This window comes from Siphateles boraxobius, unplaced genomic scaffold, assembly GCF_051911475.1.
Source record: "Siphateles boraxobius isolate OS27281-9 unplaced genomic scaffold, OSU_SipBor_1 24, whole genome shotgun sequence".
Taxonomy (NCBI): domain Eukaryota; kingdom Metazoa; phylum Chordata; class Actinopteri; order Cypriniformes; family Leuciscidae; genus Siphateles; species Siphateles boraxobius.
Window position 1 is genome coordinate 3,505,190 of NW_027508855.1, and position 518,381 is coordinate 4,023,570.

At 38.9% G+C, this 518,381-nt stretch overlaps 21 protein-coding genes and 2 long non-coding RNA genes across 42 annotated transcripts; 14 read left to right on the forward strand and 9 right to left on the reverse strand.

The window, feature by feature from the left end:
- Positions 1–18,643: 18,643 nt before the first annotated feature.
- Positions 18,644–23,660, reverse strand: usf1l (upstream transcription factor 1, like). Its single transcript, XM_077240761.1, has 11 exons — positions 23,579–23,660; positions 23,057–23,114; positions 22,771–22,817; positions 22,267–22,385; positions 22,066–22,191; positions 21,380–21,527; positions 20,851–20,905; positions 20,690–20,748; positions 20,502–20,596; positions 19,761–19,889; positions 18,644–19,413 (listed from the first exon to the last, which is right to left on the reverse strand). The coding sequence occupies exons 2-11, from the start codon at positions 23,059–23,061 to the stop codon at positions 19,327–19,329; spliced, it is 870 nt and encodes a 289-aa protein (XP_077096876.1). The 5' UTR covers positions 23,062–23,114; positions 23,579–23,660; the 3' UTR covers positions 18,644–19,326.
- A 106-nt stretch (positions 23,661–23,766) lies between these two features.
- thy1 (Thy-1 cell surface antigen) lies at positions 23,767–26,439 on the reverse strand. Its single transcript, XM_077240762.1, has 4 exons — positions 26,128–26,439; positions 24,881–24,963; positions 24,392–24,715; positions 23,767–24,186 (listed from the first exon to the last, which is right to left on the reverse strand). The coding sequence occupies exons 2-4, from the start codon at positions 24,942–24,944 to the stop codon at positions 24,086–24,088; spliced, it is 489 nt and encodes a 162-aa protein (XP_077096877.1). The 5' UTR covers positions 24,945–24,963; positions 26,128–26,439; the 3' UTR covers positions 23,767–24,085.
- Positions 26,440–35,197: 8,758 nt separating this feature from the next.
- Positions 35,198–43,167, reverse strand: LOC143748680 (uncharacterized). Of its 4 annotated transcripts, XM_077240768.1 has the most exons (5): positions 42,915–43,167; positions 41,291–41,424; positions 40,988–41,073; positions 37,143–37,562; positions 35,198–36,915 (listed from the first exon to the last, which is right to left on the reverse strand). In XM_077240768.1, exons 3-5 carry the CDS (start codon positions 41,025–41,027, stop codon positions 36,809–36,811), a joined length of 567 nt encoding a protein of 188 aa, XP_077096883.1. In that variant the 5' UTR covers positions 41,028–41,073; positions 41,291–41,424; positions 42,915–43,167; the 3' UTR covers positions 35,198–36,808. The 4 variants fall into 4 exon arrangements, with proteins under 4 accessions (XP_077096883.1, XP_077096882.1, XP_077096884.1 ...); XM_077240767.1 differs by lacking the exon at positions 42,915–43,167 and having other exon boundaries at positions 41,291–41,771; XM_077240769.1 differs by lacking the exon at positions 42,915–43,167 and having other exon boundaries at positions 37,143–37,559; positions 41,291–41,758.
- Positions 41,998–59,874, forward strand: cfap77 (cilia and flagella associated protein 77). Of its 2 annotated transcripts, none has more exons than XM_077240765.1 (7): positions 41,998–42,100; positions 43,766–43,846; positions 51,057–51,156; positions 53,308–53,536; positions 56,602–56,707; positions 56,811–56,912; positions 59,662–59,874. In XM_077240765.1, exons 1-7 carry the CDS (start codon positions 42,095–42,097, stop codon positions 59,782–59,784), a joined length of 747 nt encoding a protein of 248 aa, XP_077096880.1. In that variant the 5' UTR covers positions 41,998–42,094; the 3' UTR covers positions 59,785–59,874. The 2 variants fall into 2 exon arrangements, with proteins under 2 accessions (XP_077096880.1, XP_077096881.1); XM_077240766.1 differs by lacking the exon at positions 41,998–42,100 and adding an exon at positions 42,937–43,587.
- Positions 59,875–60,317: 443 nt separating this feature from the next.
- barhl1a (BarH-like homeobox 1a) lies at positions 60,318–64,497 on the forward strand. The gene is made up of 3 exons (XM_077240764.1): positions 60,318–61,257; positions 62,157–62,379; positions 63,782–64,497. The coding sequence occupies exons 1-3, from the start codon at positions 60,861–60,863 to the stop codon at positions 64,059–64,061; spliced, it is 900 nt and encodes a 299-aa protein (XP_077096879.1). The 5' UTR covers positions 60,318–60,860; the 3' UTR covers positions 64,062–64,497.
- A 1,052-nt stretch (positions 64,498–65,549) lies between these two features.
- ddx31 (DEAD (Asp-Glu-Ala-Asp) box polypeptide 31) lies at positions 65,550–85,236 on the reverse strand. Its single transcript, XM_077240763.1, has 20 exons — positions 84,862–85,236; positions 84,437–84,753; positions 84,275–84,350; positions 84,130–84,173; positions 83,978–84,048; positions 83,623–83,687; positions 83,223–83,267; positions 83,048–83,089; positions 82,890–82,954; positions 82,373–82,492; positions 80,841–80,947; positions 80,255–80,469; positions 79,219–79,383; positions 77,538–77,597; positions 76,129–76,179; positions 75,780–75,919; positions 75,203–75,287; positions 74,590–74,701; positions 72,840–73,035; positions 65,550–66,069 (listed from the first exon to the last, which is right to left on the reverse strand). Exons 1-20 carry the CDS (start codon positions 84,961–84,963, stop codon positions 65,928–65,930), a joined length of 2,220 nt encoding a protein of 739 aa, XP_077096878.1. The 5' UTR covers positions 84,964–85,236; the 3' UTR covers positions 65,550–65,927.
- Positions 85,237–87,792: 2,556 nt separating this feature from the next.
- On the reverse strand, positions 87,793–113,077 carry ak8 (adenylate kinase 8). Of its 3 annotated transcripts, none has more exons than XM_077240835.1 (14): positions 113,034–113,077; positions 112,545–112,705; positions 112,379–112,463; positions 111,991–112,040; positions 111,459–111,566; positions 110,274–110,339; positions 105,963–106,044; positions 105,729–105,800; positions 103,393–103,596; positions 100,645–100,776; positions 100,122–100,211; positions 96,606–96,747; positions 89,015–89,095; positions 87,793–88,902 (listed from the first exon to the last, which is right to left on the reverse strand). In XM_077240835.1, exons 2-14 carry the CDS (start codon positions 112,626–112,628, stop codon positions 88,686–88,688), a joined length of 1,413 nt encoding a protein of 470 aa, XP_077096950.1. In that variant the 5' UTR covers positions 112,629–112,705; positions 113,034–113,077; the 3' UTR covers positions 87,793–88,685. The 3 variants fall into 3 exon arrangements, with proteins under 3 accessions (XP_077096950.1, XP_077096948.1, XP_077096949.1); XM_077240833.1 differs by having other exon boundaries at positions 110,274–110,342; positions 113,034–113,075; XM_077240834.1 differs by having other exon boundaries at positions 110,274–110,342; positions 112,545–112,664; positions 113,034–113,072.
- A 97-nt stretch (positions 113,078–113,174) lies between these two features.
- Positions 113,175–115,639, forward strand: spaca9 (sperm acrosome associated 9). The gene is made up of 4 exons (XM_077240777.1): positions 113,175–113,238; positions 113,447–113,609; positions 114,501–114,703; positions 114,918–115,639. The coding sequence occupies exons 2-4, from the start codon at positions 113,466–113,468 to the stop codon at positions 115,213–115,215; spliced, it is 645 nt and encodes a 214-aa protein (XP_077096892.1). The 5' UTR covers positions 113,175–113,238; positions 113,447–113,465; the 3' UTR covers positions 115,216–115,639.
- Positions 115,316–141,756, reverse strand: tsc1a (TSC complex subunit 1a). Of its 6 annotated transcripts, none has more exons than XM_077240774.1 (22): positions 141,627–141,756; positions 139,318–139,515; positions 139,000–139,103; positions 138,708–138,860; positions 137,921–138,065; positions 137,635–137,786; positions 137,459–137,532; positions 137,221–137,381; positions 129,986–130,098; positions 125,371–125,533; positions 125,140–125,252; positions 124,985–125,042; positions 124,814–124,897; positions 124,220–124,703; positions 124,086–124,129; positions 122,495–122,667; positions 121,938–122,120; positions 121,647–121,757; positions 121,370–121,492; positions 120,931–121,118; positions 117,692–117,856; positions 115,316–117,555 (listed from the first exon to the last, which is right to left on the reverse strand). In XM_077240774.1, exons 2-22 carry the CDS (start codon positions 139,424–139,426, stop codon positions 117,063–117,065), a joined length of 3,393 nt encoding a protein of 1,130 aa, XP_077096889.1. In that variant the 5' UTR covers positions 139,427–139,515; positions 141,627–141,756; the 3' UTR covers positions 115,316–117,062. The 6 variants fall into 6 exon arrangements, with proteins under 6 accessions (XP_077096889.1, XP_077096886.1, XP_077096887.1 ...); XM_077240771.1 differs by having other exon boundaries at positions 124,059–124,129; XM_077240772.1 differs by having other exon boundaries at positions 124,059–124,129; positions 141,454–141,736.
- Positions 141,757–154,316: 12,560 nt separating this feature from the next.
- Positions 154,317–178,761, forward strand: grin1b (glutamate receptor, ionotropic, N-methyl D-aspartate 1b). 4 transcript variants are annotated; one of them, XM_077240810.1, is made up of 21 exons: positions 154,426–155,091; positions 157,920–158,054; positions 158,584–158,760; positions 160,515–160,577; positions 161,308–161,405; positions 162,398–162,519; positions 163,273–163,447; positions 163,982–164,126; positions 164,839–164,925; positions 165,012–165,147; positions 165,234–165,361; positions 165,567–165,731; positions 166,344–166,462; positions 166,916–167,028; positions 167,166–167,314; positions 167,945–168,102; positions 169,104–169,265; positions 169,443–169,552; positions 169,947–170,092; positions 173,997–174,107; positions 176,600–178,761. In XM_077240810.1, the coding sequence occupies exons 1-21, from the start codon at positions 154,843–154,845 to the stop codon at positions 176,663–176,665; spliced, it is 2,814 nt and encodes a 937-aa protein (XP_077096925.1). In that variant the 5' UTR covers positions 154,426–154,842; the 3' UTR covers positions 176,666–178,761. The 4 variants fall into 4 exon arrangements, with proteins under 4 accessions (XP_077096926.1, XP_077096928.1, XP_077096925.1 ...); XM_077240811.1 differs by lacking the exon at positions 160,515–160,577 and having other exon boundaries at positions 154,317–155,091; XM_077240812.1 differs by lacking the exon at positions 173,997–174,107.
- Positions 166,603–167,214, reverse strand: LOC143748710 (uncharacterized). Its single transcript, XR_013206831.1, has 3 exons — positions 167,150–167,214; positions 166,970–167,013; positions 166,603–166,665 (listed from the first exon to the last, which is right to left on the reverse strand). It is a non-coding gene; the product is annotated as an uncharacterized LOC143748710 (long non-coding RNA).
- An 858-nt stretch (positions 178,762–179,619) lies between the features above and the next one.
- LOC143748700 (ectonucleoside triphosphate diphosphohydrolase 2-like) lies at positions 179,620–202,408 on the forward strand. Of its 4 annotated transcripts, XM_077240831.1 has the most exons (10): positions 179,620–179,767; positions 187,567–187,927; positions 194,643–194,760; positions 195,539–195,689; positions 196,351–196,510; positions 196,638–196,865; positions 196,972–197,235; positions 197,517–197,636; positions 198,356–198,457; positions 201,656–202,408. In XM_077240831.1, exons 3-10 carry the CDS (start codon positions 194,682–194,684, stop codon positions 201,857–201,859), a joined length of 1,308 nt encoding a protein of 435 aa, XP_077096946.1. In that variant the 5' UTR covers positions 179,620–179,767; positions 187,567–187,927; positions 194,643–194,681; the 3' UTR covers positions 201,860–202,408. The 4 variants fall into 4 exon arrangements, with proteins under 4 accessions (XP_077096946.1, XP_077096947.1, XP_077096944.1 ...); XM_077240832.1 differs by lacking the exons at positions 179,620–179,767; positions 187,567–187,927 and adding an exon at positions 188,576–189,018 and having other exon boundaries at positions 198,375–198,457; XM_077240829.1 differs by lacking the exons at positions 179,620–179,767; positions 187,567–187,927 and adding an exon at positions 188,599–189,018.
- Positions 197,516–209,765, reverse strand: LOC143748711 (uncharacterized). Its single transcript, XR_013206832.1, has 2 exons — positions 209,626–209,765; positions 197,516–197,644 (listed from the first exon to the last, which is right to left on the reverse strand). It is a non-coding gene; the product is annotated as an uncharacterized LOC143748711 (long non-coding RNA).
- nelfb (negative elongation factor complex member B) lies at positions 209,445–220,932 on the forward strand. Its single transcript, XM_077240823.1, has 13 exons — positions 209,445–209,711; positions 211,074–211,234; positions 211,318–211,417; positions 211,627–211,857; positions 212,378–212,563; positions 212,905–213,017; positions 213,096–213,198; positions 217,964–218,059; positions 218,981–219,123; positions 219,216–219,322; positions 219,407–219,548; positions 219,685–219,793; positions 220,452–220,932. The coding sequence occupies exons 1-13, from the start codon at positions 209,610–209,612 to the stop codon at positions 220,608–220,610; spliced, it is 1,752 nt and encodes a 583-aa protein (XP_077096938.1). The 5' UTR covers positions 209,445–209,609; the 3' UTR covers positions 220,611–220,932.
- A 6,759-nt stretch (positions 220,933–227,691) lies between these two features.
- On the forward strand, positions 227,692–228,938 carry LOC143749301 (lysophosphatidic acid receptor 6). Its single transcript, XM_077241843.1, has one exon. It carries the CDS (start codon positions 227,692–227,694, stop codon positions 228,676–228,678), a length of 987 nt encoding a protein of 328 aa, XP_077097958.1. The 3' UTR covers positions 228,679–228,938.
- An 11,182-nt stretch (positions 228,939–240,120) lies between these two features.
- On the forward strand, positions 240,121–242,977 carry LOC143748712 (lysophosphatidic acid receptor 6). Its single transcript, XM_077240842.1, has one exon. The coding sequence runs from the start codon at positions 240,131–240,133 to the stop codon at positions 241,169–241,171; it is 1,041 nt and encodes a 346-aa protein (XP_077096957.1). The 5' UTR covers positions 240,121–240,130; the 3' UTR covers positions 241,172–242,977.
- A 371-nt stretch (positions 242,978–243,348) lies between these two features.
- On the forward strand, positions 243,349–251,431 carry arrdc1a (arrestin domain containing 1a). The gene is made up of 8 exons (XM_077240843.1): positions 243,349–243,575; positions 246,254–246,364; positions 246,453–246,503; positions 247,842–247,996; positions 248,117–248,299; positions 249,613–249,789; positions 250,009–250,525; positions 250,742–251,431. Exons 1-8 carry the CDS (start codon positions 243,458–243,460, stop codon positions 250,777–250,779), a joined length of 1,350 nt encoding a protein of 449 aa, XP_077096958.1. The 5' UTR covers positions 243,349–243,457; the 3' UTR covers positions 250,780–251,431.
- A 2,474-nt stretch (positions 251,432–253,905) lies between these two features.
- On the forward strand, positions 253,906–271,066 carry ehmt1a (euchromatic histone-lysine N-methyltransferase 1a). The gene is made up of 24 exons (XM_077240851.1): positions 253,906–254,035; positions 254,775–254,841; positions 255,044–255,444; positions 255,981–256,080; positions 256,178–256,284; positions 256,384–256,627; positions 257,040–257,185; positions 257,450–257,593; positions 260,807–261,015; positions 261,147–261,239; positions 261,385–261,467; positions 263,182–263,288; positions 265,141–265,263; positions 265,376–265,477; positions 265,704–265,808; positions 266,147–266,301; positions 267,808–267,975; positions 268,356–268,500; positions 268,594–268,671; positions 268,913–269,028; positions 269,138–269,224; positions 269,778–269,856; positions 270,035–270,210; positions 270,308–271,066. The coding sequence occupies exons 2-24, from the start codon at positions 254,823–254,825 to the stop codon at positions 270,507–270,509; spliced, it is 3,189 nt and encodes a 1,062-aa protein (XP_077096966.1). The 5' UTR covers positions 253,906–254,035; positions 254,775–254,822; the 3' UTR covers positions 270,510–271,066.
- A 1,240-nt stretch (positions 271,067–272,306) lies between these two features.
- Positions 272,307–409,323, forward strand: cacna1ba (calcium channel, voltage-dependent, N type, alpha 1B subunit, a). The gene is made up of 48 exons (XM_077240844.1): positions 272,307–273,173; positions 275,087–275,192; positions 276,085–276,224; positions 305,548–305,639; positions 305,839–305,991; positions 306,123–306,310; positions 317,175–317,278; positions 341,193–341,308; positions 344,040–344,123; positions 350,003–350,086; positions 350,449–350,667; positions 352,671–352,783; positions 353,127–353,239; positions 354,294–354,425; positions 356,628–356,700; positions 356,779–356,896; positions 357,736–357,803; positions 358,225–358,331; positions 359,328–359,390; positions 364,128–364,910; positions 365,309–365,493; positions 366,215–366,335; positions 367,617–367,746; positions 367,882–367,941; positions 369,018–369,124; positions 374,254–374,350; positions 384,974–385,134; positions 386,177–386,314; positions 387,095–387,296; positions 388,571–388,735; positions 389,728–389,838; positions 390,111–390,194; positions 392,222–392,338; positions 392,421–392,486; positions 392,658–392,749; positions 393,697–393,847; positions 394,823–394,950; positions 396,120–396,216; positions 398,807–398,912; positions 399,558–399,665; positions 399,909–400,036; positions 400,305–400,444; positions 400,560–400,686; positions 400,778–400,888; positions 404,634–404,672; positions 405,245–405,455; positions 406,987–407,189; positions 408,804–409,323. Exons 1-48 carry the CDS (start codon positions 272,911–272,913, stop codon positions 409,317–409,319), a joined length of 7,020 nt encoding a protein of 2,339 aa, XP_077096959.1. The 5' UTR covers positions 272,307–272,910; the 3' UTR covers positions 409,320–409,323.
- A 3,164-nt stretch (positions 409,324–412,487) lies between these two features.
- On the forward strand, positions 412,488–467,093 carry LOC143748716 (uncharacterized). Its single transcript, XM_077240845.1, has 68 exons — positions 412,488–412,773; positions 428,496–428,676; positions 429,726–429,884; positions 430,027–430,219; positions 430,728–430,856; positions 433,017–433,151; positions 440,123–440,755; positions 442,349–442,393; positions 442,476–442,595; positions 445,919–445,957; positions 446,053–446,106; positions 446,320–446,373; positions 447,040–447,147; positions 447,342–447,395; positions 447,509–447,562; positions 447,733–447,777; positions 447,872–447,925; positions 448,081–448,125; positions 448,343–448,396; positions 448,549–448,593; positions 448,695–448,748; positions 448,861–448,905; positions 449,015–449,068; positions 450,312–450,356; positions 450,469–450,522; positions 450,629–450,736; positions 450,912–450,965; positions 451,180–451,233; positions 454,299–454,343; positions 454,423–454,476; positions 454,618–454,662; positions 454,990–455,043; positions 455,906–455,959; positions 456,048–456,101; positions 456,203–456,256; positions 456,349–456,402; positions 456,509–456,553; positions 456,659–456,703; positions 457,086–457,193; positions 457,304–457,357; positions 457,453–457,506; positions 457,786–457,839; positions 457,965–458,072; positions 458,977–459,030; positions 459,148–459,255; positions 459,391–459,444; positions 459,576–459,629; positions 459,740–459,793; positions 459,995–460,048; positions 460,127–460,234; positions 460,320–460,373; positions 461,547–461,600; positions 461,704–461,757; positions 461,911–461,964; positions 462,051–462,104; positions 462,213–462,266; positions 462,354–462,407; positions 462,495–462,548; positions 462,704–462,757; positions 462,837–462,890; positions 463,607–463,624; positions 463,742–463,795; positions 463,902–463,964; positions 464,098–464,263; positions 464,361–464,467; positions 465,354–465,431; positions 465,513–465,695; positions 465,778–467,093. Exons 1-68 carry the CDS (start codon positions 412,689–412,691, stop codon positions 465,931–465,933), a joined length of 5,487 nt encoding a protein of 1,828 aa, XP_077096960.1. The 5' UTR covers positions 412,488–412,688; the 3' UTR covers positions 465,934–467,093.
- A 2,348-nt stretch (positions 467,094–469,441) lies between these two features.
- man1b1b (mannosidase, alpha, class 1B, member 1b) lies at positions 469,442–479,917 on the forward strand. 2 transcript variants are annotated; one of them, XM_077240846.1, is made up of 14 exons: positions 469,442–469,739; positions 470,636–470,791; positions 470,945–471,053; positions 471,588–471,685; positions 471,829–471,977; positions 472,105–472,196; positions 472,379–472,558; positions 474,129–474,277; positions 474,378–474,566; positions 474,672–474,862; positions 475,960–476,080; positions 476,175–476,369; positions 476,480–476,611; positions 477,324–479,917. In XM_077240846.1, the coding sequence occupies exons 2-14, from the start codon at positions 470,693–470,695 to the stop codon at positions 477,528–477,530; spliced, it is 1,911 nt and encodes a 636-aa protein (XP_077096961.1). In that variant the 5' UTR covers positions 469,442–469,739; positions 470,636–470,692; the 3' UTR covers positions 477,531–479,917. The 2 variants fall into 2 exon arrangements, with proteins under 2 accessions (XP_077096961.1, XP_077096962.1); XM_077240847.1 differs by having other exon boundaries at positions 469,515–469,739; positions 470,645–470,791.
- On the reverse strand, positions 479,783–484,925 carry dpp7 (dipeptidyl-peptidase 7). Of its 2 annotated transcripts, none has more exons than XM_077240849.1 (13): positions 484,590–484,925; positions 484,293–484,434; positions 484,062–484,201; positions 483,061–483,224; positions 482,673–482,808; positions 482,463–482,544; positions 482,213–482,379; positions 481,905–481,965; positions 481,681–481,799; positions 481,183–481,339; positions 480,932–480,996; positions 480,647–480,717; positions 479,783–480,021 (listed from the first exon to the last, which is right to left on the reverse strand). In XM_077240849.1, exons 1-13 carry the CDS (start codon positions 484,662–484,664, stop codon positions 479,919–479,921), a joined length of 1,482 nt encoding a protein of 493 aa, XP_077096964.1. In that variant the 5' UTR covers positions 484,665–484,925; the 3' UTR covers positions 479,783–479,918. The 2 variants fall into 2 exon arrangements, with proteins under 2 accessions (XP_077096964.1, XP_077096963.1); XM_077240848.1 differs by having other exon boundaries at positions 484,566–484,910.
- A 20,092-nt stretch (positions 484,926–505,017) lies between these two features.
- On the forward strand, positions 505,018–517,205 carry noxa1 (NADPH oxidase activator 1). Its single transcript, XM_077240850.1, has 16 exons — positions 505,018–505,145; positions 505,385–505,564; positions 506,285–506,367; positions 506,599–506,707; positions 508,305–508,439; positions 508,648–508,755; positions 509,616–509,675; positions 509,781–509,818; positions 509,909–510,047; positions 510,592–510,660; positions 512,820–512,898; positions 513,233–513,315; positions 514,165–514,319; positions 514,468–514,573; positions 514,929–515,052; positions 515,168–517,205. Exons 2-16 carry the CDS (start codon positions 505,391–505,393, stop codon positions 515,272–515,274), a joined length of 1,569 nt encoding a protein of 522 aa, XP_077096965.1. The 5' UTR covers positions 505,018–505,145; positions 505,385–505,390; the 3' UTR covers positions 515,275–517,205.
- The last annotated feature ends 1,176 nt before the right edge of the window (positions 517,206–518,381 follow it).

The window sequence follows — 518,381 nt, forward strand, 5'->3', positions numbered from 1 at the left end:
GTTTGGTGAAGGCCTGGGACTCTGTTGAGGCCACGCCGAGCACCCAGGAGAAGTGAGGAAGTCGGAAGGATGGGTGATTGGAGTCGTTGTTGGTTGGAGTCTTTGTTCCAAAACTCCTGAGATTGTCCTTGGTTCTTTGTGAGAGAGTCTTCTCTCTTTTCCATGAGGCCGGATCTGGTTGGAATCGAGGCCTGCTGGGCCCTGGGGCCCCCGTGGAGGGGGAGGGGGCTCCCCAGTCTCACCAGAATAGTGTTGCGGCTGGATGAAAAAACTAAGAGAGGGCGGTCACTGTTGCCTGCCTCTGATATACCCTGAGAAAAGAACCAACCCCTAAGGTTTGAATGGACCTATGAGTAAGGTGACATGTCCGAGAGGGGAAGCGGCTCTTAGTTGATTTATGGTCTTTGTCCCCAGCATGCTTAGACTGTTCATTCAAGCTCAAATTGACATAACAAATTCACATTGCATTCTAAGAGAAGGTGATGTACATCAAAGTGTGTGTCATTAAATGAGGATTAATTTGCTAGGAAGCATGATACAGGTGAGGTTATATTGACCGTTGGGTGGTTGTTCAACCACATACACCCCAATCAAACATACCATGTTGTTATACCTAATAGTACACGAGACAGTAAATCATCACAGTTTCTGTGAGGCATGTTCCTTCATAGATCAGAGTAACACCGCAAAGTTTATTTAATTAAAGATGGTCTCTCTCTCTTAAGCATGTGGCGCATGTGGCCACATTCCTTTGAGGTCGTAAAGTCTGTTATCAGTCTTAAAGTGTTCTGTAACCGGACACCCGGCTGACAAAGTAACTTCATTTGTGAGGTTAGTTTTGGGGGAGAGTTTCATAGACCTTTATATTCATTAAATATAGTGAATATGAATAATTAGTGTGTGTCTGATTGGTCCAGACCCTACACGTCTGAAACGTTTAGGCAAAGTACACATATTTGTCTACTACAAATGGCAAAAATTTAAATTTCTTCAAATATATCACAGACTTTGTGAGATGATCATGAATACAAGGTGGTCCTTTGTTACAACCTACCCCACCACTGGGGTAGGTTGTAACACATACTGGGGTAAGTTGTAACAGGTAGACAAAATGCACAATAAATAAGGGTACTCCAAGTCATATGCCACAACAACATTTTTATTTTAAATGAATGGCTGCAACAATAAAATATGTGTGAATATGGAGAGTGTATGTGCATATTTTGTGTGTTTGTGCATGCACATGTGTGCGTTTGTGTGTGCATGTCTGTATGTGCACATTCATATGTATGGATGTGTGTGTGTGTGTGTGTGTGTGTGTGTGTGTGTGTGTGTGTGTGTGTGTGTGTGTGTGTGTGTGTGTGTGTGTGTGTGTGTGTGTGTGTGTGTGTGTGTGAAAGCAAATTACATAAACACTTACTCCCATTCCACAGAATGAACAAATGAAATGCATTCTTTATCAGTCACAATGGTGACAAGAACAAGCAAATTAAATGCATTTTAAGTCACAAACGGTGACAAGAACAAACTTCCTCTGCTGCTCTTTTTAAAAGACTGGCATCGACTCCACGATCCGTCTTTCTCACCCGAGTTCTAGGCATTCTGTATAATTATTAAAATCACAAAAAATCTCATAGTTGCATGTATGGGGATGGTTGTAACACTTTCAAAACACGTGTTACAACCTACCCCGCCACTGTCACCATTGTTTAAATAGCTGTATTAGCATGGTGCTTTGAAATTAGCAGGAGGTTGATACACCATTCTTTACTATAGAAACTACAGTTTGACCTAATATAACTCATACAACATTATCTACAACGGTAGAAGTACTAAACAAAATATTATCTTGTTATGTTTTTTTACTTTCTTATCTCAGAATTTGATTTTCTACTGTAGCTTCATGAGAGATTGCAACACAGACTTGAAAACCTCTGTGTGCGATCGTAAAGGAAGCCTGAGGAAACTGAAATTGTCACATGACTCCTATCTTATCCCTGATTGGTGGAATTGGTAGTGTTACAACTAGCCCCGTGTTACAACCGTCCCCGGTCTCCCCTAATGCACTCACTCTGTGTGTGCGGGTTCCGGGAGAATAAAACGATTCGCGGGACTCCCGCAAACTAGAAATATCTATGAATACAACATATTAAAACTAATAGATTTTCATTCATCTGTTGCAGAAAAGCAAGAAGAACAACTAAAACAAAATAGAAACGATTTACAGGCCAGAGTTTCTATTCATAACATGTTTGCAGCGTTGAGCGATGTAGCCAATCACAGACATGTGTGTTGATTTCTTGAACGCAATGGCTAATCAGAAGCATTTAAGATAGACTCCCCTCACTGCTCAAAACTTTTTTTCAAATCCTCTAATTATAACAAACAAAGTGTGGATATTATGAAAGATTCATTGTGCAGTCAGCTTCATTGATAATAACAGATGTGTGAGATCGCGATGAACTGTCAGCTTTTTAGGAATTAGACTATTAAGGGAGCGCACTTTGGGCGCATTCAGTCATGTCAGACCATGCACACAGTAACTGCTTGCTTTTATGTTAAATTAACAGTGGTTTGTGTGTTAATACATTTATTATTTTACTCATTATTATTTATTTTTAGACTTGTTAAAACAAGCAGAGAAGAAAATAAAAACAGTCTTCTAACCTGTGTTCTAAAATAGTCTTCTGTCTTCTTTTCTGGGAGCCTATAGTTACTTTTGCGGTAGAAATATCGGTATCGGTACTCGATATCGGCAAGTACACAAATGTAAATACTCGTACTCGTATCGGTTTGAAAAAAAATGGTATCGGGCCATCCCTACTAATAACAAACAAAAAAAATGAGCCAGGGGTAACATATAAATTAAAATAAATTCAATTTGAGAGACAATAAAAAAAATGCCTTAAGACCCTTTGTTTGTACATTATAAAAAAGCATAAATGTGACCTGATCCAGCAAAATGAGTCACAGTGACCCAAATTTCCAAATTGAGATTTTGGTATAAATGGAAAGAGGAGACCATAGGCTTTCAAATGATATCAAAGTCATACCTTGAATGGTTGTAAAGATATACACATTTGAATTATGGTCGTCTGCCCTCTTTTTCCAATTGAAAACCTGAGAAAATCGCTTTTAAAGTTTTTTGCCCGTTTTTTGTTGATAACTTTCAAAATCCATTGCATTTAAAGGGATAAACTATTTATTTCACAGCTTAATTTGACCAAAGACATTAATATATATATATATATATATATATATATATATATATATATATATATATATATATATATATATATATAATGCTATTAAAACCAGGCTTAAGCTCAAATTATTTTAAAGTTTTTATTTGAATAAATAATTTAAAAGTACCTTTTACAAAAATGTACTAAAATCAGAAAGATTGAAGAGAAGTGCTACATTTTTGCTTGAGAGAGAGGGTGTGTGTGTGTCTTGTTGTGGCAAAAATTCTGTTAAACATCATCACTGCGTAAGAGACACTCAGAGTCAAACTAATAAAAAGAAAAGTATTTATTCTTGCAAGAATAGGTTCAGTCTAGTACACAGAAGTTACGCTGTGCAAGAGAGTGACACACAACAGGAAGATATGAGACAGCCTTTATACTGTTTTCAAGGTTCCTCCTCACCCGCTGTACCTTTCACCCACTCAGATAAGGTCCTTACTGCTGTTCAGTTTCTACTTAAAGACACAAACTGGTACTGAAATAAACTGGCCAAAACTGACCGTCTCTAAGGTCTGAGGTCCTGTCCCATATGTTCCTGAAACGTCACGCACAAGCACGTACACACATATACTTTTATACATTGAATAGGTTCTTTCTCTTATGATACCTGTTTGGGATCAATGAATATTAAAATTTCCACAACAATTCCCCCCTTTTTATCATTCAGATTACCCAATCATAATAATAAAAATAATAGAACAAATTTTAAGTCATATCATCACTTATACTCTTCATCTCTGGTTACCATTACAAATCTTGAAACCCACATGGCATTTCAACAGGCTAAGAAATACAAAGAAATAAAAGTAGAATAAAATCCCTCATTTCGACCCCTCTCCTTGTACGTCATCACATAGCGGATAACCACAGCTTTTAACCTTCTGTTCATATCAAAAACATTCATAGAAAGAAAGAAAAAGAAAAGGAAACATACACTTTAACACATGTCACAGTAGCTCCCACTACTTGTATCATCATATTTTGTTCATCCAATTGAACAGACTCCCAGCTTTAACCAGTCTCTGTACTGAGCTGGAAACACATTATAATGCATGGTAAACATAACAATATTGATAATCCTATCGCTGAAATTGGTAGTACAGTACCCCCAACCCCCCAAAGATTAACCAATCTTATCCATTTACCATCAGTCCACGCCCATTTCCATACATCACCTCCATTTTCCTAACCATGTTTTCTTAACTTTTAACTCGATTCAGCCAGTGGTTTTACTTAGTAAGCTCTATTTAACACCATATTTAATAAAATCTATCCAGAAAAGGTTTTATATTTTTTATCCATCAAATATTTTTTATCATCAAAATTTTCTAATGAATCCTTAACCAATCAAATCATTTGATCTAAGCCCTATTTTGATTCAATCAAATAAAATCATCACAAAAACAGATTCTTTTGTTAAACTCAAACCATTAGTTCGTGCATCTTCCTCCCGGTGTGTTGGTCATCTCGTTTGCCCCATGGACATTCCGTCTTCACCAGGTTGACACTTTGCGTGCCGTAGCCATGGTCTTCCATCGCTGGTGAAGGAGGCTGTTACTAGCACGAGCCTTTGACCCCTCACTTTGTGCTCTATATGATGGTTGAGGCCTGTTGGTGTTGTCTAAGGTGAGAGGCTTGGACCCAGGTGTCACACTCTCCAACCATTTTCTGATCCTTATAAGGTTTTCCCTTAAATCACGACCGCACCCCCACTGGAGTGAACCATTTCTTGCCTGCTTTCACCTGTGAATGGAGACCTTAAGTATTTTGTTAGTGACCGCTTGTCTTGCCGCTCGTCCCCTTTGGTGTGATCTGTGGAATCAACAACCTGAAACATTATCTCCGGATAATTTCTTGCTCACTTAATAGCACTCGGGGTCCTTTTACCCTGAAAAACACTCAACCCACTTTGCTCATGTCCACAACACAATATTTATACATTTGGAACAGAATTAGTTCTGTTTTCTGCAATCCTTCCTGACATTCTGCAAAAGGAAAATCTTAAGTTATGCGCTGCGCAGGTGTGGCCTTGTTTCCTTCTGCCACAATAACAATCCAGGCCAGGATAGTAAGTCAAATTCATCCATAACCATTATTTTATTAGGCACATTCTGCCCTGCATCAAAGTCTGCATGCTCTGTAAAGAAAAACAAATGTCGAGGTTATTTTCAGATAGTAAAGTACACGTAATTTCTTTTGTCTGCTGTGCTGCCACGGCCTTCGCTGCTGCATCTGCCCTGGCGTTTCCTGTTGAAACAGTCCTGCAATTTTGTTATCAGCGTGTGCGGCACACTTACAGACAGCAATTTTGTTAGGGAGAAGAATGGCTTCTTGCCAGGCTTTTACCCTATTAAGCCCCTTGTCCTCCCAACATATACCGTCCCTTAATAAACCAAATTTTGTCAATTGTTATCCAAATTGTTACCATCCCCCCTTTTGATGCATGAATCATCTCGTGCATCAATCTAACATCATGGTGTTTGGATAAAGTTTGCATCAACACTAACCCAAACGTTGTCCCAAAGCCAAAATTCCTCCAGACATCTTTCTCTGCCTCTGAAACAAAAATATTACTTAAAGCCACAAACACATCTTCTTATCAGAGTATTTGGAGGGCAACGGCCCTCAGTCTTACAGTGTATCCTGCTTTTCAGGCCTGTTGTTTGGTCTCTTAATCCCGTCATCTACAAACATTGTTTCTGAAAATTCTGTTTCAATTGTTTCTGTCAGGTCAGGTCGTGCTGTACAGACTTGGTCAATGTCAGTCAAACAACATTTTCCCCCTTTGTTCACAATATTCATAAATGTGAAGGACTCTCTGGATAATTTGATATTGACTTAGCCAATATGTCTTTTTGTTATTGCCTTCAAATCTATAACATTTTAGTTTATCTCAACCCATTATGGACATCTCTCTATAACTCATATTAGACACATATTTTAACTGTTCATCTTCAATGTTCGCTTTTCATTATATCATCTCTAAAAAGATTTAAATTTTAAGTAAGATATTAAACTTCACATTTTACTGTAGCTTTTACCTAATTTTACATCGTCTTTTAACCAGTTACAAAGCATGTCTGTTCATTATTCATTTCATCTTAGCAAAGTCAGCTGGGTTGTTTTGGTTCATTATCACTATTTTGTTCTTTAGCAGGCCGATAACAAAAAGACAGACACAGTTACCATCCCTTCCTCCACTCAAGCAGTCTCTCTCACTATAAACAAATAATCTTTTCAACAGCCTCCTAAGACTGTAATTTAGACAAAATGTAATATTAAATTTATTACATTAACCTTTTACCATTCACCTTTGTCATCCAGACTCTTCTCAAATCTACAAAAGCCTGTCTTCATCTTTAGCCACCACCATGCCTAACGACCTTCAGGAGTTAAAACTATGTTATAAACATATTAGCTCAACATTAACTCTTCTATACATTTTACTTGCCCATATGGCAATCAACATCATGTTCCTCATATAAATAAGTTTTGTTACTGTCTCCGCAGCAAATAATGGCAATCACCTCATGGAATCAGCTGGCTTTTGAAAGTCCACTCCCGCTAATCATTTATCTTTAATTTTCTTCTCTTCAGGGTGTCGTCCCCTGGCATAGTTGCAGACACTTGTCACAATGAAAAACAAGCCATACAACGAATGCGGTTTCTGGGGAGTGGTATAGAGGAGCTTTGTTTCTGGGGCAGACTGCAGTAACTCGTCACCGCTTCATCTCCCCTTAATGGTATAAGGACGCTGCTGGCCTCACAGCTCCTGCTCAACTCTCATACCTGTCTCACATAACACACCTCCATTCAGGAGATGCCCAGTGACTTCACGTGACCCCCCCTGCCTTAGGTTGCCCCCTGTCTGGCCAAAGAAGGTCTTACCCGTCATAGAGATGGTCACTCGTGCCCACTGGTAACCGCTTTTTCCCATACAATCAGTTTTCTTCAACAGAACTCAGCTGTTTTCTGGAGCTTAGGAAAGGCACGTTCAAGAGTCACCAGAGCCATTCCGATTGCCTAATAGTGTTCACAGGGAGACAGGTTAATAACAACAGTATTTAATCACTTAAATCCATTAACTATCTTAAAAGCAGCAACCTAGCTACTTAGACTATACTCAGTGAATTTAGATCACAACCGTACATTCAGTGTACTTCATCTGTAGCCGGAGCCATCGGTCCTGAATGGTGGAGACTAAATGAGACAAAGTTGTTACTGGTCCTAAAATACGCTAATCAAAATGTCACCTCTATCGTTTAAGGTCTGTATTATTTTAAAGACTTCTTTAAAGTCATTCAGTTTTACTTTTAACATTTTTAACATTTAAATAAAAATTGCCCTCTGAATGGTAATGATTTCTTTTAACATCTCTGTGTCTATGGTTTTCAACTGAAACACTGTGCTTTACTATAAATAGCTTATTATCACTTATGACACAGGCTCAGATAACAGCTTTTTAGCTGACATTGAATGAGAGAGACTCTGAGGCATCCAAGACTGGTACACTGCCCTCTTATAAACTTCTAACATCAAACTTTATCTACCATATTTTAACTCTAGCCCAGCTTAAGGCATCTTTGCCAGAAATTACATACGTTTTCAAATAAACATAGTTTTACAGTTGTCTTTTTCCCACGTCAGGGAATCTAGACATTACAAATTTCCACTCAGATTGAGTCTCTGTCGCACTGGCTGTTTCAGCCACAGCACACATCAGATTTAGATAAGCGAACTGTTTCATTACAGCCAATAGCAGACTTATCTTTTGAAAGCAAAACATCAGCTTCTAGCTCTTTCATGGTCAACTTTTCAAGCTGTTTGTTTAATCAGATGCCTTTCAACACATTTTACATTTAGCAACTGTTAATTCAGTAGCCTACTACTTCTGCTTATTTGTTCTTACATAAAAATAATTATTCTAGTTCTCAATAACGTTTCACATTTCTCAATCTCAATTACCATAGTTTAATATTTGACTTAAGTTTTCTCTTGGAGTTTATCAATCTCCAATTAGGATTTAATTTTGACGAGGCAAGCACTCTCTGCTTGTGATACTTTTGCAGTTATTGTAAATCATCTGTGAGATTAGTCTCTCTATATACTCTAAAATCTTTTTTTAAATGTTTAATTACAACACAATCATCCTGTTAGTTACTTTGATATATTTTGCAACTCACATTTGTTGGAGTCATTAATTTTACATCAACCTGTATTCATCAATTCACTTTTAAAAATTACTATTATAGATCTTTTCTTTAAAAGGATTCACTTTAAGACTTCAATCTTTTGACCTTTTTATCTCTTATTTCTCAGACGAAAAATGTCACTGTCGTCATTTAAACACTGATCTACTTTCAAACCAATATTATTACCAAAAATGTGTTGTCATTTTATCACATTTTAAACACCTTCTCGGTGGGCATTTACAGTTACATGTTAGATGGTCCTGCTGACCACAATTAAAACACTCTCTGTCATCTAGTGGGTTCATGTGTCAGCCTCAACTACAGCATCAGACACCTGTCCTTGACTATAGTTTGATCACTGTGAGCTTGCAAACGGCTCCAACTTACTGCACACCCTTGAAGCAGTGTGTGTCCCATTCAGGAATGTAAACAGAGCCACTGATTAAGCAGTTCTCTGTATTCTTTTACAGTCCACCAGTGGCGGATTTAATCACAATAGCCAAATCATAATCTTCATCATTATCATTGGCCGCACATTAATTTTAATTCAGCACATTCAGCATCACCTCCTGTTCTCCAATTATCACTCCCCCCTCCTGCCATCCAACCTGAGCTTAAGGTCTGTGTGGAGGACGTGAGCCGAGTCTTCAAAAAACAGAAGACTAGGAAAGCCTCAGGCCCAGACGGCATCTCATCTGCTTGTTTAAAAGCCTGCGCTGACCAACTGGCCCCGGTCTTCACGCAGATCTTCAACAGATCATTGGAGCAGTGTGAAGTTCCCTGCTGCTTCAAACGCTCCACTATCATTCCTGTCCCCAAAAAACCCAAAATCACTGGACTTAATGACTACAGACCTGTCGCTCTTACGTCTGTGGTCATGAAGTCGTTTGAAAGACTGGTGCTGGCCCACCTGAAGGACATCACTGGACCCCTGCTGGATCCCTTTCAGTTTGCTTACAGAGCAAACAGGTCTGTGGATGATGCAGTCAACATGGGACTGCATTATATCCTGCAACATTTCGACAGACCAGGGACTTATGCAAGGATCCTCTTTGTGGACTTCAGTTCGGCCTTCAATACCATCATGCCTGGTCTTCTCACAGCCAAACTGACCCAGCTCTCCATACCATCCTCGATCTGTCAGTGGATCACCAGCTTCCTGACGGACCGGCAGCAGCGAGTGAGACTGGGGAAACACACATCCAAGACACTCACAATCAGCACTGGTGCTCCCCAAGGGTGCGTTCTCTCCCCACTGCTCTTCTCCCTGTACACTAATGACTGCACTTCTAAAGACCCCACTGTCAAGCTCCTGAAATTTGCAGACGACACCACTGTCATCGGTCTCATCCGAAACGGTGACGAGTCTGCTTACAGACTGGAGGTTGAACAGCTGGCTGCCTGGTGCAGTTATAACAACCTTGAGCTGAACACGCTCAAAACAGTGGAGATGATCGTGGACTTCAGGAGGAACAGCCCAGCACTCCCCCCACTCACCATCATGAACAGCACTGTGGAAGCAGTGGAGTCATTCAGGTTCCTGGGCACTATCATCTCTCAGGACCTGAAGTGGGACAATCACATTGACTCCATTGTGAAAAAGGCCCAGCAGAGACTGTACTTCCTTCGCCAGCTGAGGAAGTTCAACCTGCCTCAGGATCTGCTGATTCAGTTCTACTCAGCCGTCATTGAGTCTGTCTTGTGCGCTTCCATCACTGTCTGGTTTGGTTCAGCTACCAAATCAGACATCAGGAGACTACAACGGACAGTCCGGACTGCGGAGAGGATTATTGGTGCCCCCCTGCCAAACCTCCAGGACCTGTACTCTTCCAGAGTGAGGAAGAGAGCAGGTAAAATCATCACAGACTCCACTCACCCTGGACACCACCTGTTTGAACTGTTACCGTCAAGACGGAGACTCAGATCACTGGCCACAAGAACATCTCGGCACAGGAACAGTTTCTTCCCACAGGCCATTTCCCTCCTGAACAGTTAACACTCCTCCCAAGGCATATGCCTGTAAGTGCAATACTCCCACTGTTTAGTGCAATATCCCACAACTCAGGTGATACTTATATGTAGATTTATTTATTTATAATATTCAAAACACTGTAAATAGGTTCATAATCTGTAAATCTGAAAATGTCTATTCTGACTAAACCCAACTGTGATAGTTTTATTCTCATATATTTATATTTTTATTTTTTATTCTTATAATTTGTAGTATTATGTTTCATGTTGTATTTGTATATGTCCACTGGAAGCCTCAGTACCAAAACAAATTCCTTGTGTGTGCAAGCACACTTGGCAATAAAGCTCTTTCTGATTCTGATTCTGATTAATAAGCTGCATCGAAATGCTCAAAATATTCTAAGTTGTTTTCACAAAGTTTTCATTTAACTTTAGTCATACTTGTCCAAGGAAATTATCCTGACCCATAATTTCATTTATAAAACAGACAATATCTTTTGCTTCAATGACGTAATATCAACAAATATCCACCATTATACATTATTGATTTCCAGAATTTTTTGTCAAAGTTGTCTTTACATTTTACTAATTTGGTATTATCATCAACAACCCTAATTACAGAACAAGTACTTTTATCTAACATCCGGAAACCGAGGTGAATAAGCAAACCCTGTTGCTGTACCCCCAGCATAGCTGGACCCTAGGTTCAAAACACAATGGTTATCAAACTAAAACTAAACCTAATTTCAATCATTATTTTACCATTAAAATATAGAATTTTTCCCCATTTTGCTTAATGAAACATTCCTTATCTTTATATCACATTAATCCCCGTTAATCATACTCAATGCCTTATTTTTATTCTGAAACTCATTTTTCATACCATTTAAACAGTTAATTTGACTTCCATAAATTCTGTCAGACATTTTATTTTCATCACATATAGTTTTCTACTATATTCCTTCTCAATCTTTCCCTACATGTCCAGTTCCTTCTGTATCCTCTGTTCTACATGCTAATTCTTTCTTTTCTCTACATGCCAGTTCTTTCATTATCTAACCAGTACATGATTGTTTGCTAACAATCCCCACACACATATCTCACACACCAACCTTTTTGTTTTTCACTTCCCTCTTCCATCAAGTCTCTCACTTACAGTTCCCTCTATTTCACACAGACAGCCTTATAGCTGCTTGCTACTTCAATCCTTATCATGTAAATTTAAGTTCTCAGACATCTAATGTCATGCATCCATTTACTGGATGAAGAAGTAAAACCCTATTTCTCTCGACAGTTCTTTTTTATCTGCCCTTTTAAGACAACAATCCATTGTTTGTCCACATTGCTTACACATGTTGAACACAGCCATAACAACCTTTTTTGTTTCTCACTGCCCTGTTCAACTGATTCTCGCACTACTTTCAGTCTAGTTGTGCTCAGTGTTCCCTCCCTGGGGAAATCATGGTATTTTTTCAGTTTTTTCAATATCTAAAACATAAATTTTCCCCCATAATTTTCTCATTTGATAGAAAAACCGGTGTATCAAATTTTGCATGCTTACCTTGAGACTTCCCCATATTGGCTGCTTCTCTGTTCTCTGTGGATTTCTCTTCAACGCGCGTTTTCCTGATCTTTTAGGCGTCCCCAACAGACCCGATTTTTCCTTTTAACCCAAATCGGTCGGGTTGCACTATTAGTGCCCTCCTAATTAAGGTTTACCAAAAACTGTTCTGGTTCCCCCTAATTAGCCTCAGTACCTAAAAACAATTTGCTCCGTGGCGGAACAACTCATTTTCAGGTTACCTATCTGTTTGAAATCTCTTGATCTGTTACAGACCTCAATTAATCTCAGATAATTTCCTCTCGTATCTGTTTGAAACCTCTTGACCTATATATAGATCTCAATTAATCTCAGATTACGTACCACAGAAACAACCCTCAGCCAATATGGTTCGCTCACATTTCATACCCGAAACAAAATACTTTTCCCCAAAAGAAAATATTTTAGACGTCTCTTTAGAGATATGTTGGTTGCCACGGGTTCGCTCTCTTTTGATTCCAGTGGAGCCCCTCTCGGACCCGATAGCGGTCGGCCCCTCTCTCTCAAGCTTACGAGGTAGAGCTTGAACTGCTCAGTCCAGGTGGCCAAACACCGTCCGCTCTCAGGTCCAGAAGGCACTTCCAAGGAATCCCACTCTGACACCAAAATTGTTGTGGCAAAAATTCTGTTAAACATCATCACTGCGTAAGAGACACTCAGAGTCAAACTAATAAAAAGAAAAGTATTTATTCTTGCAAGAATAGGTTCAGTCTAGTACACAGAAGTTACGCTGTGCAAGAGAGTGACACACAACAGGAAGATATGAGACAGCCTTTATACTCTTTTCAAGGTTCCTCCTCACCCGCTGTACCTTTCACCCACTCAGATAAGGTCCTTACTGCTGTTCAGTTTCTACTTAAAGACACAAACTGGTACTGAAATAAACTGGCCAAAACTGACCGTCTCTAAGGTCTGAGGTCCTGTCCCATATGTTCCTGAAAAGTCACGCACAAGCACGTACACACATATACTTTTATACATTGAATAGGTTCTTTCTCTTATGATACCTGTTTGGGATCAATGAATATTAAAATTTCCACAACAGTGTGTGTGTGTGTGTGTGTGTGTGTGTGTGTGTGTGTGTGTGTGTGTGTGTGTGTGTGTGTGTGTGTGTGTGTGTGTGTGTGTGTGTGTGAGAGAGAGAAAGTGAGAGAGGCAGAGAGACAAGGAAACAGAGATCAAATAATGCTAGTCTATGCAATCATATCTTTGTGTAGGCTAGTTGACAATGACAGTGTAACAAATTCATAACGGAGATACCAACAGTTAAATATTGGGTTAATCAAACACATTGTAATGGATTCTCCTTGCAGATAAATAGCTACACTCATTCACATTTGCACTCACTCACATCACATCCATACACAATACACTTCACTCAGAACCGCAACCGAAATTTTAGCACGTAAAAAAAAAAATCGACCTCACGTTATGTCAATCACGCTTGCACACTGTCCGTCAATTGTCAAAACACCATTCAAATTGCATTCGTAGCAACTACTAGCAAGCAGTTTGAATGGTGTTTAGACAATTCGGAGCCACCGAATCAATACGAAAAAACGCATTCGAAAAAAACGCAGACTCAGTGTGCAATGGCCAGGGGACTTTATGACGCTTTGGCAACTTTGCTCTCTTTTGACAGCGACATTTCTCAAATTAATAATATTTAATCTTTCTGAGGAGATCTGCTAGCTTGATTACATAGAGCGCTCGCTGCGAGTCTGACAGGAGGGTGGCTGGACCAATCGGGTGCCGGTCAGTCGAAACGGCTTCCCACCGACAAATGATCAGCATTTGTTTAGATTCCTAAGCTTTTTGATTGGTTCAGCGATAGTGACGTTTCAGGGGATACCCGGGAAATGCTCAGAGGAGACGAGAGGAGTTGAGAAAAGCATTGTTCATTTCCAGCGAATTTAGTAAAACTTTGTAAACTTTAATAGTAATTTAAATACCTTTACTCAATTATCTGGACTACGAAACTTTGGGAGATTATTTTTGAATGTCTGTTCTTTGAAATTAGCACACAAAAAAAAAAAATATATATATATATATATATATATAATTTCATTATTTTTCCACATAATCGGCCCACAACTCATTTCGCCAGATCGGGTCACAAATATTATACTTTGTCACAACATTGCTGGAAGAAGAGATAGTACCCAATTAACATTTCAGGTCTTTGCAAAAAATAATAAAAAGCAGTTTAACAGACACAAATTTGCACTTATGTATAAAAAACTTGGCTAGAACAAACATGACACCAGCAACACAATTCATCCTGACAAAAACAGAATAACCACAGTGTGTAAATGTGGTGAAGTATTTTCTGTAGGGGTGGCTTGAGTTGGTATCGAATTAGCTGTGTGGAGACTGGTTACCACACAGATATTAGTTTTAGACTTCACACGCCTTTTTCTCTAGTTTAGACTAAACCGAGACTATAAATGTGTTTTCTGCTTTCAAATATTTAGGTGAATATTGTGAACATTTTATTAAATTAAAGCAATTTTGTCATCACTACTTTGTCTGTTTGTACACAAAGGGTAATTTAATTAATAAGATAAAATATATTTATGAAAATATACTTTTATAGCAAATAAAGTAATTTAAAATAATAAATCATTAATAAATCAATCAAATAATTTATAATAAAAGAAAACTCTTATACTTATACATGGAGACCTACACGAAAAAGATTGAAATCTGTGTATTTCTGGACAACGTAGTTTGCCTTTAAATTAAATTATGAATTCAATTAATAAATTCCAAAATATTGGATATTTAATTCACAAATTCTGACTAATAATTTAATTCATTATATAACCCTTAGTATTTAACCTGAAATATTTCTGTAATCGTTTTTACTAGCATCATTGAAATAAATGAAATGCAATTCAGAATTTGCATAAATACTTAGTCCCGCTATGGTGAAAATAAAGTTTTTAATGTTGCTTATATGTCTGTGTGGTGTTTTTTAAATATGGTTTAAGACAAACCATGTGCAAATTCATAAGTCAACACCATTGCTGAGTATTTTCTCCTTAAAACTCCAGTGAAAAAAAAAAGACAGTCTCAAAAACGTAGTTTGAAATCGCTGGAGTTTCTGATATCACAAACTACCTTGTAACCAATCAAACCAAGTATCTGAGCTGGTGTGAGTGAGTGGGGGCAGGCTAATTTTTCATAGAACAGAGTACACTAAATGAGGCAAGGGTATAGAGTTACATTCAGGTTATTTTAAGGCATGGAGAATTTTTTTTTTCACAGGACAAAAAACGTTTTAATATGTCATTTTTGAGATTAAGTATGAGTTTTAAAGGATACAATTATTGACTACAGGGGGGCTTTAAGAGACTTCTGCTGTGATGTCACTAGTCCTACCATCACTAGTCCTATTAAAATCCATTTTGTAGTTGTATATCGTCCCCCAGGTAAACTTGGCAGTTCCTTAGAGGAGCTTGATGTGCTACTCTCATCCTTCCCTGAAGATGGTACTCCTCTTGTAATTCTTGGAGAGTTCAACATCCACCTAGAAAAACCTCAGGCTGCCGATTTCCACACCCTGCTTGCATCATTTGACCTCAAACGAGTATCTACTGTGGCTACTCACAAATCAGGTAACCAATTAGACCTCATCTACACACGCTACTGCTCTACGGACAATACACTGGTCACTCCACTGCACACCTCAGATCACTTCCTCCTCACTCTCAACCTCAACCTGCCTCAGAACACAACACACACTCCTCCACAGGTCACCTTTCGACGGAACCTACGCTCACTTTCACCCTCTCACCTATCCTCTTTGGTCTCATCCACACTTCCTCCACCTGATCAGCTCTCAACACTAGATACTAACAGTGCAACTGATACTCTTTTCTCCACTTTAACATCCTGCTTGGACAACTTCTGTCCCCTTTCCTCCAGGCCACACCCTCTGCCCCCTGGTTATCTGATATTCTCCGCGAACATCGTACTAAACTCAGGGGTGCAGAGAGGAAGTGGCGCAAATCGAAAGATCCGAAAGACCTGGGTCTTTATCAATCCCTCCTCTCTTCCTTCTCTGCTAATATCTCTACTGCTAAAATGGCTTACTATCAAAACAAAATTTTCAATTCTTCTGACTCTCGCATGCTTTTCAAAACCTTCTCCTCTCTTCTTAACCCTCCTCCTCCTCCTCCTTCATCAACCCTAACAGCTGACGATTTTGCCACATTCTTCATAGAAAAAACAACCACCATCAGCGGCCAATTTACCAATCCACAAACTGACACACACATTTTACCAACTAACGCACACATTCTACCCTCCTTCTCTCTACTTTCAGAGACGGAAGTCTCTAAACTCCACCTTTCCAATCGCCCTACTACCTGTCCGCTTGATCCAATCCCCACTAATCTACTTCAAGCCATTTCTTCCTCAGTTGTACCCACACTCACGCACATCATAAACACCTCTCTTCACACTGGTACTTTTCCCACAGCTTTTTAAGCAGGCTCGAGTAACCCCACTGCTTAAGAAACCCAATCTAAATCCAGCACATCTAACAAGTTACAGACCGGTATCTCTTCTTCCATTTGTCGCGAAAACACTTGAACGAGTTGTTTTCAACCAGATCTCCTTTCTTACACAGAACAACCTCTTGGACAACAATCAGTCTGGTTTCAAGAGCGGACACTCAACTGAGACTGCCCTGCTCTCAGTAATTGAAGCTCTGAGACTGGCAAGAGCAGCTTCCAAATCCTCAGTCCTCACCCTGCTGGATCTGTCTGCTGCTTTTGACACAGTTAACCACCAGATCCTCCTGTCAATCCTAAAGATGAAGGGCATCTCGGGAACTGCACTCCAATGGTTCGAGTCTTACCTCTCAGGTAGGTCCTTTAGGGTGTCATGGAGAGGTGTGGCATCTAAGACCCAACATCTAGCTACTGGGGTGCCTCAGGGCTCAGTGCTTGGACCACTCCTCTTCTCCATCTACATGACATCACTAGGATCTGTGATTCAGAAACATGGCTTTTCCTATCATTGCTATGCTAATGACACACAACTCTACCTCTCATTCCAGCCTGACGATCCAACGGTAGCTGCTCGTATCTCAGCCTGCCTAACAGACATTTCTGGCTGGATGAAGGACCACCACCTTCAACTAAACCTTCCGAAGACAGAGCTACTTGTGGTCCCGGCCAACCCAACACTTCATCACAACTTCTCCATTCAGCTAGGCTCGTCATCCATAACGCCATCAAGGTCAGCTAGGAACCTTGGGGTTGTAATTGATGATCAGTTGAAATTCACAGACCACATTGCTAGAACTGCCCGGTCCTGCAGATTTGCCTTGCACAACATTAGGAGGATCAGGCGCTTCCTTACAGAACATGCTACACAACTCCTTGTCCAAGCACTTGTTTTATCCAGACTGGACTATTGTAATGCTCTCCTGGCTGGTCTTCCAGCTTGCTCTGTCAAACCTCTACAATTGATCCAGAATGCTGCAGCCAGAGTAGTCTTTAATGAGCCAAAGAGAGCACACGTCACTCCTCTCCTCAGTAAATTGCACTGGTTGCCAGTTGCCGCTCGCATTAAATTCAAGGCACTGACGTTTGCCTACAGAACAACCACTGGCACTGCTCCCTCTTACCTAAACTCATTACTTCAGACTTACGTGCCATCCAGAAACTTGCGCTCTGCTAAGGAATGTCGTCTTGTGGTACCATCTCAAAGAGGCACAAAATCTCTTTCTCGGACCTTTACCATGACTGTTCCCTGTTGATGGAATGATCTGCCTAACTCAACCAGAGCTTCTGAGTCAGTAGCCACATTCAAGAAACTGCTGAAGGCGTATCTTTTCGACAGCACCTGATTCAGTAGTACTAACACTTTCTCTTCACTTTCTCTTCTCTTCTATTCTATAAAAAAAAAATGCATTAAAGTTAAACTGAGAGGGGTTATAGCACTTGCGTATTGTTGTCCTACTGTTAGTTTAACTGCTTCTATTGTTTCTCATTTGTAAGTCGCTTTGGATAAAAGTGTCTGCTAAATGAATAAATGTAAATGTAAATGATGTATGTTATATAATTACAAGTGACATGATGTGATGTGACGGGAAGGCCAAGTATGGTAACCCCTACTCTAAATTTGTCCTCATCATATTTTTACCCATCCAAGTTAGTGCACACACATTAAGAGCAGTGAGAAGTGAAGACACACACACTGCAAACCGTGGATACACACAACCGGAACAGAGTCTGGGAAGCAATTGGTGCCTTGCACAGGGGCAACTTATGGTTATTGAGTGTGGAGAAGAGCGCAGTTCATTCACTCTCCGACCTACAACAAATCCGAGACCTTCAGGTTACAAGTCCAACTGTTACCCTCTAACCATTAGGCCACAACTGTATTAAACAGGTATATCTATATTAACTGTATTTTGGTGTATTATATTATAAATACACCAAAAAAAAACTCTTACTCATGTCTGGTATAGTTTCTTATACAGAAGCTCTATGCATGGTTTGCTCCAGCCAACCCTTCCACACTCTCCCGATGTATACTATGACTCTTGATAATAGAATATATGAATCTGCTGTATTAACAGACAAATCTAAGGTTCAAATTAGAACAACATTGGCTGCTTTGTTAATAATTTGTAATTGTTTATTTTGGATATTTATCATTTAAAATCATGTTTCAGTTCAAAAAAATCTGTGCACTTATTTAAAGGTAATTAAATCAACAAACTTACCCAGGGTTTCCATTTAAAATGTCATAAAAATTGTGCTATGAACCTTTATATGAGGTTCAACAAAGACAATGTTATGTAAAAACATTGTGAAAATTTACTGGTGTACTTTTCATAATTGCAATATAAATGACCAAAACTGGTCCCAGTTGATTGTCCAATGCGTATGAAATGGTTTTATCAACAACTTTATGACTGAATGGACGTCAATTTTTATTTTTTTTCTTAAAGAACCCAATGAAGGTCAACAAACTAAACAAATTCCAAAAACAAAAACATAGCTTAAACACCTCCACAGTAGTTCTAAAAAAGTAAAGTCTTTCTTTAGACACAGATCTACAAATATACAGATCTGACAATTATACACAATTTCAGTGCAGTTATAATACCAGATCACTCTGAAAAGAATCTGAAACAATCAATGGCTGTGTGTGTAAAGTCAAACAATAGAAGAAGGAAAGAGAAAGTTTGTGTCCACCGTGAGAACGATTTCTTACACGTGATTTCAAACCGGTATAAACGGAATTAATGAAAACACCACAGCCTGTGAATCTTGTATATTGGATCTGCAGTCCTTCACTGAGAGTCCATTGAGGGCGCCACTATGCCGTGCTGTCTCAACTGGTTTCTGATCATCTGATTCTTTGATTTCCACTCTTCCATCTGTGTGTGTGGGTGGAAGCAAGGGATTAGAGAGAGAATGACTGCAAGAGGTATGAAAACTCTATTTTCCATTCTCTTCAAAGCATCCATACCACCACATAAAAGTGCAGTACTGCTAAATGTTTGACAAAAGGGTTACTATAAGTAGCAGCAGTTGTTGTTGTTCTTGTGGTTCTTGTGGTTATAGAGGAAGTGTTGGTAGCTGGTAATCATCCTGTATTGTTCATTAATTTACAAAACACTTGATAATAAAAATATACTTGCAAAATCAGTACAAAGAAATAAACTAAAATGTTCAGAATGCTCTTCATTTTGGAGTGTGAAGCTTTTGCTGGCACATGAAATACCTCTTGTTTGAGAAGCTGATTGTCCAACCTCAGTCTATCCACAGTATTAAGCTCCTCCTCCAGTCGTGCGTTGCTCTGACGCAGCTCCTGGATATAGTCACATGCCTTCGACAAGATCCCACCTTTACTCTACATGGAAGAGCAAAAGAAAATCTAATAACCAGGACTCTCAATCTATTTACATGTTGGTGCACAAGAATTTTGATGTACAAGGAACTGTCACATTCAAAAAGTTAAAAAATACAAAAAGACAGAATTGTGAGGTGGGTGGCTCGTTTCAATTTGAGTGCTATATAGTTGTCAAAGAAATTTGTAAGTATTAGTTTAATTTTATCCGTTACATAACAATAAAGTCAATTATATTTACAGTAGGTGTATGTAATTGGTAGAAGAACTTCCAAGTCAAAGGGCAATATCAACAATACTAATGTGTGTTCAGGGATGTATTTATACTACACAGTGTTTGTTTGTTTTTTAATAATTTTTATTAAAGATAAAAATAAAAGTTACAGGTCAGTTAGATCTAGCATTCTGTCTGCTATAAATAAGACACAGAGATATAGTAGTGCGGTAAGATTACATTTATTTGTATTAAACGGTATTGATACGCACCTTCCAGAGCCAATCAGAAACGAGTATTCAGACACATCATGGTAACAACATTTAAAAATAAAATACATTATAACTTTGAATAAAACATTCAAACGAGATACTGCAGGTGCTTGTTCTAACAAAGCTTACTTGACTGTTCTTGGTTGCATCCAAATTGCAGTCGGGGATGGTTTTGGAAAGCTGGACAATCCAATTGTTGATCTTGTCCCTCCGTCTGCGTTCCACTGAGGCCAGAAAACGAAAGGTTACATTAAGATGGATCATTCAGGGAATGGATTATGAGGTTGAGCTGCTGATTTTAAATGAAACATTATAACCTTCATTATGTTGAGCCCTCCGTTTGTCATCCCTGGAAACGCGCTGTGTTCCCGACTTACTATAAAGGAGGATATAGGATTGGTTGAAGGAGTTGAAAAGAAAAAGATTACAGTGATTGGACAAGTGGTTTTATGTAGGCTATTTGATATGAGATGACAACCTCTGCTGTGTTGTAGCTAAAACATCCTGAGGTGACATCATTACATAGAGTTGACCTGCAAGAAAAGAAAAAAGAAAGGTGATTGAATCTATATATTGATGAAGTCTTTATCAAAGAAATACAGTTAAAACAGTAATATTGTGAAATATTATTACAATTTTAAATATTTTGAACTATTTTAAAATTAAATGTATTTCTGATTTGGCAAAGCTGAATTTTCTCCAAAAAAAATGTTCTCCAGTCTCAAATGATCCTTCAGAAATCCTAAGCTGATTTTCGGATCAAGAAACAATTATTATTATTTTTTAATCAGTTAAAACAAAACATACTTTTTTCGGGATTCTTTGAATAGAAAGTTCAAAAGAAAAGCATTTATTTGAAAGAAATATTTTGTAACAATATAAATGTCTTTACTGTCCCTGATCAATTTAATGCATCATTGCTAAATAAAAGCATACATTTCTTTCAACAACAACAACAAAAGGTTATCAAAGTTTTGAACGGTAGTATAAATGGAGTTTGGCATTACCTGTAGAGGTGGGCTGAGATAGTACCGAATCAGCTGTGTGGAGATTAGTTACCATGGTACCAGCAGATGTGTCAGAGATGGTGGCAGGATAGTAGTATTGAGTTTCAGACGTCTCTCCATCTAGACTCTCAGACTGAGAGATTACAGCCTATAACCACATGCACACAAGCACTTACTAAAGTCGCTTTTCCATCTTCCACTTTTCCAACATTGGGTCGAACGGTTCTAAGAACGTTAAGGAAGAGCGCTGAACGAGGCTGGTAGAATGCATGTAAGTTACGTTGCAACTCAGGATTGTTCACTTGTCTGTTGCCTGGCTATCAGTTTCTCTGTAGCTAGCTATTAGCACGCTATGCGAGCGGCATAAACAAATTAATAATACAATTTAAATAAATATCTGAACATCCTCCATAATGTAGTCGCCATATCGTCTGTAATCTCTTGTGTTACCAAGGCAATGACTTACACATTTCTAATACATTCCAAAGAGCTCCATTATCAGCCCCACAGTGGAAAATGAAACCATATCCACACCGGCTGGACCGGATTAGCACAGAATGGAATGGTTAAGCAAAGAGAATGGTTTGGCCCGATGTTGGAAAAACAACTTAGCACAACTAGGCTACCTCTCTAATGTTTTCAGCAACAAACTCAAATTTATATGCACGTTAAAAGAAAAGTACTACCTGGGTTACAGGTGGTATTGCTGCCTGTGTTGCGGTTGGAAACCCAGTCACCACACTGACTGCAGCAGCTCCATCCGCCTGTCCTTCTACCTGCCCATCAGCCAAGTGGATTACCCGGTAGGTTACCTGAACCAGGGAGGTCAAGGGGTTAATCATCACGTTTCAGTTTCTATATTTACTATGCATACATATGCCACTTACCTGACCCCCTGTTCCTTCCGTTTTGAAAAGGTGATATTTAATTTGCTGATCTGTGGAAAATGCGGTAGCTGGCTGGATGGTTGTGATAGTCAGTGGGTCATCCGCCGTTTCATCAACACCTAGTAAAGCAGCATAGAGAGGTTATTGTTTGGTGACCCTCTCTGTTTGGTCCAACAACTCCTAAAACAACTGGAAATAAAATTAGTGTGTTTTAAGTTTTAAATTAAGTTTTTGTTGTTGTTTTTGCATTTGAGAGGTCAGATACCAGGGGTTTTCAGTCTTGTTAGAGAAAATGTGTAGTTTGTTTCTTGAATTGCAGGTACATGTACTTGGGGGACTTTATTTAGGACTATATGGTTCTATAAAGGCTGTAAGCTGTCGCAACTAAGGTGAAACTAAAGACTTACTGTTACCAATCATTTTGTTATGCTGATAATTTATGTAGACACACTATGACCTAAATTGACAAAAAACTTGTGGGACAGTTCAATTCAAACATCTCACCGTCCTGCAGCATGGGAGAATCTTCAGGATCATGACTTTTCTGTTCTCTAAAAAAAGGAAACAAAAGATATATTTTAGATATAATTATTAAGATGTGCTTATATTACAACACTGAATAAAATATAAATGCAATAATCATAATAATTACACTAATGGTCTGTCCTGGTTTTTCAGGGCATGCAATGTCAACGTAAAAAAAATAGTGTACTGTGCTTTACAGGAGTGTCGATTTCAGAAATTTAATGTGCATAAAATGTGACTCAAAGACACTGAAGATGAAACTAGCCTCATATTTGTGAGTGAATCGTGATCTGGGCTTCAGCTTGACAAAATGTAAACATCCACTGCAAAAACACAACAGATAGTAACAACAGGATTAGAAAAGAGCACATTTAATACAACGACTTTGCACTAATGCACTCTTTGAGCAGAACCTTCTCTTAGAAATGTTCAAACCATAGGTGTATGTTATGAATTTCTTACGCCGCTGCGTTAAAAGTCCCACGACACCAATCTGTTGAAAAACCGCCCGGAAAGCCATAAAAAGCTCACTTTGCTAAATAACCTTCACGTTGTCCACCAGCTCTTTTTTGTAGCTCATGAATGTTATATTTATATAAACACCACTGAAATTACGATCCATTTGGTAAACAAAAAAACTGACAAAAAGCAGCATTTAGCATTTGAGCTAAGCAAACAAAGAAGCGTGAAAAACATCCCGCAAAAAAGTTTCAGAATGCATGACTAATAATGCGCCATATTATCGTTTCACAGATATACATATTACTTGATAACATTTAATAGTTACCTGTTTATACGGAGAAGCAAACGTTCTAGAGACATACCCTTTCTGCGCATGTGCAGCAGTGTTTTTATTTAACTTAGTCACTAGAGGGCGCCGTACACAATAGCGTCATCATTTTACTTCTTGCGTGCTTAACTAAATTTACCAGGGCATGTTTGTAAAAGCTATTCACAAAATCACCACACCAAACATATGTTCCCAATCAGAGTACAAATTTTATTTTATAATACTCATGCCAAACAGTGGGTTCACTTGACAACTTTATAAAGCATGATTCAAAGCACACAATTACACATGGTATTTAAGGGACATGCATCACATAGCAGTGTTTTTGACATCAGCATCAACCGAACTAATGCACATATATATGCACCGTGATTAAATTGCTCTCAGTATCTGTGCACCCTGATTTCTGAGAAAACAATTACATTAACAGTTTTTTTGTTACATGGTGTAATACAAGCAAGAGGATTTATAATTTGGAGTTATACAGAGAGATCCATTCTACACTCAAATAAGCTCTGACAAGAGTGGGAAAGTGAGGAAAGTTAGAAGGAGTGCTGCTCCACTGTGCTGCACAACACACCAGGCAGAACAGGTCTGAAGCTTACCTGAAAAAAGAAAAGAAAAAAAAAACAGCAGCATGATCAACATCAGTCAGTCATTGATTCAGTGGAATATTTCCATAGAAATAAAAGTACACAGAAAAGACTAAAGTATGCTTCCTTGTCAATTCATTTGATAATCTTTTTCCAATGTAGATGAAAAAAAGCTTAATTAATGTGGACTTATTTTCTTTAAGAAAAGACATCTTACTCTTGTCCACAACTGCCATGATTGACACTGGTGAGTCATTCTGTTTGATGACACAAGTGTAGTTTTTAGGTTTGTCATCTGAGAAACCTTTCAAATACAGCTCACATGTGGTATCGGTCATGGAGACATTGGCACGGTTCTTGAAGGTGTTGTCTGGTGCAATGCTGCTGTTGCTATTGCCAATCAACTTGTTCTCAGTCATGTAGTAGCAAGTCTTCGGGAGCTTGGGGTTTGTAGCTGGAGTGAACTTGCAGGACATCTGCAGGTTTTGCTCCTTAGTCAAGCAGGATGAAATCTGAAGAGCAGTCTGGCCAGAAGCAACACCTAGAAAAATTAACACACTTAGCCAAAGTTTGAGCCGAAACTGGTAGGACAGTCCGGTGCAAGAATATACAAATACGCTTTGGTGTAACTTGAGGAAGTTCATTAAACAGAAAAAAGGGAAGAGGAAAAATACATGTTCTTTTCTTTGAAAAAGTGTAAATTTACCCAACAGGAAAAAAGTGGCAAATGCAGTACAGCACATCATCCTGACCACAGTACACATCTGCATATTACACACTCAAAAGAACCTGGAGAACAAACACATGACATGTCACTTACAACACAAAGTAATAGGCTACTGAATACCTCAATAGTGCCATTTGTAGCATTTTAAAACATGAGCATGCATTACTTTTCAGGACTTCATGTGTTCACCAATGCAATTCAATATTTATGTGCATGAGGCTTGGGGATGAGAGTGATCTATAAATTCCTAGCAATTAGTACAGACAAAAAGCTTTCACAGCCACCGGAGAAAATGTATCAATATGGGTGGGGTCATGACATTGAGACATTTCAACGACAAAACCAGTCTTATGGGTCTTTTTTTTTTTTAATTGAGATTTATACATCAAATGAAAGCTGAATAAATAAGATTTCCAATGATGTATGGTTTGTTAGGAAAGGACAATATTTGGCCGAGATACAACTATTTGAAAACATGGAATCTGTCAGTGCATTGAGAAAAATCGCCTTTAAAGTTGTCCATTTATGTTTTTTTGATTGTGCTGCATTCACTCACAAAAATAAATGTTTTATACATTTACGGTAGGAAATTTACAAAATATCTTCGTGGAACATGATCTTTACTTAATATCCTAATGATTTTTGGCATAAAAGAAAAATTGATAATTTTGACCCATTCAATGTATTGTTGGCTACTCCCACAAATATACCTGTGCTACTTATGACTGCATAAAAAGTATTATTGTAACAAAAGCACACATCTAGTACTACATGAGCCAAACTTCCACACAGTGATCAGTCACAATCCACTCGGAGACTAAAACTTGAAGATATCTTCCAAGGCACCGTGTAGCCTATCTCTTATCGCATGCAAGTCGGAACTTGTGAAGAAACTTTTGAAATGGCATGTCGCATTATACATTCTTCCGCAAGAATTCAGCTCGTGCTTAAGAAATAAAATTAGTTTAATAAAAAAAAATTAAAAAAAAGATTTTAACGTGGCTTTTGCCACGATTTAATACGATAACGTGTTTTTTCCCCAACTTAATTGCACTTTAACGGAGCATACACAGAAGTCAAGGTAACCAATCCGGTCCCATTTTTGTCTGTGGCGTTGGGGAGTAGCTAATGGGGACCAGACCGCTACACGCGCAAATTACGTTTCTAGTGGCATCTTTAATATTTATCTAGCGGGGTGCAAATTAGGTTTTTTTTGCGGTTCTTACCTTATCTTTTCTGCTTTCGGTTGCTGGAGCTGTTGGTCTGTTGGTCTGTTATCGAGGCAACTCGCTCAGTGATCACTTCATGAAGACAGAGTGAGAGATTGAATAAGGGAGTATGCACGCCCATATATATCAGGCTGTGTCATCATAATAAAACCACGACCTCCCCATGACCAGCTGAAACTTGTGTGTACAATTAGTTGTTTAAGAAATGAACAAGATGGAGTTTGTGTATGTAACCTGGACAAATTCGTGTAATTAAAGTTAGCAGCATTGTAAAAAAGAAAAGAAAAGATACTTGCGCCACCATTTGACGTCGCCACACCCTTTAAAGGTGCTTCGAGTATTTTATTGTGCACAAACACACACACATACACATTGGTCAAGCTTTTCTCTCGAGATTGTGTTAATAACGGAGTCTTTAGAGCTCTGGCAAGAACTTGGGCTCCATTTAGTAAGTTCAGAGAACTTCCCTATTTTGAAAAAGTGCCTAGTTTCCGCAGGGTTCTGCCAGTGTGGTCTTGAGTTTCTGCCTCAAATATCTGTTCATGTTTACAGTAAAAATTCTAATTCGACCTAATTTAAGACCAAAAAGAAGCTACGATGTTTCGTTTCGCACCAGTTACAGACAAAACGTCACCAGTGTAAAGTAAAGACACATTGTTAAAATATAGTGGCTATAGAAGCATTAATTTAAAACATTAAAATATACTAAAATTCCTTGCCTATATGTAATATGTAATATGCCTAACATAATAACTTTTTGTGCAAGTATGGAACTTGTTAAATAATTTATTGTAAGATTAAATGCATACGATTTGCTGACAATATCATGCACAGATTACAGTTATTTATTGGTGGATAGTTATGTAATGTTATTTAGCTGACTGCTTAATTGCGTCATAATAGGTAAAGATTATTTTGCCTCTGCACTGCACACATATTTAATCTCCTAAATTCCCATTCTTCTCACACAATGTATTTTAACAGTAAGAGAAGAAAAAAGATGGTTAATTTTATGGAATGCTTTTTTTTTTATCAACCACTTTGTGTGATATGACAAGATTATGTGATATGACCTTAGTGACACTGCGGTTATGGCCCTGCACTATTTTCTGCAAAGCTGATTTGACTTGTGAAAAGTGCTATAAATATAAATCTATTATTTTCATAATACAAATATTTTCCAGATAATATTTTAACAACTTGTTTTTGCTTCAGAACAAGGACAAATAAAACATACACGGTTAACGTAACCTCGGTTCCCTGAGAGTAGTTAACAAGTATTGCGTATAGCTGTCTAGCTCGCTGATCCTGAGGGACTGAGACGCTGGCGGCGCTGGTTTAGCTAGCTGTGGGGTCGACGCTTTCATATGGCGACCCGACGGTGAACTTGATTGCTTCGGGCAGGAAGTGCCGCATAGCCTGTGATGACTTCTGAGCCTCTGTGATGCGCTCAGAGAATCCCTCTACCGTGAGGTCAAAGAGACCACCGCTCAAGATCTGCCAGTTCAGGAAGCCAGCCTTGTCCGCATCTTTGATCTCTGTTAAGTTGAGCCAAAGATGGCGCTCTAGCACGACTAAGCTGGCCATGCTTCTTCCGATTGCCTGGGCAGTGGTCTTTGTAGCAAGCAGGGCTAGATCGGTGGCGCCGTGCAGGTCCTTGAAGGCTGCGGGATCCGGTCCAGGCTCGTCCATAGAGCGGAGGAGTTAAGCTTGGAACACCTGGAGGACTGACATGGTGTGCAAGGCCTAAGCAGCTTGGCCGGTGGAGCTATAGGCCCGGCCGGCAAGAGCTGAGGTGGTCCTGCAGGGCTTTGATGGGTGAACCGCCTTGGCTCTCCATTCAACGGCGGTGGGCTGGCAAAGCTGCGTGGCCACCGCTTCCTCCAGAGGGGGCATTTTCTCATACCCTCTCTCTTCAACGCCGTCGAGTGAGGTCAGCGTGGCTGAAATTGACGAGTGCAGGCGTGCAGAGTATGGGGAGCGCCATGACTTAGTTAGCCCGTCGTGCACCTCCGGGAAAAACGGGTCTGGACGCAGTCAAGGGGCCTGCTGGCGCCCCGACAGAAACCATTCATCAAGGCGGCTTCTGGTGGGCTCCTCGGGGGAAGACCACTCGAGGCAAAAGTCCGTGACTGCTTTGGTGAGGATGCGGAGGAGTTCGGCGTCCAAACTAGCCCTGGCGCCGCTGTCGATTGACTGAGATGGCGGGGGTGGGTGGGTCTGTGCACTTTGCAATCCCTCGGTTTCTGACGCAGCCAAAGACAGGCTGCCGTTGTGTTCCTCTTCTGACCCGCAGAACGAGACGAGGCCGTCCGCTTCGAGGGAGGGGCGCTGGTCCGTCTTTCTGAACAGGATGGGCGAGGTATCTCTCTCTGGAGAGAACGCGGCGCCGGCTTGGGCTTGGGCTTGCTCATCTCTGTCCGCTCAGGCATCCTCTGACCCCGCCGTTTCTTCCTCCGCGGCTCGAGGAGGGAAGGAAACGGGAGGGTGCGAAGGGCGGTGTCGCTATAGCGCTATAGGAGAGCTATAGCTCCGAGTGCAGAGACGCGAGTGAGAGCAGACGCCTCGCTTGAGTGTCACTTCTGCGTGTCCGAGGGCCAGGCAGGAAATGCACTCTTCGAGGCCATCTGAGGGATGCAGGGGGGCCCTGCATGCCGCACAGTCGGCGCATGACATTTGTAACAACGCCACAAGAGAAATTTGCTCTTTTACAAGCGCTGCAGCAGCAAGCACTTGAAGGCTTGAAAGGATATTGCGTTCGTCAGCTGGCCGCAGGGAAACGGCGAATCAGGAGAGTGGCGCCGAGTTGTTGAAAAGCAGGAAGGTCGCCGTCCGCTGAGATGCAAGGCAGAGTGGCTCGTTCGACTGCTGAGGCTAGTCGATGGCGAGGCGAAGGCTTCAGGAGAGTCAGCGAAGACGTAGTTGGTCTCTGAAGGAGACTGAATCTGATTCCTGTTACAATATGTTATATATTGTCAGAAGGATGTGAAAGACCATGTATGGTTGAACTGTGAGTACTGTGTATGTGACGTCATTGAGATGCGCAAGCACGTGAAGTAAAAGCACTGAGAAGCATGCGGTTGTGAGACTCTTTATTTTGTAGAAATAGAGAGAGTGTCAGACAGAACCAAGCATATAACATGGTGGCAGTGGTAAAGTACAAGATAAAAGTGAAAGATTAAGTTAAGTTTGCTATCGAGAAAGCAACTGCGAGAGACGAGTCCCAATCATGGAGGGCGCGTTTGGATTGAAACCTCCAGCAAATTTTGACTGGAATGCTACGTGCATACCCAAAGCTTGGAAAGCGTGGGAAGAGGAGTTTTCCCTATACATGGATTTGTCGCTCACAGACGTGGACAACAAAACGAAGGTAAAAGTTTTCCAATATCTCATCGGAGAAACAGGAAGAGGACTGTGTAAGACGCTGAGCAGCTTTTGACTGCTGAGCAGTCAAAAGTTGTTTTCATTTAAAAACAGAGCATATCTCTTCACAGTGGATTACTTTTCCAACTTCTGGGAAGTAGACTGTCTCACAGACACCAGGTCAAGTACAGTGATACACAAGTTAAAGGCCCTTTTTGCACGAGACGGGATACCAGACACTGTGATATCTGACAACGGACCACAGTACAGCTCACAAGAATTCAAACAGCTCAGCACAGCTTGGGAATTTAAGCATGTAACATCATCTCCAGCGTATCCGCAAAGCAATGGCAAAGCTGAGTCTGCGGTGAAGACGGCCAAACAGCTGATGGAAAAGGCAAAGAGAGCAAAGACTGATCCATATCTAGCTATTCTAGAACACAACAACACACCATCTCAGGGGTTCCATGCCAGTCTTGCACAAAGTCTCATGAGCAGAAGGACTAAAACATTACTGCCGACACATGACAGCCTCCTGCAGCCAGGTGTTGTAAACACAGAACATGCAGTAAAAGACAACCAACGCAAACAAGCCTTCTACTACAACAGAGGAGCAAAAGATCTTAGACCTCTCCAGCAAGGACAAACACGTAAGGGTTCAGCTGGACACGAAAAACAGATCAGACTGGACACCAGCAACAGTGTTAAGAGTTGCCAATAACAGATCATACACGGTCAAGATGGAAAATGGAACTGTTGTTAGGAGAAATCGGAAACATCCAAGGACTGTGTCTGGAGGACCACAGTGAGCAGACACACAAAACATAAGTGTCAAGATTGAACAGTCTAATCAGAAGATCCATCTGGATGAGGGACATTCACAGACAGTACCAGACACACACACGTAAACAACATTCAGATAACAGCAACAGTGTTGTGACAACCAGAGTTGGCAGAATAGTCAAGAAACCAACACACTTGAAAGATTTTTTTTTCAGTTTAATTGTGAGACAGTAGAGTACCTTTGAGTATATGGTGTTATATTGTTGTTTTTGGTCACAAGTTTATTGCATACAGTGACCACAGTGCCATATACATAAAAAAAAGAAATAAAAAAAAGAAGGATGTTACAATATGTTATATATTGTCAGAAGGATGTGACAGACCATGTATGGTTGAACCAAAGCCGTCTAAAGCCCAATTTATACTTCTGCGTCGAACTCACGCCGTAGCTACGTCGTAGGCTGTGTGTAGCGCACGTACCCTTCGGCGTACCCTGACGTGCACCTCTCCAAAAATGTAACAACGCGTCAATTCTACGCGGACGCAAGCGCTGTGATTGGACTTCTCAAACCGCTCCCTCGGGTTTCACATGCTCCCTCTGCGTGCGTCAACGCGGACAACGACGCAGAAGTATAAATTAAAACCAATGCGTAGTCTACGGCGTAGAGGCTCCGGCGTAGGTCCGACGCAGAAGTATAAATCAGCCTGGCCACACCCTATTAAGCCCTATTGTACCGAATTGTGGTTGTAGTTCCACCAGAGTTCCACTGGGGGGCCATCGTCCGAGTGCAAAATGAATGGGAGTCTATGGGGCTGGACCAGGGGTGTCCAAACTTTGTCCTGCAGGGCCACTGTCCTGCAGAGTTTAGCTCCAACCCCAATTAAACAACCCTGAAACAGCTAATCATGGTCTTGATTAGCTGTTGAAGGTCATTAGGCATGCTAAAAACTTACAAGCAGGTGTGTTGAGGCAAGTTAGAACCAAACTCTGCAGGATAGTGGCCCTCCAGGACCGAGTTTGGACACCCCTGGGCTAGACCAAGCGTGCCGCACAAGCCCTGAAAAGTGAAGCCAAAGCGTCTCGATCGCCCCTCGGTGACTGGTCCTAGTATAACTCATAAACCCCGCCTCCCCGTGTTATTCAATGGGACGTGAGACCAACTAAACAATTAAATTACACTTCACATATCTTTTTTCCAAAGATAGTTTCTGTCATTTACTGTAGTTTTCATCACGCTGATGTAATTTCAAGTGTTTGTTTTTAAAATAAGTTTGTTTTTAGTGAGTTATTTGATGCTATAAAAACGGTGCGGTGGCGTACATGATTGACAGCTGTCATTGAAAGGTTCTTGAGCAAAGTAGTCACTGAAGCAACAACAGACTTTTTTTCGGGATCATTGGAGGAGATTGAAGCTTTAAATTTAATATCTAAAATTCTATAATTAGAAATAATCACACATAATGTTTTTTTCTGCAGCAGAGGTGCGTGCTTACGCTTGATTCAGCGAGAGTGAGGGCGGGACCAGAGCGGGACGTTGATTTCACGGCTTTACTTCCTGCTCACTACTGCGCATGTCTGGTCCCGAAATCGCAACTGCGCAAACTCAAGTCCCAAGATGTCAGCGCCATATCGGGACAATGATGTCACTTCACTTCTCGCCAATGGAAGAGAACGAAGGGGCGTCGTCCATCTTTTTTTACAGTCTATGGGCTAGACGGCTAAATTTGTCTCTTTCACCCGATTCCCATTAAGAAATCTCAGATTTGAATGTAGATTTTGCAAGTTCAACATTATAGGTCCAAAGTTGAATGAACAAGTACTTCCTTTCGATTTCTTACAGTTTGAGTTGTGGTTGCCCATAACACGCTAGCATTCTGCTAATGGACTTTGATTGGTCAGTGAAGGACTGATTACGTCCAGAGATACCGCTTGATGCCATCGTGGCATCCGAAGAATTTTCGGCGTGGTCTTAAAACAACAAAACAAAAAATCTTCTAGCACGTGTTTTTCCTGTGTCAGCGGTGTTGTCGATGCCTCGAGAGAAAAGAAAGTGCAGATCGCGAAAGCACCAAATAACTGAAGGATTGCGGTAAAGCAGTTCTCTGGTCGTACGATGTGTATGACGTCATTGCCATTTTAAAAGACTTTTCAAAGCAAATAAGTGACTTTTAAAAATCTAACACCCAGTAATCTGTAATTTCTTGCATCTCCTTTCGAAAACAACATTCAAATTACTAGACAAAAAATTATATCCTGAGAAAAGTGGATTTTAAGGGGGATAGCTCCATAGACTTCCATTCATTCTGCACTCGTCCTGTGAGCCCCCTCATATGGAGCCAGAGTGGAACTGCAACCAGTTCAGAACCCGGAAGTTTACTGCCAGTGAAACTTCTCGCCATATTAGACATTCTCTGGTTGAACTGTAAATCCTGTGTATGTGACGTCATTGAGATGCGCGTGTACGTGAAGTAAAGCACTGAGAAGCATGCGGTTGTGAGACTCTTTATTTTGTAGAAATAGAGTGAGGCTGCGTCCCAATTCGCCTACTTATACTACGACCTAAAAGTATTTACTCTTTTTGTGAAGAAAAAGTACATACTTTTGAGTGTGTAGCAAAAGAGTAGGCAAGCTTCAGGACATAGGCCTACTACTTCGTCATCTTTAACGGACAACTCTGTCGCGTGCGTCCAGCCACCGTAAATTGCCCTGTCAATCATCTTGTCACAGTTAAAATCCTCCATTCAATCTAATTTACTTTCATACCGTTTTGGAGAGAAATGTTGTGGCACCTTGGTCTGCAGCCGTGGGTCATTAATGCGGTGACTCTCCTCATGTGTTTGCAATTTGAATGTTATGATGCATTTAAAAGTTAATGGCTAAACGTATCTTTACAAAAGTTCACAATGCTGCTGCAGATGCGATATAATGTAGACAACATTGAATAAATAATTTTTCGTCATGTTAGATACTGCTAATTACCCACTCAAACCCCTTTATCTAAACCTTTCTACATAACCACCGGACTCGCGCGTCCTCCATGTCTGTAGTTTTTTAACACTTTTCACTCGTGTTTTTAGTTCTAATCGAATCCTCGTCCAACGCGCGATGGGTTGTGGGCAATATCAGCCGTTAGAGTGCGTATCGATCTGCACTTCGGACTCTGACCGAAAAAAGTAGACCATCCGGGTATCTTTGGAACACTCATTTCAACATACTACGATTTGGGACGTACTAATTCTAATTTCGAATACTATTTAGGACGGATAGGATGCGAATTGGGACGCAGCATGAGTGTCTATGGAAGCCCGTTTTTACCATAGTTGAGTAAAAAAAAAAGATTATCTAAGTCATAATAATGAGAAACTTTCTCATAATTATGACTTAGTATCTCATTATATTGAGAAAGTTTCTCATAATAATGAGATACTAAGTCATAATTATGAGAAAGTTTCTCGTAATAATGACTTAAGTATCTCATAATAATGATAAATTTTCTCATAATAATGACTTAACATCTCATTGAGAAACTTTCTCGTAATAATGACTTAACATGTCATAATAATGAGAAACTTTCTCATAATAATGACTTAACATCTCATAATAATGAGAAACTTTCTCATAATAATGACTTAACATCTCATAATAATGAGAAACTTTCTCATAATAATGACTTAACATCTCATAATAATGTCGCTAGCGTGGCACTCCCTTCTGCTCCACTGCTTTGCGCATGCGTAGAAGTGCGAGAAAATACGAGAAAGTTTCTCATTATTACGAGATGCTAAGTCATTATTACGAGAAAGTTTCTCATTATTATGAGATGTTAAGTCATTATTAGGAGAAAGTTTCTCATTATTACGAGATGCTAAGTCATTATTACGAGAAAGTTTCTCATTATTATGAGATGTTAAGTCATTATTATGAGAAAATTTCTCATTATTATGAGATACTTAAGTCATTATTAATAGAATGTTTCTCATAATTATGACTTATTATCTCATTATTATGAGAAACTTTATCAATATAATGAGATACTAAGTCATAATTATGAGAAACTTTCTCAATATAATGAGATACTAAGGCATAATTATGAGAAACTTTCTCATTATTATGATGACTTAGATAATCTTTTTTTTTTTCTCAACTATGGCGGAAACGGGCTTCCATAAGTGTCAGACAGAACCAAGCGGGACCAAGCATATAGCAACAATTCCTATGGCGGGAAACATCCTGATAGGATCATGCGTCCTCGCTGCTTCGCCATAGGTTTGTGCAGTTCCCACAGCCCAGCCAATCAGCGAGCTAGACAGCTCTGTGCTGTGCTGGCTGTGCAGCTGCACTGCGTTGTAAAATAAAGGCTTCAATATTCTCGAGAAAAGGAGTTTTCCCACTGCGTATAGCTACGCAATACGAAGTAGACGTTCTCAAAAGGGAACCCAATTATTTAATTTTGGAAACAAGGGCCTAGTTTCACAGACAAATTTAAATTAGGACATTTAAGTAGGTTTTATAAACATGTCTTAGAAAAAAAAATTTCATCTTGAGACAAAACTATGGCACTAACATATTTTAAGAAATATCAGTGCAAGTTGCTTTCAGTTTAAACATTTTAAACATGCATTTTAGTCTGGGACTAGCTTAAGCCTCGTCTGTGAAACCTGGGGGAGGTATTGTATTTTTAATGTCATGCTTAGGCTACTATTTGTAGTTAGATGATCCCTCTTAAGGGTATCATCATATTTCGGGGTCCTCAGCATTCAAAGTTTGAAAACTGGTCTAAAGTGGTTTTCTGATCTACAGCATCTCTGTTTCATCCAAAATATTGTTACATTTCTGAAAAAGCTATGAGAATAATTGAAATTGTTCATAAAAAAAAACAAAGTGTTTTGAATGCAAAATAGATAAAAAGATCTGAACAGGTTACACTCTGCATTCCTTTATTGTTTTCTGTGATATTTCTCAGTATAGATCCTTCAAAAAAATAAGACAAAGCATTGGAAAGAGATACAGTGAAAGAGGGGAAGAAAAAGGTTTTCCTCACAAATATAAGTGCGTGAAATGTGCATATTGCTAGATCATTTTGCTATGCAGCCTTTGAGAGTCATTATGGTCAAAATGAAACAGACAAAAGCACTACATTGCAAAAGCTCAGATTATACCTTAAGTCAACCTAAGGCACTTAAGGTTAGTGCAAGGCAGCATGTGCGAAAAGCAGCTAAACATGTGAAAGCAAATTAAACGTGTGCATACAGCAGCTGCACTGTGCATGTTAGCGCAATGGAAGACATAAATACTTGTAAGAGTGCATCAAAATGCTTAGTCATAATCTTGATGGTCTCATTCTTATGCACTTGTGTTCTGTACCATGCCTGTATCATTCTTTCCCTTGAAACGTTACTGAAAAAAGTCCTTGAGTTGTTTGTGTATACAGGATATTTAGTTGCATCATGTGTGAGTGCTGCAATATAATATGTCAACAGTGGTGATGTCCTTCAGACAGAGCTGTCCTTATACAGGAGATTAACAGAAGTGCGAAGACAATGAAAAAGTAGTATAACACATTTTGCACTGGACAAATTGCAAGGATCGATTAACCAGCCAAGCGATCAATGAGATTATAATTTACTCGTACAAGGATTTCTCTCAATTGTTTCTATAAATATTACAAAAATGTCAGCAATAAAAAGTATATCTTATTGAGCTATTATATGACTTGACTTAAAGGAAGCACATAATTGAATACTGTATAAATTTATCCTGTATAAAGGATAAATATTTTGGATGCCTGATAAACTCAGGCTTCAGCATATACTTTGTGTTGCTGTTCTGATCTGAATTCAATGCAATTGACAAACATGCTACAATCAATAATACTAATCTTTGTGTAAACGATAATTTCATTAAACAGTTGCAATAATTGCTGTTACAAACGTCTTGTTTGTAAATGTTCAGATTGAAGTATCTTAAAACAGTGTACACTACTGTTCAAATGTTTTGAGTCGTTAGGATGTTTAAAATAGTTTTTAAATAAGTCTCTTGTTTCTGCATTTATTTGATTAAAAAATGCAGTAAAACAGTAGTATTTCAGTACTTCAGGAATCCTTCTAATTATTATCATTGTTGAAAACAGTTGTGTTGCTTCATACATTTCTGGAAACTGAGATTTTGCAGGTGACTTAGATTAATAGAAAGCATTTATTTGAAATTGAAATCTTTTTACATTATAACATAAATGTCTTTACTGTCCCTTTTAATCCAGTTTAATGATCAATTGTTGCTGAGTACAAATTTTAATTTATTTTAGGGTCTTTTGCCCTAAACTAAAACAAAATTTTGTCCATTTATACTAGAATGGGTCACATGGATTATGTCAGTTTGCTTATCTCCGTGAATATAATGACGGGGATCTCCACAGAATTTTTAAATGGGGCTATAAAAATAAAAAAATCAAACTGAAATGTAAATTAAATTGTGAAAGGCAGTTAAATGTGAGAATGACTTTGAGGTTTAGGTTGCTCGATGTAGGGCTGGTCATGCTAACAGAAACCCAAGAGAAACAGGAAGTGATATCACAACTGCAAGAATCCATGGTCCAGTGTGGAAAAATGTGCTTAATGCAGAGCACACCAGAAGATTTCCTGTTTGAAATAGAGAGACAGATAATTAAGCAACAGAGCAATGACATAAGACCACACAAATTATGAAAGCATATAGATTGTGAAAGCCCCCAGATGTTGAAAGAAGAAATCTCAAAAGCAGGGACAACACCTTTAATTTAAACTTCAACAGGCTTTGCGTAACTCCCAGGTAATATTGTCTTTAAGCACATGTTAAAGAGGTCTTGCTGAGACATGTTTAAACTCACTTTGATGGAATGCCATGCTGTTCTCCTTCCAGGTGTTGCCTTGATAAACCCTGCAGGTGTAGGTGTACGCACGGTCATCGGACATAGGCATCCAGGTGAGGCGACAAATGTTAGGTGCCACCAAGGAGACATTGGCTCGGCGTCGGGTCTCAATATGTGGGATCAGGTGGACCGGGTTGTTTGGGTAGGTGGATCCCATGAGTCGCCCATCCTGTTTGAATTCGCAGAATGGCCCGGGGATCTTGTGGGTCTCTGGGAATTCACAGTCAACTCGGAGGTTCCTCTCTATGTAGGTAAGGCAGGAGTACATCTGTGGCCCTCGAGGGGTGTTCCAAAACCAGGAGTCAAAATCCAAGAAGCCAGGTTTCTGGTATGGGTCTGTTGCAGTGACCACACCCATCATACATAACAGACATGCTACTGGGAGAAAAGCACAACCACTTTAAAATAAGAAAATGGAGGGTCAACCTAGAACAAATTGCAACAGAAGCAAGCTCAACTGATTTTGTATCCTCAATATGTCCTGAGTAAGGAAAAAAAAAAGCCCAGAAGAATCCCATTAGGGGAAAGTTTTGAAAAAGACCCAAATATAGCCTATTCATACGCCTATTCATTATTTTTCTCACATGAATAGGGTAAAAATTTTAATCTTTTGATATCACCATGAACATTTCTGAGTTGATTACTGACATCAGGACAAACAAAAAATGTACTACACGTTTTTTTAAATTGTTTGTTAACATGGACAAACGGTGCATAATCTAATTACGTATGTGCTAATTTGCATAAATACCCAAACAGATCTAAACATTGGGTATAGCCAGGTGATAATGTCTTGTTGATTCTTGTTGACATATAACAGTAAAAGACTTGATGTTAAGGTCTGAATGGAACCCATTTAGGCTACCCATGAACATTAATAGAAGGAAGAAGTACTTTAGAAACCAGTCTTTATTAATTATTAATGCAGAGATGGGGTTTGGGCATTAAGTGCATTGTGTACGTAAGTAGATTTTTTGATCCAGTCACTTTTTATTTTACCTATCTTTTGTCTTCTGCATTCTCCTTACCCGTGTCTCCTGTTTTTCCCTCTCAGACTCATCCCCCCAGAAACAGTCCCACGGACCCAGCCCCAAACCCCATCTCTGCCATAATAATTAATAAAGACTGGTTTCTAAAGTACTTCTTCCTGCCTCTATGTATTAATGTTCATGGGTAGCCTAAATGGGTTCAATTCAGACCTTAACATTAAGTATTTTACTGTTATATGTCAACAAGATTCAACAAGACATTTTCACCTGGCTATACCCAATGTTTAGATCTGTTTGGGTATTTATGCAAATTAGCACATATGTAATTAGATTATGCACCGTTTGTCCATATTAACAAACAATTAAAAAAAACTTGTAATACATTTTTTGTTTGTCTTGATGTCAGTAATCAACTCAGTAATTTTCATGGTGATATCTAAAGGTTAAAAGTTTTACCCTATTCACGTGAGAAAAAGAATGAATAGGTTATATTTGGGTCTTTTTCTAAACTTTCCCCTAATGGGATTCTTCGGGACTTTTTTTTTCCTTACTCAGGACATATTGAGAATACAAAATCAGTTGAGTTTGCTTCTGTTGCAATTTGTTCAACCTTTTTTCATAAAATGACTGGACTATTGACCTTTTCAAAAATAAGATGACTATTTTGTTTTAATAGAATAATTATCTGCCCCTGCATACCTATAGACATATATTTCAGATATATTTCAGGCAAAAACGAGAGGGGGATCTAATTCCAGCACTTTAATTTTTAAATAAAAACAAAGAATATAATCCACAACTAAGAAGAACAAACTGAGGGATACACGGAAAACACCAGACAAAAAATTATTTAAACAGGTGTGACACAAGAGGGAAATCTAAAACCTGGTAACTAATGAACATAGAAAAAAGAAAATTATCTAAAAACCAACTAACAGGATAACAACTCAAACAATGAACAACAACAGTCTCACGATCCTGGTGTGCCTGTTTTGTATGGACTTTTGTTGAAGTGTTTTTGTGTTCTTTCCTGTGTTCATGTTTGTAGTTTTGTAGTTTTCTCTGTTGATTAAGGCCCCAATATACTCACGGCGAAGTTCTTTTTTGAAATACGTCAGCAGCGATATACTGTTATCGAACATCTGAAGCTGCCCACACAGCTGAGAGCAGCGTTTATTTAAATGTAAATATGTGCTGCACGCTTTCCTCTCAATAAAAAAATTAACACACACAAAAAAAAAATTTAAGAGCATTAAAAAAAATGTAATAAAGCATAAGAAAAGCATCTGGTCATAGCAATGTGGATATGTTTGCACGAGCTCTGCAATTCAGCACTAGTCATGTCACGTTTAAATAGCACTTTATAGATTGCTTAAAATCTAGCAGCTTTTCCATGCTTTGCTTAAAACATGAAAAACAGTGTCAGTGTCTCGTTTCATCAGAAGTACAACTTCATTTTCTACTATAGAGAAGCTCTCTAGTGAGTGTGTTCATGTTTCCATTCGTGGGTCATGTCTGATCTCAATGGACTCATGAAGAGAAATGAACTGGAGAAGATTTCCACATGAAAGAAGGCAGAGCCTCCGCGCACACCTACATATTATGTAATCGCAACGGACCAATGGGAGTACAAAGGTCTTAAGCTTGTTTGCCCCGTGTATAGATATCCCTTAATTGCGTTTCACTTGTTCTCTGTCAGTTGTTAGATGTTTGCTGTTCCTCATGGTCTTTGTCTCCCAGTTTTATTTTGTTTCAGCTTTATGTTCATTATTGTTTGTTTGTTTGTTTCATTAAACTCCCCTGAACTTGGATCCTCATCTCTGCCTGCCTTCATTGATTCCCTCCTTTGTTACAGACAGAGACACACAAACTCAAAGTCCTACAGAAACAGACCAAACTAAACATAACCCTGATATATATGCAGCCTATTGTAAATGCATTTTAACTATATACAGCGCAGACATAAAAAGTGTTATGAGCACAATTCAGAAGCACGCACTGACTGTCTTTTACGTGGAAAATATTTTTGGAGAAGCATATGTCAGGAAGGGAAATTGGACCATTCGTTTGCTCAGTATTGTACTGCACTCTCTGACCTTGGGATGTTTGGCTCAGGTAGCCTATCTTGATTTCCTACTGCATGTTGATTTTTCTTCTTAAAAAAAATTAGGGGTGCTAGACTATTTTTGTCCATGCCTGGGAAAATAAAATCATGATGGCAATATTGAGTATGAATACTTTTAAATGTAGTTTTAAAAATGTAATTTAAAAAAAATATATATATTATTTTCAGGTAGCCTACATCTAAGTGAAACGGATTTTAGAAAATTTAAGATGGGGACGTGCATGGAGGCAGATCTGAATGTAAGCTTGCAGGCATTTCTAAGAAAGTGGCAGTTTAACCAGGCTAAATGATTGGACAAGTCCAGAATATGTTACCCGAGAGAAGTTATTATAAATTTAAAAATTACGAGGTAAAACAATTAAAAGGACATGGATGAATCATTCACAATAAGATAAATAACATGCATTTAGAAAATAGATACCGGGAATTTTCTTTGCATGCCGATTTTAAATGATTAACATCACAAGTAATAATCTAAATACATTTAATTTATTTAAATATAAATTGTCATGCAGTGTGCCAAATAATTTTTTTGAGAAGCTCAAACCATCTCCCAACATCTAAGTAAATAACTTTCTATTCTTTTAAGAAGACTTGTGAAGTCTTAGGAAGAATAATTGTCCTTCCACCTATCTTTATTGTCTTAATCAACTCGATAAAATCAAAACTTTAAAGAACATGTTACTTACATAAAACAAAACAAGCTGCTAGTGATGGATACGACGTCATTGCCTCTTCTATGCAGGGACCAAGTTCAATTTACGTCTCTGAATAACTGTAGAAAAACAAGACATTAAAGACATTAAATAAAGAACCCGAGAGAGATTTAAAGGTCATTATGTGGCCCACAGTTTTACCGCATACCGACCCAGCCCGTATCTGTTCAAGGACAGTTTAGGTCAGATTTTTTTTTCTTCTTACTGAAATAATCGATAGTGCAGCAGCAAACACAGGCAAATGCAGACTGTCATATAGCTAAAGGACAACGTTACCTCCAAGCCGATATATTCGGGCCGTTTCCTCGTCTTGCAAGTCAAGGCACTGTAGTCTCCTAAAAGATGAGAGTCGATGGAGATGCTGATGCTGCTGAGGAAGCTGCAGCTCCGCCGCAGTCACCGGGTCCCTCCTGCATGCACGAATGACTGTCAACCGAAATTCTCCTTAGGGCGATTAAATTTGACTCTGACTAAAGCTGTGTTTGTAGTTCGATATTTTCCACTGTGTTAAAATAAGTGGGAACCCTCTTACATCGCTTTAAAACTGACATGCAGGCTATGGCTTGGCTATAATTGTAAACACATTTTCAGACATTAATAAGGTTGTGGTAACTCCTAAAAGAACCCCACAATACTAGTATGCTATATTTGGTCCGTGGGAATTTAGTCAGTCGTAGATGAGGACGCGCAAATGATGACGCAGCAGATCTAAGAAATTTCGCGCTTGCCAATGTTAAAATGTCTACCAGCAGATGTCGCTGTAAAAAAGAAATTAAGAGCTTCTGTTGCGAGTCGTTTAGGGCAGTTTTTTTAGCCATCAACTCTCAGACCATATCTAGAGATGCTCTGAGTTTTCTTTTGCTTAAACGATTAGTTCACGACAGAATTCCAAATTTCTGATAATTTACTCACCCCCATGTCCTCGTTTTTCTTTCATCAGTCTAAAAGAAATTAAGGCTTTTGAGGAAAACATTCCAGGATCTTCTCCATATAGGGGGCTTCAACGGGGACCAACGGGTTGAAGGTCCAAAAACCTTAATTTCTTTTTGACTGAAGAAAGACAGACATGTCTTGGATGACATGGGGGTGAGTAAATTGTCAGGATTTTTTTTATTATTGAGTGAAGTGAACTAATCCTTTATAGGGGTAGCTTATATATAGGCATGCTTAGCCTATATCATGATTGTTCAATGCACAATTCTAAAGGTTTACTCTTTTTTTATTACCTTTAATTGCAGATATTATGCTAAATTTGTTCACTTTAATGTTTTATAAATAAATGAATGTGTATCCTGCTAATAACAATTCAAATGAAGAGATTCATATTTGTGTTCGAAATCGCTCACTATAGTTCACTTGAAGTAGTGAAGGAATGAAAACTAATGAGTGAATTCGGACCCTGAGTACGCTGGAGTTAATTTAAATGATTGCTGTTTAATAATCATTTGAAACTTAGCAAACAGGCAGCTCCATAAGATATAAAGATTTATATTGAACTCGGTCATGGAAACTATGTATAAACCTTAACTAAACAATTCAATTAACAATTAAACAGGAATTTATACCTGTACATAATTATATTAAGCTGTTGGAAAAACATTAGTGGCTGTCTAAGCCATAGACATGACGTCTATGGTCTAAGCCGTCCGCCATATTGGAAGGGTCAAAGATCGGCCCTTGAACAGAACATTGGAGAGCAAGTTGACTGTGCGTCTGCAACCGTAGTTAAGACGCATGCATGAATATCTATAGCATATCTGCAATAGACCTCAGCAGATGATTTTCATAATCGAAACACAAACCAACACTTTAAAGTTTATCATGTCTTCCTTCGGAAATTTAAATTTCGGAAGATTCACAACCAGAAGCTGCGCAATGTTGTGGCATCATTGATTCTTACTGTGAGTGACGACATGTTGACTGTTCCAAGATGGCGGGCGAGCCGACGTGTTTGGAGTAGCTTCTACTTATACATAGCCTATGTATTGTTGAGCGTACATCGGTTGTAATGTACACTCGTTATATTGTGCATTGTGGGATTGAATGAGTGCACTCGATTACGCCCACTATGGTTTAGGAAACCACTACAAATGACTTTCCCCTCAAATAGTGCGATTTCGGATACACTCCAGGTTATTCTCACATGTTGGAGTGGTCTCAGCCTTTCATGGTCTCAGTCTTTTCATGCTGCCCTCTATCGTACTGAAGGCGATAGCTAAGTACGATAGCTAAGTATGAGCTTGGACTTTTTGGTTATATGGCGTTTTTGACTTTCAAAATAAGTATATATAATTATAAAACAAGTAATTAATGTTTTTTTTTAATTAACAACTATCAATGTCAACACTGCTATAGTCGTGCTTCCCAGAAGCGTCCCGTCTCCATAACAACGCAAGACAACTAAAAGGAAGGTTTCCCTCACGGCCTGTGAAATCGCTGAAACTGTATGCAACACACTGGCGTATCTAGTGCTTTTGAACTGCAATTACGACAAAAAAGGTTAAGCAAGGTTTGTTTATCCACAAAACCATCCGGGAACCGTGTTTTTTTAAAGGTGTCATCTTGCCCAACAGGTTGGAGATCTTTTTTCAAATAATAACCCTAACATTTGCCAAAATATGTCATAGCTGATAACTTTGCGACGTTGTTTGCGAAAATATAATCTATTCGTACTGTAGTAATTTTCCTTTATTATATTTTTCGACAAATCATAATTTAGTGAAATTGTCTATAATATTTCTATTTTACCAGGGATTCAACGAATCAGAGATGGAAAGTCCTCGTGTTGGTGTGGTGAGAGAGACTATGCTGCATCGTCCTCTATTAATTAAGGTCAGGACTGGTGTTGATGGATTTGACAACAGTGAACTAACGTTAACTCTATAAACGTATTTCTCTGCATAGCACCATATATTAATTATATTTCTTACTATATATATTTAATAAATAATTAATAGTCTCCCAAACAAATAATTAGTCTTTATGTGTTCCACAATTAATAATGGGGGCATCATTCGTCTTATTGTTTGCAAACACAAAAAATAACAACGCAATAACTAAAATGACCTCTAGGTGGCAGAGTTAGTCTCAGAATAAATCTAACCATGACAGTTTGATTTAGTTCAGCGTTTCAACGCAATGTTCCTGGAATGCCACAACAGGACTGCACATTTCGGGTGTCTGCTTTATTTCAGGTCACGTTGCACTAATACTAATAAGCTAAAAATAAACCATGAAAGTTCCATAAAAGGGGTTTCTCAGTGATGCCATAGGAGAACTTTCAAAGTTCTTTTTTTTCCACTGCAAAGAGCCTTTAGTGCAAGGGAAATGTTCCATGGATGTTAAAGGTTCTTCCAAGAACCATATAACTTTTATTTTTAAGAGTGTGCTGTAGGTACTGAGATTTTAGGAATGGTATTAATATGCAAGACAGTGATTTTCTCTGCTTTCTCCTCTAGTTTACCCTCTTTGTTAGGCTCAGCGCAAGTCTCGAATCTTTAACTAAGTTCTTCCAGCGTATCTTTCATCTAATTCTGCTTCATTTCAACTTCATCAAGTCTTCCACCGAAGCAGAAGGGAGAATGAAATGAACCTGCACAATCCTCAATGTTTCTCCTTTCCCCTCGCTCCCAGTGCCTTTCTCTCTTTTCACACTCGTCCAATCATCCTGTCGATCCCTGCTGGGATAAGAGGCCTCCGTTAGACCTTTGCTTGCTCTCACCCCTCCTTTCTTTCTAATGTTCTCTAGGGTTATTTGATATGCCCCTTTTGACTGATGCAGAAAATAGGATTACTGTATTTAAATGACTATGATAATGAACTGCGTGCATGTTCCCATAGTCCCACGAGATCAAGGATTTCTCATTCTTCTTCATTGTGAGCAGTCATAGCTACAGGTTTTGGCAATGCGCTGGAACAATGACAGAGTCATCTGTGAGGATTTAAGCTTTTGTTCTTGAGGCGTTGCCTGATGTTGCTCTATTTCTTCCCTCTCGTGCATCTAGTTTTGAGAGCTGTAGTATGGGACGTTCACCCTCATCCTCCTTCAATCAGCGGAGGCTGTCTTTGCTTGCTTGCTATGTAACAGGAGACCCGTGAAAGGCTCATATTCATTAAGAAATAGGCCAACTGCAGCAAGTCCCTTGTGCTGAGAGCATCTCTTGCTCGGCCTGCACAGCAGTTCATCATCGCTGGAGTTTTCTCTGCTTATGCTGGGCTGATGTATGGCTGTCCCGTGGGGAAAAGGGACATGTATCGTAGTAATGTGCTAATGGGCCTCAAAGTAAAAAGGAGAGGAATTAGTCTGCATCTACACTCTTATTAAAAATAAAGGTTCTTTATTGGCATCGATGGTTCCATGAAACATGGTTCCATTACATCCATAGAACCTTGGAAAAGTGGAAAAGGGTTATTCAGATTATTAAAATGTGTACACACACACACACACACACACACACACACACACACACACACACACACACACACACACACACACACACACACACACACACACACACACACACACACACACACACACACACACACACACACACACACACACACACACACACACAAAAGGTTCTTTGGGTAACCCAGAATCATTCTTATGGCATCGCTGCTAAAACCTTTTGGAACTTTGATTTTCGAGAGTGTAGAACCGAGCACCCAGAAACCCATTTTCTGTGTTTTGACCAAAAAGTTGATGGTGAGAAAAGTACAAAAAAGGCCTCTCCTGTCCTCTTGTTAATTCCTTTTTGATGAGGCATGGCCAATAAATCCTGTTTTCATGCCTGTATTCCCTGATGACCAGTAAATTAGAGATCAGGGGAGCAGATTTGGGGCTTTTGTTGTTCTCTGGTGTCTGCGAGAGACCTGCTGTGCAGCAGGCTGGCTGGGCCCTATTCACAGTCCCCTCTTCCCACTCATTACCATTCACTTCATTCAGCCTATGTAGCTAATGTTAGACACGGCAATCTGTGGTTCATTCTTAAGCAATTCTGTACTGTAGCTGATATTTGCCTGCAGCGCAAATATATTATGTATATGTGGTCTGGCCTAAACCTGTTTTTGCCTGAATTAAACTTTGGCATATAAAATAAAATAAAAAATATCTTTTGAAGGCTCAGGGTGCTTTAAAAAGCATTATCAGAGTGTGAGAGTTGGTAAAAGAAGCTAAAAATTGTATACTGTTGCCTACTGACTTTAATTGGCCTCTGGAATTTATTTGAATTGCAAAGGAACTGGCCCGGACCTTGTCCTTTACCCACCTCAGCTGTTCATAGGCATCTACAGTTAGGCCTACGAATACAGTGCCTCATAAGCCCTCACGGTTGCAACACAGGCCCTTATTATTAATGTGATCCAGCTGGGACCACTGTAGACACAAGCACAGACAGACAGATACATAACCACGAACCCAATACATAACTGTAAAGTGCTTGCACATTAGATAAATGTAAATGAGATATGTAAAGAGACCTTTGGCATATGTAGTCTGTCAAAACGGGGGCTGTATGCATTCATTTATGGATTAAGAGAATAAAAATGCATATAGCCTATCATTCTTCTCCCTGTTCAGTTGTAGTGCTAACTATTTATGTTATCTATGTTTACTAACAGCTGGGTCAAAGACAAATAAGGAAAAATCCAAGTTCTTAAGTCCCATTCACAAGGATGATGTCTATAACAATGAACATTAACGATTAAAAATCGTTCTAAATATGAAGAACAGCAGCCCACACCACAAACGATAATAGCAGAGAAACGATATCCTTGGAATCACTTTCAGAACGATTATTTCTCTGTTGAACGATTAAAGCATTGACAGCCAATCAGAATCCATCCTGCTTTAAGAGCTTGAGCATTTAAAGCAGCAGACAACATAACTGGAGTGTGTGCTTAGAATAAACAGAACCAATATATAGCTTCTATAGTTATCGATATAGTTATCTTTTTTGTTCTTGGTGTGAAAGGGTCTTTAGTAATGTCATCATGTTGGTTTCAAATGGGTTTAAACTTTTATGCAATTTTTAAAGGAGATTAAATTTAATGAATGAATTTTCAGCAGCCATTACTCCAATGTTCGGTGTCACATGATTCTTCAAAATCAGAAATCATTCTAATATGCTGATATGCAGCTCAGGAAACATTAATTATTATTATTATTGTTATTATCAAAGTTGAAAACATTTGTGGTGCTTAATATTTTTTTCAGGATTTTTTGATGAATAGAAAGTTCTAAAGAACAGCATTTATTTGAAATAGACATGTAACATTGTAAATGTCTTAACTGCTTTTTTGATCAATTTACTTGACCCCGCTGAATATTAATTTCTAAATATGACCTTCATACTTAAAAAAAGTTATGTTACTGACCCAGTTCCATTTTGTTTTTAATTGTCCATGTACAATTTTAGTCCAGGTTGAGGACAGCTTGAATTCTAGGACATGTCTAATTACTGTACTGCTTATTCACATGGTTTAAACACAGTTTGTGATCCATTTTTCATTAAACACACCCACACGTCCATACTTCAGCATACATACATCTAAAGAGGTAGGATAACACTCATCTGTATTGAAGAAGGGTAGCACAAGCTTGCCCAGACACATGCTCCCAATTAGCTGGCCCTCTTTATGGAAATGCCTCATCAATTATACCCAAAGCTTCAGGATTTGCCACACATAAAGAGAGTTAGCATCTTAATAACCAGCCGGACTTTAGAGGAGATGAATGTGCGTGTATGTTTACGTTGCACATATGCGCACATTGACATTCTAGGGATTTTGGAAGTGGGCTGATATTAATTTAGAGTTGACGGATTTAGCTAGAGAAGAGAAAAGCTGTGATCTGATAAGAAAGTTAGGGTTATGATTCCACTTCCTCTCCTCTCAGCATTTTTGACATAATCCTTATGAATAAATGTATTTTTAGCTGACTTAAACATCTTGACATTTCCCAGATTCTCTTCTAGTACATTTTGACCATGTTTCCTTCTGTGCTCCTTTATGACAGCGACTATATCTGAAGTCTCTCCCCATGAATTGTATCAGATCACACAGCAACAAAGATACAGATTCTTTCTAGCGCTTTCCCACTTTCACTTTCTCTCTGCCATGCATTTCCTCAATTTAGCTTAGTTGAGATGAAGTGATTAATTTTAAGCCAATGTGCCCGCTGTCCTGTAATCAGGCACCAGATGGCGCTGAACCGAGCTGGAAGAGCGGGATGATAATTAGTGGAGATAGTTCGGTGAGCATTAGTGCCGTTATCCTCTAATCATCATCATGGGCACATTTATTTGTAAGTCTGACAGAGGAACTCATGGCAAAGCTGTCTATCAGCGCCGATGAGATGAGATGATCAAGGCTAGCTCACAATTCTCCATGCCGCTGCCTGACAAGATTAAACTGGTTCCTCCGGGACAGCGCAAACCTAGTAGGTCTTGGACAGGAGGTGCAGACCAGTTTTATCCAGAAGCTTCCTCTGTGAAATGTGTGTAAATCTAGTAGCGAGGCTGGCGGGAATGATGTCTGGGTGAGATTCAGGAGAGAAAAAAAACACAAATACCACATGGTATTCGCTTAGAGAGACAACATCTGAGAAAAAGCAACTTGTGCAAGTGTTCAGTGCAGTGATAGATTCTCAGGGTCAGCGCTAAGCTAATCTCAGCAGCTCAAGCTAAATCCTAAAAGCACACATGAGCAAGAGAGACACAAAAGGATGCTGAAATTAAAGCACGGGTGCCTGAATGGAATGAAGGGGTCTCCTTAGTAAGAGATGATTATGTCCCCCTGTTCTCTGTCTCTTTTAGCCTGTGCGAATAATCTGCTCCCGCTGACCCTCGTGTAGCCTCTCCTGAAGCCGCCCTATTCTCATGCCGGCCTTTGGTTCATTCAGCAGGTCAATGCCTGGTTAATGAAAACACAATATAGAGACAGATCACCAGTAAATGACAATATAAAAGGAGCTTTTGCTTAACATAATCCTTCGCCCGACTTGCCTTTTCTGTTGTCCCCTTCTCTTTCAGCCCTTTTATTGTGAATGAAAGGCCCAATAATGTTTTGAGGGGTCTGATTAGCCGTTTTACGCCAGCGGTCAACACGTTCCTTCAGGCATCTCTAAGTGATCTTCTCAAAACAATCTGCAGATTAAAATTGCAAAGGGGATTAAAGGGCTGGCCGAGAAGCCTGGTGGCACTTACTCAAAAGATTGGCGCTTTTAAGAAACGTTTGATACGTTTCAGCTGATATGTTAACTAGAGGTTGGGTGTCTGTGAGTTAAAAAGGCCAAAAAAGATTTAGGATCTCTCAATTTGGTCGTACTTAGGGATTCGCCATAAAAAAGTGAGCCGAGTTTGGCAGTTGTATTCGCTTTCTGGAAGGCTTTACTTGCCCAGCATGATTGGTGGGGGTCCAGTGACAAATATCTTTTAAATCCATTTTTCAATGTAGACTATTCAAAGCTCAGAACGAAGGATTGGGGGTTTTTAAACAAGAATTAAGTCTTTAGAACACAGCAAACACAGAGATCTCCAGAGATGATGACAGACTCACCATGCTAATTCGTTTCTCCTTCCAAAATTCGCATACGGCAGCATGAGGATAACCGCCGACATTAATGTAACGCTGTGACTGACACATGAGCACACCTCCCTCATGTTCCATCAAAGATCAAAGATACGTGCTTCTGGAAAGCTCAGGCACCATATTCCACAGATCACTTTTGATACATCCGGTTGTCACCTTTGCCGTGGTTTGATTCTCAATTTTCCACCTTTTCGAAGCTAAGCTGCTCTTAAAACTAGGCTTTGAGCTGTTTAACAGAGCTCAGAGAAAAATACTGGGCTTTTCTTTTGCCCCACGAGAGAATCTTTTTGAGAAGATGATGATAGGGGGTAAATCTCCCCACCCAACCCCCCAACACACACATGGTAGGATAAGTGTTGCCTTTTTCAACTATTTAGCTGTCAATCATCTTACAGTTATGACTCTGGAGACATAAATCATACTTTACATGAACTGACTGGACTACATTGTGCTAGTGATACAGACTGAGACCTGACTGAAGAAATCAACCATCAAGATCACTCGCATCAACGTTCAATGGGAATTTGTTTTTACTGAGCTGCCAGACAGCGCAGTCATTTGGGCTTCTTTTGCGGCATGTTTTATGGTAATAAGTTTGTGCATAATTATGATTTTATTAATAGACACAATCAGATGCTTTTGGTGTGCTAGAATTTGAAGGTATGGGTCGAAAAACTGCCTGTCAATCACAAAAGGAGCTGCCACTCTAGAGGTCCATAAAACTTTGACATTGTGATGCATGCATTGTCTTGTGCCGTTAAATGCTTCAGTTTAACAGCAGTTTTACTGCAGTGATGTAATTGATGCTGATTGACAGTTTGATTGACAGTTTATATGTTTAGAAAAACATTGTTCTGAAAACAAAAAACAGCTACTGTTCTCTGTCAGAAAATATACACATAATATACACATAAAATAGATTTCATTTTAATTTACATTTAGAATCAGAATCAGAAAATTCATTGCCTATTTATTTTAGTACGCTTACATAGCCTACAAAATGAATTAGCCATGGTGAAGCTTCCAGCACAGTGAAAAAAATGTAATAACCTATATACCAAGACAGATTATAAAATAAAATAGGTGAAAATACAAACTAGACAAATAACACATGTACACAAGCAAACAGATATACAAAATATCTATAGATACAGTTATGTGAGGGAATGTAAATAAGGAAAGTGGTTGGATGTCAAATAAATATATAGTGTGTTGGGTAATGCATGTTTTTTTAAAATCATTATTGCACTGTGGGGAGAACTTGGGGGCATTTTAACTGTTCATGAGGTAGATGGCCTGGGGGAAGAAACTTTTCCTGGTGCCTTTAATACATTTTGTGTATTAAAACACATGCCTTTAAAATATGTGCCTTTAATACATAACATAAAAAAAAACATAAGGACACTATTCATGAAATAGTTGTATTTATCTCAGTCCTGTTTGTTCTCTATAGCCAGCTCTTGGAAAGGCCAAGTTGAGAGGTTTGTCCTGCCCAGGACCTGACTTTGTTTTTGGGACGGCGACGACAGTTCAGGATGGAGGAGTGCCAGAGGGTAAGTGGAAAAACAATTTTGTACAATTGCCACTGGAGTAGTTCTATATTTGCCTTTAAAACATTAACACTGTTGGCTGTATATTGAAAACATCATTAAGATACAATCACTATGAAGCTACATACTAACTCAAAACCCTTTGTTTATGAGACACCACACCCGTTCCCCATCAACTCTTGTCACAGGATGATGTCACAGTGTGTTTTCTTGAGTAAGTGTCCCCTCAGGCACTTAGCCTCTGCTGTCAGTGCGCTCCTGTTAGCATACTAAACTGTGGCTGGCTTCTGCACTGGCTCCCCTGTCTCACACTTTAATTATGCACTTCCAACGGACGACAGGCAGTGACTGCAAGTGTCAAGCCCTTATACAGTCCCATGAACTATGATGAAGTTACCCTGTCATGCTTATCTAAGCTTACTCATCACACATCCTAATATAACTATTATTTCAGAAAACACCCAAAACTGATCTCTGCTTGGTTTTGAACATGTCAATCAGAGCCCTGCTGGAGCCTATGCCTACTGTTTTTTACCTGGTGCCAAAGGAAGGCACTGCCAAGTCACCAAAGCCATTGAACAGTTTTGTTTTCTCTTGCTGATCTATCTATGACTGTGTCTAATAGTTTGAATAATGCTAATATTAAATTTCAGTCATGGCAACTCTCTGAATGAATTTAACCAGCATTTATTAATAAACATGGAATGTACATAGGCTTGGTCTTGCAGACTAGATCTGCTACGCCTGCTGCTGGATAAGTGAGGATACATCTAAAAATGCACATGAAAACAGTGAATTGAATTCAGGCTGCTGCTAGATGACATAGGGAGCAGATCTAGGCAGGTGGTGCCGGGGAAGGTGGAGGGCTAGCGAAATTCCATGGTGCGCTGCAATGAACTGATTCAATTTGGGGTCAGGAACAAATAGGTTACGTAGATAGAACAAACAGAACGATTGGGCGACCAATCCGCTTTAAGTGAACCAATCAGCTACTCACAAGAGTTTCATGACTGAATTATATATGTAATAAAAATGAAGTTGATTCAACTGTTCACATTTTAGTGTGATCCACTTATATAGTATACTAGTGTTTCTAGTCATTCTGAAGACCTTGATTAACTGGTTCAGGTGTATTTAATTAGGTTTTGAGCTAAACTCTGCAGGACAGAAGGACAAGTCCTTTGGTAAACTAAAATATGACTTATTTTTACATATAAAACCAGTTGCCACACTGGAAGAAAAAGGCAAATTTTCCTTTAGTATTTTGTCTTGTTTTTAAGTGAAAATATCCAGCATTTTAACTGTCATTATCCCGGTAGGAAGACAGTTGGCTGACTCTTATCACATATTTTAGTAATCATCGTAAATTAGGTTTTTTTCTAACACTCAAAATTCATTCTTTGAAAACTGTTTTGATATGACCATGGAAAAGGTATTTTAAAACCTTTCAGTGGGCTCAAATTTTTGTGTTATCAACTTCAAATATGGAACATAACTTGGCTAGACATATGGTTTTGATTCTCTTGAAGTTTTTTTTCTAAAATATACATTCTGTAAAAAAAAAAAGTTTAGTTTAGTACATTTGCCTTACAGTAAATTTAAACTTATATAACTTTTTTACACTTTCATTTGTAAAGTGTTTTCACATCTGCAATAATCTGATGAGTATTCTTTAAAAAGTTTTGTATTCCAAAGAATTCATGAATTGCAACCATTTAAGTTATCTGTATGCTCAAAAAGGGGGGTGACAGTTAACAGGTTACACAATTAACAGGTTAAAACAAGATAAATGTATTTGATAAAGATAAAATATTTGTTTTCAGAGAATAAGTCTTGAATTCCATTTTTCTAACCGTGTTGGAAAATAGTTTTTCTTGTTTTACACATAATCTAACAAAATATTATTTGATTTATGCTTAATATTCAAGATACATAGAACTTGTATAGAAAACAAGTCTTTGTATCTTCTGCTTTTTCGCTCCTCATGTAAATTTAAGGATGCTATTAAGGAAAAACATATACTAATTATAAAAAATTGTACTGCAATCCTCCTCAAAGTTATTGTGTGTGCTGGACTGTATGTATCATTGGAGTCTTACTTGATAGTTCATATACTTCATAGTATTTTCCTACTGTGATTTCTCCCACTTTTAGCTATCTCCAACTGGCACATTCACACTATGTCCACCAGAAACAGGGTGGCTGAGAGGGATTTTATTGGCCTTAATCGAGAAGGGGTCAAATCAGGATTGGTTACTGCTAAAGAGCTGCAGCAGTACCGTGCCACCCATGACATTCGGCGCCAGCCATTGACCAGAGAAGGGTTTCGCAGGTCTGCCCCACCTCGCATACCACCAGATGCTTCATTTGGTATTTCTAACAGGTGAGTGTAACAATGGTCTCAGTCTCATTCACTATATTCTTAGCTAGTCTTAAGAGTCTGAATCCAAAGCTGTGCTTGGAAGAATCAGAAAGAAGTCGTAATGAAATCAATCCTAACGATTTTAAAGGAACATATTAATACTAATATTCCTATTAGTTACTATGTAATTTGAAATCTCAATAATCATTTTTTATAAAGATGAATAGAGCGCTTTAACAGCATCTCTATTTATTGATATACATCCTAATGACACCTCCTTCTGTCTTCTGTCTTTGTCTCTTACCCACTGTCTGTTTACATCTGCCACCCACATATACACACCCATGCGTCAGATATCAGAACGTTCAAAAACACTTGGCTCCGAACAGTGAGAATTCAAAGCCTCGTCTATAAAATTTCAATACAAGTTGGTATACATGCAGTAGCGTAGCAGGCATTATAAACCATTATATTTTAATAGTCTATTATTAATAATTAACACTATTTCTTATATTAACAATAAAAATAATTTGTGGAAGATTATTTGGAAAATAATCATTATATTTTAAGTATTGTTGTTTTGCTTAGCTGCAAATTGTAGCCCAGCCATGTTAATAAATGTCTGAAGAAGCAAGATTATTGGCGTATGTTTTACAAGAAAATACTATTTCAGTCTTTCTACTTAAAGATATCAAAATATCAAACATGAAATCAAAATTGACACTTATTGACACTTTTAAAAAAAAATGGAATATTGCAGTATTTATTATAAATAATGTATCTGTGCACATCGTTATTATTATTTTCATTATTAATTCATGTGCCCTCATAATCTTAAATCAAAATAACTTCACTTGCCTCTTGCAGCGACATTTCTTCTCTTCTCTGATATCGTGTTTAAAACCTGTCACTCACATGAGATCGCAGCAATAGCAACCCACAATCAACCAACCAATCAATCAAGTCTGGCACTACATTTTTTCTTGTTTGAGAAGCCATCTCACTCAGATAGGAAGTAAAGACTATCACAACTTTAGTTTCATGTTGACTTCTTCAATTCAAAGTATTACTTATGGCGTATCTTTGTAATTATTTTGTGAAAAGGGTTTCAAAGTAAATCCTACACAAATATTTTTTTCTTTGCGTTATTAAACTAAATAAATCCTAATAAGGCCATCACCCAGCAAGTCATTTTGGACTCTTGGGTGAATATTATGTCTCTTAATTAATATTCATGAGCCAGTCTGATAAGGCTTATAATGTGTCCCCCTCACTTCTCACATCGTTCTTACTTTCCTGAAGGAGCAAATCTGTAAAATTGGAGTAAGATCAGGACCCTCTCTTACATCATTTTTGTGGTGGGAAAAAGACGTGGGTGAGTGTTGATCAGTTTCGAAAGTGATTTGGGCTGTCTTATTTTACTGGATGAGGCAAACAGGAAAGAGCAGGAAAGTAAAAGAGGTATAGGAATGTGTATATCTGTAAGAAACAGAGAAAGAGGGAGAAGGAAAGAAGAGAGTACTCATCTTTGAGCTCTGTGCCCATTGAGGTATGACACGAGCACTCTGCTGAGAGCAGAGGTAGGATTATTACATTGGTCCGCAGCACCACAAGCTCCCTTCACTCCTTCCTTCTGCTTTCCACCTGCTTTCTTTTTTGTTCTTCTTCTCTTGGGCCTTGATACTGTTGAAATGGAGCTGAATTATTTAACTGAAAACACAGCTTTGTGTCCAGACTCTCTTTTTCACTTGCACTCGCGCACACACACATACTTGATGTTGATACATTCGGTGTGAGAAGTGTTGGGTGAGAGTGTGTTTCAAGAGCCAGTCAGGGGGAAGGATGTCTGGAGCAATGAGAGGTAAGATCAGGGGTCCACAGGGACTTGTTTGGCCCTGCACTCTATCCATCAAATGCTGTTTGCCAATGCCACGGTCAGCCCTAATGAGGGTGTGCTAGGATCCTTGCACAAAATGTCACTATCCCAATACACACACACACACACACACACACACACACACATGAAATAAAGCACACACATACATATCAGAGCAACACTACAACATCTAGAGATGTCTACTCAAGAAATAAGAGTGTTGCTTTTTTCACAACTTTACACCTGGCAATCCAGTATCAAATGCCATTGAAAGGAAAGTGTCCGGAACTCCACCTAGTGTTAGGATAATTGGATTGGGATCGTAGCAGTCTATTTAAACTCATTAGGATGTTGAGCCGTTGATCACAAGGCACAGATAGAATATACATCCAATTTTTTTTTAAAGATTAACAGCATGGTATACATATTACTGGAGATTATGAGTCTTGTAAACCACAGGATTACTAATATAGTGCACATTATTATTATATAGAGGCCATGTTCACAGCATGTATAGTTTTAAGTTCTATTATATAGTTAAGTCCTTAATATAGTTATGTTTATTTGCGAGAGTGACAAAACCGCATTCCACATCTGAACACACGTACATTTTCAGGGCTCACAAACTCCTTTTCGTTAAAGGAAAATTGGATGCTGTGTGAATGGAACTGTACTGGAGTTGTCTGTTATTGCGTTCCAAAATGACCCAAAAATAAGACTTCGCTTTAAGCACTCATCTCACTGAATATGACGTTTGCATCTGTCATATATAACATCTGCATCTAAATTTGAGGGATCTTGAATTTTAAATTATCTTAACTAAATGCCTTTTCCCCACTTGCCTCTATATATTAAAGGGATTGTCCTCTAAAAAATGAACATTTCTGTCATCATTTCAAAGATATTTAAAGAATGTTGGTAGTCAAACAGTTTTGGTTACCATTTACTTCCACTACTGTATGGACTAGAAGAAATATATATATATTGACACATTTCTCAAAATATCTTCTTTGATGTTCTACAGGGGGGGGGGAAGTCATACAGACCTAGAACAGCATGAGGTTGAGTAAATTATGACAGAGTTTTCATTTTTATGTGAACTATCCCTTTAAATGTATTGTCTAATAATTTGATTATGCTTTTAAGTACAAAAACGAGTATAAATCAGTTCCTGTGGGCAACCTGAGAAAACCATTTTGTTCCATTTCAGACCATCTACCCCAATCTCTGAGCTCATGGAGTATAAGTACGCTCAGAGATGGCTGGAAGAGCAGCAGACCAAGGACAGAGCCCTACAGGCCCATCAGCATAAGAAGGTCTGTGGAGGATCTCACAAAATCACTTTAATATTAACCTTTGCTGCAAAGAGAAAAGTGATTAAGCTGTAAGCATCTACAGAAGCTTCCCTTTTCTTCACAGGCTCAGCTTGGACGTATACAGGACACAAGAACCAGCCTGCTCCGCAAGAGTCGGCCCTTGCCTGAGGCCCCATCCACGTGGAAACTACCTCGTTTCCAGCAGGTGAAAACTTAACACTCTTCATATTTGTCAACTTTTATTTCAACTCATATTTCAACTTTTCAAAACTATATGCATTATTTGTTGTATTTTTTTCATTCAGTGGTTTAGTTGACTCACACTGAAAGGATAACCAGGATAAGTGTACTGTGTGTGTATACATGCATGATAGAGAGAGAGATCGAGAGAGAGAGTGTGTGTGTGTGGTCCTGGTAAACCCTACCTTATGGGGACAAAATGTCCCCACAAAGATGGCAATATCCAAAACCCGGATATTTTTGGACTCCCCATGTGGAAAACAGCTTATAAATCATACTAAGTGATGTTTTTTGAAAATTTAAAAATGCGGAAAGTTTTCTGTGATGGGTAGGGGTAGGGTATAAAATATATATTTTTACAGTATTAGAATCATTATGTCTTTGGAACGTCCCCGTTAAACATGAAGACCCAACATGTGTGTGTGTGTAAGTGGGTGTGTGTGTGTTGTGACTGTGTCGTATAAGAAAAAATCCTTTCTGAAAAATCCATGCTGAAAGTAACAATATCTCCCTCAAGCCTTTACAAATGTTCACATGTACACTAACCCCTTCAGTTTTGGTTCCTCTGCTAGCCTTAATGCAAAAGCACCTAGTAAATCAAAACTGCTTTGTTTTTATTGGTCTTTTGCGTTGACAAGCACACTACCAACCTGACAGCTCTACCTGTCAACGGTGCATAAAAATTCTCCATTGACAATCCCCAATGCTTCCAATTATGAAGGAATCAGACTCCCGCTGAGCTAATGATGGCCCTTACACACATCCTAACACACCTTTACAAGCACTGACAGAACACCACAGTATATAATGCACTAGCCAGAGTATTTATTTACACAGGGCTCCAGAGCACAATTAAAACAGTTGCAATAAATACAACAAAAATCCTAATTTAGTATTTTTGAAAATAATTTTAAACCCAGCCGATAAAGCTTTGTGTTTTGTCTATATGAAGTTTCCTCTAGATATCATCTTGTTAGAGTGTGTGCTGGTGTTTCTTGCACAAAACAACGAACACAACGCAAAGCCTTCGTATGCGATTCATGGAAAAAATTACTAATTTTAATGAGTCAGGTAGTTCTAATTTGAAATTAACTGGAAACCGGTGAAGTAATTTTCTTTACGTTTGTGAGACTTGTTATTGACATCGTTAATGTGTGGAAATAAAGATATATATTCACAACAGAGTTTTGTTGGATAAATGAATAATTTTATTCTAAAAAACGTAAAATATTTTATAACAAATATTATTGGTTGAGAATAATATTTGTTGAAAAATCGAATTTAGACCGAATTTAGATATATAGACCGTATTTAAAACCACTAAAATGTTCCTTCATCATAGCGCAGAGATGCACTGTTGTTAAAAGCTACATTTAAAAGCTTTGAGAAGTTAAAAGCAATTTTAGCAAACTAGAAAAAAAAATTTGGCTCCTAAATATTTAATTTTAGGATCCAATGGCTACCATGTCATTTTTGGCTAAACGTGCATATTATGCTTGTACTGTACATGGGTTTCTCATACTGCTAGTTTTCTTTTTTAACTCTTTCCATGCACTGCACGTCCATCCTGTTTTTCCTCTGTGTCTGAATATATCCTCTGCAAATTGCAACCCCCTCCCCAACCACCCACACACACACACACACACACACACACTTCCCGTGGCTGCCTGTCCTGTCGTCCACCCTCAGTCGGCTCTAATGAGGGAGGGAGAGTGTTATTTTGGTTGCACGCCTGCGCTAAATTCTCTCTTGTATGACAGCTGATGGAGAGAGAGAGGAGCGTTAACCTTATAAAAGATTTACCTCTGCTCATTACAGCCTGTCAAGTAGCTGTCCTGATAGCGCCAGGTTCGACATTTGCATCCTTGACTCTCTTCTTCATTCTACACTCATTTTCTTCATTCCTGTTGTTTGTTTGTTTGTATTGTCACCTTCTCTTACATCTCTTTCATTCCACCTTTCCTGGGACGTGTGTTCCTCCCATTTAATTCAGAAAGGTTTGGAGGCGTCAAAAGTGTTTGTGGGAGGCAACGGATTTTTTTAGGGTAGAAAAGGGAAAAGATAAACAAGTAAATATATTTAAAACATGATGTGACACACCGGTAAAGTTTCAGTGTGTTTGTGCTGTTCTGAATCATGCCATAAACATGAACTAGCGTTTGGAAGATTTTAAACGAATGAAATGCATATTTGAAACCCCCTGGCTTACATATCTGCAGTTTTGAGCCATTGTTCAAATCATAAATGTGCTTTGCCAACAAGTTCTATTATTAAATAGCTGTCAGTATACATTTTTATGTACCAGCTAAGATGCTACAGAAGTAAAACGTGGGCAAAGCGTCTCTGCTGCTTTTTACAGGGCTATGTTTTTTAATGTTCAACTATTCTGACTACACTTTTGTTTATCAAAACAGAATGTCTTCCATGTTCCAGTAGTGCCATCCGTGTTACTTTCCTCTGTCATTCAAATTTTTTTTGGGGGTTTTTAATGTTGAACAGCAATAGGCCTCAATCTAAGATCTATCAATCTAAATCTCTAGGACAATTTATCAGATTAGATGCGATTGCATTATCTTTTGCAATAAATAAAATAAATGTATATATTTATATATATATGAACATAACATTTATGATATATAAAGCGCACACTTATGTTTCTACCCAGATAGCAGTCCACTGAATATCAGTGTGAAATTCTGTTTTGTATTCTGTAGGTGGGACCTGCTCTGGACACCTTTCGAGATCCAGAAGCCCGGAAGAAAGCCATGAATGCCCACTACTCAGAGTCTGTGAGCAGGAGAGGGATTCTGGGTCAAGGCACTTACAAAGTGGATTAATAGAGCTAAGATTATTACATCTCAGCCTTGTTGTTTATAAGGATTCTTCTTGAAGTAATAATCTCCCAATAATAAAATTGACAAAATGTGTTCTCCTGTTTTTTAGTATGTATGTATGTATGTATGTATGTATGTAAACACACACACACATTATTTGAAAATCTAACCTAATTGATCTAGATCTTTTTTATATTGGGACCTGGGATATCTGAGGGTTTGGCTGGGTGTCTCTGGGTCTGTACATGTTTAAAAAAAAACTGGTTTAAATGTTGTTCTGATGAAGAAAAAAAGAGAAGAAAGTGGCAAAGTGCTAAATGTGAAATACAGCATCTTGTGCTGGATCCACGTCACGTATTGCGTGTCTGCGATTTATTTAGGACAAAAAAAGGGAGGGTTGACTTTGTTTCTCCCCCTCCCACAACACGTACGTGATCATCACCCCCCAAAAACACTCTTTAACCAATAACGACGTGGCGCTCGGGACAAACGCGGAATGGACACCTTTAAAAGCGTGTTCCTCCTCGGGTATTGGCTGTTTCCTTGAGGGTGTCATTTTCAGGTCGTGGAGATCGCAGCCTGTGTTTATACTCTGTTACACAGGTTTAGTCCTCGCAGACCTGGACCAGAACTTTACACATCAGCATCGGGTTTAGGTCAGAGCATCAGGGGGTTATGGTTGTAGTTGTGCCTCAAGAAAGCCAGATAAGTTTTCAAGCTAATGAATAATTATAACGAGTGCTTACCGTGCTCTTATGTGCGGGAGAGTAGTTGTACCTGTCCTTGGTGCTGAAACTGACAAGTGCACTTCACGGATTCGCTTTTGAGGGACTGTACGAGAGCAATTTCAACAAAATTGAGCTGCAATCAAAGACAGAAGAAGGATCTGGTAAAAAAAAAATCACTCATTAATATTGGACCTTTTTTTCTGGGACAGTATCAAAAGGAGTTTGGAAGTGTTTTCTTTTCCAGAATTATGATCTGATTTTACCGTTTTGAATCTGCAAATTTTCTCAGCTGCATCCCCAAAACAAGTGTCTGAAAGGACAAATGAACATTTGATATTAATAAGACTCGCAATGGAGGTATCCAACGGGTCGAGCTTTGGGATCGAGTCTATTCTTTCTCAAAGACCTAGCAGTCCGTGTATGTCCAAGGGGGACTGCGGATCTCCAGCGGAGTTGAGCCCGCGGTCAGACCTGGACAGTGGCTGCTCGTCGCCTCCCTCCCCGAGACGGACCTCAGTAGAAGACGCAGTGCAAAGACACGCTCGCGCTCTCGGACTACACTCTCCTTTACAAATATCGCAGCAGCCGAGAACAGTCACGTCCTCGTTCTTGATCAGAGACATACTAGCGGACTGCAAACCTCTGGCAGCCTGTGCTCCTTATTCCAGCACTGGACAGTTAGCACAAGATGCTGAAGACTGTATGGACAAACTTCACAGCAATACGTCCTCGGACAGTGAATACAGGGGTGAGACACTCTAAGCTTCTTATAAACATATCTTGCAAAGAAATATTGAAGCTGAATATATAGCCTACTCAAAAGATTCCTAATAGAAACAATTACATTTTTTATTAACATTTTATATTCTTTAGATTATTTCATGGTTTGCTGTTAAAATTAATTGTGCGCTTTTACATTTCTAAGAAATCAGGTAAAACATTAGTAGGCCTATATATAGCTAAATTATAAGCTAAAATAAGAAAAAAGTTTTTCTAAGAGATCACGAAATAAGTAGGCTACGGATAAATAGGCATGCATTGCTGACACCCGTCAATGAAAGAAAAATATATCAAATTTAGATTTTTATGATCATGCTTTCGTTTTTGTTTCTAACGTAGTTCAATGTAATTAATTGTCAAGGTAAGGTAGGCTATTTAAATGAGAAATAGGCTAATCTGTTTTGGAGGTCACTTTAGTCAAAATTTCTAATGGTTTCAAAACCAAACTAAATTTCCCTGGTGATACAGATGCAATCGAGAGGATCTGTGGCAAATAAAGGTGTTTCATTAAAGAATTATGGATTTGGCCATCTGATGATAAAATGTGTAACCTAAAGCGTCTGATAATAGGCTATCAATCCGCATTTGAGAGAGTCTCAAGTTCTCATTGCAGCTCGATTAAGCTGCTTTTTAAATTATTTCAATGCAACATTACAACAATATAGGCCTAATATTATCAACAACAACAAAAAGTTTTGGTGCTGTTGAAACGTCTGTCTAAACAGACATTTAAAATAATTAAACGTGGAATTAAAGAAACGGGGGAAATGCAGTAAAACAAACACGATCATTTAGCCTACCAAAAAAAACAAAAACAAAAAAAAAATCTGTCAAAATGACAAATGTTGATGGTGTATTTGTTTTCAGTGAAAGACGAGGCTGATCGCGAAATCTCCAGCAGTAGAGACAGCCCCAGCTCCAGGCTGAAGAAGCCTCGTAAAGCCCGCACTGCGTTCACTGATCACCAGCTGGCGCAGCTCGAGCGCAGCTTCGAGCGTCAGAAGTATCTGAGCGTGCAGGACAGGATGGAGCTGGCAGCATCTCTCAACCTCACTGACACACAGGTCAAAACATGGTACCAGAACCGCAGGTGAATAAAAACATCTTGTGAAACACCATAGCCTATTTGATTTTTTATTTGATTTTTTTACACTCAATGATACAGAAGTAGCTTTTTAAAGAAGCTGACTAGAGTCATGATGTGGACTGAAACATTTCAAAAGGTATAAATATTGGCCTAAAAGTTATATATATATATATATATATATATATAAACACGAAAGGTTTTATATTTTTTAAATATTGTTTATATCAATATTATACTGTAAAATAATTGTTTGTTGCTGTCAAATTAAACCACAACGGCGAAAAAGTTGTGCACAACTACAACCTCGCACACTATGAGTCCAACACATTTAGTTATAAATAATAAATTACTGCATCGTGTATCAATAATTTAGCTTCCGAATAGTAATTAAACAATTGCCAAAATTATTAATTATTTATCTGAAATGGCTCTTTGCTGAGTGACAATTTGACGGATGAGTGTTCAACAGGATATTACACGGATTCATCCTCGACAAACAAAACTTTCCATGAATCGGCAAATACTTGTTCACAGTTTACCAATTAACATTCATAACACTACTGCATTAAGGCGATGTTGGAATAGGCCAAGTAAATAGCCTATTTATAATACCTATTATTAATCAGGTTAGTTTAAGACATTTTGGTTAGCCTACACTTTATTTTAAGGTGTCCGTGTTACAGTTTAAGTATACATTAATTTAAAAAAAATATTTTCATGATTTATCACGACTTTTTATCTTTTGTTAAATCAACTTATATACTTAATGTGGTTCACATAGACCGAACACAATATTTTGAGTTTCTATTTATTAAACCAATCTCCTTGGTTGTACTAACTAAAAATTTTAATTTCATTGGACTCAAAATTAAGGCAACCAGGTAACTTTAAGTTAAAGCAACATTTTTTTAGTAATAATAATCAACATGTTACTTACTAAGGTTAGGGTTTGATTTAGTGTTACAGACATTTTTTATTGGGCCACTATTGCTTTTGTAGCAACTTATGGCTACTAATTGCCTATTAAATATATTCCTTGCACCTTAAGTTTTTAACATTTTCAAGTCTCCAAGTTTTCTTGTGGAACTTTGCTTGACCTGAACAAAACGTTCGTTTTCATAATGTCAATTATTGTGAAAAAGTAAAGACCTAAAATGCAGACACCTAAAGGCTTAGTTTTATGGTTTTAGTGTCACATGACAAAATGGCTTCCTGCATTTTAGTTCTACTTCACACTTTGATCTGGCTTACACGTTTTTCCAAAAATATTTTATTATTATTATTGTGCTCAACTACGAGAATAATTAATTTTCTCCCCAAGAATTTCAGCCATTTAGTGAGAATGTTTTAAGAAAACACGAACACTATATTGTAAATCAATTAGGCCTATGTTTGTTTTAAACAGAACGAAGTGGAAACGGCAGACAGCAGTTGGGCTGGAGCTGCTCGCGGAAGCAGGGAATTACTCAGCTCTACAGAGAATGTTCCCATCACCCTATTTCTACCCACAAAGTTTGGTCTCTAACCTCGACCCGGGACCAGGGTTGTACCTCTACAGAGGACCGTCCGTACCTCCACCACCGGTTCAGCGGCCTCTGGTCCCGAGGATCCTCCTGCACGGTCTTCAGGGCGCCGGAGATCCAGCGTCTCTCTCTGGAGTGATTCCGAGACACACGTCGCGATGAACTGATCCGACCTGACAGCAGCTCCAACCTCAGGAACGACAGAAGGGTTGCGCTTGGACATTAGCTACCCGTGTAACTGAAAATAGAAACGCGCAATAATAGACTTTCCAAATGACTCTGACCAAAAGACGACAGCTAACTATTTATTAAACTTTAACGTGCGAAATAAGTCAGAAAATTATTTGTTGAGGTTCCATCCCCCCGTGAACCTCGTGACTGTATTCTGATGAACTTGCTTTTCCCCTAAGAAATGGCGTGGTTTATTTGCACAAAATTATGACGCAAACTAACCAAAATAATCATAACAATTTTAGTCAATTTCAGTGGAACCATATAGGCAACTGGAAAACTGTGGATTTTTTAAAATTATTCTGCCTAATTTTAAATATGCATTTTACGAACAAAAATAATAAAACTAAAATGACTGATTAACAAATGTTGTATAACTGAAATGTAATTTGTCACCGATTATTGTGATGGTGGTTGTAGCCTATTGCTGTCCGGCTGTTTTACAAAAAAAAAAAAAAAAAAAAATCAAGTTTCCTCAATGAAATTCACAGACCAGCGCAAAACATGGCTCTGCAACCTGTTTAGACATTCAAAATGTTTTTGTGGGAATAGTGTTGTGGTTATGGGTACTTTTCAACCCCAGTTCAACAGACGCCAAAATACTTTTCTAAATAAAAGACTGTGAATTTGTCACATATGACGGGAGTAATTTATTATTCGATATCCTCTTGGTAAAGCAATTAATTGTATATTTTTTTGTTGATATATGATGCATGAAGTGGGCTTTAAAAATTTGCAGATATATTATCAAATTTGTATGTGCATTAAAGCTGGAATGGAACGGAACACCCGCCAGCCCGTGAACGCAATAAAAATGTCCTGTTTCCTGCGCTCATATTGCGAAATGCGAATACCACTTTCTCACAACAATCTGCATTTACATCAACATTTACGTTTTTAATCAACACAAACATAACTACTGCCAATGGAAAGCTTTTGTGAGCCTTCTTCACAGGCGCTTCGTGAAGAGCAGTTCACCCACACCGAAATGAGAGTAACTGGGTAAGTGGTTTGTTGTGTGGGTTTAATTGACCAATCATAATATGCGTTTCATTATTACAGACCAATCAAATTTTTACAAGAGGCTTTTACAGTAATAAAGCGACCGTGAAACGTAATATTCCAGGCAAATTTCTTTTAGGGCTCGTAGCGAAGACACGGCCAAAAGACAGCAGCTGGTGACCGGGCGAGACAGACTCAATGCTTGGACAGCTGGTCAGCGTAAGCCTCCATACATATCCAGCCCTATTTACCTGACCAAGTCGAAATTCAAGCCAGGGAAACGAGCTAAAAGCTTTTAACAAAGACTATTTTTACGCGGTGTTCTCGTAACCTTGTGTACAACATGAAAAAGGCATGATTCTGAAAAGATATTGATTCAATTCAATGTAAAGCCCAAAATCAAATAACAAACACGCATCAAATACAACTTTTTTTTATGTAAAATTCAGTCTGTTTTACAACATTTTATAAAACAGCTTAAGTTGGTGTACATTACATTGCTCAAATAGTCATATTTATGGCACCACATTTTTTTATAATACAATTCACTGAGCAATAAAATATTCCAGATGCATTTCACTCCAATAGGCGTATTTTACCATCTGCATCAAAGCTTTTGCATGGAGCCCGTTTTCAGACTGCTGCTGACCAGTCGTGCTTTGTTCCAGGTAAAAATGTCTCAGTATAAAAACACCTGCGAGTCCAACCATGAGAATCCACCTGCCACGAACGCTCCGACCTCAGTACTTTTCGGCCGGAAAGAGCTTCTCGGATCTCACTCCTATATCTTCCACTTCATGCAGATTCCTCTTGCTCTGCTTGACCTTTCTTCTTTTTCCTCTTCTTCATAGACTTGGATTCTCCCTCTATCCCACTGAGATACTCAGAGCGCATTAGGTTTGACACTCGCTCCTTTGATGTGAGTTTCTTGGGAGCCCTGAAAAACATTTAAATGAAGAGCTACTATCACTCGTATTAAAAAGTCTTTCCTCTCAAAATCAAATCAAAACAAAGAAACTAGCAACAGCACAATAAACAGCTCATGATGAACAGGAAGCGTGTGAATTGCTCTAAACATTTCAAAAGCATTCTGAAGCACAGAATCTGAGATTTATCCTGTAAAGAGTGGAGGTAGATAAGAATCTGGCTGGCTTGAGTGAGTCAGGCTGAACAAATTTCCCACTGTCGTCAATAAAAGGCTCGTAGACAGCAGCGGGAGCCTGATGTAAAACTAGTGACTGTTTATCTAATCAATAACTCTGGAGAATGAAGCGGCGCTCTGCCCCCATGGGGCTGCTTAAGGATCCAATACACACACACCTACCTCATGGTGACACATGACACACTCTACCCCCAGGGCTTAGAGCAGCTATGAGACAGCAGTTATTGTTCTTTTGGGCCCTGAGCGCTCTACAGGGACCCCTACAGGCGATAAGCAGGATGTATGCAGACATACACAATGGTGTATATTATATATAGAATGCCACTATACAGTATTTACACGTGTCATAAATATATGCCTCAGCTCAGCAGCAGTGCTCCATCAGCTAGGTATAACGGAGTTAAAATCAGAAACCCATCAAAGTTCTCAGAAACAAAGAACGTATAGAGGGAGATCTGCAAGCAGTCTCGGATCTCTCACGGACGAGCGGAAGCAGAAAAGGAGGAGCAACGACAGTAAAGGACGAGAGAGGCCAGGCCTGGATTTGTGTTTTGTTTTATTATGCGTGGCAGCAGTCGTCCATGAGGGACTGCTGCCTTTGCTTTCGTTTTGTTGTTTGATAATTATGTTATTAAAGTCTTTGAATGTTTGCCATTTCACGCCTCCTCCTTCCTATAATAACAAACACAATGATATGCCCATAACTAACACCCTCAAAACTGTTCACAGCCAGACTAAGATGGACCAAATAACGACAAAAAGACAATGGGTCAAAAAGACAAAGGATGCATTAAATTGATCAAAAGTGACAGCAAAGACTATAAAAAATCAGGTTAATTCAAGGAGCTTACATAATTGACAAGAAATCTTGAGCAGCAAATAGAATGATTTCTGAAGGATCATGTGACACTGAAGACTGGAGTAATGATGCTGAAAATTCAGCTTTGCCATCACAGGAATACATTACATTTTAAAAGTTATTAAAATGGTTATATTTAATTGTAATAAAATTTCACAATATTACTATATCAAATAATAGCAGCCTTGGTGAGATGCACCATATTATATAAAATATATGAGCAAATAAAATATATTAACTCATATATATATATATATATATATATATATAAACGACATCCTGAAAAAAATAAAATAATTAAACCCTCAGAAGGATTGATGCGTGTATAATTTTGGCTTCCTGCAATGGCCTCTCTTCTGTGTACCAGAGGTCTTTGTTGTTCAGTCACGAGTCCATAAGTGTGTGTGTGTGTGTGTGTGTGTGTGTTTATATTGGTGTGATCTGCTCATTAGAGAAATCTTGTCTGGACATGGACAGTGTATACCACAGCCAGCAGTAATGAAGTCTCTCCTGACAGGACGGCTAGACTCGACTGAGACTGTAAGGCACAGCGCAGCACAAAACAGTCATGTCACACACACATACACACAATTAGGCTGAGAATGGTAAATGTTAATAGGGCCAAAGCACTGACCAGTTAAGTTGCATCGACATAGTGCAGCATGAATATTCTATATGGAGTGATGGCTGGTTAATATAGATGTTTGCTGTCAGCTATGACGGCTGATAAGTTCATTACGGGTGTTGTCTGTTGTCTGGGCAGTGGAGAGAGAGTGTGAAATGCGTTTGGGCTGCTCTGGGGGCAGCTCCTGTGGGACTGACCTATTGTCCCGCTCCATGGGTTTTATTCACAGGTCCTGCTGCAGGTCACCCTGCCAATTACTAGTGGTTAGACACAAGCTTCTCCCTATAGTGTCTGAGCCAGCATGTGGCACAAGTCAAAACTCAGCACCACCATAAAGAAGTGCACATGTACAAATGAAGCCCTAAAACAACTTTATATAAAATTGTGAAATTACAAAATGGATGTAGTTGAGGGAGCAACTGGCATCTAATCAAATTTTTTTTTTAGTTGACAAATGAAAGAATCGCTTGATAAAGATGTTTTTAACAATCACTAATGTTTATTGTGATTACAGGGCATTTTAATTTATAGACCACAACGATTTAAGTTAATTTAAGTAGGTTGTTTTTGTGGCTGATTGAATATAAATTTGTGCCATGCTTGGACCTCATACATTAAACAATAACCGATAATATTTGTTGTTTTTATAATATTTAAGAGAATTTTTATATAAACCATATATACCATTGTTTATATACTATAAACCATATTTAAATTTATAAATGTTGAATTATCATAAAAAATCTTATTTATCATTATATTCATCAGTATCGATTCTAATTATTAGAAAAAACAAACAAGCAAGCAAAAACAATTTTAACATTCAGATTTAGTTGTATAAATGAAATAAAGGTATTCTAACTTTATTATTATTGCTTATTGGGAGTATGTATACTATATACACATTGTCAATGTCATATGAACAACCTGTCAATAACATGGCTTATATAAGTCTGAAGATTCTAAAGTAAAAGTACATCACAGAAAGAGTTGGCAGTTTTTTTAATTTATTGAATATACCTAAAAAATAACTGGTGGTTCAGTGAGGGAGCCAGCTGTGAAATCAGTAACGGCTCTGAATGATTCACTGACACTGATGGAGTGAGTCTGACTTCAAACGGCCCACGAGCGGAGCAAGCGAGTTTGAAGCCATTTTGTGAATTTTAAATAATTTCTTCATGATTCGGACATTGTAACTCAACGCTGATAGCCTAAAAAACTGCCTAAAGCCCTGAAAGGATTTTTACCCTAATAGTTTTACATATTGAGAATGTTCACAGTGGCCTTCCACAACGGAATAAGTTCTTTTGTAAAGAACGACTATGGGGACTCTGTTTTCCACTGAAATAAAATGACGCTACTCAATTAAATTTAATGTGCCACTAACATTTGAGTTAAGCAACTTTAACATCAGTTTTACCAAACTGTACCTGACACCCCCTTCACAGCACAGAGACGGCTTTTGAGCACGCAGGGGCTTTTGAGCCTTTATCTCAAAGGCACGCAGAAGAACAGAAGGTGGGATGAAAGACAGGGAAGTAAAATACAGCAGAATACACTGACAATAGCAGAAATTTTCAAATGACAGTTTTGGTCTGACAAGAGAACTGTGATCATTGCATGCGCGGGTCAGCTATGAAACGCATGCGATACCCTAAAGGAGAGGCCTGTATGTGAATATTCTTTATTTAAAGTCCCCCTGTGGTGAAAATCAAGCTTTTATTGTTGTTTATATGTCTATATGGTGTTTTTAATATGGTTTAAGACAAACCATGTACAAATTCAAAAGTCAACACCATTGCTGACTATTTTCTCCTTAAAACTGCATTGAACCAAAGATAGTCTCAAAGAAGCAGTTTGAAATCGCTGGTGTTTCTGACGTCACAAACTACGTTGTAACCAATCACGTCAAAGTGTGATCGTCAACGAGTGGATCTTTGAGCTGGTGTGAGTGAGGCGGCTGGGCTAATTTGCATATTCATAGAACCTCGTATGCTAAATGAGGCAAGAGTTACATTCCAGCTATTTTAAAGGTGCTCTAAGCAATGTCACACGTTTTTTAGGCCAAAACATTTTGTCACATACAGCAAACATCTCCTCACTATCCGCTAGCTGCCTGTCCCCTGAACACACTGTAAAAAAACGTGGTATTTGCAGACACTCCAGGCTCCACAAACGGCAACAAAAACAAACTGGGCTAATCCGCACCACGAAACATAACAAACTGTTCCAGCCAATAACCGATAAGAAGGATTTGGGGGTGGGGTTTGGGGGGGTTAGTTTGCGGATGAAGAGGAGGGAGCGAGGGTCTAGCTAGCCTCCGTTTTGTTTGACAATACTTTAAACGTCAACAAGAAGTGACGTCACCCGACATCGCTTAGAGCACCTTTACGGCATGAAGACATTTTTTTGGGAGATCAAAGAGGAGTTTTAAGTGATACAATTATTACAGGGGGACTTCAAATATACACAAATGCACACGGATATAGATAGAGCTCCTCCTCACTATGTGACAGTAATGACGTTCAGAATGGTGTTTGGCTCTGGCTCAGTTTAATTAAGTGTCCTGCGGAGAATCTGACCACACACGGATGCACAAAGGAAGGCCTTCACCGACACATACACGCTTGAGGGCTAGTCCGGACATGGCCTTTGCTAACCAGACCCCACGCTTGCAGCACCACATTCAATCCTATGGGAAATGACCACTAATATTAATGCCTAACAACCATACTGTGATGTACTGGCCATATCATCGGTACATACAGTCCTCACCATAATCCTCACCATCACATTCACAAATTTCACCTACTTACAGCAAAGGCTACTATCAGATTAAGTAAATCAGACCCGAATATAGTATGCATTGAAAGCAACAAAAACAGCTCTTTATTAAGAATGTCATATTTAATATGTTTTGGGAATAACACTGCAAGGGCATCACAGCATAAAGGAAGTCGAGGGAAAACGAGAGGGTCGAGTGTATCAAAGGTGAAAGGTAAAACGTACAGCTGGTAAAGGCAGGACTTGACTAGTCCTCTTTGACCCTGAAGAGCTCTGCTACAGTGAAAGACTTGCAGCTGCCAAGAGTGTGTGTGTGTGAGCTGTGGGCTTTCCTCCAGCGCAGCCGTGCTGGCAATTTTCAGAGCAGCCTTTACAGGACACTTACAGTAAAACATCATCCTACAAAATGGCTCGATGGCATTTCTCTTATCTTTTCTTTAAGAAGTTACACTAGATAAGTGGGTGAATGTTATAGCCAAAAAAGATATTGGTGGTTTCACATGGGCTGTTTTGCTTAACACAAGCTTTATAGTCTTGCTTAAAAAAATTCAAAAGTCTTGGTACTTCAATGCCTTGTCGATATTAAAATAAAAAAATTCAACAATTCCTATTCACTCTCTTCAGCATAAGCAGTACCATGTCTACAGACTCAGAATTGAGTTTTGCAGTGGCTGTGATTTGAGTTCTCATTTTGATTTGAGAGAAGCAGACCAAGCATTTGTTTCTTTGTCATTTATTCATTAAAAAAGGACTGTGGTGAGCAGGACGAGGCCCAGGGCCGTGAGAGAATGGCTCGAGGGCAGTGGCGTGATTAGTAATGAGTGACACCTGCACGACACACCGGTTTCCTATCTCTCACGGAGGAGCGGAAGCATAAAGGAGGAGCGACGACAGTGAAGATGTCGTTATTATGCGTTTTATTAATATGTGACAGCAGTCGTCCGTGAGGGGCTGCTGTCTTTACTTCCGTTTTCTATTTGTTTATTTTATTATTTAAGATGTTGAATGTTCGCCAGTTCCTGCCTCCTTCCCACAACATCTAACCTTGTTACAAGGACATTACTTGGAAAAAGTTTACCTAATACTTAGACTACATGCCATTGCTTTGATTCAATGTTGTTAGTACTTAAAGGGTAAGTTCGGCGTTTTACAAGTAAAGCCCTGTTTTAAGATCGTTTCTGATTAAAGCGAACGGTTAAGATTAAAATTTGGTCACATGCTGCTGTCCCGAGAATTGTATGTTTTTGTGTAGCAAAAATTCTCGGGACAGCAGCATGTGTCCAAATTTTAATCTTAACTGTTCGATTTAATCAGAAACGACCTTAAAACATGGCTTTACTTGTGAAACGACGAACTTACCCTTTAATAGATCAATTTAGCTTTCATGACAGTCATAAGTTAAATAATGAGCTATATTCCCAATTCTATATATAATGATGTACTTTTGGCCTAAATAATGGATACAATAATGGATACAATAGGATACAATAATGTTAAAAAATTTGAGATCAGCAAGATTTTTTTCCCCATGTTCACCAAGGCTGCATAAATTTGATCAAAGATACAGCAAAAAAAGAGAAATATTGCAACAAAAAAACAAAAAACTATTACAATTAAAAATATTTGTTTTCTATTTTTAATAACTTTTAAAATGTAATTTATTCCTGTGATGGCAAAGCTGAATTGTCAGCATCATTACTTCAGTGTCACATGATCCTTCAGAAATCATTCTAATATGCTGATTTGTTGCTCATGAAACATTTATTATTATATCAATGTTGAAAACAGTTGTACTGCTTAATGTTTTTGTAGAAACCATGATACATTTTTTTTCTCCCAGGATTCTTTGATGAATAAGTTCAAAAGAACAGCATGTATTTAAAAAAGAAATCTTTTGTAACATTAAATGTATTTTACAGTAACCTTTGATCAATTTAAAGCATCCTTGGTGAAAGTATTATTTTTGATAAAAGTATATATTTTTGTACTGACCCCTAACTTTCGAACTGTAGTGTACATGACATTCGAGTTAAACAGAACACCTCCCTTAAATTTATAATCCATGTAAATTTATAAGTGAAATAAAACAGTGAAAAAAATGACCTCACAAATATGAAATATTATGTGAAAATGTTACGGACGCCACAGAGGAAAATGTTCCATCAAACAGAACACGGCTAAATATATCTAAAACAAGAACTAGATCATATTATGCGGCACTGCAAACTGTTTGACAGATTCATAAATTACTGTCCAATTTCTAAAAACTTGCAGTACCTCTTTGCTTTGTCTTTGCCCTTCTTGGAGTCTTTGCTGTTGTTAGGATTAGTGGTTATGGAGCTGCCCAGGCCCTGGGGTGCGTCCCTCAGGCCAAAGCTCTTAGCGGCATGGCCCAGGTGCAGGTTGCGGATGTGGAAGACGTGTTTCAGACTGGAGGGGTATGTGGTGTATGCTCTTAGGAAAGACTGCAGTGCTACAGGACCAAATAAAAAAGGAGCATTTAGAGCACAGGTATTTCCAAGCACTTAAACGACAAGTTCGGTATTTTACACTTAAAGCCCTGTTTTAAGATCGTTTCTGATGAAATAAATGGACTGCATTTATATATATGAAATAGAACGGTTAAGATTGAAATTTGGACAAATGCTGCTGTCCCGAGAATTTTCGGTTTCTGTATTAGCACCCCCCCACCTCCACAATGGTTTCATAGGTGCACTGGAACAATCCTTCCTAAAACGCATTAAACTTTAGTTCACAAAGACGTGAAACTCACCGAGTGGTCTGGGGTGTTAACTGATATGGTGACAACAAAATCGCTGCTAAAGATGCTTTCCAACAGGTTTTATTGTAGTTTTTGTCCAACTCCATTGACTTGTATTGGATGTTCTGTGAGGTACGGTATTACTCCGCCGCCGGAAACGGAAATGGGGTTGTTTGTATTCTTTCAGTAGTCTTATGCAGTCGCGGTATCGTAGGCTACGCTATCCAAACATTGGCAAAGGTGCATTATCGCCACCAAATGGGCTGGAGTGTCTATTATTCAAGCTCTCAACGGAAGAATGTTCGGTTGTGAGGCGTTTGGAAAAATAGGTCCACATTTTTACAACGAATGGTAAAACACCAGTTGGAAAGCATCTTTTGCAGCGATTTTTGTGTGAGCTTATCAGTGAACACCCCAGACCACTCTGTGAGTTTCACGTCTTTGTAAACTAAAGTTTAATGCGTTTTATGAATGATTGTTCCAGTGCACCTATGAAACCATTGTCCAGGTGTGGGGGGGGGGGGGGGGGGTGTGTGTGCTAACACAGAAACCGAAAATTCTTTTTCAATCTTAACAGTTGTATTTCATCAGAAACTATCTTAAAACAGGGCTTTAAGTGCAAAATATCGAACTTGTCCTTTAAATGGTTTTATATGCAATAAAAGACACATTTTAACATCAATTTAGACCCTGTGTAAATCTGGTATTAACATAAGTTTTGGTCGGTCGGATCATAAGTGGATGGTGCTAAAATACAGGTGTAAACGGGGTCTATAACTTTTTGAGCTTGTCCACTTTCGACCACTTCCATAGGTAGTCGAAAACGCATTTGATCAGATTGCTTTCATAGTGTAAACACTCATGTGGTAGAAACAGAAACAAAAGACCGCCTACTCTCCTCCTACTTGTACTTGTGATCCGATCGACCAAAACGCATCTTAAGACCAGGGCCTTAAGGCTAATGATATTCCTTAATTATAATCAATTATTAATTACATAATTTTTTTTTGTTCATAAATAAAACATTTTATTTAATATTTGTATTGTTGTAGTATTATTATTAAAACATTTGTTTATTTTATTAAATACAGATCACAATTGCAATAAAGGAAAATTATTAATAAATAATTATGATATAGAGGTTAAATCGTTGTCAAAAATTTTACATTTCTTCTAGGTAATGAAATGTAGCTGGGCTGCAAAGCTGTAGAACAAAATATCAGTTTAACACAGTAACCCTGCATGATAATTAGTTTTTCATCTTACCGCTCTTCGCTGTTTGCAGAGACTCATTATTGGCATGAACATAATTCTCAAAGTCAGTCTGTAAAACGGTGGCTCTCTCTCGCACCTCCTGCTCAAAAGCAGCGGCTGATCTCTGCAGTCATGTACAAAGAGGCACACATCAAAGATAAACAGAAATCAGTGGAAAAAAAAATCACATTTATTACATTAAAAGCCAATAAAAAAACAAGAGCAACATAAATGTGTTTGGTTATACACACTAATGACATCGCCCCTCCCCATCAATGACCTTTGGCCCTCAAATGAGGCTGCTAATAAGGGGGGTGGCATGGGTGAGGATTACAACCAGCTGATTGATGCTGGGAGGGAAAAGGACATTAATTCAGGATTAGGACTGAGCGCTGGCAGAAACATTCGCTCATTGTTGTCAGAAGGCTCTCATTGTCGAGAGAGGGGAAAAAAAGAGAAAGAGAAAGCCATTCTTCTCCCACAGCTGTTCTCTAGACATGCATTTTCAACAACATGTGATGTTCAACCAAGTTAGGAAAGTAATACAAGTTTTGCAGTCAAACAAGTCAATATTGACTCTTTGGGTCAGGATCACCGTTTTTAAGGTATAGATGTCAGAAGTTACCTTACTGTCCCATTTCCCTCTGCCTTTGAAGCGCTCGTCCTTTATCAAAGTGGCCAAGATGTCCACCATCTTCATCTCTGACAAACTGAGGGAGAGAGAAGCCAAAAGCTTTAGATGCATATTATAAAAGAAAATATTTATCAATGGGGGGGAAAGAATTGCACCAACATATTACAGACTGTGAGTTACCTAGTTTAGATAGTTCAGCTCAACATATTGAGCTTTGCTAATGCTACCAAACTCCTTCCGCTCATCCTTTAGTACTGTAAACTGTAATGTGAGCCAAATATGATAGTGCTTGTGCCAGCAGAACAGATTCATTCTGCTCTCATGCAGAGAGACTGAGTGTGTTTTCTCTTTACACTGGCTTCCAGTGCCGAGATCAGCATAGAGTCATCAGTCCAGCTCTTGACTGTTATATTGTGGGCTTTGGAACAGAGACAAGACCACGATTGACCATCTTTAAACACAATGTCAGGGACCGGACACATCAGACAGGACCTGCCCCAAAGTCCCCTACTGCATTCATCGAAAATGATCAGTAAATCTGAGAAAGATGAGACGCCATTCAGCACACCTGATGTTGTGATTGGCCAGCACATCCACAAAAGCCGTCTCAGAGGGGGTGAGGAAGAGCAGGCTGCTGCCCTGAGCTCCAATTCGTGCCGTCCGGCCCACGCGATGAACATACTCCGCAGCGGATACGGGAGGGTTGTACTGCAAAAAAAAGATATTCATTTTAAAAAATGAAGAACTGGAAATTTGAATTAAGTTCAATTATAGTAATGATTGTTTGTTTTTAACGCCATGTCAGCTTCTGTGGCTATTTTCATGGCGAGAAATTCAAGTAACAAAACTGGCTAAATTGTTTGTTGTACACTGGTGATTATGCAAATGACGAGATTTTACATATGAAGAAATCTAACCTGTATAATCCACGTAACCTGAGGCAGATCCAATCCACGTGCAGCCACATCCTAGGGGGAAAGTAAACAACACAAACTCATTTAGATATGAATCTAAATAATCTATTTAACCATTAACTCAAAGCATCTCGTTAGTCTAGAAAAAACTAAATAGAGAAATGTGGAACCAGTGTTATTAACTAAACTATTGAATAAAAATCACTTATTTGAAATAAAGTTGAAGTTAAAAACAAATTAGATTTTTTTTTTAAATTCATGCAAAATTTTTGATTCACTCTACTGAATTTACTGCATTAAAGGGGTTATAGGATGGAAATTCACTTTTATATGGCGTTTGCATATAAATGTGTCTTTGCAGTTTGTGGACACTACCACCATACAATGAAAAAAATACATTTACTTCTTTTTTTAATCCTCAAAAAGTCTAAACACTCAATAATCAGGCGTTTGTATTTTCTGAGCACTATGATGTCATAATGCTCATGCCCTACCACGACCACTAACAGACTGTCCCGTATTAGCATATTTCTGCCCTCAGCCATTCCAAACCCCCCATGGAAGAGAGGGGTGGGGTGAGCAGTTGCACATTATCATTTAAAGAGACAAGCACAAAAACAAAGCTGTTTTTGAGGTGGTAATCCAATGACCTCTTTGAGGTCCCTATACTGTGACGTCATTTAGAATAAAATCAGGCAAAAACGAAGTTAGTTTGGTGTTCATTTCAGGAGTTTGAAACACCTTGCTAAGGCGAACTTTCCTGCAAAAGTTCGGAAAACACCTTCAAACTACCATTGGTCTGTGGTGATTATGTAGTACAGTAGGTAGGTGTGCTCTGGGGCTCTGCCATCTTTGATGTGGAAATCTTTGAACTGAAAGAGACACCTCTTTCAGTTCAAATTACATCTTCAGTTAATTTTTACTATAAAGCATGTCTCCGGTGTGTTCATGTTTTTACTATGACGGAGTCTGTAGCTCTAGAGCTAATACAGATGGAGCCAACACAATGCCATGCCAGGCTGTCAGCAGGAATAGAAGCAGTCATTTACTACAGGAGCCCTTCTACAAAGTGACAAGATGGAGAAAAAGGAGGTGGACGGAGGGAGATGCACTCACCTGCACCTAAAAACCTTTGTATATCAAATAACTGATTATATCTACATTTTATCAATGCATCAATGAGGGATAAATGTGGGATTGCAGATGTCAGAAAGAAAGAAGGGCAGTTAGATGTGAGGAGGGGATAATAATGATAATAATAATAATAATAATAATAATAATAATAATAATAAGTATTCCTAATAACTGTGCAGGTTGGCTCTCAAGTACGCACACACCTGGTTGGGAATCACTGCTTTTGATCACAGTCAATGTCAGTTACCCTACAAATGGTTTGAAACTAAATGACTTACCGTACACAGTAGAATTCCAGTTTTACACCGAGAGAACTCCTGGAACATCTCAGTGCGCTCCTGAAGGGAGAGAAACAGACAAGTAAAAAAAAAAGTTGTAAACAAAAGAGAAACACTTGAGCTTAATTTGTTATATGAGACATTATCACAGGAAAAGAAGTATCTGCACTTGTTTCAGAACAAAAGATCAGGTGGAAACACAGATAAGATCCCAACTTAAAATGGGATGTCCGACAGACCCTCTCTCTTTTTCAGCATGGAGCACAATCTGTTGTGTGCTGGAACAGCTGCCCGTCTCCTACAGTTCGTCTCATCGGAGGAGACGTCCAGAGATCAGCCTGTGCTGTCCCATTACCAAACCCATCCATAACACTCTACAGGCCAGCACCACACCCAGACCTTCTCTCCCATACATCTGACCAAGAGACTCCTGAGTCCCCTGCCCTACCAGTGCCATATGGGCAACCTACGGCAGCTCCATTTGTGTGGGGGTGAGGGTGCAGGCTGGACAGTGGCAGGATGCAGTTCCCCTGACACTGCCACAGGGCACCGACTGTGGCTGTTGCCTGAACGCCAGCTGGCAGAGTGCCAGCAGACCCCACTGTTCAACCAGACCATGATGGTTTAACCCAGTGTCATATGCTGCTAGTGCTTCTGGATGCTTTTAAGAGACATTGCCATTTAAAAGAAAAAGAAAGCAAAATCTGAATATTTAATTGCTAACTGAATAACAAAACTGAGGCAATATTCTGTCCAAGCATGATGGATGCATAGACATACTAGCCTACAATGTATAAAAATGCTAAATAATTTGTTTTGTATTTAAACATTAAATATAGAACTATGTTTGGAGGTCAATGCCTTTCCAGAATGACCAAGACTCAAGTTGTTCTTGATTCATGGATGATTTAAAAAAATATTTTTTATGGTTTGATTTAATATATGATTGCACTCACAAAAAGCAATTTCTACCCAATAACATATTTTAGAGCTTTGCATAACTAGAAACATGTATATTCATAATAAAAATGTACATTCATTTAAGATTTTATTACTTTGCAGGCCTATATATCACACTTTGAAAATTCACTGATATTTTCAAGTTTTTCATGACCACAGGGACCCTGATATATTCACAGAAAACTAAAAATACTTTCTACCGATATACAATAAAGAGAATATATCATGGAAAATAGTATCTACACTACCGTTCAAAATTTCTATTTCAAATAAATGCTGTTCCTTTAAACTTTCTACTCATCAAAGAATCCTGATAAAACATGTAGATTTCCACAAAAATATTAAGCAGCATAACTGTTTTTAGCATTATTAATAATAAGAAGAAATGCTTCTTGATCAGCAAATCAGCATATCAGAAGGATTTCTGGAGTATAGATAAGAAATTTAAAAAATAACTGAAATTAAGTAATGGCCAAAAATACATTAAATCAGAACCAATTTAAAGGTTATCAGAGATGTTCATTTCACATGCAAAGCGGTTAGTCAGTTATAACAACCAATTATTTACATTCGTAAAGTCAAGAGTTAAAGACACAGCAGCAAAAACCGACAGTAAAACTGTAAGTGTCCTATGCGGGAGTTAATGCTCTAATACACTTTGGGGAGAATTAGCCTCTTCAAAACCCATAGCTCTTTTCTGGATTGGCACATAATGTCTCACCTCCTGTCTCATGCTGCCGTGGAGCCTGTAAAAGTTGAGGTATGAGGTTCGTTTGGTTGATGTGGTGTTGGGATTCTCACAGAGGACTGCAGTGAAGAGAGTGAGCAGGAACTCGACAGCCTCACAGCTGGATATGAAAACGATCAGCTTCTGCCGCTGCTCAAACTATGTACAAAAACACAGCAACATGCATAAGTCCAGTGTCAGCAAGGTATGTATCTAATGTGCAATGTTACGAGCAAATGACTTTCTTGGTTACTTTAAACTCTAGCAGTAATAACATAGTTGGTTATCAGTTAAAATAGCTGAGAATTAAAATACATTTTGGTAATTACACAAACACTACTGTAACTGGTCAAATGTTTGGGGTCAGTAAGAAAAAATAAAATAAAAAATACTTTCATTGAGCAAAGATGCATTAAATTGATCAAAAGTGAGAGTAAAGATATTTATAATCTTAAAAAGATTTGTATTTCAACTAAATGCTGTTCTTTTTAACTACATTTATCAAAGAATCCTGTAATTTTAATGCTAATAAGAAATTATTCTTGAGCATCAAATCAGCATATTAGAATAATTTCTAAAGTATCATGTGACACTGAAAACTGGAGCATTCTGTATTTTTGATCAGATAAATGCAGCCTTGTTTATCATAAGAGACTTCTTTCAAAAACATAAACAGCATTGTATATTAGTAGGTAGTAGTTTTTTTTAATGTCTTGTCAGTATCTGAGACCATCTTCATGGCAAAAACAGAGTTACACAAATACAAAAGTTGTATAAATACAATAACAAAAAAAATTACAATTATACAAGATGTTTTACTTTTACATATGTAGTGTATATTAGAAGAAAAAGTAACTATATATAAAGGGATTATCTAAAACAGCTCCAGCTTTCTTCACAACTTTGGCAGATTGTAAAACGTTTGAATGATTCACATTAGTCAAACTGAAATGATACGAGGTGATCTACAGCATAACACACAACACCACTGAGTGTTAATAACTGGGTTTTAACATATGGTGTGCTCTACCTTGCATTTGGTCAGAATAAAGGCAGCCAAACAGACCAGGTGGAGTTTGCTGGGCACCACCACCACATGCTGCTGCAGTCTCTCAGGAACTGCGTAACTGTCTGAACGAGCCTGAGGGCCCGCCTGGGGACACGCTTCAACTGTCTCCCCACTCCCCTCTGACACATGGATACTCACAGGCTCCTTCATACTGATACTGGCTAATCGGGACAGTCCTGGAAATGTAGAGAACAGGGTCAAAGTACGTACATACATAGTCACCAAAAATGCTTTTGTGATCAAAAATGTTGTAAGAGTAAGACGTTTTTGTGACGTAGTGCTGCTTAAAACTGAAGGGTGCTATAAGAGGCTCAAAAATGTTCAGTTTTCATTGGGATAAAGAGCCTGTTTTCTCACGCCAAGCAGAGACAGACTGGACCTGAGAGACAACAACTCCTGCCAGCTCATCCCAGTCTGCTTCCACTAGAGTAAAATATGTATGGTACCTCCCACAGTCTAAAGTGAGCGCTTACACCACTCTCTCACTTTACAGCCAGACACACTCTCTCATTATGTGACAGTGATAGTGAGCGGATGCTGAGCTTACCCTCGGTGAGTGTGGCTGAAAGCAGCACATTCTGTCTGGCAAGTCCAGTGGCGTTCAGAGCATTCAGAATCAGAGTCAGATCTTTCTCAAAGCCCAAATCCAGAGTCCTTCAGTACAGAACACATATAATGGTAAAATCCACATCATACTGATACACCTGCAAAATAGGCTGCAAGAACTAATCGATAAAATAAGGGACTCATGAAAATGAAAATTCTGAGCCGAAATCGAAAATGTATAGCCAATTATCCAAATAAAGTATAGTCTAGAGGGCTGCATTAGGATTGAGTCCTGCCGGGTCACGCGGGACCCAACGCAAGTCTCGCGGGAGTGGGCGGTTTGAACTTTGCTGCGGGCGGGAATGGGCGGCTAAAAAAAACCCTGCGGGATCGGGAGGTAGCCTAGTGGAGAATGAGATGTCAATAAATGACGTGGAAAAGAACCTCAAACGAGGTATTTACAGCACAAAACGTAAACAAGGCAAGTCTGAAATTTGGAGAAGTTTCTCAATTGTTTGTGACAAAGATGGAAAGGAACTGGACTTTGTTCATTGTGACAAAAATGTACATATATATATATATATTGACATTGACAATTAATGTATTATCACCGATTCCGACTTGTCAATTACAGCGATGTTTTTGAATGTTTTGTATACTTTATTTTCTTGTGGTAGGCTATATTTGTTTGCCTCTAGGGGTGTTGTTTTGCTTTGCGGCATCATATTTGCTGTGATAGGTCCACAACAGTGCGTTTTTACCTGTCCTTTTCATTATTTAAATTATTGTAGAAAGATGTAGACAGTGGTACGCCTGCATTAACTTCACTGTTGTTGAGATTTTCCCAGAAAACGACGGCTCATTCATTTGAGAAAGAAGTTGAAGAGGGACCCTCAAAAGATCTGCAATCATGAATTTGTAATAATTTATTTAAATCTATTTATCTAAATGTATTAGAAGATGTAGAAGAATAGAAAAACAGCAAATAAATAAAAAATAAATAAATACATTAAATAAAAAAATCAATTAAATGAAAATACATTTAGATAAATAGATTTAAATAAATACAAATACATGATTGTATTTGATCCTAAGATACGACTATCTTTTAATGATCAGTGCGTCAGATGCAGGCCAGGGAAACGAAACAAACAACCCCATGAAGCTCTTTAATAATAGCAATACATACACGTGTTTTTTCCTGCGGGACGGGAGAAGACACAAAATCAATGCATCTCTATTATTGTGCGGGAATAAATTCTAACCAGTTTTGCGGGTGCGGGCGGGAGTGGACATACATATTGCGGGAGCGGGCGGGAGTGTAGCGCATACGTTGCGGGAGCGGGCGGTAATGGTCAGAAATTTGGCGGGCGCGGGCGGGATGAAGAAAACAGTCCCGCGCAGGTCTCTAGTATAGTCCAACAAAGCTATTACTATCAGAGCATGTGAGCACAGCAAAGCGGGGAGCGGACCAGTGAACTTTTTTTAAAGCACATAATGTCATTCTCGGTTCTAATCAGCAAACACACTGACCTGTCGGCTTCATCCAGAATGAGCCAGTGCACAGCACTGAAAGCTATACTAAGAGTGTTCTTGATGTGGTCCACCAGTCGGCCCGGGGTCGAGATCAGAACATTAATCCCCTTCCTCAGTCTGAAGTCAAGACAAAGACAGACAAGCGCAGACTGAAGTGACATCGCAGAATGAAATACACACTACCGTTCAAAAGTTTGGTCAGGTCGGTAAGAATTTAATCTTTTTAAAAGTCTCTTATGCTCACTATTGCTGCATTTCAGGATTCTTTTAAGAATAGAAAGATCATAAGAATAGCTTTTATGAGAAATATAAATATTTTGTAACCTTATACATGTTTTTGCTGTCACTTTTGATCAATTCACTGCATATTTGCTGAATAAAAGATACATACTAACTTTTGAATGGAAGTGTATTTCCAGCAAAGTTGAAATCTGCTAAAAATGCATTTATAATAATGATATAATGAACTCTTGCAGACGATGCATTTTCTGTGTGTTTGTGTTTTTTTTTTAACCTGGCTTTTTCTGCTTTCCTTTTTTCTCCTCCCATCAGAACTCCTGGCACGATCCAGGTGAAAGGCTGAAAGAAATAAGTAAATTGAGTGAAGATTGTTTACGTCAATTCGATTACGTCAATTCAACATATTAATCTAGCAAAAATTCTAATTCTCACTTTTAGAAGCTTCTGAAACATCTGAAAGCTCTGCAGGGCAAGCTGAGGGACAACCAGAGACAGATTCATGTTGGAAGGAAATAAAAAAGGATCAATAACAAGAGAAAATATATATGTGTTCATCCACAAGATAAATCAGAAAATGTTGGTGGATTTGTATTAATTAATACAATACCTCTCTGGTTGGAACAATCACAACAGCTAAAGGCCCATCTGATCTCTGAAAAAGTACATTAAGCTTAATTTATAATATAAAAGTTGTTGTACATGACTACAAATATATTATTAATGGTGCATTAGCTATTTTATTGGTAACATGTTCAATCTGACACAAAACTAATTTAGCCAATTTATTTGAATGTATATTTTGTACTTTTCTAACTTTAATGTATTTCTAGTATTGTATGCTATGATGTGTGTAATGTACAATGTTGAATGTATGACTGCTAATGACCCCAATTTCTCCACACAGGATCAATAAATGACATGTGTTTTTCAAAATAAACAAATGTATTAATTTTATCCAACTATAATAAAACATAAATTAAGAATGATTATGCGATTCGTTGACTCGCCTTCACTTTAGGTTGCATCGCTTGTAAGAACTGAACCACTGGAATTCCATATGCCAATGTTTTTCCTGTACAAGGCATATAAATAAATCAAATTTTTTTAAATTATTTTCTGATATTTTGTTCTTCTTACTCTGTATCATCTAACTTAAACACTTTTGTGATTACTAATTTTTACAGCGCCAAGAAATAACACAACTGTCGAGTTAGTACTGCATGTGGGATTGCTTTAAATGGCATGAATCATAAACTGATCATTCAACAATACATTAATGACATTCTTGGTGTATTTATTACATTTAATTCTGTAATTCTAATATAAAAAACTCATTAACAAGAAAGAGGCCAGAAATCACACCTGATCCAGTCTGTGAGCGCACTACTGCATCTTTACCAGATATCAGCACTGGTATGGTTTGTTTCTGGACACTGGACACACAGATGAAAATGAGAAAAATAACAAGAGACAGAGGACGCTGACAATACAACGATGAAATGAAGCTTCATTACCTTGTCATACTGGTCACATTCAAAACCTTATGGAGCGTTGCCACCTGTGAAATTGTTTAGATTAGAAGGAGGAGGTATAAGCCTAAGGATAGGATAAGCATTTCAGTTGGGACAATTGTTAAGAAATATTGAGGTTTGTTCTTACCAGATGAGGATGTAGATTTAGTTCTTCAAATGAGTTGCTGGTAAAGACTTTCTCCTTAACTAGATTTACAGCAGGACTGGAAGGATAAAAAAATGGCATGGAAAGGTCAATTGTGAGAAAGACCTGAGTCCATTCACACAAGCTCAACTATGTTGCATCTACCTGAGGACATCAGGGATCTCTGGGTTGTTTCTGAAGAGAGACGATGTCTTGATAAATGGTCTGCCATGGTCTCCATGCTCTTCGGGAGCTTTCTTTGGAAATGTTTTCACCTTTGATGGTGACTTTGCTGCAGTGATTTCACTCTGGTCTCCGTTCTCCTCTGCGTCTCCATTATTACTCCTCCGAGAGGGGCTTTTGGGGGTTTGCGGCTTTTGCTTCTGTGTGTGCTGTTGACCAGTTCGATTAATCTTCCTCTGTTTGGAGGCGCTGCTCTCTTGTGGCTCAAAGACAGCCTTCCTTTTTGATTCTAGCTTTTTCTGTAACATCAATGCAGACAGTACAGCACTTCACAATCAGGCTGAAAAGTAACTTGTGTGTAAAGCAGAGTAAATCAGTGTGTGACAGAAGGTGCAGGACTGACTCACCTGTGCCCATTTCTCTGCTGATGTCAGATGACTTCGGTCTGTCTTTCTGGGAAACGTTACGGGATCTGAGGAGATGTTGAGCATTAGCATGTCCTCAGCCATGTCAGTAAGCAGGAGGCTTTTTAAGACGTGGTGTAGTACCTAAATAACTACTCTAAACTCTCACAGATACCCGACTTCTTACAAAATGCTAAATGGCGTATTATGCTTCGTTTGAATAGCAGAGATGTCAGTTTCAAGCTAAACGCGAGTGACGTTAACTTGTAAACAGTAAAAAACAGAATATAAACAGTTGTACATCCAACGTTTACAGAGTAAAGTTTCACACGTGTTTCCCCTGTCCACTACAACGTGAGATTTCCGGGTAGTGACGTTACCAAAATAAAAGTCCCGCTGCCTTTATATATTTCGTCTGGTATGTTCATCTGTAAAAATGACAAAGCTGCTGGTTTTCAAACGTTTTTTATTAATAGAAATTGTCAATATATTAAATAATTAACCACAAGAGCTGTTTTCTCAAACTAAAATTTTGTTAAATTTGTTTTGATTAATAAAAACATCAGAAAACCGTGTTTTAAATAAAGGTTGTTTAGGAAAAATTAAATAATAGATCTTTTTTAAAACATCTCCTCACTATCTGCTAGCTGCCTGTCCCCTGAATACACTGTAACAAAACGCTGTCTCTGCAGACACCCCAGGCTCCACAAATGACAACAAAAACAAACTGGGCTAACCCATACCACGAAACATAACAAACTGGGGGGTTAGTGCGCGGATGAGGAGGAGGGAGGGTCTAGCTAGCCTCCGTTTTGTTTGACAATACTTTAGACTTCAACAAGAAGTGACATCACCCGACATCGCTAGAGCACCTTTAAAACCCTTTGATTCACAACATGGGTCTAAAGTGACCCGACTGAGTTTTCATTTTCTATATCTTTGCAAGAAATTAATTTCATCATTCAGTATTCCAGGTATTCCTCAATTAACTTGTTTTAGGTCATTACAAATCCTTATTTTAAATTTTCCTTTCTTACTTTTTGAATTAAAATAGTTTTTGTGTCACTAGCCTTCTAATGCACAACATGGGTCTAAAATGACCCGTATTGATTACATATGTTATTTCAATCATGGCTAAGTATTTCTTTGCGGAATCTTTGAAAGAAATGTATTTTGTCATTTATTAATCCAGGTATACATTAAATATCTTGTTTTTGATTTCCATAAAATCATTGTTTATTTTTCCTTTCTTACTTTATAAACAGACACAGTTTTTATATTTCTACATCTATTTCACACACATGGGTCAAAAATGACCCATATAGGAACCTTTGATATTTGTAAATAGTAGGAACATATTTACTGCAGAAAACTATTCACCTGTCACACATTTCACAAGTCAACACGCCCTGCTTTTGTATATTTCATGCATGTAAGTCTTATTTTATCATTTTTTTTGGTCACAGAAAATATTTGATATTTTGTGAAAGACAAATGGATATAATATTTGAAAGTTTAGGCTAACGTTACCTTGACCTTGAAATCCATTATTACTAGTGAGAAAGAGAAACATGTCCAATACTATTCTCTAGCTTGCTGTTGACATATTCTATTCTATCTAATGTTAGCTAGGTCAACAAAATAAAAGTTGAAATAGAACTTTATCATATATACAAGTATATATTGTCGCTGTCGGGCAGAAACCTTGAAACCATAAATTCATTGCTATTGGAATATTAAATGCTGAAATAAAGTGATTTCAAAAGATGAAAAAAAAAAAAAAAATGCCAAGCCATGCATGAAATAACATAGGAAATTAATACGGGTCTTTTTAGACCCATGTTGTGCATTAGAAGGGGTTTTCATAGCTTGTGCATCAAAGGGTTAAGTAATCCTTCAGCCCCCTTAGACGTTTGCCGAGGACTCCTGTTTGAAACCACTGTTTAAAATATTATAAGATACACCTCATATCTTAAACCTCTACCATAATTATGCTTATTATAATTCTCGTATTGTTTTCTCTTTTCTTCATAGTTACTTTCTTCTATAACTGTAGCTTACTTTTAATTAATATAGTGTTAGGAAAATACTTGCGTTTCCTGTTAAAACTCCCATTTTGATTTTAATGAATTGTGAACTATGTGCTATTTGCAAAAGACAAGATGTGTTAGAGTGTATGCATGTGTAAATTTTACAATGTAAAGACGTGCTGTTACGTGTGTTTTATCTGCACATTATGTAAAGCTAAAATTTGAATCTTTCTAGCAATCATATGACATTTTTTTCTACATAGCGCTTCCCATCCAACAATTTGAAATAACAAAACTTCTGTTAAAAACCAGTCTTTGTTTAGAGTATAAAAAGGTTTGGGTGCCACAGAACCAGAGAGAGCTCAGGGAATACTTTCTCATTTAGACGCATTTAATTTTTGAAGCCTCCTCTTCCTTTAGATATACACTGCCCTTGTGTTTACATATTCAGAGGAGATGCATATTCTGGACCTCATCTGCTATAATTAAGTCAGTGTCTGCCTGTCATAGCATACTATCTGAGCGGAATTTGAAAATCTGCCTGTTAACATGTTTTGCTAACCAGTGTACTTAATTCCTTTCCTCCCTGTGGGAAACATCAAGTGACCTCAAAGAAAGGAAGAGAGAAGGAGAGGGAATTTAATAATCAAAGCAGCATCGACTGGTTTCTTGAGGATGAGACCACTGAGGTGGGACTAATACTGCCCACCACAAAAGCTCTGGCCGCTCTGCTTTTTCGTGGTCGAATTAGCAGGTGCCATGCACTCCCATGAACTCACACACAGTCAGACGGCAAGAATGACTACATCAGTTGGGTAATGTATTTTTCTATGATGTATTTGGAGACATGTCAGTGTTCATTAAAATATAAGATATAACTATGACCAAGAAAAGAGAACAAAAGTCAAATTTAAAAGATATTTATTAAGTAGCCTTTCAGATGTACAAATGACAGGAGAAAAATAAAAGCACAACAAACAGATCTAGAATTTGCATCTAAGCTGTGTATGCTTGAAGGGATACTCCATCCAAAAATAAAAATTCTCAAATGTATATGACTAACTTTCTTCTGTGGAACACAAACAGAGATTTAAAAGCAAGCTGATGAGTCCCTCAAAGTTGATGGCTCAAAAACCATGCAAAACTTACACAACGGTAATCCATACAATGGCAGAGGATGAATCAATGTCTTCTGAAGCAAAACGATATGTGTGTGTAAAAAACTACTATTCTAAACTTTTACACTATAAATCATTGAGTACGGTCAACTGTCATATGAGTTCATGCTTGACACAAATGCCAGCATGCTGTAAACCATGATGTAAGTGCATTGTGAAACTCAGGAAGTGATGTCTTCTGTGTTTCCACATGGTTTCTTGAGTTTTACAATGTGCTGGTGTTATGCCAAGCATTGACAGTTGGCCAGAAGCGATGGTTTATAGCGTAAAAAGTTTTAAATATTAGTATTTTTCTTACATACCTATCGTTTCACTTCAGAAGACATTGATTTATCCACTGGGGTCGTATGCATTACAGTCGTGTTTGTTTTTGAAACGTCAACTTTGAGGGACCCATTCACTTGCATTATATGGCCTCAGAGAGAGTGATTCTTTTTCTAAAAATCTCCATATTTGGTCCACAGAAGAAAGTCATATACATCTGGGAAGGCATGAGGGTGTGTAAATTGTGAGAGAATTTAAATTTTTAGGTGGAGTATCCCTGGAGGTGTATCCCCTTAACAGTGTTTAAAGAGGATTAGCCCTCATTTGTTTCTCGGTTAGAAAGGACTTTGGGTAGTCAGCCCACGAGCCTACTCTCCAGTGACTCAAACACGGTGTGTGGGTCCTGGTCAGCATTGATATACACTGCCTGTGGGTAAAAGGCCTGCAGGTCCACTGCATGGCTCCAGTACTCCTTAAGCCTTTTTAGCAGCCGTGCCTCTGAATTCCTCGGGTCAAACCGAAGCCGGGCCTGCACTTCTGGATCAGGGGCGGGTTTATACACGGTGTGATACCTGCAGAGTTCAAACGCAACATTCAGAATGCATTTATGCTTTTAGTTGAACCTGAAGGAATGGTTTCTTTACATACAAATTTACAATTTTCTAACCAGAAGGTCCTTCTCACCATTCTCCAGTCACAGGATCCACACTCCTAAGTGTTACCCTCTCGATAGCAATGTCATCAGTCATCTCCAGGAAGAAGACCCTAGAGGGGACAGAGGCAGAGATCATGTGGAAGTCTGTCATGATATCTGTTAGTCTCTCAAATTGCCTGAGTAAAGATATTGCTTGGTAAAAATATTATATACCACACAGCACACACACAAAAGGCACCATGGTCTAATGAAGATACAATTTCATTAAAATATAATGAAATACAGAAACTCACAAATAAGGGAACTGGATCCATTAGAAAGAAAGAGAAAGAGAGAGAGAGAGAGAGAGAGAGAGAGAGAGAGAGAGAGATGGGGGGGGGGGGGGGTGATTTGCGATCAGTGTAGTCCAATAATAGAACAATGACTCTTAGGAGTCTGTTATTTTAAATGAATCAAAAAATTATTTAATCAGTATAATCTGACTCCCAAATAAATGACATTTTTTGTTTTTAGAAAATCAACCAGTCTTTGCTTAACTAACCGTGAGACCAGTCATATAGTTAAAGATAAGCATTATGCATTTTTTCAGTGGTATTGTATAAAATTAATAAATGCAATATTCTACAAAAACAGCCAAAAGAGTGGTAATAAAAGGTTTGTGAAAACATACACTATTTTTCAAAGGATTGGCATCAATAAGACTTATTTCTTTGTAAGAAATTAAATACATCTATTCAGCATTAAATGGATCAAAAGTGCCAGTAAAGACTTTTATAATGTTACAAAATATTTTTATTTCAAATAAATTCAGTTCCTTTAAACATTCTATTCATCAAAGAATCCGGAAAAAGTGCACCACGATTTCCACAAAATAATAAGCAGCACTACTGCTTTAATAATAAGAAGAAATGTTTCTTTAGCAGCAAATCAATAATTTAGCTTGACAATTTAGCTTTGCCATCACAGAAATATATTACATTTTTAAAATATATGAAATAGAAAACAGTTATTTTAAATTGTAATATTTCACAATATTATTCACAATATACACATAAATTAATCACATAAATGCAGCCTTGTTGAGCTTAAAAGACTTCAACCTTATTTCAAAAACATGAAAAAAAACTTTCAAACCCCAAACATTTGAACAGCAGCGTACCTTTAGCAGAACCATAATTGTAAGAGCAACTGGAATCGTCATGATTCTCAAAATGTCTTCAGAAATCATAACATGTCATGCGAAAACCATATCAATTCATTATTCTATTACATATAGACTCCATCTAGCATTCAAAGAGAAATCATCATAATGCACTGGTATTAGAGCTAAATAAATGATGAAGAAAATAATGGAAAACAGGGATACTCTCCTGGGTCATGAGAGGACTTCAACAGAGGAATGTTAGGGTTTCTACCCAGGGGTCATTGTGTTTTGACATTGTCCAGACACAAAGTGGGCCTAATGGTGTGGTCAAGTGGGGGGGTTTACATGCCAGTCTCATCCCATATGATTTAATCCAAGCCTCCAGAGGACAGTCCGGAACCTCACAGCCTCGTCCACATTATTTAATCTTTAGCCACCTAAACATTTTACACCGACTGAGATTGTAGTGAGATGTGATTTGGATTAATTCAAGCTATAGATAAAGACATGTACATCATGTGGCCTCGTTTTCCACCAAAAGGGGTTGAGAAACTAAGGAAAGAGGAAGAAAGAGATCTAAGTTGGTGCTTTTGATAAAATATTTAAATGTCTTTGTGTTCCTGGCTCTCAGTACCACTGTGAACCACGGGGCCATCTGAAATGGACAAAGGAGACATGGTGCTTTAACTGACTATTAGTCTGGACTGAAAATGCTAGATATTTGAAGTGTTTAAGAGCCATAATAATGTGTGTGTGTGTGTGTGTGTGTGTGTGTGTGTGTGTGTGTGTGTGTGTGTGTGTGTGTGTGTGTGTAGGTTTAATCATTTCAGAAAAAGGTTTCTCTCAATTTTTAATGAATATTTGTCTTAAAAAAGAAATAATAACTACTCTGCAAAGCTATTAGAATTAATATTTATGCTTCCTCATGAAATATTTATAAATCTGGAGGAGCAAAAGGATGGTGCGTTGTGTCTGGGGCTGGAGGATGGGAGGGTGGGGGCTTGTGTTCCTCTTTCTTCTCATTCCCCCCACTTTTTAGCTGTACAAGATGAATTGATTTACATTAGATGTTTGTTACATGACAGCATGAGATCCTCTAACAAATGACTGACTAAAACAAGGCAGATAACAAGAGCCCGACAGTCCTCAGCTGCTACAAATAATCCTAAATCGCACTAGTCTTAGCATATCCTACCGTCAGTACGTGTGTGTGTGCGCGAATGTAGTTTCTATTCTTCCACTGGTATACGGTATACATTAAGTAGATGGTGGTAACCTTTGACCCGTTTGTTCTTCAGTTGACTCGCTTAGCTAAAGTGATCCAAGAAGGTCTCTGACTATCCGATCTCTCGGAGCGCTGCTGCTCCCATCGGCCCCTCTGCCACCCTTTCTATCTCTCCAAATTAAGAAATTAATGAGGGAAAGATTCTTTACAGGTGGCCACGGCAATGTTTACCACTGATTAAATTGTAATGCTGCCCCTGCTGTATAATTGATAAGCCAATCAGAGGAAGTGTTGCTTGATTTGATGGGGAGCGGACACATGAAATACATTTTACTAATAGAGAGCATGAGCAAACGAGAGAGAGAAAGAGAGAGAGAGAGAGAGAGAGAGAGAGAGAGAGAGAGAGAGAGAGAGAGAGAGAGAGAGAGAGAGAGAGAGAGAGAGAGAGAGAGAGAGAGAGAGAGAGAGAGAGAGAGAGAGAAGGTAAATGGGCCAAACTCTTAGATTACATGGCTAATTGCTCTTCTTTATCTACCTGTCACAGGTAGCCATGCATATTTCAGAGCTTCCAAAGACTCTGATTGTTTGCAAGTGTGTCAAGGCTGTAAGAGGCTGATGACTAGCCAAACTGGAGAGTAGTTAAAGACTGGTAGGAGGGGTGGGAGTGAGACCAGCGAAACTAACGAAGTAAAAATGACCTGCTGTACAGTCTGAGAATGATCATGTATGAGTGGTTTGGACATGGGTCCAAAGAGAAGCTCAGGTATTATGCTACCTTTTCATGAAAGTGAAAATGAATAAGGGCGGTCAAACTTTATGACAAAATAAGCACCATAAAATTGGTCCATATGGGCTATGTTCTATATTTCAGGTCTTTTGAAGTCAAACAATAATTTTGTGAAACAGACAAAAGAGTTGAATTCAAGAACCGGATCAGTTCGATTCATGAATGAATCATTGAGACCTGTTTATTGAACTGGATCAAATGATTCACTGAATGGATTTGAATTAAAAGAATGATTCTTTCATGAATCAGACATTCCTATTCCCTCATGACTAGGGCAGATGTCAAGATTCGCAAAGGATAACAAATTGTTCACGGAAATCTACTGTGCAGCTTCAGAAGTTTTGAAATATAGCTGTAAAGACCCATTTATAATACTTCTATGGTACTTTTTATCATTTCAATTTCATTATATGAAACAAAGTGGCCAATATATTTACCTAAAAAGTCATACAAGTTTGGAATGATGACAGAATTGTAATCTTTTGAAATTAATCTGTATCCCTTAAACCAGTGGTTCTCAACCAGGCCTCAGCAAACTTCCAAGGGGGGCTCAAGAATTAAATGAATTAAAATTATTTGAAATAAGAGACATTTTAAATAGCTTAACTACTGTAATTAGCCTAATTTCAAAATTGTATGTTCTAGAGCTGGAAATCTTATAACTCCATGGGCATTTTTAATGATGAATATACATTTTTATAGTTATTTTCAAAAAATTGGTAGTAAAAATAATATATATTTTTTTAGAAATCCAGTAAATCACAAATCTTCAGGAAAAATCTACAAAAAAGGCCTTCAAATATAGTAAAAAAGGTTGAATACCACTGCCTCAAACTTTGCTGTACATAACAATAGATAATTACTTTAGATTTCCTTCTTAACAAAGTGTCAATGGCTAACTGTGACTGATCAGCTTTTGAAAGAGGATAGGATGATTGCGGCATGAGAAACCAGAGCAAAGGCATCTTCATTTATCTGATGAGGTAACTTCATTAGCGAGCGTCCTTTTTCCTTTTCTTCTTCTTTCGTCTTTCATGGATCAGGTAACTTCCTTTACATGACAAAAGACTATGCCACTAACTGGAACAGACAGCCACTACTCTGGATCACCTGCAACTACAACTTCAGCAAGGCAAAGAGGTCATTTCTGTATGTATATTTAAACAACACAAAGCAAAATACAATAAAACCAGAGCAGGTTTTATTCTGGGTTAGAGATCGCAAACAAAAACTGGACCAATCAGTGAGCAAAGTGATACATGTCTGATGCAATAAAGCCACTGCCCCAATATCTCTGGCTTCAAATTAAAGCAGTTTATAGTGACAAAATGACATATCTTTTGCTGCTAATTATTTATATACATATATTTATATGAATTGACAAATAATACTGAACTTTGCATTTAAATTAATATAATTATGTACATAAAGCTTTTAAACTGATTAAGCTTACATGTTTCCTTTTTAGCTCTTTTTGAGCCTATATAAATTCTTATTATTTAAATTCAGTTGATTCAATAGCATTGATAGAGTCGGATATATTCTTTCAGCTACCTTATCAAACTTTCGCTGCAGCAGCAGTGGTTATTCATGCCTTAAAATGCATTTATAATTCATAATATATTTCATAACGATCTCTTAATCTTCATCAGAGAAGTGAATTGCACCTGCTCTCTCTTGAGAAGTCAATCAAACTGATGCTCTACATGTTCCGTGTGATTGGCTGTTCGCTGCACGTCACACTTTCAAGGTGCTCGCGCTCCACAATTAATCACAAACTCTGGATCGAACCCTGAGTTGACCGAGAATGTTTATATCGAGCGTTGTGAGCCAACCGAACCGGATCTAAACCAGGTTGGATTTGAATGGTATTGTCAACTTTAAACCTACTCTGAAACTGCTACTTCATGCAACAGGCCTCTGGAGTCACACAAACAACATCGTCTTGGCACTTATCGCAGGCAGCGACTCTCGGTTAATGGAGCCCTTTCAGGAAATGGGTAAAGGGATCCACTCTGTCCCCTCTCTCTTCTGCCAGTGACACCTATTAAATGCCCATGCCCTGGCACTGCTCCAGGAGGAGCTGACTTATTCATCCTCACTAAAGCCTGGTAACCAGAGAGCTGTTAATTAATAAAGCTGTCAGGTACAGCGCCGCCATCGGGCCATCATCAGCCCATCTGAAACATTATCTCCCCATTGTTTCAGGGCCAGGCTAACCGCGGGCCTTCGAATCAATTACGCTAATGCTATGTAAATGAGGTCTCCTATCATTAGCCCAAACAACAGGGGCTGTTAATGGAGGAAATAAGGCCTTGCTATGCTGAAGCAACGAGGGAAGTGGACACCATGTCTGCTTGTTGACATCTGGGATCAAATCTTAATAGCAGAGAGCTTATAAAAACGTAGTAGATAGGGTGAGAAATCATGATTAGAAACAGCAGGACAGGAGACCAGGTTGAAAAGGGGTCCCTGCAGTGAACAAGTAGATTTTTACTAATGTTACTGCCAGTGTTGGGTGTAACGCATCATTACTTACGTAAACAGATTACTTTTTTTCAAGTAACTGGTAAAATAACAGATTACTTTTAAAATCCCACTGTGGTGAAAATCAAACTTTTAATGTTGTTTATATGTCTATATGGTGTTTTTAATATGCTTTAAGACAAACCATGTCCAAATTCAAAAGTCAACCCCATTGCTGACTATTTTCTCCTTAAAACTGCAGTGTATCAAACTGACCCTCTCAAAAAACGCGGTTTGAAATCGCTGGTGTTTCTGACGTCACAAACTACCTTGAAACCAATCACGTCAATGAGTGGATCTTTGAGCTGTTATGAGTGAATGGAGGCGGGGCTATTTTGCATATTCATAGAACCGCGTAGACAAATGAGGCAAGGGTGTAGAGTTACATTCAAGCTATTCTAAGGCAATGTATTTTAAGGACATTTTTTTTAAATATGTCATTTTGGTGATCAAAGCTAGTTTTAAGGGATATAATTATTGACTACAGGGGGATTTAAATTTACAACAAAATATCTGATTTACTTTTTCAAATAAGTAAAGCAAGTTACTTTGTTTTCTCGTTTATTGACTGAACTCATATTGAGAGAAATGGTGAGTAAATTGATGGTTATTGTAGTTCTAGGCTAAATGTCAGTATTTACTCATCTCACTGGCAAAAAAAACTATTCAGAAATCTAAATCAGAATACTAAGCAAACCTCCAATAACTAAATATGTTAAATAAAACAAATATTTTATGCATTTATTCTCACTTTATTGACCAATGTACTTGCTGCTGACCTTCGATGATTCAGTTAAACAGAAAGGATTGTTTGAGCTGCGCCCTCTACTGTACACACATGAATTTGCATTTCCTTCAGCCTTATTATTTACATTTTGACCAAAATATAGATCTTAAAATAAAGAACATTTGCCCCAAAATAAAACTTTTTTGTTATAAAAAAAAACAAAACAAGCCCAGCCCAGGTGAGAAAAAGTAAGGCAAAAGTAATGTAACGCATTACTTTTCTTTAAAAGTAAAGCAATTAGTTACTTTTTAAGTGAGTAATGCAATATTGAATTGCATAACTTTTCAAAGTAACTTTTCCCAACACTGGTTACTGCACAGATTTGTGCTCCTGCTCTTGTTTCTGTGTCAAAGGAGACAGAATTGGGACACATTATTTTCACTGATGACCTAACCCTCAAAGTGAGCTCTCTGATGAGGGGACACACACAGAGGACAGGTTGTACAATCTAAGTGCCATCAGATCCTCCAGGGCAGTTGAGTTAAGGGTAATCTGAGAGGGCAATCTGAGCCCTGCAGTTACACTCACTATTTAGGATAGCTGAGGAGATGCAAATCACAAATAATAACCAGAAAATTCACAGTGCAGTTTATAAAATTCTCCAATGTTTTGTTTTCATTAGCTAAACACCAAGGTTTACATCTCTGTCTGTCCCTGGTCTGAAGTGTTTGCCAGGTCAATGAATGGGAATACAGTGGATAGATGATGCATAGGTTGAAATCGATACAGGAATGGAAAGATGAATTGAATGTAAAAAAAGTGGTTCTCAAAGTATGCACACCCCCTTGCTCTCAAATATAGTGCACTTCCTTAATTTCAAATATGCCATGCATGCCCATTGTGATACATACAACCATTAAAAAGTTGGTAAAAACTTTTATTCAGCAAAGACTGAACATTGTAATTGTAACAATAATTACATTGTTATGAAAAAGTTATATTTCAAATAAATGCTGCTCTTTTGAACTTTCTATTTCAAAAGATATTTATCAAAGGATACACAAGAAAAAAAAAAAGAGAACCACGGGAATAAATCATTGTGATAATAGTTTAGATCCCTGTGCAGCCATATACCTTTTATGGCATGGCAGTTAACATGCTGAGTTTCAACATTTATAGACATTTAAATCAGTTTATAGTGACTGATATACCTGTTTGGTAGGAAATTAGACTCTTGGAGTTTTTCTGCCTGCTCCACATCTTGAGGAAATCCATGGAGCACCCAGCCTCGTGTGGTACAGTCCATCCTGCTCAGTCTCTCTGTAAGGATCCGCAGGACTATACTGGATGGCACTGTATGGATTAAACATAAATACAGCGATATTACGATACAGTTACCATCTATTTATACATTTGTTGTGTTTTTTCCTAATTACATGACAGAAATACAACAATGCAAACAACAGAAGAGAAACCTCATTAAGGCAAACTTCGAGAACCAAGAGGTTCAGACTCCTGAAAATCAACTTGCTGTGTCCTTTGAAAGACACTCGTCCTATATACTGTAAACACGGTGTTCAGAGGGGGTTACCCCACGAGACACGCACACAAACACACCTGCTTAGCATTTTGTTTGAAATACTGTATACGTTCCTCCCTGTAGGACGTGAGATCACAGTGTTATAGATCTAACGGACGCGAGAAAGGCCTTTCATTTGTTTACTTTTTTCCAGGTACTGAGAAGACGACTTTATAGATAAAGAAAAAAACAGTACGAGAACTTTTTGAAATATGAAAGTTGTTGATATAGGATGCCGTTTTAAGAGTTTTAAATCCCAAATAAACAGTAAATTTGATCTGATTGGAAAACACATGGGCAGAGGCGGAAAGAAAAGGAAATGAATATTTCACTTAAACTGTGTGGAGGCCATCTAGAGCGCTGGAGCGCCCCATTAAGAGGATTAAATTAAAGGAGATGGTCTGAGCAGAACTGAAACAACATCATCTCCATACAAAGCATCAGTGATCTCATCATCAAGCGGTATTGTCAAGGACGTGCCTTTTGTTTGTATCTGTATCAAATCAAGGCGGTTTATTCAGATGTGAGGTGATAAATAATTAGCAGACACGGTGTCATTTAAATTCATGTATGTACATTTTGTCTTTTGAAGATATTTCACGGGTCCCTCTCAAAATACAAAAGCACTCAACTGCTGGCTGACAGGCAACACGAGCGAATTGTTTAAGGGGATGATGGCACCTCTTAAAACTGACGGACAGTGCGGTAGAGAAGGGTAGCGTTTGTAATGCAGCGGGAAGACTAATGAGAGTGGTGGAGGACAAACAAATAATGAGGGTAAAGAGAAAATAGAACAGCATTCTTTAAGGAACGCAAGCTGGCACCCAGGGGGGTCCCTGCAGCTGGTGAAAAATTAAAGTCGACGGTTTCAAACTGTCCAATTTCCACATCAAACACACACAGCCTCTTGCCTATCTCTGCAGCCTTGCTTCAAACATCAGCCAGCCTGGAGAGGCTTCCTCTTCTTTCTTTCTTTCCTCTTCTTCACTTCTGCAAAGAATATATTTTTTTTTTTTTTGGTTTGCTTAATAATCCGACTTCTCAAATCCCAGAAGCACTGTACTGGTTACACTAGCCACCATCTCTCCATCACCTAATTATACCCCTGTGAGGCCATTAATCAACTTGTAAATTATTTAGGCAAGCTCTCTGCCTCAAATACTTAGTCGCAGGAAAAGGGGGAGAAAAGCAAAGGGGGAGAGAGAGAGAAGGCACAAAAATCCCCCTCTCCCAGGATACCGAAGCCCTGTTCAACAAGGCAATGAAATACGAGCTAACAAAACATTTACATAGCATTTCTTATGCACACATTGCTACTTCAACAAACACGCAACATGAATTCACGAACACAAGTTGCACGTGACAGATACTGCTAGAGCTGAAAATATACTTAACATGCTCTGACAGATATGACAATCACATTGGGTGTGCATGTGTACTTATTGGAGGTAGATGGATCATTAAAAAAATTTAATAATAAAAGTTGACATTATTTACACAGAATTCCATGATTAAGTATGAGTTGGTATGAATTTATTACTTTATAATAACTTTCATTAATAAATCACAAACATTGTATCACTTTAATAGAGAATAGAGAATTAATAGAGAATTCATGTACAAATATTTGCTCTACTATGAATGTTAAAGAAATATATGTTTCAAAGTTTTAATGTAATGTCGAAATGTGTTTCAATGTACATGAACAAAGGATCTGTTTTAATAATGTTAGTTACGGTTATCCATAAATTATAATATGATATAATAACTGCAGCTGTTTTCTTCTTGTTAAACAATCTGTTTTCTATAATGCGCAATGTAAATATACTTTTATATTATATTACATTACATTACTTTGCATTACATTATATTATATTATATTATATTATTACATTGATAATGAAAGTTTTCCCAGAGTATTATGCAAGCTTTTAATTTAAGTCAAGATCTCTTTGTAAGTGTGAGGCAACTGGTAAAACAACATCTGTCTGAATTCAGATTCAATTCTCAAACCCACCCAAAACTGAATATTCATTTTCTTTCAGTAAAGGCTAATGTTGTTTGGACCCCACTGACTTTTGTGTTACACAGAAGGTAAAAAGTCAGGTTTGAACCACCATGAGCTTAAGGTGAGTAAATGATGACAGAAGTTAATTTTTGGGTAAACTATTGATTTAAGGCTAAATATGTGAAATAAAGACATGACATGGTGCTTATCTAGGCGATGCAAGTTTGAATTGGGCTTGTGTCATTCCCAGTCCCAATCTCCATCTTCTCCCCATTTTTTAATGTCTTCTCTGTACTATCCCTATCAATGAAAACGCTAAAGATTTATTTAAAACAAACAAACAAACACACACACACACAGACACACACACACACACACACACACACACACACACACACACACACACACACACACACACACACACACACACACACACACACACACACAAATGCACGCTTACATTCTGTGCTTTGCATCCCTTGAGAATCTTTATTAAATTAATGAAAACTTGCTCAAGGCGAGTGACTTGGGCCAGAGCGGTGATAAAGGTAGTGATTGGCAGTCCCAATGGCTGAATGCATTCTCTGAGGGGTGGGACTATATATATTTACTTATGGTCTCTGAGGGATTTAGAACAGAGAGGTGTTGGGCAGACAAAGAGCGTGTGAGATGAGAAGGGAATAACAATGATGAGGATGAATGAAAGGTCACAGAAAGTCAAGACAACTAGAGCATTATGGTGTGTTCTAACTATATATAAAAAATGGTTGTCTTACAGTAGATACAAAACCTATAGGGTAAGAAGCCAGCAAGTACTGTGATTTTGTTTAGACATCCGGAAAGTAACCAAACATTTCTGCAAAATTATCCACATTAATGTGATAATCATTTGCACTACAATTATCATAAACCAATATCATATATGTGTGAATATGTGAAAATATCACAACATCTTCACTGCCCGGATTATTCTGACTATGAGGAATGTGTGTGTATGTGTGTGTGTGTGTGTGGGGGGGGGGGTCCAATTATCTGGTCAAAAGCAGGAAACAGATCTCTAAATCTTACAGACTGGGGTTTGACTTGTTCTGTGTGATTGACCCATTTGGCAGTAGGTATAGAGGAGGTAAGGAGACATACCTTGCTGTTCTGACTCCAGGTAGGGTTTAATGAGCTCCCCCATATGGTTCTCATCAGCTGACACAGCCTTCAGAAACTCACCACAACAAACTACAGCAACAGAGATATGGGAAAGAACAGAAGAAAGTAATAAACAATAATAATAATACTTTTTACTCACTCTCAAGTTGTTCTAAACCCTTGCACTGTTATCTTTTTCCTTGCATCCAGATTGAAAAATGGTGCATTGTTTTTGGTGTTTTTGTGTTCATTTTGGAGCTTGAACACTATAAACTGTCAATGTATGGAAAGAGCTTCGTAATGATTCTTTAAAAATGGCTACTTATGTGTTCTACAGAAAAAAAAGAGCATAGTGGTTTGAATCATCAAGAGCGGGACTTTTACATAATAGGATAATACATTTTACATTTCGGGTAAACTACCATTTTTAACTATGTTGAACCTTGCAGATGAGAAAGAGTACAGGTGAAAAGTGACAGTATTCAATATGAATTAACAGAAGAAGAGTTGAGGAGGACCTTACTGTTGACAATGCCGTATTTCTGAGCAATTAATTTTGCCTGAAGACTCTTTCCTGAACCTGGGGGTCCAAACAGTAGGATTCTGGGAGTGTAGGATGAGGCAGAGTGACGTGGAGTACGGACATAGTTCAGCACTGCAGTATAAATACAGAATAGCCATAAAGTGAATGAGAAATTTTTTGTGATGCGTAACAAAGTGGAGCAATGCTTAGATAAATACATTTTCAGTCAATAAATGAGACCTATTAAAATCTATTGTTCAAGCTGAAATTTAAATGTAACTATAAGTACCACTACAAATGCATTAAAGATACACATGTAGATACACACAAGATACAAATGTGGAGTCTTTTTTTTATGTTTTTGTTTTTAATGAAAAGCCTCTCAACAAGGCTGCATTTATTTAACCAAAATACAGCAAGAACAGCAATATTATAAAAAGTTATTAAATTACATTTTTTCTATTTGAACATAATTAAAAATTAGATTTTTTTCCTGTGATGGCTTTGAAATTCAATTCTGAATTTTCATCAGCCATTACTCAGTCTTCAGTGTCACATGATCCTTCAATAATTATTATAATATGCTGATTTGGTGCTCAAGAAACATTTATTAATACTATTATTATTATTATTATTATTAATATTATCATCAATATTGAACTCAGTTGTGCTGCTTAATATTATATACATCTTTTTTTCAGGATTCTTTGAAGAATAGAAAGTTAAAAAGAACAGCATTTGAAATGACCCAAAAAAACTTTTTGTTGCATAATGCATTAGAAAACCTTTTTGTTAGTGCAATCAAACAACACAGATTAAATGTAATTTTCTTCAACCCTATGTTCACATTCTACCATACTTTAATACAAAACAACACAATGCAGGCACAGGTAGACTATATTGAATGTTTAATGGAGTAAGACAATAGAGCACATTTGTGAGGCTGGTGACAGCCCATTCGCTCAGATCATAAACAGAGATTGCCACTAAACTGAATATAAAGCCACTTGATTAATTAATCATCAGAGGCTTCCTTTCATGTCCACGGGGGCATTTGCTTGTAGTGTGACATCCACATCGAAGCCATCTGTTTGCAGTTGGGTTTCACTCACAACAATGCTGTTTGTCTGGAACCTGCGCTGAGCCGCCATTCTAATGTGCAATGATTAACAACAGCCTAATCATAACTAATGAGTTCCTCTCATCAAGCCCTTTATGCTGCTAATTGTTATACAACAACATGATAAATGCTTAATATGCGAAACATGTTAATGCGCTAAAAGGCTAAGTCAGGGGGAAACTAGCAACGTTGCAATCAAACCGCATGCTGAATTAGCACTAAACAAGATTTAAGATGACAGCCTTATTGCTGTTTGCTCCTCAGTATGGGTTTATGAATGTTTTATGGCAGAGTTTATCTCAAATATTTATTTAATGTCCTCCATTTAGGCATAACAAGAAAATAAGGTGCAGTTAAATTAAGATTAGGCATAATGGCACACCGTCCTACAGTATACAATTTACAAATCAAGTCTACAGAGCAAAACCATTAGGCTGGAGGATCGCTTTCTTGATAGGTAACTCAACATAGCATTTTGGCTTTAATACTAATTTGCCATGAGACTAAATGAGCCTTTATTTCCCCCCAGATGAGCCACATTTCAATGAGAGAGTGAGAAATGGACAGAAACCAGTCCAAAATTGGATCTGACTTTCTCCCAGCTCATGTTTATGTAGCTTGAGCTGGCAAAATATTGTAAAAGTGATAGACAGAGGTCAGTTTATAACATCTCTAAAAATGCTGCCCATAATATACAATGACTGGCTATCAGTTCCATGTATACTCATTCCTATGATAAATATGCATCTTTATAATAAAAAACTGGTGTGAATTTCACAAAATGCTGCTAACCTGCCTAATGCTACAGTCAAAGTGATGTATGCAAAGAGCGGTTTAAATATTCACTGCCTAGCTCTACCTCATGACTAAAGGAAGGGAAGTGACAAAATTATTTTGTCAAGTTGAGCGATATAATATTTAGACAGGTTGGATTCAGATGGTTTTAATGTAATTGGCGAGGACCGCTCATCCCTGCCCAGGTTCTCATGGGATAGTCTGTGCCTGCAGAGCTGCCTGAGGCAACCTCCTCAACTGGAAGAGTCCCTGACAAGCAGGTCAATCACAGCCTCTGAATGCAGCCGCTTCACTACTGACCTCCGACCAATAGGGGCGGTAGATGTCTGTTCATCGCAGTAGGTGATATTAGTAGAAATGTTTGAAAAGCTCTAAATGTAACTCAGTGACCTACCTACCTAAGTCTAACCTGCACACATTTTTAGAAATGCAGCCTATTTTTTTAATTCAAATGGCTTGATTAAATGAGCACCCAATGTAAAATACCACCTAAGGTCAGTTTTATACCTAATAAAGAAGAAGATTTGTAAACACTAATTTAAAGTGATAGTTCAGCCAAAAATGTAAATGCTGTCATCGTTTATTCACTTATTTGTCGTTCCAAACCTGTATGACTTTTTTAGAACATAAAGGAAGATTTGAGAAAAGTCTATTACAATAGCAGTCAATGGCCACTAAGACAGTTTGGCTACCAAGATTCTTCAAAATATATTATTTTGTGTTCCGTAAAAGAAAAACATGCAGTTTTGGGACAACATGAGGGGTGGTAGAATTATTCATTTTTGGTAGAAGTATCCCTTTAATGCAGATGGACGGCACTGGTACAAGTTTACCTTGAGAGTAAACGTCTACATGGGGCTGGTCAGCATTGATGGTCTTCAGGCAGCTATGGTAGGTGCGCCTCAGAGAATGAGCTTCTGTGTGGTATTTCTGCAGCTTTTTGGCTATAAGATCAGCTGACATCAGTGTCATGGGTGTTTCTAAACGCTGTGCAACCTCTTCACTTTCAGGCCACATGAAGGTGACGTGATATACATCTAAGACATGGAAAGAAAACATGTGGGAAAGGTCATCAGATATGATTTATACTCCATGATATATGTGCTGAGGTAAAAGTATTTGAGGGTAATATATATATATATATATATATATATATATATATATATATATATATATATATATATATATATATATATATATATATATATACAGGTCCTTCTCAAAAAATTAGCATATTGTGATAAAGTTCATTATTTTCCATAATGTAATGATAAAAATTAAACATTCATATATTTTAGATTCATTGCACACCAACTGAAATATTTCAGGTCTTTGGTTGTTTTAATACTGATGATTTTGGCATACAGCTCATGAAAACCCAAAATTCTCAAAAAATTAGCATAACATGAAAAGGGTCTCTAAACGAGCTATTAACCTAATCATCTGAATCAACTAATTAACTCTAAACACCTGCAAAAGAATCCTGAGGCTTTTAAAAACTCCCAGCCTGTGTCATTACTCAAAACCGCAATCATGGGTAAGACTGCCGACCTGACTGCTGTCCAGAAGGCCATCATTGACACCATCAAGCAAGAGGGTAAGACACAGAAAGAAATTTCTGAACAAATAGGCTGTTCCCAGAGTGCTGTATCAAGGCACCTCAGTGGGAAGTCTGTGGGAAGGAAAAAGTGTGGCAAAAAACGCTGCACAACGAGAAGAGGTGACCGGACCCTGAGGAAGATTATGGAGAAGGACCGATTCCAGACCTTGGGGGCCCTTCGGAAGCAGTGGACTGAGTCTGGAGTAGAAACATCCAGAGCCACCGTGCACATGCGTGTGCAGGAAATGGGCTACAGGTGCCGCATTCCCCAGGTCAAGCCACTTTTGAACCAGAAACAGCGGCAGAAGCGCCTGACCTGGGCTACAGAGAAGCAGCACTGGACTGTTGCTCAGTGGTCCAAAGTACTTTTTTCGGATGAAAGCAAATTTTGCATGTCATTCGGAAATCAAGGTGCCAGAGTCTGGAGGAAGACTGGGGAGAAGGAAATGCCAAAATGCCTGAAGTCCAGTGTCAAGTACCTACAGTCAGTGATGGTCTGGGGTGCCGTGTCAGCTGCTGGTGTTGGTCCACTGTGTTTTATCAAGGGCAGGGCCAATGCAGCTAGCTATCAGGAGATTTTGGAGCACTTCATGCTTCCATCTGCTGAAAAGCTTTATGGAGATGAAGATTTCATTTTTCAGCACGACCTGGCACCTGCTCACAGTGCCAAAACCAGTGGTAAATGGTTTACTGACCATGGTATTACTGTGCTCAATTGGCCTGCCAACTCTCCTGACCTGAACCCCATAGAGAATCTGTGGGATATTGTGAAGAGAAAGTTGAGAGACGCAAGACCCAACACTCTGGATGAGCTTAAGGCCGCTATCGTAGCATCCTGGGCCTCCATTACACCTCAGCAGTGCCACAGGCTGATTGCCTCCATGCGACGCCGCATTGAAGCAGTCATTTCTGCAAAAGGATTCCTGACCAAGTATTGAGTGCATAACTGAACATAATTATTTGAAGGTTGACTTTTTTTGTATTAAAAACACTTCTTTTATTGGTCGGATGAAATATGCTAATTGTTTGAGATAGGAATCTTGGGTTTTCATGAGCTGTATGCCAAAATCATCACTATTAAAACAATAAAAGACCTGAAATATTTCAGTTGGTGTGCAAAGAATCTAAAATATTTGAAAGTTTAATTTTTATCATTACATTATGGAAAATAATGAGCTTTATCACAATATGCTTATATTTTGAGAAGGACCTGTATATATTTAAAAAAAAAAACGTTTTCCAAAGCATCTAAAGCATCTATTTTGACAGCGAATGTCCTGAAAAAGATTCATAAACATGGATCATAAATAGACAAAAGGGAAAATGGCAATTATGTGGAAATGGTGCATCACACCATCATAAATCTGCTGGGAGCTCTGGCTTTTGTTCATTACAGCTGGGCTTTCTGAAACCCTGAGGACACATAGGCCCGATTTGGATTCGGCAAACAAGTGGAGGAGCACTGTCAAAGTCCACAGATATGCATTCTAACAATTGTGCATATAAGCTGCCTGTCTCGCAGTCCCACTCTCTGAACTAAGAAATGTGTAATGATCATACAGACATTACCTCCTGAGACAGGGTCTATCCTCTTGCCCGAGCTCCTTTCAATCAGAACGACATCAGGAGCTTCCAGCATGACTGCGAGGAAAGAGTTAAAAGAAAACTAGAGTTTGACACATTCTCTGGGGAGTGATAGTGAGTCCCAGAGAGATATTTGGTCAGTCTCATTATCGAGTCCTGATTCAAATCTCTTGTTTTTCAGTTGGGAAAAACAAAGTGTTTGGACAACATGCCACTAACCAACATGATCTGGGGTGATGCCTGCTTCTTGTAGACATAGTGCCTCTTCTTGCGTCTTGGGAATGGCTTCCAAAACCCAGCCCTGGAAATGCATGTTATGCACACTTGAAAAGGTACAAACAATTTGCTTTAAACAATAATACAACTCTCTGATGACACATAAGCCCATTTCACACAGCGTGTTGATCCCGGGAAATTGCCAGAACGCCTTCTGTGTGAACGCAAACACGACCCGGGATTGATGCCGCGTAATGCGCTAGTTTATGATTGAATAAGAGGAAAAAAATGCACAAGCGTGGTTTCTTGAGAGAGAAATCGCAGCTCATAAGCAAACTATAGACGCTGCTGAGACATTACATGTCACATCGATGCCACGTGTCTTTACGGGATTTTTACGGGTTGTGTGTGAACACACTCTCTGATTCTGGAAAATCACTGGCAGTGTGAAAGAACCAAAATCAAACGAACCCGGGTCAAATTATCCGTGTATTTTCCGGAATCTCTGTGTGAAAGGGGCTATAGAGTCCAACTTTGCTAGTGATAGATAGACAATGCCGACACATTCTGCTATTAACACAGCTGAAACCTTGCATTTTGTCTTAAATAAACACCCACACAATTCTCCTGTTTACATTTCTATAAATGCACTTGCTTTTCCCCATGGTCAGCTACTGTGCTTAAATTGTTGTTTAAAATAGTTTTCATATAAGCAAAACAATATCCTGCATGGAAAAATACTTTAAAAAACAGTAATAGGCTTTGAATGAATAATTGCATATGAATAATTCATTTAAATTGCTGCCCTGTACCAGTGTAAATAATGAATGTATAAATTGTTGTATGAATAAGGAGTAAAACTGGTCCATATGGGGTCTCATGCAGGGAGGCAAATGGAGGGTTAAATCCATAAAAACCTTGAAAATGTGCCTAATTCTCCAGCTCCTCTCCACACTTCTCACTTAGCAATAAAAATAACATAAGAAGAAAGGAAATGCATGCATATCATTCATTAGCTACAAATCCATAAAAAAAATCCTCCTCTCTAATAGTCTCCTAAATCCCAAGGCTTGCTGTGCAATGGTGCGGTAAAATAAAGAACAGTCAAAGAAACCATCTCCCAAAAGTGCTTGTTAGGGGCCAACTTATTACTGCAGTGAATAATCTTAAAATAAATAAATATATGCAAGAAACATTTATAGATCTAAGTATTATCAGAGGAGCTGTGGGTTTTTGCTGCTGAGTTTCGAGTGTCTGTTTGATATCAGCCTTTGTTTTTTCAGGCTTTGATCTTTAACGGCAAACCTATCCTTTGCTTCACCTGATCTCAGCGCGCAAGTTTCCTCCCACTTACTTTCCCATTAAGCATTTGATTGCCTCTGTGGCTGGGAAGCCCATGAGCAGGGCCTGACGCACAGAATGCATGAAAGGCCTCTAGCCTACACAATCTAACTGCCATGAATATAGGGAAAATACAGAAAATACAGGGTGGATGTTGAGCAAACTCCATCCTCTTCAATGACAAATGTCAGCAGTGTGGTGTCTGTTCAGTTTGTTGATGTGCAGCATTACTAGAAGAGCATGATGAAATAACAGTTATTACAGAAATCAGGTAAAGAGCAGATTATATACCAATATGCATCTGTATGTTCAGAGGCTTGACAAGGAAAACCTTGATGAGTCCAAACTTGCTTTAGTCGAACTACAGTACACACATATGCTCTATGCACACACATACATCTGAACACAGCCCCACTGCGACTTGCTCCATTCCGTTTCATCCCCACATCAAAAGGGGCCGTGGTGCAGTAGCAGCGGGCTCAGACAGAGACCCCAGGACTGGAACATCTGCAGTGAGGCCAGCTATCACAGGAGGGACATGCGTGGAGCAGATGTCACCAGCCAGCCCAACAGCAGGCAAGGCAGGGGAGCAGAAGCAGCGCCCCGACATGTCACTCACAGACCCCAACACACAGCTCCCCCACACAACAGACAGACAATATGGCAGCAGTGGCGGCTGCAAAACACTGCACTTGACTTTAACAATTAGATCTCAATTAGCTGTCCACTTATCTACTAACTACTGATTCGCTTTAATGTTGCTCTTAAAATAAAACAAAATTAACAAATAATAAATGGAACTGAGCCCGGGTCAAGAAATTCTTTTAACTTGATGTGACATCTTTAACACAGCATTCATAATGCAAAACACTGAAGAAACAGTTAGACATGTTACAACACTCAAAGCGAAAAAATTGAGTGTGTGTCTATATAGAAAAGCAATTAAAAAACTGCTAAAAACTAGTACAATTAATGTGCACATACATATTATGTACACTACAGTTTAAGTTTAGGGTCAGTAAGTTAAGTCAGGAAGGGTGCAATAAACTGATCAAAAGTGACAGTAAGCTATGTTATAAATGATTTCTATTGCAAACAAATGCTTTTATTAAATTACATTTTAAAATATATTAAAACAGAAAACAGTTATTTTAAATTGTAATGATATTTCACAATATCACTGTTTTACAGAATTTTTGTTTAAATAAAATAAAAATGCAGTTTTGCTGAGCATAAGATATTTCTTTCAAAATATTTCCAAATACCCAACCCAAACTTTTGAATCATATTGTACAATTGCCTTAAATCTTTTATTGCTGTTCAATTGAACCATATGATTATATCTTAAAATAAAATGTCAGGTAAAACAACTCCGTAAAGCATTGTTTGCATCGTGTGCTCTCAAAAAGTTATGAATATTTCATTTCCAAACTTTCCTTTAGATTCCTCCTTTCTCCCTCAAAATAGAATTACAGACACTATGCAAATTCAAACAGCATAACTTTATTTGGAAGCCTCATTAGGGATCCAGATGACTGTGACATGCACCCCATGATCTTTCTTTCTTTCCTTCCTTCTTTTTTTCTCATTTACTTAAGGGTCCATCTTTTTTTTCCAGGACTGAAAGGCACTCATTAAATTGACATTTTACTTTAAATCGCTATTCATTACCTATGCTCCCTATCCTGATTTTCCACAAGAGTACAAGTCTAAAGTTTTACAAACAGCAGCCTCATGAGAGAACGAGAGAGAAAGAATTAAGACAGCTTGAGAAGCAGTGACAGGCGGAGATGAACTAGATGACCTAGATTAGGCATGATTAACATTCATTGTTGCTTAATTTGGAAAAACAGGTAGACAAGCATACACACACACACACACACACACACACACACACACACACACACACACACACACACACACACACACACACACACACACACACGCGCGCAGGCATCAGTGGCAGAGCAATTAAGCTTAGCTGTCCGGGCTCCAGTGGTGATGTGACATGTCAATCATTCCATTCTTTGGCCCATTTAAGTGTGTGCGAAGCAAAAGACCATGAGATGAAGGCTCCTTATGGTGAGCCAGAGATGCTTTGTCAGTTGTCTAAATCTACAGAGGAAAAACTCTACCTCAATCCTCTGCTCATATGCAGATCAGTCAGGATGGAAAATAATTAAATAACCAGATAAATACTATCAGACAGTTTGCCTGAAGGGATAAACATCCATTACTAGATTCAAAGGAGTCGCTAATCACAAACTACTGAGATTAAAAGGTGAAAGTTAAAGGATGCCAAACGGAAAAAGTTTCACGATGGGATTCTTGGCTGAGTAAAGCCATTTGCGGAGTTTAGTGAGGCATAAAAGGAGGTGCTTTTTTGGAGTCGGATGATTTACATATTCCTCCGTGCAGCTGCACAGAAGAAACTGACACTTCAGAAAAAGACACGATCAGGGAGTCCGTGATTGATTGTGTGATTTGACAGAAAGATGAAAGGAGGAATCAAAAGGTGTGAGATCTAAGAGTAAACATGAACGGACACCTCAGCGGTGAGGTTCTTAAGTGGCATTAGTGCTGAGATCACATGTAACTGGCAGCCGGTGAGGGGCCTGCTGGTGATGAAAGGTTTTCTCAGAGAACTCTCACCAGCAGTCTAGCATTCCCCGAGACCCATCCCAGCAGTCCTCAAGGGAGGCGGAGAAACACACGTCTAATTATCTATCTTAGAAGGTTGAGTGTAGATAAAGAAAAAAATATGACAAATTATTTGGGCATCACGCTTGTAAACATTACACGCAGTTCAAAACGTGGAGGTTACGTGCAAGTTCAGGATGAATATATGTTTCTCTCACTGGGTTGTTTCAATGTTCACGTTTTAGACAGGTTGAGTAAAACACGCAGTGTTCATTTTTCTAAATTAATTACAAAATACATAAAAGTATATAAAAAGAAAAAGCAAGTCCTTACCCGTCGAACACAGTCGGGTTTTGAAAGGCGTTGCTGAATCAACTGGCTCCAGACGTCTTTGGGGATCTTCTATCAGACCAACATTACCGACAATAAATCGCAGTGAGTAAATGATTTAATCAAATTCAATTATTAAACCAAACAAACAATATATATACATATATAAATTAAAATAAATAAATATTAATTAAATGAATGAATGACAATTCTGTATATTAATACAATACAATAATAAATATTTGAAATTAAAACAGCTCTGTACTGACGGCTGTCCAGTCAGATCATCAAATGATAATAAATAACTGACTTCTGTCATTTGCATTTTGATCAGACCAGCATTAACAATAAATCACAGAGGATAAATTGTTTTAATCAAATTTAATAATTTCAAAAAATATTAATGGTAATAATAAATAGTAATGAATTTAAATCAATATAATATAATATAACATAATATAATAGTCAAATAGAAATTTAGAACAACTGTCATTTGTGTCTCTAACATTACCTTCTAAACCTACCTGAGATATATCTGTTCTCTACTAAATGACTGTCCACCAAAACAATCCAATTATTATTAAACAAACACATTCAAATATGCTGTTGAATCTCTAATTATTTATGACATCCTCTGCTGCTTTCATCTCTCTGTCCTTTGTGAATTTTGTGAAAATGATAATAATTGGAATCTTTTGGATCGTTCTATTTTAAACTCAAGGCCATGGCGAGTTTAAGTGAGAGGATAATTAGAATAATTAAACCACTGGGAGGCACTTTTCCTAAGCACATCTCTCTCTTTTCTTTTAATTCTATTCAACTCCTGATTTATCGACTAACTAGCCTGCATTGCATTTGCATGATCAGACTTCAGACAAAATCAGTTCTATGTCTTTACAATACCACAGAGACCGCAATTACCGGCATCCAGAGAGTGTTAGCAAATGCTGACAACATTACCTTTCGTACTTCCTACATCTAAAATGAATATAATGATCAAGGCATTCCAGACTACTTTTCCTTAAATATACTTTGCAATTAAGTAGTATACTACACACAAATACATGCAGACTTACGTGTTCTAGGCCTGCTAAAAAGGCTAATTTAGTCATAAAACTCTATGGGAAACCTAATAGAAGTAGGCTATATGTGTTTTCAAGAGAAAGGACTGAGAAAGAGAGACCCTACCTGTTTTTTGTCTTGATACTGTGCAGTTCTGGTCAGGTCACTGTCATCCTTTAAGATATCACTAAAAGTCAAGTGAACAGCCTGTGTGTGCTCACACAACTTTTTAGCCTGCGGCAAGACAAAAGAGGACAATCTGAAGCAGGATATAAAATGTAGAAACACTGACAAAAATGAAAATATTCAGTAGTGCATGATGTGCTCCAGTAATTCTGTACAGATGAGTGAAGCAGTATTGGAATATCTGAGGCCTGACGGTGTAACTATGATGAATATCTTATTTTATTTAACTCTGATGAAACTCTGACATGACAGGCCTATTTATAAATAAACTTCAAGACTGAAGAAAGCACAAGCACAAAATTACAGACAAAAAACAAATACATGCTGAGTTATTTACAGTGAGCACGACACTTACTGTATGTCACCTTAAAATATAAACAAGAAAAATATACACTTGAATTGTTTAATTGTAGCTTAAAACAAAGTTCAATTAATTTATCTACTCAATCAATTTGTACTTAAAATGACTTACTATGGTTCTTTTCCCGGATGCTGGAGGACCCAATAATATGATTCTTGGCACTGAAACAAGTTTATTTGTTAAAATCAATAATCTGTCCTCAATACATTATTGATGCATGATGACATTGATAGTTAGCTAAGTCTAATAATGCATTTCTATGTGTTTAAAAAAGCAGGCAGTCACTCTATAATTATTATAACTGTCTTTTTTATCTAAACAATGTTAACAAGTTGGCTATCTGCTGCTCCTTCAACATCTTATATGAAATTATATACAAGAGCGCCATCTTGTGGTATGGAATATATTTTTGTAAAAATGTTTTGCTTTTAGAAGATAATTAAACAATAAATACAAAAATGGTAAGGATTTATCACAAGTATAATTACAAAAATCTTACCATGAGCACTGTCCCTTTTCAGCAAGTTAATCAGGTATTGAATAGGGTCATCTGGTTTGTCCACCATCAAATTTCTCAGTAGTGTCTGCAAATTAGTAATTTATTTGAGTGAAATTGCCTTAATGATCATAAACCTGTAAAACATTGTCTAGTAAAATGTCTATACCTGGACCAGATGAAATATGTCATGTTTCTCTGCATAAATGGCCATCTCAGGGGGGATTCTGAGGGGTCTTACAGTTGCATCCATCACTGCAGTATAGGCTACACTTTTTACAGTCTATGGCTACACCACACGACACAGAAAGTAACCAAAGGCTTGAAAATCTGTAAATAACAGTTTTTTTAAAGTACCTCGGTTCACAAAAAGATAACATTAAGTAGTTCACCCAAAAGTTACCCTCAAGTCCCTCAACTCTTATTCAATTGATTAAGTAGAGTTAAACAGACAAACTGTAGGTTTTCGGATTGACCTTTCAAAGTCAAACAGAACAAATGACTGAATATAGGTTTTCTGATGCAGCTTTGCTCTTTGCTTTAAAAAAATGGAAATTAAGGAATGTTACGGAAACTACGTAGGTAACGTTACTTGATTTAAAAGAACAAGATGCAGTTTACTGTTATGATCGAGAAAAACATTTGACGTTAACGTTACCTTGAAATGTAGTTGTTGTTGATAGTTCGCTGTGCGCACGCGTTTGTTAATGTTTGTTGCCATTGGTAACTTGGTCAGCCAATCGCCATCTCCGCCACCAGAGGGCGCATGAGTTTGTAACTCTTGTTACTAAGCAGCACAAATTCAATGCAACAGAAACACTTTACATATGTTTGATAGACCTGTACAGTACGCACCAACACAGGTAAGGTCTAGTGATGATGAATACCATTTCTGTTTATCTTCCAACAAAATCGCTATTGTTTTCCATATTGAATAAAATACCACTTTCTCAGTTCTAAACATCTCAGTTTTCAAGCTGTAACTCATAACTTTACACAGTTGTGTGCTAACAACAATCTAAACAGTACTGTTCTTATGCACTCTAACTTTACTGTATCCATTTTAAACAGGTTAACTACTTCAACTGAGATGGCTGACGCCAGAGAGCAGTTACTTTCCATTGAGGAGAAGTATAAACGTTTCAAACAACAGCAATTTATATTTATAACAGCTCTTGAGCGGTCGAGAGAGCACGCCAGGGACAAAACTGAGCCTGTCTCCACCGTCGCACAGGTTATGATGCATTCATAGTTTCCTTTTTTTATTGAAGAAAATATAACAATTACAATACAACATTTCAAATGCTAGGGGGAGGTTTAAACAATATTATAAAAATACTTTAAAGAGTGTACATCATGCTTGTAAAATTTGAATAGCCTTTTTTCTTCGAGGGCAGTATTGACTATATATAATGCGTTAAATACTATCAAACATGTTTACATTTATACATGGGGAAATTTACCCACTAAAATAAAAATAAAGTGCGAGTTTGATTATCTTTAGAGTTTACAATAATACCTAAAAATAACATCTTTCCACTGTAATGTAAAATTTTCATCAACATTTCCAACAATGCATGTTGCAAAAACAAACAAAAAAGAAAAGGGTGACGTTAGTTAGTGCCAAAAAAAATGAACGGTGCGTTCATAGTTTCCAAGTTAATTAGGCTACACTTTACAGTGTATGATGAAAAAATATTATTACTTCAAATAGTATTATTAGAAATAATTAGGCTACACTACCGTTCAAAAGTTTGGAACATTTCCTTTCATCATTTATTTTGAAAGCTACGCAGTTATGCTGGTCAATATTTTTTTGAGGAAACCGTGGCGTTTTTTTTTTTCAGGATTCTCTAAAGAAATAGAAAGTTAAAAAGAACAGCATTTATTTGAATTAGATTTTTTTAAAAGTCTTCACTCTCACTTTTGATCGATTCAATGCATCCTTGCTGAATAGATTTATTAATTTAAAAAATGAACACAAACTTTTGAATGGTAGTGTATGTGTACGTATAATCAGTTCCAGATAATATTAAATATTGTTTATTATTTGTACTCAATACATATATAATTACAGCAAAATGTGAAGTTTGACCTAAAATCATTAAATTATGTTCCTCTGTAGGTCCAAAGGTACATGAATCACCACTGCAGCAATTCCACAGACAGACGCATCTTTATGCTTTTTTTGGAAATTATTTCAGATCTTGGAGGTGTTTTAAAACATCTCGAGTCCTCACTGTCTAGCCAAAACACTTCCTGTGAGAGCCTGGATACTTGCAGGGAGCTCCTCAGCCCCAACAGCAACATCAGCCAGCTAAGGGCACAGTTAAGTGACAGAAAAATTACACCATTTACAACAATTAAATTATTATATCTAAATTATTAAAGCTACAAATTTAGATACAGGATGCTTCTTTTTCTTTTCATTGATTGAAATCAAATCACATGGTAACATGAAGCTCAAGAGTCATCTTAACATGATTACAAGATTAGCCACAATGCAACATCGTTCATACTTCTTTCTTTTTTTCATTCACAGCTACCCACACAATGATATCAACCGGCTGAGCTGTGATGAAGCCAGGAATTTCTATGGTGGGATTGTTAGCGTGATTCCACTGGCTCTAGACCTCCTCACCACCTACAGTAAAGGAGGTGTTCAACGTCTCACTCCAACAGCTACAGAAACATCTCAACAAACTGTGGCAAAAAATGTGGGGATGGTTGCAGACCTTGGTAAACACACCAGTGAGAACCTGAGTAGATATAAAAAAGGCACAGGAGGCTGGCATGCTGGAAAACCAGCTTGGAAGCCACCAGGAAATACAAGGAGATAGATGATACTTTTTCAATCCTTGCATGTTTTTGCTTTCACGTGTTTTCACAAAAGTATTATATACAATTATAAATTTAAAATAGATGACTATGACAGAAATATGCAAAACATATATTTTATTTTTTTGTTGATCATAGCAAGTTGAACACAAATCTGTTTTCTCAAATTCAAAATAGAGTCCCTGGTTACCCATTACACCCATCACCGTCTGATTGTACCATTGTTCAGATAACTTTTGACAAACGACTTCAGGTGACGGACAGGTTTCCTACTTTTTTAAGCAAGGCATTTTGTGAAACAAATTGTTTGAGAGGGCTTTTGGTATAAAAACAACGTAAAGTCTGAGTGAAAGGGAAACAAAGCACAAGCTGTAAGATCACACTCATGGTGAACTGTGATAAGAACAATTTGAAAAGAAAGAAAAACAGTAGTGATTTCCATAGATTTCAATTCTCACTGTAAACTCTCTGAGCCATTTCCCCGGCTGGCAGGCCAAAGCCAGCATTTTACTTTCTTTGCAACAACACTTCACAAATTCCATTTATATCTTGCACTGAACACAAAGCCCTGGGGCAAGTGTTTTAGAAAGAGACAAGTATATTGCTCTGCTAGGGTTCAGCAATCTTAAGAGGGCCTGAATTAAAAAAGAAGTGCTTTTACTTCAGCCAGCTGCAGCCTATTATATGAAGCCTGTTCGTTGCAGATGGGGTAGGACCTGCGTAAAACAGAAATGAAAGAAAATAATAGAGGGACAAAAGCCTTCTGGCTTACAGCGAGCAGCTCCCTTTCAAAGTTTAGTGTGTCGAAGTATTGCAGTGGCCATGTTTTGTACGCTATTAACACAAGAACATTCACCCGTCAGACATATCTTAGACCACAAAGATATTTTCATTTCTCAATAGGTCTCAACTGGACAAATGCACCTACAGCAGCCTGGCCTGTGTTCTATAAGGCTCTGACCGTCCTGCAAAGCAGCAATCTAAATCAGTTTCTTTTTCCCATCATCACTCATACCTTTGAGCTGGCATGAAGTATTAGCTAAGAAGTATTGCACTGGTGACTGGGCGCTACAATCCCAGTTGAAAACATTAATGCATAAAAATAAAATCTATTACTAGAAATACAACACAAGACTTGCTTATTCTCTATAGGCAAAGTGCACAAAGCACTGCTATGGCATATACACACGACTTGCCTCAGCAATGAAATGCGATTTCTCATTCTACTTCACCTACGCCACATAGCTTTTTAGTTTTTCACATTTTTATCGGACTGATTGATTGTTTTTTCAGAGGCATGATCTATTTACAGTGCTTCGTTTGCAGAGATCAAACTCTGTATTGTGCAATTTCTGAGTCACACACGCAGAAATTAACGATGTTCACCGCACAGTGACTCAAAGGGGCATTTTGCGTGGACAAATTTAAGAGGATTAGAAACTGAACGGTACTATTACAAGAGCAAATACAGTGATTAAGTCAATACATTTGCTGGAAATTACAGTAAAGAGGCCCAAATAACATCCAGCCACCACAAAATATAATCACCACGGTTGCTTACTGAATGCCAATTATAAAAAAACAAAAATATACTGAATTACAATGAATTCATATTAGACAGGAGATAAGAGAACCATTTGTTTTTTGAAGACAAGATGTTCTCTTGCCACTGTTGTGACTATATGGCAACTGCCAAGTGACAACCTTTTTTTGGCCGTTTCATAATACAAGAGCTTTTAAAATGAACTAAAACATTGCAAACCACACTAACAAAAAGAGCGTTGCGTTCTAATACTGGGTCCAAAATTATCCTCTTCTAACTGCGGACAATCATGTCAGCAGTGTACAATCAATGCTCATGGAGGGTCTCGTTGTAGTCCATGATCCGCAAATCCTGCTGCCTCCGCCGCTGAATATTATAGGCTCGAGGTCTGTCCATGGGCTGCAGGTCAGCCTGGTCAGTAGCCCCTTCAAACTCTATACTCTCTGTGGGGTCTGTGATTGGCTGAACCTTAAGATCCTTGGAAAGGCAGGTGAGGGCAGTCGGTTCACCATCATAGTGGCTCTCGCTCTTGTTGCGAAACATCTCTCTGGCTCTCTTACCCAAAAAGCTACTGGTACTGGGGTAAGAGCCAACTGCCAGCGGGGAGTCACAGGGGAGGGCAGGAAATGAACGGGTAAGGGCGGAAAGATCTTGCTGGCTGCCATTATTGAATGTCGTGGGTGTTTGTGGAGGCCCGTCAGATATTTCACCATTGACGCACATGTGCGTGCCTTCCTGTCTTTTCATTGGATCAGCTGAGAGAGATGGAGCAGATGGGCCAGTACTGTTTCCATTTGGCCTGAAACACAAATGAAAATATAATTCTTCTACAAAATTTAGCAACCCATCATCTTTCTGTCTTGAAAGATTGTTTGCATTTGTAAATCAGTACGTGGAGGAAAAACATCCGTGTATGATAATAATATGGACCACACCTCTGGTTGGTGGGACTGCAGGGGTCACAAGTGGGCTCTGCTGGTGCTTTAGTATTCAGGTTTTTGAGCTCTATCTGGCTATAGAGCTCAAGCAGCTCCGATTGTAATGCCTGAGTGATGTGCTTCTGGGCCAAATATCTGTTTTCTGAAGCCTGCAGCTGCTCCCTACAGAAAAAAAATGCAGACAAAGATAAAATTAGTAAATTTTACAGTAAGAATTGGTTGAAGAGATGAACAGAACCTGAAAAAAAGAGCAAAAAGATCTATTAACAACTACTCATTAGCAAACATTACAGGGGGTTCATGAGCTGATGAAAAGCTAATAATTTAAATCATAAAAATGTAAAATAAAACTAAAGTACATTTTAAATAATATATAATTTACCTACATGTCATGTAACCATTAATCAAGATCAGTAAACTGTGAACATGCGATTGTGTTGTTAAAGTGCCCCTATTATGCTATTTTAAAGGTTCCCTTATTTTGTTTTGGAGGTCGTCAACAACAGGTTTACATCTAACAAAGGTCAAAAAACGCTTTCATTTTCTCATAATATAAATTAATGACTCTCAACCAACTCGCCCGATGATTCAGTCTCACTTAATACCACCTTTCCGTGAGCCTATTTTGCTCTGATTGGTCAGAAAGCCCAGTCTGTTGTGATTGGTCAACCGCTTACAGCGTGTGTCAGAAACAAAACGGCCATTACCATAACCGAACTTCAGCTCCGGAGGCTTCCTACAGCTCAGCGACTGTACACATTTGTAAAGACATTATTCTTACAGACATTACATTATTATATTATAAACCTTACATTAACGATGGCGTCGATTTTATCATATCAATCCGAGCGCGAGTCCGATGATTGGAAGATTGGAAGAACTAGTCATTCAACCCGAACCTCCATCGCAAGGATGACTTGAGCAGGACATTTCTCAGTGATACGCAACTCAGTTTGACGTACATTATGAGATGTTGCAACTGTAATTCCTCACCATCAGCATTAACAAGTGTATGTCCATCCAATTTATTGCGGTGCACATGTGGGAACTGCATCATTAACTGTATCAATTACAGCGCATACGTCAGCCGAGCACTAACGTGAATAGGGGTGGCACGATCCACCTTTTTTGCCTCCGATACCGATTCCCATACCTGGGACTCAGTATTGGCCGATACCGATCCGATCCAATACTAAAATAATAATTAAAAAAACTGTGCCAAATTACCTAATAAACTGTATCTGTATGCCTCACTGTGGGGAAGAGACTGTGATTATTCTTTTGTTAAAGGCATCAAAGCTTGACTTAAACATTATTTCCCTTACTTTGTAAAACAATACAGACAAAATATGTACTATATAATTGAAAGACATTTATTTTTAAATTTTAAGCGCAACTTTTTAATGAAGCAGCAACAAATGATAGATTGGACAAACAACTAAGGCTATCAATAAACTGCCATTCCGCAAAAATATTGTAATATGAAAGGCTCCAATTCAGAGCGGCACGAATTACTTATGCGCATCCCGTGTGCAGAATGATGCGCTCGAAGCAACAAGGAGTCACGGCGCGCAGCGCTTCGCATTGAAAAGTTCAAAGCACAAAAGTAAGATATACATATATTTCTTTATTTATTCATTAGTTTGAGCCTTTTAACAGTTTTAAATTTCAGTTAATGTGCGCGTGAAGAGCAATTATATCGCTCTCTACTCCAGTGTTGTGATCACTGATCAGTTGTGATCTAACAGACACCCGGTACAAAGTAACATGTGAAACTCCAGCACGTTAAAGTCCTTTTATGCAAACCATAGACCTTTATCTACAGATCTACAGTATAATAATAGGAACATTGACTCATCTTGGAGAGAGTTTCATCGTGTTGACTATTTTACCCGAGCGCGACGCGTTGTTTGAGTGCTGAGAATGACTGACAGCCGCAGCGGAGGGAAGCACCTAGGTGAAGATTAATTTAACGATTTAAATCTGTACCTCACATTAAACTATATTTAATGGCTTCAGAAAACTTGGAATATAGTACACGGAAACATTATAGTGCTTTACAAGTGTGTATTTGTGTTGTATAACAATAACATTCGTAGGCTACAATATCGGATCGGATTTGGATGGTCTCGTCTGGCGATACCCGATCCGGCAAATATTGCTAGTATCGGAGCAATACCGATACTGAGTATCGGATCGGCACACCCCTAAACGTGAATGACTGTTTGTAAAACAAATTTGTCTCCATCCTTTAACATTAATCAAAGTAGTAAGAACCACAGACATTAATGGACACAACTTTAGGTAATAGTGGGCTCACAGCTGTTTAGCAGAAGTGTTTTGGTGAGACAGTAATGACGAGAGTTAGCAGGTTAGCCGGAGACCTACACAATATAAAACACAAAACTATGTATTTTGAACACCCGGTAGAAAATATATACATCATTAATTAATCATACTTACAGGTTGGGATTCTGAGGAATAAGTTGGTCCAAATAAAGTGGATACTGTCCAATCTTTGATGGATAAGCGTTTTGTAAATCCTATTTAGACCGCACAGAGATTTAAAAAAAAAAAAAAGCTATCATCAAAAGGAAGGTTATACTGCTTATACTGGTAATTGTAACCACTGACCCTTCACATCCCCATCCTTTGGAAGTGTTTGCAAAGTGAATTTGCTTTTGCAGAGCAGAAAACTGCGTCTTCTTGACATGTACACAACACGAACCAGCTACAGTGTTTGAGGGCGGATCAAAGTAGATGTTGTTCTTGGACAACCAATGAAGTCCGTAGGTGGAGTATTGTGCAAATGTTTTACCACGTTACGTATGCAGGTCATGGATGTGAGACTAGAATTCCTGACGACTTGTTTACACGGTTCAGAGTCGATTATTTCTTTTGGGAGACAATAACTTTATCGTGCACTTTTTGACTTTACAAAATTGCAGACCGTTTACATTCCCAGACATCTATATTACACACTGCATGAAAATGAATATTTGAAAAATCATAATAGGGGCACTTAAAATGATTGAAATACTAACTTTAAATCTCATGGGGGAAAGTAAATATTTTAGGTTATAGGGGTTCGGCTGATAAAATGTTTGGGGATCCGTGTGATAACATAATACACTATATTATATTATAAAATATATAATACCCTGTGTTTGGGCATAGAAATATGATGCAGATTCAGTAGAATTCTCAATAAGATTCAGGACTACGAAAGCACATACGTGGCTTGGCTTTTGACATTCTCCAGCAGTTTCTTTTGTTCTCGGATGACTTGCTCTTTCTTGGCGAGCTGGGTCTCAAGGTCTGTAATGCGCTGTTGAGCGGCATCAAGTCTTTGACTCTGCTGGAGAGAGCTTTGCCTCAAACGCTCAACCTCACGCAGTGAAGACGCCTGTAGCATATTCAGCTCCTAAAAGTCACAAAAAGATCAAGTCTGAGTTGATCTGAGCAGACCAAAGTAATTCTCAAGTTCAATGGTTTAAAGCTCTTATGATTGGGTGCTAATGTCTTGATATCAATAGAACAATTGATCACATTAGCCACTATTTCATGGATTGCTGTATAACTTTCTAGCTGGATTTAAAAAAAAGCAAAATAGAGATCTGCTGTGTTTAAGCTATGATGTGATTTAAGTCATCAATAGTTAATAATCATGACTACCTTGCTAGCCTCTGGCCCCAAGCGTTCAATTTCCTCTGCACATAACTTGTTGGCTTCACCCAAAAGCAGCAGCTGCTTGTTCAGGAAAGCCATCTGCTGCTCCATGTTTTCACTATTGTTTAGCTGATGTTGGATAATCAGGAACACAAATCAAAATTAAACCAACCAAATCAATAAATATGGCCACATCTAAAATTTGCTTTTAAAAATTGAAATATTCTTCCACTGTAATGGATAGTGTTTTATATCCAGTATTTTTGTCACAAACATGTCTAACCTTGATGGACAGCTGGGTGAGCATGTGTCCCATATTACACACTTTGTTATTGGCTTTCTGCAGCCCTGCTTCCATTTCTCCAATCTTCTTCTGATTCTCCAGCAAATCACTCTGTAAATGATAACACATAAAACAATTAGCCTTTAACACAGATGTCACACATTCTTTTCTACATTCCAGCAACAAAATGGCAAACATGGACAATTATTGTTGCTGTATTTTGAGTGAATAAGAGTAACCATATAATTATACTATTATATTATTATTCATGTCCTATAACCCTATGATCACCTTTAGCTCCTGCATCTTTGAGTAGTAGTCATTCCGCTCTTTCTGTAGCTGCTGGATTTGAGTCTGCAATTGGTTCACGAGAGCCTCCCTGTCTTCCTGTACCCGTCTGGAGCGCCGCTGCTCCTCCTGCAGGCTTACCTGCACAGTCTTGATTTCAAATTCCTGAAGTTTGAGTTGTGTTTTCTGCAACACATACACACAAAACAACACCACTGGAAAATTGCTGACATTAACAGCAAAAATTCTAAGTAACAACCTGCAAAAAACAACAACTTCATAGCATCTGTGCATCACCATCCTCATTCACTTTTGAGGGGTTTTATCATTGTAATGTCACTAGTTATGCCAAGACCTGAACACCCTCACATTTTCTGCACTGATTATAGAGAAACATTTACTGAATTTCTCCGAATGGATTAGGTCAAATGTGATAAATCGAGCTAAAAGTATTATTTAATTAGTATGCAAAGAATGTAGGAATTAATGACTGAGAGGTTTTTGAATTTTATGCAGAATTTTCCACAGGCCTGGGTAATCCTTCCAGTTTCATTTATTACCATGGAGTTGTTTTGCTCTTCTAGTGCAGTAGTGTTGACGATACGGCCAAACAGACGGCGATTACGAAGCGCGTGTTGCTCTCTCTTATGTCTCTCATACAGCAGCTGGTTATGCAGCAATAGCAGCTGACTGCGCAACATCCCCAGCTCATCTGATGCTGCAGACACAGGACCTGTAAAAATACATTGCACTCAGTTAAAAAAAAAACATAAAAGTGCTGTAAAGAAAAAAAAATAACAATAGGGCTGCATATAATAAACTGACATTTCAATATTTTGGTTTTCTACAATGTATACTGCAATACACACAAGCAATATACACAGTATATATATATATATATATATATATATATATATATATATATATATATATATATATATATATATATATATATATATATATATATATTATATATATATACTGTGGTTAAAGTGTGATTTGGTAGGTGGGGAACCCTCAAATTTTGTGTAGGTCCAACAGGGAAAAATGACTCACCGTGGGACAACATATTGGGTATTCTGGTATAGCAATATTTTTTGGGACAAGAGTGTCACTGTGGCACGACCACATATCACAATACTTATTTACTTGATATTTTAATGGTTTTATTTTGGCCCATCAACACTGATATGATGACGATACTATGTGTAAAATTGCTGAACACTGGGCCAAAAATTGAGCCCTGGCATTGTAGCCACATCAGCCCACATTACTCCCCACCCCCCACAGCCATGTGCATTTAAATGTGAGGTAGTTAAAGGTGTTCGGGGGCATGCTCCCCCGAGAAAATTTTGATTTCTCTAAACTACATATGTGCAATTTAAGACTTTTGAAGGCCAAAAAAATGGATAATAAATAGCTTTAAAACCATGTCAGTATGCATTAGATTATTTGTCAATACCTGCTCTCTCATCTTAATCTTTCTTTTTCTCTTAGTCTCCTTATCCTTCCGTATTTCTTCCCTCCTAAAGCTGAATTTTGACTGATAGTCTTTTCATTTTCGTCTGTGTCAGTGAAGAAAGTAAACAAGCTCAACTGATGAGTTTTATGAATCATTTTCTTAGATAAGTTAATTTACTCAAGGTTTCCAGATCAGCATTGCCAATAGGAACCTTCTACAAGCTTTGGAATTTGAAAGTAATTTTAAATAATACAAACTATAGGCTACGTTTAACGCAGCTAGTGGGATTGGCAGACGTTCCCTTGTCAAAGCATTCTCAGGTATAAATATGCAGCATTAATGCACGGTGATTTTGAACGAATATTTAATGTCAATAATGGTTACATAATGTTAAAACTAATCCTGCTATTGATATCTTTGTAAGACTGCCGACCCTATAGAACAGTTGCCAGGGAAAACGATGTCCTGATCAGGACCACCACAAAGCTGTTTCTAAGGATTTGATAGTGAACTACATAGAAGACAGTAGAAGAATGAGAAAAAAAAATTGTTTTTAAAGAAAAGTGGCAGGAAAACAAACAGGAACAGTTGTAGGAGAAAAGTTGGAGAACACAATCATCTTGAGCACGGAGAGCCTATAAATTAGTAAAATTTCTAAATACCTTTTCCTTTATTGCTATGTTGTTTACCTCCAGAGTGTGGGTCTGCTGATTGGCTTGGAGAGGACAGGGTTCTGTGTGAGAGCAAATGGACACCGTTCCGTCACATTTCCTCTAAAACACTTTCACTGGTCATATTAGAAGTCAGAAGAACAGAAGCATACCTCTTCAGCACTTTCTCATGAGTGTCGTGACCCTGCTGAATAACACGGTCCAATACCTCCAGAGGGGAGGTGGCAGAAAGATCCTCCCCCTCCAGCTCCTCTCGGTCCTCCTTTTCTCCTTCAGCCCTTTGAAAGGCCTCTGCGGTCTTCCTCTCCAAAAACAAAGATGCTACCTTAGGCAGGGCAAGGTCGAAGAGCGGCTCATAAGGCATGGATTCCTTCGTCAGATCAGACAGAGATACTTTACTGCTCTTCCCGTTCTCGATGGGGGTGAAAGCGGGCCAGTGGGACCAGGAAGGTTGCTGATCTCCACCTTTGTCAGAGCATTCAACCCTGTCGGGTGTGGACACTAAATTCTGCTCATGGCTGGGGTGAGATGAGAGAAGAGTGTCCAAGGAGCCGGAAAAAGAGCAATCCAGGCCTGGCCTCATTCCGAAGTCCAGTCTCCTGTTGGTCAGACCCAAAATCTCCTCATTGATGGTGTCTAGAAAGAAAAGGTTAGGGATGTTGATGAAAGCAGAGCTCATTCAAAACCAAGGGATGATTGAAAACACTTGAAAAGCTGATTGCTATGCATGATGTCACCACTCTCACCATCCTCTCTCTCCCCGTCTATCCTTTCGACAATGTCAGAGAGCTGTGACAATGACGCTGGTGTCTTGGCATCAACTACACCTCCTAAAAGTGGCAAAAGCAAAGCATATTAATATGTGTGTCACTTACTCAATGAAATGACACTGTATACATATCAGCAAATATTCTCACCGTTGTTATTAATACTTCTGGGTGTTACTTTTTTCAGTTCTTTGCCCGTCTGAATCACCTGAGCAGTTTTAGACAGTAAAGCATTTTCATGAAAACATGAACACTCTGAAGGAGTTTAATAAGTAACAAAGCAAATGCTTTATACGTCAATGTACCTTAGCCTGAGTACTGCTGGTATTTTGGGTAGATTGCCCTATGTCCTCTGAAAGTGATGGGAGAGGAGATAACCCTGAAGGCATGGAGGGAGATAGGGCCCATTTTCCATCACCTGAAAAAAAAAAAAGTAAAAACAAAAAACAACAAAAAAAAACACCTGAAGCCATCCGAGATACCAAACAAACAAAAAGAACCATTCTGCTTTATAGAGAAGAGTTCGTTTGGCTGACCTGATGTGCTGGGGTTCCGTCCTGAGAGGTGGGAGGCACTATGTGAGATGTCAGAAACTGTGGTGGGGGACATTCCTCTAGAGCTGGGAGGGGTGGTCATCCCACACATTGAGGAAGGGCTCCACATCTCCTCCTTCATCCCTGAGGAGTTCATCTCATCATTCTGTTGATGGACCAAACATACGTACATTCATGCAGTAATAGATCATATAAGTGCAAATCTATTTTTAGAGGCTTGTTTAGACTTTCTGAACAATTTGGTAACTATTTACTAGGGGTAAGCAATATACCGTTCTGTCAAAATGCCCTCCTTGCTGAGTATTTACATAAAAACAGTCAGCTATCTCTTAAGTGAACAAAATAAGTTGAGAAAGAAATTGGATGTACATATATACATATCAAATTGGTACTATATCAGTACATCTAATCTGTGCATTAGGTCTTAAAGTGACAGCAGCCTGACATACTTGTCTGTGTCCTTAATTTTAATCAAACAACAAAAGAAAAAGAGAAAAATCACTCACTGCTCTTGACTGAATAACTTTAGCTTTAATGAGAATCAGCAAACAGTTTATTTATTTCATACAGTGAAGACAAAGCAGAGTTTTATTTTTACATTTCACCATTTAATTTCTGCATTATTTCTTACTTCTGTGAAACAGCCGAGATCTACCTGAATAACTTAAAGGTGCAGTAAATGATTTCTGAAAAATGCTGCTGAAAGTGGATCGGACTGAGCACCGCAACAAACTTGAAGCCAATCAGCAGTAGTGGGTGTATACACTCATGATGCGGGAAGAGAGAGTGAGCAAGAGGGAGATTTGAAGGAAGACTATCGAAAGAGAGACAGCTGAGAGTCATTACAAAAGAGTTAGAGTAGATGTTAGAGTAGAGTAGGGGTGTGCGATATCACGATTTTTGATCGTGGACGATTAAAATGTTTCCAAGATCTGCTTTAGAATACAAATCAAAGTATTGTGCTACAGTGCATTATATCAGTTCAGTTCTGGCGCCTCCATCTCAACATATGGTACAACGTGACGTACATTCACATCACATGTTAACGCAGAGGTACAGGACACTGCAATACACAAAAGTTCATTATTTGCATGTGCTTTAAAGCCTTGCTGGTTAAACATTTCATTCGCATGCTGATGCGCTGTTCTAACATGCACTTTTTTATAAACGCATACACCCAAAGCGCACAGGCACTAAAAACCTAAGTTATCTTTAGAGTCTTATTGTGCTAATACTGACAAACACACAAGGTTTACATAAACACAGTTGGTTATGTCTAAAGTAAAAGCAAACATTTGAAAGAAAATATGGTGCATGTGTCATATGAATGTATATTAGGCGCGTCACATGCCGGTCTTAAAGTGACAGAAGCCTAATAGTAAACAAGCTGCTGCTTGTGATACAATGAATAGTTCACCCAAAAATGAAAATTCTGTCATTATTTACTCACTCTAATGTTGTTCTAAACCTCTATTAATTTCTTTCTTATGCTGAACACAAAGGAAGATATTTTGAAGAATGTGTCAAACCAAACAGTTGCTGGTATCCATTGACTTACATAGGAGGAATAAATATACATTGGAAGTCGGTCACTGAGGACCAGCAACTGTTTGGTTACCTGCATTTTTCAAAATATCTTTTATTTTCAACAGAAGAAAGAAACTTATTCGGGTTTAAAACAACTTGAGAGAGTAAATGACAATTTTAATTTTAGGGGGGAACTATCCCTTTAAAGGTACAATATGTAGGATTTTTGCAGTAAAATATCCAAAAACCACTAGGCCAATGTTATATATTTTGTTTAGTTGATTACTTACAATATCCCAAATGTTTCAAACAATATGAAATTGTGGGAAAATTGCGATTTTAACCAAGGAAATGGGGCGTGTGAGCAGGGGTGAGGAGTCGCCAGTCAATGACGTCATATCCGCGTTACCCTCGGTTTCCGCCAGGTTTGACCTCATACTGCCATAGTAACCATGGCGACAGACGTTGACAACTGGCCCGTTATGCCTAGCAGGACGCTCACGCTGTTGTTGTTTTGTTCAAACATTTTGGACCATGGCAAGCAGACTTTGAGACAAAAAGAGGACTAAAACGAAGATCAACATCTTTCGAGATGCCGAGAGCTCCACGTCTGCGACTAACTTCGACTTGACAGAGACGCGAGTGTTGCATGTACTTTTAGACAGGTATGCAAATGTACATAAAACAAATGTTATCAATGTTAATCAATGTTATTTAGTTCAACATGATGAAATGTTAGAATATGATCTGTATGTTATTCTAACGTTGGCGCTGGTATACGTCTAGCGATCGCGCCCTGCTTCATACCACAGTCATGTTAAAACATTAATGTATTCACTCATCCATAAAAGATCCATCAGCTTGACGACAAGATCCATAATTCAGCTTAATGTGGAATATACCTCATCAGTATACGATTTTGTAATTGTAAGAGGTTAGCGACCCCTGGTGGCGAAAAATCCTTGCATATTGTACCTTTAATGTTAAAAATACAAAACACAAAGAGAAAATCACTCACTGCTCTGAGAACTTTAATAGTAGCTTTAATAAGAATCAATGTTTAATTTATACATTGAGGTCTATGTAGTGTTTTATTTTCATATTGGTTCATTTAGTTGTTTCATTTTCTTCTAATGCTATTGTTAAATACACTTACTGTAACTGCAAAATTAAAGCACTGATTATGTACATCTTTGAAAATAATGAAAAAGATTTTTATCTTCGCCACTTTGGCCTAAATGTGTGCCATTCATTTTTATTTGATATTTTGTTAGCTAAGGCTTTGTTTTTAAAATAGGGACATTAGTTTAGCTGTAATGCTCAGTCACTTGCAAAATAGTAAAACCAACATGAAAAAGAATCGTGATTAGGGCTGCAACAACTAATCGATAAAATCGATTATAATCGATTATGAAAATCGTTGTCAACGAATGTCATTATCGATTAGTTGGTCTGCTTACGTCACGGGGAGCGTTTACTGGTACGCACACACACGCAGGGTCTCTCTCCCTCAGGCGCTCTGCCGAGCGCGTGCGCTACACGGTTTGGAGCAGTCTCTTCTGTCTCGAATGCGCGCTCATGCTTGCGCGCTCTAGATTTCGGGAGTTTTAACTAATTCGCGGGCATCAGGGAGCCGCAATCAATATGCGGGAGACTCCCGGGACTTCCGGGATGTCTGCATTTTGTCTCGAGCATCAGGTTGTGCAATCAGTTCGCTCGCAACGTAAGTGATGGATTAAAATAGCGCTACCGCAGAAATAGGTTAAATTAAAACGGTGTTTACAAAGTGAAGCATTAAATACAAAGGCAGTTAATAACAGCAGCAGTAAAATATTGTTTTTTAGTCACTGTACTCAATGGTTTTCAGCGAATGCTTGTGCACTAATGCATAATTTCTCCTGTCCTTTACTCAAGCCTGTTAGCTTGCTGGGTAACGTTACCTCCATTCCGTTCTCTTTTTATAGCATTTGTCTACTAAGTTTTAATTGTTTTTCAAACGCGATCTACTGCGGCTCTACATTCACACAATTGTTTTCAGTCTTTCTATATTTATTTAATCAATTTATCCTTATATTATATTCTTTTATATATTATATATATAATATATATTATATTCTTTATCCTTATATTCCTTATATATAATTAATTTTAAATAAAAATTAAATGAATTATATATTTTAGATGTTTTTAGTTTGTTTTTAGTTCAGATATTCACATCTGAACAACATGTCTGTGTAAATTTGTTTTAACAAAAATTGTGTTAAAACATAATATGTTGGATATCATTTTTTACCAATAATCATGTTTGTCAACTTGCCATCAGCAATTATCATTAAAAACAATGCAAATATTGATATTAGTAAAACTCAATGTGTGGCTTTTGCACTTTTTAAAGTACACTTTTACACATAAATACCCTGATTTACGGTTTTATTTAGTTATAATAAAAAAAAAAAATCTAATTTAAGTTCTATCCGATTAATCGAAAAAATAATCGTCCGATTAATCGATTATCAAAATAATCGTTAGTTGCAGCCCTAATCGTGATAAAATCGTGAATTTCCTGAAAAAAATTGTGATATTTTTGCCATACCGCCCACCCCTTGAATATCACTGGAAAAAGAAGGATTATGATCAGGCAAGAGCTTTAAGACCCGAGTTAATATTAGAAAAGCTTTCCAGCGCTGGAGAGATATAAGCTGGAAGGTTTGAATCACTTACTGCACCTTTAAAGCACACTTTAATTTGTATCTTTTTTCTATTGTATTTATTTGTCATAATGCTTGTATTTACATTCATTGTTCTTATTTTATTACTGACCGTTTAGTTGTCTTTAATATGCTTGAGAACTTTTACTTTTTACTGTACATTAGATAGGCTATGTTTTAACAACCTTATTTCCAGAACAAAATAACTATGTAGGGCTATATATCATTATCATGAAATAAAATTTCTCATAAGGTAATAGTAGGGTTGGACAATATGACCAATATCTTATATTTACAGAATCGTTTCCACACCATAGTAAAAATTTTATACATTATTGGATCAATAATTGGAAAATGCTTACTTGATGGTTGGAGGCCTGTGCGCTAGAACCTGAGTCTTGGGTTACAGTGAGATAAGGTAGTGACAGAGAAAGAGACTGACGAATAGCAGCCATTGGTGTGACAGATGTGATTTCTGTTAGGAGAAAAGTAGGTAAGATTCACAATCAGTATTCTCACAGGAAAAATGTGAAGATTGTATTAACTATTAAATACACAAAAAAAGTCATTGTAAGAAAAAGTTTTATTCAATGTAAAACTTTGAATCTAATCTAATCTAAAAGGGGTAGTGATGGCGCAGTGGATAAGATACATGCCTTTGGTGTGAGAGACCCGGGTTCGAATCCACTGTGAGACACCAATGTGTCCCTGAGAAAGACACTTAACCCCTAGTTGCCGCAGAGGCGTGCAACCTCTGAAATATAGCAATTGTAAGTCGGTTTGGATAAAAGCGTCAGCTAAATGAATAAATGTAAATGTAAATCTCCTTTAGAGATGAAGAGTTGGTAGTAAAATAATTTCTATCATAGTTGTTTAGTTGATGAATGTATATATGTATCTATATATATATATATATATATATATATATATATACACACACACTCACCTAAAGGATTATTAGGAACACCATACTAATACTGTGTTTGACCCCCTTTCGCCTTCAGAACTGCCTTAATTCTATGTGGCATTGATTCAAAAAGGTGCTGAAAGCATTCTTTAGAAATGTTGGCCCATATTGATAGGATAGCATCTTGCAGTTAATGGAGATTTGTGGGATGCACATCCAGGGCACGAACCTCCCGTTCCACCACATCCCAAAGATGCTCTATTGGGTTGAGATCTGGTGACTGTGGGGGCCATTTTAGTACAGTGAACTCATTGTCATGTTCAAGAAACCAATTTGAAATGATTCGAGCTTTGTGACATGGTGAATTATCCTGCTGGAAGTAGCCATCAGAGGATGGGTACATGGTGGCCATAAAGGGATGGACATGGTCAGAAACAATTTTCAGGTAGGCCGTGGCATTTAAACGATGCCCAATTGGCACTAAGGGGCCTAAAGTGTGCCAAGAAAACATCCCCCACACCATTACACCACCAGCCTGCACAGTGGTAACAAGGCATGATGGATCCATGTTCTCATTATGTTTACGCCAAATTCTGACTCTACCATCTGAATGTCTCAACAGAAATCGAGACTCATCAGACCAGGCAACATTTTTCCAGTCTTCAACTGTCCAATTTTGCTGAGCTCTTGCAAATTGTAGCCTCTTTTTCCTATTTGTAGTGGACATGAGTGGTACCCGGTGGGGTCTTCTGCTGTTATAGCCCATCCGCCTCAAGGTTGTGCGTGTTGTGGCTTCACAAATGCTTTGCTGCATACCTCGGTTGTAACGAGTGGTTATTTCAGTCAAAGCTCTTCTATCAGCTTGAATCAGTCGGCCCATTCTCCTCTGATCTCTAGCATCAACAAGACATTTTCGCCCACAGGACTGCCGCATACTGGATGTTTTTCCCTTTTCACACCATTCTTTGTAAAGCCTAGAAATGGTCGTGCGTGAAAATCCCAGTAACTGAGCAGATTGTGAAATACTCAGACCGGCCCGTCTGGCACCAACAACCATGCCACGCTCAAAATTGTTTGAATCACCTTTCTTTCCCATTCTGACATTCAGTTTGGAGTTCAGGAGATTGTCTTGACCAGGACCTCACCCCTAAATGCATTGAAGCAACTGCCATGTGATTGGTTGATTATATAATTGGATTAATGAGAAATTGAACAGGTGTTCCTAACAATCCTTTAGGTGAGTGTGTGTATATATATATATATATATATATATATATATATATATACACATACACACACAGTCTAAAACATTATGGCCACTCACAGGTGAAGTGAAAAAAAAATCTCCTAACAAGGTCACATGGCAAGGTCTGGGTTAATTAGACGGTGAGCGAACAATCAGTTCTCAGAGTCAACATGTTGGATGCAGGAGGAATGGGCAGGAATAAAGATCTGAGCATCTTTGACTAGGGCCAAATTGTTATGGCTAGAAAAATGGGTGAGAGTATCTCTGAAATGGAAGGCATGTCGGTGGCTCCAGGTCACCAGTGGTGAGAAGTGGTCCAAAGAGGGACAAACCACAAACCAGCGACAGGATGTTGGGCATCCAAGACTCATTGATGCAAGAGGGCAACAAAGGATATCCCATCTGGTCCAAACCGACTAAAGGTCTACTGTGGCACAAGTCACAGAAAAATGTAAAATGATGGTTATGGGAGGAATGTCACAACACACAGTGCATCGCACCATGCTGCATATAGGGCTACGAAGCCACAGACCGGTCAATGTGCCCATGATGACCCCTTATCCACTGTCAGGGGTCATCAGGGGTAACCTACAACTGGACCATTGAGCAGTAGAAGAAAGTAGCCTGGTTCTATCAGTCCCATCCTCTTTTGCATTATATGGATGGCTGTGTACGTGGGGAAGTGATGGCACCTGGATGCACTGTGGGACAACGACAAGCCGGTGGAGGGAGTGTGATGCTCCGGGCAATGTTCTGCTGGGAAACCCTGGGTCCAGCCATTCATGTGGATGTAAATTTGACAATTGCCTGCATTGCATTGCAAATTTAATTACGATTATTTTGCTCAAAATTATAATCACGATAATTAATCATGATTATTCTCATTTGATGAATTACAGAGAAAGAGAAGAGACATATATAAATTGCATAATTATCAAAAGTTGTAATGTAATAGGCCTAACGGCCATGTCGCACGTTCTTTACCGACCTACACTTCACCTAAAAGGCCTGTAGGTAGCAAGTCAATACAAAATGCATGGTTTAGATGATGCATGGTTTAGATTGTGATGTGCCTTCACATTAGATCTAAGCGACAATTTGGTTGCAAATGAGACAAACTACAGATCCAGATCGCTCCGCAAATTCATATTGCAAAGAACGATGGCCTACTTGTTGATAGACAAAACTGTCAGAGGCTGTCGTTTTCAACTGATTCACATCAAGAAAACTGGTCAAACCTTAAACTTCAAAAGATAGAACAGTAAAACCCCTCATCATTTCAATAATTCCAAATTATTGTTCATTTAATTCTGCAAACATAATCCCAAACAATAAGGTGGAGATCCATGTTTTGATTTTTTCCAAATAAATCGCTGAAGGTTTAATTGGCAGATTTAGTCACACAAACAGCACAAGTGGCTTGTGAAGAAACAGACTGGCTGTATGATAATTTCATGTAAGCAGAATATCACTATGGAGATCGCTTAAGATCATCAGTGCTTTTCCCTCAGTGTAGAGTGAGCGTGCACAGGGTTTCCAGATTGCACAGATTAAGTAAAACACCGGTCAGAACATGTAAAAAAAAAAAGCTCTTTTGGGGGGGATTTAAGTTATTAACATCTGGCAACTACAAATATCAACGCTAGTGTTGAAAAAAGAAGCGGTTTTCAGGATAAATAATGAGTAGGCAAATATCGCGACGATTATTTAAAATTAATCGAGAGAGGCAGATATCGTTATCGCGATTAAAATTCGATTAACCGTGCAGCCCTAATTGCCACTTACCTAAACGTTGCAAACTAGGTACACCCCTTCATGACAATAGTGTTCCCTGGTGGAGTGGCCTCTTTCTGCAACATAATGCACCCTGTCACACTGCACTGCACACATTGTTCAGGAATGGTTTGAGGAACATGGTGAAGCGTTCAAGGTGTTGCTCTGGCCTCTAAATTCCCCAGATCTCAATCTGTCTGAGCATTTGTGGGATGTGCTGGGCCAACAAATCCGATCCACTCCATTAGGCAGGTGGTCATAATGTTTTGTCTCATATGTGTATATATTTGTTTTGGTAATTATAATCAGAATTCTGCTGGCAACTGTATACAGGCCACCAGGGCACCATAAAGATTTTATCAAAGAATTTGCTGACTTTCTATCAGAATTAGTATTGACTGCAGATAAAGTCCTAATTGTTGGTGATTTTTAATATACAGGTCCTTCTCAAAAAATTAGCATATTGTGATAAAGTTCAATATTTTACATAATGTAATGATAAAAATTAAACTTTCATATATTTTAGATTCATTGCACACCAACTGAAATATTTCAGGTCTTTTATTGTTTTAATACTGATGAATTTGGCATACAGCTCTTGAAAACCCATAATTCCTATCTCAAAAAATCAGCATATCATGAAAAGGGTCTCTAAACGAGCTATTAACCTAATCATCTGAATCAACTAATTAACTCTAAACACCTGCAAAAGATTCCTGAGGCTTTTAAAAACTCCCAGCCTGTTTCATTACTCAAAACCGCAATCATGGGTAAGACGCACGACCACCGACCTGACTGCTGTCCAGAAGACCATCATTGACACCCTCAAGCAAGAGGGTAAGACACAGAAAGAAATTTCTGAACAAATAGGCTGTTCCCAGAGTGCTGTATCAAGGCACCTCAGTGGGAAGTCTGTGGGAAGGAAAAAGTGTGGCAAAAAACGCTGCACAACGAGAAGAGGTGACCGGACCCTGAGGAAGATTGTGGAGAAGGACCGATTCCAGACCTTGGGGGACCTGCGGAAGCAGTGGACTGAGTCTGGAGTAGAAACATCCAGAGCCACCGTGCACAGGCGTGTGCAGGAAATGGGCTACAGGTGCCGCATTCCCCAGGTCAAGCCACTTTTGAACCAGAAACAGCGGCAGAAGCGCCTGACCTGGGCTACAGAGAAGCATACCAAATAGGTATTTATTTGAAAAAGTGGCTACACTAACGAAAAAGAAAGCTTCAAGCCCAGAAGTTTCCAAAAACACAGCAGTAATGACTTTATGAACTTCTTCACTTATAAGATTGATAATATTAGGGACAAAATTATAACTATGCAACCGTCTACTACAGCATTACATCAGGGAGTGCATTATAGTCTCCCTGAGGTAAAATTTGATTCTTTTGTTGCCATAGGAGAGGAAGAACTTTGCAAACTCGTTAATTCATCTAAATCGACAACATGTATGTTAGACCCTAAACCGACTAAACTACTGAAAGAGATGCTTCCAGAAGTCATAGATCCTCTTCTTAACATCATTAATTCGTCTTAGTCTCTAGGATACGTACCAAAAACCTTTAAACTGGCTATGATTAAACCGCTTGTTAAAAAACAACTAGATCGTACAGAATTAGTCAATTACAGGCCGATCTCAAATCTACCTTTTCTGTCAAAGATACTAGAAAAGGTATTATCCTCACAACTGTGTTCCTTTCTTGAAAGAAATGGTATCTGCGAGGATTTCCAGTCAGGATTTAGACCGCACCATAGCACTGAGACAGCTCTCATTAGAGTCACAAATGATTTGCTCTTATCATCCGATCGTGGTTGTATCTCTCTATTAGTGTTACTTGATCTTAGTGCTGCATTTGACACCATTGACCACAACATTCTCTTAAATAGACTAGAAAACTATGTTGGCATTAGTGGAATTGCATTAGCATGGTTTAAATCATATTTATCTGACCGCTATCAGTTTGTAGCAGTAAATTAAGAGATGTCTTATCGATCACAAGTTCAGTATGGCGTACCACAAGGCTCAGTACTAGGACCGCTGCTGTTCACTCTGTACATGCTACCTTTAGGAGATATCATTAGGAAACATGGAATTAGCTTTCACTGTTATGCTGATGATACTCAGCTCTATATTTCTTCCAAACCTAACGAAACTCACCAATTTTCTACTACTAAATTCTGAAAAAACAGAGATTCTAATTATTGGACAAAAAACTTCCACACGTAATAACCTAGAATACCATCTAACAATTGATGGCTGCTCTGTTAAGTCTTCGTCGTCAGTTAGGAACCTGGGTGTGCTCTTTGATACCAATCTTTCATTTGAAAGACACGTGTCTAGTGTCTGTAAACCGCATTTTTCCATCTTAAAAATATATCTAAATTACGTCATATGCTCTCATTGACAAATGCGGAACAACTAGTTCATGCGTTCATGACATCAAGGCTAGATTATTGTAATGCTCTATTGGGTGGTTGCCCTGCACGCTTAATAAACAAACTACAGCTAGTTCAAAAAGCAGCCGCTAGAGTTCTTACCAGAACCAGGAAGTACGACCATATTAGCCCGGTTCTGTCAACACTGCATTGGCTCCCTATTAAACATCGTATAAATTTTAAAATATTGCTGATTACTTACAAAGCACTAAATGGTTTAGCTCCCCAGTACTTGAGCGAGCTCTTAACGCATTATAGTCCTTCACGTCTATTGCGATCTCAAAGTTCTGGCCAGTTGATAATACCTAGAATATCTAAATCGACTGCTGGCGGTAGATCCTTTTACTATTTAGCACCAAAACTTTGGAACAATCTTCCTAACATTGTCCGGGAAGCAGACACAGTCTGTCAGTTCAAAGCTAGACTAAAAACACATCTCTTTGACCTAGCATTCACATAACACTCTATAGACTTCTATAATTCAATATTAGGCTGCTTAGATTAGGTCAGCCGGAACGGGGAACACTTCCCTTAAATCCTGATGTACTCGTTACATCATAAGAAGAATGGCATCTACGCTAATTTTAGTGTCTTTGTTTATCCCGAGGTTTTCCCGCAGCCTGCCGGATCCAGGCCGTTTCCAGATCTGACGAAGGACTTTCGCCTGGACCCGATGACAATGCAGTGCTGAAGTGCCAACTAGCCTCTCCCTATGGAGGATCCCTATACCACTCTACAGATAAAGCGTTGTGGAATTTTTCGATTCGCGTACCTACCCAAAGTGATAAGATAAAATAAAACTCTGCATCAAAATTTATAGACAAGACAAGTAGTTTGTTTAGGCATGGTTTGTAAGGAATTACAAACCTGCGCACATATATTCAAACGCACATAATTATAGAATCAATTCTTAATGCGCATGTGAACGCCATCAGCGTCTAACACAGGTTCACATTTAAAGTCTGTTTAGAGAGAACGGTGTCGTCTTAACAGCCCCTAATTTAATAACAAATGATCATTTAGACGGAAGTGAATCAATCAAAACTAACTTCAGCTGGAAAAAACATTTTTCAAGAACCACTATAAAACCAAACCAATCTCTGTTACCTTAAATTATATGTTTATCTCTGTAAAGCTGCTTTGAAACAATCTACATTTTTAAAAGCGCTATATAAATGAGGATGACTTGACTTAAATAACGGAAAAGTTCACTGCACATTATATGTCATTTTACCATGGATACTGAGCTCTGAGGATGATCGGCTATTGTCGACAGGGCGCCGTGGTATGTGATCTGACAGAGAGGAGTATCCCTCTTCAGATGATGCCTCTTTAGAATCCAGCGAAATTTTGGCACATTCAATCACAATATCATGTGGTTCAAATCTCTTCCATCTACAGAAAATTAAAAACATTGAAGTATGAACATTCACATTATAATCTAACAAAAAAACATATTTCATTTTACATACCTAATTGGATCAACCTCGTAGTCTTTGGTTCCAGTGATGAGCTCAGGATGTATCCGTACATGCTCTAACATGGGCTGACGTAAAAACAGAAGGAAATTATAAAATGGATTTGGGCATAGTAAAAATTACTTTTGTGTGTAATTTTAAGTGACAATTCTTAAAAATTGTGAGCTCACCTTCACCACTTCCTCAAATGTGTCAACATTTTCTTTCATACTATAGTGGGCACGTAAATATGAAACAAAGTTACAAGGATACATCCCATATAAACGATGAAAAAGTGAGTACACGCTGGCATGTAGATGGACTGCAAACACACCCTGAACACCTACAGGACACATCCATAGAAAGAGTACCTTTACACCAAGTTATGTTTCTACCATCTAAACATAACACTTCAAAGATATATAGCTAAAAGAATTACAAAAGACAAATCTGTTTGCAATATTTATGCCAGAGTACCTGGGTGACGTTGGTTCCATGCAGCAAGCCGTCCAAAGATATCAAAGTACTCGCACAGAAGTTGTTTGTTGGTTTGAGGAATCATGGGTAGTAAAGTGATCAACACCAGCACACCAGTTATGAGAATTACTACATCTGAGTCAGTCTGGAAGTAGAAACAAATTTTTTTTTTAACTAGTACCACTACCATTTAAAAGTATGGGTTCAGTAAGATTTTTTTTTTTTTGCAGTAAAGACTATTTGTAACATTAATGTTACAAAATATTTCTATTTCAAATAAATGCTGTTCTTTTGAACTTTCTATTGATCAAAGAATCCTGAATCATTTTTTTTTAAATCACGGTTTCCACAAAATATTAAACAGCACAACTGTTTTCAACTGATAATAAGAAGCACTAAATCAGCATATTAGAATGATTTCTGACGGACCAAGTGAATAAAGACTGGAATCACAGGAAAAGTTACATTAAAGCAAAATAGAAAACTTTTTTACTGATCAAATAAATGCAGCCTTAGTGAGCATAGGATACTTCTTTCAAAAACTTCTTAAAATATTCTTACAAAATGCAAACTTTTGAATGGTAGTGTATGTAAACATACATATATATATATATTCATTTAGAAAACAAAAGAACAACATAAGGTGAATAAAGATCAATCTTCATCTTTGGGGCGAAATATCCCTTCAAGACATTTTCTACTGTTGTATTCCATTCCTTAAATAATCTCAGGTCAGAACAACCCATTTGTAACCCCCATTACATTTGACTGGCCTTTAGTTTGGTACCTTGAGGCATTTGAGCAGCGAGGCAAGAAGAGGGAAGCGTGCGATCTTGTGGATCCATGGTGGCTGCTTGCGAACAACATGCCCAAGGAGAGTGATAGTGGACAGACGGCAGCTCTGTTTGCCCATGCATTCATTCATCTTATCTAAAAGATACTACAGAGAAATGTATCCAGATAAGGCTGTTATTCATCTATCGCTGATATTCTGTAATCCATGATGACATCAAACAGTATTCATTAATGTGTATACTGTATACGAAAGAAAACTGAAGATGGTGGCTATTTTCCCTCACCTTATCATGGGGCTCCCTGACAGAAGACAGGATGTCCAAAGCTTGAGATGAGCTTGTATCCAGGAAATAGTCCACGAGGCTATTCAGCAACATGGTCCCTTTTTCTACCGATCAAATTGTAAAAAAAAAAAAAAAAGATTTATATACATATATATATATATATGTATGTATGTATGCATGTATCCACTGATACTGACAACTAATTACAAACATGAAAAGTAGTGAAATTCAAACAGGAGTTGAACAGGTGTAGTGATACAATTTTCTCAATTTGACCAATGTACCCGAGTAATGCTGTAAGCACAAGACATGACTAACCTGCGCTGAGAGAATCCTGTAGCAGGTTTTTGACCTGCTCCAGCTCCTGCAGGTCAGAGGACCCCAGAAGAGGGACAAGGTCAAACACATTTGGCTGGTCTTTGGCCATAGCTGTGCAGGACAGTGGGCAGGACTGATGCCTTTGTCACAGCATAAACTGATGCCCTGTGGTGTCAGCATGGGGTGTCTATGCATGAACTAGAGACAAAAATTGGCAAAACACAATCACTATTAAAAACATAAATGACAATAATTTTAATGACGACAAACATGCTACTTAATCTACGTGTGTATATATACATATCCTGTACATACACACATAATACATGTATGTGTGTTCAAAAGTTTGGGATTGGTAAGATTTTTGATCTTTTTGAAATAAATCTCTTATGCTCAGCAAGACTGGATTTATTTGTTCAAAAATACAGTAAAAACATTAATATTGTTAAATATTTTTACAATTTAAAATAGCTGTTTTCTATGTGAATATATCGTTAAATGTAATTTATTCCTGTGATGGCAAAGCTGAATTTTCAGCATCATGAAACATTTCTGATTATTATTGATATTTGAAAACAGTTGTACTGCATCATTTTTTTGTGGAATATGTGATGCATTTTATTTTCAGGATTATTTGATGAATAGAAAGTTTAAAAAAACAGCATTAGTTTGAAACAGAAATCTTTATTAAAATAGATCAATATAACTTTTGAATAGTCTCCAGTTCAATGTCAGAACATCTGCCAGTTGCTTCAGAAATGATAAACGAGGGAATCAGGTGATTAAGCTGACAAGGGCAGATAAAGATCATCTTGGCGCTCCAACTGTCGAGGTTTTATGAACATAACACCATCTTTTTCACATTTTAGCTGTGGTGTCTGAGATTACATTTTTAGCAATTGCAGCTCTTTCATTTATGTTGACTTTGTGAAGTTTTCTGTGGTCAGATTTTGTGGAATCATGGTCTTCAGGGTGAATATTGAGGATTGCGGTCACTTTGCTGCAGTTGTTCTGTGTTGTTTGGACACACTCATTCTTAGTGTTCGACCGACCCTATTATTCACTTTCGGTTTTTGCCCTCTATTCTTCTTTGCTGATAAAGTCTTGCCATGCTTTGTGTACACATCCATAATCATGATGACTGCTGTTCTTAAAACACACAACAACTAGGCGGTTAAGGTTAAACAGACTCTGATGATTTGCCCATTTCACACACAGTTTGTATTAAACACTGCTGAAAACCACTTATACTGCACTGATATACAAATTAGAGAATATTAACAACAAAAGGATAAAAAAAGATAATCGCAATGTTTGTTTCTTGTATCTGACACAAATGATATTAACCCCCATAATAATGGGTTCACACATTATTTTATCCAACGCATGTATGCATACTGTACACAATCTTTTTTAAAATGTCTGGGGTTAGTATGGTTTTTTGTTGTTGTTATTGTTGAAATCAATGCTTTTATCACAATTTTATTTATTTTTGGACATGTCCCATGGTAATACTGTCTGGGAATGTACCATTGGTATTCTTTAAAGTACCACCACGTAAATAACATAGTAACGTTACATGAACATGGTATTCACTCAGCACCCTGGTATAACCATCTGAGACCATCACAAAACAGTAGTATTTTGTGAGTGTGTAATCTCAAAAACCCACTCGTCCATGATGCCCAAAAATGCTGTCTAGGTAGTCAGCTTACTAACTTAAGTGTTGAGACGCAGCCATTATGAAAATCAACTGTAGCCTGTCAGATTCTCCAGCGAAGAAAGTTGAGCTGCGAGTGTCCATAAAGACTGAATACAAAATAAAGGAAATTAGACTTTTTACTTCACGAATACTAAACCTAATATTAATCCAAGGCATTTAACGGTTACCCTCAGTCTTACAGTAAGTGTTAAACTCAACGAGTAAAGCAAAGTAGTTATTGTAAACGCCATGTAGCCTAAGTTACTACGTGACAGCAGCAGCGCATTCATCACCACTGCTGGCAAGCGAGTGCTTTAACTCTACCTCACGTCCATGACAGCTTTCGCCATTTATTTTTTACTAAGACCCGACTTACTCGAAGACAAATGTGACACATTAAACATATACCAGGCGACTCAAAAACAATGTATTACCGTACAGAGAGAGCGAACTTCAAACAGTCGCCATCTTGAACGTCTCACGACCTTTTACACTGCTGAGCTGTTTGCGCAGATGAAAAACTTAAGATCCGTGACGATCCCAGTGTAAGTGGAATCCAGTGGTGAGGGTTAAAGGGGTTATGTTTAATTATAGAAAGGATACTGACCGACTCTTCTGTCTCGCTGTCACAAGATCACGGCATGAGTAACAGAAAGGTGTGAAGTGCTGCTGTGCAATATGAGAGCTAGCTAAGCATGTAGCGGCTTCAGCGTGACAGAAGCTCACAGCGCATGCGCGTGGATTTAAAGGACAAACATGTTTTTTTGCAAGAGAGCCAGCGTATTGCAAGAGAGCCAGTATTAAAATATATAGGCCTATAACTAAAAAATACTGTCAGATAATAGTTTGGAGTTCATGATACTAAAACGTATTTCATCATATAGTGCATAATGACAGTGAAAAATATTATTTTTTACAACTTTTATTATTTAACAACAATTAAGATTATTATTATTATTATTATTATTATTATTATTATTATTATTATTATTATTATTATTATTATTAAACAACTCTGTTTAAGAGTTTGGCTTGCAGTGTTAATTTTTGCAGCAATTTTTGATTTAGTCTTAGTTTTCATCTTCAGACGAAAATGCTTATTGGTCTTAGTCACATTTTAGTCATTTTGTCTTTCATAGTTTTAGTCTAGTTTTAGTTGACGAAAAGTCATAGCATTTTTTGTCAACTTTGTCATTACTTTTAGTCAAATTGCAGTTACCGAATTTTGGCATATAGCCTAGTCTTTAGACAAAAAATGTCATAACAATTTTTCTCTCTAGGCCAGTTCATTAAGCTTATGAGAAATTTGAATAAAGGTAACAGGCTGTATTGACATTGCACTCTAGCAGTAGCATTTGTGCAATTCTACATATCCATTTTCCATAGTTCAGTGGTTCTTCATTTTTTTAGAGTGCCGTAACCCCTCTTCCACTTAGACTTTCCATTAAGGGACAATATTTGCCCTCTTTAATCGATTTTTCCAGGGTTTTTTTTTTACCTTTATAAATACCTTTATAAAATAAATAATGATTTAAATAAAACAATGTTCAATAAATATGCAATGATGGTAAAAACGAAGTTATACTTTTAAATATTAAATTTAAATGGCCACTAGGTGGCGGTAAATCTGTCTATAGTTTATGAGTGAGTCATCGAGCCATTCATTCATTCAGTAACGAAGCAAGTTGCTGTACTTATGAACGGATCATTGAATCTCACGATTCGTTCAAAGCCACAGATTCGTTCACGAATCACTGCTGTGTGCTGCAGTTCTGCTGTGGCGTTTGTTGCAAAATAGAGCAATAATAGCCTACTGACAATACAGTTTTAAATGTAGTAGGCCTACATTACCCTTTTGTTTGTTGAACTGAACTGTGAACTCTGTTTTTTTCAGATCATCCGCGCTTCTTCAGCATGTAGAGAGAGCGCGCGCGCATGGTTGCCAGATACCATTGAAAAGACCGTGTAGAAAACGTGTTATTTAAACAGAAATTTTTAACTGGGGATTAAATTATTGAAATATGGCAACCGTAAGCATGAACGCTCGCAAACACAGTCTGTAATGTGTTGTCTTCTCCTTTATTCGACAAAAACAAGTGGTTTTGGTAAAGTCTTGTTTTTGTTTTAACCGATCAGTCTCGTCTTTTTTCGTCAACGATATTGCATGTGTTGATAGTCACAGTTATCGTTTAATGACGTGGGTGTCGTCTCTCATCGTCTTGTCTTAGTCAGGGGAAAAAAGGTCGTTAACGAACATTTTTCGTTATAGTTTTCGTTAACGAAATTAACACTGTTGGCTTGTTGTCTTGCAGTGTGCAAACAGTTATGCTACTGATAATAAATGATAACAGAAAAAGCAGAATGTTGTTTCTCGTGCAAACAAATCATAATGACCTGGGGCATGTTCCAGAAAGAAGGTTAAGTGAAAACTCTGAGTATGTTAACCCTGAAATGAGGGAAACTCTGGGTTTTCTGTTTCAGAATGGGAGGTAAGTCAAACCTGAGAAAACAAGGTAAGTCAAGCCCGTTTCAGAAAGAGAGGTAACTTATACTCAGAGTCAGTTACCATGGTAACTTACTCTGTGAACCTAACCTGGTCGGGAGCAGGTTTATTTCCATAAACCCAGAGTTTATTTCGGTCTAATCCCCTTTTTTAAAGAGGAAACAGTGTTTAAACACCTCATTCATTCTTTTGGTACATTTATTCATTGCTGTTTTTTCCCCAAATTTTTTTAATAAGATGAAGTCTATATAACTTCTTAACTGGCAACTGAAAATACAGTAGATTAGAGTTACATCATGTAGTTCTAAACAAATTCTACAGAATTAAACTGTGGCATTCACTGAAAATCACTGAACTGTGTCTGTGCACCAGAAGTTGATGGACCTTCCTCCTGCTGTTCTTCCACACTCTGGGGACGGGGGAGAGATAAGAATATCAGTTTATACTTAGATATAAACTTAGATTCTATAGGCTACTCCACATAAATAATGTGAAGAAATGTGAATGTGTAGATTGTTTGATGTGTAGACACATTATATTAAGATTTCCTCTGTAGGCCTCTCTGTGGTAGCAGAAACGGTTTCTTCATCCCCATCGTCCTGTGAAGATGAGCATTTGGTTGAGCACATTTTATAATACTATTTGTCATAATTTCTGGTGTATTGAGTAGGCTACTTACAACTGTCTGGGGTTCTGTTGGGACAGGAGGCTCCAAAAGACAGATATTACCATCAGAATCTGTTGGGAGCAACAAAAAACCCAACCCAAAGTAAAATATAATGGAAATATCAAAAACAGCCTATATAAACAATAACACAAATGTAGACCTTTACATTTTATGAAGGCACTTGAATCTTCGGGAGTGACTGGCTCTGATGAATTCCCTCCAGGAATTCCCTCAGCCATTGGCCTTCCAGCATTCAGGCTCAGGGCCATCTCCATCTCCTCTGCATCTTCATCTCCATCTCCATCTCCTCTGCATCTCAATCTCCATCTCCTCTGTATCTCCATCTCCTCTGCATCTCCATCTCCTCTACATCTCCATCTCCTCTGCATCTCCATCTCCTCTGCATCTCCATCTCCTCTGCATCTCCATCTCCTCTGCATCTCCATCTCCCCTGCAGCTCCATGTCCTTTTTTCCATTTCCATTTCCATTTATTCATTTAGCTGACGCTTAAAGTTCAAAATTCATTTAGCTGACGCTTTTATCCAAAGCGGCTTACAATTGCTATATTTCAGAGGTCGCACGCCTCTGGAGCAAATAGGGGTTAAGTGTCTTGCTCAGGGACACATTGGTGTCTCACAGTGGATTCGAACCCTGGTCTCTCACACCAAAGGCATGTGTCTTATCCACTGCGCCATCACCACCCATCTCCTCTGCATCTTCATCTCCTCTGCATCTCCATCTCCTCTGCATCTCCATCGAACCATTCGAACCCGGGTCTCTCACACCAAAGGCATGTGTCTTATCCACTGCGCCATCATCACCCATCTCCTCTGCATCTTCATCTCCTCTCCATCTCCATCTCCTCTGCATCTCCATCTCCTCTGCATCTTCATCTCCTCTGCATCTCCATCTCCTCTGCATCTCCATCTCCTCTGCATCTTCATCTCCATCTCCTCTGCATCTCCATCTCCTCTGCATCTCCATCTCCTCTGTATCTCCATCTCCTCTGCATCTCCATCTCCTCTGCATCTACATCTCCTCTGCATCTACATCTCCTCTGTATCTCCATCTCCTCTGCATCTACATCTCCTCTGCATCTACATTTCCTCTGCATCTACATCTCCTCTGCATCTCCTCTGCATCTCCATCTCCTCTCCATCTCCATCTCCTCTGCATCTTCATCTCCTCTCCATCTCCATCTCCTCTGCATCTCCATCTCCTCTGCATCTCCATCTCCTCTGCATCTCCATCTCCATCTCCTCTGCATCTTCATCTCCTCTGCATCTTCATCTCCTCTGCATCTCCATCTCCTCTGCATATCCATCTCCTCTGCATCTCCATCTCCTCTGCATCTTCATCTCCTCTGCATCTCCATCTCCTCTGCATATCCATCTCCTCTGCATCTCCATCTCCATCTCCTCTGCATCTTCATCTCATCTGCATCTCCATCTCCTCTGCATTTCCATCCTCATCTCCCCTGCATCTCCATCTCCTCTGCATCTTAATCTCCTCTGCATCTCCATCTCCTCTGCATCTCCATCTCCTCTGCATCTCCATCTCCTCTGCATCTTCATCTCCATCTCCATCTCCTCTGCATCTTCATCTCCTCTGCATCTCCATCTCCTCTGCATCTCCATCTCCTCTGCATCTTCATCTCCATCTCCATCTCCTCTGCATCTTCATCTCCATCTCCTCTGCATCTCCATCTTCTCTGCATCTCCATCTCCTCTCCATCTACATCTCCTCTGCATCTCCATCTCCTCTCCATCTCCATCTCCTCTGCATCTCCATCTCCTCTGCATCTCCATCTCCTCTGCATCTACATCACCTCTGCATCTCCATCTCCTCTGCATCTCCATCTCCTCTGCATCTCCTCTGCATTTTCATCTCATCTGAATCTCCATCTCCTCTGCATCTTCATCTCCATCTCCATTTGCATCTTCATCTCCATCTCCTCTGTATCTCCATCTCCTCTGCATCTCCATCTCCTCTGCATCTCCATCTCCTCTGCATCTTCATCTCCATCTCCTCTGCATATTCATCTCCATCTCCTCTGCATCTTCATCTCCATCTCCTCTGCATCTCCATCTCCATCTCCTCTGCATCTGCATCTCCATCTCCTCTCCATCTCCATCTCCTCTGCATCTCCATCTCCTCTGCATCTCCTCTGTATCTCCATCTCATTTGCATCTCCATCTCCTCTGCATCTCCATCTACTTCTCCTCTGCATCTCCATCTCCTCTGTATCTACATCTCCTCTCCATCTCCATCTCCTCTGCATCTCCATCTCCTCTCCATCTCCTCTGCACCTTCATCTCCATCTCCTCTGCATCTCCATCTCCTCTCCATCTCCTCTGCACCTTCATCTCCATCTCCTCTGTATCTCCATCTCCTCTGCATATCCATCTCCTCTGCATCTCCATCTCCTCTGCATCTCCATCTCCTCTGCATTTCCATCTCCATCTCCCCTGCATCTCCATCTCCTCTGCATCTTCATCTCCTCTGCATCTCCATCTCCTCTGCATCTTCATCTCCTCTGCATCTCCATCTCCTCTGCATCTCCATCTCCTCTGCATCTTCATCTCCATCTCCATCTCCATCTCCTCTGCATCTTCATCTCCTCTGCATCTCCATCTCCTCTGCATCTCCATCTCCTCTGCATCTTCATCTCCATCTCCATCTCCTCTGCATCTCCATCTCCTCTGCATCTCCATCTTCTCTGCATCTCCATCTCCTCTCATCTACATCTCCTCTGCATCTCCATCTCCTCTGCATCTCCATCTCCTCTGCATCTCCATCTCCTCTGCATCTACATCTCCTCTGCATCTCCATCTCCTCTGCATCTCCATCTCCTCTGCATCTCCTCTGCATTTCCATCTCATCTGCATCTCCATCTCCTCTGCATCTTCATCTCCATCTCCTCTGCATCTTCATCTCCATCTCCTCTGTATCTCCATCTCCTCTGCATCTCCATCTCCTCTGCATCTTCATCTCCATCTCCTCTGCATATTCATCTCCATCTCCTCTGCATCTTCATCTCCATCTCCTCTGCATCTCCATCTCCATCTCCTCTGCATCTCCATCTCCTCTCCATCTCCATCTCCTCTGCATCTCCATCTCCTCTGCGTCTCCTCTGTATCTCCATCTCCTTTGCATCTCCATCTCCTCTGCATCTCCATCTCCTCTGCATCTACATCTCCTCTCCATCTCCATCTCCTCTGCATCTCCATCTCCTCTCCATCTCCTCTGCACCTTCATCTCCATCTCCTCTGCATCTCCATCTCCTCTGCATCTCCATCTCCTCTCCATCTCCTCTGCACCTTCATCTCCATCTCCTCTGTATCTCCATCTCCTCTGCATATCCATCTCCTCTGCATCTCCATCTCCTCTGCATCTCCATCTCCTCTGCATTTCCATCTCCATCTCCCCTGCATCTCCATCTCCTCTGCATCTTCATCTCCTCTGCATCTCCATCTCCTCTGCATCTCCATCTCCTCTGCATCTTCATCTCCTCTGCATCTCCATCTCCTCTGCATCTTCATCTCCATCTCCATCTCCTCTGCATCTTCATCTCCATCTCATCTGCATCTCCATCTCCTCTGCATCTCCATCTCCTCTCCATCTACACTCCTTCTCCTCTGCATCTCCATCTCCTCTGCATCTCCATCTCCTCTGCATCTACATCTCCTCTGCATCTCCATCTCCTCTGCATCTCCATCTCCTCTGCATCTCCTCTGCATTTCCATCTCATCTGCATCTCCATCTCCTCTGCATCTTCATCTCCATCTCCTCTGCATCTTCATCTCCATCTCCTCTGTATCTCCATCTCCTCTGCATCTCCATCTCCTCTGCATCTCCATCTCCTCTGCATCTTCATCTCCATCTCCTCTGCATCTTCATCTCCATCTCCTCTGCATCTCCATCTCCATCTCCTCTGCATCTCCATCTCCTCTGCATCTCCTCTGTATCTCCATCTCCTTTGCATCTCCATCTCCTCTGCATCTCCATCTCCATCTACTTCTCCTCTGCATCTCCATCTCCTCTGCATGTACATCTCCTCTCCATCTCCATCTCCATCTCCTCTGCATCTCCATCTCCTCTCCATCTCCTCTGCACCTTCATCTCCATCTCCTCTGCATCTCCATCTCCTCTGCATCTCCATCTCCTCTGCACCTTCATCTCCATCTCCTCTGTATCTCCATCTCCTCTGTATCTCCATCTCCTCTGCATATCCATCTCCTCTGCATCTCCATCTCCATCTCCTCTGCATCTCCATCTCCTCTGCATCTCCATCTCCTCTGCACCTCCATCTCCTTTGCATCTGAAAACTCAGAGTTTACCATCTCAGGGTAAGTCAACTCAGAGTTCAAGTTGAACTTCCTTATTTAAACAAGCCCCTGCTGTAAGGACTATTAAACTCTACTGGGTGTTCCCATACACTATTTGCAATATGTGCTTAGATTTTCACTCTCTGGTTTCGTAGATGAAAGCATGGAAAATGTCCCCTTATGGACAAAAAATGTTGACCTTGTTTTAATTCAATAAGTAAAGTGTCCCCAAAAGTGTAAGGACACTTAAGCCACACCCGAAAACAATTGTCATAGCAAAATATTAAGCCAAACCAAAATACCAAAACAGTAAATTTAACAGCTGCTGTGATTATCTCTTTCATCAACTAAGTGCAAAAAACCAGTCTGCAACTCTGCATCTCACTGAGCTCTCTCCTAATAAAGTGCGGTATAATTATAGTCTGTTAAGAGGCGTTCATTAATGAGGTTGCTAATGCATATCTGATGTATTAATTGCTCAAGGGAGAATATCAAAGAGGTATTGGCAAAACTTACCAGTAAGGATAGCAATCAGATAACACCTTTACAGCATTTACAACAGGCACTGGGGACCCGATCCTGCAGCAAAAGACCAATAAAAAAAGGGATGGACATGAGATTGGCAAGGTGCAAACCCAGATAACACTCAAGCTTCATGCTGATATGCCTAAAATACCGATATGATGACACGAGTGCTGTGAAACCAGCCGAAATCTCTGCAGCTTTTTTTGGTTTTGATCTCACTTATTCAACATGCCCACTCAAACTTCTAGATCCACTGCCATGACTTCAGACAAGTATGATTTAACCCTTACAGCTATTAACTTCATAATTAGCATTAGCACTTGATCATTTAGCACTACAATACATGCTCTTTATTTAATCAATGCATTGTCAAGTAAAAATAATAATATAGCATATGAATTTCATTCCATTGTGTTTGTTAAATAGAAAAACATTAAAATTTATTAAATATAAAATACAAGAATGTCTCTTTGTTAACATTAGTGCATAAATTAAAAAAAGTAACACATAGGTCCATAGTGGACAAAAATGTCTGCGTCAAAAAACTGTCATAACAATGTCACGCTTGGGAGCACATACTTAATTCTGGCGTCATTTTAAAGAAGACCATTGGCAGATTATTGGTGAAGTAAAATAAAAAAAAAGTTATAGGTTTAAGTTTATGAAAATGATTTATATTTTTATTAAATATATGATTTATATTTTATGAAACATGTTGAACTCTAAAACTGATAGATAACCATAGCCATAAATCTAAACAAGTTGTGTTCCAAATTTGAGGTTTATATCTTTAAAAAATGAGCTTTCAGTAAGATTTTGTTTGGGCGCAGTATAACATTTTCCCCATTAGATACCAGCAAAACTCCACTGGTGCACACAGTGGTTGGATTTGTGATTTGCAGTTGAGTTTTTCTCTCTCAAATATTACAAGCAACCACACACACATTTCTTTTCATTACACACAAGCAAAGCACACTCTGACATCCATACCAACACACCCACACAATTATTGATAGTAAAAAATAGTACAACTTTAAATTTTGGAGCCTTGCCAAAAAACCTCTTAACAAAGATTGCATCGTTTTATGGTTAATTTATGGTTAAATTTAATCCCTGGGATTAAAAAATGCAGTTTTAATGGGTTTCAATGCAGACATTTTTTTTCCAAAGGATGCTGAGAGGAAGTATTTTGTGTACCCAGTGCAAAATATATTTTTTAAAGGAAATGGGGGTGAAATAGTAAAATTCTAATAAAAATACACCCCTCTGCCAAACATTTATGCAGTTGGCATTAACACAGGCAAAATGATAAATAAATTTAAAAAAACACTGAAAAAGACAAAAATGTCCATAAAGATGCACAAGGGTTAAGCAATATATTTTTACAGCATTTAGTAACCTGTTAGTTAATACAATTTCTTGTTCGTGTTAGTTCACAGTGCATTTACTTATGTTAGAAGAAACAACTTTTTTTTTAGAATCTATTAGTAAAACAATAAATTAACATTAACTAAGATAAATAAATGTCCCAGAAGTATTTTTCATTGTTCATGTTAACAAAATGTTATTAACTGTTAACAAATGAAAGCTTATTGTAAAATATTACCAATAAAATAAAATACAATTAAAAAGCAAAAGTCAAAATACGTGGATAAAATATGAATGTTACTTTAATAAAATTGAAAACTCAACCATGAGCTAAATATGAGCTCCTGGGACTTCAGATATCATTTCAAATTTCTCGGATGATTGCCTTGCATCCTCGAAACAGACTTGGTCTACTATTACACCATTAGGTGGAGCTATTTTCCTGCCACACAGCTTTGCACTCCCCTGCTCTTAGAGTACATAACACCACAATGATTTTAACACACCTGGCATGAATCAGACAGCAGTGTGTTGGGGGAAAATATTGTATGAATACAATAAATAATATCTTGAATCTCGATCAGAAGGAGAGCTGATTTTCTTTAGTCCAGCGTCCCAATGAATCCTGCTTCTGCAATTTTCTTGCAGGCATTCTCAAAATATTTATTTATTAAATTAATACTTGAATAGGGACAATACAACAGTATGATTCCAGAAAAAAGGAAAAGCAATACAATTTAAAAAAAGACGTTGTACATAGAGCATATATCATTTGCCAATTTGCATCTCTGGTCCCTATAAGGATTTTTCTATTTAAAAAATAAATAAAAATAATAAACATTATTACCCTGCTTACCTTTATTATCCCTATGCTTACATATACACACACCTAAGAGAAAACGCTGGATATATTTCCTCAGAATTAAACAGCGTATCCATTGTGTTGCAAATGCCTCTGCCCTGAAGCTCTGCTAAATTCTGAGTGAAAGAGAAAACCAAAAGGTTTCAAATGTTGCATGCATATGCAATGTATTTCCCGTCCTGCACAGCGTTTATACTTTAATTTACAGCGTTTATAGGCTACTATACAAGTAACCTCCTTTAGATTGATCAAAATGTGTCTGTCAGAAGAGATAAAACATTCAGCTTAATCCCATTTCCCTCTGCGCTAGCAACATTACAAGGCAGCGTCTGTTTTTGTTGTACTGGATAATTACGTCCAAAAGCCTCTTCATTAGGCACGGCTGAGAATAATTAAACATTTTTGGAAAGGTTTTTTTTTGCGTGTGGTAGACTGATTTCAATTATGTATGCAGAGGATCACATGTTCCAAAAAAAAAGTTGATAAAGCATACAGCCAATGAAACATGACTGCTTGGTTTCAACTACATTCAATTTCCAGGAGCCTGAGAAGGAAATTAAAAAATCTAAATCTGCTTGAAAATCAAATAATGTAGCAAATCTGCAGAGTGTTTTTGCTTATATCTCCAATGGATCTGCATATATATACTGTGTTGTTTGCATCCGACTTTGTGTAGGAGATACATATCAAAGGCATCCCCCACTGAAATCACGCGAACAAGCAAGCAGAGCGGCATGTATTATACAGTACATCACCACTGCATGATCCAAACTGACACTTTGGGAGCTGAGAGCCAGTTTGAGACTAACTCTGCTGGTATCATTTATTGAGAGCCTGAAGCATCTCAGTAGTGGTTCGGCTGCCATTTCCTCTTATTCACGTTCCCTTGTCTTGCAGAGATCCACACTTCAGTGCTCTGTGTATTGCTGTCTAACTTTTTAATGTGTCCACGGATCATATAACTTCATTCTGTCGTGAAAGTAACAGATATCGGAAAAGAGGCTGCCGATTATTTGATCTGTGTATTTCCTGATCTCATGAAAGGGCGTATCTATACAATTAATGTTATTTATCGTGCAATTTATACGCCAAAAATAGTTTTGCGCGCATATGATACGCAGTTTTCGCGATTAGCATGGCATGCCCCACCCCTAATCCTAACCAAGGGGTTTTCAGTGCGTATCATATGCACGCAAAAAACATTTTTGGCGTATAAATGGCACGAGAAATAACATTCGTGGTATAGATACGCACTTTCATGAGATTGTGTTGGCCATGCTGTTGTTTGCGCTTGCACTCGAGTGATGTCATGTCTTAATCTCCCTCTGCGTGTGTTTGTGACTAATATGCAAAGCACAGTATGCATGCCATATGTGAATGTGACGTAGCAGGCTTGGTATTTATATTTTTGGTGCATACAACCAATTTCTCATTGTAAATCCTATCCATTGGATTGTGAAGATATACTACTTTAGTCATTGTTTACAGAGTCATATATCTCAGGCAGTGGTTTGGTTAGAGGCAACATGAATAAGAATGCACATAAAAATGTACTTGAACAATTATATGTGTTATATCATGCAGCTATTAGACTGATTACTAATGCATCTTAACACATCATTGTGAATTGCATTCCCTTTAAATTGGACGTCATTACATATATAGATGGAAACTACACTGGTGTATTTTTATTTATAAAGTCCTGTAAGGTTTGTTACACAAATATCTTCAAGATTTGCTGCAACATCATGTTACTACGTTTACAACCAGATCATCTAATCATATTCTTTTGATTATCCCAGAAAGAAAACTGTTTATGGTCGTTCACTCTTGGTTTTGCTGCTCCACATGATTGGATTGTGAAAAGTCATTGAAATTAGAGTCATATTTCAATCTCTGCATTTAAAAAATAGGAAGCGTTTTTATCACTGCCTTTACCATTTTTAATTGAGTGTGTATAGCAATCTATGTCTGTATGTCTTTCAGGAGATTTAAACTCTCCTGCCAGCCTGTTGTTGAAAATAACAACTTGTTCTTAAGTGACTTGAATGGTTAAAAAAAATGCAATTGCATGGTTGTAAAGGTCGCCAACAACAATCTTGATAAAGAATAGGCCTAATCTACAGTAAAGGGTGGCACTTGCTGTACCCAAACAAGAGCTTTATAATCAAAATTCCATCCATGTCTGACTTAAGTTGCAGTTTTACTAACTGTGATAATGAGTGATGTCCTCTTAGACAGGACCAGTAATGAGGTGCAACATCAAGATAAAGCATTTCTTTCCTGTGGCACTAGAACACATATTTGATTTCTAGTCTTTATTTATTTTTTCTTTTACACGTTTGAAGCCTTCATACTGTATGTTAGATTTGTTTTGTAAAAAGCAGTTTTCATTATTCCAAGTTACTGTGTCTGGGAAAAAAACACTTGGACCTCAAGCCGTAGATGCTTGTTTCCTTGGTAACGGGGGTCTCGTTGAATTTCTCGATGCATGGCACTTGAACGCGCCTGTTCTGGAGCTATATCTACGGGTGATAGATTGAGACAAGCTCTCATTGATTATTCTTTATAGAAAATGTTGCATCCCTCTCTGTTTTAAATGAATGGAAAACAATTTTATCGACAGTTGGGCATGTAAGTGATGATCATTTAATAAATAAGAATGACACGGATTTATCAGGTTGCCATAAATTGATTTTTTTGACGCAAACAGGGCTTCCATATTAAAGGAAACTAACGGCACATCTAAATGTCACCAACAGATTAATGTGAAAGTATAAATTATAGTATCCCATAATAAACCATGCAGTTTGTCAGTGTAGTTAAATAGGCTATTTGTTGCCTCCGTTTGAGAGATTTCTGGACAATAGATGAACAAAACAAATAGGCTACAAAATATTTTAAAAATATAATCTTTTTAAAGCTATTTTTCTCTTTTTATCGAAAAATTCACACAAAACTAATACGTAGCCTACATCTTACTGGTCTCATGTTATTTACACATCAAAGTTGGCCAATCAGTTCAATCACACGTCACTGTGATGACCTGAGATTTTCCTCGCATTAACGCAAATGTTTTGAAGTCTATTCAAACGTGACAGCTCCGTGATTTCAGGGGCAATATACGAGTGCGCGCGCATTAGTGCGCGAGCACAGTTCTCAGCACCAAGGACAGCGTCTCTCACAGAGCATCAGGTCACCCTTGACAAAACCTTGACTATGATTCACTCACGGCAGGAGCGGGAGAAGTGAACGCAGGTGATGACTACAATATTACTGCAAAACTGAGTTCTCCACCTTTTCCCAAGCGAGTGCATATGCGAGGCGACTATCAACAGGAGCGAGCATCATTTTCTAAAAAGGCGTGTTGACATGTTTTTTTTTAACATGAACGGGTTTCATTTGCGGACTCAATGAGTGAAGCCCATTCCTCAGCGGACTAGACTGAGGCGATCGCATTCCAGTGCTGCTGGAGAGGACGCAGTGAGAGCGGATCTGTCTAATCAACGGACATCGACACGCATCCTCCACGGGCCACTCAGCTTGACTCCTCTGCTATCCAGGGCAAAATGCGTCTGGTTCTGTTCGCCTTTCTCATCTCGTGCTCCTGTGCGAGAGGCGGATGCGAACCAAAGACTGTGAATATCGGGGCTGTCCTGAGCCAGAAGAGATATGAGCAAGTGTTCAAAGACGCTGTCACTCAAGCCAACAATATATACGGCAAAGATAAGTTCAAGATGAACGCTATTTCAGTCACCCATAAGCCAAACGCCATCCAGATGGCACTCTCCGTATGTGAGGACCTCATCTCTAACCAGGTAACACTCGCAAACCAGTCTCACTCATTATGATATCAAGAAAACACATTTTGAAAACATCCGAATACATTTTTAATAAAATATTTTGAAGTGCCATGTCAGATAGTGCTCTCATTTTTTTGAAAATAATATTAATAATAAATTAAGAAAACCCGTTTAGAAACATCTATAAAAATCTATCTAGGCTAAATAATGCTATAATAGTATATTTTTTTATTATAGGACTACAGTTATATTTCACTTAATTGCTAGTAAATGTCAGAGTATCATATTGAATTAAACGAGACATTTTGAAGTATACTTACATAGTATTGTTACTTGCACAATATCTAATAACTGCTTATTTTAAAGTGCGGTCAAGCAAGCTCAGAATCTATCTATCTATGTTAAACATGTAACCGTTTCGGATGACTCCTGTGAATTTAGGCTATAGCCTACTTTATATCAGAGACTTAAATCAAGCTTTCATTTTATTCATTTATTTTTAAATATTTGTATTGTTTTCTTTGTTAGTTTTTCAGCTTGTACTAGGCTAATTGTTTCTGGTAAACGCGAGAAAAAAAGAATACAGGCTATACAAATACAAAATCATGAATCATATACGTGCATTCATTTAAGGACAGTCATTTTCAGCCAGATTTAGTTACTCTAACCTTGTTTTATCCAAGGTCAAGCGCTGTCGCGAATCTCGATTTGTATTTGTTGCATGTGAAAACATTCAACAGGATCCGGGGGTCCATTTTGACATAGCAGTGAGTGAGCATAAGACGACTGCTCAGAGGTTACATGAACTGTAATTGAAATAATGCAAAGTATATAGGATATGTGACAACCTGTGATTCATGTGGCGTCATATAAATAATACAAATTCAAGAAGTAAAGCTTTTAAGGTAGCATGTCTAACCCCTCTATGAGGCGCAATGACTTCACCGCTGGCCCTCCGCCTCTATTTTAATGAAAAACGAGGCCAACATGGCGCCAGACTCATAGATAACAGCTGCTTTGTTCTACGAGGAAAGCTCTATCAGAATATTACACAGCGACGGAGGCAGAGATTATAGACTTCAACGCTAAGGATTACCATCCAAATCAGACCCGCCTAGCATACGCTTGCACGCGCACAGAGCCACAGACACAAGCGTGCATGCATGCAGTTCATGACAACCAACCTGCAAACTGCTGATGTTCGATCAACACTTCGACATACTGTCAACTGGCTCGTCTGACAAGGTTAAATAATTGCTTCACGTTTTAGAAATGCGTCAATAACAAATACAGGCAACTAACTAACTAAAACAGTAATGTGGGTTGTGTGAATGATTACCCCTCCATATTGCTAAAATGTTGCTAATTTTGGAAAAGAAATGTAAAAATGCTACAAGAAAAAATGTTAACTGCAAGTTACCTTAACATATAAAGTGAAACAAATTAATTTTATTTATCAGGACAGTGCATCATGTAAAATTACTGTAAACTTTTTTGTAAGTAGCCTATAGCTATTTTACACCTCAGTGAAAAACAAGACGTTTCATGCTGACGTGGGTTAGACAATAGATTTTTTTTTTTAGGCTTAACATTTATGTTTCTTATAATTTTTTAATAATCAGTACCCACATTAGTGATAATGCCGCTTTCCCGCTTAACCTACGGCTATCACAACAAATAAATAAATACGTGGCAACTGGCAAGAAATATTGATTTGAGTTTAAGAAATTCTGTATATTATCTTAAGGGAGAAAAGTTCAAAGAATTTAGGCTACAAAACTATCGGTTTACGAACAAGACGAACACTCTCTCCAACAAAATTATTGAAGTCATATACGCTACAAAGCATAACTAAAACGCAAGATGGCGCCAGATGCTTTTGTAACAAAAAAGCATGCAAAAGTAAACGATACATTGAAAATAGCGTCACGCCAGTTTCAGTTACCCGGATGAGCGGAATGGTTGCAGAGTGTGTTCGTCTTGTTCGTAAACGCTTAACGTGAAAAAAGGCTTTATATAAGACATACCTTATTAATAAACCATATACTTTATTAAAATTATATTTACTGTGATTGGTCTTTTAATATCACTGTCTTAGTAGGCTACATTAAGGCCCTGTGTCCACCAAAGCGTATTTTTCCAATTGTTTTCAATTGGAGCACCACGTTCGCCATGAGCATAACGTTTTTCACGTTAAGCGTTTTAGAATGTCCCAAATTTACCAACCATTCATCGTGTTCCAAATCTGCGCAACTAGAATTTCGTCTGTGCTGAGTGTGCTCGATGACGTTGCAGGAAGTTCTGAATTAATGCATTTTATCTAGTCAAGCGAATTTGAACAGATATTTAGTTTTAGAAGTGAACACTGCGTATAGAGACCCTGTGAATCAGAACAGCCGCTGCCTATGCATTTTTTGACCGCCACACGACACGTCGCGATTGACCAATCTGAATCTAGTTGCAAGTTACGTGATACGGTGATTAGAATTTATTTTTATATTTTATGTTGTTTAGTTAGGCTAATGTTTATGCCATTATCTTATTATCATATTTGTTAGCCTGTAGTGTTATTTGTTTGGTAACAAATCCAATCTTTATTAATATGGTCTTCCAGTTTACCACCTGTTTTATGGTGGTTATCAATAGGCTATTTTTCTAGTATACAGCAGATTTTATTAGCATGTTTCTATATAAATTGTATGATTTAATAATTATATATATATATATTATATGCATTGTAAAATATATAGGTATCAAAATACCAGAATTTATGTTTTTTATTTTATTTTAGAAGTGTTTGTGTCAAAGCTATCTCAGATTTCTGTCCTCACTATGATGCTCAGGTGTATGCGATCTTGGTGAGCCACCCACCCCAGTCCAACGACCATCTGACTCCCACTCCGGTGTCCTACACGGCTGGTTTTTACCGTATCCCTGTTGTGGGACTCACCACCCGCATGTCCATCTACTCCGATAAGGTGAGTGTGGGAGACCACCAGATGCTGGCCTTTGACTCCAGCTCAGTATAGTTCAGACAGATTCAAATTCTACCTGCGTTTCACTGTAGATTGTCATCTCTCCTTTTCTTCAGTCAACTTTTTTTTTTTATAAATATGCTTTGTTTGGAGCTTTGAAACCTTTTCTGGAAGATAAATACAGTATAAATAAAAATGGATTTTTGCATGACGCTCCTCCTCCATGATGGATTTCTATTCCTGCATCAGGACAGAATAATGTGATAAATGTTTACTCAGTTTCAGTTCTAGTGTGGACCTTTTTCTAGACATTTAATTAAAAACTCTCATAAATACTGTACATAGCGTTATGATTGATTGATTCTTTTAGATTCACTTAAACTCTTTGTCTTCTGGCATCTAGGCGTGCTAAAGAAGTAATGTTGGGATCCATCTCTAAATTAATTACAGTTAAAGTGATTAAATCCTAATGAACTGAAATTGCCTCGGGCCTTTGAGATTCACCAGTTCTTTTTCCCAACCGTCCATTTAGAGCATCCACCTCTCCTTCCTGCGCACTGTACCGCCCTATTCCCACCAAGCCCAGGTGTGGTTTGACATGATGCGTGAGTTTCAGTGGAATCACATCATCCTGATTGTGAGTGATGACCATGAGGGCAGAGCAGCACAGAAAAGACTGGAAACCCTGCTGGAGGAGAGGGAGACGAAGGTGAGACTCACACGGTCCAGCATTTAAATGAGTGTGCGTGTGTAAGTCAGCGTGTGTTCCTGTAATCAATATCTCAGAGGTCCTCTATATATGTTAAATGTTTCCTTTTTTTCTGTTGTGTAAACGCATTTCTTTCCATTGGCTAACATTATTTATGCCAGAGGCATCAGCAGCGTCTTAAGTGGTTTATCTGCAAAATTTTGTACTTTTCTACTCATCTCACATTGCTTTTTTACCATAGTCAGATTCTCCTATTTGTCTATCCACAACAGGAGCAAAATGAGGGACTTAGCCTGGGGCTGTGCAAAAAATCAACCAAAAAAATCAACCAGGGGATTTGGTTGCTTTGAGTTCTTCCCAGCAACAGACTCTGACTGATTTATAGGTTTTCTTTGTGTGCAGCTTTGCACTGTTAAATATTTCACATTATATAAGAAAGCATTTCACAATATATTTGAAGGTAAGGGTAGTTACACACTGTGTGAACATTAAACCTCTTTAACATTTTCAATTATACACATGTCATGTATGTGTATAATTCAAAATTTCATAATGCAGTGTAAAAAAAAAACAAAAAGATTTGTAATTTAGTAAAAAGAGACATTTCTTCAGGATCTGAATCCATTAGCATGGCGCTGTATTTTTAGGACACCCGCAATGTCGTTGCAATGTCATGTTCAGTATGGCAGCCCCAAGGCCAGCTGTTTTTATATGCACATGGCCAGACTGTTTTGGGAATCAGCAGAAGGGTTCATGAAAGTCTTTCGGTTGTGTCTTTTATTACAGCAAAACTTTGTCTGCACATTGTCTTCAGGGTTGAATCACTGCATATTATAGCTTTTTGTTGTGGGTTTAGAACAGTTTTTTGCTGATATATACTGTATAAGATATAACCTGCTTCGGGTTACCAGTCTGACTCTCTAACCATTCGGCCACATATATATATATATATATATATATATATATATATATATATATATATATATATATATATATATATAATATGTTCAGCTACTGAAGCCTGATACAGTTAGTACATATTCTGACTGCACAAAAATTCTTTGAAAAATTGAAATATGTATTAAATGCATTAAAAAGAATCTCAAATAATCCATGTCCATCAATTTAATGTAGCAGAATTTTACTCTTTAATTTTACTTCTGCTCTGCAAAAGCAACAAATGCTTGGCAGACTGTCTATATATCTGATTCTGTGGCTCTTAAGAATGTGTATTATCTTGATAGAGAGTGCCTAAAATATGTTGTTTTGGGCCAGAGGTCTAGACAGGCATGTCTTGGTAGCAACTTGCTGTGCTTCATGGGCTGTAGCTGATGTTCTTTTACAGTAGATTGACAGAGAAATTTAAATTGATGGATGGGAGGGCATGAACTGGATTAGGTTGTGCATTATGACGAAATAGAGTTCAGAAGACATTAGCACTTATTATTAATTGTGGTAAAGCAAGGAGCCCACTCAGGGCAGGTGTTTTAATTTAATCCAGGTGAATAGGTTAAATTAAAATGAAATATTGAGAAAACAATGAAAGGAGCTGAGCTTATTGAAATAAGAGTGAACAGGTTTAGACCATTTGCAAGGATAGATAAGGTTTGTTGATGTTTTTGCAAGCCCCAGGATTAGTTTCCCAATTTGAAGCAGAAAAGTGGAGATTTGTTGGAATGCTTTACTGCGCACCATATATAACTGTTTATAATATTCTGTGTCTGCATATTTTCTCTGTGCACATTATTCATCAGAGTAAAAACAGGAACTATGAAAACCTCGACCAACTGTCCTTTGACAACAAGCGAGGACCTAAGGTATATTTGCATGGTCAATGCACGCCGCCCCAAACGTTATATGAAAGTAGCCACTAGAAAACAGTCAAACAATCAACCGATTCCAGAGATTCTTATCCTGCCAGCACGTCTATTTATTTGTTTGGATTCCTTTTATGATTTCAATCGAGAATGGGTTATTTTTTCTGTTAAAGCGTATACAAAAACTCGCTCCCCCACCTGTCACTTTTTTATTTTTGTGTAAATGAATGCATGTATTGAAGCCAGCAAGATTGCAAGTCTATTCTTTTTGACACAGTGCGTGGAGATCTGGTCGTGTGGGACAGGCACTATCCAGATGTTACTCCCACCTTTCTGCAGCATTTCTTCTTTTTTGTTGGTTTTTTATTTTTTGTTGGGACAGAAAGCCACCACCACCATCCTCCTTCACCTGTTTTTTGCTTTCCGGTTGCATCAAACTTCTTCTCCCTTTTCCTGTAACATGCACGTTTTTACTTGGAATCTTGATTCCCTTGAGTTTGCATGCGAAAATGCAGAACTTTTTTTTTTTTACCTGCTCCAAGCTTACTTACGTTTTTTTTCATTTAAGCAGTTTATCTCAGAAACTTTTTTTACTTCATTTTTTTAAACCCCTTCCTCCCCCCCAAAAAAAAGAAAAAAAGGAGAGGGGAAAAAAACGCAAGCGCTCAAAGAGCATGGTTCATGGTGAGAATGAGTCAACTACTTGACTAATGTTGTGTCCTAATCCCAGGCAGAGAAAGTGCTCCTGTTCAGCCAAGACACAAATCTGACGGCTCTGCTCCAGGAAGCCAAAGAGCTAGAGGCCAGAGTTATCATCCTGTCCGCAAGGTGAGTTCATCTCCGCTGCTTAACCCATAAGACTGCTAATCGCTAATGTTGCTGAATAATACATGTGGCCAGCCACGAAACTGAAGTGGTGCTGACAAATATGGCAAAGCTTTGGTTTGATGATTCTAAAAAATATGTTTGTGTATCAGGATGAATATTTCAGTAGAGAATTGGCTTCTATTTGATTCATTTGGAATTTTAATTGAATTGTCAAAGGAAGTTGAATTGGAATGAGGGGACGATAAATTTACTGAATTGCAAGTCAAAGAAATTCAGATAATGAAGAAGTGTTCTTCCACCCTGGTCCAAAAGTTATAATATAATATAATATAATTTAATATAATATAATATAATATAATATAATATAATATAATATAATATAATATAATATAATATAATATAATATGGCAAACTTTTTCTTTTCCAGTAAATTACAAGTATATAGATTTCTTCGAATTTTAATTTATTTAAATTAAGTCCAAAGTCTTGTTCGCTATCTCAAAGTTCAGACATCAATTTAGATATTCTCAATTCATTGTGCTAACAATTTTAGTGTGTTTATACATTACAATTAAAAAAATTACAGTAAATGAAGCTAAAATGATGTCCAGCCTCAGTACAAACAATTCATAATCCGTTTTCTGGTTAAATTAACCAACATCTAAATTGTTAACAAGAGATTGCCTCAGAATGTCGAACCGTTTGTCTGCCCTTCATGACTCACTCATAATCAGGCCCACACAGCATATGCAGACTGACTTGGGGGGGAAATTTAGGCATTCTGCGTAATGGATTTAAACATGGCAAAATGTATTTTACACTCTCGTTGGTGACTAAAAGCATGGTCAAATTCACCAAAATATTTAAAAAAAAATAGTGAATGCTCTGATTTCGGAGTTCTGCACTCACAGATTTCATGTGGGCTTGCTTATAACATTAACATTTTAGGTGTTTACTCCAATCCGTTATAACCAATCTTTGTCCAATCACAGTGAAGACGAAGCTGCAGCCATTTACAAAGCGGCACGACAGCTCAATATGACAGGCTCTGGTTACGTGTGGCTTGTTGGAGAAAGGGAGATGTCTGGTAAAGCACTGAGTGAAGCCCCAGATGGTATGTACTTTTCATTTTTCATCCTCTCCATTTTCATCCTCTGTCTCTCTCTCTCTCTCTCTCTCTCTCTCTCTCTCTCTCTCTCTCTCTCTCTCTCTCACTCTCCTAGGCTGTTTAACAAACTGAACATGTTTGCCTTTTAAGCTTTTTATACGATTACAATTTGCAATCCCCACCGACGAAATCAGTGTCTGTGCTGTACTTGCGTGTTTAAACGTTTAAACATCTGCATGTTTAAAGGTTTTAAACACAGTGATTCTTTACTCATTGTACTGTGCTTTATGTCTAATGTTTAATTTGTTTCATTTTTGAGTGTTTGTCCTTTCTTTCAGTAGACAACAAATGATGCAATAGAGAGTTGTGGTAATCCATATTGGTTTGAATGTGCATACATTTTTAAGGTTTGGCTGTCATGAGTTTATGTATAAGTGGTGCTTTGCTACCTCTACATTGAGGTGTGGATACGATGGTAAGCGACAACCGCATTTCTTTGTTCCCGGCTTCTTTATATACACATCCGTGTTCAACTTCACATCATTCTGCTCAGTGCTGACCCTGTCCTAATCCCCCCATGACTTTCACAGCCCTTCTGTCTGTCTTGAGACAATTTGTCTCTCATATGCAATGCACGTTTGTTTCTCTCTCTGGCAATGTGTGCATTTATTTATTATGAGTATGCCTTGACGTGCTCTTGAAGTGAGAGTCGTGTTGTGAGGCATTGGCCAACACCATGTAATGTTGTCAACTGGGCAGGCTTGCTCGGCCTTCAGCTTATCAATGGCAAGAACGAGTCTGCGCACATCTACGATGCCGTGGCTGTGGTGGCCCAGTCCATTCAGGAGCTCTTTGAGAAGGAGAATATCACAGAGCCTCCTCGAGGCTGTGTTGGCAATACAAACATCTGGAAGACTGGCCCACTCTTCAAACGGTGAGGCCAGGGATGATCACTGGCTAGCATTCGCTAGCTTTCCAACCAACCATCCATTTGCTGTCATGCATTATCATACATTACCACTGGTCTGGCACTGACAAGAGTGGAAGCTTTCACACCACAAAGATTGAAATCGCAATCATTTTGCTTCTAAAACCATGCCTTCACTCCTCAAAAGGAGTAATAATCGAGTGCAAGGACACATCAAGCCTGTTAAGTTGTTGATTACATTGGCCTTGTGAAATCTGGTGGTACCAATTTGCATTTGAGACCCAATTTGAGACCCTTACAGGTGTCATTTCTGTTCTCCTATGTCTGTGCCTGCACATTACGTGCCATCCGTCTCCACCCCACATGACACCCCCTAAATCTTCCCTAGTTAGTTTTAATGTCTTTTCCTAAGACATGCCTGCATCTCCCATCTCCGAATTCCTGGTAAACTTCCATTACTTCCAGTCATCGTCAATGTCTTCCGTTGTGTTTAAATGAGCATTATGTGCCTTTTCTAAAAACCCCCCTCTGGTGTACTAGAGTACTGATGTCATCCAAGTATCCAGATGGCCTAACAGGCCGCGTGGAGTTTAATGATGACGGAGACAGGAGGTTCGCCCACTACAGCATTCTGAACTACCAGAAAACCCGGCTGGTGCAAGTGGGCGTCTACAATGGCTCGCAAGTATGAAATTGAATCAGTCGTTTTAATGAGCTGTCCTTCTGCTTCACACAAACATTGCTATTTTAACAGTTGGGGCAGTTAGCACACTCATTTTATTGTAACACTTTACAGTAAGTTTACAGCATTAAGTTTCATGATCCAATAATGAAGAGAGGCTGCTCATTGCAGAGCCAATGGGTGGAGCGTGATGTCCAGCTCCTCCTCTCTGAATGTAATCTGGGCATAATGGATGGAGCTAAAAAGTCCAACCACACCCTAACCCTACCCATAATCATATCAACAGAACTGGACTAGATCAAGTTCCACCCATGGCGTCCAGAGAGGGGGAGCTGGACTTCATTTGGCTCTGCATTGAGCATCACTTCACAATGTAGTTTGTGAAGTGGGTTCTACAGCAATGTAGTCTGGGGTCAGCTTACAACATTTTTTACTGCATTTACAGTATTTATCTAGATAAATGTTAATTTATAAATATACTATAATTCATCATTAATTTAAAGTAGCTATTAATTCACTTAATACAAACTGACATGATATTAGTGTGTAGAATTTAACAATAAACTAAATTAATGTTTTAAAAGTGAATTTAATATCTAAAAAAAATGTGAATAATAAAAAATCATTTACATTATTTAAAAATGCAGTGAAGTTAGACAAATGTATTGTAATGGAAATTAATGAAGGTGAATGACAGAAAAATATTTTGTTCCAGGTCGTAATGAACTCTCAGAGGAAGATTATTTGGCCAGGAGGAGAAACTGAAAAGCCGAAAGGCTATCAGATGTCAACAAGATTAAAGGTACTTCATTGCAGGGGTTTTGATGCATATTTTTTTTCCTTAAAAACCCCTTGCATTTACAATCAGTTCTCTTGTTTCTTTGGTAGATTGTCACCATTCATCAAGAGCCCTTTGTCTATGTCAAACCGACGTTACAAGATGGAACATGCAAGGAAGAGTACACTGTAAATGGAGTCCTGATCAAAAAAGTAATCTGCACTGGCCCCAATGAGACCATTCCAGGTAGGCATTATGTATTATTATGTATGTATATTTTTGGACCAAAGTTGTGCTTTGTCCAGATTTGACTGGCTTGTGTATCTCTATAGGTCGCCCCATAGTGCCTCAGTGCTGCTATGGGTTCTGCATTGATCTTTTGATCAAACTTGCAATGACAATGAACTTTACCTATGAAGTGCATCTAGTGGCTGATGGCAAATTTGGCACTCAGGAGCGTGTGAGTAATATGATAACTTTATTGATTATTCACCTGCCTGTAGCCTTGCATGTCTTCTCAAAGGTCATGCAACTAGGGTTGTTTGTGCATTTTCAAGCCTTTCTTCACAGATGCAATTAAGCATCTGCTGAAATATGCATTTTGAAATTTAGAAGAAGCGCATTTAGGCATGACAAATTTCTTAACGTTATCTTCCTGATACCAGGTAAATAACAGCAACAAGAAGGAGTGGAATGGCATGATGGGAGAGCTCCTGAGTGGCTTGGCAGACATGATCGTGGCTCCACTTACTATCAACAATGAACGAGCCCAGTACATAGAGTTTTCGAAACCGTTTAAGTACCAGGGGCTCACAATACTTGTCAAAAAGGTGAGTCTCAGATGACCAACAGATCATTATTTTAATGTACAGACTTCAAAGTGATAGTTTACCCAAAATAAAAGTCAATGGCGACAGATTTTGTTCTGGACCACACTTACTTTCAATGTATGGGCAAAAACAATTCTTTAAAATATCTTCCTTTTCTGTTCCAATAAAGAAAAAAAGTTAAACAGCCTTAGAACAACATAAAATTGGTACATTTTTGGGTGAACTATCCCTTTAAAACGGCATTATTTCCTGTGGGCAATAAGAAAATAATAGTTGAAGATCTGGGGTCAGTTTAATTTCAGTTTCATGGCTGCTAAGTTTCAAATAAAGTATATAAAATGTAATTAATTTTTGGAAAAATCCTCTGAGAACATGACTTTCTGGGATGGAAATAGCATTACAGTTTCTTGATTTAATTGAATTCCCTGAAGTGGGCTTATCTCTGTACTGCGAAAATGCTGTGATAAATCTATTGACTCTGGAGTACAGTGAAATCTATTAATACACCTCATACCAGCGTAGATGTAGACTCCATTTGATGCTCCATATGGCGATGCATGTGGCAATGTGGGTGGTGTTTGTTGGATTGAATAAAGCTGTGTTGTTTTGCAGGAAATACCACGCAGTACACTGGACTCGTTCATGCAGCCTTTTCAGAGCACTCTGTGGCTACTGGTGGGTCTATCGGTCCATGTTGTGGCGGTGATGCTCTACCTATTAGACCGCTTCAGGTAAAGGAAGACTTGTTACATGCTTGACACCTTAAAGGGATAGTTTGTCCAATCTTGTTTGTCATTCATTCTTCTTTGGAACACAATGGATGATATTTTGAAAAATGTCTCAGTGTTGTTGTATTTTTCCTCCATACTATAAAGTCAATGGGGTCCAATGTTGTTTGGATCCCAGCGTTCCTTGAAGTATCTTCTTTTGTGTTCTTCAGTAGAAAGAAACTAAAACAGGTTTGCAACAACAAGGGTGAGAAAATGATGACAGGATTTTCATTTCTCAGTGATCTATCCCTTTAAAACTCATCCTTGGATAGATGTAGACATGGCTGAACACAGAGATGTGAGAATGTAGCTTGATATCACGAAAGTTTGCAGAAGATCTCAGAAGTTTGGCTGAATATTAACAACATTTTATGGATGCATCTGCCTCTGACTGATATGCGATTTGCCCTGCAGCCCATTTGGAAGGTTTAAAGTAAATAGTGAAGAGGAAGAAGAAGATGCCCTCACTTTATCCTCTGCTATGTGGTTCTCCTGGGGTGTACTTCTGAACTCTGGAATTGGAGAAGGTAGACATCAGCAACGAGAGATTATTATTCAGTCTATCGCCCCTGTGAGGTGGAAATATTGCTGACTCTGTGTTTGATTGATTTTGTAGTAAGCATAATTTTCTTTATCGCTCTCACCTACCCGCTTACATTCGCAGGTGCCCCTCGGAGCTTTTCAGCAAGGATTTTAGGTATGGTGTGGGCTGGTTTTGCTATGATTATAGTTGCATCTTATACTGCCAATTTGGCAGCCTTCCTAGTGCTGGATCGGCCTGAGGAGCGCATTACCGGCATCAACGACCCTAGGGTGAGCACTAAATATGAAGCAGCTTTGCATGTTATACAGTAGAATATCAAATAGAACTCTAAATTACTGTGCACAGAGATTTCACATTTCACACGGCATAAAAACAACACATATAATTAAGCTTGCCAAGGACACATAATTATGGGTCATTTGTTAGCAAAGGTTATTTTTATTTGCCATGTTTCATCATAACAATCCAATTTCAATTCTGCCATGTGGGCTGAAAATTAGCAAAGGACTGAATGTAAACATTTGAATAAAAGTAAAATAAATAGTAATAAATAATATATTAGAATCAAAGGGGTACAAGTATATTCTGAATGGTATTTTCTAATATGAGATATTTATGAATTTACAATTTTATACTTACAATTGTACATGCACAGCAGTATGACTTCAATAAACATTTTTAGGTCATACTTACCTTTTTGCCTCTATTCCCACAGCTATTTTCCTCAGAAATATTTAATGTAATTGCAGACAAAAAAGTCACATTTTTGGATTTGCAGACACCAAACTCCCGTTTGCTTAAATTATTCAGCATGTTTTGAGTAATCAAATAAATTATCTTGCGTAGCACCCATTTATAACAGTTCATCCAGACCATCCCACTGTTGCCTTGTATTCCAGCTGCGAAACCCATCAGACAAGTTCATCTACGCCACAGTGAAGCAGAGTTCTGTGGACATTTACTTCCGGCGCCAAGTTGAGCTTAGCACCATGTACCGCCACATGGAAAAGCACAACTACGAGAGCGCCGCTGAAGCCATCCAGGCCGTGCGAGACAAGTCAGTCAGCAATATGAGTTTCCCCTAATTATATATTTTTTAATTATTTCTTATTTTTGGTTAAACCTGCCAGAACAGGTTTTTTTGAAGCTGTTGTTTTGAAGCTCCCTTTAGGGGCCGGACATATATATCAATTCCAGGAAGTGGGCTGCAGAGAGATAAATTTCCATTCAGTATAAAGGATGACACATATTCTTCTCTCCTCAGTGAGTCTGTGAAGAGCAGAGAGAGGCTAAACTCCTGTTAGTGTGATTCAGTACAGTATTGTTGCTGAATACAAAGCAGGGTAGGGAGTTGTATTATAAAGAAAGACCTTCACTTCAAGGCTAAGACAGGAACAGATGGCAGACTGCCAGTGTTTAATACATTTCCCTTACACATTTTTTACATCTGGAGTTGTATATTATCACCAGGAATAACTTCCAATTATCTCCATTCAGAAGATGCAAGTTCTTCAAGCTGTTTGTGTAAAGTGTAATAGAGGTGCAAATGAATTATTAAATAAAAAGGTAAGCAGAAGTCTAAGACTCTAAAAAGCTGGGATCTAATTTATTTTGAACTTTCTATTTATCAAAGAATCCTGAGGGGGTAAATGTATCATGGTTTCAACAAAAATATTGAGCAGCAGTTTCCAACATTATTAATAATTAGAAGTGTTTCTTGTGCACCAAATCAGCATATTATAATGATTTCTGAGGGATCATGTGACACTGAATACTGGAATAATGCTGCTGAAGATTCAGCTTTGTCATCACAGGAATAAACTATTTTAAAATATATTCAAATAGAATGCAGTTATTTGAAATTGTAATAACATTTCACAATATTGCCATTTTTACTGTATTTTTGATCAATTAGATGCAGCCTTGGTGAGCATAACAGACTTCTTTCAAAATTATTTAAAAAATCTTTGAATGGTATTGTAATTGTAAAGATAAAGAATTTTAAATAGCAAAAATGCAAGACATCATATTTTAATTTAAAAAAAATTCTTCTCATAGCAAACTCCACGCATTTATATGGGATTCAGCAGTGTTGGAGTTTGAGGCCTCGCAGAAATGTGACCTGGTCACCACAGGCGAGCTGTTCTTCCGCTCTGGATTCGGTATTGGTATGCGCAAAGACAGTCCATGGAAGCAAAACGTCTCACTGGCCATCCTCAGGTAATCTCAGTCAAGACTAATCATCCACGGTACGCTGCTATACTTTTGTTTGTTTTTCTCTTTTTTTTTTCTGTTCCTTTCAGCTAATCCCTAGGCTTACCGCAATCACATGTCAACTGTTTCTATTTATGGAATAACGGATTGTTTGACTGATGTGTTGTGTCTTTGAATTAATAGTTCCCATGAGAATGGCTTCATGGAGGACTTGGATAAAACCTGGGTCCGTTATCAGGAGTGTGACTCCAGAAGCAATGCACCAGCCACACTCACTTTTGAGAATATGGCAGGTATGATCCACCTCTCACAGGATCCCTTTTGCTTTTTTAAAGGTTTGTTGAAAGACACTGACAGTGATCAAATCCCTCAAGTTTGTTGAGTCTCTGTCACGTTGGTCGCTAGTCGGCTTTTCTACTCGACCGTGGTATCCAGCTGTACGAGTTAGAAGATTGCCACATCATGCCTCTGCTCATTTGCATTAAATTAAAACCAACTTTGTCATATCACCAATGTTAACTTAAACTCAGATTGGCAAAAAATAAAACAAAAAATGAACGCAAATCTGTCAGTATGAACGGCCATTATTAATAGTATTATTAATTAATATATTATTAATTATCTTTTGCCCTCTTTGCCAGATTGAAGACCGTTTGGAAATAATCAAATGTATTTTTCATCACACAGGCGTGTTTATGTTGGTTGCTGGTGGCATCGTTGCCGGGATCTTCCTCATCTTCATTGAGATTGCGTACAAACGGCACAAGGATGCACGCAGGAAGCAAATGCAACTGGCCTTTGCAGCAGTTAATGTCTGGAGGAAGAACCTACAGGTACAGCCGCAATCTGCAGCTAACGACTGGTTTCTGCCACAGAATGAAGAAATCTCATAGTCTGTTATCCATTCATAATGTGACTTGAAGGTCATAATGAGGCAGAAATTAACACATCACAAAAAGAGTGAACTCAAAGAGAACAGCCAAATAACACAGCCAAACTGAGCAGTGAATGTTACAGTGAACTAAAGCGTTTGTAAATATATTAATGCATGCTAAACTCTTTTAATGATTTCTTTTTTTTACAAGGGAGGGTGAGCTTAAGGGTGAGCTTAACTTGATACACTTCCTAAAATATAAAGCAACTATAAGCTTTCATATGTAAAGACCCATTTATACTGTTTGGAAAAATATTTATACACTACGTTCAGAAGTTTGAGGTCAATAAGATTTTTTTAAATATATTTTTTTAAAGAAGTCTCTTATGCTCATCAAGGCAGCATTTATTTGATTAAAAAATACTTTAAAAACAATAATCTTGCAAAAATATTATTACTTAATATTTGTACAAATACATTTTCTTTCAGGGTTCTTTGATGAATAAAAAGTTTAAAAGAACAACATTAATTTGAAATATAATTTTTTTTGCAACAAATTAAGTCTTTACTTTCACTTATAGTCAATTTAAGGGTAATTAATGGTAAGTATTTTCAGGTTTATAAATCTGAAAAAGAAAAACCTTTTCATTTAAAATGTGTTTTGTAATTGATGAAGCATAAGATTAACAATGTCAAGTCAAATTAACATAAGTAAACATTTTCCAGGTTTTTTTAATTAGCTTTGGCTTTAGTACAAGTACACATAATTTAATTTAGGAAAGAACGTATTGTCTTTAAAGTATCATGCTTAATAACCTTTTCATATAATATAAATGGATCTTTGGCATCAAAACCTTTAAAAATACTGCTTTAGATAATACAACAAAGCACAAATACTCAAAGAAAGCAAAGAATAATACACAGTTACATACTGTTTATAATACAGTGTGATTGTGTATTTCTGATAAATATATAGAACCTCACGTCTGTACAACAATGTCTCGAGGTGAAAAAAGATAACAGGCCAATTCATACATTTGGCCATGCAACAGCACACAAGTGTCCAAAATAAATCCTTTATAGTAATGATAAGAGTGGTTCTCAGCAGATCCATGCAAAGACACATTTCTTGCCATCCAATCGAAACGCTCAGCATGATAAAGTAGCTCCTGCAGCCTTACTACTGCCACTGGCATTGCTTTTATTGAGCAGCTTGACAAATACACACACACACACATTAAAGGAGCCTGTGAGGCTGCTGTGGAGTCAGGAAGACGCATGCTGAGCAGGCCGTCTGACTGTCCCTGCAGGGCTCCAGCAGGGATCAAAGCATCCTCACGCCCTATACAGATCAGTGTTTGTCCGCTGCTGGCCTCCAGCTGTATCCATACACAATGGGTCACAGGCCAACATGATGCCCGGATGTTGGCAAAAGTAACAAGGTCAGCCCGTTTGAGACTTGAGACCTGGCTGTCTTACACAACACATGACCATAGCTATGAACTTCTGTAAAAGTTAGTGCGTTGTTGAAGCGAGATTACTTTTCCTAATGGGATTCAAGTCATTGAGCGTGGCCTTGTTACTTTAGACTCATTATTAGCAGGCACATATTTCACCACAAGGCAAAACGCTAAATCAAACTATTGGATCAAGTGTCAGTGCGGTATCAAAGCCGACAGCTAGCTGATTGACTTCACACATCAGAGTCATGTTATAGGGAGTGAAGCGTTTTGACCTTCAGGCTTTACCGCCTACTTGAGTCACAAGACAATGTTGCATGGTTAATACGCCCACACATGCCTCCCACGTCCAGTCAGGGGTCCAGAATTGTTGGAGGCTCATAATTTGAGATGAACAAAAAACTATTATTTGACCACGGACAAGGTCTTTTTGATGATTTTCCTCCCACTGTTTATCGAATAAAAGAAAAATAATGCTTATATAATTTAATTGCAAATGAGCCTCCATGTAATCCCCATCTGAATGGGCAAATATGGATGTTTAACCAGCTCTAATGGCAACCGAGTGTGCCGATGAATAATTCCTTTCTGAAAGCTAAAATCAATTATTACACAGTAAAACCGCCACGCTCATTCCAGGTTGCACATGCAACATATGCAAAAGCTGTACACACAACTGCTTCCTGAATGCATGAAGTGGCAGATCTACCCTGGATGCATTTGCATTTCAAACCAGAGCTAGCCAGAAGCAGATCAGGCACCCGTGTGATGTGGGCTAGCTGCCCACTCCAGAGGCACTGCCGCTGTCATCACAGCGCTTTGAAATGCAGTGGATGAAAGCACTGACGGTTAAAGGCGCTTGTACGGTCACCCTTTCTAGAAAAAACATAATGCATTATGTGAAAACAGATGAAAACCTTATTGTGGGCATTTTTTGTGTCTTGTTTCTTTTGCAATGTTGTTTGAGAGAGCCGGACAGTAACGAATGATTCACAAATGCTAAAAGAATTTAAAATATCTTACAAAATATGCACTTTACTTTACAGAAGCATTTTGTTTGCCTTTGGACATTGGATTAAAATTCATTTGGAGGGGAACTCTGCAGATCATTATGTCTGTGTTTCACAAATCAATTAAATATTAGATAATTTGATGACTATTTTTTTAATGACAAGGCAAGTTCATTCAGGTTGTGAAATGTCACTCCCTTGAGAAATATATATATATAATGCATTTTCGGTTCTGTACTGGATGGTTACACAACATTTTCGAGTCAACAAATTGAAACGTGAATAAGTACATTTTTAAGAACCTGACACGTTTGTTTTAAACAATATAAACTGGTTCACTAACCTGTTTGTGGTATAATTATTCATATATTGTATTGCTGTAAAGTAAAGTGCAGTTGCAGATGGTCACATTTAGAGTCGCTCACTGTAGGGCAGAGGTGCCCAATCCTGCTCCTGCCGATCGACTGTCCTGCACAGTTCATCTCCAACCCTAATCAAACACACCTGAAGCAACCAATTAAGGTCTTCAGGATCACTTGAAATTAAAGGCAGGTGTGTTTGATTAGGGTTGGAGATGAACCGTGCAGGACAGTCGATCGCCAGAAGCAGGATTGGGCACCCCTGCTGTAGGGTATCAGACACGTGGTCCAAATGTGCTAGTAAATGAGGGAGTGACGGTGCCAGCCAAGGTCAACTGTCATGTCATTCATTTTGCATTCCCCTTTTGGTTCCATCTATTGCATGTCTTCTGGTTGAATTCACCACCCCCCTCCAGACGCTCCTGTCTCCTCTTATAAGCCTGCACACTCCTTCCTCCTTCCTTCATATGCCCATTATACCCCCACTGGGGTATAATGCCAATGGACTGTGTTAAGTTTCGATTGTTTATTGATGAGTTGTTCATTTTCCCTGACAACACAAAGAACATCTTCTCCCTTTTAAAATGGAGCCTGTCCCTCCCCCTCCTCCACCCATCCGATTACGTTTCTTTTGCTTTTTTCCTTTGCTAATGCTTTAGCTTTCCATTTACGGAGTTGCAGAACTGTGGATGAGTGTGGTCTGATCACACAATCCATAGAAGTCCTCCTCTTCCCCTCTCTAGAAGGTCAACACTGTAAAAGATTCGAATTAAGACTTTATGTACATATTTTCATCTAGTCTATGCCAGTGTCCTCTTTCCTTGTCGAACGCTGTGGGTGCGCGAATGGACCATTCTGACTCACAGCCAGGATGGACAGGAGACTCCATGTTAATTGAGCAGGGTACTAAAATTAGCAGGGTAGTGCCATTCAGTAGCTTTCGTAGCCGAGGTGGGTGGTGATGGTTGGAAACCAAACGCGCTCTTCCAGAGAGCACGAATAATTGTTCTACATATACTGTATATTTATTTTAGGATAGGAAAAATGGTAGAGCAGAGCCCGACCCCAAAAAGAAAGCCTCTTTTAGGTCCATCAGTACCAACCTGGCCTCCAACATCAAGAGACGTAGGTCGTCCAAAGACACGGTAAGAAGATTAAGAAAATGACGCCCTGCCTGTACTTCTATCTTCTCGCTCTTTTTCCTCTTTCTCTTCCTCCTCCTCCTTGGCCTGCCCTGTTTCTTTCGCTCTCTTCCTTTCTCCTGTCATCTCATCTCTCCTCTCCAAAACAAACTTCTCATCTCAGAATATATTCACCCTCACACATGGAGTTACAGTCATGGCCACATGTCTGTCAGTCAGCCATCTATACTCCATCCAGACATCTGTTGGGAAAGCCCAATCAGGGATCTAGTTGCCAGGGAAAGTGTGGAGAGGGAACCGAGGAGCAGATTTTTTGGGAGGCTTGTGGGTTTACCTTGCAGGAGGGGGGTGAGGTAGCTTCTCCGTCTTAGCGCCTGTACTGGTCTTTCTCCCGTGCCTAACCTGGATGTGACTTTAAGCTCTGTTTTTTTGTTTTCTTTTCTCCTTTCTAATGTGTACTCGTGTGTCTCTCCTCTCATTTCTCGGTCCTGTAACGGTTATTTCAATGTACCTCATTCTCCTTTTATTGACCCCTTTAATGTGGTTGCTCTCACAAAGTCACCCTGTATGCCTCCCGCGATGCACGGTATCGCCATTAACAGCCAAAGACGAGCGATGCTAAAATAACCTAGGCTGTTCCCCCGACAGGCATGAACTACCAAGATCTCTGCGTTTATTTTTAACCATCCAATGTTTTCTTTGCAGTTCTATGAATAAAAAAAAACCTTTCATTTTCAGGAAATGCTGCTCAGATGGGTTTTGTGTCTACGTTTACAATGTATTGAACTCTCAGAGCTAGATTCCCACACGAGTTTGTTCACACAAACCGCCTCCTCACTGTGTTTCCTTGGTCCCACATGTTTAATAAGACGTAGCTCTCAAACTAAACAGCTACCGGCTCTGAGGATTCAATACAAACAAATGTGCAAGCACAAAGACTATTTCATTGCATTGCTTTAATTGGTTTCAACTGGGTTATTTTTCAATTGCTCGCTATAGACATTTTCTGGGTATGGCAATGATTGACCTGGGGCTTTGTTGCATACATCCTCAACTTGCAAAATTATTTCTGATTGGCAGCTGATTTGGTCGAGTTTACAAAGAAACATCCAAATTCATAGCTCACATTTCAGTTGATTTCTCCCTCAATAAGATGGTTTAAATCAGAGGTGAGGGTGCTCACAGAATGCATTCTTTACAAAACCTGATATGATATTAGAAAATATTCTTCAAAGATGAAGGTAGAATAGGATCAGGTTAAAGATACAAAGTCTTCAACCTAAACACTGACAAAATGTCTATTTAAACTGATGTTTATCCATCACAGTCCTAACCATCCTTTTCTTTTCTATCAGTGTTTTTTATAAATGGATTTGAATGGCGTTTTGATTGTCAGTGTCCACACCACATGCCACACTGCCTCTCTCTTCCTCTACCAGCATGACCCTTCTGGTTGTTGTAGAATAGATCTCTTATGCTTTCCCCCTGTTTGTAGACAGGGGGCGCTGTGGTTATGACTCAGAATTGACTTGGAACACCATAAACAACGTTGTTATGATTGAGGGTATCACAACACCCACTAAAGCCTTCTAGCCAAAACTATATGCCTTCTAATAAACTCTCAAAGTTGTCATGTTGTCATTAAAGAGACAGTTCACCCAATGGAAAATCATTATTTACTCAAGTCATCGTCGTTACAGCCCTGTATGTTTTCTTTATTCTGCGGAATACAAACTTGGGGTTCAAAACAACACTGGACCCCATTGACTTTAATTGCATGGACAAAAAACAGAGACATTATTTTCAAAATATCTTCTTTTGTGGTTCAGAGAAGAAAGAAAACTGGTTGGGAACAACGATAAGGCTGAGGTAGTGACATTTGGGTGAACTATTCCTTTAATTAAATGTCAACCTTTTTCACAAATAATATTTTCGTATGTGGAGAGTAATAAAACTTTCAGTACAATAATACTACAGAACCATTCAGAAATTGAGAGATACTGAAGGTGAAACCTGTGGCAGACCGGAATGAACTGCACCTTGTGCTGCATATCAGGTCCGGCTGTCATATTTCATTAGGACAGTTACTATGGTGACAGTACTTCTAGGTCAGGTAAATTATTAGCTGTGGGCTAGGAGACAAGAGTGCTCTCGTTTGTGCCATTACCGGTTTCTCGTACAGACATTTTCGTGTGTTGATATACGGTACCCGTTTAAGGAAGCATATTCATTTGGGACTGTAAACGTAAGCAATGATCCTTTAAGGAAGCAATTGTACGGTAATGAATCCGTTACCTCGTTCACTCTATTTAGTCCAAGGGGGCCTGTCTGTTTTTAAAACGCAGCCAAATTATTCTGGATGACAGATAAACACAGCCTGCAGTGGGTGGAGAGATTGCCTCCGTCATAACAAACGTGAACTAAATACAGGGAGGTACAGTATGCAGATATGTTTGCTCTTACTTTTCCCTTTTCTGTTTCCTCCTCATTTATAGCCATATCCCACGGACATTACCGGCCAGCTCAACCTGTCAGACCCCTCTGTGAGCACAGTGGTGTGAAAGTGGAGAGAGAAGGAGAATTTGACAGGCAGAAAGAGAGAGAGAGAAAGACTGGAAAAGCAGGAGGCGGTGGGCTCTGAATCAGACCGCTTGAGACAACACCTTCAGCACCGACATTTGAGCAAAATCCACCCTGTCTCAGCATATGCACACTGGATATGAAACTTATGGACACACTGTGCCAAATTCAACCACACTGGAGCAAATCCACACTGCCACACATATCACACCAGACCGACACACTCATAGATACACAAAGTGCTTCACTTTTTACAGTTTTTTTGCACATATCTTAAGAGTTTTTTGTGAATTATATAAATATATATTCAGACTTGTGTTTCTCCACAGTAGGTCATCGTTCAGTCTTAATAAGAGTAAATAATAAGATAATACCCAAGTAGTTTTTCACTTTTATGATACGGACATAGTTATGTTTCATACAGTACATCTTTCTACCTCCACCTAAGATACATGTAGCTTATCTCAACACTTTGGTAGTGTTTTGATGTTTTCCCATTTGAAAAGAGCAAACACAAAGCATCTCTTTGAAAAAGTGGGTCGTAGTAGAAAATGCAGAACTATAAATAAAACTGTAGGTGAACGTTTGGCACATTTTGATCATCGTTGCACTGCGTTTCTTAATATTTGATTCTCTCTTTACTGCCGTTTTCAAAACACACTCTCTTGAAGTGGCCCAAGTTGCTTTGGACACATACTGTGGATTTTTGACTACCTTGTTTATCTACTTTATTAATTAATTTATTTATGTTTTTTTATCTTTTGTAAAAAATAAATATATAAAACTTTTTTTTGGCTGAGAATTATCTGAATATCAGCGTATAATATGGGGTCTATTCAGCCAGGGGCTTAATGTAGCAGATCCGACCTTGTTTATCATAAAAGTTTAATGGCAAAACTTCAAACAAACGAAAGGAACCTGTTAATGATAAAGAGTGGCGTAGATGTAATGAAGCAGATTTTATTACAGGATCTTTTGAGCTTCATGTTGAACCCTGCTTGAAATTCCCTGTAATAATTTCTGTATCATTGTGTGAGCTGGTGGCGTGCATCTTTTTGCTACCACATAGGGACCTTTCCTCGCATTATACATATTTCATAATTTCATTATAATATATGAGCAGTATTATGTTTTGTCTGTGTGTAATAATAACACTAGATGCTATTTCCATTGTTTGTTGTCAAGCTTTTGCTCTGTGGACTAGTGAAACGGTTACCAGCAAAAGTGGTAATTATCTGAGTCAGTCTTCTTTTCAAAGTATGCTGACCAATTATAGGTGAGTTAAAGTATTTGATCACTGTATAGATCGTTTGTCGCAAACAATCAATCTGAGGGCTTTGCTAACTATTGTGAGAAGTTTAGACTGTGAACTATGCGTACTGTAAAAGTAAGTTATGGAGCTATTTTATAAGATGAACATTAATATAAGGAATATGTTTTAGATTAAAATTGAGGGGTTTTTTTAATAGAAAAACAGATTAGATTCATAGTTCAGGGTCTGGTGGTGTCTGCTTGACAATATTATTCTGTTTGTTGGGTTGGGTTCAGCAAAGTGTCTGAAGTCCAGTTTTAATGGGAACATGACTGTGAGCTTCTTTATGTCAAAGTGAAATTCGTTTTGAAGCGAATAACGTGTTAAGCATCTACGCAAATTCTCTGTAGATTCATGGATATTAAATATGACCTACTTAGAAAAATTTATGCAGATGACCATCAAGCTAATATTTGGAATCATTGTGGTGAAAACCCACGACGTTGACAGGAATGAAATAAAGTGTGTGGCTTGAAGTACGTGTGAGGCTCAATAGGAAAGACATTGACAAACAAAAGCAATGTAATCTGTCCAATTCACTGTTGTGTGCAAACATGCATTGTTTCTAAAGCTTTAAGATATTGCAAGGCCATTTGAATCTGCTTTTACCATATTTTTCGACCACCAAATGTGCTTTTGATGACTATTCCAATACTGTTTGTGAAAAAAAAAAACTCGGAAATTGAATTCAATCAAAGATATGTTTAAAAATGTATAACTGCTATACTCCAGTGTGCCAATAAAATATGTATCAAATGAAAAAAACGAAACCTGGATTGAATAACTTTATGCTCACCGCTCTCTCTCTATCCTTACCTTGTTTTGATTAGAAAGACTAAGGTTTCAGCAAATCAATATTTTCATAAAAGAGAAGTGGTAGGCGAATGTTTTAGAAAGAGAAAATCAGATATGAGTATTCACTACAAGATTAAGAGCAAAGGTAAGCCTTCTCTCCTCTATAATTAACTATGCTTCTAAACATGAACTTTCACACTAAATACACCACTAAATATTTGGATAAATACCGTGCAGAATTCATATTTACATTACTATTCATAACATTTTTTCTACAAAGTGTGATTGTATGTGTTATCTATTACATAAACTTAGTTTACTAGTAGCCAATAATACTTAATGGGTTTACCACGAGGGATAAAATTCAGTTCATTAACGTAGTGTGCCCGCATTCATTATTCAAAAATAAATGAAATATGCCACAATAATGTTTATCATCAGTATCTTGGCACCACTCATGCTTTTGCTCTTATGGGGACATTGCACAGCGTGAGAGCACCTAAAGCCATTTGTTTCACTGTCAAGATCAAAGTAGAGAACAACTGACTAAATCTATTTTAATCTTCCAGGGTTTTCTGAAATATGTGGATGTAGTTTATGAGATTCCTTAGAAAAGGTAAAAATAATGTAGGGATTATTCATTCATCAGGGTGAATGGCAAAAAAGTGTCCCAATCACCCTGAATATTTAGTCTCATGGAAGTTATCATTTTAAAAATGACATAAAATGAATTATCATTGCACAATCTGCCTCTCACATTAAACAGACATGGTCACAATCTGGTGTGGAGAAGGTGTTGTGCCAAGACCGGAGAGGAGGAGGCGCTCTGAAATCTGTTTGTTTTGACATTTTGAGCAGAAGTAATCCGAACAGGCACACAGGTCAGTGAATGGACAAACCCTCGGGCATCTTGAAACCTGATGCTTGTTTTTCTTTGTAAGCTAGCAGTCCTACAGCTTCTACATCACCTGAAAAGGTAGGCGTTTATGATGGTGTTTATATTCCGTTTATGCGATTTTATGTAACTACCGTGTTAGGCGAGGAAGGGTGTTTATGATGCAGCCCTTTCGGAGTCAAAAGCTAACATCTATGAAACAATACACGTCTATAAGAATATTAATATTATTTTTATCCTTAAAATAATTGTTTTTCTTTCAATATAGCTTTTTATTTAGAGTCTATTTCAAATCATTGATCAAAAGCTTGATAGCTTTTTTAAACATTTTGCACTATGCATTTTATAAAATAAAATAATAATTTGCTAGAATGTTTGGTCACACTTTAGATTAGGGTTCAATTCTCACTATTAACTAACTATTAATTATGACTTTTGCATCAAACTCCTAATTACTGCTAATAGTAAAAATGTAGTTGTTAACTTTAGGTATTGGGTAGGATTATGGGATGTGTAATATGATCATGCAGAACAAGGTATTAATATGTGCTTTATAAGTACTAATAAACAGCCAATATCCTAGTTATATGCATGCTAATAAGCAACTAGTTAATAGTGAGAATTGGACTCTAAACTGAAGTGTTACTGATTTTTTTTAGTCTGGATTGAATTCAGTGTGTGGTTAGCAAATTTGTTTATAATTACTCCTTTGGGTCTACACACCTGAAGCAAAAGGATTTTTTATCCATTTGGAGCACAAGTTTTTCTAGTTTATCAAAAGCTTGATAAAAATATTGTTTGCTAATGAGGGTTGGATTTAGCACCAACTCAATATAAGAACAATTATTTCCAGAGTTGAGGAAGCTACTTTAAAAGTGAATCATAATTTTAAGTTGTTAAAGTACAGTTTTGAAACACTACAAGCTACAACTAAAGTTAGCGCTGAAATTAGCATGGTTACTATATGTTTTTTTATAAATAAAAATATGTATAACTTATACACTTATTTCAATTATAATTTAATCAGAGCCATAAAGCAAATTAAACAAGTAAATGTATACTAACTAGCTAAACAAAAACAGCCTAAATTATTTACATAACCAAGTCGAAAATATCTACAAAGCGCAGTGTCAAATCAGTGATTCAGTTTTGTGAATCTGTTTGATATAATGATTAGGACGTTCCAATGTAATGGGTGCTTCTCAAACGGAAGGCTGCATCCTAGTGAGTCCTTCTGAGGCTTATTGCTAATGAGACGTCTAATACAGGGTTGTCCAAACTCGGTCCGAGGGCCACTGTTTTGCAGAATTTAGCTCCATCTTGCCACAACACACCTGCCTGGAAGTTTCTAGTATGCCTAATACCTTAAAGGCCAATTCCAGTCAAAAATTTACCTAGGGGTAAATAACACATGGGTACCGAGTCGACCGCTCTCTGGGATGCGTTTTCATGATAATCGGATGATAAATCGGTAATTAACGTGATAATTACATAGAATAAGTAAAAATAAAAAACGCTAGTTAATACCACTAAAAAGGCTCAAACTAGCCCCAAACTAACACAGACGCATAATGAGGGTCTCTACCTGCAAACCAAAGCATTGAGAACTTTGTAAGTGTACAGACAGTTTAATAAGAAGATACTTTATAAAGACAGTACACTTCGCGTATATAGGCAGGAGCCATCTTTGGAAAACAGTCTCGACCAGTCGAACTATGAACGCCGTCTTATGTGCTGGTCGATAGTCACAGTTCAGCTCACGAAGCACGGCGTTCGTGATTCGACTGGTGCCATTTGATGACATGGCAGCTGAGATATGCAGCCTTGCATTCAGCATTCCGTTTGAGAAGAACCCAGCATGTGAGAGGAACATTTGGAGGAACCGATTTACTAGAATGAATTGCATGAATTAACATTGGCTAAATAAGAGAGAGGACCATTAGGATGAACCGATCAAGTAGAATGAATCAGATGTTCCAATACAACAGCTGAGTCCTAAATCAGAGGCAGCATCCTTAAAAGGACACAGACTTCAAAGGCAGCGCCTTCAAAGTCCACGGAGGTTGAACCAAGCATTGTTAAATGGGACGGTCTAGCAACTGTGACAGCTGCCTTTGTAGAGTGGCAGTAACATTAGTACTAGACTTTTTTGAAAGTTATATTCAACTGTCAGAAAACAAAACAGGGTTCACAACCTGTCTAAACCTGTCTAGCTGTTCACCTCAGTCCATTTACTGTATGTACAGAATAAGTATTAGCAATCTACAAAATAATTGCTTTAATTTTTTGTTTTGTTTAACATTTGTAGTTAGATATTTAAGTAAGTTGAAACCCAATAATTACATTTAAAAGGGTAATCTGCATTCTTAAATTTAGAGAAAAAAAATCCAGTCGTTACCGGAACGCAATGAATCTTGGGATTGGCTAATGTATGGAAGCATATGGGTAGCAATATTCAATTTGAAATATAATATGCAAAATGATAATGCAATATGTAAAATGGCAAGGCATTTATGTATTTGAATTTACATTTTCCATTATATTTGTGCAACGTTTGGTGCAAAATTAAAATGATAATTCAATTATATAATTTATATTTGCCATTTCATACAGTATGTTTAATATGTAAAGTGAATACATATTTTAATGCTTTATAAGTTGCAAAATTAAAATTAAAATGTATTAAAGAAATTATTAGATCTGTTTAAAATGATCATTTAAATGTTATTTTTCTTAATTGCATTTACACATACAGTTAAGACACTCGCAATTGCATTTTCAAATAAATGTCCCGCAATGAATGTAGCAAAATTCAATGTTCAAATGCATTCCGAGCCAATCACGTTCCCGCCCCGCCCCGTCCCGCTCTTGTCAATCACTCCGTGAAGTTTGCCCCCACCCAATGCAAAACGTCAGCAAAATAGCCTCAATCGTTTTTACTTGGTTTGTGCTGTTACTTCGCTTTTTTGTTTGTGCTGCTTCGGTTTTTTAGATATTAAAAGAATATTTATTGGTCATTCTGAGGTCACCCAGCCCCCCACATGCTCCAAATAAAATAGTCTTGTTTGTTTGTGTTGGTTTGTGCCGGTTAAAGTTTTTGCTGTTTCGGTTTTATTAGACATTGTCTAATGATATTAGACATTTAATTACAGTTGATGGCGTCACCAGCCCCTACTTCCAAAATAGGCTCAATCGTTTGTGCTTCGGTCAACGTTTATTTTTTGCTGCTTCGGTTTCTTAAAGGTGGGGTATGTGATTCTCTTTTTTGTCCATTTTTTCTAAATAACTTGAAATACTATTCCTAACCCACTGAGTTAGAAGCACTGAAATGAAAATTAAGCAATTTAATCATCTGTGGAACGGGCAGGACTCGAAAAACTCCAGCCAAACATTTCCAAGACCACCTGGAATCATTGGACAGTAAGTTCGTCAATCAAACGGTCGTGCCACACCCCCTTCCTCCAAGCGCGCATGACCCCATTCGTGCGCATACTCAAAGCTCGTGACGCATGCGCATCTCGTCAGTAAAACCGGTTCCATGACTAGTAGTAAATCGTCATTACAATTTCTCCCGCATCTGAGTTTTCGCTCGTGCAGGATTGCACGTCCATGTTCTTCGAATGGGTGGAGTCAGAGCCAGCGTTGGAGGAAAGAAGGTAGGACCATTTGAATTGTGTATTTTCAAAATCTGCCGGTCGTTTTCAAAATCACATACCCCACCTTTAAATATTAATATTAATGCTTCTTCGGGCTGTTTTGCTGCTTTGGTTTTTAAAATATTAGACACTGAATAATAGACGATGATGTCACCAGCCCCGGACCTGCTCCACAATTCACCCAAAAAAGTCTTCAAATTTGACCCGTCAGATTCCGTGATCTTATATACCGTATTTATTAATATCTGATCAATATGCTTTATAAAATACAAAGGGGAGATGGTTAAACATCAATTGAGTCACTTATTGAACATTACATTCAGAACATTACATTCAGTAGCCAGCAGTAGTGGAAAGTCCAGGGGTCAGAAAGTAAAAGTAATAAGTTTACTCCACCCATGAACTCAGCCAGCTGATTTCACTAATTAGTTCTACCTACTGGCTGAAAAACTTTAGCAAATTCAGGGGATTGGAACAAACTACTGAGGAGGACTTTTACTTTCTGAACCTGGACTTTCCACCTCTGCCCTTCAGATTCCGTGACCCTATACTGTTACTGTATATTTATCAATATCTAATCAATATGCTAATAAAATATAAATGGGAGATGGTCATACATCACACGAGACACTTTATTGAACATTACATTCAGTTATGAAGAAATAAAGAGGGGTCACATTTTTCGGTAGCTATGTTTTTGACCTGTCATATTCTGTGATCTCAGAGTAATGGCGCTTTTCCACTGCATGGCACGGTTCGGTTCGGTAAGGCACGCTTTGGCGCTTTTCCACTGCATGGTACGGTACGGCTCGGTACGGCTCACTTGTGTCGCTTTTCCACTGGATGGTACGGTATGGTACGGCTCGCTTCGGCTCGCTTTAAATGGTACCACCTCTGTTGAGGTTCCAAGCGTACTGTAACGATACTAAAATGTGACGTGAAAACACTGCAGATCACTGATTAATGAGACAGACAGAATCGTCACTACCAGCGTCATTGAATTTGCGAGACATCAAACCCGCTGGATTTACATAGCCAGTAACAGCCAGCGCTGTAGCACCTGTTTAAAACTACTTGCTTGAAGAAAAAAAACTTCCAAAAAAGAAATGGCTGAATCGTGGTCAGTGGACGAGAAGTGCATCTTGTTGGTTGCCGAGGAGCGGATGATAACGATCAGTCATAATCCAACCCACTTTGAAGCGGTACTTCTGCAGTGGAAAAGCAACCGAGCTAAAGCGAACCGATCCGTGCCGCTTCCGTGCTGAGTCGTACCACGCAGTGGAAAAGCGAAACGAGCCGAACCGTGCCGCGCCGAGCCGAACCGTTCTCATCAAAGTGGTACTCGATGCAGAGCCAAATGGGAGGAGCTGGAGCTCCAGCTTCACCGCACTGGATTTAGTGGGCGGGGCCGCACAGGCGCAGGTTAACTTTCGCGCAGCAGCATCGACTACGAGCACTCAGCATGATTTCAAAAGCAACATATTTCAGCGCCAGCTCGAATTTATTTTTCACAAATGAACAAAATAAATACTCTGTTAGTCAACAAGAGTTTCAATTGTTATAGATATATCTGCACCGCAAACTGTTATAAAAAGACACAATTTTAATGACGTACGTACGACTGTCTGCTTACACGGCAGGTCCAAAATGCACATCCAATTCATATCAGATTTATTTCCACATATAAATGACGCCTGTAACCTCAAGTATGACTGAGCTATCGCAGTTTACAAGTTTGTTGGTTTGTAAGTCTTGCACCCAGCCGCATCAGAAATATTCATAAGCTTCTAATGACTTAAAGCTTCTAAACTCTTGCATTGTGTAGGCACCGATACCGTAAACCGGGTAATTGATTATGTCAGGGTGTGTGAAAGGTAATAACGTTAGTGCTTCTGGGTCTTTCATCCATTCTTTATCGTTAACGTTAGCTGCAGTTCATACGGGTGCATGTTGTAGATACCAAGCAGTTTCTCTAATATCGCTGGCTGGCGTTGTTATTTTGTCTCTCCTGATAGAGCCCCTTTCCTTACACTTCCTATTTCTCCATTTATTCAACCGTATAGCAAAAAATGCAAACGCATATCTGCTCCTTCTCTCTCTGTCGCCATTTCTCTCGGCCTCACTGTCGAAGTAACCATGGCGACGGATAGCGTTACCACCTAAATTGGCTGCGCCTTCCCAGAATGCATAGATATAAACACTAGATGTCGCCTTGGCTAGAGCAGTTCATTGGAACGAATGCGTCAATAGAGCCGCCATCTTGAAACAGGGGAACCCCTCATCGGCATCAATGTACGAAAAGGTCTAACGGAAATAAAATCACCATAAATCGTCATGAATGCGATTTTCTAGTTGTTTTGGTTCGTTCCAACGGTCAGACATGTATTTATTATAGAGTCCAGAGAAATGTAAAAAAAGATTACAAAATTTCACAAACTTGTGAAATGTAATCCTTTGCTGTCTGGTTTTTAGATTTCGTTAGTGTAAACATCCATACGCAGCACAAAAGTCCGGCATCATCCATGAATTCAGCGTTACCTAGCTACTTCCTATGACAAGACCCCTGTTCCAAGATGGCGGCGGTTTTGACGCATGTATAGAACCCCAAGAAGACATCTAGTGTTTATATCTATGCCCGGAATGCACCTTATTCTCTATTAGTTATCTCCCATCCCTCACAAGTGGTACTAGTTTATTTTAATTAAATATTTGTTTAACCTTACACACCAATATATGCATCAGACAATACTTTTCCGAGGACAAGACCCCCTGCGGTCTGTCGAGAGATGCACGCTGCTCCGAAGCCCCGCCCACTAAATTTAGCGAGGTGGAGCTGGAGCTCCAGAAAAGGGGAGCTCCTCCCATTCGGCTCTGCATCGAGCACCATCTCACATTATTGGGTAATTAGTTATAGTTAATAGTTATAAGAATAAAGATAAGCATATGTGTATCAGACAATGAGAATATTTAATACAAAACGAAACCATCATTAACACAGCCCAGCATCATGACAACAACAGGGCAGCATAATGTTCAGACAAAACGGGTGTCGACGCCTGATAAGGCAGAAAATGATCACATCACAGACGTATAAACAACGCACTGGTTCTATCTTCGGAAACACTACAATTTCTGTTCACGCTAAAGCTCGTATCAGCTCTGCCGCCGCCATGTTCCCTTCCGACAACTCAAAATATTTATATCGCCTATGTTTACCTGTTGCCGAGCCCCGCCTTGATGCAGTGATTGACGGGGCGAGGCGGGGACGTGATCGGCTCGGAATGCATTTTCAATTTGCACATTGAATTGTGCTACATTCATTTCGGGAAGTATAATGAAAATTAAATCTTAAGTGTCTTAACTGTGAGTGTAAATGCAATTAAGAAAAATAACATTGAAATGATCATTTTGCTATTTGTTATGTTAAAATATCTAATCATTTCTGTAATACATTTTAATTTTGCAACTTATAAAGCGTTAAAATATGTATTAAATGTACATATTAAAACTAGTGTATGAAATGGCAAATGTAGCCTAAATCATATAATTGATTTTTCATTTTGCACCAACGTTGCACAAATGTAATGGAAAATGTAAATTCAAATACAGAAATGTATTGCCATTTTACATATTGCATTGTCATTTTGCATATTAAATTTCAAATTGAATATTGCTACCCATATGCTTCCATAGCTAAGGATCCATCCGTTCTATCCTTTTCGGCCTGCAAAAGAAGGATGCATTTATAATAGGACGCATTCGAAGAAGCCTTCTTCGCGCTGCTGTGATGCATTCGGCCTAAGGATGCAGCTTCTGAACCCGTACACGAGAGAGAAAACATGTGGGACAAACTAATTCACTATTGAATCAGACGTTGCAACTTGCAAGGCTACATTTAAGAGAACATTGTGTTAACCTTTACTCGCATTAAGTAGCTTGCTAACATGGAAAAACACTATTATACGGTAGCGTCGCTATTTTTAGTTATTTTCTTCCAACCACGGATTAATTCTATATCGAAAAAGATTATGTTTGAACAAATGGTAAACATAACAAAAGCACTAGTCAGGCCTGTACAACATGAACTGCAATATTCATTTAATCTCTGAGGCCCTACCGCTTGTTTTTCCCACAGCAAGCATCTTGCATGAATCTCTGAGTACTTCCCGTACAATGAGTAAAGCGCAAACAAAAGATCTCGCCGTATCTCTGTATCCACATCAGGGCCCGGGATGTGTGCTGCTGAAGAAATCTCTATGGAAGTACACACATCTCACTGATGAGCGCTGTCAGAACGGTTGCTGCCTCGACAAACAGCGCCTCCTGCTGGTCAGCCTGGTACTGCTCGCATTGTCTGGCATGGTACTGCTTCTACTGTGGAACTACCAGTGTTTCATTGTTAACCACATGTGCCAGGACCCGGAGCGCAGTTCAGAGTATGTGCTGTTTGATATGGATGAGCAGAGGCTTTCTTCATATGGACCAGCCTGAAGCTGCGAGGCTGAATAAAGCTGTGACAGCTGCTTAGACATGCTGTTCCAAACGGCACATGAGGGAGAGAGAGGGGAAATTAATATAAGAAAAGGTCTGTGTCATGCACAATCATTCAGAATTATACTTCTGAATTATTACTTTCATCATTAACCTAACAGAAAGAGAAAAAATACTGTAGTAATGTAAAGTCTATTGATGCACATCAGAAGTAGCCTTCTTGTAGCCTATACAGTAAATTTAAATCTGCCATGCCTATGGACATTAGAGAATGTATAAATAGTTGTTAGATTGCAACAGTTCTGTTCAATGTGTAATATTGCATGTGATTATAATTTGTGTTCCATTTTGTATAATGCAGGCCCTGTTTAAATAAATATTAAATAAATATTCTTGGAACACATGTAAGCACAGCCATTTTCTGTGATGAATGACCCTGCATCTGCTCATAGCTTCCTGCACTATGAGCTCAGCATGATAACAGTGTTCAATGCTTTAGTAATTTCTTTAACATCCTGTTGACATTCATAATGCATGCAACATTTAGAGATAAACCTAAGTCTAAAAAAACTCAAGATCAGATTTCCCTGTGTGACAACCAAACACGTCGTGCACAGCCATTTTGGTCTGTTTATAAACTCTTCACACATCTGCATTTCACAAAGTCAAAAAATAAAAGGCGTTACACCTCAGCATGAACCAACTCACCATGCATAACTTCCTACTTATGCAAATGACTCCCGGACATTGTGTCGGGAACACCTTACACAAAATGTCTTTAAAGTTTGGAAAAGCACTTAAGATATCAATAAAAAGTAGCATATAACAGGGATAAAATAAAGTCTCGTTTCACGTTTGAATAGACTCACTCGTGTACTTTATAAAGTCACACAGCGAACACCTGTTGCACCACGGACACATGACGAGGAAAAATGTAGTGCCATGCCCACTTGTGAGGTGCCGGTCTATCGCCTGTATTTAACACGTGCCGTTAGTGCCTGACTTGCCAACGAATGTCGTCGCTGTCATTTGTCCTCTCTGGATCGCATCGCGTGGATTGCATCCATGGGTAACCAAAAGCAATGCCAGATCATTACTGCTACTGCTGCTCTGTTTCTGGCAGTCATTGGCATTCTTCTGCTCGTCGTACCCAACAATGACATCAAACAGCCACCAGAGTTTATGGTAATAAAATTTTTCTTATTCGTGACACGCACACACAGGCTACAAATCCAAAAGATGAAAAAGGAACACTTAAAATTCCCGCGACGTTTCGATGATCACGGTATAATATCAAGAAAAGAATGAGCTGCTTATCTGTATAGAACCCTATCGAACGTTTTCCGGTTATGCATTGCAAGCACTACAGAGCGCTTCCTCTACATGTTTCACCTGGGTTTGTGTGTTGCTTGTTTGTGTTGGAGAGATTTTGAAGGGTGTGCTCAGAGAGATTCTCTCGCAGGTCGAACACTGCACATGTTTTTCGTAGATTCGCGATTGAGCTCAAATAAAACCCTTCTCTCTCAGTATGTGGGGTATTTTGCTATGGTGCTGTTCACGTATGCTTTATTTACAGGATTTAAAACAAAGACAACGGAGTGAATTTGGGTCAAATTTAAGCCATTGTGTGTGTTTCTAAACTAAATGCTGCCTCCTCACCGGTGTTGTGGCGAATTTCGACCCCCGCCAAATAATTTCCTCTTTAGCATTGGTAGGTTTAGGATTAGTTGTGGGGGAGGGGTTAGGATTAGGCAATCAGCTACTGACCTCAACGAGGGGGGGAATAATTTGGCGGGGGTCGAAATTATTGAAAATTATTCAAAAAAGTGTTCTACCAGGGACAACAGGGGGTGCTAGATCAATAAGAGGGAGAGCTGCGCAATTATATATAAATACTATTAATAAATGAGCAAAACTTGGCCATTTAATATTCAATTATTTTAATTATCACAATTAAAGTTTTAATTTTATTAAATTGAACAAGCACAACATTCAGCATTCAATCAAATATTCTTAAAGATTTATTATTATTAATAATATTATTTCAACATAATATCTCGTTATTTCGACATATGTGTGCGTGCAACAAGCAAGATGTGCATTTTTAAATCCGGTGACATTCGTGCATTGATTTTTAATAATAAACTAGTGGGTTTTTTTGTGTCAGTGGGTCGGCTGCAAAGATGAAGTTGACGATCGCCATAGATAGCCGGTGGACCACCATGGGAGGACCTTATTTCGGAAAAATATTGTATGGCGAGAGACAACAAATATTTGGATCCTGTTTGAATTGTGCCCTGAATTATATGATGTTTGTCAATTTAAAAGATACATTTTAAAGTCAAGAAAGTCGCAGTTTGATGTAAAACTATTGAGGTATAAGAATGTGAAAATACGTAATTACAAAGACTACAAACCCAAAAGGCGCGCATGTGACGTCATACATTTTCTTTCAATGAATGAAGCTAACTTTACCGAAGCTAATGTCTGTCATTTTCTCTATAGTCTAACGATATAATCGTAACGTTAAGCCATCATGCCTGTGTGTTTTGTACCAGACTGCACGAGCTTGGTGCTGACATAGTGCGAGACGAGATGTAGTTCATTTAGCGATTTTCACATAAAACTAAATGTTACTCTTCTGTTTTATGACAAACTTTGACTTTATTCACTTTCATAATTATCTTTTAAATTGACAAACATCATATGTGTAATTCAGGGCACAGTTCAGGCGAAATAAAAAGATAAGTTGTCTCTCGCCATTGACTACCATACATATTTTTTCCGAAATAAGGTCCCATGAATGGAAGCGGAGGGGAGGGACTTAGGCTCTCTATCTCCCATAGATATATACACTAGATGTCGCCTTGGAGTTCTAAACCATGCGTCAAAACCGCCGCCATCTTGGAACAGGGGTCTTGTCATAGGAAGTAGCTAGGTAACGCTGAATTCATGGATGATGCCGGACTTTTGTGCTGCGTATGGATGTTCACGAACAAAATCTAAAAACCAGACAGCAAGGGATTACATTTCACAAGAATGTGAAATTTTGTAAAAAAAAAAATTTATTTCTCTGGACTCAATGATAAATACATGTCTGACCGTTGGAACCAACTAAAACATGTAGAAAATCGCATTCATGACGATTTATGGTGATTTTATTTCCGTTAGACCTTTTCCTACATTGACGCTGATGCATTAAAGAGGAAAGGCTACCCTGTTCCATGATGGCGCTCTATTGATGCATTCGTTCAATGAACTGCCATAGCCAAGGCGAAATCTAGTGTATCTATATCTATCTCCGTAGTGAACAAACCTATAGAGAGAAATGCACATAATGGATTAGCCTACTTAATCAGAGAGAGTAGTCTATTTCTTTTCGTTTTGAATTGTTTTGTTTAAAGACATTTCAAGCTTTCTATAGATATATTTCTCATGTAGGCCTATTTGAGGCATACGCTGAGTTTCGGTTAATTTATGAAGATGCTCCAGTTCACGTGCAATGCAAGCCTGCGCCTCCATGTCATGATTTTCATGATTAAATGAAAAATGTATTAAAATTAAGATAAAATTGATATAAAACGAAATCCACTTTAAAGAAAGGCTTTCTACTAAACAAAACTTAACGAATCATGTCTGACCCACTCCATGTCTCCCGATATATTGTGCATCCTATCTTACTCATGATGTTCACTTTTCATAATCAACATAGATGGGGGAAAAAAATAACATTATAATATTTTAGCAAATATGAAACTAAATGCGCTGATTAAATGGCTACAACACCCGTATAGTATAGGCCTACAGACTCTCTATTTGTACAAATTGCTGCACATTCATTTAATTCTGAATTTTGCACACATAAGTTGAAATGCATTTGTTTTTTGCATAGTAAAACATATCTGCAACATTTATCAAGTTCACTGATAATTGTGCTTGCTTTAATCATTATGATACTAAAATCATAATAGTAGTAGGCTATACTATGTACAAAAATTCAGATGAGCCCAGAATATGAACGCAATGTGTTTAATTACACGTTATGTATTTTCCTCCCATAGAAAACCATTATTATAAGAATGCTTAATGTGGCCTAATTCAGATTAGAATGTCCCCTAATTATGTCGAAATAAAGAGTTATGTCGAAATAACGAGATATTATGTCGAAATAAAGAGTTATGTCGAAATAACGAGATATTATGTCGAAATAACGAGATATGTCGAAATAACAGAAATTATGTATTTAAGCACTTTAAGATAATGAAATGCATCTTTATAATTATTTTCCTTTTTATATTAACCATCCAGTCATCATTTAAAAACAACAATAAAAGTTTAGTGCAGAGGTGATTCACATTAGCTGGGGGATTTTCCATGTTCTTGCTGAGTTAGTTTATCTATATGTTGACAAATAATAACATTTTCAGAATGACAAGAACTCTTACGGAAATTATTAATGACTGTTGCCTATGCCTCCTGATACTAAAAAGTGATCACTCTATGTATTTTTATCTTATGTCCCATCTTTGCCGAACAACATTTTTATTATCGATAGAGGGTGAGCTATAAATATTTATCCAGCTGTGCTCCACTCTCAGAAAAAAAGCTGTCAAAAGCTGTCACTGTGGCGGTACCTTTTCAAAAGGTACACATTTGTACCTAAAGAGTGCATATTCGTCCCTCAAAGTGTACATATTAGCACCTCAATGGTACATATTAGAACCTTTTTGAAGGGTACTGTCCCAGTGGCAGCTTTTTGTACCTTTTGTTCTGAGAGTGTCTTTATTTGATTTATGACCCCTTTAAACACATAAAAACTCTTGTTTATATTGGCTGGATCCCATTGTTTGTGTTTCCCATACGTTTTTCTTCAAAACAGGACAGTGAGTCATTGTGGTTTTGAATATCTGGAACTATACACACCTCAACCTCATCCACACCTACTGTTAAATTGCTTACAGCACAATTCCGTTTAGCAGGGTAATGTAATTTCTTGAAGACATTAAAGCAACATGCTGAACATTTGACTGATGGCAGTTATGGAGTCAAAATGGCATGCAAGCTTAAACATGTTTTGAGTCACATACTGAAGTCTTTCAGACTAAGAGCTGCTAGACAGTGCTATTATACTAAGCTAAAATGGCTGTATGCAAACTGTAGGCAAAGTTTGAGAGCAAGATATGTAATTGGAAGAGATTATCATGTTTTGCATGAATGAATAGAGTTAAGTCAGTGTCTTGCCCAAAATACACAATCCATTGGGAAGACTGTTTCACAAGCGTGTGATAAAAGAAAGGGATGGAGGCTTGAGAGAAAAAGAGAGAGGCATATGTTAATGACACTTAGCCATTTCTTGAATTTTGGATAAGTTAAACACTTTTGATAATTTAACAAGCACTTTACACTACTTTAAAGAAGTGTTTGCTTTAAGCAAATCATATTCATACAGTCTTTGAAAGGCAGCTACAGAGGTGAGTCATGTTAGCTTAAATAATAATGAGAATTGTGAATAAGGAAGGAAAAGGCCTAGGTATAGGCTAGGTATAAATGGGACAAGTTAATTTGTCAGAAAATCTGAAATGTTAACTGCATTTATTATGTTTTAATTTATTTAACTTATGATGTTATAATAAGCTAACCAAAGAGAGGGTAGGAGATTTCTAAACTATGTGTAATGCAGTTCCCACATGGCTGATGCTCACATTAACGTCCTGTTTTTAGCAACGCAAGACCCAAATTAACTGGGGCTGGTTGTGCCAGTTATGTGCAAGTTATAACTTAGACTAGTTGTTGCGTAAATGAGATTTACACATGAGATGTGAGATGAGATGTACAATTTACACACTTATCTAAAATGTAACCTTGCCTATAAGAAAAATATTAATTGAAGCCTCTAATACAGAATAAAATGGAAGACCGATTAATCAATGATAAATGAACTCATGTCAGACTTGAGTCATGCTGTTCAGTCCAGGTCTCAATACTAACAATATAAATACAAAACATATGTAATTTTGTTGTTGTTTGTTTAAACAATTCCAGAATATTTATTATTTACACGTTGAATTATACTATGTAGACTTTAATGTTATATATGTACTGTTCAAAAGTTTGGGGTCTGTAAAATTAATTTGAATGTTTTTGAAAGTCTCTTACGCTCACCAAGGCTGCATTTATTTGATCAAATAGTTAAGACAGTAATATTATATTATTACAATTAAAAATAGCTGTTTTCTATGTTGTTTAAATGTAATTTTCAATTATTTATCACAATTTTCAGCATCATTACTCCAGTCTTCAGTCTCACATGATCCATCAGAAATCATTCTAATATGCTGATTTGGTGCACATTTTTTAGGAACATTTCTCATTATTATTATTATAAGTGTTGAATACAGCTGTGCTGCTTAAGATTTTTGTGGAAACCGTGTTTTTTCAAGATTCTTTGATGAATAGAAAGTTAAAGAACAACATTTATTTGAAATGGATAGATTTTCGAATATTAGAAATGTCTTTACTGTCACTTAATCAATTGAATCTGCAGAACAAAAACTACTAAATGGTAGTGCATCTATAATAGATTTTTTAATTTTATAATAGATTCAGTGGAAAATGAACCCTGTGTATCTAAGAAATATAATACATTTATTTGTCATGCATTTTTTTTTCAAGTGACTTGTGAATTCAATGTATGCATTTCGGCATTGTGTCTGTGTGTGCTTTGTGTTCCCTGGAAATCAAACCCGTATCCCTGGTGTCACAGGTGTTTAGTTATAGCTTTATTTTTTTGCCGTTGGGTTTGTTTTCAGTATGGAATAGTCCTGGATGCTGGATCCTCTCATACGGCCATGTTCATCTACAAATGGCCAGCAGACAAGAAGAACGGTACCGGCATAGTCAGTCAACACAGCGAGTGTAAGGCACTGGGTGAGTAGACACTGATAAACGGCTTGTGATTTTCCTCATTTGAAAGTCCTTCTGAATAAAAACATCTGTTATGAGACTTAACGTCAGCAGATAAAGTTGAGGACATTAGATAAGGAAAAGAACAGTACAATAGGGATGAGACTACTAAAACCATGTCTAATGCCTTGAACTACAGGGTTTCGTCTTAATTCTATATTTTTTTAGGAAAAAATGTACCCACATATTGGTTTCAAAATATATCACACTTCTCAAAATTCACCTACCAGACAGATATTACAAAATCCAAATGACAAAGTCAGAAGTTTTACTTCATGTATGAATGTATTTTAATTAAGTTCTTGATTTTGGTTTTGAGAGAAAGAGAATTTGGACCAAAATAGGACATACCCGAGAGTGCTGAATATGCACACATTGTTGCCCACTTCCTGTTTAGTGGTTTTGCCCTTTTAAAAGTAAAAGTTGCCCTTTTACAATTCCATCACTTTTGAGTCTCCAACTCAACTCAAAGGATCTGACAATCACAGAATCAGGATGTTAAACTCCTGGTACCCGAAAATATTGCTGATTAGCAATGTTATATGGAAACATCTGGAATAGGCACACGAAACATATCTGGTTGTATTTATGGTTGTCAAGGATAGTGGCATATCAGGCAGTGAAATAGCAACCGACAGTTCTTATGAACTCTGTGTGGGCATACTTCTTAAGAAAATCTATGATTCATTTCAGATATCTTGTGACATGACTTCTCTCTTCCTCTATCACTTTCTCCAATCAGGAGGCGGGATCTCCAGTTATGCTGGTGTCAGAGGAGGGGCAGCCCGTAGTCTTGAGGAATGCATGGACAAAGCCTTGAAGGAGATCCCAAAGTCAAGACACAAACTCACTCCTGTGTATCTCGGGGCCACAGCAGGCATGAGACTACTGAAGTGAGTCAGAAAGCTCACAGCTTTGTGCCAAAAGCTTTTTTAATGACTGATGACAAAAATTATCATTATATAGGGACAGTACCTATATCCTATATAACTTACCTCATATAACTTGCCTTATATATGCTACCATTGGTTTAGGGCCAATTATTTATTTTTTCAAAGACATTAATACTTTTGTTCAGCAAGGCCACAATTGATTAAAAACTGACAGAAAATATATAGTTTATTTATTTATTTTAAAATCATCAAAGAATCCTGAAAAAAACACGTATCATGTTTTTTTTCACAAAAATCAGCATATTATAATTTCTGAAGAATCGTATGAATCTAAAGACTGAAGTAATGGCTGCTGAAAATTCAGCTTTGCCATTACATGAATAAATTACATTTTAAAATATATAAATGGATTTTAAACTCTAAAAATATTGTTCAATATTATTGGTTTATTTATTTTTAATAAATAAATTCAGCCTTGGTGAGCATAAGACACTTCTTTCAAACACATTAAAACAATCTAACCGCCCCCAAACTTTTGTATGTATACAAAGTCTACATTGTTCAATTAAACACTGCAGGATAAGTTCTGATTTTGATATGCAGGTATAGAATAAATTGTATTGAAAGTGAAAAATTCATATATTTCTGTCTTATCACACAGTATTTCTAAACCCAAAGAGTCAGATGAGGTTTTGAAGGAAGTGGGAGACAAACTGAAGACCTACCCATTCAGCTTCAAAGGTGCCACTATTTTAAGTGGACAAGAGGAGGGAGCTTATGGATGGGTCACAGTCAACTACCTGCTTGAAAAATTTATCAAGGTATTGACTGAAATTTTGGTCTAAAATACAAAAATCAAGAAATATTTCAGACACTAATTTATTGATAATTCCACTGTATAATTGTACGTTTTATGTACATTATCTTTCTAATCCTTCATTTCTCTAGTATGGTTTTGTGGGTCAGTGGCTGTCTCCAGGCAGAGACACTGTTGGTGCGCTGGACTTAGGTGGAGCTTCTACTCAGATCACATTTGTGACTAAACAAACAGTGGAAAACAAAGACAATCTGATGAAACTGAGGCTGTATGGACAAGAATATAAGATTTACACTCAGAGTTTTCTGTGTTATGGCCGAGATCAGGTCTTACTCAAACTGCTGGCACATCTGATCACGGTTAAGTGCAAACCTTTGGACTGGTTGTTTAAATTACCATTAGACAATCTGATTAGAATTTAGAGTATAATATCTGATGTTTACTCTTTTTTTATGTGTCTTATAGACTCAGGGTTCAGACAGTTCCATAGTCCATCCCTGCTATCCCGCAGATTACAATCACTCCATGAAGCTGGGCACTGTGTTTGACACTCCATGCAATAAAAGACAAACTCCCTATAAATCTGATGACAACCTGCAAATAAAGGGCACTGGAAACTATAATCAATGCATGGGGAACGTTTCTGGTCTCTTCTCCTTTGACCACTGTTCTTATTCAAAATGCTCTTTTGATGGAGTCTTCCAGCCAAACATAACTGGGAACTTTATGGTAAGAGTTTCTAGAGTGGATAATTTAAACTAAATGCATTCAGTTGAATATTTTTTTTTTTTTAATATATATTTTATCTACCGGCATAATATGAAATTTGTTCCTTCATCTGCCATTCGCAACATTAATATCTTTACTGGTGGGGGATGGTTGTGGTAATGTGTAAAGTGGAGCAAGTCAAAGCATTAAAATAAATCATAAATTCATCTTCAAATTCATTATGATTACGCAATCTCTCTGTCTCTCCATCACCATTCTCTCTCTTTCTTTTTCTTGCACAGGCATTTTCTGCATTTTTTTACACCCATTCCTTTCTTCAGAAAGTTGCAGGCATCCCCATCACATCTACAGCAGGTTTAGAGGACGCCGTCCGTGTCGTCTGCAACATGAGCTTTCAGGAGGTACCACCCTGTTGAGTTCATTTTGAGCCCTGCTATTCTGAGATGACTTTACCCTTATCTCAGCAATCGACCAATGATTGAGAGTCTCAGGTTCTCAGATTAAGAGAACTTGCTTTATCCTTGATGATAATATGTACACTGTGTTTTGTTCAGTTAAATAATTCTTAGCAAATGAAGCAATATTGAACTTACTGATCTGTTGATCTATTTATCCTAGTTTATTAAATGACTTTCAGATATTTCCCATGGGGAAAAAAATGTTTAAAGAGGACCTATTATGCTTTTTTACATTTTCAACTTTCTTTAGGTTGCAATGTTGCGTTTGAGCATGAAAAAGGTCTGCAAAGTTACAAAGCACAAAATCAACTTGAAACGCCTCGAATGCCGTCTTGAGTTTTCATCTTAGAACATACACTCACAGTATTTCTCATTTTAATAATTCCTGCCCATTGCATGTAAAAAAATAAATAAAAGAAAAGACAAAGATCAGGCCTGGTTGAGTTGTGTTAGTAGTCCGTTGAAACATGGTTATGGTAAGGGATTGTGACATATCCAAAAGTGTTTTATTTTATTTTATTTTTTACATACATTCATGAAAACCTAGTAGAGTATTCTTTGTAAGAGGGCATAATAGGTCCTCTTTAAAGTATTTAACCTCTTCCATTTAACTTTCTCGCTCACTCTCTGTATCTGAAATGTCTAATATGTTTCCTGATCAGGGGAATGACTCCTGCGCAGTCTCTGTCTATGTACAGGTCCTCCTGGTCAATAGATATGGTTTTAATGATCGCTTCTTCCCACAGATCTCCTTCCAGAACAAGGTAACAAGACATATATTTACAAAAAAATTACTCTATTTACTTAATGCACATTCCCCATTTTAGGTGCACAATATTTTTTTGACATCAGCAAGCCTATGGAATTATTTTTGTTTCAAAAAGAATGAACGTAACTTTATAAAACTGAAAGTAACTTGTTCAGAAACTATCAAAAATATGTATATACAAAAGAAGAAAAACACAATGAAAATGAAAAAAATGAACTCAGTCACACAAATTAAACAGGCTCTTTAAATATGCTTCATTCTTTGTTAATGTTTTTCAAAGATTCGTTTTCGCAAATCGTGGATTCTGGATGCATTGCCACAGATTTCGCTTACGCTTCGCAGTTTTTCGTTTGCTGTTTTGAGACAAACTTCTCGTGGGGGTGGGGCTTAACAGTGATCTACTCTGATTGGATAGTGGGCTTTTGATGGATAGGTGCTCTCTGACTTGGAAGTAAGTACAGACGTCACTCATTGGCGCGCATATAGAGCTGGTAAGTCCCGCCCCTTCCGCTAACCCCGCTGGACCTCTAGGTTGAAAAATCGTCAATGCAAGTGAATGAGAGAAAATAATTATTTTCTAATCCCGTTTGAATTTTGCAATGAATGTGAACATATGTTGTCTGGGAATTTTTTAGATAAGTTTTCGTGTAAAGAGTGCTACAATTTACCGGGTAGAATTTTCATACGGTTAGACTTTGTGTGAGAGCACTTTGTGGACTACAACTCTTCGCTGCTTTCGACGCGTTTGATATACGTCACCACCACTAGCACACGGATCCCGCTAAACATGCCTGTGTCTTTTGGTGCACTTCACCGCCTTCTTTCAGGGAGACAAACACACAGGCATCTCGATCTAATTCCTTAGATTATCGCACCGTGATTTGTGGAGGGAAAATGTGTTATGCGGTGACGTCACATATGCGACGTGTAGTCTTTCTCGTTATGTCTATTCCACAACTGCTAGCCAAAGAATCATGAATTATTTTGTCTCATTCACTTGCATTGACGCTTTTTCAACCTAGAGGTCCACTTGGAGTTTTACGGATGGGCGGGACTTACCAGCTCTATTGTAAAGCTCTCGCGGTGATTTGTATGCAATACGTCGTGCTTTGTATTAATAAATATGTAAATAATATTTGACCTTCGATCGTCTCAGTCTGTAAAGATGAGCTCTTAGGAGAGACACGGAGCGGCCTCATCCTCCGCTTGTCCTTCAAGGCAGCTTTATGTTCGTGTTTCTGAAGTTAACAAATAACATCGATAAAAGTTTTATTCATGTACAAGTTTTATTCATGTACAGTGTGCAACAGTTCTGCCTTTATTTTACACAGTGCATTGCAAATTTGTGAATGACAATAATAACCCGCAACGAACTGTTGCACACTGTACATGAATAAAACTTTTATAGATGTTATTGGTTAGGCTACTTCTGCAAGCTGCCTTCAAGGGCAAGCGGATGAGGAAGATGAGGCCGCTCCGTGTCTCTCCTGAGAGCTCATCTTTACAGACTGAGACGATCGAAGGTCAAATATTATTTACATATTTAGTAATACAAACCACGACGTATTGCATAAAAATCGAGAGCTTTTTTCTTTCTTTTATTTTTTTATTAAACATTTACTAACAGAATACAAAAATTAGATCCATAAGCCAGAAAAGATCTAGATATTACATCACATTTGGATTCAGAGAAAGAAAGAAAAACAAATAAATACAAACAAAAGTAAAATAATAATAATTATACAAAAACGCCAAAAATTGAGAATACATTCAAAGTTTTAGTAGCCTTTTTGTTAAGAGGTAGATAAGGATTTGATATAGATCATCATTTTGAAAGTGAGAAAAATCAGGGGTAACTTTCATAGTTTTACATTTTGTGGATAAAATATTATGCAAGCAAAATAATTAAGTTAAATTAAATTCTCATATTGCTTCTCAAAAATGAAAAACCCCAACAAAACATCCTTGAAATAAAGCTCAAAGTCTTTATACATATAGTTTACAATGAACTGGCAAATGTCTTGCCAAAGGTTTCTTGTATTGATCACAATGCCAAAAAAGATGTAAGATAGTCTCTGGTTCTGAATCACAAAAAGTACAATTTCTATCTATACTTCATTTAAATTTTGACACCATGAACGTTTTAACAGGATAATATCGATGAATAAGCTTAAAATAAATCTCTTTGACCTTATTTACCAATTTGTTAGGGAGAGTCCAAACCTTCTTCCATGAAATATTTTCCACAAATGTGTTCCATTTTGTAGCAACAAGAGGAGTGGAAACACAATCATTGAGAAAGAGAAAACGAATATCTATATTTTTTAATGTAGATTTAAAACATATCCTGCCTAGTGCCTATACGTGTCAGCCGGGTCTGGGAGAGGCATTTCAGAACTTGTCAAAAAAAAACTATTATGGCCCTTAAATAGCATAATGACACCATTAGGGATAGCACCAAATACAGTGGGAATCTGTTTTGGAGTAACAGGAATATTATAATGAGAGAGATATTTTTGATAAGTAACCATCCTGATTAAATAATTGGCTAACCCGATACTGTACTTGTGTACTTCCAGGTCAGAGAGCACCTGTCCATCAAAAGCTCACTATCCAATCAGAGTAGATCACTGTTAAGCCCCACCCCCATGAGAAGTTTGTCTCAAAACAGCAAATGAAATTAAAAACTGCGAAGCGTAAGCGAAATCTGGGGCAATGCATTCAGAATCCACGATTTGCGAAAACGAATCTTTGAAAAACATTAACAAAGAATGAAGCATATTTGAAGAGCCTGTTAAATTTGTGCGACTGAGTTCATTTTTTTTATTTTCATTGTGTTTTTCTTCTTTTGTAATGGCATATTTTTGATAGTTTCTGAAAAAGTAACGTTCAGTTTTATAAAGTTATGCTCAGTTTTATAAAGTTACGTTCAGTTTTATAAAGTTACGTTCATTCTTTTTGAAACAAAAATAATTCCATTCAAGCCCTCCTTCCCTCCAAACATGTCATATAAAGAGCACTTTTGACTGTCCAGTCAAAACAAGTAGTACATTTCATTGTATTTTTGATTTAAAAAGTATATTTATCACATTACAAAAGTAAATTGCAAAAGCTGTTTTATTTCATTCAAGCTTCATGAATAAATGGCCCCCTCTAGGTCAAGAAAATGTCAAAATGTTTCTTTGGTTTGCAGGTGGGAGACACAACTGTCGGCTGGTCCCTTGGCTACATGCTAAACTCGAGCAACCTGGTACCTGCTGAAAGTGTGTTACTGAGAAAAGCACTGAGCTCAGGCTCCTGGAATTTTCTGATCCTCCTCTTTTCGGGCCTTCTTATTATGGCGCTATTTTTTCTGTTGCGAGCCATCTGTAAGAAAAAAAATGATAATGTAATTTAATTATGAATGAGTTATATTGCTCCCTGTGTACATCATTATGCAATGCCCCTAGCAGAGATCCTTCCGTTTACAGTACACTGTAAACAATAAGGGTGCACATCAACGTTTCAATAACCTATTTGTTATCAAGCATATTTTATATACATTCTATATATTTTAGATGAGACTGCATAAAACATTTTGCGTAACACATGAAACATGAGCATGATGTTATTACGGCTTACTAATTTTGTCACTGAACTTTTATCACTGTCTTTTCATAATGTTGAATGTATGTTTTTTTAGGTAAGATTGTGTGCTGTGCCTTAACAGCATAATGAATCATATGCTATTTTTTCTAAAATCTTCTAGATTTATTTGTGAGCTATACTTTTGTGCTGTGTTTGTGTAATACAATGTCAAAAGCACTGAAAACATTCAAAATGGTGAAAATCTAGAAAATATAGCTTTGCAGATACAATAATGAATTAGAAAACTGTACTATTGTCTGCTTCTATTCCTGCAGAATCAACGCTTTTGTAACATTAAATAAATGTATGTGTTTACTAATTTTTTTGTGAGAGATTTTGTAGATAACAATAACACACAGGTAACCAAAACAGAACGCTAAATGTTTTTGGATTTATACCTGCTACCAAATTGCAAGCATCATCATGTTCATGTCTGTGAGACTGACAAAACTAAAGACCACTGGCTATTAAAAAAAGATGGGTCCTCTGAAATTAGAAATTTAGGCAGGATTTAGCAAAGAAATGCCAACACTCTCTGACATATACAGTAGCACAGCTCCCGGCTTGAGGTACATTGCCTGTCCTCCTCTTCCCCATTCCTCCCCATTGTTTCCTGTATCATCTACACTGTGCTATCTAATTAAGGAATAAAAGGCCAAAATATAACTTTAAAAGAAAAACAAAGTTATCTACACATTTTTTGGATTATAATTAAATTCTTTAATGTTCCCCTCTACTTTTAAATCATTACACATACACTAAGATAAATCGAATGGAACTATGGAAGCCTTAAAAATTCCATACAGTAGACAGACATCCTCAAGGAAATGGTGATAAAACAAAAATCTCTATCTCAGAAATGCCAAGACACTTCTTTGTTCAAGTTCTTCACCTCATTGGCCCGATGGTGGAATATTATAGAATGTCTTGTGTAAAAAACAAAACAAACAAAAAAACACTGAGGATGCTGAATTCAATTTCTTTTCGCAATGTATATTTTTTCTATGGCTCCTGATTATAAAATAATAATAGAAAAAAAACATAACTGTGTTTGCTCTAGCGCCATCTAGTGGCAGATTGATGTCTGATTGATGCCTGAATAGAAGTTTTGCGTTTCTGTAGTTTACGGTCTCTGACATCCAGGCACTTTTAGGGCACAAAATAGTGATATTTCTCTTACCACTATAGAAGGGGGTGGATTGGAATCCACTGCTGCTTCACTATATATGTAATGAGTGACTGATAATCAAGGATAAGCATTTCTACTTAAATATTTTCTTTATTGAATGAGTGATTTAAATATCCTTTTAATCATATGTTTGCTGTGAGTGTTAACCAGCTGCTTTTAGGTACATTCTGATGTAACCCTCAACATGTGTTGTCTATATATCTGTTTCTAGCTAATGAGTTACAGGGGTCCAACTATGCGTGACTTCACCTGATGTACAGAATAATACATGCATAAAGTGTTTTTTGAGGGTTGTGTTTAGGGGTAGGGTTGAGGTTAAGGGATAGAAAATATCATAAAATATATATCAAAACTCATTCAAACCCTCTATTCCCACATCCGTGAGAGTTATGTGGAGAAGCCACAAAGAATCCCCCGGACTGTTGCACTGGAATGGATGAATGATAGGGCTGCAATATATCGTTAATCATATCGAAAATCAAAGACATGATGGCAGAATCATGACAGAACCCCCACTTTAAGGAGCGGCTTCCAGACGCTCCTCAAGGGGACATAAAACGCAAGACAAGACTGACCGAGACAAAGACATGAACCAACAAAACATGACAAAAAATAACAAAGGCATACAAGAAAAGACGATAACTGGATTAGGGTGACACATCAAAAACAATAAACAAGGCAAGGGCGGTGGAGGAAACACAAAGTTAGAAGGTGAATAGGTGGGTCAGGGGTCTTGGGTCTTCGGGAAGAGGGCGTGGGCTGCGGATGACGGGTCCGGGCAGGCTTGGGTGGAACAGTCCGGGGTTGGATAGTGACAGGGGGTACAGTGGATGACTGAACATGACTCTTGTAAGACTGGGAAAACTGTAAGGACTTTAAGAGAGGGCCACTCTCTGAGAAAACAAAGGAAATTAACATTTGAACTCCCCCTCATGCACTATTGAGACGAAGGTCTCACCTCCCTCATCCTAATTCTACATTTCTCTCCCCCATTCTTCATCCTGGCAGAGATCTCCCAAACTCACACAAGAATCTATATGGTTTAATGTGAATGATTATCATCAAGGTTTATACATGTTTGGTATTATTTGAAATGTCTCGGTGCGACTGGTACAAATGTCTCATTCCCAAAGAAGTAAAACAAAAGGTAATAAGGTTTTTAAGAGTTTAGGAATAACTGGCACACAAAGGAATGTGGTCTCTAGGCACTCCCAAAGGTGTAAATTCATGAATGCTAATTTCCACTATTCTTAGCAGATGGTCAACTTCTACCCCCAGTAATGGTGGGGGAATACAGTAAATTTCCACTAAACTCAAGTTTTACATATCAAATAAGGTCTGGCTATATAAGGAAAATGCAACGAGAGCTCAGGGCTGTTTTCTGTATTCAGATTAGCCCGCGTGGTTGAGGGTCTCGGAACTCTCAGCTCACGTAGCCATACAGTGTCGGGTAAAGGATTTTCCTTTTTGTTCTAGAACATTTGATGGTTTGCATTGATTATCTTTCAATTGATGATGGAATTGTAATAATACATTTACCTGACATAATAAATTGTTATATTTGATTATTCTAACAGACTTTGACTTTATTTTCATTGGAGTTAAAAGGAATAGTCAAACATTAACGTATATTTAATGATGCACAGATATCATTGAAAAACCTTATCATTTTATGGAGTCAGATGAAATAACGAGAAAATACATATGAGAAAATGTATTGCATTTAACCAAAAATACTTTGCCGCGAGAAAAGACAGTAACACGCAAAGACCTTCACCTCTAATCGAGTACCGCCATTGGATCGAGTTAGACGGCCTTACACTCTTGACGGGGGGGAACAACCGGTAACAAAACAGGACACCTGAGAGGAGGGGTAAAGGGCAGCTGTGGAGCTGAAACAGGAACCGAGCTCCCCGATGACGGCTCAGAACCAACGCCTCTGCGCCTCGGAAACAGCGTCGTCTGTAGCTGTCTCTGGAACGACGCTTTCGGTAGCTGACTCAGGAACGGCGCCTTCTGTAGCTGACTCAGGAACAGCTCCTTCTGTAGCTGACTCAGGAACAGCTCCTTCTGTAGCTGACTCAGGAACGGCGCCCTCTGGAGCTGACTCAGGAACGGCGCCCTCTGTAGCTGACTCAGGAACGGCGCCCTCTGTAGCTGACTCAGGAACGGCGCCCTCTGGAGCTGACTCAGGAACGGCGCCCTCTGTAGCTGACTCAGGAACGGCGCCCTCTGTAGCTGACTCAGCAACGGCGCTCTCTGTAGCTGACTCAGGAACGGCGCTCTCTGTAGCTGACTCAGGAAGGGCGCCTTCTGTAGCTGACTCAGGTATGGCGCCTTCTGTAGCTGATGGAACGGCGCCTTCTGTAGCTGACTCAGGAACGGCGCCTTCTGTAGCTGACTCAGGAACGGCGCCTTCTGTAGCTGACTCAGGAACGGCGCCCTCTGTAGCTGACTCAGGAACGGCGCCCTCTGTAGCTGACTCAGGAACGGCGCCCTCTGTAGCTGACTCAGGAACGGCGCCCTCTGTAGCTGACTCAGGAACGGCGCTCTCTGTAGCTGACTCAGGATCGGCGCTCTCTGTAGCTGACTCAGGAACGGCGCTCTCTGTAGCTGACTCAGGAACGGCGCTCTCTGTAGCTGACTCAGGAAGGCGCTCTCTGTAGCTGACTCAGGAACGGCGCTCTCTGTAGCTGACTCAGGAACGGCGCTCTCTGTAGCTGACTCAGGAACGGCGCTCTCTGTAGCTGACTCAGGAACGGCGCGCTCTGTAGCTGATTCATAACTCCTGTATGCAGTTTGCTATGGATTACTCAAGAGTAACTCTAAAAACTATTCCAGCGCTTGTGCCTAAAGACAGTCAGCTTGCGCCTGCAAAGAGGTGGATTTACTGGCTTTCCATCCGCAGCCTTTTTCCCCATTGGAGAATGAGCGGCTTCAAGGCTTGTGCCCTGTCCGTGTGTTGCGTCACTATTTGGGCAGAACAAAAGCACAAGAAAGAAAGTAATCAAGTTATTTGTTTTATGGGCTACCAGAGGTATGGCTACCTCATGGGCACTATTTAAGGGCATGTCAGTTCAGGACATGTGCGGCGGCAAGTTTGACTTCCACCTCACACATTTGTGGCTCATTCCATCTTAATTGTGTAAAACAAAAACCCCCGTTCACATACCCATTCTATTCGGAGAATGGGTTTTGTGTTTGTTAAGTAGTCAACATCACTGCGTTGGTTGGCATGCCTGCTTCGGACAGCATATACATACAGCTCAATCAGTTTGGGTTGACTCCCAAATGAATGGCTCTTATGAGCCGATTCTTTTTAGTGCATCAAAAACATACAACCACTGTAAACTGATTCTCAAGCAAATGAGTCAGTTCTGTTTAGTGAATCAAAGCGCAACCAGTGTAGTATAATTCCTTAACGAATGACTCTAATTAGTAATAATACATTTTTTATTGAATCAAAAACATATCAATGTGGTCCGACTACCGAATGAATGTCTCTTATAAGCCGTTTTTTTTTCTTGTGAATCAAACACTGTAAAGTTATTCTCCTTATTTGGCACAGGCATTTTCTGCATTTTTCTACACTCATTTGTTCCTCCAAAGAGCTGCAGGCATCACCATCACATCTACAGCAGATTTAGAGGACGCTGTCCGTGTCGTCTGCAACATGAGCTTTCAGGAGGTTACCACCCTGTTGAGTTCAAATAACATTACATTTTAAGAGAACTTGTATTTTTCCTCTATAAAAACACATTTAGTACTCTGTTTATTTTACATTGTTTGTTAAGCTGTTTTAGGTGTTCATGGAATTCAATCCAACACGGTCAAGTATTTTACCAGACTGGTCAGAGCTAATAATTCCTAAGCCTAGTTTTAAATTAAACTTAAATGTGATTACATTTTAAGTATTCCCCCAGGCAATATATCTCTTTCTAACTCCCTCCCTGTGAGATGCAAAATATGTTTACTCCTTCCCACACATCTCCTTTCAGGGAAAGTAAGCCCTCAGGAAGACAGCTTTATATGCAGTTTTAGGCTAAGTCATCATATGCTGTCGAGCCAATGTCAACATGTTACTTTGGTTTTGCAGGCTGAAGACAATTCTGTTGGCTGGTCCCTTAGCTACATGCTAAGTTTAAGCAACTTGCTGCCTGCTGAAAATGCGTTACCGTTACTGAGAAAAGCACTGCGCCCAGATGCCTGGCATGCTGCTATTTTCCTCTTTTCAGCCCTTCTTATAGCTACTATATTTTTTCTGATGCGATTCTACCAAAGGAATACTACTAAATGATGTTGTTACCCTTGATCATTATGCTCTAAAGAGTTTTTCTGTCCTTAAGAAATAAGCAGTAAGGATGCACACTAAACGTTTGTAGGCCTATTGACCTTTTAAATTTGTAATATGATTTTCTGTAAAATTCATGAAGATTATGTGAAGTTCTGAATTATGTGATTAATTAAATATGTCTAACACTGTTAAAGTTGTGGTAGTTGAGATATAGGCCTAGGCTGTGACTGCTATTTGAGTCAAACGTCTTCTTGAACAAGAAATAATATAGTGCAGGACTTATTTTTTTTGTCCATCTGTAATTGAATGGATGGTTGTGGTTAGCTATCGCTGTGATATCGTGTTTTTTATTTTTTTTATTCAAGAAACAGATGAAAATATTCAATGTCAGTGAGTAGTCCCGCCCTCGATCGCGCCAGTAAACACGTAATCAGAGATAAGATGTTGCAGGACAGCAGGAGTGATGAAAGGTTCTTTTGATTAAAGATTAGGCCTATGAAGGTACATTCTTTGAGAAAAAAAGAAAAAAAGCGCTTGTCTGCTTGTCCGGGACAAGTGGATTTTTTGAAGGGACGAATAGATTAGATTAGAACGTCAATAACAAAAAATAATAATAAATAGGGAATCCGTAAAACGAGAGAATTCTGATTTTATTACATTAAGTTGCAATTGACAGTGGATATATTAGGCTACTGACGGTAATGTTGTGCTATTGACGCTCGAGCAACCCAGAGATGTTACCCCTACTGGAGAAATTAAACAAATGAGTGTAGCTCACACAAAAGAAACTCAGTGAACAATAGGCTACTGTAAAAATTCAAAATGTGGAGTTTTTATATTTTTAACATATGATACAGTTAAGCAACATCACACGAGTGCTGTTTTCCTGAATAGCCTACAATCACGACTGAAAATGTGACATTGGTTTCATACAAAAGTTCAATAAACAGTTAAAATTAAGTCAACATTTTATGCAATATTGACTGTTTTTGTTGTTTCAGCCGCGAATGATTTAGCATTGTGAACGAATCGGTTGAGTCAAAGATTCAATGACCCATCATTCTTGAATGAATCAGTCGTTTGAACGAATCATTTGAATGAATCAATCAATGACTCGCTCATTAAGACGGTCGAAAAGGCTTAATGTCGAGCCCTGGATAATTTATTTCATATTCTAATAAATATTCCACAGAAACACCAAAAATTTAAAAATTTGATTTCAAGGTGAGTTTATCACATTTAGTCCTACCTAATATGTGTTATTTGTAAAGACTGGTAAAAAAGAAAAGAAAAGGAAACAGCACATGCACTAATTCCAGAAATCTGAGGCCAGTTGCATAAAGAAAGCCACTAAGTTGGACCATTCTACCTTTTATGTACCTGACATAATAAAAAAAAAGTTATGACCAGTCTTGAAGAAAATAATTAGATTAGATTAGTTTATTTTATGCAACTGGCATCTGGTCTTTAAACTGCTTTGCTTAACTTATTAATGACTTTTGGGAGTGTGGAAAAGTGATTTTTTTTAAACATCTTAGTTTCTGATCCTCAATTAGCTGAACAGAGGAGCGTCCAAAGATTTATTTAGCAAAAATCAGAATTTGTAAACCGTCAGTAGGCCTAGGCTTAGGCCTAATAATGTTTAACAATCGCATTGCACTTTTCATTAAAATTCTATCATTGCAAAGGTTATGTTGACCTTTTTTCACGAAGCAAAAATTGAAATGACAGAGGCTCAAAGTCTTACAAACTAGTATTTTAATACGGGGTTTCAATGATAAGGTTTTTTCTTTTAGTATTAAAGGGCAGAAATTTGACGCCTAAAGCCCAGCTAGGAACGTTTGTGAGGCGGAACCTTTTACGATGTATCAGGGAGTCTGTTGACGTTGCAACTGATGATGTTGCACAGTTAGGAAGTGTGCGAATACAGAAAACAACGAACAATGCAAATCTAGCCAACATTAGTGGTATTTCTGTTGTCAATGAATTTCTTTCTTTTTTCATAGTGGAGAGTTAAATTAGAGAGAGCGTCTCAAAATGTTCGCAGGGTTACCTGAGCTGGGAATATCCAATGGAGAAGATCTGAAAGAAACTCTCACTAACTGTACAGAACCTCTGAAAGCCATCGACCAGTTTCAGGTCAGGTTCTGTGTCTCTAAAATATCCACAGTGTTCAAATCTTTTGCATTAGACATAAGCACTTCGCTCGCATGCAAGCGTAATTTTCATTGATTATAATGGGAGGGATCTAGTTTCTGTCGTCGCTTTCAGTTTGAATTGTCATATGACAGACACAACCTGTGACAAGTCGATTTAGCAGTTATCCAGTTGCGCCGACTAACTAATATCTATTAATACTAGTATACTACTTTTAATTACTAGTTAGTAATCCAATATGGAATAAGTACCACAACCTAGTGAACACCCTTGTGAAAAAGAAAATTGTTAAAATTGAATGCTCACTTTTACAATTGAATGTAAAAGTACATTATAAAATGTGCAGATAATATAATATGAATGAAATAAAAGAGGCACTTAAGTGTATCTAAAAAGAGCACACTTTAATGACTGTTTCAAACACACTTGAGTACACTTTTAAAACGTGTGCTGGTGCTTTCTAATAATGTCACATTACACGTTTTACTTTAAAGAACATTCTAAATCATTGTTTTAAAGTTTTTGTTCTGTTTTAAAGAAGTGCCCTTTTTTGATGTGTTGACTAACATATTAAAGCACATTTAAAGTGATTACAATTTTAACTTAGTATGTTATTTAATATTTCATTTTAAGTTAATATATTTTAATGTACTAATTCATCATTACAAATGTGCAATTACAAATATATTTAAATACATGACAATAGCTTGTCACTTTGTCAGTGCATTTGGCAGTACATTTTAACCATATTTCAGAGATAATAAAGGTAAATATGAACTTATAATTACATTCAAACGTACTTAAGTTCTACTTAAGTGGGTAAAAAAAGTCACTCTAATGTTCAACAAATTGCTATTTCATTGTAATTAAGTGTCCAAAAACATCTTCATTTTGCACTTAAATATATTGTTTTAAGTATAGCCTATTATAATTACTAATAGGCTATATAAATGCGTACAAAATAAGAACTCTTTTTTTAAAAGTGTTCTTTACATTGTATCATTACTTTACATTCATACAAGTTTACATTGGCAAACATTTGAATTTGAGACCATTAACAATAAAATACTTATCTGTTGCTGTTGGGATAGTGACTAGCTACAAAAGAATAAGTACTAGTGTCTATGTAATATATCAGAATTTAATAGATACTGGTCACTACTGAAAACAATAAGTAGTATTTCATGAATAGTTAATACCGGTAGTGACTTTGAAACTGATACTACTCACTATTTGGTTCCTTAATAGTAATTTAAAAAAAAGTACTAGTAACACTTATTTATCTATAAAAACGATATTAGTTAATTTTACTGTGTTTTATTGTAACTGTATTATCATTTACAGGCGGAAAATGGCATATTGTTGCCAACCCTACAGTCTGCATTGCCTTTCCTAGATCTTCACGGGACTCCGCGGCTGGAGTTTCATCAGTCAGTGTTTGATGAGCTTCGAGACAAGCTGATGGAGCGCGTTGCCACCATTGCCGAGGGCAAGGAGGAGGACAGGTGAATGGAAAGTTTTGATTTCAATCCATTCCTTTGTGCAGGGGATCTTAAATCATACTAATGCATCCCCTAAATTCACACAGATACGTAAAGCTGGAAGAACTTCTTGAGAAAAGTTTCCCATTGGTGAAGATGCCGTCCATACAGCCCGTTGTCATGCAAGTGCTAAAACATTTGCCAAAGGTATAAATGTGTTCTGTGCTCTGACTTGTTACTCTCTGGTACTCAAGTGACAGATACATTTCAAGATATCTCAGTATACAGACTAATTTCAAAGCTTATTTTGCAGATCTTTTCAGCCTTGGTTTTTTTTTTTTCATTTGTTTGTGTAAAGTTTATAATTTTATAACAATTTTAAATGTGTTCAAGTTTCTGTTTGAATGCTCATGCAGGTGCCTGAGAAGAAGCTGAAGCAGGTTATGGCCGATAAAGAGCTGTACAAAGTCTGTTCTGTGGAGGTGAAACGGCAGATTTGGCAGGACAATCAGGCTCTCTTTGGGGACGAGGTGTCTCCGCTCTTGAAACAGTATATTGTGGAGAAGGAGACGGCTCTTTTTAGCAACGACCTCTCCATCCTTCACAACTTTTTCAGTCCTTCACCCAAAACACGGCGACAGGGTGAGGTAAGTGCCAGGTGTTGTTTTTTTTCGCTCTTAAGCTATTCATATTTTTGAATTAATTTTGACCATTTGGATAATGAATCTTATTACATTTGAAAATGGTGTTAGCATTAATGTTTTTTTTTCTTCTGAAATTCTAAAACATTTAAGACATTTTAAAGTTAATTTTGAATGTGAATATAAGTTATAAAATAGTGTTACTTTAATGTTTATATAATGTTGTATCAATGTTATCATAACATTTCTTTAACATTAATCTTGTGTTCTGATAATTCTAACATACTTTAGTATCATGGTAATTTAGTGTTCATTTGATGGTAATGTAATGTTGTGTCAATGTTATTTTAAGATGCTTATTTTTTTTTTCTTCTTTATATTATTTTATCTTTATTTATTCTTTATTTTTTTTATTTTTTTTTAGCAAACTTGGGTTTTGGTAATTACGTTTGCAGTGGAACAACAAACAAACACTGTCCTCTTGTTGCATCTTTATGTCAACAATGAAACTGTGATTTTTCATTAGGTGGTGCTGAAGCTGACTCAGATGATTGGGAAGAACGTGAAGCTCTACGATATGGTACTACAGTTCCTGCGGACGCTGTTCCTGCGCACACGAAATGTGCACTACTGCACCCTACGTGCTGAGCTGCTCATGTCCCTTCATGACCTCGACATCAGTGAGATCTGTTCAGTCGACCCCTGTCACAAGGTGTGGAACCAGTTTCCCATCTGTAATTTACAACACACCCTTTCAACGGCAACATCATGATTATTGAACACCGTTTGTAGGGTCCTTCCATGTCACAAGGTTGAACAAAATGATCTAAATATCTGTTACAAAAACAGTTACAGGAGCTCAACACTTTCTGGAAGTCAGACCAGCAATCAGCATCTTTTTATTGTTTATGATTAAAATATGTATATCTATAAACATTCAAAAACTGTTTTGAACTATTGCAATTTGTGATCATCTACCATAGGGATGACCTCTTTCAAATTGTCTGCACCCAAAAACACTCTATATTTATGTTTGCCCTTATCCTTTTATAGTTTTCTTGGTGTTTGGATGCCTGCATCAGGGAAAAGTTTGTGGATGCTAAACGGGCTCGCGAGTTGCAAGGCTTCCTGGATGGTGTGAAGAAAGGGCAGGAACAAGTGTTGGGGTACGATATTGAAATATTCTTTCAGATAAAGCCATAAAACCATAAAAATGTAACTCTCTCTGTCTCTGTTTCTCACAGTGACCTGTCGATGATCCTCTGTGATCCATTTGCCTGTAACACTCTAGTTTTGAGCACTGTGAGGAACCTTCAGGAGCTATTGAGCCAGGACGCCCTGCCCAGAGTAAGAACTCCAACTCCATTGTTGATTTTAGGTCTACAGGCATCTTTTGTTTGTACTGATTTATGACCTGATTTACTAAACATGGCTAATTGGTTTGAAACCTCAAACCCATAAAAGTGTCTATCGAATTTTCGTAACAATTGCAACCATGTGAAGTGCAAAAAAGGTTAAGACAGACTTTTTTGGGGCATTAATAGTGGTGAAAGTACCAGTAAATTGACTACCTCAAATCTTTGTAAATCACCCTGCGTGATTTATTTCAACTGAAAGGGAAACTTCTACAAATGCATATGCAACAAATTCAGCTGCAAAAATAACTGTCTATGCCCTTTCATTCGCTAATAGTGTACTACAGTGTTGTTTTTCTTAAAGGTAGGGTAGGTAATGTTTTTTATAAATACTTTTTGTTATACTGGTTGAAACTCTCTTCACATCCTGATAGCAATAATAGAAGTGGTCTAAATATTATAAACTGTACATACTGTATATCTTCTGTGGAATTCTCAGGACCAAAAAATGTTTGTCCAATCATTGCATTTGGACCGAATTTTGGTCCTACCTGACTCTCAACCTTTCGTATTCCCATACGTCTGCCCATTTCATGAGGATATGCAGAGACAATTAAGAGCTCTTTAAATTGGTAATTTAATGCCGTCTCTCGTGACGCTTTGCAGACTCTCGTGTATGTTCATATGTTTTGAAGGAGGCATGGGTTTAGAGGCGATCTGGGGAGGGTGGGATCTCATGCATTCAAAGCTAGCTTGCTATCGCTAGCCTCCCTGAAACTGCCTACCCTAACTTTAACTAAATCTATTAAAAATCATTTTTGGTATTTGGAATTAAATAAAATATACAAATTAAATGAAAAACTTAAATGAAGAACTTGAAAAACTTAAATTAATTTTGGTAATGTTGCCTTGCCAACTAACTAAAATAAGTTAAAGTTACGAAAACTGAAATAAAAATTAATTAATAGAAATATATACAGGTCCTTCTCAAAAAATTAGCATATTGTGATAAAGTTCATTATTTTCCATAACGTAATGATAAAAATTAAACTTTCATATATTTTAGATTCATTCCACACCAACAGAAATATTTCAGGTCTTTTATTGTTTTAATACTGATGATTTTGGCATACAGCTTATGAAAACCCAAAATTCCTATCTCAAAAAATTAGCATTTCATGAAAAGGGTCTCTAAACGAGCTATTAACCTAATCATCTGAATCAACTAATTAACTCTAAACACCTGCAAAAGATTCCTTAGGCTTTTAAAAACTCCCAGCCTGTTTCATTACTCAAAACCGCAATCATGGGTAAGACTGCCGACCTGTGGAGCTCTCCAGCTATTGTGTTGTTTTTGTTCGTTTGTTCTGCGTTTAGTCATTCTTTTCCTATCAGTTTCACCAAAGACGAACTACTGGACATTAGGAAACACACACCAGAAACCTTTTCTACAGTTTTTGATTATTCGGACGTTTTGCTGGACATTCTCGTCGGAGGTGCAGCGTTGTTGTTCAAACGCGCGTTCAGACGCAAACACGGGAAGCGAGCCGGCGCGCTGGTTAAACTCCGCGAGCGCGGCCTGCGCACTGCACTCCCCAGCATTCATCTCGCGAATCTCCGATCCCTTCCTAACAAAACGGATGAACTTCTTCTCCTCACCCACACTAACAAGGATTTTTTAAACTCTGCTGCTTTGTGCTTCACTGAAACCTGGCTGAGTGAAGCCATACCGGACAACGCAATACATCTGCCGGGCTTCCAGCTGTTCCGAGCGGATCGCATCGCGGAGCTAACGGGGAAAACGAGAGGTGGTGGATTGTGTTTCTACATTAACGAAAGTTGGTGTTCAGATGTAACAACACTGAAGAAGATGTGCTCTCCTAATTTAGAGGCACATTTCATAAACTGTAAACCCTTCTACTCGCCTCGGGAATTTTCCTCTTTCATTCTCGTGAATGTTTACATCCCTCCAGACGCGTGCGTGAGCGCGGCGCTACAACAGCTGGCTGAACAAATATCTGAAACGGAACAAAGGTACCCAGACTCTCTTTTAATCATTCTTGGGGATTTTAACAGAGCAAATCTTTCCCGTGAACTACCAAAATACAGACAGCACGTTACATGTCCCACCAGAGACAGTAATATACTGGACCACTGTTACACCACAATAAGAAATGCATATCACTCCGTCCCACGGGCAGCTTTGGGGCTCTCTGATCACTGTTTGGTTCATCTCATACCGACCTACAGGCAGAAACTGAAATCAGCTAAACCTGTAATAAGGACTGTAAAAAGATGGACTAATGAAGCAGAGCAGAATCTACAGGCCTGCTTTGATTGCACTGATTGGACTGTTTTTGAAGCTGCTACCAATGATCTGGATGAGCTCACAGATACTGTAACATCATATATAAGTTTCTGTGAGGATACATGCATTCCTACCAGGACATTCTTACCATTCACTAATGATAAACCATGGTTTACTGGGAAACTCAAACACCTTCGTCATGCCAAAGAGGATGCTTACAGAAGTGGGGATAAAACCTTGTATAACCAGGCCAGAAACAGATTGACAAAGGAGATCAGAGTTGCTAAAAGGAACTACTCTGATAAACTGAAAAACCAGTTTTCATCCAACGACCCATCATCAGTCTGGAATGGCCTGAGGAACATCACCAACTCCAAGTCACCACCTGAAGTGGGACAATCACATTGACTCCACTGTGAAAAAGGCCCAGCAGAGACTGTACTTCCTTCGCCAGCTGAGGAAGTTCAACCTGCCACAGGATCTGCTGATTCAGTTCTACTCAGCCGTCATTGAGTCTGTCTTGTGCGCTTCCATCACTGTCTGGTTTGGGTCAGCTACCAAATCAGACATCAGGAGACTACAACGGACAGTCCGGACTGCGGAGAGGATCATTGGTGCCCCCCTGCCAAACCTCCAGGACCTGTACTCTTCCAGAGTGAGGAAGAGAGCAGGTAAAATCATCACAGACTCCACTCACCCTGGACACCACCTGTTTGAACTGTTACCGTCAAGACGGAGACTCAGATCACTGGCCACAAGAACATCTCGGCACAGGAACAGTTTCTTCCCACAGGCCATTTCCCTCCTGAACAGTTAACACTCCTCCCAAGGCATATGCCTGTAAGTGCAATACTCCCACTGTTTAGTGCAATATCCTACAACTCAGGTGATACTTGTATATAGATTTATTTATTTATAATATTCAAAACACTGTAAATAGGTTCATAATCTGTAAATCTGAAAATATCTATTCTGACTAAACCCAACTGTGATAGTTTTATTCTCATATATTTTTATTTTTTTTATTCTTATAATTTGTAGTATTATGTTTCATGTTGTACTTGTATTTGTATATATATGTCCACTGGAAGCCTCAGTACCAAAACAAATTCCTTGTGTGTGCAAGCACACTTGGCAATAAAGCTCTTTCTGATTCTGATTCTGACTGCTGTCCAGAAGGCCATCATTGACACCCTCAAGCAATAGGGTAAGACACAGAGAGAAATTTATGCACAAATAGGCTGTTCCCAGAGTGCTGTATCAAGGCACCTCAGTGGGAAGTCTGTGGGAAGGAAAAAGTGTGGCAAAAAACGCTGCACAACGAGAAGAGGTGACCGGACCCTGAGGAATATTGTGGAGAAGGACCGATTCCAGACCTTGGGGGACCTGCGGAAGCAGTGGACTGAGTCTGGAGTAGAAACATCCAGAGCCACCGTGCACAGGCGTGTGCAGGAAATGGGCTACAGGTGCCACATTCCCAGGTCAAGCCACTTTTGAACCAGAAACAGCGGCAGAAGCGCCTGAACTGGGCTACAGAGAAGCAGCACTGGACTGTTGCTCAGTGGTCCAAAGTACTTTTTTCGGATGAAAGCAAATTTTGCATGTCATTCGGAAATCAAGGTGCCAGAGTCTGGAGGAAGACTGGGGAGAAGGAAATGCCAAAATGCCTGAAGTCCAGTGTCAAGTACCTACAGTCAGTGATGGTCTGGGGTGCCGTGTCAGCTGCTGGTGTTGGTCCACTGTGTTTTATCAAGGGCAGGGTCAATGCAGCTAGCTATCAGGAGATTTTGGAGCACTTCATGCTTCCATCTGCCGAAAAGCTTTATGGAGATGAAGATTTCATTTTTCAGCACCTGCTCACAGTGTCAAAACCACTGGTATTGGTTTACTGACCATGGTATTACTCTCCTGACCTGAACCCCATAGAGAATCTGTGGGATATTGTGAAGAGAAAGTTGAGAGACGCAAGACCCAACACTCTGGATGAGCTTAAGGCCGCTATCGAAGCATCCTGGGCCTCCATAACACCTCAGCAGTGCCACAGGCTGATTGCCTCCATGCCACGCCGCATTGAAGCAGTCATTTCTGCAAAAGGATTCCCGACCAAGTATTGAGTGCATAAATGAACATAATTATTCGAAGGTTGACTTTTTTTGTATTAAAAACACTTCTTTTATTGGTCGGATGAAATATGCTAATTTTTTGAGATAGGAATTTTGGGTTTTCATGAGCTGTATGCCAAAATCATCAGTATTAAAACAATAAAAGACCTGAAATATTTCAGTTGGTGTGCAATGAATCTAAAATATATGAAAGTTTAATTTTTATCATTACATTATGGAAAATAATGAACTTTATCACAATATGCTAATTTTTTGAGAAGGACCTGTATATAAAAAGAACAAAATTGAGAAAAGCACATAACCAAACAATCTTTGTTTATGTACAGGACAGCCCTGAACTTCTCCTCCTGCTGCGGATGCTTTCTCTTGGCCAGGGCGCCTGGGACATGATTGACAGCCAGGTTTTCAAAGAGCCCCGAATGGTATGTTCAAGTCACCTTTATTTATATATATATATATATATATATATATATATATATATAGCCCATACCAAAATGTTATCTTGATGTTACAAAAAAGTCTTACAATGTGAAGGTTTAGTGAATAAATTACAAAATCAGATATTAATTTGGCTCGCTAATAGTAATCAAGTCAAGTCACCTTTATTTATATAACGCTTTTTACAATACAGATTGTTTCAAAGCAGCTTTACAGTGATAACAGGAAAATAATGAAACAAAGTTTGTTTCGGCTGTACAGCAGCTCTAGAAGAAAATAGTGACAAAGTCCAACTTAAGTAAGTTCAGTGATGGTTCATTTCTGTTGTAAAAAAGTTATTATTTTAGTTAATTTATCTGTACAGCCGCTCTGGAGAAAACAGTGATGTCATCATCCAGCTCAGTTCAGTTCTCAGATGTTGTCAATGCAGGCAGATCAATAATATTTTTAAATATTAAGTGTCCCCAACTAAGCAAGCCAAAGGCGACAGTGGCAATGAACCAAAGCTCCATCAGGTGACAGAATGGAGAAAAAAACCTTGGGAGAAACCAGGCTCAGTCGGGGGCCAGTTCTCCTCTGGCCAACGAACGAACAGTGTATGATTATGATTCAGGAACCATTACAGGCCAGAAGTCAGATTGGATCGGAACATTCAGAATATTTATCCAGTTCCATCTGGTTGAAGATCGGAGTCATCTCGCCGGTATGGAGACGAGTTTGTGGAAGATCAGTGCCACTTCACAGGGGAGAATCTAGTTGACACAATCTCTGCTGACACTTCAGGGATGTGTTTTGGTCGTGTCTACTCAACTCTCTGCATTCTTCAATAAACCCAAGTCTAATGTTTGTGGATTTGTACAAATGGGTTTGCACAATTAAACAAGGCTGGTATTGTTCACCATCAGGATTTGGAGGTGGTAACACGCTTTCTGCCTGCCATGATGTCAATAGTGGTGGATGACTACACTTTCACTGTGGAGCAGAAACTACCAAGTGAGGAGAAGACCTCTCTCACGTACCCCACCACCCTGCCTGAAACCTTCTCCAGGTATCTGCACCATCTCATGCCACTCCTCAACCCAGCATATTCAGCAAGTGCTTAATTCTTTCTAAAATGGATGGTCTTTTTGCTTTGTGTAGGTATATACAGGAAAACAGGGTGGCATGTGAGATCGGTCTTTATTATGCGCTTCATATCGCTAAGCAGAGGAATAAAAATGCTTTACAACGGCTTCTGCCTGGACTGGGTGAAACTCCTGTCAGATACAGTGGATTAATAGATAATAATGGCAATGCTGCACAAAGACTGATCTGTGTGTGTGTTTTTGCAGTGGATACCTATAACGACATGGCGTTTGGAGACATCTTCCTCCATCTTCTCACTGGTCATCTAACTCTGCTCTCTGATGAATTTGGATCAGAGGAGTTCTGCACTGCTGTCTTTGACAACTTCCTCCTCACATCTTTCTCTAGGTCTATTATCTTTTTTAATCACATTATATAGTGCAACTTCTTCAGGGTTTGAATGTAAAATATTCATTAAAAAATCATGTTAATACTGTGGCTAAGTTCACAACAGTTCTAGTATATTTGAGCTTATCATTTGCAGTAAGGAGAACGTTCACAGACACAGTCTTCGCTTGCTGAACCATCTCCATCAGAAGGTGCTGGCGTCCTACATGGAAACCTTAATGAAGACACTTGAACCCCCAAAACAGGTATTTTAAAGGAAACAGACTCAATGTGAGTTTGCTAAATCAATAAAAAGATTACAAAAACGTTGTCTTTTTTTCTTTGGAACAACATGAATCTGATGAACACTGATGAATCATTCATAAGACTAGGGACATGCATTAGAAAGTAAATGAGGCCAAGTTTGTTTTAATGTTTAACGGTCACTAGGTGGCACCTCATCCACTTTTGTTCACAGTATGAATTTTGTATGATTTATATACTGTTATAGTATTAATTAATATTTTGAATTAGCTTTTGTTTTTATATTTTCATTTTAATTTCAGTTTATTTTGGTAATGTTATGCACTTTTTGTATTTTTATTTGTTATTTACATATTTCGATTTAGCTTTAAAATAATGTTATTTTATAATTTTAATAAATGTAGTACTTCAGATTTAATTGATTTCAATTAGCTGCTAAGATAAGCTTTCAAATTTTCATTAAAGTTTTTGTTTAAATTTACGTTTTTCATCTAATATTTATATTTCATTTTATTTCAATTACTTTCTAATTATTTTTAATAGTTTTTAGTTCTAGTTGACAATAACAACGCTGGTTCATAAATGATAAAAGCTGTCTCTGTACTGATTCTCTTGTTCAGAAATCTTACAGTAACTGAATCTTAATTCATGTTATTACAGAGCAGTGAGTCAGTGAAAGAACTGTACACCCTGTTGAAGGAGAAGCTTGAGGCTTCTAAGAAAAGCCCCCCTGAACCAGAGGAAGCCCCCTCTCTGGATTTAGGCCTTCATCCTGTTACTGTGCCTCCCACCCCTTCCACCCCAACGACCCCTGTCTGACAGAGACTGGACGCTCCAGCCACTAGAGAGCAGCAATGGAGGTAGATGACTCATCAAATGGCAAAAGACTGACCTAAACATGTGTAAAATGGGCCTGTGCTGGTTATATGACTTAGTTTTGTTGTTTTTCTTGTTTGCCGCTTTTATAAAGGTCATTTTAAAGGATTTTCCAATTTGCAGTTTTGTGTGTTTCGATTTCTAGGCTTCTTTTAAGAAAATGTAGTCTTGTCTTATGTAAAGCATCTCATGGTTGAATATCATTTGTTTTGGATTGAGTCAGTGTGACAAACCCTTGTGTAAATAAAATAATTGGTTAGACAAATTTACAATTTGAGACTTTTGATATTTGATGCTTTCTCTTTGGAGACCCACTGCTGTCTCGCACTCACAACTAAATAAGTGCATAATCAAGTGAATAAAAGAACCCTCAATGACTTGTATATAATGACTTGTATACTGTATACAATCTTTGTCATGCATGCAATACACTAGTTTGTTTTACGTAGAGCTCACAGTTTGAATGTTCTTGTTTGCTTTATTTTCTAAGGTCAGGTAAATTGTTTATTGTCACTTTTATCATGGCTATCACAGTAAAATTAAAATAGCATGGCTATTAAATTGGACAAACACTGTCCCTTGTTCACAGAAAACCAGATAATATGGAAAATTTTAATTTCAAGACCTGGAAGTGTCATGGAGGTTTGTACAGTTTTATATCTTATCTTTAAAGGCGGTTTTCTCAAAATTAGTTTTTTTTTTCTCAGGCAGAAACGTCTCCTTTTCAGTAGCACTCACTGTACACATACCAAACGGTTTATTCCTATCTATATTCTAAAGGGTTTTGTAGAGGGGTTTGTTCATATAATAGTCTCCTGATTTATTTAACATTTTATTCCTAAAAACAAAATCATTTTTTTTGTCAACAAAATGAACCAGGGAACCTGGTTTTATCCAATGTTCTGTGCTGCTGTCTCCACCTAGTGTCTTGCCATCAGAGCCCGGCTCAGGGAATTCATGCCATTGTCAATTGCTGTCAATTGTGTATCGTGTCAAAAAATATCATGATGGCATGCAATCTGATTTTCCTGCTCATCATCTGGTGGAAATAAGTGTATGGTGTTTCCCCATTGGAAAGAACATAACCGCAGCAATATATAAAATCTTCCCTCTTTAACCACTACAATGTTTACTTTTAAAGGTAAAAAGGAATTGAACATAATATAAAAGGAAGGCCTGTCCACATTGAAACTGAGAAGACACCATGCACCCACAGAGATGACGAACTCTTCCTCTTTTTTCCCCCATGGTTTTACTGTCAAAGCAATGGCTCTTCAACAGAAGACCAGTTAGCATTTAATCTTAACAGAAGCTCTTAAACAACTTAATGTTTGTTATATTATTTTAATTAATAAAAAAAATACAACACCAGATTTAAATTTCAAAAAAGAAAGAAAGATACTTTCAATATGTTTCAGATGTTTGAATATATATATATTTTTAAGCAGTTGCTGTTACTGAGTGTAGTTCACTAGTCTCAGATGGGCAGAATCAGTTCCTGGTGGTGCAGTTGCACGTCCCTGTTCTGTCAGTCCAGACATCATCATACTTGCCTCACAGCGCCAACGCTGCCTCATTTCATTATTCATCGAATGTGACAGCTGCTCAAGGCATGTTATGTTGGCTCTGAGTCTGACAGTGTTCCGTGCAATGTCTTCATATGCTGTTATCTGTAATGCGCTGTGAGCACAGAAAACCAGGGAGAGAAGGATTTCTGCGCAAGGTGTACATTTATTAACAAGCAAACAATCAATGAACATGGGAAGTTATATATACACAAAGTTCTGTCATGAAACTCTAGATAGCCCAGGTTGATAGGTCCTTATCGCAATCTGTTTGCAATCTCATCATTCTTTAGGGCACAGCTGATTGGTTCCTGCTGTATCAGTAGCCAACGAGCTCGCTGCTAAAACTTCAAATACTCGATCAGCATTTGCTGCAGAAGTTGCAGCACGCTTTCCCCAGCTCCACCTGTATATAACTGCTACGGGTAATTCATGTACGCTATATTGTACAGCAGCAGTATGTCTTACTTGCTCTCAGCAGCGTGTTGTGTATGTATTGGCAGTAACAAGTCCCGTACTCGCTCTGCAGCAGCAGCAGCAGCGTAACAGATCTATTCCACCAAGACCAAATATATAAAAATTGTCATATCCATTACCATGCCAAACACATGATGAGTTGTCATGACAGAAATATATATATATATTATATATACACACACACACACACACACACACACACACACACACACACACACACACACACACACACACACACACACACACACACACACACACAGAGTAACACGCTTAACAAGGAAACAAGGAACACCTGGGGTAGACAATCAAGGGGAAATCAAGAAGAAAACTACAAAGAATTACAAACATGTGCCTAAAAACATTTATTGATTTATTTGATCGTTTGAGGAGGTAATTCCCCATTTCTCCTGTCCCCGCTGGTTTCGTCCAGCCCTGACCCTCCTCTTTCCCTGCTGATTCCACCCAGTCCTGAATCTTTAGCTCATTAGTTCCCTTTTTTTTTTGTTCCATTAATTTAAACCCTGTGTTCTCCTAAGATTTCTGTCCCTGCTCGTTAGTATATGTTGTGTTAGTTTGGTGTTATCTTTTTTTATCTCCTGAGCTATTAGCATTAAAGACGGTTTACTTTATTCATCTTCGTTGTGCTTACACTGTGTCAGATGATCTAATTATATATTACATATCTTCTGTCTCTCACTTTTACTGCAGCCAAATACAAAGTGACAAGATGAAACCCCACTGCATGCTCTCAACAAGTTATGCTTTTGCAGTTGAAAAGTTTGCATACACCTACCTTGAAAGCTGTGATACCAACAATAAAAATAGTATCTAAACACTTTGGTCACTATGATCACATTTTTACAGGAAGTCTTCACTTGGCATATATAATGCCTTGCAGAAGACTAAACTATTATTGTAGTCATCAAGATACCCAGGCTTCTCTCTGATGGACTCAAAGGTAACACAATTTAATAATGTGTTATTGAATTATTCCAAATGTATATGACATTGTAAGACTTTTTTGTAACATCAAGATAACATTTTGGTATGGGCTAATATATATATATATATATATATATATATATATATATATATATATATATAATACCAACATGTTATCTTGATGTTACAAAAAAGTCTTACAATGTGAAGGTTTAGTGAATAAATTATAAGAACAGATATTAATTTGGCTCGCCAGAATAGTAGTCAAGTCACCTTTATTTATATAGCGCTTTTTACAATACAGATTGTTTCAAAGCAGCTTTACAGTGATAACAGGAAAATAATGAAACAAAGTTTGTTTCGGCTGTAGAGCAGCTCTAGAAGAAAATAGTGACAAAGTCCAGCTTAAGTAAGTTCAGTGATGATTCATTTCTGTTGTAAAAAAGTTATTATTTTAGTTAATTTATCTGTACAGCCGCTCTGGAGAAAACAGTGATGTCATCATCCAGCTCAGTTCAGTTCTCAGATGTTGTCAATGCAGGCAGATCAATAATATTTTTAAATATTAAGTGTCCCCAACTAAGCAAGCCAAAGGCGACAGTGGCAATGAACCAAAGCTCCATCAGGTGACAGAATGGAAAAAAAAACCTTGGGAGAAACCAGGCTCAATCGGGGGCCAGTTCTCCTCTGGCCAACGAACGAACAGTGTATGATTATGATTCAGGAAGCATTACAGGCCAGAAGTCAGATTGGATCGGAACATTCAGAATATTTATCCAGTTCCATCTGGTTGAAGATCGGAGTCATCTCGCCGGTATGGAGACGAGTTTGTGGAAGATCAGTGCCACTGGTCAATGAGACTTTCACAGGGGAGAGTTTAGTTGACACAATCTCTGCTGACACTTCAGGAATGCGTTGTGCAGGTTAAAGAGATATGTTTTTAGCTTCTCGAAAAATTCTAGGAAGACTGTTTCAAAGTTTTGTGCTAAATAGGAAAAGGATCTACTGCCAGCTGTTGATTTTGATATTCTAGGTATTATCAATTGGCCAGAATTTTGAGATTGCAGTAGACGTGAAGGACTACAATGTGTTAAGAGCTCACTCAAGTACTGGGTAGCTAAACTATTTAGTGCTTTGTAAGTATTCAGCAAGATTTTAAAACTTAAATAAAGATATTTAAAATGTATACATTGTTTAATAGGGAGCCAATGCAGTGTTGACAGAACCGGGCTAAGGGCCGGCGCTATGGTGGGGCATTCGAGGGCCGTGCCCCCCCCCCCCCCCCCCCCCCCCCCCCTAGCGGTCATTGATGCCCCTCCTACCACAGGCCATGGCGTGGCCCAATAAAATATTCTATCCCTTTTAGTTATTTTTTTATATTAAATAGTCGCATAACTTTGTTTAAAAAAGTGGCTGGGACAGCAATCGATTTAAATAGTACATTGTGCTTAATTTGTCGTTTAACGAGATCTAATATGTAGGTGGTGAGAATTTGTACGTGAAGAAATATATCCGATCCGACGACGTTTTTTTTGTATTTCAATGGTCCAGTGGTAGCACTTTTGCCAAGCGTGTCAGAGGTTCTGGGTTTTAATCCCCACTCGTATAGTTTTTTTTCCTCATTAAAACCGATTATGTTTTTCAGTGGTTGTATATCAAACAGGGTTTGTGTGCATTTTACTTTGTGATATCACCGGAACGAATAGAGAGTCTCCACAAGCCACAAGAGAACACTGTATCCACACAATCGCAGCAGCAACGAGCACTTTGATCACTTGATTTCAAAAACAACACATTTCAGCGTGCCAGATCGCCTCTTATTTAACAAACGAAAGAAATGAATGCTCTGCTAGTTAACTGGAGATGTTATATTATTTGTTTATTAGTATTTGTTACATCCGTGGCGCCAGATGTTTCAAAAGTAGGCTAGCTCAGATTTCTGATTTCTTAAAAAATAAAATAATAATAACTTAGGGGGCAAAATATTTTTTAGTGATTATGTGAATTACACTGCAAGGGCTCTCAGTCTCCACATAGGCCCACATAAAATATTCATTTTATTTTATTTTTTGTGTTCGCATTTATGAGGAAAAAACAATGTGAGCGCTCAGAAAGTGGCACTAAAAGATGCTTTAAAACTTTCACAGAGACATCAAACAGAAAGCACAAAACCTTTCTTTAACCTGAATTTCGTTTTGTATTAATTGTATCTTAATTTTAATCAATGTTTCATCAACCAATTGCCTGGATTTAATAAATAAGAAGTAAATAGCAGACTATAGATAAGAAACGGAGGCGTCGGCGCGTGAACTGGAGCTCGTCTCATAGCCTGAATGAACCGAAACTCAGCGTATAAGGTAGCCTACTTGCCTTACAGACATGTCTACTTTTAAACAGAATAATTCAAAATGAAAGAAAACAGACTGCTATCTGCTTTTGTAATCCGTATGAAATGTGCATTTCTCTCTGGCGCGTTCACTACTGAAGATCGCGAGTCAGGATCCTCAACTTCATCTTAGCCGACACTGACAAAGAAAAATATTGTTTATTAATAAACAATTAAAATATCTCCTTTTTATATTTTACATATTCATAATCATTACTTTTGCCGGTTCTTTGTGACAGCTTTTAGGTGCTTTATTGGCAGCGCCACCCTTACAAACAGAGGAGTCGCCACCGCATCACCGCACACACCAGAATAGGCCTGAAATAGATTTCTGGCTATATATATGTAGCCCCCTCATTTAAAGACAGGACCCCCCAAAAATAAAATTCTGGCTAAGCCCCTGGCTGGGACAATATTGACCCATGGCAAAATGGCACAATATAGTGGTGGGTACATGACCCACCCGCAAATTACGCCTATGATTAAATGTTTTTATAGCATTTCTGCTGTGTTGGACTATGATGTCGCCACTGCGTCAAAATATTTCTCAAATGGTTGTGCCCACCCGCCGACGACCCAATGCCCCTCCAGTAGATCTGCTGTGGCGCCGACTCTGTCATACTTCCTGGTTCTGGTGAGAACTCTAGCTTCTGCGTTTTGGGCCAACTGCAACCACCCAGTAGAGCATTACAATAATCTAGACTTGAGGTGATGAACGCATGAACTAACTGTTCTGCATTTAGCATTGAGAAAATATGTCGTAATTTAGATGTATTTTTAAGATGGAAGAATGCTGTTTTAGAGATAATAGAAACATTAAAGATTTCAAATGAAAGATTGGTATCTTAGCACACCGAGGTTGCTAACTGACGTCCATTGAGTGTTAGACAGTATTCTAGGTTACTATCTGAGGAGGTTTTTGTTCAATAATTAGTGATCTATTGAGGAGCCATTTAAAAATTGTAATATTCAAAGCATCTGTTAACCTCAGATAACCTAATCTTTTGTTTGATAAAAAAATGAATATTATGGTGTAAATACCAGGGGTCTGTATCTTCTATATCTATCTTATAGTGCTATTTCAGTGCTATAGTTGCTATTTTACTATTTTATATGCTTAGAAATTAAAACTTTTTTTAAAGTTGTCATTAATGTAAAATCTAAATCAAATATTTTTACTTTTTGACAATTTTGTGGAATAACTGATTTCTGATTTAAATTATTTAAATTCAGACCTAAAAATTGTAAATTGTAAATGTATAATGTATAATAATAATAATAATAGCAATAGATTATGTATTTAAATACACTCAAAGGGTTAAAGGATGAACAGTGACTGCATTAATTGTAAAAGTTAAATTATAACAAAAAACAACAACAAGAATTTTCCCACTTTAACATAATATTTGCTGATAAAAATCTACATTAATTACTGTTTCCTCAAATCACCCATTAATAGACATAGAAATTGACACAATTAAATAAATAAATCACACAAATATTCATATTCAAATTAAAAGGCAAGATAGCATCTGTGGTCATAATATGTTCAACTAATTCAAGTTGTCTTAACCCATCTAACCTACATTTCATATGTTATATTTCTTTATTGTAACCATAATAATGATATTAATAATGCCTTTTTTTCTTACAGATGAACAACACAGAATTATCCTCCATCTCTTTATGGAATGCCACGAATGGTGACAGCAGCCTTTGTCCCATAAAGTCCCAACATATCTCCATCCCTGTGCTCATTTGTCTGACTTTCTTGGTGGGACTCCTGCTCAATGTTTTCAGTCTGTGGGTGTTCACATGCAGGACACCAGTGTGGAAGCCCAGCACAGTTCTTCTGTTTCATCTAGCTGTCAGTGATGTCATAATATGTCCTATGGGACCATTTATGGCAGTATATTATCATTCTGCTAATTGGATTTTTGGGAAAGCTCTCTGTCGGCTTAAAATAGCTTTAATAACCTTTCACGTTTACAGCAGCATTCTGTTTCTCACTCTAATTAGCATTCACCTATATGTGGCCGTGGTGCGCTACAATCAAGACTCTTACATGAAGCGAAAGGACTTTGTCCAGAGGGTCTGTGTTGGAGTTTGGCTTTTTGTATTAATTATGGGAGCTTCATTCGCCACTATTGTAGACACGAGCACAGTGAACAATCACACTTTATGCCTCAGCATTCACCAAGGACAAAATTATATTGACATTTATTTCATCATAAACTTCACTTTCCTCGTTCCTGTATTACTTCTAGCGTTCATTGTTTCTGTAATCTGCTACTGTCTTCTGGTGCGCTCGATGTCCCTTGTCGACACTAGCCATGATAATGTACAAGCTATTAAGAACAAATCACGTAAAATGGTGGCTGTTTGTTTGGCAATATTCGTTGCTTATTTCATGCCTATGAATGTGGTGCGCACTGTGGGTATTGTGGTCAAGAAATGTTCCCCCCACAAATGCAGTCTACTTTTAGAATTGGAGACTGCATATTATGTGTCATGGATTGTGGCTGGAGTCAACTGCTGTCTAGATCCAATTATTTATTGTTTCAGTTCTCAGAAATTCACAAAAAATGTTCATTTATCTCTTAGTAGAATAGGCGTGAGACTTGAAACAAGGCATGGTTAATCTTTGTAAGACTGACCTCAAGTTAGCAAGAACAGCACCTCAGAAAGAAAGGAAACTGCTTAATTACAAACATTGATGATACTAAATAATATGCATTATGTATGCAATTTGTTTTGAAAATCAGATATTTAAAAAAATTGCAGGGGAATTTCATATGCTTATATTTGATGTAGCTAAATGAATGCAAATTGAATATTTTATTCAAATAGTTTTATGAAGTGAATGATTGTGATGGCCAATGATTAAAGCTTACAAGATTTTGATTATCGGTTTATTTTTTTCTTCATTGACATGTTAGATATTTAAAGTGTTGATTTTTAACTTAGACTGACAAGGGTGGACTTTTGGTTTAATGACGCTGACTAATAAAAGGAAATCCTGTCTTGGTTCCTTTTTGTCACATATAATGATACGGAAATTTAAACTCTCTGTTCAGTTTACGTATTCCAAATGAGTTTTGAGGGGAGTGTTGCATGATCTGGTAAGTTCTGTAGCTTGATATTCATTTCAGAGAATATATATATATATATATATATATATATATATATATATATAGTTAGTTAGTTAGTGTGCTCCCATATATGTAGGCTAATAAAACTGTGTGCAGTACCTCTTTATTAAATACGTATTTATATAATCATTCAAAATTATATGACAGCAAAATATAACATCAGGTTTTCTGCAGGTATCTTCAAATTCAATTTATTGCTTTTTAATGCCATTGTTTTTACATTTTTAATGCCGTACACGACCCATGACTAACCACAAATATATATATATATATATATATATATATATATATATATATATTAGTGCTGTCAATCAGTTAAAACAGTTAACTCGATTAATCTCACATTTTTTCTGTGATTAATCGCAATTAAAAAACACTTAAATTTGTGTAGGTTTATATTAGTTTATATATTTTATAATGTAATCATTTCACAGTTAATCAACAAATGAATGTAGAGACAACATAAAGGCCATATCACTGATACTAATGCAGCTATTGATGTCTGGATAAAAATGGATTTTATTTTTGTAACATTTACTTAACAAAAAAATCCTCACATAAACCTATAATAAATGTCATATTTACCTAGGATATACAGAAATTGAATAAAGTTTTCAAACAGTCTGCACGGCATACATTAAATAGACTGTTCTTTAGTCAATAGCAGAGAGTAATTTTCTCTGTTCCCTTTATTCTCCGACACATCTCACACGCGCCTCATTCTCTCACAACTCTTTGTTAATTTAAGGCTTTATTTAACTAATTTAAGACTGTTCTTATGTTATGAGGATACTCGACAAAATACAAATTTTGGCATAATTGTTGTGTGTTATTGTTTTTTTTAAAGATTAGATTGTTAGATGCAATATATATTTATGAAAGTCATCCAGTCTTTAGAGCATAATCTTGAGGACCGTAAATTTAGAGGTTCTGCCTCACTAATTGTATGCACGTCTTCTTTAAAGTACCTGTGGTACCTCATCCACTGGGATGTCAGGTGTCACATTTAAAGATTTGGGGTTCTAGTTCAGTATATTGTTTATGGTCCTCAACTTCTCTCTCTGCCTCCATTTTGTCCTCATCTATTCCATATAAGAAGCCTTTTTTATTGATCCTTTTGGCTAAATTCATCAATTGACAGGTCTTCTTTTTATAGTATTATAATAATAGAAATAATAATAATTAATAGAAATAATAAAAACAAATGATATTTTTCTCTTCTTTTGGCAAGTATCTCTTCTTTTTTTAACAGGATCAGCTTTGATCATTTCCCAGTAGCGAGCTCCCTTTTATTTATTTGATAAAGGCATCTGGGTCAATGATGTATAAGGATTTTCAACAGGCTGATTTTAAAATACAAAAACAATAATACCTGTTGCAATTGTTCAAACATTAAAGATGTTGTGTACACCTAAATTCATATAAAATTTTTAATTTAAGTGATTTTAGTGTTTCTTCATCTAGATGAATTGGCCATAGCTGTCACGACCTGGCCTAGAACTCAGGTCTCTGGTGTCAGAGCTAGGCGGTAATACCACTGAGCCACCAGAAAGCAGGGGTTGGATCCAATCGAAACACAGGATACGAGGTCTCAGGTAAGATAGTTTAATAAACAAAAGATGGTGTCAAAAAAATTACAACAAAGAATCTTCTCACAATGGAGGTATAACAGAAACACAAAATAAAACTCCACGAGGGGAGAAAAACAAACAGATGCAAGAGAACTTCTAAAAATTAAAACAAAGAATCTTCTCACAATGGAGGTATAACAAAAACACAAAATAAAACTCCACGAGGGGAGAAAAACAAACAGATGCAAGAGAACTTCTTCAAATAATTTAAACAACAAAAACCTTGCTTACTCACAGGGGCTCAAAAATCCAAAGAAACTCAGGACACCAGGCAGACACCTCATGCAAAGACCAAGTAACAAGAGAGAACCAAGACAGAGCTAAAATACACAGGGGGAAACGAGGTGCAGGTGAAGATGATTACACAAATGAGAGGCCACAGGTGAGTGGCATGACATCTAGTGGTAAAACGAAGGAAACAGCAGTCCCAAATGCTGACAGGACCCCCTCCCCTAGGGACGGCTCCTGACGTTCCTTCCAGAACACCCCGGTCTCCGGGCACGAAATTCCCGAATCAAGCTGCGGTCCAGGATGTCCTTGGTCGGAACCCAGGAGCGTTCCTCAGGCCCGTAACCCTCCCAGTCCACCAGATACTGCAAGGAGTTCTGGACCCTTCGTGAGTCCAATATCCGGCGGACCGTGAAGGCTGGCTGGCCGTCAATGATCCTGGGGGGCGGAGGGGGTCTGCATGGGGGGGCAAAGGGAGAAGACAAAACAGGTTTTAACAAAGACACATGAAAGGTAGGGTTAATTCTAAAGGAACGAGGAAGGTACAACTGGTAAGACACAGGGTTTACTTTCCTGGCAATACGGAAAGGGCCAATGAACTTCTGGGCAAGTTTCTTAGACTCAACCCGAAGAGGTAAGTTCTTGCTAGCCAGCCAGACCCGTTGGCCAGCCCGGAAGCTGGGAGCCCTTTGTCGATAACGGTTGGCCTGATGCTGGTACCTCCTGGAGGTCTGCAGAAGAGCACGTCTAGCCTTCTTCCAGGTCGACTGGTAGCGTCGGACGAAGTGTTGGGCAGATGGGACACCGACCTGTGCCTCATCCTCAGGAAACAGAGGAGGGAGATAGCCAAACTGACACTCGAAGGGGTCAGTCCCGTGGCAGATGATCGGAGGGTGTTGTGGGCATATTCTGCCCACATGATGAAGGTAGACCATGAGGTGGGGTTGTTGGCCACCATGCAGCGTAGGGTGGTCTCGAGGTCCTGGTTGACCCGTTCTGTCTGGCCGTTAGACTCAGGATGGAACCCAGATGACAAGCTGGCAGACGACCCGACCAATTTACAAAAGGCCCCCCAGAATCGAGATGAAAGACGGCAGTCTCCTTGGCTGAAGGCAGTTTGGGTAAGGGGATGAATCGGGCGGCCTTCGAGAACCGGTCCACAATAACCAGGATGACAGAGTTGCCCTGGGATGGAGGAAGGCCTGTGATGAAATCCAGAGATATGTGCGACCACGGTCTATGGGGAACAGGCAAAGGGTGCAGGAGTCCTAAAGGCCGCTGGCGCCTTGACTTCCCTTGGCAGCACACTGGACAGGCCTCCACAAAGCTCCTTACGTCCTCCTTGATGGAAGGCCACCAGAACCGCCGCTGGAGGAAGTCCAGGGTACGTGCAATACCAGGGTGGCAAGTCAGGGGAGAGTCATGACCCCACTTAAGAACCCGGGCTCGGACGGTTCGAGGAACGTAAAGGCGACCTGGGGAACCACCTCCTGGGTCTGGTTCCTGGGCTTGGGCCTCACATATCTCCCTTTCCAGTTCCCAGCGCAGCGGCGCAACGATCCTAGCCTTAGGGATGACAAGTTCTAGAGACTTCTCATGTGACTCAGGAGAGTAAGCTCGGGACAAAGCATCGGGCTTGACGTTGCCGGGCCTGTAGGACAGAAGGAACTGAAAACGATTAAAAAATAAAGACCATCTAGCTTGGCGAGGATTGAGTCGCTTAGCCTGCTGCAGGTACTCAAGGTTCTTGTGGTCTGTGAGAACCTGAAAGGGGTGTTGAGCCCCCTCAAGCCAGTGGCGCCACTCCTCCAAGGCGAGCTTCACCGCAAGAAGTTCCCGATCCCCAACGTGGTAATTGCGTTCTGCTTCTGACAGGCAACGGGACATGAAGGCGCAAGGGTGCATCCTACCGTCCTCCCCTCTCTGAGAAAGGATGGCCCCAACTCCTGCGTCCGATGCATCCACCTCTACCACAAAAGGTCTTTCAGGATCGGGAACTGAGAGTATAGGTGCCGATGTGAAGCGACGCTTGAGGTCACGGAAGGCTCCCTCTGCCTCTGAGGACCAGCGGATCTTGGTGACACCTCCCTTAGTCAGTGCAGTTATGGGTGCAGCCACTGAGCTGAAGTTCTTGATAAACCTCCTATAGAAGTTAGCAAAGCCGATAAAGCGCTGAACCTCCTTGACTGTAGTAGGGGTAGGCCATTTCAGGACTGCCTCGACCTTCTTGGGATCCATCTCAACATGACCTGGGGTGATAATAAAACCGAGAAACTGAGCCTGGGTGACGTGGAACTCACATTTCTCAGGTTTCACATAGAGATGGTTATTCAGGAGGCGTTGGAGAACAGCACTGACATGCCCTTCATGCTCCTTGAGAGATCTCGAAAAGATTAAAATGTCGTCCAAGTAGACAAAAACAAACTTGTTTAGCATGTCCCGGAGTATGTCATTTATTAGGGCCTGGAAGACCGCTGGAGCGTTGGTGAGCCCGAACGGCATCACCAGGTACTCATAGTGACCCGTGGGAGTGTTGAAGGCCGTCTTCCATTCATCCCCTTGCTGAATCCGCACAAGATGGTAGGCGTTGCGTAGATCCAGTTTGGAGAAAATGGAAGCCCCTTGAAGCAGCTCAAAGGCGGAGGCCATCAGAGGAAGGGGATAGCGATTTCGAACCGTGATTTTATTAAGTGCCCTGTAATCGATACACGGCCTGAGTCCTCCATCCTTTTTCCCCACAAAGAAGAAGCCCGCTCCTGCCGGGGAAGTGGAAGCACGGATGATGCCAGCCGCTAGGGACTCCTTGATGTACGTGTCCATAGCGATGCGCTCGGGCGGAGACAGGGAAAAGATCCGACCTCTAGTGGGACAGGTGCCAGGGAGAAGGTCGATGGTGCAATCATAGGAGCGGTGTGGTGGTAAGGAAGTGGCTCGGGACTTACTAAAAACAGCCTGGAAGCAGTGGTAGACACTAGGGACTCGAGACAGGTTGATAGCTTCTTGAGACTCGAGACTCGGGTCTGGGGGACTCGAGAGGGAACAGGTAACCTGGCATGCAGTACCCCAACTCAGGATGGTTCCAACTAGCCAGTCGATGCAAGGGTTGTGTTGGTGCAGCCAGGGATAACCCAAGATCACAGGGAACTCTGGAGAGTCAATTAGATAAAACTCTTCCATTTGTTGATGTTGGAGAACAGTGAGACGAAGAGGGTAAGTGATCTCCGTAATGCAGCCCGGTTCCAAGGGTCTGCCATCAAGGGCAGTAACGGTTTGGGGTCGAGGAAGTAATTGGGTAGGTACACCAAGTCTCCTGACCAGAGACCGGTCCAGGAAGTCGCCAGCCGCCCCAGAGTCGATCATGGCTCGGACCTGATGTTGATGGCCCTCCCAAGAAAGAGTAACAGGAACAGAAAGCACTGCATGGGGAGGAGGAGCACTAATCTTCCCCATCACAGCCCTCCTGTAACTGGGCGGGGACGATCGTTTCCCGGAAGCTCTGGACAGAGGAGACGGAAATGCCCAGATGCACCACAGTATAGGCAGCGATTCTCCCTCATGCGGCGTTCCCTCTCGGCAGGTGAGAGTCTGGAACGCCCCAATTGCATCTCCTCCAGGGGCTCGAGTTTCTCAGAAATGGGTGAGGAGAAGCGTGCAGGATAGGGTTGTCTGTTTCCAGACAATTGGGGCGGAGACGTCTTGCGACGGGTGGACTCTCGCTCTCTTAGCCGATTGTCCAGACGGATAGCCATGGTTATCAAGGACTCGAGATCAGTTGTGGGTTCGCGGGTAACTAGCTCGTCCAGAATGGGTCCGGACAACCCTCCCTGGAAGCAGACCATTAGGGCTTCGTTGTTCCATCCACTACCGGAACCAATGGTCCGGAATTCTATAGCGAACTCTGCAGCGCTACGTGATCCCTGCTTAAGGGTGAGTAGTTGCCTGGAAGACTCCCGACCACTCCCTGGATGGTCGAACACCCGCTTGAACTCCTCCACAAAGAGAGCATATGTGCCACAACAGACATCCTGAGATTCCCACACCGCAGAGGCCCAGGAAAGTGCCTTATCTGCAAGGAGAGTGATGATGTAGGCAATCTTAGAGCGGTCAGTAGGGAAGCTTGAGGGCTGGAGTTCAAACGTCAGAGAACACTGAGTCAGGAATCCTCCACATGAATTGGCGTTCCCTGAAAAGGGCTTAGGAGGTGGAAGCCGAGGCTCAGCAACTACTTGGGGTCCACCAATGGGAGGCGGATGTGGTACTGGAGGAGGTGAACTCTCTGGGATCCGTTGAAAAAGCTGGCCAATGGATTTCATCACATCAGCGAGAAGGTCAGAGTGCTTGCCCATCAGTTCCTCCTGACGGGTGAGAACCGCTTCATGGCGTTGGTACGCCACCTCATGCTGAGCCATCACTGCCACCAGGTCTTTATAGGTGAGTGTTTCTGGATCCATGAGTGTCTTGGTCTTTCTGTCACGACCTGGCCTAGAACTCAGGTCTCTGGTGTCAGAGCTAGGCGGTAATACCACTGAGCCACCAGAAAGCAGGGGTTGGATCCAATCGAAACACAGGATACGAGGTCTCAGGTAAGATAGTTTAATAAACAAAAGATGGTGTCAAAAAAATTACAACAAAGAATCTTCTCACAATGGAGGTATAACAGAAACACAAAATAAAACTCCACGAGGGGAGAAAAACAAACAGATGCAAGAGAACTTCTAAAAATTACAACAAAGAATCTTCTCACAATGGAGGTATAACAAAAACACAAAATAAAACTCCACGAGGGGAGAAAAACAAACAGATGCAAGAGAACTTCTTCAAATAATTTAAACAACAAAAACCTTGCTTACTCACAGGGGCTCAAAAATCCAAAGAAACTCAGGACACCAGGCAGACACCTCATGCAAAGACCAAGTAACAAGAGAGAACCAAGACAGAGCTAAAATACACAGGGGGAAACGAGGTGCAGGTGAAGATGATTACACAAATGAGAGGCCACAGGTGAGTGGCATGACATCTAGTGGTAAAACGAAGGAAACAGCAGTCCCAAATGCTGACAATAGCCTTAAAAAATGTCATGTGGTGTGACCGTGATTTATCTTAAAATTAATTAATTTCCTTAACATGCTTAACATTTTTTTTTACAAGTTCTTAGTAGTTAAAGTGTTTAGAAACAAAGTATTTGCATTTCTTTTAAGTTTTTGTAAATAATGATCAAATTTTTTGTTCTATAATTTTAGAGTTGCTGCCTTAAATTTATTTTTCCTGTAAATCACATAAAACTGATAAAAATGTTTTAAAAATATCATTCACTTAAGCATACTTTATCAGTGATTCATATTTCAGCCACAGAAATAAGATATTTTATTTTAAATTTAATACAGAGATTGCTTTTATTGGTCGCACCACATGATGAGTGGTCGCTCCAAATGACAACGAAGACCTTATATAGTTAAAAATCTATTTAAAGAGATCAATGAACAATGCATTTTATACAAAAAATAGATTTAAACCAAATTTTATACAAAATTCACAGAATTTTCCTGAACACAAACATTTTATAAAATTTTTTTTATATAAAAATCACATTGCAAACATAAGTGCACCATTTAATTTAAAGTGACTTAGAATTTTTTTCTAACAAATAATAATGTTATATATATAAATACAAATATTGTATATAGGTAAAATTTGGGGTCAATCGTTTTTTTAAAAAGTAATTAATACTTTTATTAATCAAGGACAAATGAAATTGATAAAAAAAAGTGACAGTAAAGATATTTAGGCTAGAATGTTACAAAAGATTCTATTTAAAATAAATGCTGTTCTTTTGAACTTTCTATTCTTCAAATAATCCTGACATATAAAATGTATCACAGTTTCCACAATTTCCAGTAGTAACAAAAATAGTATAACTAAAATCCTCAATCCGAAAATTGAGCGTTAGATCTAGAGCATAGATCAGCATCGATAATAATCAAGTTTCTTCAGCAGCAAATCATTATATTAGAATGATTTCTGAAGGATCATGTGACACTGAAGACTGGAGTAATGATGCTGAAAATTTAGCTTTGATCATAGAAATAAATTACAGTTTTCTATATATATTCACATAGAAACCAGCTATTTTAAACTGTAATAATATTTACCTCTTATCCTAGCAAAGGTACTCCACTCTTGCTGCAGGGTCAGAATTTTTATTTCACTTGGCATTGGCTTCTGGTAAAATAGATTTAAATAGTGTTAATTTAAATATATAAAAAGGCAATAATAAATACATTACTAATAAATGCATAATTACTAAACAAAAATTACATGCTATAACTTTTTTGTTGCATTTTTCTCATATTGTACAAAGAGTAAACATAAACCGTCTGAAATATAAAAACAAAAAAATCCCAAATTGCATAAAAATCTATTCAAAATTATACTAAATTAAAGTACTTTTTGTATATAAATCATTAATTAAATATAAAAGCATAAAACCTGCCAATCTAGGACATATCTATCATGAAAAACAGTCTGCAGTGGTCACACCACATGATATTTGGTCACACCACATGATATTTTCAAATTCAGTCAAAATTTACAGGCACAGAATTGGTCACCTGAATAAAACAAGCTAGCTTTCCACAAAAGGTCAATATAAAATTTAGAATAAAAATATATATTTGTAGAAATAACTTTAATATTAATTTTTTTAAAGGACATACCACATGACATCCAACTTTGGTAACTGCATACCAACCAACCATTACAAAGGTTTATTTTTTGTCCTATTTGAGAGAATTACAAACCTGCTTCTGGCTTCCATGGGTCCTTGGTAAATTGGTATATAATGTAACTTCCTGTGTTTGAATAGTTTTCAACATAAAAGTCCCAAAATGGTAGTTCCTTGATGGTCGCACCACATGATATTTCATAAAATGGACATTATCGGACACAGTTTGTTTGTATATTATGGTGGAAATATAACTACAAATGCATTGATTTTTTTTACAGAATTACAAAACACTTTGTAAATCATGCCAAAGAGTGCAGAAAATAATTTAATAAATTTAGAGTAATTTCAAAGACGTTTTCAAAACAAAAGTTGGGGCCGGACGGTTGCACCACATGATATTTTGACATTTAAAATATCAAAAAAGTTACAAATAACTACGTTTTTAAAAGTTAAAGTGAGTACATACATGGGAGAGGTACTACAAATATACAGTATCTTTTTATGCATTTAAACCCGTTTTTACCTGAACAAATGCAATCGGACAGAAAATCTGGCGTCACGTCATTGACCCATCTGCAAAAGTAAAATTTAGTCAAAATGATGTAATAATATACTCTGCATATTTCCTATTAATAAAATGTTGTATTAATTTATTCCAGATACGTACACATATGACCTACTTGCTGTCATTCGGTGCAGCCAGCAGGTCATTCGGTATAACCAAATTTTCAGTAATACCCAATGACAATATTTTCAAACAATGCTAACAGGCTGATATCTAGCTAGCAAAAAGACAATCTTAAAGACAATATTTAAAATATTACAACATTTTCCATGTTTTATATCGGTTGTACCGAATATTTCTGGACATGCGAATAAGCAAGTGAAAACATGAATTTTTCAAATAGTTTAGAGTAAGTTACTTACTTTGCTTCAGGAAAGTGTGGTCCTTTGCAGGTGTCTAAATAATATCACATCCTGTCACATGACAGGGACCGCATGACTTTATCCAAAATGGTGCCAAAACCCCAAATTCAAAATCTCAGAAAATTAGAATATCTCCTGAGTCACGCCACCTTCACACTGGCAGTTGAAATCAGCTCCGATACGGCTCCAAAACGACCGGAAGTCATTCATTTCCTATGGAGATTGGCAGACCACATGTGAATGGGTCCGAAACGCGTCCGAACGAGTGTGGTGCGAAGAAAATCGTGTCCTTTGGTCATCCGGATGCGTTCAAAAAAATTTAACTCTTGCGAAAGGCTACGGACGGTTCCTATCCGACAATTCCAGCGGAAGTTAGCGTTGCTATGGTACTGATAAACAAACCTGAATTAATTCTTAGTTTCTGCATGTTTCAAGTCTTGAAACAGGTTTGTGTTGCCTAACTTTGATGGCATGTATATCTTCAGCACAGTTTGCAGCGCAGGGTGCAATATTAATATTACATATTTTGTCTCGAAACGCATATTTGACAGTGAGTTGACAGTATAGTATTATCTTGAGTTAAATGCAGATATACTGTTAAATTTATGTTCATTAACAAGAACAGTAACATCTGTTAAAAAAAATCTCTGCCATTTTTGTACCTCGCTTCCGACGCTTTTCAACGGTGTAATAGGCTACAATGTCCGCTGGGGGCGTATTGCGTATTACGGAACTGATTTCAACTGCCAGTGTGAAGGCGGCGTCAGACTTGGCAAGTCCGAACCACGTGTAGGCCTACTTGGTATTGAGAAACGCCTAATGTCGGCGCTTGTCTTCTGATACATGCCCAAGAACAAGAACAAGATCTGCTGTATGTCATACATTGTTGTTTACTATGTCGCTTTCTTCTTCGCGCTAAAATGACATAGATCGCTTCTTTCCGGCATAGGCTAAACCACGCCTATCAAGGGTACTCTTGGCGGTGGAAACGCAAGCCAGATCAGGGTTTACCTTCCCGAATCGTACTGTACTGTACAGTACTGCTCAGTGGAAACGAGCCATTACTGACTACTGACATCGTACTAAAATTGAAAGGGATATAATGATTTTAACACAGGTTCCAATTTCAACTTTCAGTTCTTTAACAGTTCATCTAACAGTTCTTTTAGTACTTTTAAGTAAGACATTTTGATGTGAAATTTAATTCCATTGCCAAATAATGAGTGTTATGTGTTTTTTTTTAACACATTTAAAAAAAAAATTAACGTGCTTTGGTGATGACATTTATTATTATTCACTATAGCAATATATTTGGATGGCCAGGGCAGTTGTGTGAAATTCTTCAAGTTTATTTTTTCTAATACAAATATTGTCGAATATATGTTGAAATAACACAGTTATTTTTTTCCTACACAGTGGCTTTCTTCTAAGATGAACACCTCAGACTCAGTCAGTTTAGTGAACAGCATTAATGCGAGCCTCGAGGACACGTGTTCTCCTAAGGCTCAGCACATGTCTCTGGCTGTGATCCTCTGTCTCGTCTATCTGCTGGGCCTCCTGCTCAACGGATTCAGCTTGTGGGTTTTCACCTGTCGCATTCACAAATGGAACTCTGGAGCCATTCTGCAGTTCAATCTAGCTCTATCTGACACCATCATTACTCCACTAACCCCACTGATGGCAGCGTACTTCGCCATGGATAACAACTGGATTTTTGGGAATTTCGCCTGCCTGCTGCAGATTGCGGTGCTCAGCGTCCACTTCAATGGCAGTGTAATCTTCCTCACACTCATTAGCATTCATCGCTATATGACCGTGGTTCACTTCAACCGCTCCTCGTTGATGAAAAGGAAGACTTTCGTGAAGAAGCTGTGTGCTTGGATTTGGTGTTTTCTGATAATAATTGGCATTGTCTATGGATTGTTGCTTCCTGTAACCACTGAGGAAAATCATGGGCAGTGTCTTACTATTCATCAGACAACATTGACAGATGCTTACTTTGTTATTAACTTTGTGACTTTTTTCTTTTGGTGTATTTTACCCTTAACTATATCAGTGTTTTGCTACAGCCGCCTTGCAAGCTCAATCTCCCGCATCAACATAAATTCTGTTCGGGGCCAATTGGTCAAGACTAAATCCTTGAGGATGATAGGGATATGTCTGGTCATATTTGGCCTTTGCTTTCTTCCTCTCAATGTTGTTCGGACCCTTGGAGTAGTCATGAAAAAGTATCACCCTAAGAGATGCAGAGTTCTGTTGCAGTTGGAATCAGCATATTATGCATGCTATATATTGGCAGGAATCAACTGCTGCTTGGACCCCCTAATATACTTTTTTGGGTCACATAATTTTATTAAAGCATTCAGGAGTTCTCTTAGGGTAATAGGGGTTAAACGCAATACTGAAAACAAAATTGAATCAGAAACAATAAGTCAAAGTGAAAACAGAAATGTAATTTTTACGGTCTCTTAGGGCATTTTAAAGTTGGCATTAAACAGATTTGTGACCAAATTTTCATTTTGTAACGTAAATCCAAGTGAAATGTATAGGCAAGGCAAGCTTATTTATATAGTACATTTCATACACAATGGTAATTCAAAGTGCTTTGCATAGAAGCAATTAAAATAATCAAAAGGAATAAGAATAATTAAATCAGTTTAGAATAATTAAAGAAAGTAAAATACAGCAAACAGTCGGACGAACAGTGGCACAGTGCTCATTCAGTAAATGCACAGGTAAACAAATGTGTTTTGAGTCTGGATTTGAATGTGACTACTGCAGGAGCACATCTGATCTCTTCTGGAAGCTGGTTCCAGCTGTGGCTGGTATAGTAGCTAAAAGCAGACTCACCATGCTTAGAGTGAACCCTTGGTATTTCTAACTGATGTGATTCTAATGATCTGAGTGATCTGTTGGGTATATACTTTTCCCTTTCGAACGGTCAGTCGTATTGCGTAGCTATACGCTATGGGGAACCAATCCAAGCACGCCGTGCTATAATAAGCGCAACAACATGTTCTGATACCCAAGTTGGGACGCTTGCATAAGGATCTGAAGCAAGGGCCTTTTGACATGACGTGTTGAACGGTCAAAAAGCCCTAATTATGATGGGCCGGGCTCACCGAGGCCGGTTTCAATCGCACAGAAAGGATATGTGCCTGCAGTGCAGGGACTTCCAATTTATAAAACCGTGCAAAGGTAGGCGGCAAGGACCAGCCGGCCACCATATATTACCAATAGATACTCCACTGGACCATGCCCAGGAGGAAGCCATGCCGCTAGTGGAGTGTGCTCTGACACCTATGGGGCATTGAAGGCCTATAGAGGCGTATGCTAAAGCGATAGCATCCACCAGCCATCGGGATAATCTTTGCTTCGAGACCGGAAGGCCTTTGGTGCGACCACCGAAGCTCACAAAGAGTTGCTGTCTATCTGTACTGGGCGGAGTGCTCAACATATGTCCTCAGAGCCCGGACCGGGCAGAGTAGGTGTAATTGCTGCTCGTCTTCCAATGTGGGAAGAGCAGAGAGCGTGATTACTTGTGCTTTGAAAGCACTATGGGCACATACCCGTGTCTTGATTTTCAGCAGGCAAACAGCGCGACAGCTCGCTGAGGATCACCAGCGAATTTGAGTTGCGCGGCTCCACTTGTCTCGGCGAAGAAGGCGAAGGCTTCATAGAAGGTAGTTCAGCGAAGGTTCGAAGATTGTCGCTGAAGGAGATCAATCTGAATCCATGGCAAAATCAAGGATCTTTTATAGGCAGATGCCCCGCCCATTCTGGCGGGCTCTGCGCTCAGCATAGCGGGCTTCACACTGATTGGTTCACGCAGTTACTCCGCTCTGCCATAGATTCGTGCAGTTTCACTATACAGCCAATGGCGCTGGCTCAGCACTGTGTTGGCTATGCAGTAGCACTGCGTTATTATATAAAAGGCTTCAGTATTCGGAGAAAAAGGAGTTTTCCCCATAATACGACTGACCGTTCGAAAGGGAACATAGAAGAGAAGTTGCTGCAAGGAGGAGAGGAAATTATTTTGATTAAAGATTATGAGAGCACATGAATTTAAAACAAATAATGATGTTTATGGATAAATTGTTTATCTGAACTGAACTGCACTGAAATGAAATGCATTAAATATGTTTTAAGACTTGAAAATAAATAACTACTATGCATTGTGCAAGGCTAGCAACCCTTCATAACATGCTAAGCAGCTTTGAAACTCTTATTCAGCTGTATCTTTCTAATGGTGGTATTAATAAAATTGATCAAGTAATATTTTGACTTGTATGCTATGTTGACATGCTATTGGAAAAACATTGGTCAACAAATAGATTAGTTTTGTCAAAAATAGGAGGAGAGGATAAAGGACCTTTACAACTAGGCTTTTTAAGAGTTTAAGAGTGAAAAAGTCCTTCAATCCCCCATGGCCCTATAATATATATTTTTTATTGAGTTTTAGAATTGGCAAACGAAGTCTAGGGCCTACTATAGCCTAATTTTGTCCAGTGTTCTAGAAATCTCCACAGAAATCTCAAGGTGCCATCGCAGGGCAATGGCTCAGTGTTTTTCGTTTGTTTGTTTTTGTTTTTGTTTTTTGTATGGCTTTTTTATGTTTTTGGTGAGGACCGCATGACTCAGCATGACTCCGAGTGACGTCACTACATCAGGTGCGTGACGTCGACAGCAACAGGTAAAGCATTTCCTATATTCATTGTGAATCGCTCACCCACCTGTTCACGGTGGATAGAGAAAAGAATGGGAAAGCTTCAGGAATTCGAAATAACTCTTAATAACAACAAAACGACTTATAGTCCCGGCGAATCCCTCTCTGGAACCCTGAAAATCTCAATTGCACAGCCCATACCATGTAAAGGTAGGTGATCGCACACCGCAGCCACCCTTTGTGTTTTTACTGGATTTAAAAAAAAAAAGTTTCTTAACACGTTTACACTTTAAAGTAGCCTACCCTGCGTGTGTATCATACGTAAATGTTAGCCAACTGCTGTTTTTCAGATGCTTGGACGTTTATGGTTGGTATTTTGTCTTCGCGCATCGAGGACTGAAACTGGCGTCGACTCGAGCGAAACTTGTTGCGGATATTTTATTGACATACCAACATGGTGCCTAAACCTCTAACCGCTTTCGTTTCTATTGGATTAGTTCTCCTAAATTTCCGTAAAAACAGAAACAGAGTGTACTTAAGAACATTGGCATGTTTATAAACACGCTTTAAATGTTTAATCTCAATCTACTTCTCGGTAACGTGCCAGGTGAACAAATCGCAGTTTCGGATATCAGCCTCAGCATTTTGAAACGGTGGCTGAGAAAATAACATATTTAAGTTAGGCACTTGGACTTAAATAGTCTAAAGAAACATAATGGTTGTAACGCATGAGCAGCTACTTTGCGGTGTTTATTGTTTTTCCGAACAAGATTTGCATAGGCTATTCATGTCTTAAGCCTTTTAAAGCGTGTCAAATCATTCAGTCCTTTATACATCCTTAAAATTGTTCAAATTTTCAAATCTGGACTCACTACCATATATAAATGCAGTACGGTCAGCTGCCTGGTAAATAATGCATCGTTTCACTCACCACCTGTTTTAAGTACACCTGTTCATGTTAAGGTCTGATATTCTGACACGGCTAGACAACAAGTCTGACATATTCAATATTTCGTATTAAATATTTTTTATTAGGAGAGTATAAATCTGCTCTGATTTCCTGATATATAAAATTATTTTTTTCCTAGATTACATAGAAATGTAAGATTTTTATGTAAAATAAGCTTTAAAGATCCCACTAGATATGCTAAATCAAAATTGAAGTTTGGAAAAAGAGACTTCAATATGTTCTGCCCAGACTTGGACTGACATTTGCGCTTGTAAAGCCATTTTATGGAGTTTTTATTATCAAAAAATGATCAAAATATCATTTTTGTTGTCGTTAAGAGAAATTGCCAATTTGATTGTAGGTTTCCACTTATAAAAACACTTACAGGACAGGACAGGGGACGGTAATACCCACCAAACCCTGTCCTGTCCTGTATTATATTGATGATTGTATTGTATTGATAATTGCACACCACATTCCATTCAGCTATGTTTGTTTATACACCCATAAAACTAATATGAAAGTAACCAATGAAATCTGTAGTCAATAAAGAAAATGGGATCAAGCTGAAATATATATATATATATATATATATATATATATATATATATTTTTTTTTTAATATAAAATAAATATATAAAATATAATATAAATAAATAAAAAATCAATGTGAACAAGGAAGTATGATTAAAAGTGCATTATTTTTGAGAACTGCTGTGGACTGGGCATTTGTGATAAGACTGAAAATGCATCAGAGTACAGTCAGATCAGATGATCATTCAAATATAATAACAATGACAAATATAAATTCACACCTAAAGTAACAGTATCAGTTATGCAGAGCTAGAAGTCATGTGGTTTTGTCAGTGGTTTGGGGCTGGTCTGTTGTTTGATGATGAATACTCATCGGACTGGTTCGCTCACATTCCAGATCAAGGACAACAAGAATAACAATCGCACACAGTCTCCATTACAACTTCATGGAGAAGTGAAGTCAGCCGACAGTATTTGAAATGATAACTGTTTGAGTGTTTATTGTTTAGATTTCTTTTTTTTGACCTGAGCAATGCCCTTTTTGCCTGCTTTTCATGTGTATTAAAGATGCTTTTTTAATGGTTGGACAATATTTCACCCACATCAGTTCTTGAATGTCAGTTTAGTACCACTCGTTCCTTTTAAAGTAAGTCCGATTGAAAGATTCCAAATGTTGTTGTTGTTCACCCAGTTTCTTTCTAGAGTCTCTTCTGACATATTTCCCATGGTTGCTTGTGTATCTGTGGTAACATCTCTGCTTACTAGCGCTCAATGTGTGTCTGGGGGGTAGAGAGAGAGACAACGAGAGAGACAGAGATAAAACATAGTGAGAAAACATACATAATCTGAAAAATATCAATACAAAAAACAATCTGCAACAAAGAATCTAGGAAGGCAAATTATTATAGAGATGAACATGCATATAAAGTGTCTGTATTAATATGCACTCACACGCAATATGTATTTTCTCCATGTAGAAATAATTAGAAGGTTGCAAAACATTTCGTGAGAAATGAGAAGTAAAAAAAATTGCTAACCTCAATGCTTTGTATGTTCTAGACCTCCCTTGTTGACTGTGTATGCTTAATGTGTTCTTGTCCGTTACCATGGCAGTCTGAATGTGTTAATGCAACATCCTGCCGTCAAAAGAGAAGGAGATAGTGAGGCCAAATTAAGTTTAAGTCTAGGAACAAGCCTCTCATCTTGGTGCCAGACAATTCCATTCGTCAATTACTGACACACATGAAATATTCCTTTAAATAGCTGTTACCAAGAATTCAACATAACCTCATGCACTGATCATTTCTTGTCAATTGAAATGTCATTTTCAGCATACAGTATTAGTATTAGAATCAATGTAGGCATATTTCTTTTGACTGACCGAGATCTTTTATTTCCTAATCAGCAATCAAAGTGAACTGCCAGGGCTTCTGTGGAGTGACCAGCAAATCAAATGACACTGACTGGACAGAGGAGGAGCAGTACTTCAGCAGCTCAGTCTCAATAGCAGATAAAGGTACACAGGGGACATGGTCTTACTCGCACATTAAATGGCAGAATGCTTGTTCAAATTCCTTACTGATTCTCCCCCATCTGTTTCCCAGGCACTCTGAAAGAGGGCGAGCACAGTTTTCCCTTCAAGTTTCTCTTGCCAGGTATGACACACTTTTATGCAACTGAACTGACCTGTCGCCCTGCATTCCTTCAAGATTCTTCAGGTTAACCATTGTTTGTTTATCCTCAGCAACAGAACAACAAAACCCTTTAAAAAAAAACCTAAACTTTGTATAACTTAATAATCACGACCTAATAAGTGTGAGTCACCGAATGTACGAATATAGGAATAAGTTTTCAGTTCTAATATAGGAATACGTTTTTGTCCTATATGTGGATGAACCATTTAAAATTTGGGGTCTGTAAGTTTTTTAATTTTTTTTGAAAGAAATACAGTAAAAACGGTAATGTTATCAAATTTAAATTTGACATAACTGGTATTATATTTTAAAATGTAATTTATTTCTGTGATAGCAAGTCTGAATTTTAAGCAGCCATTATTCCAGTCTTCAGTGTCACATGATCCTTCAGAAATCATTCTAATATGGTGATTTGCTGCTCAAGAAAAATTTCTTATTATTAAAGTCGAAAACAGTTGTGCTACTTATTATTTTTGTGAAAACTGTGATCATTTATTTTAGGACTCTTTGATGAATAGAAAGTTTAAAAGAACTGCATTTTTATTTGAAGTAGAAATCTTTTGAAACACTATAAATGTCTTTACTGTCACTATTGCACAATTTAATGCATCCTTGAAAAGTGCAAAGATTTAATAGTATTAAATATTAAATATCAACCCAATATTTAGATTAATTGTATTAAATTTCTTTCTTTCTTTCTTTCAAACAAACCCCCCTCCACAAACAATCTCCCAAAACCTTTGAACAGTGGTGTAAAAGTAAATAAAACAAGCTGATTTTGTTTGTGATCCGTAAAATCACTAAAGCAGGAATAGACTTTTTATCCAAGTATTTCCAGTGCAGTCCCACCCTTTCCAGCTAAGAGCAGTTAATAAATTTTTCACAGAATACTGGTGCTTATTATGATGTAACTTGTTGATTCTCATAATGCCAGTCAATTGTTACAGAGCTAGAGGTTAAATTGGATTCCTTTTATTCACTCTTTTCACATTGTGAAGCCAAGACATCCTGCTAGCCCATCTAGTGTCTGGAACTGCTATTTGAAACCTCCATCTGCTGTTCCTCTTTTATCTGAGACTTTTTAGCTCCACCTGAAAGAACAACAGCATTCTCAGCGAAACGTGTCTTGTCATGCTGTAGTGTTGGCTTCTGTGGGTTTAGCCTTTTGCTACAAATATTTGAGCTTAAAGCATAATGCACCCTTTTAAATCTTTTGCTTGAAAAGAACATTATTGTAATGCAAAATGCCCAAACTTTAGTTGTGAGAAGTCACCAAATGAATTCATTGTTCTTTTGTAGCTGCTGCTCCAGCATCATTTGAAGGGCCTTATGGACGGATTATATACAGAGTTCGGGCTTTCATAGAGACGCCTCGTTTTGCAAAAGACTACAAGATAGAGAAGCCATTCTCTATGTTGTACACAGTCAACCTGAATGAAATACCTGGTATACAGGTATGTGTGCAATACAGACCTCCAAAGAGAACAACCACAAATTTGACTACTTGTATGCTGCATGGATTCATGCTCTGTTATTTAGTGCCAGTAATTTACATTACTATTTGCTTTGTGCAGGAACCCAGCTCATCTTCTGTAACCAAGAATTTCTCATACATGCTTGTTAAGAATGGGACAGTGGTGCTAAACGCTGAGAGTGACATGCGAGGATATATCGCTGGACAGATCATTAAAGTGTCTGCTGAGATTGAAAACAAATCTGAGAAGTCAACAGGCCACGTGGTTGCCAGCCTAATGCAGGTAAGATGACACTAACTACTTGTTGATTGTGTTGTGCTGTTGTAGACTGCAAGTGATCTGGATTATGAATCCTATTATAACAATAAACAAGGTAAAAAATATTTAAACTGTTCTGCATTAGATTATATTTCACACTAAATGTTTTCAATGAGCTCAATAATTAAATATAGTGTGTAAAAGCAGTGTTCAGTATTATTACAGGGGGATACAATATTGTTCAAAAGTTTGGGGTCAGTTTTCTTTTAAATAGAAATTAGTATTTTTATTCAGCATAGATGCATTAAATGTATTAAAAGTAACAGTAACATTTTGAACTTCTCTTGATCAAAAAATCCTAAATATTAAGCAGCACAACTGTTTTCAACATTAATAATAAATGTTTCTTGATATTGGAATCACATTAAAATGATTTCTGAAGGATCATGTGACACTGAAGACTGGAGTTATGGCTGCTAAAAATGAAGCTTTGCCATCGCAAAAATAAATGACTTTATAAAAAAAAATCTTGTTCTGTATTTTTGATAAAATATGTGTAGTCTTGGTGAGTAGTACAAGTGATTCAGAAACATTAAAAAATCGTATCCCAAACTTTTGACCGGTAGTGTACTGCATGTCTGCCTATTATTCATATTAGCATTGGCGGCTCATGGATTTTAAAATGGAGGAGGCACAGAGGCACACTAATTGAAGTGGTCTGGGGATCCACTTTTGAGGAGTTCTTATATTATTATTATTAGCTGCTGGCTTTTTTGGTCACTTTTAGACATAAATTAATTCATTTGTAGCTGCTCCATGAATGGTCTTTTGGTAAATTTGTTGGCGATCAAATATTTAGTATCTTTTCTGTCCATAAATAAGGTAGTTGGTACATTATCAAACTAATATTACGTAATTTACTTAAAATGTAAAGTAAAATGGTGATTGGCTATGGATTTGCCTCCCATCCCCTTCTCTATCCTCTCAGACTCACCTTAGCAGTTTTCCGAATGGCACGTTCGGTGAAGAGCAGTAGTGGTTCTGACTTCAGTGATATTTTATGGTGTGATGATAATGGTGAAATTGCAAACAAGAAATTTACATTCTGAGACATGAAATTATATGAATGACTGGGAATTTTAAATTAACATTAAATCTTCCTTCTCCCATTTTCCACCTCTCAATTTTGGGTAGGCTGTGCCTCCCTTGCCCCCTCCGACATGCCACCACAGATTAGTTGACTGATATGGGTTTATCAATGGTTGTAGTTGAATATGCAGTTACATCTGTGGTCAGTATCATAATATGATAGTATATTGCTCATCTTTTCATTTCAGAAAGTGACGTATAATACCAAGAAGCCGACATATGACTTGCGGGCAGTAGCGGAGGTTGAAGGACCTGGAGTTAAGGGTGGAAATAAAACTGTATGGAAAGAGCAGATAATTGTGCCAACTCTTCATCAGTCCTCCCTGACTGATGGAAACCTCATCCATGTCTGCTACTACATTCAGGTGAGTTTTTGTTATGCATAATGTAATGTAGGGCAAGTCCTGTAAGTGTTTTGCTCCATTGGTGAGCATTTAATAGCTGGCTGTACATAATCACTGGCAACATGCATATAAGAGAGATGCATCTTATCAGATACATTCATTCATGCAAAATACATTTGGTATTTCCTGCTTCCTTCCTCTCAATGAATGTCATTTGCATGTTCGTTTCTGCTTTTTCAGGTCTATTTGAAATACCCAGAGGTATCATTAACACTGCCCATCTACATTGGAAATGTCGCAGTGGATCCCACTCTGCCTTCCTCCTCCCGGCCGGTTCCACCCATGCCAGCCCCACGCAACAACTCCACCCCTGCCCCTTCTCCTACTGCTCCCGCTGAAACAGACCTTCCCAGTCTGCCACCACGCACAACCCCAAAACCTGCACCCAAGCCTAGGCCTCGTAGCTGCTACGTAGCGTCCCCCAGTGCGCCTCCAGCGGATTTATACCCTGAACTCCCAGGTGTGGCTAACTACAATGGGGAAATGACAAAAAGTGCACAGATTGAGTCAGGTTCCCAGGTTGCAGTGTCCCCTAATGCATTCAGCTACGCTCCTGGACTCAGCTTCAGAAAGAGACAGAACGGCCTATCAGCACTGCCATTGAGTTCATCCTCCAGCCCTCAAGACACAAACAGGGATCACATGTCCGCTTCAGCAAGCTTACCTCCAAATTATAGGAGTTCAGCATATCCACATGGTATGGGAAAATCATTGCATTGACACATTTGAATAGTTGTATGTTTATTTAGTTATATGATGTGATTCAGTCTGTGGATCACGTCATATAAAATCTCTTTGTGAAACAGGTCTTAGTTTTGCATTTTAATATTTAAAATGTAGAATTTCTATTATTATTATTATTATATTTCATTGATCATTCAATGATGATTAATTTGATTTGATTTTTTTACAGAACCCCCACCTTCTTATGACGATAGCTTCAATACATAGGATGTTACCCAACCAAAGGAAGAAGGGAGAAAAACATTGAAAACATTCATAACACTCCTGTGACTTCATCATAATAAATGCAGACATCAAGCACTTTTGAACCAAATGTGTAAAAATACAAATTCTGAGTTCTAATATTAAACCTGGTCTAATACTTCAGATGTGGTTTGGCAGCTATAATGCCAAACAGTTGAAAAATGTTAATTACAATGTCATTGGAAATTAGATCTGACTCTTGCAAAAGTTATTTTACACATTTGTTTTTGTTTGGAGTTTTATCATGGAAGAGTATTAAGTACTCTTTTACTATTAGACTATCCCTTGTTTTGGACATGCTTGCAATCACACAACCTCCAAGGTATATTTGCTTATATTAGTATGTTCAGGCTTTCCTGATAAGCTACAGAAGGATCCAGTTCTAATTGAAATTGTAACTTCATATATAGACCATGTTTGGATACACTAATCATCCTCATTATACGAGACTACTGAATATTCTAAAGGTATTTAATTATTCTTTTCTGACTTTGATAGTATTTTCCCCTCAAGACAATTTTATTGCACACTACTTGATTGTTAAACTTTTTGTATTTAAGCAGTGATTTGCATTTATATGTAGTGTACAGATTAATAAAATTCTTTTGAAAATCAATTTCTTCTGAACAGAATGGGATTGAATCAATGACGTTTCTTGTGACATTGATATACATCTTTGATAGACTTCCTTTAAGCCTTCTAAGTGTGTATTAAAGATCAGTGATGTTTCAAGCTGTCAGGTGTACCATAAAACAAATAGGAGAAATGATACAGGTCAGCCTTAAGGTGACTACTGGTGTGCATCAGAGATCAGGGCCCGTATCCCTAAAGATTCTGAGAATCCTCTCAGAGAGCTCCTAACTTAACCTAAAAATTCCTTGCCAGGAGTTTTAGCTTAGAAGTGATTCCAGAACATTTTCAGTGAACTCTGAGTAAGGAATGGATGGAAAATCCTATCTTAGTGAGGAGGTGTGGTTGACCCCGTTGCTAGGTATGAGTCATCATTTCAAAAGCCGTGATTGGTTGATCCTAAAAGTTTGATGAAAATGAACTTTTGGTGATAATGAGCAATGTACCCTCAAATCAATAAACATAATTATACACTCTAAGTTTATGCAGACTGTAATTGTAAATAGTATTTCACATTCAAGAAAATATCTGGAAAATGAATAGTAAGCTGTAGGTGTTATAGCCTAACATTAGAATCTAAAATATGTGAAAACTTAAGCTCATTACACCCTGTTCAAATAATGATTCGTCTTATTTGCTCATATTAATATCCTAGCTGGCATATTTTGCACTTTCACTCCCATATGGACCCCATTGAAAACAAGATGGCCTATCTCAAGGGGCTGTCCTTAATGAAGTAGAAATTGCAACGTTACAACTCAGTGTGGTCTTACCGAGGGTAACACGGCTCAGCTTTCATCAATGTCTGTAGCGTCTTAATAATTCCCTGTCATCCAGTGTTTGCAGGACATCCCTCCTGCCTCCTCTGTTGGATATTTTGTGCAGCTGCTTAGGGGAACTCCTAAACCACTAAAAGTCCTCTTCCCTGCTCTTAGCAGATCTCGCCTTAGGAGCCCTTTTAAGCGCTAGGAATCTTGAGGAATAGCTTTTATATTAACTGGGATTTTCGTGTCACTTTTAGGGGAAATTCTAAGAAAACGTAATGACTCTGAGAATTTTCTTAGAATTTGGCCGCTAGGAGCCACTTTTTGCACAAAAATTCTTTAGGGATACGGGCCCTGGGCCCGTATTCATAAAGATTCTAAGAATCCTCTCAACTCTTAATTTAGCTTAAAAACTTTTATGTAGGAGTCTTAGCTCAAGAGCGATTCGGGACCGATCTGAGAGCAACTCTGAGTAAAGAAAAGACAAAAACTTTTATCTTAGTGAGGAGGCGGGGTTGACCCCGTTGCTATGTATGACACAATCTTTTGTAGACTGTGATTGGTTGGTAGTCCAAGAAGGGAAAAAAGAGTGATTTTAAGTATAGGGTCTATTCTAAGCCTTCACTTTGAAATTACATGCATAATTTTTCCTATTTGACCGTTCTCACACACACACACACACACACACACACACACACACACACACACACACACACACACACACACACACACACACACACACACACACACACACACACACACACATTATTTATGTTTATATAAATCCTTTTTTTTTAATTTACCATGCTGTTAATTTCTTATAAGGTATTTGATTGGCTTAGAATTATAAAAATTATTCCACTCTTTCCGATTACACTGATTGCTGGCATGTCTATTTAAGTGGTGGTTTGAATGTTGGTTTTAATGTAACAAACATGGAATCAAAACCAAGAAGGATGAGAAAGCCCAACTGCACAGCGGAACAGTGTTTACTGTTAGCCCATTTAGTGGATGAACACAAGGCCATCCTTAAAGGAAAATTCGGGCCGGGTGTCAAGCTATAGCGTCTTATTAACTCACGGTCATTCAATGGCTGCAACTATGTCATCTTTCTGCCACTTTCTCCTCCGCTAAAGAAACTCTTAAGCCTCTTAAAAGTCCTCGTCCGTGCTCTTAACAATTTTGAGCTTAAGACCTCTTTTAAGGGTTAAGATGCTTTCTGAAATACTTTTTTCTTTACTGGGATTTTTTCTTTAATTTTAAGAGAAAACGCCCACATTTCTAAGAATTTTCTTAGAATTTTGTCACTAGGAGCTACTCTTTGCATTAAGATTCTTTATGTATACGGGCCCAGATGTGCATGTTAGTATATAATAACTTCCAGGGTTTTACTTTAATGAATTTCTGTAGGTAATTATTTGGACTCCATTTGTTGAGGTTCCCCACACACAAACAAAAATGTCTTAGTTTATTTTTTAATTTTTGTGATATAGCCTACGTATACGTACGTAAATTTTAAATAAATTAATGTATTATAATATATTTTTTGTGATATACGTGAGAAACGTGAATCTTAAATAAAGTGATAAATACTGACAGAAAATACTTTCGGGTTTGTTACTGAGAAGTTGTTCATCGAGTGTAACATTTTGGCTAAAACCTGTTTTTGTACTCCTCAACCTTTCACCTTACCAGTAGAGGGCGCTGTGTGGTCACATGACAGTCGGAGGGCGCATGCAGCAGGGAAGTAAAGAGAGGAAGGCAAACCTATATACTTTCGGAATGAACCTTATTTTACAAAAATGCAAACCATCATAAGTTAACGGGTAAGTATATGCAAAGCTGTTATTTTGTGGATAAATGTTCCAAGACCGACGTTGTTGTATTTATAGGTGCATGCATGTTTTCGTATAGAATTGTGCTGTTGTGGCTTATGTCATGCGCGTGTTATGTTAGCTACATTGTTTCATGTTGTTCATCCCACTGTGAGCGCGCTACATCCGACATAAACATTAACACATGTTGTTGTATTTCTCAGTTAAGACGCATTAAATCACGAGGATGATAGTGGGCTGTCATGTTTCTTTAGCAATGGAAAGAACGGAAGATTTAGCGTTTTAATTTGGAGGGCCAAAGATACAGATTTGTTGGCTGTCCCAAAATCTGGTGGGATGTAATCAGACAGCATTTGATGGCCAAAATGCCCTAGGTAGACAGCGTACTAGATTTCGAAACGCAGCCCTTCTGAGATAGTTGCTTATATATATATATATATATATATATATATATATATATATATATATATATATATATATATATATATATATATATAATATATACACACACACACACACACATATATATATATATATATATATATATATATATATATATATATATATATATATATATATATATATATATATATATATATATGTGTGTGTGTGTGTGTGTATATATTATATTAAATAACTGATTAATATAGACATTGTGAAAATAATAAAGTACTGATCAGATCAATTTTTGTTCTATTTTAAATTCTACCACTGTAAAATTCTCATATAGAGGAAGGAACTTGGAGGTGGTCTTGGATTGCTCCAGGTTCCCTCTGCCATGGCCAAGTCCAAGAAAAGTGAGTTAATTGATTTCAAAGTTATTCATGCTTCTAAATAATTACATTCCCGTCATTATGCTTCAGTTAATGTATTCCATACCACAACAATGTCTGGTATTCTTCTTCAGATTTGATTCACTGATCAAGTAAAAAAAAAAAACACCACATTGTTTTCATACCTTATTTTTTTTTTACATATTTCATTATGGTATGATTTTAGGTAAGGAAAACCCTGCGAATCCTCCAAAAAGAGGCAGGAAGCCTAAATCCCTCGGAGCTGCTCCAAAAGCTGGTAAACAACAGAGCTCTCCAGGCAACAGGAAGAGCACAGGGCCCAGCTTTCAGCTTCACTTTGGTCAGACACCCCATAAGCCACCAGCTGAAAACATCATGTCAGGAAACCATGACTCTATCCAGCAAGATAAACAAGATGCTCCAGAAACACAGAGTTCTGAGTCTGGTAATGCTGCCAATAGCATCCCTACCATGTTCTTACCTGCAGCCAGACACGAAGGGGATGCTCAGAGAGAGCCGGAGGAGTTTAAAGCTGTGAATCCTGCTCCTCCACGTTTGGCTTGGAAAACGATGGTTAGACCAGCACCAGCTCCATCTGCTCTGAAGGTAGCCGGCGGTTTGCTTGCTTATGTTATTTACTTTTTAGTTGCATGCAGGCATCATAGTAATAAATGTGGAAGGTGCATTAAAACATGATTATTGATTATCTCCAAAAAGTTTGGGGGACGAACAGACATTTCGGAATGTGGTTGAAGATTTGTACTGATGGGTTGTAAAATGAATGGGGCCTGGGACAAGAAAAAATGTATGGTGCCTCTGATCCGAATGAATAGGTTAAATGAGTACCTTAGTGAGTCCCCCTTCATCAACCCCTGAAAGTAATGAAAACAAAACCCAAAACACATTTTTTCAGATTCTTTCATGAATAGAAAGTTTAAAATAACACAATTTATTTAAAAACTCTTTTGTAACATTATAAATATCTTTACTGTCACTCCTGACCAATATAATGCATCTTAACTGAATAAAATTATTTATTTCTTTAAAAAAAATCATTCTCCCCCCAAAGTTTATGAAAAAAAGACATATATATATATATATTATATGTATGTCTATTTTTGTTAATGCAACAACTTTCAAAGACAATGAACAGAGTGAAAAGCGTGAATGAGAGAGACGTGGAGTCTTCACCCTCACAGCATCTCCTTTTATCTCAGGAAGTCAAAGACTCAACACAAACAGGTAGGGTTTTTTTTAGCTAAAAATCTAAGCTGAATTAAATTTAGAACACACAAGAGTAAAACAAATGGCTTGCTCCTTTGTTTGTATCCTTCTGCAGCCTCCAAGAAGAAGAAAAGAAAAATGGGCTTATATAATTTTGTTCCCAAAAAGAAACCGAAAGTGTCCAAGAAACAGAATGTCTCGTTGTCCTCCTCAAATGCGCAGGTCTGATATCTAGCACATTAGAGACTACTTCCATGTGTATGAAATTGAGTCATCCATCTCAGTTAAATCTGAACATTTAAGATCTTTGTTTCCCTGCAGGAGTCCTTACATATAGCAGGATCCAAAGGTGGGCAGATGTCCATTGAGGAGGCATTCAAAAATAAAGTTAGTCCTGAAAAACCAGAGCAGCATACTTCAAGGGATGAGAAAGAAAATGCAGCACAAGAACAACTGCACAAGAACAAGGAATCGGAGGGTGTCTCACAAGGCCATGCTGAAGAATACACAGAGCTGCCTCTACATGCTCTTGCTCATGATAGCATGTTCACGGCAATTCCCACAGGTACATGATATCTGCACCTGAAGACGATAGAATTGAGGTCCACTGCTTGCTCGCTTTTTATGTATCTCATGCTGCCACCTCATGAAATGCGTATACTTCCTGTCTGTTTGTTTTCATCTGATAGGTTGATCTCAGAATGAGCAGAGACAGGTTTAAGACAGAGCATTCTGATTTTGTGAGGCAGTAAGACCACATGGCAACATACATGCAGACTCTTGTGTAAAAATAAACAACATTTTTTTGCACATTCGCTTAATTTAATATTAGATCATGGACAGAAATAGTGTGAAAAGGAAGAGTTTATTGCATAGGATGTTCTAGTAGCCAAACAGTTAAAGAATTACTTTCAAGTTCTTAAACCCAGTTATTTATGCTTAAATTGAACAGTGCAGGTGGTTTTTGTGTTTATCAGGTTTGCCGGAGGATAAAGAGAACATGGAGGCTGATGACATGTTGGAACCTCCACTGTGTAGTTGTCGCATGGAGACACCGAAGAATCCAGATGTAGTAACTTTGGCTGAGGGCAAGTGCATGGCTGTAGAGAGTGTGGATGGAAAGGTAGAACATGCTTCATCTCTTTTATTTTCCATCTGTGAAAGGTTGCAAAATGAACTCATTGGCTATATTCACACTGCTGCAACGGTCATTTTTAGGGTGCTAAGTATAGTTGTGTTCACTTTTGTGAAAATAACTGTAGCATATTGCAATGTCTTTGTGATAGCATTATACTAATGTGTTTGATTGACTGAATGTTAAATAGATTTCAAGAAAGTGGACACTAACTGGATTTTTAAGTGAATATGATTTTCTCTCTCTCTCTAGCTAAGCTTATGTCGGAAGGTGATTCTGAAGCAGGAAATGATGCGTCCCTCTCTGAGGATTCCATTGCTCGTGCTGTGCGAGGATCATCGTGCGGGCATGGTGAAACACCAGAGCTGTCCAGGCTGTGGATTCTTCTGCAGGGCTGTGAGTAAAAAATACACTACCGTTCAAAAGATGGAGTCAAAAGTTATGTTTTTGAAAGATGCCTCTTACTGACACAATGTCTGTGTAGCAATGTTCAGGGAAGAAGGAGGCGGGAACCGGCGAACATTCAAATACACTTTATTAAAATAAAACAAAACAAACTAAAATACCGCCAGCAGCCCCTCGCGGACGACTGCTGGCTTACCTAAAATAAACATAACGGCCAGCAGCCCCTCGCGGACGACTGCTGGCTAAAATAAAACACAAATACAAAAAACAAAACTCAACTAAAATACAGGTCTGTTCCTCTCTCGATCATCAACGTCGTCGCTCCTCCTTTATGCTTCCGCTCCTCCGTGAGAGATGCGAGACCGATGTGCTTCACAGGTGTTGCTCATTAGCAATCGCACCACCGGCCTCGCGCCGTTCTCTCATGTCCCTCGGCCGTCCTGTTCGCCACATACCCCCATCGCTCCTCACAGGCCGGGGGTTACCCACGAGCCTGTGCCTACTCCCCCCCCCCGGCGGCGGCGATCCCTGGGGGGTATGGACCGACAAGCTGAGGGAAACGGAGACGGAAGCATGAGGAGCGACAGATCGAGAGACCAAAAAAAATTGGTCCGGTTCCCACAACGCGCTGCCATCTGGTCCCCCACCAGCTGGGCGATCTCCTCCGCGTTGCCTGGCGGTGACGCTGGGTAGCCCTCGGTGGACGGCTCAACGCTCCTCCGCCGCCCGGTGTACGGCGACGGCTCCTTGGGCTCTAGGGCAGACGGTAGGAGTCCCCCGCTCGCTGCTCCTCCCCTTTTCCTGGTGGACGGCAGCAGGCTCCGTCCCACGGCGAGCGGCGGCGACTCCCCCACTCCCTCCCGGACGGCAGCCGCCCCTCCAACTCCCAGGCGGCCGGCAGCGAGCTCGACCGTCCCACCGGCAACTCACTCCAGCGCACCGCCTCGAGTGTCCATGGCCGCTCCTCCCCGGCTCCCTGCTCCTCCCCTCGTTCGGCGGATGGCAGCAGGCTCCGGCCCACGGCGAGCGGCGGCGACTCCCCCACTCCCTCCCGGACGGCAGCCGCCCCTCCAACTCCCAGGCGGCCGGCAGCGAGCTCGACCGTCCCACCGGCAACTCACTCCAGCGCACCGCCTCGAGCGTCCATGGCCGCTCCTCCCCCGCTCCCTGCTCCTCCCCTCGTTCGGCGGATGGCAGCAGGCTCCGGCCCACGGCGAGCGGCGGCGACTCGCGCACCATGCTCGATGGCACCGCGGATTCCCCACAGCGGCGAGGACTCTCTGACAGCGCTTTCCTCCCTCTTCCCGGGTTTCGGCACCAGTGTAGCAATGTTCAGGGAAGAAGGAGGCGGGAACCGGCGAACATTCAAATAAACTTTATTAAAATAAAACAAACCAAACTAAAATACCGCCATCAGCCCCTCGCGGACGACTGCTGGCTTACCTAAAATAAACATAACGGCCAGCAGCCCCTCGTGGATGACTGCTGTCTAAAATAAAACACAAATACAAAAAACAAAAGTCAACTAAAATACAGGCCTGTTCCTCTCTCAATCATCAACGTCGTCGCTCCTCCTTTATGCTTCCGCTCCTCCGTGAGAGATGCGAGACCGGTGTGCTTCACAGGTGTTGCTCATTAGCAATCGCACCACCGGCCTCGCGCCGTTCTCTCACGTCCCTCGGCCGTCCTGTTCGCCACAGTCTGCATTTAAAAAAAATAAAATAAAAATACAATAAAAACAGAAATATTGTAAAAATACAATACAAAAATTTAAATTGCTTTAACTTTTAAATATATCAAAAGGTAATTTACTCATGTGATGTCAAAGCTGAATTTTTAGCAGCCATTACTCCAGTCTTCAGTGTCACATGATCCTTCAGAAATCATTCTAAAGGCCAATTCACAGCGTACCGACAGATGCCGACAAACATAGACAATCACTAGATTACAGTTCAACACTTCTCAGACATTCCATGACCTGACAAATGCCAAGTGAACATGTCGAAAACGAGCGATGAATTGTCATCTTTCGGTGTTTGTCGTGCGATGTGATTTGGCCTTAAAGCCCCGATATACTCACGGTGATGCTCTTTTTCGCTCTTTGTTGAGGGGTAAAACAAAGTTCGAAATACGTGAGCAGAGATATACTGTTATCGAGCATCTGACGCCGCCCACACAGCTGAGAACAGCGCTTATATGAATAAAGCATAAGAAAAGCATCTCATCATAGCAACGTGGATATGTCTGCCCGAGCTCTGCAATTCGGCACTATTTATATTGAGCTGGGCCATTTATTTATGCAACACGTTATACAATAGATTGCTTAAAATCAAGCAGCTTTACCATATTAAACATGAAACATATAAAACAGTGTCAGAGTCTCGTTTCATCAGAAGTACAACTTCATTTTCTACACCTACATATTATGTAATCACCACAGAACAATGGTAGTTCAAAGGTATTTATCAGCCAGAGCAAACTTTTCTGGAAAGTTCTCTTTGGCAAACTGTTTCTTTTTGCCTAAAAGAAGTTTTGGCCTGATTAGGTCACATCAGTTCGTTCTTCGTTTTCGCTTGAAGTATATCAGGGCCTTTAATATGCTGGTTTGGAGCTTAAGAAATGTTTCTTGTTAACAATGTTTAAATGTTTTGTGGAAATCTGACATTGTTTTAGGATCCTTTGATAAATAGAAAATTCAAAAGAACAGCATTTATTTGAAACAATGTAAAAGTCTTTATTGTTACTTTTTGACCGATTTAATGCATCCCTGCTAAATGAAAGTAGTCATTTTATTCTAAAAAAAAAATCAGTGGTGTATGAAGTGGATTTTTTTGAGAAGTATCCCAACATTATGAATGTATTTTTTTTTAAATAGTGCACTCATCATTTTTTTTGTGTGTTTTAAAAAAAAAATAGGTTAGGGGAATAGTTTTTGTGTTGGTCTTGGAATGCCGTTATTGAAATGTGCAGTTATGACATTTTATCAGCTATTAGCACTCAGCAATGATTAATTAGTGTTTTTAGCACACTGATATGACTACAGACTTGTGTGTGTGCATGATTTTAAAAGTACTATTCCTTTAGGGGCTGCACTTTTTAATGATGAAATATTACTGAGTACACCTTTAACAGTTCAGTTATGGACATTAAACCCTGATACACTGAAATGGCAAAGCTAACATCATAGCGTTCTGTTTAATCCAGGGGACGTTTATGGAATGTCAGCCAGATGAGAACATCTCTCACCGTTTTCACCGGAGCTGTGCGTCTCTGATCAGAGGTCAGGTCTTCTGCCCCCACTGCGGCGAGGAGGCTAGTCATGCTAAAGAACTCACGATCCCCAAACCTGACTGTGTTACTGCAGTGCCAACAGCTGCTGTGCCCGCACACAAAAGAGACACCGCCTTAATGGAGTAAGTTTAGATCCTGGTGTTTGATTGTGTAAACTGGACTTGTTCCCAGCTTATTTCACTTGTCTAATGTTGTGATGTGTTTGCTCACCCTGGTTACTTTGTTATATATCCGTTATGATTGTTTCTCACAGCAGGGCTAAACTGGACTCTGTAACTGTTGGTGGAGCTGTTGACCCTGCTAAAGAATCAATGGAAAGCGTTTTAAATGCACTGGAGGATGGGAAGTAAGTATCCCTGTCTATTATCACTACTGTCTTGGTCCTGTATCATTACATCCGTGCATTATTTATTATTATTTATTTGACTGTTCACAATTAGTAGACTTGCTTTGTTACCTAAGCTTAAAACAATTATTGCATATTTTTAAAGGTATAAGAAATTCAAGCTGCCCCCAAAGCAGCTTTATTTCTCTGCTAAGAGAGGAGAGCTCCAGAGGATCTTGCATATGCTGGGTAAGACCTTTTTCTGGCAATCAGTTTACACACACACACACACACACACACACACACACACACACACACACACACACACACACACACACACACACACACACACACACACACACACACACACACACATATATGTATATATATATATGTATGTGTATATACAGTTGTGGTCAGAATTAATGGTACCCCTGGTAAATATGATCAAAAATAACTCTGCATTGTTTATCCTTTTGATCTTTCATTCAAAAAATTTGCAAACGTCAAACCTTTCATTGAAGTAAAAGAATTGCGGGGGAAATCATATTTATGAAATTTATTAAATAAATGTTTTTCTCCAAAACACGTTGGCCACAAATATTGGCACCCTTTTATGGGCTTTTGCCGTCTCCTTTTGCCAAGATAACAGCTCTGTGTCTTCTACTATAATGCCTGATGAGTTTGGAGAACACCTGAGAAGAGATCAGAGACCATTTCTCCACAGAATCTCTCCAGATCACCAAGTTCATGTTGGTGCTTCTTCTCTTCAGTTCAGCCCACTCCTTTTCTATAGGGTTCAGTTTAGGGGACTGGGACGGTCATGGCAGAAACTCCATTTTGTGCTCATTTACACATTTTTATGTTGATTTTGAGTTTGTTTTGGATCATTGTCCTGATGGAAGATCCAACCACGGCCCATTATAAGATTTATAGCAGAGGCCGTCAGATTTAGATTTTTTATCTGTTGGTATTTGATAGAATCCACAATGCCATGTATCTGAACAAGATGTCCATTGTCCAGGACCTCCAGCAGAAAAATATGCTTACAACATTAAAGATCCAACAGTATATTAAATTGTACACATGGGGTACTTTTTATCCTTGTGTGCACCTAACCCGTCTAGCGTGTTTGCTGCCAAAAAACAGCCTCCCAGACAACATTTGGAGATGTAGGGGTTGTTTAATTTAAAAAAATAAATAATTTTTGGTAGGCTTCTCCATCTGTGATCCCTGGAGAGTCTTTGGCCACTCAATCTTTCCTCCTCACCGTGCATTAAGGCAATATAGACACGCGTCCTCTTCCTGGCAGATTCATAACATCTTTAGTTGATTGGAACTTCTTAGTTATTGCCCTGATGGTCAAAATGAGGATTTTCAATGCTTTAGCTATTTTCTTACAGCCCCTTTCTATTTTGTGATGCTCAACAATCTTTTGATGCACATCAGAACTATATTCTTTGGTTTTACTAATTGTGATGGATGATTAAGGGAATTTGGCCTTTGTGTTTCCTCTTATTTAAACTCCTGTGAAACAAGAAGTCATAGCTAGACAATTTCATGTTTCTAGTCACCCTGGTGTGCTAAAAAAAAAGGTAAATACAATGGGAATATACTTCAGAGATATTTTACTCGTAAAAGATTCTAGGGTTGCCAATAATTGTGGCCAACGTGTTTTGGGGAAAAACATTTATGCCATAATGTGATTCCCCCCCCCGCTTTCAATTCTTTTACTTCAATGAAAAGTTAGATTTTTGCAAATATTTTGAATGAAAGATCAAAAGGATAAACCATACAGATTGATTTTTTTACAGCCATTTTTAATCATATTTACCAGGGATTCCATTAATTCTGACCACAACTGTGTTTTTTATATATATATATATATATATATATATATTATATGCATGATAGTACAAACAGCTTTGTGATTGATATGTGTGGTTGTTGTGATGGTAATCAGTAGAAGGTGTGGACCCAAACTTGCGGATGGACAGCGAGAAGAGAAAGACTCCCCTGCATTGTGCTGCTGAGGAGGGCCATAAAGAGATCTGCCATATACTAGTGCAGGTACTGCATATGCTAACAATGCACATTCAAGGATTATCTATGTTCCCTTAAATATATACTACCATTAAAAAACGTCAGTTAGGGTTGGCAAGGTTTTTTTGTGTTTTTGAAAGAAGCCTCTTATGTTCACCACGAGCATATACATTTATTTGATCTAAAATGCAGTAAAAACAGTAATATTGTTAAATATTTTTTATATAAATTAAAACAATTTTCTATTTTAATGAAATTTATTCCTGTAATGATACAGCTGAATTTTTAGCAGCCATTACTCCAGTCTTCAGTGTCACACAATCCTTCTGAAATTATTCCAATATGCAGATTTGGTCACAATTTAAAACAGTTGTGTTTCTTGATATTCCCACATTCACATTCTTCACATAACGGTGATCTTTTTTTTTTACAGGATTCTTTGAAAAATAAAAATTTAGCATTTATTTAAAAAATAATTTATTTGTAACAATATTAAAATTCATTAATGCTACTTTTGAGAAATGTAACCCTGAATGCTGAATGAAAGTTTTAATTTCCTTCTTTAAAAAAACAAAAAAACAAAATCATTGTACTGACCCACAAACTTTTGAATGGTATTGTAAAGTATTTGATGCCATTGCTTTATATAACATGTTTATGAACTTGAATTACTTTTATTTTACTTTTAAAATCACTAATATCACGGCATGGTCTCAACTTTCATAGTCATGCTGATGACATTCAAATTTATTTCAGGGTTAAACCCAACCTAGTTTGTCCACCCACTTCTGTTGTCTCTTGCCTTCAGGAACTTATAACATGGATGTCTGATAACTTCTTACAGCTTAATGCTGGTAAAACTGAAATCCTGTTGTTTGGGCCTAAATCACAGAGCTTACCCGAGCATGATTTCTTTTTATTGTTATTGATGGTGTCCAAATTAGGCCTTCAAAAGCTGTGCGGAACCTGGGAGTTTTGTTCGATTCTTCGTTATGTTTTCACTCACACATCAGTCAGGTTGTTAAATCATGCTTCTTTCACTTGCAGAATATTGTTCGCATACGCACCTCTCTTAACTTTGGACTTTGGTTAAAACTGTTATCCATGGTTTAATAACCTCCAGGTTGGACTACTGTAATTCGTTATATAGTGGCCTACCCACCAAAGCTATACACCGCCTTCAAATGGTACAAAACTCTGCTGCTCGAGCCCTTACATTTAAAACAAAATCTGCACATATCACTCCTGTCCTTTACCAGTTTCACTGGCTTCCTGTGGTCAATCCCGCATCCAGTTTAAATTTTTAGGCTTAGTTTATAAAGCCTATCATGGCCCCGCACCTAAATACCTCGCTGAGTTAGTGCAACCATATGTTCCAGCTCGGACCCTTAGATCTAGCAATGACAATTTGCTTGTCGAACCCAGGTATAAACTCTCTACTGTGGGTGGTAGGGCTTTTAGTGTTGTAGGCCCTAAGCTGTGGAATAAGCTGCCGTCTGATCTTCGTGCCACCCCTAACCTACAGACCTTCAAATCGCAACTTAAAACTCATATATTCACCATGCTCAGTAAATAATTATTTCCATTCTATTTCTCTGTCCTCCACTTTTTCATTTTTTATGTTTCATGCTTTCTTTATCAAACTTCTCATGCTATTTATTTATAGTTATTGGTTGACTCCATCTGATTTCTGTTTGCTTGATTATTATAACAAGCTGATTGCTTGTCTCTTTGTCTGTAAACTGTTTGTATTATTTTGTGAAGCGACATTGGGTTCTTGAAAGGCGCTATAAAAAATAAACATTATTATTATTAATATAATGTGTTTTAAGGAATGCTGAATTTTAGTAATGCGAATGATCTCTTTATCTTTCTATAGGCTGGTGCAAACCTGGACATGTGTGATGTGGAGCAGAGAACTCCTCTAATGTACGCCTGTGAGAACAATCATCTAGAAACAGTGAAATACTTGCTGAAAGCTGGTGCTTCTACTGGTCATAAGGTACCATGGCAGCCCTTTTTTTTGCTACGGTTATCTTATACTACATGCTGAGACTTGTATGCCAAGGCTTTTGCATGTCTAAAATCTAGTAATTCATGCTTTCAACTTACAGGATATGAGAGGCTCCACATGTCTTCATTTGGCAGCCAGAAGAGGACACACAGATGTGCTGCAGTATCTCCTTTCCATGGCATCCGTAGATGTCAACTGTAAGGTAACACTGTGCACAATTTTGTTATTGGTGTAAAAAATATACATTTTGTGTACTTGCCATATTTATTATTTAAATTATATTAAATTACATACATTTTATTTGTGAGGATGTAGAGTACTCAACTGCAGAATTACCCACTGTTGGATGCTACATGGATACTGGAGTGCTTAGATGCTGTTATTAAAGGCATTGTAATAATAATGGGTTTATGGGTTCCTCTGGTCAGGATGATGGCGGGTGGGCTCCTCTTACCTGGGCAACTGAGAATATGCGTTTAGAGCAGATGAAGATGCTGATCTCAGCAGGAGCTGATGTCCAAATAAGAGATAAGGTCTGTGTCTGCGTATTTCAGCTTTTTGATGCAGATATTTATCTCACCTTGTTTGTTGATCTTTAAAATGAGACTGCACAAATGCATCACTGCATTGAACTTTGCTATCATAGGAGTGAATATCCTTTTGAAATGTATTACAATATAAAACCGTAAATTGTAATATTTCACAATATTACTGTTTTGACAGTATTTTTGATCAAATAAATGCAACCTTTTTGAGCATAATTTTTCTTTAAAAAAATCTTACTGAACTCAAACCTTTGAACGGTAGAGTATACCGATGGATTCGGGAATATATCCACAGAAATGAATGTTGCTTGTGGTCTGATTTCTAGGAGGAGAATGTCTGCCTCCACTGGGCAGCGTTCTCTGGCTGTGATGAGATCGCTCAGCTGCTGCTTGAAAAGAGATCTGACCTACACGCTGTGAACATCCATGGAGACTCACCTCTCCACATCGCTGTCAGACAGAACCAGCTGGATTGTGTAATGTAAGTGTAGAACAGAGAGAGTATACCTAGATAGCTGGAAGCAAAAGCCGCTTTATGATATGAGCCAAAGGCACCTTAAGGGAAGTAATTTCACTCAAGGCCAACTGAGTAACACTAAAAGAAACACACAGGGTTTTTCTGTAGCCAATAGAAATACAAGTACATTTCATATCTGCTTTAATAAATGACTTTTGGATGTACTGGATAAAATTTCCTAAATATTTTGAGCATTGTTATTTTTTCCCAAATGTTTTTTTAGTATTGTTCCACCTCCTATTTACACTGTCTCTGTGTTATGATCCCTATTAACATATATCTAAACAACTTAAACACAATAAATAGATTCCCAAACTTTTTTGTCAGCCGAACAGCTTTGATCTCAAATATTTGCTTCAATTGCTCCCCGATATTTTAAGTTAACATTTTAATTATTTAATTTGTATGTTCACAACCTCTGATGTTGGTTAATGTTCACATGACATGCTGGTAAACAAACAAATAATAAAAAAATAAATCAAATCAAATATTTTTTTAACACTTAAACGCATGCCCTCAGGTCTTTATTGACCCGGGACATAATTCACTACCCTCCTCCTCAATCATTTTTTTAAGTTAGACATCCACCTTTTTAGTATTCCTCAATCAATTCATTATAAACAGTATAACAAGAAAAAATTATAAAGGAATGCCTGTTTTCCCATTCTTTTTTTTTTGGTAAAAATAAATTGTATTGTAAAAAAGTATATATTTTTTTCCTGCACACCAATAATTGAATGTTTAATGACTGAATAAGTGAAACTCACCTTTATTCCACAAGGTGGCAATGTCTGAAACACAATGATGAAGTGACATTTCACTCGTAGCTATCACACTCGCAAGCAGAAAACAAAAGAATAGGAAGTATCACCAGAAAAGCTTCTAATGGCGATTTACTGCACACTGAACGCAATCAGATATTAGTGTCACTGTCACTTGATGGTGGATCTGGTAAGGGAGCTGTCAAAATATTTATATGTTTGAGATCTTATGATTTAAATCTGTAATGGCTTTTTTTCTTCAACTCACTAACCTCTTGCATTTCCCTCACTAACCCTAGTTTGGGAATCCCTGAATGAATCTTAAGGCCAAGACACATCAAGCTGAAATCAAAGAACTAGCGGTGACAAAAGCCAACTGTTTGAATTTGTGACATAAAGCTGCGCTTGAACTTTATGAGAACTATATTTCTCATTCAAAAATAGAAGCCAAAACTAGGACTGCAGATATACAAACAGTAAATAAAGTAAACCGTAAACAGAGTGATTTCAACATGCTGAACTGCCGTCCACGTGAGGACATACTGCAAAAACTAGCCCAAAAGACGCTCGCCGATGGCCTGACGTTGACCGTCAGCTGACTGTTGGCTTGGTGTGTCACGGCCCTAATGTTTGTAGCATCAAGGAATTTACAAAGGTTTGTAGTTGAATCTGTCAGATGTACAGGAATAATCTGAAGCTTTGTCTGTAGGCTGTTTCTGTCTCGAGGAGCAGATGTAAATCTGAAGAACAGGGACGGCGAGACTCCTTTGGACTGCTGTATTATAAATTCTAAGATGTGGACAATCCTGAACACCAATAAGAAGCTGACAGATGCTAGGAGAGGCAGAGACGGCCTCAGAGAAAGACTCCTCTGCAGGTAATGCAAGAACACACGGATTAAATCTTTGACCACAGTCAGCATTTTAGAAGTTCTGTCCTTTCTCCAAGCATCTTGTAGATGTTGTTGGAGTTCTTATGGATTTAGTTTGTCTGAACTAAGCTCCCATGTTTTGTGAACTATTATTGTTGCTACTCTCTATTGATAGTGCAATTTAAAGTGCTATGAGTTTAATTAATAAGTGCTGCATATTTGCTGAATCAGCTGAATCACTTTCCCATTCATTTAGCTTGACTTCAATAAATCTATAGTTTCCACACATTTCTGAACATGTGCAGCTTAGAAGGAAGATTGGCCCCAAAAATATTTGACACAGAATGTGGGGAAATCTTACGTTACTGTTGTGTGTGGTGTTTCAGAGATGTGTCTCGAGGCTATGAGGACGTCCCTGTGCCCTGCGTGAATGGGGTGGACCTTGAGCCCTGCCCCAGCAACTACAAATATGTTCCAGAGAACTGTTTTACATCTCAAGTAAATATAGACGAAAACATAACTCACTTACAGGTAAGAGGCTGTCGTAGTGTCAAAAGCCATAACAAGGTAAATGCTGTTATTACAGCTATATGAAATGCTCGTCTCTCTCTCTCACTGTAATAGCACTGCAGTTGTAAGGATGACTGTGCGTCCAGCGGCTGTATCTGTAGCCAGCTCAGCATGCGCTGTTGGTATGACAAGGTAAGATGCTGCTAGTGCTAAATTATTCATTTATGCAGAATAAATGACATGATAATAATACAGTGACATAAACAATTGATGCCAGTCCTGTTTTTTTTTGCAGCTGTTCCACAACATGTTACTAGTCACTAACCACGACTATACTGTGATGTTATCTTGGCCTTGTGATTTTAGGGGGATATGAGTAACGCTTATTATTAATGATTCTTAAAAAATGTATTTATGATTACTTGGTACCCAGGATGGCCGCTTGCTGAAAGAGTTCTGCAGGAATGATCCACCGTTCCTGTTTGAATGTAACCACGCCTGTTCCTGTTGGAGAACATGCCGGAATAGAGTGATACAGAATGGCCTTCGGTAATATAACTAATATATATATGCATTGTTGCATATGAGTGCATAAATTCAGAGTTTAAAACACATTCAGAGAATATTTTTCACAACTTCATAATTTTCTAATCCTCAGGGTGAGACTGCAGGTGTTTAGGACTGAGAGGATGGGCTGGGGGGTCAGAGCACTGCAGGATATCCCAGAGGGAACCTTTGTATGCGAGTATGACCCTCTCTTCTGATCAGTTGCTTTACACTTGTTTGGATATCACTGTTTTTAATGGCTTTTATTATGATTGTCTCTACATATTATAAAATAGAAGATATTTTATTTTATTTTATTTTGGTAACCAGACAGTTAACGGTAGCCATCGCCTTCCATAGTATTTTTTTTCTACTATGAAAGTCAGTAGCTATCATCAACTGTTTAATTTCCGATATTTTTTTTAAATATATCTTCTTTTGTGTTTAACTAAAGAAACTCATACAGGTTCGGAACAACTTGAGGATGAGTAAGTGATGACAGAATGTTTATTTTTGGGTGAACTATCCCTTTAACATGGTATATAAGTGTTTTATTGTGAAAAAAGGACACACAGCATAGCCCGTGTTCTGAAAACCGCTCCTACTGACTCCAGTGTCAACCATATTCATTTAATGTGACATTTGCTACAAAAATTAAAGCCATTAGGGGAATTATTAATTATTCAGACATGATTAATCTAATGCTGTTTTGGTTCAATACTTTTGCCCTACGGATTTTGCTCTGTGTGCAGGTTTGCAGGTGAAATCATTTCTGATGGAGAAGCTAATGTTCGGGAAAATGACTCATACATGTTCAACCTAGACAATAAGGCAAGTTTAGAGGTTTGTCTTGTCAAAATTGTGCGATTAGAAAGCAAAAATGATTAGAATTTGCATTTCATACTTGTGACTTCCAGGGGGCGCTAAAGTGTGTTAAAATGTGGATGGAGCTTAAGCACACGTTTGCGTCGTATTTGTGTGTATTTAATGGTGACTTTTTTTTTTCTAGGTTGGAGAGGTCTACTGCATTGATGCCCAGTTCTATGGTAATGTTAGTAGGTTTATGAATCATCTTTGCGAACCCAATCTGTTCCCTGTCCGCGTGTTCACCAAACACCAGGACATGCGCTTTCCTCGAATTGCACTCTATGCAAGCAAGCCTATTCAGGCTGGAAACGAGCTTGGGTAAACCTTTATAGCTTGTTTTCTTTTTGATTAAACCTCTAGCTCTTTTTATCCCTTATTATTTGCCGTATTTATCCATTCTTTTCTCTTTCATCAGGTTTGATTATGGTGATTCTTATTGGCAAATTAAGAAAAAGTACTTCCATTGTCAGTGCGGCTCTACGAAATGTAGATACTCTGAGACCGTTCCGGGCCAGAACCACGCAGACACCACAGTCCGAATGCTAGGTGATCAGACCGTTGCTCAGGTGGAACAAATTCAGTCAGCTAACACGGCTATATCAATTACTCAACCCTGAGGCCTCCACTCGGACAGCGGGATATGCTGTGGCCTTTAACGAAATATGGTTAGGAGTGCAACACATAATTTCCTGAATCTCAGCTCCAAGTGAGGACAATTTGTGCAGAGATACATCATCATTTTATCACCATGCCATTGAGGACATTTTGTAATAAGATATTTAATCAATGGCCTTTTGTATCTGAATGCGTGTCTCACAGGGGTTTTTTCTTATTAGGATGATGAAGAGGCTCCTTATTTGTACAAGATATATACATTAGCATAATACACATTTCTAATAGATATTTTTAAGCATACTTTTTTATATGCTTGGTATTAAAAACAAAGGGTTTTTAGCCAAATACCATGAGTAAAATGAAATCGTAAGTAGAACAGATAAACAAGTTCTACTGGCTAATTTTTTTTGCAAAATTTTTTTTTTTTACTCTGTCTTCTCAGGAGCAGAGATCAGGGCTTTTTCTAATCTGTTTTTATTGAAATTTCACTATGAATTTTAATTTTACAGAATTTGAATATCCTATCTGTGAGAAATAAAGCTTTCAGTGTTTTTAATTATTCATTTCGTCATTTGTAATTTAGCTGTGGCCCACACAAAGCACACCAATTTCACTAAAGCACATTATGAATTACAGGTATGTAACAAAATCAGTGTTTCATCTGTCACTCCATCACACACACACACACACACACACACACACACACACACACACACACACACACACACACACACACACACACACGTTTTGTCAATATATATATATATATATTTTTTAACAAGCACACATTAAGTGAATTAAACTTTTGACAGTTGTTTAATTAATTAAACAAATGTTGTTCTTTTGAACTGAATCCTAAAAGAAAATGTATATCATGGTTACCACAAAAATATTAAGCAGCACAACTGTTTTCAACATTACTAATAAGAAATGTTTCTTAAGCACCTAATTAGCATATTATAATGATCTTGTGACACTTGATTTAGGCCTATTTGCTGCTGAAAATTGACATTTACTATCACAGGAATAGATTACATTTCAAAACATATTGAAATCGATTTTTTAAAATTGTAATTATATTTTACAACCTATCGGTTTTACTGTATTTTTGATTTGATTAAACAAAGCACAAGAAAGTTCTTTAAAAAAATCATACTAACCTCAGCACACTTTTTTTTAAGCAAAGTAAATTTCACGTTTTCTACAACCTTAATGTCATGCAGCAATTAAACTCAAATCCACTGCATGTGTGCTTTAAAAAGGAGTAGGCTACAAAGATGATTGATCAAGCACGTAAATTACGGAATGTAGCCTATAGAGCTAAATGTATTCGAATCGAAACCATGTTAAAAAAAAAAAAACATTAGAAATTCCCATGGGATACAATGTCTCAAAAAACGTGGTTTAGGCTACAAACAGAGTAGGCTTCAGCTCTACTGGAGGGTTAATGTAAATCTAAAAGAGATCGAAGAGCCTCTAAGGCGTCAGTCACGAGATAATGTCCTGATTTAACCCACCCAACATCGGTTCCACCCTTTTTTTAAATCAACGATCTGTTTACAGTTGTGGGAAGTGCAGATGCACCGATGCATCATATGATGTGACGGATTCTTGTTAACTTGCTTTAAAGTAGCCATTAAAACCATCTAAGTTACTGTTTAATGAACTGCTGGGCTGTGGAAGAGGACACGCTGTATTTCCCCCTCTTGCCCCAGTGCCATGGAGACTGTAGCGGTACAGGTGGAGCCAGTGACAGGCTGCCTCGCAGTCACGTGATCTGATTCAGAAGAACCAGCGGCTGCAGAAATAGGTTAAAATTTCATCGCCAGGCTACAGTCTAGTGGAAAAAAGCTGTTCGTGTCCTTTGCTCGTTTTCTTTTCAACGATAAAAGCACGAGGGCGACGGACTGCGCGTGTTATCTTCTGTTAGAGCGAAGAGTGCAGGTTCGCAGGAAAATATCGAAGCATCTGCAACAGCATTGCGCGCAGGGGAGCAGGATCTTACAATCTGTGGGCTTGACTCCATTCAATCGCGACACAGTTTGTAAAGGCACCTTTTTCTGATAGGACTTATTTCATGACATGGCTGATTATCTAAATCCTTCGAGTGAGGCGTGAAAAGGATCTTTATTGGAAAATGACCGGTCGCTTTTTGATGGATTGTGGAACGTGGAGCGACAAACTTTAACTGGCGTTCGGTTCATAACAGAGATGCGTTTAGATGTGCTCTGAATGGCTGGAATACTTTAAGCAACTCTGGCTGAACAAGCTCGTGTGGATGCCAGACCTGTACGGATAAGAAGAACTCGTGGCTGGGACAACATCGCGCGTTGTGATGCTTCTAACTTACACTCTGTCTGATGTGAATTTGGATTTCTATAGTCAAATCTGCGTGTTTCTAGAATGGCTCGCTTCGAAGACGATCTCCCGACCCGGTATGGAGGCGGTGGCTCTCCAGCGGGTCCAGTCAGAGGGGCCACCCGGCAGCCAGGCCCCCCGCCCTTACCGAGGGTCTATAAGCAAACAATGGCCCAAAGAGCCCGGTCAATGGCCATATACAACCCAATACCGGTCAAACAGAACTATTTAACACTCAACAGATCCCTTTTCATCTTCAGCGAAGATAATATCATTCGGAAATATGCAAAGAAAATAACAGAGTGGCCATATCCTTTACACAAATCACAGCCACTTTTAAGAGCTACTGTAAAAATAACAGTTTGCTCTTTGTAATCAGCAGTAGCCTACTTCGGGTTCAGTATCAGTGTTCTTCGTTTTTTATATTTATTAATATGCTCGCAAAAGTTTGGCGGAAATAGAGGCATCGTTTTATTCAACATAAGTTATGTAAAAGTTGTTACGTTTACTCTTATTGAATTGAAATGACATGCCTTATAGGCTATGCAGGGTGGTGTCTCGCTGACGAAGCAAACATTACAAGAGGGGTCAGTTGGAAAATAGCTCAGATTAGCTTTAAGTACGCTACCTTATATTTGCGATTATAGCATGCGAAATGTATTTCACGATTGCTTGATAGCCTATATAATATTATGTAGGCCAAGTCTCGTGACGTGAAATGCCATTTAGAGTTTTTATTGTTTTTGTCATTTTAGCATCCAGTCACTGCGCTATTGATTCTTTTCAGTCAGGAAACGAGACTCGGTCTTTGTCGCTCATGGCAACAAGAACAGCTCTTGAATTGGGCTGCCTAAATTGCTGTGCAGTCTCAGGAGAATTGCCTCTGGGAATACCAGCCAGTCATAAAGTAACTGAGATAAACCTGCTAGTCTGTGCGTTATAATATAAGAGCATTCGCAGCGTCTGTCGCAGGATACAGTCCAAAAGCAATAAAGTTGATTGTCTAGCCACTTTAAGCGGAACAGTTTAGTGTTTTGGGGGCTAATATCATTCCGAGGCCCAACCGACGGTCCTCAAATTTTAATGGTTCCGAATCTGTATTATTTCGCGAAATTGAGCATTTCCCTTTGACGTGGAAGAGTTTAGGGGCTGTTTTATTCGCTCTCCAAGGTACTGAAACGCCTACCTTTAAAAACTCGTCCAGGGAAAAGCCTAAGTGATGGAGTCCGAATAGTTTACCACCCTAGAGTAAATATTAGAATTAACGTTTCGATTTTGTTAACTTAAAACTTAATGAACAAACAAGGCGACATTTGACGCATTTTAAATGCTTATTTACCAATATCTGGCTAAATGTTTCTATTCGCAGCAGGCTTCACATTTGCTCTCCAACTTTGCTGTATTGTTTATATTAGAAGGCCAACATAGACTGAAAAAATCAATTTCTCTTTGTAGCCATAGACTTTTTTCCAATCCATTGTTAATCATTGACTATTGAGATACTTGAATGAAACATATCTCACAATTTCACCTGCCAACCTCACATGTGAAAATATTCCAATTAAATTTCAATCAGATCGAGCTGAAAATCAATTTGAACCATAATGCTGGCTAAAACATATTTTGTTAGAAATGGAAATTGTACTCAAACGTATATGAATACATTGAAACAAAATTAGTCTAAAATACTTTGTTTGATACATAAACCTTTTTTTTTCGATTTTGTTGCATATTATGTCCCAGTCCTCATGTATCAGTTTTCAATTTCAAGCACTGAGTATAATTCATGAAACTCCCCCATTTATTAATAATGTCTTTATGCTCAGACTACAATGAGTCTACTAGTCTGACGTGCCACGGGAAATAATTCTCCTCCTCTCCACTAACAGCTTTGTGAGGAATGATGCAGTTCACACAGCTCTTGACTGAGCCATATGGTACCTGAGATGAAGGTCATTTTTATCAGTAATTCTTGGTAGTAAAAAAATTATATTGGGGACGTTAAAGTGTGGTGCATTTTAAATATTATTCCAAAGAAGTCTCTGACTCTCATAGATACACTATGAAGTGAATATTAGCTCAAGATGTAAGTTATTTGTTCTTTATTCTGCTCTTTATTGATTTTCTGCTGTAGCTTCCAAAATTGCTCGATGATCATGTTATTGCTGTGAATTAATTGTAACTATTTGTATCCCATGGTCTCTTTCCTTAACACCATCACTCCATTTGAGTACTTGATTCTCGCCACCATCATAGCAAACTGCATTGTACTGGGCTTAGAGCAGCATTTACCAGCTTTAGACAAGACACCCATGTCAAAGCGGCTGGTGAGTTGGACTTTCCCTCATTAATCACACTGCAATTTTATAATAGTCCTTTGAGCACCATTATAGTTTATGTATTAGTCTATTTTGCAGCATTACCATATACAATCAGAATTGTTCTGTTTAGATGCGGACAGCTTTTACTTTACAAACTTTTGATTGTTTCACCAAAGGTTTTGTAAGTAGCAGTTGTTACTGTAGGTCAACATTTTGCGCAGCCTTCATTTGTGATTCATTTAGCAGACACATCGATCCTTTGTGAGTTGCTGTCAGTCATTCAACAGTGAATCCTTTAACCGTCCTCCTAAATTGATCCACAGATCTTTGTTGGTGCTTGAGATTTTATTTTAGTTGATCAGTGTCTATAATAAAAGAGGACATTAAACTTAAAAATGAACTGTCTTGTCCGCTCAAACTCTTCTTGAACATTCTGTGTTATTCTTTTCATGTATATTTCTTCTGAGATTTTATAAACGTGTACATGATAGAAATAATTTAAAAGTTTATTTCTCACCATTTGATTGGTTTTGTCTCAACATTTGTCATTTACTCCATATAGTCAAGGTATTGAATATGTGCTTCACTTATGAACTGCAATTTTTAGATGCTCTGTTATTAGAGGTATTTGCTTTGAATAGTTATACCGAGAACATAGAATATACTGAGAAATAGTATAAGGCTCCCCATTCTTCAACTTTAATTTGCTTTATTTTACTGTATTGTGCTGCTTCAGTGTTCTGTGGAAGAACAACAGTTTAATGAAAGTTGTAAAATATTCAGTGCACTTGCCACTGAGAGATTTATGTTCCTCTTTATACTTCGTTTCATTGTAAACTTGCATCTTGTATCTTAATTTGTATGAATAACTGCTTGTGTCTCTCCTCACTCATGACAGGATGACACTGAACCCTACTTCATCGGAATATTTTGCTTCGAGGCCGGGATCAAGATTATCGCTCTAGGCTTTGCTTTTCATAAAGGCTCCTACCTCCGCAATGGGTGGAATGTTATGGATTTTGTTGTTGTGTTGACGGGGTAAGTTCAAATATTCTTCAAATTGCGACTCACTGAATGGTTACTGAGTGGTTTTTATCTAAATGACAAACCTTAAACCGAAGGAAAGCAGTATATATATATATATATATATATATATATATATATATATATATATATATATATATATATAAAAAGCATTTGGCCATGGTCTGTGACATGAAAAAGAAAATAGCCAATTGTTTTGTCGTTTTAATGCTGTCGTTGACAAAAACCTCAGTGGAACTGAGAGGAGAAGCAAATTGGTCTGCTTGACCCTAGCACAGGCAGTGTAGCGGAGGTCCTGTACATAGGTAAATGGTGTTTGGGAATCTAGCCTGCATTCAGACCAGGGGTCTGTCTGCACAGGCTATGGCTTGTGCTCCAATATTACAACCGGGCTGGTACATGAGAGGTGTAATGGGGTGTAGAGGGAGCTACTTCATATCCAGCAAGGCATACAGCGGGGACATTCTGATCCTTATTTATAGCAGTATACTCTGGTGTAGATGATTGCTACTGTCTGCATCGTATTTGCCTAGAGATATTGCTCTATTCGTTTTGGTTGTTTTTGTAGTGATTCTGAAATGGATTTGCGTTGTTAGATGGTTTTGGGAGAGGCACCATAGGGATCTCAATACCAGGATCCAGCTTTATTTGTTCCTGGTACTATTGAACTTACTTGGTGATTATTGCATTACATGTATTTAGTTGCACTGCATTTGCATTTCAAATATTTAAAGAAATGTCATATCACAAAGTATTTTTTTCTACAGGGATTGTGCAGTGCTATTTTCACTAGGTATTAGTATTTCAGTAGGTATTACTGCCATTAACACTTTCTCAGACAAGTGGATGCAGTGAGACCTGTTTTCTTGTTTGTCCACATTTAGCATAAAGCCTATTATAGTAAACTAGAACTAAAACTATAAAAACAGTTCCATTACCTGAAACTAAATACAAGTTAACTGAAATAAAATAAAATTTATAAAGAACATATTTTATTTCAGTTAATTGCCTAGGTTCATTTAGTTTAAAGAGGACCTATTATGTTTTTTTTTTTTACATTTTCAGGTGTGTGATGTTTAAACATGAAAAAAGTCTGCAAAGTTACAAAGCACAAAGTCCACTTTAAATGGAGTTATTCCCTATATCAGTAAGCTCTGTTTCTGAACTCCTTGAAACGCCTCGATTGTAGTCTTGCGTTTTCTTCCGGGAACGTACCTTCACAGTATTCCTCATTTAAATAATTGTCACCCAAGGCATATGCAAAAAAAAAAAGAAAAGAAAAAAGCCTGGTTGAGTTGCTTGAGCAGTGGGTTAAAATTCACATTTATGGTAAAAGGGGTGTGACATTTTCAAAATATGATTGTAGCGGTTGACCAATCAAAACACACTGGTCCAGCCGACCAATCAAAGCAGATTGTGCTCTGCAAAAATGTAAAATATTTGATGAAATACATTTTTTTGAACATTCAAGCATAAAAACTTATTCCAGTAGACTCCAGACTATTTTTAAAGAACATAATATGGCCTCTTTAACTTGATCTGCTAAAGTAACTTAAACTGAAATAAAAATGAATATTTAAAAAAAACGAATAAAATGACAAAAACACAGCAAAATTACTAAAACTTTACAATCAAAATGAAAATGGAAAATATGAATAAAAACTATAATAGTATCTTAATGGAGGATCACCAGCAGATTTTATATCTGAAGAGTTGATGACACGACTGGCTCCACTGGTTGACGGGCCTCAGGGATGTGCGCTCATCCTGGGGCACTGTGCCGTGACGGGCATGGTGTTACACTGATACTGGTCCCTGTATGGTTACTGGCACCACTAGGGAGTGTCCTGCCTTTCTCTGCCTAATGGCAGGGAGATTTGTTTTGTCCATCCACAGAGGCTTACGTCAGCCCATCACCTCTCTGCAATAAACAGATTTAGTGGAAGCAGTTTTGTTCCTGCAGCGGAAGAGGCTGTGCACAAAGCCTATGATATAGAGCTGTCTATTTGCCTCTGGACATCTGAGGCAGCCAGTGGAGTTTATTTATAACAGACGTCACATTATAACAGCGTGTCTCCTAAACTAGACATTAATATCACTTAATATTTATATGTGTGAATATATATTTGATATTTGCAAAAGGTGAATATATATTTCTATGTTTATAAAATATATTTTTTGTTTTATACATAAAATGAATAAATAATTATTGTTTTAATTATATAAATAAATAACTTGCTTATATATATATATATATATATATATATATATATATATATATATATATATATATATATATATAAAATCTAAATAAAACCATGTATATAATATAGTGGCTTTATTTTAAATACATCTATACATTTATTATACATCTATAACTTATACTAGTATCCGCAAATATATGTTTATTATATTATACTTGTTGTTTTTACTAATATATAAAAATAATATATATAATATTCACTCTGTTCATCTATTTCCTTAGTATTTTATTGGTGGAAGTCAGTTGGTTAAGCAGTCTCTGTCACCTTTATAAAAGGAGGGTCCAAGATGGTATAATATGGTAATAATCACAATCAAAGTATACCCTTAAAGGGTCTGCAATTGAGCGGTTCAGTAGTATGATCAGTCTCAGTCAAGACTTATGATCCATGTTTCAACCCCAGACTGCGGTTCGATTATTAGAGTATACTATAAATCGCATATGTACAGGCTTTTGAATACTTCTGAACGATGTAATGAAGGCCTGTTACTGTAAAAAAATTGTGTACTGGTTATCAGTAGGCTCCTATCAGCTGCCGTGGTGTGTATGCTTAGTCTTTAATGAACTTCACAGCATAGAGTTATGGGATGCTTCTTCAGATGGCATCCTTTGTATGGTTTTCCTGACTGAACTTGAGGGATTTGTCGTATAGTATTCAATGTTTTTAAGCTTCCATGATCTATTACTCTTTGTCAATTTTTGCTTTTTAGGCTCAATGAGCTTGGAGTGTGGGTGGGGCTGTCCTGTGCGACACTAGAGAAATGGAAACGACTGACAAAATGTTGCATTTGTTGTGGATTCAATTCAATTTCTTTTATTGTCATTGCATATATTATACAATGAAATGAATTAGCAAACCTTACGGTGCATCCACACATGACAACACAACAACAATAATTAAGACACCATAAATGTAACACGCTACAATACAGAAACTTGACAGTTTCATGTAAAGATATTGCACATTATCATGGAACATATATCTTCTGGATAGGACTTGGTGTCAGTTTAATGTAAACTGCAAATTAGTCATTGTAATTCCATAAGTTATTCTTAGATAATTTTTTTTTATTACACTCGTAATAAATTGTTTCACAGGAAATAATAGCTTTCTATCAGTACAGTTTATAATATAAAAATAAAGATTATGTAATAATTTTTTTTTATAATAATGATAATAAAATGAGTTGTATTTCCCTCATTTATCCAGTCTAACAGCTCTAATGTGCCTGCAGTAAGGTCTTTGGACTTGCTAATAAGAGAATATATCTGACTCTCTGGGTTCACATCTCGATCAATACTGTACTGAACCAAACAGTAAGGGAATGGCTTTGCTACACCACTCTTCTTTATGAGCGGCGCACTCCTTCTCTCCCTCTCTCCTCGTTCCAACCAGCTTTAGTGGATGAGGGGTGTGGTGATGGCCAGGGATCATGCTGCTGTTGATGCTGTGATGAACCGAATGGCCGCTGGGGTTCCCTGCTCAGATCAATCGCTCTTAATGAGCTGCATGGGTTCCCTGGAGGACCATTATGTTCGTAGCCTTGTGTGTCTCTGAGCTTCCATAGAAAAGGATCCTGAAGAGGGCTTTGAATATTATGTAGAGGAAGTGTATTGCATTTGGATAAATTTGATGCTCAAACTCAAATTACCTTGGTGCCACTTGCCAGATGAACATTAGTGACAAATGCAAATTTTTACACATTAATTTTTTCATTATACTGTCATTGGCTTGGTTATACAATTGCTGCACGGTTACCCAAAATTATTTTGAACAATGTGAGCACAGTTTGTTATTGTCAACTAGGCCTTTAATAAGCCATATTGAAAAATGTATATTATATTAAAGCTGCAGTCCGTAGTTTTTCCTCTTTGTCGCAATCGCGAATGAGCACAATGTTTTGAGGAGAATGTGCGGCTGTCAGTCGCCGCGCCGGTGTGGATACTGTCATTCGGAATCACAGATTTTACTTTTTGGAAGTATGACCAACATAATAATTTTCACCGGAAAATGTCATCTGAACAAGTAAGTAACATCCACTTTTGTTCTGAACTAAGGAGGAAAAAGCATTGCAGTAAATCGTGCTGATTAAATCTAACGATCGCTTATCATTTCACGTCAAACCGTGGAAATGATACTTTGTTCTCAAATTGTTAATGTTAACAACATCAGCATTGCATGACTACATTTAATGTGTATTAGGGCTACCTGTCATTCAGTTTCCATTGCTGTGCAGTCTAATTTCTAATTGTCATACCAACAAATTAATGACATGCTCACATTTCCCACGGAAATCCACCAGTACCACTGGAATTAAAAACATTATTACAAGCTTACCGTTTTGAAACAAGCTAAGGCAAGCAGGTAGTTTTGAACACTGGCTGGTTATGTACTTGCTCAAAAAATTATATGGGATAATTTTTAACCCAAAAAAGTTACGGACTGCAGCTTTAATATAATGGGCTGCCGTTTAGGAAAAATGTAAGAACAGTATAAGATAACATTAAAGGTCAAACCGAAATGCCGAAAAAATGAAAACGCTGCATTTAAGGATGGACTATGAATGCTTGAGAGTCTGAAACTAGCTGGTAATTTAATGCCTTTTTTCATTAAATATATGTGCTTACTTTATATTTTACTGACCAGGCTTTATATTATGTTGGTATGGAATATCCTGCTGCTTCTAACACAACGTCAAGAAACTAGGTAAACTGAACATTTAAACACCATCCTTCCAGAGCTTTTGCTTTGTCCTATTTTATCACTGCAGTCTGGGGAGTAATTGAGTCATGTTCCTTTGAAAAATGTTAATATTCCTATTACTGGAGCTCTGTCTTCTTTTTTCGTTTTATTTTCTAGTTCTAACTCCTTATGTGTATTAACTGTATGTTGTAAAGGTGTTGTATATGTATTGATCCCTTTTACTGCATTGAGTAACCGTCTTCACTGTGTCTATTCCACCTTCCTGTTAAAGAAATTTAGATTTTGCAGTAGTTGCACCTCTTAAAGCAATATCCTCATTCCCTCTCTCTTGATTCTCTGAGAGTAGATTGGGTGTCTGTGGTTGCCACAGAGGACCTTTACCTGTCAATATTGGTGTGTTCCTGTGAGTGACTGAAGTTATTTGCTTGGAGGGAGATGCAGTATTTTAGACATTCAGGGTGTTGCAATCCTCCCTTGGTATTGGCCTAAACACGCGGATATCATTACCTGATGAGGACAGTGTCAAATGCTTTGAGTTTGTCAGTGTCAAAAAACAAGGTGATGAGCTCATTTGTAAGCGATCTCTGTGCAGATTCTCTCTGCTCTACGTATGTATCATGTTGTGATCTATTTGATGGCATAGAGGAAAGTGAGTTCTGTGCATATTTTAGCACATCGACCAGTTTAAGAGGTGTGGGATCAAACGATTGTGAAATTTTCATTGAAGCTGAGCATATTGAATCAAGTCTCCCACTGTTGCTACATTTCCTTCATCTCTGGCAATGTTTAAACTAGATTAGGGTTGTCTTGATACCATTTTTCATATTTCAATGCCAGTGAAATTCCTTTGTTCTCAATAAGAATGTTGATTTTTTACGAAGCTCTTCACATGACATGCAGACAACAATACGTATATTGTTGCCATCCATTAATAATTGGTTCTCTCTTTTTAGTAAATTGTGACCACTTTTTACTTATTCATTCACTTATTTTTTATATCGTGGCCACGAATTAAGAATTGTTTTAATAAATCGTGGCCACATTGAACTTATTAGTAACCTCGTTTTGATTTTACTAAAACGATAGAACAAATTAGCTGTAGCAGTGTGGTTGTAATGAACCGCACAACAAAGGAGTAAGGAACAAAACAGTGTCTATTAAATCCACAAAGTAAAAACGCAGGAAATCGCAGGAGTAATATAAATGCAACCACATTGACCACTGACGTTAATACTGACGATACCATACATTCGAACGAAGGAAACTCTGGGCTTACATACATACAGGCATAATTAACATAACTAGAAACTTGTGAAAACTCAATCAAAAAACTAGCAAAGAGTACACAGGTAAAACAGGAAGAGAAAACGATACAGGAGAGATGACAGATGGAGAGACCAGGGCGACGATGTTGGGACGATCCATGAGCAGGAGTAGCCTGGCAGGGACCAAGAGAGCAGCCAGGATAATGGCCCACGGCAGAGTTGATGGAGGGAGGAGCCATGGTGGAGACTTGGTTGACAATGGAACAATGGATGATGGAGCCGATGGAAGAGGAGACCAGGGTGCAGGTGGAGAGCTGATGAGGCTGGGCAACATTGATGGTCCTGGAGGCTGAGCCGCAGTGATGAGCGTCCAAGGTGGAGCCAGTGTGCCAGAGGTAGAGCTGGTGTGACTGAGGACAGAGTGGAGCCGGAGTTAAGGCGGAGCCAGATGTATTATACCAGGGAGAAGATAACGTGAACCAGCGGAGATGGGGCTTTGGAAGAGGAGGCGGAAGAGGGAGGGATCTCTGGAGAAACAGGAGACTTGGAGATGGGTGGAAACTGTGAAGACCTAGAAGACTTGGAGCTGGGTGGAATCGGCAGAGACATAGGAGACTTGGAGCTGGGCGGGACTAGTGGGGACGGGATAATCAGGGAAACATCCTCTTCCAAATCATAACAAAAATTAGTAGAGGCCAGCTGCAGCTCACCCTCAGCGAAGAGTTCCTTTCATGCCCTCTTACTCCACGAGCTGTCCCATGATGACGCACAGTGTTGCCGGGTCACACACCTTGCCAGACTATCTGTGGGGATCGGGCTCCTTGCCGATGGTTGGCTCAGTCCTCTTCTCTGGCGCTGGCTTGTGCATCGTGGCTGACTTAGGCTCTCCGTCTACGGTGGACTCTGGCATCATGTCCGTGAAGTGTGTGAGCGGTGGCTGGCTGACCTCTGGGGCTGGTGATGTCATCCTCAGCGGAGCAGATTCTGAATGCCGATCCCTTAATTCATTCACTTCGAGGCGTGCCCTGGCTTAAATACAGGGATAATTAACATAACTTAACGTAATGTAAGGAACACGTGAGAACGCAATCAAAAACCAAGGGAACAAACTAGCAAAGGGAACACAGGCAAAACAGGAACAGAACACATAGAAACGAAACCAAGACAGAACATAACAGACCATACGAATTACGTTAGTAAAACGGGATGACATATTAGGAAGTCATGGAAATTAACTGTTAATTTGTGGCCACGATATGCATTATTTTTTCCTGCGTGTCATGTGTGGGGCTCCATAATTTTTGATACCGCAGGATACTATTATGCTAAGAAACATGTTCTTATTTAAATAGTTGTAATTAATTATATTATTAAACATGTTATATAGTCAATATTCAATATCAAATATTAATATCAAAATTAATACATTTACATTTTAATTGACTGACTTTCTTCTAAGGAACATAAACACAACATTGGAGCCCATTGACTTATATACTATATTGGCATATAGTCAATAAAAAACATTACAAAACATCTTGAATTCTATGCAGAAGGGTGAATAAACGATGACAGAATTTTCATTTTTTAAATATCAAATATCCGCAGTAGAAACGGCAGCTTCAGTTTATGTGCATTCAGTCCCTGGTGAAAAAAAGATATCAATAAATACATCTTTTCCAGTGTGATTCAGCATCTGTGCACAACACAATGTTTTGTTCGGAGGGGTTTGCTGTGAAAAACCTTTGAGGTGTCAGCTGAGAGCAGTTGAAGAGGCTTATAGACGTTCTGTCGCTGCCTCCTGTTGAGGCACATCACTGAGACACTGTGGGGGTCTTCAGTCTGACAAGTGTCGGTGTGTTCTCAGTGAGAGCAGGGTGTTAGGTTTGCAGGGAGGGGTTTAGATTAAATATTGACCAATTAGCAGGGCTCTTTCTCTCTCACTCTCTCCAAAGCATCTGCACTGCTACTAGCATCTCAGGCAGGTTTCCCTTTGTTATTTTCACAGTTAACTCCTCATTCTCAGGAGCACATGCAGTTTTTTCTTTTGTAGGAATGGCCAAGCATGGGTTTTTGTTTACTTTAACAAAACCTGCCACCAAGGCACTTTCCATAAAGAAATTATTGTTTTTCTGTTAATCAAGATTTATGCTGGTCTGTAGGGTATTTCAGAACATCTGAACAAGTTTAAATCACTTTTAGCCTGATTTGGCTTTTTGAAAGTCAATAATGACAAATATATCATGTTTTAGAGCGTGATTTAAAAAAAAAAAATCAACCAAACCAGTTCAGCGCAAATCCCACCCTGCAGCTAATTTCATTGTTTAAGGTTAGGGTGTAGGGTTAGGGGTTAGTGTTTGCTGTAGCATAGGCAATCAGCACTGTGATTGACATGACCAATGATATCTTTAGAATTGGCTGCGAGTTGGAGTTTGCACTAAACTTTTTTGGGGAAACAAATCACGCTTTTTAAGATAATTAGTTAAGTCTATAAATGCTCTTATTAAAGGAGAACTCCGGTCAATTTTAACATTGAGCTAATTTTTTGGTAAATTTGGAGTGCTGTCAGTACAGAGAACAACGACAAAAATCGGTGTTGCCTACACCGTGTTATCCTCTTTTTAAAATTTGAACCCTGTTGACTTAAATGGGGCAAGTTCTAAACCTGTTTTTAGCCTCTTAACATCCTTGATGTGTCATTACAAGTGCACAGCCATGTTAGTGATTTTATTCAGAGTGAACACGGTGAATCTGACTGAAGTAGATGTGAAAGATATGAATAAAAGGGATGTTAATTCAGCCAGCTCACATATTTGCATCTACTTCCTGTTTTCGGTCGAAGTCCACAGTAGTCGATTGTCGAGTGCGCGCGCGCGATCATTGGTAAATTACCATTGCTTAGTTACCAATGATCGTGTGCGCACGCACTCGACAATCGAATACTGTGGACTTCGACCGAAAACAGGAAGTAAATACAGGCTCAATGTTTGAGCTTAATGTTAAAACTGACCGGAGTTCTCCTTTAATCTAAAGATTCAACCCGTAAGATTTAGGAAATACTCCTGTAAATAAGGGCTGTTATATCAGGAATTGCATTTGTAAAGATGTCTTTTCGTTTAGAGGGCTCATGTTTATTTTTTTTAAATTGTACAGTAATTTCAATCTCATATTTATTTTTTTGGACCTTTTGCCTATTTTTATTGATGAACAGTGAAAAGCGACAAGAAATTATAGGTTGAGAGACATGGAATTGATTTGGGATTCAAGGCTTAATGTGTCTGAAGCACATATAAATAACTCTGACCCCCTCATATTTCTGTACAGATTTTTAATGCAGATCTGATTTTTATTAATTATTTTAATTATTTCAATAAGTCTCTGTGAAATCAAAATCGGGGTTTCATGCCTCCTTATCTATTAGCTTTGAAGACATAAGTTAGCATCCTTCTAAAAGTTGACAAAATAGACTTTTAGCAGATATAACTTCCCTTTTCCTTTTATAAAAGGAAATGCACTAACCCAGGAAAGAAGTGATTTCATGGATCTTTAAGATTGTTATCGTGCTGAACTATTGAGCTGTTGTTGCAGGTGGGGAATATTTACTGTTAATGATGAAGACCCTTTTTTTTACAGCAATACTTCAGCAGTGATGTTTTATCAGGGTAGGTTGACCTCTTTATGTAACTCTGTGACCTGAGACATAAAGCCAGAGAAGAATTATTTCTGTAGTCTCTTCTGTATTCAGTTGTCCTCAGCTCACCTCACTGTGTCTGTTTGCTCTTGTGTAACAGTAAGTTGTGTGCATGTAAAATGAACTTCCCGACTCTATTCTACTGCTGCATTTATTCTGATATCGCTGTGGAATCTGTTGTTTTGGGGGAGCAGTTGGAGATATCAGCTGTCATTTAATTCTAAACACTGAGCAGCGAATGACCCAGTCAAATATTTGGAAGCGGCTCTGTCTCATAAAGAAACGCAAACAATATTTCAGAGCCTATCTGCTCGGGTCGGGCCTCTTCAGTCTCTTTGAACAGGCTATAATTTGTCTATTTCATGAGGTCTATTTCATCACATTCTCTCCAGAGTCATATGGGTCTCTAATAGAGGCATTGTCTGTTTACACACAGGGATGTAGTAACAGGACTGCTGTTTGCTTAAGATAGAGCCATTAGAGTCGTATGACCTTTGTGACTCAGCTCTTCTTTATAGTGAAACAAACAAATACACTGATATAAAAATCAGTAAAGAGCTATGAATCATATTCTCTTTAGTTTTAGGTTGGATGGCTTGGCTGTGAAAATGTAATTTTAGAGAAAGCAGGATAAGCAATTGACTGCCTTTTTCCTTTTTTATTGGTCATTAGAATCCCTCCTACAAGCACAGATAGCCATCATGAAAATGGCTTTTATTAGAGGTTACGATTTATTACCTGCTCAGTATCCAATAAAACATTTTCCCTGAAATGAGACGCAGGGCATCATATTTCAGTGTAAAACCATGTCCTAACCAGACACATTGTGACAAGTTTCCAGCACCAAGTGATTTAAGTTAGAGCTGAAATTGTTTCTGTTCTGAGGTGCATACTTAATTTAAGTGGAAAATCTTAAATCTTTTCAGAATAAATCTGAGATTCCATCCCATGTGTTCAGGAGAACAAAATCTGGGGACATTGGTGCAAAATGGTGAAACAGAAGTCTCAGGGTTTCTTGTCTGACAGCAAATTATTCAGTCACTTGACTATTTTTGGATGCACATCTAGGATTTTATCCAGGAAATTTGTTTCCTTTGTAGTTTGTGTACATCTTCTTTTGAATAACAATTTAGGGTATGTATGTTCTACAGTTGTAAATATGATAAAAATGGGAGTAAAAAATAATCTTTTATTCAAAAAATTCTGAGGGGGAAATCACATTATGAAATAAATGCTTTTCTCCAAAACACGCTGGCCATAATTATTGGCTCCCTGTTTTTAAATTATTTTTGCAACCTCCTTTTGCCAAGATAACAGCTCTGAGTTTTCTTCTATAATGCCTGATGAGTTTGGAGAACACCTGACAAGAGATCAGAGACCATTCCTCCATACAGAATCTCTCCAGATTCTTCAGATTCACAAGTTCATTTTGGTGCTTCTTCTCTTCAGTTCAGCCCACTCATTTTCTATAGGGTTCAGTTTATGGGACTGGGACGGTGATGGCAAAAGTGATGTATATTTTGGACCGTTGGACACAACATATAAGATCCAGCAGTATATTTAACCGTTGACATGGGAAAACTTTTTATCCCTGTTTGCACCAAACACACATCTGGTGGGTTTGCGGCCAAAAAGCCCTTTTTTAGTTTCATCCGACCACAGAACTATGTCCCTTTTGAAGTTCCAGTCATGTCTGTCAACTGAATATGCTGGAGTTTATTTTTGGAGGAGCGAGGAGGATTCTTCTTGAAACCCTCCCAAACAACATGTGGTGATGTAGCGGTTGTTTGATATATATGTTTAGGCTTTCTGACCCCCAAGACTCAAATAATATCTGCAATTCTCCATCTGTGATCCCTGGAGAGTGTTTGGCCACTCAATCTTTCCTCCTTACAGTGCATTAAGACAATATAGACACACGTCCTCTTCCTGGCAGATTCATAACATCTTTAGTTGATTGGAACTTCTTAATTATTGCCCTGATGGTCAAAATGGGGAGTTTTAATGCTTTAGCTATTTTCTTACAGCCACATTCTATTTGATGATGCTCAACAATCTTTTGATGCACATCAGAACTATATTCTTTGTTTTTACTCATTGTGATGGATGATTAAGGGAATTTGGCCTTTGTGTTTTTTAAACTTCTTTGAAACAAGTCATAGCTAGACAATTTAATGTTCCTATAGTCACCCGGTGTGCTAAAAAGGTAAATATTAATGGCAATAATAAGAAAGGTTCGATTTTTCCAAATCTTTTGAATAAAAGATCAAAAGGATTTATTTTTTACAGCCATTATTGATCATATTTACCAGGGGTGCCATTAATTCTGACCACAACTGTATTTAATGCACATTTTCGTCACATGTGTCCTTGCTGAATAAAAGCTCTTACTGACCCCAAACTTTTGAACAGCAGTGTATGTGGATGGTTATCAGATAGTCTGTGATAACCTCAAATGTGTATGAAAGTCACTGTACACTTCCTGTACACATCATGAACTATAGATGAGGCTTATTCGCTCTTCCCTGGAGACCCGTGGGGATGATGCGACAGCTACTGGGGTCAGGCAGAGTTTTGTTATGAAATGCTGTGACATTCGGACAGGTGTGTGAGGAAACCCTGCTGGGTGGAGTACCTCTGCAGCGACAGAAAGTCACCTTTCATCACAAACCACAGCGCCTCTATTCACTAAACACATCTATACACACATCAAGCTGTGTAAATGTTGAAGACGGTGGACGCTGATGACGTGGTCCCTGCGGATGCATTATTCAGCATGCCATGCACGTCCAGTAGCCAGATGTCAGTGTTATTGCAGTGGGTATTTTAAGCAGATCGCCAAGCAAACAAACAAATAAAAATAGCTTGAAGTGTGAATCCTAGTACTTCATTTGGTGGGTGACAAGGCTGATGTTTGTCCCTTATATCGTCCCATAATGCCCTCAGGATCTCTCCTTTTCTCTGGGGTACTCTTGCGTATACTTCTCTCCCAATCTTACATCACCCTCGTCTCTTTTGCCTCCTGGGATACTTCTCCTTTTCCCCACAGTCCCTTCTTTCTTTCATCTTCCCCCAATTCATTTACTGTCCCTCTTATCATCCATTTCGCACAAATAGTCTTTTCAAGTTTCTTTCGCTTGTCTCACTCCACACGTTCCCATGCTCAGACAGTTAGCAGGAAGTTGAGTTGACAAGAGGAAGCGTTGTTGTTTTAATGCTATTAGCTGGCCGTGTTGAGAGAGAGAGAGAGAGACACTCATTAGTCACTGAATATAAGAACTGACAGCGAGTGCAGTCTGCATCGATTACCTTATTTTGTTACTAGCATAGCATGTTTTCCCTGGTCATCCATTTCTCTGGTTGACAGAAAGAGTTGGGAGATTTTGGTGCTTTGCGAAATACGTGTCTGGCAATTGCACACATTCAGCGTTGGGCCAAAGCTAAAGTTCAGCTAAATATTAAATTGGGTTTTCAAACTAAAATGTATATTTATAATATTATTTTTTATATAATTTATATTATCATATACTAAGTATATTTATTATAATCCTTTACTTTATATACATAAAATATTAGTAAAATTCATTCATTCATTTAATTATTACTCATTAATATTTATATTTAGTATGCATCGTATATATGCATATAATATAGAAAATGGGGTCGCTGCATCTTTCTATACATCTTGGTCTGAATTTGTATTTTAATGTTTGAATACTGTATTTTTTATTTTCTTGTTTTTATTCTGATACTTAAAGTTTTTTTTGTTCTATTGTTATCAGCACAGAATAATCTTACACTGCTGAAGGGACCTGCATTTCGAAATGACTGATCAAAGACCTCCAAAGGGGACAAATTATGTGGCTTCTCGATAGATCATCCAGTGAATAAGTGTTAAATGCTCAATCACTCCTTAATGATAAGATGACCTGAAGTCATGATTAGAGATGTGTTGAGCTGAGTGGTGCTCACAGAGAAAAGCTGTTATCCGTAACAAGAGACACATAAGGCATTGTGTCTGGCACTCCTCGCATTATCTCCACATAAAGCATTGATCTGTGGTTATTGTCTAAAGAGCTTGTATGCACTCACATTACACAGAGCTCACAAATTATTGCCTATTAGTCGCTTGTTAGATTTCAGTGATTTTTATTTTAAGGGCTTCCTTTTTGTACGTTTTTAGAATAATCTTACTGTGGTCTCTAGGTTTAATGAGTTGTCCTTCCATGTTTTAATTTGTTCGTGAAGATAAGGAAGCCTTCTTTTCAACTGAGAGTTGAGAGATTGAGATTCAGAGTTTTTCTGAATTATTTTTGCACTCACCATATCTAATATTTATATGGCCTACTAAGCTACAAGAACACCAAGCTCTTTAATTGATTCATCTGTTTGATATGGCAACAATCCATCCATCCATCTTTTTTATTTTTTCTAGATAAAAATGATTCTACTTTCTTTATATTCTAATTCAAATGGCAAATTTGCTTCCTGATCATTACCTCAATTAAAATTTCGGAATTGAATTAGAATGTAATTCTGAATGGCTCACAATCTTGTACAGCCTAGTGCTGGCAATGCCGTGTGCATGTTTTGATTCCCTGAAAAATCCCTTATAGGTTTATATTGAATACATTGCAAGTTGTTTTAGCATGCAGCTCGGCGGGTCATATTAGATGACTGTTGCAGTTGCATACTGTAATTTAGTGTCCAGCAGTACAGTTATATCCATGTATTGTCAGATGAATTTCTTTTAAGTCCTTCTGCTTTATATGATTTGTAAGGCTGTCAGTGGTGTCTTGATATAGTGACGTGTTAAATGAGACTGGTTGCTCATCTTTTCAGTATACGGTTTGTACATTAGATGGGAGAACGGCAGTGCAAACTCCGTCATGTTTCAAACTGTCTTGCCTTTTATTTCGTTTGTCCCCAGCTCCACAACTCATCTCTGTTTATCTTTCTTTCCTTTCTTTCTCTCGCTCTGTCTGTCATAGTGATTTAATGAGAGCAGTCGAGACCTATGTCTCTATGGTGATGAGACTGGTCTCCTGTGTGTGTTTCCTTCTTGCTCAGTGGCTGGAAAAGCCCTTCACTCTCTCCCCTGATAGGTCAATACAGCTTCTAAAACAACACTTAATCTAGAGTGTGGCCAGTTTTAAAAGAATGAATCTTATGGCTTCTACTGAGGCTTAAAGCAGCTGCTAGACATTGTGATAAAGTAGTAATTACAGGAAAAGAAGACACACAAATGCCTTTTGGTATACAAATGCAATGCAGCCACTCTCTCCTGTCTAGAAAGCACATGTTAGCTTCAGGATAAGTTTACATTTGTGATGCTTCATGGTTTACTTCTGTCTGTCATGCATGTTTCATTCATGTCTCTGGATTTGGATGAGGAAAAGAAAAGGACCGGGAAGATGCAGCGATATTTGAATTTGCTCAGCTGTGAGCCGTGCTCTAAAATTACAGAGTAAGAGTGCCCTGTGCCAGACCAGAATAATAGAGCCAAAATGTTTACTGAACTGTTTGGCTAACTGGTAAAATGTAAAGCTAATAGGACTAGATGTTTCAATCCCTTTAGTAGGAAACTCTTGACAGTAGCAGTCAGTGTGGAGTTGGGAAAAAGGAGGATAAGGCATGTCATTGGAGTCATCAGGTGGGCACCCTGCTCAATCAACGTTTCGTTGATTAAAGCCCACAACGTCTCCATAAGGCTCAACAGTGTACCCAGCGTCCCAAGTACACCACCCTCCATGCCATACCCTCCATATCCTTGATGGCAGGGGTGTACTTCTCCCTGAGTCGGGCCTAAGCCAGACCGCATACCATCTGTCTCTACCTTGCTGTCCAGTTGGAGTCCTTACGCTTGATCCAGAGCCAGTTACTGCTTTCCTCGGCAGCACTTGACATGGACTTGATGGCCTGTTGGAGACAGCGACCCTTCACCCCTGTCTTTCTCAGCAAACTGATGGTAGATGTAGCAACAAATCCCCTGCATCCTACTTCTACTGGGAAGATACTGGTCTTCCAGCCATTCTGGGATGCTTCAGCTGCTAGGTCGGAGTATTTATTCTTTTTCCTCTCAGAAGCCTCTTCAACTCCCTCTTCCCATGGTACTGTTAATTCCACAACATATACTAGTTTTTTTGTTGGAGACCACAGGACCATGTCTGGTCGGAGTGTTGTAGCCACTATTTCTGGGGGAAATACAAGCTTCTTATCAAGGTCCACTTCCAAATTCCAATCCCGCGCTGACTGCAGGATGTCTGTATCCTTAGGTGCTGTACTCTGTTTCTGATTTTGGCCAGCTGGTACGGAATTTGTTAACTTGACCTGAACTGCCGATGTTTGTGGGAGATTGTTTGTGGTTGTTCGCTTCAGTTCCATTATTGATGCCAGTTTTCTGAGTACTATGTTATGCCGCCAAGTATAGCGCCCTTGTGTGAGACTTGTAGTACACCCTGATAGAATGTGCCTTAGAGATGCAGGTACTTGACACAGGGAACAGGCAGAATCTTCTCCATACCACACTTTCAGATTTTGGGGGGAGAGTAGCAGGTCGTATGTGGCCCTGATGACAAAACTCAGCCGAGCTCCCTCCATTTGCCAGATGTCACGCCAGCTGAGCTTTATTTTCTCCAGGCCCTCCCAGTTGGTCCACCTCCCTTGCTTGGCCATTGATACGGCTTTAGCATGTCGATCTCCATCCTCCTGTCTCCTAACCTCCTCTACCACTAGCTGTCTCTTCTGCACTGATGTTGCTTTATGCCAAAGAGGGTTTTTGGGGATGAGTCCGAAACCTGCCCTTCCATGCTGTACTTGTCCAACCACATCTCTGAAATGAAGCGCAGACTTTGCACTCTGAACAGCTTCTGATGGAGTCCATTTTCTTCCTGCTACCACCCAGATAAGGTCATGACGAGCCTTGCTTTGGTGCATTTGAACTCTTCAACGAGCCCTGTGATTGGTAATTCCAACTTGCCATGTCCATAAAGTCCAACAGAACTTAAACAACATGGAATTCCAAGCCACTGCTTCAGCTGAGTGCTTACTAGCCGTTCCAACTTTTCAACCTTGGTGATGGGGATCTCATATACGGTTAATGGCCACAAGAGTCTTGGGAGTACTCCAAACTGAAAACAACATACCTTGAGTTTTCCTGGCAACAAGGTCTTATTGATGCGCTCCATGTACATACCAGTATCATTTTTTAGTTGTTCAAACTGCTCGGTGTCTTTTAAGCTTCGCATCATACCATCTCCCCAAGCTCTTTACTGGCATTTCTGAGATCGTTGGGACAGGTGTTCCACCAACATGAAATCTTTGGTCTGTAACTTGGCCTTTCATGATGGAGATGCTTCTGCACTTATTGGGCTTTAACTTCATCCTCGCCCATGTTATATTTTGATGAAGTATATTCTTAGAAGACGCCGAGCTGAAGTCAAAAGTCCGTCCACCCCACCCCCCCCACCCCCGTTGGAGGAGTCACAGCGCTCAAATCAAAAGTCCGTCTCCGTATCTCTCTCATCCACCCCCCCGCCCCCCCCGTTGGATAAGTCGCCGCGCTCAAATCAAGAGTCCGTCTCCCTCTCTCTCTCATCCCCCCCCCCCCGTTGGAGAAGTCGCCGCGCTCAAATCAAAAATACGTGGCGGGGGGCCCAGCTAGATGGTTTGTACCCAGGGCCCAAAATTTGGTACTACACCCCTGGCGCTGTTCCACTAATAAGCCAGGGACACACCAATGCGGAGTTTTTGAGCGTCGGCCGACTTTTTTTCGGTGTGTTCCGCACCGCTGGCTCTAGTCAGACGGTTTAGGGTTTTCTTGCATAAAGTGCAGTATTTGTCTTAAGTAACTTTATGAATGATTTTTGGGTGAACTGGCCCTTTAAGAATGCAACAGAATTCCTCTATAGATTCAGCCACCAGTACATAATGATTCCAGTGATCTCTTCCTTATCTAATCTGGCTCGCAGGGGAATTGATAGCTCATTTGCGCAGCGGGTTCTGAAGGGTCATTACCGAGGGGTTATGGAATCCATTTACAGATGTGCCATATGTTTTTATTATTGTTGTGATGCTGAGAGGTCCGCTTGCATCTCTGTCCGACCAAAGAGAATTAGAGAGATTTCATATTGCATTACAGAGAGACATTCAGTGGCATGAACAAATAGCTCTCAGATCAGCATTCAACAAATGAAAACTCTTTTTCTATTATTACAATCATTTCATTCTAAATTTCCATCTTTATAATAATTTCTTCATAAGCATTCTTCATAAGCATTGTTTTTCCGTGCCCCGTCTCCCTCATATGACTTCATAATTTGTATGAGAAGGGAATAATACATCCCAGCTACAGACTATGTACAACAGCTCAATGAAAAACACAGATATATACAGTAAGTGTTTGTTCTGTACTGCTCTCAAAAATTGTCACAAAATTGAAAAATTATCTCTCACCTCTATAGCAGACACCTCCATTTCATCAGTTTATGCTGATTGCGGTGAAGTAGCACTGAGCAAATGCATTATTTATTCCTTTATGAAGCCTGGTGAATTATAAAGCATGCACGGCAATTTTCTAAAACTGTGCAGTCAAATGCATTAGATCAATTGCAAAATATTAAAGGTTGTAGGTGATATTTGTGTAAGGAGAATTAGTAGTGCTAATGTTATTTCTTCCCAAAGAAAAAAATATTTCAGTCAATCAGTTAGTCACTCACAATTTCCCTCTTTTTTTAGCATTCTAAAGTTTTTATTCAACTTTGGGTACATATTTTATTTCCCAACATTTAGTTTTCTTAATATTATGATCACATTAAAAGTGTCATGGAAACTTTTTATCATGCTTCCACCTTCTTCTTTTCTTTATTAATTTTATTTTATTTTTACTATTTTTGCTTCTTTTAAATTCCTTTTATGTATATATTTTATTGTTTTGCCCTCGTACTAGACTGAGACTTGACATTTTTCTAAACATGATAATCTACAATAAATACACTAACTCTGGTAAAGTAAAATAAACCAGTATTTCACCAAAATTACACCTGTTTTATTTGACTCATTATGACCTCACTTGTTCTGTCATTTCCAACACAACAATTTTCTCCCTAATATTTTTTCCAGTTAGTTTACTAGTTAGTTGGTTGTTTTGAGACAACATTATCAGTAAATAACTTAAAAATGATGTAAAGAAAACAAGAAAAATCAAGGTAAAATAATTTGTGTGCATTTAGAATACAAAACATACTATCAGAAATTAGCCATAGCAAGAATCAGCGTCACTTCCATCACAGAATGCTATTAAGCTCACATAAGCCATACAATTTGTGATGTGATGGAGATTACGCTTTGGTTGAATTATTCATAACATTCAGAAATGTGGCAGAATTATACATTGCATTAGAATTACACTAATTGAAGATTGTTAGACAAATGATGCAATTGGAACTCTGTTAGGGTAGGTCTCACAGTACAAAGGTACCCATAGTTGAAGAAACAGCTCTAAAGGTTCAGATGTATGTCTTGTCAATTGTTTATTTTACTGTAGGTGTTGTTTACCTTTAGTACATTGAGATGGTCTTTGTTTAATTCTCTGGCAGGCTCTTGTATTTGCACAGCTTCTCTGTTTGTGTGGCTCTCTGTCTGCACACTGCCTAATGTTGGGCAGAGTGTCAGACCATGTAAAATCCACTGAAGTAATGGAGATACAGCACTAACTTTAAAATAGTATGTAGTACCATCTAGGTGACATCCTTCAGCTTATAATTAGTGCAGTAGCCTCTCATATATTCTGAAGATTGATCACTGCCCTAAAGGCAGTGTATGAATCTTTAATGTGTTTTGGGTGCAGCTCGTATAATGATTTGACCTTGCTCAAGATTTGAGCAACAAGGTCTGATTGACACGTCTAGTTCTTAGAGATCTCTAGCTGAAAAATAAAGAAAGTAATAAACTTTTTAAAACACAAATGAGGCCAAAGGCAAACGGTGTATTTTTATTTATTTATTTATAAAGCACCTTCCAGGATACGCAGTAGCTCCAAAGTGCTGTACATTACAAATGATCTAAATCAAAACAGCTCAACAAAACAAAAGAAAAAAAAAAGATTTAATAGAGTGACTTAAAATGCAAGTGAGACTTTAGACGAAATTTAAAAACATTTAATGTTGGTGAAGATCTAAAAAAAAAGGGTAGGTCGTTCCATAATCTCGGACCACCAACAGTGAAAGCACGATCACCCTTGAATTTAAGACATACTCGTGGAATAGTTAACAGGAGCTTATTTGAGGATCTTAGTGATATATTTGCCTTATAAGGCTTAAAAAGCTCCTCCAAGTATTCTGTAGCTATACCATAAACTGCTTTAAAAAGATATAGTAAAACCTTGTAATGAATCCTATATTGTACTGGTAACCAGCCCAATGAGGATAAAAAAGGAGTGATATGATCTGTCTTCTTTGCATTCATAAGAAATCTTACAGCAGCATTTGAACTAACTGGAGACGTGCGAAATGCAAAGGACAAGTCCCAAGGTAAATGGAATTGCTGTAATCCAGTGGTGGGTCGTCAGGGCCAGAAAAGCCTTCTCTGCTGGCCTAAACACTATCAGAATCATTGACTTTAATATATTTTTTCCATGAATGAGGATTAATTATTCCCAATAGCCCTTTCTCTTAATTTCATAGCTTTTCTCTTGTTGCGCTGCTTCCAGTAGTGCATGTTTATGTTAGAGCTTTTATCCAATTATATTTCTGCCATCATGTGTTGCCATGGCCAAAGAAATCTGCCTTGAGGCCCTCAGAATCGACAGTGCGGCGCTGGTAGCTTACAATGAATGGCAATGAAACTGTTGCTTTAACCAATCAGATAATCAGTCAGATTTAATCAGCCAGTCAGATTTAACTTTGATTGCACTGGGGCCATCTAGCAGGCGTACAATAACGTCTGCATTTTCACATGATTTGATTGGATGGTCAGAGCGCATACTTTTACTGGTAGTCAAAGCTAGCAAACCACATCTGTAGCGAACTGCATAAACTAAAATATATTCCTGGAGATTTAATTGTTTTTCAACCTACAAATTAATATTTCTTTCCCTCCTCGACCCCCAGCAGGTTCAAACCTACTGGAAAAAATCCCTCATTCAGCCTTATCCAGCTTAACGCAGAGTCACGGATCACTGCTCGATCTGTCCGGGTAAAAACAGAACTGACTGACTGTAATGTATGCCAGGTCTGATTTTGAAGGCAAAAGTCCCGCTGATCTCATTGATTTTGTTCAAAACTTTGTGTGAGAGCATGGGTCAGCTGTACACATCGTCATGTGTTGCGGTGACTGTCCCTGTGTCCAGTGCTTCTGTCGAGCGGACACTCTCTGCCCTAAAGCCAAGTAAAAATAATGCCAGGGAGACGGGACAGACTCGACTTTCAGCATTAGCCTCGATGGCGATAAAAACCCATACAGACATGTAATATATGTCAATATAAGTAAATTACATATATAATGTCAGTGCCCATGTATGTCTGCTGCCTATATGAGACTATATGCAAAATTCATACATATAAAACACATAGACATATATGAAACTTTTCAAAATATAGCAAAAGTGGCCGTTTTCATGTAAGTGCCATATATTTTCCCGTAAATGCACATACATGTTAAATAAATGTAAGACGCATATATGTATATATGCATATATGTACTTATTTCAATGCATCAGTGTCACATGCATGTATGTTTACATACATTTATTAAATATGTGGGAAACAAATATGTATGTCACATATTTATACTTAATGTTGTCCATATATGCAAGAAACCAATTCTATACTGTAATATATGCAGATATATGGTATCATATTGGATGAACTCAAATATTTTGTTCACATGTTTGGACATAAATGTTCATATATGTTGCAGGCATATATTGTGTTGTATGTATAGATGTATGTCATGCTATTTAAAATATAAGTACATATATGGGGATATAATACATTTTTGTATGGGAAAGGTTGTTGGGACTGAAACGCACAGATAACCTGTACAACTGAGTAATTTAAGTCTTTTTGAGGAAAGAAATTAGGATGGATTTTGTGTAAAAAATAATCCGTAGTTTTGGTGAGTATAATGCTTTTTTGCTCCCGTTTATCCCATGGTGAATCTTATTTTCTTCTTAAGTTTTCTTGAAAATGTATGATCGAAACTTCATTATTTTTTTTTCAAACATTAATACTATTGTAACGTCTGACAAGGGACTGTAACCCTTGAACGACAAGACAGGGGAGGCTCCGCTTCTGAACTTATAATCGGGACGCAAGCACAAGCCGAACTCACTCACTCGTTTCTCTCTACCGGCCTTTTCCCAACTCACTGCATTAACCCAATAACTGCCGGTGCAACATAACAACATAACAAACAACAGTTTCACAACAATTATAGAGAGTCTGTGTGCTGCTACACTATTAAAAGTTATTAATTCAGGTTGGAAACCACTGAAGGCCTAGGTGTGAAATGCATGGCCTGCCACTGCAGTAATCTAATCGTGAGAAGATAAAAGCATGAATTACTTTTTCCAAATCACATGCTGAGAGAATCAATTTTAATTTGGCTATTGTCCTGAGATAAAAAAAGCAGTTCCGAACCACTGTTTTTATCTGTTTATTAAACTTCAGCGAGGAATCAAAAATTACTCCCAAGTTTTTTTACTTGACCCTGTAGGTAGCTGCCCGAAGGTCCTAAGTTATCATTTACGGTCTTATTACAAACTGTACGACCAAAGATGATAATTTCTGTTTTCTGTTCATTTAATTACACAAGATTATCGGCCATCCACATTTTTACTTCCTCCATACATTTAAGAAGTGTTCCCCCTGAGTCGTCCCTATTTGGCCTCAAAGATACATAAATTTGAGTGTTTTTAAAAATCATTCCCAAGGGGAGCATATACATTGAAAACAAGACTGGACCCAAAATGGATCCTTGAGGGACCCCACAGTCAATAGATGCAGGAGAGGAAAAATAATTCCCAAGCTTAACTGTAAAAGATATTTGCTCCAAGTAAGAGGAAAACCATTTAAAAACAGTTCCCTGAATACCAATAAACTGAGTTTGGCGGTTCAGTAGGATGGAATGATCAATGGTATCAAAAGCTGCAGATAGATCTAAAAGAATTAAAGCTGCATGATTACCAGCATTGCCAAATAGCAAGAGGTCATGTACAACCCTTAAAAGTGCTGACTCTGTACTATGCCCACACCTGAAGCCAGATTTGAATTTATCCAAGATATTATTATTGGTTAGAAAAATATTTAGTTGTCCGAATACAACTTTTTATAATATCTTGGCTAGGCTGGGTAATTTCGATGTTGGTCGATCATTTTTTAAATCATACGGATCCATACGGATTGTTTAAAAAAAAAAAAAAGGTTCAATGATAGCTTGCTGAAAACATACTGGCACAACCCCGTTCTGGAGGCTACAATTAATAATGGATAAAATGCTTGGGCTAACAACATCCACACCATCCTTAAAAATGCACAACGGGATGGCATCGTTGGGGCCAGATGAACGCTTTAAAGTGAAGAATAATGTCCTTGATATCAGAGAGTGATACAGGTTCAAACTGACTAAAACACAATCCAGTTACATCTATTAAACCTGGGTTTGACACCAAAGTAGAAAAAATAGCTCTAATGCCATTAACTTTCGCAATAAAAAACTTACAAATAACACAAATAAATCACATGTTATCAGAAAAGGAGTCAAGTTACATTTCATACTGGTGCAAAGATGTCAATTAATGACAGCAAATAATTCACGTGGGGGGTTATTAGCGATCATATTGGAGAAATAAATTACTCTATAGTTTTTTACAGTATTTTGATATTTAGTCAAACTGTTCCTTAAAATTTGTAAGGAAATGTGACCAGTCACGGAAACTAGGGACACAAGTCGGTTCTGGGGCATTTTGAGTTATTCATAGATTCTGAGAGTGTAATATCCAAGCTTTCCAACGATGTGTAACATGTGGAAATCTGATAATATTTGGAGAAGTTGTGGCCATTTTAAAGTAGGCACTTAAAAAAGCTCAAAGAGGAGAAAACGAGCTAAAGATTGTGCAGTTCTCACCTGTCTCTGCTGCTGGGGGTGACAATAGGGCTCATTTACATCTCATTTAGATAAGCCATACCCCCTGTAAAGCTCCTCCATGTGCTTTACAGCTTTTTTTACACTTCGAATGAGTTCACTTCTGCCGCACTAGGCGAAAAACAATTGTGCTGCCCCTCTATTTGCAACGTACCAGCAACAACACACAAAGACCAATAATGCCATATAGCCTGCATATAACGCGAAACCAGCAACAACACATAAAGACCAATATGCCATATACATATAACGCAAAACCAGCAACAACACACAAAGACCAATATGCCATATAGCCTGCATATAACGCAAAACCAGCAACAACACACAAAGGCCAATATGCCATATACATACAGTATAACGCAAAACCAGCAACAACACACAAAGACCAATATGCCATATACATATAACGCAAAACCAACAACAACAAACAAAGACCAATAAGCCATAGGCCTACATATCTATAGCGCAAATAGTACGCAACGCTCGTGTGCCCAAAATGTCAACAATATTAAAGTTTATGTAGGAGGCAAATGCCTGCTGGCATTTTTCTTTAAGTAGTCATTTCTGCAATTTTCCAAATAATCACATTTCACCTCCTCAAATTACTGTTGCAAATCTCTTTACACCACTTTCTTATGTGCGTATACACACACAAATGAAATGTCCGCAAGCACATTATATCATCAGCAGGTTCAGCATCTTAAATAACGACTAAAGAGCAAATGAAGCTTAACTTACATTTCAGAAACACGCACGGCAGGCCTTCATCGCAGCAGCAAAGGTCTTAACTGCATCCTCTATTTCGATTCTCCGTCACATATGAAACAGCCAGCCACCGCTGTCAGCGAGCCGAGCCGCCGTATTGAAGCACTGAGGGCGAGCGCGCTGCGCCCATACCTCCGGTTCAGTTTCCCGAGCCCACGAAGTGCGGCGAAACTGCCAGACGGTTCATCTCGTCTGCGACAATCTTTGCGGCATCCATCTTCATTGAATTTTGATATCAGAGAGAGCTGGCCAGAGCACAGCATAATAAGTAGCCATGTGGTTGACTTGGAGGGCGGGGGCAAAAGCGCCGGGTTATTCAGTATGGAAATACACACAGACAATGACACGCCACGCCCCTACTGCATGCTAGAATCTCCGAAAACAAGCCGATTTCAACCTCAAAATGTAAGCTTTTAAATATACCAATACTGCTATCTCAAAGATGGAGAGGCTTCTTCGTGATTTCAATTAACAGATTCTCCAAAAAATTGAAAATCACCAATTTTGAAAAAAAAACTCTTCTTTCTCATTTTGCTCGAAAGTTGTGCTGCCGACTTGTGTCCCTGGTTTCTGTGACGGGTCACAAATGTGTAACATATCCTTTTGCCATCTCCTTTCTGCTTTTCTTAGAGCACGAGTCTGTTCAGTAAACCAAGGTTGCGTCTTTGCTTTTTTCACTTGATATTATATAGGGCAATAGAATCTATGATGTTTGTACAAACAGAGTTAAACGTTAAAACGAACTCCTCGGGATCAGCAGAAGGCGGAGCAGACTCAATCCAAGAAGTTGATGAAGCCGCAACATAGGTATTTAAAAATTCTGATGTTGTAGATGGTGAAATTGCACGGCAGTATACAACATTCAATGAGGAGGATCGACAAACACTTGGAAGACTCACTTTAAATACCACAGGATAATGATCTTAAAAGCTGTTCATCAAGATTACAGATGGAGACTCCTAGTGACAAAACGAGATCAAGAGAATGGCCATGCTCATGAGTAATACACATCACAGATTGAGTCAGGTTAAAAGAGTCCAACATTTCTAAAAACTCTCCTACCATGGCTTTACCTGGACAACAGACATGTATATTAAAATCTCCAACAATTAGGATTGAATCAGCCAGCGGAATAACATAAGAAAGGAAGTCCGAAAAGTCCCCAAAAAAGTCTTTGTGATATTTAGGTGGCCGATACACACAGGTTTCTTAAAGTCCATCATCATCACTTGAGATTCAAAACTCTGATAGTTCATGGACGGCAATAAACGGCATTTATAACATTTATTAAAAACAATGGAAAGGCCCCCACCCCGACCAAAATTCTGGGAGAACTAATAAAATCACAGGCAGATGGAGTTGCTTCAATAATAGGGGTGAGGTCAGTAGCATTCAGCCAAGTTTCAACAATGAATAAAAAGTCCAATTTGTTCAAAGCAAAAAATTAATTTAAAATAAATGTTGGCAAGGGATCTGGCATTAACTAATGGCATCCTTACCGCCGTGTTCCCGGTCGGCACACATGAGCCTCCACGCTCGTCTACCTTCCTCGAATAGCCCAGGTTAACCTAGCAAACTATCAGAAATTAGATCATGTTTGCTTGTCACCTCATTTTGATGGGTAGTAAATAAATACTGAGTCTTTTATTCAAGCAGCTAAGCAAGTTCTACCATGTTCTACACTCCCAGAGCTCTTAAAGGGCAGTGTGCAGTGCTTTACTTTAGCAGAGTATTATTTTTCAAAGGACCGTGTTTGCCTGAGTGTTGGATTTCCCTGGTGGATGTCTAGAGCGTTCTCATGTCTCAGTGTTGATACAGGTTGAGCCATCCTCAGGTTCGTTCAGGGCCTAGTGAGACAGCTAGTAAATCAACAGAATTGCAGGGAAAACATTGAGGCGAATTGATACTATGCTGTATATAAAAGCCAGCATTTTTCACTACTGTGTTTAGTCAGACTTCTTGGCTGAGAAGAAGAAAAAAGACACTCGAAGATGTGAGAGCAGAGATGCATCTTTCTGCTTTGAGGTTTGATCTGATATATGTGGGAGTTAACTGTAGTCTGTTAAGCAGTCAAAGTTAGTACTCCAATCTGGTTCTCATATGACTTACTTTCTTTGGTGGAACACAAAAGTAGATGTATTGGACAATTTCCCAACTGCGCTGTTTATACAACAAAAGCATGTAGTCTGTTTCTTCTGTTGAACATAAAGAACATAAAGGAAGATATTTTGAAGAATGTTGTTAACCAATCAGTTTCTAACCCCCACTGGTTTCCATAGTATTCTTTTCTGTATTATGGAAGTCAGTGGGGACCATCAACTGTTTATACCAACATTCTTTATAATATCTTTCTTTATGTTCAAACAGAAGAAAGAGTTTCATGTAGGTTTAGAACAAATTGAGGGTGAGGATATAATGACAGAATTTTCATTTTTAGTTGGACTATCTCTTTGTTATTCACTAATATGTATTTATTCAATCATTCATGTTTACATACATTCAAATACGTTGTGTAAAAGTGCCAAATGCTATTGATTTTTGCATGTTTCATAATTACTTATGACTCTCCAACTTTGAATATAGAGAAACAGACTTTCATCATCTGTTCCTCACATAATTTATCAATATACACTACTCTTCAAAAGTTTGTGGTTAGGCTTGTTCTTTTAATTCATACTTTTATTTGAATTAAATTGATAACAACTGACAGTAAATACTTTTATATTGTTACAAAAAATATATATTTCCAATAAATGCTGTCCTGATGAAACTTTCATCAAAAGAATCCTGAAAAAGGAAAGCATTTTGTTTCCACAAAAATGTCACTGGTTCCTATTATTGATAATAATAAGAAATGCATCGAGAATAATTACTGAAAAATGAATTACACTAAAGACTTGAGTAATAGCTATTGAAAATGCAGATTTTCTATCACAGAAATAAATTACAAATTAAAATGTATATAAAAATAGGAAAAAAGTTATCATAATTGTAATAATATTTCCCAATGTTACTATTTCTACTGTATTTCTGATCAAAAATAATAGCCACTTTGGTAAGCATAAGAGATTCTTAAAAAAAATAGTGTAGCTCACAGAACATATTGAATAGATTTATAGTGTCATTATGAAACTTGACAGTGCCTGATCACTGTTTGATTTCAATGTACGGAAAAGAAAAGCCTGCACATATTTTGCAAAACAACATGAGGATGATGAAAGATTTTTCAGTTTTGTGTGAACTATTCCATAAGCCTGTCTTTTCTTTTCATATTTTCTTCCCCCGAGGAGACAAAAAAAAAATGGAGTGCATCTTGAACAGTGCAAATGAGGTTATATACACTGAGCAGAAATGTCTCTCTTTATATCTGAAGCTATTGACTGCAAGTATTAGTTACCACACCATCTTTCTTCCTGTCTTTAACCAAACATCCAACTGCCTTCGGCATCATCCAGACCCATTTAGTTAACTGTCACCGTGTCCCCCTACCAGCTGTGAATCCAGGCTGTGCTTTGGGCCATAATTTGTTGGGCTGTCTCTCTCAGTGAGGTCAGGCTTTTCCGTATGGTGTTTTTAGACTAAAATCTCACAGCAGAGCACACTTCTAAGATATGAGAGAATGAAAGGGAACTGAGAATAGAGTGAATGCTATTAATATATTAATGCAGACGGTCTTTGCCTCTCCCTTTCACCATCTGAAAGCCTGAGAAAGGAGAATGGTTAGAGTTCTCACTAGTCACAGACGCTGTGTGAGAGAATCAGACAGGAGTACTATGATTGTGTGGCTGTACCCTAGAGAATGAGGAGGATTTTTCCCACAATTCAGCTGTGAGCTGCCATCAGGGAAGGCAGGTCAACATGGGGGAAATACATTTTAAATGTCTCTGTGAAATATACATGTACAGGACACTCTTAGGAGTGATCTATCATGATTCCAAAGATGGTCACTCAGGACTTTGTTGCACGTCTGATAAGGTCTTCAGTTATCTGGTTCTGTTGATTATGGCTATTTTGTTTAAATAAAGTAAATGTTAAATATATATTTACTTTATTTATTTATTTACATAATATTTATTACATTTAAAAAATATTTAGTGCAAACACTTTACAAATATTTTATTTAATTAGGCTACAAACTTTGTGAATATTTCATAATATTGTATAATTTATATTATATAATATTCTAACTATGTGAATATGAATAAATAAATATAAATATTTTCTAGCTAATATATTTTTTTTCCTCTGCCTTAAGTAAATTGATATAAACCCGATTATTTCCTTTTAGAAACAAAATGTTGTCTATAATCTCATTATTATATAAGTAGATCTTTAAAAATGAAAAATTATTGCTGCCCTTATATTGTAAAGAGGGTTTTCCTCACAAGTGGATCATTATATTTGGGGGTTCCTGGTATTAAAATGCTTGAAATACCATTGGATAGGCTGTATTGCCATAAACTGTATTATTGGTGTTTTCTCAACAGGATTCTGACCATAGTGGGGCCAGACTTTGACTTGCGAACACTCAGGGCAGTGAGAGTCTTGCGGCCACTCAAACTGGTGTCTGGCATTCCAAGTAAGTCATATTACAAATAAAATGCACCGCAAGCTTTTGATTTCCTCTTCTTTTTTCTTTCTTTTTTTTAGATAACAAGATAAATTGAGAAATTGTTGTTAATACACTGGTGCACATCTTGCTAGCCTTTGCATTTATCTGTTTTTTTTTGCTGTATAGAACTTGCAGTACTTACAGTATTTCCTCTCTGTGTGATAAGGTCTCCAAGTGGTTCTAAAGTCCATCATGAAAGCGATGGTTCCTCTGCTTCAGATTGGCCTTCTGCTCTTCTTTGCTATTCTCATGTTTGCCATCATTGGTCTAGACTTCTACATGGGCAAGTTCCACCGCACCTGCTTCAGAATCGATAACGGTATGTGAACTTTAGCATGCTAATGGAGCTTGTGGTATCAGTTTATTGTGTTTATAATCACTCATACACTATTAAGTTTCTGCAAAGAATGCTGAGATAGTTTACTGCTGACAGTAATGTTGTTCAATCAGGGGAACAGGCGGCTGACTTTCCATGTGGGTTAGAAGAACCAGCCCGGACGTGTGGAAACGACACTGTTTGTAGGGAATACTGGACCGGTCCAAACTTTGGCATAACAAACTTTGACAACATCCTGTTTGCTGTGCTCACCGTCTTTCAGTGCATCACTATGGAAGGATGGGTTGATATCCTTTACAATGTGAGTCTAATACTCTCATACCTGTAGCTTTTTGCGTGATTACTGACATAAATTGTTGACTTCCCTTGTGAAAGAGAGAGATGGATGATCATCTTAGATCATGTAGATAGACTACCATTTAAAAGTTTGGGGTCAGTAAGATTTGTTTTTTAAATTAAGTAATACTTTTAGTTAACAAATTCATCAAAACGGTCTGTAAAGACATTAATAACGTAACAAAAGATTAAAATTTGACATAATTATGTTATTTTACGTCATCAAAGAATCCTGAGAAAAGATTTATCACGGTTTCCACAAAAATAAATTAAGAAATAATTAGTAATGTTTCTTGAGCACCGAATCAGCATAATAGAATGATTTCTGAAGGATCATGTGACACTCTAGTAATGACTGCTGAATTCAGCTTTAAAATAAAAAAAAAGTCAGCAAGAAGTTTAATAGTATTTCACAATATTAATGTTTTGACTGCATTTTTCTTCAAATAAATGCAGCCTGGGTGTGCATACACTTCTTTCAAAAACATAAAGAAGAAAAAAAACAATCTTACCAGCCCCAAACATTTGCAAAATTTTGAAGATGTGGATTTTATCTTCAGGGAATCCTTTTTCAAAAGGAAATATGTCAACAAAGGACAGAAAACTGTTCTTTAAAGCCAGTTAATATCTCCAACTTAGACAGGTAGAGACTATGTGAGTGACATCTGAAAGTTCAGTCTGATTTTTTTTTGGTGTTTAGTGGCAGATAAATCTGACATTGGTGATGCCACATTAATAGACTGATGGGTAACAAAGTGGTAGCTCATTCAAATAAAGCAGATCTAAGAACGTTTGCAAAGAAGAGCCAAAAAAAATCTAGAATTAACAATCTTAGTTATTGTGTCCCTGAAACCACTTAGTATTTTAAGACAATGAACAGTCATAAATAAGCTGCTAGCTTTCTAGCTGCTGTCATCTCTTTAAGTTTCAGCACAGTATCTGTACTACTTTTCTCGAATCATCGGCTGAATGTCAAATGAAGCACCATGCTGTACAATTGTCTCTAATGTCTAGTGATGCTGACCTTCTTTGAACCCTGTTCTCTCAGTAGCACTACACTGCTGCAGTTATTCACGATCAATAGACTCCTGCCACCTAGGCTACACACCACTGAGTCTAAACAAAGACAAAGATGGTTCACTCTTATTACTTATGAATGGGAGAAACAGCAACACGCAAATGGTGGAATGCTAAATAAAAGAACCAATCGCTGATTGGTAAAGTCATTGTATCACTGCAGCTGCTATTAGAACGGACGTCGAGTGAACAGACATTCCTTGAAAGAAACTTTTGTCTGAACACTGTGTGTCACAAAGATATGATTAATTTGCAGTTAAAGTCCGGTCAGCTTCTTATTTTGACCAAGAAATGTTTGCTTAGACAGGAAGAGTCCATCTGAGTGACATCTGTATGAATAGTTTGCTTTTTTAAATAAGATGTTTAGTGGCGGGTAAATCTGAAATCGATGATACCACAACAAAAGACTGATGGGAAACAAAGTGGTAGCTTTGGGAAATAATGGCACAGCAGATCCGAGAAAGGTTGTATAGTTCAATAATGTTTTTTTCTTGAACTGATCTCTGAAAATCTCTCTTGTGATCTCTAAATATATTTTAGAGATCAAATTATTTTTTACCTTGTCTTTCTCACTAAGTTTTCTTGATAGGTAATTTTTGTATCAATTGAAAATAGTTCAAAGCTGCAGTCTCCTTTTAAATTCTCCCAGTGAGTCAATGACGTATCAATGATGTATCAACATCTTTGCAACAATTTAGCATTTATTTTATTACTGTAAGTATAGTTTAATGAAAGGATGGCTCCATCTGTGGATGTGTCTTTGAGCATTATCATGTTTCTTTTTGTAGGGTGTTTAGAGTTGGTGCTGCCAGTTAAGCAGTGAGTTATGCTCACTTCATTTCTGATCTAGGGGGCTCTGGTTCACTTTCCATACACCAGCATGAATAATCTTTTATGTCTGGGGTTTTAATTCCTTCCTCTCACCAAGACCAAAAATATCATGATTAATCACAGTGTCCTATGAAGCTATTAGTGTTGAATTTAGCCCAGCGGTTCTGGAGGATATATAAAATCTGCGGGTGGTCTGCTATCCATCATGGAGAGAGAGAATGTGAGTGTGTCTGAAAGCAAGGAAATATGAATAAAATATCTTTAGAATGTGTCCGAAAAGCTAATGTAAGACGTATTTGATTGAGATGTTGAGATGGAGAAGAAGCTGGTCCTTATAGTGGCTTGTCTCCAGTTTCCTGCCATTACTTTGAAATCCTGTTGTTAAAGGCCTCTGATGGTTCTGGAAGAGCAATATTAAGGAAAACCCCTCTGACAGGAATCTGTATGTGTGGTCATTAAAGACATCCGTAGGGTTGCAAACACAAGTCTCATTCTCATGATTAGTGTAGGAATCCTAAAATCTGGTGGTGATTCTAGTACCCTAGGCAAGATATCTCACACTGTAAAAACATTTTTAGTTTGTGAGTGGGACTGAATGTGTGCTGGATCAAACAAAAAAACTGGATTGGAACATACATAAATGGATTAGTTTGATTAAAAAAAGGCAAGTGTTATAATATACTTTTTTTATTTTGTTTATTTATTTATTTTTCCTCATGATGATTGGCTCCCTATTTAAAAAAAAGTAGTTTTAAAAAGGTAAGTATGTTTGACAAAATCTGCTTTGTACGTTCATTTTGCTGTTAGTTTTGTCCTCAGATGGTATGGACAGTGTATATATTGGTTTAAATGAATGATAAAGCAGACATCTGGTCCTTGAAGTGGTAAGCAGCATTCGCAATGACAGGGATAAGATAGACGGATAGAGGCTAATGGTCCTGTGGTTAGCTAAGGGCTATTGCAACATGATACTGCACTAGGCTAATGGAGGAGGCTGGTCTGCTGGGGCTGTGTGTTGCCTTTTGATTGTTTAGTAGAGTAAGGGGGAATTTTAATACAGTTTATTGAGGGAGAGGCAAATATGACTAAGCTGCTACCTTTTCTGTTCTTAATCTAGATAAGGCTTTTCTTTTCACTGACCTCTTATATATTTCCTCAGTTCAATGTGTTTTCCTGTGATACTATGAGTATGCAGAACTGCACAGAGCTGACTAGTTAATGGAGTATATAAAAACGTTTTTATACAAATAACAGTGGTCACAAATGAAGGTTTTGTTGAAAGGATAGTTTACTTCAAAATGAAAATTCTGTCTTCATTTACTCGCCTTCATGTCGTTACAAACTCCCTACTCACTCTCTATCCTTCATCTTCAAAATGCAAATGAAGATATTTTTCATGAAATCTGACAGATTTCTGTTCCTCTATTGAATGTGAAAAAACAAATCAGCATAGGGTAGTGTAGTCCATAAAACTTGTGTGCTATATTCAAGCCGTGCATTATTGTTTGAAGGAAAGAATTTAAAGAGATATTTTGTTGCGTTCCACAGAGAAAAGATAGTCATACAGGTGTGGAACGACATGAAGGCGAGTAATGACAGAATTATAATATTTGGCTGAACTATTCCGTTAAACAATCCAAAACTGTTGAACTGTATTTTCTTTCCATGTTTCCAAGAAGGATGCATGAAATATGAAATAATATGTAAACTGTGCATTGATACAAGTCTAAAAATAATGATGAGTGAACAAAAAAATGTGCTGTTGTACCATGACAAAGCATGGTATTCCTGTCTGACTGTGCAGAAGAGCTTCCATTTGGATGAATTGATGGCTTGTGCTAGATGAGGTCATGGTGAGTCTCTGGAGTGTTCTGATGGTATACTCACCATATATCTCATCTCCCTGTTCACATCTTCACCAGGCACAATTCCCTGACAGCGCTTTAACCTTAGTAGAGAGAGAGAGAGAGAGAGAGAGAGAGAGAGAGAGAGAGAGAGAGAGAGAGAGAGAGGGAGAGACATCAATTCATATTTCTGCAACATCTAATCCCTAAACAGACAATCCACCCAATCACATACACTTATATTGCTAGGCAGATATTTCATTAAAAATACTACTACTGTACTTTTTTTTTTCAGGGACAGCAAGTTCTTATTCGTTCTTTAAGAGCAATTGTGCGTGTTAATGTCAGCTGTCTCCTCTCTAATTAGGTCTCCCCCCACTACAGATTCCAGGGTGAAAAGCAGGGTATATGTATCAAATGAGTGGCTTCTGTCCGGAGATCAATTTGCTTCCCCTCGGTTCATCATTTTCCCATTTCTAATAGAGCTCTGATAGGCTTCAATCAGTGCGTAGCTCATTTTCAAGAGTAGCCAGAGAAATGGCGTAATATCTCTGAAATATTCAACTCTCACATCCAGTTATTTTTGGGGCATGTGCAATACATTTTTCAGCACTCTCTGGTTATTTCATAACAACTTATGTTAATTTTACTGAATACAGTTTTAGACCAGGAACAAGATTCATGAAATATCCTTAAAGGGATACCCAAAAATGAAAAGTAGCCCATGATTTACTCACCCTCAAGTCATCCTAGGTGAATATGACATTCTTCTTTCATTCTTCTTTTAAGAAAAATATTCCTATTTAAAACCTTTATGAAGTAAAATAACTAGCTTCCGGCCAAACAAACATACGTATTTGACTTAAGCCTAAAATGTCAAGTCAAACTGCCTTTAATTTAATCGAATGATTGTTTGTTTTACTTAAGTTTTTGCCAGACATGACTGTAGGATGTTTTGTGACTCAGTCCGGTCGAGTATAATATAGAGAGTTTTAATTAAGTACTGTACTTTCTTTCTTACAAACGTATTATTAATTTATTAATTAAATGTATACCCCCCCCCCCATATGTTTATGAATCCGGCCCCAGGTTTGAATCCAAGCACAGTAGCGTTTTTCTGGTTTAACCCAAGACTTTGACTTTGTTTGTGTGTAATTGTATTATTTATGTCAGATTGTGTTGAATGCGTATCTCTGTAGCACTCTAAACAGTAGCTTCTACCAGGTGGCCATGTGATGCTGTGCAGTCACTCAGCTGACAGGGTGATCTGTGTGCCACATGGTGACCATGTTCCCTGGCATTCAGCATTGTTAGGATGATAGACCTATTGATCAATCTGCTGTTAAAGATGGATTTTGTGTTTAGATCCACCACAGTTGTGTGCCAAGTCCTTTCTGTTCATGTGTTTTACTGGAAGACCAGACACCTATAAAATAAACTCTTTCATTCGTACTGCACTCAATCTCCTAGTATGTGTGAGGTTGGAAGTGAAATTCATACTGTTGTTGTTTTTTTGTTCTTTGCGGGTGTCCTTTGTGGATGAAATGATTTAATAAGCCACAAGTTTGGAAAATAAACATTTTCTTTGTTAGTTTGTAGTTGACATCAGATAGATTGCAGATTGTTTTTGCAGTCCGCTGCAATTATGAGTGGAGTGACCGCTGGATGACTGCACTCTTGAGCAATAGCACACTGTTTCTCTGTTTCTCTCCTCCTTAAGTGTTCTTCTGCAAACTGGCCTTTCAGTCCTCTGGGATTCTTGATGAGAGGTCTAATGACAGATTAATGTTCCTAGATCTTAGCATCCAGACCTTAGCTGTCGTAGAGATAATCTGATTATCCCGGACACTAGAACCTTACATCAGTGGAAAATTAGAAGCTGATATCCGTTTTTCCTCATCCTCTGTGTTCTCCAATTATCTGTAGACACATAAGCAGCTTTGTTCCAAAACCTGGTGATCTGCCTTACTTCCTACTGCCTACATAGTCAACTGCTTCTTAAAGGAGCATCCTAAATACTCAACCTCATAAATGACTGATTTAAAACAATCTACATACTGTAGGCTGAAGTAAGTGCACCCCACCAATTTCACTCCATGCTGGAGAATTGATTTTCAATTGATTTCAATGGTGTTTTCATGATGTAATTACTCTAAGAAACATCAAAAAAAACATTGTATGCTCAATTATTGGGTGAAAGATCCATATTGACATACTCTGAACTACTGTACTTCTGATTCTTTTCAGTGTTGAATGACATATTCACTGTATCGTTTAAAAGTTTGGGGTCAGTAAGATTTTCTTTTAAAGAAATGTATACTTTTCTTCAGCAAGGATACATTATATTTATTAATTACAGAAAATGTCTATTTCAAATAAATGCTGTTTAAAAATAATGCATATTATATTCATCAAATAATTCTGAAAAAAATATAGCATCGTTTCCACAGAAATATTAAGCAGCACAACTGTTTTCAACATTGATAATAATAATAATAATAAATGTTTCTTAAGCAGCAGATCAGCATATTAGAATACTTTCTGAAGGATCATGTGATACTGAAGACTGGCGTAATGCTTCTGAAAATTCTGCTTTAACATCACAGAAATAAATTGCTTTTTATTTTAAATATACTGTATTACCATAGAAAAAAATATTATTAATTATAATAATATTTCACATAATTATTGCTTTTACTGTACTTTAGATCAAATATATGCAGCCCTGTTATGCACAAGAGACTTTCAAAAACAAAACAAATCTTACCAAACCCAAACTTTTGAATTGTTAGTTAAGGATTTTCTTAAAGGGGTGGTAAAACGCATTTTTCGAAGGCTTGATTCATTGTGTTTGTGGGGTGCACTGTAACATGTTCATGGTTCGTTTTTTAAAAATTGCATTATTTTTCATATATTTTACCTTTATTCTACACTGCTCTTCCCCTCCTTGTAAAAACGGTCTGATGGTTTCCTGGTTTTATGAAGCCAGTCCCTCAAAACTACGCAATGGGCTCAGATTGGTTAGCTGGCCCAGTGTGTTGTGATTCGCTAACCGTCTAGTGTAAGTTTTCCGGAAACGTCACGCCCCTTACCTTTACCGGTACTTTGTGCTTTGGTGTATTATAAACAATGGCGTCAATAAAACCAATCGCACCCGGGGAAACGTTAGTGAAGATGATCGAGCAGAACCTGTTCAAGAACGGCTGTTAAACAACGTTTCAGAAAGGTTTGTTTTTTGTTGTTCTCTCATTACTTTTTAGATATGCTGTTATTTAATTGTACTAATTATTATAGAATTACAAAAAAACAAGCTTCATAAACAAGAATTTCATATAATCGTTCAAATTATACTACAGTTCTCAAAGGGATTTTTTTGAGTAAAGACTGCGGATCTATAGTGATCGTTTCTGACTGTATGCCACCGTTACTTTTGTATTTTTAGAACGATTGTAGACAAATATCTGTCGACAGAACTATTAACCCAAAACGAACACTAAACATTGGCTGCCAAATCAAACACAGAACCATGTTTAGCATGCCTGTAGATAAACAAGCATGTAGATAAACATAAAAGCTCTAATCAAAGAATAATTTACACTAATTCCAAGTTCGCTGTTGAGATAAAAAAAAAGTGTGTAACGTTAGGTGTTTGTCGGATAACGTTAAGTATGAATGAGCATTTAACAAACCAGCAGAGCCAAACAGCGTTGTCATTTATTTACTTCCTTGCTACAACCTACACATTAACAATACGAACTATTACAGGAAAACACATCGACGAAAAATAAATCATACTTACAGGTTGTGGCCCGTAAACAACAGCTTCTGTTCTTAAAGTTGGAACTGCTCCATCTTTCAGGACAAGCCGTTGTGCGAATCATGCATTGAACTTGCGAAGATTGTGAAAGCTTTCCTCCGTAAAATGTTCAGCACATAGAGTGAGATTTGGGTCATAATTATGAGGGACCGAGTTAAAAATTAATTTTAACCATTGATCCCTAACTCCCTCGTCACCAGGAAGGCTGAACAAAGTGGACCTGCAACCGGGATGAAAATAACAGCAGCGTTTCGACGGCATTGCCACAACTCATCTCCAAAACAGCAATATAAAATGGGCTCGCCCCGCTTATTAAGTATTCTCGAAGGAGGGATTTATGTAAATAATGGGATTTGCTGACGTCAGCAACCCTGGAGGAATGTCGTGTAGTCCAAAACCGTCCGTTTGCTGTAGTCCTTAGAAATTAAATTTTTTAAAAGCAAATATCTCCCTTTGCTTTGAACTTTGAGCGCTGTAACTTTGCAAATGTTGTTTATGCTCACACACTAGCTAAAGTTAGAAAAGTGAAATCGTGTTTTGCCACCCCTTTAACATTGTACAGTCTTTATTTTCTCATTTCTTTATTTGGCTTTTTACTGAATAACACAGTGGATAGCAATGGGAAAATATTAGATGACAAAGGGGGTCATGTAGTTAGAATTGAGAAATGGAATTGGAATTGAGAAATTACAGAGGGTTTCACTCGATTCAACATATTATGAACATGTGTTAAACACTGAACTATGGTTTTAAGAATTTTGAAGGTAATTCCTGATTGCATGGATTGCTTTTGAAATTACTGTGAAAATCTGCAGAATAACACTAAATGTAGCTGCACCTTTTTTTCAATTCTAGTCAGTCACCTAGTCATTCCAGTAGTTACCCAATCTAGTCTCACTAATCAATGTTAATGGTAAGGAAAAGACATTAATATAAACAATAATAATCCCACTTAAATATATTAATAATTAAGCACAGACAGAGTTATTCTCAGCTTAGAGAATATATATGTCCCTTTAGAGTCTGCTGTGTCTTATTAATGACAGTGCAAAAGGAAAGGAATCAAATCTCCAATTCTCTTTTGTGGGAGTTTGATTACAGCCTCTATGTTCAAACTGTATGGTGTCTCTGAATTTATTTCAGGGCATTCTCGTTAATTTTTGTTTCATTCATAGATAAATAATAAGTGTCTAAAGGATAGATGAGCCAGAGTATAGCTACTAGCCGTTTTGCAGATGTGTTTCATTATTCATAAGTGAACGGAGAAAGAAGAGTATTGTGATCTTACCACATGACAAATAGTTGAAGATGTCAACAAACACAAGAACAATAGCATAAATGCAAGCAGCAAAACAAAAATAGTAACACAGCTTTATTTATTCATGCCCCAAGCAGTGCATTGCTCCATTAACACATTTATCGCACTATTATTATTCACAGTTTACACATCTTGTTTAGAAAGCTCACACACACACACACACACGCACGCACGCACGCACGCACGCACGCACGCACGCACGCACGCACGCACGCACGCACACACACACACACACACACACACACACACACACACACACACAAACACACACACATGTGTGTGATTTTAGTTTATTGGCAATGCCTATTCAAATGTATTTTTAGTTACATATTTTTTCCCCCCAAACATTACTGTGCCTGATTTCCTCAGACTGCACACAATACAGTTGTTCTGCCCTTATTATTATCAGTTGCAATAAATAAATATTTATGCACATATGTGAGTTGCTAACATGAAATTTAAATTCCATCTAAAATGTTAATTGAGAAATTACATGGAATATTTGTATAAAATATTTAAAAAATCTTAAATAAACTAACAAATGAAAAAAAAACCTAATTTAACAGGGCCGATTAGTAAATCAAAAATAAATTAAGAAAAAATAAATATATTGTTAAAGTTTTGGCTTATTTATTTATTTATGGATTACAGCTTTAAATACTCTTTGCATTCTCACAACTTCTTGCTGTAAAAAATAGTTGGTTTATTTACTTAAAAAAGTAAGTAACCTGATTGCCTTACTAGACGGAGCCCCTAACTGCCCCATCTTCTCAGTTCTCGCGCATGCGTCGTGGCGCTTTCGTGAACTCACGTCAGAGGCCCACACAGAAGCAAATGAATAGTTGAATAAAGTCATTGTTTTGGTTTTTTTTTGCGCACAAAAAGTATTCTCGTGGCTTGATACACTTGAGGTTGAGCCACTGTAGTCACTTGGACTATTTTAATGATGTCTTTACTAACTTTTCTGGGCCGGCAGATGCAATTACATAGCAGCCTGTGAAGGAGTGAACCAGCTCTCAGATTTCTTTAAAAATATCTTAATTCGTGTTCCGAAGATAAACGAAAGTCTTACGGGGTTGGAACAACATGAGGGTGAGTAATTACTGATAGAATTTTCATTTTTGGGTGAACTAAGCCTTTAAGAGGTACTATTGTGCTGTCATCTATTATTCAGATGCATTCAACAGTAACCGATATAGACTTTTTAGCAGTAATAAATAAATTAAAATTAAGAAAAAGTCAGTCAGCAAATTCCCTACAGCGCTGCAATAAATGTAATACTCTGAGGAGTGGAGATGCAGCAGTGAAATTTGGCTCCAATTGCTTTACTGCTCTTGCCAAAAATGCAATTTTAAAGCTAAAGCAAGAGAGATAAAGGGACAGAAGTAGGCATTACAAGCTGGTTGCCGTAGAAACAGCTGTGTAAGAGAGTAGAGGGGGTTTGAGGATCTGTATGTGTGTGCTGAATCAGCATTCTCCTTGATCCCCAAACAATTACAAGACAATATGTGAGAGCAATTTGCAAATAAATGACCACTAGGAGAAATTTTGTCTTTGCATGCCTCATAAACGCTTTGTGAATGGCCCATTGCTGCATAGTGAAACTCTGTCAGTGTCACTCACTAGTCTAGAAGGATTTTCTTCACAGAGCGATGACCAGTAGAGTAGATTGCTTTTCATTTCCTTTTTTTACTCTAAAAAAAGACTATGGGATCTCACCAAAAAAACAATTATCCGGACGATAAAAAGGATTACAGCTGTATAGATATGGATGTGCTATCGTGAAATGTGTTGAAGAGATTATTGCATGGGTTGTTAGTGAAGGATTTCTAGGCCGTGAGAACACCCGCAGGTTCTTCTGAGTTCTCGCACTGATGTTTTATTCTCTCTGTACCTGTGCTTCTTCTCAGTTTCTACTTTCATAACTTCTGTCTCCTTGCAGGCCAATGATGCTTCAGGGAACCTCTGGAACTGGCTCTACTTCATCCCACTCATCATCATTGGCTCTTTCTTCATGCTCAACTTGGTTCTGGGGGTGCTGTCAGGGTGAGTCTTCAATCAGAGTCATTAGTCCCAACTGCGTTGGAATTCCCTGGAATTTAACCTCATTCTTAAAAAGCATTTTTAAATATTCAGTATTTCTTGAAAAGAAAGGTTGCTATAAAGATGACATTGTAGTCTATCTATCTATCTATCTATCTATCTATCTATCTATCTATCTATCTATCTATCTATCTATCTATCTATCTATCTATCTATCTATCTATCTATCTATCTATCTATCTATCTATCTATCTATCTATCTATCTATCTATCTATCTATCTATCTATCTATCTATCTATCTATCTATCGCGCTCTTTAGATAAATAAAAAAAATTGCACCATTGACTTTAGATCAGGTTTCAGTTGGTCTATTTCAGCTGCCTCAAAATAGCAACGCACCAACAATGCGCCCGAAACACACCTCGTTTTAATTGTGCACAAATGGGCGCAAATTAATTTGCTATTTAATCAGTGTGGCACAGGACATGGACATTATATCTGCGCCGGGCTGAAACTAGCAAAAAACACTTGCGTCTGGCGCTGCATTGCGACGGGTATCTGACAGGGCCCTAGGTGGTAGAGTATAACTATTTTAAAATAATCATAATCATAATTAATTATAAAAATAAAAAAAAATCACAAGACCTGTGTTCAACTAGTGAAATTCTTCTGTTGTGTTAAATTTCTTTGAATGGCAATTATTAAAATCTTTTTCCTGTCATTTGCACTTGGTCAATTCATGAGTTTGAACCCTGACTTGCGGTTTTATTATATGATTATCTGTTCGACACTTGTCTCAATGGAGAGGGATGCAAACTTCACGTAACCTGCTTAAAGGGTTAGTTCACCCAAAAATGAAAAGGATGTCATTAATGACTCACCCTCATGTCGCTCCAAGCCCGTAAGACCTCCGTTCATCTTCAGAACACAGTTTAAGATATTTTAGATTTATTCCGAGAGCTTTCTGTCCCTCCATTGAAAATGTATGAACGGTATACTGTCCTTGTCCAGAAAGGAAATAAAGACATCCTCAAAGTAGTCCATGTGACATCAGTGGGTTAGTTAGAATGTTTTGAAGCATCGGAAATACATTTTGGTCCAAAAATAACAAAAACTACGACTTTATTCAGCATTGTATTGTCTTCCGGTTCTGTTGGGGATCCGCGTTCACGAGTCCGCAGTGACGCTGATGACGTAAGACGCTGCTGACGTGTATCTGGTGCGTCCGTGTATTCGGGTTCAAATAAATATGGCTGGGCAAAAAAATGCAAGTCTTCCTCTGTGTGGAAATCCTTAGACATGTTTGTGAAGATTGTTTTGTTTCCAGCGTGCGTCTCCCTCAGACTGTAAACGAAGCTCGGGCACACCAGACACACGTCAGCAGCGTCTTACGTCAGCAGCGTCACTGAACGCGGAAGACAATACAATGCTGAATAAAGTCGTCGTTTTTGTTGTTTTTGGACCAAAATGTATTTCCGATGCTTCAAAACATTCTAACTAACCCACTGATTTCACATGGACTACTTTGATGATGTCTTTATTTCCTTTCTGGACAAGGACAGTATACCGTCCATACATTTTCAATGGAGGGACAGAAAGCTCTCGGACTAAATCTAAAATATCTTAAACTGTGTTCTGAAGATGAACGGAGGTCTTACGGGCTTGGAGCGACATGAGAGTGAGTCATTAATGACATAATTTTCATTTTTGGGTGAACTAACCCTTTAGCTAATCATCTGATATCAGAATACATTCTCTTGATTGGCTGAAAACATACATCTAAAAATGTACAAATACAAAGTATGCAGTAACCATTTAAACCTTTATATTGGAATGATTAAAATGATGCCCTCTTACAGGGATGCCTATTATAGCTATTTGGTGGGCTTATTGTTCTTTTGAAATCAATGGGCTTTCCTAAACCATTGAAATCCCCATAAAATAATATCTGTCCTACAGTTTGGAATCTATTCACCTATGGCTTATGCATGTACAGAGTAGATGCAATGTTAAGTGCAGTAGAGCCCTGCTTCTCAATTTGATTAGGCAGCTCTATTTTGCCAATGTAATGTTGGTCACAATTAGATTTTTCCCCCATCAATTGTGATCAAGCCAAAAGCCACATACACTCTCTATAAAACAAATTACACATGCTCACACTAAAACATCTTTATTTTCCCCTCATGCTTTACCTCTCTTGCTCTATCTCTCACTCTCTATTTGCCTCTTTCTCTCTCACTCACACACTTAAACCCATTGTTTTAATGGAAGGTCTCTGGATGAATGCTTTGTGTGGTAAACTGTTGCTGCTGGTGGGGTTATAATTGATGATTTCCTGCAAATCCTCGATCTAATGTTTTCTCTATTTCACTGAATGGCTCTTCATGTCTGTGTTGCTGTTGTGTGGCATTGGGTATTTATTGTTACTCCTTCACAGGGACTCTAACATCATTTGACATTTTTTTAGGCTTTAGGGGCTGTTTACACGACTTTTTATGCGCTTTGGCCATTCGTTTACACGACAACAGTGTTTTGGGTGCCTAAATACGCAAATTTTTGAAAACGGGTTTCAAAGTGCACGTTTTTGAAAACGGTCTCTGTGTAAACAACAAAAACGCGAATCTCTGAAAACAATGACTCCACGCACATGCGTATTACGTGTTCAGTCTATAGTGTTTCATTGCTTCTACTTGCCTGGCAGCAGAATACAGCGTTTTTAGTCGTTACGCGGATCCATGTGAATGGTGATCGTTTTGACAATGGTGTTGTCTGTACCTGGATAAATCAAAGGAAAAACAACTCCGCTTTAAGCATATCGTTGTTGTGTAAACATACCCTTAGTTGACAGATTCATTCTCATGTGGTGGCGCTGGTCTCTCTCTCCTTCTCTCTCTCTCTTTGTGAATCTTTTTGTTCCATGTGTGTACAGATTATAGGAGTCACTCCTAAACTTACAATGGCTTTAGTGGATAAATACAATTACTATATTTTTTTATGAGAATAAATGCAAAGATTTAAAGTAAATATCAATCTTGGTTCACAGTTCCAATGTTCTAAAATGTAGAAATGTATGTACATTTTTATTTTTTTATTTCAAAAACTGTACGTATACTACCATTCACATGTCTTGGGTCTTTTTTTAAACAAACAAACAAACAAACAAACAAACAAACAAACAAACAAACAAACAAACAAACAAACAAACAAACAAACAAAAAAACAGCCTTCTTGAATTATGCCATAATGCATTACATTTACCAAAAGTGACATTAAAGACATTTATAATGTTACAAAGATTTCTATTTCAACTAAATGTTATTCTTTTAAACTTTATTTATCAAAGAATTTTCTCAAAAAATTGTTATGCAGCACAACGATTTTCAACATTGACAATGATAAGAAATGTTTCTTAAGCAACAAAGAAAACAAAATCTTAGCGACCCCAAACGCACAGCCTACGGCGTAGCTACGGCGTAAGTTCGAAGCAGAAGTATAAATTGGGCTTTACTCTTAGTGGTTATAATGCTGATGAACCCCACATCATCTCTCTCCCCCTCTCTCTCTCTCTCTCTCTCTCTCTCTCTCTCTCTCTCTCTCTGTCTTTCTCCCTCTCTTAATTTTCATGCTCTCGTGTCCTTCAAGTAATCTTATCAGTCACCACTCTTACAGTGTGAAATTTATTCATTTAAAGCTGTTTTTAGCTTTAAAGGTGAAACAGACCCCCAAAGACACACATTCTTGAGAGAATTAAGAATGAACTTGCTTAAGTTGAAGTTTTAATAGTTACTACTGCCAGAAAATGTTCATGTGCACAGCACATTCAAGGACGTGCATGTCTGTGTGTATGGAATTGACAGAATGTTTGTGCAGTTTTTACAATTGTCAGTTTTTTAACGTTTACTGTATCTGCTTTTGTGTAGTGTGTGCAGTGAGTGCTGTACAGCCCCCAAATTATTACTCTTCCAAAGGCTTTCTTCAAACTCCTTCTGAAGTGTAAAATGTCTACGCACCACCGGCCACAAAGGATGATGGGAGCAGATTTAATTAGGCTGAAATAAAGTGTTACATAAAGTATTCTCTAGCTACGTCATTCTCCTTGTGCTTTAAAAAAAATCCCAAAAATCTTAAACATCTCCTCTTACTTATACCTTATAAGAAAAAAGACAAAATACACAAAAAACAAAATACAGAAAATTAAATATACTATCATTTAAAGTTTGGGGTTGATAAGATTTTTAAAGGGGTCCTATTATGGTTTTTAATTTTTTAACTTTAGTCAGTGTGCAATGTTACTATTTGAGCATAAAAAAATCTGCAAGTTTACAAACCTCACGGAATATGCAAACCTCACGGAATAAACCTCCACGGAATATGCAAAAAAGGTGCGAGGCCTGGTTGCCAATCACAACTCACGGGGCCAGCAAACCAATCACAGCACATTTCGTATTTCGAAAGCAGGGGCTTCATTGAAACATGAAATCTAAATCTAAATTTGATAAAAATTATGGTAAAACAGTAATATTATAAAATATTATTACAAAATATTATTACATTTTAAAACAATAGTTTTTCATTTTAATCTATTTAAAATTTTAATTTATTCCTATGATGTTAAAGCTGAATTTTCAGCATCATTACCCCAGTCTTCAGTGTCACATGATCCTACAGAAATCATTCTAAGATGCTGATTTGGTGCTCAAGAAACATTTCTTGTTATTAACAATGCTGAAAACTGTTGTACTGGTTAATATTTTTGTGGAAAGGGTTGTTTGATGAATTTAGAAGTTCAAATGAACAGCATTTATTTTAAATAGAAATCTTTACATGTCTCTACACTGTCCTTTTTGATAAATTTAATGCATTCTTGTTGAATAAAAGTAAAAAAATATACTCGGTTACTAAAGTAACCTTGGTTCTTTCTAGAGAGGGAACGAGTACTGCGTAACTTACGCTATGGAGAAAACCTCTCTTCCACGAGATATTGAAGCCAAAAATTATCCTTAATTTTGAATTAATGTAAAACGCGTTGCGGCAGCATACAGACATAGACAAGGCGGCTTGCGTGCCTATTGGCTGACCTGCGGCAACAGCAGCAGCCTATCGAGAGAGGCCCTGCGTGATGCCATATCCAATGGGGGCGCTTCGCGCCACTACGTCACGTCCCGCCGAAATAGGCGTGGCCTTGACCTATTAATATAGCTCAACAGGCTGATACAAACTGGTTTTCATCGCCGAAGCGAACCAGAGCATGTTGTAAGCACGGCAAGATACGCAGTACTCGTTCCCTCTCTAGAGAGAACCGAGGTTATGTTATTAACCGAGTACGTTCTCTTACGAGAGTTTCTCTCGTACTGCGTAATAACTTACGCTATGGGGAACACAGTGTAAAACGCCGTGCGTACTGGGATCCGACACCAAAGTCCCAAGGGCAGTAACCCGGGGCTCATAAAGTGCATTATCACCATAGACTCACTGAGAGTCGTAAAAGAGAGGCTGTAAGCATCATTCACCATAAATAGCATCCTACAGGAGCTAATCATGTTAACAGTGTACCATGCAGTCAGGGTGAACAGCATTCAGCCTGAACTGGGTAGCAGTACAGGTCTTTCAACACCCATGGAGCTGTTCTATCGATCAGTGAACGATGCACAAGCAAAATTCAGCCTTCTGAGCCAGAGCAACGGGGCAGACAGAGCTGATTACTAGACGGACAAAAGCTTAGCCTGTAAGGCGGGAACCTCTAGGTTATAAAACCTCATAAATGTAGACGGCGAGGCCCAGCCTGCCGCTGTACAGATATCCTGCAAGGTAATCCCGCTAGACCAGGCCCACAAAGAGGCCACGCCTCTCGTGGAGTGCACTCTGACACCCAAAGGACACTGCAGGCCCTTAGAAGTGTAAGCCAGCGCTATGGCATTGACTATCCATCTGGATAGGCTCTGTTTTGACGCGGCTAGTCCACTTAGAACGGCCGCCAAACAAAACAAAGAGCTGCTCAGTCTGTCTGAAAGCAGACGAGCGTGACACATAAGTTCTCAGCTACCTGACAGGGCATAGGAGACTCTTATCCTCCTCCTCATCAAGAACCGGAACGGCGGACAGGGAAATCACCTGGGCCCTGAAGGGATGTCCCTGTGCCTTGGTTTGATTATGACTTTCGAGTCATTAGGCCAAAATTCCATACATGGAGAGTGCTCACCGAGAGCGTTTGTAAATCCCCAATGCGCTTCACCGAAGCGAGAGCCACAAGAAACACTGTTTTGAAAGACAAAGGTTTCATGTCTGACAAATAAATTGGCTCGTATGGGGCACCTTTCATGGCTTCCAAAACTGTAGAAAGGTCCCACACGGGGTCTGAAGGAGGTCTGGGAGGGTTCAGCCTCCTAGCTCCTTTGAGGAATCGTTCGACCAGATCGTTTCTCCCCAGTGACTGGTCAGACGCTGGTTTAGTAAACGCTGCTATGGCCGCCACATAAACTTTGAGCATGGATGGGGTTCTGCCCTTATCCAGCAGCTCTTGAAGGAAGGAAAGAACTTCCGTAACCCCGCAGTCTAGGGGTGAAAAGCCCTGAGCTTGACACCGGCCAGAGAACACAGACCATTTTGAGGAATAGAGCCGTCTAGTAGACGGGGGCCTAGCATGTGTGATCATGTTTAACACTCCCTCCGGGAGGCTAGCGTGTACCCGTTGATGGCCCATGCATGCAGGGATCATAGCTCCAGGCGAGGATGCCAGATCGAGCCCTTAGCCTGAGAGAGGAGGTCTTTCCTCATCGGTATTGGCCACGGGGCAGTGCTGGTTAGCTGCATCAGGACTGGGAACCAAGCCTGGTTCGTCCAGAGCGGAGCCACAAGAAGCACTGAGCATCCGTTTTCCCTGATTTTTTTCCAACACCTGAGGCAGGAGCGATGACCAATGGCCAAAGGACGGTCTGCCCTCGAGCATCGCTCCCCACCCCGAGGTGGAGGCATCCGTGGACACCTTCTTCACACTTGAGGAAGTCCCTAGACTCATGCCTGACTGATACCCGTCGATCGCCTTCCAAGATTCCAGAGCTGAGACACATTTCAGATCGACCTTGGGATGAAACAGACCGGAGGCCCCCGTCTTTTTTCGGTACCAGAAAATATCTGCTGTATACACCCCCTTCGCTCTGAGCCTGAGATAAAGGTTCTATGGCCCCTTTGCTCAGTAGTTTCGCTATTTCGGCTCGAAGTAGGTGAGCTACCTTGTTTTTTACCGTAGTTTCGACACGCGCCGTGTAACAGCAGGGACGTTGAGCGAACTGCAGCGAATAGCCTTTTTTATAGTGTTCAGTACCCATTCTGACACTCCGAGAAGCTTTGCCCACGCATTTGCATGAATAGCTAGAGGTAGAATGAGATATGGGCTCTGGCCACAACGTAGTGGCGACCGAAGAGCTCCGGTGTGCTGAAATGTAAACACTGTGTTTGCAGTGTTCGAGGCGGGGGGCACGCTGATCACAGCGGGCAGCCTGGCAGCGCTCAACTTCTCTATGACTGTTTGTGGGGAGAGAGCGAGCGGGGCGAACCCCGTGGGTTTTAACATGTCTGTGAGGGAATGTGGGCGCGGGACAGCGGGCACACTCACTGCACTGAGAACACCGTCGGCCTGAGCTGACTGAATGTGTGTTAGTTTCGTTTTTACAGAAACCGTGGGACAAGTATCGTGTGGTGTTTGTGGGCACTGTGTCGTGGGCACATTCAGTACGTTTAACCCTCTGAGGTCGACTATCGACTACTGGCTGGAATACCAGAAAATACATTCTTTTTGAGATATATCTGGGTTGCTGTAAAAACGGCGTTTGTGTGCAGGCAAGCGGGTTGTGGTACCGGCTTGTTTACTGCATAATACACTGGGACAGTCACATTGTTTGGAACTGAACGAGCGAGAAGTTTTGGTGAAAATCCGTCCGCAGTGGGATTTGAACATCGTCATTTTCCTAGGGGGGCTAGGAAGTTTTTGAGACCTCGGGCTTTATCTCAATCCTTGGCCGGGGCCCGCGTGGAGGGGGGCGGCGGCCAACAGAGCGAGAGCGCGGTCTCTTGTCTCAGGTTTAGCGGCGCCGAGGACCGGCGGCGGTGGGCTGCGGCTGGGAGCTCCGAGTAGACGACTGTTTTGAGCGACCTGCTGCGGAACTAGAGCGCTTCGGCAAGAAGTGCTTCATTGCCTGTGACGTCTTCTGAACCTTGACGAATCTGTCCGCGAAATCCTTGACGGCAGATCCGAAAAGGCCAGCTGGGGAGATGGGCGTGTCGAGGAACACAGAGCGTTCCGAGTCCGTCATCTCCGACAACGTCAGCCAAAGATATCTCTGGGCCACGGTGAGAGAAGCCATGTTTCGCCCAATGGCTTGTGCAGCGGATTTCGCGGTGCGAAGAGCCAGGTCTGTAGCACTCCTTAAATCTGGCACGCTGATATCTTCCGGTTCTTCCTCGTCCATTTTGCGGAGAAGGTCGGCCTGGAAGATCTGCAGAATAGCCATAGTGTGCAGTGCTGATACGTCCTGCCCAGCGGCGATGTAAGCGCGACTTTGCATGGCGAAAGTCGCACGGCAGGCTTTCGAGGGTAGCACCGTCTGACAAGCCGTCCAGCAGAGGGCGGGCAAAGATGGGCTGCTACAGCTGCTTCCACTTGAGGAAGAGAAATGTATCCTCTGTCTTTAGCACCGTCCACCCCGGAGAATGCTGCATAGACAGAGGTACGCAATCTGGCCGAGAAGGGGGCATTCCAGGACTTCGTAACTTCTTCGTGAAGCTCAGGAAGAAAAGGAGCGGGCCTAGACTGTGACGGGGCACGGTCCTTTTGCAGGAAGTATCCGTCCAGTCGGTTGCGCGCAGGCTGCGCGGGCGCCTCCCACTCGAGGCCGAGGTTGTCGACGGCCTGTGAGAGCAGACGCATCAGCTCTGACTCGATGCCAGCCCTTTTCCCTGAAGGCTCGCGGGCAGAGGGGGGGGGGGTCCACAGAGCTCGCCCAGTCCTCACTGTCCAATGCCAGGATAGAGCAACAGGCCTCGGCTGTCTTGTCGATCTCAATGGCGGAAGCGGTGGCGACAGCGGCCTGTATTTATAGGTCAAGGCTACGCCTATTTCGGCGGGAGGTGACGTAGTGGCGCGAAGCACCCCCATTGGATATGGCGTCACGCAGGGCCTCTCTCGATAGGCTGCTGCTGTTGCCGCAGGTCAGCCAATAGGCACGCAAGCCGCCTTGCCTATGTCTGCATGCTGCCGCAACGCGTTTTACATTAATTCAAAATTAAGGATAATTTTTGGCTTCAATATCTCGTGGAAAAGAGGTTTTCTCCATAGCGTAAGATATTACGCAGTACGAGAGAAACTCTCGTAAGAAAACAACAACAATATGACTGACCCCAAACATTTAGTGTGTTTGAAATATTGGTGTTTGTTGGGGCATTGCAAGTCCACATTTGATGCTCTGGTTGCCATGGTGCATACTGTGTCTCTCAAGGTTGTGTGTATGTGTGCGAGACCCGGGAGGTCAGTTCACCTGTCTGACCACGCTGCTTTCAAAGCAAAAGGCCGTTCTGAGGCCTCATGGAGAGATGAGAGGACTGCCCCGGGTTGGTAGTTTAAGGAGAGGTGGGCAGCTGGGTCATCTTCTCAGTGGGTAGTTGGGCAGCAGGGATCCTGCAAGAAGCCAATTCATAGCCATTTCATCTAGATCTCTTTCACCTCACAATGGCTTTTTGATCTTAACTGTTTGAGCAGCCCTTTTAAAGCTTGTAAGTACCAGTGAAAGTATAGCTTCTCCTGTAGCTAACCGATAAATTGTTGATATTAAAATTATTTTTGCCTGATTTTTTATGATTTACAGCATGAAAAATGTTGTTAGCGTTATAATGTATTGTGTACTAGAGCTTAGATCGGGCCCAAAAAATCAAGCCCGACCCGACCCGAGCCCGTTGCAAGTTGTGTCCGAGCCCGGCCCGGCCCGACAGATTAACTGTAATTATGAGCCCGAGCCAGAATTAAACCCGACCATTTTTAATATGTGGGCCGTTATAACCAGGGGCGACGACAGATCATTTTTTAACGCAGGTGCTGAATGGGTGCTAGACCATTGACAGTGTGGAGCTGCGCAATTATATATATATATATATACTATTAATAAATGTGCAAAAATTGGCCACTTAATATTTAATATTCAATTATTTTAATTATCACAATGATAGTTTTAATTTTATTAAATTGAACAATTAGTAAATTCGGTGACAAGCGTGCCGAGAATTGATTTAATTTTATGATGAGATGCTCCAGTTCACGTGCTATGGTGAACACGGCTCGCCGGCGCCTCCATGTCATGAATATTGCCTGCTATATTTGCTTCTTATTAATGCTTCTTCTTCTTCAGGCAATTGGTTGATGAAAAATGAATTAAAATTAAGATACAATTTATACAAAACGAAATACACTTTAAAGAAAGGCTTTCTACAAAACAAAACATAATGAAGTGGTCAAAATCATGCCTGAACCACTCCATGTCTCCTGATATTGCGCATCCTCCTATCTACTCTGTTCACTTTCATAATCAACATAGATGGAAAAAAATAACATTATAATATTTTAATAAATATGAAACTAAATGCGCTTATTTAATGGCTACAACACATACAGACTCTCTAGCAGCGCGCCGCACTTGGACTCAACAAAGCCAACACATATGTTGTCACTGCCCACGAGTTTAAAATATTTCCATACCTCCGACTTTCCTTCATACTTGCTCAAAGTTAATTCTCCTGTTTTAATTTTTTTCTTTACTTCTTCAAGCTCCATGTTGCACTTAAGCTACACAATACAGCACAGTGTGCGAGTGGAGGAGACGCTGCGCGTGACACGTGACGTGCTTGATCAAGGGCCCGACCCGAGCATAGTGGCGGGAAATATCGGCCGGGTCGGGCCGGGCTCGGGCTCGGGCAGAGAATCTAAGCTCTATTGTGTACCCAGCATTGAGGTCTCTGAATGCTGGGTACACAATAACACTTACAATCAGTGGATAGTTTTTGAGTATGAATGGGTCATTTTGGGTAAAAAGTTAACTCCAGATGTCACAAAATAGCAAGTTACTTAATATTAAAAACAAAGATAAACGGTGTAAATACAACTGGAAAACAGTGAAACAATGCAAGCTTATTAATTACTGATACCCCAGTGCATGATGGAAAACCTAATTGAAAACATAAACAATTCCAAGTAAAATATACTTATAAGTGCATGCTGTAATTTCTACAAGCTTGAATTGAGTACTAATATAGAATTTTTTTTATTTTTTTATTCTTGCCTGAACTAACTTATTCAATGTAGACATTACATTTGTTAGTGTTTCTCATCACATAATTATTGTTATCAGTGCAGGATATGTTTAAAAGCTTCTTTAGAGAATCTTTTGAGGAGATTAGTTGTGTAACACTTTTAAATTACTAGTATTTCTAATCAAATAAACACATGCTGAGATGTACAGTAGCATCGCTAGCCATTTTTTTGCATCTGCCTCCGTGTGTGTTCTCAGTATTTGTGTGTATACAAATTAGTCGAGTTTCTTCCACGAGGAAGATGTTGCTTTCCTGCCAAGACAGAAGTACAATGGATTGGAGTCTGTTTATACATTATGGACTCGTGTGAGTATTAGCATTTGTGTGAGTGTGTGCGCGTGTGTGTGTGTCAAAGAGAAAGAGAGAGATATACTGTAGATGCTGCTGCAGGGTTAGTATTCCCCCTTGTCTGTCACACACTTACAAACAAATACACACACTCACTGTCACGTCACACTGCCACTGCAATGCAGGGAGGGGAGAAGAAAAGACTTTCTCCACATTATAGTATGGGAATCCTACTGAAAACCTACTGTTCATAAAAGTGCTAGTGACCAGCATCAGGTTCTTAAAGGGATAGGTCCCTTTCCACCCCCAAAATTTACTCATCTACTTAATGTTGCTTACAACCTGTATGAAACACAAAAGAAGATATTTTGAAAAATATATATTTTTTTAACTTTTTTTTCTTTTTCTTTCTTTTTTTTTATAAAATAGGATGTTGTTTTTGGACCCCATTGACTTTCATGAATTAAAATTAAATTGAACATTGAAACTAGGGGTGGGTGATATGGCAAAAATATCATATCACAATTTTTTTTTAGCAAAATCACAATTCACGATTTTATCAGGATTATTTTTCATGTTGGTTTTACTATTTTGCAAGTGACTGAGCATTATAGCCAAACTAATGTCCCTATTTTAAAAACAAAGCCTTAGGGAACCTTAATATAAAATAAAAAATAATGGCAGACATTTAGGCCAAAGTGGCGAAGATAAAAATCTTTGTCATTATTTTCTTTGTTATTAAAAATTAAGAACAAAGATACACAATACACATAGGCTACACAACCTAATATACAAATGAAATAAGTGCTTTATTTTTTCAGCTACAGTAGGTGTATAATACACCTATGTATTATTATTATGTGTATTTAACCGTGCACGGTGTATACACATTTAACCGTTTAAATGTGTATACACCGTGTATTTAACAGTAGCATTGAAGAAAATAATTAAATAAACATGAAAAAACACAACATAGACTTCACTGTATAAATTATACATTGATTCTTATTAAAGCTACTTTTAAAGTTCTCAGTCAAGAGCAGTAAGTGATTTCCTCTGTGTGTTTTGTTGTTTTATTAACATTAAAAGGAACAGTTCTCCCAAAAATTAAGTTGTTTTAAACCCGAATAAGTTTCTTTCTTCTGTTGAAAATAAAAGTTATCAGCACGTGAATGACTTGTTTAACCGGCAAGGCTTTAAAGCACATGCAAATAATGAACTTTTGTTAACATTTGATGTGAATATATGTCACGTTGTAGCCTACAATATGTTGAGACCGAGGCGCCAGAACTGCAACTGATAGAATGCACGACACTACGATATTTTTTCATAAGCAGATCGTGGAGACTTTTTAATTGTCCACGATCAAAAATCGTGATATCGCACACCCCTAATTGAAACATTTTTCAAAATATCCTCGTTTGTGTTTCATAGTTTTGGGTGAACTGTTCCTTTAACCAGTGAGATTTACTTGGTCAGCCAGCTGCGTCAGATAGACCATGCTAGTCGGCCACCTTTACCTGCAAGTTTTGGTGTATGGTTATGCTAATCCACTAAAAACAGCATTTGCCAGTATGAAAGTTCAGGGCAAAACAATTATTATTTTATGTTATTATCTGTGATGGAGAGACCTTTAAGTTGTCTTCCATAACTGTTTTTACGGTATAGTGTTTTTACTGTTCCTATGCATTTTATAATATTTACTTGGGGTTCGCTGTTTTATATAACCTGCTTTGGCTAAGTAGGGATTGCCTTAAAGAGAGCGAGAACGATACTCGGTTGCTAATCTAACCTCGGTTCTCTCTAGAGAGGGAACGAGTATTGCGTAAGTTTAGCTTACGCTACGGGAAAGATTCATCTTCTCGAGATATTGAAGCCAAAAAATTATCCTTAATTTTGTATTAATTGTCAACGCAGTGCAGCAGCTAGCAGACCTAGAGCAGGCCATCTCGTGTGCTCATTGGCTGCCCTGCGGGCAACTGCTGCAGCCTACCAGTGAGCCCGGCGTGACGTCACGCCCAATGAAGGGCGCCCGCGCCTTCATAGCGTCACAGCCCGCCGGAATGGGCGTGGCTTAGCGTATAAAAGTAGGGGCTGTAGGCTGACTTCCCTGGTTTTTCGTCGACTGAAGCGAAGTCGCTTGTGGCGCGAGCACGGCCGGTTACGCAATACTCATTCCCTCTCTAGAGAGAACCGAGGTTACGTTAGTAACCGAGTATCCATCTCTTACGAGAGGTTCTCTCGTATTGCGTAAATTTAGCTTACGTTACGGGAACACTTTGTCAACGCCGTGCGCGCCAAGCATCCACCATGAAACCCCGAACTTTCAGGGGAACCCCATAAGTGGAAAAAATAAGGTGGCCAGCCACGCGGGCAGTCACTTGTACATAAGCACACATAGGGAATACAGAGCAGCGCGCCGGTCTGTATAGGCACATGGCACATACCCTACTAGTGCAGCTCAACCAGGAGAGCTGAGTCACGTGAGAGTGAACTGAGTAGGAAGATCTGGGCAGAATACACCTCTCCTTCAAACTGACAAAAGTTTAGCCTGCAAGGCAGGAACTTTTAGGTTATAAAACCTGACAAAGGTAGACGGAGAGCTCCAGCCCGCCGCTACACATATGTCATGGATAGAAATCCCACTGCACCACGCCCACGACGAGGCCACGCCTCTCGTGGAATGAGCCCTGGTGCCCAGAGGGCATTGCAGACCTTTTGATGCGTAAGCAGCTGCTATAGCGTCCACTATCCATCTGGACAGGTTCTGTTTCGAGGAGGCGAGACCCTTGGTGCGCCCACCAAACGAAACAAAAAGCTGTTCTGAACGCCTGAAGGAGGCGGAGCGCATAATGTAAAATCTCAGCGCCCTGACAGGGCAGAGGAGATTCACCTCACTTTCGCTGTCAGATGATGGCAGAGCTGACAGCGAAATAACTTGCGCTCTGAATGGAGTGCCCATCACTTTAGGAACATAGCCATGTCTAGGTCTGAGGATGACTTTAGAGTCATTCGGCCCGAACTCAAGACACGACGCGCTGACAGACAGCGCATGCAGGTCCCCCACACGTTTTATGGACGACAGTGCAGTCAGAAAGACGGTTTCCAGTGATAGATATTTCAACCCCACGGAGTCTAGTGGTTCAAATGGAAAGGCTTTCAGGGCCTCGAGGACCAATGAAAGATCCCACATAGGAACCGACGGGGGGCGCGGCGGGTTCATCCTTCTAGCTCCTCTAAGGAAGCGGATGACCAACTCATGTCTTCCCAGTGACTGGCCGTGCGTCGATTCTGCGAACGCTGCCACGGCCGCCACGTATACTTTGAGCGTGGATGGGGACCTCCCCTTATCCAACAGCCCTTGTAGGAAGGTGAGCAGATGCGCCAGCCCGCATGTCCGTGGGTCCAGACCTCTGTCGGTGCACCATCCAGAGAACACCGACCATTTAGACGCGTAGAGCCTTCTCGTGGAAGAAGCTCTAGGTTGCGTGATCGTGTTCATCACTCCTTCTGGCAGGGCAACGAGTACCCGTTGATCAACCATGCGTGCAGAGACCAGCGCTCTGGATGGGGATGCCAGATTGTGCCGCGAGCCTGAGAGAGGAGATCTGCCCTCACCGGAATCGGCCACGGAGCTGTAAGTGACAGCCGTGCTAGTTCCGGGAACCAAATCTTGTTCTCCCAACGCTGGGCTATGAGGAGCACCGAGTGGCGCGTTTCCCTGATTCTCTTGATCACCTGTGGTAACAGAGAGACCTGAGGGAAAGCATATAGCGAGAGGCTGGGCCAAACCTGGGCCAGCACGTCCTCGTCCTTCGAGAAGAACGTTGGGCATTGAGCGTTGTCTTTTGATGCAAATAGGTCGACTTCCGCTCTGCTCAATAGGCGCCACAGCTTCTGGACCGTTTGGGGGTGCAGGGACCATTCCCCTGGGGGAACATTGTCCCTGGACAGTTTGTCTGGACCGTCGTTCAAATGGCCAGGCACATGCGCCGCCCTCAGCGAACGCAGGTGCATCTGAGACCAAATAAGGAGGCGTTCCGTCAGATTGCAGAGATTTCTGGATCTGACACCGCCCTGACGGTTTACATAGGATACCACAGACATGTTGTCCGAGCGGACAAGAACATGTTGGTCCTGTATGAACGGGAGCAAGCGCTTCAGCGCGTTCTCGACCGCTATCATTTCCAGACAGTTTATGTGAAAACACTTCTCTTGGTCTGACCACTGGCCGAAGACCGGTCTGTCCTCGAACAGCCCGAGTTGGACGCGTCTGTCGAATGACTTTCCGATAAGAGATGGTTCCCATCATCACTCCCTGCTGGTACCAGTCGGCTACTAACCAGGGCTGCAGAGCCGCTATGCAGGTCTGAGTCACTCTGATTTTCTGGCCGCCATAAACCCAGGCTCGGCGGGACGCGCGAGCATTCAACCAGCGTTGGAGCGGGCGCATGCGCAGTAGGCCCAGCTGAAGCACCGCTGCAGCTGATGCCATACAGCCCAACATCCTTTGAAATGTTTTCAAAGGGAGAAAGCTGCCCTTCTGGAAAGATGCGGCTAGGTGCGAACACGGCGCGCGCTGTCATGGTCATTTGTCATGGTCATCCGAGTCTAGTTCTATTCCTAAAAAGGAAATTGACTGGCTGGGCAGTAATGAGCTCTTGGTCCAGTTGACCGTGAGACCCAAGCTTTCCAAGTGACTGAGAAGCACTGTTCTGTGAGATGGCAGTTCTGTCTCTGACTGTGCCAATATCAGCCAATCGTCCAGATAGTTCATTATTCGCAGCCCCTGACTTCTCAGGGGGGCGAGCGCCGCGTCCATGCACTTCGTAAATTTACGGGGTGCTAGGGACAGACCGAACGGCAGGACGGTGTATTGACATACCTGACCGTCGAAGGCGAATCTCAAAAATTTGTGCGCGAGGATTTTCCTGGTCGTAAGCATTTTGCTTTTCGCACTTTTCGCAAGCACTTTGTTCAAATGTCTCAGATCTAGGATAGGTCTGAAGGCTCCGTCCTTCTTGGGTATGAGAAAATATCGGCTGTAAAAACCTGACTCACTCAGAGAAGGCGGTACCTTTTCTATAGCCCCTTTGCACAGCAGCTTTGCTATTTCTGCGTGAAATAGGTGTGCTACTTCCGCATTCACTATCGTCGCGGTCCGGGCTTGAAAGCGCGGGGGACGGCGAATGAATTGAAGTGTATAGCCCTGCTTTATTGTGCTCAGCACCCATTCTGAAATCCCTGGGATAGTTTCTCACGCAGCTATGTGAGCCGCTAGGGGGCGAATGGCCTCCGGGTTCAGATCGCCGCCATTTGCGGGCTTGTGAAACTGAACCGGAGCCGAAAGCGCGGCGCGCGCGCTCTCGGTTCTGGGCAATGGCTGCTCGCTGAATGCCGAAACCGGCTGATTTATGTGAGATGTCCCAATCATAAGGGATGGGGAACATTCTTTTTTCACTTTTTGACGCGCGAGCACTTACATTCATAACCTGCTTTTTTGATCGTGTAACAGAGCGGGCAGATAGTGGGCACAGACCTGTGGACACATTTCTTACATTCAACACTCGAGCGGCTTTTCTGCGCTTTATGAGAGTGTGCTCTGTGAGTGACGAGAGATTCGAAGGTCTTGTGTGTAGGGGTAAACACTGGGGCGTGGGCACTTTCACTACACTTAAAACACAGACGGCGTGAGCCGGACCAGACATTATACTCTTTTTGAGATTTCTCTGGGTCGCCGTGAAAACGGTGTTTGTGTGCAGGCGAGAGGGTGAACAAACCGGCTCGTTGGCTGCTAAATGAACCACTGCAGTAGCCTGTTTTAAGGGGACTGACAGGGAAATAAACTTTTACGGCGGTCCGGCCGCAGAGGGACACGCGCGTCTTTTCGGAGGCGATGTGTCTGTTAGTAAGCGTGAGCGCTCTTGAGCGGGCACGTAACTTACATTCTTAACCTGACATGTATGAGGCTGTTTTGGCCGTGAGACAGAGCGGGCAGAAAATAGGCGTGAGCACAGAGTTGTGGGCACGTTTCCTACATCTAGCACTCGAGCGGCTTTTGCCAGCTTTATGAGAGTGGGCTCTGCGGGAGACAGGGGGGGTATCGTGTTTGTGTGTAAGGGTGAACACCGAGATGTCGGCACTTTTTCTACACTCGACACCAACGGCGTGAGCCGGATAACCAGAGATTATACTCACTTGAGATTTCTCTGGGTCGCCGCGAGAACGGCGGATGTGTGCAGGCGAGCGGGTTGCATTACCGGCTCGTTGGCTGCCAAATACACCGCTACAGTAGCCTTATCTAAGGGGACTGACAGGGCGAGACATTTCGACGGCGGCGCGCAAGCCCGTACGGCTCATGCAGAGAGCTCGAGAGGGCTCTGTATGACGCGCGAACAGTGACGCGAGGGCGGGGTAGCTCTCTTGTAACGTAAAGAGAGCTAGCCGCTTGCACGTTGGTCGAGCAGAACTGGGAACAGTGTTTGTATGAGGGCGCGCGCACTAGTAGTGGGCACGGGACCTACATGTGACACAGATGATGCCCGTCCGGGTCATGCAGAGCGCTCGAAACAGGGGCGCGAGGGCAGGGAAACTCTCTTGTAACGTAAGGAGAGCTAGCTGCACGGCACTGTGGTTAAAGACTTCGATTCGAGCCCGCAGGGTCGACATCGGTAGTTCCTCGCAGTGCTCGCATCCTCCATCGAGAGGGCGAGGCTGCGTGTTCCTGGCCCAGGCAGAGAGCGCAGATGGGCGGTCTCCAACGCTGAGCGGCTCTGCACGAGCCATAGGAAGTGCGAGACATCTTGAAAAAGACGTCTCGCTGCTCTTTTAGGAAGTGTAGAACACAGAATACAGAGATAAAAGAATCTGTCGCCGGATAGCGTAGCTCGCACGGATGGCTGAAGGTGGCGAAGACGGCCGGCTTCCTCAGTGCTGTCCTAAGCTGGCTGTTTCGCTTGTTCGGCGGCGGCGGTGGCTTCTCTCAGATCCAGCGATGCGAAGAGCTCGCTGAAGGGACGAAAAATCAGGGAAGTCAGCCTACAGCCCCTACTTTTATACGCTAAGCCACGCACATTCTGGCGGGCTGTGACGCTAAGAGGGCGCGGGCGCCCCTCATTGGGCGTGACGTCAGCGCCGGGCTCACTGGTAGGCTGCAGCAGTTGCCCGCAGGGCAGCCAATGAGCACGCGAGATGGCCTGCTCTAGGTCTGCTAGCTGCTGCACTGCGTTGACAATGAATACAAAATTAAGGATAATTTTTTGGCTTCAATATCTCGAGAAGATGAATCTTTCCCGTAGCGTAAGCTAAACTTACGCATTACGAGAGAACCTCTCGTAAGAGAACTGGATGGGAGCACTCATTTTAACTATTCAAAATGTTGTGCAAATGTAGGTGTGGGTTTTATCCATCCTATTTATTTACCTGGTTTAACTCTTGTTCCTAATCACATTGTGTATCTATTTATTAATCATATGGTGAGGCATATGTGTTTATTTAAGGCAGCCAATGTTCTTTAATTTCTACTGGAGAAAGTCGTGTGCTGTCATGTTAGTAATTACACCAGTGTGCTTTAAATCAATAGAGGAAGGGAGGATTGGAGGATGGATCATGGTTTTTGAGGGAATTTGAACAAGGTTATTGTAGCGCTGCTTGAGCGGACTGAAACTCTGAAAGTCTCAATAGAAGAAGTTTTTAAACATTTTTATTTATAACCTGTTTTATTTCTCTTAACCATATTTATTCGCACAGTTTTGCACATCTGCTTCTATTAACAGCAGATGTGTTTTTGGCACCATTGAAAGCATCCTGACCAGCTGCATCACTGTGTGATTTGGTAACTCCACCACTCACAACCAGAAAGTGCTGCAGCGCATAGTGAATGCAGCAGGAAAGATCGTAGGTGCCACACTGTTTTCCCTCAACGACATTTACAATACACAATTAACCAAAAAAGCACTCAGCATAGTGGGTGATCCCACCCACCCCTCACACTGCTTTTTTAGTCTTCTGCCATCTGGGAGAAGGTATTGGAGCCTACAGGCCCGAACCACAAAACTGAAGAACAGCTTCATCCACCAGGCTGTCAGGAAGTTGAACTCTCTTCCTTCTTAGCCCTTCCCTCAGATGCACTGAACTGTGACTCTTTACCCCAATAGCCACACATGGACACACACATGTGTACACACACACACACACACACACACACACAGACACACACACACACACACACACACACACACACACACACACACACACACACACACACACACACACACACACACACACACACACACACACACACACACACACACACACAAAATTTGCACCAGACCCTTTGAAAATTGCTGCTCTCTTTCTTTTTGCATACTGGTTGCACTTTTAATGTAAATCTATTTAAGTTATCATGTGCCTAATGTTTGTATTTTGATTTATATATATTTTTAAAACTTTTCTATGTTATGTTGGGGTTTTTACATCATGGGTCTGATGGAAACGGAATTTCAATCCTCTGTATGTCCTGTACATATAGTAGAATTGACAATAAACTGAAACTTGAACTTAAACACTTTTTGGATGCTAACATCGCCCCGTTTCTACTTGGTGTGATACTCCTTGTGACCGCTCTGGTCCCCATCACATTATATCATACATGATTGTTGTATGTAATATTTACTCTCTTTCTTTCTTGCACAGATTTCCTATTTTATTTTTTTCTTTCATATTCACATTCCCATGCTCCAATCACATTCTCGAGCATGGAGTAAAATCTTGATTACAGAAGCATCACATCCCTCACATTCTGTCCACCCTACTTTTTTCTTTGCATGTATAACTTTTTAACCTCCTCTCTGTACACTCTTAACAACTGTTAAAGAGTAATGGTGGTCCATCATCGCTGCCCTCCTCTTATTATCAAGATAACAGATGGCAGGTTGTGAGGGGGCACAAACAGTTTTTTTTTTATCCCTTAGTGCTTCTCCATAATCATGTTGCAGAGAAAGCTATAATGTTTATGAAAATGAATGGGACTCGTTTAATAAGTATACTTGTTTAATACCAAGTCAGGGTAAAGTATGCTTGGCAATGCATGAGCATTTCTCAGTACAGTAAATGCCACTTTTTGTGAGCTATATCTAATGTTAAAAAGTTATCACTACACAGTTTTTTCATACTGTGGAATTAAAGTTAGAGAATAGACAGAGAGATGAGAAACTGTCTAGGCCTATAGGTGCTAATGGTGGGCGATACTGCAGAATTTGGTATCGATCCGATACCAAATACATATAGGGTCAGTATTGCCAAGTAATACATAAAGGGTCAGTATACTTTTTACTTTAAAAAAATAATTTTGTGTAGGGGAGAGCAGTATGTCATTATTTCTGAGGTGAATGAATGATCAATTCTTTAGGCAATATTTTTTTTATTAATGTATTGAAGTGCACACAATTATTAGTTACTAGGCACTGTAGAATGAATGCTTTACCGCCTTTTTTATAAAAAGAAATAAAAAGAAATAACAAAAATCTCTCCCTTTTTTCTGGTTTTAAAAGCAAATTAAATAAAGTGAAATAAAGTGCACACAATTATTACTGAAGAACAAACAAAGAACAAATATACCTGTGCAATTACATTCCCTGAGCCCCCCTTCTGTTCCTCTCGGCCATCATGGGGTGCGTTTCCCAAAGCCAACTATGGTCGCAAGTTCCGTCGTTACCAATAGAGTTCAATGGAAATTGCGATCATAGTTGGCCAACGATGCGTTTGGGAAACGCACCCCTGATCTCTCATTCAATGTGCTATTATCAGCCTTCGCTGCTCCTCGCCGCGTTGTGTCAGTGAGTCACGTGAAGACACAACAACGAATCACAGAAGAGCAGCAGGAGGGGGAGGAGGAGCAAATGGATGTGAAAGCAGCGTTTGCTCAGGATTGTAGTGGTAGAAGACACGAGCAAAGTATAGTGAACGTAGAGGAGAGATATTTAAAATAAAATATCGATTCAATTACAATTGTATCGATCTGATACCAATACCAGTGTTGGCATCGATACTATCGATATTTAGATCGATCAGCCCACCCCTAATAGGTGCATTACAGAGAAAAAATAATTGACCCCTGTTTCCTTAAGGATGAAGTGCAGCATTGCCATGATTAAAGGGTAACTAAACCCTAAACCAACTTTTTTTAGTTAATGATCTGTAAGAATGGGGCTTTATTAGTACTGTTCATTGATTCGAGTAACTTTTTTGACATTTGTGTATAAAGTGTTTGAATTCTACAATATATGGTGTAAAAACGTCTTAGTGCTCCCCTCTTCAGGTTGAACGGTGGTTACTGCAGTTGAATTTTCCTATTGGATGTTTGGGGTGGTTCCTGACGTAAGGGGTTGTTGGTGAGGTAGGCAAGTTCCATACAGACAGATGCATCTCAGGTGCACGCCCCCCTCTGCTGGATATTGCCAGTGGTTGGGCAATATCCAGAATCAAAATCAAATATTGCCAGTGGGTGGAGTCAGGCTCGACCAGGGGTTTAGTTACCCTTTAATTAGCTGGTTTCAACTGGTGATGATTTTATATTAATTTACATAAATAATTATTTAAAGTTATTTATATAATTGCAGTACTGCTCAAAGTTTGCGGTCAATAAGATTTTTTGGCGTGAAAAAAAATGTAGAGTTTTATTCAGGGTGATGAGGACTTCCATCAGCCTGAAGGGGGTTTATTCTGAGAGAACCACCGGCTGGATGTACATTATCCCGCTTATTACACGGCTACTTGCCACATAATGTCAGGTGTGGGGGTGGTGAAAGGAGCGAGGACTCGGGTGCAGAGTTGATGGGCTTTTTTAAATAAAAAAATAAAATAAACTACCCAGAGGGGAAAAACAAGACTAACTTGACAGCAGGGAAACACACAGTGTGCATAAGACAACAAACCAGCACAAGACTGCAAACGCAAGGAGAATAAATGGGGAGAGCAAACAAAGTGAGGACAGGTGGGGCAAATGAATCAATCAGGTAACAAGATGGGAGGGACTAGACGATCTACAGGAGAGCACATGGCACAAGGAAACATACCATACATGACTTTAACACAATACATGACTTGAAAACAAGCACATGGCCAGTAAATCAAAACGAGACATGAACATACAGACAATGAGAAAACACATAAGCCACGTGTTCACACAAAACATGACAACATGAAAGCACACAGCTAGTGTTATACACAAGCTGTGTGCTACACAGTACAAGACAAAACAAGAGTGTCAGGGCTCTGTCACAAAACCAAGAAATAGACTAGACAGAAGTGACTGAACCCTGACACATAAGAAAAGTAAATAATTAGACAAGAAATATTGATCTGAGTTGAAATATTTTATTAAATACAAAGCTTCCGTGGAGAGAGCAGTTGCTAGCACGGCAAGTTCAAACTAACATTAGACGGACATTTAAAAGATACAGTATACAGTCATACCACTTATTATACAGCATTTGCCACATAAATAAGAGATATTGATTTCAGATTAAACTGTTTTAAAATCGTACCTGTTTGCATCTTATAATCCAACAGTGTACAAAACAATAGTTACAAAATGAAGCAGCTATGTTTGTATGAAAGAAGAGAGCTAGTTCATGATACTGGATGGCATAATTGGAAAACTGTACACACAATATTTATTTGACTGAGTTTTAATAATTTATTAGCTCACTAAATGCAAAACTTCCATGAAGAAAAAACATTCCTATTAATCTAGATTTGTAGACATCAATAGGTAGCTTATTTAATTAATTTTCTCTGAAATTGTATTTTGACAAAAAACTGGCTTTGTATATTAAGTTGGCATAAGAGAAAGAATTTTAACTTTTAAAAACAAATTGCACACTTCAGCTTTAAGTGAGGCATAAACTGTAGACTTTTAGCTGTTGTTTTACATTGATTCTAAAACATTGATTTTTCTTCAATTGTGAATCATTTTCTTTACATTTGTTATTGCAAATGTGAATGCCACACATTGTATTTGCTCTTTTTTCTAATGTTTCATTTTGGTGCATTTCTCTCATTAACTTTTGTTTCTCAATTATGAACCTTGTAATGATAAGTGGGGTCTTTTGTTTATGTGGATAAATCACTATATTATGAGATCTCACACTTTAATAAGTACACACATTCATACTGTTACACACATAACCTGTGCCATAGAGCAGGGCTCCCCTGATACCTCTATGCAGTACAGTGTGTTCATGGATGTGTTTGTATGTGCATTTTTTCCCACAGGGAGTTTGCAAAGGAGCGAGAGCGTGTGGAGAAAAGACAGGAGTTCCTGAAGCTCCGCAGACAACAGCAGATAGAGAGGGAACTGACCGGTTACTTAGAGTGGATCTGCAAGGCAGGTAAGTCTCTAAAAATGAACAATATCTCCATTAACACTTATAGTAATCGCCACAGGACCAAAGACATCCATGCCTCTTTCAAGACCTGAACCTGAGAATGTTCTACATCGCAACCACCATCAGTTCCCTAGAGAGCATTTTGTTCCCCTGTGTTTTTCCTCCCTTGACTGTTAATCTCACTCACTTCCCGGATCTCTGTTCAGCCGCTATGGGAAATTATGTATCTGTGCCTGTCTGTTGCTCAGTACTTCCTCTCTCCATGGCAACCAAATAGCCTTCCTCTCACTTCACCAGCTGGTTCATACCCTCAGTCTTCCCATGACTGCATGTAACAGCTCTTTCATCAGCTGCTTCGCTTAAACAGTCAATGTCTTGGAGCTTTCTTTGTCTGTAGATTTGCACTGATCTAGGGCCAGTTTAGTAATGGTCTTCTCAAGTTCTACTTGTCATAAGATTTTAACATGATTCACACATTCTAAGTACACAATTTCACCCTTTTTACTGCGAGAGCAGTGTTATGCTGCATCCCTGAAACTACAGTAAAGTTTTATTGGGTCTCTCTTGCTGAAATCAGCAGAAAATACAATTGCTGTATATGTATTTATATCTTGATGGGCCAGTAGTTCGATGGTGGATAAGTTGCAAACAGGTTCTTCCGGGTTGAGTGAAGGATGACGAACTTCAGTCTGATTCGGTTGTGGTCGGAGACTCCTTAGTTTCCAGGTGAAAAGTTACAATATAGTTTGTTGTAACTATGAGGCCCTGCCAGCATGGGGAGTTCCTGCAACATCGCGGTCAGATCGGATGTCTTTAGTCTTTTCCATATGAACAGCAACAAGAAGAGACCGGGTCACTGAAATAAATCAAGGCTTGGTTAGTTCTGACCGGTCATGTCAGTCAAGCTTGCATCAGCTGTCTATGAGCTGGTCCATGTCTACCTATAGGAATATGACGTCTATCACAGCATCCCTATATTCCATTCCATTCAGTATTACTAGCAGATTTATTGTGTTACTCTGGAGCTAATTGCCCTCCTCCATCCCCAGCTCCTCTTCTCGTCCAGTCAGGACTTGGCTCCAGTCATAAGCGGAATTATGGAACTTGTCGTCATGCTGATGGATCTAATAATGTTAATGGATGAGTGAATGCATAGATGTTTTTAACATGACTGTGGTATGAAGCAGGTCGAGATTGCTAATAAGAGACAGATATCAGTGCCACACGCGAGTCCGGCAGATATTAATGGAATGAGGACATTTCATTCTATCGAACTACCCGCAAGTACTGAACTAATACTCACACAGGTCAGTTTATTAGACGAATGAAACCTGTGAGTTAACGCAGCGCTGTTTCACTTGGTCTACACTATCACACTAAACTGCATTTGAGTGTGTTGAAAGTTATAATGTTATTATATGTGTTAGTTTGTCTGTATGAGACTTGCAGTAAGCTAGATCAACATTAGAATAACATATATAACAAGTACATGCAAGAGTGGAGTCTCTGTCAAGTCGAAGTTTGTCACGGACGTGGAGCTTTCGGCATCTGGAAAACACCACGCTGTAATTGATCCTCATTTTTGTTTTCCTTTTGTCCCCAAGTCTGCTTGCCATGGTCCATAATGTTTGAACGAAACAACAGCGTGAGAGTGCTGCTAGACGTAACGCAGTTATCCACGTTTGTTGCCTTGGTTACTATGGCAGTATGAACGGAAACCAGGGATAACACAGATATTACGTCATTGACAGGTGACAAGTGAACGTGGACGAACCATTATATAAAATGGGAATTTCTCTGAAATTAAAAATCTTTGGGAACTTTTGTCATATTGTAAGTACACAACTGCAGGAAATATATCACACTGTGCAAGTGATTTTTGGATATTTTATTACAAAAACTTACATATTGTAGCTTTAAGGCATGCATAAAACAGTATGTCCTGTTTGGGAAATGCATGTTCATTCATAGAAAGGCTTGTCAATGAGTTAATAGAGAGAAGTCTGTTTTATGGGCATTATGTGTCTGTTTCAATAGGAATGACGTGAGATTGAACACTCTGTTTCCATGTTGATGCACATGCAGGATGTGTGAAACAGGCCTCAGGATGTGGCATTACGAGAAATGATCATAACAAAAATTAATCAGAAAAACATGCATGACAGGACTTTTCTAAAGTTTAGAAAGTTTTAGCTTTCTAAATGTTGATGTTGTTGGTCTTTTATAGTTCTGTAATTATCATCCATTATCTAATACTGTAGTTTCTAGTTTAGGATTGCACAGTTTATTGGAAAACTTCTGATCTTCCACCAGCTCAGGAGTTAATAAGCTCTGTCACAGCATGTGATTTCCCAAACTCCTCCATGGTGGACCTGGCTGTAATATTTTAACACCGTAAAATCATGATGGAATTAACTGCTTGCATGTGCTTTGACTTCATCATGTATCTATCTACAGATGATTCATTATAGATCTTCACTGCATTGTGTAAAACGTTAATGTGTTGGGCGATACAGTGCTCACTGCTGTCCCTGCCTCCTGCTGGATGTTAGTCAGATCTGCAGTGACAGCAGTGATTACTGTGTGTGGCACCAGGTTACAAAAAGTCTTCTAGTGGTCGCTTTTGTCTACTTTTTATCCTGTTTATCCGCCTATAATCCAATCACAACACAGAACAGCAACAACCACTTAAAGTATAGTGTGTGAGAGTAGTAAAATATATTCTTTGTCTCAGAGGAAGTCATGCTTGCTGAAGAAGATAAAAATGCAGAGGAGAAGGAGGATAATGCCTGGTACAAGAGGAAATGCAACAACCCAGGTAATCATTAAAAAATAATTATTATATATATGAATTACATGAGCAGAATAGCTTAAGTTTTTAATACTACTAATAAATAATAAACAATATGGTTACTCTTTATTTCTATAGTCCACTCTAGATATTATCTAGAATTATACCTGATTTAATAGAGTATTAGTTGACTGTTTGGATTAGGGTCAGAATAAGTTGGCATATACTTGCAAAGTTACTTATAGTCAGTAGAATATCTGTTGGGGAACCATTAAAATAAAGTCTTAGCAGATGTCAAGTCATCTTTATGTATATAGTGCTTTTTACAATTGAGATTGAATCAAAGCAGCTTCACAATGATACAATGAAAATAATACAGCAAAGTTTGTTTCTAGAAGAAAATTGCATCATCGTCTACCTTAAGTAAGGCAGATCAATAATATTGTTAAATATTAAATGTCCCCAACTAAGCAAGCCAAAAGCCAAGGCAACAGTGGCAAGGAACCAAAACTCTATCAGGTGACAGAATAGAGAAAAAAAACATTGGGAGAAACCAGCTAGTTCTGCTCTGGCCAACAAACGAACAGTGTATGATTATGATTCAGGCAGCATTACAATTGCAGAAGTCAGATTGGATCAGAACATTCCGAATATTTATCCAGTTCCATCTGGTTGGAAGTCCGAGTCATCACGCCGGTATGGAGACGAGTTTTGTTGAGAATCAGTGCCGATGGCTGTCATGTCGATGAGGCCTTCACAGGGCTGATGAGGCTGGCACTTCAGGGGTGCGTTGTGGATGGGTCCAGGCGCAGCTCCACCATCTGATCTGGATATGGCCCGGATCCGGCTGACTTCAGTAATCCTCGGAATAAACAGAAAGACTAACATTAGCGTAGATGCCATTCTTCTTATGATGTAACGAGTACATCCGGTGTTATGGGAAGTGTCCCTGGTTCTGGCTGTCCTAATCTATGCAGCCTAATAATCATTTAACTGATTTGAATAATATAAATGTATATTGTTCTATATGAATGACAGGTAAAAGAGATGCGTTTTTAGTCTAGATTTAAACTGACAGAGTGTCTGCTTCCCGGACAATGTTAGGAAGACTGTTTCAAAGTTTAGGTGCTAAATAGGAGGAGGATGTACCGCCTGCAGTTGATTTTGATATTCTAGGTATTATCAACTGGCCATTATTTTGACATCGCAGTAGACGTGAAGGACTATAATGTGTTGAGCTCACTCAAGTACTGGGGAGCTAAACCATTTAGTGCTTTGTAAGTAGTGAGCAATATTTTAAAATGTATACAATGTTTAATAGGGAGCCAATGCAGTGTTGACAGAACGGGGCTAATATGGTCATACTTTCTGGTTCTAGTAAGAACTCTAGCTCCTGCTTTTGGACCAACTGGACTTTGTTTATTAAGCATTCAGGGCAACCACCCAGTAGAGCATTACAATAATCTAGCCTTGAGGTCATGAACGCATGATCTAATCCGCATTTTTCATTGAAAGCATATGTTGTAATTTAGATATATTTTTAGGATGGAATAATGTGGTTTTACAGATGCTAGAAAGGTGGCTTTCAAATGAAAGATTGGTATCAAAGAGCACACCCAGGTTCCTAACTGACGACGAAGACTTAACAGAGCAGCCATCAATTGTTAGACAGTATTCTGGGTTAATACGTGCAGAGGATTTTTGCCCAATAATTAGAAACTCTGTATAATCAAAATTAAGTAGTAGGAAATTAATATTCATCGAAATTTATATCAGCTGTGCATTCCGTTAATTTTGTGAATTGGTGCATTTCGTCGGGCGTGAAGAAATATAGAGCTGAGTATCATCAGCATAACAGTGAAAACTAATTCCATGTTTCCTAATGATATCTTCCAAGGGTAGCATGTACAGGGTGAACAGCAACAGTCCTAGTACTGAGTCTCCATACTGAACTTTGATATAAGACATCTCTTCATTTACTGCTACAAACTGATAACAGTCAGATAAGTATGATTTGAACCATGCTAGTGCAATGCCACTAATGCCAACATCATTTTCAAGTCTTTTCAAAAGAATGTTGTGGTCGATGGTATCAAATGCAGTACTAAGATCCAGTAACACCAATAGAGAGATACTAACACGATCAGATGATAAGAGCAAATCATTTGTAACTCTAATGAGAGCAGTCTCAGTACTATGATATGCTCTAAATCCTGACTGGAAATCCTCGCAGATACCATTTCTTTCTAAAAAGGAACTTAGTTGTGAGGATACTGCCTTTTCTATTAATTTTGACAGAAAAGGTCTATTCGAGATCGGCCTGTAATTGACTAACTTTCTACGATCAAGTTGCGTTTTTTTTATAAGAAGTTTAATATTATCCAACTTAAAAGTTTTCGGTACATATCCTAGTGACATAGATGAATTAATGATATTAAGAAGAGGATCTATGACCTCTGGAAGCATCTCTTTCAATAGCTTAGTCAGGTTAGGGTCTAACATACAAGTTGTTGATTAAGATGATTTAGCGAGTTTAGACAATTCTTCCTCTCCTATAGAAATGAATGAATTAAAGCAACACCAAGGAACACTTCCTCTGCGGTCGCCCTACAGGTTGGAAGCGGAATTGTCCATTACCGCTGTCGTAAATAATTTAGCCTACCGCAGTCTACTGTCGAATGCGCACGCACATGCTCTCTGTTTATCCAGCACCGACTTTGGAATCAACAATGGCCACAGACAAGGTAGAGTATGATGCATGATTTTATGAAAGTATGATGTATTGCGACTTCACAAACGAGCAATTGTAGCAATTGTAATGCTTGCCGTAAAGCAAGTCAAATTAGTAGTTTTCTTATGTCTCATTAGAACTACAGAAACGCTACCCGATCTGGCAATCTTACATAGCGTGGATATATCAGATAAAGGACCGCAAAGCTGTGGCATAAGTGCATTTTACCATGTTACAACTTGATGAACCACTGAAACGATTTTGGAAACATTATTTTAAGGTAAAAAAATCTTACTTAGTGTTGCTTTAAATTTTTCCTCAGGGAGACTACAATGCACTGTCTGATGCAATACTGTAGTTGACAGTTGCATAGTTATAATTTTCTCTCTAAAATTATCAATTTTGTAAGTAAAGAAGTTCATAAAGTCATTACTGCTGTGCTGTTTGGAAACATCCGGTGTTGGAGCTTTCTTTTTCATTAATTTAGTATTAATTTACACTGTTTCGAATAAATACCTAGGGTTATGTTTGTTTTCTTCTAAAAGTGTTGAAAAATAAGCAGATCTAGCAGTTTTAAGGCCATTCTGTACGCAATCGTTGTCTCTTTCCACAAAATGTGAAAAAATTCTCTTTAGGACCCGAGTGTGCTCATTGTACCATGGTGTTGGACTATTTCTTTTATTCTTATTCAAGTGCAATGGAGCAACTGTGTCTAAAGTACTGGAAAAGAGAGAGTCAATCATTTCTGTTGCAACAACGAGTTCTTCTAAGCTATCTGGGATGCTGAAGAGATGAAACTGATCAGGAAGATTATTTATAAATCAATCTTTAGTGGCAGAAGTGATAGTTCTACCATATTTATAACACGGAGTCGGCATTGCAACCTTGGCTAAATTAAGTATACATGAGATTATATAATGATCTGAGATGTCATCGCTCTGCTGCAGAATTTCAACGGCATCAACATTGATTCCATGTGACAATAGTAGATCTAAAGTATGATTACACCAATGAGTAGGTCCTCCTGACACGTGTTGTCTAACTTCAATAGAGTTTAGAATGTCTGTAAATGCTAATCCATATGCGTCTTTTTCATTATCTACATGGATATTAAAATCACCAACAATTAGGACTTTATCTGCAGCCAGTACTAACTCTGATAGAAAATCAGCAAATTCTTTGATAAAATCTGTATGGTGCCCTGGTGGCCTGTATACAGTAGCCAGCACAAATGTCAAACGGATTTATCACTTACGCTAGATAACGTTACAGAAAGGACCATCACTTCAAAAGAATTATATTTTAACCTAGACTTCCGAGTAATACTGAAGATATTGCTATAAATTATAGCAATACCTCCCCCTTTTTCTTTTAAACGAGCCTCGCGTTTATAGCAGTAATATTGCGGGGTGGACTCATTTAAAGTAATGTAATTGTCTGGTTTTACCCAAGTTTCTGTATTACACAGCACATCTAGGTTAAGGTCTGTAATCATATCATTAACAGTAAGTGTTTTTGAAGAAAGGGATCGAATATTCAGCAACCCAATCTTTATCATTTGTCCATCTGCATTATATATTTTTTTATTTTTTGAACATCAATCAAATTTTTACCCTCAAATGGGTTTGGGAGTTTTTTGTATTTCCTAGTTCGGGGATCAGACAGAGTCTCTATGTGATGATATCTGGTGAAAGAGTCTCTGTGATTTATCTGACCTCAGTGACATGAGACAGCTAGCAGACGGTCGGTTTAGCCAGTCTGTCTGCTTCCTGACCTGAGCCCCAGATTGTCATGTTTGATCTCTAAGACTATGTGCCATAGAGAGAACTAGAGAGAAGAGCAGCACCATCCTAGGAGGGATGAATACCATCTCTTTTCAACAGGTCAGGTCTACCCCAAAACCTTTTCCAATTTGTCTATGAATTCTATATTATTTTGCGGACACCACTTAGACAGCCAGCCATTGAGTAAGGACAGTCTACTAAGTATCTCATCACTCCTTCGAACAGAAAGGGGGCCAGAGCAAATTACAGTGCCTGACATTGTACTTGCCAGTTCACAAACCTCTTTAATGTTAATTTTAGTGATCTCCGACTGGCAAAGTCGAACATCATTAGTGCCAACATGAATAATAATCTTAGAGAATTTACAATTAGCATTAGCCAGCACTTTTAAATTTGCTTTGATGTCAGGTGCTCTGCCTCCCGGCAAACATGTGACTATGGTGGCTGGTGGCTCTATTTTCACGTTCTGTGTAATAGAATCGCCAATAACTTGGGCACTTTCAACAGGATTCTCAGTGGGTGCTTCACTGAGTGGAGAGAACCTGTTTAATGTTGTTATCGGAACAGAAGAGCGGTGTTTTGTCCTGCGATTACAGCATCTCACGGTCATCCAGTTGCCCTGCTGCACGGGCTATACAGCCGGAACCGAACAATGTACGAGTTGACTAAGCTAGTCGCATTCAAAGCAGTATCTAAAGCCCTTGCATTGTTACTATCCTCAATTAAAGTTTGGATGCGTGTCTCTAGTTCTGAAATCTTCTCCGTCAGCCTGACTATCTCCCTGCATTTATCACATATAAAGCCCTCGGCGCTGACAGAGAAGGCTATACTATACATGTGACTTGAAGTGCAAATGACAATAATAGGAGAAGATATGACTCACCATGTTTGTTGACTGATCCTGCTCACCACAGTTGTTTGATGGACTTGAAAAGGCGCGAGCGCGCAAACGAAAAAAGACGGCAAACACGGATGGCAGATTAACAGGCTAGAGGGTGGCTAGCGCGTTTTGCAAACGATAGTGATTTATATTAAAGCTAGCAAAGACAGATCAATGTGATAGACAAAATTAGATAATATCAGATATCTGGTTGATGAGTACAATATATATTTAGCGATATAAAAAACAAGGAATGATAATAAATAGAGATTCAATACAGAAAGCTATACGGAGCTTACAGACGCACACCATACGGCAGCAAGACAGCAAGGCAGACCGGAGCCAAAGACAGTAAGCAGGCAGTCTACTAATACTCTAATGACTGGTATTTCACATGCAGTTGCAAAATTACATATAGTTAGTAGAATGTCTAAATAAAGTGTTACCTAAAAATATATGATTATAATTTATACTACTACTGTTTATTCACTTGCTTTCCAAAATTTTTTAGTATTGAAAAGAGCCAAGAAGAGCAAAAATGACCTCATTAATGCAGAAGAAGGAGAGGACCACTTCACTGACATCTCATCGGTTGGTAAGTTCTAGGCCTGATCCCTAGTGACCTTTGAACTCTTGGTGGACGTTCTCTCAAAATCAGCACAGAAAATGGGGGGAAAAAGCAGATCCAAACCAAATCAATGTATCGTAAAAATCACATCAGTGATGTTTTCATAAAAAAGAGAGGGGATAATGAATGGATAATGGATCAATCATCTGTGAGCTGTTGTGAACATCTGAAACAGTCTCTCTCTCTCTCTCTCTCTCTCTCTCTCTCTCTCTCTCTCTCTCTCTCTCTCTATCTCTCTCTCTATCTCTCTCTCTCTCTCTCTCTCTCTCTCTCTCTCTCTCACTCTCTCTCACTCTCTCTCCCTCCCTCCCTCCCTCCCTCCACCGCAGCTCCCCAAGGCTCTCCATTCACCCGTACAAGTGTGAAGAGCAGCAAGAACGAGAGCTCTTCGTACTTTCGCAGAAAAGAGAAGAGGTTTCGCTTCTTCATCCGACGTATGGTGAAGGCCCAGAGCTTCTACTGGACCGTTCTGTGTATAGTGGGACTGAACACACTGTGTGTGGCTATAGTCCATTATGACCAGCCTGACTGGCTCACATATGCACTGTGTAAGTGAACCGCATCTTTTAAACATCACTGCAGCTCTCTGGAGAATCACAGGTTTATGTGAACTATATTTGAAAATGGTTTAGGCACATTGGGAGTGATTTAAAAAACCTTAAAAAAATCAATGCAAAACAAGGGCTTTTAAGAACTATGCTCCTTGTATTTGCATTATTAATTGTTCAACTTAACTTACGATTTGACTCAAATTAGCTTTAGTTTTTAGCCTTTGAATTTGACATAAAACTGACCCTGTTGTTGTGACTGGGTTATGTTTCTTAAAGCACAACTGAAGTGAAGTTGAAGCCTTGAAACATGCACGGTTATCAATATGCTGATGTAATTTACACTGAAACAGGGAAACATGGCGGGACATATCAAGCAGCTCCTCCCCCTTTTAAAAATATCCATTAGCGTTCTATTTTCTTCAAAGAATCCTAAAAAAATATATCACAGTTTTTACAAATATATAAAGCAGCACAACAGTTTTCAACAGTCAGCATATTAGAATGATTTTTGAAGGATCATGTGACACTGAGGACTTTGCCATCACAAGAATAAATTGTATTTTAAAATATATTAAAATTAAAAACAATTATTTTAAATTGTAATAATATTCAAAAAAATAATGCCATTTTACTGTGTTTTTGATCAAATAAATGAAGCCTTGGTGAGCATAAGATACTTCCTTCTAAAACAAACAAACAACAAAATTTACTGATCCCCAACTTTGGAACATTAGTGTATATAGAAGTCACAATTATGTTCTGTTTCATTTCCCCTGTCACTGTTTGCCTGAGTTTTCATTCATTCATTAGTTGTCATGGTTCCTGATTAGTCCTCACCTTCTCCCTGTGCCATTAATATTCTTTATATATATATATATATATTATATCTAAGCCCTCAGTTTTCTTCAGTTTATGGCCTCACGGTAGTGAATGGTAAAGTTATGGTAATTGTGTTATATTTTGGGTTTATTAAAGTTATTCCTGATTATTCATTCTGTTTCACGCATCGTCTGTTGGATTGCTTATACAGCTCACTGTTACAATAGAAAATAAGTATAAGTATATTAAAACAGCCCTAAATAATCAAAACAAAGTGTGTGTCTCCTTTTTAGGATCCACATCCGGGGTGCAATCTGTTCTCACAAGTTAAATTTGTTAGTTTCAAGTCTACACATCATAGAGTCCCCTGTGCCAGATTGGTGCCAAAAATGACAAAAGAGCATTGCCCCACCTCCTACATTTACCTCCGCTTGCATGCCAGCTGCTACTTATCATTAACTGGCATTTAGCTGATGCTTTAATCCAAGGCATCCAAGTTATTGCAGTAACAACTCCCCCAAGAGATTTTAAGGTCACAATGTGATGGAGTTTATGATTTCCCCTTTTTAAGGTTAGAATGTGCAACCTTACATTTACATGCCCAGTTCTTTACCCATGAGACCACACCTTTCTGACTTATCATCGTTAGACCACTATGATGGCCGGGATGATTATTCTTCAGATTAATTATCTGTTATATTACTTTGAAACCTGTTATAGAAGCAACAAAGTATGAGGTAAAAAAGTGTCAGTAGGTTATTGCCTCTTTCACTATTGGCATGACTTAGGCGCTGATCACACCTAACGTGTTTTTCCATGCAAACACACACTAGAAGGATGTGTATGACCATTGTGCTCACCTCGCCTCCAAATGCGCTCGCCTCCATTGTATTGCGCCTATCTAGCCAGTGAGATTCTTTTCTCTTTTTTCCCATGTCAGAAATAAAAGTTCTCTATACTGCTTTTTAGCTATTTCAGTTATAGCATCATATCTCAAAAGCATGTATCGAGACTCTTGCATTATGTGCGGTGCTTTTTTAAAAACCATTTCTGAGCGCTGCGTCTTAGCATTTTAGATGCAAAGACGCGTTATGTGTGAACGGCCCCTTAATGGTCTTATATAAATGATAAGTGATGTGACTGACAAAGTCCTTTGTTAATTGTTTTCTTTGTTTATATAGATTTGGCGGAGTTTGTGTTCCTTGGTCTGTTTCTAATAGAGATGAGTCTGAAGATGTATGGCCTCGGGCCCAGGACCTACTTTCACTCCTCATTTAACTGCTTTGACTTTGCGGTGAGTAACGTGCCATCAAATACAAATGATATGCGGGACCAACTACGTGTTCCCTTTTCAGTCAGTGCCAGGGGTTCTGGTACCAAGACAATTCTTGTGTTTTTTTTTTGTAGGATAACTCAAATGCTAATTAAATATGATATATGATCACATTTATAATTATAATTTATCAAATTATTTCTACTGGCCATCCGTCCTGGGTCTCTCCCTGCCTACAGTACGTTATGCTGGCAAAGGCTCCAGCATCCTCAGACCCTAAATAGGACAAGCGGTTTGGAGAATTGATGGATAAATGGATAGCATTGCTTAAATGCTTTAAATGCTGTCTTTGTTCTTTTTTTAGGTGATTGTGGGTAGCATTTTCGAGGTGATCTGGGCAGCCGTAAAACCGGGAGCCTCTTTTGGCATTAGTGTGTTGCGAGCACTGCGTTTGCTGAGGATATTCAAGGTCACCAAGTAAGAGATCGTAATCCTCTGTGTTTATCTGTGGTGCTTTGCAGATCAATGTCCTAAATTGATCAAATTTATACCAAGATATGGTTGAATGCTTGATTCTGTTTGGTTCACAGTTTCAAATAAAAGGATTAGTTCACTTTAAAATGAAAATTAGACTGTGATTTAGTCACCCTCAAGCCATCCTAAGTGTATATGACTTCTTCTCTCGTACGAATACAAGTAATATTAAAAAATATCCTGGCTCTTCCAAGTTTTTAATGGCATGGGATTGCAACCAACAGATTGAAGCTCAAAAAAGTGGATCTATCCATCGTAAATGAATTCCAAATGGCTCCTGTGGGGTAATAAAGGCCCCCTGCAAAACAATGAGTTTGTGTAAGAAAAACATTTATATTTAACACGTTACAAAGTAAAATTCTAGCTTCCGGCCAAGCTGCTATTCGCAGTGTACTTGCCCCTAAAGCGCAACTTATATAAATTTATGACGTCGTAAGTAGCGTAGTGTGCCTTGGCGTAGCGTAAATATCAGCAGTACGTCGCATTACCCACATAAGTTGCGCTGAATCCATATGTTCGTTTGGCCGGAAGCTAGTTATTTTACTTTATAAAGTTTTAAATATTAATATGTTACTTACACAAACTCATCGTTCGTTTACGATGGATGGATGCACGTTTTTGAGCTTCAATCTGTTGGTTGCAATCCACTGCCATTATAAAACCTGGAAGTGCCAGGATATTTTTTAATATAACTCCAATTGTACTCGTCTAAAAAAAGAATGTCATATACACCTAGGATGGCTTGAAGGTGAGTAAATCATGGGCTAATTTTCATTTGAAAGTGAACTACTCCTTTAAGTTTCCAAAGACACTAGTCAAGGAAATTGGACAGAAATGACAGAAAAGTTTAGATTTTTGATTAAAGTGGAAAAACTGTCTCTGAATTAGGGTGGGAAAAAACATAATTAATATACCTGAGGAGTAACAAGCCTTCCAATTCCTTATGTGGCTGTATTAATGCTGTAGTTATTGTAGTTATTATGGAATGTTTCTGTAGGTATTGGAACTCGTTGCGTAATCTGGTGGTGTCTCTACTCAACTCAATGAAGTCCATCATCAGTCTGCTGTTCCTGCTGTTCCTCTTCATCGTGGTGTTTGCTTTATTGGGGATGCAGCTCTTTGGAGGACAGTAAGTACTGCACATCATCTAGTGCATGTTCTTGCTTTTGTTTTTGCTTTAGGTTTTACACTGCCAACTTTTACAAGTCCCAGAATAGCTTATCATGCAAAAGTAAACAAAAAGTTCTCTAGAATTAAACAACGGAGGTTATTAATATAACCATAAACAAAATTTGATGATTGGTGTTCGGATAACAGGGGCTTGTGTTTTAAAGTTTTAGTGGTTAGTTTCTCATTCTAATTGATTTCATGCTCTCAGCAGCCAATAATTTACTGCACAAACAAATTGTGGATGGCAAAAACCATGGTTGTACGTGAATATGTATTTAATGGCTATTGACAGACTAGATTCTATCGAGAGACAGAGGAATTTGTGCCAAAATACTGTCAACATAAGATATGGGAAGAATTTCTCCTCCTTACATAAACCTATTTAATTGGTTGTCCTTATTATACACAATTATATGGTTAGTTGCATTTTATTATGTTTGTTTTTTCCCTCCTCTCTGTAATCAGAACAGACCTGTGATATGCCCCACTTTTGGGTTGTGACCAGTTCCAGTTGAGAACAGCTGATCTAGGCCCTTTACTTTTCAGAGCAATTGTGTGATGTACTTTTCACCAAAATTGATAAATCATCCATTGACGTGGAAAAAAACTGCCCATTGTTTACGTTCCTCTCTGCATAAGCATCTGTAACTCTTCCAAGCCCTGCCGTTTCCTTTACCCCTCAGCCACATGTTAACAAACATGACTGAGCTGATCCAGACGGCGCAAGTTTTGATTTCTCTGTTCCATGAATTATTAATCCTATGCTACAGCAGAGGAATTGGCTTTACCCACGCTTCCCATGAGTTAAATATCAGCTTAGATGCGCAAACATGCTGTCATGTGATCTACTTTAATGAGAAAAGTGCTAGATAAACAAATAGGCTGTGCGAAATGAGAAAATATTATTTTTAACATAACAATGTGAAGATAGCTGCAGGAGAGACTATTCCCCCCTGATGGTGAAGATGTGAAGTCTTTCCAGATTTTGTGCCTCTCTGTTACTCGATTGCAGCTCCATAGCGCATTAATATTTAAGACTGTAGATGGACATAATAAACTGACTGTCTGATCCATGAAGTCATTATCTGGGCTGGATGAAAAAGACGGTGTCATATGTTCAGTTGTGAAGCACATCGGAGAGCAGAGCTGCTGAAAACAATGAGACCAGATAAGACATTCTCACTTTTAGAATGTTTAATATTGCTCTCTCTCTCTCTCTCTCTCTCTCTCTCTCTCTCTCTCTCTCTCTCTCTCTCTCTCTCTCTCTCTCTCTCTCTCTCTCTCTCTCTCTCTCTCTCTCTCTCTCTCTCTCTCTCTCTCTCTCTCTCTCTCTCTCTCTCTCAAACCAGGTGGAACCCTACGTAAAAAGTAATGTTTTTGTCCTCACTCAAGGTGAAAATGCTGAGAAATGACACTATCACAGTCAATCAAAACACATTTGATAATTAATATGTAGCTATGAGGATTTAGAACCAATGAGATTCCAATGTGTGTGAGGCTTTCTAGCACTTCACAGCATAAATAAAAGTCAAAAGATCGCTTTTATCACCATTATGAAAGTTATACAAACAAATGGAGTATGAAAGTTATATGAAATCACATGACAGTATGCGATTGATATGTCACTGAATATAGAAATCACATTTTGAATACAGAAATACATTTTTTCACTTGTTTATAATCATTATTAACTTCAGTTTTCTTCATTATATTGTTATTGGACAATTTTCTTGCAATAAAATGAGAAACGGTGTTTGGGCGAAAAAAAGAAATTACTTTTATTTTCCAGAATAACAAAAACAAGCCCTTGGTTGTGAAATGTTTCTTCTCTCTTCTTAAGCATTCCTCTACATTCTGTAGTAATGAGGCCCCTGCATTGCCCATGAGAGTGTACATGGAGGAGAATGGTGAAGAAGAAAGCATATTTATTATGTTTTTGTTATTAACTCCAAAGATGCAGAGAGGAGAGCTCAGCTCAGCTTTTATTTGCAGATGAAACATTATTATTGGAACATATCAATCCCGTTTTTGCTGTCTTTGTGAGCAAACAAATTGAAAAAAATGAAAGATTTTGAAATTAGAGCAAAACTGGCTCCTACTATAAGCATACACATGAGAATCATCCAAACAAAGGATTCACAGCTCATCATCTCTCTTCTAGGTTTAATTTTGAAGATGAGACCCCGACTACCAACTTTGACACATTCCCAGCTGCTATCCTGACAGTGTTTCAGGTATTGACCATCTGGTGATATGTGTCTAAAGGCTCTCGTTTGATATTTGTATTTCCATAATGTATTTTATCTTGTCAGATTCTGACAGGAGAGGACTGGAATGCAGTGATGTATCATGGTATCGAATCCCAGGGAGGAGTGCACCGGGGAATGTTCTGCTCTGTGTACTTCATTGTGCTCACACTGTTTGGAAACTGTATCCTTTATATAGAACATAGGACTGTCGTTGAATTGAATACTTTTTAATGGCCTAATTTTATTGAGTAAAATAAACTACATAATATGTACAAATGACACTCATCGTAAAATATAAAGCCCTTCGTATTATATGTATAAACTAAAGACACCATAGAGAGGTAGATTTCTGCAACAGTGCTCTTTATTAATGTCCCCCCCAAAAAACCATATTACTCTGTTTAAAAAAAAAAAAAATTAGAATGCACAGGTAATGCAAACACTTAATAATTAAATAAGTAAATGAATAATAAATAAATAACTTCGCCCATAGTTAGGATTGAAATTATGTGTAAAGTTGTTTTTGCTACTGATTTGTAAATAATATTTTCATATGAAAATGTTTCTCCATTTACTGTTAAATATGTGCTACTGTACATACAGCTATATGCATTTTATGTGTGTATTTAGTATTTTAGAAATCAAACAACAGAATGAAGCACTTGTAATGTCAGATTGAATTTAAGAGTTTGGGGTTGGTGAGATTTTTTTGAGTAGAAGTCTCTTATACTCGCCAAGGCTGCATTTATTTGATCAAATACAGTAACATAAGTTATAATGTAAACTATTATAATCATTTAAAATAACTGTTTACATCTAATCATTCCTTTAATATTTTTAATACATTCTAAATGTTATAATTTTAAGTAATCCTTGCTGAATAAAAGCATTAATTTCTCAAAAATAAAAATCATACTGCCCCCAAACCTTTGAACGATAGTATATAAGGACAACCTGAATGTTTGACTATTTTATTAGATTTCCACTTTCACCCCAATTCCTTAAAGTACATTTGATCAGACACTCTCCTAAATGTATTTTTGGCCATTGCTGTTGATAACCTTGCCAATGCACAAGAACTCACCAAGGTTGGTTTTGCATATTTAGGTCCTACATATGGGCATATCTACATACAATGGCAATACTTAACTTCTGGCACTGTCACACTGTACCAGTCATCCGTACCTGCATGAGTCTCACATGTTGTGTGCACAGAGTGTGTGATCCCATCGCTATGCACTGATAGTTTTATTAGTTTAATAAGACTGCCTGTAAGGGTTATTTTGATCTGACTGATGTTTGCCTTGGTCAATAACTCAAGGCAATGAAGCATTCAGCCCATTATGGGATTTACAGCCTCACGTAAAGATAGCATCTACAGTATGGGGTCGTAAGGCTCCTGGGACATCACTATTTTGATTTGTTGATGCTATCCACGGTGCTTTGACATGGGATGCAAATTTATACTTATCTGTCATTCTGTGTTTCTCTGTCTTACTCCTCTCTCAGGATGAGGAGGAGCAGGAGGAGGCCATCAATAAGAAACTGGCTCTGCAGAAAGCCAAGGAGGTAAAGGAGGTCAGCCCCATCTCGGCCGCTAACATTTCCATCACAGCGTAAGTCAGAGGGCATTAAACCTGAAGTCAGGGTACTGCCCTCCCCTTTCACTAACCCTTTGTTAAACCTGTCAATCACCCCATCATGTCCTTTCATTGCTTTTTTGTGTCCCAAGAATCCTGTTGGTCTCTGTAAGTAGATTTCTGAGTGTTAGTTATTTTTGTTATTTTTCTGTTGTCACTTTTATTTGTCTCTGTTAGGACTCCATTTCTTTGTGCAGTTGGTCCTGCACCCATAGTTGGTTGTCTTTAGACAGAAATGGCACGTATACTTAATTCAACCAGCCTGTGTGGAAATCTAAAGATTTCTTTTGATGCTCCCTTTCTAACTGTGTACTTACTTAATTAGTTTGATTGTTGTTAGACACCAATTAATGTACAGTGAACCAAATGAATCATGCCATCAAAATCTGATTTAGTTCTTTTTTAGTTGCAATCTAACCTAAATTGGTTGTTTAACTGTTGTGAATGTGGCAATCTGATGTAAATGAAGTATTACAAACTTTGATCAACCACAATTCTGAATTTTGGGGAAACATATCATTTCCAATATCAATTGTAGTTATGGCCCTGAATATGATTTTTTGAGGATCTTGTAGAAATTCTTTCTGATTTTTGTAGTATTTTGATTGAGTTAACATTGATATATTATATCTTAATTATGAAAGACATTTTTTCCCAGTGTTAAAAAGTCAATTTATTATATTATTGAATAGAGTAATATTATAATTAATTAATTGAATGTAATATAATTTATTAATTTAATCAGTTTTAATGCACCTGGAATTTGAATGTCTTTCTTAATACTGTAATGCCTTCTCGCCTGTTTTGTTTTTCATTCTGTTTTGAAGTCGCACTATTGTTGATATGTACTTCCCATTGAGTTGGGTGGAGTTAGAGTCAGAGTGATTGACAGCTGTAGTCCCTGTACACTGACTCCACCCCCACCAAACTATTTCTTTCCCCTCTGATGGTTTTTGTTTTTGGCATATGCAGTTTTATAAGGCCAATTCCCGGTGCTCTTTCATGCAGCTCCTCCAACTCCAGCTCTCATTCACCGTGAGTTAATTTACTCTCTGTTCAAATCTCCTCTCCTCCTCTGTCCCAGCTCACTGCTCTTATATGATGCCAGACAGCCGAACTAGTCTCGCTGACCAGAGTCGTTCACAGTGTAGCTCATAGTGTAACAGATGACTGAGGAAATATTGCATATGGGTCATAAGAAACCATTAAGAATACAATGAATAAAGGGTAACATTTAAAATGGCTTTCTTTTCTTTCTTTAATTAAAATCATTTTAAATGTTAAAATGTCTTGTTAATGAAAGCTATTGTAAAGTGTTGCTGTGAGAAAGTACAAGTGTGGACTTTAAGTAAACTATCAGTGTTAATCTGCTTCAGTTTACTGCAACTTCATCAGTGGATGAATTACTTTCTTTTGTAACATTATGTTTGGCGTATTTCTTTAGCTAGCGAGTCAGACAAGTTTCTGGATACTAGATTAACTGTTCGCTGGGCTCTTTGGCTGTTGGCATTGAGCCCTATTCTGAGAAGTGGCCGTCTGTTTCCCACTGAGCATCACTACTAGAGCTTCTGCTACTGCTAGTGCCTAATGAGTCAGCACTCCTGTCAGACTCACGCACGCACGCATGCACACACACACACACACACACACACACACACACACACACACACACACACACACACACACACACACACACACACGCACACGCACACACACTACGCACTCATACAATTAAATAGAATATATGGAATTAGAACCACAGAAGTTGGCTCGTCAATCTTTTAAGAAGCTAAAATTTTAAAGACATTTGTGTTCAAGCTAGTGATAGATGAATTACTTTATTTAATTAGTCTTTGATGCTTTAAAGGAACAGTTTACCCTAAAATGAAAAGTTGTTCATCATTTACTGACTCTCATATCTTTCCAAACCTGTATGACTTATGTTCTTCCAAGGAGCCAAAAAGGTGATTTTTTTTTCACATTATAAAAGTCAATGAGGACTGTCGCTGTTTCAAGACAACAATATAATTAAAGTTATAGCACTAACTTTATGTGAGAAACAGACAAATTAAGGTGTGTTGCCTGATTTTATCATGAATTATCATTATTATTCGCTGGAGGGGATACATTTCTGTAAACTGTTTACTGCAAAATCATTGATTCATTTTTTTGTTGATTCTGAGAACCCGATCAGTCATCGGCTGAATCCGAAATCACCCCCTATACCCTCAAATAGGGCGTTATTTCAGGGGACAGCCATTTGTAGTGGTTTCCGAAACCATAGTGGATGTTATTGAGTGCACTTATTCAATCCCACATTGCACTGCAACAACGAGTGTAAAATCGATGTATGCTCAACGGCTGTCCGAATTCGCTCACTCCTTTTCATTCACTCCTTCAAGTGAACAGTATTAGTGGACTAACGTAGGCAATAGTGAATGAGGGTTTAGGGGGCGATTTCAGATTCAGCCATCAGGTCCATGAATGAATCATTCTTTTCCATTAATCGATTGATCTAGTGCACAAAACAGGTCTGAATGATTCATTCATGAATTTGACATTAATACTTCTCTGATGTACTCGAACTTATAATGTCAAGATTATGTCAGTAACAATTAAAAGTCTGTCTGTTTCGTGCACAAAAGCTGCCATATGGCTTCAGAAGATTTGAAATATAGCACAAAAGTGATTTGAAATATCATTATTGTGCTTTTATGGTTCATTTTGGGACTTGTCAGCCCCAGTCCTCATTGATTTTCATTATATTTAAAAGAGTGACTAGAACATTAAACATTTGTGTTCCACAGAATAAAAAGTCCTATGGCTTTGTAACTAAATGAGGGTGAGTGAATGATGACAGATTTTTTTTTAAAAATTTTTAATTTTTTTTATAGCTATTCCTGTAATGGTTCAGTTTAAACAGTACTAAAGATTTTAGCATTGTAGAGATTCTGGATAAGTCTGCCATCATCTCACTTCTCTCCACTGTTTTGTACATTCTTTAATTTTTCCACCATTTGTTTTCTACTATCTGTCTTTGATACATCTTTATTCCTTTCTGATTTTCTTGTCAAATGTTTGTCTTCTAACTTATTTTCTGTGGCACTGTGGGAACTATTAGCGTGTCCGTGTGTATCTGTGTATTTCACTGTGTGCTGTATGTGTTTTAGGAGTTATGTCTGCTCCCCTGCACATCACTTCTTGAGGTAATGGTACAGGGCATGATTAATTCTACAGTACATGAATGGACGTACTTTGATCATCTGTATGACAAAAGACTAATACTCATTCACAACGCACCTCATAGTGTTTGACAATGTGGACTATATGGGACATTCCAGAATCTTGCCCCACATTCATACATATACAGTATGTCAATGTTAACCTATGATTTCATTTTTAACCCTTGGCCAGCCGTAAAAAAATCATTCATCGATAACATTTCACTCCTTGCACTCTAAAGCTGTTGTAAGCATTTTTAGTCAATACCACACTTAACATTCAGAGTTTGATGAAGCTGTAAATGTTTTTTATTAGCCAGAGACTTGGCAAGTTAGCAAAGCTTGAGCGATTAGCCAGAAGGTTGCAAGATAAATAAAGCTAGCTAATAAGATAGCTAACATTGTTTACAGCAGCTTTAAAGTACCATGTTGTAGCAAGATGAGAACATCTCAGTCGTTATTTTTGTTAAGTATGTTAATATTTGATAGAAAAAGGGGAATATCAGAACTGTGGCGTAGTGAGTAGTTCACATGCTCTGACACATGAGCCTTAGAGCATTTTTTTTTTTTTGGTCTCTCTGCTACCTATTATTAATAACATGGCCAAAAGTCAAATAAACAGAAAAGGGAAATGATTAACACACCATGAGATTCTGTCATACTGTAAAATCAGAGAGTTTACACTACCTCGTCGTGCTAGTCCAAAAGAGGTACCTCAGGACTGATTCACACTGCAGTCAATAATGTATGATAATAAGTCTCTCCACTCTCTCCCTGCCTCAGAGAGCATTCTCTTTCCCATCACCCGTCACCTTGCTGTAGTTCACTCATCACGCCTGCTCTCTGGTACACGGCCTGCCTGCTAGAGGTGTGCTCAGAAAAAAGTGATGTGGAGAAGAGAGAATTTTAGATGTGTTACTTTTCCCCAGCTCAATCTTTTCCTTTACTTTTCTTTACTTGTCTTGATTCATATTATTTTCATGCTAACTAACTGGATAAGAAATAAGGTGAAATATAGGAGATTTCTGTCATTATTTGATCTCTCACGTCGTTCCAAATCCACATGACTGGCTTTGTTCCGAGGAAAAAATTTACACACACGCACGCACGCACGCACGCACGCACGCACGCACGCACGCACGCACGCACACACACACACACACACACACACACACACACACACACACACACACACACACACACACACACACACTGTTCAAAAGTTTGGGGTTGGTAAGATTTGTTTTAAATGTTTTTGAACTGATTGTTGTTACTCACCAAGGCTGCATTTGTATGATCAAAAATACTATCAAATATTATAATATAAAATATTATAATAATATTGTAACAGTAACAATTTATATTCTAATATGCTGATTTAGTGATCTAGTAATATTTCTCCTTATTATCAATGTTGTAAACAGCTGTGCTGCTTAATGTTTTTGTTGAAACCATGTTGCTTTTTTATCTTTAATGAATAGATTTATTTTTCATTTGAACAATTTGCAATAAAAATGTTTTGTAACATTATAAATGTATTTACTGTCACTTTTGATTACTGTCATTGTAGAAGAAAAGTATTAATTTAAGAAAATTAAATGTACTGACCCCAAACTTTTAAACCTTCATTTAGTTCATTAGAGAGAAAAAGTAAATAAGTCAGATTCATGAGTGAATCATTCTTTTAAGTCGAATCTCAGTGAATTAAAATGTAATTCTCCTTTGGTGTTCCATGGAAGAACAGGTTTAGAATGAGATGGGGGTGATTAAACAATGACAAAAGTTATTTTGAGAGTAAACTACTCCTCATAAGGTAGGAATAGATATTAAGTCATTGAACCTGGCAAACCCCTCTAAATATTCTACACTTGTTGTGTACCGCAGGTGTAGGATGCTTGATTAAACTTCATTACCCAAACCATTGTTCACAAACTTTTGCAGGATGAGTAAAGCATGACCATGACTAATCTTTGTAATCTGGCATCCATAAAGACCTTCTTTTTATTTATTCAACAGTATTTATCCAGTCCTCGAATCTGCTTGGACAAACACCATTCCAAGAACACTAATATTTTGTCCAGTAGCACTGGAACTCTTCACTATTTATATCACTCCGCATTTCTATTGTAGTTGAAACCAGCTCATTTGAGTCAAGACCCAGAAAAGGTACCAGTCAGAGTTAAGACAGAATCCACATGCTCCCGTATCTTCATGGTCTTGGTCCTCATCCTCATTTCTAAATCCAAGACTATATTTTCATGGTCTTGGTCCTCAAGTCATAGTCCAAGGCCATATTTTCGTGGTCTTGGTCTTGTCATGGACTCGGGAGAATGAACTTGTCTCAACTACAACGCTGTTAGATTGTGTAAGTTGCAGCCATCCAAAATTAAGCCCAATTTTCAAATCAATTAGAATTTTTAAGTGATAGCAAACGCAAAATCACCGTCATGAAAGGGGGTCTCGACATGGATGGAGACTAACGTCAGCACGTTATTTAAATTTGTCTGTCTGAGGCTAATAGATTTGTTTCCTTAAATCTTCTCTTCACTAGTAAAGAACAGCAACGTTCTCTAAAGATGATGTCCGTTTGGGAGCAGCGCACCACCCAGATTCGGAAGCATGTGCTGGCCAGCAGCGAGGCATTGTACCAAGAGGAGCTCAACCCCAGACTGACTTCCAACCTCCACCTCCGCCCTGACATCAAAACCCACCTGGACCGGCCTTTGGTGGTGGAACCTCACTGTGACGGCCGCATTAGCCCTAACAGAGGCTGGGACAAACCCCAGAATTTGCAAGGGGAGGGTGGCACGCCGGAGGAACGAGTCCCCTCTGGGATGGAGCCCCCGCAGTCCCATGCACCGCGCAAGCACCACCGTCACAGGGAGCGTCCCTCCAATGAGACCAATGAAAACGGTGACAGCGGGCATGGCAAAGAAGGCCGGCATCACGTCCATCACAGCCGGAGTAAGGAGCATGATGGGACGCGGTGTAAGGAGGGGAAGGGCGAGGGGGGCCGCAGACATCACCACCAGAGCTCAGTGGATGAGGGAGTGGGAGGTGGGGAGAGAGAACACCGTCACCATCACTCCCACAGGCATAATAAGGAGGGCAATGGGGTGGTCAGTGCTGGGGGGAAGAGCGAACGGCGGTCCAGGCAGAAGGAAGGCTCACGATCAGGAACAAGAGAGGGAGAGAGGTGCTCCAGGGGGGAAAACGGAGGTAATGGAGGGAGGAGGCGGCACAGGCCGCGAACCAGTAAAGCTCAGTCCACGCTGGAAGGAGAGGAGCAACAAGAGAATAGAGAGAAGGAGGAGGGCAAGTCTGCCAGTCACAGGTAAAACTTTCTTCTCAAATAGTTTTTAAAAGATGTACATTTTTTAAATTATTTCTTAGTTTATTAGCACATTTGTTCTAAAGTTTACAAAGAAAACTGAACCATGTTCCACTAGCTACGACACTAGTGAACATATTTGTATATTTTTAAATTATTTCTTAGCTTGAACAGCACATTTGGTCCCAAATTGTTCAAAGAAAACTGAACCATTTGCTGAACCAGTGATCTTATTAGTATATGAGCAATGATGCCTCTAGATGTATTCCTCTGAATGTATTTGAATGAGAATGATTTATTCAGTTAAAAGATTAGTTCAGAAATACTGAACAGTCTTTTCAGTTCAGAGTCTTTCATGACTAAAAATCAAAGTGTAAATTTGGTTTGACTCCCTGCTCCAGGCACATGGACATGGGAGGAGATTCATTGGCTATAAATCCCCATCAGTCTTCAGTTGGGAACCGATGGTGTCTTGAGAAACCAGAAGACTCGGACAACAGGCGAAATATTGGTCAGACTGGAGGAATGGGCACGCACATACCTGTGACCATCACATCTCCCCCAGGAGAAACGACCCTTATTCCCAGTTAGTATTTCTCATATAGCCATATCAGGTCATGATGGCTAATTTTAACTCATTTTACACTCACTTTTGTGTGCCACTTTTTCAAGGGTCTTAAAGGGATAGTTCTCCCAAAAATGAAAATTATGTCATTAATTACTCACCCTCATGTCGTTCCAAACCCGTAAGACCTTCGTTCATCTTCGGAACACAAATTAAGATATTTTTGATGAAATCCGATGGCTCTGGGGGGACTCCATTTACAGCTCTTTAATTAACACTTTGAAGGCCCAAAAAGGTAGCAAATACATTGTTAAAATAGTCCATGTGACTACAGTGGTTCAAACCTAATTTAATGAAGCAACGAGAATACTTTTTGTGCACCAAAAAAATAAAATAACGACTTTATTCAACAATTTCTTCTCTTCCGTATCAGTCTCAGACGCGCGTTCACGAGAGCACCAGTGTTTAAAAAATAAATATATTTTTTAAAAATATATGCTTGTGGTGATGACCAGGAGTGGGCGTTCTGACATATGACCCCTAAACGCAGGGCTGTGTTTACAAGCAGAGGAAGACGTACACGAGGTCACGCATGTGTCGTGGTGCTCTCGTGAACGTGCGGGTGAGAAACGAAATGAGGGTGAGTAATTAATGACAGAATTTTCATTTTTGGGTGAACTAACCCTTAAACACTGAAAACCAATGTTGGTCTAACAAAAGTGACATTTGTTTGTCTTCTCAGTGAACAGTATAGACAGCGAGACGATGCCCATGACTGAGAAGAATCTGGAGGATCTGAACCAGAGCAGTACTCGTCCCATCCTCCCTTTCAGCTCCATGTTCATCTTCAGCCCAAACAATCCGTGAGTCTGTGTGTGGCAGTTCTAGGGAACATGTCTGAATAAACTTTCAAAACCATGTGTATTTGAACATTTATTTCCAGTGCAATGTCACAAATGCTGTTGTTAAAGCATTGAACCAGAAATATCCCTTCAACAATTTTTTTCGGTTGCATGACAGTAGCTTACATATAAAAAAGGCTTTCCAGTAACAAACTATTTTTTTGTCAACAAGTAGCAGTGTAGCATGGGACAGTCAAGTGAGGATATCAAGTAAACAGTCAGATAATATGCTTGCCTTCAAGTAGTGTTCAGACATCAAACAGTAGCCTCAGACTTGTAGCTCATTTTAAAGTCACGATGAAATGGAAGTAGCAACAGACATTTTCCATATTGTGAGGTACATCCAAGTGAAACAGAATATTTAAAAAAAGAAAAATATATGAGGCTGGTACTTCTATCCATCTTTTGTTGATTGGATGGAAGCAGATCTTGTTGTGAATTGTAAGAAAGGGGCGTGGTTTCAGCAGGCTAAATGATTAGAGAAGTCCAGCATTCGTCACCAGAGAGAAGTCTGTCATTTCACCGGAAGATTAAATTATGGTATTTTGGTTAAAACTTATTAGGTAAAAAAAAATATGAAACATGCATGGATAAATCATTCACAATAAGATGAATAACATGCATATAGAAAATATATTGAAAACAGAAAATACAGTGAATTTTCATTTCATGCCGACATTGATAGTTGCTCCTACTGTAAATTATGAGTAGCAAAGTAGCTTCCTTAACACTGGTGAGTGGCTTCTTAAACTTTCACATACAGCGTTTGTAGATTGCACCTGGCAAACCACCAATAAATTCATATCTGCAAACGTTTTGCTTATTACTTGTCTTAAACATCCCTAAGAATGATTGTAAAGTTTGATTGTGTGTGTTTAAGGTGAACTCTTTAAGATCTTTTGAGTCTAAAAGGCATCCAACCACATAAACTGCCACGTAAAGCTGTGTTTTTAATGGGCAATTGCCAAATGCAGCTGTCCCCCATGGCTCTGTTGGTGTAACAATATAGGATTAGATTTATTTTACTATATATTAATGCCACAAGAGTGTTAACCTGACCGTGTTATTATTATTGAATTAATCGTTGAACTCTCAGACCTTGCCTTGGCCTGCATGAAAATATGAATTATCGGTGGTTAATTAAATGTATCTGTCTGTAGATTTAAAGTAATGCGTAGGTGTCAGACTTCATTATGTTATTGCCTTCAGCCTCACTCTCATAGTGTGTGTTTTTTTGTGCAGGGTGAGGCGTCTGTGCCATTACATTGTGAGTCTGCGCTACTTTGAGATGTGCATCCTGGTGGTCATTGCCATGAGCAGTATAGCCCTGGCTGCGGAAGACCCAGTCCTAGCCAATTCTCCTCGGAACAATGTGAGTTGCTCATATGTTTCGTCTGTGCTGGCCTTGCTGTTTAAAGTCAGATTTTATCAGTATTTGACCTCATTTTCCAATATGTCCGAAATGACTGATGATAATCTGATGATCATTTTACTCTTCGCTTCATAGGTCCTAAAGTATTTGGACTATGTCTTCACTGGTGTTTTCACATTTGAGATGGTCATTAAGGTAATTTAATGGTACATTACAGTGTTTAATTTGATATCTCACAGGAGACGTGATCCAAAAGTCCTTTTATGAACTGAGATGGGGATATTTGGTGCCAGTCTCTCAAGTCAAGACACTTTTATTTATATATCGCTATTTACAATACAGATAGTTTCAAAGCATCTTTACAGTGATAACAGGAAAATAATGAACCAAAGTTTGTTTCTGCTGTACAGCAGATCTAGAAGAAAATAGTGTCATAGTCCATCTTAAGTAAGTTAAGTCAGTGATGGTTAATTTTTGTTGTAAAAAGTTATTAATTTAGTTAATATATATATATATATATATATATATATATATATATATATATATATATAGCCACCGAGAAAACAGTGATGTCATCATCCAGCTCAGTTCAGTTCTTATATAATGATGTCAATGCAGGCAGATCAATAATATTGTTGAATATTAAGTGCCCTCAATTAAGCAAGCACATTGTGAAGACCCATTTTTATATCAGGCATGTTGCAAACTCTGTATTTTCATAAATTACTAGTCAGGGTTTGTCTGATCAACTGGTCAACTAGTTGGTCTAATTAAGATGGTTCACATAGGACATGTTCTTGTGTTCATAAACAGTTAGATGGAGTGCAACAGGGCACTTGAAATACATCTTGAGACACATTTTTAAAAACTGAACTGATATATTTAAAAAAAACGCAACACTAATGGGGCAAGACATAAACAAGAAGTTAGTATCAAATAACTTGTATTTCAGACAAAGTTTGAAAAGTTATTTTGTATTTTTTTTGCTCTTCAGTACAGTAACTGACAGACTTTTAACAAATAAATCGGTTAAATATCTATAACATTTTATTGTACCAAACAGTCATATTCTTGACAATAAAAGACTTACTAGGAGTCTGTATAATAATGGGAACGTTGCTCACAGAGAGCAATATGAAGTTTATCAGTAATTGTCTAGATATGATTTGTTACAGGCAATTTGTTACAGAAAAAGTGCTTTGATGGCTGTAGTGATGGGTCGAGGTTTTACCCTCAATAATCTTTCATATTTATGCTTCTCCTTTGAAAAGATGGTGGATTTGGGTTTATTGCTGCATCCTGGTTCCTACTTCAGAGATCTATGGAATATTCTGGACTTTATTGTGGTCAGTGGTGCACTGGTGGCATTCACATTCTCGTAAGTTACCTTTTATTTACAAAAACCTACACAAATCCCTATAACCCCTATAGCTCACTAAAAACTTTACTTAAGCATGTTTGAATTTTTATCATTGATCTTGACTAAAATACTTTGTTTCACTAAAAAACTTGACTAAAATACTTTTGTTTAATTTGAGTCACCTATTAGAATATTATTTTTTCTTTGTTTTAAAGGTTTTACTCTACGCACATTCCCACAGTGTGACAAGAGTGTCTTTGTCTATCTTTGTATTTCACATTCAAAGCTTGACATTTATTATGTTAAATTTCTCTCATTCATTATTCCTCAAGAAAACTAAGCTTTGATTAAGGTGTTTGCCAACTCCCACTGATCCACTGACCTTCCTTTTTTCTCTCAGAGGTGTGGGTCAGTTGACATCACTTTATTGCACTTTTGAGAATGCGGTCTCAAAAAGTGTGTGTGTGTGAGAGAGAGAGAGTGTGAGGGAGCTAATAAAGGAGTTGTCTGATATGATCAGCTGTTCGCTCATGTCCTGTACAGTTATGGAAGGGCCATTGAAATGCTTTAGATTTAAGGAAATGCTATTTGCTGCTATAAGAAACACTTACCAGTTCAACAGAAATAGAACACCTAATTTCATTACAAAGACTACAAATTGTTGATGATATCAATCAGCTCTGTGATAAAAGGTCTCAAGGAATGTACTTCTTACTTTATTTGTATAGTATTCATGAATATATTTAGATCTGGTGCATTTCATTTTGTGATTGGAATGGGATACTGATTTGGTGGTGTCCCCACCAAGCTTCTTAACTAATTTAACCAGCAATACTTTCTTGGTCAGCGTGAGAGTGAGATCAGAGCTCAGAAATTGTTTCCCGCCACATCAATTTATTTTCAATGAGTAAGCGGAGAAGAGATTGGGTGCAATACCTAGAATATTGCTTTGAAATAAAGGGGTCTCAGCACTGTACTGACTAATCTGTCCTTCTTCCTGTTCGTTGTTATGTTTGTTGCTGTGTTGTCATGTTAAAGGCGTGTTAAATGTGAGTGAAGGAATGTGCTGTCACTGACTTTCCTCTCTTCCTCTGTTTCTCTCTGCCTGGAATCGCTTGAAGGAGCTTCATGGGGTAACGCCTTAACTCTCTCTGTGTCTTTGTTTCTGTCTCTGTCTCTCCTTTTCACTATTCATCTTCTTGCCTGTCACTGTATGAGTCAAATAATACTAAGCCCATAGGCAAGTGTTGAAGCATGGGAAGTGTTTCAGCCTCTCCATAATCCATAATTTAGCATCACTCGCGCATTCTCAGTAAACAAGCTTGATTCTTCTTCTTCATGTCATTTAATTCTCCGTTGTCATTGAGAGCAGACACTATTGATATGTTACTGTTAAAGATTCCTACCATTTTCAGTAGGTCTACAGTACTTACTGAATATGGAGCATCCTGGTCGATACCCACAGTGACCTCAGACAGGATGATCAATGCATGTGTCATATCATATCAAAGAAGACCTGTTCACTTGTGTTGGAGTGGTATATCATGGCAGGTCTGGCTTTTTAGGCTAACAATTGAAACATTGTTCACTTCAAACATCACATCGGAACTCCATTGAATTGGCGGGCATGAGAAAACAAACATATTTTCATGCTCATCTTTCTGCATGTTTTTAGATGTGGTACTGCGAATGTGGCTGCTGTGATTGGCCAGATCTTTAACAGTTAAAGGGTAATATAGAGTTATAATATCTAGGGATGCACTGATTACAATTCTATACTGCTTTGACTAAATACATTTAAAATTAAAAAACTAAAATATAACACTATAATGTATGAAATTGTATAATGGTTATTCATTTTGAAAATTTGAAAAGCTCAATTTAGCTTAAAATGGAATAAAACTGTGTTATTAAATAACTTGTGTTTTTAAGAATTAACTTTGTCAATGTTAGATGACGGACAGAAAACGTAATCCAAATATTAAATTAGGGGAAATAAGCCTTAACAATTACATTTCCAATATCAACTGATAAATTTAATATCTCAAATATTACGAGCTTATAAACGATATGATACCAAGATATCATGCATCCCTAGATATAACATTTTGCCCATGTGCCAACTGACCAAAACTAACAGTTGTACAATAAAGTATAACAATAATGCTATACATTTGAGGTTTATAACCATTTGCTGGCATCATTCAACCATGCTCAGGATTCACAAGTGTGATATGAATCAGATCTACGGCTCCACCATCTCTTATAGTCGGGCATGTCTTGATATTCGCACCAGATCTTGTTTGTGTTGGTTTTCAGATCCACCCTCAGATGTTCCCTCTGTGTCAAGTGTACCCTTGATCTCTCCTACAGCTGTATCTGCAGACTCTAGCAAAACAAGCTGTCATTCTGTTACATCCTTAAAAGAAATTAACGGCAGTTGGAAGTGTCTGTTTCTCCCACCATACAAAGCCTCTTCCTCCTTTTTACCAGTTTCCAAAACAGTTTCCTAAAAACACTGCCACAGTTTCCTTTTTCTCCAGCATACAGCCATTATGCCTCATATGTTAGTATCACAAAGGAACGTGATGGCTTTCGTGATAGTCTCTTTCATTCTCATTGAAATATCATGTGCAATGTTCTGAAAGGATGATGTGGTTTACTGTTAGTGCAGAGGTACTTTCTGTTCTCAGCATGTCATAATGTTTTGCCTTTTGCTTTGTGTTCTTCTCATTCATTAGATCACATCAAAGCGTTAACAGGTGGGGAACCCCCAATATTCTCTTTTTCCTTGATAAATCTCCTCTATTCTTCATTGTCCCAGGGCTGACTGGGATAATGTTCTTTACTGTCACTACATACTAGTAGATAGAGAGTGTCTGCACATGGTTGGAGCCTCTACAATAACACTGATAGCTTTCATCTGAACCTCGTAGTGAATGTTGTATTGATGTGAAACAGCATTTCTCCTCCAGAATCGTTATCTGGGGTCCTATGAAAGTTACCAGGGTGTCCAGTGGGACGTTATTGAGGCTCTTTATAGTTTGTAGTGGGTTTTGGGGATAAACATCTGGCCCTGTACAGCATGCTAGACTAATGTGCATCAGGGAGTTGCATGACCTTACTGAGCCCTCTGATTGGGCCAAAGGAGTAACTTCACCATGCTGATTGGTGACCATGCTGTAAGGTCTCTGCTGATTGGCTGTTCGATTGGTGTTAACTGGACCTTTAGAATAATGTATGAACTGTGCATGTGTGAGTAGACCGTGGCACTTTCTAAGGGTGAAGATGTAACTGTTCATTATTGTAAATGCTAGAAATCTGCAAATGTAATACCACTTACTCTTGCACATGGAAAGGTCTGTTGTAGTTGAAGGTCATTTTGTTTTGAAATATGTCCTTGTGCTATGGGGGAATCACTGCTTGGGGATTTTTCTATTGTAAGCATTTTCACAATAATTTCTTGAAGTTATTTTCTGCTGATTCATCTGTCAGCACCAATCATACACCTGCCACAGCCTTGCTTATATCAACGTTTTATCGAAGTAAAAGCCCGTGAATAAATGAGATGCGATATGACCTCTCAGATATTCTGTTGTTCTCTCTTCCATTGCTGCACTGAAAGAACTAAACGGTACCTGCAAACTAATACAAATTATAATGACGACTTACTGTACATTTATATTGCTTATTACACGGCTGCTCATCAAATAAATAAATGTGTGGATATGAAGTATTTATTTGAGTTAAAAAATTTTTGTTTTTGTGCCTGTTTTTTATCAATTTAAAATGTTGGCTAAGAAAAAATAATAGTCCAAAACAATCAGCCACGAAGCAATACAAACACTTTACCAATATTAAAAGTCCAATGTAATTTTCACTATAGTCAATAACTTAGTTGCATTTTGTAGAGACAGCGAGTCTGTGGTGGGATACAAGAGACATGAAAGTTGTTGTAGTTTGAGTGGATTGATGAACAACGTTGCCATGAGCAACGGTAGGAAATATCTGGCCGCAGAATGTCATAATTAACCAATCAGAATCAAGCAATACAGAGAGCCGTGTAATAATTAGTTGTATTGTAAATTAAGATAATTGGGAAAATGAATCAATACAGAAATAGTAATTTACCTGCAGTTTATTTTGTCAGACATACAACAAAACACATGCCCTGCATCAAAATAGGGGCTTAGCAAAGGTTATTTGAATGAATGTGATGTCTCACAAATAATATATGATTCAGTTTGCTCTATGCCTGCATTCGATATAATGTGAAGGCCTTCAGTTATTTCATTTGGCCATTGATTATTTCCTCACGATTCAGTTATCGACTATGCTTGCTTTCAGTTACTTCATTAAATGACAAGTTTGGCGGTTATGATTTGAGTATTTAGGAGCTAAAGCATGACTGCTCTTTTCATTAAGGGTGAAATAAGTTGAATTACATTTTATTTAGCCTTCCACTTTCTTTTCTTGCTGTAAGCTCCATTTTAATGAATACATGCATTGTATTCAAATCTATGCAGTCAGTTTATCAAGTTGACACATTTGAAGCATGTCAGCTTGATATAACCTCAAAACAGCATTGGTTCCTGAAAAGAAACAATGCCCTTTTTTCAGGGTGTGGTTTCTTTGTTATCATTGGTGGTGTGTTGTTGTGTCAGAATCTGATGCACAGCAGCATTTGGATTGAATCCATGTTGCCTTTCTTATTTTATGCATGAATAGTGCTAATAGTAAGGTATCATTCAAAAGGCTAACATTTCTGATAGAGGGCGTTTAATGCAGATATTAACTATTTTACGTGCATGCAGTGTATTTCATACTCTGTCACCAAAGCATGTGTTTTTGTGAAATAACACCAATCCATTAGTGGAGTAATATAAATCTATGACACTAAAAGATGCTCATTTATTAGAGATTCAGCTGTTGTGTTTGTCAGTATAAAAAGGTGAGTATGTTTAGTCAAGTGTTAGTTAGTGATGCATTATTGATATTTGACCCGAAGGAAACATGTACATCATGTTTACTCGCATTCACATGTGTTTTGTCTGGATATATATGAATGCTTTGAAGAAGGCTGACTACAGCATGTGTTGTGTTTGATCCTGAGTTTACTGAGCCTTTGCTTGTTTTGTCTCGTGTAGAGGAACCAAGGGCAAAGACATCAACACGATCAAGTCCCTGAGGGTGTTACGAGTCTTGCGACCTCTGAAGACCATTAAACGTCTACCAAAACTGAAGGTACATATTTTGTTGTCTTAACAAAAACGAAACCCCACTTTTGTTAAGGGAAGATCAATCCTAACATGAAATGTATATATCTATACATTTTTCGTTAAATATTTTTTTAAAGAAGTATCTTATGTGCTATAGGCTGTAATTGATTTGAATTAAAATACAGTAAAAATGGTTATATTGTTAAACATTTTTACAATTTAAAATGACTGTATTCTATTTGAATATAGTTTTAAATGTAATTTATTTCTGTGATGGCAAAGCCTGAATTTTCAGCAGCCATTACTTCAGGTTTCATTATCCCTGATGGAAATGTAATATATGTGCACATATGAAATATACATATATTAAACATATCCACATAGAAAGTGAAAACATATACAAGTATGTACATATATCTGCCCATATATAAAACCTATTTGAAAATGGAACAATTTCATATATTGACATATGAAACTAGCCCATACATTTTATGTATGTATAATAGTGTTTTTATATATATGTCACATATATAATTGTCAATATACAATATCAATGATATTGATATATGGTTCCCTATCGGTCAGTCACTACAACGTAGGTCATGACTGACCAATAGGAATCTCGCTAGAGAGGCCAATCTATTTCGAGTGAAACTAAAACAAGCCAATACACATTGGCGTGCAATCATTTGCAACAGCTGTGCAGCCTCGCAGCGCGGGTATTTAACAAGCAGCTGGTGCGATTACACACTAGCTTTTTGCTTCGGAGCCAAGCACTTCGTATGCTGAAAAGAGTGAATTTGAAAGCAAGCCTCTTCTGGATCTCTCCACTTTGGTGCGGGCGTGACGGCACAGCAGCGCGAGCGGTCTTTTTCTCTTCTCTCTCTCTCTTCTTTGTTTGTTGTTTTAAAACTGAGCAAACAAAAAAGCTGTTTTCACGGCTGGTAAGGTGCACGGTTAAAGCGCTCAACGGCCGTTTTTTACGGCTTGTAAGGTGCGCGATTAAAGCGCTCAACGGCCGTTTTCACGGCTGGTAAGACCAGCGAGAGAGAATCGCGCACAGACAGGTGCACATTCCTGTCTGTGTTCGCCGTGACCGTTCCCCTGCATGCTTCAGCACCAAGGAGAGCAGTCTCTAAAAGAGCTTACACAGATAGTTTGCGTCTTTTTCAAGATGACATTCTATCTGTGTGTTTCTGGATGCGGTCGTTACCTGGGGTCGCGGGATGGTCACGATCGCTGCCTTGTGTGTCTGGGCCTCGAACACGCACAGGCAGCGTTCGTGGATGAGTCATGTACCCATTGTGGGAAGATGACCATCTCGGAGCTGAGGTCGAGACTCACGTTCCTGCAAAGGGGCGGAGTCCCCGTGCCTGCACCTCGTTCCAACCCCCCTTCGCGGGTTGCTACGGGCAGTGACATGGGTGACCTGAGGATTACAGTGAGCGCGCTTCCTTCGGGGAACCAACTCCCTAGGAACCCTCACTCCTCTCATGCTCCGCAACCAGTTGAGCTGCCAACGGAACGTTCTGGACCATCCTCGAGATGTGTACCAGTCGTTTCGTTCGGCGCTCCCTGCGACGACCCGATGTCGATTTTGCATCGGAGGGTGGGTCAGACCTCTCCGCGGACGACGGCTCGGAGCCGCTGCCTCCTTCAGGTGTGTCAGCGGTGCCCGAGTCGGACCCGGAGATGATGGCCATGCTTTCCCGGGCCGCCAACAGGATCGGGCTCGTGTGGAACCCTCCACCGTCTCCCGAGCCCTCGAGGTTGGACGATTGGTATCTCGGGGTGGCGCGCGCTGGTTCTCAGCAACCCACCCCAGTGCCTTTCTTCCCGGAAGTGCATGAGGAGCTCACAGGGACGTGGACGGCACCTTTTACTGCCAGAAACCGTCTCGGTGGCTCCTCCTCCCTCACCACCCTTGATGGCGGGGCAGCTAAGGGATACGCGCGTTACTATGCAACTGTGCCCTAACTCCACTTGGCGTGGAGAACCGTGTCTTCCTTCCCGGGCCTGTAAGTACTCATCGGACCTGACCAGCATGGCTTACAAGGCCTGTGGGGAAGCTGCCTCTGCCATGCACGCTATGGCGTTGTTGCAGGTTCATCAGGCCAAGGCACTGAAGGACCTGCACGAGGGTGGTCATGATCCACAAGTTCTCCAAGAACTTTGTACCGCAACTGACATCGCGCTTCGTGCGACGAAGGTCACTGCGCGGTCAGTGGGTCGTGCGATGTCCACACTAGTGGTCCAGGAACGCCACCTCTTGCTGTGTCTGGCTGACATGCGGGAGACCGACAAGATCAGGTTCCTTAACTCCCCCGTGTCCCAGACCGGCCTCTTCGGCGACGCGGTCGAGAACTTCGCCCAGCAGTTCTCGGCTGTACAGAAGCAGACTGAGGCCATTAAACACATCCTGCCGCGGCGGTCAGCTGCTGCCTCCACCCCACCGCCCGCGTCTGCCCCTGCTCCCGCGCCGCAGCAGCAGCCTCCATCCAAGCGGCACAGTGGAGCCAGTCGCAGGCAGGGCGCCCCGCCCGTCCATGCCCCCGCCAAGAGGGGCGGCAAAGCCAAAGGTAAGCGGCCCTAGGAGGGGCGACCCAGAGGTGGAAGGGACTGCTCTCCAGGAGACGATGTCTGCATCGCTCCCTCCCCCGGAAGAGGGCCGGGTGGAAAATCCTTTGTTTCGTTTTGTTTGTGTTCCGCCGCTGGCCTTAAAACCAGCGGTACCCAAATTTTCAATAGAAGAGCAGTTTCTAGCTGCGTACGGTCCGAGAACGCCACCGAGCCGCCTCCCGCACCTCCTGCCCCGTGGAACCAGGTAAGTGCTGCACAGCACACTCAGACCCCGCTACGGGCCGCCTCCCAGAGAGAGCCTACCGAGCCGCGACCCTGTGTCCCACCTCGCTACCCCACTCCGGGTACGCCTACGGTTCCTTTGGTCCCACTTGTACGGTCTCTGCGAGCCTGGTTAGCGCTCCCCAGGCCGTCTCGCTGGCTCATTCGAACCATCAGGCTCGGCTATGCGTCCCCCCCATATCAGTTCGCCCGGCGTCCCCCCAAGTTTCGGGCCATCCACTCCACTACAGTGAGAGCAGCCGATGCCCATGGCTTGCGTGCGGAGATCGCAGTCCTACTGGCGATGGATGCGATAGAGCCGGTCCCTCCAGCCGATATGAGGTCAGGGCACTACAGTCCCTACTTCATTGTACCCAAGAAAGGTGGTGGGTTACGACCGATCTTGGATCTGCGAGTTTTGAATCGGAGCCTCCACAAGCTACCGTTCAAAATGCTCACGCAGAGACGCATCTTCGAATGCATCCGTCCCCAAGATTGGTTTGCAGCGATCGACCTGAAGGACGTGTACTTTCATGTCTCGATTCTTCCTCGACACAGGCCATTTCTGCGCTTTGTGTTCGAGGGTCGAGCATATCAGTACAAAGTCCTACCCTTCGGGCTGTCCCTGTCCCCCCGTGTCTTCACGAAAGTCACGGAGGGGGCCCTTGTTCCCATGAGAGAACAGGGCGTTCGCATCCTCAACTATCTCGACGACTGGCTCATACTAGCACACTCTCGAGATCAGCTATGCGAACACAGGGACCTAGTGCTCAGGCACCTCAGCCAGTTGGGTCTTCAGGTCAACTGGGAAAAGAGCAAACTCTCCCCTGTGCAGAGGATCTCTTTTCTCGGTATGGAGTTGGATTCGGTCGCCCAGACAGCGCGCCTCACAGAGCAGCGTGCTCAGTCGGTGCTGAACCGCTTGAACACGTTCAAGGGCAGGACAGCGGCCCCACTGAAACTCTTTCAGAGGCTCCTGGTGCATATGGCAGCAGCATCAGCGGTAACCCCGCTCGGCCTGCTACATATGAGACCGCTTCAGCACTGGCTTCACGGCCGAGTCCCGAGATGGGCGTGGCATCATGGCACTCACCGGGTGGCAATCACACCACCGTGGTCAGACCCCTCGTTCCTGCGGGCAGGAGTCCCCTTGGAACAGGTGTCCAGGCATGCTGTGGTATTCACAGATGCCTCTGCCACCGGCTGGGGTGCCACGTACAACGGGCATGCAGTGTCAGGGGTGTGGACGGACCCTCAACTGCATTGGCACATCAACTGCCTCGAGTTGCTAGCAGTACATCTCGCCCTGACCCGCTTGAAAAGACGGCTACAGGGCAGGGACGTGCTGGTCCGTACGGACAACACTGCGACCGTTGCGTACATCAACCGTCAAGGTGGTCTATGCTCCCATCGCATGTCGCAACTCGCCCGCCATCTCCTCCTCTGGAGTCAGAAGCATCTGAGGTCGCTTCGAGCCATGTATGTCCCCGGCTTGCTCAACCGTGTGGCCGACGAGCTATCTCGAGCTGTGCTCCCGGGAGAATGGCGACTCCACCCCCAGGCGGTTTAGCTGATCTGGAGAGAGTTCGTGGAGGCTCAGGTAGACCTGTTTGCCTCCTCAGAGACCTCCCACTGCCAGCTGTTTTACTCCCTGACCGAGGGAACACTCGGCACGGACGCACTGGCACACAGCTGGCCCCGGGGCCTTCGCAAATATGCGTTTCCCCCAGTGAGCCTACTTGTGCAGACACAGTGCAAAGTCAGGGAGGACGAGGAGCACGTCCTTCTGGTGGCTCCCTATTGGCCCACCCGGACTTGGTTCCCAGAACTCATGCTCCTTGTGACAGTCCCTCCCTGGCCCATTCCTCTGAGGAAGGACCTTCTGACTCAGAGACGGGGCACCCTATGGCACCCGCTTCCAGACCTCTGGAAACTCCATGTCTGGTCCCTGGACGGAACGCGGAGGTTTTAGGTGACTTAACCCCTGAGGTACTTAACACCATCACTTCAGCACGGGCGCCGTCCACGAGACGTGTTTACGCCCTGAAGTGGAACCTGTTCGTCGAGTGGTGTTCTTCTCGCCGAGAAGACCCCCGAAGATGTCCGATAGGGTCTGTGCTTTCCTTCTTGCAGCAGGGGTTGGAGTGTAGACTGTCTCCCTCCACCCTCAAAGTACATGCTGCCGCTATTTCAGCTTATCATGACCACATAGATGGCAAAGCAGTTGGAAAGCACGACCTGGTCGTCAGGTTTCTTAGGGGGGCGAGACGATTAAATCCTCCTCGACCCCCCTCCATACCCTCTTGGGATCTTTCCCTGGTGCTTCGAGCACTTCAGGATGTTCCCTTTGAGCCTCTGCAGTCAGTAGACTTAAAGCTTCTTTCCATGAAGACTTTGCTGCTGGTTGCACTGGCCTCTGTCAAGAGGGTAGGAGACCTGCACGCATTTTCGGTCGACGAATCGTGCCTTGAGTTCGGGCCGGGTGACAGCCACGTGGTACTAAGACCCCGGCCTGGCTATTTGCCCAAGGTTCCTACCACTCCCTTCAAAGACCAGGTAGTGAACCTGCAAGCGCTGCCTTTGGAGGAGGCAGACCCAGCCCTGGCTTTGCTCTGTCCCGTTCGCGCTCTGCGTATGTACGTGGACAGAACTCAAAGCGTCAGGACCTCAGACCAGCTCTTTGTCTGTTACGGAGGCCAGCAGAAGGGAAAGGCTGTCTCCAAGCAGAGGATGGCCCACTGGATAGTGGATGCCATCGCATTGGCTTACCAAGCACAAGGCGTGCCCTGCCCGCTCAGGTTGCATGCACACTCCACGAGAGGCGTTGCATCCTCCTGGGCACTGGCACGTGGCTCCTCGCTAACAGATATCTGTAGAGCTGCGGGCTGGGCGACACCTAACACGTTCGCTAGATACTATAGCCTACGTGTAGAGCCGGTCTCCTCCCGTGTTCTCACCCTAGACGGGTAGAAGCACTGAGAGGTCTGGCTCTGTCGGCTTGCTGCACCCTACTGTGCACCCTTATTGCTCCAGAGTAAAACCTGTCGAGTCCTCCATAACCCCTCGGCCCGGACTTGGCGGAGCGTCCGGCGCCAGGCCCTTATCCGCTGAATCCTTGAGAACCGGATCTGGGCTGGGTTCCATATGTGTGACTCTACGGGGATCCCATATGTGTATATTCCACGGCTGCTCCTATCGGAAGCCCGTGTCTTTCTCTTGGGCTAAGTCACCCATTATTTCATATGCAGTACAGCCTTCGGGCTAGTCCATATGCATTTCCACATAACTCTTTGAAGAAGTGGCTTCCGCAGCGTTCCTTCCTAAACAGAAAGGGCACGCTTCCCAGTGTTATCCAATATCTCACTGTATGGGTTATCACGGAACAACAGTGTCAGACTCACTCTGTGTAAGCCTCCGCCTATCGTCCTTCCAAGCAAGAAGGTGTAGAGGCTTGCATGGGGGCGCTGGATGGGGTGCAGCAGCTGTGGCGCTTTGGTAGGGATTCCTATTGGTCAGTCATGACCTACGTTGTAGTGACTGACCGATAGGGAACGTCTCGGTTACATATGGTAACCCTCGTTCCCTGAGGGAGGGAACGGAGACGTAGGTCCCGTCGCCACATCTGCTGCCGCCTGCTGGGGCGGCCAGCTTTTTCAGGCTTGGCTCCTCAGCAAAAAACTAGTGTGCAATCGCACCAGCTGCTTGTTAAATACCCGCGCTGCGAGGCTGCACAGCTGTTGCAAATGATTGCACACCAATGTGTATTGGCTTGTTTTAGTTTCACTCAAAGTAGATTTACCTCTCTAGCGAGATTCCTATTGGTCAGTCATGACCTACGTCTCCGTTCCCTCCCTCAGGGAACGAGGGTTACCATATGTAACCGAGACGTTATTGATATGAAAAAAAAATTAAGTTTCCAAATAGAATTTGTGTAGTATTTGTTTTGTTTTTATGAGCCAGTTAAGATGAGGTAAAATAAAAAAAAATAAAAAAAATATTTATAAAATAAATTTTATTTATAAAATTGTATTTATAAAATTGTGCTAATTCTTAAATGGGATAGAAATTAAATGTGGATTGTGTAGACTTGTTTAAAGTTCAAGCTGTTCAAATAAGGAAAATAAGGAATAAATTAATAAGGAAACCATAGGCATGTAAAATGTATGCATGTATGTTGTTTAAATAAATTGGCATATATAAATTAAACATATCGATGACATATATGGTCATAACATACAATATTTAGTAAACAATAATCATATACATAATTTTAATATGTGTCAATATACTCATTTAATATAAAAATGTATATATGTTATAAACTTATATCAACATATATCTAGAGATATGTATGCATGTGATAGCAATATATTGTCTTATATTTAGCATATATGTCCCTATATCGCAAGTGACGCCATCAAATATGTCATATATTACATTTCGGGGTATGGGGTCACATGATCCTTCAGAAATCATTCTAATGCTGATTTGGTTCTCAAGTAATACAGGTCCTTCTCAAAAATTTAGCATATTGTAATAAAGTTCATTATTTTCCATAATGTAATGATAAAAATTAAACTTTCAAATATTTTAGATTCATTGCACACCAACTGAAATATGTCAGGTCTTTTATTGTTTTAATACTGATGATTTTGGCATACAGCTCATGAAAACCCCAAATTCCTATCTCAAAAAATTAGCATATCATGAAAAGGGTCTCTAAATGAGCTATTAACCTAATCATCTGAATCAACTAATTAACTATAAACACCTGCAAAAGAGTCCTGAGGCTTTTAAAAACTCCCAGCCTGTTTCATTACTCAAAACCGCAATCATGGGTAAGACTGCCGACCTGACTGCTGTCCAGAAGGCCATCATTGACACCCTCAAGCAAGAGGGTAAGACACAGAAAGAAATTTCTGAACAAATAGGCTGTTCCCAGAGTGCTGTATCAAGGCACCTCAGTGGGAAGTCTGTGGGAAGGAAAAAGTGTGGCAAAAAACGCTGCACAACGAGAAGAGGTGACCGGACCCTGAGGAAGATTGTGGAGAAGGACCGATTCCAGACCTTGGGGGACCTGCGGAAGCAGTGGACTGAGTCTGGAGTAGAAACATCCAGAGCCACCGTGCACAGGCGTGTGCAGGAAATGGGCTACAGGTGCCGCATTCCCCAGGTCAAGCCACTTTTGAACCAGAAACAGCGGCAGAAGCACCTGACCTGGACTGTTGCTCAGTGGTCCAAAGTACTTTTTTCGGATGAAAGCAAATTTTGCATGTCATTCGGAAATCAAGGTGCCAGAGTCTGGAGGTAGACTGGGGAGAAGGAAATGCCAAAATGCCTGAAGTCCAGTGTCAAGAACCCACAGTCAGTGATGGTCTGGGGTGCCGTGTCAGCTGCTGGTGTTGGTCCACTGTGTTTAATCAAGGGCAGGGTCAATGCAGCTAGCTATCAGGAGATTTTGGAGCACTTCATGCTTCCATGTGCTGAAAAGCTTTATGGAGATGAAGATTTCATTTTTCAGCATGACCTGGCACCTGCTCACAGTGCCAAAACCACTGGTAAATGGTTTACTGACCATGGTATTACTGTGCTCAATTGGCCTGCCAACTCTCCTGACCTGAACCCCATAGAGAATCTGTGGGATATTGTGAAGAGAAAGTTGAAAGACGCAAGACCCAACACTCTGGATGAGCTTAAGGCCGCTATCGAAGCATCCTGGGCCTCCATAACACCTCAGCAGTGCCACAGGCTGATTGCCTCCATGCCATGCCGCATTGAAGCAGTCATTTCTGCAAAAGGATTCCCGACCAAGTATTGAGTGCATAACTGAACATAATTATTTGAAGGTTGATTTTTTTTTGTATTAAAAACACCTCTTTTATTGGTCGGATGAAATATGCTAATTTTTTGAGATAGGAATTTTGGGTTTTCATGAGCTGTATGCCAAAATCATCAGTTTTAAAACAATAAAAGACCTGAAATATTTCAGTTGGTGTGCAATGAATCTAAATATATGAAAGTTTTAATTTTTATCACTACATTATGGAAAATAATGAACTTTATCACAATATGCTAATTTTTTTAGAAGGACCTGTATTTCTTATTCTTATTATCAATGTTGAATACAGTTCTGTATGGGGTGAATTTAGTCTCAGAATGATTAACACACGCATACACAGTTATCCATGAACTTGATACATTTTGCAGATATGTTTTACTATCCACAATCAAATGCCTTTCAACTTACATGTGCAAAATTCAGAATATGTAGCAATTTGTACAAATAGAGACATTTTTGGGAATACAAATGTTTTCTTTTGTATTGTAGTGTATCATAATTTGTGCATGCAAATTAAGGGGTGGTGATGGTGCAATGGATAAGACACATGCCTTTGGTGTGAGAGACCCGGGTTCGAATCCACTGAGACACCAATGTGTCCCTGAGCAAGACACTTAACCCCTAGTTGCTCCAGAGGCGTGCGACCTCTGACATATCTAGCAATTGTAAGTCGCTTTGGATAAAAGCGTCAGCTAAATCAATAAATGTAATGTAAATGTGCATGCAACAAAGACGTGCATATGTGGATCAGGTGACGCCTGCATTCATTGACTTCTTTTCTGAGTAGATCTCATTTGATTCATTTAGATTTTGAGACTTTCTTTTCACAGTTTTCAAGCATTTCACAACCCACACACAAACAGCTACAAATGAATAGGCCTGGTGCTTATTATTAATGTGTGCATACCCATCTATTTGACAAATTCACAAATGTGTTTTACATACTTTACAGCTTGTGTGTGCAAAATCCTGAATTACATGAATGTGCAGCATTTTGTACAAATAGAGACATAGTTGTAAATACAAAACTTCGATTTTGTATTAATGTTGGTCAGAATTTGTGCATGTAACAAGTGAGTCGATCAAGTCTAAGAAAACCTGCTACCACTAGATCGCAGTAGCCTGCTAAAACAGACAAAGGCACCGTAATCATTCATTCTTTCAATCATGCTAAATTCATTCTATAAAACGCTTAATGTGGCTCAAGAAAGTGATATTGAAGCACCACATTCAGTACACAACTTATAAATAAAACATAGCTTACCTTTTACAGACAAGCAGAAAAATATGAACTCAAAACGCGCAAAGTTTCACATCGAATGGACCTCGTTATAAAGAAAATGCTTAACAAAAAACGTTAAGACAGTGGGCTAACATTAATTGACCAAACTCGGCAAGACTATAGGTCTACCTTATTAATAAAGCATACTTTGTACAGGCAAGCAGATTAAATCAGATTATGAACACAACATTCAGAAACTTAGGAAACTGGCATTTCCAGTAGTAATGAATTTATCTTAAACTCTGTCATGGAAACTAGCATGTATACACCCTTATTAAACAAATTAATAATCAAGTAAAAAGGAATTATTTATACCTGTATGATTTTACGCTGTAGCCACATTGGACCAGCGGTTTGGAAAATTAATGGATGGAAGATTCAGCTGCGTGCGCCATCTTCTGGCGAGATGCGGGTAATCATTCGGCTTGCGAATCTCACAGTGCATTATGGGTATAGTCGTTGAGCATACATCAGTTGTACACTCGTTATTCTGGTGCATTGTGGTATTGATGAGTGCACTCGATGACGTACACTATGGTTTCGGACACCACTACACCACTAGTGCCCTATTTAAGGGTATAGAGGGCAATTTCAGACACAGCCAGAGTCTGCATTCAGCTTCATGACTTGAGTTGACTGGTAATGAACAAGAGTGTATTTTTATGTGTGTCTGCTCTCTCTCTCAGGCCGTGTTCGACTGTGTGGTGAACTCCCTGAAGAACGTGTTGAATATCCTCATTGTCTACATCCTTTTCATGTTCATCTTCGCTGTCATTGCTGTGCAGCTTTTCAAGGGCAAGTTTTTCTACTGCACAGACGAGTCCAAGCGCCTGGAGAAAGACTGCAGGTAGAGTGGGATTAAGGGGTCGTTTACATGACACCATTTTCTTTTCTTTTTTCGCCTTTCTGTGCCTTTATCAGATAGGACAGTAGAGATTTTGACAGGAAAGCGTTGGGTAGAGAGTGAGGATCGGCAAAGGACCTCAAGCTGAGAATTGAACTCTGATCACTAGCGGCGCAGTTGTGCTATATGTCGGCGCGCTAACAACAAGGCTATTGGCGCCGACCACGACACCATTTTCAACTTAAAACAAAAAACTTTATATGCGTTTTGGCCATTCATTTACACAACAGCATTTTGGGGGCCTGAAAACGCAAACTTTTGAAAACGGGATTCAAAGTGCAAGTTTTTGAAACGATACCATTACCGTCTCTCTGTGTAAACTACAAAAATGTGAATTTGTGAAACGTTTAACGTGTTTAATCTATAGGCTGGTAGTATTTCTTCACAAAGTGACATTGCCAACTACTGGTCTGGCATGCATAATACAGCGTTTTTATTTGTTTTTCACGGATCTGTGTGATCGTTTTGTACGCGAAAATGCAAAGGATTTACTTTTTGCATTTTTAGTACATCGTTGTCGTGTAAACATATCCTAATACAGGAGCACATCTTACACCTGCAGCTGTCCCTGTTAGGCATACAGCAGTACTTTCCAAACCCATGCAGAAGTGAGTGGAGTAAATCTGTTGGGTCCCACAACTATGGAACCTCTGGATATATTTTTGATGTTTTCAAAACTATCAAGGAAATTTTTTAAACAAGCCCTGCAAAATAAAATCATGGACATTTCTGTAGTGATTGTACATTTCTCTAATTATGTTCAGCTCTAAAATACTTCCCCATTTGCATTTTGTGAATAATTTATATACAAATATTCTTTAAAATCTTTAAAAAATAACCATTTTAATCCATCTTCCAAGTGTGCTCAGAGCACTACACACCTCCAAGTGTGCTGATAACACAATTAAGCAGTGCTTTGAAAATTGACGTATAGATATTTCTTTTTATACTCTGTCTCTGTTGTCATTGTCTTTGTGCTTATTAGAGGGGTGTTTCTGGATTATGATAAGGATGACGTGGCGGCCCAGCCTAGGGAGTGGAAGAAATATGAGTTCCACTACGACAATGTGCTGTGGGCGTTTCTCACTCTTTTCACCGTTTCTACTGGAGAGGGATGGCCCACGTAAGTCAGCAGACATGTCATAGTCCCTAATTACATTTATATCACCGATTTGATGGTATATTTTGGTATATTGGTATACTTGGTATATATAGTACAACCATTTGCTATTCAGTATGTTTTGCTGGGATTAGAAACCCATAAAAGCTTCTGTCCTCTTCAAACACTTCCCTTGTGTCCTCTGACCCCATCAGTGGCCTTTTATTCCCTCACGTTAAAGGCCATAATCAGTTTGAAGTGGTGCTCTTTGAGGCTTTGTGATACTGGTAGAGCACAGCTCTCAGGGGGCTGAGTAGGCAGACGTTCATGAATCAGCATCAGCCCAAACTCACTGCCAAACTCATGAATGTGCTGGACAAGCCATTGTAATTGACTGTGATTTATTGAGTTGTTCACAAGCTTGTTGGGGTCAGTGTTCTTCTTACCCTGGTGTGCAAGTCTGTTTTCTTCCCTGCCCTCTCAGATTTTAATCGTTTAATTAGATCATTTCAGTGTATTTGTAATTAAATGATGAATGATTTGTAAAAATGTCTCAGGTTAAGACCCATTGTCACCATTTGGAGGAACTCACTTGCTTAAATTTAGGGTTTTTTATGTTTATTACTTTGGCCGCCCTGCTAATGAAAAACAGTTAAAACTGTTATCTGTGTGATTTATACTGTGATTTCATTGTCTTAGATCTACAGTTTGAGGGTAAAGTAAAACTATGCATGTCTGTCTTCCACAATGCACTATATCATCGTAAACTTTAGGGTGTAATGATTTAATGTTGTCTTCGCACAGGGTTTTGAAGCACTCTGTAGACGCCACTTTTGAGGACCTGGGTCCCAGTCCAGGCTACCGCATTGAGATGTCCATTTTCTATGTGGTCTACTTTGTAGTCTTCCCCTTCTTCTTCGTCAACATTTTTGTGGCCTTGATAATCATCACATTCCAAGAACAGGGTGATAAGGCCTTGTCAGAGTGCAGTCTGGAGAAGAATGAGGTATGACTGAATAAGGTTCAGACATGGTCGCCCCACAAATCCACAGTATGTAACCAACTCATTCTTGAAATCCTACCTTGAAGACAAAATATAGCTATGAACTGGTACAAAATTCAAAAATAGAGAAAAAAAATGTAATTAGGACAAATAATATACTTTTTATGTCATATAATATAATATATAATTTCCTAATTTCATTTGCAATTGGTAGGTGTGGTAAAAAAATATTTGTATTTGTTATTTTGGCATCATACAAATATTTATGCATTTGGTATTTGACATCATTAAAAATATGATGGACAATATTACTATTTTGTCTTCACTTTTTATCTCAGGTGCAGTTATACCTAATCGAATTATTATTATTATTTTTTTTAAAGGACAAATTATATTTTAATATAATACAATATAATTTTACTGAAAATATATTATTAATAAAATGTGTATTTTTTATTAATTAATTATTATTATTATTACAATTAACTTCTAATAGAAAATAATGTTTATTGGAAAGTAAAAAATAAATATTTTCTTAGTTCAGATTTGAACAATTTATCAACAAAAAGAAAGTTACTTTTAGGCTGACGGTAAGAGATACAGAGACAAACATTAATCTTCCTCTTACAAACACTGGAGGCCTTTTATAGTGTTTAATGATGTAATATGGTACCTACAGTCAAGCCAGCCATGGTAACAGTTGCATATGGCCAGGTAGGGAATTTTGACAGAATTAATGCATGTGCCTGCGGCGGACCACACACACACACACACCTAAACACATGTTCAGAAACAGGTATACATTCATACAGTGACGCACAGTGTCTAAAGACACACAGAGAGACAGCCAGCCCCATGGAAGAGCAGTCAGCAAGATGTTCCTGCCCCATTTCCTCTGAGGCCCCATTAGACGGGCCCAGTCGTCTGCAGAGCCTGTGCTGTTTCACTCTCTCCCTCTCCATATGCCAGCCTAACATGACTCACAAACTGTGGCTAAAAACCCAGACCTCAGGAGAAGTCATTTATCATCTAGATTCACAGCAACGCAGCCAGAAAATATTATCTCAATTACTATTCTATTTTCTTGTTCTTCCACAGGTTAGACTATATCTTCCACAGTTGTTGTCGCTGCTCTTTTTAGAACATTTCAGATTAGTTGTGATTATGAGAAGGAAAATGTGACTTTAGCCTGATTCTGAAAGATAAAGATGGAAAACAGTAGTTGTGTGCGTGTCTGTATTGCGAATTAATTCCTTTTTTGCTGTTTCTCTTCTCAGAGAGCCTGCATCGACTTTGCTATCAATGCCAAACCGTTGACCCGTTATATGCCACAGAACCAGCTGTCCTTTCAGTACCGCTTGTGGAAGTTTGTGGTCTCTCCACCATTTGAGTACTCCATCATGATCATGATTGCTCTCAACACTGTGGTGCTCATGATGAAGGTCATTCTGTCTTTTTCTCTTTTTTTCTCTATGAAATTCTTAATTTTTGCACATTTCCTTTTTCTAACCATTTGGTGATTCATAAAAAGTATTTACAGTACCATTCAGAAGTCTGAGATCAGTAAGTTTTTAACATTGAAAATAGTAAGAAATGTTACTTTAACACCAAATCAGCGTATTTCACGTGACACTGAAGACTGGACTAATGGCTGCTGAAAATTAATTTGAAATATGTCACTATTATTCTTTTTACTCCATTTCTTTATTTGATCAAATAAATGCAGCCTTGGTGAGCATAAGAGACTTCCTTTTTTTTTACTGACCTTAAACTTTTGAATGGTGGTACTAAACATGTTTTTTTTTATTAATTAAAATAATAATTTCTACTGTAATGTGCGCCTTGACGATGACGAACCAGCACAGGACTGCAAACACAGGGAGAATACATAGGGAGAGCAAACAAAGGATGTAAAGGGAGGACAGGTGGGGCAAATTAATTAATAATCAGGTAACAAGATGGGAGGGACTAGACAATCGACAGGAGAGCACATGGCACAAGGAAACATACATGACAAGCCACGTGCTCACACCAAACATGACTTGAACACAAGCACATGGCCAGTAAAACAAATCACAAGCCATATGCTAACACAAAACGAGACATGAACACGCAGCCAATAAGAACACTCAAACAAAACAAGACAAAATGAAAGCACACAGCTAGTGTTAAACACAAGTTGTGTGCTACACAGTACAAGACAAAACAAGAGTGTCAGGGCTCTGTCACAAAACCAAGAAATAGACTAGACAGAAGTGACAGAACCCTGACACAGATTCTCCCCAATACTTTTATCAATACATTTAACACAACTTTATGGACAAAATATAACCTGTTTATCACAGTTGGTTTTTCTTATAACTTTTTGTTCTAACAAAATAAAACAAATGATACTCGAATAAATAAAACATTTCCCTTCTTCTTATACCTGCAGTTCCATGGGGCGAATGAGTCTTACGAAGCAATGCTCAAGTATCTCAATATTGTCTTCACTGCTCTCTTTTCAATGGAGTGTGTTCTCAAGATTATTGCTTTCGGCCCCTTGGTAAGTATCATCACTGATACCCTCAATAACATTATGCACCTTGGTCCAAAAAGAGCTGAACCTAAAAGCAAGGAATATTTCACCCAAAAACAAAACTTCTGTCAAAGCCATTTGACAGCTTTTGAGGAACAGATTCACTGAAAATCATAGTAGCTGGGTGAATCATGGTGAACTAATCCTTTAATTCACTGTAAAACGTTCCTATGCTAGAGTGTGAAATTGTAAGCCTCTCCAACCTGTCCCTGAATTATCACTAATTCTCTTCCTTACAGAATTACCTGAAAGACGCCTGGAATGTGTTTGACTTTGTGACTGTGCTGGGTAGCATCACTGACATCTTAGTCTCTGAGATTAAGGCAAGTGGGCGGCACTGAGCTCTGTGTTTGAGAAGGGTCTTAGAGCTAGACCAAGTGAAATACCAGACAGCATTATGATGATGAGCTGGAAAACATCACAGCTTTGGCTCTAGCTCAGGAACAGAAGGGAGATAGACCTCTGTGTTGTTGTTTTCCAGATAAAATGACAGTAATAGAGTAACTAAATCTAGTTGGTAATGCTCACTTTGACCAAATCGCTAGTTTGGGACTTTGATTTGTGTTTTATGATGTTATGAAGTCTTATGTTGTATTATGCTGTATGTCTTGACGTCCTTGTCATTGTCAAAAGCTGCTACTGATGGTAATTGTGTTTGTTCTGTAACTATATTTGTGCGTGATGGCTGTTCTTGTTCTCCTGTGTGTTCCTTAAATGTCTTCACTCAAATATTGGCTTGCTCCTGCCACGGTTTAACATCTTCATGTATAGACAACGGTGAGTTGCTCTCTTGTCTTTGACCTTAGGTCTATTCCATCCTGAGTGGAATGAAAAAATGCGTTTTGCAGACATATTGTGAAAATATGCTATTTTTTGACGATATCAAAAAATGCATTCCTATAGCAGACATATATGAAACAGGATAAGGTTCTCCCTTTTTTAAAGCTTCAAATTTACTGAAGATAACGCAACATAGTTTTTCACAATCACCCCATGGTTGTCAGTTGAACATATAGTAAATAGGTCTTATTTGAAGTCATCAGGGTTCACTACTGCTTACCGTGGATCGACCGTGGATATATTTTTGTCTGGATTGTCAGCATTGTTGTTACAGCAACAAAAGTTATTGATCCAAGAACACACCCTACTTGACAAAATCACTAAAATATTCCCTAAGAATCTGGAATACACTGAATCCAGTGTCAATTTAAAAGGTCTGGATGCGTTAATGCGGGGACTTTTTTTATTAATTTTATTAATAAAATACGTAAATAAAATAAATATTATTTTATTAATATTTAAATAAATTAACAACACGTTCACATATTCATGGTTGATTAGTGTTCACAGATCATGAAGTTGAACAAATAAAATATTGCTTTTTTTTTCTTTCTTTTTTTTTACAAGTGATTTATTTTGATTGTAAATTATTTATTTTAGTTTTTACAAATTTTATGATTGAATTATTGCTAGTATTCATCAACTCTCAAACTCTTGCATACCCTTATGAACCCCAGGGGTTTGCAAACCACAGTTTGAGAAACCCTGACTTAATTAATGACATTCGAACAATAAAAACTTCAGGTTCAGTGTGAAAAATCAGGTTCTGTGTGAAAAGATTTGAGAACTTTTAGATTTAAGGGATAGTCCAACAAAAAAAGAAAATGATGTCATCATTTACTCACCCTCATGTCGTTCCAAACCTGACTTTCTTTCTTCTTTTCAGAGCAACGCCATAAGAAGTATGAATGCGAAGCTGTGAGGGACAGACTTACCGTGTTTTTGAAGGCGTCCGCTGTAAAACGCTGTATAAAGCTCCTAGATCACTTACCATTTTTTCACACCTCTTGTTGTCTGGAGTTTTATGACTACTTAAGTTTCTTGGAAAGATATTTTTTTGCAGTGTTTCGCCAGAAGAACAATCCAAAAACATGTTAAATATCAGTACAAGCCAGCGAAGAGATGTACGTCTATCCCTCACAGCCTCTCTTTCATTCCCGGTAAAAATCAATGAGTACGGTGCTGTGAATAAGTTCTATTGACTTCCCATTGTATGGACAAAGAATAAAATGGGAATAAAAATCAACGGGAACCGAAACACTTTTTCAAAATACATTTGTTTGTGTTCAGCACAAGAAAGAAAAGCATTCCGGTTTGGAGTGAGTGAGTAAATTATGATATAATATGACTTTCACTGTGGACTATCTTGAAGGTTTCATAAAATACTGTCATGCATTGTTTAGGATTCACAAATACAAACCTGATGTTATTAAAAGATATGAGGGTTGAAGTAAAGAGTGCAAATAAGGAGAAATTAATTTTCAAATTGAGAAACCCTGCATTCCCACAGGACCGTCTGCTGAATTTCAGTTTCCTGAGACTCTTCAGAGCAGCCAGACTAATCAAGCTCCTCCGGCAGGGATATACCATTCGCATCCTGCTCTGGACATTCGTCCAATCCTTTAAGGTAACTTGAAATAAACTGATTTGACAATCATTGTTGGAGACTTTTTTTTTTAAAGTACCAATTTCTTCATTTCTGTTTCCAGGCACTGCCTTATGTATGTCTTCTAATCGCCATGCTGTTTTTCATCTATGCCATCATTGGAATGCAGGTAGCTATTAAAATAATTTCAGTGATTGTAATTAAAAGGTCAATGAAGTGCTGGAGTGTATCGTATTTTTGTTTTTATTAATTAAAATATAGAAACTGTATTGTGTCTGAAGGATGTTCAATGTAACTGTTTTAAAACATACATTCATTTAAGGTAACATTGTGATTGCAGGTGTTTGGGAACATTGATTTGAATGACGATACTGCCATCAATCGTCACAACAACTTTCGCACTTTCCTCCAAGCACTTATGCTGTTGTTCAGGTCTGCACACACCTGTTAATCTTTACCTACTGCAATCAAATCCACCTGAGAAAGCAGGAAATCTTAGAGAGGCTTCTGGGGCTGTATAACAGAATCAAGGTCTGACAAATTCCAACAAAGATCAGATAGGATTATAGATTAAATGTTTCTACCGTTGTACTGCTTCTGAACATTACTGTATATTTAGCCTGATCACTATATTTAGACTTTGAATGATATCAACATTAATAGCGTGCATTTGTCTAATGCGATTAGGAATTTTTTGGATAGCTGTATTTATAATTGATCAAGATCTTTCATTCTCAGAAAATATGAATGCATAAATTATTAAAAAATAAAGGCCTAACTACAGGCAACCTAGTCTGATCTCAAGTTATAAAGCTGCTAAAGATCTCTGCTGTGCTCTGTCAGATTACCTTTATATTAAAAAGAGATATTTCATATTGCATCTGAGATCTATTTAGAGCAATTTTCTTTTTGCACACCATATTTTGATACTATTACATGTCTGAGTGTTACCATACAAAATCCTCAGATAGATCGATTCTATAGATAGATGGATATTGTAATTTGTATCACTGTTTACATCTCTCTGTCATGCTCATTCTCTCTCTGTTCTCCCCTTTTGGTCAGATTGAATTTTAAAGTACCATCTGGAGTATCAGCCATAATGCTAGAAAAGCAACATATCCTAATGAAATTCATAAATAAATTTCCATCTTTCCCTTATTTTCTTTACTTTGAAGCTTACTCTGAGCTGAGAGCCATGAGCAGACAGCACATCAGTGTGACAACAGTGTTATACATGAAATCTGGCTCAACTGTAATTTAAATATCAGCACTTCTCCCATCATCTGCAGTCTCTGTCATATTATCTGACAATTATTTCTGGGTTTAATAAAAGATGCAGCATTTATTCAATCAGCTCTTCGTCATGTCTCTTGCAGGAGCGCCACTGGCGAAGCCTGGCACGAGATCATGCTGTCCTGTCTGAGCGAGCGCACCTGTGACGAAGAATCGGGCACACTTGGAAAGGAGTGTGGGAGTGACTTTGCCTACTTCTACTTTGTCTCCTTCATTTTCCTCTGCTCCTTCCTGGTCAGTGCTCAGAGTCATACCAGCCAAAACAGGCTCATCATTATTGTAGCATGTCATCACATCCTACTGACACAAAGATGCTTGATTGTTTATCTAAAAAAAAAAAAAAATTCCTTTGACCACATCTGAATATACCATTGTGTTTAGAATAGGGCTGGGGATCGATGCAGATTTCATGATTTGATTTGATTCTGATTTACAAGCTCTCGATTTTATTCTGATTTCAATATGCTTTAATTCAATTGTGATCTATTTGGGTATTTTTGAGTGGTGTAAATGGTGTAAATTATCAGACAATGTCAAAGTTCAAGTATTCTGAACTTTGACCTGCGAATTCATATATTAATTCATGACCAATATACGATTGATACGTTGATACAGTGTGGCCTCTTAGCTGAATTAAAAGAACAAACTATGAAGCTGCAGGTTCGTAAACATTGCAAGAAAGTGGATAAGATTGTATATTTTTACATTTTGGATTTATTATTGTTTGTTTATGTGTCAAATTCTAGTGTTCTTTTAGTGAATCAACAACATAGAAAGTGGCCATTGTAGCCCAATAGTCCATAAATTGTTTTTTTTTATTTAACAGTTTAGTGTTATGTGGTTGTCACACTGGATTTTGAGCATGCAAAATGGCATGATATGTGCTCTACTGCATATTTTTTAAAACATAAAAGTTCATGAGAGTAATTTTTTTGTGAATCGGACTGCACTGGTCATGTTGTATGTTGTTTTTGAATGCAGACTACAACCTCACATTCACATTCAATATTTTATTGATTGTAATTTGTTATTTTGTCCTGGCGCTGAAGACACCGCAGCCATGGACTATTTCTCAGACTGTGATTAATCGGAAAAAAAACTGTTTTTACCCAGCCCTAATTTACAATTAACCTCATACTCCCAGATATTTTCAGATTGTTTTTCCTGCTCCTTGACCTTCAGAGTCTTTTCTCCTGACACTTTCTCCAGATGCTGAACCTGTTTGTGGCTGTCATTATGGACAACTTTGAATATCTGACACGCGACTCCTCCATCCTGGGCCCTCACCACCTGGATGAGTTTATTCGAGTGTGGGCGGAGTATGACCCAGCCGCATGGTATGTTTCAGCCTGCACTCCCCCGCCAGATGGAGACCTACTCTTGTGATAATTATAGGAACTGAGTTTGGCAGTTGAGAGAAGGAGAATCATTCTTTAGGTCTCAAAGGCCTTCTCAGGTTAGACCACATAAATAAAAGAGAGAAATCCTGAATTTTCCCCCTTACACTTTTTATGTGATTGAAGACCTCCCACGCAATGCCCATAAGAATTGTGCTCTGGATGTGAATGGGATCTTGTACTGCTATCCACATCTTGTCCACAACACAAATATGCTCTCCAAGCTTTCTTCATGTATGTGTCATGTTTTGCTTGTTCTTTCCGCAGCGGACGGATTTCCTATAAGGATATGTACAATTTGTTGCGAATTATCTCGCCCCCCCTTGGCTTAGGGAAGAACTGCCCTAATAGGGTAGCATACAAGGTTTGCAACCCAAGCAACTTCTTCCACTCGTGTGGCCTCTGTGTGCAAACGCCCAGAGACCCAAACTTGAATGACTGTGCTCAGATGACTTGCCTACACACAAGCACTTGCCCCACCAGATTTGACTGGCTTTGGTTAATGATGCTGGATGGGAAACAAAGATTTCAAGGCCACATATAAATTGGACACCTCCTTTAATTGGGTATAATTGAGGAGTTTTCATATTGACAATTCAAGGTTTTGTCACTAAATTAATGTAACAATATATAGCCATTTTGAATTTTACATTTCTGTCTTAACCATTCAAACTAAATAGAACAGAAAAGAAACTGGCGTTGAAACCTTTGTTTCTGTGCACTGAAAGTGGAAACTCCCCCTGATGTCTCAGCATGCAGATGCAGACATCTTCCTAACAATGCAGCCATTCTGTCACCATCCACTCCTCATGTCATCTCACTCACCTCTTCCATCTCTCCTTATCAGGGATCGACTCTCTCACCTCTGACCTCTAACCTTTGGGATCCATCTCTGACCCTTCCAGGCCAGGATGGCATCCCTGTCCATGACACTCTTGGAAATCTAATTAACAAAAGATTTCTGTTTTTTGTCCTCTTTTGTTTTTGTCTTTTTTCATTTTGTCTTGTTTGGTTTACTTTCTGCCCCTCTTGTTTCTCTTCCCGTCTCTCTAACTCCCCATCCTTTTCTTTCTTTTTTTATTTCTTTTTTTGTTGTCTGCACTGTGAAGTGGCCGTATCAAGTACCTCGATATGTATGAGATGCTGCTCCACATGTCCCCACCTTTAGGTTTGGGAAAGAAATGCCCTCCACGAATCGCCTACAAGGTAGCTCAACTTCACATGCCCCCCACTCCCTCCTGCTCGTACTGTCTTCCCATTGGCTTATTCTTCAGCCAATCTCTGTGCTCTTGCAGTGTTTCCCCTAGTTTTTTGTTTAACTGTTTATTTTTTTCTCCCCACGCTCTAATCTTTTTGGTGTAGTTCCTCCCTTCCCCTCTCTCTATTTATTCAAGAGTTTCCCTCCACTTCCTGTGTCATTTAGGGATGGTCACAGACTAATTATGAGTATGACTGCAGAACTTTAGTCCATTTAATGTTTAATTACAACCCAGGCTCATTGGAAATACGTGTCTGTGGCAACATTTCTGCACTTCTTGCATGTTCTGGGACACTTTTAAAGTGGAATGTCCAGTAGTGGCACTTAAAGTTCGTTCAGTTTTTAACAGATGAACATGGATATGGAAACATTTTATTGCATTGCTTGCTGTATGCATCGCAGGAGTTAGGGAATGAAAAGTCTGATGAGTGGCGCTAAAATTTTACTGCTCTGTTGCTTTTGGAAATAATGCACCACCTACACTAAACCTCCAAGTTCAATGCTGTACCACCAGGTGACCTACTGAGCAAGTTTACTGTGTCAGAAAAACATACAAGAGCTGGTTATTTGATACATGTCAAAATGTATTATTTTACAAATCATGTGCTATGATAAAAGTGTTTTGAGGTCATTACAGTATTGTGCAAGGAACCTCATGAAAATTAAAAAAAAAGTCTTTATTAATTGACAGTCTGCACCATAATCATAATCTATGTGAAAAGGAATCAAATTTGATGGTGTTTTACTGCCTCAAGTGGTCAATTCAGCTGGAAACTGCTGTGTAATTGTATGTTTTGGATTTTGCAAAAATGTAGGTAGAGGCACGTATTTCCAATCAGGTTAGGTTGTTTAATTATAATAATAAGAAGAGAAACTTAAATCTCAATTTTATCTATGGTCATACTTCATATCTACCCCAAAAGTTGCATTGTGTAAGGGTTTGTGCACGACATGACAAAAAATATTTTCTGTAATAATCATATGCATTATAAAAGCAAAATATTTTATGTAAACTCAATTTACATAAAAAACAATGTAGCCAATTGCTCTTTTTGCGGGTTTCTGTGTCTTTGGGATTTACTTAAGGGCCCCAAATGTAACTGAAAAAAACTATTTTAGAGCCCATATGTTGTGCTAGAATAGGAAAGGACCCCTCTCACCCTTGTTTTCATGGAGCAGTGTGTGTGTTACTTAAGTTGCTTTCAGTCATGAGAATTATGCACTTGACCTCTCTCTTCCTCTCTTGGTGGTCGTTCACTTATATTCTCCCTGTCTTGCTTGTGCTGTCTATGTCTCATCCACTCGACCATTTCCTCTCTCTTTTTTCTTTCTCTTGTAGCCTTCTCTCTTTTTTCTTTCTCTGCAGTATGTGAGAATGTATGTCTGTGTGTGGGACTGTCCATCTTTTTTTGATCTGTTTCTTTTTGCACTGCTACTGCTAGTAGATGTATGTTCTATTTACTCAGGGGAGCTCAACTCTTTACAATGAATCACTCTTAACAATATTGTACATCTGTACATCCCATGATACAAAAGAGATGTCATGTTTAAAGGTGCACTCAGATATTTTCCTATTTAAAAAGTTAAACGCACAGAAATCAATAGTACTTTTGAAAAATATGTTTTAAATCATGTGAACTCACTCTTATAAAAAGCTGTTTTAGTTTACATGGAGTGGGTTACTACTATTTTATTTTAGCCAAATACTATTTATTTTATCTTTTTAACTCCCCTATTATTGGACACTTTTGCTCACAGAATAAATTATTAAAGACTCAATGCTAATAAAGCATTTCTACAAATGCATTGTAACTGAAATCTTTTAGTGATGCTTCATCCACATCTCTAGGTGTCAGTATACAGTAAGTCCAAGAAAACAGCCACATTTTCCTGTGCAAAATAAGCAAGCAATTGAGTGCACCTTTAATGATAAAGTGTGCATTTTTTGAGACTCTAACCTAGAGGCACCGAACCAAAATGACACAATTGACCTGTTTTTTCTTTTACTATTTTTTACAAACGGTATTTTCAGAATGATCCAGTTGAAAGTTGCTGGTGTGTTTAGCATTATTTAAACTCCAAAAAGCCACAGCTGAAAAGCAGCTATTTGCTGAACTTTTATTGATTAGTATCTCCCAGAGTCGAGCTCCCATGTCCTCTGAGACCCCTCATGGTTATGTGTACATGCTTTTCTTTACTCTCAAGTTGGTGTCGGTTTATCACCAGTGCACTTCGGTTGCAGATTGTAGCCTATAGCAGTGAATGTGAATGTTCGATTCTGTATGTTCTTATGCTCTTTGTGAACAAAACTGTTTGTGTGCTTGAAACGCTAAGATTAGAACAGCATTCTGCATTACTGAATTACAGAAAGGATCCAGTATATTTGTTGCTTTATTTATAGAATATATGAACTGTCTAACAAACTGAAGAGTCTAATCTTAGACACACACAAACTGTTTTGTTGGAGTTTTGGGGGTGTTGGGATGCTGGTTTTGAGAAGTCTTTAACCCCTCTAATGATCCTCATGGCTCCCCCTAGCGGCTGGTGAAAATGAACATGCCCATTGCAGATGACAACAGTGTGCACTTCACCTCTACCCTGATGGCTCTGATCCGCACTGCTCTGGAGATCAAATTGGCATCAGGTCAGTCTGGTACCCATTTAATTGTCTAAATGATCGTTCAATTATTGTATAAATTAGTATCCAGATAATTGTTCCACCTTCCCTCTCCTTTGAAAGAGTCTGTCTTTCTCTTTTCCGTATAAGTCCAATGTGATTAGTGCCTGATTGAGAAATGTACTTACTTCTTCAGTGTGATCTGTTCTGTTGCTTCTGCTAGTGCCATTTCCACTTATCAGGGCAATGTGTGTGGGATGGTGTGTGTAGCATCTGTTGTGTCTCTGAATGTTTGGCACTGGAGGCTTTTTTTTAGCTTCACTTCATTCTTTCAAAGCAACTCCTCAGCAAAGCTGTTTTGTCTTACAATACATTGATCTAAATTCACTGAACTTAAATAATTCCTTCTTCTTCCTACATGAGATGAAAAGAGTTTTTCTAGCTTCACTAAATTCTCCCAAAGCAACTCAAAGCATTGCTCTAAACTAACTGAACTTAATACTTGATTAATCATAATTATAATAATATTACAGGAGAAAAAAATGTTGCGGGGTGAAGAGAATATTTTTGAAAATAATTGTCAACGCCAAATTGATTAGACAGAACAGGGTTGTGTAATGGATATGTAGTCTTATTAGCCTCTTGTCTTTGTGTTCATGAATCTCTCCACAGGCATGGTGGCCCAACGTCTGTCAGACGCTGAACTGAAGAAGGAGCTCTCTACAGTCTGGCCAAACCTTTCTCAGAAGACTATGGACCTTCTGGTCACTCCACACAAACGTAAACACATTATAAGTCATCACCCAGGACATAATCCTTTCTTGCTTTTGCCATGAAAATGCTCTCCACACTTGTATCCACATATAACAAGACTAACACTGAGGTACAGGTACACACTTATGAATGACCTAAACAGAACGCAGGCACAGTAATTCTGCACACATCTCCAAACACCAGTAATACACAGGGACCTCTAGTGGTCACCAGTAGAACTTCTAAAACATGCATTTGTCTCTTTTGCAGCCAATGAGCTTACAGTGGGGAAGGTGTATGCGGCTCTAATGATCTTTGACTATTACAAGCAGAACAGAGCCAAAAGACTTCAGATGCAGCAACAGCAGCAGAAGGAACAGGCAGGACATGGATCTCAGGTGTTTCATATTTACACTACTAATCAAAGGGTTTTGCACATTTTAAAACAATATTAAAATCATCAAACTATACTTAGAAGTTAAAACCATTATATTGAAAGTTATGTAGTGTTTATCTAGATCATTTAAAATTCCAAACGTGAGCCTTTAGATCTAACTTTTTTTTTTTTTTTTATCCTGAGAAACATAAATTCAAGACTGCAAATCAGCTACAAAAATAAGCACTTTGTATTTATAACAATGTTTTTTTTATTCCCTCTGTTTGAAGAATAAAGTCAGTTCTCTCTTAGAGCCCATTCTCCCACTTACTCACATTCAAGATCAGGCCACGAACAGTGTAGATTTGGCCTCAGAGTTTCAAGCTCAGACCAGACCCAGCTCCACCACGCTCAATAACGGACGCACACAGTGAGCATACCATCCCTCCTGCATACACATACAGTACACACTTGGATTAGCCTGTTTGCCATGACAAGTGTTTCTACTCTAATATGTTCTTTCCTCTTTCAAATTCCGTGCCCAGTCATGCCAACCCTATTAAAGGATCTTCATCCTGGGCCTCAGAGAAGTCCAAGGAGTTCCAACGGTCTAAACGACGACCAATATCCAGAGGTCAATCAGAGGAAGCCTCAAATGCAAACACTGCCCAGGTGCCGTAAATAACAACATTGACTCTCTCTGACACCGAGTGTCTTTCTTTGATGCATATTCAATCCCTTATTGTGTATGTGCATGTAATAGGAGTCAGTAGAAATGAGGAAGATGGAGAACAGTGCCAACACTGCAACCTCTGGCGGCCTTGAGGGCCAAGGACGTGCGGTATCTATGCCAAAACTCAACGCAGAGATGCAGGTATTTTATTGGGTAAAGGTTTTGTAGTCAAACCTCTCCCTGACTTTCTTAAAATCCTGTACATATGCAAATAATTGTTTAATAATTTGTCATTAAATGGAATATGGTTCTTGTATATGGTTTAGAGAAACTTATACTCATGCCGCAAGAATTATACATATACGTATACATCCTTTACTCCTCTTATAGTTTAACACATAATCTTACTCCTGTTTCTTAGAACAAACACATGTTGATATATTGTTTCATCCCAAGTCTAATGAAAATTCAACATTTGTCCCATTTCAGGGCTCAGGGGAAGTAAAACAATACAATTGGTCATTGATATGTTGCCAGATCTGCGCCCTGGATCATTTTGTTTTTTGGCTTGTTCTGGCTAAGAGGAAGTGAACTGTCAAGAAAGTATACTCTCAAGAAAGAGGTTACTTTGGTTACTTTGAGATGGATTTAAAAATCCATCTTGATTTGAATACTGAATGGTATTTCCCTGTTTTTATTTGAAATGTAATTTGCACAGAGCTGGATAAAAGGCTAATTGGTTTTACTAATGGATTGTGTTGTTTTAAGATCTCAACATTCAGTTTGCTTAATGTTATAGTATGTCAGAACAACAGCATCATTGGAAAAATAAATCTAAAATCATCCAAGTAAGAAATTCACATTCCATTTGGACTCTGAAAAAGACAATCCATCCATTAAGACTCATTAGGATAGTCCTACTATCAAATCACACCTATCCCACACCTCTCCAGTGCTAATGGGTTGCTCAGGCTCACTGAGTGCCTCTGTTTCACTTCCAAATTTGATTTCCACCCAGAACCAAATCTCTTTAAAGTGCTGGACTAACCGATAAAAGACATTAGATGCTGAATGTAATGTTTCAGCACCTGCTAATATGGCCAAATCCCTCTTATTTCTGTGTGGGAAATCCCTTCTCCACTGGCACCCGGCCATGTCCAGTCCTTCTGCTCGACCGATGTTAAGAGCCAAAATAACAGCCTCAAACAGATTCATTTAAACCACAACCCAGAAACTCTGCAAAACTATGATGTGTGTAAGATCTGCAAAGACTTTATGATTGACAAGTGTGTCTTGTCTTGTGTTTGTCATGGATGGATAAAAAGGAATGGATGATAAATGATGATATAGATTCCCAAAGGGAAGCTACAGTAAGCTTAGTTTGCTTCAAATACAATATATCAGTGCATGAAAATAACACAAACCATTTTTAAGCATTCAGAAATATATTTTGTCTGTTATTTACAAATTTGGGTTTTCAGTGTTGTTTTATTCAAAGCATTAATGGTGAAGTGTGTAATAGAGATCTAAAACTATCGAGTTAGCATTTTTGAACTTCAGTTTCCACCGTTGCAAAGTCAATGGGTTTTTTGAGCTCTAGGTATTTTCATGTTTTATTCTACAACATAAAATACATAAAATAAAGCCCATTTTCTTAGTTCTATTCTGATTAGTCACTAATTTTTTCATCAAGATAATCTTAGCAAATGAACGCCGTTTTTATGAATTTGAGGTCTAAATATTGTCAGAAGTCAAAAGTTATGCTATAAACAAACTACAACATACTGAATTCAGTGTCACCACCATTAAGCAACTGTCTTTTTCAAGACACGTAAAAGCTTTAAAAAAATCAAGAGTGAAGTATTACTGATGTACAACCCCAAATCAGAAAAAGTTGGGACATTTTGTAAAATGCATTAAATTCAAGAATCTGTGATTTGTTAATTCTATTTAAACTTTTTTAACTGACAAAAGTACAAAGAAAAGTTTTCCAATGTTTTCACTGACCAACATAATTGTATTTTGTAAATATGAACAAATTTTGATTTTGATGGCTGCAACACCCCCCAAAAAAGTTGGGACAGAGACATGTTTACCACTGTGTCACTTCACCTTTCCTTTTAATTACACTTTTTAATCATTTGGGAGTTGAGGATACTAATTGTTGGAGTTTTGCTAGTGGAATATTTGCCCAATCTTGTCTGATACAAGACAGCCGCTCAACAGTCTGTGGTCATTGTTGCCTGATTCTCCTTTTCATGATGGGTCATACATTTTCCATAATAGACATATCTGGACTGCAGTAAGGCAGGCAGGCACATCCCCTTCTATGGTTCAGAGTGTCTGGAAACCACTCAGTTGTAGCATGTGCAGAATGAGGCCTGGCATTGTCTTGCTTCCCAGGAAAGATGTCATCTTGATGGCAGTTTACGTCTCTGTACAATCCAAATACATGCCTCCATGTCAATGGTACCTTCACAATAATGCAAGTCACCCATACCGTTTGCAATGATGCACCTCAATACCAGCACAGATATTTGCTTTTGCACCTGTCGCTGGTGAAAGTCTGGTTGGTCCCTTTCGTTTTTGGGACTGAGAACTCGGTGTCCATTTTTTTCCAAAAACAAGCTGAAACATGGACTCATCTGACCACAGCAGACATAGAACTGATGTAATAACATTCTCCACACATAACATTCTCCACATAGAACTGATGTAAAGCTTTCTCCTTGCGTAACAGAGATTCAAGTGGGATTTCTTAATGCAAAGTCAGACTGTGTTCAGTGAAAACGGTTTTCCAAATTACTCCTGAGCACATGTGACTGTATTTAATGGATTAGCATGATGGTATCTTGTGCAATGCCATCTGAGGGCTCAAAGGTCACGCACATTCAACAGAGGTCCACTGCCTTGCCCTACACCAGGGATGGGCAACTCCGGTCCTCGAGGGCCACTGTCCTGCAGAGTTTAGCTCCAACCCTAATTAAACACATCTGAACAAGCTAATCATCGTTTTCAGTATTACTAAAAAATTGTTTTTGTCAGGGTTGGAGCTAAACTCGGCAGGACAGTGGCCCTCGAGGACCGGAGTTGCCCATCCCTGCCCTACACAGACTGAGATTTCTCTGGATTCCCTGAATCTTGTGACAATATTATGTATGGAAGATGATAAAGGACATAAATTCTTTGCAACCTTGCATTGAGAAACGTGATTTTTTTAATTGTTTGACAATTCTCTCATGATATTTGGCACAAAGTGATGAGCCATGACTCATTTTTGCTTAAAAAGACTGAGAAGCACTTTTACAACCAAACACGATACCCTCAACTATTACCAATTCACCTGCTCATTGTGGACTGTTTCAAAAGAGTTGGATAATCTAATTAATTTTATTCTGTCTCTGTCCCAACTTTTTTGGGGTGTGTTGCAGCCATCAAAATCAAAATGTGTTCATATTTACAGAATACAATTATGTTGGTCAGTGAAAACATTGGAAAACTTTTCTTTGTACTTTTGTCAGTTAAAAAAAGTTTAAATAGAATGAACAAATCACAGATTCTTGATTTTAATGCATTTTACAAAATATCCCAACTTTTTCTGATTTGGGGTTGTACATCAGTAATACTTCACTCTTGATTTTTTTTAAAGCTTTTACGTGTCTTGAAAAAGACAGTTACTTAGTAATGGTGACACTGAATTCAGTATGTTGTAGTTTGTTTATAGCCTAACTTTTGACTTCTGACAATTGTATTTAAACCTCAAATTCATAAAAACGGTGTTCATTTGCTAAGATTATCTTGATGAAAAAAATGAGTGACTCATTAGAATAGAACTAAGAAAATGGGATTGGCTTATTGTGTTTCTTTACAGTCTATTTTCTATTATCTTTTTTTCATGTCTTCTCTGCCATCGGGCTTCATTTTGTCCCCTGACGTGCTTCATCAGAGGAGTCATTCCCGTCATTCTCCTGGGACTTTACTGGAAGTATGATCAACTTTTAAAATATTCAGTTTCATAGGAATATATTCTTGACTTTAACAAGTTTTGAGATAAGAATCCAAGGTGAACTTTGTAATGTTTTAGTAAAGTCACATGACTGTTTGTCCTCAGTGTCAGTAGGAATATGAAGATTAGCAGCCTATTGTACGGCAAAAATTGAAATCAAAGGAAGTCTAGTACAGGCTCAAGAGTCAGTGGCCTTTGATCATTTCAGACAGATTAAGAGGCACAGTGTTAAAACGCACCTGTGGATGGATGGGAGCATAAATTGAGGGTATAATCCCAAAATGAGTGTTTCCTCAAATGAGATTAGCTCAGCTGCTACAGATGTTACACTGCCTCTGATACTTTGATACCATAATGATCCCTTAGATCCATACTGCGGTTTGGAGTTCATCCTTGTTGTGATGCATCTGAGATAAAAATGGAGGTTTAGCGTACAAGACAATGTTATTATAGGCAATTTCAGTACAGCATTCCTTGTAATATTCCAAGATAACAATGTCCAAAAGCATTCATCTCACTACATCCAACCACTACTTTGTTATCTTTCTCAGTCCATTCCCGATTCTCCAATGAGACGCTCTGCATCCACTTTTGCACCGCAGTGCCCTCAGGCGGTGAATCTGAATGACTACACTTTGGAGAAACCTGTTCAAGAACGACATCATCACCATCACCATCATCATCGGTGCCACCATCGCAGGGGAAGAGACAAGAACCAGAGATCTCTGGACAGGTCGTCTACTGGCCAGCACAAAGCTACAGGTAAATACACTTTCATTGCCATTAGATAAAAAAAATAGTAGTAGTAGTAGTAAAAAAAAATTAAAACTAGCTGCATTAAGCAAAGCTGCATAATATTTTCGTCTACAGATCTCTCTGGAGATTTTTTGTTGCGTTGGTTCAGTTAATCCTGAACCCGGACGGGACTCGGTTGTGTTGAGGATCGGTTAAGTGCAGAAGCAGAGCCTGGTGTGAGAGCGTCCGGCCGCAGCTGGCCTCTATTAGCCAGATAAAAGGGGCTGACAGACGTGCAGGTCCATGACCTGCTAATTTATGGTTACCTCTCAGCAGGCCAATCGAGAACAGGGAAGAAAAATTCGGAGACAGTCAGGTTTTTGACTAGAGTCTGTTGCAAGAATGTGAAATCTAGAGGAGAGGGAGACTGTGAGAGATGGATCTGCCACAGCAGGGCTCAGTAGTTCGAGAAATCCTGTTTTGTTTATTTTTTTCCTTTAATTTTCTTTAAAAATCAGCAGGGGGTCAAACATCCTGACATTTTAAGTTCAGTGATGATAATTCTACTTGAATTGAAAATAAGAGCACCTTTTTCTCAGTTGTTAGAAAATGAAGTATTTAAGTTCTCAATCATTTTATTATTAATTGTTTTGATTTGTTAAATATATCTAAATTTCTAGCCTGAGAATCAAAATCATGATATTAAAACATATTTTCAGAGAATGAAATGTTTTTCTTACCTCACTTGGCTAAAACAATATTTAAGCCTAAATCATAGGGAATTTGATGGTTTAAATAAAAGCAATATATATATATATATATAAATATATACAATATATTTTTAATTATTTAAAAATCTTAATATTTTAAACAATTTAGCTTCTCAAGAAAATGTACCATCTTTTAATAATGTTTAGATTAAAATACTGATTAAGATAATTTTATTGCAGATCAAATATTCTTAAACAGTATTTTTAATGTATCTAAAAAAAACTTCAAAAGAAGATGAATTTACCCCAAAAGCTAAATTGTGTAAGATATTAAGGCCGTGTGTCCACCAAAGCGTTTTTAACCAGCTGAAAACGCTAGGCACTCTGCTGAAAACGCCTAGCACTGGGCGCTTGAGAGCGTTTTAGCAGCGCTGCTTTTTTTCAGTTGAGACGCTTCGTTGCTATGATACAGAATATCCGCTGCACATTTTACTTGTAACTGATTTTGTAGATAATTTGTTTCATACTAAAAATTTATTTTTCATCCATTTTGTTCGGTTAGCTCTGCTGGTTGACGTTGTTGTACAGAAAGAATGTTGCGACAGTTGGTCAGTGTGCTATTTGTCCCGCCCCTCCTCCACTTTGATTGGACGGCTGTGTAAAAAGTGACAGTGATGAGCGCAGCGTTTTCCCCAAAGATGAACATTTTTCAACTCTCGGCGACCAGTAAAATTTTTGCCTAAATTTCTATTGTTTAGATAAAAGTACTGATTAAAAAAATAATTTTGTTGCAGTGCAAGTTTAATTGGATTGCCTTTTTTTCCCTCATATTTTTGTTTGGTTCTCAGACACAACAGCTGACCCCATAGAGGAGAGGGCACATGACCGGGGTCGTTCCCACGAGAGGAAGCACCATTCATCTTCAGCAGAAAAGCAGCGGTATTATTCATGTGATCGCTATGGCAGTCGGGAACACTGTCCCAGCAAGTGTGCCGTGGCAAGCTGTGCCACCTCGCCCAGTGAGGCCGAGGAGGGCGATCTCAACAAGCAGGTGGGACGGGGGGTGTCGAGACAGGACAGGGACATGTGTTAAAAGGAAAGGTTGGGTCAGGGGTTAGAGACCGGAGAATGATCAGGATATAAATGAAAGTATTTGATGAGTGCGATCAAATGAAAGACATCTTAGGGATTTGAGACAAGGTACAAAATAAATAATAATGAAGGCTGAAATCTGTGGTAAGTGGCAAGATCCATTAGAAAGTAATGAAGATAATGTACCAATTCAAACACAAGTTAAGCTCTATGGAAAGCATCTGTGTCCCTCAATATAGGAAAACAAACAAAAAACAATTGTACAGCTGTACACTTACAATGGATGCCAATGAGAAAGAGATTTTTAAAATAACAATGTTTTGAAACACATTTGTAAGACTTATACACAATAACATGGAACTAATATGATTAAATGGCTAACCAAACTTGTCTGTAACTCGTGTTATGACCTTATAACCTGGTATTTTTCACATGATGTGTGCAAGGATACCAGAAAAGAAGGTGACATAACTTTTAAAGAGAAGATCCGGTACTTTTTTCTCTACAACTACTTCCTACTGCCTATGTATTTCCGCTAAAATATCAATGTTACGGGAGTTTCCAGTTTAGGATTCTCTCAAACGTGGTACTAGCAAACTCTTTGTGTCATGTTAATTACGGTTGATGACAACTAATTATAGTATATTTTATATATTATTAATTATAGTAAACCTTCATCGTGCCTTTCAATTGCATTAATGTGAAAGTCTTTATTGTTTTACAGACTGAGGGACCAGTTTAATTATTGTCTGGAGAAGTAGAGCTCAACTTATATTGAACCTTACAATTTATTAGCTGCATTAGCTAAAAGAGCAACAAAGTGCAGTAAGACTCGAAACTATTTGCACTACAAACCAGTGTGTTTATGATTATGATAATAATTCTAAATAATTTTTGATAACAAATACCAGTCTGCAACATCAAGCAGGATAACATACTGTTTTTGTCCAGCTAAAATAACTGGAAATGATTGACACCAGAAGACTAGCACATAGCCAAGCCCACCCTTATTAAAAATAAGGTGGATAGTGAATATTGGACTGATACATGAGCTAGTCATTTACTTAGGTGAATTAGCTTTTATACCTTTTTAACTGAAAAAAAAACAAAAAAAACTTTGTTTTGTTTTTAGAAGAGCAAAGTGTTAGAAGAGCTTCTGTGAAACACTAACCATTCCTACTCAAGCCATTAAGATAACGAGATATTATAGGATTTTTTTTCTTATAAAGTTTAACATTTGTGATGTAAACCTCATAAATGAAAAGTTTCTTCTCTCTTCGGCTGTAGTGCAACCACTCATAGGCTTTCACTTCTCTTTCCACTTTTCCTTCACACCATTTCTCTGTGCATTTGTCCATCTTTTCTTTCTTTGTCTTGACTGTCATCTTCACTTCCTCCTTTGTTTTTGTCTTTCATTTTTGTCCTATTCATCTTACATCTTTTTCTGCTGTCTTGTCCAACATATTACTTTTCCTTCCTTCCTTCTTTGGCTCCTGGTCCCTGTCTAACCTTTTGGGCATTTTCCCCCTCATTATTTTATTGTTTTGATTTTGCCTGTTTAATTTTCATCTAGGGCAGTGGGTGGGCTAAGGGGAGCCCGGTGTTGTTGACCTCAGGGGCGAGCACTCCAAGCCGTGGGCGCAGACAGCTGCCCCAGGTCCCCCTTACTCCTCGTCCCTCCGTGGCCTACAGGACTGCCAACTCTTCCCCAGTGCACTTTCTGGGCACTCAGGCCGGCTTGCTTCCCTCTAGTCCCGGCAGGCTGAGCCGCGGTCTGTCCGAGCACAACGCCCTATTATACAGCGGCTCCATCTCCAGCTTGCCGGCCCCCGTCAGTCGCATTAACTCAGAACCCTTCTTGGGCCCCCCGGACCACCCTGTCGGCCTCCAGCCCGAAACCTATGCTGTCTTCCAAGAGGATCCGAGCCCTCAGACGGGCCGTTCTACTCAGATCGTGGCGATTCCCCCACCTCCCCAACAGCAGTTCCGCAGGGTTCCCAACGGACACCACTTCACCACGGGCCCCGGAACCAGTAGAGGACGGGCACGGCAGTACTACCCAATGGCAGAGGTGGACGACTGGTGCTAGCATGGCTTTTTGTTTTTCGATTCATGATGAGTTTTATCATCTCTTATTTTGCGGGTGGTGTTAAATGCAGTAATACATGTATTTGTTTTTCAATATCCAGGGGATAAAACATACATGTACACTTACAAAGCAGCAGATGTGAGATAAAAAGACGCCAACCCAACCGACTTTGATGTATTCCAGTCAGGCTAAATAGTTTGTGGGTGTGGTCTCTTTACAAACACATGAGATTGACAGTTGATGTGAAAGCACATGGTCTCTTTCTTAATCTTTGCCTTTCTAAGGGCAACTGATGCCAAAACGTGCTTGTGTAACTTGGGAAAAGAGTGACCCACTACTACGAATGTAGACCACAATGGGCCTCTAGCCAGTTTTCTTCAAAGCAAGCCTCTTGAGACACACTCTAAATGCAAATATCCCCATGAAAATTTTACCTTGCCATTAGAAGTGTAGCTTTTATGGAGCGAAACCTTTACAGAAGTGGCTGGAAATGCAAGCAAAAATTGTTTTTTTTCTTTACAAAACGCACATTAGCAGTGCCCCCTATCGCCATTTAAGAGAATTACATGTTATTTCACACTGTTGCGAAAAGCAGATTGTTCGTTAAGCTGCTGATGACCATTCCTCGCACATATCACTATGTGTGAAACCTTTGACAACCATAATGTACTTTGTTTTATATCAAATTGTTGTATATTTTATCTATACATTATGTGCTTTTTGTATTGTAAAGACGAACGGTTTTACTTAAATTGCTTACGGCTTCACCACACTGTCAGGTCTACCGATTCTACTTGACTGCTCCAGAAGTTATTTACAAAGTGCCTAACCTTTTGAATATATTGTAGTAGTGATGCAACCTCAGCTTTTTTAATGCATCAACACTTGATAGAGTGAACTGAACAAGCTCTAAGGGTTAAAAGGAACTACAAGGTGTTACGATCGCAGGCCTTAATTCAGAAGCAAAGACACAGTACCTTTGAATTCACAATAGGTTTTCGAATGGAAATTACAGTATGATTGTTTGTTTGTTTTTGTTTTTTCTTGTCTCCTTTTTTGTACAATTTTAGTACTTAATGGAATATTGAAAATTCCGTTACCAAAAGCATATATTAGTATGGAGTAACTATTAAAAAATGCAGTAGTTGTGTATTTGTCCTGACGGGGACTTTATAACCACAGTTATAAAATTGCATGTTAAAAAAAAAGTCTGCAAATCTTGATTGACCATGGTTACGAAACCAATATTTACAATGTATATTTCCTGTCCTGATGAAGATGCTCAGACTGCATTGCTATTTGCCTTCTCTGTTTGGTCTTTTACGGTTAAATGCGAGGACTGAGAACCAATGAACTGTCACAAAGGAGTGAACTTTGCTCATGTAGCAGATTTCCCGATGTGAGCGCGTGTTGTGTTGCGTTGAGTCGGGGTCCTGGCACCGGTACAGTAGGCTGATCTGTGTTAAGTTTAAACTTTCCCCCTCATGGCACTCCTCCAAGCACCCCCAGACACACATACACACTCACAGCTTTCATTCTGCCGCCGTTCCCCAGCTGCTTGCTCTATAGAAATATGGCCGACTCCTTTTATCACGCTGGTAACATGAGAGGAATATTTAGCCACCTGAATGCTGAGGGTGTGGCAGTCTAAAAGAACAGAAAAAAAACTTTGTCTTGGGACACTATACTGTCCAGGATCATTTAATGTGTTCCACATTAACATACATGAGTATATTAGATGCTTGGAGAATTGTTTGGCTAATCAGGTGACTCTTGGCCACAGAGGTGTCAGGACTTTTGCTGACAGTGAATGTTCTTCCCTTATTCATTTTTTTAACGTATATTTTCTTTACGTAGGGCTATGCAACGAGATGACACTTTGAAAAACATACTTCATTCATTTTGTAGCTTTACCTGCTGGGAAATCCAGATTCAGACTTTAGCATGATAGTGACCAAATCTTCCTTTTTTTTTATAATAAAAAACCCCCACGCAAAAATGTATGAAAAAGTATATTTTACAATGCATAAAGGCACAAATCAGAAAAAATAAACATATATATATATATATATATATATATATATATATATATATATATATATATATATATGTGTATATATAAACAAAAATCGGTATGTTGTGCATGCATCAGAGATTTGTCAGGGGAAAAAGAAAAATGTTGTTTCAAATCTACAGTCTGAACAACTGCTATTTTTCTATATTCTCTGTTAGACTGAAGGATTAAGGGTTAAAGGATGTGCTGACTTTTGCTGATATTGTTATTAGTTGTTGCATTGTTCATGTTTAACTATTGAACAAATCTTTGCACTCCCAGTACATCCATTGATGTCCTTCGGCATGTTGCCAGAGTGGATCAAGACTGTGCTTCAATCAAAAAAAAACATTTCTTCAGCTTCTCTGATTTGGAAAAACATCACACCATCTACCAAACCTTTCATTGTGTATTGCCAAAATCTGAAATGCTATTTTCCCCTGTACATCAACCAAGCTTAAATATGGCTGTTTCCAGGTTAATGTTTGCATGGTCTTAAAATGTATGTGCATGTTGAAATACCCATGGTTTTATCTTCATACTTTTTGATACAATGTATTAATTTTTGGTTTGATTTTTTAAATGACCTTTGATATGAAATTAGGGGATTTGTTGAAATAAAAAAATGAATTGTTGAAACATTTATAAATAAAGGAAACAGTATTGAACTATGTTGACAGCTCCATCCATGCATAGAGCTTGGACATCCTTTATTTGAATTTTGCTGTTGATTAGTTTGTTGCCTGATTTCTGTTCCATGGCCAGACTTTGAAATCTGCAGTTGTTTCTACTATAACATTTTGTATGAATTTAAGCCCTTAAATAAAAAAAATAATAAAAAAAATGAACTCAAATGATACAGATATGTGGTTTATTAGATATTCCAATTGTCCTGGAACTACACACATATCAAAAATCTCCTTAAAGATGATGATATCTACTGCAGCATATGTATTTTCCTTTTGATTGATGATGTTACAGTCTTACAGATTGATCAAAGCATGAAACTACAGGAGAGGCAAGGTGAATCAGGGTTCCACCTGTCTGGAGGATTTCTGGGATCTGATTGACTGGTTCGTGTAATGTGGGCGGAGTTTAATGGGATGATTGGGAAGAGTGCACTTGCAGCGAAAGAAAAGACTTCTAGAAGTAGACTGATAACAGATATCACGCTCAGTACTTCTGTAAACTTTACAACACCTACAACATAAGATTTTAGGCTATCATTTATTTTAATGATTTTCCCCCCTCAGCATTTTAAACATATTTCTGCTATTTGAGAGTTAACTGCATTGGAAGAACACTGGTTTCCAAAGATGTGGTTCATTTTATCATTTTTTGCACTGGTTAAAGCTCTACATGCAGACTTCTCTGAAACAGGATCTGGTGCTCCGGACTCAGGTAAGAACAGAACGGAAACACTTCACCTGCCGTTGCGTGTAGTGTAAACAAAACATTTAGCATTCTGTTTTAATGTAATTTAAAATTAGATTAAGTGGCATTCACCTTACTAACTGACACACTTTACTTTTTAGTAACTAATTGACAACCTAAAATGAACATAGCCTACAGGTGAAGAAGAACCAGACTTCTGTTAATTCGTGGTGATTTCTGAAATTCGCTCATAATGAAAAATATGCTCTTATGCACAATCGGTCCTTGCATAGTTTATGTATATTTTTGATAATTTCAATAACATTTTAACTGTTTGCATTCTCCAGTGCAGTTCTGTCGTGTAGTACTATCCACATTATCCCGAGGGGGCGATGTAGTAACGTTTATAAATGTTGATATTGTCTAATTGTACATTAACTTTTTTCTTTTCTTTTTTTTTTTTTTTGTCGTGTTGAAGCTAAATCACTTGGTATTAAAATATAAAAACAATTACACACTAGACTATTTCAAACAAAAATATTTCTGCAGTTTGTACACTGTTTGTTGGTAAAACTCATGGCATGATTGTCCTGTCAACAGCTGTTGAACATATTTCTTAGTGAAACCCATAACCACATTCAAGTTCTTTACGTTTTCCAGAAATCTGTTCCACAGTCTTATTCCATGTCACAATTTGTGCTTAAAAGCGTCCATATGTGAAAGGAATCTGATTTGGTTTTTCCAAATGAGCTTGTGTTACAACTGTTTCTCATGGGCCCTATTTCAGCCACCTGTCTTCTTAATGGTTGGAGAACATTACAGATAATCTGGGGATTATTAGAGCGGGTCAGGTCTGCACAATCTATTATGTGATCAGTGCCCCGTAACATGTTTTACAACATTCAATAAGATGTGCCATTCATAAGCCTATGTCTGTGTTTAGGCTATATAATGAATTTGTTACTTTTCAATCATTAGGCCTCATAAAAAAAATGTAGTCACAGCTCTATCACCTTCAACACCTGCAACATTTTCAAATTCAGAGAGATACATTAGATTCATACAGATACAGGAGATGCTTTTGTTTTTTAAGCCATGTGTAACATAATTGAAGAGCTCAGAGATGATTGGGAATTGTCAGGTCTCTGTATTATTGTTTTTGGGACATTTGGAACACATTTTGCTTTTATTTGGTCATGTGTACCACTTCGATCATGTGTAACTTTCAAAATGTGCAGATGTCTTTTTAAAAGCCCTGTCTGATCATAGTACTGTCTTGACTATAGGCAGAATAATGTATCTTGAAATTTTATGACTTTTTGGCAAGGATCTTCAACAGGAGGTCAACTACTGTTTGATCTCAAACGATGAAAATTGAAAAATAAAAAAAATAAAAATACAAAATGTTCAATTTGTACAATATGTTGAACTTCTACCAAAGCCGAATAAGTTAAAATAAAAATGTTTTGGGGTTGATAAGATTGTTTAATGTTTAAGTCTCTTCTGTTCACCAAGACTGCATTTATTTAATCAAATATACAGTTAGAAATAGTAATATTTTAATAATTGTCAGCATCATCACGCCAGTCTTCAGTCTCATGATCCTTACAAATAATTATAATCCTGATTTTGGTGCTCAAGAAATATTTCTTATTATTATCATTGTTGAAAACAGTTGTGCTGCTTAATATTTTTGTGGAAAATGTGATAATTTTTTTCAAGATTCTTTAAATAGAATGTTCAAGAACAGGATTTTTTTTAAATGTAACTATCTAATGTATTTGTCACTTTTGATCAATTTAACTAATTCTTGCTGAATAAAAGTATACATTTCCTTTAAAAAAATCTAGGCCTATCTGACCCCAAATGTTGAATGGTAGGTTATACGTTATACTACCATTGAAAATGATTAGACAAAGAACCGCAGAGTAAAGAAAAAGCTCATAATATAGTTGTAAACATATTTTTCCTCATGTGTAACATCTTTTACTGTATTCTAATATCTCTCAGCCAGTATTAGCCAAGCATGTCCCTACTCCATCATTACAGTGAGAACATCAGCTGTGTGCAGCATGATGTCACAGTGTTAATAGACGGATTGCCTGTCAAATGCGACGTTATGGTCTGTTTGCTCTGAACACAGTGCTTTCTTTCTTTTCATTTTGACTGTAAATCAAAGCTCTGGTACGTCTGTCTCTGTGAGGTGGCTTCAGGCAGGGAGCCATAGTGGCATATATAATTAATGTTGTCCCTGATTGATAACCAAGGCTTTTGGTGAGCAGCCAGGCTGAAACAAGCCCCCTATACCAGGCCGTAGCATTTCTGTACAGTAAGGACATTGCAGGCTGGCTGCCATGCAGACTAGACCTAATCTGGACAGTGTTATTCTTATCACATCACATCAGTAGCCAAGAAGTAGAGAGCTGAATCTGTGCCTTAGTAAAATGTGCACATGATTTCACTTAGCTATGTTTTTAAACTATGAGAGATTTCTGGATTTTATCACTGTAAAAGCTAAGAAAAGATTCCATTATATGGAATTAGAGGTTCGGATTTGTATAGATTTCCAGCACTCTGAGTTGCTCTCCATAATATTAAGTTTCTTTCTTTCTTTCTTGAAACACAAAATAATGTGATTTTAAGATCTTGCCTCTCAGAATTTGAACCCGCATAATATGAAATATCTACATTAAAGACAACTAACATTATGTGCTCTGACCCAACCTTTTTTAACGTTATCCACACCAGTATTTCACTATAAATATCCGGTTCTAAAAACATGAATGTACAGGAAGTATTTTGTTTCTATTCATTTCCTTCAGAGGCATGAACACATCTTAAATAAAGAGCCTTGAACTCTCTCTCATGGTGGAAGCACGGGATTGCAAAGACATTGAGTATGTGGGAGTGAGCAGTAACCTTTGCAATTTCCTTTCCCATGGAAACAGTGACTTCTCCAGTTCTCCAGGATTGTGGGTAGTGTAGTGCTTGTCTAGTAATTTGGAAATTAAATACGAACTAAAAAAATAAATTAAATTGACCATGAGGACCATGTCTTATGAAGAAGCATGTACTCTACCATCATTTAACATTGTCAGAGTTTATGGTATGTTTGTTTTGGAAGGACTATACTTTATTGCTAAAAATCAATCTCTCAATAGAGAAAATGTTTAGGCAGTACTAGGTTTGTTGCAGTTTGTTGCAGTACTAGGGTCTAGGACACTGGGGTCAGACAGATCAGACCACAACATGAGAAAGTAGTTACTATGTCTGATTTTGAAGAAATTGATGGCAAAATTTTGGAAGATACCGTACAGCACCTTAAAACATCAACCTGCGCTCTTGACGCACTTCCCACATCTTTCTTCAAAAATGTGTTAAACTGTTAAAGAAGCAGATCTCCTTGAAGTGGTAAATGCCTCACTTCTCTCTGGTAGTTTTCCAAACTCCCTGAAAACTGCAGTTGTCAAGCCCCTCCTGAAAAAGAGCAATCTGGTTAAGACCATATTAAACAACTATAGGCAAATTCTTAAGCTCAAATGGATACTTTGACAATTTTCAATCTGGTTTCCAATCGCATCACAGCACAGAGACAGCGCTCATAAAGATAATAAACGATATTCGCTTAAATACTGATACAGGCAAATTATCAGTGCTGGTACTACTCGACCTCAGTGCTGCATTTGACACTGCCGATCACATACTTCTCGACAGGCTGGAAAACTGGGTCGGGCTTTCTGGGATAGTCCTAAAATGGTTCAGGTCATACTTGGTAGGGAGAGGTTATTATGTGAGTATAGGAGACCATAAGTCTGAGTGAACATCCATGACATACGGAGTCCCTCAAGGCTCAATTCTTGCGCCACTCCTATTCAACCTGTACATGCTCCCAATGAGCCAAATAATGAGAAAGAGCAAAATCACTTACCACAGCTATGCAGACGACACACAGCTCTACTTAGCCCTATCGCCTAACGATTACAGCCCCATTAGCTTCCTGTTCCAATGCATTGATGAAGTAAACAGTTGGATGTGCCAAAACTTTCTTCACAAAACTGAAGTCATTGCATTTGGAAACAAAGATGAAGTTCTCAAGGTGAATGCATACAGTCACTCTAGGTGTCAAACAACTAAAAATCAAGTCAGGAATCTTGGTGTGTTTCTGGAGTCAGACCTTAGTTTCAGTTTCACCTGAAAAATATTGCAATAATTAGATGCTTTGTTTCCAGTAAAAACTTAATGCATGTAAAGGTAATGCTTTCATCACCAGCAGGGTGGATTATTGTAATGGACTCCTCACTGGCTTTCCCAAAAAGACCATAAGACAGTTGCAGCTCATACAGAACACTGCTGCTAGGATTCTGAGCAGAACCAGAAAATATGAACACATCACACCAGTCCTCAGGTCTTTACACTGGCTGCCAGTTACATATAGGATTGATTTTAAAGTATTATTACTGGTATATAAATCACTAAATGGCCTAGGCCCTCAATACATTGCAGATATGCTCACTGAATACAAACCCAACAGATCACTCAGATCATTAGGATCACATCGGCTAGAAATACCAAGGGTTCACTCTAAGCATGGTGAGTCTGCTTTTAGCTACGATGCCAGCCGCAGCTGGAAGCAGCTTCCAGAAGAGATCAGATGTGCTCCTGCAGTAGTCACATTCAAATCCAGACTCAAAACACATGTGTTTAGCTGTGCATTTACTGAATGAGCACTGTGCCACTGTTCGTCCGACTGTTTGCACTATTTTTTATTTTTTATTCAAAACTGTTTTAATTATTCTGATTTCTTTTGATTATTTTAATTATTTTCTTCTATGTGAAGCACTTTGAATTACCACTGTGTATGAAATGTGCTATATAAATAAACTTGCCTTGCCTTGCCTAGGACAGTGGTTCTCGACCTTTTTTACTCCAAGGCCCCCAGTTGCCCACAACAATATTTGAATTGACGTTTCCTGTTGTTTGTGATTTAGTGAATAAAGATAAAGAATAAGGACTTTAAAATAAAAAATTTGACCAGATAAAATATTTTAGAGCTTGGCATATCTATAAAAATGTACAGTATAGACCGGACCTATTCATAAAATGTATAAAAATTTCTAGGTTATTTTTTTAATAACTTTTCCAGGTCTAGAATGTACACTTTTTAAATAAGGCTACCCCGTACATCTTTTTTTTTTTAAAGACATTAAACTTTGGTTCTTCGAAGCAATAAAAAAAAATACAGTTAGACGGTTAAAACAGATAGTTGTTTTAGCTTATTTGGTCTTATTTAAAATTATTTTAAGTAATCTTGTTAAGAGCCACTGGTCTAGGAAAGTGAACATTTAATTGAAAGGTTTTATTCTTTAAAGGGACATTGTGTAGGAATTTCTCCCATCTAGCGGTGAAATTGTATTTTGCCTTTTAAACAAATTGTGCTCTCCAGCGCCATGCTTTTTCGAATGCATTTTGCATCTACTGTAGCTGTTATGTACCCAAAAGCTATGACAGGATGTCTTCTAATAGACCCCTTTTCAGTTGGTAAACATGGTGACGTTTTTTTGTGGGCGAAGCTTAGGTGGTTGCAGAAAGATTCCTCTGGCCGCTTCCCTAACGTTAGTTTGCAAGTTTTGTTAGCTTGTTTTTTAACAATGAATGGAGAAAATCCGAATTTATCTTAATGTGCGAGTTCACTCACTGTCCAGGACCGCGATTCTTATTTGCAAAAGTTAATTTTAACGGACGGAACCAGATTGGCCGACCCATACACGCTCACTCAATGGATGGACGATCTGACAGGATTAACGTTAACGCTAGGCTACCTCCGGTTGAGTGGCCTGACTTCTACACCTATCCGATAGAGAAACCGAGCGTAAAGAGAAACTGAGGGCATATAAATCTTTAGATGTCTATAACTATGTGATGAATGGTCATGTACAAGACTTGTGTGGTACGATCTGCAGTTCTGTCTAACGTTATCCAGCGCCAAGAAGACGACAATGTAAAGAGTGACATTATGGTGCAATTTTAATGATGTGAATATTTTCTAGAAATAAAAATTCCGGATACAGCATATTCATTTTTCACTGATTCTTGCACTCAACTACACAACAGGATGACATTTAATAATAATAATAATAATAATTTAAGCTCCTTATTATGTAGCCGAATCTGTGCTGGTTTGTATTGGCCGCCTGCAGTTTTCCCTTTGTTTTGCTAACAGCTAACGTTAGCGCCGTGAAGTAACTGTGACGTCGGCTCGAAATTGGTCTATAGCACTTCGTCGAGTTTTCCTTCCGGTGAACAGGTTTGTTATTTCAAACAAACCTCAACTTGACACAACGAACAAACGAATGTTACAGTATGAATTACTGACTGTCTTGCCGGGGCAGTGACTAGCGCCTCTAACTGCTCTGCTCTGCTCCACCGTTTCTGCTGCTTTCAGTTACGTGACGCTGGCTCTCAACGGAAACACGTTGTGGAAACGGCTAGTACTTTGCTATTATAGTTTTTCAAGATGGCGGAACGACATGGAAGCCCCCGTGGACCTACCCGTCACATGTATATAAAGATAATAAATTCTTCGTTTACGAGGATGCGTCAGATAATTGGCAGAGGTAATTGTACACCATTGAGGAAATATTTATGAATAAAAATATTTATTTCAGATAATAAAATACCTAAAAAACGACACATAGTTTGCATGAAACGGAAGTTGCGATAGACTTTTTCCTCCCCTTTGTGATGTAGGTCAGTATTATCAGCATGAGCTATTATCATTATGAGATAATTGCCCTTCTCCATCCTCAGCCCTCTCGTCCAGTCAGGACTTGGCCTTCTGATATTCCTCTTCTTATCAGATTCATTTTTCTTGAACTATGTTGCACATAAAATAATTGAACATTTAATATATCTGCAATGCATTTATGTTGGTTCTGTTCTGTTTACCCTAAAGGGGGTTTATCTGCTCTCCTTGCTCTTATCCATGCTAGGCTGCATGAATGGTGAGGGAGTTTTTGCCCAGAACAAAACCATACCACGAATCCAAACTGTATGCTAATTGTCAATCATCTTTGATGAATAAAGTTGCGATGAAACTGAAGAAGTGACAGATCATTTCTATTGATTTATATTGTATATCGAAGTGTAGTGGATTATCAAAAAAGGAAACATGTAGGATGTGGCATTGGTTGCTTCTTTGCATTGGTTGTTAATTGGATTTTGAGATTGCATTAAAAAATGGAGACAGATGAACATGAGCTTTAAGCGGATTTAGCGAATTATTTGAGAAATACTGCTTATCTCACCAGAGAGAAGTCTGTCATTTTCACTGGAAGAAATTACATTTTGATAAAAAAAATTAAGAATTGAAATAATAAAAAAACAAACATACGATGGATGAATTGTTCACAATATTATCTAATAAAACAGAAAATTAATAGGGTGAAGTTGCATTTCATGCCGACTTCCGTAGCCTTAGAGGTGCTTTGATGGCTTACAGGTCAGTATAGCAATGATGTCACATTTCACTAAGATCATTTGATGTTACGGTAAGTGTTGTGATATGTTGCCAACGTCCCTATTAATATAAATGTCAAAATTGCCTGGGTCCGGCTTATTTTTTTTCCTTCCACTTACCATGGATCAGAATCCTGTGGGCGCCCCTGGACGTTTCTGACGCCAGTCATTCGGCTCTCAAAACACTGATTTGATTAGTGAGAAATTCACTCTTAAAGCAACATTTGGCAGAATTTCAGTGTGCGGTTGATTTGTGGCTGGTGGACAGGAACAGGCCTGTTAACTCTGTAAGGAAAGTCAGAGTGGATAATGACGCTCTTTGGGGTTTCTTGGCACTGTCTTTCCTTCAGGGAAGCCTTGAAGTCCTTTCTTCCATGGTGCCTAGAGATTGCTCTATTACGTGAATCCATTGAGACAGCTATGCCTATCAGACCTGTCAAGTTAAGTCAAGTGTGTTTCATGTGATGTAACACATTTGTAGTCTGTGTATATCACAGTTTGAGATAGGTAGTTTAGTTAGATTTGTATTCTGGACAATCCATTTCTCTGAGCTGATATATTACCTGCTTCATGTCGACTAAAGATCTTGTCTTGGAACATTTTGAGATGGTGCGAAAGTTGACGGAAAGCAAATGATCTCACCTTAAAAGAATGACATTTTAAGCTTTTTCCATCAATTCCAGTTGTTTTGTCATGGCTTGTCTGGCAGTTGGAGAGTTATTTGCAGGGTTTTTGAGAACAGCGAGAATGAGAGATTCGTGTCTAAGAAGGGCTTAGGGCAACAGTGGTGTTAAGCAATTTATTTATTTACTTAAAATGTCCCACTATGTGACATATCAGAGACATTATATTTGGCAGCAAAATGCGTGCAATCTCCTGCAGCACCTGTAAATATTGTGAAATCTTTTCTCATGCAAAATACTCGTACAACATCCTGGAGCATATTAACTAAAAGCTTAACCTCAACACTTTATAACAATATTATTACTATTATTATTTATTTGTTTGTTTCTTTATGTCACACTTTTCGAAACAGAGGATTTTTAAAACCTTTTTTCAAAGAACATTTTAACCATTTACAACACAAACCTAACCAAGCGAACAAGGTGGGATATAGAGAGAAGAAGAGAGGGGGGAAAAAGAAAGTAACAAACTGATTATGTATCAAAGACAAGAGCGTTACGATTATACTATATCTAAAAAAAAAAAAAATACCTAAAGGAGTATCAATATTATCATGATACTGGGTCCAGATATGATGCAAAGCTTCAGTTAACAAATGAATAAAACACATGATTTTAACATTTGTCTCTTCATGTTAAATATTGCCATGGTGAACATATAAAGGCCTGGTTTCACAGACAGACTTTACATTAAGCCAGAATTAGGCCTTTGTTTTGTAGCTTTTATAAATGTGCCTTACAAACATTACTGGTGTCAATCTTGAGAAAAAAAACAATAGCACTGACATATTTTAAGATACATCAGTGAAAGTTGCTTTCAGTTAAAACAGCTCAAACTTGCGTTTTAGTCTGGGACTAGGCATGGTCTGTGAAACTGGGAAATAGACATTTCCCTAAATATTTAGTTTGCATTTTATGCTTTTTGAATAATTATGATTTATTTTATATTCTAAAGACTATTCTGTGAATTTTAGCGATTTTTCAAATTAATGCACATTTCATTTTCTTAAAATCTGCTTTTCCATTGATATTATATTTTTGTAAATAAGGGCCATGATGATATGTGTATTGTGTAACATACTGTACAATGTCCTGTACTATGAGACATTTATGAAAAGCCCTTCAGTTCTTTTATTCATTGTCAGAGTCGATGCATTGTTGAATTGAATCCAACAAGATACCGACCCAAAAGGGGATTGGGATTGATGTTGGGCAAGTGGCCAGGAGTCTCTTTGACAAACTTCTATCAGCCTGTATGCATCCTGTGTGTTCATTAGGAGCTGGAATGTGTACCTTACTACTGTAACTGTACCACATCCTATAGAGAGCTGAAATCTTGTCCTTCATCACAGAATGTGCCCAGACTAACCTACAGCCAGAGCTGTCACCACTGCAGCGCAGCAGAGCTCTGGGGTTACTGGTCAAGGGGAACCATGTATGAAAGGACACTATTTCCTTATTTTAATATCATCCAGTTGTACTTCTTTTATATAGCCTGTGTTTTCTGGAATGAGTGCTTTGTCTGTGTTGAGAAATGAATCAAATGACAAAAAATTGTCAGACTATTTTAAGGGATAGTTTACCAAAATAATAAAAGTTCTCTCATCGTTCACTAACCCTTCTGTCTTTTTTAAATGTTTATGATCCCGCCCTCTTTTTTGTGAAATAAGATGATTTAAGAGTTTTGGTGGAATATGTTTGTGAAGCTCATCTTCTATTAACTCAATTGGTATTTTGCTCACACAAAACTATTGTATGGTTTCAAGAAAATGAAATCTAGCAAATGTGTATGGTTTATGGTGTTTGCAAAGCTTGACAGTCCAAGTTCCTACTCCTGTTAGTTGTGTGGAAAAAAAGAGGAGCCTATGTATTCTGATATTTCTGTAAAATAAGAAAAAATCATATGGGATCATAAGGTTGGGGATGAGGACAGATTCTTTGTTCTAGTTTTAACTTTCCTTGACAATGGAATGCATAGAAATCTGGGGAAATGCATTTTCTACAGGTTGACAAGGTAAATAATGTGTAAGAGTGATAATGAGTTGTGAATTTACGGCCTGATGTGAGTAAGTATTTTCACCTCTGCTTCCTGCCTTGCAACATCTTGAATTCTCTTCCATTCTGTGTGTTCAAACATGAATCCCTGAGGAGTTTGGGAAAGAAACTAGAGTAATTTTTTTCTCACTATGATTTTCCAACTGTCGCTATAACCAGGTAGTTTAGCTTTTGTTCACAGTTCTATAAAATATATTATTCCACTTGATTGGGTCTAAAATACACAATGTGTATTCCATGGGTTCAGTGACTTATGCAGAGTCTCACTATTTTATGTTTTCAATGTTTGACCGACATTTTCACAGCTTAACATGGAAACATAAACTTGGTGTGAGAGCTGCTATTAAAGTAGGTTGATATCATGACATATTTGACAACTTGATTAGTTAATAATTCAGAAATGAATGATTGTGTGGAAAAACTGAAAGATGAGAAAGTCCTAAAATTACTTTTATTATTCACAAAGGTCATAAGGCATAAGGCATAAGGGCACTCTGTGTGTAATGCCACCTGTGAAAATACTCATTCGAACCCTCAGAGCTCAAACATGACCATATCAGAAATTGCTCCTATCATTTTCTACATTAATCTAATTCTTAATTCAGACTCAAACTGTCATTACAAATCTGACATTGAGATTCCCAGGAACATGTAGCCTAAGTTATTTCCACAGAATGTCCACCACATAATGCCATTAAACACAATATAAGGTTGAACTGACATTTCTATAAAGTCCACAATATAGTTCCCATTGTTGAAGAAACAGCCACAGACAAATTGAGTGAAAAACTGAGGCAAAGACATTTCTCTGATTTAGGTGTCCCCGAGGAATATAATGTTATCAGCACAGACCAGCATGGAAAAAGAAAAGATTGAATACCTTTCAAAACATCCTGAAACTCTGTGAATCTCGATCATGGAGCCATTCCTAATTCCTTAATGTGTTTCCTAATTGCTTTAACAGGATAGAGCTTAAGTGTGTTTAGGAAACAATCCTTCACTGGCTTTAATGAGTCTTCCTCACTATCTGTCTGCCACACGACAGACCCCGTTTAATATTGTGCGGGCCAGTTCGTGTTTTTTGAAGTTCATTCATTCAGAAATGTGCATATGACAAACAGCATTTCTGATTAACAAGAACATTTTTTCATGATTCTCTGAAATCATTTTTATGCTGGTCCAGAGACTGTTTTTTGTTGTTTTGGTGTTGGGCGAATAGCAGTCTTTCAAATAAATATGGTTGGTTGATATTGGACATATTTGAATATGAAGTAATTACGGGTACTTCTATGGTTGCTTTTTATTTAAGATGTACTTGTGGATTTTGATTAGCCAGGGTCACGCTGCTATATAAAATATTTTTCCACCTTCAAGAGGGAAATGAAAAGTGCTTTAAGAGGTTAGTTTTAGGGTGAAGGCGACAGACTGTCCTGAAGATTTTATTGGGTTAGGATGCTGTTACATTTACCATTGTTAAGTGAACTTTCATAGGCGAAATCCAGTCATTTCAATAGGAATCCACATGATCTGGAATTTCGCATAAGGGTGAAAGATTTCCCCTCACCGATTTCGCAATGGGTTTAAGTTATTCATTTGGATTCGGTAATGCAGAGGCCCTTTTCTTAGAAATCGCCACTAGTGAAATCGTTTACTTTTAAGAATTCATTTCCCTCAGTTTGGGTGTCAGGCGGTGTCCCATCTTCAAATCTCGTAATGAAAGGGATAAAAACTCTCAGTCCTTCTCTGATTACACTTCACGGTACAATTGGAAGAAAGGAAACCGCTTAGGAAATGGAGTCTCATCCCTCTTTATTCCATAATTGCTACCGCAGGACTTTTGTTAAGCGAACCGTCCATGTAAATGAAACACAAACCCGCACAAGGGGGGCTAATTGGGCATTAAATGGGAAATAAATGTAGCCAAACAACAGACCTGAATCTGGGTGCACGCTATGAATGGACTTTTGGAAATTACAGATTGGCATTCAACATCCAGTTCCTGTAGAAACAACAGAGAGGTAATTCGAGAAAGAAGGGGAAACATGTTAAAGTAGTTTTTCATATATTTTTTGAACACTAATGCAACTACAGTTATAGTTTCATTAAGCCAATTGATGTTTTGCTGACTCGTACAGTAAATGGGTTTTCGTCGTCATACAATGTAAACATATCTTATTGTATGCGTATATGTGCAACTTTTAAAGGCTTTTTATTTTGAGGGGTGTTTGTGACATTTACCAGCAACTTTAAATCTTCAGACATTAGTAAAGATTTTCCAGTTTTGTCTCGAAGAAATCTTTGGATCTTTTTGTTGACTAATATCAATGTCATAAGTGAAATCATAATAAAATATATAATATAATAATAAAATATGTTAGTGGAATTTAATAGTATATTTGATCTAAAAATCTATCTATATTGCATTCAATTATTTTATGGTTTTTTTAAGAGACTTTAACTTGTTGAACATTGCACACACACAAGTGAAATGAAACAACATAGTATGACTATATAACAAACAATATATAATTTGACAAAGAGGTAAGATATTTGAGATTGAGATTATAATCTTTAAGATATTTTCATTTTTGATTTTATGACAGTCAAACATAATTTTCCCTGTGACAATTCTCATTACTGTAGTTGTACAGATTTTTAAAATAATTCTCATTATTCTTATTAGAATTCTCACTAAAATACTGTAATGCAGTGATTGTACAAACAATTGTAAAAGCTTCCGAATTTAAATATTTTTTTTTAGAAAAATGCCGGGTTTAAATGTCCCACGAATGTCACATTTCATCCTTTGTGTAAGCAAAACATAACACTGATATGTACATGGATATTAATGACTGTTTCTGATAAATGCTTGTTCAGCTGTACTCTAGGAGGAGGCACTGACCCTTCACAGACTTCATCGTACTCCATTTTGTGGCTTTTCTAAACATTAGAGACATTGGTTGGGGAGAGTTAGTCATAGATCAGCATATGTGGACAATGAATACCTGCAAAACACAATTACCACAAGCCAAGGTGGGAAAGGGAATGTCAGTTTTGCACATGGTCTCAAGATGTTAGATAATTTCTCTCCTTTAACCTGTTCAAGTCACTCAATTTTCTTTGAAAGTGATGCACTCTTCTGATCTGGTTCCTCTTTAACCCCACAGAAATCATATTGAACTGTTTAAAGTCTTGTGTTACAGCCATGTGGTCTGTATGTTATGGGGTGTTGCACTTATCTCTTTGAAGTCCTGCAAAACTGTTTAAAAAAAACGTTAATCAATGTTTGCGTATAATCCTAAACTCAACGTTTAAAGTGACTTATAAACTATATTTTTCCATTATATCAGCACAATCAATTCATATTTTACAAAAATGCTATTATGATACGAGTAACACAAACATTTGTTTGACTATATTAGTGAGGACATCTCACTCATAGACTTGCATTGTTTTTTCAGTATGTAAGGTTAATTGTATTTTCTATCACCTTACCTGACCCCCTACCCCTAAACATAAACCTAACCTAAACATTGGTTTATTTTTAACAAGTCCAGTTCAGCTCACTATATTACGGAGCCCCTAAAGGGACGTGGTGGTGAAAAAGTTAGGATGGGAGAATTTTTTTTTAAATCTTTTGCGTTCCCCCGAGAAACTTTGCGTTCCCTCGCAAAGATATTTTTACACACACACACACACACACACACACACACACACACACACACACACACACACACGCACGCACGCACGCACGCACGCACACACACACACACACACACACGTTGGGTTTTCATGTTGTATGGGGACTTTCCAAAGATGTAATGTTTTATACTGTACAAACTGTATATGCTATCCCCTACCCATCACAGAAAGCTTTTTGCATCTTTACATTTTCAAAAAACGTTTTTTAATTTAAATGTAGACATTCTCTAATATCTTTCTCATGAAGACAAACACCTCCTCAAACCACCCAATCATAAGATTAAACAACAATAGCATTGCAAGAGCAAGGACATAAATAAAATAAGTAATATAAAAACATAGAATGACAAAAATAAATGATCACATTTTTAAATGGTGAATCAAATAAAAATATGAATAAAGCGTAAAATAATAAGTAAAATGACTAAATAAATGACTAATGATTATAAAATGAAATTGTATGCACGGATGTATGCATTCCTAGAGTAACACACACATGTAGTTATTGAGAATCCTTAGATCCTACAAACTGTATAAATACTTTCAGTGTCACTGTGTATAGGCCACATAAGATGTAGCATCTGAAACACCTTCGCAGTGTAAAATAAAATAAGTTGCGTGACCCTTGTGGTGTGTGTGGCTAGACATGTATTCTGGTTTAGTGTGCTTGTGGAATGTAGAGAATGGTGGCATGTGCACCTTTCATCAGGTTATCAGCGAGTGCTCGTGTGAGTGGAGTCTGCTACTTATGGTCACGCTGCTTGCAGGACTATGAGTGATGACTGAAGCCTGAATGCAGTGAGCGTTAAAAAGCCCTTTTCACCATGAATGAAACGAGAAGTCGGCCACCGCTAAAGAGGAAATCTCTAATCCGGTTGTAAAGTCAATGTATCATGTCTTGATATCTGTCTTGTGAAGAACAAATCATACAGTGCTTTGCTTTGCCATATATGGCTATTGAGATTTGTTTTTATGTAGAGGTTAAATACACAGTGAGTTGTTTCTGAATTCTTTTCAACATTCATGGAAATGAGCCGGAAATTTTTTAAATTCTTCTTTGAGATTTTTTTTGTCTCTTTGAATTGTGGGAACAATTTTGAGTCTGATTTCCAATGAAAACCGAAACATTGCGTCATAAAATTAACATCTTGCTTTTATTGTTGATGTGGATTTTGTCTATCAAAGACTTTTTATTTTTTGGTTTGGAAAGATGACCTTCCATTGTTAGATGTAATTAAGGAGGAAGGGAAAATGAAGAAGTGGAGTCTTTAGGGTTTCCTTGGACATGCTGCGCAGGCGAGGTATGGAAAGTTAATCAAGGACTTGCTCTCTTCACCCTTGATGTCCTATGGGGATCAGGTGGGGAAAATGCAGCCCTCAACAGGAATGCTTCACCCCAGAATCATCCATCAGCAATGGCCCTGACTGCGTTTGTGCATGAGGTGTAGGGTCATTTGTGGATAGAGTTTCGAAGCGGAAAGTCACTTTACATAAGCCATGGAGATTTGGACCGTTTGAAACTTGCCCTTTTCCCCATAATAGGCTAAAACAAGTCAGCTAGAATGTGAATAAAGCAATGATCCAACATCTGAATGTCCCACTCTGAATGTCGTTATTTTTCACTAATAAATGCAGTATCATTAACATGAATGAAGTGCCACTTGATTTAAGTCATTTGTTTCTGTGCAGGTCACTTGCTGAATTTATTAAAATGTCTTTAAAGGCCTTTTTCCTTTTCTGTTTCGAGAACAGATTAACTTATCTATGTAAACTTTGTTTCTTGTGTTTTCACAGGGGGGTTCAACACACATCTGAATCTCTTTACACAAAGGGTGGATTTACTTGAGCAGCTCTCAGGCTTAATACCAGCCAGCAGGAACGTGACCCTTTATGAGGAGGAACAGGGATGTCCAGTGCTGGACATTGGCCTATATTCCACACTCACTATGCCCACCCAGAAAGCATTTGGATCGAGGTTTGACATTTGTTTGTTTGTTTGTTTGTTTAAAATGTATTTATGTAAAAATAATTGACAATTTTCATGACAATTTTTCATTTAAATAAGATTAAAAGGTTAAATGAAATTATCTTAAATACATGTTTTTTTTCTGAATTACAGTAATAAGATTTTTTCTTTAGCTTTTTCATTGTTTTATTAAAAATGCATTTACGATTTTCAATTTACACTACTGTTCAATTGTCTGTATTTTTATTTATTTTATTTATTTATTTAGTTATAAATCAATACTTTCAGCAATGACGCATTAAATTGATCAAAAGTGGCAGTAAAGACTTTTGCACTGTTACAAAAAAAAATTCAAATAAATGCTCTTCCCTTTCGAAGGGAACTCAACAATACGTCATCGACGCTATGGGGGGAACGCCTCATAGCGTCGATGACGTATTGTCTTGTTCCCTGTTCTCAGGGAACATAGGTTACAGTCGTAACCTGAGACGTTCCCTTTCGAAGGGAACTCAACAATACGTCATCGACGCTATGAGGCGTTGCCCCCATAGCGTCGATGACGTATTGTCTTGTTCCCTGTTCTCAGGGAACATAGGTTACAGTCGTAACCTGAGACGTTCTTTTGACATTTCTGTTCATCAAAGAATCCTGAAAAATTTATCATGGTATACTAAGCAGCACAACCATGTTAAACTGTGATAATAATAATACATGTTTCTTGAGCACCAAATCAGAGTATTTGAACGATTGCTGAAGGATCATGTGATTGAAGACTGGAGTAATGATTGCTGAAATCACAAGGAATACATTTAATTTTAAAATATATTAAAATAGAAAACAGTTATTTTAAATTGTAGTAATATTTCACAATATATCTGTTTTTACTGTATTTTTGATCAAATAAATGCAGCCTTGGTGAGCATAAGACAAAAACTTTAAAAAATCGTACCGATCCCAACCACTTCTGGTTTTACCAGAAGTGTATGTTTTTTAAGTTCTCTCAATTATAATGAAATCATTTTAGTCTTGATACTAAAAGTCTCCATGTGTTTTCATAGCTTTGCAGATGAATTCAGCATGCTGATTCAAATGCGGAGCTCTCAGGATGTGGACCGAAGTGTGTTGACTTTGCTGAACTTCTACAATCACATTTTACTCCAGATCCGTACAGGCCCACACAGCATCACCTTCATCACCACCCAGCAGCGTGACTATGAGTACAAACACCATTTAACACATGGCGCTTATCACTAAGCTTTCCCCAATACTGAAATAATATTTATCTTATAATAGTGAACTTGAAACCCCATTATGTTGTCAGCTGTGTTTTGAACGTCAGGTGTTTTCTTCTGTCATCAGATTTTCAGTGTCAGGACTTTCAGACTCGCAGTGGCACTGGATCTCAGTTGGGGTTGCATTTGAATGGCTGGCTGTGTATGTGGACTGTGTGCTGGTGGAGAAAGTGAGCTGGATGTACCCTTACATGGGCATCACTACAGATGGCCTTCTGATGGTGGGCGGCATCCTGGAGGGGTTTGAGACACCCTTTGAGGTATTCTTAATTTGTCATACGCAAGAAGAGTGTGGAAAGAGGATAGACAGGTACACATAACTATATGTCAATGTCAAGAATCCATCATGCTTGGGCAACCAGCCTTTCCTAATTTCATTGATTAAAGACTCTAAATATGTCGTACTACAACACATTGGTTTAGACGAATGTTTATTGAAGAAACTAGAGCTATCCTGCTAATGTAGCACTAGCAATGTGTCATGGGAAACATGTCTGCCTGCCACACCATTTTGCTTCACAGCTGTGAAAACCATCATCTCAATGGCTTTAACTTAAAAATGAATGGTCAAACAGCATGCCAGGAGTTACAATTAGTTTTGTATCATGGTGACTGTGGAATCAAGTTCACAATTCATCCTAAATCAATGAGGCATGTGAGTGAACGTTTGACCAACACTCTTGTGAAATCAATGCTCAGCTAATGGGTTGTTATGTGGATGATGTCATAGCTCAGATTTGTCTGTGACGTCTGTGTCTGTCTTCACAGGGAGAGCTGAGACAAATGACCTTCATAATGGGAGATGCTAATGCTGCCAAGGATCATTGTGCTCTTCATCAGTATATGTGTGAACCTTTGAAAGGGAGCAGCTTTCTTAAGACTGAAAGTAGCACTGAGGTAGAGTTGTGGACTTGCTGTACTTGAAACCAGTTATATGATTTTTGTAATGTTCTTTAAGTTAATGTCTTTTTTCTTTAAAGTGCTAATCTTGTCAATGAAATTACTACTATAATTACTGTGCTACTATAATTACTGTGCTGGTTTAAGCATAGACAATTAAACGATTGTTATTAAAACACACTGTTAAAGGTGCAGTGTGTGATTTTTAGCGACATCTAGCGGTTCGGTTGCGAGTTGCACTAAGGGCTCAGACCACTGCTCACCCCTCCTTTTCGAAGAAGCTACGGTGGCTAAAACGGGACATACATATCGTCGTCTGAGACAGCAGAGAATAGCCAGAGTAAGCCAAGAGTGTGTAACATTGTCACTGTTTCTGTACCACAGTCCATTATAAACCACATCATGGATAAAGTTTACAAAGCCATAGTCAGGTGAGGATCAGGGGTCTTATTATATAATATAATAATAGTAATCAGCTGATTGTCTCACAAACGTAACCAGCACATTTCCCCCACATAGCAAACCCATAATACAGCGAGGGAGAAAAACCACATGAAACTATGCAACTATACATTTTTTCTAACAGGGTAGTAAAAGTTTAGCTGGCTAAATATGAGCTGTTACTGTGATGGTTTAAGCGTACAGCCTTGTTTAAACTCGACGCGTCCGCATGAGCCCAAATGTGCGCACGGCAAAAATGGCATGATTGTAACAGCGCAAGCGCCTCCGCATCCCCAAGACACCATTTACAACACACAATAGGCTTTTTTTCTCTGATTTTGAAAACTCTTCACGATCGACTTAAAATGCTTCCAAGATCGACTTGTCGACCACGATCCACGGGTTGGTGATTCATGTAACATACTGTTTTACGGTCAATGACAAGAGTACTAATCAGCCGTCTCACGAACATAACCAGCACATTTATCCCCACATAGCAAAGCCATAACACAGCGAGGGAGAAGAACTAAGTTAGATGAAACAATCCAACTACATATTTTACACCACTGACAAGGGAAAAGTCACTACTCACGGTGTTTATGGCTAGCTTCTAGCTTTCTGCTGCTTCTCTTTCAAGGTAGTGACGAAACGCGCTCTGTAAAGCTGTTTGTTCGCGTTCGGCTACGGTAGAAACATGACGTCACAATATGTCGACCTTCATAGAAGGGGGTGCCCACGGTTATGTAGATATAGATGTTTTATTCTAAGGTAATAAAAACATTACGGTTCATTAAGTAAGTTCTTTATACACCACTGAAAACATAGTTATGGATGTCATATTGCATTTCTGTTAATAGACAAATTTTTACACATTGCACCTTTAACTAAAATATGACAAGAAAAAAACAGCACCAAGATATTAACAATGCACTAACAATGTTAGACAAAAATCTAGACAGATTTGATTTAAAATGGTCATTCATAGTCAGCAATGTTAGAGATGTAAAATGTTTGAACCTTTGGTTTAATTTTGCCCATAGCAAAATTGCAAAAAACTCTAATTTTAGTCAGTTTTTTTTCTAAAATGAATTCTAAGATAACAAAAAGATAACAAAAATATTGAACTTGACATGACAATATATGTATTATAGTATATATACTGTATAAACAAAGATTGTCCCGCTCCAAACTCCAGAGCAATGAAAGCCCAACAGAGCATCAGTTCACACATTTTTCAGGCAATGTTGTGTATTTCCAGTTATATTTGGATAGGAGCAGTTTTTTTTCCCATTTTAGTCATACATTTTGTCCTTGAAATATCCTTTCAATTTAGTATATATATATATATATATATATATATATATATATATATACACTACATTTTTGTCTAAAGACAAAATATATGACTAAAATGGGGAAAAAAACTGCTCCTATCCAAATATAACTGGAAATACACAACATTGCCTGAAAAATGTTTGAACTGATGCTCTGTTGGGCTTTCATTGCTCTGGAGTTTGGGGCGGAACAATCTGTGTTTGCTGACCAATGGCAGATGGGGGGAGTGTTTGGGAAGTGTTTTTTTTTTTTTTTTTTTGATTGAATTTGGTGATGCTGTTGGAACAGAAATTACTCACTTTACCTTTAATTCTGGTAAAATCTTGACCACTGAAAGTAATGTGTTTTAGTGACATCTTATTTTCCTCTGTTTACCCACAGAGCCCTTTGTCATCCTCAGCTGGCTCAACAATAGACAGAATGTTCTCATCAGATCTCTCCACTGGCACTGACAATACTGCCAATATTCTTTCAGTTCTAGGGTCCAAGCCTGATCCCAGAGAATCACATGGCTTGGTAAGAGACATTCCAATGTTAATTAGAGATTCCAAATAGTCAGTTTACAAGCAATATGTGTATGAATTATAGCATAAAACCTCAGATAAACACAGCCACAGTGAGTAATTTTGCAGCTAAGAATAGACAAAGCCTGAGTACAATATGGGAAGAATGAACCTCAGCTGGAGAAGAGAGATGAATGACTTTAAAGATCAGGAAATTGAATAAATGAGAAAGAAAGGATCACTCTGTCTTCTCATTTGTCCTCATAAAGCTGTTGCTGTATTTTCCTACACGGTGAGGGTGATGATGAATTATCATCATGGGAGCGGTCTTGTTTCAGCACGGTGCTGTAACAGAGAGGAGCTGTGCTGAGATGGTGGGCCATTTTTGATAAACGCCCCTTCTGGGAGAGTAAGACCTGGTAGCCTGTGAGATCGCTAGTGTACTTCAGGAACGACTCCAAAGCTTGCAAATCGTCTGGAGAGTCATTAGACACCTTATTTGCTTTTGCACTGTGCACTGCAGGACATTCTTTTAGAAGTTTACCAGGCATATATTTCACATACTGTACATTATGATTTGTTTGTTAAAAACTGCACCTCAAAAGCTTATGTTTAATATTCAACCTGCAGTATTTTGCTCGACACTGCCTGCATATTAGTTGGCTGTGAGTTTGCCTCCACTTTACATAATGTTGTCTGTTATCAGCTGAATAGAGTCTAATACACTACTGGAGGACAATACTGCCACACTTGACAAAATACCCTCCTCCCCTAAACACCAGGCAATGTCCTGAATTGTGGTAGATATAATCCTAGAATTTTTTTATTTTTTTTATTTGATCATTCCTGTATGGAGTAATTATAGATGAGACAGAGGAACTGTGGGAGTTCTGTTCTGCACATGTCCGTCAGCACAGCATGGAAATGTTCCTGGAAATGTTTGTCTGTCATCCATTTATTCTGGCCTCATAAATGTTAGACATATTATTACTACCTCTGCACTGTAATTTAGTGCACTCTTCTGAAGTTACAATAAGTCATAAAGTAGATAAAACTTCACACTTTTTCTAAGTTTATTTTTTAATATACAGCTTGAGATTTTCATGGTTTCAAAAAATTTACATACACACACATACAGTGGGTTCCAAAAGTCCACAGTAAATTCTGAGATCCATAATATAAATAAACCTAAAAATAAGATGATCAGATAGATTCATATTGTAACATGCAGTTCTTGTCTGTTTAGTTTAATTGTGTTTTTATTCTGTTCCCTGTTCTGCTTTTCCTGAGTTCTGTTCCATAGTTAGTTTCCTTATTATTTAGTAATTAATTAGCTCTATACCAGTTTGAGCTTCATTACCCTGTCTGTGTATTTAAAGTCCCCCTGTGGTAAAAATCAAGTTTTTAATGTTATTTATGTCTATGTGGTGTTTTTAATGTACTTTAAGTAAGTTGGGGCGGCGACATGTAGCGCCGTTGTGCTTCAGGCGACCTGAGTTCGAGTCCCGGATCGTTGACCTTTCCCGATCCCGTCCTCCCTCTCTCTCTCTCCCACCTCACTTACAGTCTAGCTACTGTCCTATCCCAATAAAAGGCAAAAATGGCAACAATGAAAAAAGAGAAAATGTCTTTTTGGTGATCAAAAATTTGTTTTAAGGGATACAATTATTGACTACAGAGGGACTTTAAGCCCTTAGTTTCCTCAGTTCATTGTCTGGTATTGTTTGTGTTATTGTTGGTTGTATAATCTTTCTCCTAAGTTTTCTTGTGCCCGTTGGATTTAGTTATGATAGAATATTTCCTCACATCCTTAATTTTCAGTCAAATACAATTTCAAATAATGTAATTTATAATTGATAAGAAATAAATGCTAAAAAGCTTTTTCACTAGTGTGAACCACAATATATACGTGCACACTGAATATGTTTGGTGAAAAGACCATCTCCCATAATTTCTTGTGGTTCTGCTTGATTAATTAGGCTATGTGGAATCATGGCTTCCAACACCCACCACCAGTGAAATTGTGAAAACCTCAGAGTCGGGGTCCCACAGGAAAGTCAGGCAACAGAGTTTTCATCTGTGATTGATCTTCTTGAGTTACCTCTGTAACTATGGCAGCCATTACCACTAATCCTCTCTGTTTTAATGACCTTGTGGTCACACAGCATCCCACTGCTTTGATTCTGAGAGCTGGAGGTCTGCTTAAAAACTTGCTTTGAATCAAACTAACCTCCTCAAGTTTATTTCTGGAACAAATTGTCATTTCTTATTGATGGTTCATCAGTGTTTTCATACATCTGTCTCTTCTCTGCTGCTTTTTTGTGTGTGTCAGTCTCAGCAGGTTTTAGTTGTCTGAATGTGTTTTTTACTGTTCAGCAGTGGTGGAGAAATCATTTGTGTTTATGGAAAATCTAAAGTAGCTTCTAATTTGGTTCTAAAACTGCCTTTGTCTGATATGAAGTTTCCATGCATGTCCTCTTTGCCTTTCTTATCTATCAAGCTATAAAAATGGCAAAAAGTACCATGAATGTAGCCCATATTTGACTCATATGCTCATATTCCAAGTCTTTGTTTGAGGAAAAACATCAAAATTTGTTCATTGGTAATCTTTTCCAACATAGCTCCCCCAATAATGCCAAACATCATTGGTTCTTGTGTCATATAACCAATTTGTGTATTTAAAATTGGTTAAAGGGGCTATGTGTAGTTTTTAGCGGCCTCTAGCTTTGATGTTTCAGATTGCAACCAATTTTTACAAGAGCGCTCGTGCGCGTGCTCGAACTCAAGAGCGAGCACTCATGGTACCAGCCACACTGAGACTTTCAAAACACCGGAGAAATATCACAATAGGGATGAAAGCCAACTCCGGGTCTGTTTTTATACCTAAATATATACCTATACCTAAAACAAAGCGGAGGTCTCTCCATAATTCAATTGCTCTGCCAATGTTGATCCGTGTTTTCGTCCGAAGTTGATCCGATTCACGTTTGGCCTGTCGAGCTTCAGCAGATAAAACTTTTATTGATTTTTTATATTTATGTGGAGTTTGTGTTGGAGTCTGTGTTTTGCTGGAGGCACGTCGTTTTTTGGTGTTATCAGACTCCATGTAGTTAGCTGCAGTGCCGTCACATAGACTGTATATAAAAAGGAGAGAGGCTTGGGAGCGCGCATGCACGTCACATCCGGTGGATTTCGCGGTAAATCCGACCCGGAGCCTTCCCATAGAAATAGGAATACTGGCCTTCAGAGGTAATAGCAAAACCCGACAAGTGGATCATTGTAATGTGTGATTACAACCCCTTCACACACAGGCAATAAAAAAAGGATTCATTTTAGAAGAAAAGCTACATATAGCACCTTTAAATTAGATTTGACAGCTACAGCGGATGGAATTTTAGCTTTCTGTTAGTAACAGAAGACTTATATTGCACATGTGGGTCATATGGAGCAATTTTATGATACTTTTATGATGTGTTTCTGTCATTTTTGTACAACCTTTGCTGACACTGTAGACTTTTATGGCGAATAGCAGCACAAACATTTTGCTAAGTATCTGCTTTTGTGTTCCATGGAAGAAACAAGTCATAAGAAAAGACATGAATGATAAAATTTTCATTCTTGAATGAAAATTTTAAGAAAGTTTCTTTCACTTTAAGTCAGCTTTGAGCTTTGAGCGCTCCCTTCTTAAGCAATCAGTTTTATCCCATTTTCTATAAATTTAAGCCAATATTGCAAAGTACGTACACTACCGTTAAAAAGTCAGTAGGATTTTTAAAAAAGAAATATTTTTTTCAGCAAAGATGCATTAAATTGATTTAGCATTTTATTTATCAAAGAATCCTAAAAAAAAAAAAGACTTTCAAAAGCATTTAAAAAATCTTATTAACCTCAAACAATTGGACAAATGACCTCAATATCCTTCAGAACCACCTAATAGCCCATTTTCTTCTGCAGACATAATTCAAATAGGACACTACAAGTGGCTATTGCACATTTTATTTGGGTGCTGTTCATCTTAATGACTGCCTGAAGGTTTAGTTGGCTTGAGTGTGTGAAGCCTGGGCACAGCTCCTGTGTCTGGGAGGTTCTCTCTCTGGGAGGGCACTTGGAGAAAGCCTGCACTGTCTGGGAGCTTTAGCAGGGATACAGAGACTGTGGTGCAGTGTGTATCTCCAGCAATCATGGTGTGCTGTGCCTGTATGGGATGTTACCTTGTACTAGATCTCCTTCTGCTTGGATTGCATGTGGAGGGCAAATGGAAAGCCATGGTATGAAACAAATACAGGTCTTTCCTTTTGAATTGTGCTTCATTTCATTATTCATTATTAGATGGTCAGATTTTATTTGGATATTTTTGAGCAAGTATCACCTAAACCAACATGAAAATGTTTTTAATAGCCGTTTACTTCAAGTTTTTATGTGCATTATAAAGGTATTCATAATGTACATTTATAACAAATTCAATTTTTTCATAAATAATTGTAACCAAAGTTAAAATGCATTATAATATTTGCAGATTCGTTGTTACATCTGAAATTGGTTGTTTTTTATGTGTTTTAATGCATTTTACCTTCTAAAGGTGTAACATAATAATGTATTATAACTGGTTACAATTATTCATGTGACCATACAATGCATTATACGGTGCATTACAAGGCATAATTAATATATTAAAAATACTTTTATAATGTATTATATATATAAAGACTTTAAGTAAAGTTACCAATTCTTTTATCTAATTATACTTCTTTCTTCTTTAATTATAAAGACAGAAAGAGCAAATGTATAAATCAGACTGTATTGTTTGAGCTTGGACGGCTCTTGTATGAGCTGACGTGTCTAGACATAACTTTTGTAAGATTTAGATCTCTTTGCCCAGTCTCTACATGAATCAACAATGGAGACTTTCCCATGAACATGTTCACTTGCTGAACAGGGGTAAACTAAGAGGGTAAATGGGCAGGTTGAGTGGAAGTTTGGAGATTGTAAGACACAAATAAAATTGGAGGTCAACAACTTGTTTAGTGAGTGTTTATCGTTTTTGTCCAGATAATCTGATTGACCTGAGGTTCTGAGGTCATTGGTAGCCAAGTAAACTGTATACTCTATATTTGTTTTCTTCTTTACCAATTCTACCATGATTTCCTTTCTGGTGATCCACAAAAATGTTCTGATTGATTTTCTTGATGGGTGTCAGGTTAGACCAGCTGGGTCCGTCAACACATGACTTGCAAGGATTTCCCTCATACCTGTGTCTTAATTTTTGATTTATGGCATCTCTTCTCATTCTGTTGGGTCACTGTTGGGTCAGCTGTGGTGGACACTGATAATATACTGCTCGGGGGCCTTGGGTTCCAAGCTCTGACATTGTATTTCATAATTTTCCAGTCTCTGTTAACCTCCAGAATGAGTTAGTAGATATGAATTCACTTCAGTTTTAAGTCTTTAGCACCATAGACTATTGGTGTGATTCAGTTTAACGGTCACTGAAAGAGTCACAAGAGTCAATGAAATCACATATAACAAAAAGTGTCATGGTTAGATAGCATATAAAAAAAATTTTGGTTAAGTACAAATGACAGAGTAGTGCGAATGGTCATTGTAGCGCAGAAAAAGCTCACCTCAAGTTTACACAGGTGTCCTGGTTCATACCTGTCCAAAGGTGTATTTCCTTGCATGTTTTGACAACCAAAATAACTTTTATCTTAATTTTAAACAATAGATCTATAGTTTGAAATCTTATAAGCATATCTTTGTGAAATGTTTTGCTTGGAAAGTGAGTTTATACTATATTGTGTGTGAATAAATATTAAAATAAATGTCCCTTGGGCTGATATTTTGTTATGTAAATGCAAATTTGCTGCTCAAGAAAAATTTCTTAAGTTATTGTTATCAATGTTGAAAAAACTTGTGCTGCTATATATTTTTGTGAAAACTCTGATTCTTTGAAGAATAGAAAGTTTTAGAAGAGGGTAGCACCTTTTGGTGTTTAATTCTAGAAACGAATTAATGTAAATCTTTAACATGTAATATGCTCATCCGTTACCATTTGAATTATCTAGTAGCTCACTTCCTCTCAAACATCCCACTGGCGTATCTTCTGAACAAAGTATAATTGTGTCTTCTAGCATGTGGTTCTGCTCCAGCTTCGGAGTTGTTCCAGTGTTCGGTACAGTTCCAGCCAAAGATGTAACCTGTAGCACGGAGGAGGGTAGAACAATTATTTGGGGAGCTGTGTCACCCTTGAGAGGATCAAGTGTCCCTCTCATCTGAGGCAGCCGCCTTACAGTGTTAAGTGCCTGACTGCTCTTTCTCTGTAGCTTATTGTTAGAGGAAGAGAGGAGGACAGTGGGATGGAGCCTCTGGGTCTCTGAGCTCAGAATCACATGTAGGCCATTTCCCTTATCGTAATTGATAATCTTTTCATTCAGTGCATTATTCACTTAATTTTCATGGTACCTCATATAGTGATCATCTGGCACGTGTGTCCTGGTTTGAAAAGAAAATGCAGAAAGGATGCTCCACTCGACCATGTCTGGTTGTATGCCCAGTTAAAATGCTGTTCTCCATATTTTGATGAATAACTGCTGCCATAATTAATAGAAAAGGTACATAGATATGTCTTGTAAATGGAATTTGGTTTTCCTTCTGCTTTCTCTTGACAATAATATAGCAATCATTATTTGCAACAGCTAAGTAGCTCTGAATTTAGTGAATAAGGTGCAAGCATGTTTGTGCATATAAATGAGGATGACTTGACTTGACTTGACTTGTGCTGAAAGGAATGATAATGAATTGATTTAAATACCCACAGTGCAACATTGCACCCGGTTAAACTAGATTGCATGATGATTAATGAGGACAATGGGTTTTTGTGCTGAAATGTTTAATGGAAGAGCCCCTTAGTGTTTTGCTAATGTATCTTGTATGCCATGCAAAAATGTCCTCACAGTCAATCTCTTGTATTGTTTTGTTCTCTTCCAGAATTCCAGCGTTTCTTCCCAGAATGAAGATCTTCATAGTAAATGGGACATTTCGTCTTATCCGAACAGAACTTCAAAGAATTCAGTTCGTGGCTTTGTAGTGGTGGATGAGTCTGACCGACTCAAGATTCCTCCCATCAGGACACATAGCAGGTATAAAGACACTGTTGACAAAAAGATTCAGTCCACCACCTTCAAATCATCAGATGAGAACTTCACCTCTCAAAAAAGGAAAACAGATTTGGGTGAAGGCCGCCTGGAGCGGCTCCCTTTGAAGCCCTCTGGGGACACAGCTGACCTGGATTCTGTTTTGAATGTGAAGACATCAGACAGTCAAAAGGATCTTGTCAGGCCGACAGTCCATCCTGAGTTAAACCAGCTGACTGAAGAAGGTTTCTTACTTCCTTCAAAGAGCTTCTCTGGGTACTCCCGTAAAGTAGTTAAACAGCCTTTGGTTGATGTTCACTCAAAAAAAGGGTATAAAATGCTAGTAGGCAGTGGACAAGCTGACTACAAGCACACAAGCAAGGAACAAGTTTCATTTAAACATGGTGATGTTATATTAGGCATGGATGGAAGGAGATACAGGCTTCTCAGTGGACCTCCAGGGCCTGTTGGACCACCAGGGAAAAGAGTGAGTTACCACAACTAAAATCCTGATGAAATGAGGTGAAATCACATGCTCTCGGGGCAGCTGATAATACTTAAGGGATATTCTTTCTGTAAAATGTGCCAAATTGAAAATCTGAATCCAAAAAAACTTTCCCCTCATGGTGACTAAATAGATTAAACTTGTTTATACTGTAGGAAGAGTATCATTTGTATTTATGTAATATAAACAATCTTACGTTTATTATATTGGTGAATCTCTTTTTAGATGTAAATATTAATGGGATAATGTATAGAAATAATCAAGTTTAAATTAATTAAATGAGTTAATTTAAGAGTGGAAATTATTTCATAATTTTACAATAAAAAAAGTATATTCTTGAAAATAGTCCATTAGAATGGACAAAACAATGGTCGAGCAATATAAGATAAACACTGAAACACAATTACAGTACACTAATATCAATGCTGAAGATCATTTTCACTACAATTGATAAATGAGACAGAAGATGGCACCATTTGCGTCAATCTGCGTGGCGAAATGTTTCACCCCTGCGTGAAATTCCTGATTGTGCTGATTCCTATAGAAATGACTGGATTACGATTTCTGCGCTAAATTTGATTGCACCCTGCTGCGATTGACCAATCAGAATCAAGTATTTCAGTATGGACAATAGTCTTGGCAGTAAAATGTCGGCTAATATAAGTAGTTGCTAAGACATAATCATCGGGTTTCACAGACACAAGGTTTAAGCCTAGACAAAAATGCATGTTTGAGCTATTTTAACTGAAAGCAACTTTCACTCTCAAATATGTCATTGTTTTGTCTCAAGATTCACACCAGTAATGTTTTTTTTAATGCACGTTTATAAAAGCTACTTAAATGCCTTAATTGAACTAAGGCCTAATCCTGGCTTAATCTAAGCCCTGTCTGTGAAACCGGGCCTTAGTGTGTATTACAAAAAAGTTAACAAAAAGTATATTTTGCAATTTACAGTAGCTTTGTTGTTTTAGCTAGGAACAGACTTGTTATTAACTAAACTAACATTAAAATACTAGTCTGAAAACTAGTTGTTCATATTTTGGAATACTTCATTGCTGAATGCTGCATGTTATATAATCATTCCCTCTCGTAATGGAGTTTAGCGGAACATTCATTTGATCATCCTTCACATCAATAACCTTACATTACTACAGCTGCCCTTTTCTGAATTGTAACCATCTTGCTTGAAACCAAAATATCAGGCATTAAGTTCTTTCAGTTCTAAAGCTGCTCTTTGCTTAAGGTCTGAGGTCTGGCAGCTTTCTGCGAATTGGCATGTCTAAGAGTGTCACATTACGTAATATACATAAGATTAAAAAGGGCATGGACCTATAAATATGAATTAACTCATGAGTCTTATGGTTTCACAAAGTCTGTTGCTTCTGCTATTTCGTGATTTCCGTGCTTATATTTGTAAATGAAAAGTAATCCTCTATAAACTTAGCATGATGGTTGATGACAGTAACCTCATACGTTTGGTGTATGTGGTGAAATGCTTTGATAAATGCCAAAGTCCCAAGATGTTAATTCTGCTTCATATTTAGGACTCTAATATTGCTGTTTTTGTTTGCACAGGGGTGTGCAGGTAAAAGCGGCTTTATTGGATACAAAGGCGATCAGGTGAGGAAAAACACTTCTTTAAATACTACATATTGCAGTGTTCTGTGAAGATGACACTGATTTGACCTATATGTCTTGACAGGGTTCTCCAGGACTCAGAGGAGCAGATGGGTCGAGAGGCATACCAGGACCCCCAGGTCCACCGGGACTCCCAGCCCTCTACCTCTGGAGGAACACAGAGGAGGATTGGGCTGCATTCAGGGTATGCCTCAACAGTCTGACTAGCCATAAAGATATAACAAAAATTCTATGTACCACAGTTTCAGTGCCTGGTACAAAAAGATTGAAGCTGAATTAGCATAAATTAGATGAATCTTGGGTATTAGTCCACTATACTGCCCATCCTTACCAAAGTTGAACATGATCCAGTGAGCCACCGCCCTGTGTCTTTCAAAGCTGTTGGAAGACCCAGTCTTTCTGTGTTCCTGCCAGACCTTGTATTCTATCTATTTGTGACTCTCTATTTTTGAGCATATAATTAAGTGTAATTGTAAAACCACAGGTTTGACCTCCCTGTAGATTCTCATAACTCGAAACAGTTGTGAATATATGCTTGTGATTGTGCATGGCAACTTGGCATTATGTAATGGGGGTTTTTTTGTGTGTGTGTGAAGCATGTCCAAATGTTGTTCCTCGTCATTTGGCACGATCCTGGATTATGATTGATGAGTTTAGTCCTCCAAAGAAGGGTCGTGTGTATAAATTGAGCCATGGGTGGTTGGAGAGGGAGTTGTACCTTTCTGAAAGAGTGATACTTAATGTACATTCCAAGATACTGTTGCTTTAGACCATCTTTTTGTGATTCGTGATTTGGGGGGTTTTATTTGTAATTACATTTTTATTTTTACATTCAAATTAATTATTTAAATGAGAAAGTACTAACTGTATTTGAATTATTTTTAGCTTAGATAATTGTGAAAGTTATATAAGTGCTTCAGTATGGATGATAATTTCATATGGTGTAATGTATAATTTGGCTATTGTTTCGGAAAATGATGTCAATTTCTTTTGCTGTCAACATATTTTTGGCTGACAATACTGTCCCAATTTTCCATATAAATATTCACTACATTGTCATGGTTTTATATATATATATATATATATATATATATATATATATATATATATATATATATATATATATATATATAAATGTTTAAATATTTTGTTGGCTTTTTTCACCATGATCAGTGATAAAAATTATTTGGAAAAAGGCCAAAACATATTTAAAGATTATTTGGTTAGTTAGTTTAGGTCATTTGCATTTATTACAATGTCTAAATGTTTAGTGTACGCTACGTTTTTTGATTGGTCATCTAGGCAAGTGCACTGGGAGGTCCGATTCCCCAGCTTCTCTTAAACTCACCTTCTCTGGACCAGCAGTGAGCCGAACCCCTGCCCTGGTGCCAATTGAGCATGTGCCAAGACAAATGTTGTATAAAGCGGAGGCGGCCAGGGTGATTTAATAACAGTGTGACAGAGACTGTGTGTCTATGTGGGTTCGAGGCCTTGGCTTTTCCAGCCCACACTTTAGAGACAGCGTACACTGTCCTTCAGTTCTTCTCCTCTATTTGAACAGGAGATATGCCTTTCAACACTTCCTGGTTTGTTTTTTCATTGAGATGAATTGAAACATACAGGCCTCAAGTGTTATTAGAGCTCAGATTGAGGATTTGTTTTAGAAACGTTTTTTCCCCTCTTAATGCTAGTCAGGTACAGTGTTTCTCATCACCTCTCGAATGCAGTCTGAATTGTATTTATGCATTCGTGCAGATGCTGGGTCCAAATCTGGTTGCTTGTTTGCTCATTTAATATTCACTACATAGTGAATCCCACATGTGAGTGTAAATGACTGAATTGAGACAGCTTAAACAGTCAAATAGATACAAATAAAATAAAATAAATTATATTTGGAATTTGTTTGTTTTGTCAGTATTCATTATAATTTTAGTATAATGCCTTTATAATTTTATTTGCTTTCATTTATATTTATTTCAGTTTTTATAATGTTTAATCTTCATTTAAAATTAACGAAAACAATTTTATAGTTTTAGTTTTACTTTACTATTTAACAATAACAACATAATGTTTGAAACTAGCAGGATGTATGTATGTGTGTGTGTGTGTGTATATATATATATATATATATATATATATATATATGTGTGTGTGTCTGTCTGTGTGTGTGTGTGTGTGTGTGTGTGTGTGTGTGTGTGTGTGTGTGTGTGTGTGTGTGTGTGTGTGTGTGTGTGTGTGTGTGTGTGTGTGTGTATACGTGTATATACATATAGTGTATATATATACAAACTTTTGAACGATATTCACATTTTTCGAGTTTTACCTGTGTGTATATATATATATATATATATACAGGCGCAAAAGTTTGTGTATTTCAGTAATTCAAATTAAAAGGTGAAACTAATATATTTAGTATATATAACTATATACATATGCATGATTATACTTTTCAGAGGGCCAACATTTCTGTATTTAAAATCCTTTTTTTTATTGATTTTATGTAATATTCTAATTTTATGAGATTTTGAATTTGTGGTTTTCACAAGCTGTAAGCCATATTCATCAAAATTCTAACTTTTGCACGATATTCTAAATTTTCGAGTTTCACCTGTATAATATACTACCAGTCAAAAGTTTTGGATCGGTAAGATTTTTAATGTTTTTAAAGGAAGTCTCTTCTGGTCACTAAGGCTGCATTTATTTGATTAAAAATACAACAACAAAAAAACATTAATATTGTTAAATATTATGACAATTTAAAATAGCTGTTTTCTATTTTAATATATTTTAAAATGTAATTTATTCCTGTGATCAAAGCTGAATTTTCTGCATCATTACTCCAGTCTTCAGTGTCACATGAACCGAAAAGCATTTCTGAAAGCAGTGTGTACAATATTTTCAGGATTCGTTGATGAATAGAAAATTCAAAAGAACAACATATTTGAAATAGAATATTTTGTTACATTATAAATGTCTTTACTGTAACTGTTCTGATCAATTAAATTCACCCCAAACTTTTGAACGGTAGTGTTTAATGTTACAAAACCTTTTTATTTCAGATAAATGCTGTTCTTTTGGACTTTCTATACTTCAAAGAATCCTGAAATAAAAATAGAAATACATGTTTTCAACACTGACAATAATGAGAAATGTTTCTTGAGCACAAATCATCAAATTAGAATGATTTCTGAAGAATCATGTGACACTGAAGACTGGAGTAATGACTGCTGAAAATGCAGCTTTGATCACAGTAATAAATTACACTTTACTCTATAATCGCATAGAAAACATAATATTAGTGGGTTTTTTGTACTTTTAATCAAATAAATGCAGCCATGGAAAGCAGAGGAGACTTCTTTTAAAAACATTAAAAATCTTACCGATCCAAAGCTTTTGACTGGTTACTGGTTACTATTTACTATTTATATACTATTTGACTGTTCAAACTCCCTGTCAACCGAAGCTCTGATAAAGTATGTGATATTCATTCATCTGTTTGTTTTTCAGCGAACATCTTATTATCAGTTGCTAGAGGCTGGATGGCCTGTAAGTATTTTAAATTGGAATAAATTAGCAAAACATAATGATATAATAGGCACATGGTCTCTCTTACTAAACCCTTTCCTTCGGATGTCCCGCAGAGAGAGAGGGGACTCCCTGGACCAATGGGTGAGACAGGGAGACCTGGCTTACCTGTGAGTAAACATAATCAAACATACAGAACATAGTTATGAAGACTGAACTGTTACAGTACACATTACTTGCCTGTGTTGCAGAGTATGAAAGGATATTACAATGACCACCAACTATATTGAGGGTCATTGTGCATCTTTGACTAGTACTGTTTATGGTAAGAATATTGCATGTTGGAAAATAGAGTACTGTGGTTAATTGTTGTATTTCTGGAGGGATTACCTGGAGACCCAGGCCAGACAGGACCTCCAGGACGCAGAGGCGAGATGGTAACTATTCTAGTACAATATCTTTTCTTGTGTGCGTGTGTGTGTGTCTGTGTGTGTGTGTGTGTGTGTGTGTGAATGTATATGTTTAGAATTACCATTGAGAGTTCTATGGTATCTTCAACAGCAGTTAAATGTTACTATGAGGCACACTACTGTTCAAAAGTTTTTGAAAGAAATCTCTTAGGCTCACTAAGGGTTAATTTACTCAAGCAAAAATACAGTAAAAAAAGTAATATTGTGAAATGTTAATGCAATTTAATTTTTTTTATTGTAATATTTTTTTTAATGTAATTAATCATGTGATGGCAAAGCTGAATTTTCAACAGTCATTATTCCAGTCTTCAGTGTCACATGATCCTTCAAAAATCATTCGAATATGCTGATCTGGTGCTCAAGAAACGTAATTTCTTCTTATTAACGATGTTAAAAACAGTTGTGCTGCTTAATATTTTACATAATACATTTGTTTTTTTCAAAATGATTGTATGAATAGAAAGTTCAAAGGAGCAGCATTTATTTGAAATAGAATTTTTTTGTAACAATGTAAAAGTCTTCTTTGTTGAATAGTAATGTAATTTCTTTAAAAAAAAATAAACCGTTGAACGTTAGTGTAGATTTATGCAAAGCGTCTACAGGGTTGAGTTACAAGCAAGCACTTTCTAACAGGGTGACATGGGACCAAAGGGTGTCCGAGGCCGAGCAGGGCCTCAAGGAAAGGATGGAAAGAATGGGCCGGATGAGATGGCTGGATCTCCAGGGTTTCCTGGCCTACAGGTGAGACTGCAGGGCATGGGAAATCAATAGTATAGCTTTTGTTGTAGTAGTAGTAAAAGTTCAAGTTGGGACACAAGTGTGGGTATGTTAGTACTTTTGGATATATTCTGTAAAGCTATAAATCGTGGCTGTGTAACATATGACCTTAAATTGCGGAAACCCATTTTGCAGTATATTTCTGATTGTGGTTCAAGGGTCCTCGTGGTTACAAAGGTGACAGAGCACCCCCTGGTGACAAAGGAGATGAGGTACAACATGAGAATGCATAATATTCTGAAATACACTCCCCTGTAACTGTCTCATACAGATAATTTTTAATATAACTTTGTACATAAAGCAGTTTTCCTCCCTTCATGAATAGGGTTTTCCTGGTGCTCCAGGCCCCATAGGAGATAAAGGACAGGCTGGCCAAAAGGTAAGAAAAATCTGCGTACCTGTGTACAAATTCAACACACATTCTGCCCCCTAGTAGATCAGGATGGGAAACTACCACTAAAAGACATGTCTTGTCATTGACAAATGTGAGAATTGTTACGCTTTTCTTATTTTCGGGTGTTGATTTTTTTATTATTATTATTTTTAAAGGGCTCAAAAGGAGAAATTGGGTTTACTGGATTTTCTGGTCCTCCAGTAAGTAAATTATACACCCCCACCACCACCCCACACACATACATTATTCTTGTAGTGCTAATTTTTTTTGTTTGTTTTTTTTTGTTTTGTTTAGGGATCTGTTGGTTTACAAGGTGTTGAGGGGATTCCTGGACCACCCAGTCCAAAGGTGAGTTAATTGAATTATCTTTTGTAATAGTCATCATGTCAACTGCTTCAATAAATAACAATTTATTAAAATGAATATTGAACAATAATAACAATAATAACTGACAATTTATTTTTATATTGATATTGACAGTATAAACTATTTTATTTTCTTAGGGTGATCCAGGAAATGATGGAAAACATGGTCCTCCAGGGACAGTGGTGAGTCACAATAATCTGTTTATCTATTTAGACATAAGTAATCTGTTAAACTTTAATAAGAAAGAATAACTGTTCCCAAATGAAACATGATTCAAAGAAATTAAATTTTTCAAGATTTCATATAGTCAAAAGTGCTTTAACAGAGGAATCACCCTTGATAATCTATTTATGGATACTACTTAATAATGCTCAGTTATGCATATATGTGTATTGCCAGGGAGCACCAGGTGCTACAGGATTCGTTGGTGCACAAGGTGTCAATGGTTCAGAAGTAAGTGATTGAGATGAGACTTGCTTGCTGAATTTGTAGTGAAATCTTGTTCAAACCATTAAAGTAAGGTAACATTATCTGACTATGTCACCTACAAATATTGAAATCTGATTGGAAGCTGTTGATTAACCAAAACACTTTTGCTGTTACAGGGGGACGTTGGACCTGCTGGCCCTGTGGGGCGGAAGGGCCCTCAGGTATACTGACATTTTATTGTGTCATGGCGTCTTGAAGCCTGTTCTTACAGAATGATCAGAGCCTGAAATAATATGAAACCTGTTCTGACCGTTCCTCTTAGGGGCCTAGAGGGATTGAGGGAAATAGAGGCCCACCTGGTCATCCAGGGTCACAGGTCAATTTCACCATGTAGACTAGCAATGTTATTGAAGTAGAAAAAAACATACAAATAGTGGTCTTTTGTGACATTTAACATTGTTCATGGGTGTTTGCTTATTTTTTCACAGGGACTTCTAGGTCAGGGTGGTCCACAGGGACTCAAAGGTGACCAAGTAAGTTATGAAACCACGTAAATGTGTGCATGTACAAAATGGGAACTCATTATCTGTCAAAAACACAATCTGTGATGTACAATAACAGATGGTTTTTGTTTGTGGACAGGGACCAGATGGTCCAGTGGGTATCAGAGGGCTACAAGGCATTGAAGGCCCCATGGTGAGTCCGTTTCTCATATACTGAATGTAATCTATATGAAAACACTTATAAACTCATACGTCAAACCTTCAGCCACCAATATAACACATTTTATGCACGGTATATGTATTGTATACATTATAACTCTGATTAACATGCTAGATATGTACATTTAGATTGATTCAAGTCACTTTGTTTTTAAAGGGGATCTTTTATGCAGAATTCACTTTTACATGGTCTTTGAACACTGATGTGTCTCCACAGTGTGTGTAAACAACCAGCCTATAGTAGTTAAAATCCTCCCACAAATCAGAAGCAGTGTCTGAAAATCCACTATCCCAGATTTTCCCCTACTGTGACAGTAGAGACAAGCCCTCCCATGACTGGTGACGATCTGCCCTATTAGCATAGATCCTGCCCAGAGTGAGCCACACATATTCCGCCATGTTTATATCCTCGCTATAGCACCTATTGATATAATGTCTGCGCCACATAAACATGACAAATGTTCTGTTTTTGGATGTACCAATGAACATAAGCGTCTCCATAGACTCCCAGCATTTGAGCCACTAAGGACACCGTGGATTTATTTTATTTATGAAGGAAATATGCTGAAGAAATTAGGTAAAATCTTATATGTGTGTGCAAATCATTCTACCACTAGACTGCATCACAAATGAGGGTCAGTTCAATGCTGGATTTGCACAAAAGTTGATTCTGAAAGATGGGTCGATACCAACATCCTACTATAGTTCCCACATGAGCACGCTTGAGGATCTCCAGTTTTGTTGTTGGCTGTTGCTGGAGTTTCCGAAGCACGAACTGTAAAGGCTCCACCCTCTTCTAGAAAGGGGGCGTGGAGAAGCAGCTCATTTGCATTTACAGGTACACACACGGAAACAGCATATTTTTGCTCACACCCAAATAAAAGCAAACTGGACATGCTATAATAAATGATCTGTGGGGAATTTTTGGCTGAAACATCGTGGACACATTCTGGGGACACCGAGACTTATATTACATCTTGTAAAAAGGGGCATGATTGAACCCATTTAAAATGGAATTAAATTTCACCCAGCCATATTGCAATCCTAGCTGCTGTTGTGCTCTGGCAGGCTAGAAACATGCTTTCTATGCAGATGCCTTGAAAAATAAAAACTGAAACCATATTTTAGGAGTCCATTATTACTATCTATCTATTTATTCATTTTTATTAATTTGTCATGTTCCTCTTCTTTTTTTTATTTTTATTTTATTTATTTAGGGTATGACTGGACATCCAGGGCCAAAAGGCTTTCCAGGTGTCACAGTAAGATATCTGATTCAAATCTCACTGTATGTTTCTTTGAAATCAGAGTAAATATTTGTAAATATATTTAATTTATCATGTATTGCCTCACTAATTAGTGCCTCTGATTCAGGGCTATCAGGGCCCGGATGGAGAGAAGGGTGACAGAGGACCCAAGGGGAAAAAAGTAATCTCTGGCAGCAACACAATATATTCAAAAGTTATGAAGATTTAAATGCATACTTGAAGGATTCATAAAATGTTCAATTTATGGTTGTACTGTATGTCTTTAGGGACCACAAGGAGCACCAGGGATCATGGGTCCTCAGGGAGTGAGGGGCCAATCAGGCCTTCTTGGCTTACCTGGTGTCAGAGGTCAGCCAGGTGCTCCAGGTATCCAGGTACAATGACAGAGAGACTTCCCTATAACATGCCTTACTTCATGCAATGGTGAAACAAGCAGATAGACTCATGGGCAGAACTAAAGCATTATAGGCATAATAAGTTGACAATTGAGGTTAAAATAAGATTTCTTTGCAAATTACATCGTTTTTCTCTTACACTTTCCCCCTAAAGGGTATAGATGGTGAAGTGGGTCCTCAGGGAATGCTTGGAAAAGAGGGTCAAAAGGTCAGACTGGTTTATGACTTTCAGGTGGAGCTATCGGACCAAAAACATTCTTATAGCTCACCCTTTTACACCAACCTAACTGTGATCTTTCAAATAAGAGCTACTCTTAAAAAACAATGTTGCCCAAAGGTCCTTTCATTGTGTCCTATTAATACATGCACCTAAATCAATAACCTTTCTTTCTTCCTTTTCTTTTTTCTTTTTTTAAACATAGGGCAGTAGGGGTGAACCTGGTGGTAATGGAAGAACAGGACCCATAGGATCCAGAGTAAATTTACTATTTGTTTCATTTAAAAATGCATCAATTTGTAAAAAAAAAATTTGTTTTTGAATAATTTAAATGTTTAAAAAAAATATGATCTAAGAAAAAAAGTTGATAATGGAAAAATTCACAGTAATTTGATGAATATGATTGGTGATATCCATATTATGTCATATACATACATTTATTTAATAGATTAATAAAAGCTTATATAAATAAATGTGACGGGTCAGGCTAAGAGCGGTTCAGAACCCCATAATGAAAAATGAAAAATCAAGGACCGAGATGTTGCCCGGCATGGCACAGCCGGGGCCTCAGCCTGGAGCCAGGGGCTCGCATGGGAGCGCCTGGTGGCCAGGCCTCCCCCATGGGGCCCGTCCAGGCTCAGCCCGAACGAGCAATGTGGGGCTGCCCTCCCGTGGGCTCACCACCTGCAGGAGGGATCACAAGTTGCCGGTGCATAGTGGATCGGGCGGCAGTTGAAGGCGAGGGCCCTGACGACCCGATCTCTGGACACGGAAACTGGCTTTAGGGACGTGGAAAGTCACCTTGCTGGCGGGGAAGGAGCCTGAGCTTGTGCGGGAGGTTTTAGAGGTACCGACTAGAGATAGCCGGGCTCACCTCCACGCACAGCTTGGGCTCTGAACAGCTTGTCCATAACGAACACCATGTTCAAGCATAAGGGTGTTCATCAGTGCAGGTGGCACCAGGACACCCTAGACCGGAGATCGATGATCGACTTTGAGGTTGTTTCATCCGACCCCCGGCTGTACGTCTTGGACACTCAGGTGAAGAGAGGGGTGGAGCTGTCAACTGATCACCTGGTGGTGAGTTGGATCCGATGGCGGGGGAGGAAGCTGGACAGACTCGGCAGACCCAACCGTACTGTGCGGGTCTGTTGGGAATGTAAGTCCCCTGTCAGAGAGATCTTCAACTCCCACCTCCGGCGGAGCTTCGACCATATCCAGAGGGAGTCTGGAGATATTGAGTCCGAGTGGACCATGTTCTCCACCTCCATTGTCGAAGCGGCCACTTTGAGCTGTGGCCATAAGGTCTCCGGTGCCTGTCGAGGTGGCAATCCCCGAACCCGGTGGTGGACACCGGAAGTAAGGGATGGCGTCAAGCTGAAGGAGGAGTCCTATCAGGCCTGGCTGGCTTGTGGGACTCCTGAGGCAGCTGACGGGTACCGGCAGGCCAAGCGGACTGGAGCCTGGGTAGTTGTGGAGGCAAAAAAACGGGCCTGGGAGGAGTTCGGTGAGGCCATGGAGAAGGACTATCGGTTGGCCTCGAAGAGTTTCTGGCAAACCGTCCGGCGCCTCAGGAGAGGGAAACAGTGCCCTACCAACACTGTTTACAGTGGAGGTGGGCAGCTGTTGACCTCAACTGTGGATATCGTCGAACGATGGAACAAACACTTCGAGGATCTCCTCAATACCACGACACGTCTTCCATTGAGGAAGACACGTCTTCAGCTCGTCCATATCCCAAGCTGAAGTTACCGAGGTAGTTAAAAAAAAGCTCCTCGGTGGCAAGGCACCATGGTTGGATGAGATCCGCCCTGAGTACCTCAAGTCTCTGGATATTGTGGGGCTGTCTTGGCTGACACACCTCTGCAGCAGCGCGTGGCGGTCGGGGACAGTACCTCTGGACTGGCAGACCGGGGTCGTTTTCGTCTCGGTCATGGAACACTGGACCAGCTCTGTACCCTCTCCAGGTTGCTGTAGGGTTCATGGGAGTTTGCCCAACCAGTCCACATGTGTTTTGTGGATTTGGAGAAGGCATTTGACTGTGTTCCTCACGGCGTCCTGTGGAGGGTGCTCTGGGAGTATGGGTTCCGGGGCCCTCTGCTAAGGGCTGTCCGGTCACTGTACGGCCGGAGCAGGAGCTTGGTTCGCATTGCAGACAGTAAGTCAGACTTGTTCCCAGTGCATGTTGGTATCCGGCAGGGCTGCCCTTTGTCTCCGGTTCTGTTCATAATTTTTATGGACAGAAATTCTAGGGGCAGCTAGGGGCCTAGGGTTTGGTGACCACACAATTTCGTCTTTGCTTTTTGCGTATGATGTTGTTGTATTGGCCTCATCAGACCAGGACCTTCAACGTGCACTGGGACGGTTTTCAGCCGAGTGTGAAGCGGCTGGGATGAGAATCAGCACCTCCAAGTCCGAGGCCAAGGTTCTCAGTCGGAAAAGGGTGGCTTGCCCGTTTCAAGTTGGTGGAGAGTTCCTGCCTCAAGTGAAAGAGTACAAGTATATTGGGGTCTTGTTCACAAGTGAGGGAAAGATGGAACGGGAGATTGACAGACGGATCGATGCAGCTTCTGCAGTAACGCAGTCGATGTAGCGGTCTGTCGTGGTGAAGAAAGAGCTGAGCTGCAAGGCGAAGCTTTCAATTTACCGGTTAATCTAGGTTCCTCTTGTCACCTATGGTCATGAGCTGTGGGTCATGACCTAAATGACAAGATCCCGGATACAGGCGACCAAAATGAGCTTTCTCCTCAGGGTGGCTGGGCGTTCCCTTAGAGATAGGGTGAGGAGCTCGGTCACTCGGGAGGAGCTCAGAGTAGAGCCGCTGCTCCTCCACATCGAGAGGAGCCAGCTGAGGTGGCTCAGACATCTGTTCCAGATGCTTCCTGGAAGCCTTCCCGGGGAGGTGTTCCGGGCACGTCCCGACGAGAGGAGACCCCGGGGAATACTTAGGACAAGCTGGAGAGATTATGTCTCCCGGCTGGCCTGGGAACACCTCGGTATGCCCCCGAAAGAGCTGGAGGAAGTGTCTAGGGAGAGGGAAGTCTGAATGTCTTTGATTAGAGTGCTGCTTCCGCGACCCGGCCCTGGATAACCGGAAGAAGATGGATGGATGGATAGTGAATTTTATATGTATACTTATATATACTATATATAAACCTTTATTAAATGTTTATTAAATAAATGTACAGTTTTGGTCTCTGATTTATTCATATGTTTTATTTTATGGTTAAGTTAGATATTAAACACTGCATTATGAATAAGAAAAATTTGAAGAAGTCGTTCCGTATCTTTTGATGTTATGTTATGTTATGTTATTATTTTCAGGGTCGAGCTGGACAACATGGTCCCCCTGGTATACCTGGAATAATGGTAAGAGAATTGAATGAGTAAAAGCAGTCAAGACTTATACTTTTCATATATATCATATATACTTTTGCTATTTTTTCAGGGTTTACAAGGTCAAGTTGGTGCTGAGGGACCAGAAGGAAAGCCTGGTACACAGGTTCCCATTTCATACACTTAATATTAAGTTTTTTTTTATATCAGTTAGAGTGCTTTACCATTACTGCAAAGTAAGTTATCATATTTATGAGTAATACATTTTTTTTTTGTTCTGTGCTTATTTTCTTTATGTGCCTTGCAGGGTGTTTCTGGTTCTGTTGGAGACCCAGGTGATAAAGGACCTGATGTATGTTTCTTATAATCATCTAAAATATTCTATGAATTTTAGCCAATATAGAAAACTGCTGCTATAATAAAAGCTTGTAAAACCTGGTTAATAATAATAGCAGATGGTTGATACAAGCATGTCAGGGTCAGACTGGCCTGAAAAAGGTTAAAAGATCATAGACTATTAAACTTAAAAAGGTCGTTAATTCTGTTGGGTTGATCTTTGCTTCAGCATGACAGCAAGAGTTGAAAACAGAGTTTGAACAACGATATTCAGTGTGGACTGTTTCACAATTTTTTTTTTTTTGTCACACATCATATTTTCTGTAATCTTTGTCATCTGAAGGGCTTGAGGGGCATGATTGGAGAGCCAGGAAAACAAGGCCCTCCAGGCTCACAGGTAAGCATAACAACAGGACAAACTGATACATTTTTAAAAAATTATTGCAAGGACTGTTAAAAGTTACATTTTCACAGAGTAGACTATGCAAGTTTGTTTCCGCCACAGAATAAAAAATAAAAAAGGTAATTGCCACTTTTTGTCTCAGAATTCTGACTTTTTTTCTCAGAATTGCGAGTTTACATCTCGCCAATTCTGACTTCAGAATTGAAGTCAGAATTTTGTGATATAAATTCGCAATTGCGATTTATAAAGTCAGAATTCCGTGATATAGTCTCAATTGTGTGTTATAAAGTCAGAATTGCGTGATATAAAGTCTCAATTGCGTGTTATAAAGTCAAAATTGTGGAAATAAACTCGCCAATCTGACTTTTTTGATTTTTTTTTTTTACTTTTGATGTGATTTTATAACACGTAATTGGGAGATATAAAGTCAGAATTTCATGATATAAATCACAATTGCATGTTATAAATTCAGAATTGCGAGATATAAACTTGTAATTGCGAGAGAAAAAGTCAATTGTGAGTTTATATCTCGTAATACTGACTTTATAACACGAAATTGCGACTTTATACAATGCAATTCTGACTTTATATCTCATAATTCTGAGAAATAAAACTCACAATTCTGAGATAAAAAAAGTCGCAATTATCTTTTCAAATGTTTTATTCTGTGGAGGAAACAAGCTTCCATAGTAGACAAACTCTGAAAATGGAATGTAAAATATTGTTCATGTTTCATATTCCTTACCATCACAGAATTTGAAATTCAGAACTATTTTTATTCTTACACAAATCACTGCTGAAAACACAAGTTACGCTTTTCATTACCACAGTAGCTCAAGGTTTCTCCTTTCATTAGGGTCCGCTTGGACAACCAGGCCAAGACGGCATCCAAGGCCCACCCGGTGAGAAGGTGAGCCTCACAGAGCTTTATATTGCTGTCAGAACATTAATAATGTAAAAAATACACATGTATCATTACTGTGTGTGTTTGTTATCAGGGCTTCACTGGAAAACCTGGCATTGCAGGTGCTCAGGGGCCTGTAGGCATGTATGTAAGTGACACTATCCTGCATAAACCAGTCTGGACTGACATAAAAAATCATGATCTGTTTGTTGTAGTATGGATTTGATGATATGCTGTTCTTGCTCAAAGGGTTATCCGGGAGCCATCGGCCTTCGTGGGCGGCCAGGTCACATAGGAGAGAGGGTTAGAACTCTCTGCTGTAAATATTTTACAATGAATATTTCTCTGATCATTCTGGATGTTGTATCATGTATTGTGTGAATGTGCAACTGCAGGGTGAACCTGGCATCAGGGGACCTCTTGGTCCTCCAGGGCAGAGAGGGCCATCGGTAAGTTAAATTTTATGTCAACTGATAAATATCATTAATGTTATGACATCTTTGTCACTTCTTCTCTTCTTCTCTAAAACAATTGTTACCATTGTTACCTTCTAAGGGTTTACCAGGCCCGCCTGGTGAGAGGGGCCCACGTGGACCACTGGTAAAGTGACTTCCCCATGACAGAGACTAGATGTATTTTGAAAGTTTAACAGCACTGTTTTTATATTCAGAGAGGTTATCCTTAATGTTTCCAACATTTTTTTAGGGTCGCCAAGGGGAAACGGGACCTGCTGGTTTGCAAGGAGTGCCTGTATGTAGCCCTCAGTTTGAAGCACACATTTATTTTTTTCAGAAGCAAAGTAAAAATAAATTATAATTAAAAGTACAGTAAATAAAGTGTGTGTATATGTTTCATGAGCCCCAAATCAGCATATTAGAATGATTTCTGAAGGATTATGTGAAAGCGAAGACCGGAGTATAAATGAAAATTCAGCATTGCCATCACAGGAATCAATTACATTTTAAAATATATAAATATATTAAAATTGATAGTTTAGCATTGCCATTACAGGAATAAATTAAATTTTTACATGAATAATACAGTTTGGTAAAATTTTAATATTTCACAATATTTCTGTTTTTATATATAATGTTGTACATTAATTCATGTGTGTATATATTTGTCAATTCAGGGGCACTCAGGACTGCCAGGGCCTGAAGGTGTAACTGGAAAGCAAGGCCCCCCAGGGAGCCAGGGGCCTCAGGGGCCACAGGGAAAACAAGGACCAAATGGATTACTAGTGAGTGGGTACCCCTCATTTTGATTGCATTTTTAGGCTAGGTTTTAAAAAAGGATGTAGCAATTCTGAGATTGTATCTGAGATTCTGAACACATTCTGCTATTCTTCAGGGCTCACCGGGAACAAGTGGAATGGTTGGTCGAGTAGGAGAAAAAGGAGAGCAGGTATTGTAAACATTTCAGTTTCTTAAAACAAGTTACATAACACATATGATTAAGCATTTTTACTTTACATTTTACTTTATAATGCTCTCCTTTAGGGATTACCAGGACCTTCTGGTGACCCTGGATCTTTTGGATTAGATGGACCACAGGTCAGTTCATATCAATATATGCAGAATTATCTGCTGATATGAGATCCTGTTTGTGTTCCCTGTATCAACTTCTTGGGCAGATTTCCAAAAATGCAAGCAACTTGATCTCTGGTTCAGTATGTTTTTAACAAAGACAGGGGAATGTTTTGAGATAGGGAACATTTACATAGCATAAGTGCTGGAGATCTTTGTTGAAATGCTATACATCAGCTACCCCTTCTTGTTTTAGTAAAATTCATAATGAATTAACAAAGTTTTAAAACACTTCTCTCTTCATAGGGACATCCTGGTCCGGTTGGTTTTGAGGGTTCATCAGGGCCAAAAGGGGGATGTGTAAGTGCCAAATATTGATGCTGGTTCATATACAGTACATCCAACAAAACTTTATCATGGAGTCTATCAGCTTCCTCTCCAAGCTCTTTCAAGTCAAATGATTTTACTAGGGTATTTGATTTAAGGGATCACCTGGAGCCATTGGAAAGCCTGGTCCAAATGGATCTCCGGGAGAACACGGGCCTCAGGGCTCTCAGGGGGTGCAGGGTGCACCAGGACCACGCGGCAAAGAGGTCAGTGTCATACATTGATTACCTGAGGCTTCAAGGCCTGTTAGTAAGCTACACTACCATTTAAAAGTTGTTTACTTTGTTTACTTTTAACAGAAATTAATCATTTTATTTAGCAAGAATGCAACACGTTTATTCAAAAGTGAGAGTAAAGACATTTATAAGATTATTAAAGATTTCTATTTCAAATAAATGCTATTTTTGAACGTTCTATTCATCAAAGAAATTTTGTACAAATGTATCACACTTTCCACAAAAATAATGGTTATCCTTTATTTTGATAGTCCACTTTAGACATTCTACTACCTATAAGTAACTTTGCATGTCAACTAACTGACATTAGAGTATTAGTAGACTGTAACGGGCTGTAGTAGACTGTTTTAGGGTTCAGGTTTGTAGAATAAGTTGATGTACTTGCATAGTTACTCATAGTCAGTAAAATGTATGTTGGGGAACCATCAAAATAAAATGTTAGCAGATATTAAACAGACAATCTACTAATACTCTAAAGCAGAATAAAGTGTTACCAATATAATAAGCAGCTCAACTGTTTTCATCATTGATGATAATAAGAATATTACAACAATTTCTAAAGTATCATGTGACACTGAAGACAGAAATAATGACCGATGGAAATATAGCTTTGCCATTACATTAATTAATTACACTTTAAAACATATTCAAATAGAAAATAGTGATTTTAAATTGTAATAACTTTTCACAATATTACTGTTTTACTGTAAATTTTTCTATCAAATAAATGCAGTTTTGGTGAACATAGAAAATGTCTTTTCAAAAAATCGTATCAACCCCAAATTTTTTAACGGTAGTGTGTGTATCATAAAAGTCCTCATTAATTTCAAATGCATTGCAATAAGTTATAATGAGTATGATATTTCATATCCAGGGAGGTATCGGACATCCAGGTGATATTGGAGACCGGGGACCTAAAGGAAAAAAGGTACAATAAGTTCAATATATGGTTATTTTAAGTCAAATTTAATTAAATGTACTGTAGAGGTCTGTACACTGACCAGTTTCTACAAAAAGTAAAGTATCTACATTTTTATTCACTCAGGGTGACCCTGGACATCGAGGATTCTCTGGACAACAAGGCCCACCTGGATTTTTGGGGGATAGAGGAGAGCGAGGAGTGAAGGGCAATAAAGGCTACATTGGACCACTAGTTAGTGATTTTGCTGAAAAAATCATGTTTCTGTTGGGCAGACCCTTCTTCTCTCTAACTATTACACACCGCTAATATGTATTAGTTGTAATCTATAGTGTAAAGTGCTTTGAATAATGATCATCTCTTCACCAGGGTCAGAATGGTTTGATGGGAAAGTCTGGTCCGTCTGGTTTGATGGGTCTAGAGGTATGCATTTTATTTAAGATGCATAAAACCTAAATCAACTTATGTGATTGCAGTTTTTGATGGACATGATTTTTTGAATTTTTGATGTTTGCAGTTGGTTGATTGAGTCTATAAGTTGTCTTTAAATGCAGGGTTTGATGGGTCTTCTCGGACCACCAGGAGCAAATGGTTCACCAGGCCTAAAGGTATTACTCCCTATTCTTCCTCAAGTTTCTTTCATCAATGTTCCTTGTAATAGATTAGGATTACCCTTATAAATTTCCTAATGTAACAGACTTGCTCTTTGTTTCAAAAGGGAGAAACTGGATCACCTGGGGCAACTGGCTATCCAGGAGATCAAGGCAGCCGGGTAAAATCAATGGCTGTTTTCCATATTAAAACTGTCTGGGTCAAATAACCTCTCAAATGCATACAAGTGAACTGTGAATGCCACAGTAGTTTCAATGCCTTTTTTTGCATATATATTAGCTGCTATCCAAGATTACAGGGACTGAGGTCAACCCCCAATGTTAAATTAAAGTCATTACGTGTATTTTTTTTTCATCTACAGGGGATGGCGGGGCAAAAAGGCTTACATGGGGTTATGGGAAAGACAGGACCTCAGGTTAGTACAGCTAACCGTTTCAAGGTATATTCCGGTTACATTGCTTTTTTAAGAGGATAAATAATACTCTTATTGCAGGGAACCATGGGTCCCAGAGGCCCCGTAGGCTTATTGGGCCCAAAGGGTACACCAGGACAAGAAGGACCTAAAGGTGAACCAGGAAGACAAGGACCCCCAGGGCAGATGGTGAGGCTCTGAATTAAATGAGAACTTTTATAATGAGCTACTGAAGTATGTTTGGTGTCAACTGATGACTCTCTCTTTTGTACAGGGACCACCGGGTCTCCCTGGTACTAAAGGATCCTCTGCATTACCAGGAAAGGAGGTAGAATTTCTAAATAAAATGGTCCAAATTGTTATTTAAATACAGAAACTGGAATGTAGTTATATTAAAGGTGCAGTGAGCAATCTCTCAGAAACCCTGTTGATATTTTACATGGACACAAACAAACACACCTCTCACATCATTGCTCCGCCCCCAAAATAACGAACACGCTCTGCAACACGGGCAACCACATAAAGCTGCTGCATCAAACAGCTCGCACAATATAAAAGAATCAGCTGTGATTCACCAGCAACAACAGCAGTATACAACAGCATGTCTTGGTTCTGTGCAACAGCAAAAAAACAACAATGTTACTCATACCCACATATCGAGTAGAAACAAAGCAACCTTGAATTCGGTTTTCAGGCCTTCCTGCTCTCTAATGTCTCTCCAGCGCTAAAAAGCTTTTCCAATATTAACACAGTTTCTAGCTCTTGCCTGATCGTAACCCTTCTTCTTACAAATATATTCCTCTGACCTTTTCCTCTTTGGCAATATCTCAGCCATTTCTCTTTCTACAGTATTTCTACAAGTTTCCTGCTTTCTCACTCTCTCTCCTTCCCCATCATGAGCGTATACTCCCCTACTGCTGATGGGCTACAAGAGTGTTTTTGGTGCTCCATGGATCGGTCCGATCCACTGTTTTCTCTCCTGTTTACACAGCCAAGACTATGTACAGTACAAACACAATACATTTTTTTTCAGCACTCACAAAGAAAAGACATCTAGCAAATATTCACAAAATTGTTTGTTTAGGCGTTTAGTTTTGTTTATTTACATTTTTAAGTGTTTCTCACTTTTTATCTTTAACTTAGATAATTAGTGTGGTTCAGATAACATAATATTTTGAGTTTTTATTTATTAAACCAATCTTCTTCATTGTATTAACTCAAATTTTTAAGGAAACAATATTTTTTTTACAGTGCAGAAATCAATTGCACCTACTGCACCCATAAAGGGTTTACTACTTACTACTTTAATATTATGTTAAATATAAAATATATCAGCAATTTTCTTTGCATATTATCAAAAAATTCAACAATATACTAAATTTATATGTATGTAAAGTATGTATATGTATGTGTATGTATGCATAGTATTTATTTAAAATGTTTTTGTTTTTTGGGGGGGAGTTTTTTATTTTATTTAAATGATTTGCACTGTTATTTTCAGGGACTTCCAGGAGAAATGGGTGTTGATGGCCCTGTTGGCCCACCTGGACCACAAGTTAGTATTTGTGTGAAAATATCTCTATCAGTAACTAAATGGTAATATTCTTTCACTGCCTGAAGATCAGGTATTATGCATTATTTATCTTTAAATGCTTTAGGGTCCAAAGGGCAAATCTGGGCCTCAGGGAAGGGAGGGACCAAAAGGTCTGAAGGTCAGTGTAGTCTAAATCTCTTTTCATTATATGTTATGATTGAATTTGTAAACTTATATCATTACATTCACTCTTTGATTTTTCAGCTGCTCTAATAATTCTACAATTGCTCTAATCATTTCTAAAGTCTTATATACTTTTCCAATTTTTCAGGGAAATAATGGTCAGGATGGACCTCCTGGAAAGATTGGACATGCTGGGAAAAGAGTGAGTATCATAATAAGGTTTGTTAGGGTTTGAAGAAAACATTTTCAGGATTAAAAGTACAATTTGAGTAATTCTTTCACTCTTAGGGGAAAAAAGGAAAAGCTGGTCAGAGGGGTCTCAGAGGACCTATTGGCGAGAAGGTACTCATTTATTCATTGCTCATTTTTAGATGTTATGTAACCTGTAAAGGCATGATGCTTGCCACAATTTATAATACGTTTTACCAGCTTTTGTTTGATGTGTAACAGGGTCATAAGGGAGCATTGGGAAAGACTGGACCTCCTGGCAGACCAGGACAATATGTAAATGAATACACAAATTTCCCTCATCGGATTTTATAAATTCATAAAGATAATGTGAATATTTATTAGTGGTCTACATTGTTTCAGGGTTCACCTGGCATTCGAGGCGAGAAAGGAGAGAGTGGTGAAAGGGGCTTTGAGGTTTGGGCATTAATGGAAATGTCATATTAGAACTGGTAGAGAGACAAAACTGAGAACCTTGAGGCTTACTCTTCTTTCTGTCCAAAGGGAGAGAAGGGGGAAATTGGGCCACTTGGTCCTCCAGGGGGAGATGGACTGAAGGTACCTTCATTCATCTCAATCAAACACTAGAAGAAACTTAAATCATTTCAGAAGGGAGGGGAAACAGACTCAAGGCACCTAATAGTATTTTGTGTACATACTGTAAGTAAATGTTACTTGTTTGCAGTGGCTGAATATCTGTTTATTTATTTCAGGGGGAGCAGGGCCTGCATGGGGAGAAAGGGAGACATGGGCCAAAGGGAGAGCAGGTGACATTTTAGATATGCATGTAATCATACAACGAAACTGTTGGCATGTAGAAAATAGAGTAATTTGTGTCACTTTTAGGGGGATATTGGCCCAACTGGTCAAAGAGGAACCCCAGGTCTACCAGGGCTGCCTGTAAGTTATCATCTCTTTCAGGTTTTGATTTAGATTTTTTAAATGCTGCACAGGTTTGCACAAAATATTATTCTCAAATAATTAATAATTGCCTAAATTCCAAAATATTGCATTGGTGTTTCAAAATGTCCTATTTTTTACTCTCCTGTTCAAAAGTTTGGAGTAAGGTTTTTTTTATGTTTTTGAAAAAAGTCTCTAATGCTCACAAGATAAAAAAAAATATTTTTAAATAGCAATTTATTTCTGTGATGGCAAAACTGAATTTTCAGTCGCCATTATTCCAGTCTTTAGTGTCACATGATCTTTCAGAAAACATTCTAATATGTTGATTTGCTGCTGAAGAAAAGTTTTTTTTAATTATTTTAAATTATTTTTTATAAATGTTAAAAACAGTTGTGCTGTTTCATATTTTTGTTACAACAGGAAGCACTTTTTCAGAATTCTTTTATGAACAGAAATTTCAAAGAACAACATTTGTTTGAAATGAAAATATTTTGTAAGAATGTAAATGTCAAGAATCAAAATCAATTGAATGTGTCCTTCCTTACCAAATAACATCTTACTAATCCCAAGCTTTTGAATGGTAGTGTACATTTAGAACAAAGTAAATATTTGAAAAATGACAAAAATGATTTATTTTTAAAAATCCAGTAGCATTTCATGCAGTCATGATACTCAAGATAAGATTTCACTGTGTCCATGTGCTCCCTCTACAGGGCCTATTTGGAGTAAAGGTTTGGAACAAACATTTAAATACAGACGTTCATTTAATACAAATTGTTATCTTATCTAGTTAACTGTTGCAATTAATATTTGTTGATGATGAAATGTGTTTTATTCAACTTTTTCAGGGTTTAAAAGGATTTCCAGGACTTACTGGTCTAAAAGGAGAGAAAGGAACTCCTGTGAGTTTGACAGTACTCATTTACATTACCTGAGTGATTGATACATGTAAAACAATTCATTAAAATGCCTGTGATGTAGTAACTATAATAGTGCTGTTTATTTTAGGGCCCACCAGGTCTTCCAGGTCCACCGGGCTTATCTCTAAACCTTACACTGACTCAGATAAAAGTAAGTAGCTGATGATTGATTTTACATAAAAAAAATAAAAAAAATCAGGATCCATTCATCATATCACATGCATAATTACACAGGTTTAAACTTAATTGTAATGTGACAATGTTTTTTGGTTCTCACAAATCAGGCCCTCATGTACTACTCCGACAAGCCCAACTATCCACTTATTAGGAGCTTGCTGGACTCCCTTCAGCAAGACCTGCGATTCTTCATAGATCCTCCAGACGGCACTAAGCAACATCCGGCCACCACCTGCTTGGAACTGATGCTCAGTCATCCTAACTTAACAAGTGGTTAGGGTCATTCTCACGAATGTTATTGTTAGTCTGTAGACATGGATACTTATGGTACTTATGGTTAATGATTTTTATTTGACTGTTGTTGTTTCAGGAATGTATTATATCGACCCAAATCAGGGCAGTTCTGCTGATGCTTTGCTAGTATATTGTAACTTCAGTGCAGGTGGACAAACATGTTTGTCACCCCTGCAGCCACAGGTAAAGTTAAAATTGTCATCAACATTCGCTGAATATAAAATGTCTTGTCACTTTTGATCAATTTAATGCATCCTTGCTGAATAAAACTTTTTTTTTTTAATCTTACTGACCCCACATTAGAGGTAAGGTAGGCAATTTCGGACAAGTTAGCAATAGCAAGCTAGCCTTCAATGCATAAGATCCCACTCTTCCTTAAAGGGATAGTTCAACCAAAAATGAAAATTCTGTCAGTATTTACTCACCCTCATGTTGTTCGAACCACGTAAGACCTATTTTTGATTAAATCTGAGAACTGGATCACTCCTCCATAGGCTTCTAAGGGATTGAAACTTGCCAGCCCAGAAAAGTTATTAAAGACATCGTTAAAATAGTCCAAGTGACTACAGTGGCTCAATCTTAAGTTTATCAAACGACGAGAATACTTTTTGTGCGCAAAAAACCCAAAAATAACGACTTTATTTCAACTATTCATTTCCTTCTCTGTGGGCCTCGAGTCAGTTCACTAGTATAATAAGCTTCTGTTGTTGTACGTCACACGCATCACACACATGACCAGCGTCGGCCTATAGTGAGCCTACGTGTGACGTAGCACTACGCAATCACACTAGTTAACTGACTAGAGGCCCACAAAGAAGGAAATTAAAAGTTGAAATAAAGTCGTTATTTTTGTTTGTTTTTTGCGCACAAAAAGTATTCTCGTCACTTATTTAGTACATATTTAGATCACTTCTATTATTGATTGCTATCAGGATGTGAAAAGAGTTTCAACCCGTATAACAAAATATATTGATTTTGGGGTTGCCTACCCTAACATTTAATCCTATATGACCAGTTTAATTATGTTTAATTCATATTAGGCTGATAATCAGACACCTCTCTGCTTTAGATACCCATGAGATCCTGGCTCAAAGATGCCATGTCAGACTCATTTTCATGGTTGAGCACTATAGATGGCGGCTTTCAGGTATTTTATTTGATCAGAACCAATAACCAGAATATCCTCCTGCCATCATGTCCCGCCCCTGAGTAAATCTTTACTTTATAGTTTGATTACACGGAAACTGGTGCGGTGCAAATGAGATTCCTACGACTGAACAGCAAGATTGCAAAGCAGAACATCACATTTTCATGCCAGCTAAACACCCACCAGGGCTCCAATGAAAGAGAGATTAAGTTCCTTGCCGATTCAAGAAGACAGAGCTTCTTGGGAACATTACTGGATTGTGAAGTAAGACAACTGTAATTTAGTTATAATGGATTGCATTGCTGTTCACTTGAATTTATTATGTCTCCTTTTTGTCTGTGTTTAGCATACAGAGGCGCTGGATACAGGCCCTCGGGAGTCTGTGTTCCAGTTTGAGACCGAAGACCTGGAGCTTTTACCAATTAGAGATGTGGCTTTATTTGGCCACAGCGACACAACAGAAGAGTTTCAGTTTACTGTAGGACACGTTTGCTTCAGCTAAAACATAAACAATCTCTCATTTGAGGGCTGTTCTGCAGAGCTCTTACTGAGTAGCTCTTTGCTGAGGCAATCAGGACTTTCTTTACTCTACTGTTCTCCATCTGCTGTGGGAATGGAGGTTCCTAATGAAGTTTTCACCTTCAGTTTACAGTGTACCTACAGTACAATGAACTGGTTTGTTGTCTGTTGGCAACATTAATCTGGTTCACAGCTTCTCATGAGGATTGTAAAATATTGTTGTATATTGTTTGCAATGCCTTTTTTCTGTTAAATTACTGATTATTTATATGATGTCTTGATGTTACTCTTGTCACATTCACTTCCACACACCATGATTTCTTAAAATACTTTAATTCAGGTTTTGTTGCACCTTATGACAAACAGCACTGTGATATACACTGCATGGCCAAAAGTTTGTTTGACACTTTTAACACCACACCTGTGTGTGCTTGAGGAACATTTCAAAACTATAGACATTAATAGGTAGTTTATCCACTCTGTAACAGCATTTGACCGTCTTGGAAGGCTTTCAAACATTGATGCAGTGATTTGTCACTATTGGTCATGTGGTGTACAGTATGTGGCACCCAAATCTGGTACTATTTAAACAATGTGCCTCAAAAGTATCAGGCACTGCTTGTGAAGTCTAATAACATGTATTACTTCCTACAAAGCTGTCAGACAGTTGCTGTGAGCCCAATGTTTATGGTGGGATTTGCTATATCTCAATCAACAAAAACAAAATATGATGACCATTATTAAATAAGTGTCAATTGTTCTTGTGTTCAAAGTACAAAATTTGAAAATTTGTCCCATTAAAAATTTAGGCCAATTTAGGGCCAATGACCCAATTTAGGTCATTGTAAAGTAACACATTGCAATCTGATTTTATTCAAATTAGTGTTTTTATTATTATTAAGTATGCCAAAAAAAAGTTATTTTTCTTCGGATTCCTTTATGAATTTAGGGTGCACACTGCTTGAATTACAATAACTGTATTTTTGAACTTATACAGAAGGGAAGTGCATATCAATTTCTGCGGGTCTGGTCTGGCTCATTCAAATGTACTGATTTGTACATGCATTTACTGAATTAGACTGCTATTGTAAAAAGTTTTGCAAATACAACTTTACTAAAGTAAAACTAAGATTAAAACAAAAACACATAATTAAACTACCAATTAATTTTTTTTATTGTTTACATTTTTTTCTAAATGCAAGGCTGCATTTATTTGATCAAAATACACTCATTTATGTTCATTCACTAAACTGCAGTGACCATTTCAGTGTAGTGTTTAAACCTGTAGGCTTGTGTGGTAAATAATAAATAATACAAAAATTAGTTTTTTAGGTTTCTATGTTTGGTGCCCTCTGGAGGATTCTTTGGAAAAGCCACAAGTTGCTAATAGTGTAAGTGTACAGTTCAACACGCCTCCTTACAGCTGGATGTGTATTCGTCTACAGGAAATCACTCAAACACCAGCTAAGAAAATGAGATACCCCTCGCTGCAGACTGTAGCGCGGTGACGTCACGTCTCTACGTCACGTATGTACGTGACGTATGTGTTACCACGCATGCGCAAAGTTTGACTATCGTCATATAATACGCATGTGCGCACGCGCGCGCGCGCAGTTAGTTTCAATCACTTCCGGCGAGAGATTCGATGGCAGTAAGTCAATAAGCTTTATTTATGCTGTTTTAACAATTGTGCTTTTGTTTTAACGGCTTTTAAATCTAAGAGATGTCATAGAGCATCAATGTTTTAGATTTAAAAAAAAAGTTATGACATGTTTTATGATATAAATTTGCATTAAAAATGACAGGGTTTCAGCGAGTCTTAAAATATGTAAAAGTCTTAATTCGCCTTTAAACAGATTAAGGCTTGAAAGATGTCTTCAAGTAGAGCAGAAAGACTTATATTAATGAGGTTATGTAGTTAATTTTTGCATGCATTGCAAAATAAGTGTTGTCCCCATTATCAGATCATACTATAAAAGTTACACTCCGTAATGCAGTGCATGTACTGTAAGTTCTGTTAAATAAATTTGTGGTAAAATAAATTAAAAAGTAGGCTAATGGAGTTGAACATTTGTATTTTGCTAAAATAAAACTAATTGTGATTCTCCTTTGTTTTTTTTTTTTGTTTTTTTTTTATCATTTAGAAAGCATATTAATGTATTGAGTTCCCTGCAATTTATTCAAGAAATTTACCTTACTCTTATAAAGGTGTTTGAGACCTGGGTCTAAAAATCAAGGGAGTTTTACAGTGTTGTCACTGTGCTGTCTGTACAATCTATCCATCTATCTGTCTGTTCTTCCTATCTATCTGTTATCCATTTATGTCTGTCTATCCATTTATATCAAAACGTTCAGCTTGAAAACTACTTCAAGCTTTTAAAACTATTTCAAACTTTCAGTTTGTCTTGACAAACTTTTTTTTAACTAGTTTATGTTGTTCATAAACAAAGTAAGTCTCTTAGGTACTTTACAGACAAAGCCAATAACACTCAAACATATCTTTGTCTAACATCTTCCTGTAATATGTTTAAAATATTTTGAAAAATAAATTTCTTTGAGTGTGTACTATGTTAATGCCTTTCTTCAAAATGATTCAATATTGTTTTTTCTGCATTTTATCTAAATTAGGTGTTGTGAACTGGAGTGCATTTTCCAGACAATATAAGCAAGGTTTCCCGGTGCCGTACTCAATGACTCAGGGCTTGCACTGCAATATACAAGGACTGCCCACCTGGGTAGGTGATGGCAGAAGCAGAGTCCTGCGTGGATTTTATTCCGATAAGGAGGTTGAGGGCTATTGCTCAGTTGTTTTTTCAATGAAGGAGGGGAATTTCAAGCAGAGTAGTGTGTGTGTGTGTGTGTGTGTGTGTGTGTGTGTGTGTGTGTGTGTGTGTGTGTGTGTGTGTGTGTGTGTGTGTGTGTGTGTGTGTGTGTGTGTGTGTGTGTGTGTGTGTGTGTGTGTGTGTGTCTGTGCATATTTCTTTTACACAATTATCATCTTTGTTTTGAAATAAAGGTTATCACTGTTATGAGTTTGGTTTTTTGAGTTGGCATGCATAATATGTGATACAGAGATTGACAATGTACTGTGTGTATTTGGTTTAACTTCAAACTACTTTATTTGAATAAATGTTTTATAATGCACAAAAATAAACAATTATTAACTATTACAGAGGAATGATTAAAATAAGAAATATAAGGTGCCATTAATGTTTACAGTAATTTACACAGTGAAGTGCAACAGAATGTGAAAATAAACTTTAAATAAAATACTACACAGATAATACACAATATATACTTTGAAATTCCATATAAGTTTACCTTGGATCAGGCATAGTTAAAACTATGGATGTGCTCTGTACTCCTTTTTGCTGCTTTCATTATAACTTTAGATTTTTTTTAATACATTATGTTCTTTAAAAATATGATGTCAAATTTGCGCATGCGTTTTAAAGACTCGTGACGTCACCGCGTAACGCGCATGCGTGGTAACACATACGTGACGTACAAACGTGACGTGAATACGTGACGACACCGCGCTACAGTCTGCAGCGAGGAGTACTTGAAGAAAATGGCTGCAATATGATCCAGTTAATCCTTCACGGTTCTCAAACATGTCTTTCGAAAGTCGCATGGTATTCGCCACAGAATGAGATTTTTGTGTGTGTGTGCGACTGATCGCCGGTGAGCTCTAGGCCCTTCAGTGATGCCTCGGACCGTCGTGAGATCCTGAGCCGACCAGAGCTCCGCTCTACACAGCTGGAGCCTCGACATACTTCAGGAAGAGAGGTGAACGAGTTTGTCTGATATCTGCGCTTAAGCCCACATAAGTCGGAGAAATGTAGCCAAGTGTGAGATTTATTGTGTTACTAAATCGAGAAACTGGACTGTTTTTGTTCTTAATAAAATATTTAGTTTTAAGGGTTATTTAGACCAGATACACTTTTAAATCAGGTTTTAGTCAGTGAGAAAGCGTTGTCTGACAGTTTGCTCCTCTGGCTGCAGAGAATCGGTTCTTAATAACAATTCCTCGATTCAAACTAATTTATATTTATGGTATTCTGCCTCTGTGGTGGAAATACCGTACGGAAATACTCTGACTTTGTTTTCTGAACTATTTATTCGCTGACGATGATATGAGAACGAATGACTCTTATGAGTCGGTTCTTTTGAACGAATCAAACATTCTCGAAGTGGTTGCTGAATATATGGAATCAATCAGTCAACGATTGATTATGCTAACTGTTTCTGTTTGTTTAGTATTTTTAATATAATGTAGTTAGATATTTTTATTATAATGTGTAGTTAGATAATTAGATTGGTTGGACAATATCTGTCTTTTCATGTCAATTGTTAACAGGGTCTCATCAGCTAATGGTATAAAGCAGTTTTAGACTTGATTCGTAAATGAAATATAAATATTTTATGTTAATCAAAATACATCATAATTTATTAATGCCATCGACGCCTGTAAAGTGTCAAATGTAAACGTTATAAACGTTTTTCTGTGTCATCAGTACTGTATTTGCCAGTCTGCTGCCCACGCAGCTACTGTCAGCACGGACTGTGTCTCAACACCTAGTGAACTGCCTATGTAGACAGCACTTTTAAACGTTATAGTCAACCCAGAGATATTGTACAGGTAGGCAGCTTTCTTGGTTTTGAGAAAGCTTGTTTTCTCTCAGTGTACACAGAGACCTGGCCAATGAGTTTATGAACAGTCTGGAGAGCGACAGGGAATCATGATTTCACCATCAAGAAGGGATTTTGTATCTCTGACTCTCAGTGAAAGCGGCAGCTACACCAACAGCAAGCAGTGGCGCCAGCAGTCCTGCTGGAGGGTGAGTTCAAAATTCAAGTCATTTATTTATTTACATGATGGTTTTAAACTATTAGTAGCTTCAAGGTCCATCTGTGTAGTGTAATATCTTTGTTAAGTAGCATTTGATTGCAAAGATCTGATATTTCTACGATCACCTCGGCTTTTTGTCCAGAAATGGAAACAGCTGTCCAGATTGCAGCGCAGCCTGATTCTGCTTACATTGATGCTGTTGCTGGTTTGTGGAATTGCCACATCTCCCACTCTCATAGAACACTGGAGAGGTGAGCCACTATACTTTATACCTATCTTGATAAAAAATAGAATAATGCACAAAAAATGTATGCTATGAACCCTTTAAAATTGGAATGTAACAGAAGTAGAGACAGATCCTTTCTTCCATATTGTGATGTACATCCAAGCAAAACAACAGATTATGGGAAAGAAAAAAGATACAGGACAGGGACTTGTTTTTATCCCTCAGTTGTTGATTGAATGGAGGCTGATCTGAACGCAAGCTTTGCAGTAGGTTTTAAGAAAGGGATGGGGCTTAAGTGAACTAAATGATTGGAGGAAACCGGAATATGTCACCAGAGAGAAGTCTGACGTTTCACCGGAAGATCCAGTTTTGACATTTTGATTAAAAAAAACACAAGGTAAAAAAAAATTTAAACATGCATGGATGAATCGTTCACAATAAGATCTATAAAATGCATTTACAAAACTGAATTTCCATTTCATGATAACTTTAACCTAATATCTCTATCGAGGTTTGATTCAGAAGCTTATTATTCCTCCTCTGTGTTCATGTTTCTCAGATGATAAAGTTGGGGGGAACAAGAACGATGGGAAACCGCAATTTGTTGTTGACCTGAAAAATGAGTACAGGTCCATTCTTCCTGGGCCGCCCTCTGAGGTTAGTGTGACCTATTTGTTTCTTGCTTGCTTTTTGGATGCCCTCGTTTTATGAGTAACCCGATAACTCAAGGTTACAGGCTGTGCTTTGTGCTGCTTTATGCAGTTTGTGGCAGTAACCTATGTTTTCCTCCTGAAACACAGAGAAAGGACTACCGTAGACGTGGACCTCCTATCTTGCAGAACCGTTGGCAAATAAAAACGAATGTTTCAGGTCTGTTGGGAGAAGAAAATCATGGACCGGATCTGAAGAATGCAGATAAAGGATCGGAGGGAGGAAAGCCGATCATTAGGTTTGATTTTAAATGTCAACTGTACTGAAACACAACTGCATGTGCATTTTTTCTGAGTATAGAGGACTAGATATTCCTGTGGTTTGTTTATTGTTATCATTATTATTTCTTTCTTTCATGATTGTAGTTGGCGTGGAGCTGTGATAGAAGAAGAACAGGCCTCTGATACTGACACCAAAGACAGAGAAAACCAAGACGGCCCAGCATCATTAGCACGTGGTTTGTTATTTTGTCAACTACATTTTTTTCCTTTGATATTGAACAGGAAAAGAGCTAGTTGCTAAATATATTAATACTTTCTAAATATAAAACACATTTCATACAGCTGATCTACCTGAATTAATTTGTTTCTTATTCCGGATTGCACTGAAGCAGCTGTTTCCTGTTTTTGTTGCTTTCAGCTGAGAGCAGGCTGGAGGCTGTGAGAGAAGCTTTTAGACATGCCTGGAAGGGCTACAAGGACTTTGCTTGGGGTCATGATGAGCTCAAACCCATCTCTAAATCATATGGAGAGTGGTTTGGACTTGGTCTGACCCTAATTGATGCTCTGGACACCATGTGGATCTTGGGTCTCAAAGAGGGTAATTTAGCTTGCTAGAGAAAATACATTACAAAGCCCACACAGAACATTTTTTTTCTGTCTCCTTTTCTCACGATCCAAAATGCCTAGAGGCATGGACTGGGAAAAATCCAGTCCAAGTCAAAAGCCATTAAATAAATAAATCTTATTTATATACAGTATATATTAGGGCTGTCAGCCCTAACACGTTAACGTATGCGATTAATTTAGTATTTCTTAATGTTTTAAAATAATTAACGCAAAAAAATGACTAGATGAATGGATCAGTGTACTGTAGTAATATATGCAGTCAGGTCAAGGTGTTTGGTTTTTTTTTGGTCACGTATGTCTGTAAAGTTACTCTCATAGATAGCGTAACAGAGTCACAGTTTTTACACTTTTTTGGGGAAATCAACCAACTGACTTAAATTCTTACATATTGTACCTTTTGTATCAAAATATCCAAAAACCACTTGCACAGTGTTATATATTTCTTTCAATTGTGTACTTACATTATCCTAAATGTTTCCAAGAATTTGTAAATTCAGAGAAATTCACCATTTGAAATAGTGCCTGTCACTTGTCGCCTGTCATTGGCGTAATATCTGCGTTATCCCTGGTTTCTGCTTGTACTGCCCAAGTAACCATGGGACAGACGTGGACAACTGCGTTACGTCTAGCGGCACGCTCACGCTGTTGTTGTTTACTTCAAACATTATAGACCATGGCAAGCAGACTTTGGGACAAAAGTAGAAATAAAACTAGGATCAATATCGGCGTGGCGTTTTCGAGATGCCGAGAGCTCCGCAACAAACTTGAACTTGACAGAGCTTCACGACTTGACAGAGAGATGCCGCTCTTGTATGTACTTTATTAGACAGGTGAGCAAATGTACATAAAAGAATCAATGTTATATAGCTCACCATGATGAAATGTTAGAATATGATCAGTATGTTATTCTAATGTTGATCTAGCTTACTGCTAGTCTCATACAGCCAACAAACTAACACATAGAATAGTATTATAACTTTCAAAACCCTCAAATGCAGTTTAGTATGATAGTGTAGACCAAGTGAAACAGCGCTGTGTTACCTCACAAGTTTAATTCGTCTAATAAACTGACCTGTGTGGGTATTAGTTCAGCACTTACGGGTAGTTCGGTAGAATGAAATGTCCTTATTCCTTTATCGCGTGTGGCGATGATATCCGGTTCTCATTAGCAATCGCGCCCTACTTCATACCACAGTCATGTTAAAAACATCAATGTATTCACTCATCCATAAACATTAGTAGATCCATCAGCATGACAAGTTCCATGATTCCGCTTATCACTGCGTCATTAATCTACGCCTTTGTTATTGTAAGAGGTTAGCGACCCTTAGCAGCGAAAACAATTACATATTGTAGCTTTAATAATAGCTATATGTGAATGCATTTTTTTTTCTTATCCCATCTTAAAATTAAGACATTGACATACATTGGGGAAAAATACACTTCAACTTCACCTACTCCTTTTATGATGTACCCTGGCCTGAAGTTGTTTACTGTGTATGTGATGTAGCTTACTCAATTTACATAAATGTTTTTGACAGAGTTTGCAGAGGCCAGGGAGTGGGTGGCCAACGAGCTCTCCTTCGATAAAAACGTGGATGTTAATCTTTTCGAGAGCACCATTCGTATCCTCGGGGGGCTACTAAGTACTTACCATCTGACCGGAGACCTCATGTTCCTGGATAAAGCTGTGAGTAAGAAGTAAACCCCCACCCCCGGTAGCTCAAAACATCTCTTTTTCCTGTTACTGGTGATTGGATGCTATTTTTATCTCGTTAATAATTTTTCAGAAAGATATTGGCTCCAGGCTGATGCCCGCCTTCAACACTGCCTCTAAAATCCCCTATTCTGATGTGAATATTGGGAAGGGAACGGCTCATCCTCCACGATGGACTTCAGACAGCACCGTAGCTGAGGTCACTAGCATTCAGCTGGAGTTCAGAGAGCTCAGCCGACTCACTGGAGACACCAAATACAAGGTGGATGGATAGTCTTTCACAATTAAGACCCAAACACTCATTTAAACAATTCTGTTCTCATTAGAACAGGTGGTTACTTATCATTATCATCCTATCATCATGTAGCTTGCTGTGATGGAGGTGATGAAGCAGGTGCATAAACTGGACGGAAAGCAAGATGGGCTGGTGCCGATGTTTATAAATACCAACAACGGGTTGTTCACCCATCAGGGCACTTACACGCTGGGCGCCAGGGCTGACAGCTACTATGAGTATCTGCTGAAGCAGTGGATACAGGGAGGCAAGACAGAGAACGAGTGAGTCAGGGTCATGTATGTTTGGACGTTATACTTTATTCCTTATGGGGTTGGGTCACACACAATATACATATATATATATATATATATATTAGTGCTGTCAATCAATAATATTAATTAACTAGATTATTCACTAAATTAATAAACTAGATTAAACGCTTACATTTTTAACATATTTAGTAATGTAATAATTCCAGTTAATCTCCAAATTAATGTAGAAACAACATAAAGACAGTATATTTTAAATACTTGTTTAATGGCATCTTTTTATGAATGAAGGCCAGTATCACTGATACTAATACTGCTACTGATGTCTTGATGAAAAGGACACCCCTCCACCCCCAATTTTAAACATTAATTATAGCCATTCAACATTACAGTGTAATTAAAAGCTATCAATTAACATTTATTAGGCTTCAAAAAATATAACAACTTTTAATTTAAGTGAACTTCAAATAATCCTCACATAAACCCATAATAAATGTCATATTTACCTGTGCCCTTCTGGTAGGAAATATACAGAAATTAAATGGTTATTACAGTGTGCACTGCATAAATTATTAATCATAACTAATAATTGTCACTTTAAAATCTGACGCTGCTGCACATGACGCGGATCTCAAACGATTCTCACAACTCTTTACGTTCATTTAAGACTTTATTTAACCAATTTAAGACTTCTCTTATGAGGATACTCGACAAAACGGACATATTGACAATTTTGTGTTTGTTATTGTTTGTTCAAGCGCGAAAGAGAACTCCATTCTCCCCTGTGCTCCTCTTTGCGCACGATACTGGCACGTGTCTTTCTGTGCGTTGTGTGTGTGTGTGTCAGATGGGACATTCACATACAGCGTGTTCTCTTTTGTCTTGTTAAAAGGTTTAAAAGCATTTGCGTGAATAAGAGCATGATCATATAATGTAACGCTAGCCAAAGGATGACAGATGCTGCGTTAAATCTTTTTTACGTGTTAAACTGGAAAAATGAATTGCATGCGATAAAGCATATATATATATATATATATATATATATATATATATAGCTATAGCTATAGCTTTTTATGTATTAAAATTAGTTTGTGTTCCCATGTGTTCAGATTGCTAGATGACTACCTGCTGGCCGTGGAAGGGGTGAAGAAGAACCTGCTGAACAAGTCTATTCCTCAAGGCCTTACATTTGTAGGAGAGTTGTCCCATGGACACTTCAGTCCCAAAATGGTATGTTTGTTCTCAAAGAATAACAAGACCTTCAAGTTCAGAAGAGTCAAATAGCTCATCTAGCCCCTTTTTTCTCCTTTCTTGTTTCTTTTAGGACCATTTGGTATGTTTCTTGCCTGGCACACTGGCACTGGGCGCACATTACGGCCTGCCTGCTGATCATATGGAGCTGGCAAAACAGCTGATGGAGACCTGCTACCAGATGTATGCCCAGATGGAGACTGGTCTGAGTCCGGAGATAGTTCATTTCAACATGCATGAGGGGAGCACAAAGGATGTAGATGTAAAGGTGAGCTGAAGAAGAGCTTTAAGTTTTCACTACTCTCGGCAGTTGTGAAACATATGTTGGTTTGAGTATGTGAAATGAAACAGTCTTTGTGATTTTGTAATATCTTGCAGATTGCTGACCGGCACAACCTTCTGCGGCCAGAGACTGTGGAAAGCCTCTTCTACTTGTACAGATTCACACAGGATAAGAAGTACCAGCAGTGGGGCTGGGAGATCCTACAAAACTTCAATAAGTACACAAGGGTATGTGAGAGAGTGAGAAACTGTTCCACTGTTACCTTGAGGTGTTTTTAGAACATGCAAAATAGTGGAAGGAAGGTGTGTACAAATTTACATGTTTTCCATTCTAAATAGTATGCGAGATGATTCAAAAATAATGTAAATTAATTCATAGAAAATAGTTTGCCAAAGGTGTCCAGACGCTATACTGTTTCTGTTGGATTTTTGAAGTGTGTTTTTTTATGATGTGGCAGTTTGTCCCTATATATCAGAAAAATGCATAATTCTAGTGAGTAACAGAACTGTAAAATAAATATCAGGGAATTTTAGAAGTTTTTTTTTTTTTCGGGAAAATTCATTGAAATAAATAAAAGGTCATAGAAAATGTACTTAAACATCCTTATCCATTCATCCTGAAAAACCATGGAAAGTTATTGGTCAGAAAATGTCTTAAGATTATTTTTCATACTGGCACAAAGCCAAACCTTGGTGTTCTTTCAGAATGAAAGATTGATATTATTGGCTCAGTTCTGACTTTCATATGTCAGATATATTGCTACTTGGCTTCTCATATTTGGCTTGGTTTATAGAAACATTGCCTGGCTCCTTTTCCAAATGTACTTACACTTTCTCTTTCTGCATTTCTGAACTTCACATTCAGTTCAATTCATATCAACAGTTTACAAGGATGTTAGCAAACAACTCTGTTCTGACTCATGTGTCCTTCTCCCCACAGGTTCCCACTGGAGGTTATACATCCATAAACAACGTCTGTGACCCGGCCTATCCCAGCCCTCGAGACAAGATGGAGAGCTTCTTCCTGGGTGAGACGCTCAAATACTTCTACCTGCTGTTTTCCGAGGACCCCGACCTTATCAGCTTAGACAAGTACGTCTTCAACACTGAGGCCCATCCTCTGCCCATATGGCCACAAGCAGAGTGATGGACCCACAAGCACACGTGCGTAACCAAACACACCTCTCTCAGGACCGTGAACACATTTGAAATCCAAACTGCCGTCTTTTTCTGAAGTAGGAACTCTTTTCTTTTTTTTGTAATTGAAAGTCACTTTGTGGTGAAATAATTAGAGCCATGACAAAAATCTGTTTGTGAGTGCGTAGTTTCTGAGTGTACTAGTGATCTGTATGTTTCTATTAATAGAGTTTCTCTATTTATGCTTCTATGATACTTTGATCAGCTGGGCTGCTAAGTTAGCCCACTGAATCAGTATGTGCAGTCTCTCAGCCCAAGCACAAAAATCTTTCATACTGTGAAACCTTATGGGGACAACAAGTACTTTATGATGTGTTTTTGGGGTTTTAGTTTGTGTATATTTTCTTTTAATGAAAGAACCACTGCTGTTTTTGTTGTGGGGAGTCTTTCTTAGGGAGTCTATTTAGCTTTGTAAATTTGTTTTTCTTTGCATCATAATTATTTCCATGGTTTTATTTGTTTTCCAGAGCATTTGGAATATGTGGTTACACTTTACAATAAGGTCTCATTTGTTAACATTAGTTAAAGCAGTAACTAACATAAACTAACAATGAACAATACATTTTTGCAGCATTTATTCACTTTTGTTAGTTAATAAAAATGTACATGTTCACGTTAGTTCACTGTGCATTAACTAATATATTAACAGATACAACTTTTGATCTTAATGTATGTTAAGATTAGCATTAAGATCAGTAAATGCTGTAGAAGTATTGTACATTGTTAGTTCTGACTTACTGATGTAGTTAACCAATGTTAACAAATGAAAGCTTATTGTAAAGTGTAGAGTTATCAGACAGCATTGTATATTTTTTCTTTTAACATTTGTTAATTAATTTTAATATTTTCCTTTTGTTTTGAGCCTAAAACCCCATTCTTGCTGTGAAGGATTTTAATGCCATTCCTGTGAATAGGAGAATGTACATGTTTGTGTTGATTTTGGTGTTAGTTAGAGGGTTTATTATTTTATATATTAAAAATCTCCTTTTGATGTTAAAACTCGCTAGCAGGTGGTCATATGAACCATTAATATTGTTATTAGATTTTTATTCAGTTTTGTTCTATTTTTTGTGGTTGCAGGATTATAAGTTTTTTTAATGGAGCATTAATCAAGCACAATGTTGTGTTTTTCCACAAAAAATAAATAAATAAGGGTCTATAATATATTATGGCACATGTAGTTATCTCACTCTTTCGCGGGACCTACATCAGATGAGAATGTGTCTGTAGTATTTTCACATGTATGATGAACTTTTAACATACGGTATTGAATATTTTGTGAAATGTGAACAATTTGTTTTTTTTGTAGAATCTTCAAAATTCCAAATGTTTTTATGCAGGAAGACAAATGGAATGTTTAAGTTATTCATTCTTCTCTGCTGATTGCAGATCAGTTTGTGGCCTGAGTTTAAATAGAATAGAATGCACAGGATGTCTTAAGGTTACTGATAACATGTAGGGCTACCAACTTTTTGAACATCAAAGAATAGACCTGTTGTTAACACAGATTACAAATGTATTACGGCATTGTATTTGAAAAGCTGGTTGAACGTTACGTCTCACTGTGCAGAATCTTACAGTAATATCCAGAGGTTTGTTTAGGTAGTATATATTACAGCTGTCCATCAAGGGCTGAGCATTGACTGGTTTCTCGACCTCGTGCTCAGGTGAGGTGTTCTGTTCCGCGTGTGCCTTTACATACAGAGCAATGATGACAAATTACTATTTTCAATGCTGAGAATCAAGTTTTGAGAAATCAATCTATTTTAATCACCTCATTCCTGTTGTGAAGCTATTTATGATTATTTTTTTTGTGAATAAATACTTATGATTATTTATAATACAGTGTGTAAGCGATAAATTACCTTGCTATCTGTATGCCATTTCTGGGTATTTTCTTTTCTCTCATTGTGTGAGAAATTGAAGACAGCTTGTTGTGTTTAATCTCAGATTAAAATGAAGGGCTTTTCATGCCTCACTCTCAATTGTTGTGCAAATGTCTTAAATTATCATCTGCCTCATGCATATTGACAAATCAACATAGTTCTGAATCATTCATTCACCAAAGACGTGCCATGCATTTCAAAGAATATTCTAAAAAAAGGGCAATATTAATAATAATGTGGTACATCTGTACATATTCCTTTGAATTACCACAACTTAATCTGGCAATTTGTAAATGATGATTTTAGACATAATAAATGTTTTTTTCTTTTCTTTTTATTGACAAATTAATATTTCTGGAATATATCTTTTTAATGTCCATTTCTGTGGAAAATAAATGGATTCCATATTTTACAAGTTCACAAATGTTGAAATAAATTGTACATAACACAACTCATGATGGCTCCTTCCTTGCCGCCTTAACCCATTGAGCAATGATTTCAGACTCCTTCTTACGAGCCATAATCACAGACTCAGGATCAGCAGGGTTGGACTCCCTGAAAAAAAAAAAAATTAGTAGGGAGCATGGTCAGATGACATTGCCAAATCTAACATTTCAATGGTAGCATAAAACAGTTTTTTTTTTTTTTTTTGCATATCCAGATAGGTTTCTGAAAGTCTGGACAGCAAAAAAAATGTTTTAATCTGATTCCTACCACATTTGGAGGTGGTTAATTGCAATTCCAATCAGATTTTCAACAGATGTGTCTCAAATGCCGGAAGAATTCAAACGGTATGTCCAAAGATTTTGGCCCGTACATTTCAATATTTGCCATTCTCCTCTGTCACAGAGTGCTAGGGAGGAGACTGGTATATATTGTGATGTTCCGTGCTGTAGTCATGGCTGAAATCTTAGGGTTCTGCACTGTGCTTATTTGGAGAGCGAGATGATGCACATCCATTTTCCCTGCATCCGTTTTGAAAGCCTTATCACATACGTGTGTACGCCTAAGTTATTACCAAAGCAACCCATGCAGATAGGTTGGTTAGGTCTGGACACACAAATATCAGTTGATTACTTGCAATTAACAGTGCAGACATTCTGCCTGAAAAGATCTGATTTGAGAATTTTTTTTTTCCAATTTGCCTGCAGTCTGAAAATAGCCTCAGTTTAACTTGCACCTTAAATCCAGATGATGAGCTCCCTCTGGTATGTTGATTGCAATCAGTGATGGGCTGAGTGTCTTCCTGATCTACAGGTAAAAATAATTCCATTAAATGTTTTACAGGGAAGAGCAACAAAATACCCTTTTGTAAACAGAACAAAGAATTTAAAAAAAGTGCACTCCGTGTAACACGGGAATTACTGAAATTAAGTATTCTGATCATTTTTAATAGTAGGAAAAGAAAAACAGTGCACTTTATATTTAAATAATACATTTACAACAGTTTATAAGTGAAACTTACCCCTCCATTTGCCCAAGGATCAAGATCCCCATTGGAAAATATGATATTGCTTGCAGTGGAGAGATCTAGAAGAGATAATTCAAATGGATGCAACATTTAGCTCCCAGTTCACTGCAAACATCAATGAATATTAAAAGAATAGCAACGATGGATAGCAAGTGGATCCTGGTGCATAATCATGAGGTAAACCTTCTTTTTCTTTTTTTTAAGAAAAACACAAACTTATTCACAGTTTGGTAGTTCTAGCTTACCTTGTCCCCAGAACTGGGTCTTGAGCCACCCTGGCCGTGGCAGCACCCCCCATCTCTTTGAGCAGTACTGTTCCCTCTGCTGCTCGGTGAATGTCATCGCTGGGAACATGTCTGTCACATTGTTACTCTCATAGCACATCTCGATCTCAGTGCAGGCCTAAAAAAAGATTTTTATATAAAGACATAGTTATATATGATTATAAGTGAATATTCCAATGAAACCTAATACATCAGAGAGAACTGCAAACTTTAAAGTTCTTTAAAAAAATTTTTTTAAATCACAGAGTCAAGTAGGGTTAGGGTTAGGGTCTTGAAAAAGGACTAAAGGAAAAGGGTTGTGTGGAGCATTAAATGAAATAAATAAAATTATTAGCATTAACATGTGAAATTACGTTTATGATATTCTCTAATCATTGATCAAGGCTCTAATATTAGAGTGAACCTTCAGCAAGTACCAAAAACTAGTATTCAGGGTTTAGTGAGAACTAATCTAGGTACCTGGTAATCCCACGCATAGCTGTTAAAGCCAAGGCCACAGCCGGTGGGGTCGGCACACTCCACATAGAGACTGTACAGGTCATAACATGTGAGCCATCCAGTGGAATTATACACAATGCCTGTGGGGGTAGGAACAAAATTAATGCAGAGCCTTCAGCCTTGTCAGGACCAGAGGGATTACAACAAAAAGAAATCGAAATCTGTGCAAAGCTGTGGTCATTTACCAACAGTATCTCTTAGTGCCAACATAAGATCAGTGCCATTCAGCATGGTTTCACACGCCACCTGTCAAAATAAAAAGTACTGAACTTTATCATTAAGACATACATCAGTGTGTCCAACTGCAGGAACTGCACTAGTAAGCCATTTTAAATGGAACCAGATGGGGTGGAATGGTTTCATTTGTTTAACGCCATTAGGTTTTGCTTTCTGCATTAAAGCCTTGCAGTGGCAAGCTTTTATTTTTCTTGCTATCCCCTACCCATTTGGTGACTGGAGTTTTCAAAATTCACGCTAGTGATAAGTCCAGTACCTTCACAGGGAAGGCTGGCATGCTGCCCATGAAATGAGTGCTGTAGGGATAATCCAACATGGCCAACATGGTGAAGGCGTTGCGTAAGAGTCCGTTCAGCTGATGAATGTCCTTTGGGGTGGAGGGAGTTTTACACAGCGAGAAAGCAGACTGGATGCGGCTGTAGTCTATGGAGTATGAACAAAGAGCAAGAGAATGAAAAAAAACAGAGTGTAATGGTTAAACATCCTGAGTGAATGGCTACGGATACCTTTCTGTTGTGCCAAAGTGTTTAGCTTCTGGAAAGCTCCTTTCACCGCATCTCTGCAGGCAGGGTTAATCTTCTGGAAATCCTGAACAAGCAACAGAACACATCAATATTACTCCAATACAAAATCAAATTTTATTTAGAAATTGGTTTATAGTTTTAAAGCCATGTTTTAAAGCTAAAGTGCCTGAAAGGAATTTAATATGAACTTACACTAGTGACATCTTGGAAAAACTGTGTAGAGTCTCCGAGACCTGCGGTGGACAGGATGGGAGCGCTAGCGGCTAACGCACCAGCAACAATATTCGGGTACCTGATTCTCATGTAAACGCTCAACATTCCTCCATAGCTGACATAAAAACAGACAAATAATAATAAAGCAAATAATATCTAAATATTACTTTTAGCAATTTTTTATTGCATTATTGTATAAAATTACTTTATTGTATAAAATTTTATTGTATAAATTTACTATTAGTTATGATGATTTCTAATTGATTTAATAATAATGAAATATTATGTAGCCAGTTGGGATATGGATATTTATCTATATGTGTGTGTGTGTGTGTGTGTGTGTGTAAAGCTAACTGAGACCCCCCACCTTCCACCAAAGACGATGACAGGACATGTCTGAGCTCCCAGTTCCTTCTTTAGCTCTGTGATCATGACCGCATAGTCAGCCAGGGCCTGCTCCACTGTCAACAGCCCCACCTCAGGTATATTAAATGAATCCTTCCCAAACGGAAGAGATTTTCCATAATATCTCTAGTGTTTAAATCAAAGTTAAACATTAATGGACAGGCATACACTCAAAAACACAGTGAAAACAGCAATGTGTAAAAATTATTACAATTTTAAATAACTTCATACATTTTATACATTAATTTATTCTTGTGATAGCAAAGCTGAACGTTACTTTTCAGCATCATTACTCATTCAGTGTCACATGATCCTTCAGAAATCATTCTAGTATGCTGATAAGGTGCTGATAAGAAACTATTATTATTATTATTAGTTGAAAACAGTTTGTGGAAACCATGATACACTACCATTCAAAGGTTTGTGGTAAGATTATTTTTAAATAATATTTTACTTATACTTTATTTTGATCAAAAGTGACAGTAAAGACATTTATAATTTTACAAAAGATTCTTGTTTCAAATAAATGCGGTTCATTGAACTTTCTTTTCATCAAATAATCCTGAATTTCTTTTTATCATGGTTACCACAAATAATAACAGATTTGGCACAGATAATAATTGCTAATAATTAAGCCCCAAATCAGCAATGACTTCTTTATGTCAGTCATGGCGGCTGAAAAATTCATCTTTGCCATCAGAAGAACAAAGTACATTCACTTATAATTTGAAATTGTAATAATATTTCACAATAAAGGTTTTTCTTTTACTGTATTTTTGATAAAATAAATGCAGTCTCTGTGAGCATAAGGGACTTCTTTCAAAAACATCTTAATCTGAATTATTTTAAACTTCTGACCAGTAGTGTATATTAGTAGTGTAGTTTGACTGCATAAAGTGGGCATCTACACTTGTCTAATGTCTAACTTCCTCCATGGTCATATGATTGAACAGGAAATCTTACGTGCTCAGCAAATATAACCAGGGCTCCCTGCACTGCTGCTAGCTCTGTGATGAAGCCTGAATTCCGTGCAAACTCCCATATGTCCCCCTCATTGCCAGTGTAGAAAAAAATGGGTCCATAGGCTTTCTTCCAGTACTGATCTAGAATAAACACATACTGCAATCAGTATGAATATAATTTAAAAAGATACATTTAAGACTAAGAGTATGAAAGTGTGTAAGATTACAGTACCTGTAATAAGGTAACGCTGATCATATGTACCATTGCCAAGGCTGTTGTAATTGAAGTGGTCTAAAATCTGCTTAAAATACATTTCCTTGAAATCAGCAGCAAGGTCTCTGTGAGATGGGATGACCTCATTATTGAGCTTTTCCTTAAAAGAAAGAAAGAAAGAAAATTCCAAAGAGCAGTAAAGATTAACAGAGCAAAGAATGGTCTATAAACTGTATGAAAACAACTGGAACAGCTAGCCTATCAGTGACAATACAATTTCAAAATACATACAACCAACTGCAGATCAGAACTTGCCAGAGATAAAAGTGTCTCAGCCTTTCCACCGAGGATCAGCAACATGAATTCAAGGAAAAGCCACCGTGCAGCCATTCTCACAAAGACCCCATAGATCAAGTCAGGAATCCAGTGGAGTTTAAAGAAGTCTTCACAGCCTAGTATTGATTATCATGTGATCAGATCAGCTGTCATGTGACTTTCGTGTCATCTATAAACATTACAGACAGTCTTTTATCTATGTTTGATTAAAAGTACATGATTTACACCGTTATCAAGTTAAAGGTTGTCTTAGCAATAAACCGAGCGACTTCGCAGTTTAACAATAATTTACACAATCATAGTTTTAGTCAGAGTAAAAGTCAGGAACGATTTCAAAGTAAAAGTCTTCATGCATTTAAATAAGTGACGGTCAAAATGAGCGGTTAGACTATTATTATTATTATTATTATTATTATTATTATTATAAAATGCTTAAAAACAGGAACTATATAAAAGCACAAATAAATACATCTTGTGCAATCCATAAGTGAAATCAATTTAAAGGGACAATGTGTAGTTTTTTAGGTATGTTATTATCTAAAATCAATATTTTTATTCATAAATATGTCCTTAATGGTGTTCAAATACCTCTGCCAATTATCTGACTTATCCTCGTAAACGAAGAATTTATTATCTTTATATACATGGGACGGGTAGGTCCACGGAGGCTTCCATGTAGTTCCGCCATTTTGAAAAACTATAATAGCACCAAAGAGTATAGAAGTATCAAGAGGCGATACTCCGTTGCAGTTTTGGTAACAATCGCTAGATGGCGCTGCTGTCGTGCTGACGCCATTTTGGACTGAACCAACGGTTTTACCGTTAGCATAGCTGTACAGCATTATGTCTGGAAATAATTGGAAACAAAGAAAACAGTGTTGTGCCATCAACTGCAACAACTACCAGTGTACAACCAATCAACTAGCATTTCATAGATTCCCCAAAGATCCAGAGAGGTAAAGTAGAAAAGGTTTTTATTAACGTTAAAGTGAGCAGCGTACGTACCTCTCCATACGTAAATAGCGGCATGGATGTACAACAGTTGTACAACAAATGAATTAAAATAAAACTAAAGACTAAAACATATAGAACAGCTAATATACTTACCATTGCTATTCTATGTGTAGTAAATGTGTGCACTTTACTTGCACAATGTTTGATTTGTTGTGTGTAAGTTAATGCAGCCAGAAATGATGTGATCTACTTACCATCACCAATGTTATTACTGTTAATTTTGTGATGATCTTCTATTACTATTAAATATTCTCTCATGACTAATGTGTTGTCCCTTTCATCTAACGTTTCACTGTTCATTGTGTTTTGGCTTTTACAATTAATTTGTTAATCATTTCAAGAGGATCATGGGCTGTTGTTACTGGTGTTGTAAAATTGTGCTGTGTATGAAAACGACTCGGTTACTAACGTAACCTCGGTTCCCTGAGAGGAGGGAACGAGTATTGCGTAAGTAGCTTACGCTATGGGGAAAACTCCTTTTCTCGAGAATATTGAAGTCTTTATGTAAAACGCATTGCAGCTGCACAGCAGACAGCAATGAGCGAAGGAGCTCGGTCATTGGCTGTGCTGCGGCAACTTGCTCGAACCAATGACGGGGCGACTCTGAATGCGCGACCAATGAGCGCGCCTCGCGCCAGAGCGCGCCAAGATGGGCGTGGCCAAGAGCTATATATTGGGCGCCCCGTCATGAGAGTTCTTTAGGTTAAAACGACTGAAGCGAACTAACCAAGCACAAGCACGGCAGCTTACGCAATACACGTTCCCTCCTCTCAGGGAACCGAGGTTACGTTAGTAACCGAGTCGTTCCCTTTCGAGAGGTCTCTCCTATTGCGTAAGTAGCTTACGCTATGGGAACACCATGCAAAACGCCTTGCGTGCTGAACTTCACCTTATGATAGCCAGAGGCAGGTGCCTGAGCTAAAAAGCAAAGTTATCATCTAACTAGCCGGCAGAGGCGAGCTTTATATGTGGGAAAAAAAGTAAAGAGCGGCTAGAAGGCGCTCAGTGTGACACAAGCACATACATAATCTAGATACAAACTCATAGTTCTACTAGCATCATGCTGATAGTACATTGGAATGCAATGTCGGGACCTGTAGGTTGTAAAACCTGATAAATGTGGACGGTGAGGCCCAGCCTGCCGCCGCACAAATATCCTCGATCGGTATCCCGCTCGACCATGCCCAGGAAGAAGCCACACTCCTGGTGGAGTGTGCTTTGACTCCCCAGGGGCACTGAAGTCCCTTGGCTTCATAAGCCAGAGCTATAGCCTCAACTTTCCAGTGAGAGATTCTCTGCTTTGAAACGGCGGAACCCTTCGTACGGCCGCCAAAGCATACAAACAGTTGTTCTGTCTGTCTGAATAGGGCAGAACGCTCCAAATACACTCTGAGAGCCCTAACGGGGCAGAGTAGGTTAGCGTCGTGTTCGTCTGCTGGAGACGATAGCGCAGTTAGGGAGATAACCTGTGCTCTGAAGGGAGTGGTGAGCACTTTAGGAATATACCCATGTTTTGGCCTAAGGACGACCCAACAGTCGTCACTGCGTTTTTCTCCTCTCTAACCCGACTGATAACCTGTGGCAGCATCGCGATCGGGGGAAAAGCATATAAGGTGCGGCTCGGCCAGCTCTGGGCGAGCGCGTCCGTGCTTTTCGTGAAGAAAAGTGAGCAGTGTGCATTCTCCTTGGAGGCGAAGAGGTTGACCTCCGCCTCGCCAAAGATTTTCCATAACCACTGAATTGTCAACGGGTTGAGAGCCCATTCTTCTGGGAGAATCTTGTCTCTGGATAGCATGTCTGCCCCTTGGTACAGCGCGCCTGGCACATGCGCTGCTCTCAGCGAGCGCAAGTTGTGCTGGGACCATAAGGTGAGTCTCCTGGCCATTGAATGCATGGAGCTCGACCTGAGTCCACCCTGGCGATTTATGTACGACACTACCGTCATGTTGTCCGTTCGGACCAGGACGTGTTCGTTTTTTAGATGTGGAAGCAGGGCTCTGAGAGCCAAAGCGACCGCTTTCATCTCCAGACAGTTTATGTGTAGGCGCTTCTCCGGGTTTGACCAAAAGCCGGAGACAGATCTGTCCTCGTAAAGGGCCCCCCAACCTATTTTGGAGGCATCTGTTGTGATCATCTTTCTCCTTGTGTTCACACCCAGACTCACACCTGACTGGTACCAGTCGGCGGCTTTCCAGTGCGTCAGGGCTTTTATACAGCCGTGGTTCGCTCTGATTAAAAGGTGGCCCGAACGCCACGCGTGAGCAGGGACGCGGCTCTTGAGCCAGCGTTGGAGAGGACGCATATGCAACAATCCTAGCTGGACTACGGCCGATGCTGAGGCCATGAGACCCAGCATCCTCTGAAACCGCTTGACGGGGACACCGCGCTCTGATGAGAGACGAGCTGTCATTTGCATCGAGTCTAGAACTATTCCCAGGAAAGAAATCTTCTGGCTGGGAGATAGTATACTTTTTGCTAAATTGATTCTTAGACCCAGGCATTCTAGATGCCTGATAATCCAAGATCTGTGTGTTATTAACTGACTCTATGATTGTGCTAGGACCAGCCAATCGTCGAGATAATTCAGTATTCGCACTCCCCTTCGTCTCAAGGGGGAAAGTGCTGCATCCATACATTTCGTGAATGTACGGGGAGCCAGGGACAGGCCGAACGTAATTACTGTGTACTGATAAGACTGTCCCTCGAAAGCGAATCTCAGAAAAGGCCTGTGATGAGGCGCTATTGGAATGTGAAAGTAAGCATCTTTCAGATCCACTGAGAGATACCAATCTCCTGGGCGTACTTGCGCGAGGATATGTTTGGTTGTTAACATTCTGAACGAGCGAATCATTAGTGCTTTGTTCAGGTGTCTGAGATCTAGGATGGGGCGGAGACCGCCATCCTTTTTCGGGACGAGAAAATAGCGGCTGTAAAAACCTGCCCTGCTCATAGAGGGGGAAACAGTTTCCACAGCGCCCTTTTCTATTAATTTGCGCACCTCGGTGCGTAGAACATGCGCACACTCCTTTCTCACTTTCGTCTCGACCACAGTCGTAAAACGCGGTGGTCTGCGAGTGAACTGGAGTGAGTATCCGTGATTTATTATATTCAACACCCATTTCGGCATATCTGTAATGTTTTACGCGCTGAGCAGCTGAGTGAATGGGCGCGTGTGTGATTACAACAGCGCGCGGTATGTCTGAAAGACTCGCAGCCTGAGCTGGGGTTGAGTTTGACACTGTAGGGACAGTGTTTATAAGTGGGGGTGCATAGACAGTGGTAGGCACACGCGTCACTTTTATAATGTTTCCCGCTTTTACGGGGGATGAATTCATAACTGTGTGAACAGTGCTTGTGTGTAGTGGTGCGTACATGACCGTAGGCACGTGATCTACATTCATGGGGCGTGCAGCCTGAGCTGGGAATGAATTTGGCACTGTTTTGACAGTATCTGGGAATGCACACTTTGTGGACATGTGAACCCTTAGTGACACAGGCAGAAAAAGACTCTTTTTGTGTTTTCTGTGTGTCGCCGTAAAAACGGCGTTTATTTGCAGGTGAGCGAGCTCTGTGACTGGCCCATTGACTGCTGTATAGACATTTCCAGCCGCCTGTAAGGGGACTGGGTAATGTTTGAGATTTTGCAGAGAGAGTGGTCCGGCTTTTGCGAGACACGCACTCTCTCTTCTCATTCCTGTGGCTAGGTAGGCTTTCGAGGCTCAGGGTTCAGCACAATCTTGGGCGAGGACCTAGTCGCTCAGGAGGCGGCTTGCGGTTATGGGAGCGTGAGCGGCGTCGAGCGTCAGTCTGAGGCGCGGGCTGAGAGGCGGTGGGGGCTGCTCTAGCCCGCTGCGGCTGTGGCGGCCTCTGTCTGCTCTGCGATGAGCTGGAGCGTTTAGGCAGGAAATGGCGCATAGCTTGTGAAGCGTTCTGGGCCTCAGTGAAGCGTTCGGCGAAACCTTTAACTGCCGGTCCAAACAGCCCGCTGGTGGAGATAGGCGCGTCGAGAAACGGGGCCTTATCCGCGTCCTTCATCTCCGTCAGAGTCAGCCACAAATGGCGCTCGAGAACAGTCAAATTAGTCATGGCGCGGCCAATAGACTGGGCGGTGGCCTTCGTGGCTCGCAGGGCTATGTCAGTCGCGCTGAGTAGGTCCTTGAAGGCTTCGGGTTCGGGGCCAGACTCGTCCAGGGAGCGGAGAAGCTTGGCTTGGAACACTTGAAGTACAGCCATTGAGTGAAGCGCTGATGCAGCTTGGCCGGCGGCGGCGTAGGCGCGACCAGCTAGAGCCGAAGTAGTGCGGTAGGGCTTCGAGGGGTGGGAAGCCTTGGCTTTCCATCCGGTGGTGGAGGGCGGCCAGAGATGATTGGCCACGGCCTCCTCGAGGGGCGGCGTTCCCTCGTAGCCTCTTTCCTTCGCGCCGTCCACAGAGGAGAGCGACGAAGAAAAAGAAGGCTTCAGACGCGCAGAGTGGGGGGCTTTCCATGACTTGATGAGTTCGTCGTGAACTTCCGGGAAGAAAGGAGAAGAGAACGAGTGGTTTCTGCTGGCGCCCCTGCAGAAACCACTCGTCCAGTCGGCTTCGGGTTGGTTCTTCGGGAGAAGACCAATCGAGCCCGAGGTCATCCACGGCCTTCGAGAGGATGCGGACAATCTCTGTATCCATAGAGGAGCCCCCACTCGTGTTAGTTAGCGTCGACAGGGCGGGGTCGAAAGTGGAGCCCGGCCAGTCGTCAGATACAGCGTCGATGGACTAAGAGTCATCTACTCCCCCGTCGTCCTCGGACGCGCCGAAAGACACAAGGCCCACCGCTCTGCTAGAGGGGTGTGGGTCCGGCTGAGTGAACTGAACCGGCGGTGGGGAAGACAAGAGCGGCGGTGAAGCACGCGGAGTTGGCTCGGCGTGACGTCACTGAGCTCAGGTTCAGGAAGCCTCTGTGAGCGGCGCTTTTTCTTAACACGCGGCTCAAACAGAGGGGTGTCGGCGATGGGCTCGCTCGCGGCGAAAATGGCGAAGCGAGCCCGCAGTGCGGAGAGACCCAGGTCGTCACATTCCGCGCATCCGCCCTTGGTCAAAACAGATGTAAATACTTGCGTGTAGCGCGCCGGATGGCTCAGTAGGACTTGCAACCAGAAATGGCAAAGAAATTGGAATGAATGTAAAACAGGAAGACATTTTTATAATATACATAATAATATACATAATACTGTAAGACAGTATATTAACACAAAATTTAAATCGAGACGATCAGGTTATTTTAACAAGACTAAGGATGGGACATACAAAACTTAATTCTACACTTCATATTATAAGGAAACATGGTACAAGATTATGTGAAATATGCAAAATAAAGGAAACAGTTGAGCATGTCTTGATATTGTGTCCTTGGTATGAACAGGAAAGGAATGAGTTAATAAGAGAGCTACAGGAAATGGGATGCAAAGAATTCACAATCAATAACATACACAAAACAAGGATCCGGGGAAATTGTAAGGTCAGTTTTAAAATTCATTAAGCATAGTGGTCTTAGGAATAGAATATAGACATCTTTTAGCATACTTCTAGACTGAAATCACTTCACACTCCAGCACAGGTGGTGGCGGTATGCACCATATAGTTGGTATGCAAAACCCGCCAATTGGCTGCCCTGCTTTAAAAGCAGCAGCCTATCGAGAGAGGCCCTGCATGACACCATATCCAATGGGGGCATTTCCGGCCATTTCGTCACGTCCCGCCAGAAAGGGCGTGGCCTCATCCTATACATATAGCTCGATTAGGCTGATACAACTGATTTTCATCTCTTCAGCGAAGCTCACGCATCGCTGGATCCAGAGTGAGAAGCCGCGGCATTGACAAAAGCCTTCTGCGGGACGAGCCCTTGAACCTGAAGCCGCTGGCCTTCACCTCGCCGCCTTCAGTCGCCGTACCTGCTACGCTATATATATATCCTTTTACTCTGCTGAGTGTGTGTTCGCCATCGCGACTCACACTCTATCTCTCTCTTTATCTAAAAGAGCAGCGTCTTTTTTAAGATGCTTCGTTCCTGTGGCTCGTGCAGAGCGGCACTCAGCGACAGGGACCGCCATTTCTTCTGCGTTTCCCGCCTGGGTAAGGATCCAGCAGCTCTCGCGCTCGCCGACGGCGGCTGCCATCATTGCGAGCTATTGCCATGGTGACTCTGAGGACTCGCCTGGCATTTTTTCTCCGAGTCTGCACTCCTGCCCGCTTTAGTGCCACGCCGTAAAGCGCCGTACTCAGCGGGTCCCCGAGCCTTCTCCAGCCCGTGAAAGCTCGCCGGTTCGCCCGCCAGCTTCACCGGCTTCAATCGAGTCGCTCACTGATGGACAACGGACGCTGCGCGCCGCCGCCTCCGCCATTATGACGACGAGCCTGCTGCTCTATCCTGGCGTCGGACAGTGAGGATTGGGCGAGCTCTGTGGACCTCCCCACTTCTGCCCGCGAGTCATCAGGGAAACTGGCCAGCATCAAAACCGCGTCTAGCTTTCTTTACGTTATAAGAAAGCTACCCCGCCCCCGTGGGCGTGCAACCCCGGCGAAATGAGGAAAGAGTGTGTTTTAGTTCCGCCGAGGCCGGACCAGACTCCATTTCTCAAACATTTCTTAGATCCTCTTAGTTTGAGCGGCTAAAAATGTCAATATTGCAGCAATGATCCTGTTGTATAACACGCACACCTGCAAACAAACGCCGACACACACAAAACTGTGATGACGCTCTCTTATCTGCTCGACGCCCCCCGTGGTCGTGCGTCACCGGCAACATGAGGAAAGAGTGTGTTTTAGTCCCGCCGAGGCCGGACCAATCTCCATTTCTCAAACATTTCTCAGCTCCTCTTAGTTTGAGCGGCTGAAAATGTCAATATTGCACCAATGAGCCTGTTGTATAACACGCACGCCTGCAAACAAATGCCAAAACACACACAAAACTGTGATGACGCTTTATTATCTGCTCGAGCTAATTTAAGATTTTGTCGTTTTCCCCTGTGGATCAGTGGTGAAACCTAAATGGGTACTGAACATTATAAAAAGAGGCTTTTCGCTGCAGTTCGCTCGACGTCCCCGCCGTTGCACGGCGCGAGTCGAAACGATGGTAAAAAACAAAGTATCTCATCTACTTCGAGCCGAGATAGCGAAACTACTGAGCAAAGGGGCCATAGAACCTTTATCTCAGGCTCAGAGCGAAGGGGGTCTATGCAGCAGATATTTTCTGGTACCGAAAAAAGACGGGGGTCTCAGACCCATTCTAGATCTGCGACAGCTGAAAAAAGCGCTCGCGAAGCGCCAGTTCAGAATGATTACAACCAGGAAAATCCTCGCGCAATTTCGCTAGGAGGACTGGTTAATGTCAATAGATCTGAAAGACGCCTATTTCCAAATACAAATAGCGTCACGTCACAGGCAATTCTTGAGATTCGCCTTCGAGGGCCAGGCATACCAATACAAAGTTCTGCCGTTCGGCCTGTCCCTGGCACCCCGTACATTTACGAAGTGAATGGACGCGGCTCTCGCACCCTTGAGACTCCGGGGCATGCGAGTTTTGAACTACTTGGACGATTGGCTGATTCTAGCTCGATCACAATCAGAGCTCTTAGAACACAGGACCACATTACTCAAGCGTCTCGAGAATCTGGGTCTCACAGTCAATTGGGTGAAGAGTTCGCTGTCTCCCAGTCAGAATTTTTTTTTTCTGGGAACGGTGCTGGACTCGCTATCCATGACAGCGCGTCTGTCACCGGAGTGCGGACTGGACATTCAGCGCGCCGCAAAATCCTTCCGCCGCGGCTCTATAGTCCCGCTGAAAAGGTTTCAGAAAATGCTGGGCCTCATGGCCTCAGCAGCTTCAGTACTCCAGCTGGGTCTGCTTCGCATGCGCCGGCTGTGGCTGAGAGCGCGAGTTCCGCCCCGGGCATGGACCGCTGGTCGGTTTTGCCTCAGGGTCGATCTAAAATGCGTTTCAGCTTTGGAACCTTGGAAAGTAACTGACTGGTATCAGTCAGGTGTGAGTCTGGGGACTCCCTGGAGTGTGAAGGTGGTGTCCACAGACGGCTCCACCTTGGGATGGGGAGCGCTGGTCGAGGGCAGACCGTTCTTTGGCCAGTGGTCAGAACGGGAAAAGCTCTTACACATAAACTGTCTGGAAATGATGGCAGTCGACAACGCGCTACGGTGCTTCTGTCCCCAGATAAAGGTTCACCACGCCTTGGTCCGGTCGGACAACATGTCAGTGGCGGCATACATAAATCACCAGGGCGGCATCAGGTCCCGAAATCTTTAAAGGGTGACGGAACGCCTCCTGGTCTGGGCTCAGCACAACCTGCTTTCATTGAAAGCAGCACATGTGCCTGTTCACCTGAATCTGGGACTAGACAGACTGTCCAGAAACAATGTTCCAGCAGGAGAATGGCCGCTGCCCCCGCTGACGATCAGACTGCTGTGGGAGACATTCGGCAGAGCGCGGGTGGACCTGTTCGCGTTCCACGAGAACGCTCACTGTCCGAAATATTTATCCAAAAGCAAAGATGCGCTGGCCCACGTCTGGCCCCGCTGTCCCCTCTATGCTTTCCCCCCTGTCTCGCTCCTGCCTCCGGGAAAACGGATGCCCAGTGGTGCTTGTGGCCCGCTCTGGACAAACCAGACTTGGTTCCCAGTCCTGATGCAGCTGACCAGCACTGCCCCGTGGCCAATACCGTTGAGGAAAGACCTCCTCTCTCAGGCCAAGGGCTCGATTTGGCATCCTCGCCCGGAACTATGGTCCCTACATGCATGGGCCATCAACAGGTACTCGCTAACCTCCCGGAGGGAGTGTTAAACACGATCACGCAGGCGAGGGCCCCGTCTACTAGATGGCTCTATTCCTCGAAATGGTCTGTGTTCTCTGCTGGGTGTCAAGCTCAGGGCTTTTCACCCGTAGACTGCGGGGTCACGGAAGTACTCTCCTTCCTTCAAGAGCTGCTGGATAAGGGCAGAACCCCATCCACGCTCAAAGTGTACGTGGCGGCCATAGCAACGTTTGCAAAACCTATGTCTAGCCAGTCACTGGGGAAAAACGACCTAGTCTTGCGATTCCTCAGGGGAGCTCGGAGGCTGAACCCTCCCAGACCCCCTTCAGTCCCGGTGTGGGACCTTTCTACGGTTATGGAAGCCATGAAAGGTGCCCCATTCGACCCAATCCATTTGTCAGACATGAAGCATCTGTCTTTTAAAAACGGTGTTTGTTATGGCTCTCGCTTCAGTGAAGCGCATAGGGGACTTACAAGCGCTTTCAGTAAGCGCGTCATGTATGGAGTTTGGGCCTAATGACTCAAAAGTCATACTCAAACCAAGGCACGGGTACGTGCCAAATCCCTCAACACACCATTCAGGGCCCAGGTTATGTCCCTGTGCGCCCTCCCGATTCATGATGATGAGGAGGATGCGAGTCTCTTTTGCCCTGTCAGGGCACTGAGAGCTTATGTGTCCCGCTCGTCTGTCTTCATAAAGACCGAGCAGCTCTTCGTTTTGTTTGGCGGACGCACCAAGGGACTGGCCGCATCAAAACAGAGCCTATCCAGATGGACAGTCGACGCCATAGCGCTGGCTTACACTTCTAAAGGCCTGCAGTGTCCTTTGGGTGTCAGTGCGCACTCCACGAGAGACGTGGCCTCTTCGTGGGCGTGGTATAGTGGGATTACCCTGCAAGATATCTGTACGGCGGTGGGCTGGGCCTCGCCGTCTACATTTATAAGGTTTTATAACCTAGAGTTTCCCGTCTTACCAGCCAAGCTTCTGTCGGTCTAGAATTCAGTGCTACTTGCCCCGCTGCGCCGACCCAGATGCTGAGTTTTGCTTGTGCATCGCTCACTGATAGATAGAACAGCTCCATGGGTGTTGAATAACCCATCCTATTACCCAGTTCAGGCTGAACACGTTCACCCTGTCTGCGTGAAACACTGTTAACATAACTAGCTCCTGTAGGATTCTATTTCATGGGGAATGATGCTTGCAGCCTCTCTTCTCCGACTCTCTGTGAGTCTATGGTGATTGTGCACTATACGTGCCCCGGGCTACTGCCCTTGGGACTTTGGTGTTGGATCCCAGTACGCACCGTGTGTTACACTGTGTTCCCCATAGCGTAAGATATTACGCAGTACGAGAGATACTCTTGTAAGAGAACATACTCGATTACTACCTTAACCTCGGTTCTCTCTAGAGAGGGAACGTGTACTGCGTATCTTGCCTTGCATACAACAGCTCTGGTTCGCTTTGGCAATGAAAACCAGTTGTATCAGCCTAATCGAGCTATATTTATAGGATGAGGCCACGCCCTTTCTGGCGGGACGTGACAAAATGGGCGCAAAATGCCCCCATTGGATATGGTGTCACGCAGGGCCTCTCTCGATAGGCTGCTGCTGTTGCCGCAGGGCAGCCAATAGATGCGCGAGCCGTCTTGCCTATGTCTGCATGCTGCCGCACAGCGTTTTACATTAATTCAAAATTAAGGATAATTTTTGGCTTCAATATCTCGTGGAAAAGAGGTTTTCCCCATAGCGTAAGAGATTACGCAGTACTCGTTCCCTCTCTAGAGAGAACCGAGGTTACGTTAGTAACCGAGTACGTTTTCAGTAACTTAAAGCAGCAGAAACAGTGGAGCAGCAGTGAGGGGCGCTTGTCACTGCCCCGGCAAGTTTAAAAGGCTTCATTGCACTGTTATTTTTAATGGCGGAACATACATATGCCAAGCCACAGGAGAAGAAATCCTCGTAGCCAAAAAAGTCAAAAATTGAACGTAAAAGGAAACGTGACCGGAGATAACAAAAATTTAAAACTCGACGAAGTGCTATTAGAAGACACCCTGTCATAGCTTTTTGGTACATAACAGCTACCGTAGATGCAACACGCATTTGAAAAAACGAGGCGCTGAAGAGTGCCGAAGTTATGACGTCACTTTGTAGGACAACTCGGAAGTTAGCGGCGCATGGGTTCCCCCGATCGAAAAGCCATGGGTGCTTCTCAATATCCCTCCTCGTCTCCCCGCTCCTCTGTCCTCCATCCTATGACCCGGAAACCAATCAAGCACAGCCATCTTGAAGAACATCTCAATTCTCCAATTGCACCGTGAGGAGTCGAGGATCGAGGAGTGAGGAGGCTTCCAGAGGAGTCATGAGCGAGGATACACAGCTGTATCCTATGCGGAAGTGTTTTATTGACTAAACATGACGCACGTATACATTCTCCTGCCCCTTCACATCGGTCACAATAATTTGTATTGAATTTGTACTTTACCCTTGCTGTTTATATAAACCACACATCTCACATATTTCAACAGGGTATCTTGCTTTATTATTATTCAATATGAATTTCTTAAATAAACGAACTTAAGCAACATAAGGGCAGATCCTTTGAGCGCTGCTGTTGACACTATGAAGTGACGCTCAAGTGATCAAGTATTCCAATGTATAAAAAAAGCTTTCATTCAATTCCTCCGTCCTCATTTTCTTTCCTCGCGTCCTTCCCTCACAACCTACAGGGGGAGGAGCTGAGGCGCTAGGAAAGGAAGCGAGGAAAGGAGGATGCACAAATAAGAAATGAGAAACACCATATGCATTTTCCCCATAGACTTTTGGAAAATCGCAAAAAATAATATCTGTGTTCAACAAAGAGTTGTGACCCTTACACGTTTTGTCTATCAAGATAATCTTTACAAGTTAATCCTAAATGTATACATTTTGAAGCCTATATAAAGTTTAAAAAACCATAAGCTGACACAATAAAGTTTAAAAAAACACAAGCAGGTTATAACTGGTGTGTTTTATGTCATAGATCAAAACGTGAAAATATTTAGAGGCTTTGTTAACCACAGACCTTATTTCAGGCGATTTAGCAAAAACCCATTCAAAAAACCGGGGCGAGGGAACCGGAGGGAACGTCTCAGGTTACGTATGTAACCCTGGTTCCCTGATAGGGAACGAGACGCTGCGTTTGAGACGCGATGGGAACGCTCTGCGTGATTACGTTGTGAAGCACGTGTAAAATCAGTCCAATGGAAGCCCACTACGACATAGGTGACGTCATAGACCAGGAAACTATATAGCAGCCCTGAAATCAGACCGCGACAGCTTCTGAAAAAACTGAAGCAAGTCGATCAGGGCATGCAGGAAGTATGGCAGGCAAACGCAGCGTCTCGTTCCCTATCAGGGAACCAGGGTTACATACGTAACCTGAGACGTTCCCTTTCAAGGGAACTCGAGCTGCGTTTGAGACGCGATGGGAACCCCATACCCACTACGCCATAGTGACAAATGCCCGTTCTGTGTGAAGTCCTGCGCACACTAAGAAGCAAGCAACCTCGCCCCAGGAGTGGAGAGGTCAAGGTCATAAAACCTGACAAATGTATGCGGAGAGGACCATCCTGCCGCATTACACACGTCAAGAAGGGAAACTCCCGAAATTAAGGCCATAGAGGCCGCCATACTCCGAGTAGAATGGGCCCGCACAGCCATAGGTGAAGGCTGTCCCACCGCTTAATAAGCCAATGAATAGCCTCGACTATCCATTTACTCATCACCTGTTTAGATGCAGGGCATCCTCTCTTGAGTGACCCAAAACAAACAAATAATTGATCAGATTTACGCCACAGAGAAGCTCTGTGAATGTAGGCATCTAAAGCCCGGACTGGACATAACAGGTTAAGCTGTTCCTGATCTGGGGTATTAAAGGGAGGAGGATAAAAGGCCTGCCGCACTATTGGGCCCCCAACATTTAGTGGGACCTTAGGAATATAACCCGGTCTAGGGTAGAGGAATGCTTTCACCATACTAGGTGCAAATTCCAGACATGAAGGAGCAACCGACAGAGCATGTAAATCACCAATTCTCTTGATAGACGAAATAGCAAGGAGAAATATAATCTTTAGAGTGAGGAATTTTTCTGAAACCTCCTCGATGGGCTCGAAGGGAGCCAAGGCCAGACCCTCAAGTACAATGGCCAAATCCCAAGCCGGTGCTCTAGATTGCAGTGCAGGCCTGAGCCTCAATGTACCACGGAGAAAACAAATAATAAGAGGATCTCTCCCAAGAGAAGAAACCCCGAGAGGGGTGAAAGCAGATATAGCCGCTACGAACACCTTTAAGGTGGAGGGAGATAATCCAGCAGAGAAACGGTCTTGAGGAAATCGAGAACTGTACCAACCGGGCAATTAACAAGATTTAAAAAAAAAAACGTTCTCCACGCCATGTAGAGAACAGTTTCCATTTCAATGTACATAGTTTTCTCGTGGAAGGAGCTCTGGATTGAAGGACGGTCTCAACGACTTCAGTCGAGAGACCGGATTGTATGAGCTGGGCCCCCTCAGAGGCCAAGCCCACCGTTTCCACAACTCCGTTTAACCCTTTTCTATTATGTGCAGGACCCATAGAGAAATATTTGGCAGAAGTTTCCACACTGCCAGAAATTCCGATAAGGGAACCAGTCTCTCGAGACTGGCCTCTGGATTTGATTGAACAATCATTTCGGCAAACCTGAAGCGGCGAACCGACAGGGAACAACCGAACTGACCGTTCTACAACCCTCCTCAGAGGATTGCATGGGGACGCTGACACCTCGGCGCCCTGAAGCGGCGAACCGGCAGGGAACAACCGAAGTGGCAGCGCTGCGACCCTCCTCAGAGAGTCGCACCCCAGCAGAACTCCCGGGACCATTGATAACGGGGGGAATGTGTACAGGTGCAGCCTCGGCCACACCTGCACCATAGCGTCCAGTCCGAGAGGAGCTGGATATGTGAGGGAAAACCATAGCGAAAAGATCGACCTGAGCTTGACCAAAGATTTCCCATAGGAGCTCCACCACCACGGGGTGAAGTCTCCATTCCCCGGGCCTCAGCCCCTGCCTCAACAGGATATCTGCTCTGATTTACGAGATCGTCAGTGTGTTGTCCGGACCCTCTGCCGAGCGACCACTCATGATCACTTCCGACTTGTGAGGGAAGCATCCGTCGATAGCATAATGCGTCGACAAGAAACCCCCAACACTGGGCCTGGGCGAGAAACCAAGGTTCTTCCACATGACCGAGGCACGTAGGCATAGCCGCGTGACCTTGATCATGTGAAAACGGATTTCCCCTCGGAGAAAACCCCTTGGTCCTGAGCCACCACTGCAGGGGTCTCATGTACAGAAGGCCAAAAGTAATTACGTTGAACGCAGCTGACATGAGACCCACAGTCTGAAACTGTTTCACAGTGAGTGACTGGCCTAGATAAACCCATATTACACCTAGAAAAGTGGTCCTCTGAGCTGGGAGGATCACACTCTTCTGGCGTTGAGTGGCAACCCCAACATCTTTAAATGAGACAGAACGACATCTCGATGCCGAACTGCCATATGCTCAAATTGAGCTAGGATCAACCAATCGTCGATATAATACAATACGCGAATGCCCTGGAATCTCAAAGGAGCCAGAGCTGCATCCACGCATTTTGTAAAGGTGCGGGGTGATAAACCTAGGCCAAATGGAAGAACCCGATACTGGTATGCTTCGCCCCATTTTTAAAGCGAACATCAGGAACTTCCTGTGATGAATAGATACTTGGAAGTACGCATCCTTCAAGTATATTGTGACAAACCAGTCCTCGGACTGAATATGTGATACAATCTGTTTGAGTGTAAGCACTTCCTGCTCCATAACCAGAGCCTGCTGTGAGTCCACTACCGTAGGGAGGACCCCCTGAAATCTGGGCGGACGAGAACCGCTGTAACCCTTTTCTATTATGTGCAGGACCCATAGAGAAATATTTGGCAGAAGTTTCCAAGCTGCCAGAAATTCAGATAAGGGGAACCAGTCTCTCGAGACTGGCCTCTGGATTTGCTTGAACAATCATTTCGGTGCCCTGAAGCGGCGCACCGGCAGGGAACAACCGAACCGACCGTTCTACAACCCTCCTCGGAGGATTGCACGGGGACGCTGACACCTCGGCGCCCTGAAGCGGCGAACCGGCGAACCGGCAGGGAACACCCGAACTGGCAGCGCTGCGACCCTCCTCAGAGAGTCGCACCCCAGTGGGAGCCGAGAAGAAACGATTTCTCAAAACCGTCCCTCCTTTTATTTTTTCGACAGGACTTCTTGTCTAAGCTTTATTAGAGATGACGACAGTCCTCTTTTTATTTAGATCTTGCCTACCTCTAACAGCTTAGTTCCTACGACCCTCCTCGGAGGATCGTAGGAAAAAGCAGGCACCTCGGCACCCTGAAACGGCGAACCGGCAGGGAGACCGAACTGACTGCTCTTCGACCCTCCTCGGAGGATCGTATTGGGACGCTGACACCTCGGTGCCCTGAACGGCGAACCGGCAGGGAACAACCGAACTGGCAGCGCTGCGACCCTCCTCAGAGAGTCGCACCCCAGAGGGCGCCGAGGAGAAACGATTTCTCAAACCGTCCCTACCCCGGAGGGGACCACCCTTTGAAGCCTGATAGTCTCAGCATCAGGTCTTCTTTTTTGCACTCTATGCCAGTTTAAGGAACATAGATTGGTGAGGAAGAAACCTCTGGAACGCCGCTGAAAGGTTTAGTTTTCTTGAAAGCGGAGCGTCCAGAAGAACAGACATCTTTATATTTATTTTTCTTTATTTTTATATCAGAAAAACATATACATATAAACATATATATATTCTCGAATATATTCTCGAATAGAGTCAATGCTGACATCCTCACATTCATCTATGTCCTTAAATACTTTACCCACCAGTACTGTCACATAAAATTTATTTATTATTAAAGATGGCTGGTGGGTAACGTCGGGGTTAAAAATGATGACGCCGACTCGGGAGAGAGAAAGCTCGCAAGCATCTCTATAATCCAAGGCACTGTCATACCATGATACTTAATACCCATAACATTACTCTAGTTAAGACGTTTGGGTATTAAACACATAAAATAGAAACCGGTTTATTCCACAATCTCGACACCTCAGTGTGGAGATAGGGAAAAACCAGTAGTCCCCGACGAGGAGGCTGAGATACAGAGTTTTCCTGTTTTTTTAGATACATTTCATCTAATAAACTCTTTTTTATTTTCACTCTCATAATGTTCAGCTGTCCAGTAAATATTTAACTAGCAACAGCATTAGAAAAACCTCCTTTAAAAAGCTCATCTATACTCAACAGAGTTATGAGCTGCCCATTTATTGAAAAATCAAACATCTGCCTTTTTCTTAATACTTTTATTTGTTTTGTTCACTTTTTCTTAACAAAACACTAACGATACCAATTCCTCGGAACTGGAAATCGCAGCACACTGGATCTGCAGGTGAAAGCTAAGATAGGGCGGAGCCCGTCCCAACCCACGCTGTCAGATCCGTTTGCGAACCCCAAAATGCGAGTCGCCGCCGTGTCTAGGCAACAGCGGGACCCGCGCGGGTAGCGCGAACCGAACCATTCTCCTCAAAGAACGATCGGCGAGAGCGGAGCGTTTTCATAGATAGACTCATACAATGCACACAATCAGCCCCCTCGAGGACTGACTGGGCATGCTCCACTCCCAAACAAGCAACACAAAGCTGATGTGTGTCCCCACCCGTAATATAACGAGGGCAGGGAACAACACACCGTCTATAATCTTGCTTGCTCGCCATAATAATGATAGATTGGGCTTGACAGACAACAATAAATAGACAAGGACAGATATACAGAGAGCGCTTGCTGAAGGTACAGAAGCTGTCGCGGTCTGATTTCAGGGCTGCTATATAGTTTCCTGGTCTATGACGTCACCTATGTCGTAGTGGGCTTCCATTGGACTGATTTTACACGTGCTTCACGACGTAATCACGCAGAGCGTTCCCATCGCGTCTCAAACGCAGCTCGAGTTCCCTTGAAAGGGAACTCACTTCCGCGTTTTGGCCTACAAAGTGACGTCGTAACTTCGGCACTCTAGAGTCATTCTATGGAGAGTCTTGGCACTTCCACAGCCCCGTTGTATATCATCTTAGTTGCAGTTCCATTAGAATTCCACTGGAGGTGATCGCGGGCTAGTGCAGAATGAATGGTAGTCTATGGAGCTAGACGGCTAAATGTATCCCTTTCTCCTGCTTGTCGTTGAATCAACTTAGATTTTATTGTTGATTCCGCAAGTTCAATATAGATTATAGACCAAAAGTCGAATGAACGAGTACTTATGTCCTTTCGATTTCTTACAGGTTAGGCAATGCAACTTTCAAATTACTTGAAAAAAAATTACATCCTGAGAAAAGTGGATTTCTGGGGGTGAAACCCCGTAGACTCCCATTCATTCTGCAACTCGCCTGCGAGCGCCCCCGCATGGACAGAGACGTGTTACTGCAGCCAGTCCAGAAACCGGAAGTAACCAGACAGTGCCAACTCTCCCCATATTAGACATTGGGTGCTTCTCATTTCTTATTTGTGCATCCTCGTTTCCTTTCCTCGCTTCCTTTCCTAGCGCCTCAGCTCCTCCCCCTTTAGGTTGTGAGGGAAGGACGCAAGGAAAGAAAATGAGGATGGAGGAATCGAATGAAAGTTTTTTTTTATACATTGGAATACTTGATCACTCGAGCGTCACTTCATAGCGTCATATGCAGAGCTCAAAGGATCTGCCCTTATGTTGTTGAAGTTTGTTTATTTAAGAAATGCATAATGAATAATAATAAAGCAAGATACCCTGTTGAAATATGTGAGATGTGTAGTTTATATAAACAGCAAGGGTAACGTATAAATTCAAATTATTGTGACCGATGTAAAGGGGGAGGAGAATGTATACGTGCGTCACGTTTAGTCAATAAAACACTTCCGCATAGGATACACCTGTGTATCCTCGCTCATGACTCCTCTTAAAGCCCCCTCACTCCTCGATCCTCAACTCCTCGTGGTGCAAATAGAGAATTGAGATGTCCTTCAAGATGGCTGTGCTTGATTGGTTTCCGGGTCATAGGATGGAGGACAGAGGAGCGAGGAGACGAGGAGGGATATTGAGAAGCACCAATTCTCTGACTCTATTCGTTTGAATGCTAAATACAATTTCACCGCTCGATGGGAGAAATTCCTACACAATGTCCCTTGTCTTTAATGTTTCAATGGTTACACAAGAGCATGCGCACTAATGTAAAAAAATCAAAATAACAGCCAGATATTAATAACAAACTCTAAATTGTGTTTAGATTCTAAATTATCCAAGAAAATACCGAACTTATTGCCAACCATTACAGCCCTAATTCACATTTTAAAAAATATTAATTTTCAATAGGCTACTAACAGTTAGCTGTTATAGAAAAACTGTAAATTGCAAATGTGGCCCATAATGGACCGAACTGCTCAATCATTACATCAGTTAGTCCAAACCTGAAGGCTATTTGTGGTTGTATAGGTGGGGACTTATGTTCATACTGTATGTACAACTGAACAGCTCAATACACTATAGTGTATTTGTGACTCAGAATTTGTCCTCTGCATCACATAGGACTACATTAGGAGCAGTGAAAACACGCACAGCAAACCGTGAGCAGCCATTTTGCTGCGGCGTCTGTGTAGAGATTCACCTAGTTCAAGGCCACCTCAATCATGGGTATTGAGGGTTGAAGAGAGCACGGTTCATTTTCTACTTTTTCCCTGCATGTTTTGAAAATCGAACTGGCAACCTTCGGGTTACAAGTCTGACTCTTTAACCATTAAGCCAGGACTGCACCTTATTTAAGATGATTGCAAATACAGAGCGTTGGAAAAGCCTTTGATGGATTATTTACAAAAATATAGGTTATAGCGCAATTTACACATGCAGATAACACTGGAGGTTAAATGAAAGTAGATTTGCACATTATAGATATTTCACATGTATCTCAGATAATACTTTTTATGGTGTCCATATATAGGCTATCTTAAATTAATATGTGGAAATAATATACTCAAAACCACATAATGTGTCTCCATTTAGAAAGCGAATGTTATTTTATTTATTTTTATTTATTTCTGAAGATACTGTGGAATTAAATGTAATCATAACCTTAAGTCCTCATGTGTTTGGTGGAAAATCTAAAACAGTAAACTTGCTGTGGAAAAAAAAAGGTAAAACAGCAATATTTCCTCCATCCAGTCTTTTTCTTGACTGCTTCCCTATAAAAAAATTAAAAAATTAAAATATGATTTTGTAAATGTAACTCTTGGCCAGACCAACTTTAATGTTCTGTCCTTAGGGTTCTGAAGATAAGTATGTTAGTGTGCAGTGTGCACAGTGTTTTTCTTCTATTTCCTTGAATTACTCAACAGCTTATTGAACTATTGTGTACATGCCCTACCTGCTGCTCAACAAGTCTCTCTCTCTCCCTTTTAGGAATGCAGGACTTCCTGATGGCATGGAAAGAGGGCGGGAACCACAACTGTGTGTCACACTACAAATATCACTTCCCTGTAAGTCAACTACGAGTTCTGGCTTACAGCTATTCAGAAGCAGCACTCTTATTCATGATCGATCACTTCTAGAAAACAATTCAAGTTCCAGATTTATCTATTGTCAGTTTCTTTGCAGTGGTAAGTATGGGCCATTGTACTAGTATTGAGTTTTGCTTTTATGATTTTATTGTCTTAAAACAACCTGTTTAGTCTCACCTGTACTTGTAGGCAGCTGTCAGATTATTTTTGTTCCAAGCTATTAGTGACCAAAATTGGCTGTTTTCTCAGTAAAGCTTGGTACTCTAATCCATTAATCTCTATTTTAATTAATATTGCGATATAAAAAATAACATTTGATCCTATTTGTTTTGTTCTAGAGTGCCATGCTGTACATAGAGTTGATCAGGCTGTGGGATGAGGCCGTACAGGCAATAGACAGCCGGGACTGGCAGGGCGCTCTCACTAAACTCAACCAGATCACAGAACACAACTGTCGCACTATGTTTGTGGTCGCGTCGACACACATCGCCCTGGGTCAAGTGGATTTGGCCATCAAGGTACAACCACTATCTTGGTACTTAAACATATAAGAAATGATAGAAATGTTGGATATCGGTAATGATATGATCGGTAATGATTGTTAAATAGCATTTGCTACAGTTTTAGTTCAGGGGTTTTCAGTCTTTTAGATGCCACTGATCCCGGAATATAATTATCCTCATGCAAGGGACCCTCATCCTAAAATATTAAGGGTGTACTGTATAAAAGCTATGTATTTGTATGTATAAAGACCTGATTGATACTGTGAAAATTAATAATATAAATGTGTAAAATATTATTTGGAAAATATTTAGTTTCTATTACTTTTTTGTTCTACTCACAGTACAGTTAGCTGTTGTATATGTCATTATAATTATAATATAAAAATAAATAAAATATATATTTGTATATTTTTTTATGTATTTTTATTTATTTTAATCAAATGTATTTATTTAATTAGTTTAATCTTATTTTTCATTATTTATTTATTTTTTAATTCCCAGTTTTCTTCAGCTCCTTTTCCCCTAGTACTTGCTTGAGCCCCACTGGGGGTCCCCAGACCCCTGTTATAAACCCATTAGTTAGTATTTATATATTAATATATAATTAGTTAACATTAGCAAAAAAATATATAATTAGGAAATATGAATGGTAAAGGGCATGATTGTTATGTTTTAGTTAGATAAAACGGTGGACATTTTGAGATGTCTTATACAATGTCATATGATACATTTTAGGCTCTCGACCAGTCAATCGCAAAGGATTGCTGTCTTGCTGTGGGATTTTTTCAGAGGTCTGCTGTTCATATGATGGCAAACAGGTGAGAAATATTCTGTTTTCATACCGTAGATCTTTATGTATGAGTAGACCAATCTGTCTGGTAATCCACAGCGTGATGCAACACAAACATTGACCTCTTTTGTTTAAAGATAATGTTCTTGACAGCTGATTCACTTTCATCTGACACTGCCTCTTTGTTCTTTTGCTCTCTCCATTTCTTATTGTGTTTCTCTCGTTTTTTCTTTATCTATGTCACCTTTTCTAATGCCAGACTGGAGGAGGCATTATCTGATTGTATATGGGCTCAGAAATACATGAGGGAAAACCCTGTCATTGACTACAAACAGCTGGGTCTTCGCTATAAATTGTACAGCTGGCAGGTCAGAAAATAAGCTTATTTCTGCATATTTCTTATACACAGATTGTATAGAGGGGGGGGGGGGGGTGTAAGACATAAAATCTATAAAAGTATGATTGTCTGGATTTAGTCTGCATGTTTTATTTGACAGCATTTCAATTCGGGAAATTGTTGACATTTTCTGTCTTGCCTTATGTCAACTCTGCCATTAAATATGAACTTTGGTGGTTCACCTGTACAGATAGCTATCACAAGGCCTCTCTTTGAGGGCTGAGTGAAAAAGCTCCATAGTTATGCAATGTCAAATGCCAGGCTGAAAAAAGATAAGACATCCAGAATTCCTCAGGTTAGCCTGAACAGATGAAGCAACCTTTCTGTTCCTCAAATGCATGTTGGTTGAAAAACAGAAGAATTTCATAGAGGCAATGTATGACCACCACCAGATTTTAAAATGTGTACCACTTGTCCATCTTTAGACATAAGTGCACAACTTATGTTTTATGAGTAGGTTTATGCGATTTAATAGTAGAATGATAGAAATAACGTCTCATTATTCACTAGGTGATAAAATAGAAGGTCCTGCTCAAATAAATTATTAATTTTACAGATTCTGAAGAGGGTACACTCAAAAAAATGTTTAAGCCTTTTTTCAAGATTTAAAATTCCATCAAATCGAACTGAATAATCTTTACATATTATTCATATTATGAAAAAAAATGTTTCACTTTAAAAAAACTAGAGCTTAATAAAACATTTTTAATGGAAACAGTCTTAATGGAACGGAATAAACCATTTAGTTTATGTGATTTGTATTCATAAAAAAAAGAAAATGTATTTTAAGTTTAAGATTTATACAAAAAGTTTTGAGCACTATTTTTTTTTACTTCATTAAAAATATGGATAATAGGTAAGGATTACTTAATTCAATTTGATGGAATTTTACTATTAATTGAAATGCGTAAATCTTGAAAAAATGCTTACTTATTTTGAGTGTAGTAACAAAAAAGACTGTATGGATATATACTGTATGTATACAAACTACCTACCATTCAAAAGTTTTTATCAAAATAAAATGAGCAATATTTTGAAACATTATTACAATTTAAAATAACTTATATTTTACTATATTTTAAAATGTATTTTATTCCAGTGATGGCATTATTCCAGTCTTCAGTGTCACATGCTTCTTCAGAAATCATTCTAATATGCTGATTTGATGCTTAAGGAACATTTCTCAGTATCATTAGTGGTGGTTGAGGAGATTCCCCCTTCCATGTAAAGCACTTTGAGTACCTAGAAAAGTGCTATATAAATGTAACAAATTATTATTAATTATTATTATCACAGTTAAATTTTTTTTTATATATATATGAATTAAATTCATCAAAAGACACTAAAGACATGTGTAATGTTACAAAAGATTTTTATTTATATGTACAAATCTTTTGTAACATTATACATGTCTTTTGATTAATTTAATTCATCATTGCTGAATAAAAGTGTTTAAAAATATGCTTACTGACCCCAAATTATCAACAGTTGTGTATAATCTTTTGATGTCCTGTTGATATGATATAATGTAGAGTGCGTACAACTTGTGTGGGTTTGTTCACTTATAGGTCCTTTATAATGCAGCAGCCATTCACTCTAGACTGCAACAATGGGACAAAGCCAGGGACATTTTAAAGGCGGCCTCACAGGAGAGAGGAGCGGGCCGAAGCAACCTTATAGACACAGCTCTAGAGGCCATTTCTGTAAGATCTATGTGATACATATATTAAGAAAATGCAAAGAGAAGGCTGAAAAGCTTTTTCATAGTGCAAGACATCCACCACTACCTTTTTATTGCCCTTTTACTAATATTGTATCACTGGACACAGTGGTTTGTAACAATCTCTTCGGTTTTCAGATTACAACACTCCACTAAACGTAATGTAATGTTTCTGTCCAATTTATTCCCAGAGGAGAGAGGTTTTAGAGCCTCTCCTGGTTCCCGAGGGTGAAGTGTTCCGTCCCAAGAAACAGGAGGTAGATCAACTTAAACCGAGGGACTTCTTGGGTGAAGCAAAGGTGACTCCCATCTTCCCACTGTACTGCTACTTTAATAGCTTTTTGAAAATTAACTATACGATACACTTCACTAATCCAAAAATAGTAAAGTACACAACATTTAAAGACCGGACAAACCTAAATGTGAAATATCAAATATTACAGTCAAATAAATTGTAATGAAATGTATGCAGTATACATTAAAAAGGCAAACTGTTAATGTTTCAAGTTGCATGCTCTAGAAGTCAGTGGGTCTCAGCCTTTATGACTCTAGCTCCTCCAATTGTCCAAAAACATTATTCAAAGATAGGACTCTTCCAGTTGTTTATGATTTACTGGATGGATAAGGAGGAAGGATGAGGATTTTTAAAAATATTTTTCACTATCGATTTCTACCTGATAAAATATTTTTTGAACTTGGCATAACAAAAAAGAATTGTATATTCAGAAAATGTATAACATTGCCCATGGATTTTTTTTAACGATTTTATTAACAACCTTTAATTTTTTCTATAACATATCCAGATCTAGAAGCCAATAACCATAACGAGGAGGTGAATTAAAACAAGAAATATCTTGTTTTTTCCTCCAGCTTATTTTAATGCTTGTTTTGTGTTTAAGTCGTCATGAGAAACTCAGAAGTTTGCTGAGGCCCCCTAGTGGTTGCCAGCCCTTGAAAAAGTTGAAAATCTGTTAAAAATATAGAAATATTATGCATGTAAGAACTTAAAAGCTGCCCACAAAAAGAATGCATCTGCAGATCTCCCCTGTTCATTTTATATAAAAATTTACTGTAATCATAAACATTATAATTCTGTACTAAAAGCATTATACAATACATTTGACAAATGTTCACTGAAACTAAACTCTTCTTCTCTCAGGTCATCACTTCTTTGATTCCAAACGATGACTTCAGGGGCTTTGATCCTCTCAGACCACAGGTAAAGTTGCCACCTGTGATGCTACAACCTCAACATTGTGTCCTGCTATTTTCACTGTCTTTTTGTTTCTAAACTAAACTCCACTGATTATGTATGTTCCTGCAGAAACCAGGGTACTATGAGCCAAAGGTAGTCGATGGCCAGTAAGTACTCAATATTCAGAACATATTAAAGACTGTTACAAGAACAGCTTAATACACTGAGATAATATATGATGTATAATTCCTGCATAGGGACTCTCGTTACATGGTAATGAAGAGTGCTTATGCGGCAAAAGGGGCAGGGGAGCTAACAGTGCCTGCTGGAGCAAAAGTGTTTATGTTTAGTGATGACGACAAGGACGGACTGGCAGTAGTCATTTATGATGGAAAGGTGGGATACTCTTTCATTCTAGATGTGAAGGATGATTACTGAGGATTTGTATTGATATGTAGACACATTGAATGTTTGTCCTCTATTATGATAATCTGCTTTAGTTGTGACATAAGGATTACTATTTCCAGGTCCAAGCTTACTTGTTTAGGTTGGGAATCTGTTGAGGTTGTGAATAATCACTATTCATTCATATCATATTTAAGCAAAGCGTTTTAAAACTGTTTAAAATGGTGTACCCTACAATCTCTGGGCTCATGACGTCCTGGACACCTATATTTTAACGATTTATAAAAGATGAATCATCAGAGATTTCTGTATAGAAGTAAAGGTTATGATAGTTTTTTCAGTAGTATTTCAGCACATGGTTAGCTGAAAATGGGTCAGACTTTACAAGCGGATATTCTTGCTTTCTAATTATGTTTCTGACATTCACAAAAGCTGTTTGAGTAGTAACATCAATGTGTGATTTAAAACTGATAACAAAATATAGAATAACACCTGGGCTATTTCTTCTTCTTTTTTTTTTACTTTTAAATGTCAGAGAGGTCTGGTTCCCAATTTCCTGCTTGAACCGATGGACAAGAAAATCAAGGGTAAATTCAAGCGAATTGTAAGTGTTCTACTTTTTTAACCTCCTCGTATCACCTCTTTCATTTCTCACAGTTTGTGCTTTATGGATTTTAATAGGGTTCTGTTATTTGCCATGAGCTTGGCGTAAAATGCTGAATTTTATGAATGCAGGCAGCTGTTTAATTCTAGTTAAAAAAATGTGTTTACATACTCTACAATTTGGCAAAGACTTTGCTTTGCCCCAACACTCTGTTACTTTCAGTATCGTTGTAAATAAAAAATAAAAATGATTTAAAAGTTTATAGCTTCTTCTTCCAGAGATGTGATGTTTAATTGTGCAAGGGATCTACATTCGATACTACGAGTTACGTCAGTGACTGACGAAATGGGGGTAGAGTGCCCTGTCACCATCGAGTATTAAAAAACGAGCCAATGGTATGAAGATACCATGGGTCTGCGGAATTTGCATCGCAAACTACTTTTGGAGGCTGGAGACTCCATCGCCATATGGTTCAGCTGATTTGGGAACAGTTCGACGACGCACAGGTAGATCTGTTTGCCTCCCCAGACACTTCCTATTGCCGCTAGTTTTACCCCCTGACCGAGGGGACCCTAGGTACGGATGCACTGGTGCACAGCTGGCCGCGAGGCCTCCGCAAGTATGCGTTTTCCCCAGTGAGCCTTCTTGTACAGGTCCTTTGCAAGATCAGGGAGGATGAGGAGCAGGTCCTTTTGGTTGCGCCTCACTGGCCCACCCAGACTATGTTCTCTGAACTGGTGCTCCTCGCGACAGCCCCTCCCTGGCCAATTCCTATGAGGAAGGACCTCCTTTCTCAGAGATGGGGCACCCTTTGCCACTCGTGTCCCGATCTCTGGAACCTGCACGTGTGGGTCCTGGATGGGACACGGAAGGTTTGAGTACCCTACCACCTCAGGTGGTGGCTACCATCACTTCAGAGAAAGCCCCGTCCACTAGACACGCCTACGCTCTGAAGTGGAACCTCTTTGTCACCTGGTTATCTTCTCGCCGAGAAGATCCCAGAAAATGCCCGATAAGGTCTGTACTCTCCTTCCTCCAAGAAGGGTTGGAACGAAGGCTGTCTCCTTCCACCCTGAAGGATTATGTGGCTGCGATATCTGCGCACCACGACCTTGTGGAGTCGAAGACAGTAGGACAGCATGACCTGGTCATCAGGTTCCTACATATGCCCTCTTGGGACCTCGCAGTTTTTTTTATCTTCGAGCCATTGCACTCATTCGAGCTAAAGTACCTCTCCATGAAGACTGCACTCTTGGCTGCCTTGGCCTCCATCAAGAGGGTAGGGGACCTGCAGGCATTTTCGGTTGACGAAAGCGTGCCTGGAATTTGGGCTGGCTAACTCACAAGTCATCTTGAGGCCTGGATATGTACCCAAGGTTCCCACCACTCCTTTCAGGGATCAGGGGGTGAACCTGCATGCGCTGTCCTCGGAGGAGGCAGACCCAGGCTTGGCACTGCTCTGTCCAGTACGAGCCTTTCGTGCTTACACAGACATAACGCCGTGTTTCAGGACCTCAGACCAGCTCTTTGTCTGTTATGGTGGGAAACTGAAGGGAAAGGCTCTATCCAAGAAGAGGTTGTCTCACTGGATAGTGGTCAGGCACACTCCACCAGGAGTCTGGCTTCCTCCTGGGCTCTATCGCATGGCGCCTCGCTAACAGACATCTGTAGAGCTGCAGGCAGGGTGACACCTAACACTTTTGCGAGATCTCCATGTAAAGCCAGTGTCCTCTCGTGTACTCGCTTCCAGTAGCACCTAAGTAGGACCTGCTCGGTGTCATCGCTTGCAGTGCCACTCCATGGACTGGATAAGTGCGCTATTTTACTCGGATGAGTTCTCTATAGACCCTGAGTTCCTCCTACACTGTCGACGCCATCACCAGAGTGCATGCCCGGTTGGTCAGCCCTTGTGATCGGTTAGGTGCCTCCTTGTGCATGGGCAATTCCCAATGTCCATTCCCGCTTGGGCAACCCCTATGTGTGTATTTCCACGGTAAGTCTCCTCCGAGCACTTGTCTTGTGTGTAATATGTAACCAAGACGTTTTGCATACTGTAGGAGCAGTGACCTTGTTCTTAAGCCTCTGATGTACAATATCTGAATTAAAGTTGTTATAGACAGTAACATACTGAGTGCTTTTCTCTGCATATTACTTGGAAGGAACTCGCCAATGGCATCCCACATCCACCAGCCCTAAAACCCCCAAATCGACCCCAATGTCCATCTCAACGTTCACTAGGTACAGAAAATATGTTTTCAAATAAAGCAAACACATTGAAACAGAAATTGTTTGTTAATAAATAAAGTTGTTTTTATTATTATAGAATTATTATAAAATATATATCATTATACAAAATAAAGAAAATATAATTTTTGAAACTTTATCTTTTTCCAATATCTAGAAAAAGGTTCTGATAAAATAATAAAATATAATAAAAATGTTATAAAAAAATGCAGTGTAATGTTGCGTAATGCAGTTATCATTTCCTGTCTCTCCTTCAACTGTCCTAAAATTAAATAAAATGATTGTACCAGTATTCTGAAGAATGCAAGTTTCATCCTCTCTTCTGTAGAGTTGTGCTGTGCCTCCTGTGCCTGTGCTACCCACACATCTCCTCCAACGACCAGTAACTCCACCCGCGTCCCTACGCAGCAGGTGAGTAATAAAACACACTTGAAAAAGATCAAAGAATGCTCACCTTTTAGCAGGACAAATCAGCGATCCCTTTAGCAAATACAGTAACTCCAACATTTTATTTCAATCACATTATCAGTTTTTGCCAGGAATTATCTTTCAAATTTTCCACCAATAATTAGAAGCTAATTTAAATGATTTACATTCATTAAAAATGTACAGATTTGTGGTCTATAAACATGGGTTTTCCATACGTTAACATTTGGTTCCCCCTAATCTTGAATATTTGGTTAGATCCTCAGTGGTAATATCTTATATACTTCTGCACATTCATTTTATCTCCCTGTCCAATTTGTCAAGCCTGAAAGCCAACGTTTCTGACAGTGTCATCTACTGTAGATGGAAATAGAAGCAGAGCATGATTAATGCAGTGGTCGTCATGGTTGATCTTTTGTGTGAGATGAGATCTTTTGAATGAGTTTTGTGACTCAGACAAGAAGCAGAGTGGAGTGTTGTGGTAGCAGGCCTTTGATTTGGCCTGATTCAGTCAGAAATACACCCAAGGGAGCAAAGGAACGCTGAAAATTTGAAGAAGAGACTATTTAAGGCCACTGCCTGGTAGAGAAACCCGATTACCTTATGACAAAACTTGTATTTGAATTTCCCAATACCTCGTGCTTATGATAGAATTTTATAATGGAAGAAGGGAACTCTGGGAGGTGGGGGAGGAAACTAAAACTTTCCTTTGTCTTTCATTTTCATATTCTTGTATTATAACTTTATTCGCTTGGCTTATACTGATGATCAGTCAAAAGCAAAAATCTGATTCAGATGTATCTGTGTAACCTCAAATGTGACCCCGATTTTTAGGCCCAAACTTCACCCCAGGACTCTGGATCAGTCATAGTCAAGGTGCACTATACATGCACCTTGGCTCTGAGAGTCCCTTTAGAAACTCCTTTCCGGGATCTGCAAGAGAAAATCGCACAGAAATTAGGACAGCCTGTGACGAACATTCGCCTCAGGTAATATTGCAAACCTGCAGTCTGGCTGACCTGCTTTTAGTTGCCATAAATTCCCAGCATTAAAGTATGTTAGAACTCTGGTCAAATTTTTTTCATTGAAAAACCCCCACACCATCCTTAACATATAATATTGTACTTCCTCTCACAGACACAGAAGGAATGGCACCAGAGTACTAACGCCACTAAATGGTGACGATGGTCTAGATAGCTTAGATGGTGTGGCTGAATCAGGACGTGCCCAAATCTGGTGTCAGGTAACCTTATGAATTACCATTTTTGATTGACAGCTCTCAATACAGCCCATTAAAGGAGATTAATTGTGTGCAATTTTTGCGCTACTACTGTCACCAAATGGAATTGTTTTCTAACAGGTTCCCCATGCTCACCTCTGGGTCATATATTGTGTCACCCAAACATTTACACAAATGGTTGAACTAGTGTTTGTATGTTTAAACAGAGCATATTTTGATAGCATCAAATAGTGTTTGTGCTATTTTAGGAAATCAACCTTTGAATGGTTTAATTGTTTATTAGGAAATCATTTCCTCAGCAGCCCATTACCTTAAACTTTGTTCTATTACCCCCCCCCCCCCCCCATCTCGTCCCAAGAACGAGGACCCTCTGGCCAACAGGACCATTCTTTATCAGATGGTGGCACTATATGACTACAATGCACAAGGCCCAGAGGATTTGGAATTCAGTGAAGGCGACACAATTGACATCCTCAGTGAAGGTATGTAAACAGAGGGGTGTCTTTTCTTTATTATTAGAGAATTTTACATTTTTATTTGCACACCAGTGTTGGGGTAATAAAAGTATTTTGCTTTTTCTCTCTCTCCATTTTGCAGTGAATGAGGAGTGGCTAGAAGGACACATTGCTGGAAAAATCGGCATCTTCCCTAGAAGTTTTGCTCATCAGGGTACAGAGAGCATCAGTGGGGCATCAACAGATTGACACAGCCTCTAAACATCTACAGTGGCCATATTAGCGTTCAATCATTAAGCAGGCATCCATCTGCCAAAATGAATGACAGTATTTATCAGAAGTTTTGTTTTCTTTATACTGAATTGTGCCTTCTCTTTACTGCTGATCAAAATAACTTTTGAGCATAGTTTTTGAAAGATTAAATCAAATTAATTTATCCTCTCCATCATTTTTTATGTTCCAAATGTATTAAAAAAATTCCATTATAACATTTTCAATGATTTATTTTTCCATTTACTTAATGAAATTATAGCGTGCTTTTAACAGGAAAATAACATCATTTGGGAATTTAAGCTGTCTAAAATATATGTATATTGGGACCGTAGGAACACTTGATTTTAACGCCAAACTGGAAACTCTTGGCTTTCTTTACAGAGTTGGTTAATTTAATATTAATAGAAAAGAAAGAATTTCTGATACTTTTTAAGATCACAAAACAGGGTGGCTAGAGGCCAAATCCAGAGTTTAAAATAGTGCTCCATAGGATGTGGTTTCAGTTTACATCATTAGCACCCACCTCTTATTAACCTGCAGCTGAAACAGTATCTATCATATACAAACTGAACAGCTGTGCAGCAGAAGGATTTAACTTGCATCACACCTATACAATATACACTGCTGTTCAGACTTGGTCATATGTCATCAAATGGCTCTTAAATCCCCCCTGTCCTGTAGTGAGAGCTGAATACACCTCAGCAAGGTATCCGTAATGCAGTGTTTAATGGCATGGTGTGCTCTGTCAGACTGGGCACTGGGGCATGACACTGCAGCACACGATCCCTCTGCTCTTTTATATTGCTGTAATTATGGGTTTGGCAGAGCCCAGCGTGATGCACATTTCCCTCAATTCCCATTAAACATTCTACTATTAATCAAAGCTGTACCGCATTCTGACTCAACGTTTACCGATCAGTTCTTCCCCTTCTACCTTTTGTACCTGGTTTATATTGGTTGAAGAGTGAAAATGTGTGTTGCATTTATGAGCTGTTGTAAAAGACATTGAATAAGTGTCAGGAAGTTATTAAGTTTAACATGTTTCAGTGTGAAAACGTCTTTCTGTCTGTTTTTTATAAGGGATGTAAGTGAACTGTATTTTGGTCTTTATGTAGTGCCAACGGTGGTAATTTAACAGCCTTGACAGCATAACCTGTCGTAAAAGTTATTTGTTTATTCAGTGCATCACTCGCTCGGTACTTAAAAGATTATGTGGGACTCTTTATCCAGAAAGTGGAGAGCATAAACCGACCAACTGTGGTGGTGCATGGAGAAATCTGGTTTCTCGGATTTAAGTCAAGGGAACAGGAATTACTGAAATTAGGTTAAACCATCCTAACCACACAGCTTTATTAGACCACTCTCTCAAACATGTGTAGATGTCGAGAGAAAGAAAGGAAAGGGAAAGATACTTAGTATTTCAGCAGCTAATTGGATTACTTTTGAGCATGTATGTTTGGTTGGTGAGTCTGTATTATGTGTGACTTACAGCTGAGGTGTAATACACTCTCCTTTTGCAATGCATAAAGATCAGTGAGCATCTCCATTGTCACATTTAGGCCCATTAATTGTTCATTAATTTCTGCCACCATGCTCTGATGCCAAGAGCTGTAATTGCAAATTAACAATTAATTTGACTCCTTAGCTCCAGTGCCACCACCGTAAATGGCTGTAAATCAGTGGGTTGGAGATCCAGAATAATGAAGAAAGTTTAGCTGAGAGAGTTTATAAATGTGTTTAGTCTCATTTCAATCTTAAATCTACCTTTTTAAATCACTAATTTAGCTACTGGTGTAATTGTAATTTATTTATTTGAATTATTAGTACTTATTCCATGATTGTATTATGCTGCACTCTGTTTCATTTGAATTATTGTTTTATTTATTAAAGTCAACATGAAATTAAAATGGTCAATTATCTTTTTATGGAATATTGCACTATTTATTAAATGATTTATTCATGTGTGTTATATGAAAAAAAGAATGTGCCCTTGTAACAATATCTTTTCTATTTTCTATCAACCTGTCACTCACATGACAAACCACAAACGTAGAATCAAGTCCCGGCCTACATCTTTTTCTTGTTTCAGAAGCGTTTCACTTAAATATATATAAAAATAAGGAAGAAAAGATGATTGCGACTTCCGTTTCATGCTAATTTCAATGTACAGCCATGCTGTAAATACTTTGCCAAAACGAACACACTTTGTTGCTGTTGTGCCAGTAAATGGACTCGCTATGCACAAAGTAAACACTGTTTTTAAAAGGTGCTATATAAATAAAGCTTTACTTAGTTACATTGAAAATGAATTGGGTCAATGCAGTCATAGAGTTGAAAAGGATGAGGTTAAATAAAGCCTTAAAGGGGACAACAGTTTGTCCATATAAGATTATTAACAGCTCTCAGAGAGGTTTTTGTACTGCAGGTAGTGGATGTCTGCTGACAGGTCTGTCTAATTCCTCTTTATGAGCTTAGAGGATGACACGCGTGTTTGAACTGAGCTTCCACAGCAGCTGAAATCCAAAGTCTGGCCTAAAACCTCACTGGTTGCCTTTTTAGCACATTAGACAGCATAGACTGAACCCATATAATAAGAATAATTATTATTGTTTCTACAAAACAATTCATGGACTGCCCTGAATGTACAGTATGGATTATGCAGCTTTTCTCAGCAGATGCATTATCTGACACAGCATCATTGAGAGTGGGGTTTTCACAACACCAAGCAGAGCTGCAGTTTAAAATGTGATATTACTCTCTTTACACAGACACAAAGGATTAGAGAGCTTGTATAAACGGAGCAATCCCAAATGAAGCACACACATATCCAAACACTGCCCTCGTTTTCTAAATCTGTTCAAAACAGCTCCCACGTACCTCCTCTTGACTTGGGATAAGACATCAACTGAAAGATTGAAATGTAAGGGCCTTTACAATTTCGTCTGATCTGAGATGGGTTTTTTTAAGTGTTCCAAAGGAAAACGTCAATCAGAATCAAATTTATTTTTCACTAATTATTACTGAAAAATGTTTTTAGGTCAATATGTTTTTCTTGATTTAATGGCTCTCTGAAAAACTTGATT

Coding starts and splice junctions, on each gene's coding strand:
- usf1l (XM_077240761.1), bottom strand. Junction 20,749..20,850: donor TTAGCTACAACACAGCAGAG/GTTGTCATCTCA, acceptor CCTCCTTTATAG/TAAGTCGGGAACACAGCGCG. Junction 19,890..20,501: donor ATGCAACCAAGAACAGTCAA/GTAAGCTTTGTT, acceptor TCTTCCATGTAG/AGTAAAGGTGGGATCTTGTC.
- thy1 (XM_077240762.1), bottom strand. CDS start 24,944: ATGCAGATGTGTACTGTGGTCAGGATGATGTGCTGTACTGCATTTGCC. Junction 24,716..24,880: donor TGCCACTTTTTTCCTGTTGG/GTAAATTTACAC, acceptor TAATTTTTCTAG/GTGTTGCTTCTGGCCAGACT. Junction 24,187..24,391: donor CATGGCAGTTGTGGACAAGA/GTAAGATGTCTT, acceptor TTCTTTTTTCAG/GTAAGCTTCAGACCTGTTCT.
- LOC143748680 (XM_077240768.1), bottom strand. CDS start 41,027: ATGACGTCGTATCCATCACTAGCAGCTTGTTTTGTTTTAT. Junction 37,563..40,987: donor AGCAGCTTGTTTTGTTTTAT/GTAAGTAACATG, acceptor CTTTTCTCCCAG/TAGCATGTCTGTTATGTATG. Junction 36,916..37,142: donor CAGCATGGCATTCCATCAAA/GTGAGTTTAAAC, acceptor TATTTCAAACAG/GAAATCTTCTGGTGTGCTCT.
- cfap77 (XM_077240765.1), top strand. Junction 53,537..56,601: donor TCATTTGGTATTTCTAACAG/GTGAGTGTAACA, acceptor GTTCCATTTCAG/ACCATCTACCCCAATCTCTG. Junction 56,913..59,661: donor AACTACCTCGTTTCCAGCAG/GTGAAAACTTAA, acceptor TGTATTCTGTAG/GTGGGACCTGCTCTGGACAC.
- barhl1a (XM_077240764.1), top strand. CDS start 60,861: ATGGAGGTATCCAACGGGTCGAGCTTTGGGATCGAGTCTATTCTTTCT. Junction 61,258..62,156: donor CTCGGACAGTGAATACAGGG/GTGAGACACTCT, acceptor ATTTGTTTTCAG/TGAAAGACGAGGCTGATCGC. Junction 62,380..63,781: donor ACATGGTACCAGAACCGCAG/GTGAATAAAAAC, acceptor TGTTTTAAACAG/AACGAAGTGGAAACGGCAGA.
- ddx31 (XM_077240763.1), bottom strand. CDS start 84,963: ATGGCTGAGGACATGCTAATGCTCAACATCTCCTCAGATCCCGTAACG. Junction 84,351..84,436: donor GAGATCCCTGATGTCCTCAG/GTAGATGCAACA, acceptor TTATCCTTCCAG/TCCTGCTGTAAATCTAGTTA. Junction 76,180..77,537: donor CTGGAATTCTACTGTGTACG/GTAAGTCATTTA, acceptor CTTTCCCCCTAG/GATGTGGCTGCACGTGGATT.
- ak8 (XM_077240833.1), bottom strand. CDS start 112,628: ATGGATGCAACTGTAAGACCCCTCAGAATCCCCCCTGAGATGGCCATT. Junction 111,567..111,990: donor CATCCGGGAAAAGAACCATA/GTAAGTCATTTT, acceptor GTCTTGCCGCAG/GCTAAAAAGTTGTGTGAGCA. Junction 96,748..100,121: donor CCTGGAGTCAGAACAGCAAG/GTATGTCTCCTT, acceptor TAATCCATACAG/TGCCATCCAGTATAGTCCTG.
- spaca9 (XM_077240777.1), top strand. CDS start 113,466: ATGGCTGACGCCAGAGAGCAGTTACTTTCCATTGAGGAGAAGTATAAA. Junction 113,610..114,500: donor CTGTCTCCACCGTCGCACAG/GTTATGATGCAT, acceptor GTTCCTCTGTAG/GTCCAAAGGTACATGAATCA. Junction 114,704..114,917: donor ATCAGCCAGCTAAGGGCACA/GTTAAGTGACAG, acceptor TTTCATTCACAG/CTACCCACACAATGATATCA.
- tsc1a (XM_077240771.1), bottom strand. CDS start 139,426: ATGGCCAAAGACCAGCCAAATGTGTTTGACCTTGTCCCTCTTCTGGGG. Junction 125,043..125,139: donor CCAGCAGTACTCAGGCTAAG/GTACATTGACGT, acceptor AAAACTGCTCAG/GTGATTCAGACGGGCAAAGA. Junction 121,493..121,646: donor TCACCCAGCTGTCCATCAAG/GTTAGACATGTT, acceptor ATCCAACATCAG/CTAAACAATAGTGAAAACAT.
- grin1b (XM_077240810.1), top strand. CDS start 154,843: ATGCGTCTGGTTCTGTTCGCCTTTCTCATCTCGTGCTCCTGTGCGAGA. Junction 164,926..165,011: donor AGATGTCAACAAGATTAAAG/GTACTTCATTGC, acceptor TTTCTTTGGTAG/ATTGTCACCATTCATCAAGA. Junction 166,463..166,915: donor TACCTATTAGACCGCTTCAG/GTAAAGGAAGAC, acceptor TTTGCCCTGCAG/CCCATTTGGAAGGTTTAAAG.
- LOC143748700 (XM_077240829.1), top strand. CDS start 188,899: ATGGGTAACCAAAAGCAATGCCAGATCATTACTGCTACTGCTGCTCTG. Junction 196,511..196,637: donor TGCTTGAAAAATTTATCAAG/GTATTGACTGAA, acceptor TCATTTCTCTAG/TATGGTTTTGTGGGTCAGTG. Junction 197,236..197,516: donor ACATAACTGGGAACTTTATG/GTAAGAGTTTCT, acceptor TTTCTTGCACAG/GCATTTTCTGCATTTTTTTA.
- nelfb (XM_077240823.1), top strand. CDS start 209,610: ATGTTCGCAGGGTTACCTGAGCTGGGAATATCCAATGGAGAAGATCTG. Junction 211,858..212,377: donor AAACACGGCGACAGGGTGAG/GTAAGTGCCAGG, acceptor ATTTTTCATTAG/GTGGTGCTGAAGCTGACTCA. Junction 213,199..217,963: donor GCCAGGACGCCCTGCCCAGA/GTAAGAACTCCA, acceptor GTTTATGTACAG/GACAGCCCTGAACTTCTCCT.
- LOC143749301 (XM_077241843.1), top strand. CDS start 227,692: ATGAACAACACAGAATTATCCTCCATCTCTTTATGGAATGCCACGAAT.
- LOC143748712 (XM_077240842.1), top strand. CDS start 240,131: ATGAACACCTCAGACTCAGTCAGTTTAGTGAACAGCATTAATGCGAGC.
- arrdc1a (XM_077240843.1), top strand. CDS start 243,458: ATGGGAAAGCTTCAGGAATTCGAAATAACTCTTAATAACAACAAAACG. Junction 243,576..246,253: donor ACAGCCCATACCATGTAAAG/GTAGGTGATCGC, acceptor TTTCCTAATCAG/CAATCAAAGTGAACTGCCAG. Junction 246,365..246,452: donor AGTCTCAATAGCAGATAAAG/GTACACAGGGGA, acceptor TCTGTTTCCCAG/GCACTCTGAAAGAGGGCGAG.
- ehmt1a (XM_077240851.1), top strand. Junction 261,016..261,146: donor AGAGACACCGCCTTAATGGA/GTAAGTTTAGAT, acceptor TGTTTCTCACAG/CAGGGCTAAACTGGACTCTG. Junction 268,672..268,912: donor TGCGCTGTTGGTATGACAAG/GTAAGATGCTGC, acceptor CTTGGTACCCAG/GATGGCCGCTTGCTGAAAGA.
- cacna1ba (XM_077240844.1), top strand. CDS start 272,911: ATGGCTCGCTTCGAAGACGATCTCCCGACCCGGTATGGAGGCGGTGGC. Junction 305,992..306,122: donor CTGCTTCAGAATCGATAACG/GTATGTGAACTT, acceptor TTGTTCAATCAG/GGGAACAGGCGGCTGACTTT. Junction 400,445..400,559: donor CTCAATAACGGACGCACACA/GTGAGCATACCA, acceptor TTCCGTGCCCAG/TCATGCCAACCCTATTAAAG.
- LOC143748716 (XM_077240845.1), top strand. CDS start 412,689: ATGTGGTTCATTTTATCATTTTTTGCACTGGTTAAAGCTCTACATGCA. Junction 412,774..428,495: donor ATCTGGTGCTCCGGACTCAG/GTAAGAACAGAA, acceptor GTGTTTTCACAG/GGGGGTTCAACACACATCTG. Junction 463,796..463,901: donor AAGGAGAGAAAGGAACTCCT/GTGAGTTTGACA, acceptor TGTTTATTTTAG/GGCCCACCAGGTCTTCCAGG.
- man1b1b (XM_077240846.1), top strand. CDS start 470,693: ATGATTTCACCATCAAGAAGGGATTTTGTATCTCTGACTCTCAGTGAA. Junction 474,278..474,377: donor TCATGTTCCTGGATAAAGCT/GTGAGTAAGAAG, acceptor ATAATTTTTCAG/AAAGATATTGGCTCCAGGCT. Junction 474,567..474,671: donor CTGGAGACACCAAATACAAG/GTGGATGGATAG, acceptor ATCATCATGTAG/CTTGCTGTGATGGAGGTGAT.
- dpp7 (XM_077240848.1), bottom strand. CDS start 484,664: ATGGCTGCACGGTGGCTTTTCCTTGAATTCATGTTGCTGATCCTCGGT. Junction 484,202..484,292: donor TCAGCGTTACCTTATTACAG/GTACTGTAATCT, acceptor TGTTTATTCTAG/ATCAGTACTGGAAGAAAGCC. Junction 480,997..481,182: donor GACCCAGTTCTGGGGACAAG/GTAAGCTAGAAC, acceptor TATCTCTTCTAG/ATCTCTCCACTGCAAGCAAT.
- noxa1 (XM_077240850.1), top strand. CDS start 505,391: ATGCTGTACATAGAGTTGATCAGGCTGTGGGATGAGGCCGTACAGGCA. Junction 505,565..506,284: donor AAGTGGATTTGGCCATCAAG/GTACAACCACTA, acceptor GATACATTTTAG/GCTCTCGACCAGTCAATCGC. Junction 515,053..515,167: donor AATTGACATCCTCAGTGAAG/GTATGTAAACAG, acceptor TCCATTTTGCAG/TGAATGAGGAGTGGCTAGAA.